At 40.9% G+C, this 524,541-nt stretch overlaps 2 protein-coding genes and 1 long non-coding RNA gene across 4 annotated transcripts; 1 reads left to right on the top strand and 2 right to left on the bottom strand.

The window, feature by feature from the left end:
• Nucleotides 1–39,159: 39,159 nt before the first annotated feature.
• tfcp2l1 (transcription factor CP2 like 1) lies at nt 39,160–86,216 on the top strand. Its single transcript, XM_003214913.4, has 15 exons — nt 39,160–39,355; nt 51,212–51,363; nt 68,057–68,133; nt 68,717–68,822; nt 69,285–69,391; nt 70,648–70,800; nt 71,746–71,856; nt 74,357–74,448; nt 75,419–75,467; nt 75,565–75,658; nt 76,441–76,531; nt 77,920–78,020; nt 78,389–78,531; nt 81,077–81,128; nt 82,585–86,216. The coding sequence occupies exons 1-15, from the start codon at nt 39,294–39,296 to the stop codon at nt 82,620–82,622; spliced, it is 1,428 nt and encodes a 475-aa protein (XP_003214961.1). The 5' UTR covers nt 39,160–39,293; the 3' UTR covers nt 82,623–86,216.
• Nucleotides 57,628–58,693, bottom strand: LOC134295312 (uncharacterized). The gene is made up of 2 exons (XR_010001855.1): nt 58,410–58,693; nt 57,628–58,005 (listed from the first exon to the last, which is right to left on the bottom strand). It is a non-coding gene; the product is annotated as an uncharacterized LOC134295312 (long non-coding RNA).
• Nucleotides 86,217–220,155: 133,939 nt separating the features above from the next.
• On the bottom strand, nt 220,156–500,039 carry gli2 (GLI family zinc finger 2). 2 transcript variants are annotated; one of them, XM_003214899.4, is made up of 14 exons: nt 499,904–500,039; nt 438,546–438,720; nt 324,132–324,237; nt 281,497–281,696; nt 277,705–277,896; nt 254,151–254,352; nt 252,242–252,455; nt 250,527–250,640; nt 243,877–244,008; nt 239,891–240,040; nt 238,107–238,271; nt 233,829–234,110; nt 227,838–228,174; nt 220,156–226,104 (listed from the first exon to the last, which is right to left on the bottom strand). In XM_003214899.4, exons 2-14 carry the CDS (start codon nt 438,688–438,690, stop codon nt 223,763–223,765), a joined length of 4,581 nt encoding a protein of 1,526 aa, XP_003214947.2. In that variant the 5' UTR covers nt 438,691–438,720; nt 499,904–500,039; the 3' UTR covers nt 220,156–223,762. The 2 variants fall into 2 exon arrangements, with proteins under 2 accessions (XP_003214947.2, XP_062823442.1); XM_062967372.1 differs by lacking the exons at nt 438,546–438,720; nt 499,904–500,039 and adding an exon at nt 367,486–367,998.
• Nucleotides 500,040–524,541: the final 24,502 nt, after the last annotated feature.

The raw sequence follows: 524,541 nt of genomic DNA, 5'->3' as shown, positions 1-524,541 counted from the left end.
TATATCTAGATGATCAATACACTGGGGGAGGGGGGATTTTGAAATCACATGATTTGCATGTAGCCATTAACATGGTCTAAAATGTGTACAGCCTATCTAGTGCTGACCTACCTCGTCATATCCATAAAGAGCTCCTTATTACATTTCAAGGGGTTTACTACTTGAGGGAGAACCTGGTATTACTGTATTTCATTGCATAATAGTTGCACTTTACCCCCTTATTCTATCAAAAAAGGGTATTGCACCTATTACATGAAGAAAACAAATTTGTGTGTGTGTGTGTGTGTGTGTGTGTGTGTGTGTGTTTATAAACAGAACGTTTTACCTCTGAAAAGAGGAGGAGGGATGATCCAGCCTCAAACAAACAGCTCTGTTTCTGTTTGTTTTTAAAACTGTGGAGCCATTTGGGACTGATTTTCTTTCCTGAATGGAGTTATATGGAGAAAGAAGGAAAGAGAGCTCCAGAGAACTCCATTTGAGGTGTTTTAAACTGCCTTGCCTTGTAGGAAGGAGAAAGGAGAGAAGAGTGGAGCCTCGGAGACCTCAATTTTGTATTTTTTAAACTGCCATGCTTTCAGAGAAAGAAGGGAGAATCAACCTCAAATGGAATGCGACTATTATGCGAGGAAAACAAAAATACATCTTTGGTGCCCAAAAATTGGGAGTGTGGCTTTTATGCGAGGAAAGAATAGATCATATTATTATCTGTTTTGAAACAGATCAAGATGAATACCAGATTGGGTCACTGTCTTGAAATCATTGGTTAATTTCATCTAGAAGACTTCCTTTGGTTTAAATTTCATGGACTTCAGCATGTGTTTTAATTACTCTTTACACTTTCATCTAGAAGTTTTAGTAAAACCTCCCACAAGGATGGTAAAACATCAAAACATCCGGGCGTCCCCTGGGAAACGTCCTTGCAGACAGCCAGTTCTCTCACTCCAGAAGCAACTCTGGTTGCTCCTGACACGAAAAAAAGTAAAAAAATAAACCCAATAAGTTGGGTCAACTTGAGTACCGTATTTCAACACTTACAAAAAAAGGAACCATCCCCTTCTTTGGCAAAAGGCAAGAGCTTTGTCTGTCCTGAGAGAACCTAAAAGAAGCATCAACTCTATTCTCTGCTGTGGTGCCAGTTCTGGCCTTTTTAAAGGCCTGAATGTGGAAATGGTGTTGGGAGGCAGGGGTGGCTGCCCCTCAGGTGGCATTAGTGCTTTCCTCTGTAGAATGGGCCTTAATATATCCATAAGTCATATCAACATCTTTAATTTTGGCGTCAAAAACTGCCCTCGATGTATACATGAAGTTGACTTATACTTTGAGTATACATGATAAACCTCAAGTTGGTTTCCTTTGTTTTGGAGTCAGTATTGATACAAAATGTCCAGACTGTCTTTCTCCTCTTCTTCTCCAGTAATACTTTACAAGTTTTTACCTATTAACTATTAACTATTTAAAAAATCTTTATTGGAGCAAAGTGAAGACTTTGGGATGCTTATACATTTCAGAAGAGGAGCAGCATCAACTACTAGGAGTCTTGTAACATGTTTAAGGCATAGTCCTATCCAGCCAATATAACTGAAAATACCCCCTTGTCTTGGCCTGTATGAAACTCTGGTCTGGGCATGGGCAAGCTTCAGCCCTTCAATAGGCTGTTAGGAATTGTGGGAGTTCAAATCCAAAATACCTGGAGAGCCGAAGTTTGCCCATACCTGCTCTAGTCTGTCACTGGAAGGAATTTGTAAATTATCTCAGTAAACAGATACGCTGATTTGGAAGCAGGCAGTTATTTAAGGTAACCGGCTGTTAAATGCTTCATTAGTAAGTACACACACAGAAAATGCTTTGAAATAGAACAAGTAGTGAAACATCTAATACTGACAACATGAAGTCCCAACGTTCAATCTCTTTTAGTGATCGAATTGCTGCATTATGTACCAACTTGTCTCAAGGAAGACTTGTGTAGATACATGCTATCAGTTTTATTTGGGGATGGGATATAGTAGGTCTACTTTTTCATTCATATATATAGCCCAGGGTGCTTCTCATTCTGGTTTATAGATTTGCCAATAAATACGAGCAGGCACAATGCCAAAAGTGTCTTGATGTGATCTGCCTATACTGGGTCAGATTGGTTTTTAGCCCTGGAGCACTGCAGAAAGCTCTGAAGTTTCCGGCATTGCAAATTGCATGTTAGACAGAGCATGATAGAAATGCAAATTTTGAATGCACGTGCTTAAGCTAGCCTTTACAATCTCCTTTATGTCCCATCAGCCAACTGGCTTTTCTAGACAGTCCAGAGAAAATGCTTGCTAATTCACAAAACGTAAGGGGATAGCTATGTACTACAATACTCCTTCCACATTCCTGTATATGTAAAGGGCTGTTGGGACCAAACACATGAGGGGGCCCCAGTGCTGGTTCAATTTCCTAGTAAGGCATAATGCATATTGTAAAAATAATGATAGTTTGTAACGCTGTGTGTCCTATCATACATTTTGGTGTAAATTTTGTTAACTATCTGCCTACTATGGTATGTGTCAGCACACATAGTTTTAGATGTAGATGGAGACCACCATAGTTGGACTCCTAGTTGGTTTCTCTTTCTATTTGATGTGTTGCTTATTGTAATACTAAGAAACTGATGGACAATCATTGTAACGTATGCACACAATGGCCATTGTTCCACAAAAGCTGCAGAACTAGTTTGAACAGAAGCCATATTGCTGAAGATGAAGAGGAGGAACACACAGAAGAAAAAATATTTATCACATCTATAGCTAACTCTCTACATAGTTGTTTTGTCCCTTTGACCATCAAAGGATTAACAGGTAAGAACAACACTCATTAATTTCTCAAATGATACTGAAGCTGAACTTTTATTTGTAGAAAAGGGGGAATCTGTCCAGTTTAGTAAACTCTGTTATGCAAACATCTTTGCTAACCAAGATACTGGCATCCTCATAGATCATTCCGAGCCAAACTTGCATGAATATAACCCAAATTTTATCATTTGGGTTATGTTAATTAAATTTATTATTTGGGTCCCATCTCCAAGATATCTCATTATGTGTGTATATAGATGTTACAAAATCCCAAGCATGTTGAATAAGGAAGCATCAACCTGTATAGACATACAACTGCATAGATGTGCTTAAAGATTGGATTTCAAGATAACTGAGGCAACACATGGGGCTACAGGAAAAAAAAGTTTGTAAAAAACTTTGGCTGGCATCCAAATGGATGAGAGCCAGAGACTTCTGTGAGAAAAAGAAAGTTGGTCCCCTAAGGCTGAAGAAAAGTTGTGGGTAAAAGTATAAAAGAGAGGATTCCTTCATTCATTATGTCAGACAGACACATGCAGCTGCTGGACTACAGAGCAGCATCTAGACAACCTGTTCTCGTCCAGGAGAAATTCAATGGAACTGGTCAAGACCAGCTCAGTTGACAATACTCTGGGGTGCAAATGCAGCATATGTGTGTACAGAGCCTGCTGCTGAATGTGCAAACATATCTTCCTCCAATACCAAAGAGTCTTGTTCACACAGAAAGAAATGGTCACTTCAACACCAAAAGGTCTTTTCCTCCCTTGGTACCATTGACCTGTAGTTCAAGCAGAATGGATTGGTGGAAGAAAGACACTCCTACTACTTTGAGATGAACCACCCCCTAACACAGTCTTAAACCCTGGGCCACTGGTGACTCATGATATCTCAGAGCTAGAAATGTAAATTTCGAGACCAAAATACTTCAAAGGTTTTCTCACCAGTGAGTGAGATTTTGAGCACGTCTAATAATAATAATAATAATAAAACTTTATTTATACCCCGCCACCATCTCCCCAACGGGGACTCGGGGCGGCTTACATGGGGCCATGCCCAGACACCATACAATATAACAAAATAAAACAACATATCATAACACAATATAACAGTGCAAAAATAATCATATACATTACAGCACAAATCAGAGAAAACAGTAAAAAACAGGGCGGGCCACATGAACACTTAATTAAAAACTCGGGAGAGAGAGGCATACGAATAAAGGGAACAGGGATATAAAATGGTGGAGCAGTCTAAAGGATAGAATCCAAGGGGAATAACCAAAGAGGTATATAACATTTACTCCCCAAAGGCACATAGGAAAAGCCATGTTTTTAGATCTTTCTTAAAGGCTAACAAGGTGGGGGCTTGCCTGATCTCAGTGGGCAGTGAATTCCACAGTCGGGGGGCCACAGCAGAAAAGGCCCTCTCCCTCGTTCCCACAAGACGGGCCTGGGATAAAGGCAATGGCGAAAGAAGGGCCTCCCCGGATGAACGAAGGGATCGGGCAGGTTTATGATAGGAGATACGGTCACTAAGGTAGGTGGGTCCCAAACCGTTTAGGGCTTTATAGATGATGGTCTGCACCTTGAATTGGGACCGGAAAGTGAACGGCAGCCAGTGGAGCTCTTTGAACAGGGGAGTAGATCGTTCCCTGTAGCTCGCCCCTGTTATTAATCTGGCCGCCGAATGCTGAACCAATTGTAGTTTCCGGGCCGTCTTCAAGGGAAGCCCCACGTAGAGCGCATTACAGTAGTCCAGTCTAGAGGTAACTAAGGCATGCACCACCGTGGTCAAGTCAGACTTCACGAGGTATGGTCGCAGTTGACGCACAAGTTTGAGTTGTGCGAAGGCCCTCCCGGCCACCGCCGACACCTGAGCCTCAAGCGTCAATGCTGAGTCCAGGAGGACCCCCAAACTGCGGACCTGTGATTTCAGGGGGAGTGCAACCCCGTCCAGCACAGTTTGCCACCCAATACCCCGATCCGACGAGTGACTGACCAGGAGGGCCTCTGTCTTATCAGGATTGATCCTCAGCTTGTTCCTCCTCATCCAGTCCGCCACAGCGGCCAGGCACTGGTTCAGAATCCGAGGGGCTTCCTTGGAGTTAGATGGAAATGAGTAGTGGATTTGCGTGTCATCTACGTAGAGATGGCAACACCCTCCAAAACTCCGGATGACCTCTCCCAATGGTTTCATGTAGATGTTGAATAGCATGGGGGATAAAATAGACCCTTGCGGGACCCCACAGGTCAATGGCCAGGGGTCCGAGCAGGTATCCCCCAGCTTCACCATCTGGGAACGACCCTCCAGGAAGGACCGGAGCCACTGCAGAACAGTGCCACCAAGCCCCATCCCGGAGAGCCTCCCCAGAAGGATACCATGGTCGATGGTATCGAAAGCCGCTGAGATGTCCAAGAGAACCAGCAGGGTCACACTCCCCCTGTCCAGCTCCCTGCAGAGGTCATCCACCAAAGCGACCAAAGCCGTCTCGGTACTGTGCCCAGGCCTGAAGCCAGACTGCGAGCGGTCCAGAAAATCAGTGTCATCGAGGAACTCCTGGAGCTGCGTGGCAACCACCCGCTCCAGAACCTTGCCCAAAAACGGGAGGTTGGAGATTGGTCTGTAGTTGTTACAAACAGATGGATCAAGCGAGGGCTTTTTTAGTAGTGGTTTTACTACCGCCTGCTTAAAGCAGGATGGAACTGACCCCTGAACCAAAGAAGCATTTATTATGGTCACAAACCAATCCAACAACCCATCTTTGGCCAGCTTAACCAGCCAGGAGGGACAAGGATCCAGAGCGCAGGTGGTCGCCCTCACAGACCCAAGAATCCCCTCCACGTCATCAGGAAGAACAAGCCGGAAAGAATCCCATAAGATCGAACAGACAGGTACCTCGGTTACCTCCTCTGGGACTACAATTAAACTGGAGTCTAGCTCAAGGCGTATCTGAGCAACTTTGCCTGCAAAATGGTGCGCGAAATCGCTGCACCTAGTTGCCAAGTCATCGGGAAGCCCCTGGGCCTCAGGAGGCCGCAGGAGCTCCCCAACAACTCGGAACAACTCCGAAGGCCTATTGGCCGCAGACGCTATGCGGGCAGTCATGAAAGCTTTCCTGGCTGCTCGCAAAGCCACGGAGTAAGCCTTAATAGCGGCTTTAGCCCGTGCTTGGTCAGACACATCCTGAGATTTCCTCCAGATGCACTCTAGTCCCCTCCTCGTACGCTTCATCACAGCCAGTTCCTCAGTGAACCAAGGAGTCGACGTGGCTCTACGCAGAGAGAAGGGACGTTCGGGAGCGATCGTGTCCAGTGCCCCTGCCAACTCCCTGTTATAGCGATCAGCAAGGACATCGACAGGATCGCCAGTCTCCAGAACAGGAAGATCCCCAAGAGACCTCAGGAGTCCATCCGGATCCATCAACCTCCTGGGGCAGACCATGTTAGTGGGTCCACCACCCCTGCGGAGGTTAGAAGACACGGCGAAACTTAAACAGATCAGATGATGGTCAGACCATGACAATGGAAGAATATTTTGCTCTTCCACTCTGACTATCCCACCGTCCACAAGAAAAACAAGGTCCAGCGTGTGACCCGCCTGATGTGTGGGCCCAGATATCACTTGAGACAGCCCCATGGTCGTCATGGCAACCATGAAATCCTGAGCTGCACCTGTGCACGTCTACATTGTAGAAACAGTGCCATTTGACAACAGTTCAACCATCATGGCTCAGTGCTGTGGAATCATGAAAGATGTAGTTTGGTGATGGCAAGACTTTGTAAAACTACATTTCCCAGGATTCCGTAGCATTGAACCATGGCAGTTAAAGTGCTTTCAAACTGCATTCATTCTACAGTATAGATGTACCCAATGGAAGGTTTTGTGCTTTTCTATTATTTTTCACACAAAAACTGGCTTTTTTGGGGGCCAAAATTTCCCCTGCATAAAATCACTATATAACATGCAATGTTTTTTCTGGAAAAACATTAGTTGGAATCTTGTATGCACTGCGTCTTTTCCATTCCCTTAAGGCAGCTGTCAACTGGGGAGAGTTAGGAAGAAGGTCCTTCTGTGGCCAGCACCTCATTCACCTTCCTGCAGCAGCAAAACTGCTGCCCAATTGTCTCCTCCCTCCCTATCCCCCTCCCCAGTCCTTAAACATTCAATTCCTTTTAGGATTAGCAGCTGCCTTGGGGATAGCAGGATATGGCTTGCCCATTTTAAAAAGACATGTGCACATGTTGATCAAAACTACATCTGAACATGTCACTAAGAGGATTCCAGCCATTGTATTTTACACAGAATAGTTGTTTGTAATGTTTGTTTTTGCCAAAAAAAAATCTTGTGACAAGACACACTTCTGATGGAAAGCCAGAATATGGGTGAACTTTCTTCTGATTCCTGCTGCTAACCACGAAAGCCCATCTTTTCTCTGTAAGTTATGGAATCTGCAACAACCACCCTGGTTGTTTGGAGGACAGGTAGTCCTAGATAAAAACTCAACTACCTTAATCCTGAAATGTTGTATTAATTCCAGGAGGACTATCACACACTTCTACAACCTAGCTTGTATAATTCTATTTGAAAATATTTTTGAAAAACAATTTAAACACTATAAAAACGTGTTTGGAATTCAACTGTAAATTGTCCAACTTCTGAGTTGAATTTCATTCATGCAAAACAGGTCAGATTGAGTGGATATCTCCAACTTAATCCACCTGGGGTTTCACATATCACTGGCTCAAGGAAATAAGAAACATGACATTAATTAAAAAAGGAAAAGAAAATGTAACGTGTGGCGAAGAATGGTTGACCAAACATTTAAATATTCAATATTCATGTCGACTTTCCTTTTCAAGGAGAAAAGGAAATGGAAACATTATTCAAAACAATTATCAAGTTCACCAATTACAACTCCAGTGAAGTGAGAAAAACCATACCTGCTGAAATCTTGCCATCCATACCTTTTTAAAGCAGTAAGAACTGCAGGTGCAAGGGAGCTCTAGTTGATTCTGTATTTTAAGGGCAGAGAATTTTGGAATTCTAGCGAAGCAAGATCATTTGCCTTTATGTAATATCTGTCATGTCACCAGGCAGAGATTCTGCACACTTAATGACTACACGAAATGTAATTTTTTAACCAGTGTGCCTTTCTACAACATGAAGATGTTGTGTTGGAAAAGACTTTTTTTTTATTTCTTTCGTATTATGGAGATACCTAAAGCACAAGACAGCGAGGAAGGGAGAAAGAAAGGGAGGTGGTGAACCCATTACATGTCCTGATTACGTGTATATTTCTTCCTAATGCATTCTTTGTATGCTTAAACCTTGCATAATGTTTTCTCCACTGTAGATTTCAGGTCCTTCTTCCCTGTCTCCTGTCTTGTTTCAGTCCAGTCACCTCCGGTTGACAACAAATTACATCTTCTGGCAAAGTCCCCATAACGGGAGCATCATTGCAATTTGCTGTAAAGAGTATTATAGCAAAGTGGGAAATTAAACACTGGGAAGGAAAAAAAAAGCCCAATAAGACTTGCAAACGGAAAACATTAAAAGCAGTCCAAACCAGAATGACTTAAGGATGGTCAAAGGGATTAAGTGTTGGGAAACAGGCTGTTTACAAATATATCTGGAAGCGAAAGAGCAGTAAAGAGAAAGTAGTAATGAATAATTAGCGAGAAAAGGGTTGACTTGCAAGTTGCTGAGATAATGAACTCCTTTTTAAATCCAGTTTTAACAAGTAAAATTCAAGAGGGAAAGGATTTGGATCAATTAAGCAGCCACAAAAAGTACTGTTTTAAAAAGGCCTTCAAAAACAGAGATGGCTACCAGGTTACTGTGAAAGAAAATAGTATAGTTTAAGTGTGTTTACACAGAAGTACTGTAAGTCCAAGATTGGTAAAGGCTATTCAAATGTAAGTCTGCAATTCTGTCTCATTCAGGCAAATTTAGATGTTGGGGTTAATGGTATTAAAGGAGCTATTTTTCTAGAGGCATTCAAGTGTATTTGACATCGTGATTCTGAATGAGAGACCTCCTGGCCAGTCAGTCATCCTGTTCAGGTCTTGCAGGTTCATGGCTATAGCTTCCTTGAATGAGTATATCCACCTGGAAGGTAGTCTTAATAAGGTAAAGCTTTTTCCCTGACATTAAGTCTAGTTGTGTCTGACTCTAGGGGTTGGTACTCATCTCCATTTTTAAGCTGAAGAGCCAGTGTTGTCCTTAGATGCCTCCAAGGTCATGTGGACAGTATGACTTCGTGGAGCATCGTTATTTTCCCACTTGAGTGGTACCTACTGATCTACTCACATTTGCATGTTTTTGAACTGCTAGGTTGGCGGAAGCTGGGCTAACAGCAGGAGCTCACCCCGCTCCCTTTTGGTCAGCAAGTTCAGCAGCTCAGTGGTTTAACCCGTTGCGTCACCTTTTCTTATTGCCTTCCACTTTGACAAGTATTATTGCTGATTTTTCTTATGAGTCATGGCTTCTCATGATATGGCCAAAGTATGACAGTCCCATTTTAACCACCTTGGCTTCCAGGCTGAGTTCAGACTAGATTTGCTCTAGGATCCATTTGTTTGGCTTTTTAGGAATCTATTGCATTCATAGAATTCTTCTATGAATTCTATGGTTACTGCAATATTTGATACTCCCTATCTGGGGAATTGGAAATCTATATTGAGTGTTTCCAATCAGTGGACCATTTTATTTTTCATATTTTTGATAGATTTTAGTTAGTAGACTAGAGCAGACTGTGAAACTTGAAGCAACTCTGTTGATATGCCATGTGGTCCTGGTGATTTATTTTTCTCAAATGCTCTGAAAGCAGCTTCCACTTCAATTTTTTAATCCGTAGATTCATCTTCAAACCGTTGTGATATAGAGAGCAGGAGGTGGCAGTTAGGGTTGCCATCTCACAGCACCTAACCACATTCAGCATCCCTGGACAGTCAGAAGTCCCTCCCGCCTCCATAGCTGCTGGGGGAGTTCTTGTGTGACCCATATCAGGGTCGATCCAACCTACACTATGCTGAATCAGCTCCAGATTTTCAGGTAAGTGTAAATCTGCTCTCTGAGAGATCCTCTGCCAGTGTCACCCTTCACAACTGCTACCGTCAAATAATTGTTTGGCACATTGAGAGCTTGACACCGCAACAAAAGTCTGTTTGACATGGAAGACCCTGCCAGCATTGCTACCATCAGTATAATCTCTTGCCTACAAGAGCATGCAATCTCACCACTATGGAAAGGTTGTGCCAGAAGAAAATGGTGCAAAATTCTTAATGGTTTATTATCTTTCCTTACAGGATTTCCCAATTGCCAGGAAACCTGTTTTTCAACCTGGAGACAAATACTTAGGTATATTCTTTCCATCCCCAGTTCCCTGTACTTCAAAGTGACCTCAATACCTGGCTAATAATGAATTCAAGAGTCTAGTACCCCAATGTGCAGTGGTACAGTTGGCCTTGGTTTTATAGTGGTAGAGTGGAGTTTTCAATATTCATGGGTATTCCATGCTTTACAAATGTGCCTACCCCGTGGATAATGTTACAGTAAAAAACAAAATTGCTAGAAAGAGCATGGTCATCTTTAACTCTCTTAAATCATAACATTATGACTACAAGATTATGAGAGGTTAGGGTTACCATTATCGCCCCAGTTATTTCTCACATTCCAGGTCATTACAATAAAAATGTAACGAATTGTTTTTCACACAAAATACAAAAACAATTGTTTTTGCAATTGCTGTTTTATTTATTTTGCTTCTGCACTGAGGTGACAAATTGTGTAACATTTGACAGTTTTTGCAAGGGGTGTTGACAAGTCCTTTTTTATGGGGAAAACACTGAAAAATTATTGAATATTAATTTTCATGTCTACAGCAGACTACTGCATATTAGGCACATTCTTATAGCAGACTCAGAATTAATGGAAATTAAGAAGTATTGACTCATGTATAAGTCGAGGCATTTTAGTCAAAAGAGCAACGGAAAAAAATGGGTCAACTTATCCACAGGTCAGTGTGATTTATTGTGACAGCTTTTATTACAAAATGAGCCATGAGTGACAAAGAAGAAGATATTAGGCTATCCCAGGAGAACCTAAAAGAAGCACTGTCCCTCACTATTCTCTGCCATGACACTGCTTCTTGCTAACTTGAATATCTAGGTGAGGAAATGGCATTGGTGCTTTCCCCTCTCCATGGAATGATTTTCAATTTACCTATGAGGTTACTTTCATCCAGCCCATTTTCCAAAGATAACAGAAAACGGGGAGAAAACAGGGGGAGACAACGTACATGGATTGGAGTGTATATATCTGTGTTTACATGTCTGTGACTGTGTGTCTGCCTGTTTGCCTTTGGAATGCAGGGAGAACAAGGGTAGAAAGATCCACTTCTTGCAATGGGTTTCAGTTGAATCTTTGCAACAAAAAACCCACCATAAATCTTTACCAATCTGTGATCCAAATAAATAAATGAATACTATGCCTTTAGCTCAGCATATTTTTCAGAATTTGGAGCAATGAAGAACATGTGAAGGTGTGTATTTTGTTTAGCAACACAGAGTAAACATTGTAATAATCATGCTCTGAGAAATTTGTGTGTTACTAACATGTGTTACTAACAGATCTCTGTGATCGTCAGTTGCAAGCATCCAAGTAGGATCCTACATACTGTCCCAACTTGATTTTGGAGCCTTCTACAATACTGCTATCCCTATCTTGAAATCACATTTTATAATATCTCTGCTGGGTTGAACTCTATCAGAAGCATTGAACATAAGACTTTTCTACAAAGGTTTTTTCACATCGGTCTCATTCAATTTTTCTTCCATGTCTAAAAGTCATCTAAAGCCAGGACTTCAAAGGGTTAAGCCATCGCTGACATGCCCCTGGGACTAATACTCTTGATGATTTTGTTGCTATTCTAAAAATAGGAAGCTAGTTTTCTAATCTCCTTGCCACTCATTTCCACTCCCTGCCAGTTTTTTCCTGCTCTTTCTTGCAGAGGGGCATCTGCAACCCAGAACTGTCTTTGACCCTAAAGCTTCTAGAATGATTACCAAGGGTTTAAAAGGCTTACTCAGTCCCAACATTTTACAAACCTTAAGCTATCAATGGGTTTACTAACAAGTTTCAGCAGAGTAAAACCAATTGTTGGGTGTGTTTCTTTTTTTTTAAGGGTGCACAGGTTATATATGTCAATGCTAGAAATTAAAATCACACCACTAAGCCCAGGTGCGCCTATGCACTTAAGGACTGAACCTCCTTAAGTGAGGAGGGAAATCCCGTTGCTTAACCTACATATCCAAGGGCAGCACAACGTTCATTCCTGGAAGGGAGCTACAGGAGAAGTGATTTGACCAATACTAGAGGAATCTCTGTATGTTTTACTGTAAGGATTCATGAATCAGTGCCTCCCATGCTACCCTGCCTCTCTTTATATTTGATTCCACAGTAGGATGCCAATTTTCCATCAAGATATTATATACATTTCTGCATTCCTTTATTCCTGATGTTATTGTTAGAGAGAATCAATGCCTCAAAAGATTCCTGTGGTTGGTAGGTCACCTCCTGGTTGTTTCCCATTATTTTCCACAGCTCTTTGCCCTTTCTGAGGATTGAGCTACCTGTGCCTACTGCCTCAAGGCTAAGATAATTGTTGAGGTATGAGGGGGTGTTCATTAAAGATTTCCCCTGACCCACTTCCTGTGGACTGAGAGCAGTGAAACTTGGCACAGTTATCAGTCCTTCTCTACATAGGTGTCACCTAGGGACACACACTTCTCCCACCTTTTTAAGCAACTGTAAACACTTTGCTTCTAGGAGTTGACAGGTTGCTCCAAAAGCCATGTTGTAACTTCGGAAATCAGAGTATCATCATCTGAAAAATGCTTGCCCTTCAAAATAACTTCATTGTTGGAAAGAGGTGGAAGTCTGATGGTGCGAGGTCGGGTGAATAAAGAGAATGCGGTAGAATTTCAAAGCCACAGAAGCATGCTTTCATTTGGGCAACATGTGGATTGTTTACTGGTGCATTGCCTTTCAGAAGGCGGACACCTTTGATGAGCATGCCACATCTCTTGGTTTTGATGGCCTCCTGCAATTTCTGCATCAGTGAAGCATAGTATGCCCGGTGTTCATGGTACTCTTTACTAGGAAAACCATCAATACTACTCCGTGCTGGTTCCAAAATACTCTAAGCATGACCTTGCCTGCCGAGAGTTGGGCACGTGCCTTCTTTGGAGGCAGTGAGTCATGATGCTTCCACTGCATCGACTGGACTTTAGTCTCAGGATCATAGTTCTGGACCCAGCTTTCATCCTGTGTGATCAATCTTTTGAAAAAAAGTCCTCCTAGTTTCCATTGGCACATCATCAATAGAGCCTGGGAGCATTCAACTCATTCCTGCTTCTGAAAAGGTATGAGCAGCCGGGGAACCCAGCGAGTGGATATCTTATGCATATGAAATGGTCTTGGATGATTTTTTTCCACAAACCTCACACTAATCTTGACATTTTGGGCTAGGTGGTGAAGGGTTATGTGGCGATTTTCCAAAATGGCAACCTCCACTTGTTGGATGATGTGTTCATCAATAGCAGTATGGGGTCGCCCTGGAATTGGAACTGTTTACACATTTGAATTGAAGATCATATGATGGGGAATCATCACCATAAATCTCTTTCATCTCATCAAATGTCTCCTTTGGTGTGCGGCCTTTCAAATAAAGGAACTTGATGACTGCTCTGTATTCCGCTGGGTCCATTATCAAACCTCACACCACTTCAGTATCTGTAAAATCAAGACCGTTCTGAGTTCTGAGTTGTAAATTGGCACATAACCTATAGAGATTTTTATCATTACATATGTGTAGTTTCAGCATCCTGTGATAAATAGAAGTGGGTCAGGGGAAATTTTTAATGAATGCCACTCATTAGATTCAACCATGAACCTAACCAGCTTCTCTAGATGGTTTGGGGAGGGTGCAATATCTGTCCTTGTCCTTAACTCGAGCAGTCATATACATGTCTTTCCATGGCCTTGCTTGTGAAGTAGGCTAACATGGCTACTCAAAGGGCTACCAGGCTGAGTAGGGAATTAAGTCAAGTGTAATCCAGTAATACCACACTCATACATAATAAGAAATCTCATACTGCCTCCCTATTTCCATCCTTCTGTAATAATGACTTGCACAACTGAAGGCCAATACGTACACTTGACATCAGAAAATCTAGGGTGGAGGAAAGGTACAGGAGATCTTCAACCAGGCATGATGCCTTAGGTTTGGTAAGGTGAATAGGCACTACTCCAGGCATGGTCAACTGATGGCATGATGAGATTGCAGAGGCCAAATTTTATACCCATAGTCATACCAGCAGATCAGAGTTCAATGGAAGGGATGTCACAATATTTCTGGGTATTAAAAAAGCAAAATAAGGTGACTTTGAAAAAAGTATTGGGCCTCAGGGGACTTGGGAAGTCCTAAACAGGATTAGAGGCATGTAGACAACACTTTAATCACCCTTGAAATTTACCTTTCTGTGAAGTCAGCCTTGATATCTAGGTGGGCACTTTAGCATTTCTTCCTGAGAAGAACAGATGCGTATAAGTTATTAGTTCCAAGGGATATTTAAAAAATTACGACAGGTCAACCTTCCCCACCTGAGGCTCTTTAATGTGTTGGGGTATGACTGCCATCATCCCCAGCCAACAGAGATATCCTGGTTAGGCATTACCAGTATTCTATGTTTAACACATACAGAACAGCACCAGGATAGGGAAGTTTGAACTAGTTTTTTTCTTGCATGTTAGGGTTACATCTTCTTTTTCTGTTCCCCCCCCCCCCCTGCACACAGCAAGTTCCTGGTCAAATGGTATGGTTATGGCTTCTGATACCATCATCTTTCAGGACAGGCCCTTGGAGTCAAGCCACACAGATCTAACTATCTCATTTGGGTGAACTGCTTTGCCAGAGCAAGGTAAATGACTGGTTGCCCAAATTTCCTCAAGTCTAAGATAAATGATTTCTCTAGTGTGCTAGTTGAGTAGGAAAGCAAGTTCCTTAGCTGCTTCATTGCTTCTCAATTATTCTTACAATACCATGCTAAATCCAAATCAGTTCACTTTCTATCAGAAGCAACAACTGGATTTTTTTTTTCTTGTTCCATAGTTCACCACCATAGGAGGTGGCCTGGTTTAAAAGTTGACTCTGAGGATTACTGAGGAAGAGGAAGTGAGTAATGTTGACATAGGGTTGTTGTTTTTTTTGCCTCACTAACAGTGTCCAGTTTTTTGGACAATAAAGGACAGCTAACGCGATCTCAGCTTCTTTTGACTTACCTACATTCAATCTGAGATGCGAGTACCTTAAGTTGGATCATTTACCTGGCTGCAGTTTAGCATTAATGAGCAAAGGCACTACAAAAAAAAGGTGTGTGGGTGGGTCAGCAGGAACCAACCTGAAGGAACAATGAGCAACAGGACACATCTCTCAAAAATCACTGGGTAAAGTTTATGTCTACTCAATGAGAGTCCAAGTTGTTTATTACAAAGCTTTTACCGAGTCAGTTTTCAAACAAATAACACCATCTTCATATAAAAGAGACAGTGTTTGGAAGCAAGTCAGAGGCTCCAATCTGAAACAGTCTCATTACACAAAACAATCTTTGTGACTGGATAAATATCTGCCAAGGAATGTGTGCCAGGGAATTGAGTATTCTGCACTTTGGAAGGACATACTCTAGGTGTGCCAGAAATGCTTAGCCACAATGGGTTTTTTACATGCATATTTTGCTACCATCACTCTTTCTCCTTCTCTAGATTGGTTTCATTTGCCAATGTCTAGGGAAAAAATGTTTTCTCTGGGCATTTCCTAGGTCCTCCAGTGTGATTCTCTGGTATATTCTATGGCATATTTCTGCTTGAAATTGACCACAGGGTGTGCTGGAGTACATTGAAATGCTATGACGTTCTTCCACAGGAAGTCATTCATTTCAATAGACTTTGCTATGAGACTCAGTCTTGTGTTTCCATAAATCCAGGAATGTATCCCTCATTTTTCATGTCCCTTTTCTAACTAATTCTAATTATTAGGGTGTGTCTACACTGTAGAAATAATGCAGTTAGATAAATTAATCGCCATGACTCAATGCCATGGAATCATGGGAGTTGCAGTTTTACAAAATCTAGCCTTCTCTGCCAAAGAATGCTGGTGCCTCACAAGAGTATAAATCTCAGGACTTCATAGCACTGAGTCACGGCCATTAAAGTGGTGTCACACTGCATTCATTCTATAGTGTAGATGCAGCCTTAGACACCAATAATTAATTCTTAAATATGATGGACTGATTCTCATCTTCACTTCATTCGACTCACTTCTTCCTTCTTTGAGCTACTCTTGACTATATCTACTGACATTCGCCAACCTCATGCAAATTCTCACAGACATTACACTAATCACCATTTATTCTCAACCTTCCATTCATTCATCTCTTCTTGATAGGAGCTGCGGTGGCTCAATGGGTTAAACCCTCATAAACAGCTGACTTGAAGGTTGGGTTGCTGACCCGAAGGTTGCCAGTTCGAATCCGCGAGACGGGGTGAGTTTTCGCCTGTCAGCTCTAGCTTGTGGTGACATGAGAGAAGCCTCCCAGTAACACATCCGGGCATCCCCTGGGCAACGTCTCTGTAGACGGCCAATTCTCTCACACCAGAAGTGACTTGCAGTATGTTCTCAAGTCGTTTCTGAGACAATAAAAAATCTCTTCTTGATGCTTTTTATCTCATACACAATGCATGCCTAAGCAAAATCTCTTCAATAGAGAGTGAATTAAACCTCTTACATCAAAAGTCCATAGCATCACACTCTACATCCTGGAAATTTCATGTAGGAGTCGAAACCAAACTGAAGTTTCCATTCTAATCTAATATTCTCTTCACGTCATACTGGCTTCCACTTTAAAACTGCAGTTCTGGAAAGTTTCAAATTGCAGAATGGAATTTAAGAGCAAAAGGAAATATGCAGAAACTAGTGAAAAGTAAACATTGTCCATCCTTCATAATATAAGAAGAAATGGCTGAGAGGGAAGGACAGTTTCCTATAACAAATAGCAAAGATGATGAGGATTGGTTGGACACTTTTTAGTGAACAGTTTATAATTATGGTGGTCGGCATGTGCTTCCTAAGCTACTCCCCTGCAATAACTATTCTCTCAGTCCTCTACCTGTCCTTATTTATTTAGCACATGATTTCATACCAAGTAATAAATCCCCAACATATTCTTAAATTCATACACCTCAACTCTTATAGCAAGGACAGTCCTGATTAATCCTCTGTTGTCCCACTTTTTCAGCTGCTTTTAAAATGTTCCAGTTTCTCTCTCCTTTTCCCTCTTTGTCCTTAGCTTTTTTCGCTTGCAGAAAACTGAGTTCAAAGTATAAAAGTAGAGTACAACCACTGTATGCACAAAGGATGTACCCTAGATAATAGTGAACCTTACAGAAATGAAAGGCTTCTGGCCTAAGAAATCCATACAGTTGTACCAGAGGTCCTTGAAAATGCTTCTAGAGGATATACTTTGTCAGATGTGGGAAAAATACAACCATGGATACTGGTCCCACAAATACAGGAGTCAGGAGTGGGAAGAAGAGAAAAGAGAGTGAAATCTTGCTCTTCCCAGTAAATTCAGGCAAAAGTAAATCACTGCAGCCACTATGAGTTTGTTGGTTCTTCCACTTTAAAAACTCTCACCATCTGAACCATATTGGGTAAGGTAAAGGTTTTCGCCTGACATTAAGTCTAGTTGTGTTTGACTCCGGGGGTTGGTGCTCATCTTCATTTCTAAGTCGAAGAGCCGGCATTGTCCGTAGGCACCTCCAAGGTCATGACTGCATGGACTGCCGTTACTTTCCTGCCAGAGCGGTACCTATTGTTCTCACATTTGCATGTTTTCGAACTGCTAGATTGGCAGAAACCGGGGCTAACAGTGGGAGGTCACCCCACTCCCTGGATTCAAACCGCCGACTTTTCGGTCAGCAAGTTCAGCAGCTTAGCAGTTTAACCCACTGTGCCACCAAGGGCTCCCTCAACCACATTGCTTAGCGATATGTGTTCTGATTTTCATCTATGAAATATTGGAAGGCATATAAGTGTTCTGGGTAAAACTTTGCAACATCATGGGGAAAATACAGAAAAAACATGGGAAAGGGTTTAATTAAAATTCCTGCATAGCAGGAGGTTGGACTAGATGGCCCTTGTGGTCTCTTCTAACTCTATTACTCTATGATTCTATAAAATAATGTTTAATTGAGCTTGAGAGTCGGGTGGTATAGTGGTCTGAGTGTCAAGCAATGACACTGGGGCCTGGATTTGATTCCCTGTTTGGTCATGGAAACTCACTGGGTGACTGAGTAAGTTCCAACCTTTCAGCATCAGAAAACCCCATGATAGAATTATCTTAGGGTTACCATAAGTTGGAAATGACTTGAAGGCACAACGATGACAACAACAAATAACTGAACTACAAACAAGAGCAATACAACACTAGGTGGACTACTCAGTGGCCGCAGAACTTTAATCCTGGAAGGAAAAAGCAGTAAGATTTTTTTTTTTCTGGCTTTCTGCATGCAGAAGCTTTGTAACTGCTTTTAGGCCCATGCAGTTGCAAAACCTTTTTCAGGTTTTGGATTTAACACATAGCAATCTAATTTATTTACATGTCCTGGCGATGGGGAGTACGTATCTCTGTGCTACATGTATTCAGGTAAACAAAGAAGTGAAGCCTCTGAGTCCACCCTCGCAACCAGTATGGACACATCCCCAAAGGAGAATATGCAAAGCATGGGAACTCCAGGTGTAGACAGACAACGTCCTGAGAGAAAAGTCAGCACCCTAATCTGGCAGCTTCCAAGATAACTTAATCTACAGCCTTGATAGCAGATACCCTCCAATTCTGCAGTTTCTTACTTCTAGATAGACTACTATGGTATCTCTTATGGTCCATTTTGTTCCAAACACTATCACCTCAGTTGTAATTGAGAGGCCCCACTTTGTAATCCTTAAATAGCCAGTCCAAATTCAATTATGCAGCCAGAAATTTATTGAGGGCTTTTATTTATTCCACGTCCCCAGCTATTGAATACTTTGTTTAAATGCACTCTGAGCATACCCAGAGTGAGTCTACAACAGTGGTTCTCAACCTGTGGGTCCCCAGGTCTTTTGGCCTACAACTCCCAGATATCCCAGCCAGTTTACCAGCTGTTAGGATTTCTAGGAATTGAAGGCCAAAACATCTCAGGACCCACAGGTTGAGAACCACTGGTCTACACAAAAGATAAAGTGGACTCATCATGAATCTTATATTGGCTGTCCCTAGGATGTACTCAGACTTCCGATGAGTATCTTGAGCTGTCTTGCTATAATATCACTTTGCCTTATTTTAGTCAATGTGAAAGAATTTGCTGGAAACTTCAGAGGGCTTCATGGCAGTCTGAATATTTGGATCAGGCCTAAGTGGATAGCAGGACCCTTTATTTGCACTGATCAAAGTAGAGAAAGGGATGGTACTCATATGTGTTTTTCCCATTCCCCACCAGTCCCACAGCTCCATGTGAGTGTTTGGCCACTGTGGTCACATCTGTGATGTCAGAATAGGGTTCCTATGCATTCATTGAGCAATTAATCATATATAGTAGAGTCCTGCTTATCCAACTTCTGCTAATCCAACACACCATATTAGCCAATGCCCTGATGCCCAGGACTGTCCTCCTTTCCTCACTCGCTCACCAGACTGGGTCCCGGTGCGGCCGGTCCCAGCCTGGTGAGTGAGTGAGTGAGCGAGGGACAGAGAGTGAGCGAGGGAAGGAGGGTGGCAAAGGCCCTCCCTCCCTTGCTCGCTTGCTCGCTCACTCACTCACCAGGCCAGGTCCCGGTGCTGCTGGGACCCGGCCTGGTGAGTGAGTGAGTGAACGAGGGATGAAAGGCGGGTGAGTGAAGGAGGGCGGCAAAGGCCTTCACTCACTCACTCACTCACTCACTCACCAGGCCGGGTCCTGGTGTGATCGAGGTGACCACCCCCCCCCCCCCAGGACTTTGTAAAAGATAGTTCAAAAATCAAGACTTTATGTTCTATATTCCATATATTTATAGTAGAAGGTGATTGAGACTTTTTACTGGAGTTTACTGTGGTTTACTAAAACTCTCTGCACAAAAGGTGTTATGGTTGAGCCTTCGGGCTCCGATAATAGAAGAAGGGGGCATAAGACTCCTCGAGAGTCAGACTCTTTCGAGGAGCGTGAACGAAAACGGCTCCGGGATTTGTTTACAGACCCGACAGATGAGGACTCATTTGAGGGTTTTTCTGAGGGTTTGGAGGAAGAGATGGCCAGCTCGGAGGAGGATGACATGGAATGGACTCGTGTGAGGGAGGATTTGGGTGTTGGGGAAACAGGCAATGAAAGCATGGGAGGTGAGTGGCGGGTTGCAGGATCAGACCCATGGACTGGCTGGAGGGATGGAGCGGGATCCACAGCTGGGGATGCTGTGGGGCGTAGTCAAAGGTGCTTTAGCTCTGATGAGGATGATGAGTTTGGGGCGCCTGGAATTGGGATGGCAGCTGACAGCGATGATGAGCTTGAACTGGGATAAATTGGGGTTTGGGATCAATGTCTAATTGCATTGGGCAAGGTAATCTGGACGGACGCTTGGGCTTTTGTTGGGGAACTTCCTGAAGACGGGTGTGATTCGTTGCTGGATACGTAAGTTTACCAAGGACACTGGGCATCGACGGCGGGAGGAACTGTGCGGGGTTTTTCTCTGTGCAACTTGTGTTTAATCTCAATAGCTTGGACCTCCGTCGTCTTTTTGACGGGCAATACCTACTCACACTGGATTGACGCTGGACTGACTGACTTCGATTCTGGATTATCCCTTCTGCTGCTTATCGGTGAGACCTTTGGATTCCTAGACGGCTACGTTTGGCTATCGACCTCTGGACTGGATTGGGACCCTGCTGACTGCCGTTTCCCTGATTGCTGAGCCTGGACCTGGATATCGTTGGCTGTTGAACCTTAAATTGAATACTGACTACGACCACGTTTTCCTTCACTGCAGGGAGGAATAAACATGCCTGGTTTAGTCTCCTGCTGTTTCTGAGTAGCAGAGAGGAATCTGCTACCAGTCTGTTGTTTACATTCTGACTCCTGTTGATCCTCCTTTGTTTGCATTGTTTGCCAGGCTGAAGTAAGCACTTTTGATTTAATCCGGATTATACTTCTGTTTAACCCGGTTTTTTCCCTTTGAGTTGTTTAAGCTCAATCTGAGTTGTTTTTTGTTACCTATCACACTGAAGTCAAGTGTTTGCCTTGTTTTTTGTCTCCTACGGGCATTTTTAGTTTTGTAATCTCAATAAACTGAGTTTTGCTTTACTCACTGGCGTTCTGTCTCTGACAAAAGGTGTTTGACCTTTTAGCCTGAGGCAAGAGATAACAACTTCATGAATTGTAAAATCATGCTGCTAAAACTCCACTTTTATGAATTTCCATGCTGGGTTCTCCAGATGTTATGAACTTCGTTCTTATCAAATATTTTCAATTGTTTATATCATTCATGATTCCCCTTTATGAAATGTAACTCACTTTTATGAATTCTCCCTTATTTCCATGAAATCTATCTATCTGCCTATATGTATTTGTACTCTTTGGAATCCCCGGAAAATATGTATTTTTCCCAGCCTGGGTTAATTTCCAACTTTATTTTATTTTTCATTTTATTTCATATAATTGTCAAATCATGAAATCAAATAGGAAATATTTTGAACTCAACATGAACCCCAGAACCTATCCCATTTACTATGACCCAGGCTTCCTTTCCCAAAAACAAAAGGATAATCTGCCACCGCTAAATCCAATCAAATTCAAATTGCATGGACAATATAGGGCTTGAGTCACCGAATTCGGAGTTGTTGACCAAAAGGAGATTCGCCCCAAGGCAAACACTGTCATAGCTCACCCAAAGAAATATCCAGGACACCTCAGGAAGGCGCCCTGCAGAGCCTGTCAATATGGCTCATCACCACCCATCTTTGCTTCCATCTCTGACACCCCAAGGCATATCTAAAATCTGTATACGTGACAGAAACCCGGACATCCTTGATTGCTGCCATTAATAAAATAGCACCCTTTAGAAATCAGTCTAGCAGGACTTAATCCTCTGGTTCCTGTCCCCGTCACCTCATTGTTTCGCTAACTCCCGCCTTCTCTCTCCTGATTGGCCCGAGTGGAGACATAAGGCAGCTTCCTATTGGGCCAACGGAGCGAGGCGGGAAACGAAAGCCCGCCTCGTTTAACCTTCTAGCCTATCAACGATCAGATGGGCGGGGAAGCAGGGCGGGAAATTCAAAGGGCTGTCAGACTGAAATTTTGTATAAATATGGCTTTATTTTGATTGTATGGTACTTCTAGTAAGTCGAATGATCGCTACTAGAGTCCTCTTCAGCTGAATTGCTCAATAAAGACTCCTTGGCGGATTTTCCTTCAACTTTGGCGGACCTTCTTCATTTCGGCTTCAGGTTGTATTGCGGCTCGTATTTTCCTTTTGGCTCCACCAAGGTCCGTTCTCTCAGGACCGGATCGGGTCTCTCCTTAAGGGCCCCGATCCCCTAAAACGCGGTCGACAACACTGGTGCTGCTGGGACCCGGCCTGGTGAGTGAGTGAGTGAATGAGGGATGAAAGGCAGGCGAGTGAAGGAGGGCGGCAAAGGCCCTCACTTGCTCGCTCACACACTCACCAGGCCGGGTCCCGGTGCTACTGGGACCCGGCCTGGTGAGTGAGTGAGTGAATGAGGGATGAAAGGCAGGCGAGTGAAGGAGGGCGGCAAAGGCCTTCACTCACTCGCTCACTCACCAGGCCGGGTCCCGGTGCTGCTGGGACCCGGCCTGGTGAGTGAGTGAGTGAACGAGGGATGAAAGGCGGGTGAGTGAAGGAGGGCGGCAAAGGCCTTCACTCACTCGCTCACTCACTCACCAGGCTGGGTCCTGGTGCTGCTGGGACCCAGCCTGGTGAGTGAGTGAGTGAATGAGGGATGAAAGGCAGGCGAGTGAAGGAGGGCGGCAAAGGCCCTCACTTGCTCGCTCACTCACTCACCAGGCCGGGTCCCGGTGCTGCTGGGACCCGGCCTGGTGAGTGAGTGAGTGAGCGAGGGATGAAAGGCGGGTGAGTGAAGGAGGGCGGCAAAGGCCTTCACTCACTCGCTCACTCACTCACCAGGCCGGGTCCTGGTGCTGCTGGGACCCGGCCTGGTGAGTGAGTGAGTGAATGAGGGATGAAAGGCAGGCGAGTGAAGGAGGGCGGCAAAGGCCCTCACTTGCTCGCTCACTCACTCACCAGGCCGGGTCCCGGTGCTGCTGGGACCCGGCCTGGTGAGTGAGTGAGTGAACGAGGGATGAAAGGCAGGCGAGTGAAGGAGGGCGGCAAAGGCCCTCACTTGCTCGCTCACTCACTCACCAGGCCGGGTCCCGGTGCTGCTGGGACCCGGCCTGGTGAGTGAGTGAGTGAACGAGGGATGAAAGGCAGGCGAGTGAAGGAGGGCGGCAAAGGCCCTCACTTGCTCGCTCACTCACTCACCAGGCCGGGTCCCGGTGCTGCTGGGACCCGGCCTGGTGAGTGAGTGAGTGAGCGAGGGATGAAGGCCCTCGCTCGCTCGTTCGCTCAATTGCTCACTCATTCAATTAATCATGTCCAAATCTTTGTTTGTCACGCAATTCAGATGTTCCCACCTCAACATCTTTAAACTTACTCACCCAACGATGTACAGGACTCACATCATCACAATCACCATAAACACCTTGCATTCTCAGATGAATCTCCTTTGGGGTGACACCTTCTGCTGTCAAGAATTCAATGAATGCATGTTGCTTAAGTTGCATTTACCGACCGTCTGCGCAGGTTTCCATAATATCACTTTAACAACACAACCGTTCAATGCTAAAGCTTCCCACCAAATGGAACTGTAGAGGAGAGTCTACTGAACAAGCCAGTACCTGCCGCATACCAGTACTGCCATCTGTTGAGGAGTTACGAAGGTGGAGGCATTACTTTTCATTCAACCGTCGTACATCTTGTTTACTGTGTTATACTCTGTCTTTGTGTCAATAATAATAACTTTATTCTTATATCCCACCTCATCTCCCCAAAGGGACTTGGGCAGCTTACATGGGGGCCAAGCCCAGTAATGCAACAATAAAATACAACAACATAAAATACATTCAATTACAATGAATTAATACATAAAAACATATCCAAATCATAAAAATATAAACTCAACAACAACCAATAACCAATAACCAACAAAAGTCCATTCTTTTTCATTCCTTTCAAGTCTCTAACAATGTATCTGTATGTATCCATTGCCTTTATGTCGGATTTAAGAGTACTTTCTCTCCACCTTTGGTCGAAGTGAATAAACCTCTGATCCTTGCCTTCATCCTGTTCATGTCTGATTTTGAACTTCAGAGCTTAGGCATGCAGGGACACCAAACCCATGGTTCTGCGGAGCTGAAATCACATAACACAAGTAAATGGGTGCCATGCATACAGGATTAGCAGTTACAGGCAGCCTGCAAGTTACAAACATTCTACTTACTTACAACTCATAGTTAAGAATGGGGGTGAGACAACAGGAAGTGAGAGAAATCTACCCCTAGGAAGGGAATTTAACCCCTGGAAGAGTTATCATGGGGAAAAGGTGTCTCCACTGAAACTCTTATCAACAATCCTTGTTTTCACAACAAGCCAAAATGTTCAAAATCCAATTATCAGAGACAGAAAGTGAGGGGAAATCTTCTGAAAAAGGACACAGACAGCAAAACAAACATTACAGGGGACTGACCCTTCCCTATGCTATTCAAAGCTTTAAAAATATATTTTTAGCTGGAGTTACACTTAAAAATGGACCTGTTTTGACTTACATATAAATGTAAGAACAAACTTACAGAACTTATCTTGTTTGTAACTTGTGGACTATCTGTATTATGTAAACTGGAATGGCCAAATTAAATGATAAAAGGAAAAAAAATCAGTATATTGAAAATATGCAGCTTCTACCAGCCTAGGAAGACAGAGGCATACATTTAGAAAACAGAACCTCTCCTATGAAACAATTTAGGATTAACATTATTTCCCAAGTGGTACAGCTTGGAAAGTGGAGCTCATTTCAATGAAATTCCAGTGTACCATTGGTCACTAACTTGTCATATACATAACTGGGAAATGAGATAGGAAATGCTTCTTCCTCTAGAGATCTTTCAAGTAACCTTCCCAAAAGACCTTTCAGGTCAACATTTTATAGTGGACATGGGTTTCTTCTTTGCATACGGATCATGTTAAGCCAGCCAAAGCAAACTCAGAGGTGCCATCACAGAGTTCCCTGTCCTGCTCTCACCAGGTGAATGGGACTGCTGCCAATGGTTCTTCGGGATTGGGTGTTACGGTATGTTTTCTGGAATAATATCAGTGTTTTCTTAGTGGTGGTATGATAAAAGCCCATCTGAAGCTCAGAAAGGTTATCGGATTTTGTTGAATTTGGGCTGGGGAACACAGTCCAAGGCAAACCTTTGGAACTTCTATTAGTTGAAGTTATGCAACAAAACAGGCCTGAACTAAAACAGTGGACTTTTTCAGGATATCAGCTGCATTTTTCAGGATCACCTTTAGATTTCAGAGTTTTAGCATAAAAAGACATAATGGAATTCAATAGTGGGAAGACGAAGACTGGAATCTTGTTGGATCATTGCATCTTTGTTAGCAGACTTGCATCTATTGGAATTAGAATTGCACAGTTACACAATGGCTCCCATCTAAACTGCTATATAATGTGATTTAATTACATTGAACTGCATTATATGAATGTACATTGACCATATAATACAGTTTCAAACAGCGCTCTATGGCAATGTAGATGGGGCCAATAACCACATCCAGTACAGGGCTGGTGTTACATTACTACAGAGCAGAGCTGGCAAACCCTCTGATGCACACTGATATCTGGTGCACAATGAAATCAATCTACAATGGGACCAATGCACATGACACCATATCCTGATTTGTGTGTGTGTGTGTGTCAGGAGCGACTTGAGAAACTGCAAGCGGCTTCTGGTGTGAGAGAATTGGCTATCTGCAAGGACGTTGCCCAGTGGACGCCCGGATGTTTTGATGTTTTTATCATCCTTGTGGGAGGCTTCTCTCATGTCCCCGCATGGAGCTTGAGTTGATAGAGGGAGCTCATCCATGCTCTCCCCGGGTGTGATTTGAACCTGGCAGCTTTCAGATCAGCAACCCAACCTTTAAGTCACAAGGCTTTAATCCACTACATCATTGGGGACTCCATATATCCTGATTCATATTGTATTAGTCCCAATGAGTCTTGGGCACTAATACTCCCAAATGTGAAATTGCTTGCATGGGTGGTCTTTCTTGTCTTGCTGTTGTCTGCAGATATCTACAATGATTCTCATAAGTATTTCTGGCTCCTGGCTCTCTATGACTCCATCCGCACTGACAATTTAATGCAGTTCACAGCTAGCTTCAAACTGCAGCAGGTAGACAACAACTCTCACAAAAGCGTGCAAAAGAATTGCACTTCTCTCCTCTATGGTTTGTGTAATCACTATCTGTGCCTCAAACTGGTTCCAGGATGTCCTATGTAATCATCTGCACATTGAAACCACTTTCTTCAATACCAATTTGAAGCTGACTTAAGCACTCATCATAAATGTGCTCCATGTTAAATGTAAATTGTGTTTGAAAAGGGTCAACACGGCTATATGTGTTACCACATCACATTATTTCAAAATATAAGGTATATGGTATATAATGCCTAAAAGGGAAAATGAACGGGTTCAAGGTTTTTTCTCTCTCTGCATCATGCATGATGTGACAAAAAGTAGGTAGGTGCAAGATAAAGAGAAGCTGTGAAAAGATCATCTTGATCTTGACATCTGTTTTTAGCATAGCCTCTCAGGACAGAAGGGAGGGTACCGAATCTACTTTATATTTGTTGTTGTTGTTGTGTGTCTTTGGGCTGTTTCTAACTTTTGGAAATCCTAAACTGAACTTATCTTGGGGTTCTCTTTGCAAGATTTGTTCAGCGGGGCATTGCCTTTGCCTTTCTTTGAGAGTGTGTGACCTCCCTATGGCCACTTAGGATTTCCATGGCCAAGAGGAGATTTGAACGCTGGTCTCCTGATGTCCTAGACCAACCCAGAGACCATTATACCATGCTTTATATTTTATTTGGAGCAAATTTGAGGTATTTTGGTAGTAAAAAAGACAGAAATGTTGATCTTAAATGTGTTGTCAAAGGCTTTCATGGCCGGGATCACAGGGTTGTTGTATGTTTTCCGGGCTGTATGGCCATGTTCCAGAAGTATTCTCTCCTGACGTTTCGCCCACATCTATGGCAGGCATCCTCAGAGGTTGTGCGGTATGGAGAAACTAAGTTAGGAAAGTTTATATTCAGCGAAGGACAAGAAGGATCCTCTCACCTCTGCAGGAGTTTACCGTATACCATGCAGCTGTGGACAAGTCTACATAGGGACCACCAAATGCAGCATTGCCCAAACACGAATCAAGGAACAGGAAAGGCACTGCAGACTAGCTCAATCAGAGAAGTCAGCCATAGCAGAGCACTTGATGAATCAACCTGGACACAGTATATTATTTGAGAACACAGAAATGCTCGACCACTCCAACAGCTATCATGTCAGACTACACAGAGAAGCCATTGAAATCCAAAGCATGTGGACAACTTCAACAGAAAGGAGGAAACCATGAAAATGAACAAAATCTGGCTCCCAGTATTAAAAAACTCCAAAGTCAGAACAGTAAATAAGGAGCAGCACTCTGAAAACAGAAAAATTCCAGACAGGAATCAATCAGGGGCAGCTAACGAATCTGATTCCTCCAGGCCAGGACGCAAGGCTGGGAAGGCCATTTAACTGCTAACGAAGGTGATTAATTACAACATACACACTGGCCTCCAACAGACAAGAGTTCTTCCCCCCACCCGGGAACTTCTACAGATATATAAACCTTCCTTGCTTAGTTTCTCCATACCTCACAACCTCTGAGGATGCCTGCCATAGATGTGGGCGAAACGTCAGGAGAGAATACTTCTGGAACATGGCCATACAGCCTGGAAAACATACAACAACGCTTGATCTTAAATGTTAAAATCCAGGAGGAAATTCAGAACCACTTTCATCCTGAGCCATCTTTATCCCAAGTTCATGTTTGCTTCAGTACATATAAAGAAGCCCTTTTGTTTTGGACTCTTCATCATATAAATTAATATGGTCTTTGCCTATTTGAAATCAAATGCAGTCTTCCAAAATTCTTAAAAATCTGAAATTCAAAACGTTTCAGAAAAGGAATACTCAACCTGTCCCTGCAAGAAAGAGCCAAAACAACTATTCATTGTGGTGAAAGAGTTCCTACCATATATATTAACCAAATGTGAAAGGGGTCCTTTTCATATGATGGGCTTAAATCTTTTCACAGCTGGCTGCGGATTTTAAACCATATTTTAAAATTGCACATTTTGGGGTCAGAGAGCCATCTTGATGTATGGTTTAAATGTTGGCTTAGGACTCTAGGACATGGAGAATGTGAGTGGTCTCCAGAAAAGGGTGATTAAAATGATCAAAGGTTTGAAAGCCAAGCCCTATGGGAATGGCTGAGGTGCCTTAAATGTATATTTAAATGTATATTTATGTAGGTTTTTATGTATATTTTAATTTTTATTGTAATTTTTTAAATTTTGAAAGACTTTTAAATCTGATGTAAACTGTTTTTCTGATGTATATGTTTATATTGTAAGCCGCCCTGAGTCCCCTGATGGGTGAGAAGGGCGGGGTAGAAGTGATGTAATAAATAAATAAATAAAGAGATGACAGGGCCATAGCCAGAAAAAAATTTCAGAGGGTTTTTAAACAAATCATGAATAATAGTTCCATAATCCAAAATAATTTAGAAATCAGGCTCTATTGCTAAACTTCAATGGACACTCAAGACAGATAAATTTCAGTGGACACTCATGGGGATTTGGTTAATCAGTTCAAATTCATGAGTAAACCAGTTTTTTAAAAAAAAACTTGAAAAAATGGGGGGTGGGGTTGGACCCGTAAACCTCCGCCCCTTGGCTATAGCCCTGATTGACCACATACATTAACAGCATGCATCTCATAAGTATTTTTGACTTTTACTCATCATGCGTCTATTTGCCATTTTCTCTTTCCATCCCATATTAATTTTAGTCATAGCATTAGAGAAATCTTCGGAGAAAGAAAGCGCTAAAGGCAATAAGACTGGCTGCTCTCTGTCTTCAAATTGATTTTTTCTTGTAAGTTGTGCCAACTCTGGTAACTACTGTTGAGACTTTGTAAATGTAAACATTGTATTTACATTGTAAAACCAGATAAAAACTAGTTTGAAGACAGCAAATGAAATGTGGCATCCGTATCCTCCACCAAGTGCTGTTTTCCTGACATTTTAAAAACAAAACACTTATCCATTCTCTAAATATTTCCTTTTCACAGCATGTTGTTGAACAGACAGGCACAGTCCTTTTATTGAGATCACAAGCCTCCATGAAAAGGCAAGTCAGCACTTCCATTCTTTAGCTATGCTCAATGTCCAATGCATGACACCTAGTGTTCCTGCATGGCACGGGGTTGGACTGGATAGACCTCGTGGTCTCTCTTCAGAGTGCATCTACACTGTAGATTTGTTGCAGTTTGACTCCACTTTGATTGCCATGGGTCAATGTTTGTTAATAATCATGGAAGTTTTCATTTTATTAGATCTTTGGCCATTTTTGTCAAAGAGTTTTGGGGCCTTATCAAACGACAATTCCCAGGATTTCATAGCATTGAACCATGGCAATTAAAGTTGTGTCAAATTACATTAAATCTAGTTTAAATCTTATTGCTTTTTCTGTCCTACAACACTTGGGCACTGTGAAGGTCATCTCCTTTGCATCAGATGAGCAATTCATATGGCATCTGGGGTATCATGATGATGGAGGGCACCACGATACAGGTTTCAAAACAGTAAGCACATCTGCTGCGCATTGTTGCTTTACCTGCTTAGTGCACCTCGCAAGAGAATTCCCTTATGGATCAATGTATCAGCACGCCAAAGTGTAAGCGCATACTGTATCTGCATGAAAAACAAAAGGGGAGAAATCCCCTAGGAAATTTTCACTATGGATGCCTAAGCTGTTGTACTTGTGGGAAGTAGGAGCAATTTGCTGACCATAGTGTTTTGCATGGAAACTTAGATCATGAACGAAAGCTAGAGTTTGGAAAAAATACTTTTGGGGGGATTGTAGCTTCCAAAATCTCCCTCAACCACTATTGCTCACTTCTGGTCTTAATGTTTTGCTACTCTCCTTTACTTTTGGGAGGCAAACATAACTATTGACATCTCTACTTTCTGTAACTGATGAAGCTGCTGCTCAGTTGCAATAATGAGGAGCCCCCAATGGTGCAGTGGGTTAAACCCTTGTGCTGGCAGGACTGATGACTTGAAGGTTGGTTTGCTGACCTGAAGGTTACTGATTTAAATCCAACCTGGGGAGAGCGTGGATGAGCTTCCTCTATCAGCTCCAGCTTCATGCAGGGACATGAGAGAAGCCTCCCATCATGATGGTAAAAACACCAAAAACATCTGTAGGTCCCCTGGGCAACGTCCTTGCAAATGGCAAATTCTCTCACACCAGAAGCAACTTGCAGTTTCTCAAGTTGCTCCTGACAAAAAAAAGTTGCAATAATTAATGGAGCTGTTGCCCCGTTCTTCAAGTTCCAGGACTAGTTCCAGGTTTGAAAGGACAAAGAGCCCTGCAATGATTTCTCTTTGCGGACTTCAAGCAACTGATCTAATAGATATAGGCAATGGGGTTATGGGCCCTACGGCTTTGCTAGATGTTGCTATTCTTTTCTTGAGTTATCCAGGACGAAACTGTAGTTAGGTTAGTCCTGCAGCCTGTTTGAGGGGACCCTGAATAAAGACTGCTTTGCTTCTCCCAAGATCATTCTACAGCAGATGGAACTTCGGCAGTGTTTCATCAAAGTCCAAAAGCATTTGCGGGAAGGAAGATGGCAGCTCCTGCAGAAACACACACTGTATACGTACTGCACAATTTGTACCACTTTGACTGCCATGGCTCCTGCTTATGGAACCTGGGATTTGGAGTTTGGTAAGGTTCTTAGGAGTGTCTAGTGCAGTGGTTCTCAACCTGTGGGTCCCCAGATGTTTTGGCCTTCAGCTACCAACAACTGGTAAACTGGCTGGGATTTCTAAGAGTTGTAGACCAAAACACCTGGGGACCCACAGGTTGTCTAGTGTAATCCCTTGCTTTCTGGCAGAAAATTCTAAGTATCACATGAACTTACAAATCCCAGGATTCTATTGGATTCTTTGCCACTCAGAGAAGAAGAAATACTTCTGGCATTTTCCTTTGGGAAAATGGGGGTACGTTGGTCCCTTTTGTACAGTTGCAACTAGATCTCAACAATGTGCCCATTTAGTTGAATTTGAATCTGGGCAGTGTAGGTTTCTCTTCTTAGCTTTAGCTCACAAAGCCATTAATGAAAACTTTAAAGGCCAAAAGCTGATATAATGACAAATGAAGAAGAAAGTTATGCCAGTGCCACCAGCTGAGCAATGCCAGCTGGATGGTGCCAGCGTACATTCCCATGGCCAAGCATCTGCCAGGAGGATGTGGCACACTCTTGGGCACCATTTGGCTACTACTACACTGCCAGGATCAACAAAGGGTGCAGAGGTAACAGCAAAAGCTTTGTCCAAAATGCACAATTGCAGCTGGACAGTTCCCGAGAGCCAAGAGGATGCTCCCAGGCACCTTCAGCTCCCTGAATTCCTGAAAGGTGGCCAAGGCAGTTGAAATTGCAAACACCTGGAAGAACCAAAGTTTGGGGACCACTGCTCTAGATCAGTGATTCCCAAACTCTAGTCTTCCAGGGTTTTGGACTTCAGCATCCAGAAGCCTCAACTCTCTTGATCAGTGAAGAGGGATTCCAGGAGTTGAAGTCCAAAATACCAGGGAGACTAGAGTTTGGGAAACACTCCTGTAACATTAATGTGGCTTGACGCCACTTTAACTGCCATGGTTCAATGCTATGGAATCCTGGAAGTTGAAGTTTGGTGAAGCACTAGTGCTATTTAGCAAAAAAAAAAGAGCTAAAGACCTTGTAAAACTGCAACATTTAAATAGTGAGTTGTGTCTGCTGAAATATTCATGGAAAGAAAGTACTTTATTTTAGTCAGAAAAGCTTTGCCCATCACAGATGTTAAAGCAGTGATTCTCCACCTGTGGGTCCCCAGATGTTTTGGCCTTCAACTCACAGAAATCCTAACAGCTAGTAAACTGGCTGGGATTTCTGGGAGTTGTAGGCCAAAACATCTGGGGACCCACAGGTTGAGAACTCCTGTGTTAAAGCCTTCAGGAGAATGACAGTTTTTAAAAACCATTTTGCACAATACTAATATAGATAGCTCTCTGGAGCAACGGATGCTGCAGCCCTTGATTCAAGCACCCATAGAATCTATATTAGTATATGCTATGGATGAGTGTATGTATGTATGTATGTATGTATGTATGTATGTATGTATATGTATACATACACATATATTATAATACTATGCCCCCTTCCACACAGCTGAATAAAATTTCACATTATCTGCTTTGAAAGGGGATATATGGCAGCATGGACCCAGATAATCCAGTTCAAAGCAGATATTGTGGATTATTCTGTCTTGATATTCTGGGTTATATGGCTGTGTGGAAAGGCCCTCTATCAGATATTCATTGAAAAACTATTGCAAAATGTGCCACAGAATGTCCTGAAAAAACAAAAAAAAATAGTTTAATAAACTTTTTCCATGTTTTTTGACAGAACCAATTAGGAAATGATGATGACTATTTATTTATTTCTATGCTGCTTTTCTCCCAAATCGGGACTCAAAGTGGGAATTTTTTACTTGGTACCTGAACAATACCATGGAGGAAGCCATTCTAACTTCTTTAAAGACGGAGTTCCAGAGCAGTGGGGCTACCACCAAAAAGCCCTTCTCTCTCGTTTCCACCAATTGTGCTTGGGATGATGGTGGGGCCAAGAGTAGGGCCTCTTCCTGATGACCTCAGGGCTTGTGCAGGTTCATAGGAGGAGATGATATCTATAACCCAGGAGCAAAGATTACAATAATAGTGTAATTTTGGCTTGACTTCAAGGCACAAATCACCCGAGTATGTATGCTTGTGTAGGGATCAGGCCCATAACCAAAAGAAAAATTCGGGAGGGATTGAAACTTTTTTCCAAGATGACTTTTCAGGTCAGTGTCTCTGATCTAGTACAAGATCTCAGCAAGGCCCTGAAATTACCATCATTATGCAAAGGTTCTAGGTTAGGATTAGGGTTATGACATTATTGACCCCAATTGGAAGCTGCTGTGATTTTACTGATTGTTATTTTAATGTAAATTTTATTTTTGTGTAATAATGTGTTTTTATATTGTTGTGTATTGTATGTCTGTATCTTTGTTGTAAACCACCCTGAGTCCCTTCTGGGAGATAGGGCGGTATATAAATAAAGTATTATTATTATTATTATTATTATTATTATTATTATTATTATTACGACACAGCAAACAAGATAGATATAATATGATATTATCTCCTTCCATAAACCTGCCCGATCTTTACGATCATCCGGGGAGGCCCTTTTATCACCACTGTCTTTATCCCAGGCCCGCTTTGTGAGTACAAGGGAGAGGGCCTTTTCTGCTGTGGCCCCCCGATTGTGGAACTCACTACCTACTGAAATTAGGCAAGCTCCCACGCTGTTAGCTTTTAGGAAAGACTTGAAAACATGGCTCTTCTGCTGTGCCTTCGGTGAGTAATTTCTGTTATATATTTCTGTGTTACTCCCACCCCGAACATCTATCCTCTAGATTACCCCACTTCCATATGTCCCTGCCCGCAGTGGAGTACCCCTCTGTCCCTCTCACTCCAGGTTTTATCTTTGTGTTCACGCGGCCTGCCCTTGTTTTATTGTTTTTTGATTTCTTGATGTAATGCCTATTATCATTTATTGTATTTTTAATGGTGCTATGATATGTTGTTTTTATATTTTACTATATTGTATTGCTCTAGGCATGGCCCCATGTTAGCCGGCCGGAGTCCCCGTTAGGGAGATGGTGGCGGGGTATAAATAAAGTTTTATTATTATTATTATTATTATTGTTATTATTATTATTATTAGGTCCTGAATCATTGCTCCCTCTTTAAGTCAGTTCTTGTTGGCCACAAAGGACAATAGTTTCCACAATTAGCAGAAATGTATTTCTGTTTTCTTTTGTTTTCTTCTTATTTCTTTTATCATGATTTTTTTTTCAGGTCAGGAGCAACTTGAGAAACTCCAAGTCGCTTCTGGTGTGAGAGAATTTGCCATCTGCAAGGATGTTGCCCAGGGGACACCCAGATGTTTTACCATGGGATACTTCTCTCATGTCCCCGCATGGGAAGCTGAAGCTGACAGACAGGAGCTCACCCCACTCCCCTGATTTTAACTGCCAACCTTTCGGTCAGCAATCCTGCCGGCACAAGGATTTAACCCATTGAGTCAATGGGGGCTCTGGGTTTATTATGATCACGGGTAACATCAAGATGCTCTCCACTGTGAATTAGCAAGACGTTTTCAACCAAGCACAAGTTGTTCTGATGGTACTCTTGTTTTTTGGTGTCTATTGCATTTTTCTGTCTCACAAATGGTTTAGCAAACCATGCCTCAAGCTTTTGAAGACCACTTTTACTCCCAACTTCTCTGCCAAACACCACAACAACCAGGGAAAGCTAACCAGAGAAATCTGTCGAACCATTTGGGTTCAAAACTTAGGTGCCTCTTCTTGTCCACAGGAAATACAGATCTTGGCAATGGAGTCTGTGGATTTTGCACTAATTGAACTTTCACCTGATCATCAGTCTTGTCATGCGGCAGCTAGAAAAGCCATTGGGATTTTGGCTTGCATAAATAGGAGTCTAGTGTCTAGATACAGGGAAGTCATGCTACCCCTCCATTCTGCCTTGGTCAGACCACACCTGGAATCACACTGTGTCCAATTCTGGGCACCGCAATTGAAGGGAGATGTTGACAAGCTGGAAAGTGTCCAGAGGAGGGCGACTAAAATGATCAAGGGTCTGGAGAACAAGCCCTATGAAGAGTGGCTTAAAGAGCTGGGCATGTTTAGCCTGCAGAAGAGAAGGCTGAGAGGAGACATGATAAGGACCATGGATAAATATGTGAGGGGAAGTCGTAGGGAGGAGGGAGTAAGCATGTTTTCTGCTGACCTGGAGACTAGGACACAGAACAATGGCTTCAAACTACAGAAAAGAAAGAAGATTCCACCTGAACATTAGGAATAACTTCTTCATTGTGAGAGCTGTTCAGCAATGGAACTCTCTGCCCTGGACTGTGGTGGAGGCTCCTTCTTTGGAGGTTTTTAAGCAGAGGCTGGATGGCCATCCATCAGGGGTGCTTTGAATGCAATTTTTCTGCTTCTTGGCAGGGGGTTGGGCTGGATGGCCCACGAGGTCTCTTCCACTATGTCAGCTATTGCTGCTATTGCAATGTAAATTGGTAGAAAGGAAGGTAATGATAGTGTGATTAATCCAAATTTGGTTGAGATAGTGCTTGCAGTTCTGTAGGAATTCTAATTTTGCTTCTCATAGACTTGGCAGGGGTTTTTGGTTAGCCAGTTAAAATTCATGTCTAAACCAGGTTTTTTTTAACTGAAAAATTTGGGGGGTGGTTTGAACCCCTAAAGCAGGGTGTTGTCGACCGCGTTTTAGGGGATCGGGCCCTTAAGGAGAGACCCGATCCGGTCCTGAGAGAACGGACCTTGGCGAAGCCAAAAGGAGAATTACGAGCCGCAATACAACCTGAAGCCGAAATGAAGAAGGTCCGCCAAAGTTGAAGGAAAATCCGCCAAGGAGTCTTTATTGAGCAATTCAGCTGAAGAGGACTCTAGCAGCGATCATTCGGTCTACTAGGGTACCATACAATCAAAATAAAGCCATACTTATACAAAATTTCAGTCTGACAACCCTTTGAATTTCCCGCCCTGCTTCCCCGCCCATCTGATCGTTGATAGGCTAGAAGGTTGAACGAGGCGGGCTTTCGTTTCCCGCCTTGCTCCGTTGGCCCAATAGGAAGCTGCCTTTTGTCTCTACTCGGGCCAATCAGGAAAGAGAAGGCAGGAGTTATCGAAACAATGAGGTGACGGGACAGGAACTAGCAGATTAAGTCCTGCTAGACTGATTTCTAAAGGGTGCTTAATTTATTAATGGCAGCAATCAAAGGTGTCCGGGTTTCTGTCACATATACAGATTTTAGATATGCCTTGGGGTGTCAGAGATGGAAGCAAAGATGGGTGGTGATGAGCCATATTGACAGGCTCTGCAGGGCGCCTTCCTGAGGTGTCCTGGTTTTTCCTTTGGGTGAGATATGACAATGTTTGCCTTGGGGCGAATCACCTTTAGGTCAGCAAACTCCGAATTCGGCGACTCAAGCCCTATATTGTCCATGCAATTTGAATGTGATTGGATTTAGCGGTGGCAGATTATCCTTTTGTTTTTGGGAAAGGAAGCCTGGGTCATAGGAAATGGGATAAGTTCTGGGGTTCAGGTTGAGTTCAAAATATTTCCTATTTGATTTCATGATTTGACAATTATATGAAATAAAATGAAAAATAAAATAAAGTTGGAATATAAACCATGCTGGGAAAAATACATATTTTCCAGGGATCCCAAAGAGTACAAATACATATAGGCAGATAGATAGATTTCATGGAAATAAGGGAGAATCCATAAAAGTGAGTTACATTGCATAAAGGGGAATCATGAATGATATAAACAATTGAAAATATTTGATAAGAACTAAGTTCATAACATCTGGAGAACCCAGCATGGAAATTCATAAAAGTGGAGTTTTAGCAGCATGATTTTACAATTCATGAAGTTGTTATCTCTTGCCTCAGGCTAAAAGGTCAAACACCTTTTGTACAGAGAGTTTTAGTAAACCACAGTAAACTCCAGTAAAAAGTCTCAATCACCTTCTACTATAAAAATATGGAATATAGAACATAAAGTCTTGATTTTTGAACTATCTTTTACAAAGTCCTGGGGGGGGGGGTGGTCACCTCGATCACAAGGGGTCCCCAAACTATGGCCCGCGGGCCACATGCGGCCCATCGGAGCCATTTATCCAGGCCCCACGTGCACATTTCTCTCCTCCCTCGCCCCGCACGCACCTTTCCCGCCGCCACCACCGAGGAAGGCAGCGGGAAAGGTGCGTGACGGGTGAGGGAGGAGAGAAAGGTGCACGCCTTTTCCTCGCCCCGCAGCACCTTTCCCACCGCCGCCGCTGAGGAGACAAGCAGGGAGTCCGCATGTGACTCTCTCCCTCCTCAATCATTCCAATGTGAATGACTGAAAGAATACTCTGCAGCCCTGTTGTGGATTCATTTTTCTTGAAGGCTTGCAATCTCTTCCAACTGTGATTATTACAGTGTTGTTGTTTGTCAGGGGTGCTTTATGCACAAAGGCAGAAGGGGGGTTGGACTAGATGGCTGAACGAGTCTCTTCCAACCATGTTTATTATGGTATTATTATTACTATTATTATTTTATTTTATGGCACAGCAAACAAGATAGATATGCTGGATTTCGTTTCACAAAATCACAAGTCGAACACTTCCCAAGTGTCTAGGACTGTGTGATGTATTTTCGGATGATGCGCACAGATCCCAGTAGGGTGGCCTTTTGCAGTTGGCAGATCGTAATTTTGTCAATGTCTATTGTTTCCAAATGCTGGCTGAGATCTTTTGGCACGGCACCCAATGTGCCCATCACCACCGGGACCACCTGCACTGGTTTCTGCCAAAGTCTTTGCAGTTCAATCTTGAGGTCCTGATAGCGGCTGAAGTTTCCCTGTTGTTTTTTTGTCAATGCGATTGTCTCCTGGGATGGCAACATCAATGATCCAAACCTTTTTCTTTTCCACAACTGTGATGTCTGGTGTGTTGTGTTCCAGAACTTTGTCAGTCTGGATTCGGAAGTCCCACAGTATCTTTGCGTGCTCATTCTCCAATACTTTTGCAGGTTTGTGATCCCACCAGTTCTTTACTGCTGGGAGGTGGTACTTGAGGCATAAGTTCCAATGAATCATTTGGGCCACATAGTTGTGCCTCTGTTTGTAGTCTGTCTGTGCAATTTTCTTACAGCAGCTGGGGATATGATCAATGGTTTCGTCGGTTTCCTTGCATAGTCTGCATTTTGGGTCATCAGTTGATTTTTCGATCTTGGCCTTAATTACATTTGTTCTGATGGCTTGCTCCTGGGCTGCAAGGGTCAGGCCTTCTGTCTCCTTCTTCAGGGTCCCATTCGTGAGCCATAGCCAGGTCTTCTCCTTATCAGCTTTTCCTTCAATTTTGTCAAGGAACTTTCTATGCAATGTTTTGTTGTGCCAGCTGTCATTGTTCCCTCTGCTTTTCATTATTATTATTATTAGATGGCTATCTGTCAGGGGTGCTATGATTATGGGTTGGAGTAAATGGCCCAAGGGGTCTCTTCCAACCCTCTTTATTATTTTTATGATGATGATGATGATTAACACTGAGGCTGTATTTCTTCCTTTTTTTTTTACTTCAAAATAAGATATGTGCAGTGTGCATAGGAATTTGTTCAGTTTTTAAAAAAACTATAATCCAGCCCTCCAATGGTCTGAGGGACCGTGAACTGGCCCCCTGTTTAAAAAGTTTGGGGACCCCTGCCCTAAAGCATCCCCTAGTTATGGGCTTGGTAGGGATCTTTTCTTCTTGCGGTGAAGAAGGGTCCTTCTGCCTCCCTGCCTTTGTAATTGAATGACTGCAGTTGGACACCCGTGGAGCTGCTATGGCTCAGGAGCAGGCTTGGGCAAACGGTGGCCCTCCAGGTGTTTTGGACTACGACTCCCATAATTCCTAACAGCCTACCAAACACCTGGAGGGCCAAAGTTTGCCTAAGCCTGCTGAAGAGGATGGAAACGTGGGGGCTGCAGTTTGGGGAGGCGCTCCAGACCTTGTTGTCAGGGGAGGCTCAAGGTGCTGACTGTCCGGATGCCCTCGCGTTGCCCCGCCTCCTCCTCCAGCGCAGAGGCCAGTGCCTCTCCCGCCCGGCCTCCCTCTTGGCCCTCCTTCCCTCCTTCCCTCCCACGCCCACGCCCCGCAGGGTCACGCGGAGGCCCCATAAAAGCGCGCGGAGGAGCCCCGGCACTCGTGGAGCTCGACGCCCAGCCTTTTTCCCCCTCCGCCTTTGCTGGAGCGAAGGAGCAGGAGAAGCCAGGGAAGGAAGAGAAGATGTTGTTTTGGCACACGCAGCCGGAGCATTACAACCAGCACTCCACAGGCAGCTATTTGCGGTGAGTCAGGGACCCCCCAAACGCCACGGAGTTGTGGCTTGACAAGGTCTTCAGCCTCCTCGACCACACAGAGATGGTGCCTCTCCATAGCACTGAGCCATGGCTTTCCAGCTATAACTCCCCATAGCTTCGAGCCATGGCTTTCCAACCACAACTCCCCATAGCTTTAAGCCATGGCTTTCCAACCACAACTCCCCATAGCTTTGAGCCATGGCTTTCCAACTACAATTCCCCATAGCTTTGAGCCATGGCTTTCCAACCACAACTCCCCATAGCTTTGAGCCATGGCTTTCCAACTACAATTCCCCATAGCTTTGAGCCATGGCTTTCCAACCACAACTCCCCATAGCTTTGAGCCATGGCTTTCCAACTACAATTCCCCATAGCTTTGAGCCATGGCTTTCCAACCACAACTCCCCATAGCTTTGAGCCATGGCTTTCCAACTACAATTCCCCATAGCTTTGAGCCATGGCTTTCCAACCACAACTCCCCATAGCTTTGAGCCATGGCTTTCCAACCACAACTCCCCATAGCTTTGAGCCATGGCTTTCCAACCACAACTCCCCATAGCTTTGAGCCATGGCTTTCCAACCACAACTCTCCATAGCATTGAGCCATAGCTTTGCAACTACAACTCTCCATAACATTGAGCCATGGCTTTGTAACTACAACTTTCCATAGCATTGAGCCATGGCTTTCCAACTGTAACCCTCCATAGCATTGAGCCATGGCTTTCCAACTACAGTAGAGTCTCATTTATCCAAGCCTCGCTTATCCAAGGTTCTGGATTATCCAAGGCATTTTTGTAGTCAATGTTTTCAATATATTGCGATATTTTGGTGCTAAATTTGTAAATACAGTACAGTAGAGTCTCACTTATCCAAGCTAAACGGGCTGGCAGAAGCTTGGATAAGCGAATATCTTGGATAATAAGGAGGAATTAAGGAAAAGCCTACTAAACATCAAATTAGGTTATGATTTTACAAATTAAGCTTCAAAATATCATGTTTTACAACAAAAAAAGCAGTTCAATACGCAGTAATGTTATGTTGTAATTATTGTATTTACGAATTTAGCACCAAAATATCACAATATATTGAAAACTTTGACTACAAAAATGGCTTGGATAATCCAGAAACTTGGATAAGCGAGGCTTGGATAAGTGAGACTCTACTGTAATTACAACATAACATTACTGCGTATTGAACTACTTTTTCTGTCAAATTTGTTGTATAACATGATGTTTTGCTGCATAATTTGTAAAATCATAACCTAATTTGATGTTAAATAGGCTTTTCCTTAATCCCTCCTTATTATCCAAGATATTCGCTTATCCAAGGTTCTGCCGGCCTGTTTAGCTTGGATAAGTGAGACTCTACTGTATAACCCTCCATAACATTGAGCCATGGCTTTCCAACTACAACTTTTCATAGCATTGAGCTATGACTTTCCAGCTAGTTCCATTGGAGCAGGTTCATTTTGTAAGTGTAACTCCAACCTCTCTTTTTCTATATGTGTGTTTGTGTATATAAGCTAGCATAAGGAAGAGTTAACATCTTTGTGATTTTTTTTTGTCTGTGCCCTTGTTCAGAAGATTTCACCTCATTTTCTGTCCCAGCGATAATTGAAAATATTGACTTATGTATGGAAACAAGGATTGGTGTGCATTTCCCTTCTGAGAGGTAGATTCCTCTCACTTCTTGTTGTCTTACCCTCGTTCTTAACTATGTTTGTAACTTGGGGACTACTTGTATATATGTCTCAGTGTTGAATGTCCATGCATGCACATGTTCCTTGGAAGAACGGTAGCAGGTATGTGCTGGTTTTGTGGCACTGGTGGATCGGACCCCCACTGAAGGATGTTTGATCACTTGAACAATCCTGTTTTTGAACAAGTGGTCTCTGTTCACCTCTGGTTCATGCGCGTACGGCTTCTTTCTTGGATAGTAGATGTTCGATGATGATACTTATTCACCCACCTGCTTTTTCTATTGATCAAGACCCAAAGCAGTAGATGAAATGTGTAAAGCGACTGAAAGTTGGTAGTTTTGATTCCGCGATCTTAAAGTAGAGGTGAATTTTGCAGCAAATGCAGTATCTTACCTACAGAGGTAAAGAGAACATTTCCTTCTCACCTTGGGATTTTTTGAATGAGTGTGAGCTGGGATATGGCTTGTAAATTTGAATAATGTGAAAATTCCAAGTCACATAAAAGAGTCTGGGAAATGCAGGATGAACCTCAGATGGTTTAATGGGATATTTATTTATTCTACGTTTATACTTTCCTTTTGAGAATACATGTTTGTGCTGATTTTAATCAACTCAGGCTGGATCTACACTGCCCTATATCCGAGGATCTGATCTCAGATTATCTCAGTCTCCCAGATTATCTGGCAGTGTAGACTCATATAATTCAGTTAAAAGCAGATAATCTGTGATCAGATCCTCAGATATAGGGCAGTGTAGATTCAGCCTTGGATGATGGAGGAAGGAGAGGCATTGAGTATGGGGATTGGCACTGCATGAGTACGTTTAAAAGTACACGAGGATGCAGTTCTTAGATTGACATATTCGTCTCCTGCATAACAAAGCATATATGTGTATGCACCTTCCAATTCAGAGGAATACTTTAGGAGGTATACTATCTGATGTGGACTGTCCTGCGACATGATTACAACTTCCTTTAGGCAGAAGTGCACAAAAATGTGGGCAGGCTTTGGACATGAATTGGGGTGGGTGAAATTAGGGGAAATAACATTTGATACGATCTTGAAATCATGAACTCTGCATTCAGGCTTAAAATGGAATGGAGTCCAAGTTGTAGACTTGGGTGCTGCGCTGTGCAAGATATCATGCATGTTTATATCTGGGGCTGTTTGGGGAAAATGATTTGTATCCCACTGTGAATTTGGTAGCATCTTGCTTTAGATCATTATGGATGTTAAATATCTTTGTGCACCTTAATTTGGTCTTGATAAAGTTATTGTCTAATCTGATTTTGTAATTTTTGTTATAAAGTAGCATAGCTTATTTTTTTCTTATTTATTGTTTTGGTTGTTGTGTGCCTTCAAGCTGTTTTTGACTTGTGGAGACCCTCAAGCAAACCTACCCCAGAGGTTTCTTGATAAGATTTGAGAGGATTTGCCTTTGCATTGCCCTGCAGCTGAGAGAGTGTGACTTGCCTAAGGTCACCCAGTGGATTGCTATGGGTGAGGAGGGATTCAGACACTTTTCTCACAGAATTCTAGTCCATCACTCAAGGTAATCTACATACTGGCTCTCTTGATGCCTTCAAAGTGTTTGGTGTTTGGTGCCACTGATTAATAGCTGCACCAGACATTTTGGAATAACCATTTATTATTTGTAGATTCAGAGTCCATTTTATAAGATGTATAACTCTTTAAATCAGTTTATTTATGAAAAAGTCTGGGAAGATGTGAAGACGCTTTGCGTAAAGGTTAAGTATCTGCAAAGCGTTAGTAAATAATCTTAAAAATTAGTATGGCACCAGTTATCTAAGGAAATATGTAACCTCCCTCTTCTGTTTCAGTGAAGACTAAGTCCTTTTATCCATTTGATTTACTGTGCTGGATCAATCCAGCTTTTTCCTGCCTAATTTCCACACTGGTCGCAATTAGGAAAATGTCTTTAAGCAAAAAAGCGCAATGAATAATGTAAGAACCAGTGGAAGACCTACATTTCACACCTTCCCAACAGAAAGCTAGAGACATACATATTTAGGAAGATCTTGATTCGATGCTGTTATATTTAATCTATGTACTTTTTAATTCCATCCTGGTTATTGGTTGTTGTTCAGCTTATGTTTTATGATATTTTGTATGTTTTATGTATTCATTCTAATTGGATTATATTTTATGTCAATGTTTTATTGCTGTACTATTGGGCTTGGTCCCCATGTAAGCCACCCCGAGTCCCTTCAGGGAGATGGGGCGGGATACAAGAATAAAGTAGTAGTAGTAGTAGTAGAAGTTGTTGCTGTTGTAATATTATGCTGTTTCCAAATCCTCAGTTGAACAGTGTCTTGATCCACACAAATCAAAATATCACAAAATGGCAGTTTTTGACTGTAAGAACTCTTCATTGGTCAATGTGACAACAAAAGGTGCTTTGGGTCTGATGGGTTAATCTTAAAATGGGAGTGAAGAAGATGGTAGACCTAAGCTGGGTATGGCACAACTAGGTGGATATGCAAATCCTGTGTTGCAGGTGGCACGACTGAGTAGGTTGGCAATGATTGACTGGGTTTATTATTTTGAAAATGTACAACCCAGCTATGAGATGAATCTTTCCCAAGTTCCTTCAGAGGTGCAAAACAGAAGTAGAAACAAACTTGGCAAAGTTAGGAGGTGTGCTTGTTTAAAAGTCAGCCGAAGGCAAATTGGACATTTCTTAGTAGCTGGAGGACATGCAACTTGGGTAGAATCTGAGATTTGAATTGCAACTGGTAGAGTCTAATCCAATTAAGGCTTGTGTTTATGAATTATATAACTATATCAAGTTGAAACAAGTTAGGACCTGCCAGGATTAGGAGCGGCCATCTTATCCCCTTGGGCTGGCGCAGAGAGCCAAATTACTGAATGCCTCTAATGACATGCTAATACAGATCTGAATGTGTCCAGACCGCAGTGCCACATAGTTTTTCCCCTCGGAAAATTCAAGAGTAGTGGGAGTCAAACTTGGATATTCTCATAATGGCTGGGGAAGTACAGTGCTAGGGCAAAAGAGTCCTACCATGGCTGTTGCCATCTTGGGGCTTTCCTGAGCCAGTCTCACTCCTTGCGTGGTTATGTCCATACCATGAGAAGGCATCACCAGCTGCAACTTCCCCATTTGATAATAAATGGCAGGATCAAATTTTAAAACCAATGCAACTCCTCTTATGTGCAGCTGCTGAAGTCACAGGAATCCTCTCAGGTCAACATAGTTGCCACTTGCTGCAAACCTAGACAGAATGTTAATGCTGTACATTTAACGTATTCACATTTAACGTATTCAGTCAAGTTTTGAAGCAGATAGTTAATCAGGTTCTATGTGTCGCTTTCTAGAGACTATTAATGTTTGATGTGTTGTCGAAGACTTTCATGGCCAGAATCACTGGATTACTGTGAGTTTTCTGGGCTGTATAAATGCTTATAAAATATGTTCTTGCAAATTATACTGTTCTCAAATATTTTGACAGTATTTGTAGATGCATTTTTCCATACCTGCCTCTATAGCTGTATTTTGCATTTCTGTCTCTGTGTATAATTATTTTTGTCCCAACATCAGATCCTGTCCTTGTAATGTCCACATGAGGGCTTACAGTTGTCATATTTATGATTGAGCTGTGTTTGTTCCTGATGCACAAAATATTTTCCTCTTTCGGTTTCCTAAGAGGTCGAGGCTGCATTCTTGTAGTCCCCTACCTTTGAGTAAGCCTTACTGAACGTAAACAGTTTACTACCTGGATTGCTCTCTAGTCATTTTTTAACTATCCTCGGTGGACTGAGAGGCAATAGACAAATGCTTCAGATGATTTAGTTGGAAAAAACACAGAGGCAGAAGAAGAAAACCCTTATTTTGGGAAAAAGGCAGGGGTCTTAGAAATGGAATTATTAGACAACCTTCTGTAAAGGTACGCTTTCTTGTGTTGAATAAATTATGCAACATTTTGCTAGTGGTGCTGCAGAAAGATTAATGTTTAAGTGAATGTAAATATTCTGTATCTTTTAATCCTCATTCTGGTTGTAACAGACTGAACATCTGAACCAGCTTATGTCACCAAGGGGGTTTGGAAACCAAATCCAAATTCTTAGTGATGTATTGGGCTTGCTGGATAAGTATTGTTTTCCCCTTGGGAAGACCGCTCTTGCCTGTGATAGAAGTGGGATATGTGTGACCCTCTCAATATTGTTGGAGCTCTATTTCTTGCAATAGACAGACTTGATGCAAACAGATTTGATGCAAAATCTCAGAAATTATAGGGACATTAAATAAGAACCTGGATGTTTTCCAAGGACATCTTTCAGATGGGAATGGCCTATGAACACACCTTTCATTTGCCCTATTGTTTATGGACCTTAATGTGGAAAACTATAGAATTTTGCATTGTTAATAACTGGAGCCCCCGATGGTGCAATGGGTTAAACCGCTGAGCTGTTGAACTTGCTGACCGAAAAGTCGGTGGTTCGAATCCAGGGAGCAGGGTGAGCTCCCGCTGTTAGCCCCAGCTTCTGCCAACCTAGCAGTTCTAAAACATGCAGATGTGAGTAGATCAATAGGTACTGCTCTGGCAGGTAGGTAACTGCACTCCATGCATTCATGTTGGCTACATGACCTTGGAGGTGTCTACGGACAACGCCAGCTCTTCGGCTTAGAAATGGAAATGAACACCAGCCCCCAGAGTCGGACACGATTAGGCTTAATGTCAGGGGAAAATCTTTACCTTAATAACCGGAAATTAGTCAAAAGTAATTCTTTATGGTCAAGATCTGGTCAAATTTCCCAAATGACAACATTCCATAGTGTAAAATGTTCTTTCAACTGGATTATGTTAAAACAGTCAACAAAATCATTTAAGAATTGTGAGGAATCTTAGGGAAAATGTATCAGAGGGAGCAAGTGAACTTTATATAGAGATTCAAGCAGGTGATACAGATGTGGAAGTATCTAAGTTTAGTTGTACCTCTGTCCTGAATTAAAGGCAAGGATTCAGATGAATTCATTATAGATGCAGAAGAACGAATATTCCTTGGTGTTTTTCTTTTTTCTGTTCACTCTGATTTGTTATTTGAGATGGAGAGCTGAGTGTTTTCAGGTTGTGTAATTCTGTTAATAATGTCTTTGTCTAAATAACCTAAAAGGAAGCTAAGTAGAATCACTACTGGTTAGTACTTGGACATTTCAGAGGGGAAAACTAGAAAAACCACCCTGAGTATTCCTTCCCTATGGAGTCCCCTATGAAATCCACGAGGTGACTATACGTTGACAGGTGACTTGAAGGTATATATGCACACTGACAACCCCCACCCCATGGGACAGAACTAGAAACTGAAATATTTCTGAAATAGGAATGGCATACTTCACGTGTTACTCACAAAAGGGATGCAAATAGCTGGGTGCCCTGGGGACAGGTGAGGGTGTCACACCCTTTGCTAAAGCAACTTTTTTTTAGTTAGCCCTAAGGCTTGCAAAGACAGGTGTTCCTATGCTGATTTTAAGACATACTAATGATTTTTCATAGGAACATGGTCAGGCAGTTGTATTTGATGAACACCTATGATTCCTTTGCTCCCCTTGCAAGGGAAAAAGAAAAGCACTCAAGAGTTAAGCTAGGTATTTACTAATTTACCATAGGTTAATTTCTCAAACTTCAGCTCCCAGAAATCTCAGCGAGTTTACCAGCTGTTAGGAATTGTGGGAGCTGAAGTCCAAAATATCTGAAGAGCACAGTTTGAGAAACTGCTTTAAAGTCAACATACCTTTGCCAGAGTGCTAGTGCCTCATCAAACTATAACTGTGACTTCAGCAGTTGCACATAAGAAAAGTTGCATTGGTTTTATAAACCCATCCTGCAATTTACTATCAAATGGAGAAGTTGCATTTTTTTTTGTCTCTGCTCCTACGTGCTGTGCTTACTCTGGTTTGTAGCTGGTTGCCAAATTCAGCTGATGGTGTTTTTTGGAGGTGGGGGATGGACACAAAATGGCTAAACTGCATCCTGTCCACAAATTTGCTTTCCTCTGAAGATTACAGTCCCCACAGCTGTACTGACTCTCCCATGCTTGTACCTTTGAACACTGTACTCCACAAAAGACTCTGGATTACTGTTGACCAGGACATAACTTTTATTGGACTAAAGAACAGGACTTCCGCTTCCCCTGTTGCCTTGAGATGTATACTTTTGTTGCTTAGGATGGGACTTCGGTGCTTCCTTCTGTGTAGAACTGCTGTGTCATACTGATTCATCTAATGTCAATCTGCTCAATTACTTTCCTAAAATTCTTCCTTTCTGCTAATTCCTTTCTTACCACATAAAATAGCATTTTGGAGAGGTAAAAGTAGAAAAGAGCAAGCATTCCTTTTAAACTGATTTCATCACTTCTTCAGTGTGGCTAAGTAAAATTTCAGAAAGTCCTCTGTTCTCATTAGTTTGCATTTGACCTGTCTTCAACTGCCAACTTTACTGACAAAATGTGTTCTCAATAGGGAACAAATGTTCAGGTTGTTTTGATGACTTTGCTAACATGCAGATAAGTAATTTTATAGCGATTTTGGATTGTAAAATCAACAATTCAAACTTATCTTTTAAAAAAGTCATTTTGTCCAAGCGAAAGGAAACTTCTTGGTTTTCATGATAAACCCCAAAACCAAGCAATCAAGTTTTCTCTTTCACACACAGATGTGTACATACCCACTTTTTGTGTATGTTTTTTATGTGAAAGGAATTATTTGGAAGAGTTGGAAGAGATCACAAGGGTCATCCAGTTCAACCTCATTCTGCCATGCAGGATCACGCAATCAAATCACTTCTTTTGGAAAATGCCATTCACAACCATTTGGAGATCATAATCTTTTGGAAAAGTGTGATTTTTCAGAAAAGAGCCAAAAAACCATTTGAGTAGAATCTTCTCATATGGTATGGAACCAAATGTAATATGCAAGGCAATGTCTTCAGGTGTTAGACTGAACCTATTGTCTCTGATCTGTTAGGAAAACAGAAAATATGTCAATGCGCAACATAGCAGAGTTTCAGAAATGTTTTTCATTTGCCCAAAAATATATCTACTGTCCCATAAAACAACTAGTTTTATATTATTCACTCAAGAGACAAAAATGAAGTAGGCTTTGGTAAAAAAAATTTAACTCACAACTTCATGTGTTCAGCTTAACACAGGTACATAGCTTTATTAGTCCAGTTTCAGATACGTTTGAGATAATCTCATGGTGCGGATGGCACAGGGCATCTTTCTTATTACAATAGCAGGCATGTGTTTTCTGTTAGCAGCCTATAGTCTAAGAAGAATCTAAAAATGGAGTTTGAGCAGTCTCAGATCAGATCATGTGGTCTGCAGCCCTGCCCACAACCTCTCAGGAAACATAGAGCAAAAGAAGCTGCATACCATAACATGCACATAAAACAGTAAGCAAACAGAATAATAGATTAACAAATTCTAGAGGAGGCTTGAAGAAGGTTGTAATTTCCAACAACTCCTGACAGATGGCCATCCTGCTTCTCATTAAAATACCTCTACATTCTGAAGCTGCATATTCCACTGTGAAGCAAATTTCTACTGCCAAAACACTTTTCCGAATGTAAAGTGCCATATCCTTCCCTCCAGTTTGAATCTGTTGCTCCATATCCTGGTCTCTGGGGCAAAGGAAACCAAGTTTATTCCATCTTTGGTGTGACATCCTTTCAAATATTTAAACATGGCTATCATGTCACTTCTTAACTGTCTCTTGTACAGGCTAAACATACCAAGTTCCCAAATCCATTCCTCATACAGTGTGTTTTCCAGATATTTTACTATTTTGGTTGCTCTCCTCTGGACATATTTCAATATCTTTCTTGAATTATGGTGTCTGAACATAGTATTCTAGATGAGGTCTGACCAAGGCAGAATACAGTGAGACTATGACTTTCCTCAGTCTAGATACTATTGTCCTATTTATGCAGCCTAGAATTACATTGGCTTATTTAGCTGTGACATCACACTGTTGACTCATGGTTTGCTTAGAATCATAGAATAATAGAGTTGGAAGATATCACCCGGGCAATCCAATCCAACCTCGTGCCATGCAGGAAAAGCACAATTAAGTATTCTTGACACATGACCATCCAGCCTCTGTTTAAAAGTTGCCAAGGAAGGAGCTTTCACCAGACTCTGAGAGAGTTCCACTGTTGGACAGCTCTTACGGTCAGGAAGTTCATCCTAACATTCAGGTGGAATTTCCTTTCCTGTAATTTGAACCCATTGCCCTTAGTCCTAGTTTCAAGGGCAGCAGAAAACAAGTCTGCTCCCTTTTCCTTATGACACCCTTTCACATATTTATACATGGCTATCATGTCTCCTCTCAACCTTTTCTTCTGCAGGCCAAACATACACAGCTCTTTAAGATGTTACTCATAGAACATGGTCTCAAGACCTTTTATCATTTTAGTTGCCCTCCTCTGGACTCCTTCCAGTTTGTCAATATCTCTTTTGAACTGTGGTGCCCAGAATTGGACACATTATTCGAGGTGAGGTCTGACCATAGCAGAATAGAGAGGCACTACGACTTCCCTCAATCTAGATACTATACGCCTTTTGATGCAGTAGCTTGTTGTCTGCTAGGACTCATAGATCCCTTTCACATAGATCCCTTGTTTTCAAGCCAAGTATAATCTCTGCTATATCTGTGCATTTCATTTTTATTGCCTAAGTGTAGTACTGTACATTTCTCCCAACTGAAATGCATTTTGTTACTTTTGGCCCAGCTCTCTAATCTGTTACCGTCATTTTGGATTTGGATTCTGATCCTGTCCTTTGGGGGTATTAGCAACTCCTCCCGATTTGGAGTCATCTGTAAATTTTATAAGCATGCATTGTATTCCATTGTACAAGTTATTGATGAAGATGTTGACTAGCACTGGGCTCAGGACAGAACTGTGTGGCTCCCGAATATTCTGAAGGGTTGATATGTGGCCCTCAAGTTGCAGGACCTTAACTTCCAGCAGGGCCACCAACTTGCACTTGCTGCAGGTGTAGCTATCCACATCCTCAGGCAAGAACACAAATATACTACAGCTGCTCCCTCACCATCCATAATCAGTAGTCTTAAGTAGGCACTGAAGCAGGACTCTGGGCTTCCCTTACAAAACCTCTTCACACAAACATGGGATTGTTCAGAAATTGTTCTGTTTTTGCGATTATTCTTTGAGAGTAGAAATCGTTTTTAGGTAGGGATAAACAGAGAGAAGGAAAGTGTTAGGTATGCAGAAAGTTGTAATTCTGAGGAAGTTTGGGTTTCTTGTTTCATTTGTTTGCCAAGCTGAATGTGTTCTTACAGTACTCACCGCCTCATCAGATGGCTGGCGGCAGAAGGAGGCAGCAGTCCTCTTTGCCACGAGGTGTGGAGAATCCGGATCATATGGGGGAAGCGTGGAGTGCATGGCTTCCCTCCATAGATTGGGCAACGCAGGAAGCCTCCAGTGTTGCCAGGGTGGCAGCAGCACACTGATTCCACCCCTCTGCGCCCACGGAGTCAGCACGCTGTCGTTTGATGGGAGCTGGCTGGCTCCGTGGGTGACCGGAGTTGCTGTCAAATCTAGCCCCGAAAGCTGAAGTTTTTGAAGAGAGACTTGGGTTAATATATACCACCTACTGCTTGATTAAGTTTTTATTGTAAAATTTCATTTTCTGGCATATCTAATTTTTTGTCAATACTTTTTATTGCAAAATTGACTAGGGAAAATATCTTATTCAAACCCATCACTTTTTCCTATGATGTAATGAGTCTGGATCTCTGTTGCTGCATTTTAATTGGTTAAGGAATAACATTCTGGACTTCATTTCCAGAACGTTCAGTGGTTACTGATGAAATGTAAGGATGCAAAACTGGTTTTGTTTTGTTGTGAGATACACATTTCCTTTTAACTAGATGTTCTGGTGATATATATTTGCGCAAAACAGTCCTTTCTCCTGAATTCAGTCTGGCGTGCTTGTATTAATACTACTTTCCTGGCCATCCAGTTATAGTAAGAATTCTCATGGGATATAAGCCCTGCAGATAATGTCAGCCTAGTTATGGTGCTATTTCTATAATGTAGGAGATAATCCCTTTGCTAACTGGGAATTATTGTATTATTTCAGTGATGTCCTCGCACTGCCGATCTTTAAACAAGAAGAGCCTCAGCTTTCCCCTGAGAATGACACAAAACTCCCTCCATTTCAATATGTGCTTTGTGCAGCTACATCGCCTGCTGTGAAACTTCATGAAGAGACCCTGACCTATCTCAACCAAGGTAGGACTAATACAGAATTGGATAAGCAATTATTATTTGTCCAGGTTAACTTCAACTTGCCTCAGGCCAGTAATTTCCAAACGTTGGTCCTCCATTTGTTTTGGATTTCAACTCCCAGAAGCCTTAGTCAGCTTGTCCAATAGTCAGGAATTCTGGGAGTTGAAGTACAAAACATCTAGAGAACCAAAGAATGGGAGCCACTGCATTAGAGCAAGTTTGGTTTGGGTTCTCAAAGCCAAGTACACAATGCATTGTTAGGAAACTTTAGGAATTTAACTCCAACTGTTCTGAGTTTGCTAAAGAAAGGAGTTACAGAAGCTAATACTAATATCTTAGAAAACTAAAAGATTTCTACATCACTTCTCTTTACATTGTGAAGCCAGTTAATATTTCTAAGCAAAGTTAAGAGTTAACAGCCAGCAAAAGAGCATATGATTCTCAGGAGAAATATTACATCACTGTAACTTGAAATGTGTGATTTCAGTTTCTGGTAGTTCCTCAATCATCTGTTCTAGTATGAGCGAAGAATAAAATAGAAAAGTATTGTAGACTCTCCTTGGTTTGTGTTTGACATCCAAATATTTCCATGTTATGGTTTAGTTTTCCAAATCTAGGAGAAAGTTACGTATTCACTGCATATAATCCTGAATTTAAGATCTGGTAATATAAACACCTGTGTTAGAAGGGAAATGATGGGGCAAGACTATAGTGTGAGGAACCCATAAAATCATCTTAATTTGAGTTTGACCCTTTTTACATTCTCTTAGGAGTGAAAATTCTTATGACTATTTAGTGTTAAGTTATATAAATGGAACGACAGATGCAATTTTCTTCTTATTTAAAACTAATCTTTGTTTCTTAGTAATTCAGTGCATTTCTAAGAAGCAGTACCTTAATTGTAATGCTTAGAATTAAATGACTTTTAAAACCTGTTACTGATTACCTTCAAGCACCTTTACAGGCTTTGGATATTGCAAAATGCAAAAGCAACAGGAAGCTCAAGTAAATCATATTTCCTGTTCATGTTCTCTTGTAACTTCTTGAGTAGAAGCTTCTCATCTTTTCGTGAAATAATATGTTATGGTATATATTTAAAATGAGAACGGTGGTAGGAGTTGCATCCATTTACGAAGCCCTTGCATTTCTTATATTACCACTCCTTTCCTCTACAGTCTCCATTGTATACTAAGGCTTGTCTTCTAGGAATACTACTTTAACTATTTAGTAGAATTTTTAAAAGATAATCTGTGTGATAGCAGGAGAGCCATAAAAACCATGTTGGTTATACCTATCCAACTCCCAGAAGGCTTGTTGGATTTCACTGGAATTGCTGTGGATTATTGTTAGCACCAGCATACAGGAGGAGAAGGAATTATTGTACTAGGATTGTAAATAAACAATCTCTCTGTAGTTGTCCTTATAATATTGTGGGGATGTGGCATAACATTAAACTGTATTAATGTTATCACAACTACCTTAGGCTGGCATTTGGACAGGGAAGAGGTACTGGGACATGAACCTCAGGGATAAATTTCCTTTTAAAGTAGTGGTTCTCAACCTGTGGGTCCCCAGGTGCTTTTGCCTACAACTCCCAGAAATCACAGCCGGTTTACCAGCTGTTAGGATTTCTGGGAGTTTAAGGCCAAAATATCTGGGGACCCACAAGTTGAGAACCACTGCTTTAGTGACTCCTGGGGAAATCTCCAGCAATGTGGCTAGGAAAGTTATTACCAGTTTCTGCAGGTCTGTATTTACGAAACAGTTAAAGTGGCATTCCTAGAAGACAATCTTTAGTATCCAGTTGGTGTCCTACAACAGCCTGAAGAGAGGTCTGCTTGAGAATATCATTCAACGTTTTTGCCTTCCATCAGCTAGATTTTTCCTTATAGGTTTTGGACTATTTCCATCATCTCAACCCCCTTCTTCCTTCTGCTGCAGCAAACAAATGATAAGTGTTTGCTTCTAGTTTTCTGTTAACCATAGTTTAATGTGATTAATATTACATTGTGGTTAACGATAACTGCGTTGCTTGAAAGCAGCAACTTCATTACTCGTGGTTTCAAGTTAAATTGTTTCAAACAGGCCACAGTTAACATCAGTCAAACTTTAGACCAGTGTTTCTCAACCTGTGGGTCCCCAAGTGTTTTGCCCTACAACTCCCGGAAATCCCAGCCAGTTTACCAGCTGTTAGGATTTCTGGACATTGAAGGCCAAAACATCTGGGGACCCACAGGTTGAGAACCACTGCTTTAGACATATTCAGATGGTGAAGTAGTTGGAGACCAGAGCTTGAATGCCTCTGTGGCCATGGAAACCCACTGGGTGACCTTGGGCAAGTCACACTCTCTCTGCTTTGGAGGAAGGCAAACTCAAACATCTTCTGAGAAAATCTTGCCAAGAAAACCGCGTGCTAAGTAAGGTTGCCATAAGATGGAAATTACTTGAAGGCATACGACAACAACAAGATCATTTTGGATGGCATGATAAGCTGTGGTCTAGAGGAAAGAAGGAGTAAATGTTCTCCATGTCCTTGAGGCATGTCAGAGGAGATGTGGCAAGGGAGATCATATGTTCCAAAGCAGACCAAAAGGCTTTGTTTTAGTTTAATGATTAATTGTGACTCACTCAGATTATTTAATATCAAATTCCTCTGAAAAGAAAATATATTTTCTCTCAAAATATATATAAAATATCTGTCTCATACTTTGTTGCGGAAAAAATGCATTCTCTGGTTTCTAACACAGACCTTATGGACTTTAAACTTTTTTAATCTTTGAAAAGTAAGAGGAGATGAATTTCAAGACACAAATTTCAAAAGAATTTCAAACTAGCCTTGAAAAAATTGCAAACATTGTGCTTCTAGCTCTTTAATGGAAAATGGCATTCCTGACATAAGTTATGTGAGCATTAGTAGCAAAGGTAATAATTGGCTTGTTTCCTATAATTAAGCCCCCTATGTACAGCCTCATCTCAGACATGGAATACACGCCATTTCACAACATCATCTTAATGGCTTCTTTAGTGGTAATTAGAGTTACATTTTGAACTATGCAGAGTTCATCTACGGCTTAAGCAATGATCCAACCAAAAACACTACAATTACTAACATGTCCATGCAGAAACCAACTTAATGACGTAAGTCAGCACTGTAGTAGTTCCCACTGCCACCTGGAATTAGCAGCATTAGGTGTATTGTCACGAAGGCAAATCAGCAGTACACCAGAATAATCTGACTGAGTTGACCAGCCTGTCTAGTCTTGCATTCTATTGCTGTCATTAGTACCTTACATTCAGGACCGAGAGGCAATTACAAGACTGTCTTCCTTTTTGCTCTATACTCCGATTTCATTCGGTTTTATCATAAACTCCCATGCTCCACAGGTTGGCCTGTTCATTTTTCTTTAAAACATTCAAGTAAAGGGTACAATAACCAAATCTCAGAGAAAGTTCTCCAATTGGAAGCCACTGAGTCCCCCTTGGGGTGAGACAGAGAGGGATAGAAATAAAGTAAGTAAATAAATAAATAAAATAAATCTCTTTTGGGCTAGATCTCCCAGAATCCCCAGTGGTCTGGAAATTTTAGTCAAAAAATCAATCCCCCAAACCACAGATCAGTGTAAGTACTATACCTTAATGCTTATAACACAAGGAACCATCTTTGAGTAGAGTGGAGAAAGTTGAGAGCTTAGTCTGTCCCAGGAGAACCAAAAAAGACTCATTGGCTTCTTTTGCTCTCTCTGTCGTATTGCTGTTTAGGAATGTCTGGGTGGGAAAATGGCAGTGGCAGTGCTGGTTCTCTGCAAGATGACCCTTGACTTATCAAAATACATAATTCTGTCCCCAGAACCTGTCCTCAACGTATACATGAGGTCAACTTACAGACAAGTATATATGGTAGTTACTTTTCCCAAGCTCTGAGGTGGGTGATTGAAGGATCATTAAACAATTTTAATAATAAAAAGAAAGGTCACAATGGCAAACAGAAAGCTAGGCTGGGCACCTTGCTTTGACATTAAAGCAGTGGTTCTCAACCTGTGGGTCCCCAGATGTTTTGGCCTTCAACTCCCAGAAATCCTAACAGCTGGTAAACTTGCTGGGATTTCTGGGAGTTGTAGGCCAAAACACCTGGAGATCCACATGTTGAGAACCACTGCATTAAAGGGTTAGCAGCAAAAAGGTTTTCCAGAAAGTACACTACCTCCCAGCTGCCCTTGAATGTCAGAGTAGACTGAACTTTCTGATTCATCCAAAGGAGAGATTAGTCTACCATCGTACTTTGGCTTCTGTAGAAGAAATTCAGCCAGTGCGTACTTTACCTTTCTCATTCCTTTCTTTTTAGTATCATGTTTGTTAGAATGTGGAAAGGGGCTTATTTTGCCGTTTAATATCTGTACTGTGGTTAGGAAGTAATAGGAGATTTAAAAGTGATTATAAATGGTCAAGAACCTACACGGGAGACAGAATATCAAGTTTCATTAGGGGCAACTTGGTAGCAACTCAATTTCTACAAAACAAACCTAGTTTGCATGTGGAAGTGGTATAACACAGCATTTGTCAGCCAGTAGTAGAGGATGTCGCAAAGGCCATGTAGAAGTATCCATGTTGTCCCCATAAGCCAGGTGCCAAGTGACAAAAGCATGGTTCTTCATGGCATCCCATGTCATTATTTTTATCTGCCTCAAGGCCATTGCTTCTCCACAAACCTTTATTCTCCAGAGGACATTAAATTCCCATGTCTGCTCCTTTACCCACAGAAATTAGGTGAGGTTCAGCAGATGTCACCAACAGGATGTCAGACATTAATGTTATGATAATCCTGTTTAATTCTTTTATCATCATATTGGTACAATGAAGTCAGTTTTAATCACAGAGTCATCTTTAAAATAGATTGACTGGAAAAAATGCATTACATTAGAGAAAAATGCATTATATATCTCAGACATAAGTATCCCTTAAAGCTATAGAACTTTGAATGCAATAAAAAGACTCTTTGTTTGTAGAACTCTCAAACACTCATTTCTTTGTAACAGTTTAGTACATAAATCTTGATGCAGCCACTTCCTAAGAGAAGCAAGCTGCCTGTTTAGAAACTATTTCAAAAATGGCCTTTCTAATGTATTTGTAAGGAAATATTATTTTAAAATGAATGCTACGATTTGATATAAATGTAGAAGGCTGTTGATGTATTTGACACACACAAATAGATATTCAGCTGTTTAGTGCAAGATCACACATTAGAGATTTTCATGCTTTGTGTAGAATACAGATAGAATGTTGTATTATTTTACAATGCACTGAGCCTGCAATCTGAAATGTACTGGAATATGTGGCTTCTGACCAGGAACTGGTTTGAGTAGGAATAAGCAAGTCTGGGTGTAAGTCTGGGGAATAAGGTATTGTTATATTTTTTTAAAGTCTCTGGTATCCTTTTAGGTCAGGCCTGCATGACCTGTGGTCCTCCAGGTGTTTGGGACCCCAGCTCCCAGTAGCTCAAGCCAGCTTGTCCAAGGGTTAGGAATTCTGGAAGCTGAAGCCCAAAACACCTGGAGAACTACATGTTAGGGGATACACTATACTACATAGATCAGTGTAGTATCTGGGGTCTCCAGATGTTTTGGGCCTTCAACTCCCAGAAATCCTAACAGTTGTTAAACTGGCTGGGATTTCTGGGAGTTGTAGGCCAAAAACATCTGGGGACTCCAGGTTGAGAATCACTGAGATATACACTATACAGGGTGTTTGAAAATGAACTCCCTAATTTTAATGTGTTTTAACTTAAAACTAAGAAGTTATTTTTCAAACACCTTGTATTATACTGAATATACAATAGGCTCCTATATGATGCAAGGAAACTGGTTTAGATGAACGTAAATTACGATTTTTGCTTAACATCTGGAACCCTTTCCCTGAGCCAGCGTGCTGCTGAAAGTTGAAAATACAGTACAGTCAAGATACCCACCCCCTCACCTGCCCCACAGAGGGGAAAGTAGCCAAGGGAAGACTCATATGTTGGGACTTAGTCTGACCATGCTGAGCTCTGGGTGCCAAATCCAGTGGGAAGCCTGGCTTTGCTGGGCCATGCATCGATATCCACTGAGAAAGGTGTCCAACTCCTTCCTCTATGAAGAAGATGATGAAAATATCTCTTGAGTTCTGAGAAAGTACAGTAGAGTCTCATTTATCCAACATAAACTGGCTGGCAGAATGTTGGATAAGCAAAAATGTTGCATAATAAGGAGGGAATAAGGAAAAGCCTGTTAAACATCAAATTACATTATGATTTTATAAATTGAGTACCAAAACACTATGTTTTACAACAAATTGACAGAAAAAGCAGTTCAATACACAATAACATTGGGACTTCCGGTGGAGCCAGCATGGCGGCAGGGTCGCTTCATTGAGGGCTCTCAGTGAAGCACCGCGTAGAGCAGTCGGGTCTGAGCTGTAGCTCCCCTCCTCAGCCGGATCGAGGAGCTGAGGGGACGCTGAACCCGCGTGGCACCCCTGAGATCCCCAAGACTGCCTCCCCCTCAAGGGTGGGTGGTCGAGAGGACTAGGGAGAGCCAAGGGTAGCGGACTGCTCCGCGGGAAACGGGAGGAATCTCGTATCAACTGCCGCCTAGCACCACCAAGACGAAGAACCTGAAGAAACAAAAGCGACCCACATTCACAGTAACAAGCGGTGAGTGGGGAGCAAATGAAAGAAAATCCAGCCGGAGCGTATGAGATCCCCGGCGGGGAGGGATTTTTGAAGAAATTAAAAGAAGGGTAAAGCTGAGTCAACAGAAGGCAGAAGCAGAAAACTGAAAAGGGGTTAACTCAATTATAGTCAAGGACAATAGCACAGCACAGGACTCTACCATATTTGGCCAAAAAGAAAGTTTGAAGGGCACGAAGGATCGGTGGAAAGCCCAAGGAGAAAGTAGAGACAGAAAAAATTATATACAACCTTACAACTTTACAACAATATAAAACCTTATAAGCCATCCCGGTACCCCTGGTTATCCCGACCATCAAAATAAGAAATATCCAAATAAGACTCTGACCTTGACGCCATGATGTTTGGTCTACCCCACCCTTCTTTATAAACAAAGCGGCTGGAAAAGACGGAACCGGAAAGGAAAGGCGGGAAAGGAACGCGAGGTGGTGGGAAGATCAGCAGAAAGGGCGGAAGTAAGGAAGAGGACATATTGATTAAGGGCGGAAGAAGGGCGAAGGAGTCAGAGAGACAGTGAGGATAAAAAACGGGACGGAAGGGAAGGAATCAAGTATACAATAACAACGATCCAAGGGGTCAACGGAGGAGAAGAAACGCAGCTGGGTGGAAGGGGAAGACTGTAATCCTAACAAGTATAAACAGTGACGAGTCCAAATCAACTACATTGACATGGACAAATTAACTTTTCTTTTAAAGAGAAATACAGGGTCCCCGATAAAATATACAGATTGGAGTAAAGTAGAAGAGTACGAAAGGAAAAGTAAATGAAGATTAAATTTGAATGAGCAGAAGAATAACCTCTTTTGGTTTTCCATTTTCCAAACTACTGTTTACCAGAAGCAAAAAATCTGTGACACAGCCAATAGAAAGGCTATCATCGATTATTATTAGTAGTATTATTTTTTCTTTTCCTTTTTCCTTTTCCTTTTAGAATGATGGCCTCTACTACGAAGGAGACGGGGGCTGATCTATAATGGATTTGTATATATATATAGATCACCCCCCTCTTCAGGATTAGAGATTGGGAAACGCAAAGGCAAAGATGGAAGTCCCTTTTTTTTTTTAAGCTTTTAAACTTCTCTACTATCATAACTTCATTTTCTGCACTTTCTATACCAAAATTGTTCTCACTCTTTCGTTGTATTAAAATATTTTCTAATAAACCAATAAATATATATATATAAAATACACAATAACATTATGTAGTAATTATCGTACTTACGAATTTAGCACCAAAACATCGCAATGTATTGAAAACATTGACTACAAAAACATTGACTACTAAAAAATTGATTACAAATAAAGATCGAATTGCATAGAATGAACTTACAGTAACAACATTGTCAGAAGTTAAATCCATAAAAGTTCCGTCCTGTGAAGATTTAAAAAAATCCTTGCCTGCCTAGAGAAACAGCTGTGGATCTGCGCAGGAGGCAGACTGCGCTGGATAATACAGAAGGTTGCATGCATGAATGTTATATAAGTGAGAGTCTACTATAGTCCATTTTCTTCCTCTGCTGAGAGAACCAATTGAAGCCTGGCTGTGTTCTTCTCCTCAAAGAAAGGAGTCTGTTTCCTTTGTTGGCAGACAATAATGCATCCAGGTTCTGGTGACTTCTCTCTCCTGAGAAAGGAGATGGATACCTTTCTCGGTGGACAGAAAAGCAGTGAGGCTTTGGTCGCTTCTCTCTGCCAAAGAAGGAAACAGATATCTTTCTAGGCAGATAGAAGAACCACAGCTAGATTTCCATCATGTTTCTCCTCAGGAAAGAAAATGACTCCTTTCTTGGTTGATAGAGGTGTAGCTAGACTTATATTGTTTCTTTCCCCAAAGGAGGCAGTAGGCAAGATAACTAGCAGCAGCCTCCAAAATCCTTTACTAAGCAGGAAGATCAAAACAGAGAGGGAGACAAGGTAAAGCCTGTTTCCATAGCTTCCCCATATGTTAAAACCATAGATCTATAGTTTTGGCCATCAAAATGAAAAGTGGAAATTGACGAATGAAGTTATTCCTAGATTCATTTTGGAAGAAGGCTTCAGATAGTCTTGAGAATGTGGTTATTTTAATTTCCCAGGGCATGTTCTTAGTTTAAAAGTTTTAAAAGCTTGCTGAAATACATTGTATAGGAGGCTGTCCCTATTATTTTCATGTTATTTCTGCCTCAGGTATCAAATTTTCTGTTAAAGATGTTATGCCTCATTAACTGAGGTGAACCTGTATTCTGATATAATTACATCGGCTTTCCCAAGATGAAGTAGTTCACAGGTTAAGGTTGCTTAGCATCACATCTTTTATGGGATTAGAGGCTTTCTATGCTGCCTAGGATTGATTTTTGTTTGTTTGAGGCCATTATTTCTCATACCACCAAGTTGTTGTGTTTTGTATGTGTAGCATATATATTGTCTGGGACTTGGTGCCGGTTGCTTGTTTGGTGGCAGAAGTTCTAAAAGTTCTGTAATAGCAACTAATATCGAAGTGTCTAAAATGATTTGAGAAATGCATTTTGAGGTGATGTAAGTATGAATTCTGTGCTTGTCATTTGACCCCTGCTTTTGGATTCTGCATGGGATGAAATTATGCAAATGTTGGCGTATTGCTATTGTCAGTCATACTCATTCTGGCAGCATATCATACAATGGAGAGCATTCTGCTTCAAGTCATTTATTTCAAACCGGAATACCTTGGAGAGGTGCAAAGTTAGGACAACAGCAGCTACTACTATTACTACTTTTACTACATTTTATTTGTTACCTTGGTCTCCTCATGACCTCGAGGTGGGCCATAGCACAGTTAAAATAGATATTACACTAGAGTACTATAACTCTAGTGCAGTGGGAGTTTTAGACCAAAAACATCTGGGGACCTCAGGTTGAGAATCACTGATTGGAACAAGACCAGGTCTAAAGCGATGTAATGCAAAAGCATCGCACTATCAGAACACACTGAACATGAAAGATAGGGATGCCAATCTTCATACATTTCATAATCATCAAATTCATTCTCAAGCAAGAATGAATAATTTTACCATTTTTTCTCTTTTCTGCAAGAAAGTGACTGAAAACAATTCAGGTTTCAAAGACTATTAGCTCTTTGGGAAATCCGTGCAAAAGAGTACTCATGGTTTTTTTGCGGAGTATTTCTACACAGAAAGCAAGTTTTTTGGCACACAAAAAAGCATATTCTATGTAAATTGTTTATTCTATTTTTTGGCAGGAAACAAGTTTTTAGGGCAAACATTTTTCCTGCAGAGAAAATGTTCTTTGTGCACAGAAAAGCAACCTATATGTTTTATGCAGAATAACAACAAAGAGTCTTGCCCGTCTAGGATTCCCTTTCTTAGATTTTCTCACACCTGAGAGACCTGTTTTATTTGAATATTTCCCATTCATAATGAAAAGAAATTGAGTTCTGCATAGAACCATTCCATGTATAACTACAACATTTCCCATAGAGCAGTAGGCTTGCTCTATACACACACCCCATGCTTGAAGGAATGCAAATTGTTTGGGATTCGAATATAACTAGTGTATGATACATACAAAGCCACTTTGTAAGACAAAATCTCCTCATCCTACCTACCAAGAGTTCTAGTCTTGGGATCTGCCTTGATAGCCAGACCAAAAACTGTGGTTGCCAAAAACCTGCCTCTCCCCTTACGACAGATTCAGCTCTGTCCTTTATTTTTCCTCTCGCTATCACAAAATTGGAAAGGGAAAAGGGTTTTGCCGTCGCAAATCCGAGATGCTTTAAGTTCTTCCTGGTGGCATAGGAGGAGGGGGAAATAGGACTTTTTGTACTGCCTTATCCTGAACTAGACCATCGGTCCATCTAGCTCAGTATTCTCAACTCTGATGGGAACCACTTCAACCTCTACAATTTCATGTTGGATTCTTATCAGGCTGCATTGGGAGATCTTTGATGTTTCTCAGTTACTTCTAATTCAAGTACTAAGTACTTAGGGTGTATCTAGGTTGATTAAAAAAAGACCAAAAAGTCGTTGATTTTGTTCCTATTCTTGTTTACCTCAGAATATTTCCTGTCAGCTCCTAGTATGATTAGAGACATTTTATATCCACTCCTTTGGTTGGTTGGTTTTAACACAGTATGAAATTGGAAGGAACAGGAACAAAATCCGGGACTTCTTAGTTAGTCTTGATGCACCCTTAGTTTCTGAAATCATACAAAGTTGAGTATGTTCAGAGCAGCATCGTGGTTATGGTGGGTTGCCTTGGAATAATGTCAGGATGATCCCTGCCTTCCTTACACCTCCAAGATTGGGTGAAAGACTGGGGAGCAGCACATGTAAAGCCCTGACCTTGTATTGTATGACACAGCCTTCAAATGTTTGATTCGTCATCCTTCCCTCCCCAGTTCTTGGCAGGCAGCTCTTTCGTCCTAAATGTTTCAGTGTAGTGCTATTACATTTATGTGGATTTTAATTGCGACAGAAAATAGCCTCACTAAATGCAAAGGGCTCATAAAACTTCTTTTAAAGACAGGTGAAATTGCTTCACATCAAGGAATCTAGGAACACTGTGAACCTAGTTAGTTTTATAACCCTTTAAAAAACCACAGAAACAGCACTGCAGTCAGACTGCTGAGTAATACTATGTAAATGTCTGTTGCTTAGGGAGTTCCTGCTTCCACTTGAAGAAAGAGTCCTAACATCAGGATATAAATAGATATTTAAAATAAAATTATGAAGGATTACATGGAAAATTACTCTGTGATAAAGTCAGAAAGCACTCTCTGGTGCATTTCTCCGTCCATGACAGAATCGGTTGCTACATAGTTTTCTAAAGTTGTGTGGCAGCTTTGAGGTTATGGGACTGCAAAATAACCTCTTTCAATGGCTTTTGATCCATGTGTTAGGGAAGTATTTGGATTTTATGCTCATTGTGGATTCTTCATGGCATTACAGACATTGGTAGGGACAGGTGGCAGCTAAAGGCAGCTAGTTTGCAGTTATGACTCTTATCTCTTCAGTATGCAGTTGTGAATCCTGGAGAATGTGCTGTGAATTTCAGAGTATACTTTGCATTCAGGTTGACCAAGCAGGGCCCTGCCAGCTCTCTGCATAAACAGAATGTGAACTTTAATCTGGAAGATTTCCCATAGACAAGTATCACGTTGTACTGGTTGACTATCCCTTATCTAAAATGTTTGGAACAAGGAGTGTTTTGGGTTTTGGAATTCCAAAAAAAGAGCTATACAATCTGTATTTATTTTCATTTGTAAATTGCCTTGAGTTGAAATCCTAGGTAAATTAAGTATATCTGGTTCCATTGGGTTCAACCGGACCAATGGTTCAAAAACTGGAAAAGAAAGAGCTCAGGGGAAAAACTACTTGGAATAAAAAACTACTACAAATTACTTTGGAAATGGTATTTGACCCCGACAAAGATACACCATATGGACAAGAGCTGTCCAGAAAAATATTGCAGGGAATGCCAAGAAAGGGGAACGTATATTCACATGTGGTGGCAATGTAAATATGTACAGAGGTTTTGGGAGAAAGTTATGTATATGAAGAAAAAAATTAACATAAATCCAGTGACTATACTGTTATCCATGGAAATGAAAATGGAAAGAAAATGAAAAGAATTTGATAATGTTGTTAACGGCTGCAAGGCTATTAATAGCAAAAAATTGGAGAGGTGGTAATTATGATAGAAGAATGGTGTAAGGAAATTTGGAAATTAGCAATAAATGATGAATTAACATGCAGTCTAAAGGTTAAAAATGCCTAAGGAAGAACAATGATTTTGAAAGTGTTTTGAAGAAACATTAAGGAAAGAAGATGGGAATCAACCCCCACCAGAAGAAATGAGGTTCTGGTGGGATCATAAAGAAAAGAAGGACTCTGGAGATGGGAAGTATAATGGGTTTCACAACTGGGGAAAGGAGAAGAAATAGCTATATGAATTGTAGAAATGGTTCTTTGTAACAAAATATATAGAAATGTAATTAAAATGTAATCAAAAAGTAAATTGCCTTGAGTTCCGGCTTCAAGGAGAAGTTAAGGTATAAAGCTTGCTTGTTTTCTTTCTTATACCATTCACTGGGTTTCCAGAATTACACAGTGCATATTAGTGACAGAAATTGGGGACTCTTTGTCAGATGATACAATCTGAAAAGAAAAAAAAGTTTCAAGAACAGGGTCTTTTAGCTTATCCCGTGATTGAAGGGCAAAGTCAATTGACCTTCTGCTTTCATGTCATTAATGGTCATGTGCTTAACATGCCTAGTTTATATATGTATGATCACAATGACATCTCTTAAACACTAAAATGTAGGTTTAATTTAATAATTTCACTGTTAGACTCTCGAGTCCTGCTGTTTGTGTTGGTTAGTAAAATATGTGTGCATATCTTCTTTTTAGCCTTTTCTAATCTAAATGAAATGCTTAGACAGTCCCCTTGGTTGTAACTAAAAGAATGCAATGCCTCTAGCCCCCAGGGTATAAGGCATGAAACAATAGTTAACTGTCATATTGGCCTGAAGCCTTTGCACAGATCACTGTGGCTGTATTGACTAAGACTAAGCAAACTTTAATGGTTAGATTGAGTCGGATAATGCATTTTGGCAATGTTTGAGAAGTGGGTTCTTTGATAAGAGAACAGTTGAACTTCTGGAGTTAAGATGCCTCTCTGGATTATTATTCACCAATTGTAGCAGAAAGGTAAACTTCCCTAATGTTCTAGTCTAAAACACATGGGCAACAAGTATCTTCTAAGCTGCAGTTGGAGATAAGGCATTCCTTTAACAAAGAGGTGTAATTTGCTTGCCTAAATAAGACAGTAGACGTTGCTGCATTTGATAGTTGACCATGCTGTTAGACAAAAGTGAATGGTCTCTGTCAACTCAATCCACAGGATAATTTCACTCATATATGGGAACTTCTTAATGTGGGTGAGTGAGTATTAAGAAAAAAGTGATCTCTATCTTGTCCTGAAATGCCCATTTTTCCTCCTGCAAATGGGAAATTAGAAAACATGTCAAGAAGGAGAATAATTCTGATTGCTGTACATTTAATTAGAACATTTCATATCCAGTGATAGGGATATAATCATTGATCCCATCCATATTTGCATGGCCTCAGCAAAGCAGCTGCATCATATGCCCTCAAGACCATTCCATGCAGAAATACTAGAAATACAGTAGACCGAGGGATGCAAGAATCTTGCAAAACACAAGTGGGAATCCTTCTTAGGAACTCAAGAAGAGCCGTGATGGATCAGGGCTTATCTGGTTTAGCATTGCATTTTCATTATGACTAACAAAGTGTAAAAATACAGTAGCCCACAATAAACACATGCACACATATATACAGCTAGCTGCTACTTAATGGTAGCTCATATCTTCTGCATCACGTTCTCTGCAACAGCAGGATCAGTGGTGAAAGTAAGAGAAAGCTGATATCTGTCTGAGAACATGAACACAGAAGCTCCAAACATAGCTCTGTCGTTGTAAGTACAGATTCTAGGTGCTGAAACTTTTCATGAGCATGGCAATGAATCCCTGAAAGTATTTCTGGACTTGGGCCTACATATCATTTGTGGTCTTTCAATGAACATAATTTCTGCAATGTTTTTGGGTCAGCTATGCTGATGTTACTTTTTTTCTAGAGATATACACTATTTCCTTTACATTAGGGATGAACTAAACATTCCTCTTTCCATGTACCAGTATCTTAATAGGTAGCATTATGGTCTTTGAGCTTAATAACTGCGTAATCATTTTTAAACGTTTCTGTTGTAAGTACATGAAGTCACCTTTCCAAATGAAGTCATTGAGACTGTAGTCCTAATTGTCAATGTATGTGTGTTTACACATACACGTATTTTAGGATTGTGGTCACATAAGGTACCAGTTCCAATATACAGACAAATTCAACTTAAGACCAAACCTATAGAACCTATCTTGTTTGTAACTTGGGGGACTTCCTGTATAGTGAATGTATTTAATGTTCATAGTATGTGAAATCAACAGTAATCAATTATTCTAAATGCTTTCTATTTGCAAGATCATGTTGTGGATATTTTTATTGTACCTAAGTATTAAACTTCCTACTTCCTAACTGATATTTAAACAGATGAGCCAGAATACTATTGTTTGGGTTTGCATTATTATTTTATTCTATTTTGATGAGGATAATTCCATTTTAACCCAGAACTCTGTTCAGTCAGAGCTGTTGACATATTTAAAGAAACCATATACTATTCTTAGAATTTTAATACAGGGCTTTTACGATATTTAACTTGTCAAAATAAATCTATTATTTCTGGGCTAAATTCCAGAAATGTCACATTTTTCTTTTCTTTGTTGGAGGGAAATATATCAGCTCTATCATATTTTTTTTTGGAGGGTCAGCCTTATCACTGGTCAAACCAGAATGTAAACTGATTATCATTTTAGATTGCCTTGTTATACATTGATCTGCATTCTTGCTCAAGAAGGGAAAGTAGTTTCAAAAGGAACTTGAAAAACCAGTTCCTGTATATCTGTTTGCTAGTTTTATTATGTTTATAATTTTGTCATTGTTCCTAACATTTAGTTACTAAACAAATTTTCAGTGTAGCCAAAATAAAAAAGATTATATCTCTTATTAGGTTCATATATATGTAGAGAGGTGTGCCAATTTCTGCTGGCAGCATTAGCCTACCAGTTTTTCAAAAGCAGATTCAATATGTGCAAGGCTTTTTTATGATACTATTTTTACCTTTCTGAAGGGGTATTGACCAGATCAGGAGCATCCCCAGGGCACTTTGGTGTTCAGATGGCCGGAGGGTCAAGGGCACATTAGGACCACTGATTCACTAGCCAGAAGCATGCTCCTAGCAAATGTCTGTAGCTGGTGACATAGTGCTGGATCTATTGGACATGTGGACAGTTGATTGGGCTTGATCCAGGTATCCACAGCTCCAAAATGTTGGGATTACTCTGTAGTTTCTTGGAAGGCCCTTGGTAAATCTCATTTCTTTTAGTGCCAAGTTAATGGCTGATTTCAGTGTTTCTGCTGTGAATCCAGTCATACATCCAGCCTGCAGCAGTTAAACGTTGAATCCACTTTATTTGGCCCACGTAGACCAGTGGTTCCCAATCTTTTTTTTACCAGGGCCCACTTGAATAGGGATCAGTTTGACTAGGGACTACTCTCCAACATTAGTACCAAAAGGGTTACGAATCAGTTTTTGCTCAACTTTATATTTGGTTTGGTTATTTGGGGTGCTGAATCAGAAAATTGCATTGGATATACCACATTAGCTCTAGTTTCTGATACAAAAGATATGTCATCCAGTAGTTGCCATCTGCTCACCCATAGAAAGCCATATTTAATAATCTAGAGCTGATGTGATCTATCCAGTGGAATGGCCAGCTCTGCAGAAGGGAGCAGAAATAAAGTTAATAAAATAAAACAAATAAATAAAAAGGAAGGAGATTCGCAGACCGGATTTTCGTTCTTGCAGCTCACAGGTTGAGAACCACTGATGTAGACACTGCCTAAGAGTCTAGCCTGAATGACAGCAGTTTATCCTAGTACATTATTCTGAAATAGAGGCAAAGATCCACCAGCACGATTTTGGATATGCTGGGAAAATCTGAAAGGCACATAATCTCATGGCCTAACCCAATGCAAACATTAGATGCTAGCAAAACTGTTCTGAGATATTTCCTGTGAACATTTGAACCATTTGAGCCTGTGTTCTGAACTAGCAGTTTTTAAGATGCTCATCTTACAGAAATGTTACATCGCTGAGGTGAAGAAGTTGAGTTCTCTAAATTTCCAAACTGATTTAGGTAAAGACTCCATCTTTCCCTTAATAAGAAGCTGCAGTATTGGTTGTTTATTTAGAGAACTATTTTGTATTACAAAAGAAAAGAGGGGGAAACAACCCTCCCAAGCAACTGTCTCTTTCTGTTCTTGCTGCAACATGCTTATACACCTTGGAAATGTTTCCTTGAACTCCTAGGTCAGTCTTACGAAATCCGTCTACTTGAAAATAGGAAATTGGGAGAGTTTCAAGATTTAAACACAAAATATGTAAAGGTAAGGAGACTTTCCTCCTGGTGCTATGTTACTGACTGGCATATTATTATATAATGTTAGACATACTGTTGGGAGAGAATGAACCCGTGAGAGGTTGAGACTTGAGGTGGTGGTAGTTTGTCTCTTGAATTCCTTCAACCTAAAGACATAATTTGGAAGCCCATCGTTTTCCAAATTCCCTGATTTCTGTAAGCTTCATCAATTTATTTGGAATACTTAGAAGGAATTTCATACTGTTGTCCACCTTGCATATGGTTGACATAACTCACAAATTCAGTTGAATCTTTAGGTGCAACTAGTTACAGCTTGTATCTTTAAGTACAGTTTGCTTGCCCATAGATGGCTGATCATTATCGTATTTTCAGTAGGAGTCTCACAGGTGTTAATTATGCTAAGAAAAAAAATCTAAATTATATATAGGTTTTTCCTAGGAGATACATTTCTTCAGGCTTCCTATTCTTCTTATAGAATAATTGAAATATAAGTGACGGTTGGCCATTGTAGAGAGTTACATAATTTGGAATTACATAAAAATACACCTGAACCACTTGATCAACTTTGCCCTTTTCTCCTCTCTCAAAAGAGCATAATTCGTGTGGTTTTCCATGACCGCCGCTTGCAGTATACAGAACACCAGCAGCTTGAAGGCTGGAGATGGAGTCGGCCTGGAGATCGCATCCTTGATATAGGTGAGAACATTTCATTTTGATACCTCTTTCTGTACAAATATATGGCCTTTCTCTTTGAAGTGGCTATTGTTTTATAGGTGTGTAAGTCTTCAGTGTGGCAGTTTATTTGCTATTGCATATATTGACCTTTTCAAAGATGAGATAACAATTCATGTCTGTTTTATTCCATGACTAGTGCATTATTTAAATTATTTATTTGTGTAATCTATACCCCCACTTTTCAGGAAACCAAAATCAGCTTACATGCCAGCATATCCATTCTGATTCTAAGTGAAAAGCTTGGAAGAGATCATTTCAATGACAATGAGAGCAAGACAAGGAAAAAAAAGTTGAATTTTTTCCAACATAAAATCAATAGTGCTTCTGTTCGGGTGGCTTTTCAAATGAATCTGATGATTATATTGCAATGTTTCTGCTCTTCAATTTTAATTTTTTTAAAATTTTAGGGGTTTTCTTCTACAGATATCCCACTGTCTGTTGGTATCTTAGACCCCAGAGCCAGTCCAACACAGCTGAATACAGTTGAATTTTTGTGGGATCCATCTAAGAGGGCGTCAGCATTCATTCAGGTAAGAAAAGGTTACCCACAGGTAAAATACCTTCTGTCTCTTTTGAAAGTAGTCATCCTTTTATTTGGAATATGGTATTCTGTGAAATGTATACCTTATTGAAGATTAAAAGGAATTGAAGTAAAATCATTACATATAATGGCGCAATGGGTTAGAACCTTAGAATCATAGAATCATAGAATAGTAGAGTTGGAAGAGACCTCATGGGCCATCCAGTCCAACCCCCCGCTAAGAAGCAGGAAATCACATTCAAAGCACCCCCAAGAGATGGCCATCTAACCTCTGCTTAAAAGCCTCCAAAGAAGGAGCTTCCACCACTGTCCGGGGGAGAGAGTTCCACTGTCGAACAGCCCTCACAGTGAGGAAGTTCTTCCTGATGTTCAGGTGGAATCTCCTTTCCTGTAGTTTGAAGCCATTGTGCTGGCTGAACTGCTGACTTGAAGGTTGGTAGTTCGAATCCACAGGATAGGGTGAGCTCCCATCTGTCATCTCTAGCTTCCCATGCAGAGACATGAGAGAAGCCCTCTGCAGTATGGTAACACATCCAGGCGTCCACTGGGAAATGTCTTTGGAGATGGACGATTCTCTCACAACAGAAGCCACTTGCCTCAATTTGCTTCTGACACGATAAAGAAATTACATATACCCTCTCCTAATAACCCCATACTTTTTACTTTTTGTAAATATAAACCTTCAGTAAAATCTATTTAAAAAGTACAAATAATAAAAATTTAGAATTGAATTCTTCAGTCATTAAAGATCTAGAAAGGACAGATAGGAATATACATAGATGGAATGATATTATAGAGGACAATCTGATGTTCTCCTGATGTACTGGACTACATCTCCTGTCACTGCCAGTCAAGGCAATCTCTGAGGTCCAAGGACCATGTTTCCCACACTTTTTGTGGTTTAGATTCTGGAGCTGACTTTTCTACAGGGACAAAAGTCCAACCCAGGCTCAAGGAACATGAGGATGTCAAGAAAGTATGAGAGTCTATTTTCAATTTTAAAAAAGATGGTGGTTACTATGTTGAAGTGGCCTTCAGGGGTAGGGCTTGCATATGTCCAATATCTATAATTGACTTTATGGTAGACTAGTCGGAGGAATCATGAACATCTATTGCATTGATACCAGTTTATTAAGCATAGTTAAAGGACTGGTGACATTTTTAAAATCTCCACTAGCTCCATTGTGAAAAACCAAATCCTAATTGTTCTCTGCTTGAAATCTTAAACACTGTTCCTTTGACTAGGTCCACTGTATAAGTACAGAATTTACTCCAAGAAAACATGGAGGAGAGAAGGGGGTACCTTTCCGGATACAAATGGACACATTCAAACAGAATGAGAATGGGGAATATACAGAACACTTGCATTCTGCAAGTTGCCAGATCAAAGTATTTAAGGTAAGGAGAATATAATGTGACATTCAGAAATTTTATATTTTGGAACATATACTTTGGAATAGTGATCTCAGCTACCTTTGGCGTTTTGTGTTTGTGATTTGTGAATGAAAGTGGCAGATGATATGACAAAAATGGTAAGCTATTAGAAAAGGAAGGATTAATGCAATTTCAGTTGACACAAGTTATTTAAAAATCCATATTTCAATAATAATAATAATAATAATAATAATAATAATAATAATATAATATAATTTTATTTCTTACCCGCCTCTCCTCGTGGCTCAAGGCGGGTTACAGCATAATGAAAGCACATAAACTTTGTAAAAATTCTATAAATATACATATCAAAATGTATTTCTATAAAATACATATTAAAATATACACAACAGAGATTAAACACAAGACATGAGTTTAAAATGCATGCTTAAAACTGGCTGGGTATATTATTTTTCTTTTATTCATTGCGAAATAACAAACAAAAGTATATAATGGTCAACTAATGGCTACTTTTATCAATTGAACCTTTTATGCATAAAGAATATATAATTATCCATATAGATAAAAATGTAAAAAAGTTTAAGGTAATAAGTTGCAAGTTCAGTTCACCAACATTCTGCATAATACTTTTTGCAGCTTGGAACCACTATTTATTTATCATTCAGTGAAAAATGTAATACAAAAATTAAGCAGTGTGGCTTAATAATAACACATTGTTCAACTTGAATAAGATGCGCTATTGATGTTAGCGTTAATGGAGCCTACACTACAGAAATATGAATGCATGTACTCTGTAGCAAACATGGAGAATATACCCTTCTTCTCGGTGAAGAATATCCGTTAAATTGTGCTTCAATGTTGCTTTTGTTCAGATACCATCAGAAACATCTGGACTCTCCATTCATCAATCCATGGCTAAGCTAAACTATATTTTATGTGGTTTTCTAGCCTAAAGGAGCAGATAGGAAACAGAAAACAGACAGAGAAAAAATGGAGAAGAAAACTACCCAAGAAAGGGAGAAATATCAGCCTTCCTATGATACCACCATCCTCACAGAGGTACGGTTGCTCCACAACTACAGTGACCTTGGCTTTGATTGACTGGCGGCAACATGGCAGTGAACATCAACATTTCAGCCAAACAAAAATATTTTATGTTGAATTCATGAAGATGTTGAATTGGATAGACTCTCTGTGTGCAGGTGTGTGTCTTAACTTTAATGGCGTCCAGATGTGGCATGTGTTGGAAACCAATATACTCTTAAGTCATGTAATTGACCAATTACAGATCTTAAGGGTATATTCCATCGTATTATGAAAAACTGAAATTTGAAGAATAAAAGCAATAGTCACTGGTAGTTTTAGAAAACATTGTGCATCCTGATCTGCAAAGTGGTTACACATCCTGGGCAAGAGGATTTGTGGTAGATAGCTGCAGCAATTTTTTTTTCAATGACACTTTTGATATGCTTCCCAGTTGGCAAGTGCCTGGTACATAGGCTGCAATGCTCTCATCAAAGAAATAATTTGCTTTGCTCTCCCAGCTTTTAAAGCATATGTTTAGATCAGTGGTTCTCAACCTGTGGGTCCCCATATGTTTTTGGCCTTCAATTCCCAGAAATCCTAACAGCTGGTAAACTGGCTGGAATTTCTGGGAGTTGAGGCCAAAAACATCTGGGGACCCCAGGTTGAGAATCACTGGTTTAGACTGTCCCTCTCACTTTTTGTAATTATGCTAATGTGCTATATTTTACATTTGTGTGTGTGCGTTTTATTGTGTTTTTTGAGTGTGTTCAGCCATTGTGTGGTGCAAAATTGTTAAATGAATACATTAACTTCCTTCTGAATTTGCTAGGTTGGTCTAGTACAGAGGTTCCCAACCTTTGGGCCTCCAGGTGTTTTGGACTTCAGCTTCCACAGTAACAGCTGGTAAGCTGACTATGATTTCTGGGAGTTGAAGTTCAAAACACCTGGAGGCCCAAAGGTTGGGAACCACTGGTCTAGTATCATCCTACTTGTGTGACTTCATTGCATTTTGACACTTTTTAAGTTCACAAAACCAAGATTTCAAGGAGGAGTGGGAAAAGAGTAGCTCATGGCCCATTGTGCATCCCCTAACTCCCACCTGTGTCCCCAGTCTCCCTGACTGCTCAGATATTCCTCCTTAACTTTTTCAGGAAAATGCATTCCCCTTCCTAAAAAGCCAAAGTGGTTAATTGCACCTTCCAAAAACCTTTGCTTGAAACTATGAAAAGACCCCAAACGTCTTGATTGGAAGTAGACTGCATTTCTGGGTGTTGGTTTTGGCGTAAAATTAAGCAGTTTTCTAGCACAAAATTAAGCCATTTTCTCGCATGAACCTAATGGTGTCACACTCATTGCAGTGGTCCACTCCTGCCGTAAATTGCACGTTTGTTTAAAGAGGAGCTGAAACATGCTTGCTGCTTCATTCATGAAGCTTTTAAATATTTGTTTATAGTTTAGCCAGCCCTCATATAATCTGCCCCAACAGGTCAGGGCAGCCAAGCCTTTGCATGGAAAGTGACCCAATTTCGAAAAGGCTGTCAGATTAGCCCTCATTTGACAGGGATGACCTTTAGCACCTTGATGCTGGGAATCATATGGTCCTTGTTAACAAAGAGTTAAATATTTGCTAACTATGGTATTTGCTGAGAAGAAAATCCGAGGGACTATCACAGATTTGCCTTTCTTCTGTTTTCTCAAACTGAGATTGAAGCCCAGCTCAACAGGGACCTTTGGCTAAATGGATTCCCTCTTCCCGTTTCACAGCTCTTTGCACGAACCTCCCAAATCTGGCCTGTGTAGAGCTGGAGGAACCTCTGGGCAGATTTGGATAGCAAAGGGGAGCTACAGGGGGAAGGAAGTGAACTCCTGTTGTGTTGTGAGTGGCAGTCCGCTTGTGCGATGTTGGATGTCACCCAGGAGAAATATTTTGTGGAATGTTCCTGTACTTTTAAACAGGTTATTTGTATAGCCTTCACTCTCATTACTGCCAGTATTAGACATCTGGATTCTGTGGATTTACCCTTAATTCAAACTGCTGCAATGGAGTGAATAATAAGAAAAAAAATATTTTGAAAGAGATCAGATATGATTTCTATCCACTTCCCTGTAACCTCCATACTATGCTTATCTCCCTTTAGTAGTGTGGCTACATGTCCAAAATAAGTTGACATTAAAATGCACTGTAACATATTGCATTTGCATAAACTGCTGGTTTTTTTCACTGAGCTGCCTCCTGAGTGCTATTTCATTTATTGACGTCCAAAAATGTTACTACATTATTTACATTGATATATTTTTGTGTCATGGATGAAGAGTTTTAATTTAATTCCTTGCTTCTTAATGTCCGAGTAGCTTCAGATAATTATATGTCCTTCTGGTTGGAAAGATCAGAGCGAATCAGAACGGATTATGGGTTCCTTGTTCTTCTTAATGATGTAATCCAAACTGGTTTTGAAAGAAAACCAGACTGCAATTTTTTTTCCGTTCAAAACACACACTTCTCAATGTTCCTAATTTGGTTTTGTTTAAACAGTGCTCCCCGTGGCCAGATGTGCCTTATCAAGTGAACAACGCTCCGTCTCCAAGTTACAACAGCTCTCCAAACAGTTTCAGCCTTGGAGATGGGTATGTGATAAATACTTTTAATCTTTTCAGCTGGCAGCAAAGCAATAGTCTTCTGCTTTGTATGAGCCTTTAAAAGATCAGGAAGGTTAACCTTGCATTCAGGCCACACTTAACATTGAGGTACTGAGGCTGCAAGACCTAGACCAGTGGTTCTCAACCTGTGGGTCCCCAGATGTTTTGGCCTTCAACTCCCAGAAATCCTAACAGCTGGTAAACTGGCTGAGACTTATGGGAGTTGTAGGCCAAAACACCTGGAGACCCACAGGTTGAGAACCACTGATGTAGATATACCCATTTGTGGCCTGACTGTAGGAATTTGGTGTTCTACATCCAGAAATGACCTCATATTTGCTCCATCACATACAATTCTTTCCAGAACTCGCTTTGACATTACTATGTTGTAAGATGTGACTGAATGAAGTTAGCATTGAATTTGGCAATAGAATTTGTGAAAGAACTGTGTGGGGGTGCAGGTTTCATACCCCTTACTCAAAATGCATGGGCCCAGAAATGTTTTAGATTTTGGATTTCTCCACATTTTGGAATACTTGTATGTGTATATATACATTTTGTAAAGGGCCCCCCAATTGTAAACACTAATGTTATTTATGTTTCATATATACCTTATACACATCGCCTGAAGGTAGTTTTATAGCTAATATTTTAAATAATGTTGTGTATGAAACAAAATTTGGGTCCATTGAAACATCAGAAAGCAAGGCCATTGTTAGCGTTATCCATACGGACAAGGTTTTTATTCTGCCTTTCAAAACACATTTTAAAAACTACAGTATTGAAAAAAGATTTTTATTTCAGGCCTGTTATTTGAGATTAAAAGAACAACCTCTTAGAAGAGAAAACTAGAGTTAGACCTCAGACCAAATTGGACCATGGGTGGGTGGGGTTGGCCAACATGACTAATAAGAGACTTAAAAATCCTTTTTTCTTTCCCAATTCTGTACAATTTTAGCAACAATTCTCCAACTGAACAGGTGGAGCTCCTACCTCCCAGCAATGACGTAAGTATTTGAGATCATGTTAATGTGGTGCTTTTCTTTTTTTAGGACACTGGTGAACAGTTCATTTCAAGACCCTCTTATTCTTTTTGCAATGTAGCATCTCCTCCCCTCTGCTTCTATTCAAGATGCTCAGCAGTGGCTTCATCGAAATAGGTTTTCTCAGTTCTGTAGACTCTTTTCAAGTTTCTCAGGTATGTGTGTTTAATGTGGGAATCATGTGTCTGTACATGGTAGTGGGGCAGGGATAAACCTATTACTTGAATAATTCACATATAAATAAATGGTTTTGTTATGAAGCAACTCTATTTCAATTTCACAAAGTGAATTTTCCTTCAAGGTTGTGTTTTTGTGAGAAAAATCCCCTTCAAGCACTCATTCGTGGTGTGAAAAGTAGAAAATGGGATCATGGACTATCCCCACAATGATATCATATTATTCTAAGTTTTTGTATAGGTTTTCAAACCCCTTAGAAACTGTGAGTGGTCCCTCTCTTGTACAGGTGCCCTTTGCATATTTGAAGGACACTGACCCAATCCAAACCCAAAAAATGTCAAAAATACCTTTATTTGAATGGGATGTTTGATCTCCCATGCTATTTAGCACATTGTGTTTTTTTAAAAATTTGGTTTTAATTCAGTGTCATGTTCTCAAGCTTGCATTCTCAGTTATGTTCAGAAGATAAAGACTATAAAAAACTGATCTATTTGCCTCTAATAGTTATATTGAGCCAAAATTACCCATATTGTTGAAACCAATTTGTTTTTTTGCTCATGGCCATGATTGCATCCTTCTGGACCCACTCCCCTGACTCCCCTGTGCAGATTTGAATGGAATTTCTTTTCAGTTGTCTGCGTGAATGTTACAATATTTGAATTTGTAACCCCTACCTTTACAAGCAATTTGTTGTTTTTTAAAGAAAAGACATCTTAAAAATACTTTTGGCCCAAAAACAATTTTTGCTTGAAATGCATAGGTGCTGACTTACTGAAGATGTCCAAAGAAGATTTTGTTCAGATCTGTGGCCCGGCTGATGGCATTCGACTTTTTAACGCCATTAAAGGAAGGTTTGTATCAGTTCCTGTTGGCGGCAGAGACAGTAGAAGCTATTGCTTATTCAAATTTTTGAGATCTCATATAATATTAAAGCTCTTAACTTCCAAGTTGTACTAGTGGAAATTCGCAAATAATCCTTCTCCATTCCAATATCGGACAGAATGGGTTGCTGGTACAGTGTTCCCTCACTGCTTTGCGGTTCACTTTTCACGGATTCGCTGTTTCGCGGTTTTTCAATAAACTCTAAAAGAATATTATAAATCATAAAAATTTACAATTTACAGCCTAAGGAAGGGAGAAAGGAGAAGCCGAAGGGAGAGAAAAGGAGCCCAAGCGGCAATGGGAGGAGAAGGAGGCAATTTATCAACACACAGTTGGTTGATAAAGACTTAAAATAGTGTATAACTACTAAAATAATGTATAAATTTTAAAATAAATATAGTGTCCCTACTTCGCAGATTTCCTGGATGTCCTGGAACGTAACCCCCGCGATAAGTGAGGGAACACTATCTATGCAGTCAATCATAGGCTGGTTTCAAGGCCCCTTCCCCCCCCCCCCCCCCGATTGCCCTCTTCTTAAAATAATTGCTTTTGTTGAAAAAAATCCGAAGAGTGGATGGATCCAATTCCTCCAAGATTTGGTGTCTCCTAGACTTTTTATATTCAGGAGAAGCCTTTCTAAAAACCAGAATGTGAACTGGAAATTGGCTCTGGTTGGTTTTCTGCTTTGAAAAGTGATATACCATATGTACTTGAGTATAAGATGAGTTTTTCCAGCCCTTTTTAAGGGCTCAAAAAAAAAAAAACCCTCGGCTTATACTCGAGTGAAGGTCCTGGCTGGTTTATATTCAGGTTGGCTTATACTCGAATATAATCAGAGTTGGACGGTCTTATCTTAAATTGCAGTTTTATGTAAATATTCAAAAAAAATTAACCTACTTATCTTAAATTACAGTTTTATGTAAATATTCAAAAACAATTAGCTTCAATTAATGTAATTTTATTGGTATCTATTTTTATTTTTTATTTTTGAAATTTACCAGTAGCTGCTGCATTTTCCACCCTCATCTTATACTTGAGTCAATAAGTTTTCCATTTTTGTGGTAAAATTAGGTGCCTTGGCTTATATTTGAGTTGGCTTATACTTGAGTATATACAGTACATTACCTGCAATGTAAGGTTATGGTATTCTGTATCTACTTTGTTGTTGTTACGTGACTTCGAGTCATTTCTGACTTAAGGTGAGTCTAAGGCAGCCTATCATGTTTTTTTTTTTTTTTTGTAATGTCTGTTCCGATCGACTTGCTTTTACTTCCTTTTGAGGTCACCTAGTGGGTTTCAATGATTGGACAGGAATTACTGTGCTGGTATTGAGGACACAACCTTGTTTTGTCTGTAGGAATGTAAGGCCTAAGATGACCATATATGTCTGTCAAGAGCCTGAACAAAATCGGTCTCATCTTCACCAAAAACGAGAGAACGGAGATGGCAACCTGTGTAGTAAGTGTTTTGTCCTTTTGGCTAAGTTTGCAAGCCTTGAGCATCCTGAATTCCACAAATGTTAAAAACCTATGTCTGCTTTAACCAAATGTTTCATCTATGCTTATAAACCTGATTCATTCTTGGTCTTACCTCATCATGTTGAGCTGTTTTAAATTACTTTCTTTGAACTTGTTTAGATTATCCAACTGCAGGGAGGGGGAAAGGGTAGGTTTGTGCACTTCAGCCTCTGGTGAGGTGCCTTTTATCACCTAGTCCAGTATTCCCAGTGTATATTAAAGCAAACACAAGGTCTATTTATGTCAGTCTTAGATTTTTGTCTTGAATGCATTCAGATCCTAAAGTCTCTTTACCCAATGTCATTGCAGTATACCATGCTATCTTCTTAGAAGAACTGACAACATTGGAATTAATGGAGAAGATTGCAAACTTGTACAGTATTTCCCCACAACAGATAAACAGGATCTATCGGCAGGGACCCACAGGCATCCATGTATTAGTGAGCAACGAGGTAAGAATTTCATTAGAATATGCTTTTGGCTTTCAAGATGGCTGTCTCAGGATTATGTTTATAGAGTCCTCTCACTACAGGTTCTGTGACTTTTTCAAGATTTTTGAGTCTTATGATAAATCTCTCTGGTTAAAAACTTGGAAAAATGGCAAACCTGTGTGGTTCTTTGTGAGAATGAGAGAGAAGCAGGTAGCTTATCAGGTGCCATAGCCAAGGAATAAGTGGCAGGAGGTTGGAGTGGGGTCTCAGCTCAAAGCAGAACCTCTGCCCAGATATAGCCAACACCACCAGATATACATTGATGGTCTCTCATCCAAAAATAACCAGAACTGACCCTGCCTCGCTTCCCAAGATCAGTGGTTCTCAACCTGGGGTCCCCAGATGTTTTTTGGCCTTCAACTCCTAGAAATCCTAACATCTGATAAACTGGCTGGGATATTTAGAACATTTCCTGTTCTAAATATATGGTTTTTGATGGTACATCTCAGGGATCTAGTAAAAAAGCAGCAGTAGATCATGTAAGACTGCTATCTGCCTATCTCTGAATTAAAATATCAAGGAAATGTATATGATAAGACGCCAATATGGTCTAGTGCAGTGGTTCTCAAGCCAGATGTCTTTGGCCTATAACTCCCAGAAATCCCAGCCAGTTTACCAGCTGTTAGGATTTCTGGGAGTTGAAGGTCAAAACATCTAGTGACCCACAAGTTGAGAACCACTGGTCTAGTGGTTTTAGTGTTGGGCTAGGAGCCTCTGGTGGCCTAGGGGATAAAAGCCTTGTGACTTGAAAGTTGGGTTGCTGACTGAAGGCTGCCAGGTTCGAATCCCACCCGGGGAGAGCGCGGATGAGCTCCCTCTATCAGCTCCAGCTCCATGCGGGGACATGAGAGAAGCCTCCCACAAGGATGGTAAAAACATCAAAAAACATCCCGGCGTCCCCTGGGCAATGTCCTTGCAGACGGCCAATTCTCACTCCAGAAGCAACTCTGGTTGCTCCTGACACGGAAAAGAAAAGTGTTGGGCTATGACTCTGGAGACCAATGTTTTAAGTCCCTGCTGGGTGACGTTGGATGAGTCTGTCCTTCTCAGCTTTAGAGAAGGGAAATGACAAATCTTGCTAAGAAAACCCTGTGATAGGAACATTTTAGGGATGTCATATTTTGACAGATATTCATTTTTCTGAACCCCCATAATCCATGTATTTTCTTCGAAGAAGACTTTTCTGTTGGGTCCTTGCTTCATTCCAACCATATCCCCCAAAAATATCTTATTTTATATGTTCACATGTTCCATATTTTTATGCCTTGAATTTCCAACCTTTTCTTATGGAGTCATTTAATTTATTTCATACGACCTCTGGAGAAAGGTTAAAGCATGTGTGGGTGTGCTACTGAGGCTATAAGTGAAAGTCACTCTACTCTTTTACCCCAATGAATCCGAAACTTTCAGCATTTAAATAGCCATCAAGTGCTGGAAAAGGGGAATGGACTCAGCCAGCATTGATGCAAGGAGGCCCCTTCATTTAATGCTTAGGTTACTGATTAACAACAAAGACTGCCTAATTTTTGTGTCCTAGTAGCAAGGCAGCAAAAGTGATGCAAACAAGAGGGACCAAATGGATGTTCTTTATGCATCATTAGACATGTGCTTGCCTGTACTCTCTCCCTCCCTCCCTCCCTCTCTCTCTCTACATATGTGCAAGGTGGGAAAATTGACCTCAATTCCAGTGGATATTTCTCTATGTGGAAATGGGTGGGGAAGTCAAGCTTGAAATGCTTAAAACCGCTGTTATGAAGAAGGAAGGCAATGACAGGGAGCATTTTTTGTGCTCTCTACAACTCTTGAGGCTTGAAGAAATTACTGTGATATACTAAATAGCTGCTTTTCTTATGTATGTAACTCTTTGTGACTTGCCACTTTTTCTGAAATATATCTGTTCTGTAGCAAAATTCAGCAGTAAACATTACCAGAAATTGGAATATTTATTATGATTGATCTTTCTCTTTAATTTTAATGTCTAAAACAAACATACACAAACTCAGTCAGTGGATGTATGTATAAGAAATTTATCACATGAAATTGTGTCAGACCTCACAACCTCTGAGGATGCCTGCAATAGATGTGGGCAAAACGTCAGGAGATAATGCTTTTGGAACATGGCCATACAGCCTGGGAAAACCCACAGCAACCCTGTGATTCCTGCCATGAAAGCCTTCGACAACCAAAACACTATCCTTTTCTTATGCATGAATGTGTTTCATAGGGTTTTCTTAGGTGAAGAATATTCAGGAATAGTTTTTCCAGTTCCTTACTTTGAAATAAAGTTTTATATCACCTGGTATTTGTGGATGGTCTCCTGTCCAAGTACAAAACAGAGCTGACCCTGATTGGCTTCCATACTCAAACAGAACCTGTTGCCCTATAGTATTTAGGCCATGTTGTTATATACTTTTTTGCATGTAGCTCCTGGTGAGCTACATTAGACAAATGAAGCATTGTAATTATTCAAGCAAAAATTCACTCTTCAATTTGTGTCTTTATACAGATGGTTCAAAACTTTCAAGATGAATGCTGCTTTGTCATCTCTACATTAAAAGGTATGTTTGCATATATCTTTCCTATAATTTTTACATGGCATCTCATTTATCTAGAATACAAAGATCAAAATTCAGCTTACAGTATTTCCCCTCTGCATTGTAAAGAGCTCTCCAATTTAGTGTCAGTCCAACAAAAAGCCAAGAAGAAGAACTGCATTGCAGTATCCAATTACACGTACAGTAGAGTCTCACTTATCCAAGCCTCTGGTTAATCCAAGCCATTTTTGTAGTCAATGTTTTCAATATATTGTGATATTTTGGGGCTAAATTAGTAAATGCAGTAATTACAACATAACAGTACTGTGTATTGAACTACTTTTTCTGTCAAATTTGTTGTATAACATAATGTTTTGGTGCTTAATTTGTAAAATCATAACCTAATTTGATGTTTAATAGGCTTTTCCTTAATCCCTCCTTATTATCCAAGATATTCGCTTATCCAAGCTTTTGCCAGCCCGTTTAGCTTGGATAAGTGAGACTCTACTGTATAGTATCTTCTCCACCCAAAGACATTTTCTCAACCTGGTACTTTACAGATGCAGAAAGGCTATCTTATAGTGAATGAGACCATTGATCTATCTCAGTGGTTCCCAACCTTTGGTCCTCCAGATGTTTACTTCAACTCCCAGAAATCCCAGCCAGCTTAACAGCTGTTAGAAATTGCTGAAGCTGAAGTCCAGAACACTTGGAGGATCAAAGGATGGGAACCACTGATCTATCCCATCTCTATTGCTAACATGATTGGCACCATTCCTAGGGTTTCAAGTCAGATTCCTCCAGGACAGTGGTTCTCAACCTGTGGGTCCTCTGGTGTTTTGGCCTACAACTCCCAGAAATTCCAGCCAGTTTACCAGCTATTAGGATTTCTGGGATTTGAAGGCCAAAATATCTGGAGACCTACAGGTTGAGAACCACTGCTTCTGTAGATGCCAGAAAGTGCAGTTGGGGGCTTCTGCATACCAAGTATGTGCTCTACCTTATTGTTTGTTGGATTGCAATTCTCAGAATTCATTATGTTGCAGGGTTTGGAAGTCCTAGGTCATTCAATCTTCTGTATCCATGCAAGCACACACAAACACACATCATTTATATTACTCAGTATTTTATCAGTCTTTGTCAAACATGTGAATCCCCATTGTGTAAACAGTCAAAGAATATTGTAATATCCTTTCATACTGCAAGTGTAAATCTAGGTTTACTAATTTCTATTTGGGTATTATAGTCTCTCTTTCCCCCCTCAATTTACCAATCTAGTTTCCCCCATCATTTCAGTAAATCTGAAAATGCTCTGCAAGCTTACTCTTGATATCCTTCAGATATATGAAAGCATGAGAATTTTTCATATCCTGTTATGCAATCTGTCTAAGGAAAGTACAGACTGAAATAGATTTTAGTCATCTTGGGCAGGGCGGTTAAATACTGACAAATGTTTTCTTTTTTCAAAATTGTCTTGCAGCTGAAAGTAACGATGGCTACCATATCATTCTGAAATGACCTGCCTCTCTGTATCATGGGACTATAAACAGCTCTAGACTATGATGCCTCACCCACATCTCTGCAGTTCAGACTGGAAAGATGGAAAATACATTTGAATAAAATGCTCCTTTTAACTGAATGCCCTAAACAGAAAATTTAAAGTGTGCGAATTTCAGAATGGTGAAGACTAGAAAACGTTTGAAATAATTCATCAATCTCCTTTCGTTTTCCTCCCCCTGGCTTTTCCTTTCCCAAACTTTCTTCTTCTTGTTTTTCCTTTTAGGACAACTTAGTTGTAGGTCACTTTGTGTCTTTATTCAAAATAGTATGCCTTTTTGGGGAAAAAAATAGACAAATATCCCTGTTTCTTCGTGAAAACAATTTTTTTCCCACACCTTAGGACTAAAAAATAGGTTAAAATGGATTCGTCTGCTATGTGCCCCTGACTGTAGCTTTTGTTCTCCTCAATACAATTCAACAGCTCCCATTTTGCTGTATATGCAAAAGAAAGGGCTGGCTATGGTTGCTGAGAATGGACAATTATTTCCTCCTAGAGCAGTGGTTCTCAACCTGTGGGTCCCCAGGTGTTTTGGCCTACAACTCCCAGAAATCCCACCAGTTTACCAGTTTACCCACAGGTTGAGAACCACTGTCCTAGATGCATCTCTAGTTGCAGTTGAGTTGTTCCATGGAACAGAGCAAAAGATACGACTTAGGAAGATAATAGATTTGGTGTGTGTCTGTTACCTTTCCTCCAGGGAAAACTGGTTACTACTGTAGATGTGAATTACTTATATTCGCTTTTATGGCAGAAAAATTAACAGATTTGATCAGGAAACAGTATCCCTGTGCCTTGAATATCTACCATGACTGTGCTACCAATTCTTGATTTCTTGTGTTGTCGAAGACTTTCATGGCCAGAATCACTGAGTTGTTTTTGAGTTTTCCAGGCTGTATGGCCATGTTCCAAAAGCATTCCCTCTGGACGTTTCACCCACATCTATGGCAGGCATCCTCTGGAAAGAATGTTTCTGGAACTTGGCCATACAGCCTGGAAAACTCACATCAACCCAGTTTTTATTCTTGTCACTCTTCGAGCAGCTCTCCCTTTTCTAAAATACCTCAGTATCCCTTTTCAGCTATCATGTGTTCCATTTTACAGATGTTTGTGCTGTTGTTGTTAGTTGCCATCAAGTCAGCTTTGACTTATGAATGCCCTTTGAATGGGAGACCTCCAGGAGCTCCAGCCATCAACTATTGTTCTCAGGTCCTGCAAACAGAAGGCTGGGGCTTGACATATAGGAAAGATGGAGAAACACCAATGGTCCCAGTCTGAAAGCAAGAAGTAATATAATTTTAGAAGTTGCTTTTCAACATTGCTGTGACTCCAATTTGCCATTTCTATCATATGGATTGTCATAAAAACACTTAAAAGTGGGATGGGGGTGTTAACATGCTTCTGTTTGCAATCATGCACTCAGTGGTCTGGAGAGCAAAGCCTGGACTTGGAACCATAGAATCATAGAATAGTAGAGTTGGAAGAGACCTCATGGGCCATCCAGTCCAACCCCTTGCCAAGAAGCAGGAAATCGCATTCAAAGCACCCCCGACAGATGGCCATCCAGCCTCTGTTTAAAAGCTTCCAAAGAAGGAGCCTCCACCACAGTCTGGGGGAGAGAGTTCCACTGCCGAACAGCTCTCACAGTGAGAAAGTTCTTCCTGATGTTCAGGTGGAATCTCCTTTCCTGTAGTTTGAAGCCATTGTTCCGTGTCCTAGTCTGCAGGGCAGCAGAAAACAAGCTTGCTCCCTCCTCCCTATGACTTCCCCTCACATATTTGTACATGGCTATCATGTCTCCTCTCAGGCTTCTCTTCTGCAGGCTAAACATGCCCAGTTCTTTAAGCCTCTCCTCATAGGGCTTGTTCTCCAGACCTTTGATCATTTTAGTTGCCCTCCTCTGGACACATTCCAGCTTGTCAGCCAAAATGTTTGGAATCAGTGCTCTCTGTTTTTCATTTGGTTGGATGTTCAAATAGTCTTCATCCATTCTCTAACCCACTAATTCTATGTAGAATTTTATCTTACCCAAAACCCCTCTCCCTAAAGAACAGTAATGCCTGAACTAAACGTGAATTTCTTTTTCCTGCTCAGAAGCTCAAAAGCAGATATCTGTGGTAAAATGAAGTCTGTTTTGCTAAGCTTGAGTGCCTTGATATAACTCTTGTAACCTCTGGTTCTGCCATTGGGCAGACATTAATGGAGTCTTTGTGTTGTTTGTTTTTAGTTGTGTTGAAAATAATGTAAAACTGGACAGACGCAATGCATAGCATGCATTGACATGTATATGAGCTGGACACTTGCACCTTGGTCCAAGGAGTGCAGAAGCAGGCTTCTACGCAGACACTCTCCGGCAGATCAAGAACTGTGCATATAAAGAAATACACACAATCCTCTTGTGCCTGGGTACCCGCCTCCAGTGCATGGGGTTTTAACTACAGTGCCATTCACTGGATTAGAAGCTGGGCACACAATGCCCAACAGGTTGCCCATTCCCAACAGTTGGGTTGACAGACTCTATACTGCTGCCTTGGAGTCCAAACTTTGACATCTGTAGAGATGGCCAGGTCCTCATGCGCAAAAATGCATGTGGCTCTTTAGGCTGCAGCTTTGATCTGTTTCTACTTGCCTTCATCTGTCTCTCAGAAGTGAGGAAGAACATTTAAATCATACATACCTTGTACAGTTGAAATTGGATACAGATATCACTGAAGAATATAATGAATGGTTCAAAATTACATTTAGCACATTTGTAACTGCTTGCATTTTCACAGACGCATGAATACTGTACTCTTTGTAACAATCATCCTTACAAATTGAATTATTACAGTTTTTATAGCAGATTTTTTTTTTTAAAAAAAATGAAGGTCCTTTCTGAAAAATAGCTTCGTATCTCAACAAATGCTTCAGCTTCTTTATCCGTATTGAAACATATTGTTCTGGCTAATCTGGACCTCCCAGCTGGTGAACCTGAATTATTCTTTCTGTCCTCCAAAAGAAGATGTCGGAAGCTGATCAGGTGAAGGATTTAAGACATATGCATTCTGCTTCATTCTCGGTGTAGTCTAGGAGAAAATGGGTAAAGTCTTCACTATGTACAGAAAAGAATGGTGGGATGTAATTCACTACGCTTGTGTCTCAGGAACAGCAACTTTAAATTCGTGCCTTACTTGTTTGTGTATGTCAAATGTATATTCTGTGTGTGTGTGTTTAGGGGTTTTTTCTTATAGGGGTCTCTTAAACTCTCCTTTTTAAAAAAGTTTAGTTGATTGGGATGGGGGTTTTCTGTCTTTCAAAAGGGCTGTGGGAGTTCACCTCTATAATGTAACAGCCACTTAAATTCTGACTCAAATGAAGGATGAATGGAAGGTGAGGCCAAACATAGGAGTTGTGTGTAATACTGCCAGACTTTGTTGTTTATATATATATGAAGATTTTTTTTAAATGCATATTTTGCACTGGCCATTCTACTGTTGTACTGAAGAAAAGTCACTGCTGTATTTAGACTCTGTGCTCCAGTAAAAATGCAAATAAACTCATTTGTAAGAAATACAGATTTTGTTGTGTGTAGGTATACCTTACTATAACATCCTACCATTTCACACATCTTCGGGCTCTCTCCCGCAGTTGTCTCAAGTTGTTCACCATTTTTATATGGGATGCCATTTTACTTGAATTTACATGAATTTGAGCATTCATGGATTTTGGTAGGTACAGAGAATCTTGGAAGCAAACCCCAGTGGATAAGCATACATGGTATATGTCTTTACCATAGCATGACCCCTACTTCATGCTTTCAAAAATACTCAAAAGAGCTACATTGTGATTCACATTTAACTCCTGGTACTATTCTCACTAGGAGCCCCCAGTGGTGCAGTGGGTTAAACCGCTGAGCTGCTGAACTTGCTGACCAAAAGGTAGGCAGTTCGAATCCGGGGAGCAAAGTGAGCTCCTGTTGTTAGCCCCAGCCTTTGCCAACCTAGCAGTTCAAAAACATACAAATGTGAGTAGATCAATAGGAACCGCTCTGGCAGGAAGGTAACAGCGCTCCATGCAGTCATGCTGGCCACATGACCTAGGAGGTGTCTACGGACGACGCTGGCCCTTCGGCTTAGAAATGGAGGTGAGCACCAGTCCCCAGAGTTGGACATGACTAGACTTAATGTCAGGGGAAAACCTTTACCTTTACCTACTATTCCCACTTTAGACTATATTTTTTTCTGATTTCTGAGTCTCCATCTTGGCAGAAAAGAGCCATACATTTTATACAGACCTAACTTCTCCCATCCACTGTATTTTCTCAAGAGGTTTTATGTATTACATTACTGCTCTTTCCAGCCATTGGACTAAGTGCTGAGGAACATTCGTCTTTGTAACATTAGTTTCATTCACAGTGGATATACACAGAAATGAGGGCTTTCTAAGGCCAAATCTTAAGATCTATCAGTAAGGAATCTGTGTGGCACCCTTCAAGCTTTTGAAATGTCTCATTCAAAAATGTAGATCACCTGCGACCAGAAGCATATCCCATAGTTATGAACCTCAAATTTATGAAATGTTTAATTTTCCCAGTCTATTAACAGGAAAAATGCCATGAAAGGAATGATTAGCTGGCAGACATAGTAGTAGAAATATGAATAACAGCACCTCAGTTGTTAACAATGCTACTAAAATAGCAGGAACATTCTGCCGAATCTCCATAAATTTTGCAGCTCCACTAGAAATGCTCACTAGGACAGAATATCTATCAATGATCATACTGAGCAGATACAGTTCTGCCAAGCCACAAAAACCTTGATTTTGGCAGAACCCCCATCCCAGCAAACCTTGTCACCTTAAGAAAAGCTACATTAGAAAACAACCAGAAGTCAATAGCTGTAACTGGATTAATTTGAAGGTGGAAAATTCCTTTAAAAAGTGAAGAAAGGTTAGAACAACTTGGTCTCAGAGTATTCCACTAATCCCTTTTAAATCCTCACAGCAAGGAAGCTGGTTTTAAAACATTGATTTTACACCTTATAATAAAACAATGTCACTTTTCATTTAGGATCAAGCTCTATAAATAGCAAAGATAGCTTGTTTTGGCCAACCCACAGCAGGCCAATACCTTTACTAGGCCAACTAAAACTCAATATTTCTTAGGTTTGTACCTACAGTAAGGAAGCTGTTCTTTCTACCCCAACCACAGCCCTGTTAAGTTGGTCAGGTTGAGAAAGAGTTAATTGAGCCCAAGCTCATACAGGGAATGTTTATGTTTTAGGGTTAGAATCTGGATTTCCTAAATCCCAATCAACAACACTGCCTGTATATTGTGTTCGAAAAGAGTGAGCAAACTTCCTTCAACCCAAAGGTGAAAAAGCATGCTTATTGTTCCATTTTGGTTAGAGTAGTAAAAATATTATCCTACTTAACATACGGGCTGACATTCTGTTAGGGACCTATGTACATGTACATTTCCTGGATATGTTCATATGCCCATTGGGGGGATACTTAGAGGAGTTTATATTCTCTTCCAAAGCCTGCAAATTGTAGAACAGCAACTGGAAAGCCCATTGCCATCCCATGCTTCATGGGAAGTAATCAGAAGGCTGCAAAAGGCTTGTCCCATAGCTTAACATGAATTATGACTTCAACAATGAGATCTGCTAGTATTCATTGGTGACCTCCATACTGTTGTAGCCATAGATTTGTAATCCCTGCCTATACAGTATGGCCTCTGTATCTGCAGAGGATAAATTTCTGGACTTCACATGGATACATGAAACCACAGATTATAGCAAATTCAGTATTTTGATTAAACATGGGCTAGAAGCAAACCATAGAATCGCACTGGAGGCCCACAAGCACATTTGGGGGTATTTGTTTTTGGAGTAAAGGTAAGTTAAACCATGGGTATCAAATCTGCATGAGACCAAAGAAGAAGAAGAGCAATATTGACCCAGCTAATGCTTTCTCTTTAGACTACAGTTCTCAAGACCTCTTGAGTATTGACCATGCTAGATGGGAGTGATGGACAGCTAATTGGCAGCTATGGGTCCCCAGATGTTTTGGCCTTCAACTCCCAGAAATCCTAACAGCTGGTAAACTGGCTGGGATTTCTGGGAGTTGTAGGTCAAAACACTTGGGGACTCACAGGTTGAGAACCACTGCTTTAGGGTATTTGGGCCATCACTATCCTATATATAATCTCATATATATATATATATATATATATATATATATATATATATATGTATGTATGTATGTAAAGGTTTTCCCCTGATGTTAAGTCCAGTCATGTCTGAACCTGGGGGTTGGTGCTCATTTCCATTTCTAAGCCGAAGAGCCGGCATTGTCCATAGACACCTCCAAGGTCATGTGGCCAGCATGACTGCATGGAGCACCGTTACCTTCCCAACAGAGCGGTACCTATTAATCTACTCACATTTGTATGTTTTCGAACTGCTAGGTTGGCAGAAGATGGAGCTAACAGCGGGCGCTCACTCCGCTCCCGGGATTTGAACCTGGGACGTTTCGGTCTGCAAGTTCAGCAACTCAGTGCTTTAACACACTTTGCCACCGGGGCAAATATATATATACACACACACACATACATACATACATACATACATACACACACAGTATGTAAAATGTATATACATTTTAGATACCCTAATTCACATGAAGTAGGGTCACCTAGGGTCACTAAGTATAAAGGACAGACTCCTGTACCTTTGGGCGGAATGATTTAAAAAAAACCCTTAATAGACATTTATCAGTTAAAAACCCAGTAACCACAAGGATAGCTTGTCTTTTTTTTTTGTTTTTTGTTAATTTTGTGAGTAGTGACTGGCCACAGAATAGTGTGTCCTGCTTTCAAGGTCTTACTCTGAGGTCACCTGAGGTAATGGCAAACGCCAAAATGCACAACCAGTACCCCCTCCTGAACTGACTGTGTACTCTGGGACAAACACAACCCACACACCAAAGGAGTGGCATTGACTCTAATGTGCCTGCCGAAAGAAAGAGAAGAAGAATAGGTTATTGGGGAGAATGTTTCGATACATTTAGTGCAGGGGTCCCCAAACTAAGGCCCGGGGGCCGGATGCGGCCCATTGAAGCCATTTATCCGGCCCCCATGGCACAAAGGCAGAAGAGGGTTGGGCTAAATGGCCCAAGGGGTCTCTTCTTCTCTTACAACCATTATTATTATTATTATTATTATTATTATTATTATTATTATTATTATTATTAACATTGAGGCTGGGTGGCCATCTGTCAGGGGTGCTTTGCTTGTGCTTTTGGTGCACAAAGGCAGAAGGAGTTGGACTCAATGGCCCAATGGGGTCTCTTACAACCCTCTTTTTTATTATTATTAAAATTGAGGCTGGGTGGCCATCTGTCAGGGGTGCTTTGCTTGTGCTTTTGGTGCACAAAGGCAGAAGGGGGTTGGATTCAATGGCCAAAGGGTCTCTTTCAACCCTCTTTTTTATTATTATTATTATTATTATTATTATTATTATTATTATTATTATTATTATTAACATTGAGTCTGGGTGGCCATCTGTCAGGGGTGCTTTGCTTGTGTTTTGGGTGCACAAAGTCAGAAGGGGGCTGGACTCAGTGGTCCAAGGGGTCTCTTCCAACCCTCTTTATTATTATTATTATTATTATTATTATTATTATTATTATTATTATTATTATTATTAACATCAAGGCTGTATTTGTTCCCATTTTGTTTTGTTTTTTACTTCAAAATGAGCCATGTGCAGAGTGCATAGGAATTTGTTCATAGTTTTTTTTTTTTTAACTCTAGTCCGGCCCTCCAACGGTCTGAGGGACCGTGGACTGGCCCCCTGTTTAAAAAGTTTGGGGACCCCTGATTTAGTGGGTACCATGCAAAGACAGGTTAGGAAAAGGTTTTGATATCTCCACGGGGAGAAGAAGACCGGAGATCCATGTCCGCCTCCTTTCAAAGGCATAGCTTTGGGGGAAGTAACTACAGAGCAAACGTAGTATGACAGTTCGAACAACTTTTACCACAGGATAGGTGATTGTCCAAGCCATCTTTTGCATACTGCCTTGGTCCATGGTATTCGTAAAGAGACAGCAGCTCCCTTTTTCTCCTTCTGATTTTTTTGATGCAACTTACTCCTTGGTGCCACCATCATTTCTGCCCTTTCCATATACGCATATGCAGGATAAGCCAACATGATATATAATGTACTCAGCGATCTCCTTCTCAATGGTGAAAAAAAAGTCCTAATGATAAAATGGATTGCCACTCCCAGTGAAGACCCTCAACTCCCAAGTTTGCTCTAGAACAGTGTTTCTCAGCTTGTGGGTCCCCAGATGTTTTGGCCTTCAACTCCTAGAAAACCTAACAGCTGGCAAACTGGCTGGGATTTATGGGAGCTGTAGGCCAAAACGCCTGGGGACCCACAGATTGAGAAACACTGTTCTAGAAGGTTGGTGGACCTTTGGACAAATTTGGGGTGCATGTGAGCGCAAAAGAAGGGAAATTCCCATTGAGTGAATGGATCTCTTCTGGTTGGCTGTTTGATATATTGGCAGTATAGTACTTCTTACCTTTTCCTCTAATAAACCGACTGTAAAGTAGACTGTTACGGTTTTGCTTTTAATGTTACCCCATGCCTCCACTTACCTCCAAGACTTGAAATGTTGACCCTGGCTTCTGCGTATTTTTTATTTAAAAATATCTATTTATAGCTGCCATTTATATTACAAGGAGAAAACAGGCACAAGCTTTGGGTGAGGCTGGAACAGAGTATGAGGAAACTAGCTCTGAAAGGTACAAAACAATTAAGGAAATCACCTTTGCAATGATTCCTTGAGGCAATTTCATTCTATCTCACTATTTACAATATCAAAGGCAAATGGTGATGGGAACAGTATACGTTATAAAAAGGTCACAAAAAGTAATTTCAAGAAGACCAGTTCAGGCACAAAGCAAGAAAATTATTCTATGTTAATGGCGCTCCATGCCGGCCACATGACCTTGGAGGTGTGTATGGACAACGCTGGCTCTTCGGCTTAGAAATGGAGATGAGCACCAACCCCCAGAGTCAGACATGACTGGACTTAACGTCAGGGGAAACTTTTACCTTACTTAAGTGTCATGGAGCCAAATCCCAGGGCTGAATTTCCAAGCCCTGAATCTGGCTTCATAACATAACATAAATAACCCTGCAAGCACCTGGCGGGAGAAGATAAAATGAGCCTGGGAACTCAGGGTTGAAAGTATAAACAATTATAATTGATATAGTGTGTGGGAATGGTAGTAATGTGATCCAGAGGGTGGGATTTGATGATGATATTTGCGTGTGGTATTACGTTGCATCAGAAGTGATAAAATTGGATGTATGTAAACATTAGGTCATTCTCGACTTTTCCAAAGTCATGTATTCTTCAATAAAGATTGGATTTGAGAGCAGCTATCTTTGATCTGCGTTCAGACTGGTCCTTTGAAGTGAGCCTGACATTTAAGTCGAGAATCCAGTTCTCACCCTCCTGCGGAATTCGCAGTGAAGTGATAATGAGTGAAGAAGGAGATCAAAGCCCAAATGGAGCAGGGAGGCCTTTGCAAGGGGCCCGGCCGAAGAGAGAAGAGACGCTGCAAGCCATAGCTTCCTCTACGGGGTACCCCAGGCCGAACGGCGTGACCCAGAGGATTCCCAGGGGAGGAAGAGGCGTCTCTGCGGCTGCAGAAACCAGTTGGGGATCTGGAGGAAGTATGCCGGAGACCGTGGCCCTGCGGTTATCCATCCTGGAAACTAATTTATCCAGGCTGTCGGAAACCGTGGGGAGGTTGGTGCCACTATTGGAAGAGAATCTCCAAAAGGAGCCCATCCGATATGGCGCCGAGAGAGAGCCAAGTAAAGAAGGAGATTGGAGCCAGAGGGGCCAGCGAGCATCAACGCAGAGTCCCGTGGCGGCAAGGGACGAGGGAGATGAGGAATACTGGCAGGAGCTGGAGTTCCGAGACAGAATGGCACGCGAAGTGGAGCGCCAGCGAGCTCTAGGAACTCTGAGGCCGCCATCTCCAACAGAGCTCCCAACCCCCCGAATGGGCGTCGGGGTGGAAAGACCACTGGGGCCAGGGATCGGGTCCAGTGGATTTGCAGACGAAGGCGGAGAGGAGCGGGGGATCCAGGAAGAGGAGGAGGATGTGCCGTATGACGAGGAAAGGCGAGATGCGGGGGCTACAGCGAGGCCAGTATGCGGATGGGTGGAAGGGCCGACAGCGGCGGCAGAATTTCGGGAGCCGCGCAGAATGACCACCGGAGTGGGGCGCGGCGTGTTCCAAGGGGCCGCCCGAGGAAACCCGATGCAACCCTTCCCCATGCCTCCCAGACAGCATCAACGGGCCGCAGAATGGATGCCAAGAAGGGAAGATCTCAAACTAGAATACGGAGGGGAATCAGATGAACTGAACTTTTTTCTAATTAGCATCAGAGGATACATGGAAGACAATGCACACACATTCCCCTCCGAAGCAAGCAGGGTTCGAGCCATCGGCAACACACTAAAGCGAGGAGCAGCCAGCTGGTATGTGCAACTACATGCCAGACGCGACCCATGCCTGAGGTCAGTGCCCCGCTTCCTCGCCGCACTGGAAAACCGGTTCAGAGACCGGCTAGAGCAATTGAGGGCTCGAGACCAGCTGAAAGGAATAAAGCAGAGGGACAAAACAGTGCCCGAGTACGCAGAGGAATTCCTCCACCTCGCGGAAAGGGTACCAGAGTGGTCTGAAGTGACCAAAGTGGAATTATTTAAAGAGGGACTACGCCCCGAGATTTTCAGCTGGGCAGCGCACAGAGATGACCCCGAAACGCTCCAGGGATGGATTCAACTAGCGGGGCGCGTTGAATCCACCCTGGCCCAAGTAAAGCGCTTCAGGAGCAGCGGCGGCCAGCAAAGACCGGTGGCGAGAGGTCGAGGAGAAACGAGGAAGCAGGAAAGACCCGGAGGGAGGCCGGGGATTCCCTCCAGAGGAGACAACAACAAACCTAAACCGGGATGCTTTGTATGTGGGAAGACGGGCCATCGAGCAGCAGAATGCTGGGCCCGGAAGGGGGAGCCGCCAAAACCCCCAAAGCCCAAGCCAGCAACCGGGAGGCGTGCGGAAGAGGAGGTGCAAGCCCCAGAATCTTCAGAAAAACTGGTGAGTCGGGACAAACGCATGATAGTAGTGCCAATCTGCCTCTCGGGGCTAGAGAATCGGGCCACCTGCAAGGCATTTGTGGATTGTGGTTGTTCTAGAAACATTATAACTCCGGAATTAGCAGGAGCGCTGAAATGCCAGCAGATGGCGCTTGACTCCCCAATTGCATTTTCGCAGCTAGATGGATCAGTCGCTGCTGGGGAAGTATCTACAAAGGAAATACGGGGGGTCCCATGTAAAATAGGCAAATGGGAAGGAAGAATATCCTTTGTGATAGCCCCTATTGCCACATACCACGTAATATTAGGGATACCATGGCTCGAACAGGCAAATCCTGAAGTAGATTGGAGAGGAAAGAGCCTAGCGTTTAAAGAACAGCAGACGCAATGGGAGATAAGCAAAATTGCAGAAGAGGAGGACGAGGGAGATGAAGCAGATGAAATAGACCCACAGCTATTGCCACCTGAATACAGAGACTTTGTGGATGTTTTCAATCAGAAAGAGGCCAGTAAATTACCTCCCAAAAGGAATATAGAAGTAGAAATTGAAATAACCCCAGGAGCAAACTTACCAAAACCAAAAGTGTATCCCATGTCTGTGCAGGAGAAGGAGGAATTGAGGAAATATATTGATAAAAACCTGGCGCGAGGCTTCATTAAGCCATCCAATTCTCCTCTCGGGGCCCCAGTGTTATTTAGGAGAAAGAAAGACAACTCCCTAAGATTGTGCATTGATTATCGAAATTTAAATGCAATTACTAAGGACAATAAATACCCTATGCCCTTAGTAAAGGATTTAATTACCGTATTGAAGAAAGGGAGCATATTTACTAAACTGGATTTAATTGAAGCATATCATAAATTAAGAATCAAACCGGAGGATACTTGGAAAACTGCATTTTCCTGCGCATTCGGCCATTTTGAATATAAAATTTTGCCTTTCGGATTAAAAAATGGAGGCGGTTGCTTTATGCAGCTTATAAATGAAATACTACACCCATTGTTGTACAGAGGGGTATTCATATTTCTTGATGATATCTTGATTGTGAGCGAAGATAAGGAAAAGCACGTAAAATTGGTCCGGGAAGTTTTGCAGAGACTAAGAGAAGCAAAGCTGTACGCAAAACTGTCCAAATGTGAATTTAATAAAACTCAAATTGACTTTCTGGGGTATCGGATATCTCCAGAAGGGTTAGCTATGGATCCAGCTAAAGTATCAGATGTGAAAGAATGGGGAGTGCCTCAAACAAGGAGGCAATTGCAATCATTTCTGGGGTTTGCAAATTTTTATAGATCCTTCATAAAAGGCTTCGCGCAAATAACCGCACCCCTTACTGAACTTTTAAAAACAAAAGGGAAAGGGGAGACAGCAAAAGTAAAAGCTCCTGGCGCCAAACTGGGTTGGACGCCAGAATGCCAAAAGGCATTTGAAACCCTAAAAGAATGCTTCACAGAAGGACCCATCCTAAAACACCCCGATATCAGGAGCCCTTTCATAATCCATTGCGATGCCTCAGACTGTGCGTACGGGGCAGTACTATTGCAAAAAGATCAAAATGGGAACTTAAAACCCTGCGGATATTTGTCCCGGAAGTTCAGCGAAACTGAAAAATGTTGGCCAATATGGGAAAAAGAGGCATTAGCCATATTAAAAGCCTTAGAATGCTGGCGACACTTCCTCGAAGGAAGCGGAATCCCATTTGAAATTTGGTCTGACCATAAGAACCTCCAGTATTTAAAGTCTCCTCGAAAATTGTCCCCCAAACAAATTAGATGGGCGCAATACTTCAGCAGGTTCGATTTCCAATTAAAGTTTTTTCAAGGGAAGCAGAATGTCTTGGCAGATGCTCTTTCACGCATGCCTCAACACGGAGGCATAACCACAGCAAAAGAGGGAACAATATTCTCTGATAAACAATGGGGCTTAGCTGTCAGGACAAGAGCGCAAACCCAAAAGGAGAACACTGCTATTGTTGAACTCGACGGGGAAGATAATTGGGGAAACGAACTGAAACAGTCTTATGAAGGAGATCAGTGGATCGCATCCAACGCAGAAAAGGGGGAGCAGAAGGGGGGATTTTGGTTTGTGAACAAGAAACTGTATATCCCAGCAACATTAAGGATTAAAATTTTGCATCGTTTTCACAATAACCAGAGCGCTGGTCATACAGGAATTACAAAAACAACAAAGGCAATAGCAAAACATTGCTGGTGGCCAGGGATGAGGAAGGACATAAAGAATCATATTGTTCAATGTGATGATTGTGCCAGAAATAAATCGAGGGGAGGGAAGCCAATGGGATTATTACAAACAGTAGCAGAACCTACCAGACCTTGGGAATGTGTAGCTATGGACTTTGTGGGGGAACTACCGGTTAGCAAAGGACATCGTTATATTTGGACAGTATTAGACCTGTTTTCTAAACAGGCCCACTTTATAGCACTGACGAAACTACCATCAGCCGAGAAACTAGCTGAATTGTACATAAACCACATTTACAAACTGCATGGATGTCCCAGTAGAGTGGTCAGTGACAGAGGAGTACAATTCACAGCAAAATTTTGGGAAAAATTCTTGGAAATGCTAGGAGCAGAAAGGAGTCTAAGTTCTGCTTTTCACCCCATGACAAACGGGGCGGTAGAACGTACTCAGCAGACACTTGGGCAGTTCCTTCGAATGTACTCTAACATGAGACAAAATGACTGGTCTAGGTGGTTGGCTTTTGCAGAACTAGCTTTTAATTCGACTATACATTCAGCAACAAATAAAACCCCCTTTGAAGTGGTTTACGGGTATGAAATACAGCCTTTGCCCCAGTTGCCAAGATGGACAGAGAATGAGGAAACAGAGGCAGGGAAATGGAAAACGCAAATGCTAGAATGCTGGAGTCAAGTGACTGCATCCTTAAAGGAAGCACACAAAAAGTATAAAGCGTTCGCAGACAGAAAGAGGGTGGAAGGCGATAAACTGGATAAAGGAGATCTAGTGTGGTTAAGTACCCAAAACATCAAATTGGGGCTACCTTCGAGAAAATTGGGCCCCAAATATATTGGACCATTCAGAATACAGGGTGTTATCAATGAAGTAACTTTCCAGTTGGCATTGCCAAAAAGTTTAGGGAAAATACACCCAGTATTCCATCGCAGCTTGCTGAAAAAATACATGGGGACTTTGGACAAAATGGACACATAGAGTTATTGTTTGATTTGTTTCAGGATTATGATGAAAGAAGAACCGAAGAGGAGGACGAAGAAAACGAGGGCGCCATGTCATGGAGCCAAATCCCAGGGCTGAATTTCCAAGCCCTGAATCTGGCTTCATAACATAACATAAATAACCCTGCAAGCACCTGGCGGGAGAAGATAAAATGAGCCTGGGAACTCAGGGTTGAAAGTATAAACAATTATAATTGATATAGTGTGTGGGAATGGTAGTAATGTGATCCAGAGGGTGGGATTTGATGATGATATTTGCGTGTGGTATTACGTTGCATCAGAAGTGATAAAATTGGATGTATGTAAACATTAGGTCATTCTCGACTTTTCCAAAGTCATGTATTCTTCAATAAAGATTGGATTTGAGAGCAGCTATCTTTGATCTGCGTTCAGACTGGTCCTTTGAAGTGAGCCTGACACTTAAGTTGAAGATTTCTTAAGATGAGGCTTTCAGCCATAGACCTAGGAGCAATGGGTTAAACCCTTGTGCCAGCAGGACTGCTGACCAAAAGGTCAGAGGTTCGAATCTGGGGAGTGGGGCCATCTGTCAGCTCCAGCTTCCCATGCAGGGACATGAGAGAAGCCTCCCACAGGATGGTAAAATGTCCTGGCATCCCTGGTGCAGCGTCCTTGCAGACGGCCAATTCTCTCACACCAGAGGCGACTTGAGAAACTTTCTCAAGTAGCTTCTGGTGTGAGAGAATTGGTCATCTGAAAGTTTCTCAAGTCACTCCTGATATGAAAAAAAGCCATAGACCTCTGGGGGTTGGTGAGCCTTAGAAGCAGTGGGCGCAAAAGACCTGGGATTTATCTGCAGTGTCGAATGTAAAATGAATGCAGTTTGACACCACTAACTCCCATGACTCAATGCTATGGAAATATGGAAGTTTTATCAAGTCTTTAGGAGCCCCCAGTGGCGCAGTGGGTTAAACCTTTGTGCCGGCCGGACTGATGACTTGAAGGTTGGGTTGCTGACCTGAAGGTTGTTACTTCGAATCCAACTCAGGGAGAGCACGGATGAGCTTCCTCTATCAGCTCCAGCTCCATGCGGGGACATGAGAGAAGCCTCCCACAAGAATGGCAAAACATCAAAAAAAAATCCGGGCGTCCCCTGGGCAACGTTCTTGCAGACAGCCAATTCTCTCACAACAGAAGCGACTTACCGTTTCTCAAATTGCTCCTGACATGAAAAAAAAAATCAGGACTTTGTCTTTGCTGCCAAAGAGTGATGGTGCCTCACCAAACTACAACACCCCCAATTTCATAGCATTGAGCCATGGCAGTTAAAGTGGTCTCAAGCTGCATTAATCCTAGAGGATAGATGCAGCCTTAGCTGCAAAAGACTGGAATACATGCATACCTGTTTATCTACTTCAGCATTTTCTGGTCAGTTCCTAAAAAGAAACTACGGCCTGTGAACCTGTAGCACTCAACCATTTGAAAGGACCCTGAAAGGGTTAGCATTCACTTTTCCTCACTTCCCACTTGAATTATAATCCGATTTACCATCCTTTATTCTGTCCCGTTCTTAAATCGGAAATTACATCCGATTCCACCCTCACCGTCCTGGCATGCAGGTCATAATTTAATTCATTGTTCACCTGAAGAGGTAGTGAAGTAGGATGGAACACCAATGGCCTCAGGTACATTTTTTGCTTAGCAAGTTATTTAATCTGCACATTTTGTTCTCATTGCTAGCCAAATGTAAACTGTCTGTGTCTTCTTTTAAAATGTAGCCGACCCAGTGTCTTGAACTGCTGGGTGCCTGACATATTTTGTTTACTAGTTTTACAAGCTTGAAAATGGATATTTTTGGACAAGAGTGGATATGGAGGTATTCGATGTAATAAACCACAGAGGACTGGAGCCATAAAAAGCAAGCGCCCCGTTGTAGCATTTGTGTGAACTTTTAGGCAAACAAGCGTGTCTCACTCTTCAGGTGAAGTGGGAGCCACCCTTGGTGTCTGTGAATTTAATCACTTCCATTTGCTTGCTAACTGCCTTGAGATCATATTATTTTTAATACTAGTGTGAATAAAACTAGCATGAAAAAAAAACAGAACATGATAATATTGTGATGTTTTCCCACTTCCAAGAAGGAAGACCTTCAAGGGACAGGAAGAAAGAGTGTTTGCAATGGCCTAGAGCCAGCATGATGTGGTGGTTTAAGTATTGAACGATGACCCGGGCGTTCAGGGTTCAAGTCCCTGTTCGGTCATGGAAACCCATTGGGTGACCTTGGTTGAGCCACATTCTCTCAGCTTCAGATGAAGGCAAAGGCAAACCCTCTCTGAACAAATCTTGCCAAGAAAACCCCATGATAGGGTCACCTTAGGGTCACCATAAGTTGGAAAAAATCCAAACACACATATGAACAAAGAGAATTGACTACTTGTATAGACTTCTTTGAACTGGAGACCACAGAGACGTCTTTGCAGTAATTGCTTCCATGGACAAATTAACAGTCGGAGCAGTTTGAGAACACACAGACTTATAAGAACTAGTTTTAGCAGGGCACATTTAAATGCATGCAGCTGTATAGTCTTGCCCAGATATCTATTTTCCATGAGCTCCAGGTGACACAGTCAGCTCTCTCAAAATCTCACCAACATTATTTGTCCTATTTCTATAGAATATCTGGGTGCCAATCTGGATGTGATCTGAAATGAACTTTTGCACATCTAAAAGAAAATGCAAAGTGATAAGGGTTATGGTTACAATAATGCTCAGAATCTCAGGAATGGCTGGAATTTTTTCAAAATGTAAATATGTAAATTTGCCAATAGGGAAATTCCTCCCCATGTAAATTGGAGCAGTTTTCATCAGAATTGAGAAAATGGGTGACATTACCCCTCCCGATTCTTTTTGTGATCCCTATACTTATCAGTCCCAGCAGCTGCCATCTGCATTTTGTTTCTTTTTTTAGGTAAAATGCCTTTTGAGTCCCAACTCATTTGGCCTTCAGGGAGTAGTCCTACACAGTAGGCATTCATTCAGGAAGTCTACACAACAGGGTGCATCTTCACTCCCAAGTTGTAGGATTTTAACACTTACCAGTCCCAGTAGGCAATGCCAATAGTCAGAGAGTGTAAGAGTAAAGGTTTCCCCCTGACATTAAGTCTAGTCGTGTCTGACTCTGGGGGTTAGTGCTCATCTCCATTTCTAAGTCACAGAGCCAGCATTGTCCGTAGACGCCTCCAAGGTCATGTGGCTGGCATGACTGCATGGAGCACTGTTACCTTCCTGCCAGGGCGGTACCTATTGATCTACTCACATTTGTATATTTTTAACTGCTAGGGTGGCAGAAGCTGGTGCTAACAGCAGGAGTTTACTCAGCTCCCCACATTCAAACTGCTGACCTTTCAGTCAGCAAATTCAGCAGCTCAGAGGTATAACCTGCTGTGCCACTGGAGGCTCCTTTTATGCACAGCTTTCCAACTGGGGATTTTAGTGATGATAACTTTTCAAATATTTGGCCAGCATTCAGTTCTTAAGTTGTGATGTCATATAATATTACATTTTCAGTCATAATTCATTTGAATTCTGTTCCAACTGTGTAATGCCCCAAAGCCCCCCTCAACCTACCTCGGAAGCTATGCAGCCACCCAACATGGTCATTTCTGGCTCACTGGAGAAGAAGAGGATCAGTGGTGATGTCAAGAGCCACAGTGGTGCAATGGGTTAAACCCTTGGGCCGGCTGAACTGCTGACCTGAAGATCTGAAAGTCGGTGATTTGAATCTGCAAGATGGGGTGAGCTCCCATCTGTCAGCTGCAGCTTCCCATGCAGGAACATGAGAGAAGCCTCCCACGGGATGGCAACACATCAGGACGTCCCTTGGACAATGTCTCTGTAGATGGCCAATTCTCTCACACCAGAAGCGACTGCAGTATATTCTCAATTCGCTTCTGACATGATTTTTAAAAAGTGGTGAAGCCTTCAACAATTTTGCTTCAGTTGGACATACTGCAAGAGCCTAATCTGTAGGGACATCCCAAAGACTCTCCTAGGTCCCTGCTAGTGTCTTGTCACAGAATGTCTTGCTAAAGAAAAACAGCCTGATGTGTTGCTGCTGCTTCCCTCTTTCTCTGACCACTTGGAGATTCTGGTGTTGAAAGGGGGTCTGTGCACCTAACAAGGTGAGTTTGGAGGAATTAATATCAGGAGACAGAGCTATGGTGACATAGCTACATGAGATGTGTATATCTCCTGATGCAGGATCTCATTGTTTGGTTGGCAGTGGAACTGTTCGGCAGTGGAACTCTCTGCCGCGGACTGTGGTGAAGGCTCCTTCTTTGGAGGCTTTTAAACAGAGGCTGGATGGCCATCTGTCGGGGGTGCTTTGAATGCCATTTCCTGCTTCTTGGCAGGGGGTTGTAAGGCAGGAATGAAGGGGTAGGAGGAAATGGCCATATAAGGAGGTACGAGCAGGCCAGGAACACAGCCGATGGGATATCACATGATTTCCCCGAAATCATGTGTTTTGAGAGAAACGAAAGTAATGAAATGTAATACTGCACCACAAATATGCACCAATGGTTTGATATGTGGGCGGTCGTAAACTGAACCCACTGAATTGTATAAATAGACACTTGACCCTGTCTGCGGGGTTCTCCCTTTTCAGCATCTAGTTGTGCGTGGGATGAACCTCTGCAGCTGCAGGAACTTTAGTAAACTGCTTTCTTTGGAAAAAACTCCAGTTGTCTGTCTCCTACTTCCACTGCGTCCGCACAGACACACGACAAGCCGAGAAGAGGGGAAGTCTGGCTTCCGCTACATTTTCTGGTGACCCCGACGTGATTCCACAATAAGACGGGCCAGGAGATCGGAGACGGATCCCGTTGGCGGGACGGTCCCAACTCGGCGGTGGGGGCCAGAGGCAACTACCGTGAGACGAGAAGGGGCCCCTGAATATTGTAAGACCGGCTGCGGTGCTTGCCTCTGATGCCAACGCCGGCCGACGGTGGGAGCCGCAACGACAGCGAGGTTCCAAAGAAACCAGCCAGGAGGAAAAGGATCCAGGGAAAAGTCCAGGGGCGAAGGTTGGTCCGACATCTACAGCAATCTGGCAAGTATAGTGGTTAAATGAGACACTAAGGGAACACAGTTACCAGCGCCGGGAGGGACACACAAAGGTTCCCAGGGAGGTATAAAGGGGTTCTGTCTTGTGATTTCTGACACACACCGTTGAGTGTCCAGGTGCCCAGTCCAAGGCAGTCCCCTCTATTAGGCAGGATGGGAGGCAGTGGGTTCAAATCCACCACCCCATTACAGTGTATGTTAGACAATTTCGGCTCAGTTGCAAGTAGAGCCGTAGAAGGAATTCCCCAGAGAACAAGACTTGTGAGGGTGCCCCAAGACCAAGTCGTGCAGGGCTCATGAGGAGTCGCAACTCCCGGGGAAAGGAAAAAACAAAAACAAAAAAACTGTTTGATTTCTTTGTCATGTGTGGGGAATAATGAGTTTCAAGTTCTGCATGTTTCGTGGTAATATTGAAGTGAAAATGAAAAATGAGTCTATAGATTTACACAAAAAATGTTGAGCACAAATATCTAGAAATGTTTTATTACGGTTGAAAAAATCTGATTCGAAGAGGGTCTGTCTGTGTTAGTTTGCTTTTGCTGACAAGCTGCAGAGAGGCGAGAAAAAGGGAGGGAGGCTGTTAAAGTGGTGTTGAGGCTCAGAAAGTTTTCCTTGTTATTTCTGAGGAACAAAGGCTGTTTTCTTAAAAAGTTTTCCTTTGCACCTGGGCCTCATGCCAAAAAGATAGTGGGAAAATCTTGGCAGACAGTCCAAGGTAAAAACGATAAGTCTGTTAGAATGTTTCTTCCCTGTCATTCTGGTTAAACTCAGGCGAAATGCCCAGAGAAAGATAATGGAATTCCAGTGGACAGCCAAGGTCAATGAAAGCCGCTGTGAACTAGTGAAGTTTTAAAAATGTAAAGTGAATTTAATATGAAAAAAAAAGAAAGAAAATGATGATGTAAATGTGTATATATATATATATATATATATATATATATATATATATATATATATTGGGGTTCTGTCTTTCACCTGGATCTTAAATCCTTGCTTTGGACTTGTTTTGGGACAACTGGGTGAGAATGTTTCATGAGCTGAGAGAGAGTGTGTGACTTTATCTAAACAACTAACCACTAATCAGAATTCCTGTGGACCTTGTGTGAATGAGATGTATGTGTTGAATTCAAAATGCATAAAGAGTTATAAACAATGTTAGTAGATTTGTTCAGAAGCAATTCGGAAGCTGTAGATATTTTTTTTTTGGGAAAAAAAATGGTCTTAGGCTTGAAAAAAAAAATCCTTGTTTTGAAAGAACAATGCTTCAGTGTTTTTAGAGAACATGGTGATACAACAGATAAGAGCTGGACATCTGCCCAGAAATTGAATCTCAAGAAAAAAAAATGAGCCTGAACAAGTGTACTTTTGAAAACTCAAGCCTCTGTGGGCTACTCCCCCTTTTTTCTGTTCTACAGACTGTTTAAACCCCTTACAGGTTATAGGGAAATGTTGGAGGTTCTTTTTTGCAGCACTTTGGAATACAGGTGATCTTGGTGAGTCAAGAAGAAGGAGAAGGAATGTGAATGAATGTTTTGGAAAGGAGATGGATGCTGAAGGGAGAGGACAAGGAGAGGAGTTATTGGTTGTAGAGACTTTGTATGGAAAACTGTCACAAGTTGGCAGTGCAAAAAAAATATATTTATTTTTGAAAAAAAATTGACCCCATATTCCTGACACAGAAGGATTAAGAACTGACATTGATTTTTAAATTTTTGATTGACATTTTATTCAAAAAGGGAGCTAGTGCCCAAGTGATAAAAAGTTATCCTTTTGAGAACCAAAGACATGATATAATTGGCTACGTCTCATGTTGCTTCATAATAATTTTGTGAGATTTGGATTCTGGACTTTGTGATTTTGGCCCAACTCTTTCTAAAGGTTACGGAAAGGGAGGACTAGGACTTTTGTAAACGGGACATTAGATCATGCAAATAGGGGCATTTTTCCATCGCCCCCAGCCTGGATTTTGCCAGATTTGAGAAGCGGCAGGAGGCTTTTCAACGTGTGTTACTAACAAATTTTGATCTGTTCAACGAGTCGGTGTAAAAGGGGAATTGAGTAAGTTTAACACTGCAGCAGGACTGGAGTGGAAGATTGCATTGCAGCAAGTGGATAGACGATTGTTAAATCGTTTGCGGAAAAGAAAAGAAAAAGATGTGGAGAAGAAAGATTTTGTTGGATTTCAAAACAGATGAGTGTGTTGTCAAAGGCACAACCTCTGAGGAGGCCTGCTGTGGATGTGAGCGAAACGACTAGAGAGAGTGCTTCAAGAGCCATACAGCCTGGAAGGATGAGTATTTCCCTCCCCTTCTTTTCCCTCTCATTGTTTTTTGCTACAGGTCCTGAACTCCTGTATGGGATAAACCCAGAAGTCTATGAGACATGTTTATTGAGAGGCCTGGGAGGGCCTATAGGTGTTGCTGAGTGTTAAGGCTGTGATGGAGTGTGGCATCAGGCTGGAGGCTGTAAGGGCTGACCAACTCAACAACATACAATTTTCTATTTTGATCCAACTCTCCTGGATAGGACCTTTTGTAATGGGACATTGCAAATAATTCGGATTTTTGCCGGATTTGAGAGACAATGAGGGACTTTTTCATATGCCATCTAACAACCTTGCTTTTTAAGCCAAAAGGAGGATATAGCACGGAGGCAATGTGACAAAGAATAAAATAAGTTAACCATTGCAGCAGGACCAGAGTAAAAAGGATTACTGCAGATCGCGAAAGAAGGCCCATGGAGGAATCATTTCTCAAGAGGCCATGGAGGGGTCGTTTGGGAGCTGAATAGTGGCCTACTTGCCCCACCCGTGGAGAGACAAGGGATTTCAACAAGATTGGCTGAGACAAAAGTGATGCCGAACAGGATGATCGACAGATGGGTAATCCGTTCCCCCTCCCCCATTCTCTCTCACTGTCTTCCTGCTTTCTTTTTCAGCTTTTTGGACTCCTGTTCCTAAATTGGAGATCCATAAGGCATTGTTACTGAGAGGCCTGTTTTCCAAAATGGAGATCCATAAGGCATTATTATTGGAAGGCCTGTTTTGGAATCCAAAACCCGCAGGAGTTTAAGTCTACCCCACGCCACACGCTGGGTATACTGGGTATGACAGCTAAAGCCCTGTGAGAGATGGAGATTTTCTTTACAGACTTTTCTTTACACAGAGACAATTCTTAGAGACTAGAGACTTGATTGGACAAAGAGACTTTCTTCAAATTAACTGAACATTATTCCTTTGATCAAGGAAGAGGAAACACACCCCCAGTTTGACTTTATGCCAAAGACTGAAAAGACCTGAAAGTTGGACATGTATGTGAATGGCCACCTCTGGCCATAGCAACAAATCCATCATCGGAAGAAGCCAAATGACTGGGCTAGATCAGAATTCTACTGTGGACTATGTCCTTTCTAAAACCTGATTAATATTTTTAATCCTCATGTGTTGTTTACCTCTGGTGATGAAACTATGTACAAATGCTATTCTGCGCTCATTTTCCACTGAAAAGATAGCTTGGCTGCAAGCTAGAAGGGATTGGAGGGACCCATAAGTCTGCTCATTTGGTTTGCTTCAGCTTTTGTATACACGCTTCGCAAAAAAAAAAAAAAATGGGGGAATAAGGCAGGAATGAAGGGGTAGGAGGAAATGGCCATATAAGGAGGTACGAGCAGGCCAGGAACACAGCCGATGGGATATCACATGATTTCCCCGAAATCATGTGTTTTGAGAGAAACGAAAGTAATGAAATGTAATACTGCACCACAAATATGCACCAATGGTTTGATATGTGGGCGGTCGTAAACTGAACCCACTGAATTGTATAAATAGACACTTGACCCTGTCTGCGGGGTTCTCCCTTTTCAGCATCTAGTTGTGCGTGGGATGAACCTCTGCAGCTGCAGGAACTTTAGTAAACTGCTTTCTTTGGAAAAAACTCCAGTTGTCTGTCTCCTACTTCCACTGCGTCCGCACAGACACACGACAAGCCGAGAAGAGGGGAAGTCTGGCTTCCGCTACAGTTGGACTGGATGGCCCATCTTCCAACTCTACTATTCTATGATTCTATGATTCTATGATATCTGACAACACTTGGAGAACAACTAGTTCGCCATCCCTGGTACTCTAAAATAGAGAGACATGAACACCTGGACTTTCCACAGATAAACCCCACTTGCCTAGTTTCCAGCAGACCTCACACCTCTGAGGATGCCTGCTATAGATGTGGGGGAAACGTTAGGAGAGAATTCTTCTGGAACATGGCCACACAGCCCAGAAAACTCACAGTAAGCCAATAAAAACATTATTTATATTCTGAACTTTCTCCTCAAGGGGATTCAGGACGGATCATCAGCCTTTGAAGACCACTCTGTTACTGTTATTGAGCTGATCAGCCTCATAAAATTGCCCTGAGATCTAATGGATAAAAGCTAGCTAAATATACAATTTGCTTTCCACATTTCTGGCTTCGACTTTTGTGGAATTGATTATTCACAGATTTGAGTAACATGTTATCTCTAGGAATCTCTCAGTCCTTATTGTGACTCTGTGGCCAACCTATGTCAAAATTTTATCATAAAATTATATTGGAGGATATAGAGATTCCCAGAGAGAATACCTCTCTAGGAAACTGTAGCTCCTGCAGTATGATCTAGTGGAAAGGGCCATCAAGTTGGTCAACTAGATGGCCAACTTGTAGAAGCTGAATATCTAGTTTTTCCAGTCATTCTAGGGAAACTAGATATTCCCAAAGGGGTGTTCTCTCAGGTAAAATATTAGCAATTTTATTATTTGCAGTTGTCATGTTTGTGGCTGTCCCTAACACCAGCAAATCTGGAGGAATGATTCAATTCAATCAAAACTTTAAATGAAAGCAAAATGAGAGTCACATGGAAAACTATAACAAATAAGATACAGTATGGATTCAACAACAACAACAGTAATATAATAAGGACAATGGAGTCCTCAGTGGCGCAGTGGGTTAAACTACTGAGCTGCTGAGCGAAAGATTAGCGGTTCGAATCTGGGGGTTGGGGTGAGCTTCCGCTGTTAGCCCCAGCTTCTGCCAACCTAGCAGTTCGAAAACATGCAAATGTTAGTAGATCAATAGGTACCACACTGGTAGAAAGGTAAAAACGCTGCATGCAGTCATGCTGGCCACATGACCTCGGAGGCATCTACAGACAACATCGGCTCTTTGGCTTAGAAATGGAGATGAGCACCAACCCCCAAAGTTGGACACAACTAGACTTAATGTCAGGGGAAACCTTTACCTTTACCTATGGACAATGGACCTTAGCAACTATCAAAAGTCCAGAGGCATGTTAGGCATGCTTGCCATGAACATCTACGTTATCATTAGTCTTTTCTCAGAATATTGTGTCAGAGCTTGTCTCATAACTATGAACTTTAGGAGTGTCTTATTGACCCAGGTTTAGGAGACAGAAGTAATCTGAAAATGCAGCTGGGTCATGTCCTCCCAACTAGTGGCAGAAGATTGCAGGATGTCAACGCCATAGTACAACCCCCCCCCCCCCCCAACTTGACTTGCATAAGGTAGACAAGGCCAGGATAAATGAGGAAGTGACCCAGTTTCAAAGTTAGTCTATGGCAAATTATGATTAGTTCGGGTAGGCCTCTTCAGTGAGACCTCTTCATCTTGCTCTCACTACAAGGTGGTCATATGCTCAGTCATATGAAATCCAATTTCTTCAGCTCTGGAACAAAACAGGGTGGGAAGGAAAATGCTGAAATGCCCGCTTGTGTTTGTATACTGGTTATTTGGAAATGCTTTTTTTCTTTCACTACAGTTGAAGGCAGTAAGTTTGCATTTGTATATTTACATATGTTGTTCACACTCCTGAGAGTTAGTTTTAAAAAAACAAACTTTGGAGTGACACTTTTTCATCTTTTGGTGGTTTCTTGACAATAGCTTCATATACATAATAGAAGAAACAGCCAGAAGACAGTTAATGACAGCATGGCTAAGGTGAGAATCCCTAGTTTTGGATCCCAGCTTGGAAATAGATAAGACACTTAGGTGTGAAGGTGCCTTCATTTTCTAGAGCTGTACCGGGCAAGAGGGGCCTGCCTGGTGGGAAGACCTTGGCTCTGAAGGTTGGTACCAGAAGAGAGTTGACTGGGCCATGCTGGGAAGGCTGATAAGGAGCAGCTTATCCCCAGGTTTGATCTCAAGTCTGAGGACTGTGTGTACAGAGGGAGGAAATGGAATGAATGAAATGCTGCTTGAACAGAAACCAGTTATAGGCTATTGCACAAACGCTACCATGGTCTTGGGAGATCACGTTTTGGGTCCAGAATACGTCAGGAAAAAATTAACCAGTGCATGGGAAGTAAAGACTTGGTTCTACCTTGCAGGGAGAGAGAGAGAAAGCATTGGACTTCAAGGGTGAGGGGTTTTTTTCATGTCAGGAGCAACCTGAGTTGTTTCTGGAGTGAGGGAATTGACTGTTTGCAAGGACGTTGCCCAGGGGACGCCCGGATGTTTTACCATCCTTGTGGGAGGCTTCTCTCATGTCCCCGCATGGAGCTGGAGCTGATAGAGGGAGCTCATCAGTGCTCTCCCCAGGTGGGATTTGAACATGGCAGCCTTCAGGTTAGCAACCCAACCTTCACGTCACAAAGCTTTTATCCCCTAGGCCACCGGAGGCTAAATGTTATGCTACCTGGCTATTCTTGTTCTTGGAACTTGTTAATAAAGTGGATGGGTATAGTCATGGTGACCCTATGGCATGCTGGGTATTTATAGGAGTGCTGTATGGGACTTATTTAAGGTACTGAGGCTTCTCCCTCCAAAAGAAGCTAAACAACTTGAATAATTCCTATAAACCAGTTGTTCCCAACCTTTGGACCTCCAGGTGTTTTGGTCTTCAACTCCCAGAAATCCCAGCCAGCTTACCAGCTATTGGCAACTGTGGGAGCTGAAGTCCAAAACACCTGGAGGCCCAAAGGTTGGGAACCACCGTTATAAACAATTCTGCAAAACCCAGTGCAGTTTCCTTGTCAAGCAACAGTTGTGGACTGCCTCTGCATTGCATCACCAGGATGTTTCGATGAGCCAGTTAAGATCATGGCACACTGCTTAGAAGCTGATCTGATAATAATCAGGACATATACCTTTCTCAGAGGACCTCCTTTTTAACACCATCAAAACGGAGTGACTTATTTGTTTCCAGAGTCTGAAAATTGATCATGCTCGTAGTGTTTTCTCAAATGCAAAGATCAAAGGCCGGGACTCCATAATAATTGATACATGAGCAAAGTTCATTCTTACATTTATGCATGTAACTCCTCTATAACATACTATACAAAGTACTGTCAAACTGCCAATAGAGGTATGTTTTATCCTAGACCTTATTCTATAACCTTTAAATAATCAAGCAATTGAAGGCACATCTCAGCTTCTGTTTCTGAAAGACAGACTGAGAAAGGCTCAGAGAACTGGGTGTGAGGTTCTGCAAGCTCTAAAGAAGACGTTTCTTTCTGGAGAACTGATATACAGCATTGTCTAGGGTCCGATTCTATTGCATAAATATGGCCATTTTCTACTAACACATAAAGGATGCACCTTCAATACAGTGTTCATTTTCACAGTGGAGAACAAAGTTTGGAATCCTATGGGTAACATACACTGGTTTAAGCTCCCATTCCACCTGTATAAATGCTCTTTAGGATGTTACTCAAGAAGGTATTCAAAACCTTTTTCACAATGACCTTTGTCAGAGTAACTGCCCTATTCAATGTGGAATGCAGTTATTATTTAGTAGTTGGGAGATGACAGGGGTGCCCAAACATTGTGTGGCTCTAGTGCTGCAGCCACAAAAAAAGAAGATAGGTTATCTTGCAAGATAACTAACAAAATTATTTATCTTGGGCTGAAACTAACAAAATGAAGTTCAACAGAGACAAATGCAAGATACTTAGGTAGAAAAAATGAAATGCAAAGATACAGAATGGGGGATGCCTGGCTCGATAGCAGTATGTGTGAAAAAGATCTTGGAGTCCCCGTGGACAAGTTAAACATAAGCCAACAATGTAAAGTGGCGGCTAAAAAAGCCAATTGGATTTTGGCCTACATAGATAAGAATCTAGTGTCTAGATCCCGGGAAGTCGTGCTACTCCTCTATTCTGCCTTGGTCAGACCACAACTGGAATCACACTGTGTCCAATTCTGGGCACCGCAATTGAAAGGGGAAGCTAGAATTTGTCCAGAGGAGGGCGACTAAAATGATCAAGGATCTGGAGAACAAGCCCTATGAGGAGCGGCTTAAAGAACTGGGCGTGTTTAGCCTGCAGAAGAGAAGGCTGAGAGGAGACATGATGATGGCCATGTATAAATATGTGCAGGGGGGGGGGGGTCATAAGGAGGAGGGAGCAAGATTGTTTTCTGCTGCCCTGCAGACTAGGATACCGAACAATAGCTTCAAACTACAAGAAAGGAGATTATACCTGAACATTAGGAAGAACTTCCTTACTGTGAGAATTATTCAGCAGTGGAACTCTCTGCCCCAGAGTGCGGTGGAAGCTCCTTCTTTGGAGGCTTTTAAACAAAGGCTGGATGGCCATCTGTCTGTGGTGCTTTGAATGCAATTTTTCCTGTTTCTTGGCAGGGGGTTGAACTGGATGGCTTATGAGGTCTCTTTTAACTCTATGATTCTACGATATGATGTCTAGCATACTTGTACCTTTACAATGAATACCCAGAAAGATGACACCTCTCTTTTTCTAGAGGTCAAAACACAACAGGATGCTGCCAGGTATCATCACTCTCTTGCAAACATAATTGATCTCATTCTTCTATGGAAGAGTAATTTGCCCTGAGAAATTACTATTGCAAAAGGATCTCACCCAAGTTGTCCAACTATTGTGGGAATCAGAACAATATTCTATGGAGAAAGTACCTTTAATATAAATTTAAATCATATTTACTCATGCCTTCCTACAATATGTTAAATGATCAGTCAAGTTTTGGCTATTGTGACTCTGAGTGTAATAAAGCCTGCTGGCCTTCTGTACTTTCCATTCCCACACTTTGGAATGCTCCCACTTTGGAATTGTTTCCCCAAATTATCACTAAAGCACTTTTACAGTAGTAGAACAATGGCACAAGTGTGGGAAACTCTTGGTAGTCTCCAGTGTAATTTCCAATGTGGCAGAGGACAAAATACACTTTAAAAAATAGGTACCTGAGAAAAAGATTGCATCTAAGAAATACTTCTGAGCTGCTGACAGATCAACAGATTCATCAGAGTTGGCGTCAATTGGGCAGCTGCCAAGAGTTCATGGGCACAAAAGGGCCCTTTTCAAACTCCTGCAACTTTGCATCCAGTGGTGCTTTTCAATAGGAGCCGAATCAGCGTTTGGCTCCACTCCACTCCGCACTGGCCTGCCATGATCTTAGATTATCCCAAGCACAATGGCCAGCTGGCAAGGAACTGAACTTCAATTTAGCCACTGTTCTGATTTTTGCTACCTCCAACACACCGTCCCCAGTTGTGTGCAGCACTTCTGAATGGAAACCGTGTTGTTTCTCTGCTCTGCCTCATGCTGATGATTGCTCCCTCCAACAACATGATGATTGCTCCCTCCAGCTATCCTCCCAGTAGTTCACAGCACTTTTGAATGGAAACCATGTTGTATGTCGAACATGGCCACACAGCCCAAAAGACATACAACAACCCTGTGATCCCGGCCATGAAAGCCTTCGGAAACCATGTTGTTTCTCTGCTTTGTTCTATGCTATGCATTGCATTTGGAGGTAGTATATTGGGACAAGGAGACATGCAGAGTGGAGCATTGCTGCCTCCCACTGGAAAATAATTGGATCTTTGTGTTAATTAGATGGATGCTGGGTGGAGCCAATGGTTGTGAGGCAGCAGACCCACTCTAGACCCACCCTGAAGTCAGGTGCCAGTGTTGAGATTCCTATTCCCATGTAATGCCAATGCTGATCATCCATGTTGTGCTGCTGATTTCTCACCTCATTATATGACATTATATAGATTTAAGAATGTTTGCTGATGTTCTCTATTGGGTAACAAAGTATTGTCTCTAGGTCTGCAGCCCACCTGAACAGCCAACAACCACACTGGGCAAAAGACGTCTGTTCAACTGTTGATATGCAAGGGTATGATATTTCCATCTTCTTCTACCCGTGAGTGATGCTGTAACGATCAAAAGCAAGATCTCTGTCACCATTCCCTCTCACAATCTCATTCATTGGTGAGAGGGAGTTGAAATGACATCCTTCTTACATCTCAGTTGACAGCTGAACAGACTTTCTTTACTGATTTGGATGTTGGCTCTTAAGATGGGCTTGGGGAAGTATTTACATATTCTTAGGTAAAGGTGAAGGTTTTCCACTGACATTAAGTCTAGTCGTGTCCGACTCTGGGAGTTGGTGCTCATCTCCATTTCTAAGCTGAAGAGCCGGCATTGTCCATAGACGCCTCCAAGGTTATGTGGCCGACATGACTGCATGGAGCTCCGTTACCTTCCCACCAAAGCGAAATCTATTGATTTACTCACATTTGCATGTTTTTGAACTGCTAGGTGGCAAAAGCTGGGCCTAACAGCAGGAGCTCACCCAGCTCCCCGAATTCAAACCTCCAATTTTTCAGTCAGCAAGTTCAGAAGCACAGCGGTTTAATCTGCTGCGCCACCAGGAGGCCCTTACATATTCTTACAGTAACACTATGTAGTCCCACTGATTGCAGAGCAGTTGAGGGTCTGCAATGTCAATAATGGGCCAGTAATGCATGTGAAAAACATTCCAAGCCCCAGGCAAAGATAGAATATCTGAGGGGACTACATCCGCACTTCAGTTATAGCTTGGTGTCAGATTAAAACCCAGAGTGAATTCCCTATTGCAATGACATGGAAAGCACCAGCTGCCATGGTATCTCTTTTGGTGTTATGGCTCCAGCCTACAGAATGCTGCTATTTGAAGTTGAAATTCTAAAGAATTGTAATGAAATTCCAGAATTCAGTTAGATGATGCCATTCAACTTAAAGTGTTATTATAATGCTATCATGATATACTGTGGTGTTGGAGGAACATTCTGAGACTGCCTTGGACCGCAAGAAGATTCAACCAGTCCATCCTCCAGGAAACAATGCCCGACTGCTCACTGGAGGGAAAGATATCAGAGGCAAAATACTTTGGCCACATAATGAGAAGACAGGAAAGCCTGGAGAAGAGAATGATGCTGGGGAAAAAGGAAGGAAAAAGGAAGAGGGGCCGACCAAGGGCAAGATGGATGGTATCCTTGAAGAAACTAGCTTGACCTTGAAGGAGCTGGGAGTGGCCACTACCGTCAGGGAGTTCTGGCATGGGCTGGTCCATGAGGTCATGAAGAGTCAGAAGTGATGGAACGAATAAACAACACAATGATATACTGTAGATACAGTCTCTGTCTTTCGACTACAGCAGAGGGTTTTTGTTGGTTACGAAATAAAAAGCTTGTCCACCTGCCAGTGTCTGTGTGGGAACTCCATAATAAATGCTGGCAACTGGCAGTCTTGGCATATCAGATGCTGAAGTGCGGCCAAGGACAAGCATGTCTGCCCACAAGAAGGTGCCAGCTTCTCCTGCCAGCATGTTCATTTGTTCCCAGAGTTTCTTGACAGTAGGTTTAATAGGAACATTTGCCTGGGAGACATTGTGTGTACAGAGAATTGCATCATAGCTTTGATATAGAAATCCGTCTCGATATACAAACGTTCCCTTGCATTGTTTTGCAATGGCGCTTCAGGACAACTTAATGGGGGAAGTAATTTATTTGGAGTTTGCTGACCTCACAGGCTGGTTTCCAGCAACTTGCGAGGGCAGAACTTACAGGGGTAGATTCAAAACAGACAAGGTCAGGCCTATCATCAATTGGAGTGAGGCATCTATCACATGGAGCTGCTGACTGCGGGGAACAATAAGACTGAACTCTATGTACTATAAAGCCTGTTCTACACATTTTGAGTTAGCCTGTTGTCCTCGGAGTCAGTGGGGAATACCACCCTGCAGCAGTGTTGAAGTAAGATGCAACTGCTAATTTCCTCCATTTTTGCACATGGAAAGGGAAAGGGATACAATCTTGTCCTTTGCTTCAGGCAGCAAATGTCTTGGGAATGACTCAGAAAAAGCAGAGGAAAGGCAAGATATTCCCCAACCCATGAACAGCAGCTGGCCAGACGAATTTGCTTCAATTCTAGCAAGGCTTGCTTTGGATAGGCTACTCAACAGAGTTTTTCTACTCCTCCCTCTTACTAATGGTAGGGACAACAGCCTTTTGGTTGTAGTGACAACTTGATGCTAGAATCAGGTTGAACCTCCACAGAACCTGAGCTTGAGATGGCCTTCCCAGGTGCACATCTGTTCTATGAACAAGCTCCTTGCCTTGTTGACTATGTGGCATAATGAGTAGGTGAAGGACTTGTGGTGCCTCGTGGCTTGTGAATTGAATAATGATTGGTCACTGCCTTTTGATGTTGGAGTAAGAAGATACTGTAGACCCTCAAAAAACATGCTGAACATCAAACAACATGTATTCAGGACACCAGGCAAATCCAACCACATGAAATTGATCAACCAAATGTTTCTTTGTTCAGCAGTTGACTGTCATTAAAAATGTTCCACGAAGAAACAAGAAATTGTAAGAGCAAAAAGGATATAATGGGATCAGCAGGGTTCAGACACAATAGAGTACAAATCTTTGAAAAAATCTGTATGCTGGTCTTCATGGATTTGCTGAATAATTGCAATGGCAATGTAATGATACCTTGTAAAAGTAATTTTGCAAACTCTGTTCTCTTCTTTTGCTAATGATTTCTAAGTTTATAGTTTGGCAGCTAATGCCTCGACAGAAGGAAGATAATGAAAATGTTGCAATACCAAACTACAGTTGAGTTCTTCCAAACAAGTCCAGCTGCTAAGCACTTGGGAGATGCGCTGAAGTTCTGGAGTCAAAGCCAAGGCCTTCTGGGACTGCAGGCATGGAAATGCACATCCATTCACTGGAGACATGATGATTGTTTCTTTTTGTCCAAAACAATCCAGAAGCAACAGTAAATCATACCTTGCCACAAAAGAGGGGCAGAGTCAGGTATAAGGGGGAGATCTAGCTAAAGAAAAAAAAGTTGGCATTGCAGGTTTGAAGCAGATTCCTGGACAAAGAAAGGATTGCCTGATTTCTGTAAACATAGTGTGTAGATCCAAGGAAGTCATGCTACCCCTCCATTCTGCCTTGGTCAGACCACATCTGGAATACTGTGTCCAATTCTGGGCACCGCAATTGAACGGAGATGTTGACAAACTGGAAAGTGTCCAGAGGAGGGCAACTAAAATGATCAAGGGTCTGGAGAACAAGCCCTATGAGGAGTGGCTTAAAGAGTTGGGCATATTTGCCCTGCAGAAGAGAAGGCTGAGAGGAGACATGATAGCCATGTATAAATATGTGAGGGGAAGTCATAAGGAGGAGGGAGCAAGCTTGTTTTCTGCTGCCCTGGAGACTAGGACGCGGAACAATGGCTTCAAATTACAGGAAAGGAGATTCCACCTGAACATTAGGAAGAACTTCCTCACTGTGAGAGCTGTTTGGCACTGGAACTTTCTGCCCCGGGGTGCTTCTTTGGAGGCTTTTAAGCAGAGACTGGATGGCCATCTGTCAGGGGTGCATTTTCCGGCTTCTTGGCAGGGGATTGAACTGGATGGCCCGTGGGGTCTCTTCCAACTCTATGATTCTATGACTATTAATACCATTGTTCTGTTGATCTCTTGGATGTAGTAAAAGTTCTTGTGTTACTTTGTTCTGCAAAGCTGAGTGGTGCATCATTCTGCAGGGTGTCTCTGGGCTCACGGGCACAAGTAAGAGTTTCCATCAATCATCCACAATCCCCAACGGGATACACAGGATAGTCAGTCCCTCCTGGATTCCTGCTCTTATTTATTTATGTATTTATTTATTTATTAGACTTGTATACCGCTACTCCCAGTTTGGCTCGGAGCGGTTTACAGAAATAGATTAAAACAATACACTTGGCTTTAAAATAACAATAAAAAACAATAAAAGCAACAATAAAAACAGACATAGCCCCGAGTTTTTCACCCATTGAAAGCTTGTCGGAAGAGCAAGATTTTGCAGGCTTTCCAAAAGGTAATAGGTATGCAAGAATATCAATACAAATTAGAAGAAGCAACTGCTGACATTTGAGGCTCAGAGTATTGAAAAGTTCTATTTTGGTCATCTGCAGGTTAATATTTAACCCCCCCCCCCCCCCAAATCACAGTATTCTCCTAATACAGTTTGTGTTTCTCCATGCTTGGATTGTTTTTCTTGACACTCAAAGTAGGTGTGGGGGAATGAAGAAGGAACACTATTTCTGAGACTTGTTACTGTAATTCACTCCCACTTCCCTCTTTGCAATGAGGAAGACAGTAATCTTAGAATCAGAACTTGGAACAGTTACTGTTGTGGAGTATAGTCCCAATAGTGGCTATGCTGGTAGAGTTGTTATAGGAGTTGTGGTTCAGAAAAGTAAGGTTTCCAAGTGCTGATCCTAAAATATTTTTGTTCTCTTGATGAACATGAGTCTAGAACAGCATTTCTCAAACTGGGGGTTGGGACCCCTGGGGGGGGGGGTCTCAAGGGGGGTGTCAAAGAGATCACCAAAGATCATCAGAAAAAACATATTCTTTGGCAGAGAAGACTGAAGATCTCTCCGCCTGCCCTCTTCCTTTTTGGTAACAGATGGCGAATCTTCCCACGAAACGTATTCAAATTTGGGCATAACAGGTATTTGTGCCAAATTTAGCCCAGTGAGTGAACATACATCTTGCATATCAGATATTTACATTATGATTCATAATAATAGCAAAATTACAGTGTTTATTACTTCGCGGTTCACTTTTCGTGGATTCACTGTTTTGTGGTTTTTCAATAAACTCTAAAAGAATATTATAAATCATAAAAATTTACAATTTACAGCCTAAGGAAGGGAGGAAGGAGAAGCCAAAGGGAGAGAAAAGGAGCTCAAGCGGCAACGGGAGGAGAAGGAGGCGATTTATCAACACACAATTGGTTGATAAGGACTTAAAATAACTACTAAAATAATGTATAAATATTAAAATAAATATAGTATCCCTACTTTGTGGATTTTCACTTATTGCGGGTGATCCTGGAACGTAACCCCTGCAATAAGTGAGGGAACACTGTACAGTTATGAAGTAGTCGCGGCATTAGGAAGGTTGAGAACCACTGGTGTAGAACAAGCATGGGCAAACTTAGGCCTTCCAGGTATTTTGGACTTCAACTCCCACAAGGAACTGTAGGAGTTGAAGTCCAAAACATCTGGAGGGCCTATGTTTGCCCATACCTGTTCTAGACTGATAGAGTAGAATGTTTCTGAATTTACTGTATTTCAGGATTAGGGAATTAGGATTAGGTAAGAAACTGTGGTTCCCTGAGTACTAGTGATTCATGGCTCTGAATAGGGAAAGGCCCTCCCATACCATTTAGGAATAATTCCCCCCTCTCTCGGGTTATGGATCATTCTTTACCCTATGTGTTGCTTCCAAAACTATATTGCAGATTTCACACACACAAATCCTATCAATCCATCTTGATTTACCAACCACATCATTCTACCATAGTATCATTTTCCTGACCTATTAAAATGAAGTTTGGCATTTGGTATTGATTTTCAAAGTGAATGGATATGAAAGACAGGGCCCTCTGAGTGTGAGCTACAAAGGTTTTATGGGGAGAACTAGGACAGAATGTACTTTCTGACTGCTGGGCAATTATGCAACACAGCAACCTGTTGCTTGGTGACAGGTCGTGTTGTTTGCTAACAACTCAGACTTAGCAGGTTTAGGATGCTTCCGCATAATACTATGTAATACATTATTTCTCAAATACGGCAGGCTCCGTGATTTTCTCTGCGAGCATAATGCTAGGCTATCATGATTGCCTATTATCTGGAATATTGGAATCCCATTGCTACTTTTTTCTATGACATCCTTCCTTGTTCTGCATTTCCCCTCATGTATACTTATTGTTAAAGCCTTTGCTCATGCACAAATCACACAGATTGAGCATCCCTTATCCAAAATCCTCCAGAATTTAAAATTGTTCACATGGATGCTTTCTGATGGGTCAATGTGCACAAACTTAGTTTCATGCACAAAATTATTACACATATTGTATAAAGTTACCTTCGGGCTATGTGTATAAGGTGTATATGAAACATAAATGAATTTTGTGTTTAGAATTGGAACCCATCTCCAAGGGTGCACCTTTAAAAAGGTTTTGTTATCTCAGCAAACTATAGGTCTTAGGATTCCTAGTATTGAGCCAGGATAGTTAATGTGGTATCTAACATTAATTCTCCAGTGTATATGCATCCCAAGACATATAATTATGTACATAGGTGCAATTAGAAGTTCAGTCAGACATAGTGAAGCAAGGTGAGCTCCCACCTGTCAGCTCTAGCTTGTGGAGACATGAGAGAAGCCTCCCAACAGGATGGTAACACATCCGGGCGTCCCCTGGGCAACGTCTCTGGAGACGGCCAATTCTCTCACACCAGAAGCGACTTGCAGTATGTTCGCAAGTTGCTTCTGACACGATTTGAAAAATTCATTTTGTCTTTTCAGTGAGTGGTACTTCTGGCTTCCCAGTGAAGAATAGACCAAGACACTGTCACCTCTAGTAATTCTAATAGATTTTAATAATTGAACATTTAGATCACATTTTTCTATGAAATTCAAATCAGACTTCCTATGAAAGCTATGTCTGCTGATTTTCTGGTTTTGCACAAATACTATAAAGGAAGGATCCTTGCTCTTTTTTGGAAGTTTGTCATGTTGATGATGGTAGTAAAGGTAAAGGTTTTCCCTTGACATTATGTCTAGTCGTGTCTGGCTCTGGGGGTTGGTGCTCATCTCCATTTCTAAGCTGAAGAGCCAGTGTTGTCCGTAGACACCTCCAAGGACACGTAGCTGGCATGACTGCATGGAGCGCCGTTACCTTCCCACCAGTGTGGTGCCTATTGATCTACTCACATTTGCAGGTTTTTGAACTGCTAGGTTGGCAGAAGCTGGGGCTAACAGCAGGAGCTCACCCCGCTCCCTGATTTCAAACCGCCGACCTTTCAGTCAGCAAGTTCAGCAGCTCAGCAGTTTAAACTGCTGTGCCACGGGGGGCTGATAATGTTAACGTACACTATATACTCATTTTGTTTTAAAGAAATCGACCCCAAAAAGCTGGGTTGACTTATCCATCGGTCATAGTAAAAGCCATAATTTCTGTCTCCAGCCCTTGATTTCTACGTAAGTTTGACTTATACAAAAGTACATGTAACATGTTTGTCTTCTTGATTGTAAAGTTCTACTTTCATAAATTTACAAAAGCATTTCAAAAAAGTAATAGAACATTTCTGAAACATCCGGGTGTCCCCTGAACAATGTCCTTACCGACGGCCAATTCTCTCACACCAGAAGCGTCTTGCGGTTTCTCAAGTTGCTCCTGACACGAAAAAAAATTCTCACATGAATTTTATCATTTCAGCAAGGGAATCTCCCGGATTTATGCCTCATCCTTTTTCATGAATGTAAATGAACCTCATCAGCCTTTCCACTTTGAACATCTCTGACTATATTTCAAACGGGAAATCATTCCCTTCTGATATTTGAGATAGGTAATGTCCAAACATAGCAACCATGGTGAAGCATTTCAGGACGGAGAACAAGCCTGTCTTCAAGTAATTTCTACTTATTGTCACTTTTTGTAGAACTGAGAAGCACTATAATAATTTTCATAGAATGACATTTTCAAGGATCATTTCCCTTCAACCTAAACTATAAAAGGCTGATGGCTCTGATTGGAAAGTTGTATTTTAACCAGAGTCAGCTGGATGGGACCGGTTCCTTTACAAACATAATTACCAATTTGAAAACATGGTCTGCTCTTGGGAGAAAGGGAGTGTTGAGAAAGAGAGGGGTGGGCGTAAGGGGGAAGGGATAGAAACATGGAAGGAATTGAAGAAAGACTTCTGTTTAAGAGAAGCCCAGTCTCTGTTTTTAAGTGGCTGCAAACTGAAACAAATTAAAATAAATCTGATGTGACCAATCTGCGGTACCAGTCCAGCCTATAGGATGAGATTTCAAAGTTTTAGTGATGCATACACATAACCAAATCCTCAGATAAATAAAATTGGGTTAAGCATACCCTCCAACATTTCACAGTTGAAAACTGAGACACACAAGGAGTCCAGCAACATCAGAGTAAAATCAATATGGAAGAAATTGTTAATGAGCAAGACAGACAAGTACTGTATATACTCGAGTATAAGCATAGTTTTTCAGCCCCTTTTTTAAGACTGAAAAAGCCCCTCTCGGCTTATACTCGGGTGAGGGTCCTGGTTGGCTTATATGGTACATTTATTATTTTTCTCTATTATTATTAGTATTATTACATTTATTATTTTTCTCTATTATTGTTGCTACTATTACATTTATTTTACTCATTATTATTATTATTATTATTATTATTACATTTATTATTTCACTCTGATCTTATTATTATTGCATTTATTATTTTACTCGATTATTACATGTATTATTTTACTCTATTATTATTAAAATGATACATAAGCACCTTTATTTTGAAGAAGATGAGACTAATGATTTGATCAGAGTTGGACAGTCTTATCTTAAATTTGAGCTTTATGTAAATATTCAAAAACATTTAACCTACTGATGCCTCAATTAATGTAATTTTATTGGTATCTATTTTTATTTCTGAAATTTACCACCCTTGGCTTATACTGAAGTCAATGTTTTCCCAGTTTTTTGTTGTAAAATTACGTGCCTCGGCTTATATTCGAGTCGGCTTATACTCGAGTATATATGGTAATTAGAATATGTAGCAGTTTGTTTTCACTTGAGCCTGTTGGAAAGGGAGATGAGAGAAGCTGGAGCTGGATCTGTACTGTAGTTTGAAACTGCAGATTAATTGCATTGAACTGGATTATTTGGCAGTGTAGACTCATATACTTTAATCCAGTTCAATGCAGTTAATTTGCATACTGAAACCGCATTATATGGCAGTGTCGATCCATCCTATGGGCCCTTCCACACAGCCCTATATCCCAGAATATCAAGGCAGAAAAGCCCACAATATCTGGTTTGATCTGGGTGCTTCGAGTCCACACTCAGATAATGTGGGATTTTTTGCCTCAGTATTTTGGGATATAGGGCTGTGTGGAAGGGCCCTATGACAGTTTAAAAGTAGCTAAAAAGTGAGACAACAGAATATTGATCAAGATTGTTCCTGGCAAGTTGGGATAGTTAGAATAGATGGAACCATAGGATGGCTGAGCTCCAACCTTTTTTTTTGGGGGGGGGGGGGTGGGGGGCAGGTCCGCTATGTGCTGTCTGAGGCTCCTTCTTCACTGCCATATAATCCAGTTCAAAGCAGATATTCTGGATTTTATATTGCAGTGTAGAAGGGGCCTGAATTATTTATAATTACTGAGCCTACATAGCTTTTACTGGTTGACTTAAAACACAGATATACCATGTTTCCCCGAAAATAAGACAGTGTCTTAGATTAATTTTTGCTTCCAAAGATGCTCTTATTTTCTTATTTTCAGGGAATGTCTTATTTTTCCATGAAGAAGAATTCACATTTATTGTTGAACAAAAAAAATGAACATTATATACTGTACAGTAGTTGTCATCATAAACCAGCATAACCAGGCAAACTGTGAATCCTATCAAGAATTTCTTGTTACTACCATTATATCCATGTACAACAATCTATCGTACATACATTGACCAATCTTGCATGCTCTGGTGTTCTGTTCGGCAGGCATGCTTCCAAACAAAAACTTTGCTAGGTCTTACTTTTGGGGGAGGCCTTATATTTAGCAATTCAGCAAAACCTCTACTAGGTCTTACTTTCAGAGGATGTCTTATTTTAGGGGAAACAGGGTAGATGAACCAGCATTTGGAAGGAAATCATTGCCAGTAACTAGTTGTCTATAAAGTCAGCCGTCCACATCCATGCAGGGCCCCTATGGAAGTGTAAAAGCTGGGATTATTGTAAGTCTTGTCCTCAACATGTATGAGACCAAGGGTCCTTCAACATAGGCTGAAAATCTAATAGGAACTGCATTTAAAATGTCAGTTTCTATTGGATTTGCAGCTAGATTGCCTCTCTCTCTCTCTCTCCCCCCCCCCCCCCCCCCCGATTTTGCTGGAAGTGTGACTAGATACCCTCCTGGATTGATCCTAGATCAACCTAGGGATATTGCTGCCAGCTCCCCGTTTTGTGAGAAACTTTCTGGAGAGGCCTGCAAATGGAGGCAGGACTCTTCTACAGAGCTGCTGTCACATCAGAATAACTTTGAAGAGGAGAGGGGGAAATCCTTTCTCCAAAGTTCTTGTCGTATTGACATGACAACAACTGTGTAGAAGAGGCCTATTTCCATTTCCAGGTCTCTTTGATAAGTTTCTTAGAAAAACGGGGGACTGAGAGGGGAGGGTTGCAGTGCCATTTTGGTTCTTTGGGCTCTTGGAGCTGGAAGAACCAGGATGGCTGTGGAGATTGACCTCTAGGATCGCAGAACATCCTCACCTTTCCAGGTATTTTTTAACCTGGTGTAAACCTGGAAATCCAAGTTTACTTCAATCAAAATCAGATTAGTCTGAGATGTCATTTAGATGCCTCAGGCTAATCCTGAAGCAATCTCAGGTTTTAGGCTTGTTAGATGGGCTCGAGTCATCAGGATGTTACAGCCAGATGTTAAACTCCCATTGATGAACTTGCCCCATTCCTCTTCCTCTTAATTTTCCTCTCCCAATCACCTGTCCTTCTAGATGGTTGATGCGAGAAGGATAGGATCTAGATATACGAGGTAGATGTTCTGGAAAAGGTATAAAATCTGGATGGCTCTCTTGTGCCCCTTACACAGAGCTGTATAAAATTGACATTGAACTGGAAGGACATTGGACTCAGATAATCCAGTTCAAAGCAGATATTGTGAATTATCTGTCTTGATATTCTGGGTTATATGGTGTGTGGAAGAGCCTTTGGAAGGACAGTTGATTGAGGGGAGGAGAAGGGGTGAGGAGGTCAATTAGGTGGCAGCTATAAACTTGGGAATCATCAAATCCATGAAAGAGAAACTCATTAATATGGAAGGCCAACTGATTACACAGCCCAACAAGAACAACTCTTGGTGTCTTGGTTTTTAGGCCTGTTCCTGGAGTTGTTTGGGACACTTATTCAGAAAACTGGATTGGATAGATCACACCAGCTTTAGTTTCTTAGTTATGGTTATTTTGATTTTGTAAAGATGAAGATTGGTATATGGCATATATTATGTATTTCAAATACTAGATCTAATAGGGGAATTTTTGGCATTAGTAGGTCAGATATACCCAGAAACATATATATATCCAGGAAATATACATAAAACATTTGAGGCACCAAAACGTGTGTTGACCAGTGTTATTCTCCCAGTCACCAGGGCATAACTCCATGATGATTGCAACTTAATGTGGCATAACTTTTCTTCTTTCTTGTTACTTTTATAGATTTAAGAGTGTGGCCTTGCTAAATGACATTCATAATCATCATCAATATCTCCTGCTTTTACCCTGTCTGGGGCATGCAACAATGTAAAAGGAACATAGCTAAAGGAGTAGCAGAGTTGGGTGTCATTCATATACCTATGTCCCTAGACCTCAAAACTCCAGGCAACCTCTCACAGTGGCTTTGTGTATATGTTTAATAAAACATAGGACAAAACACAACTTTGAAGGACCCTACAGGTCAATAGGATTGAACAGCAGTGCCCATCACCAACTTCAGCGTTTGCCTTCCAGGAAGGAATGAAGCTGCTGTAAGACAGTAAATGATGGAGAAGGAATTTCACTTGGTTCAAGCTGGGCTTTGTGTTGCTGCTTTGTGCTCTATGAAATGCCCAGGAGGAGAGTCTTGGTTTGTACCCCAGGCCACCCACTTGGAACATTTAGAATTTTTTAAAATGTCACCAAAGCAACTATTTTAATTACTTTTGAGAAATGGGCAAGCAAAGACTTATTTTGAGAGTTGGTTCGATAACAGTAGCTGACTCTTGCTGTAGTTGCTAATTACATAAAAGTAACTTTCCAAACACTGGGGTGACTATGTAGTGGCCCATGGTTATGCCAACAAACATGATAAGCCTGCCTTTGTCTGCTTATTTGTGTTGGGTTGCTGGCTGAAAAGAACTGTTGTCTGTCTGAAAGAAGTGTTCATTTGATACAATGCATGAATCAATTTGCAGCAGCAATAGTAATTTTTTAAGATAGAAATAAGTGGCTCCAAGTATAATTATAAGTTCTACCATCTCATGCGATTCAGTCACATGTGGGCCCAGGTGACTACAAAGCAAACGATAGAGCAGAGTTTCTCAGACTGTGCTCCTCCAGATGTTTTGGACTTCAGCTCCCACAATTCCTAACAGCTGGTGAGTTTGCTGGGATTTCTGGGAGCTGAAGTCCAAAACATCTGGAGGAGCACAGTTTGAAAAACACTGTGATAGAGAACAGCTTGGAAGGAAATTCAAGCAATAGGTGAACTGGTAATTACAATAACTTGTAATTAATTCATTTCTTCCCTAACTAGGATATCACTGAATTACATTACAAGTAGAATGTAATTATTTTAAAATACATTTATATTTAAAGGATGAGCTATTTTATTAATTAAGGATAATGGCTTGTAGTACTCTGATGTGTTTAAAACAGCAATTAAAAGTATTTATTCTAATTGTCTTAACAAGTAAGGAAGATTTGCTTTGACTGTATTAATGGCAATTAACTTATTTCCCATCCTTGAAACTTTAGTTGCAAATAATTAATTTTCATACCAACTTTCCAATGTATGCAACATGTATTAAAAAGTGTAATATACATTTCTAGAGCTTTTAATTTGTAAATATATTTCATCTCAAAATCTTCTAAAGTGGGAGTGGCTCAGAACTGATACCTACATGTATTTTGAAGCTAATTTTATTTTGGTCTTTACTTTCCACTTCCTTCAGTATCACCTTATCTAAATTTTATATGATCTTTCATTGCCTCATTGTTATATAATAGTATTTCAGAAAGACCTTACAGTAAAGAGACTTTATTCCTTTACACCCATACCTTCCAACAAAGACAAAAACCAGGACTTCAGAACCAAAGCAATATCAGAGGTTGCTCAAAGCATTAATGGGGAAAAACTCACAAACTAAGAGAGGTTTCATCAGTTTATTTTTCCTGGGCCTACCAGAGAAAGATTCCTCCCACCACTTTCTCTCTGTTTTTATACTAGGGACAATGGAGAAAATGAGAGGAGAAAGACACAGGGACATGTTAAAAGTACAGTAGAGTCTCACTTATCCAACACTCGCTTATCCAACATTCTGGATTATCCAACACATTTTTATAGTCAATGTTTTCAATACATCATGATATTTTGGTGCTAAATTCGTAAATACAGTAATTACTACATAACATTACTGCGTATTGAACTACTTTTTCTGTCAAATTTGTTGTATAACATGATTTTTGGTGCTTAATTTGTAAAATCATAACCTAATTTGACGTTTAATAGGCTTTTCCTTAATCCCTCCTTATTATCCAACATATTCGATCATCCAACATTCTGCCAGCCCGTTTATGTTGGATAAGTGAGACTCTACTGTAGCTAAAAAAGTGGAATGATAGAAGATCAGGCCTGTCTGTGCCAAATCAAGACATTTGGAAGGTATGTAAGCTACATCTAGAATTTTAAAAATTCACATTATTAAACCATTTTCTTTGGCTAAATTTCTTCCCCCAGACAGCTAGTTATTCTATCATTTGACCCATGTCACGATGTCAATCATCTTTTGAGTTCCAAAGTTTGGACATTTTTTATAGTCAGGCATATGCAGAATATGGTTACAGGCAATGACAGTTTATTACATTTCCCGCCAGACGAGGGAACCAATCAACAATAACAGTGGGCGCCGCACCTCCACTAATCAGTATGCAGATTGTAATTTGTACCAATCAGTACCCAGTGCAGCAAAAGTCCAGTATTTCAAATTGCTGCCAAGTCTCTATAAATGTATGCATCCATTGCCTTTATGTCTAATTTGGGAATTCTTTCTCCCCAACATCTACTTTTGGTCAAAGTGAAATCTCTGATCTTGCCTTCATCCTGTCTGTGTCTCATTCAAAACTTCAGAGCCTAGGCAAGCCAGGAAACTGAACCCGTGGTTCATCAGAGCTGAACAACACAACATTGTTGACATCCTGTTGGCAAGGCCTGACTATAGTAGACCCATTACTCTCTAGATTATTCTGTGTGTGTTCCTTCACTCAGTCGTCTCCGACTCTTTGAGCCTCATGGACCAGTCCACACCATAGCTCCCCGTTGGCCCCAGTTCCTTCAAGGTCAAGCCAGTCACTTCAAGGATACCATCCATCTATTTTGCCCTTGGTCGGCCTCTCTTCCTTTTTCCTTCCATTTTCCCCAGCATCATGATCTTTTCCAAGCTTTCCTGTCTTCTTATGATGTGGCCAAAATACTTCATCTTTGCTTCTAATATCCTTCCCTTCCAGTGAGCAGCCGGGCATTATTTCCTGGACGATGGACTAGTTGGATCTTCTTGTGGTCCAAGGCACTTTCAGGATTTTCTTCCAGCACCAAAGTTCAAAAGCATTTATCTTCCTTCGCTCAGCCTTCCTTATGGTCCAGCTCTCGCATCCATAGGTTACTATGGGGAATACCATTGCTTTAACTATGCAGAAACATCACACTGGCAACCCAGCTTTTGCACTTTCTTCTTTCACCTTGGTGATAAGGCTTCTCAGCTCCTCCTCACTTTCAGCCATCAGAGTGGTATCATCTGCATGCCTAAGGTTGTTAGTGTTCCTTCTAGCAATTTTAACTCCGGCCTTGGATTCGTCAAGCCCTGCAAGTCGCCTGATGTGTTCTGCGTACAGGTTGAATAGGTCGGGTGAGAGTATACAGCCGTGCCGTACTCCTTTCCCAATCTTGAACCAGTCTGTTGTTCCGTGCTCTGTTCTTACTGTGTCTACTTGGTCTTTATACAGATTCCTCAGGAGACAGACAAGGTGACTTGGTATCCCCATACCACCAAGAACTTGCCACAGTTTATTATGATCCACGCAGTTGAAGGCTTTAGAATAGTCAATAAAGCAGAAATACATATTTTTCTGAAACTCCCTGGCTTCCTCCATTATCTAGTGGATAATGGCAATTTGGTGTCTGGTTCCTCTGCCTTTTCTAAACCCAGCTTGTACATCTGGCAAATCTCTCTCCATGTATTGCTGGAGTCTGCCTTGCAGGATCTTGAGCATTACCTTACTGGCATGGGAAATAAGTTCCACTGTCTGTAAGTTTGAGCATTCTTTCGTGTTTCCCCTTTTTTGTGTGTGGGGATAAAAATGGATTTTTTTTGCAATCTGATGGCCATTCTTTTGTTTTCCATATTTGCTGGCATATGGCATGCAGATTATTCTAGTTAGTCTTAAGTACAGTAGACTCAGCATCAACTGTTGAGTCCTGAACCAATGTGTAAGTGGACCTAATTGATTGAATGACTCTGTTCAGGATTAACAAAAGGATGTATGTTCTTGCTGATGCTGCACTTGTACTTCTGGTAACTAATTTGGAAGCACAATTTAGGTGACATATAAAGAGCATCTCATGACAGTGCAGATGATCTTATCTTATGCTGGAGAACCATCTGCCTGGGGAGATTTGAGATATTTAAGATGAATCTCCTGATCTTACTTAACTACAGAGGGGAATGGTGCAGCCATCCAGATGTTACTGGACTATACCTCCAAGCAGCTCTAAACTCAGTAATGAGGGATTCTGGGAGTTACAGTTTAGCAAACTTTGGGGTGGTTAATGATTTTGCAGTACATCAACGGACCCTTATTTTTTCCTTGTTATTTCTGCCTCTAGTATCATATGTTCTTTTAAAGAACTATGGATCCAGCTACTTCAATGGTCTAAATGTCCCTGTGTCTCAAAATTCAGAGTTCGTGTGCCATCTTACTTGTTGGCTTGTTATTTTTAAAATTCCCTCTCCCACCTCTTCGAAACAAAATTTCTTGGGGAACTTTCCCTCTGCCACAAAACACTATTTCAGACTTGCAAACCCTATTCTTCAGAGACATTTTCCTGGAATAAATAATTATGACTGCTCAATCATGATTTATGGGGAAGTGGTTGAATCTTGGGCAAATTGTTCTTATCCTCTGAGAAAGTTTTATTGTGCTATCTTCAGCTCATAGCATGTTAGTAGCTGTGCACCTCCTTTCTGTGTAATGATGCTAAGCAAGCATTATAATTTGACACACATCCTTCCAGGAGAGCTTATATTCTGCATAGTAAAAAAAAGTATTCTTCAAACTCAGTTCTCATAAAAGCAGTTCTAAAAGTGTTGTAAAGCAGCAGCAGCAAGGCATGGTCCTTTAGATTTTAGATTACGGTTCAGGGCAACATGTTTACTGTGACATCACCGTGATTAAAGTGCTGGGTTTGAACTCAGGAGATCCAGGTTCAATTCCCCACCCATGAATTCATGGGGTGATCTTAGGCCAATCTCCTCCCTCCCTCCCTCCCTCCCTCCCTCCCTCCCTCCCTCTGCCTGTCCTATCTCACTAATTTTTGGGTGTAGCTACAATATAAAATTAATGCATTTTGATACTATTTAACTGCCATGACTCAATGCTATGAGACATCAGTATTTTTCTTTAGCAGAGAAGGCTAAAGACCTTATAAAACTACAACTTTGATTTTTCCAGGCCATTGAACTATGACTGTTAACATGGTGTTAAACTGCATTAATTCTACAGTGTAGAAGCATCTGTTGTTAAGATATAGTAGGGAGGGATGAAAGAAAACCTTTGCCTTGGACTCACCCAGTAAAAGACACAACATCAACACAATTAATTATGGCATGATATAATTGAAAAGGGCCATAGTCAAACCCCCCGCCATGAAGGAAGGCAAAACTAAAGCACTCCTGAAAGATGTACACCCAGCCTTTGTTTAAAGAACTCCATAGAGCACGAGGGGAGTATCAGAGGGGTTGCCAAAGACCATCAGAAAACACATACAGTAGAGTCTCGCTTATCCAACAGAAATGGACCAGTAGAATGTTGGATAAGCGAAAATGTTGGGTAATAAGGAGGGATTAAGGAAATGCCTATTAAACATCAAAATACATTATGATTTTACAAATTAAGCACCAAAACATCATGTTTTACAACAAATTGACAGAAAAACCAGTTCAATAAATGGTAACGTTATGTAGTAATTACAGTATTTACGAATTTAGCACTCAATGTATTGAAAACATTAACTACAAAAACACAGATTACTATTTTATTTTATTTTATTTTATTTTTATCCCGAAAATATGTTTCCCATGACCCTGGGGAGATATGGCTTCCTATCAAGGGCTTAACATAATTTGCTGTACATGATATGATGTGCCAGAAGGTGGCTGAGTCTTTAGTTTGAACGGCTTGTATGAGCCGTGTCCAGTTGTTTTTTGAGTCTTCCCTTTTTTTCTGGGCCAACAGGCACTTATATAGTCTCTTCTGATGGAGAAGCTCTTGTGACGCCATTACCGAGTTATTAGACTGGAAAGCCTGGTAGGCGGAAATAAGTGATTTCTTTGCATTTATACATTCCTTATCAAACCAGGGTTTGGAGTGATGATGATATTGCCTATGTGGAACTATGTTGGAGCTTCTTATTCGTTTCTGGAGTTCTTGAGTTCTTGAGTTAAAGTTCTGCAAAAGAGCACTGGGGGATGTAGCATATGTCACGCCAATCCTTAGATTCTGTAGCTGTTCTGTTGCCAGCAATTCGGTAACTCTTTGGTTCAACTCTGGCGTCTATTTGACTCGACAGTTGGCTTTTCCAGTTGGTTGTAAGATGGGTTGATGACAGTCCACTATTACTTGGATAGAAATGGCTAATTCGAGAAGAATAGGAAAGTGGTCACTATCGAGTTTACTAAAAGGCAGACTGCGTTGGATAATACAGAATGTTAGATAAGTGAAGGTTGGATAAGCGAGACTCTACTGTATTTCTGATGGTCTTAGGATCTCCTTTGATAGAGAAGGCTGAAGATCTCTTCATCTGTCCTTCTTTTCCGTTTTGGAAACAGATGCCGAATGCTCCCACCAAAAACCCTCCTCCTGCTTTGACTGGCATCAAAAACACCTCCCTCCACCCCGCCTCACGAGTATTCAATGTTGGCCATGTAGGTAGTGTGCCAGGTTTGGTGCAGATCCATTGTGGCCTGGTTTAAGGGTGCTCTTTGATTGTAAGTTAACTATAAATCCCAGCAACTACAACTTCCAAATGACAAAATCAATCCCCGCCAACCCCACCAGTATTCAAATTTTGGCGTATCAGGTATTTGTGCCAGATTTGGTCCAGATCCATAGTCGTTTGGGTTTACAGTGCTCTCTGGAGATAGGTGAACTACATCTCCCTTAAATCAATGTCAATTCCTCCCAAATCCCTCCAGTATTTTCTGTTGGTCATGAGGGTTTTGTGTGGTAAGTTGGGCCCAATTCTATCATTAGTGGGGTTCAAGGGGCTCTGATTGTAGGTGAACTATACTTCCCAGCAACTACAACTCCCAAATATCAAGGTCTATTTTCCCCAAACTCCACAAGTGCTCACGTTTGGGTATTCATGGCAATTTTGATCCAGATCCATAATTGTTTGAGTCCACAGTGCTCTGTGGATGTAAGTGAACTACAACTCCAAAACTCAAGGTCAATGCCCACTAAACCCTTCCAGTATTTTCTGTTGTTCATGGGAGTTCTGTGTGCCAAGTTTGGTTCAATCCCATCGTTGGTGGGGTTCAGAATGCTCTTTGATTGTAGGTGAACTATAAATCCCAGCAACTTCAACTCTCAAATAGAAAAATCAATCCCCCTCCAACCCAACCAATATTCAAATTTGGGCATATTGGGTATTTGTGCCAAATTTGGTACAGTGAATAAAAATACATCCTGCATATCAGATATTTACATTACAGTTCATAACCATAGCAAAATTACAGTAATGAAGTAGCAACGAAAATAATTTTATGGTTGGGGGTCACCACAACATGAGGAACTGTATTAAGGGGTCGCGGCATTAGGAAGGTCAAGAATCACTGCCATAGATGGACCCACCACTCTCTGAATCAGCCTATTCCACTGTCAAACAGTTCTTACAAGAAACAAAGGTTTTCCAAATGTTAAGATGGGTTCTCTTTTCTTGTAATTTGAATCCATTGTAATTTATGTTCTAGTCTTTGGAGAAGCAGAAAACAAGTTTTCTATATGGCATCCCAAAATGTAAGTGAATAATAATTGATGTCTTTTGAAGGTGCCTTCATTAACCTGGTGCTGTTGAATTATATTCTCTCTTTTTTAGTTGAAAGAACAGGGCACGTGTACAAGCAAAATGAAGAAGTGGGGAGAATTCTGCAAAGTACATGCTTCCAGGAATCTTTATAGACCAATGTATTCTAGACACAGAACAAATACTATGAAATAAAAAACATCTGAGGTGCTTGAACCTGTATTTGCTTTGGATATTGATTGCCAAGGTTCGTGTGGTGCTATTACCTTGTGAAAAGCTTTCTTGAACATTGTCTTCTGACCCAAACCTTATAAAAGAAATAAATAAACCATCACCCATTCTTAAGCAAACTGCTTAGGGAACATGCAAAAGTTTACTTTAGAAGTACTGACTTTTATGGAAATATAACACCCTATAAAACATTTTATATAGGTACATTGAGACAGGTGATTCATATTTGCACCTGGCCTAGCTATGGCTACAGTTGGAGAAATTCTCCTATAAAACAGTAAATGACACTGTTTGGTACCATCCATTGTAGTGCTTAGCTTCCTTGGGCCACACTATGGACTTGAATAGTCCTGTTTCCACGTAACGCCTCCACTGATCAATGCATCACATGTAGCCTTGCCTTGTGATATGGAACATGGTTAGATGCCCTATAGCAGGAGATGCAAGCAGTTGGTAGACAGTCATTGATACATTGCATCTACTTTAATTTAGACTAGGAAATAGGTTTAGATTTTGGACCGGCTCTACATAACAGAAGTAATGCAATTTGGCACCACTGTGATTCCTTAAAGCCTCCTTATTATCCAACATATTCGCTTATCCAACGTTCTGCCGGCCCATTTATGTTGGATAAGTGAGACTCTACTGTATTTATGTTTGCATTTAGAGTTACATGTAATTAGTAGAGATGCATGTTGTAAGAGAAATTGTGTAGCTGGTTATGCAATTGTTGTTCAAGTATGTTTATATGTATGTATATAATATGCATAAGTATTATTTTCTTTGTGTTTCTTTGTGTTAAAATTGAATTAAAAATAGAAAATCAGGGAGGTGAGGAGATAGTAGTACACATTTGTACTCTTTGGTCTTTTCAGGTCTGCTCAGGAAAATATACTCAGAGGAGACTTACCATTGCCTTCCTGTTAGGTGAGGAGTATAAGATTTGCCCAAGGTCACCCTATGGGTTTCCATAGTTGAATGGGCATTTGAACCCTGGTTCCTTTGACTCCTTGGTCCAGCAATTAGGGCAGTACACCACATGCTTCTTTTTGCAAAACCCAGCAAGACGGTTCCCAAATAATGGGATTGATTAGAAAATCTACTTGTATATTTCCTGTGTTCAGAAATACCTGTCCAGTGATTGTCAATCATTTCTGGGTTCAAAATTACCCCCCATGTCTCACACTAACTGGTTCTTTTGCATTCCAGCCTGTGAGCTAACTGAAAATCCTGTCAAGGTTATAGCCTTTTCACTGGAGAATTTCCACATCAACTGGGATCTTTATGGGTTTTTTTGCTCCCTCGCTTTACCTGATAACCTTGTGCATGTTGAAAATACACATGTGTTTAGACACAGAAGTATTTGAGTGGAGCAGTGGGAATCTGAAATGCATTACGATGGCTTCTCCTGCTGATCTCAACTTCTTTGCTCCAGTGACTTTGTCCTCATCTACACTGACACCATAATGTGGTTTCAAGATTATTTGAAACTGTAGTGGCAACACAAAACACATGCCATCAATGAGCACTGTGGCACACAGTACAGGGAATATTTTTTAAAATTGCAAGAAAGTCATGGTTAACGTCAAAAAATTGCTGCACCAGATTCAAGTATATCCCAGATCCAGGATGAAATTGGCTCTGCAAAATGCAGGGTGCATTGTAGACACTTGCCTCTGCTCAAGAACAGTAAAGAATCCCTATTGGCTCTGTTGAAAAACACCCCAAGGGCATGGCTAGGTAATTCATTGCCCCTTTATTAACGGTCCCTTTCCCCTTTTTAAAAAATTCCATATTCCTCTAATGCACTGATGCACATTTCTGCAGGAAATGGAAAAAAAATTGCACAGCACTTTGAAGCCAAGTCAATATAATGGTCTCAAACCAGTTCCAGGCATGGCAATCTAATCACCCCCATAGTGAAACTGATTCCTTCCAAACTGGCTCCAAGCTGCATTATATTGCCTGTGTAGATGTGCCGATTGTGAAAAGTAAAAAAGGGGACTAAATTCAGTTTCTCAGACCATTAAATGAATGAGACTGGGTAAGTCAATGGACCTCCTCTCCTTGAAACTTTGCCCAAAGGATATGATTATCCAAAGATCTGTTTATACAACATTGATACCATTTTCTCAAGCTATGTGATCTGTGCTGCTTCCACAACTCATCTTAGATTAATTTTAAAAGCATGGTTAGAGCTAATCCACTAGGAGGGGAGAAGTAGTCTCAGTATAGTGGTGGCTACTTGCTGCTATGCTGTTGGGATTGTGTGTTTTCATCAGCTTTTAGTCGGAAAGTACTGAACCTATTTTGGGATTGGGTGTACCACAAGCATGGGCAAACTTTGGCCCTCCAGGTGTTTTGGATTTCAACTCCCACAATTCCTAACAGTTTATTGGCTGTTAGGAATTGTGCGAGTTGCAGCCCAAAACACCTGGAAGGCTGATGTTTGCCCATGCCTGGTCTAGCACCTTGAGCGGCTTCTGTAAAATTCAGACTAAAATCCAAGGCTGATTCACTGATTCACGTTTACAACTCAAATTCACCATTTAAAATAGGTTTGTTGAATTGACCAGACCTGTGAGGAAAAATTCTAGGTCTCCGATACTGCACAATTTTTGTTATGGATGCCAGACAGAAATGGTGGGATGTGCAAATAATTGAAAGCTCTTTAATAAACTCTGTGTTAATTTATTCATTTATTTATTGCTGGAAAAGTAAAATGTTCAATGAGAGTGGACATAACCCAGGGCCTTCCCTGTTCTTGAAGAGGACAAAAAGAAGAGATCTGCTATTTTAAGAAAAGAAAGCCTGCGGTCAAATCGGTTATCATTTTCAGATCTCAGCAACCCACAAACTTATTTGCAGCTCTAGGCAAGTGGAAGGAAAATCAATGTAATTAACACATATCATTACAAATATGAAAATAACTTTCCTTAGGCCACAATTCTATACATAGTTATCTACCTCTCCTTCAGTTTACATTCTTCACTATATGCACTTTCTCTGGCCCAGGTCATTTTTCATGAGCTTAATCAGGTTTTATTTAACTATGTTTTAGCGTAAATGTAATTTTAATATGTTTTATTGACTTGTTCTTACATTGCTGTGTTTTTTACATTTTCTGTATTACCAGGGCTTGGCCCCGTGTAAGCCACCCCGAGTTCCTTCGGGGAGATGGAGGTGGGGTATATTAAAAAGTTGTTGTTGTTATTATTATTATGATTATTATTATTATTATTATTATTATTATTATTATTATTATACTTTACTTTGGGAACAAATGCTATTGGAAACAATGGGGATGCATGCCATTTTGTGGTGCTCAGGGGTTCTTGTAGAGCCCCAAGAAATATTTATATGTTTTCTATTATATTATATATAATGTTTTCTATTATATTATATATAATGCAGGCATGGCAAACATTTTGACGTGTTGTTTTAAAATTTGACAGATGGGCTGGGCCAGTGGTGGATGGATGGAGAGTGTTTGTATGAACTACTAAAAAATGAACAAATTCCTATGCACACTGCACATGTCTAATTTATAATGTAAGAAAACATAAGAAAAATACAATATTTAAAATGAATAAAGTTTTAACCAACATAAACTTAACAGTATTTCAGAGGAAGACCCCAGGGGTCATCTAGTCCAATTTGCTTCTGCCATGCAGAAAAGCACAATCAAAACATCCCTCAAGCGGTAGGAGGGAAATAGGATTTTGGAAGCAAGGAAGGAGCTGGGAAGAGAATCTGAGCAGTGAGGAAGCTGAGGAAAAATGCTTTTGGCAGAAAGGGAGGCAAGGAAAACAGCTTTTTGGCGGCAAGGGAGGTGAGGAGGAAGGCTTTTGGCAGCAAGAGAGGCAGGGGAAGGGGAGAAGCAGTAAAGAGGAGGGAAAGCTTAGAGAGGAAGGAGGAGGGAAGTGCAGAACTCCTTAGTAGGCTTCCTGGAGCCCAAAGGGCTCAGCGGAGCACACTTTAAGAACTGCTGGTGGTGCCAGAGGTTTCTAGGTCACTAAGATACTTTTGACTGAGCTTGGGCTTCAAAGAATGAAATTATATCACACTTTCTAAAGTCATACTTTTGACAATGATTATAAAGCATCTTTCTGAGGTTCACTCAGGTTTAAAGCCATTTTAAATGAAGCCATGTTAAGTAGCTGTCAAGTAGCACATTCTTGTTTCAAACTGAATAGCCCCAGAGTCACCAAGATACTTTTGACTGAGCTTGGGCTTCAAAGAATGAAATTATATCACACTTTCTAAAGTCATACTTTTGACAATGATTATAAAGCATCTTTCTGAGGTTCACTCAGGTTTAAAGCCATTTTAAATGAAGCCATGTTAAGTAGCTGTCAAGTAGCACATTCTTGTTTCAAACTGAATAGCCCCAGAGTCACCAAGATACTTTTGACTGAGCTTGGGCTTCAAAGAATGGGATTGCATCACACTTTCTAAAGTTAGCCTTTTGGCAATGATTATGCAGCATCTTTCTGAAGTTCACTCAGGTTTAAAACCATTTTAAATGAAGCTATGTTATATAAGTTGCTGTCAACACACACATTCTTGTTTCAAATTGAATAGCTCCAGTGTAAATGTAGTTTTAGTTTTTGTGTTCTGGTTCTTCTAGAAGTGGTAATGCGGATGAAGAATGGTATCTTTTAGGGCTCTTCGATCGATGAAAAAAATGTTTCAAAAGTCATTACAAAATTAAGGGGCATTTTGTTTCTAAAGTGTTTCTAAAGAGTTGTTAGTGAAAATTTTGTTACTATAACGAGAGTAACGAAATTTCATTACTTTTTTGATATAGTAACTGCACAGTTGGGGAAACTTCAGTGGCTCCTTTCTTCATCATCTTTACCGCTATTGGGGTGAAACTTGCTGGAATGGTAGAACATACTTACCATTGCTAGCCTATCGAGTTTCAGAATGTTATACTTATCCATGGATTTTGAGGAAATTTTCAAAGTTTTTATAAACAACATTTTAAAAAAACCAAGAGCTATCTCCTTAAATTTTCTGTACAATGACACAAGATAACAGTGGATAATTCCCCCAACTTTCAGAAATATTTATACATCTACTGATTTTAGGGAATTTTAAAAAGTTTTGATAAAAATGTTTTTTTAAAACCACAGCGGCTATCTCATTGAATGTCTCTCATATTAACCAATACTTCAATTTAGGGATTTCTTCCCAGCCCAGCACAGATATTTACTTACTAAAAGTATCAGTCAGTCTTCTTTGTAGATTCAACAATTTATTGGAACTCTGACTTGCTGATGTTATGGAGGGACAAATCTCTCCCTTATCCTAATTGGGACTTTCTGATGCTGAGCAGAATTCTGGGAAATGTAATTAGGCAGGGCCTTTTGATTTCTCTGGCTAGAGCTCCTTGTCTTCCCAAACTACATTTCCCAGAATTCTGTGCTTTCTCAGTCTCTTTCCCAGCAAACTCTGCTTTCTCCCTGCTGCTGCCTTCTCCTAATGGTGAGAGGCCATTAATTTAAAGAGGAAAGGCAACCTTTTTGGCTTTGGTTTGCTCCCTTGCACTAAAAATGAAACTGACTTTGGGAGACATCTGAGATTTACAAAATCCAAATGAAAAAGTATTGGGTAAGTTTTGATACTTAAGTTTTTGGTATAGGCCATGCCCACACGTCGGATATTGTGATGACTCATGGGCCTTGTAGTCCTGTTCCTAGTACTATTGTGGCAGACGAAGAGGAAAACATGGGGTTTTCGCCGGTTCAGCAAGAGCTGGAGTCTTTTCACCTGCAGGATGTTGATGTTTGTCCTCAAGAATTCAGCCAAACAGGCCTTGGGCAGAACTCCCCCCCGTTTCCCAGAAAAGAATCTTATTCCAGAGAAAGGGGAAACAGAGAAGCTCAACGGAGGAGTTTACGCATTGCTGCCAGAAATCAAGCTGATTAGGCTTGCTTCCCTTGGGAAATTCTAAGGAGTCACACATCTGGACAGAGTTGGGTTTCGCTTCTCGTTCTCTAGGGAAAGAGTTCTGTTGGCGGGAAAACGAGACCCAATATAGGTGGTTGGCGCGAGGAATTCCTTGCGGAGTCAATTGATCAGCTTCAGGAGAGAGATCGTGTGTGGACTTCGTACCCCAGTTCCTTGCTTCTCGGATCAAGTTTTCAAGCCTTGCCTAGCCTTGCAGTTTTACCACGGACCCTGCTCCACGCTCATGTTTTGCCTTTGTTTCCAGTTATGAATCTAGCCAAGAATCAAGTTTAATTCCAGCCTTGTTGTCAAGCTTCATTGAACTCTAGGACTCTGCTAATTCCCCACACTATTGCTTGGCAAAGTGTGTGTTTTGGTCAAGTGGATTAAAACTTTGAACTCTAATATCTTATATTGGACAATACATTTTTGGACTATATTTGACCTCTTTTGAAAGGTCTGCTTCTGAACTATATTCTTCACTTGTTTTTATTGCTTTTATATATTTCTTTAATAAAGATATTAGATAGAGATTGGCCTCTGCGTATGGTTATTGGTGCTCTGCTACCAGGGTTCTGACAGATATCATGTTGTAAGTATGAATTTAACAAACTTGATATGACTTACGACAACTAACGAAAAAATTGCACACTCCTAGTATCTTTAACGTAGGAATTGATATCTACTTGAGGCTTGGGGATCACACATGCTCCTCACAAGACTTCTCACAGGATCCCAAATGCCAGAGGACACCTCCTCCCTGCCACATCTCACCCTAAACTAGGAAGAATTTTAAAATACCAATATTCCCATGTTCCTCTTCCCCTTAAGAAGGAGTACAGTTGCCCTTTATTTAACTTTTGCATATTTGATTAATAATAATAATAATAATAATAATAATAACTTTATTTTTATACCCCGCCCCATCTCCCCAAAGGGACTCGGGGCGGCTTACATGGGGCCTGGCCCGATAAAACAAACAAATAACAGTAACAAAGCAATAAAACAATTATCCCAGTAAAAAACATCAACATCAATAAAAACAATCATTAAAATCAACAAGCAGGGTACAGTATTAAAAACAGGAGACTAAGTCGTAGATCCCAGGCAAAGTGCAGAGTGTTACGAAATGGGGAAGGAAATTTCACAGTTGAATGGACAATAAAGTGCGGTATAAAATGACAAGACAACAACAATGGGACTATTATGGAATGGACAGATAGATCAATCCAGCAACAATTAAACATTGAAGGCCTTTTGGAAGAGCCAGGTTTTTAAGCTCTTCCGGAAGGAGAGGAGGGTAGGGGCCTGCCTGATCTTTCTAGGTAGAGAGTTCATCTTCAGAAATCTTGAGGTCCTTGATGACCAATTTTTAGCAGAAATTTACTATAGAGACATACAAGAGGATTTGGAAATTCCTGGAGAGAACACACTGAGGCTGAAAGAATTGTGTTAAGTCTCCCAAAGAAACAAGCAGAGTTATACTATGCTGGCTCAATACAATGCATGCAAACTCCCAAATGCTTCACAGATGAAAACCCAGTCTCATGAGGCAAAGTGTTGTTAAGATGGCAAAACTAATTGATTAATGAGGGTGGAGGATTAGCTAGAAGAGGCTGTAGAAGTTTCCTTTTGCCTGTGCCTACAGAAAAGGCAACACCCTGTCCTCTTCCCCACAGGATCAACTAAGTCCAAATTTCTTTGTACTTTGAACTCAATTTTCAACAAGTAAAATACAGTGTTTCCTCACTTATTGCTGGGGTTAGGTTTCAGGACCACTCGCAATAAATGAAAATCCGCAAAGTAGGGACACTATATTTATTTTAATATTTATACATTATTTTAGTAGTTATACACTATTTTAAGTCTTTATCAACCAATTGTGTGAGTAGATCAATAGGTACCTCCTTCTCCTCCCGTTGCCCCTTGGGCTCCTTTTCTCTCCCTTTGGCTTCTCCTTCCTCCCTTCCTTAGGCTGTAAATTATATTTTTTTTATGATTTATAATAGTCTTTTAGAGTTTATTCAAAAACTGAAAAACAGCGAATCCGCAAAAAGTGAACCGCGAAGTAGTGAGGGAACACTGTAACCCAATAAATAAATAAATAGGGAAAGTGGAATGAGAGAAGAGAACCTAAGATATTTTCAAATAGCGGAAAAAGTGGGATAATGGAATTAATTGGCACAGAGGATGAGGTCCCGAGAGTGAACATGATAGCCATGTTTAAAGAATGTCACATTGAGGAGTTCTCTAATAAACATAGAACAAATCACCTTTGCTTGGACCAGGGGACACCATTTCCAGCCTCTCTAGACAATAAAACATATCTGAAAGTCCCAATTTTGAACAAATTGATTTTATATTGGATAACGTCATGGTGTTTTCTCCATCCTGAAATATTGCCTGGGAACTCATGGCAATCTCACTCCCCAGGCTAATTTAAATTAATCCAGTATTTTCCAACATAAAATTTGTTTTTCCATGGCTATCAGAACATCTTAGATAGCTATGATGGCCACTATTAGGAAATATAGTAATCGTTTCGAGGCCCAGCATTCAACAGATCAAACAAGAGAAAGAGGAATGCTAACAATAAAAGAAAAATGCCATAGTACTTAATTGCTAACACACTTTAACATTTTGATGATACCTCAGAGCAAGAGAACTTGGGTGCAAAACCATGAATATGCAGGAAAAATGAAGACAAAAATAAACTGGAAAGTTTCTGTATAGTCAGGAATTTTTTTGTGTTTGGATAAACCCTGTGGGGCCCCTGGTGGCACAGTGCGTTAAAGCACTGAGCTGCTGAACTTGCGGACCAAAAGGTGCCAGGTTCAAATCCCGGAAGCGGAATGAGCGCCCACTGTTAGCCCCAGCTCCTGCCAACCTAGCAGTTCAAAAACATGCAAATGTGAGTAGATCAATAGGTACTGCTCTGGCGGGAAGGTAACGGCGCTCCATGCAGTCATGCTGGCCACATGACCTTGGAGGTATCTACGGACAACGCCGGCTCTTCGGCTTAGAAATGGAGATGAGCACCAACCCCCAGAGTCAGACATGACTGGACGTAATGTCAGGGGAAAACCTTTACCTTTACCTAAACCCTGTGTTGAGTATATTTATTACCGTATGCTTAGTAACCAAGTAGCTGGTGTAGGATCTCAGTTTATGCTATTTGTTACAAGTAACTCTGTGTAACTTAATTCCAAGATCTGACCGAATTACATTGAAACCAATTGAAATGCAGTTTGATCTTACTAAAATTTTTGCTACCCAGTTTCCTTTTGTTCAGTGGGACTTCCTCTCAAATAAGCATTCACAGAGTTGTAACCTGACAGACAATACCAGTTGACTTAAAATTATTTTAAAGCCCAGTTTAACTGATTTATGGACCAGGGTGATTGTGTTGACTCACGACAGCTCAATCACTCTGTAGTGTTTTCTGGTCCAAAATCTTTCTCAATACATTGGTTGAAAAGACAATTGGGGCATGGAGTGGGGAATGCATACTGCGATCAATCTGGAATTGTTAGAGGACATATTTTGCATTGTCAAGCTTTAGTGATATCATTGGCCACCTGAAATTTCTGTGCGTCACAGTTGCACACTCTCACTGAGAAAAGAATGCCAATTTATGTAGCATGCCTAGTAATGGCTTTCCTCCTGGGATAGATGGGTATTTTCCCCACCCTACACGCTTCACCTGTTGGCCCCTTCTTCCAGGTGGGAGTTAAACTGTAACCCAAATACTGTGAGGAGTTTAGTACAACTGAGGCCTGCGGCTCTCTTTAGATTTCCCTCAGTTTAAAGTAGATGCTACAACTCTTTGAATTGATCCATTGTTGGGACAACCTGGCCTTGAAGGTAGCGAGACATGGAGGCATTAGTTTCGTGAATGAATTTGGAAACCAAATATCTGAGTCTATTATACTAGACATTTCCTTCTTCAGACCCTCTACATTACATATTTATTTATACATTGCTCAACGGAGTTATAGGTTCCAACACTTGTATCCCACCCGCTGCTCAGCTCAGCAAACATGTAGAGTTGGTAGTTTTAGAGCCAAAACTTGGAATGTTGCCACTGGTGAGGTCACTGAATTAGTTAAGGTAAAGGTAAAGATTTCCCCTAACGTTAAGTCCAGTCGTGACCGACTCTGGGGGTTGGTGCTCATCTCCATTTCTAAGACGAAGAGCCGGTGTTGTCCATAGACACCTCCAAGGTCATGTGGCCAGCATGACTGCATGGAGCACCGTTAGCTTCCCGCCGGAGCGGTACCTATTGATCTACTCACATTTGCATGTTTTTGAACTGCTAGGTTGGCAGGAGCTGGGGCTAACAGCAGGTGCTTATTCCTCTCCTAGGATTTGAACCTGGGACCTTTTGGTCTGCAAGTTCAGCAGCTCAGTGCTTTAATGCACTGTGCCACCAGGGGCTCCTCGTTGAGTTAGTTATGTTCTGCATAAACATAGTTGTTCACAGTTTGTCATTGAAAAACCACAGAGGGACAGAGAAAGAGATAATATATTTTCCTGTTTGGAAATTTAGACAGAAATCCTAGATAATTTATTTATTTATTTATTTCCAATATTTCTATCCCACCCTTCTCACCCGAAGGGACTCAGGGCGGCGTACAATTGAAAACAGTTCGATGCCGACACATCATTAAAACACAGATAAAAGGTCTAAGGGTACATCTACACTGTAGGATTAATGCAGTTTGACACCCCTTTAATTGCAATGGAATTGTAGTTTAACAAGGTCTAGCCTTCTCTGTCAAAGAATGTTGGTGCCTCACCAAATACAGTTCCCAGGATTCTATAGCAATGAGCCACAGCAGTTAAAGTGGTGACAAACTGCATTCATTCTACAGTATAGATCCCACATGGAAAAACTGTGGCTCATGGGTCAGATATGGCTTTTTGAGAACTCTGGGCAGCCATGTGCCCGATACCGGCATTCTTCGGCAGAAAAGGCTAAATACCTTGAAAAACCACAACTCCCGGGATTCCATATCCTTGAGCAGTGGCAGTTAAAGTGGGGATCAAACACATGAATTCTCTCTCTCTCTCTCTCTCTCTCTCTCTCTCTCTCTCTCTCTCTCTCTCTCTCCCCCCCCCCCCCCCCCAAATCGTGTTAATCACCAATATCCACCATCACCTGCCCAACTCATGCTCCCCAGCATGGCCCTTCTGTGAAATTTTAAAACATAATACGGCCCTGATGTGAAAAAGTTTGCCCATGCATGATATAAATGAATCCTAGCTCTCTGAAGTAGTGCTACTCAAGGCAACACAATGATAGGAGCACCCCAGATTCACTATAGAAGTAGTAAATTAATGGCAAGCAGTCATCATAGAATCATAGAGTTGCAAGAGACTTCATGGGCCATCTAGTCTCCAACCCCCTGCCAAGTAGCAGGAAAATCACATTCAAAGCAGATCATGTTGGGAGTGCCTTGATTGTGTATTCCTGCAAGTCAGAAGGTTGGACTGGGTTAAACCTGTGGTCTCTTCCAATTCTATAACTCTATGGCGACCGGCCCTCTAATGCTGGAGGAGTGTTATGCTCTTATCACTTGTGGTGCACTTCCATATTTATACTCTATTTCTCTCTTAAAGCTGGGTCTCAAACAGCTCACTAAACAAAGACCACCTAAAAATAAAAATATACCAGGGAAAAGTTTCCAAATCTTACTCAGGGACACATGGCCTTAGCTGTTGTGGTTAAATGAAGGGTGCAGGCTGCCAAACACCGTCTAATGAAGCCCTCAGGACAGCTCAGCAAAAGAAGAGATGGAGGACTAAATAAAATCATAGAGTTGGTAGAGACCACAAGGACCATCCAGTCCAATTCCCAGCCTCAGTACAGCACAAACAATTCATGAAACTAAAGAAAATCTACCATGTCTTCAGGTTCTTTGTGTTGTAGGATCTTCTGGTTCAAAATTCTTCATCCACAGGGTGGCCCTAGACAACTTTCTACTTCAAATGGAAATGAAATAAATTAAGAACAAACATGATGTATTGCTGATGGAGCTCCCTGTAGTTGTGGTTGTTGCTGCTTCTGTTGTCATTGTTATTCCAGAGGGAGGTATGTTCATCTTGATGGAGGAGCTGCCACCTGCTGTTTTCAGTGGAAACGTGAAGACATGGGTTTACTGTCTCACCATAACTAAGCCACTGCTGCCAGAGGTTCCGCCCTAACATGTGGGAGGTCTGAAGAACAGGGATTATGGGGAGCAAATCGGCTCATCCCTGGTCTTCCTTATATATGATGGCATTTGTATGAGAATGACCAAATAGGGCAATGGTTCTCAACCTGGGGTCCCCAGATGTTCTAACATCAGGTAAACTGGCTGGGATTTCTGGGAGTTGTAGGCCAAAAACATCTGGGGACCCCAGGTTGAGAACCACTGAAATAGGGATAAGATGTGTCAGCTGTTTGTCACGCTGCACATTGCTGTAGACCACTTTGCTCTCATTGTGGGCAGGCTTAACTCTCACATGTGATTCCCAGTAGAGGAGAGAGAGCCCTACAATCATAATGGGACATCCTGACATTTACAGCTTTAGAGAACCCAAGGTATGTATGCTTGTATTAAAATTCAGCTCTTTTTCTGTGGTGGAAGCCAAAATATCTCACAAACAATAATGATTTAAAAACATAATAAAATTAAAACACAGTGGAACGAGCACAATTTTAAAATTAATCATAAATAAATTAAATAACATAAAATACAAAATAAATACATACCATGTAAATATTGAGTTAATTTTATTATTTTAAAATTAATTATTTTAATAAATTCTTTTTATATTATTTAATGCATGATTAATTAAAATATTGCAATCTTTCAGTTGTGGTTTAATTTCATTGTTAAGTTTTTAAATAGCCTTTCTCTGGAGCTGATCTTGCTGTCTAGTGACCCTATTCTGTTGCTCTTTCACAGGGCTTTCTGAGGCTAAGGGCATGTGACTTGGCTACATCCCAAATACGTGGCTTTGTGGAAAGGCCTCTCAGAGCCCAGCATTTGGACTTGGCTGGCTCTGGGGAGGACAGTGCTTGTAGCGACATGTACTAGTCTCCTGTCTCTGCAGACACTGGGTAGGGACACTGATGGAGATTGATGGGACGCTTCTCCACCTGTCCCAGAAGGCAAAGAATCTGCTCTCCTGCTGCAAGCAGAAAACCAAAAGGTTGATTAAGGCTGCAGCTCTAAACCCAACTGATGTAAGAGTCAGTCTCCTTGATATGAGTTAGTGGACATGCATAGGATATGTGGTCTTAAATAACACATTGGACCCTTGGTAACCCCTGGGGTTTGATTCCAGGATCCTGAGGATAACAAAATCAGTAGATCCTCAAGTCCCATTAAATACCGCAGGAGTCCCCAGTGGCACAATGGGTTAAATCCTTGTGCCGGCAGAACTGCTGACCGAAAGGTTGGCAGTTCGAATCTGGGGAGTGCCGTGAGCTCGTGTCTGTCAACTCTAGCTTCTTATGCAGGGACATGAGAGAAGCCTCCCACAGGATCATAAAACATCCAGGCATCCCCTGGGCAACGTCCTTGCAGATGGCCAATTCTCTCATACCAGAAGTGACTTGTTTCCCAAGTCGCTCCTGACACGAAAAAATTAAATACTGCTTTGGGTCCTTTTTTTTTGGAGAGAAAAGCAGGATATAAATAAAGATTGATTAGTACAGTATTATAATACAGAAGGGAAGTAAAATTGCATCCATTATATAAAATGACAAATCCAGATTTGATTTTGCATTTTTGCGGGGAATATTTTAAGCCATAGATGACTGAAAAGGTGGATTCAGAATCCATGGTTACAGAAGGTCAACCACATTGCTTTGCTTATCATTCCCAGTTTACAGTTTTTGACATATGCAGGCATAGGCTAAGCCATTTTACTGAGAAACAATTGTGCAGAAACTAAGAGAAAATACAGTGCAGTCTCATGTATATTTACTTGGAACTAAGTGCCACTGTTTTCTGTTTTCAACAAGTTCTCCTAAGTGTATCTTGAGGTTTGCAGCTATTGGCCAGGATCCTGCACCTTATTTGTGTATTTATTCTACATGTAGAAATACATAACATCCCCTGGACCCATAATTTAGCCACTCATCATTGAGCCATTCTGTGGTTGGTAGAATGAAGGCTTGGAAAAGCATTTGAATAGCTGCATCATTCAATTAGATCCACTGTGATTCTTCAAGAGATCTTAGCAGATGTGGTCTGGGACATAGCCAGGGACATAGCTACAGAGACATAGCCAAATGTTTATGCCTGGTTGTAGGGACACTCTGCCACTCTCCAATAGCTGAGAAGGGGGAACTACAATAATTAAACAGTTCATCTGGGAGGCACCTTAGTTAAAATTGAATATCAACCTCTGTAAAAAAAGGCATACACAGTTATGAGGTGGATTTATGCTTGTGAATGCCGCTAATAACATACCAGCAAAAAGCATATTGGGATGGCAGACTACTACTACTACTACTACTACTGCTAATAATAATAATAATAATAATAATAATAATAATAATAATAATAATAAGCCAGTAAAGGTGGTCCCAGTGGTGATCGGCACACTGGGTGCAGTGCCTTAAGGCCTTGGCCAGCACTTGAAAACAATCGGCGCTGACAAAATTGCCATGTGTCAGCTGCAAAAGGCCATCTACTCGGATCTGCACGCATTATTCGCCGATACATCACACAGCCCTAGACACTTAGGAAGTGTCTGACGTGCGATCCAATACAATGGCCAGCATAGCGATCTTGTTTGCTGTGTACTAATCCTGTTGTGTATCAAATAATAATAATAATAATAATAATAATAATAATAATAATAATAATACAGTAATAATAATAATAGACACACACAGGTCAGCATGGGAGAGACGTGAACATGATCAATGTTCCTTATGTCCAAACAAGAATTTTAAGCAAAATTGGGCCAGATTTTTCAACTGGTGTAAACTATACCAACATAGTAAATTTCCCATAACTGAGAATCTGACAGCTATATAATTACCCAAAATATTAGTTTTAATACTGCTAGAGCGTGGCTATAAAATCAGCATTCTCACTGCATTTCATTTCATGCGTAAGGCAGAAACCAGCTTATGTATGCTTTATTCATAGTAAGATGTATGGGGATTGCTGTCATGCCTCAATTTTTAAAGGTTACTTTACTGAAAGTACATCATGTGCATTAAACCCACTTCTCTATGAATGGTAGACGATATAGTCTACCAACAGAGTAAAGCAATAAGCCCAGGCTGTATGAACACTAACCTTATTCATGATGCTCTTATCTAAGGTTAAGTCCTGATGTGACTGAGTCACGTCAAGGCTGGCATTCAGACTCCAGGGGTTTCAGGACACTACAGAAAAACAGAACTAAACTGGAACAGGTAGGTCAGACTGGTTCATGCCACTGACAGATTGACAATCTGACTTGCACACAATGGCTTGCTTTTTAAATGATTTTATTTCATATCTGAACATATCAGAGGCCACAAAAGTTATATTTTTGATTATAGCTCCCAGAATTGTCCAGCCAACCCAAGGGCTTCAGTACAGAATTGTGAATTAAATCCAGACAAAGCAGAAGTACTCCTGGTCAGTTGTAAGGTGGATCAGGGTGTGGGATTACAGTGGTATTTGGTGAAATCATTGGGGAGAGTTGGAAGTTATAATAGCAGTAATAGTGTCAAGAGTACTAAATAGTGATTGTGATTATGGTAAGATACCTAACTACCCCAACTTATTTTATCATTGGGTACATAGTTGAATGATGTTCCCATCAGGTTGATGTGTATGTGTGTGACAGGAAAAGTTTCTTTGTTAAGTATAAGCTGCTATGCTGATATAAAGAGCTAGTGTTGTGTAGTGATTTGAGCACTGAAGTACGACTCTGGAGACCAGGGTGTGAATCCCTGCTTGGCCAGAGAAACCTACTGGGTGACCTTAGCCAAGTCATGCTCTTGCAGCCTCAGTGGGCGGGAGGCCAAGGTAACAACCACTGAACAAATCTTTCAAAAAAAAAAAACCTATGATGGGTTCACTTTAGGGCACCATAAGTCAGAAATAACTTTAGGCATATAACAAACTAGTAAGTGGCTGACTAAACTTATTAGAGACTAAAACCCGGAAAATAAGTAAGGCTCAAACAAGATGATACACATTTTTAGAAGAGGCTATCTGTTTGTCAAAGTGTGTGATTTTAGCCTAGTTTGTTTTGTGGCTGGCCACTGAAAGGTAAACACAAGCTTAATTTAGGCTGGAAGAAACCCCATCAGAGGCCAAACTAGATGCCAAGAGGAGTGCATATCATTTATTTTTCCTCCAACAATGGAATTTCTTCAGAGACTCATGTCTTGCCAGTTAGGACCAATCACAAAAGAAAGCACGCTAAACACAAACTATCCAGATGCTACAAACCAACCTATGCTTGTCACAACTTGAGGAAGCACTTTTTCTTAAAAGTCACTTAATGTGGCAGGTGATGCACATTTGTCTTGATGTTTGGTTTGACCCAGAGAGTAACATATTGTTGGGATGACCTGGTCATTCGCTGTTTCCAAAATACAAACAAGTCATGCCAGACTAATCTGATCTCTTTTTTCGATAGAGTTACGAGTTGGGTCGATACAGGGAATGCCGTGGATGTAGCATATCTAGATTTCAGTAAGGCCTTCGACAAAGTCCCCCACGACCTTCTGGCAAACAAACTAGTAAAATGTGGGCTAGACAAAACTACGGTTAGGTGGATCTGTAATTGGCTAAGCGAACGAACCCAAAGGGTGCTCACCAATGCGTCGTCTTCATCATGGAAAGAAGTGACAAGTGGAGTGCCGCAGGGCTCCGTCCTGGGCCCGGTTCTGTTCAACATCTTTATTAACGACTTAGACGAAGGGTTAGAAGGCACGATCATCAAGTTTGCAGATGACACCAAACTCGGAGGGATAGCTAACACTCCAGAAGACAGGAGCAGAATTCAAAACGATCTTGACAGACTAGAGAGATGGGCCGAAACTAACAAAATGAAGTTCAACAGGGACAAATGCAAAATACTTCACTTCGGCAGAAAAAATGGAAATCAAAGATACAGAATGGGGGACGCCTGGCTTGACAGCAGTGTGTGCGAAAAAGATCTTGGAGTCCTCGTGGACAACAAGTTAAACATGAGCCTACAATGTGATGCGGCAGCTAAAAAAGCCAATGGGATTTTGGCCTGCATCAATAGGGGAATAACGTCTAGATCCAGGGAAGTCATGCTCCCCCTCTATTCTGCCTTGGTCAGACCACACCTGGAATACTGTGTCCAGTTTTGGGCACCGCAGATGAAGGGAGATGCTGACAAGCTGGAAAGCGTCCAGAGGAGGGCAACTAAAATGATTAAGGGTCTGGAGAACAAGCCCTATGAGGAGAGGCTTAGAGAGCTGGGCATGTTTAGCCTGCAGAAGAGAAGGCTGAGAGGAGACATGATAGCCATGTACAAATATGTGAGGGGAAGTCATAGGGAGGAGGGAGCAAGCTTATTTTCTGCTGCCCTGCAGACTAGGACACGGAACAATGGCTTCAAACTACAGGAAAGGAGATTCCACCTGAACATCAGGAAGAACTTCCTCACTGTGAGGGCTGTTCGGCAGTGGAACTCTCTCCCCCGGAATGTGGTGGAGGCACCTTCTTTGGAAGCTTTTAAGCAGAGGCTGGATGGCCATCTGTCGGGGGTGCTTTGAATGCGATTTCCTGCTTCTTAGCGGGGGCTTGGACTAGATGGCCCTTGAGGTCTCTTCCAACTCTACTATTCTATGATTCTAGGAGACAAATGCAAGAGCCTCCCCCCTTAACCAGGCTTCCAAGGAGGGTCCAAAAATAGAGGCAGCTGTTTCTATCCACAGTAACAAACCAAGTCTAGTCCTTTTTATCTCCACCAGGAAGAGGACCTTTGTGAAGCTATTGGTCTTCACAGCCCATTCAGGACCAAATTATCTTACTATGAGAGAGGGTATTGTGCTTTTTGAGATTCTCCTTCTAGCTGATTTTAGAGATGTCATGAATCCCCGAAGGAACAAAGTCTGAGAGGTGGTAGCAGATAGCACAACCATTCTTGCTAATTCAGCAGTTTTGGTGCTTAAATTCTGGGAGCCTTTTAATCAGGATTGTATTGCTATTAGTGTTAGCTGTTTTGAGTCTCTTTTTTAGAGCAGTGGTTCTCAACTTTCCTAATGCCGTGACCCCTTAATACAGTTCCTCATGTTGTGGTGACCCCCAATCATAACATTATTTTCGTTGCTTCTTCATAACTGTAATTTTGCTACTGTTATGAATTGTAAGGTAAATATTTGATCTGCAGGAAGTATTTTCATTCACTGGACCACATTTGGAACAAATATCTGATACACCCAAATTTGAATACTGGGGTGGGGGGAGGGATTGATTTTGTCATTTAAGAGTTGAAGTTGCTGGGATTTATAGTTCACCTATAATCAAAGAGCATTCAGAACTCCATCAACAAAAGAATTGAATCAAACTTGGCACACAGAACTCTCATGACCAACAGAAAATACTGGAAGGGTTTGGTGGGTATTGACTTAGAGTTTTGGAGTTGTAGTTCACCTACATCCAGAAAGCACTGTGGACTCAAGCAATGATGGATCTGGACAAAACGTAGCACAAATACTCAATATGCCCAAATGTAAACACTGGTGGAGTTTGGGGAAAATAGACCTTGACATTTGGTGGTGGTAGTTGCTGGGATTCACCTAAAATCAAAGAGTCCCTTGATCCCAACCAATGATAGAATTGGGCCAAACTTCCCACACAGAACCCCCATGACCAACAGAAAACACTGGAGGGATTTGGGAGGAAATGACAATGATTTAGGGGAAGAGATAGTTCACCTACCTTAGGAGAGCACTGTGAATTAAAATGTGTTTTCTGATGTGAATTAAAATGTGTTTGGCAACCCCTCTGACCCCTCCTCGTGACCCCCCCCAGGGGTCCCAACCCCCAGGTTGAGAAACACTGTTTTAAAGAGATAAAGAAGGGTGGAAACAACAACATAGCACACTGGTGGGTGCAAAAGTATTTTGTTGATTAAGCCCTGGGAGGCATCAACAATGCAGAATGAATGCAGGTTGACACCACTTAATTTACCATGGCTCAGTGCTATGGAATTATGAAAGTTGTAGTTTATCAGGTCTTTGCCTTCTCTCGCCAAACTATATCTGAGCCATGGCAATTAAAGTAGTGTTAAACTGCATTCATTCTGCAATGTAGCTGAACCACCACATTCTGTGGGTTAACTTGTGTGTTGCTAATTGTCCTTGTGGTCTTTTCAGACTAAGCAGTAGTGAGAAGCATCAAAGTTAATGGGTCAGTGAATCTAATTTGGTTTTGCATCTGAACTTTGAAGACAGTGATCAAGGTTTTAACCCTATATTGGTGATATTTATTTATTATTTATTTACTGCATTTATATCTCGCCTTTCTCACCCCAAAGGGGACTCAGGGTGGCTCACAAAAAAGGCAAAAATTGATGCCACATATATATAGAATAAAACAAAACATGTACATTAAAACCAAATAATTAAAACATCACAATCTTAAAACCAATTAATTAAAGCCATGCAAGCCAAATGCATAGGATTCAGCACCTTGGCCAGATCCTTTTTAGATCTTATCACCCAGGGCAGATTCATCGTCTCTGTAGGTGATCCAATGATTGAGAGCCCTACTCAAGTCCCATAGAATCAGGACACCCATGGCTTTCTTGTCTGAGTTCAAGCCTTTTTCTTTTCCTCCAATTGCCTTCTATCTTATCAAGCATTGTCATCTCTTCTAATGATTCATATTGTCTCATGATGCAGCCAAAGTACGATAGCTTCGGTTTGATCATGCCAGTCAGCTTTGAAATGTATTGTAGTGTATTTTGTGTCTTTTGGCTGGCTTAGCAAAGCTCTCACCATATGATGCAACTTGTTACACATTTCAAGTAGATTTCCTTGCTTTCTGGAGCCTCTGCCCCTTTCCTCACATGTCTTAGTCTGCAGCACCACCTGCTGTTCTCCTCTTCATCCATCATGTGTGGAGAATGTCTTTACCAGAATATAACTCGTGAGCAATTATCAATTATCAGCACTACTCATTCCTGGCCAACAATGAGGAGGCAACAAGTGCAAATCAGTTTTAAGGAAAGAGTGAGTGTGAGGGAGATGAAGTGAAGGACTGTCAGGCAGTAGTGGTGTGCATTTGTATGGAATCACAGTTAGTTTTGTTTAGTTTCATTCGTTTCGGCTCATTTTCATTTTTGTCTCCGCTTCCGAAAACAGGGTGCCTATTCGAAAGGAATTTTCGTCTCGTGTTCGGAAAAAAAAAATCCGACCTTTGGGAGAAAATAATTATAGTTCTACTAAGGGCCAGTTTTAGAGAGAGACTGAAGGTTTGAAGAGAGACAGGAGCCATAAAAGTCTTTGCTTTCAAAAATATATGTAATTTATAACAAATAATAAGACTATCCTATTGTATTTGTTCTCTAGGGAGGAGCAAGCCACAGGCAATACAGAGAGATAGGGAGAAATAAAAGAGAAGTTTTTTCAAGGGCCAGTTATAAAGAGACAGGTTTGATTTCTAAACAGAGAAGGCAAGCCCAACAATTTCTTTCCTTGGAAAAATATTTCTTTAAAAAAAAACAATTGGGGGAGAAAGAAGGGGTTTTTACACAAATAATAAAGAAGAAAAGCCCCAGACGCGCTCCTCATCCAAACCCACTTTTACCACTTCAAAAATTCCAGCCCCTTCCCTTCAAAGAAAAAAAAATTAAAAATATAAAACCCAAATCTTTGCCCAGTGCCCAGTGCCCCCACGAGCAAGGCAAGGAAGCAGCAAGGCAAAGCAAAAGGCAAGGCAAAGCAACCAGCAAGCGAAGCCAAGTGGAGAGAGAGCAAGCCAGCAAGCCCACCAGCACCCAGCAGCAGCAGCAGCAAAGGACGCAACTGCAATGGCCACTTTAGGGGCAGTCCCCCCAATATAACCTTCCTGTCCAGTCCACGTCATTGTTTCCTTGACCTCAAATTGGCCAAGGATCACCTCCTTCTCCCACCTCCTCCTCTGACACATGAGGAAGAAGTTTGCAGGAGTGGATGCCACACAGCCCGAAAAGGAAAGCAAAGCAGCTTTCTCTTTTGTGTCGTCTTTTGTTTCATCCAAAAATGGTGTCTTTCATTTTGTTACATTTATGAAACAAATACAAGAATGAAATAGATGAAACAAATACCACTCACAACATTATCAGGCAGTTATGAATGCATAACCTAGTGGTATGCACTTGTGACTGTTTTGCCTTCATGGTCCCTATATAGCTCTTAGTTTAGACCCAGCAGGGATCACGAAAACTTTCCAATCTCCAATTAGCTGGAAGCACCCATTGGGTTCTATGGGGATCTGTTTCTCATTGACCAGGAAGCATCTGGTTGGTAGTCTCATCATCCATTTTATGAGGGATCTCCAACATGATGGTGAATTGGGACAGGGATCCTTCTTCTGCCTGCCATACCAAAGAAGAAGTAGAAGTAGAAATATCAGTAAGCAGAATCCTGATTGACAGCAGAACAGATTTATCCAGATTTAGCAAATCCTCTTTTAGATGATTTCTGCAGCTTTAGAGAAAATGGAATACTTCTTTTGTATTACACTTTCCACCTACTAAATGTTAACACAACCTGTGTGACTCAAAAGTATGCAGGAAGCAAGGCAAATATCCTCTGTCTCTGTCTAATTTTGTTTTATTGTTGATGAGCTACCCTGGGTCCCACACTGGGAGACAAGTGGGAGACAAGTCTCTGATTCTGAGAATGAGTAGATCTGACTTAGTGCTTTTGTCTTATGCGTTGAGTTATAATGCTTTCAGCTTTCTTGTTGCCACTAGAGGGCTCTCAAGATGGAATAGCTTGCTTTTCTCCTATATAAAGTATTTGAGAGGTTTGAAAAATGACTTGAAAGACCATATCTCGTACATGAAGAACCTGCCAAATCTTAAGATCCTCAGGGGAAGGCTAGCTTGGCCCACTCCCTGCTTTCCATTCACTTGTAAGAAAAAAATGTCTTGTTTAAGTAGTCTTTTAATGACTATAATTGTATGCAAGGAACTTTCTTAAGGGGGCCAGGGCTACTTTAGTTTTAACTTTTGAATTTTTAAAAATTATTTTATGCTACTTATTTATGGTTTTTAAAATGGTAATATTTCATTACTATGTTTTTGGTTAATTTTGTTTTATTGTTTGTGAGCTGCCTTGGGTCCCACACCAAGAGACAAGTGGGATATAAATTCAGCATAGCATAATGTATAATGTATCACATAATTTATGATGACTGCTGCCAACTAAAAGATCAATCCAGGATTTCAAATCAAGTCCTATGTCTAAAGCACTTTGAACCTTTGCAAACAGTTAAAGTTGACTATTGTATAAAGTGTGAATCTGAATCTCTTAAACAAGGGATAGAGAACATAGAGGGATAGAATTCTCCAGAGGTGATGCAATGGCTTAAACCCTTGTGCCAGTTGAACTGCTGACCTGAAGGTTGGGTTGCTGACCTGAAGGTTGCCGGTTTGAATCCGCGAGATGGGATGAGCTCCCATCTGTCAGCTCTAGCTTGTGGGGACACGAGAGAAGCCTCCCAGGATCATCCGGGCATCCCCTAGGCAACGTCTCTGTAGACAGCCAATTCTCTCACACCAGAAACGACTCTGACTTCTGACACGATAAAAAAAGTTCTGCTTCTGTAATTGCATTACCAATATAAGAAATATGTAGAGATCATAAAAGTTCCCTGCGTTTACCAGGCATCAATCATTGTGAGTGATGGAGGTCTGGTCACAGCAGACTGAGCTTTCCATCCTTAACCCCACCCATGGTCTTCAGTGTGAAGAGGAATTATGAGAAGGTTCTGATTATTGTGTTGGAGATCACTTCTGTGGGTAGAAACATTGATCTGTGGCAATCTGGTTGACAAGAAGAGCAGAGCTCAATTGCTTGCAGCAGCTACTGCCCAGTAAAACAGGAATGAGAAAGTCAGGCAAGGAGATGCTCCCTAGACAAATATACTTAAATCTCACTTCCCACCCTTAGTTAAGTTTACTTAGTTAAGTATATTTAAATGAATAGGTGATCAAGAATCTTGGCCATTTTCAGAGTAGTATCAGCTCTTCCCTTTGGCTATGTTGGCTAGAGCTGTTGGGTGTTGCAACATTCAAAGACATACAGAAAAGCCACACATTTTCTACCAGTCATGCATGGAGAGATCTCACATGTAGATTTTTATAACACAGGCCACTGCATAGCATTCCTTTTAAAATCCTCAATGACTAGACAACTGTATAAATAGTTTGGACTGTTTTTAAGAGCAATTAACACCTTATTGTACAATAAAATGTATTTTGTTTAATAGAAGAGTTTTTTTTAAAGTTCTTATAAATACAATTGGCATACATCAGGAACCACAGAAAGTACTAGTCAAAACTTGTAAAATAGCTTCACATGTTGTGTTTGTTTTTAACTTAAGAATGCATTTGCTCCACACAGTTATACAACTTTCTTTCCACTTTTAAAATCATTGGTTTATCTTGAGGAATCTGGGGATTTTAAGTCCAGAGCAGGGTCTTAGATTCTGTTTCAGTCATTAAATTTCCCTGAGATACAGCACAAGAGGAACTCTCTAGCTGAGAACTTTAGATATCTCTGTGACATGTAGGGAACTACGTAATATGTTATGATTATATCACTTCATCTGCAGGATTCTTATGTCTGTATAATAGGTTGAATACTGGCATAAAGATAATTCTGTGATTTTTCTCATTCTCATTAACAGATTCTGAAAGCACATTATCAAAATCTAGCAACATTCAAGAATATTGTCAACTTATTTCATGTTATTTGGCAAAAAAAAAAAAAAAATAGAGCTGGGTGTCAACCCAATATTGCTGATAGCTGATATGAGAGCTCTGAATGACCCCCCAGAACAGCTTCATATACATATCAAACTCCATGGGGGGCATGAAAGAACTGTGTAGATCATTGAATACCAAAATCCATATTGTCAAACAATAACCCCAAAGAGTGTCCATAATGTAGATAATTTACCAAGCTAAAAAAAGCCCTGTGCTATTTACATTGATGTGAAATTGACTCTGGAGACCAGGGTTTGATTTTCCACTTGGCCATGAGTGACCTTGGCCGAGTTACCATAAGGTCACCATAAGTTGGATTTGTGTGTGTGTCAGAAGCCACTTGAGAAACTGCAAGTCGCTTCTGGTATGAGAGAATCAGCCGTCTACAAGGACGTTGCCCAGGGGACACCCAGCTGTTTAATGTTTTACCATTCTTGTGGGAGGCTTCTCTCATGTCCCCCCATGGGGAGCTGGGGCTGACAGAGAGAGCTCATCTGCTCTCACCAGATTCAAATTGCCGAGCTGTCGGTCTACAGTCCTGCCGGCACATGGGTTTAACCCAGTGATTCTCAGCCTGTGGGTCCTCAGATGTTTTGACCTTCAACCCCCAGAAATCCTAACAGCTGGTAAACTGGCTGGGATTTCTGGGAGCTGTAGACCAAAAACATCTGGGAACCCCAGGTTGAGAACCACTGCACTAGGATTTGGTTCCAGGAATTTCTGTGGATCCTCTGTGGATACAAAAATCTGTGGATGTTGAAGTCCAATGATATACAATGGCATAGTAAAATCGTGTCCCTTGCATAAAATGGCAAAATTAAAGTTTGATTTTTTTGGAATTAAAAAATATTTTCAATCCATGGATGGATGGTTGAATTTATGAATGCAGAATCCATGAATACAGAGGATTGAATGCTTATGTATGAATTTATCCCAAGATGTCCTATGAAGATGATCACAATAGGCAGTCAGCTTTATATAGGAGATGATGGTCCTTTAATATTTTTGTTTTCTGCTATTTAATAATAGCTTGTATTCTGCTGTCCTGGAGACTAGGACGCGGAACAATGGCTTCAAACTACAGGAAAGGAGATTCCACCTCAACATAGGAAGAACGTCCCAACTGTGAGAGTTGTTCATCCATGGAACTCTCTGCCCCGGAGTGTGGTGGAAGTTCCTTCTTTGGAAGCTTTTAAGCAAAAGCTGGATGGCCATCTGTCAGGGGTGCTTTGGATACGATTTTCCTGCTTCTTGGCAGGGGGTTGGGTTGGATGGCCCACGAGATCTCTTCCAACTCTAGGATTCTATGATTCTAATATCCTGGTCCTAAACTAATAAAACTATTAATTACATGCATGCCACAGTATATGGCGAACCCATGAATTCCATAGGCTTTTCTTAGACAACAAATCCTCAGAGGTGATTTTGTGAGTTCCTTTTTTTGAAATATAGCCTCAGCACCTTGTATTCATTGGTGGTCTCTCATCCAGGTATTAATCAGGGCTGACCTCAGTGTCCAAGATCAGGTAAGATCTGGTGTTTTTAGGGCATTTGGTCATGTTTAATTACATGGTTGTCTGCGTCCACTCACTCTGACTGCCAGCAGCAAGTGCTACATGGACTAAGGTTAAAAGAAGCAGAGGACTGGTTGTTCTATCTAGTCCTCTGATTTGCTGTACAGTTGTTTTATCAGAAAGTGAGGCAGTCCAGCGCCCTCACAAAAGTTGTATCTCTGTGACACTTTTGACACATCTCAGGAAACCATTCAATAAATCCCAGGCGTGTTGACCTCAGACCTCCAGCAAGTCCTGAATGGTTTCATGTCAAGGAATGATTTGATTAATGAAGTCAAGTCAAAGCAGAAATCTGTTCCAATGCGGCTTCTCTGTTGGCAAATGGCTCCAAATGCCACTTTAAGGAGCGAAGTTCCAGCAGCTGCGAGAAAAAGAACATATGCCCTGGCATCTGTGAAAGGGGCTTGAGTGCCCTCTTTCTGATATTGGGCAACCCATGCTTTTTTCACAAGTTGCTGCAGAATAAGTACTGGTTTATGCCTCTATAATGCAGAGACAAAGAAAGAAAAGAAAATCCTAATGGTCTGGGAAAGTGCCGTACAATGGAAGTAATTTTTCCATATGTCTTCGGATAATTTTCTATAGAGATTCAACATACACTGTTGTGATTAAAATAAATCTTGTGGCCTGAAAGAAAATAAGGCAAGAGCAACTTAAGTTATATAGTTTTGTTGTTTATTTGTTCAGTTGCTTCCAAATCTTCGTGACCTCATGGACCAGCCTAGGCCAGAGCTCCCTTTTGGCGGTCACCACCCCCAGCTCCTTCAGGGTCAAACCGGTCACTTCAAGGATACTATCCATCCACCTTGCCCTTGGTCAGCCCCTCTTCCTTTTTCCTTCCAATTTCCCCAGCATCATTATCTTCTCCAAACTTTCCTGTCTTCTCATTATGTGGCCAAGGTACTTCATCTTTGCCTCTAATATCCTTCCCTCCAGTGAGCAGTCAGGCATTATTTCCGGGAGTACGGACTGGTTGGATCTTCTTGCTGTCCAAGGCACTCTCAGGATTTTCCTCCAGCACCAAACGTCTATTTTCCTTCGCTCAGACTTCCTTATGGTCCAACTCTCGCATCCATAGGTTACTGTGGGGAATACCATTGCTTTAACTATGTGGACCTTTGTTATTACAAAGTAGATTACAGAAAAATGCCCTTCCAGTAGCCAAGAACACTATCGAGAAAAAAGTATAGGCAGTCCCCAAGTTATGAACAAGATAGGTTTTGTAGGTTTGTTTTTAAGTTGAATTTGTTTGTAAGTTACCTCACTGCCTCTGAGGATGCCTGCCATAGATGTGGGCGAAACGTCAGGAGAGAAAGCTTCTGAAACATGGCCATACAGCTCGAAAGACTCACAGCAACCCAGTAATTCTGGCCATGAAAGCCTTCGACAATATGTTGTTGTTGTTGTTGTTGTTGTTGTTGTTGTTGCAAAATAAATATATAAATATTATTGGCCATGTCTAGCTGTATACTTCTGCTGTTTCCCTTGGCTTCCACCACATCAGTGTTTTTTTACACTTTCCTGTATCCCCTGTTTCACTGTAACGCCTGCTCCAGTTGACTGGGAAAACAATGAGCAATGCTATTGTACCATGGAGGGCTGCAGCAGAAGTAGAAAGTAATTCCAATACCATTGGCTTTAGAAATGAAAGTACATCACTGGATCTTGGCCATGGGAGAAAGATAGCTAGGATTAGGACAGTGGTTCTCAACCTGTGGGTCGCCAGGTGTTTTGGCCTACAACTCCCAGAAATCCCAGCCAGTTGACCAGCTGTTAGGATTTCTGGGAGTTGAAGGCCAAAAAAAATCTAGGGACACAGAATGAGAACCACTGGGTTAGCAGAAAAGAGGATTTCTGCCAAACAAAGTGTCATGCTTTGCATTAATTTTCATTGCTTTTCCCACCCTCCTTCCCCTCATCGTAATAGTTATTATTTTGTAGCACTTTTAATCAGGTGGGAAAAAAAGAAAATCACTGCTATATGAATATTTAACCTTGACTTTGAGACATTTCCCAGGAGGCAGTGGGTCCATGAAGAGACCTTTGGTTCGGTTCTGCATTCTAGGTAATCTTAGATCTTGCTTAATGACATGTTAGTGCAGGTGTGTTTCCTACTCCTTGCAATACAGCATTTGGGGTTTTGTTCTTGGTAATGTCCTTTGTTCAGCATATGTTATGACACTTTGCTTGTCAAACCCCGCATCCCCACCACAAAAAATGTAGGACATCTGTTGCATCAACAAAACGAATGTTTCAGGAAATGTCCATGGTTCTTCTATACAATTCTGTTCACATGATTTTTTTCATATCTTCTCTCCTGAGATTCCCACTCACACCATGCCCATACATCAGGCATGGGCAAACTTCGGCCCTCCAGGCATTTTGGACTGTAACTCCCACATTTCCTAACAGCCGGTAGGCTGTTAGGAATTGTGGGAGCTGGAGTCCAGAATACTTAGAGGGCCAAAGTTTTCCTATGCCTGCCATACATTGATTTTTTTTAATAACAGAGTTTTCAGTGTGAGGCAGGTTGTCCCAGAAAAGTAACAAAAGACCAGGAAAGATGTAACCCAGTTTATTACTGGTATGTTCAATACATAGGGAAATAATGTTTATGAGTCGGGCTGTGGCACAGCTGTTGAGCAGCTGCCTTAAATCACTCTGACCATGAGGTCATGAGTTCGAGGCCAGCCCGTGGCGGGGTGAGCACCCGTCCATTAAAAATTAAAAATAGCCCCTGCTCGTTGCTGACCTAGCAACCCGAAAGATAGTTGTATCTATCAAGTAGGAAATAAGGTACCACTTATAAAGTGGGGAGGCAAGATTAACTAATTTACGACCTGGAATGAGGAAGTGCCATCAGTGTGGATGATGAAGCAGCTGCTCCCCCCTGTGGCCAGAATCGAACATCCCCTCAGAGGAAGGTTAACTTGCCTCTGCGTGTGTCTCTCAGTCTCTGTTTGATGTGTTTATGGGCATTGAATGTTTGCCCTATGTGTGTTATAATGTGATCCGCCCTGAGTCCCCTTCGGGGTGAGAAGGGCGGAATATAAATACTGTAAATAAATAAATAAATAAATAAATATCCACTGCAAACCTGTACTTATACCAGTGCTATGGACAAACTCTACACTTAAAACATCTCCCCCTCCCCATACATACAAGGTTTTGGACTTCTGGGCTCTCTACGGCATGTTTTCCACAACTACCCTAAGTTCTGGAAAAGTCTAAATTTAACAAATTGGTATGAAATTACACTAATAAACAAGTTGCCCTGAACTTTCACATGTAAATTTTAGACTTTGTTTTACTCTTATGGACCAACATGGTGTAGAGGAAACTTATGGAAGGCCATTGTGTTTTGTGATTTCAACTCTGCTAAAGTCACAGGTTTGGGTCCTGGAGTGCCAAGCTTCCAAAGGACCAGATAAGACTCAGGCAGCCTAAAGGCAAATCAGAGGCTTTAATCTCAATGGCCAGAAAGGATGTCAATGCTTGATAGCACTCCAAAGAACTGTCATATCTCAGCTGCAAATACACAGGCATATTTATAACATTTTGACACCTGACTGTCAAGCCCTGCTCATTGTTTACCTAAGAAGTTCGAAAACAGCTGAGCTGTAAGTAGAGAAATTTGGTATTGCTAATGTAGCGGGGGAGGTAATTATGACACCATAAAATGCTGGTGACCAGTGATCGAAAGGAAGGAGGAAGTCTTGATGGCTCTTCATCATAGAGAATGGGTGCGATCTGAAAGGAATGCATTGGGGCAAGTGCATGAACTTAAATGGGTCTTGATATTTCAGCTCTGTTTAATACAATGAGTGACAGTTCAGAAAGACAAAGAGGTGCTTAGGAAGTTGGCCATTTCAGTGGGAGCCTCAGGGATGGACATAATTCTGCATTGTGGATGGTCTCGGAGGCAATCTGTGGTTTAGAGTAATCATTAACTTTGGGAAAGCACTGTCATAAGGCAACTGGCCTTTTTTTCAAAGTTCACTGTAATGCTGTCTTACTATTTTAAATGCATTCAAAATTTTATGGAAACTTGCTTGATTAACTGATATTTTAATGCCTTAATCATGAAAACCAGGCTCATGCTGCATTGCTATGCCACATAAGTACCTTGCATAATTACCTTATTCCTGACATATTTTTAATTATATTAGAATTAGAGTGCAAAGAATGTTATCTAAGGTAGGCCTAAACATTTTTGGAGCATACAGAACTTTGATGTGTCAGGGAAAAAGATTAGGTCTTGCTTTGATAATTACTCAGTCACATGTGGCTAAAAATTCATTACAACCAATATTAATTAAGCTGTCAACACAGGTTTGGCCCTCAAGAAGCATAAAATTATTTTCTTTAAGCATGGTGACTGCTGTTTACCAGTTTAGGGTATAAAACATAAGGCACCCCTTACGAAGAGTACTCAATAAGCACCTGTAATTCTCCACTTGAAACAAAAGCCTGACAACATGTGGAACCGTGTGGCAACATAAAGATAAAAGTTTCCCCTGACATTAAGTCCAGTCATGTCTGACTCTGGGGGTTGGTGCTCATCTCCATTTCTAAGCTGAAGAGCCGGCGTTGTCCGTAGACACCTCCAAGGTCATGTGGCTGGCATGACTGCATGGAGCGCCGTTACCTTCCTGCTGGAGCGGTACCTATTGATCTACTTACATTGGTATGTTTTCGAACTGCTAGGTTGGCAGAAGCTGGAGCTAATAGCAGGCGCTAACTCTGCTCCCAGGATTTGAACCTGCAACCTTTCGGTCTGCAAGTTCAGCAGCTCAGTGCTTTAACACACTTCGCCACCGAGGCTCCTGTGTGGCAACATACAATGAACAATAATCCCCAACTGACCTGAATGGGCAGGGACAGAGCCCATTTTACAATGTCCCCCCTTCCTCCTTCAATGTGCAAAAAATTAGTCAGAACCCAAGTTATCTCATCAATGGAGGGAGGAGAAGATGAGATTTTGCTCTTCAAATTCAGGCAAAAAAGACACGTGAAAACTCTCCAATCTTGTATGTTCTTCCTCATCAATACGGTTTGCTGTCTTGACCACACCTAGAGAATGCTTGGGTAAACATGTCACAGTTTTCATCTGTGAAATGTTGGAGTTTACATATAACACAAGGAAAACTTGTGTAGGTACATGCTATCAGTTTTATTTGGGGGGTGGGATATAGTATGTCCACTTTTTCATTCATATGTGTGTGTGCGTGTGTATATATAGAAAGAGAGGGAGGGAGAGGGAGGGAGGGAGGGAGGGAGAGAGAGAGAGAGAGAGAGAGAGAGAGAGAGAGAGAAGGGCCCCCAACGGTCAGCAAGCGTTGAGTTGTTGAACTTGCTGACCGAAAGGTCCGCTGTTCGAATTCAGTGAGCGGAGTTAGCTCCTGCTACTAGCCCCAGCTTCTGCCAACGTAGCAGTTGAAAACATGCAAATGTGAGTAGATCAATAGGTACTGCTCTGGCAGGAAGCCAATGGTGCTCCATGCAGTCATGCCAGTCACATGACCCTGGAGATGTCTATGGACAACGCCGGCTCTTTGGCTTAGAAATGGAGATGAGCACCAACCCCAAGAGTCAGACACGACTAGACTTAATGTCAGGGGAAAACCAAAAACATATTACACTGTTTTAAAGAAATTCTCCCAGCATCTGGTATGACTTTTGGCATCGGAATAGTCGTGGAAATGCCTTTCCATATGTAGCAATCAAAGTCTTTCAGAATAGTCCTCCTCTGTGTCCAACTCAATGGGGATAACATAATGTGGAAGGACATTTTTGTTGTCTCTTTCACTCTTAAGTACTCATGCTGGCTGGAGGTGAAGAGAATTGCAGTCCACCACATCTGAAGGGCAGCAGGAGGTGTCAATAAATGTCCTCATCGGGTTTTCTTTCATGCAATGGTCAGGCATTGGCAATGATCTTCTATATTCTCAGTAATTCTGTATCCTCTCTTGATATTTGATAGACTCACTGTTGGTTGGTTGGATGTTAAATATAAATATGGCAGAAAGCTCCAGAGTGAGCGTGGATTTTAGCTATCAAAGACCAACTATCTCTGGGGGCTCGTTTACACTTCAAAGCGCCTGCTTGTTGTACCTGGCAATTAGCATATACACACTCTCCATAGAAAATGAGTCCATTATAAGACAGAAATAAAGGGAGGGGAAAAAATAGTCTGGGCCTCCAGCCAATCTCCCCGTTCTAAATATTTTTAAGTGCATGATTAATACACTTCCCCAGCTCCTGTCTGGGTCTGCAGAGGGAGGTCAGGGAGCAGGTAAATGAAAGAAAATGGCTTCATTCGGCATTGACTAAGCTATTAATCATTGCCCATTTTCAATAAATCACGGCAGATGGCAGAAACAGGCAGGCACTCATGGGAAATGACACACCATGTGCATGATGGGAATGGTGGATTTTTAGCAGACCCCAGCAAGAGGAGAGGTCACTTTTGCGCACATTGCTGCGTCCCGGGGAGCACCGTGCCTGAGTTTCGCACCTGTGATTCGCCCCAGCCTGACAGTTATCTTCCACAAAGCCAGCCATGGAAAGTTTGCGGGAGGCCAGGGACATTCCCTTCATTCCATCCCTTACTGTGTCTCTGGCTTCTGTTTCTCATCATAGGCCTGGATGCCGTCAGCCTGCCTGTGTGGTGACTTCCAGTAAAGCTGAACTAGCACCAGGTTTATAGGAATTGCAAAGCAGCATCTCAGTCATCATCTTACACTGCAGAAATGGACTGGTTATATATTTTGGGAAGAGGGCATTGAGGGGAGAAGACACGGCAGTCAGAGAGAGCATCTGCCACCCTTACTCTTTGAGTTGGGTATGAGCTCTTTGCTCTTTCCAGAAAAATCCATTGGAGCAAACTGCCCCATGAGGAAGAACTTCCAGACCATCTGTCTGAGAACAGCTGTGGTGTTCTGGGGCATCCTTTGGGCCATCCTACATCTAACCGTGGTGGCAGGAATGACAAGAAGCAGGCAGATGGCAGCAAGACCTCAGAAGACCAACAACTTACTTCTCCTCAGTAGTTTGATGCTATCTCCCTTGAAAGTGTGAGACTCATAGCTGGCCAGTCTATGTGCCAAAGAATACTAACGTTTGTTCCTGGATTTCTTATTCTTCATTTTAGTTTGCAAGACCTCCTTTTCCTTTTTTTTATGGCCATGCACAAGGAGAGAGACTAGCTTGTTTGCCTGAGCACTGTTCTGGAAGCTGCTATAGTTGACAAATGGGATATAAGGGCCGTGAAAACATGGTTATGTTCCCAAGCTTTTGATGAGTAAATGACAAAGTTGACATGGCCTGATTTAAGGATGAAGCATGAGGATCTCGGATGAATGGAATTAATTATATATACACGTTTTTAAGGTTTTTATAATGTGTTTTAACAATGTTAATAATAGATCTGTTTATATTGTTTTGTTTTTATGATTACATTTTGGGCATTAAATTTTGCCAATTTTTGTAAGCTGCCCTGAGTCCCCTTGGGTGAGAAGGGCAGGGTATAAATGTTGTAAATAAATAAATAAATAAATAAATGCCTTTAAAATATAACACGAGCCCCCGGTGGTCCAGCGGATTAAACCTGCTGCTGAACTTGCTGATCAAAAAGTCACTGGTTCGAATCCGGGGAGCAGGGTGAGCTCCTGCTGTTAGCCCCAGCTTCTGCCAACCTAGCAGTTTGAAAATATGCAAATGTGAGTAGATACCGCTCCAGCGCTCCATGCAGTCATGCTGGCCACATGACCTTGGAGGTGTCTATGGACAACACCAGCTCTTTGGCTTAGAAATGAAGATGAGCACCAACCACCCAGAGTCGGACACAACGAGACTTAATGTCAGGGGAAAATCTTTACCTTTACCTAAAATATAACATAATAGTGTGAATGGTAACAGATCAATGGGATTTAGTTCATATTGATTTGTCATTCAACAGTTGATTCAATGAGTCCCCTCTAGTTGGGAATAACCAAAAAGACTCAGTCTAATATAATACAATAACAACTTGAGAGAAATGATTCTATTCTAAAGGAAGTGTGCAGCACAAAACTCTTCTCAGGCAACACTATGAATCCCCCTTTTTCAGGGAGTGTTCCTATGCTTTTTCTGCACATGATGTAGGACAACTCGCTTTAAAAATTGAACCCATACACATAAATAAGACAGAAATTCAAATTACTATCATGATTTGTGCATGACACATTGTGATGCTGATGCTCTATATTTACTAGGGCCTCCCTTCTTCTGTTTCTATTTCTAGATTCCTTTTGAACCTGTTTTGTGTCTGACATTTGTTTTTGATGGTGCGAAATAACTATTGACTTCTTTCTCCAGAAACATTGCTGGAACCTCTCTGTATTTCTGGCACCAAAAGGCGCATGTTACGACAACTTAAACATTTTTAAAATACTAATTATGGTTACTGAAATCATACATGTTTGTATACTCATACATTTATTTGTATCATGCTTGTGCCACAACTGAAACATGTATATGATAAATTATTATGATTGGTTTTAGCCATGCTATTCAACATTCATTTATGGTTGTTCACCATTTTTGTGTTTTCCAGAACACATTTTTAGATAAATAGAAGTGCCTTGAAGAAATGACTGTTTGCCTTCACTGATATTTACGAGTAATTACAGGACTTTGGATATTCTACTAGGAATTTTGGAGAATTCAGTTTCTCTAGACTTTTCTGCCTCTTTTTGATGTAGCCATTCATTTGGTCTGTCCGTGGTCCATCACTCTGAAACTCTTCCTCAGTTAATAATGTATGGATTCCCTATCTGTATCACAAGAGTCCAGAAAAATATTTGCTATCAGATTTGATGCTAATTTTTGGTTCCACAATATTCAGTGTCTTGTGTTGTTGAAGGCTTTCGTGGCTGGAATCACTAGGTTGCTGTGAGTTTTCCTCAGAGGTTGTGAGGTATATTGGAAACTAGGCAAGTGAGGTTTGTATATCAGGACAGTAAATAAAGAACAGCACTCTGAAAACAGGAAAATGCCAGACATGAAACAATCAGGACCAGTTAACACCTCCAAAAAAAGGATTCCCCCAGGCAGGAAGAAGCCAGGCTTTGAAGCGGCAAGGCTTTTGAATGTTAATCAAGGTGATTAATTGCAACATTCACACTTGCCTCTAACAGACAAGAGTTCTCTCTCCCACCTTGGACCTTCCGCAGATATATAAATCTCACTTTCCTAGTTTCCAATATACCTCACAACCTCTGAGGATGCTTACCATAGATGTGGGAGAAACGTCAGGAGAGAATGCTTCTGGAACATGGCTATACAACCCGGTAAACTCACAGCAATGCAGTGTCTTGTTCTCTGATCCAGATTTTTGATATAGCTGATACAGTGATGTCTAGTGAATCTCATGTCAGTAGGATGGTGAATAGGCTCAGGATTTTAGTATTTAAGGAATTATCCAAGGTGCTCAACCTATGTGCATAGTGGTCAGCATCTTGGAAAGCAACTTTAAAATTCACACTAAAAATCTGAACAGATTCACCTACCCACTTATATAAAAGTCACCAGCCACCACTGAGTTTAGTGTATTGCCATGGCTGTCTTTTAACAATAGCCGTATACCGCTAATGTTTAATTATATAGTTTCTGAACTGGACTGTTTCTGGAGCCTGGGGCCGATAATAGCCTAATGAAATGGGAAGAAGGGAAAACCAAAAAAATATAAACAAATCGTAATTGGCTAGAAAAATACTATATTAAAAACATCTTTAAATGACTGTGTCTAACTTGCAGTATTTCTGCAGCTTGGAGAAGAAAATAGAAAAGAAGAAATAAGATGCTCAATTAAAAGACAAAAATACTATATTGAAAACAGGTTAAAATAATCCTATGGCTCTTTAATCTGCCAGTCAAAAGCTGGGCTAAATGAGAGAGTTCACATGCTACTCCAATATGAGTGGCTGTGAAAATGTCATCTCAATACATGTTTAGGTCGGAATTGTCCCAGGGTCTAAAATTTTAGTGCCCAGACCTGACGATGCCTTTATTTATCAGGGTTTGCATGTCTATGTGTCTTCAAGTCAACTGTTGATTCATGATGATCCCATGAATTCCATAAGGTTTTCTTAAGCAAGTGTCACGACCCAGGCTACAGAGCACCAATAACCATACGCAGAGGCCAGATTCTATCTAATATCTTTATTAAGGAAATATATAAGATTAATAAAAACAAATGTAAAAGTTAGTTCAGAAGCGGACCTTTCAGGAAAGGTCAAAATTAGTCCAAAAAAGCAATGTCCAATATGAAATATTATGGTCCAAAGTTGTAATCCAATAACCGAACACTCACTTTGCCAGGCAAAGTGAGGGGAATAGACCAGGTCCTTTAGTCCATAACTTGAAATAACTTGATACTTGAAACAAGGCTTAAACGTGGAACAAGGTAGCTAGGAACAAGAACAAGGTCCGTGGAATAACTTGGTAAAATCCGTGGAACAAGGCAAGGATTGGTCCTGGCCAACAAGGCAAGGTCCGTAGGTAAACAAGGCTGGGAAGCAAGGCGAAGGCTGGAAAGCAGGGCAAGGCTTGAGCAGGAGCGAGGCTTGAATCGGAGCGCGCTGTCCAGACACAACTCGCTCCGTAGGCTGACGAATTGACTCCGCGAAGTTACTACGCGGGTAAAACACCTATATAGAGTCTAACTTTCCCACCGAAGCAGTTCTCTGGGAATCAGAAACGAAAGCTAAACTCTGAGACCAGATGTTAGACTCCTTAAAGATTCTCACGAGAAGCAGTCTTAATTGGCTACATTCTTAGCTGCAATTCTCGCACTCCTGCGCGAAGCTGATTCCAAACTTCTCTGTTGTTTACAAAACTCCCGGCGCAAGAACACGGGAGAAGTAGGCTCTGGGCTTGTTTGACATACTTCTGGGAGACAACTTTCTTGCAGGTGCAAGGTTCCCAGATCTGCCTGGGAAAGATCTGGCTGAGAGGAATCCAGTTCTGACTGGGAAGGTAAAAAACCCAAGTTTTCTTCTTCATCAGGAATTACAATGTCCTGAGCAGGACTACAAGGCCCATGGGTCATCACACTATCCCCCTCCTCAAGGCCCCTCCCAAACTGGGGCCCTCTCCCCGAGGCGCGAGGTCGCGGCTTGGCGGGATAGGTCTGATGAAAGCGGCGGGTTAGATCAGGAGCATGGACTGTGGAGGCGTCTTCCCAAGAGCGTTCCTCAGGGCCAAAACCCACCCAGTCAATGAGATATTGTAGGCGGCGGCGATGAAAGCGAGAATCCAAAATGTCCTCAACCTCGAACTCCTCCTCCCCATTCATCAAAACAGGAGGGGGGGCCGGTTGGTCTGTATCAGGACGCACACCATCCGCCGGAAGGAGCAGGGAACGGTGAAACACTGGGTGAATGCGCATTGAACGCGGAAGTTGGAGTTTGAAAGTCACGGGGTTTAATTGCGCCACCACTGGATAGGGGCCAATGAAACGGGCATCTAACTTCCGGCAAGGGCGGTGGGAGGGCAGAAAGCGAGTGGACAGAAAAACCCGATCTCCTACCTTGATTTCGGGGCCCGGCTGGCGGTGTTTGTCAGCGTGGCGTTTATAGTCCTCCTTGGCTTGGTCCAGTTGCTGGAGCAAAAGTTGTTGCACCGCTGTGAGTTCCTGCAGCCAATCCTCTGCTGCGGGAACTTCTGAAGTTTCAATGACAGGGGGAAAGAAACGTGGATGGAAGCCGTAGTTTGCAAAGAACGGCGTTTCTTTTGTAGAAGCTTGAACTCCATTGTTGTAGGCAAACTCTGACAGTGGTAACAGAGAAGCCCAATTGTCCTGTTGGTAGTTTACATAACAGCGAAGATACTGCTCTAAAGTGGCATTGGTGCGCTCCGTTTGCCCATCTGTTTGGGGATGATGAGCTGAAGATAAGCGAGAGTCTATGCCCAATAGTTTTTGTAGTGCCTTCCAAAAACGAGAGGTGAATTGAGATCCACGGTCTGTGACTAAACTCTTGGGCAATCCATGTAGTCTGAAAACATGTTGAAGGAATAGATCCGCAGTCTCTTTGGCCGTGGGGAGGCCTTCGTAGGGAATGAAATGGGCTAACTTGGTGAAAAGGTCCACCACCACTAAGATCGTGGTGAATCCACAGGAAGGTGGTAGGTCAGTGATGAAATCCGCAGAAATTATTTCCCATGGGCGAGATGGGGTAGGAAGGGGGTGTAAAAGCCCTGAGGGCTTCTCCCTTCTTATCTTGGAGCGCTGACATACTGGGCAGGTGTTGACATATTTTTCCACATCCTTGCGGATCTTGGGCCACCAAAAATCCCTTAGGATCAGATGCATGGTTTTAAATAGTCCGAAGTGTCCTGCTGGTTTGCAGTCATGACACAGACGAAGCGCTTTTTCCCTGCCCGGTCCGGGTGGGATATAAACATGATTTCTATAGCAAAGCAGCCCATCTTTAAGCGAAAAGGGAAAATGCAGACCTTGGCGAAGTTGGTCCTGCGCCCAGGCATCTGCTTGCTGACTAGCCCTGATTTCTTGAGCACAGATGGGTCCTGGAGTAGAGGAAGTTGAACCAATGGAAATGGATTTGGTGTTCCCCACTGTGAGCGTGGCAAAGTTCTCGGGTTGTAATAGTTGGGATTCAAAGGTCTCCTTACGTCCTGCAGCGTATTCCGGTTTACGTGACAGGGCGTCTGCTTGCTTGGTCTGGGCTGGGGTCACGTAATGAATCTGGAAGTTGAAACGTTCGAAGAATAAAGCCCAACGTTGTTGCCTCTGATTCAGTTTGCGGGCAGTTCTTAGATGTTCTAGATTACGATGATCAGTGTGGACTTCAATGGGAAATTTGGCCCCTTCTAGCCAATGTCTCCAAGTTTCAAAGGCTGCCTTTATGGCCAGTAGTTCTTTTTCCCAAATGGTGTAATTCCTCTCTGGTGTGGTTAGTTGACGAGAGTAAAAGGCACAGGGATGGAGGTGATCTCCCACCGGTTGTAAGAGTACAGCCCCAATTGCCACATCAGAGGCGTCCGCTTGCACAACAAAAGGGGTTCCAGGATTTGGGTGCTGTAGAATTGGCTGGGACGTGAATAGTTTCTTTAGTTGCTGGAACCCTTTCTCTGCTTGATCAGTCCAGCGGAAAGGCTGTTTTCCACGGATGCAGCTAGTGATGGGGTCAGACCAGCGGGCAAAATCTGGAATGAACTTGCGGTAATAGTTCGCGAACCCCAAGAAACGCTGCACCTCTTTCTTGTTAGTTGGCGCCCGCCATTCCAATACTGCTGAAACCTTGGCTGGATCCATGGAAAGCCCTAGAGGCGAGATGCGGTAACCAAGGAAATCTACCTCTTGTAGATCAAAAGCGCATTTTTCCAGCTTGGCATAAAGTCCATGATCCCGCAATCGTTGTAACACCATTTTGACGTGGTTCTCATGTTCTGATTGTGATCTAGAAAACACCAAAAAATCGTCCAGGTAGATTATCAAGAACCTGTCTAGATAGTCCTGAAAAATGTCATTGACAAAATGCTGGAACGTTGCGGGAGCTCCGCATAATCCGAAATTCATAACTCGGGACTCGAATAATCCGAATTTGGTCTGGAAGGCGGTCTTCCACTCGTCCCCTTCTCTGATGCGAACTAAGTTGTAAGCCCCCCGAAGATCCAGTTTGGTGTAAACCTTGGCTCCTCGAAGCCGATCCAGTAGATCCGAGATTAAGGGCAGGGGATAGCTGTTCCGCTTGGTGATATTGTTCAATGCTCTGTAGTCCACCACCAAGCGTAGTTCCCCTGACTTCTTTTTCACAAACATCACTGGGGAGGCGGCTGGGGATTGAGAGGGTCTAATGAATCCCTTACGAAGGTTTGTCTCTATAAATTCCCTGAGAGCTTCTTGCTCTGGTTCAGTCAGAGAGTATAGATGCCCTCGCGGGATCGGGGCCCCCTCCACCAGGTCAATGGCACAGTCATAAGGTCTATGTGGGGGTAATTTCTCGGCTTCTTTTTCATTGAATACATCCCAATACTCGGAGTACTTCTTGGGCAGGGTGATGATGGGCTCGGTGTCTGTGGCATGGCAGACCTTGGCTACAAGGCAATGGTTTTGGCAGTACTGTGAAGCAAACTGCAGTTCTCTGTTGGACCAGGAGATGTTAGGGTCGTGGAGAGTCAGCCATGGAATTCCCAAAATCACAGGGAAATGGGGAACCTCGGTAACAAAGAAGGAAATCTCTTCCATATGTTCCCTTATCCACATCCTGGTGGGTTCCGACCACTGACTTACGGGGCCCGTCTTGAGGGGGCGGCCGTCTATGGCTTGCACCACACGGGCATTCTTGAAATCATGGTATTGTAATCCCAGAGAGTCGGCATACTCTCTATCAATGAAATTGTTGGTGGCTCCAGAGTCTATCATGGCGTGGATCATGACGGGTCCCCTTTTTGCTGACCATAAGGTGACCACGAGAAGGAACAGGACCCCAGTAGGCGGCTCTTGAATGGATTTTTTGACCGGGTTGGCGAGCCTCTCTACGCCCGGTCGTTGGCTTCCCCCGCCGGCTGTGTGCCAGTCGGCTCAGACGCCTTCGTCTCCGTGGAGGACGCCGCCGCAAGACGGGCGGCAGGCTTCCCTTTGGCTGGGCACTCTCTGGCGAAATGGCCCCCGTTCCCGCAGTACCAACAGAGGTTTAAGCGTTGACGACGGGCCTTCTCGGCGGCATCTAGTCTGGGACGCACGTTGCCCAACTGCATCGGCACCTCCTCGCTTCCTCTGGGGTATGGGGTTGGTGGTGGGGGTCTCCACACTGGACGTGGCTGAACGCTGGCGGGAGCGGGGGGTTTTGCCCCGGCTCTACCGCTCTGGCCTCGAACCCACTGTTTCCTGTTGGCAATCATGACTTCAGCCCGTAAACATTGATCAATGAGTGCCTCGAGGGTCTGGGGAGGATCCACCTTGGAGATTTCTTCCAGCATTTCAATGTTGAGACCCTCCCGGAATTGTCCTCTGAGGGCTACATCGTTCCAGCCGGTGTTGTGGGCCAGCACTCGGAACTCGGCTATATACTGAGACATAGGTCTGTCTCCTTGGAAAAGGCGACGGAGTTTGTGACCGGCTGCCTCCAAATTGTCCTCGATTCCCCAAGTCTCCTTGAGGTGGTCCAAGAAGTGTTGCGCTGATCTTAGGTGTGGAGAGGCTTGGTCGAACAGTGCCGTCGCCCAGTTGGCCGCTGGCCCGTCTAGAAGACTGTAAACCCACGCCACTTTGATGTCTTCTTGGGGAAACTCGGCAGCACGGGCCTCTAGATAAGCTTGACATTGGCGACGGAAAACATGAACCTTGGAAGCTTCTCCAGTAAACTTGGTTGGCAACGCCATGGCCGGGAGGCGGATTCCGCGCTCCCGCAAACCCTTTATTTCTCCATCCTGGGCGTTGAGTCTGTCGCGGATGCGATCCACTTCGTCCTTGCTGATGGTGTAGCTCAGTGGCTGCCCACCGGGCACGGTTCCGGTAGACATTCTGGCCGAGGTTAATTGGTGCTTAGGGTGGCGGAGTCAAACTGTCACGACCCAGGCTACAGAGCACCAATAACCATACGCAGAGGCCAGATTCTATCTAATATCTTTATTAAGGAAATATATAAGATTAATAAAAACAAATGTAAAAGTTAGTTCAGAAGCGGACCTTTCAGGAAAGGTCAAAATTAGTCCAAAAAAGCAATGTCCAATATGAAATATTATGGTCCAAAGTTGTAATCCAATAACCGAACACTCACTTTGCCAGGCAAAGTGAGGGGAATAGACCAGGTCCTTTAGTCCATAACTTGAAATAACTTGATACTTGAAACAAGGCTTAAACGTGGAACAAGGTAGCTAGGAACAAGAACAAGGTCCGTGGAATAACTTGGTAAAATCCGTGGAACAAGGCAAGGATTGGTCCTGGCCAACAAGGCAAGGTCCGTAGGTAAACAAGGCTGGGAAGCAAGGCGAAGGCTGGAAAGCAGGGCAAGGCTTGAGCAGGAGCGAGGCTTGAATCGGAGCGCGCTGTCCAGACACAACTCGCTCCGTAGGCTGACGAATTGACTCCGCGAAGTTACTACGCGGGTAAAACACCTATATAGAGTCTAACTTTCCCACCGAAGCAGTTCTCTGGGAATCAGAAACGAAAGCTAAACTCTGAGACCAGATGTTAGACTCCTTAAAGATTCTCACGAGAAGCAGTCTTAATTGGCTACATTCTTAGCTGCAATTCTCGCACTCCTGCGCGAAGCTGATTCCAAACTTCTCTGTTGTTTACAAAACTCCCGGCGCAAGAACACGGGAGAAGTAGGCTCTGGGCTTGTTTGACATACTTCTGGGAGACAACTTTCTTGCAGGTGCAAGGTTCCCAGATCTGCCTGGGAAAGATCTGGCTGAGAGGAATCCAGTTCTGACTGGGAAGGTAAAAAACCCAAGTTTTCTTCTTCATCAGGAATTACAATGTCCTGAGCAGGACTACAAGGCCCATGGGTCATCACAGCAAGGAACAGTCAGAGGTGGTTTTACCAGTTCTTTCTTCTGAAATATAGTCTATGGCCCGTGGTATTCATTGCAAAGTACCACTTCAAGTTTCTCATGTGTGATAAGTATGGATTCGAGATTTAGAACCTTAAATATAACAGCGTGATTTCCTTTTCCTGGAACATAAATGGACACAGACCTGGACATCCCCCCCCCATAGATACCCATTGGCTAGGCCTCACAAGGGGCTTATGTCAGTATGTGCAGTTTTATTGGGACATATGGTATTCATTACACCTAACCTTTACTTTTATAATTATGCCATGATGGGAGTTCCTGTCAAAGCTATAAAGAAAATCCTATTTCCACCCCTATAAAACTAACAACCACCACTTTACAGACATGCCAAGATTGCAGAGAGAATATCTTACACCCCTATCATTAACCCTTTTGATAATGACTCATAGTCGTCTCCTCCTCCTCCTCCTCCTCCTCCTCCTCCTCCTCCTCCTCCAGGTTTGCTGTCTGGGAAGTTCAGTCATTGTTAGCGATAGGACACAACTGCTCACATAAGAGGTGTGTTGGCAGCTCACCAGGAACCTTAAACAATTGTACAAAGTGAGGCAGACAAAATAACCCATATTGCATGCTTAGCACATTTGCTCATAAATGCAGTAAAAAGTGAACACAGACCTTACATTGACCTGCCTCTGAAACTGAGCTTTCTCAGGGGTGGCCACCAGTAGTTTAGTGTGGGGATGGATGACAGTTCTCCAACAAAGTTCAGGGCAGTCAATTAAGTTTGCTATATCTTTCAGGGACAGAGTTGGTTTTTAAAGCTAGAAAATTTAATGACCTGAACGGGTTTTGGGCAGGTTCTCAAGAGTTTGTGTAATTACAGCTCCAAATTTTTTCTTGATAATTTTCCACAACACTGCTTGTCTGGAGACACCGAGAGAAGTCCTTCTCACAAATATGATCAGTAACATATCTCCACAACAGTGCTTAGAATTAATGTTGCTATCCTGACCGAGCCTTTACAAGACACAAACCTGATAGTGTTGGGATTACTAGGACTTTCTGTTTCCTTTGAAGAATCCAGATGCTGCAATGACTGTTGTTGGAATGGCCCTTGCCTGAATCCTACTCAGAAGCAATCAAACACGGATCCTGTCTTCCCTTTTGCAAGGTCTGTGTTCACTTTTTTCTAACTAGATCAAAGGTTCTCAACCTGGGGTCTCCAGATGTTTTTGGCCTGCAACTCTCAAAAATCCCAGCCTGTTTACCAGCTGTTAGGATTTCTGGGAGTTGAAGGCCAAAAACATCTGGGGACCCCAGGTAGAGAACCATTGAACTAGATGGTCTTGGGTAGCCTTCTCACTACAACCAAGTCCTTCAGCTAGCTCTCTCACCACCATCTGGTGTGGCAGTCCCAGAGTGACCAGTATCCACCCGGTGAGCTGATTTTCTACAAATTTAACATATAACATATTAAATTAGAAGAAGTCCTCCCAGGCCTTGTGAACTCAGCTTTATAATTGCTCCCTCCTTGGAGATTGCTGAGTCACACCCAGCTGGAATGGGCCTGGGGCTGCCTTCTACTCAGAAGAAGTCCAGAATCTAGCAACAGCAGAGCTTTGCTACTTTTACTTTTACGACTTTTACTTCCTCTAGATAATCTAGATGCTTCAGGCCTCTTCGATAGTAGCAGCAGCTGGTGGGAGTAGGGTGCTGCTGGACTAGCTAGCTAATCAGCCTTATTGGCTAGGAATACACCCATTGACTGTGTGTTAAGTGTTGTCATATTAATGTCTTATAATTTGTCTTTTGCCTTTTCCCTTTTTTCCTTTTGGTTGTTTGTTTATCCCTGTACAGTACTGTTGTTTTTAATTCAATGTATATGGAAACTGGGACAGCAATACAAGTTGAGCAGGGCAAAGGGAGATATGGTGATGGCAGGGCCACATGTCCTTAAAGAGGAAGGAGAGAAAGGTTGAATACCTATCTCACCTTCCAGTCACCCCGCCAGCCTGGGGAACTTGGAGAGTGATCCAGGTAACCCACCAAACCTCACCTTGCTCTTAAATCATGCCAGGTCAGTTAAGAATGAGACACATATTATCTAAAATCTCCTCAAGGATGAAGGGGCCAACCTGGCATGCTTCACTGAAACTTGGCTGGGGAATGATAGTGGGCCAACATGGGCTCAGGCCTTCGCGGCCGGATACTACATCAGTGAGCAGGTGAGGGAAAGTAGTCAGGGAAGTGCTGTAGCTGTGGTCTATAAAGACCATCTTAACATGACCAGATTACCTACTAGGAAGCTGAATCCCATTGAGTGTGTGTACCTGAGTCTGGAAACCAGGGATCGACTGGGCATTCTGTTAGTGTACTATATAAATATAACAAATTATTAATGCATCTCTTCAGGGAAGGGAACTTTCTATCCTATTTTAAAGAAGCAATAGTTTGGACCGCTGCAAAAAAAGCCCTTCCCGGGATCTTCAAGGCAAGAGAGTAAGTAGACATCACTTCCATTTTAATTTTTAAAAAGCCCACCTTTGGACTAAAACATGCCAGGGAGTACTAAAATCATGGAAAATTACTTGCATAATAATACTAATAATACTAATAATAATAATAATAATAATAATAATAATAATAATTTTATTCTTGTACTCCGTCTCCATCTCCCCGCAGAGACTTGGGGCAGCTTACAAATACAAAACAAGCATATATACAATAACATCAAATACAGAAAACGCATGAATGAAAATTAAAACATACGATAAAATCATAACCATTAATAATTAGGCCTGCACAACTTGGTGGTAATAAGGGGCCAAAATTAGATAGGGGCTGCAAAAGGTTTTTAGCATCTCACTTTCCAAGTAAGGTAAAATTAATTAGGATTGTTGTTCTTGTGTGACTTCAAATTGTTTCAGATTTAGGGGGACCTTCAGACGACTCTATCACTGAGGCCCCTTCTACACTGTCATATAAAATCCAGATTATCTGCTTTGAACTGGATTATATGGCAGTGTAGAAGGGGCCAGAGTCTTCTTGTCAAGATTTATTCAAAGGGGATTTGCTTTTGTCTTCCTCTGAGGCTGAGAGAGTGTGATTTGCCAAAAGCCGCTTTGAATCCCATCCATGGGAAAAAGCGGGATAGAAATGAATAAATAATATAATAATAATAAAGTCACCCAGTGGGCTCAGAGCCCCAATCCAAGGTTCAAACCATTACAGTGCCCTTTCTGAATTCCTTCCCTCTCTGTTTCCTACCTACTTTCTTCCTTTTCCCCCTTCCTCCTTCCTTCCTGGCAGCAGGCAGTGGTCTGTGGGCAGTGTGGGCGTGTGGGTGGCCGATAGCACTCTAAGGGCTGGACCAATGGCTTGTGCAGGCCACGTGTGGCCCAGGTGCTGCATGTTGTGTATGCCTGCCCTAGAGGATACAGATAGCTTTTCCAGAAAATAATAATAATAAAGAGTTGTTACAAGTTCCATTTCGAAAGTAACAGTTAATGAGGGTTTTATAAGAACACTTTTTCTAGTTGCTTTCTCATTGCTTCTTAACTGCTTATTTAAACTTTTTGGACGCACTGTGATGAGAATTTTAAAGTGTTATGCCATTCCTTCACTAATCTCAAAGGCGTTTAAACAGTTTTTAAATAAAAATAAAAAATTCAAATAACATAGAAACATAATAGGTTACTATTTTTGAATGGGGGCAACACTAAGAGTAAACAAATTACTTTGGGGTGAGCTTTGTCATGGGTTACATAGCTAGATGCCTTTAAAAGGTAGATTTCCAACCCAGTGGGTACCATTTCAGTCATCAGCTTTAACCTAAAATAATATCTCCTGAAGTCATAATTCAGATGGAATCACCTCTTCTACAAGCTCAACTTTCGGAAACAATACCATGCTGTTTTGTAGGAAAGTTGCTGCACCTCAGGAATTTCATTTTCCAGAACGTAGAACACTCCTATTGGTCATCAATCATGTTATAGGCAATTGAATCAGTTAATAATCACTTGATCTGATAGTTGATCTAATTTTCAATTGAATTTGGATATTCTACTGTTTGGAAGTGAAAACTGTGGGTGGTGGCATTGTTCTGTGTTATGGCATGCTTGACATTGTCTGCATTTTAAGAGTAGTGACCTATTCTTTTGCAAACTCCTCTCTCTCTTTCTCTTTGTATGTATGTGTGCCATTAGGCTTCTTGTTGACCTGTGGTAACTTCAAAAATTTCACAGGGTTTTCTTAGACAGGGAGTACTCAGAAGCAGTTTGCTACTGTCTTCCTCTGAAATACAGCCTTCAGTCCTTGGCATTCCCTGGAGGTTCCTCACTTAAGTACTCACCAGATTTGAACCTGTTTGCTTCCAAGATCCTTGTGTGTATGTGCCTTCAAGTCATCTGTCGACTTATTCTGATCCCTGAATTTCATTGTGTGTTCTTAAGAGAGGAATACTCAGAGCTGGTTTTGTCAGTTCTTTCCTCAGAAACATAGCTTGCATAACCTGGGATTTGTTGGCAGTCCCCCATTCAAATATTAACCAGAGATGACCCTGCTTAATTTCCAAGATCAGATAGGATCTGGTGGCATTAGGATTTGTAGGCCTACCCTTTGTAGGATCTTTAATGTAACATTAAAAATGACATCTCCCCACAAGGTGGCACTAAAAAGCTTGACTCAAGTAATTTTTTTCTTCAAGTACTTCCATGTGAGTGAGCAGTCAACTTGCTCATTTCGTCACTGTTCCTACAGTCCAATCATAAAGGTGCTTCTAGTTGCTTCATTGAGTTCAAAAAGCAAGCAGTTTGCAGCTGAAAAGTTTTAGCATTCAGGTATTTGCTTAGGAGGCTCAGCAAATGCAAAAATTCGGTTTCAGTACTTACTAGAAAATATTATTCAGGACATATCTACCCCATAGATTTAAACTAGAGTAATAATCATATTCCTTCCTCAGGAAATATTCAAATGAAAAAAAAGTGGCCTAACCTACAATGGCTATCTGTTCTACTTTGCAAGAAGATGTGTGTTAGGGGAGATGTTTGTTTAGTGTACTGTACTGTACTGTGGAAAAGAAACTAAATGTATGCTTCTCAAACTAATACCAGTCAGTATGCAATTATTATTTGCTTTTTGCACTTCTATGGATTTACTAAGTGGTTCTTTAAGAAATCCGTGCAAAAATGTATACATGTTATGCTCAATATGGAAAGCAGAACCCAAAAGACATATATGATCAAATCATATAGAGTAAGGTATATTGCATGAAAAAGGAGGAGCAAATGACCATGCATATGCAGATATGCATGTAAATGCCTATAAATATTCATGTGGACTTAATTTTTTGTGGGCAAAAAACGACAAATGGGCATTTGTGTGTATGTGTGTGCATGTGCATATGCTTTGAAGTCAATTGGTGATTTATGGCCACTCATATGTGGTTCTACCAGTTCCTTTTTCTGAAATATAGCCTATAGTACCAAGTATTTGTCGGCGGCCTCTTATCTAAGTACTAACTGGAGGTCTCCTATCTAAATACTAACTGCTGATCTTCCAAGATCAGACAGAATCAGATGTTTGCTTTGAAAAAATGCCAAAATGATATGAGGCAAATCAAATTTATCCATCCCTAATTACTCTTTCCGGTCCCAGTTCAATGTAAAAGAAAAGAACAAATTACTCTGGGGTATTTGTGCCCCACAATCCCGCAGATCCAACATGCAATGGCTAAATCAGCCATGTGTCCAAACATCCAGCCCACCCACATGTTGGCCTGTCTCCTTCTCCCTATATTGCTGCTGCTATTCCTGGAGCTCCCTGTGAGTGCCTGGCTATCAACTGTTATGACTGCTGAGGTTAAAATGGGGTGCCCACGTGATCAACCCAGTTGAGTGACCCACTCCTTCTTGTAGTTGTATGGATGCTCTAACATCAGCCAATGAAAACACAATGGCACTCATGGCACTCAGGGCCGGCTTGTAGCACAGCTGATTAATCACCAGCAGCAACAGATCACTGCCGACCAGAAGATTGTCGAGTTCGAATCTCGAGTCAGATTGAGCACCTAATCATTAGCCTAGCTCACTGTCCACCTAAGCAGTTTGAAAACAGCTGAGTTATGAGTAGAGAAATTAGGCACCGCTTAAAAGCAGGGAAGTATTTTATGACATCATAAAAATGCCTGAGATCAAAGAACAAGGAGGGAAAAACTCTGGATCAAAAAGGGCACATTACCATAGCAGATGGAGTGACAGCCCCCCCCCCCGGTGGCCGGAATCAAGCATAACCTCCAGGCTCCGAAGTTGGAAAATGCCGAAATACCTCTATCTCTCTTTCTTCCCTGTATGTCTAAACAGCACTGAATGTTTGCCGTGTATGTGTGCATTGTGATCCACCCTGATTCCCCTTTGAGGTGAGAAGGACAGAATATAAATACTGTAAATAATAATAATAATAAATGGCAACAACATGGGCGTGAGCCATCCCTTGCTCTGATGAATGCAAGGAAAGAATAATGGTGGTGGTGCCCAGTTGGGTATTGGAACAGGCTGAAGCGCACCTGATACCACTGTCTAGATGGCCATGATGTTCTGGGACATTTCGGAATTTTCTGCAAACTCCAGAGTATTTGCTTAAAATGGAGCAAAGTTGGATTAATGGCAGAGAACCTAGGATAGTCACCGAAAGTCGCTGTATGTCTCAACCTTCACGGCTAGATTTGAAGTGAGTTCAAAAGGTTTTTTTAAAATTTAGTTAGATAATTCTTATGTGCTGTGTGAATATAAATACTGTAAACCTCAGAGTATTTGCTTAAAGTGGAGCAAAGTTGGATTAATGGCAGAGAACCCAGGATAGTCATAGACTTTCTGTTTATCTGTCCTGAACTGTTTAGCTTCAATAGATAGCCCTGGATTCTAGTATTGAGAGAGGGGGGGGGGGATGTAATATTGAGCAGAAGTCTTCTTCATCTTGTAAAAAAAGGTGTTAAATGGGCCAAAGATTTTTCCTGATTCTGTGACAGAAAAGCTGCCTGCCCGTTCACTCTGCAACATCACTACATCCTTTCTTGCACACATATTTTTAAGAACAGAAATGCAGATCTCATCTGGAAGCCCAAACAAATTCCTTGAGCGGAAACCCGTGTGGGTTTCATCAGTGCATGGAAGACAGAACAATGGATCTCCTTTTGGTTTCCCACATGAAGCACATTCTGGAAGAACTTCCACAGAGGACAGCTGTTCGGCACATGCATCGTGCCTGCCATGTGGGGGGAAATCACTGCTGGAATAAGGTGTCAGTGCTTGGTTGTCACCAAGGATTAATTTTATACGTTTGTTAAACTATCACGCCAACAGCAGCATCCACCTGGAACATCAACTCTTTATGCAACCATTAAAAAAGGCAGGATGCTCATTTGTATTTTATGGCCTTTTCTGATTGGTCTGAGCAAATGCTTTGCCTCTTAATTATACATTCATTATATGTACCCACAAACCGTATTCACAAACACATATATACTTTGTATAGAGGATCTTGTGACACAAACTGTTTCCAGGTTCCCCTTAAAACTAACTCTCTTCCCTCAACCACCTCACTTCCATTTACATTTAGTAAAACAATCAGCAGTATCAAATTGCTTTGACTGCTTTTGTTTACAGGACAATCTGGTTTGCAGAAGGTGGGATGAAGTGACAGCAGTCAGGATATGTATCCAGTTTCAGTGTCCATTGAGAAAGCTTTCATTTCCACACCAAGGCAAGACAACTACTTACTATAAAACTGGTTAAAAGAATTATATCATAAAGTTAGCATTCAGAGATTTCCAACAAATCCAACAACCTCCTGGTCATGGCATGTTTGCATTATACCCATGAGTCCAAACTCCATTGAAACCTGCTTAAAACATACTGTACACATTTTCTGAGCTACAGTATTTAAACCATGGAAAGCTCCAGTCAAACCTTAAACTACAAATGCACACACATACTTCTGGTTTTATGTGGTCCACCTAGCAGGCTCTGTGGGGAAAGGAAATAACAATAGATATTTTACCTGCTGGAAGCAATCTCTGATAGCCAATTTATCTTCTAGCATTAAAGAAAGATCAAAGGGATTGCCTAAGAGGGCTCCTTAACTCATTAATTAACAAGGAAAGCAAAAAGAGTGGAGTTGAGATTCCATCATGTCCTCCTGTTATTAGCTTACCTGGAGAACTGGAAAGCAGATCTCTAGTGGACACTGGACCCCAAATCTTCTCTTTCTTTAGTCAGCTTCTAGTATTTAGATTTTGCTTACTGTCATTTGAAATTAAGGAAATCTTGGACCCAGATGTGATACTTCTGTCTTGGTTAGTTGCCTTCTTTTTTCAAATAAACATAGACAGTTCTACTCAAATTGGAAGCAGTAAAGCTTTACTTGGGACCGTGGTTAGCACAGCGGGTGAAATCACCAGCTACAGAAAATCTTGCTGACTGGAAGGTCAGTAGTTCAAGCTTCGGGTCAGGGTGAGCTCCTGCTGTCAGCCCCAGCTCCTGCTTACCTAGAAGTTCGAAAACAGCAATGTGAGTAGATAAATAGGTACCGCTTTGGTGGGGAGGTAGAATGTGCCCCAGAAGAAGACATGCCAGCAATTGTCAGAAAGGCGTTGTCCTCGGCGTGGAAAAATAGAGTGACAACACCTCCCCATGGTTGAGTCGAGCACAGCCTCCAGATGCCAGAGATGAAAAAAGAAGGAAGCCTTACCTCTGTGTGCTGTCTGCCTTTGTTGTTAATTGTATAACAGCACTGAATGTTTACCCTATATGTATTCTGTGATCTTCTCTGAGTCCCCTCAGGGAGATATAGTGGAATATAAATAAAGTATATTATTATTATTATTATTATTATTATTATTATTATTATTATTATTATTACTATTAAAGCAATAAAGTTCCTAATGAACAAAGGGGCTAGCAACAACAATACTTGAAATATTTATTGCTTCTTTTTATTGGATTTAATTAATTTTGAGTAATGCATTCATTAATTCATTAATTCATTCATTAATTTTCAATTACAAGATGGAGATTTCATCGGAAACTACATTTATTTTATGTGTTGTTGAAGGCTTTCATGGCCGGAGTCGCTGGGTTGTTGTGCATTTTCCAGGCTATATGGCCATGTTCCAGTAGCATTCTCTCCTGACTTTTGCTCACATCTATGGCAGGCATCCTCAGAGTTTGTGAGGTACATTTGTTTTTTTAAAAATAGGCACTAGATTGGGCAAGGTTTAAAAGTACTGAGAAGGATGGTTAAATCAATGTATACTCTTATGCTATCAAGTGGGCCCAAGGATCTTTCTCTTATCTTCTCCAGAGACCTTTTGCTGACCCACAATATATATATCATATATTTATAGAGACTGATATCCTATATAACTATATTAGTGATGTAGAATTTCAACCAGTGTTAATACATAAACAAACCCCTTAACACAGTGGTTCTCATCCTGTAGGTTCCCAGGTGTTTTGGCTTACAACTCCCAGAAATCCCAGCCAGTTTACCAGCTGTTAGGATTTCTGGGGCTTGAAGGCCAAAAAATCTGGGGATACACAGGTTGAGAACCACTGTCTTAGCATTTCAATGTATACCTATTCCATGTCTTTCACCCTTTGGCCACAGGCCTATTCAACTAATTTCCTGCACTCCATTTGCTAGAAGAGAATAGATCAGTCTTTCCAAGTTGGTGCTTTCTCCTCGATGTCTCATTGATCCCATATAATGTAGCCATATTCATGGAGTTTGGTGGGAACTTTAGTTCAACACATCTGGAAAATCCTAGTTTGTCTTTTCACTCAAATCCTGAGCTTTCCGATCTTCACTTTTTTGTAACTTTAGACACAGAAACCTGAGGTCATTTCTGAGGACAACTCCAATCTAGAACATAACCATGTTTTTCAGCAGCAAGCAGGACAAATCCAGTTTTGGAAATGTCGAGTCAACCACAATTTGGGTTTGTACAGGCTTGCATACTTTTGGATTCATCTCTGAACCACACAGTCTTTCTAAGCCTGCTGCTGGAAAATGAATTTGGAAGGAAACTTTTGCTATGCTTCTTTCCTAGCCAGAAACACCACAAGAACATGACAACTGCTTTGGGAGGCAATCCCAGCTGCAAACAGGAAATGCAGAGTTGTGTGAGAATGAGAAAGCCTCTCCCTGTGAATACTCTGTTCACCAATCAATATCCTGTGCTACACTGGTATGTGTGGAAGTTCGGAGAATGAATTGATAGTAACAGTACCACATGACAGTAACAGCTGGACAACTTATATCATTGTCTTTTTATGAAACTAAATAGGAAGGATGTCAGAACCTATTAAATTTTATTCCTGTTATCTGCACATTGGCTACCATCCAGGGAAGGAGGAGTGCAAAAATGGAGATCTGTTATGCACAAAATACTGCTGCATGAATGACTCACATTACTGGACCTCCCATTTCCATCCCCTGGGTTTCTATTCTTGTTTAGAAAGTCCTGTTGGTTGGAAATACGGTTCTCTCTTGGGTAGTTCTACAGCCAATTGTATAATTTGTGTATACTTTTGGATTTAGCACTTCAATGTCCAGATAGCAAGAAAGTGGTTTTCAAAAAACCAGTTTAGGAAAGAGATACGTAACCCGAAGTCCAGGGACAACATATAGTGCTTTGTTGCTCCCTCTGGCAACCTCATCAGACTTGCAGCCAGAATCACTCTCATCATGGCGAATCCGGCAGAGCCTATCGGAGGGTGGGGAGTGGGGAACCCGTCACCCCAAGACCCACATCACCCAACTCACTCATTGCCCCATCCCATGGAAGGGGGGAAGCGTTAGCCACCCAGCTTTCCCTCATTGATCCAATGCAACATGGGAAGCCTCCCGTGTTGCCACGATGGTGGCATGTGTTAATACTTTTGCGACTGAGCCCTACCAGAAATTGCTCTACGCCATGGGATGGGAGCCAGTGGGCTCTGTCACAAAAGTGTTGGTGAATAGGCACATGCTGCCAAATAGTACCTTATGTGATGAGGTTGTGAAACTGAAGGGACTTTACCTTCAGGTCACCAGATAGACTGTGCTAGGTGTTGATCAATTCTATTTCTTGGCTTCTGAGATGGTAATGCAGGAAGTTCCTGAGTTACAAACATCTGGCTTGCAAATGACTCATACTTAAGAATGGAGGTGAGACAACAGGAAGTGAGGACAATCTACTCCTAGGAAGGGAAATTCACTCATGAAACAGATATCATAGGGAAAGGGGGTCTCCATTCGGGCATTCTCACCAATCCTTGTTTCCACAACAACCAAAATTTTCAAAATCCAATTATCATAAAGATAAAAAGTGAGATTAAATATTCTGAACAAGGACACAAACAGTAAAACAAACACCACAGGGGTGTTAACCCTTCCCTATGCTATCCAAACCATACACACGCGCGCGCGCACACGCACACACACACACACACACACTAGTTCTGACTTACAAATTCAACTTAAGAACAAACCTACAGAACCTATCTTGTTCATCACTTGGGGACTGCTTGTATATTAGTTCAGTTGATGTACATAATACATATATAGGCTGGAATCCTGTATCAGCTTTCTTTTTGTGTGCTTTGAAGTCATTTCCAACTTATGGCAGCCTTAAGTCAGACCTATCATGAGTTTCCTTGGCAGGATTTGGTCCTAGGAGGTTTCTCTTTGCCTTCTAAAAGTAAAGGTATAAAAAGATTGATCCTCAAAATGCCCTGTATTTATTAACACAGATGCTTTTAGGTTCAAGAAAGATGTATTATTCTGCTGACAAGCATAGTTGAAAAGTGTTTTCATCAGATTTTGGGGGACTGGGCCAGAAGTTACTTGGCTACTTGGATAAATATATGTTGATGTAAAATTCCAACCATTTTTCAAAATCACTTCCCACAATCAAAACCTCCCCCACCTATTCTCAATCCAATATAAGAGTGAATTATATCCTTAAGCTATAAATTAAGAACACACGCCTATGGCTCCCATGTGCTTATCTCTCTTGAATTAAGCAATCATCTGTGATAATTAAAACAGGAAATTTGGGAGGTGGAGCTTTTTTGTACGTTTGCTTATTGTTTTATATGACACTACTTCTGCCTGTCTGCCTGCTTGCTTATATTGCATCTGGGGCTATTAGAATTGCCAAGTTGTGTGTTGTTGAAAAAGGAAGATACAATGCCAATACATTCCCTGGAAAACTAAACAAGAAAAAGAAAATTGTTGATATCCAGATGGCCAAATTGGTATCCAGCACAGTGTGCAATGGGAAAGAATGTTGTCCAGCTACAGCAACATAGGAATTCCTATATTGCCATGGTTGATTTGGGCTGGCCCAGGTCAGCCAAAAGTCATCTTGGTTGAGATTGCAGTTTTCTTCCCGTTGACCTCAAAACTCACCCCAGTCAGACATGTGAGAAAATAACAAGCTGTCTTGTGCTGAGTCAGATAATTGGCAGTCAATTTCCATGAGGGATATCCCTTTCAGAAGTAGATGATACACTGGAGGGGGAAAGGATTAGCCAACACCTCCTTCTCATGATGCATCCATGGAGTAGCCAATGCCTAGCAAGGCTGTCACTGTCGCTAGTCAGAGGCAGAGCATTATCCCTTGGAGATGATTCAGGGTGTTATGAAGATGTGGCAAATAGAAGTTTCTCAACTCAATGTAATTATGGGATTACTGTGTTTTTATTCTCAGGCAGAAACACGTAGGACTTTTCTTCCTTAGATGCCAATATAATTAGGGCAGCATTGTGTGTTCTGCAAATTGACTGGTGTGTTTGTGTATATGTGTGCATATGTATGTGCCTGCTATTGATGATCCACTTCAATCAGCTGTCATTAATGTCCACTATCCAGGCTTGAAGACTGAAGTACTCCTCTGCTTAAGAGAAACTAATTTCCTTGTAACATTAAAACTGGGAAGAAGGGAAAGTATTTTAAACTCATCAGGTCATGTTGGTCTTCTTTAGGACTGAGATGCTTTCATTCACCTAACTTCACTTAAGTATAAAAACTGGAGAATCCAGTGGCTACTGTCTTCTTAGTGCGCAAAGCTTTTTTGCTTCAGATTTCTTCAAATTCCTGTCCATTTGCACCTGGTAAAGTAACCATGTTAAGTGAGTTACATTCGCCTCCTGGGTGCCATATCTATGTTTGGGTTCCACATTTTATGGTTGGCTACATTTCTGCTATTTTTGTGAGTATTCTTGTAGTTTATTGAAGGCTCTTCTTGTCTCCCTAAGTAGGATGGACGAGGTAGTTAGGTCCTTTACTTTTAGAGTGGAGGAGAGGGCTGTATGGCCCTTCAGAAAGTGTTGGACTCCAACTTCTAGCATCCATCACCATTGCTTGCCTTAGGATGACTAGACCAGCTGGGAGTTGCACTCCAACATTATATTGAGGACTCAAAAATTCCCAACCTTTGTATAAAAGGTCTCAAACTGACTGATTCTATATGCCTGGATTACTACTGTGGCTCTCAAGGGAGTCTCCTTCTGATGTTGTACGAAAAGTAAACAAATGGCGGAGGTGTGGATTTAATTCTTACCAGCTCCTGCTGCAAGGAAGATGACATTGATATAGGGCAAATCCTATTATCTTATTCTATGTCAGCATGGGCAGAGCCAGCCCCTCAAATATTTTCATCTGGCAGCCTCATAACAACTCCAACATGGATCCACTTTACATCTGGTTTCTGCCTCCTGCAGAATTCTGGAGTTTGTAGTTTTTAGTGAGGCCGAGATCCTGTCTGGCTGAGCAGTTTAAAGGACCTTCCCTAAACTACAAGCCCCAGCTTTGCATGCTGAGCTCCGAACCTGCAGTTCTTGCAGGAGCTGAAATCATGTAATAAAATAATTACATAAAGTGATACTGGATACCTCCTTGTATGTTACTCTTGTATTTCAACACCTTGTGATACCAATGTAAGTCTGCAAGAAGATTCCTGTAGTAATGCTAGCTCAACATCTAGAGCTGTTTTCCCTTTATAAAAAGGGTTAGCTCTAGAAGGTCTCTGGTGTAGATTAAGTGCTACACCAAGAGCAGTCAGTATGACCTTGGCATTCTTATGCAAGGGATTGGTCTGGGGGAGGGCAGAAATTTAGAGTGGGAACGGAACTTTTTTCCCTTTACAAATTTCCCCTATAACCCAAAATCATTATTCTCACCAAAATATTTCCTTTTCATTACATACAGGGTGGCTGGGGGTTAATGTGAGTAAATTTCCATATGTTTTGGGCAGCTGACTTTTCTAATTGAGAAACACAAACATGCATACATCCTCATAATAATAATAACAATTACAGACCCAAAACTGTTCAGCCTAACCCCTTTCCCAGCCATCCCTTTCAGTAATATGTAGCCAACTGGCTTTGGAACAGAAGTGCTATTCCCCTATAGAGACTTAAAAACATTTATTCATAACATGGATCACCAGCAAACGCCTCCAATCCTCCAGTTGCCTGTGCATTAATGAACATCTGCTAACATTTCTTGAAAGTTCAAGGACTTTGTGGGTAGGCTTGAAATAGTGGACTTAATTTCTCTCTAAAAGGGAGGGTTTTTTTGGGTGGGGGTGAAGCAATTCTGGGAGAGAGCAGCCTTGACTTAATCTAGTCTGGTTTGTATCAAGACGTCATCATGTGTTTGATTGCACTCCCACTGAAAAATGTATATTTGTCAACAGTGGAATTGAAAACCCTTATAGGTTTTTCATTCTTATGTGACTAGTTTTGCTGGGAAATGTGGGAGATTGTACTGGATCTCACAAGTTGAATCGTCAAGGTGCCAAAATAGAAGTTGAATAACAAGCAGTGTCACAGACACCAACAGGGTATAGAAGAAAAATATGGTCAAATCTACTTTGTAAAACCAAATACAGTAGAGTCTCACTTATCCAAGCTAAACAGGCTGGCAGAAGCTTGAATAAGTGAATATCTTGGATAATAAGGAGGGATTAAGGAAAAGCCTATTGAACATCAAATTAGGTTATGATTTTACAAATTAAGCACCAAAACATCATGTTATACAACAAATTTGACAGAAGAAGTAGTTCAATACGCAGTAATGTTATGTTGTAATTACTGTATTTATGAATTTAGCACCAAAATATCACGATATATTGAAAACATTGACTACAAAAATGGCTTGGATAATCCAGAAGCTTGGATAAGCGAGACTCTACTGTACAAGTAAGGTTGCTCACCAATTACTTGTGGAAAGCAAGAGCAGTACCAAGAATGGTTGTGAGTTAAAAGTGATGCAGGAAGAGAATGAGTATGATAAGGCAAACAAACGGGGAATCAGAAAACATAGAAACTATGAATTAGTGTGTTGTTAGCAAGCAAATGTTAACCTTAACAATGTTAAGCCAATGGGATTTTGGGCTGCATCAAAAGTGTCTAGTGTCTACTAGATCAGTGGTTTTCAACCTGTAGGTCTCCAGATGTTTTGGTCTTCAACTCCAAGAAATCCGAAAAGCTGGTAAATTGGCTGGGATTTCTGGAGTTGTAGGTCCACTGGGGACCCACAGGTTGAGTACTACTGGTCTAGATCGAGGGAAGTCATGGTGCCTCTCTATTCTGCTTTAGTCAGACTTTACCTGGAATACTGTATCCAATTCTGGGCACCCCAGTTCAAAAGAGATATTGACAAACTGGAAGGTGTCCAGAGAAGGGTGACTAAAATTATCAAAGGTCTGGAGATCATGCCCTATGACGAGCGTCTTAAAGAGCTGGGTATGTTTAGCCTACAGAAGAGAAAGTTGAGAGGAGACATGATAGTCATGTATAAATATGTGAAAAGATGTCATGAGGAAGAGGGAGTAGACTGGTTTTCTGCTGCCCTGGAAACCAAGACTTGGAGCAATGGGTTCTAATTACAGAAAAGGATATTCCACTTGAACAGTAGGAAGAACCTCCTGACTGTTAGAGCTATTCAGCAGTGGAATTTTCTGTCTTGGAGTGTGGTGGAGGCTCCTTCCTCCACTTTTCAATAGCTTTTAAATAGAGGCTGGGTGGCCTTTGCATGGCAGGGGATTGAACTGGATGACCCATGTGGTCTCTTCCAACTTTGTTATTTTATGATTCTGTGTAGATGGCAGCTAATTTTGGAGTTAAAGTTTAAAAGTAACCTGTTCCTAGTTGAAAACACAACTAGGTTATGAATTTCCTAGTTAGGGCATAGTACCCCTTATCTAGCTCAGAACTGCCTATACTGCCTGCTATTGTCTGTATATGGTTTGAAACACCACGGGCAACATCCAGTGTCATGCAAATGTTCTTTGATTTGCACAATGGAATGCCACTTTCTTTTCTTTTGCCTTTTTTTTTGTCTAGCTCATCTATTCCATGGCAGTTAAAGTGGTGTCAAACTGCATTAAATCTACAGTGTAGATGAACTCATAATGTGTTTAACTAGATAAGGAAGAACAGAAGAAGAGACAGATGGGCAAGAGTTGGCATCTCAGAAGCATTTCTGTTGCCTTAGCAAGTGTCTACCTCTATAAGAAATATATTTCTAGAGGAGAGGTAAGCAACCTCATGCTTTCTAGATCAGTGGTTCTCAACCTGTGGGTCCCCAGATGTTTTAGCCTTCAACTCCTAGAAATCTTAACAGCTGTTAAACTGGCTGGGATTCTAGAAGTTGTAGGCCAAAACACCTGGGGACCCACAGGTTGAGAACCACTGCTCTGGATGATCAAAATAGCAGGTTCCTTCATCCATGATAGTTGGGCATGTTAACTGGGTATGATGGGAATAGTAGTTGTAACATTTCAGGGGGCCCAGGTTGCTCACACCCCCTCCCATTTGTAAAGTAAATATTTGATTTAAATAAGAAGTAACAGGAATGCCCTGACTTACAGAAGATGTGTTGCCTGCTGAGAACTTTTTTTTTTGCTAATTTCAAAATACCAAGAGTGTTTTTTTCCCTTTTAAAATTATGAGCTAGCAAATGGCAAAGAAAACAACCCTGCCCCAATTTCCTGGAGCAGGACAGGGGAAGCTTTCTGTCTGCTTCAGCACCGAAAGAAAACAAGCGGGGCATTTCTTTTTTGAAAGAAAATGTGAATACCACACATTCTTCCTGACAGTTTAATATATGTTTTTGCCCTTATGCAGTCGAGATCCTTCAAAACACACTTGCCTTCAAAGTGGGGAGAGAAGAGAATGGGGCTTTTCATAGGCCTACTCTAATTGGTGCAATAGCTGAATTGATATATACTTTAGCTCAAAGAGAACCAGCAGGCTACTTCCAGAGTAAAGTGTGAAAAACACAACATGGAAAAGTGTGGCCTGTTTTCTAAGGCAGGTGCAATTCCCTGAGCATGGAAGTGAAGCAAAACATATTATTCTGGGTTAAACCACTGAGCTAATGAACTTGCTGACTGAAAGCTCAGAGGTTCGAATTTGGGGAGCGGGGTGAGCTCCCGCTATTAGCCCCAGCTTCTGCCAACCTAGCAGTTCGAAAACATGCAAATGTGAATAGATCAATAGGTACCGCTCTGGCAGGAAGGTAATGGTGCTCCATGCAGTCATGCTGGCCACATGACCTTGGAGGCGTCTATGGACAACACCGGCTCTTTGGCTTAGAAATGGAGATGAGCACCAACCCCCAGAGTCAGACACAAGTAGACTTAATGTCAGGAGAAAACCTTTACCTATTCTGATGATGTTCCTTTCCAGCTTGCTACTTTATTGTTCACAGGAGACCCTTTTGCTAACATCAAACCTCAACCAACTCTTCAATGTGTTCAGAATAAATTAGTTGATTGTTCTCAAGTATTTAATTGGCCCTTGGACCCAGGTTTTTTCCTTCCTCACCTGCATCTGACTATAACCTATGATTTTAGTTTTCATCACAAACAAGTTCCAGATAAATCACACACACATGCACACACAATTGTACAAGACAATATGTTGCATTTCTTGATCTCTCATGCTAACCTCTTATGGATGCCTCCACAAGGACCAGCGAAGACAGAACTCTTTCAAAGATTTTTACAAAGTGCTCAGTGAAAGTATAACCCTGAAGTTCTAAAAAATACCAATAAAGTCCACTGCAGTTCCGGATCTAATACAACTTTAATGAAAGTGCAGCAACAAACAAACAAACAGACAGCGCTTGGAGAAGGCATCAAAATGTCTCACAGATGCCTATGCCTCTTAGTGATCTGAGCTTCTCATCACACTTCAAGGCACTTGGAATTTTTTGTATCTTCAAAAGCCAAGATGGAGTGGTGTAAACAGAACGGCCTGGAACTGGATGGGAAACGGCTGGCACCTGAGAAGTCCAAGCTGCCAAATGTAGACCAGTTGAAGCTCTCTGGATTCCTTCCTTTTATAACCTCCTTCAGACCCCTACGCCTGCATTATTTATGGGAATTTTAAGGCATACATTAGAATGTTGCATGAGGAAAGGCATTAAAAATGTGACTGAAGTAAGATTTTTTTTTATTGGCTTAGAGACTTTCACGATTTTTAAGAGGCAACACACAAGGAACATAGTGGTGAGTTTTGTAATGAAAGAGCTCATAGCCATACTACCAAAGAGAATCTCTATCTTCACCCTGAGGAAAAAGACAGGCATTTAGATCTTGATTTTCATATAATCCATACTGGAAAAAAGCTAATGTTTTTGTTAGAAACTGATTCATAAACACAGACAAGACATCCAGGAGAAATAAATAAACGCAGAACTCATAATCTCTCACAATTAGGCTTCTGAGCCATGACTGCAATCATTTAGGATGCAATACTGGGAGAAAGTTAGAATACAAAATAAATAAATACAGTAGAGTCTCACTTATCCAAGCTAAACGGGCCGGCAGAAGCTTGGATAAGCGAATATCTTGGATAATAAGGAGGGATGAAGGAAAAGCCTATTAAACATCAAATTAGGTTATGATTTTACAAATTAAGCACCAAAACATCATGTTATACAACAAATTTGACCAAAAAAGTAGTTCAATACACAGTAATGTTATGTTGTAATTACTGTATTTATGAATTTAGCACCAAAATATCACGATGTATTGAAAACATTGACTACAAAAATGGCTTGGATAATCCAGAAGCTTGGATAAGCGAAGCTTGGATAAGTGAGACTCTAATGTAGTTGCTTAGTAGTATTGGTAGTAAGCTTCATTGAACTTGGTACTTTACTTCTGACTCTGTATTCATACTCTCATCCATTCCTTCAAACCACCTGGCAAACTAATGGTGATGCCATGAATCTCAGAAGCGTTTATTTATTTACAGCATTTATAACCCGCCCTTCTCGCCCTGAAGGGACCTCAGAGCAGCTTTACAATAGGCAACAATTTGATGCCATAAAACATTGAACAAACATATGATAAAATAAACAGATAACATTAAAAGCCTAAAACATTAAAAAAATATATTAGCAAGAACCACATAATCCGACATCTCAGTCAAGAAGCCATTCCAGTCATGATTGCATATTTCCTTATTGTATCTTTCCTTATTGCACTGAATTGATATCAAAAGCCAAAGCCATGTCTTCAGTTTCTTTCTGAAGATTAGGAGGGGGGAGGCTGATCTAATTCCTCTGAGAAGGCTGTTCCTCGTTCCCACCAACTGCACCTGCGCAGGGGGTGGGACCAAGAGCAGGGCCTCCTCAGAAGATCTTAACCTCTAAGATGGTTCATAGAGGGAGATAGGTTCAGACAGATTAACTGGGCCAGAACCATTTAGAGCTTTATAGGCTAAAGCCAGCACTTTGAATTGTGCTTGGTAGCAGACAAGCAACCAGTGGAGCTGTCGTAACAGGGGGTTGTGTGCTCCCTGTGCCCCACTCCGATGAGAACTCTGACTGCCACTCATTGGACCACTTGAAGCTTCTGAACAGTCTTTAAAGGCAACCCCACATAGAGCATGTTGCAGTAGTCTATTCTTGATGTAACAAGAGCGTGGACCACAACAAATACTCAGAAGTGGTTTTGCCAGTTGCCGTCTCTGAAATATACCTGGCATTCCTTGGTGATCTTCAATTCAAGTACCAACCATATCTGACCCTGCTTAACATCCAAGATCATAGGGGATCTGTTATTTTCAAGGTGTGAATTTAAGGGCATTCTTGATCCCCATGCTTGTACCTGGCCTGCTCCTGCTTAAAAGAGAAATATGCATGCTGTGAGTCCAGAAAGTGACTCTCATATACCGGAAAGGCCTCTGCAACAAAAATAAGATGGAAGCCAAGCGTCTTTCCTTGCTCTTTGTCATTCTTATTATTAAGGCCAAGGTGAGGTGGTCACCTCAAGCAGCAGGTCATAAGTGATAGCAGCAAGGTGTTGGAGGAATTGTGTGCCGCATAGTTATTCCCTGTCTCCTAAAACAGCATGCTTCATTTGCATGCAATAGAGGAAAGTGACTTTTAAGAATGAATATGGTAACATGTCAAAGCATATCCACTGGTAGGATAATGCTGTAGTTTTGAAATATAACCCTGATGCTGGTCAGTTATGGATGGAGTTAGCATGCCATTATATTTATACTTCTTGAAAAGAACATTTCAGGTTTTGCCATTGTCAGTAATGAAAAATCTAGATTCAACTGCTAATCCTGTTATGCTTGGAATGATAGAAGAGAGTACCATCATTTCCATCAGCTTCTCTTAGCTATTTTGAAATAGTGACATCAGTATCAAACAATACTGGTGGTGTAGAATCAGTTGGAGTGGGAAACAATTCTTGTTGGCAGTATTAATTTTATTTCTGCATGCCTTCCAATTGGATCTGATTTATCATAGGGTTTCTTGGCCAGATTTACTCTGAGGAGGTTTGCCATTGCATTCCTCCAAGGCTGGAGAATGGTTTCCATGGCTGAGTGGGAATTTGAATCTTAGTCTCCTGAAATCCCAGTCCAATACTCAAACCACTCTACCACTCTGGGCTCATCCAGACAGGCCCAAAACGTGGGACGAATTAAGTCTCAATAACCTCGGTGATTCTGAATTAATTAAATACCCCATTAGATCCAGGACTTCCTGAAATAACTGGGTCTATTGAGGTATTGGGTCTGTGGGGACTCGCTTCCGGGTAGTTCTTGGACAACCCAGGAGTGAGTCCCCATTTGCCATTCCAAACCTTTTGGGCTTCTGGAGCCCAAAGGTCTGAGATGGCACCCAACCCCTTCCCCCAAGCCCCCAAAATAACTCTTAAAAGTTTTTTTAAAATGTCCCTGGCTGCCATTAAGGTCCTCCTCACGTCCCCCTCAGTTAAGCAGCAGAAGCCAGAGGATTGATGGAAGAGGTCCACCCACCTGACTGTTGATTGACTGGGTGTGTGTGCATCTTGGCACACTGTAGATGTCCTGTTCAAATGTAACAACCTCACATTGGAAACAGAGAGTACTCCATCTCTTTTCAATGTTCAAGGGCAGCAACAACACACTTGAGGGAACCTCTATACCTGCTCTATGGTAGGGGCAGGAACAGCTGCATCGGTGATCCCTTCTACTTTTGCACACTTTCAGAAGAAGTAAGAGAAGAGAGAGCAGGCTTCATGTCACCCCTGGATGATGGTGGAAGTGTGCTGGTGAAAACCTACACCCTAGTATGAAGTTCCTTCTGAGAAAACATTTGGCAAGATTCAGAATAAGGCCTTTGCTACTGCATATGACTCCTGGCTTACTGAAGTAAGCTGGATAGTTTTTAGTCCAGCTTTCCATTCCATGCACCCTCTTCTGTCAGAGTCTGGGAAGCCTTCCTTTATGCCACAAATGAATACAAATAGCAGTGGCTGGAAACTGCATGCAAATGTGGATGCCCTTTCATTAGCCCAGGTCAAGGGCAGGATGTCTCACTGAAGGTGGATGCTTCCCAATGCACCGTAACTTGGAACAGACCTAAAGCAGGTTTTATGACACAGCTGAGAGCCAGCATTAATGCAATAGACTGGTAATTCAATCATTTTATAGAAGTTGATCTGTCCTTTTTATTACAATTATTGTCAGCCGGGGTGTTTCGTTCCATCACTGAAAATAAACATCATCTATCATACTTGCAAAGATTAGCCTGTGACAGATCCGTCTCTGCTTTGCATAAATGTGTATTAATGCTGGTTCTGTCTGAAGGGGAGAGAGAAGTCTATATTTCACAAGAATGATTAGACAGTGTCACCGCTGCTTTAAGTAATGTCTCTTCATGACTGATAATCAAGCAGTGAAACATCACCACATGCACAACACTCACACACACAAAGAAAAGAAGCAATTTACTGCCTGTGACTTGTCTTTGCTTAGTCTATGTTGCATTAGGCACAACGGTATTTGCCATAGCTTGTGGTAACATCGATAATACCCAGGTTCTGGATATTAATATTGTTTTTCAGGTGTGCATTTGGGTGCGTTATTGATAATATCAATGCAAAAATCCTAAATATTTATCTTGGGTTCCACCAGGATTTTTGTTTTCCCCCATACGATTGGTTTGTAGGATCTCATGTACATAGTATGAAGTTGTTTCCAGCTAACAAGCTCCAATTGTGTTTTGGGCCATTTGGAAATGCAAGGAGCAAGAGGTCCTGTCCCAAAATTCTACACTTTAGAATTGAGTTCACACACACATACATATGGTTGTCACTTGATCCTAGGTGTATTTTTTTAGCAAACTAAGCAAATTGTTACAGAAATTCCAATCAGAGTTCTGAAGAAACTATCTCTGATCATTCTTGCTTATATATTTCATTTTGGGGCAGGGAGTAAACCAATGATAACATGGTAGGTTGGTACCTATATAGGTTTCTGTGGGTCTACTTTAGTTTGGATCAACAAGTGGATTGCATTACCTGGACAGAGCTTTTGTTATCATGCTAGACATGATATTTGAAAGGAAACAATTGTTACAAGTCTAGGTGGCCTGAACAGCATGGCCAGACAGATGCATCAAATTATCTAAAGTATGCTAATCTGAAATAGATTCTTATGCTCTCTATGTCAGGCTGGGAATTGTAACAGTCCTCCAAAACTTGTTGTCCTGTGAAGTTACACCACACCTATAACACTCATTTTGCAGAAGGTACCATTCAGGATGTCTCAAGCTACTCCTGCTTAAAATCACCTTGGAATGGAAAGTCGATGCCTATATAAGCTTCTCAGCTCTTATTTCTCTTCTCCAAAATGCTTTTCTAAGCTGACAGAATATTAAAGGGTGGTTTGATGATTTGAGTCTTACGTCAGTCTGGAGCTGAAAGGGAAAGTCAAAGCAAAACATTAAAAAATGGGCAAAATATGAACATGACTTGCAGTCAAGTACCCTGCCTCTTGGCAATCCTTAGCAATTACTCACGTTGGCTTCAGTAAGATTTTCTGGTACCTGGAGCCATGCGAGGCAATTTTTTGAGGGATGAGGGAGGGTTGATGGAGGGAGCTGTTCATTCTCAAGAAACACTTAGCTTTATTTCAGACTGCAAGCAGAAGCAGCAACTGTCAGGTAGTTTCTGGTGAAACAGTGTGTTAAGAGCCTCTCCAGAAAAGAAAAAAGTATCTGAAATTCCAAGACTTTACTCCTGTAGAAACCAATTTTATTTTGGAGATCTACACAATGTTTTCTTGAAGTATTCCCAGAGATCTCACAGCATTAACAAGGATTTTTTTTTAATTTTCACTCCTCCAGTCAGTTTAAATCAAACAATATTTCGTTGGATGACATGTACCTCTCCATGGCTATTTGTGTTACAGTGGGCTCTTGGTATTTTATGGGGATCGGTTCCAGGACCCCACATGGGCATCAAAATCTGTGGGTGCTCAGGTTCCATTATATTCGGGTCCAGCCTATCTTAGTATTCACATCTTCTACTATGAACCTGCATGAACTTTAAGATCTACTGGGGAGGCCCTTCTCACACTCCCACCACTGTCTCAAGCACGGTTGCTGGGGACGAGGGAGAGGGCCTTCTCGGTGGTGGCTCCCTGGCTCTGGAACTCACTCCCGAGAGCAATTAGATTAGCCCCCACCTTAGCCATCTTCCAGAAAGACCTGAAAACTTGGTTATTTCAATGTGCCTTTCACTAATTCAGTTACAACTTGACTAAGGCCTTCTACCTCCACCTTATACCCAGCCTCTGTACTTTATTTCTGGCCCATCTTACTTATTGCACATATATCATTATTGCACTGCCCCAGTTCTGAATTTGCCCACTGTGCTTGGTTATTGGTTATTGGTGGTTGTTCAGCTTATGTTTTATGATATTTATATGTTTTTATGTATTAATTCATTGTAATTGGGTTGTATTTTATGTCAGTGTTTTATTGCTGAACTATTGGGCTTGGTCCCCATGTAAGCTCAAAACATGGCTGTGGGACCAGACATTCGAGCAGCAAACACAGCGATAATAATAAGAACGATTCCTGATAATGGTCAGACCCTGACTATGACGTAGACTTGTGCAATTTTTAAATATTTTACAGTTGATGTTTTAATTACCGGTTTTAATTGTAATTAGTTTCTATAATTGTTGTTTTGGCATCTAATGATTGCTGGTTGTGAAGCCACCCTGAGTCTACCCACCGCTCCGGGGGTGAGAAGGATGGGATACAAATGTATGAAATAATTAAATAAATAAATGATCCACCCCGCCCCTTTGGGGAGATGGGGCGGGATATAAGAATAATGTTGTTGTTCTTGTTGTTCTTGTTGTTTATCCTGGCATAGTGAAATGGCATCTTTTATCTAAAATGACAAATTCAAGGTTTGCTTTCTGGCTTTTGGGGGATAATATTTTCAAGCTGTGGATGATGGAACCCATAAAAGCAGAAACCTTGAATGCAGAAGGCTGACTGTATAGGTCATCAGATCCATCAAGGGCTGTTTGTCCTACATGATTGCACTGTATTAAACTCAATAGGTCTGAGGTTGTGGAAGACAATTCTGAGCATATTTGTGTGGAACAGTTCCATTAGAAAATGCTGGGTTTCTAAGTAAAGGTTGTTAGAATCACAATGTAATTCTGATCAATATTTGTGTGCCAAGGTTGTAATCAGTTCCTGGCCATCCCAAGGGTGTTGAGAAGCAGCAGATGACAGGATAACAAGTTCTCCTCCACATAGCCAAAAAAAGAGGGAAAAGGGAGTTCAAATGTTAGTGGAATGTAAGTTAACTGCATTCTGCCTCATCCCCTCTTGTGCCCTGCAGTCCATGTTATTCATGTCTCCTAATGGGCATCTTTCATTATCATTATCCCTAATAGTGCTTTATTATATTAGTTACAGTTAATTTAAATGTTACCGAAGCATTGAAAACAGATTGCAGATGTTTTCAAACAGATGTTATCTTAATGTTAAAACAAAATCATGAATATTTATAGGGTATTGTTGTCTGGGCTGAATTAGTCTGCTTAAAAGGTAATGTATGTGTTCAAATCCTTTTGAAGGAAACTCATCAGAAACAAGGTGAATTTGGAAACAGCTTCTCGGTAACTTGCATGCAATTGATTTCAGTATTTCCCCCCTCTGAGTATTTTTGTGGCCCATTCAAACAGACAAGTTTCAGTTTTGGCTACTTCTTATTTTCCTGAAGAAGATGAGTTCCAAGTTTGCCATTTAAGGTTTGATATTACCATCAAGAAAAGCTGAGATAAACAAGACTTACAATGTTATCCCACCTTAATTTTCACCAATTTTCTTACCGTCTTCGCAGGCTTGCAAAATCGGGTCCCACAAAGGCTATCCCATTATGCACAGCCACTTCTGGTGGCTGTCCATTGGAATCTGTCTTACCAGTGTGTGAAGACAGTAAGGACACTCTATTTTCAGGAGTCAGGTGTTACCTGATTCCCAACTGAAGAAAGCAGCAGGAAGTGGAGGAAAGTGGGAAGAAGATAGGGAAACATTGTGGGATGGCTGATCATCCCCAAAGGCATACCTTGCCATGGTAAGATGGGTCCCCACCCTTCTAGATGCTTTCCCCCATTTTCCTCTATTTCCCCCTTCCCTCACTCTAGTGGGATAAAGGCCTTGAAATCATTTTATCACATGTTTCATTTTGTTATGGAAAAGTCATTTTGACATTATCTGAAAATTTCTTGGCAAACTGTCACAGGATATATCACATGTAACTCATTACCTTTATAAAGTCACTGGGTTTTTAAGTATTGCTGCTCTTTCCAACAAGTGGTTCCTCCCCCACTTGGACTTCTCTAGCTTTTCATCAAGGTCAATAAAAAGGTCGCTTTCAAAAAAGAAACCTTGTTTGGCGTTATTGTTTAGATAATAATCCTAAAGCCTTGGAGCAAGCTTTAGGGTTGAAAAGTCTCAGTGAATAAAACTGGTCCAAGAGATATCCATATAAAGTCTCAGTGATGCTTTCCATAGCTCTCACATTGTCATTCATGAAACTATCAGTTTAGACACTGGCTGGGAGGTAAAATGAGAGTCAGAACGAACTGACAAAAGATACACATATGCTGGATGTGTGTTTTGGAGACTGATATAGCATCAGAGACCCAACATTACCAATGATCATAGCCTCTGGGCTGGAACCCACTGAGAAATTAGATTGCACCTCGCCCAGCTCTTTGGAAATTTAGGGCAAGGCAATGTTATTCCTAAAATGGCATAAATATGCCTTTTAACCTGGGATTGGAGTCCCCGGTGGTGCAATGGGTTAAACCTTTGTGCCAGCAGGACTGCTGACCGAAAAATTGGCAGTTTGAATCCAGGGAGTGGGGTGAGCTTCTGTTTGTCAGCTCCAACTCTCTATCCGGGAACATGAAAGAAGCCTCCCACAGAATGGTAAAACATCAAACATCTGGGCATCCTTGCAGACGGCCAATTCTTTCACACCAGAAGCAACTTGCAGTTTCTCAAGTTGCTGCTGCCACACACACACACACACACACACACACACAAAAAACAAAACCAGGAACTTTAATACGATATTATAATGATTTGAAGAACTGAAATTATAGCTATGAAAGCTCATGCTAAAATAAAAACACACGATGCTACTCTATTTAGTCCCCTTTTCCTTTCTCCTTTCGAGGGAAGAAAGCAGGCCCTTAAGAGACCTCAATTTTGACAGCATATCCTGGAAGCAATAGTCATTCTGAAGACTCACTTAACAACAACTCACACTTACTGAAAGAGGCATTCAATCCCCAGGGTCCTGTATAAGCAATCTCCGACCCTTCATGTTTCCATACTCCTGTCTGGGGAAAAATTACTTTTTGTATTACACCTATGACAATTTCTCAGTTGGGTCTGAATTCAGAGAGCTGTCGACTGTAAGCCCCCTTCTCTTGATGACACCTCCAGATTCCATCTTCATCATGACAGGACATTGGGTCTTTGTCATTGTCTCTCAAGGAATATTCCAGTTCCCCTCTCAACCTTTCCTGTCTACCATCCTGCCTCCACTCATCTATGCCCCTTTGTTTTTTGTTTTTTTGCCAAATGGAGTGTCTTCTTCCTCACAGTTGTCATTCCTAAACTGAGTCTACATGGAAGGAGGCTGTTGTCAACCTTCCCTGCCTGGCCACACATCCATCTATTTATTTATGTGAAACCAATTTTTTTGTGTGTGTTGTTGGGAGCAAGTCCACTGCTGTTTAATGGGCTTTTCCCTCTAATCATGATGTTTATGATGGGTTTATTTACATTTTGCTTCTCTTCCATCATGGACCTTGTGGCGGCATGCATAAGGCTCCTGCATGGCCTCCTGTACAAGCACTGACTGAATCCAGCCTTTACTTAAGTTTGAGGAGGCATCAGTTTTGTGTGTCTATTGGTCAGAATAGCTGTTTTGTTGTTTATTCGTTCAGTTGCTTCCAACTCTTCGTGACCTCATGGACCAGCTCAGGCCAGACTTCCTGTCAGCCATGGCCACCCCCAGCTCCTTCAAGGTCAAGCCAGTCACTTCAAGGATACTGTCCATCCATCGCGCCCTTGGTCATCCTCTCTTCCTTTTTCCTTCCTTTCCCCCCAGCATCATGATCTTTTCCAAGCTTTCCTGTCTTCTCATGATGTGGCCAAAATACTTCAACTTTGCCTCTAATATCCTTTCCTCCAGTGAGCAGTCGGGCATTATTTCCTGGAGTATGGACTGGTTGGATCTTCTTGTGGTCCAAGGCAGTCTCAGAATTTTCCTCCAACACCACAGTTCAAAAGCGTCTATCTTCCTTTGCTCAGCTTTCCTTATGGTCCAGCTCTCGCATCCATAGGTTACTACAGGGAATAACATTGCTTTAACTATTCAGACCTTTGTTGCCAGTGTGATGTCTCTACTGTTCACTATTTTATCGAGGTTGGTCATTGCTCTCCTCCCAAGAAGTAAACGTCTTCTGATTTCCTGGCTACAGTCTGCATCTGCAGTGATCTTCGCACCTAGAAATATAAAGTCTGTCACTGCCTCCACGTTTTCTTCCTCTATTTGCCAGTTATCAATCAGTCCGGTTGCCATCATCTTGGTTTTCTTGATGTTTACCTGCAACCCAGCTTTTGCACTTTCTTCTTTCACCTTTCAGACATCAAAGTGGTATCATCTGCATACCTAAGGTAACGTTGTTAATGTTTCTTCCAGCAATTTTAACTCCAGCCTTGGATTCATCAAGCCCCACACATGGCATGATGTGATCTGCAAACACGTTGAATAGGTAGGGTGAGAGCATCGAGCCCTGGTGTACTCCTTTCCCAATCTTCAACCAGTCTTTTGTTCCATGGTCTGTTCTTACTGGTGCCACTCAGTCATTATACAGATTCCTCAGGAGACAGACAAGGTGACTTGGTATCCCCATACCACCAAGAACTTGCCACAATATATTATGATCCACACAGTTAAAGGCTTTAGAATAATCAATAAAACAAATAGATATATCCCTGCCTTTCTCCATTATCCAGCGAATATTGGCAATTTGGCCTCTTGTTCCTCTGCCTTTTATAGACCCAGCATGTATATCTGGCAACTCTTACTCCATGTATTGCTGGAGTCTACCTTGCAGGATCTTGAGCATTACCATAGCAGAATAGCTATGCTGGTCGAAATGATGAAAGTGTATGTAATAGCTTGGCAATGAAATGAAGTGTTTGTGAACATGGTGACAATGGAGCTGGATGGTGGTGGTATGGCAGTAGACACTTGTCTATCAGGAGAGAATGCTGTAGGTCAACTTTCTGTGATGACAGGGATAGCTTTCTTTGTGTTTCCCTAGTGCTGATATACATACATTGGTAGATGGTTAGTGTAAGGCACTAGTAAAATGCAGAGTTTCTTGCTTAGGCTGCCCATATCACCACACCTCCTCCTCTCCTCCTTGTTTATATGCTGCTTTTTCTCTTAAAAGAGGCCCAAAGCAGCCAACAATACTAAAAACAATACCCCTCCATATAGGGACCATTTCACCATTATTAATCACTGGTTCTTTATCTTGTAATCCTCTTCAAACATTATCAAAACAATATGAGCAAATGAACCAGTGGCAAGTGATCCCCTAAAATTTCAGCTCTATGTTGGAGGGGGAAGAGACACACATAATTGTGTCCCAGGTCACAATTCAGGTACAGATAGAAGCAGGAACCACTGACATCCAGAGATTCAGCAGCCATTTTGTTTTTACCTTCATATACTTATTATAAAATGGCCTATTACAAAGGAGATAGTTTAAACTGCAATTGAAACAAGTCATTTTTTCATCTTGCCCCTGACAGTAATATTGATGTTTTTGAGCATTTTTCCTTTCACAAAGCAAACACTCTCTTTGTGTGTGTTTATTTTCCTCCCTTTCATCACAACAAAACATTGAAAAAGTTATGCTGTTTTTTCCACGGGTGTTTTGTCTCCACCCTGTGTTTTTAGTGCCCAAGCTCTCCCACAGCAGATGCATATCTTAAGAACATCTGGGAAACATTTTTAAATCCATAATTCTGCAACATGTTGGACCAAGGCAAAATCAGCCCTGCCACCCTGTCATATCCTATTGATCTCTCCATATCCTTTGGCATCCAGCATTTGCTAATCAAGTGCAATATGTAGCGGTGCAGTTTAGAGTTACATATCCGTAACTAAATAATTTTGTAATCAATGACAGGCAGGCCATTTTCAGTTGATGCTTTAAAGACTTGCTTCATCTGGGAAGAAAGGAAAACAGTGCATATTGAGACAGGATGCAACTGGCATACGAACAAATGTTCCTGGTTTTCCCACAAAGAGGAGTGTTTCTAGAATGTCTAAGATTCCAGTTTATACATTATCAGAAGTGATGTGGTTGGCTTCTCCCCATATATGCTCCCACGCTCATAGAAACATCTTCCATCCACATGGGTATAGTGGGTTGTATCTTTTGGTTAAGCGCTTTGGTTAGAGCCAGGGTCTTCTTTTGGTGGAAGTTCAATTATCCAAGCTTCTTATAGAAAAAAAAAATTAGGTTCCCCTCCAACCCATATCTCCTGGGAGTTGATGTAGCATTTTGGAGGCTGCCATGGGCTTTGGGACATCTCTTTCCACCAGGGCAATTGTAATATCTAAATCTGGATCCAGTCCAGTTCAGTCCAGTCAGATGTGGTGTATTTTTAATGCAGCATAACACAGTGTGCTTAAATACCATAAGGGCACCAATTCCTATCTGGTTTGGAAACTAAGCAGGGTCAGCACTAGTTAGTACATGGATGAGAGGCCACGAGATGTTCCAATTTTAAAAGAAGGAACTGGCAAAATCACCTCTGAATATTTCTCGTCCAAGAAAATCCTATGAAATTAATGGGGTTGCCATAGCTCAACATGAAGGCACATGGAAACTACAATGTGGTGTAGTGGTTTGAGTTGGACTAGATAACTGGGGGACCAGAGTTTACATTCCCATTCAGCCAGGTAAACCAGCTAGATGACCTTAGGCAAGTCACAGACTTACAGTCTCACAAACCTATGAACAAATGAACCCCAGTGGTGCAGCGGGTTAAACCGCTGAGCTGCTGAACTTGTTGACCGAAAGGTCAGTGGTTCAAATCTGGGGAGTGGTGTGAGCTTCTGCTATTAACCTCAGTTTCTGCCACCTAGCAGTTCAGAAACATGCAAACATGAGTAGATCAATAGGTACCGCTCCGTCAGAAAGGTAACAGCACTCCATGCAGCCATGCTGGCCATATGACTTGGAGGTGTCTATGGACAATGCCAGCTCTTCAGCTTAGAAATGGAGATGAGCACCAACCCCCACCTGACATTAACTCCACTAGACTTAATGTCAGGGAAAAACCTTACCTTTACCTTATAAACAAATATTGCCAAGAAAATCTGGTAATACTTTTGTCTCAGAAATAAGCCACACTCTTAGCCCCAGAAAACCCCACGATACAATCATTGTATGTGTTGTCGAAGGCTTTCATGGCCGGGATCACAGGGTTGTTGTATGTCTTTCGGGCTGTGTGGCCATGTTCCAGAAGCATTCTCTCCTGACGTTTCGCCCACATCTATGGCAGGCATCCTCAGAGGTTGTGAGGTAGGAGAGAATGCTTCTGGAACATGGCCACACAGCCCGAAAGACATACAACAACCCAATCATTTTATGGTTAGCATAGTTCCAGAAATGACTTGAAGGCACACAAATGCAACAAAACAGAAATACGAAAAGATTACGGCTTCTTGGAAAGAAGTTCTGTGACCATGGAAAATGCATCTGCATGCCCTTAGCTATTAGTCCAATCACTGGATGCTCCTGATAGATATGATCTCTCAGAACTGAGATCTCAGATCTCTCAGTGTACCAACTAGAGTGTTCTAAATATGAGGTAAACAGTTATGTTCTGGTTAAAGATCATCTGAACCAGTTACAAGTGTATCTTTGCATCCCTACTCTCCACGCAGACACCCAAAATGCCAGACTTTGCAGGGTTTCTCCCATAGATCTAGGCACCATGGGTGGTATGCCTATGCCATCAAGGAATCATCAATCCCCCATGGTACACCACTTATAATGCCCTGCTTGGAGCCAAATCTATGAGACTGGACTGACACTGCAGAAGAAGAAGAAGAAGAAGAAGAAGAAGAAGAAGAAGAAGAAGAAGAAGAAGAAGAAGAGGAGGAGGAGGAGGAGGAGGAGGAGGAGGAGGAGGAGGGAGGGGGAGGGGGAGGGGGAGGGGGAGGGGGAGGGGGAGGGGGAGGGGGAGGGGGAGGGGGGGGGAGGAAGAGGAGGGGGAGGAGGAAGAGGACGACGACTGGAAATTTATTCAAAAAATAAAAAAATAGTTAAAAATCAACCTCATTTTTATTTAAAAATGAAATCTTTCCTTTCTCTAAGTAGAGTGGCGAAGGAGAGAACTTCCTCTATCCTGGCAGAACCTAAAAGAGGCATTGATCCCCAGTCCTCTCTCTGCTATGGCACCACTTCTGGTCTTTTTGAATGTTTGATTGGGAAATGGTGGTGGCAAGGGCACCTGGCTTCGAAGTGGCATTAGTGCTATCTTCTCTCTAACTATTGACTAACTTTTGACTTATCCACAGGTCATATCAAAATCCATAGTCTTAGCCCCAAAATCGAATTATGCATAAAGTTGACTTATAAGGGTAAAGGTTTTCCCCTGACGTTAAGTCCAGTCGTGACCGACTCTGGGGGTTGGTGCTCATCTCCATTTCTAAGCCGAAGAGCCGGCGTTGTCCGTAGACACCTCCAAGGTCATGTGGCCGGCATGACTGCATGGAGCGTCGTTACCTTCCCGCCGGAGCGGTACCTATTGATCTACTCACATTTGCATGTTTTCGAACTGCTAGGTTGGCAGGAGCTGGGGCTCAGCGGGCGCTCATTCCGCTCCTGGGATTTGAACCTGGGACCTTTCGGTCTGCAAGTTCAGCAGCTTAGCGTTTTAACACACTGCGCCACCACCAGGGGACCCAAAGTTGACTTATAGACTGGTCTATATGGTGAGTATAAGCTGATACAGGATTCAGCCAACAATAATAACTGAAGTGACAAAATAACGAGATATTAGAACAAAACAACAGCCTGCCTTGCTGTGTCCAGGTGACCCACTCCACTCACAAAAAGAATGTGTACAAGGAAGTGCAATGCAAAGGGAAGAGCATCTGTTGACTTCATTTACTTCATGTCAACTGAATCTGGGTGCTTCCAGAGCAATGTTTGGGATGGATTTTCCCCGAAACTGTTGGATATATTGACTTGAATTAAATGGGCAGAGTAGACCATAACAGATGGACACATAGTTCAAGCCAACCAGAGAGACAGCATGTTAGCCATTACAGGGCTACTGTTCTTGCCAGGAGAACTAGAAGAGTAATTCACATTTCTGCTTTTTGGATTCATGTAGAACAGGTAAATATGAAACCGTGTGTGATAGCTTTACTTAAGGCAAAGAAGGCATTCAGCAGTATAAAAATATGTATGTGTGTGTGAGAGAGACTTTGTATATGTGTGCGTGGGAGAGACAGTGCACACATATTTCTTATGTGAAAGCAAAACCCTGACTGGAACTCAGATTTCTCAGGGGCTTTTTAACAAAATTATACAGCTTTAGAAAAAGTGCTTTAAAATGGCTTTAAAACACACACACACAACTTCACAGCCATGCCTCAGTACATTTTGAGTAATCATTCTGTATTCCATGAGCATCTTAAATGAAAGACAAGAAGAAACATCTGACGGCCATTCTGTAAGACTCCCACCGTAAGGCAGTGGAAACCTCCAAAACCTCATTGTAACAACTGCTGTGCCAAAAACGTGATAGGAGGATCAGAAGTGTTTTTTATTGAGGTTCAAGAGCACAACAGTGTTACAAGAATCAAGTCAAGAGATGAGCCTTTCTGTAATGAGAGGAGACACCTTCAACCACATTTGACTGTATGAGTTGCAGAAGTTCCTCACAAACCCTCTCATAAGTAGCTGAGATTTAGCTCTGATCGGTAACTGGTGAAGATGTGATTCCCTTCCATTTCCTTAACTTGCAAGAATCAGATCAGGGCTCAGCTAAATCTTGAAATCAGCAGTTCTAGTCTGTTGTACAGTTAATGGCTGATTGCATACTCTCACTGGACACTGATGGTTGGAAGATGCTCGTTTAAGTAAGCACTGCTGACGGCTAGTAACTAACAACTATTATCTCTACCTACTTTGTTGAGGACTTAAGGAAAATAAGTTATGTTGGATGTTTATTCATTCATTCATTCATTTATTTATTTACAGTATTTATATTCTGCCCTTCTCACCCTGAAGGGGACTCAGGGTGGATCACAATGCCCATATACATGGCAAACATTCAGTGCTATTAGACATATGACATATATAGACAGACACAGAGGCAATTTAACATTCCAGCTTCCAGCTTCATGATGGTATACTCGATTCCGGCCACAGAGGGAGTTGTCACTTCACCATCCACTTGTGACACCGAGTCCTTGATGAAGTACTTTCTCATTCTTCCGCATGCTGCTGGAAGGTTTTATGGTGTTGTAAATTAGTTAAATTAGCCTTCCCACATAAGTGTTACCTAAATTTCCTACTCGACAGATGCAACTGTCTTTCGGGTTGCATAGGTCAACAGCAAGCTAGACCATTAATGGTCAGGAGCTTATTCCGACCTGGGCTGGCTTGGAACTCATGACCTCTCAGTCAGTAGTGATTTATTACAGCTGGCTACTAACCATCTGCACCACAGCCCAGTAACCAACATGTAACCAACAAAAGAAACTGAAAGCTGCTTGAAAAGCAGACTTAGGACCTCATCACATTGAGACTGAGAAGCATCTTCTCCCCATTTCTCTATGCTCCTGGCATGTTGCTGGCATGGAGTCCCCCAGAGCCCATCATATGACACAGGGCTACTTCTGGCAGGGCTCTATGGGGCTCTGTGCCGGCAGTGTACCAGCACTGCAGAGAATAGAGCCCAGAGGAGTTGGGTGTACGTAAGAAAGCTGGAAGAGGCAAAGAGAAAGTGGGAGACAGCAGGGAAACGTTGTGGGAATTGATACCACAACTCCCAATGGCCCCTAATGATAACTGAATGCTGCGTGACGTTGCCCCATGGTTTCCCCCACTGCTGTCACCCAGCTTGTCTGGCTCAATGTGATGAGGTCCTTAGAGGATTTTGGTATTTCTAAATGAAGAACTTCAAATATACTGTAAGACCCCACTACACTCTCTTTATATATGATAGCATGTCAATAACTGCCTCATGATTTCTCCATGAAGAGATAAGATGTAAAAACACAAATAAACCACAAACGATCACCGCAGTGCATGAAGTTGGTGTATTGTAGATTTGGTGTCTCTTTTGTAAACATTAGATCCTTCTTTGTCCTTAACTCCACTTGGTGTCAAGAAAACTTATGCCAATGTACCAAAGTTGCTAATGACCCACAAGCCGACGTGCACTCAGTTGCCAACATCAGTCACCTTCAATTATATTTCCATTCATGCCATCATGCTGTCACTTTTTCCTAAGTTTCCTTTGCTCAATGATTATTGGTAAATGTCTTGACCACCCTTTCCCCTTAGAAAATGATATGTGTTGGGCACCTTTTACTTCTCTTGGACTCAAAAAAGGAAGGTTCTTTGATTTACTGTTGATTTCCTTTTCATACTGTGTGGTCCATCATTCATTTTAAAGGTCTTAAGGACCCAAGTAAATAGGCAAGGCTCAAAAATAAAGTAACGGTGTCTAAGTTAATAGTAAACGAAGTTGGACAGCTGACCCATATACATACCTGGCTCATTGTCCATTGTTAGAAGTTATCTCACCGAATAAAAATTGCTTTATATGGATCAGGCCTCAGACTATGATTGCTAGGCCAGGGATGTCAGGAGTTAGAATTCAACCACATCTGGAGAGCCACAAGTTGCCCTCCCTGATGGAGATGATATTACATGACATATTATATTACAACATTTTTTGCACACTGTATTTTATTGAAGTAGCAACCAGTTTGCTTAGTTTGATGGCAGATTCATATTGATTTGCAGATTAATTTTGTCTCTTTGTATATTGAGGGTGTGCTCAAGTTATTTAATTTGTAATAAATGCAATTAGAGAAATGAATGAGCTATCAAGATTTTTAAAGTATGATCCATCAATGTTGGCAGAACTTGTAATCCTGGTCATTATAAATAACAAGGGTCTTTTGCAATATGGAATGCAATTTCCCCTGCAGTTTGTCTCATTACATTATGACATATGGGTTAATATTGAATTACAATGCCTTAATTTTCAAATCAGGGCTTAATTTATAAATAAAAGGTTAATAAATTGCCTCTGCAAAAGTAGGTTTTATTATGTGTTTGTTGGGAATGGACCCCTGCCTGTTAAGTATGACACATTTCTTGAGATTTAACCCTATCGTCACTGGTGTCATTCTCTGCCCTGTAAAAGGAAGGCAAACTTAACAAGTAGATCTACAGGGCACTTCGATTTGGGACTTTAGCTCCCCATAGGTTTGTGGTATGATTGCACGGGGTTAGTTTTGTGTGTGATCTTACCTTATCACATGACACCGTGACTCTTCCTTTGCCGTATTACATTTCTATTCTTATTGTATTGCACCTTTCCACAGATGGGAAAAACCCATCAGTGGTTCTAATATCACTACTATTCAACTATTGTTTCTGGTGTGATTATTTCATTCTGCTGCAGTTCTGATATTCCAACAGTCATGTAGTTTGAGAGGGTATGGTTCTCATCATTGCCCACAAACTGATTGCAGGAATGTGCATCACCATAGCACTACTGGAGGGAAGGCATGAAGGTGACTGTTTTCATACTGATCTGTTTCAGTTGACATAGACAATATGATTGTTGTGAGACAACAGGCTGGTGTGATAGTCCTTTAGTTCAAGAGCCTTATGTATCTGATGAAGCCTAACAATAAAGGACATTATCACATGGTTCAAGTGAAATAGATCTCAGGCTGATAAACATTTTGTCATGTGCTCAGAATACACCTGTCATACAAAATATACAATGACAAATGAGACCATTGAGAGGGAGATTTCCTGGGCAAATATTCATGGACATTTCACTTTTTAATATATGACTGCCATTGAAATAATGTCTTCATTATAATCTATTGGAAGGAATTTTGTTTAGTCACATTACAGTATACCTATTGAAACTGATGGGACTTAACTAAGCCATGTCCAGTCAGTTGCTTTCAGTGGGTTTAAACTAAGTATAGTCAGCCTTCCTTTTTTTTTTTAACTGGTGTTAGGAGCACAGGACCCTTGTGAAAGTGAAAAACTCTGAAAAAGAAAATACTTTTTTAAACTAAGGAGAACACCTCTCTAAGAATCTCTAGTGACCTTATCAGACGAGGGTGAATTTGGCAGGATGCCCCGGTCTGCCTTCCTTTTTGCAACGGAGTCCATCAGCTCCCATCCCACAACGCACTGCAACTTCTGGTAAGGCTCCATAGTAAAAGGGAAGTTCAACTGCCGCATGCCATCATTGCGGCAACACAGGAGGATTCCCATGTTACATTGACTTCAGTGTTGGGAAGCTGGGTAGTTGACACTTCCCCATGTGGGATGGCGCAACCGTGAGTCAGGCAATGCAGGGCATGGAGCGACGGGTTCTCCACGCCTCTGATGGGCACTGCCGGAATCACTATGATCTGTGGCGAATCTGGTAGCACGTTTGATGAGGTCGTAGGTCCCCCAGCATGATTTCTATGATCAACCTCTGGCAGAAGCTGGAGGATTAAAAAACTCCCAGAGAAAACATTTTAATCAAATTTGTGAATTGTCAAATCTACAGAATTGTCAAATCTTCCACTCTACCCACCTTGAGATGCTAAGTGTATTTATACATGATTTTAATTGATTTATATATTTAATTCTATTTTAATATTTATATGCTGGAGATTTAAAATTACATTTTTTATTGTCATGAACCGTTTTGCCTCTTAATCACAGAGATAAAAGTACGATACAAATGATAATAATATCAACAACATCAATATCAACAACAGTAGGCTTTGGTAATACCCTGTTTCCCCTAAAATAAGACATCCCCAGAAAATAAGACCTAGTAGAGGTTTTGCTAAATTGCTAAATATAAGGCCTCCCCCAAAAGTAAGACCTAGCAAAGTTTTTGTTTGGAAGCATGCCCGCCAAACAGAACACCAGAACATGCAGGATTGGTAAATGTACGTACCATAAAGTGTTGTAGATGGAAATATTGGTAGTAACAAGAAATTCTTGATAGGATTCACAGTTTGTCTGGTTATGCTAGTTTATGATGATAACTACTGTACAGTATAATAAATGTTCATTTTTTTTGTTCAACAATAAATGTGAATTCTTCTACATGGAAAAATAAGACATCCCCTGAAAATAAGACCTAGAGCATCTTTGGAAGCAAAAATTAATATAAGACACTGTCTTATTTTCAGGGAAACACGGTAATGCACACAGGCAGAAAGAATTGGAGAAGAACTGTAATTTTTGTTCCACATTAAAGATTGGTGAAGTTTCAGATGGCCTCCTTCTTACTTTGACTTGACTGGGATTGTAGTTTTTCTACTTATGATCATCAAAAGAAGAGGTCAATATCTTTCTGACCCTCACCTGAAGAGAGATGTGCTTTTTTCCAATGAGAAACAATGTCTCTGACTGTTCGATTCTACGAGCTGAATGGTGGGAGATTGTGGACAGATAAAAGGAACTACTTCTTTTCAAAGCACATAGTCAGGCCAAGGATTCACCACCAGGGTGTAGTGATGGCACTTTGGATGACTTTGAAGGGAGTAAGGACTTCAATGACTATTATTTTCCCCCAGAATCAGAGACAGTACGCCTCCTGGCACCAGTTGGTGGTGGACCTGAATTGAAGCACACTCTTAATCTCATGTCCTGCCCATAGATTTGTCATAGGCAGTCATCTGGGTAGCTCTTGTATGAACAGAATGCTGGATTAGATAGGCCTTTGGACTCATCCAACAGGGCTCTTTGTACATTGCTATACTTCTCTGCTAGTGGGTATTTCCGGTGGAGGAATTGAATTCCTCTGGTTCCTTAGCTAGCCATACTTCGTTTCTTGTAACAGTTGCTGACACAGTACTAGTGAGGAAGCTAAATGCTCACATGTGTAATAGTTGAGGAAGCAGAGGTAAACTGTGAAAGCGACGGGGACTTTTCCCCCACTCCATGACTCTAGAATTGCTTCTAGAATCAACAGTTTGGGCAACGGTTTGTATAGGACTTGAAGGCTTATGTGGAGTTGGAGGTAGGCAAGAGAGCCCAAACTGTCAATTTAGGTGTCCTGGTGACATTATTTAGCTGAAAAGTCAGACGAATTTCCTCACCCCATTTTAAAATTACCTTTCCCCCCTGTGTTCCAGGCCCATAGCTCTACATGTGAATTCTTTCCACTATTTCCCCCCCATTTTTACTCTGGAAAAGGCAGAGAAATTTCATCCCATCAATCCATTGTCCATATATCCTTATATCACCTGCTCTTATATCTTGAAATATTCAAAGAAAAATACATGGAATACAATTATTATAAATGAAATCAAATTTTAAAAATGCAATGAAAAAAGAATTCTTATTCACAGCCAAATCCTCTAAGCTATGTGTTATTATGAGACTTTACATATCTCACTTCCATACCTCAAAAATTATATTGCCCAGCATGACTTCTTGGCAAAGCTACCTGACATGACAGTCTTCCCTGACTCATCTTGTATCTGTTTAATTTTTCTCATTGTTTTATCTTGGAGAAAATTATGGTAGATGTAGTCTCCTTGGAGCTTTAGTCTGACAAGACACCATTCTTTGTCAAAGTAAATGTAGGATTTGCTGGGACCGTTGAGGATTTGTTATCTCTCATATTGAGTGAGACATATATATGATCTATTATCAGCTTTTCATTTTTACCACCACCATCACATTTATCAGTCATCCTCAAGCCAATTTTTCAGTGTTTTTTTTTGTAGCTCAGTAACTCTGATGCCATATGCTTGTAGTGGCTGCCAGTCTGTTTCCAGGTACAATTCAAAATGCTGGTTATGATCTTTAAAGCCCTAGACGATTCAGGTCCAGGCTATTTGGCTGACTGCATCCCCTTGTATGAACCTGCTGAGATCTTCAGGAGAGGCCCTTCTCTCCGTCCCACCTCCATTTCAAGCTCAGTTGATGGGAACGAGAAAGCGGGCCTTCTTTCTCGGTGGTTGCCTGTCGACTCTGGAACTCCCTTTTCCCCAGGGAGGCCAGAATGGCCCCCTCCCTGCTGTTCTTCAGACAGCAAGCTAAAACCTTTCTATTCAGACAGACTTTTAAAGATGAAGCTTTTAAAGATCAATTTACGGGGTGCTGTGGCTTTTAACTTGAATCTGTTTTAATGGTTTTTAACTGGGAATTTTCAATACTGTTCATAAAGGGAAAGGTTTCCCCTGACGTTAAGTCCAGTCGTGACTGACTCTGGAGGTTGGTGCTCATCTCCATTTCTAAGCCGAAGAGCCGGCGTTGTCCGTAGACACCTCCAAGGTCATGTGGCCAGCATGACTGCATGGAGCGCCGTTACCTTCCCGCCAGAGCGGTATCTATTGATCTACTCACATTGGCATGTTTTCGAACTGCTAGATTGGCAGAAGCTGGAGCTAACAGCGGCCGCTCACGTTGCTCCCGGGGTTTGAACCTGGGACCTTTCGGTCTGCAAGTTCAGCAGCTCAGTGCTTTAACCCACTTCGCCACCGGGGCTCCTGAAAATATACTGTTTATATTTAATCCTATTTTAATCTATATATATAAAAGAGTGATGGCATCATGGCGACCCACAAAACAACAAAACCACAGGCCCCCCAACCTCGACATTTGACGACACAACCCATCATCCACAGCTCTAGGTTGATACAACAAAAAGAAAAGAAAAATAAAGTCCTAATTAGAGAGAGAGGAATAATTGCTTTTATCCAATTGCTGCCAGTTAGAAGGCTAAGCTCCTCCAACTTGGTCTCCTAGCAACCCAATAAAAATAATTAAAAACACTAAAAAATTAATACAATAAAATACTATAATAACAGAAAATAACTAAAAATAATACAATAAAATAATAAAATATAATAAATAAAAAGATAACTTACAATAAAATTAATTAAAAAATACAAATAACGTGAAATAAAAACTACACAACAATTTTTAACCAATACCGCCACCACTTTGCCACAGCAACGCATGGTCAGGCACAGCTAGTGTTTTTATATTTGTATTTTAAATGGTTATGCTGATGCTTTCATGTAAAGCTGTTTTGAGTTCCCTTTGGGGAGATAAAACGGGGAATAATAATAATAATAATAATAATAATAATAATAATAATAATAATAATAAAAAGTGAAATAAAATAATATGATTTATTATTGAGAATGTGGTTTTTGGTTAAGCATAACAGTTTCCTCTATGTAGATGTTTTTGCAGATAGGTGTTGGATAGTGGGCAAAATCTTCTTGCTTGATGAATTTAAATGCCTTGTGGTTACTCGAACCACAGGAATACCTGTCAATGAACCAGAAAGAAATGGCTTTGTTTTGTTTTGCTTCTTGCAATATGAATAAAGGGAAAATAGACAAATGGTCTGTGTTTGGGTGTGATGAAACAGACCTGAAGAAAAACTCTGCATAATGCTCTCTACAGAGGCCTTCTTGTCTTATTGAGCCATTCTACTTTCTGATAAGGCTCTATTTTTAGTATTGGGGTCTTTTGCTCATTTCTTTCTTTAGTATCTATACTTTACTCTACAACACTTTATGGATGAAAACAAGGACACCCTCAGGTACTTATTGCACCTAATATAATTTAAAGACCTTTTCATCTCCCTCCAAGAGACAGCTGCAGTCAGTGTGGCTATCAATTTGGTTTCAATTGACTCCTCCCTGCCATTGGTTTAACCCCCAGCTTCGTTGCCATAAAGATGGTTCTGTACATTTCTGTGCGTCTGTTCTAAATTATTTCAGGTGCTTTGTACTTGTTTCACCTAAGGCAACGAGTAGATTTTAGTAAAGTCTGTCTACAGAGAAGAGAGAAGTGGTAAATGGATATATTGACAACTTTCTTCTTCACTGAATCTGATGGCTGAAATCCTGTTTGGGATTTTATATATGCAAACACTATGGTTTTGGTATTATGCACTAAATCCCATCCTGCTCCATTCCTCACTTATGGGTCAGCAGTAGGACTCTGTTCCCCTGTCAGGAAAAACCTAACTGATAATCTCATTTTTCTCATGAGTGATCTCCAGTATGACAGGGAGAAACAGTATTACCTATCACAATTCTCCCTTGCACTAGAAGTCTCTTATGCAAGCTGGCAGACAGGACTATCTGTATTAATCATAGAAACATAGAATCATAGAATAGAGTTGGACGAGACCTCATGGGCCAGCCAGTCATCTTCTTCTTCCATTGGTGTTCAGAGTTAACTGGATGGTAGCTAAGTCTAACCCCATAGTTATGCAATGGCAGGGAAATGGAGCTGCATCCTGGGGTGACCTCTTACTCTGATGCACCTGGGTAAGAAGCAGTCCTTGTTCTCTGGACTGGTGGTAGGCTTGCCATGTCAAAACCGCCCAAGCTTCTGAGATTTCAGGACTGAAAACTTGAGACTAAGGGATGATTCTTTGTCATGTCAGAATGATGGACACTAGATTATTTACAATGGGGTATGGTACACAGAGTAACAACCATAATTGAATAACATGTTATTTAGATTTTTAAAAATCACATCTGGTGAAGAGGACATACATACTCTCATGATTCTTCCCCGTGGCCCGAGGACTGGAGAAGATGGTCCAAGCCCTGAAATAGGAGAATTTTAGGTGACAGAATTTTTATGTTTAGGTGAATAGAATCTTCACTCAAATATCTGTACATTCACATGTATATTTAACTGGAGTCACTGTCCTCTGTCTACCAGTTAAGGATGTGCAAACATAATCCCATTTATGCTGGACCTGAGCAAAGCTCATTCAGTCCAGAATCTTAATCTTAGAATGGCCAAACAAAAGTGAGTGAGAAGTAGTGATGTGCTTGGCATTTGTTTCATATGTTTCATTCGTCTATTCATTTAGTATAGTCCATCCAGATGCATGTAACAAAAGATGCCATTTTCAGATGCAACAAAAGGCGACATGAAAGAGAAAGCTGCACGGTCACGGTGCTTGTTTTCATTTTCCTTTCGTTTCAGGCTGCGTAACAATACAGACAGAGGGCTGCTTTCCCATTACAGCTGATGTGTAACAATGGGACCCTAAGCTGGGTCTGAGAGAGGTCTGCTTCCCCACAATAGCTGATGTGTGCCAATAGGTGTTAATAATAATATTAATATCAGTATCAATAGTACTCTGGGGAAGAACAAACATTTTAAAAGTTGGTGGGCTAAAAGGGGTCAAAATGCCCTCTGTGTGTGGTGATTTTCACCCCTCTAGCCCAAAAACCAAGCGGGGAGTGGGGTGGGGTGAGCCTCGGAAGTCCTCCCATTGTCACCAATAGTCCAAAATTTTTGGTTTTTTTCATAAGTGAGATGAAAATTCTATTCGTATAGGCGCCCCATTTTAGGAAATGGGGACAAATACAAAACTGATACAAAACGAATGAAACTAAACAAAATGAACAGTAATTCCATACAAATGTACACTAGTGAGAAGCCCACGGGCAAGACATGAGGGCTATAAAGTACTCCTATCCTCACATTTTTCCCAGCAACAGTGCTTGGCACACTGTCTCTGATACTAGGGATACTATATAGCCATCAAGACTAGTAGCTATTAATTGCCTTATCTTGCATGGAAAGTTCTGAGTGAAGAGGCTGAAATTTCAACAAGAACTTTCAAAAGGTTTGCTCTGCCTACCACACTCTTCAAAAGGCAGGGAAGAGACAAGAGAAAGGTAACATTCCTGGTAAATACAGATATAATCCAAAGTATCAGGATCAACAGTGTATTTCAGAACTTTACCTTAGTCTTGTTTGCTTTTTACTACTTTTTACGGCAAGATATTTAAAGTGGCAGTTTGCATGTTTACATGAAACATAAATCCTAGAGGGAGAAATTATACTTACAGGGGACAGGTTTGTTTTGTTAGGCCATTTTACTTACACATTAAATAGCTGTCGGAAAGAGGCCTTGCTCGGTCATAAATTGTCATCCCTACAATATATAATGTTCGGTTGATTTACAGCACAGCCTGACTTCCAAAAGGAACAAACTATGTCTAAAGAAAGGAACTCTTGTGGCATGGATGGAGTATGTTGTTAGAAAAGGACTGCTAGAGACATTGGTCAGGGATGGAGTGTAGCAAGGATTGTCAGGTCAGTGCCAAACCCAGAGACCTTGGGGCAGTTAAGTATTAATCATCTCCCTGAATTTCTGGAGATTCAGATAGTCTGAAGCCACCATAGTGGAATAGATGCAACAACAGACTTCACAATTTGCCTTTGCTTTTGCTCTTCATGTGTGAATCTGCAAGTTTTCAATGACAAATTGCTAGTTTTGATTATTCCCCATTTTTTAAAAAAAGTCTTCAAATTCTCTTAGTTCTGCAAATTTTTTAATTTTTTCATTTACAGACTGAAATGAAACTATGTGTACTCTTGAATTAACCAAATTCATTAGGTGCATCATTTTCCACTCAGAAGACTAGGCAACTTGGAAGGCGCTGAACAGACTGCGCTTTGGCACCACGAGATGCAGAGCTAACCTTAGGAAATGGGGCTACAATGTGGAGTACACGATATGCGAGTGTGGAGAAGAGCAAACCAGAGACCACCTATTACAATGCAGTCTGAGCCCTGCCACATGCACAATGGAGGACCTTCTCATAGCAACATCAGAGGCACTCCAAGTGGTCAGCTACTGGTCAAAAAACATTTAGTTTTTAACACTGTTTGTGGTTGTTCTATACATTACAACTGTATTCTCAATTCGCTTCTGACACGATAAATAACAGATCTATTTCCAACATGGGCCGTAACATGTTCTATTCGCCTACCATATAGGTATTGCATATGAGGATTCTTTTAAAGAGGTGGCAATCCCATTCAGCACTGACATGGTTGAACACATAGGAGGCTGATCCAGACTTTAAATAAGATATTCGGAATCTTAAATCTGGATCAATAAATACGTTGCTTTTTGTTTCTTTCAAGCTCACATTTGAAGAAAATTTGGGAAAATCCCAATTAAAAACAAATTGAAATTAAATTCTCAACCATCCATCATTGACTAGAGAGAAGAACTAATAGGTCTACAAACATTTGACTGTATGGTTCCCCATGGTCAGATTCAATTTAACTAGTTACAAAAAGGTTATTTTTTCCTTTTCCAAATAACTAAGGTACAACAACATTATCTATTAATCATAACTTGATTGTAGAGATAATTCATACAAGGTATAACAACTACAGCGAAAGGAGAACAATGCTATGTACTATCTCTACAGAAGTGACTATTTTGAGCTTTCTGAAGCCAGATAAACAAGCAACAATTTTTTCAGACATTTCTACAGGCTGAAGAAAAATGTTAGCTTCTTTGATTATTTGTCTGAAGGGCCTTTTATTAAATAACAGGTATCCCCCCCCCCCCCCAATAGTGAATATACTTTATTTTGCATTGGCCTTAGTTCCAGTGTTTGATCAAGAACAGTCAAGGCCATATTCACTGTGTTGTGTTGAGGGAAAGAGACATTTCCCAGATGTGCAGTCAAAAAGCACTGAACCTGCCATAAGGTAGAGTTAGGCACCTACTTGAAGCAGATATATTTCTCCTGAGCCCCTTGGCCATTCTCCTCTTCTACCTGAAGGACAGAACTTTAAATCCCAAATGATTTGGCTGCATCCCAGCCTGTTTATCCAGAACTCGCCTATACTGATGGCTGCAGTAGAAGCAGCTATCTCGTTGATAAGGTTGACGCTTCTGTGATCAAAATTGAAGGAAGAGCCATCTTCTTCTTTGAATCAGACAGCAAAAGCTCATGGGATGGACCTGACCCTTTATCAGTGGTTCTCAACCTGGGGTCCCCAGATGTTTTGGCCTTCAACTCCAAGAAATCCTAATAGCTGGTAAGCTGGCTGGGATTTCTAGGAATTGTAGGCCAAAACATCTGGGGGCCCACAGGTCTCTATATGAAGCTGCAGCCAATTGCAGTCACTTGACAAAGTTTTCCGCAAGAGAAACTCCAAGTGTGTTTCCAATATCCACACTTTACAATTTCACACAATGGAATTGTATGGATGTTTAAAAAAGGGGGTAATGTGATGTGGTCATCAATAATTCCCCTTGGATCTTTGGTCATGCTTTCTACTGTGACTGTAACCTGAACAAAAACCAACAGACAACAAAAGACTATTATGAAAAAAAATTACTTTTTAATGTACAAAACATTTATATACAGTTCAACATGTGACTGCCATTCTTATGATGTAGAAAACAGCTTAAAAGGTCCTGGAGATACAAAGACAGAACAATTCAGCTACAGTACTCTTAATAATGAATGTCTTCTATACAGAATATATACAGAGCCAGTATTGTGGTTACTATTACAGTAATAAATGAAAACCATCATTGTAAAGCTGAAGAACATGATGCCTGAGTAGGTTTTTCTTTCCCTTTTGCTTTAGGAGTTTACAAATCCGCATATTATCATGCATTCTTCACACCTGGCAATGTATGGAGCATGGGATGTCCAAAATATACTTAAGCTTTGATGCCTTCCTGCAATTCTTATTACATGTCAAGAGAACTCTAGTTCAGTAATCATAGTTCAGACAACCAAGATATTTTGCAATTAATGGCTGCTTGTTGTGTGCTTTCAAGTTGTTTTTGGGGTTATGGAGACCTAACTCCATTTTGCAGGGAAAGATTTGTTCAGAAAGGGCTTGCCTCCTCTGAGGCTGAGAGTGCGTGACTTGCTCAAAGATACCCAGTGCATTTCCATGGCCAAGCATCAATTTCAATCTTGGTTTCCAAGAGTCGATCCATAATTCAAACCACTAGACCATGGTAACTATCAATGGCTTATTACTGTTGTTTGTATTACATGAAAAATCACAGCCATGTCCAGAGTCTTCTTGTGTGCTAATCAGGACAATATCATGGTACAATTGTACCCAAAGGAGGAGAATCTAGTTCATTTTCTCATAGTTTAATGTCAGAAGTAGTTCCAATGCAGTGCTCAGAAGATCCTGTTCTTTCTAGCCTGCCTCTACAATTATTTTCAGGTCTCATATTGTGAGTGAATAAACAATGAATAATGTATGTTGAACCTTACACCAATTTCTGTGGGGCTTCTAATCATGCCTTATTCTCATAGTTTTGGAGGTGGTTATAGCATTTAGAATGTTAGGACATTCCACAGCAACCCACTTACAGACAAAGCAAAACATGGGTGTAAACAGATATGGAAATATTAGATATGTGATGTGGAACTTGACTACCTTGGGAAGTGTGTCACACTCCAGATTCATTATTAGAATCAAATCCTTCTAGGGGGCAACAAACGCAGGACGCAGCACAAGCAATGAGGTTCACCTAGACCTTGGAAAGTTACTGTTTAAATGTACTGTGTTCCCAATTTCCAATGCATTATTTTTTTTAAAAGGACCAAATTTTCTACTATTGTTGGCACAGCAAGTTAAACCGCTGAGCTGCTGAACTTACTGACCGAAAGGTTGGTGGTTCGAATCCAGGGAGTGGGGTGAGCTCCCACTGGTAGCCCCAGCTTCTGCTAACCTAGCAGTTTGAAAACATGCAAATGTGAGTAGCTCAATAGGCAGGAAGGTAACAGCACTCCATGCAGTCATGCTGGCCACATGACCTTGAAGGTGTCTACAGACAATGCCGGCTCTTCGGCTTAGAAATGGAGATGAGCACCAATCCCCGGAGTCAGACACAACTAGACTTAATGTCCGGGGAAAACCGTTACCTAACAAATGCTAAGAATAATGTTGAAAAATTACATTATTATGTTGTGGTTCTCAATGATTTCCTATTCTTTTTGGGAGAAGGGCTGAGAAGAAAATAAAAGTGTAGAGTAGGAAAATGTTATAAAAGTTGAAAAATGTATATTGGAATACCTTTAAAATGCCCTGAATTATCTTATTGTGAATGCAAAGCGTCCTACAGACATGGGGTCCCACAAACTTGGACTGGAACCTCTGCCATTACTGTTACCTGTTCCTGTAGGTTTTAGCCACCAACGTATTGACACAAGGACTGACAAATAAACTTTGGTTAAATAAATGTGCTAAAAATAGAAACCATTGTATCAATGAATCAATTAATATTATTGTGTAGTATAAGGGCTTCCATTGACAGAAATGCATAATGCTACAAACTTGAGGCCACAGCCACAATTTGAAGGTGGCTCTCTCTCCCTGTCAGTTCTGTTGGAGCTGCAATATATACAAACACCAGGTCTTTTTTAAACACATGGCAACTATATGATCAACCGTGTGACCACATATCAGATGGCACAACTACCAAATTACTTGCAAAGGAGATTAATTTGGTTGCCCAGAATGGATATGAAAATCTCCCTGACCTTCATTATCCATATTTCTGGTTTGCTCATTGACATCCTGCCTTTCTCCAAGGTAACTTGAAGATCTGAACACCTGAACTCACAACCATCTACAAAACAGAATGAAGCTGGCTACCCAAAATCACATAGGAATGTTGATCAATGAGGGGACTGACCACATCCAAACTTGGATGCAACATGGGGCAATCAATTTCCTAAGTCCTATAAAAAACTGCAGAACTTCTGTAGCCTCACTTGTTTAATCACTTATTTAACCAACTCTGATGAGGCTGTCCTCCTTGCCTTTTCAACTCCAATGTGAAGTCAATGGAAACTATGAGTGGTCCACATCTTTAAAGAACAAATAAATGCCATGCATCCCAGTGACCTTTCTCCTCCTAGAAGTATTTTTTTTTTTACCTTAGTGGCATTTTCAAACCTCCACTCCATTCTTCATGATATAAATCCCTTTATAAAAACCACCTCTGATAAAAAAACCAGAACATTAATCTTTCACATCTCCTCCCCATCAATGTGTCCCTCTCAAATGTCTTTTTTAAAGCAATATTGCAATGCCTGATATAAATGTACCTTTATTTTATACATGCTTCTGGTGATATACTTTATTTGACGTTAATGGACAAGAGATGCCTTGACGACTCAACAACTAATGCAAATAAGGCACTTCACTGCAAAACTGCTCAAAAACTGATGCTTCTCAGCTAAGCTATAATATATTAGCTGTATAAGCGATGCTGTGTGTCTGTGCATGTTTCTGTATGTGCACACGCATGCACACACATACAAACACTTCTGGCCATGAAGCAAAGCATTAAGCATTAAACATACATAGTATGGCTTTTGCATTTCGGTCAAAATTATATCCTTGTATTTGTCACCATAAGATTGCATTTTTGCAGTGATAACTAAGAGAAAACAAAAAGGCAACAACAAACATGTGTTTTACAAAGCAGAACTTTGTTTGAAACAGTGCTTTTTAATATTTTTGCGCATGACTGTAGCGCTCCACATTTGGCAAACTTAGGGGCTGAGGTTGAATGGTTCTGCAAGAAGGAAATACTGGAAAACTAACAAAGATGTGATTGTTAGCTTTTAAGCATGATACTAAATGTGCCCTATTGTTTACAAACAGGAACGCTTGAAAGTTCTGGTCTAGAATGATGGTGGCATATTTCAGCACTTGGAAAAACAAGCACAAAAATAATACTAATGGTGCATTATTTCAGTGCATCTTTTATATAGTTTATACAAGTTTTTACAAAGACACTTCTTCCTTATTTGGAATCCTTTTAATGTATTTAATACTTGTAAAAAAGTCTACTCTATGGAAATTTTATTTTTAAAAAGCACATTCATAAAATTGCTTAGCATGTAATCTCTTCGATACTTCTAGTCTGTTGTGCTTTAAGCATTAAGACATCATGTTAAGAAATTTACTCTCTTCTGCCAGTGTCGTTAACATCGAGCTCATGTCTCCTATTGCCATATTACTAATTCCAGCCGGTATAGATGGCAGTGTCAGAGAGTTCCGGGGAGTTGTAAGGCGAGAAGAGTTCTGGGAGAGATTCTGTAGGATGCTAGGACTCAGGGTCCCTGACATCAGACTGGAATGGTCCCCATCATCCATGATGGCATCAAAATCTAACTGAGGAGGCTCCAGAACCTGAGAGTCTACAGTGCTTGAAACTTGATTAGCTCCAGGAGAGGGCATGGGGGCTGGCTTGACATTCAGTGAACACTGCTGTTGCTGCCTTATAGAACACTCTGCACGGTTATTAAAATTCCCATTCTGTTCATACATGTGTATTTGACCATAATAGTGCATCAAATGGTTTTCTCTCATACTGTTGTGACATTGGTCTGATTGTGATGAGGCTATACCCGCTGTTATTTTAGGGGTTGGTTCTGGCCTTGGCTGCCCTGGACTCAGATCATTAGTTGGTTGAGATATTCTCATGTAACCCATTTGTTGCATAGCACGTATCCCTCGGTGTCTGTTTGTTGGGTTGGGATTAGGTGGAGGATGAGGCTGTACCACATTAGAAGGAAAACTCTGCCCAACTGTGCCAGTCATGTTCTGTTGTGGTTCAAAGTTTGATTGACTTGGGGCCATTAAGGTAGAAGGTTGATGGAACGCCTCCTGTGTCATTGAAAAGTTCATGTGGTTTGGATGGTGCCTTGGTTCCTGCATGGCCTGATTGTGCATTATGCATTCTCTGCTACTGTTAACCATTCCAACTGAACCACCCACAGCATCTATGTGCTGAGGGTGAACTTGAGAAGCAGGCTGAGAGTGAACTTGAGAAGCAATGAGCTCACTGCTCATTGTATGTGGACTCAGCATCTGATGAACCTGATTGTACATTTCATGTGCCCGCATATCTGCACTGTTACTAGGAGCTGGATGCACCTGCCGCTGCTGCTGCTGCTGCCGTAAGTGCATGCAGTTTAGTCTCGGTCCATCCAGTCCTGCATTCTTTTGCACAAACTGTTGTGGGATCATGTTTACATTACTTTGACCCATTTGCATCTGCTGTTGGCTGAAGTCTTGATATTGCCCAAAGTTCTGCTTCTGGTGGACAACAGCTAAGTTCCGTTGAGGGGCTTGTTGCTTCAGCTGAGCAGAAGACGTATCAACTGTACCTGAGCTGACCTCATTCCATTGGACTGGCATGTTGTTTTTACTCAAATTAGAGTTGGCCCCTAAATTTACTTGACACCCATTGACAACTGGGATTGTATGATTCATACTCACGTCAGGAAGAGCCATCCTGTGTTGGCTCAGCATGTTGTTTTGTTGTTCTTTTACATTTGCTTGGAAGTTCTGCATCTCATTCCCATACCCTGTGGAAGAGTGATCCGTAGACATCGCATTGTTTTGTGATTTGATATATTGTACTACATCATCAGGTAGCACAATATCATCATCTCCTACAGAACCATCTGTCTCACCAGCCATTGCTTCCATGACAACATTTTCACTAATGCTCGGAGGCCGTGGAGAGTATATGTGCCTAGTGAGATTTCCCTCTGTATGTGTAAAGTTTGCCAAGTTGAAGTTCCTTCTGTCTGCAGGAGGATAAAGGAGATTCATGTTGTTGGTGCTGTTAAAACGATGGACTCTGGGGAGGGATGTTGGATCTCCAGCAGGTCTCCTCACTGGATCACTTGCACGCCTGGCACTATTACCTGCCACCTCGTGGGCAAAGGCAGGTGATGATCCATACCCATAAGCCATACTGTCACTACAACGCCTTGGCCCAGATGGGAAGCAAAAGGAAGGCAAAGCAGGATCTGCCCCATCAAGGAGGGAGATCTTATTTCTCAGAGTCATTCTGTCCATGTTAGGCAGTGGAGTTGGTGGAGGGCCACCTGTGGCAGCTGCATACTTTGCTTTCAGCCTGTACTGCTGAGCCGGTGTCAGGTTCAGAAGACCTGGGATGCCACTATATTGGCTAGCATCGCTTGACCTGCGAGAGGCATCTGTGGAAATGGGGTCATAGGAATCAGCAGAGCTTGTGTTATTAGGGCGGTTTCCAAATGGGGAAGCTTCACTGGAACGACGGCTAGAGAAATATGGAGATATCCCTGAAGATCTGCGACTGACAGTGTAGGCAGAGCTGATGGTGCTTGTTGAGCTGTCACGGCGTTCAGCTAGTTGATTCAACATTGTGACCTCATTGATGGACAGCTCTGTTAACCTCTGATTAGGCAGTGCTGTAGAGATACCACCTCCATTGTCCAATAGACAGCCTGAAGAATAAGGAAAAAAAGAAAAATAGGCTTCTTGGTCAATGATAGTAGAAGATGCCTCCATTGTTCACTCAGTTCATTCTCTCTACACACACATATACATGTACTCCATATAAAGCTTATTTGAGTTGTTAAGAGGGATCCTTGGTGGATTATTTTGTACTACTCCTATTCTTTGATTTCAAATGGAGATATGTTCAATTATTTTAACTCTATGATATAATTTAATGTCATTTTAAACATTTTTGGCCATCACTATGCGCTATTACTTAGATTTTTTAAATCTTGCAAGATGCTTAGACTTTCAGCTTTGGGGGAAAGACTGGGTATGAATTAAAATGTTAAAAAACAATACGATTCAGTGAAAAGAACAATTACCAGTGTAGTTTGTTTAAAAAGCAGAAATGGTCAGCAAGGGGGTTGATTTCAAAGAATTAGATAAAAACAATGTTTATTTAAAGATCCTAGATGTAACCTGAATTCACCTCAGTACCTGGTATAGCTAACTTCAAATGTTCTGAAAAGTTATTTTTCCAAACATTGCTCTCTCTTTTATTTAATGCTTGCTTAGCATTCTGGGGCATGTGGATGTATGCACAGTAAAGTTGGCCTAAATAAAAAAATATTAACACAGTACAAAATTTGAATTATTTTCCTATTATTGAAAATATGTTTGTTTAAACCCATTTGTTTGTGTAGAAATATTCAAGTTTATATTTTTGTGTGTTGTCAAAGGCTTTCATGGCCGGAATCACTTGGTTGCTGTGAGTTTTCTGGGCTGTATGGCCATGTTTCATGCAATTTTCTTCACTAAAATTCCTTAATTGGCAAACTGGACCATAAAAATCAACAATTTTTTGCCCATTGGGGAAAAGCTTTAGAAATGGCAAGACTGAATTGCTTTACCAAGCTTCATATCCTTACACAAATGGTAATTAACTATTTTTCTATCCCGCCATCTCCCGGCAAGGACTCGGGGCGGCTAACACGGGACAAAGGTCCGAAAACAATAAACAGAGTACAACAATGAAAACATATTAAAATGTATAAAAACACAGCAAAATTGACATTATGCAAAACAATACATTAACCATAAAAACTCATTTGAAGCATAAAATGAGTGAAAATAAAGTAAAACAAGATGGACCTCTAGGTTGGTGGAGGGTGATAGTGTCGAGGGGCCATTTGAACTAAAATGCAATAGTATAGTTATAAAGTACTTCAGGGCCAAAGGACAAAGTGCAAGCCTTTCTCAACCGTTGGGTGGTGACAGACATCCAATTAATTATAGGGAAAGGGAACAGTGCAAAAATGTATTAATTTAAATTTTGGTCATGGGGACTGAATTATTCAAATGCGCAACGAAACAACCAAATGTTTAACTCCTTTTTAAAAGAGGCAAGGGTGGGAGCCTGCCTGATCTCCCTAGGGAGGGAGTTCTAGATCCGGGGGGGGGGGGGGGCTATTGAGAAGACCCACTCTACTGCATCTTGGCCTGTGGAATCAAGTTTGACATCCTGTTTCAGGTGATGATTCTCGAGGATGGTAGAACACTCATACAGCAATGTGATACCTGATATGTGTTTTTGACAATGATAGATATGTGTGAAGGTTGAGGATATTTTCCCTATTTCAGATTTCAATTCCTATATCTGTTCTTGGGTGGGGAGACAACATAGGACAGCTGTAGAAAGGTCTCTGAAACATTGTTGGGAGCAGCCAGACTGACTTACTGTTGCCTGGGATGGGAGGCAGCTTGGTGTTTCTGACGTGTGGTGCTGGATTCGCCCAAGAACATGCATCCTTCACTGTCCTGAGTTTCTCCTTCTTCAGCTGCTCAAGGCGCTGCATTGTTGTCATGTGCTTCCTCAGCTGAAGGCTGACGGTTGAGTTGCCAGATGAGACCGTCGAGTCTACAACAGGAGTGCCATCCTCCAATGTGGTCAGGTCCCCCAGACTTCCCCCGCTGTGCATGTTCATTTCTACTCCACTGTCATTGTTGTTGGTGCTCCCAAGTGGTGATGGTTCACTGCTACATGATGACTGGCCACCAGGACTGGACTGATACATCTAAGGAAAATAAGAAAAATGGAGGTGACCTCAGACAACTCATGAATGACATTCACATACATAGAATATGTCAGCTTGTCTAATACTATGAAATTAAGCTGAACCAATTATTTTATTTCACATTCATCTGAAGATTGATACCATGAAGCCAGTCAAATATTTGGATTGATCTGATCTGATCCCCCTCTCCTTTTTGTTGCCTGGTTAATTCTTCTTCTTAGCACTGCCTTTTTTCTTTTACTTCAGTGTTCTGTTTTGTTTTTCCACATTGTTATGGATTCTGATCAGTGATGGTGACCTTCATGATTTCATCGATGGGTGACAACATTGCATTAATTATAGTGTCATGATGCCATTCAGGAAAAAACACAACTAATCAGATTAAACTGGAGTTAAGTACAAAATAAAGGGAAAGTAGAAACTCTCTCCCCCCCCCACCCCCTTTCTAAGAAAAGCACCAATGAAAACCCCCAAATATTTCAGTTTTGGAAGGTACCTAAAACAATGGTTTGGATTCATTTTGTCATGTCAAATGAGTTGGAAGTGAGTCCCCTCTCCTTCCCTTCATACAGTGGTCTTTCTGTCCCCTTGACAATGATACATGTAGAAGATTGGGGCTCCCTGACTGAATTGGGTGAGCTATGCTGTTCCTCTAAAATAGGGCTATGACGCCTTCTTTAAGTGTAGTGTTCCATCTGTTGAAGGTAGAGGTTGGAGCCAACCTAACAGATGCTCATGAAATCATTTTTTAAAAATGCAACAAATTTATTTCAACCCTACAATGATTTTAACCAAAATGACATTCTACTTGATCAGGTCTCTTTATGGTTCTTTCAATATAAATGAATAAGAATTCTTCTAAGTCAGAAAGCTCTACTCACCACTTAGCATAAATATTGGGCTATGGAGATATGGGGAGTGTAAACGTGTGTATTCCAGTTTTTTAAAAATCTATAAACACCAGCTCACATTCTACTTCATTTATCTACAGAGCTAATATTGTAAAGCTATATGTCTGGTAAGTCTAACATTAAATAACTCCAGGTTTGAGTTAATAAGGAGAATAGTTGACAATATTAAAAGCCTGTCTCGCATTATTGAAACTCAATACATTTGAAAGAATTAAAAGCCATACCAAAGAACCACTCCAACTCCAAACTTCAATCACACTTCTTTAAACCAGACCTATTCTTTATATAAATAAATCCTCATTAGGTGATAGCAACAATGTGTCCATTATTGTCCATACGTGTGATGGCTCTGCAGTGTGGGCACATGATTCTCCCTGAGATAAGTAATTTAAGTGATTAAGTTAATTTTTACAACTTTGCAAAGCACTGCTATGTAAATTTCAGGAAGTTAAAAGCCTTGAGGCTAATTCTTTTTTTCTGTTAGCAAAGAAGAGCTATATGTGCTCACTCAAGAAACTTAAGCTCTTGATGCTTCTCTGAGATAAACCTGAAACATTAGTAGATTTTGGCCCTCTCCCTTCAACTCTGCAGACTGCGGCTGCTTATCTGCCACAGAATCAAACCCGAAATGCTTCGGCATGGTGTGCTTCTTATGGTTCAAAGGAGCTTAACATGCTTGGCTGACAGTCTTTATAGGCAGATAAGGACATGATTTGCAGGTTTAGGCTTGGTAAATGTTTTTTTTTATTAGGAATTACATTTCAAATTAAGTAATTTATTTGCAATGAAAGTTAAATGTTCCCTGCTGGCTCAGAGAAAGGGCTTTTTTTTCTTGTCTGGCCAATGGAATGATAATTTGTGATCACTGGTCCTAAATGCTGTAGGACTGGAATGCCAGATAATCCATTAAGCTTTACCCTCTCCTCTATTTTTCTGTAACCAGAACACCGCTCAGTACCATAGAATATAATGGCTGTTCTCCCCTTTGTTCTTCATCTAGATCAATGCTTTCTTGTTGAATTTTCAGAGATGGCTTGAGAAAGCTTGAATTTTCTCAACTTCATCAAAAAGTAGAAAGTGGACATAGCAAGTTGCCATAGACTAAATCATATCATAAGTTCAACTCTTGTCAACTCTGACTGGCTTTTCAGGCTTTCAGGGAGAATTCTTTCTCAGCTATACCTGGAGAAACCTGGTGCTATCTGGTGGTCTTCTATCCAAGTACTAACCAGACCTGAAACTGCTTAGCTTCTAAAAGCGGATTGTTTTTCAGGGTAGTATTGAGAGGTTAGATCAGGCATGGACAATCTTCACCCCTCCAGGTGTTTTGGCCTTCAACTCCCACAATTCCTAACAGCCTATCAGCTGTTAGGAATTTGTGGGAGTTGAAGTCCAAAACACCTGAAGAGACAAAGTTTGCCCATGCCTTGGTTAGATGATAACAAGTCATTGCTGGGAGTGCTGCCCAAAGGAAAGTAATTTTGAAAGGGGCATAGCATTGTCATCTGCATGAAACATTTCATAATTGTCTGATAATTACTATCACAGGAATACTGAGAAAAGTTTAGGTATGCAGCAGGATAATAATGAAGTTGACATAATATTGAAATCTATCTATCTCAAATAATGTATTTATGTATGTTTCCTTGTTTATTGGTTTGTCGTTTGTACCACAAAGGCTCCTCCATATCTTGATAGATCTAGACCAAACATGGCACACAGACCCTTCATTACTCAATGTTAAAAAATTGAGAGGTTTGAACTAAAAAAAACACCTCCTTCAGATTCAGAGCAGAGAGAAAGCAAAGGAATAAAGCAGATTGGCTGTTGCTAGGTCAAGTGGCCCTTGGTCATGTGACTGGGAAACAAGGGAATGATGTGGATAGGCTGTTGCTATATGATGTGCATGAGGGGAAGGAAGAGGAAAAAGAAAAAGGAGGGAGATAAGAAAGAAAGGAGGAAAGGTACGGGGAGAGAAAAAAAGAAAGGAGGGAAGAGAAAGGAAGGAAAAAATAAGACAGGGAGGGGAAGAAAGAAAAAGAAAGGAAGGAAGGAAGGAAGGAAGGAAGGAAGGAAGGAAGGAAGGAAGGAAGGAAGGAAGGAAGGAAGGAAGGAAAGAGAGGGAGATGATAAATGAGGGAAATGTAGGAAGGAAAGAAGGAGTCACATATAGTGCTTGCCGGACCGTTGCCAGAGTGTTGCCATGGAGACATTGTGAGTTAGGCCTCCTCAGAGTTGGAGAAGGGAGAAAGCAGAAAGGCAGCAGCCCCTTCAACATTTGGGCAATGCAGTGGATAAATATGCTAGTATAATAGATAAATAACTCTGAATTGTTTTTGTTATGTGTCTTCAACATAGTTTTCTTGGCAAGAGTCATTCCAAAAAGGCTTGCCATTGCCTTCCCAAAGTCACCCAGTGGGCTTACAAGGTTGAGTGTGGATTCATACTCTAGATCCCTAGTCAAATCCTCATATCATTACATCACACTGATTCTTTGGAATAGCTTTTTTAATTAGCGCTTCTGGAATCACACCTTCTATACTAGAAATCATTCTGAGATGAAAACATGCTTTCAATCTGGGAAGGATTTTATCTCAACTGCACTTGAGTAGACCAGGAACACTTTGGCGATATCTGCCTGGAAATGTTGTGAGATGCATACACCTTGTATAGATCAGGGGTGTTGGGTGTATGGCTCTCCAGATTCTCCTGGATGGCAACTTCCATTATTTCTAGTCATTATAACCAGTAATGAAGAATAATGACAGCTGCTACATGTCTGGAGAACCATCCCTACTACAGATATTAGACATTAACAGGAAGGTTGAACATTTAAAGAGTCTTTATGGAATTCCAATATGGCAAGGATGAAGCATGAAGAATTATGGATACTTAGACTAAATAAGACTATTTAATTACACATATTTTGTCTTGCCGTTTGCAGAAAATATACACGTATCTAAGTAGTTGGACTAATTTTCCTACAATTGTAGAACAAAGCACATTAAGTCTTTTGTACAGAAATTTTGACAGTGTATTTGCTCACCTTGGTACCGACTGTCCTTGTGAAGTAGAGTAGAGTAAGTTAAAAGAGGAAAAAGAACAGGTTGTTAGAACACAGATAACAAAAAGGAAAGGGCCAAGATTACTGATGAAGCAAGGAAGAGATGCCAGAGATAATGATAGATTTGTAACATGCATAGCACAAGTTAAAAGAAAATCTAACCCACTGAATTAGTTTGTGGTTGTCTTACTCTCACGATAGGCTGGATATCTTATGAAGAGCAACAAGATATATCACACAAATGTTTTGGCCATAGTGCATTTTGCATTAGTGAAAACTAGTAACTGGAATATATAAATGGGAGTCAGATCACTATTTTTTTAGGCATATTGGTAGCAAGGTCAATTAGAAAGGAGTATCAAAGATGAGGAAATAATGGCACTCAATCACCAAGACTTTCTGTTGTTATCAGAAACATGTTTTTTAACAACCTAAATGTTCAGAATGTGAAATGCAATCTACTATGACCCATCTGAGGTGTGATAGTTTTTAAATGTTGATCCATGGGATATTAGTTAAATATCTGTAGTGTGACAACCTCAACAAGTATAGTAGTACTCTTTAAGTCGTATGCTTTATAGTGGTGTCGGAATTTAAAATACACTCTGAGGAAAGTTTTCCATGCTAGGGTCCTCATTATCTCATTCCTATTTGTCAGGGTTCACACACCTGGGTACACACTCCAGCAAATAGAGAGTGGCAAGAATCCAAAGTGGACATGGCCAGACTGAGGCACAGACACACACATTCATTCATCAATACATAAGACAAGAATGATGTCACCCAGGGACACACTGCATTTAAAATTATTACTTCTCCTCCCCTTTTCTATGATCACAGATCCCCCTTGCCAAAATATGAGTTTAGCTTCCCCTTGCCTTTCAACCTTTCTATCAAAAACACAAAGAAGAGAGAGAAAAATGAGCCAAGCACACTGGATTCCTAGCTGGAGGGTCAAAGGGCATAGCATCTCTATAGGATACTCCAGTGAGTTTCCCTAAATGCCTCTCTCCTGAACATCTCATAGTAATACAGCTAAAGAGTGAGAGAAGAAGCTGCCACATTGTGTTCTTCATAGTCAACTATAATACTGGATGGCTGTTGAAATAGCTGGAAGGGGGTGTCTTCGGCAGGATATTGGGGTAAAACCGTGTTGTGACCCCCATTTGGAACATGGTTCAAAGTTTTCTCAACTTAATCTAAAATATTGGTAATAAGAAATCCAACTGCATCGAAGTTAGAGTAGACAATCTTGGGGTAGGTGAACTGATTTCACTGAGTATAAGACGGCTTAATCAACATCTATTTTTATCTATTTTAGGATAGACAACTTAAGATAAACAGACTGGATCTTCCCCTGGCAACATCATAATCAAAGTAACAATAATTAGAAAAAAATTCCACCAGTTTCACTTATAAGGAAAATATTGTGTCTCAGATGCAGCAAAGAGAAATATTCCAAATGTCGATAATATGTTTTTGTTCTTTTTTGAACTCCTTAGATTTAACATGCAAAAGGAAGTTTGCATAGGATTCTAGGTGGGCTTTGATGAATGCTGAGCCAGGAGATTTGAAACAGGCTGTGTGTATTGGGGTCAGGAGAAGGCTAATCACTTTTCCTATGCCACTTGACAAATACAAATGGCATCATTCACAGTTGAGATAAATGCCTTCCTTACCACAGAATTCTCCGTCTTGATAGTTTTGACTTGTAAGCAGTCCTCCGTGCCTCTGGGAGTGCTGTTTGCCTCGGTGTGCTCTTCCGCAGCCTTGCTGGTTTGCTTGGCACTTGCTTCATTGTCGTTGTTTTCCTTAAGGGCAGGTGGTCTCAGGTGAACATCATTGCGTTGCTTTTTGGTGACATGGGCTTCCGGCCCGTGCACCGTCTTCACGTGTTTCCTGAGGGAACTGGGGTCTGTATACCTCTTTGTGCAGCCAGGAATTTTACAGACATAGGGTTTCTGCCAAGGGGAGGAAATTTAAAGTTATACACCTGGAGCAAATATTTCACTCATATTTTGGCTGACATTTTTACTTGAATGACAGCCTATTTTGCGGTATTGGAGGCAAACACATCTCATGCTAGCACTGGAAATTTTAGGTTTGGGCCCCACAGTAGGAGATAGAAAATAAACAACAAACAAGGAAACATTTTTTTTAAAAAAACTTAAAGCCTTTTTAATATTCATTTATTTATTAAATTTATTATCAGTTTTTTTAAAAAACAAAACAAGTACTTTTAAACTGTTCTACATTAGTACTCTTTTAAATTATTCAATAATGTGAGGTTATTTAAACTATTACAATTGGTTTTGTTGTCAGCTGTCTAGGTGAGATGCACCAGGTCTCCTATTGGGAGAAAAAAGAGCATTAAATGAAATAAATGAGAAAATAAATTAGTTTGAATCTATGGTGTTCGATTAAGCCCTGCTTTTTGTAAGCACAGGGTTTTGGCACACATCCAGCAAATGGCAGATGCTGTGGTGAAGATGTGAAACTACCTCTGGTTAGCCTAATTTTATTGATTTCCTTGCAGCTGTGGTAGGTTGTGAAGTAGGGCGTAGAGACCATTTTGCTCTTGCATTCCCCAGTAGGCCGTACTGTCAAATCCAGTGTGCTAGAAGTAACATTGCAGCACTTCTACCACCATTTTTGCACGTAATTTTTTCAGGGTTTTGAAGTATGGCAAATAACCCATCACATTTGCAGGTGGTTTTGAATTGATTTGGGTGTTTTTGGGGAGCGAGTATCTCAGAGGCTGCACTTTGGGATCCAAAGAACCATATATAGTATGTGGGTTGCATTCCTCCCCACTTTGTTTTGCACAGAATACTGAACTGGAAGGAGATGATAGGAAAAGGCAAAGTTCATTGTATCCAATCTCTAGTCAGATTCAGTATTCCAATGACTATTCACTGCCTTTCTTAACTGCCTTTCAAGATGCCAGCTTCACACATTCAAACACAGCTTCGCGAAGTGGCTGCTTCACTTTGAATCTTCTCATTGTTCTCAATAGTTTAAAGCAACTTAAAACATTTGAAATACTCAAATGTCATGAGCTTTTCCCAAATTGTGCTGCCTCTTTTGAGTTGCAAGAAATGGATATGCCCTGCATAGCCATAGAGATGGAGGAACAATCTGATGTAAGTTTGTGTAACTCTAGCTTTCTGTAAAACAGGATGCTATATTAATATTTTTCACTGTAATTTTTCAAAGTTTGAGTCAAGATTCAGGTCTTGCAAACTGTCATAATGCCCCTACCCTTAGAAATACTCTTTCGACACCTTGCCAAAGAGTATTTTTGCTTGCTTTGCACTTGATCCAGTTGCCGCAGGAATGTTAACAGGATTAGCATAGGATGTGGCTGGGATATGCAGGGAATCTCTTCAAGGCAACCTTTCTGTTGAAATATGGGAGGTGGGAAAGGGGGTTGCCAGAAAGGAGAGTGGCACCATCATTTACGGAAGACCAGAGCGACACAACTTACACTCAATTTACAATCTATCACATTGTCCCTACATCTCCGTCACTTGTCAACTGGATAGCTATTATACTGTAGAGTGAATTCCACAGGCACAAAGTGCTTTTGAAGATGATAGCACCGTGTCTCTTGAAAGCCCAAGTCGCTGATAACCACAGGACAAATAAGCCCTACACAGCTGTAAAGAAAAAAAAACAGGAAGGTCTTCCTCCACTCTCCTCCTGCTTGTCCACCCATGCCATTTATTCAGTCCCAAATCCAAAGTGCATTGCACAACATGTGGTTAGAGGAGGGCAGTCCCAGCACCACCTCTGAAGGGCTGGATTCATTAAAAGGGCCATTTGAGGCTAACAGCTGTTTCAAGTACTTTTCCATGGAGAACTTGGAAAGAGACCACTCAAAGAATAAGCGGGTAGATTTTCTCCCAATCTGAGCAAGAAGTGGGCATTTGTGTTTGTTGTGTACCTTTTTGCCCAGTTTGTACTGACGTATCCAGAACCGTTTCTATTCATCAGCTCATCCTTGTAAAATGGGTGGATTAGGTCACAATTGGACATGAATAGGAGATGGGATTGGGATGCAATCAAATTTCCCTACTGTCATCTAGAAGTGCCATTTGATGGACAAGAGCTGAGTAAAATGAGACAAAATATAAAATGGGAAGTGGATACTTTGAAAGAAGGGATATATCCTTGAATGTTGGTAAAAGATGCTTATGTCCCAAACCTGAAGGATTGTTTGGACTATTTTTGAATGTATTCCCTTTATAACCCATGCTCCCAATTCAATCAGATTCTCCTTATGAGTTCAGAAGTCTGACTTTTCATAAAGTTACTAAACATGTCTTGATTAGGTTTATATATACTGTATATATTTTTAAAAATTGGGGAAGTCTATGAAGGAGGGTTTTCCTATTAGTATAAAGCAGTAGTTCTCAACCTGTGGGTCCCCAGGTGTTTTAGCCTACAACTCCCAGAAATCCCAGCCAGTTTACCAGCTGTTAGGATTTCTGGGTGTTGAAGGCCAAAACATCTGTGGACCCACAGGTTGAGAACCACTGGTATAAGAGGACAAAGGAACACACACAGCCAGGTCACATGATAGCTGTGGGTCACATGATTCAATACCTACTTTTGGAAGTTCAAGAAAACCTATAGTACTCACAATTTTGTCTTCCAACACCTTATCAACTTTCCTCTCCCAACATCTGCCACCTCATTCTTTATAATGCAGAAATGAAGAATAGTGGGTATTAGGCCTGAATCCATTGTTCCTGGAGTCCCAATCCAGTCCTATATGAGTTTCCACAGATGGCCATGCCCCTTCCTCACTGGAATATAGCTTGGTAGGTTCCCAGTATTTATATGTTTGCCCCTTTATGAAGTTATAGTTACTAATAGTAAGATTTCAATCCACAACATTAAGTTGGTGGTTTTAATCATACACAATGGACTTGTATATCAATGGATCTGGCTTCTAAGAACTTTTCTGAAACTATATTTAGTCCTCATCCCACTTTTAGTCTAATGTTTGGGCTAACCCTGACATATCCTCCAAGCACTCATAGTCAGTTGATTTATATAACATATTCTCCACAATACATTGTGTTGAAATTGTTTCACCCCAAAAGTGCATAGCATTTTGCATTCATATCCTCTTCATTAAGAAAACATTGTACTATCTAAAAAAAGTGGCTGGTTAGTGAAAAATAAAGCTGTCAGGTGGACAAGCAGATTAAAATGTGGCAAGGAGGCATTCCAGTGCGATGTCCCTTCATGATGCCACCCTAAATAGGTAAATTCGAACCTGTTGCTTTATGTGGGTTGTACTTCTAGCATTCTACTTGTTCAGAAATAATTCATATCAAAAATTATGAATGAGGACAGAGGTTAACACTCTGCCTGGTCACAGCTGTTTTGTGAACTTTGGAGCATTTTCTCTTTTTTTCCTGCTTTCTTAATTAGTGGTAATATAAATTTCAGACTGGGCATTAACCATTTCCAGCAGACCATCACATGCTTTACCAAAAAGGTAATTTCCTGTCTCTTCCAGCTACTAATAACTAGTCTCCATTAGCAGGACATAACAACACATTTGTCTTGCACTCAGACTTTATGAATCCATTCAAGCCCACTATCTCCATATCAGTTCCACAGATTTTTTTTTATCCTTCTCAGTAGAAATAGAGAGTTATTTTGATCCAGTAAGGCTTTTGAATATGGCAAGCCACAGGGTAGAAGTCATGGTTTGCCTTGCTGTTTTGTGGCTTACAATACACACACACAAACCCCTAGCATGGTCCTCTTCCAGCACAGTAAATGCAAAAAATGTTCTCCCATTAGGGGAATATATATATATATATATATATATATATATATATATATATATATATATATCTCATAAACAAGTCCTGTGTGGATATATTAGCTGCATTTAAAAATCCCATTTAGATTGTGGTAAAAAACCCTTCACCTACCTCATTGGAATGCGTCCTGTTCTGGTGTTTTGCTCGGTCAGAAGCATTAGAAAAAGCTTTATTGCAGCCTTCATGTTCACAGACATAAGGTTTTTCTCCAGTGTGAGACCTCAGGTGTGTCTTTAAGTTCTCTAGCCGTGAATAGGCTTTGGAGCAACCTTCAAACTAAAAGAAAACAAAACTGGAGTGTTAATCAGCTGGAGGCATTTTTCCATCTCATCTGGTTTTAATCTCCACCTCTTGAAGAGCATAAATCCTGGGCAGATCTTGGCTTTCATGAGCATTTGGGGGATTTAAAAAAAAAGAAAAATGCAGTTCATAATCTGGGAAGTTGATTTAAAACAGGTGCTTGCCTTTTAAAGTCCAGCCCACTTGTCAAGCAGGGGTGCAACACTCTGGCTAGTTTGGCTCACAACTCCTATGGGCATCACCCAGCATGGTGATTGTAAGGGATTGTGGGAAATGTAGTTTATAACATCAGAAGGGCCAAAGACTCCCCTGTACCCTAATCTATAGGTGTCTTGATACATTTTTACATGGAAGATGTGATCATCATAGAGACACCACTGTCATACTAGTATTTCTGGCAGCAAGTGCCTGTAGTGCTGAGAACATTTGCTGATGTTATTCGAAATCAGAAAGCACAGAAATAAATTTATAAGACTTGGAAGAGACCACAAGGGCCATCCAGTCCAATCACCTATCATGCAGCATTCCCGAGAAGCTTCAAGTTGACTTCACCTTATAATGATCCATTCATAACGTTCTTTTGGCAAGGTTTATTTGCAAGAGGTTTGCTGTTGCATTTGTGCAAAGCTGAGAAAGTGTGACTTGGTCACGGTTTCTCTGAATAGGTATGGGGACCCTGGTCTGCTGGTCCAACACTTAAAACACCACTCCACACATGCTCTTGAGAACATTTTCACATGTGTGTACATGTGTCTGAGGAACCTGAGTGGACTGGAGTTTATTTATTTATTAATTTATTTACAGCATTTATATTTTGCCCTTCTCACCCCGAAGGGGATTCAGGGCAGATCACATTGCACACATAAAGGCAAACATTCAATGCCATAACATAGAACAGAGACAGAGACAAGACGCAGGCTGCCCTCAAACTCATGACCTCTTGGTCAGAGTGATTTGTTGCAGCTGGCTTGCTTTCCAGCCTGCGCCACAGCATCTACACCAGCATTTAAAGATATAGTTATGTTGTCTGAATTTCATGAATTTTCTACAGTAAATAACCTGTATAACACTATTATACCAGTGCCAGTAAGGTCTGTAATATGTGGGTGTGGTGTACTATATGGCATAAGTGGGCAACTTGTAGCATTCCAGATGTTGCTGGATGTGTAATCCCCATCATGCTTCACCATTGGCAGTGCTGGCCAGGACTGCTGAGAGCTGCAGCAAGCAATATTTTGAGAACCACAAGTTTCTCAGTCTTGCGTTATAGGATCAGACATCTATTAGATGCACTGAAGGAATGGCTTTTATTGACAAGAAATACATGGTAATGAAGCTTATTTAAATTGGCATATAATAACTTATATGACAGCTAAGATGGAATCATGTGTAGTGTTTGGCTGCATCCTATGGAATCTTGGGGCTTGTAATTTGGTGAGTAATGTGAGTTTTATGTAAGACGAAGAGATCCTAGGCTTTGGATTTTATTTGGATTTTTATGGGCTTAGATGGAGATTATAAAACTCTAGCCAATACATTCTGGCACATCAACCTGTGTGGGTTTTCCCCAGTGTACAACAGCCTTGTCATCTTACCGTGCACTTGTGTGGCTTTTCTCCAGTGTGCCTCCGCATATGTACTACCAGCATGTACTGTGCTTTGAATGGCTTCTGCTCCCGGGTGCACTCTTGCCAACGACACACAAACTCCTTCTTCTCCCCATGAATGTGGTCATTATTGATGTGCTGGAAGAAGCCAAAAGAGAAGAGAAGCCTTAAATTATTTTTAGGATATATTTGAGGGTTTTTTTTGTCTCCCCAAAAGTTTTTAAAGAATATCTTAACTGATTTTTAAAGTTTTTATCTCTGTATTTTTTAAAAGGTTTGTACACCACCACAAGGGCCCCGGTGTGCAGGGAGGTGCTATATTAGCATTACACAAGTAATAAATAAGTAATAAATATTACATGAGAAAGTCAACAACAAGTGTAGATTATTCCCTTGCAGTTTGCTGAAGTCTTGCTGAACATGGCCCTGTTTTAGTTTTTTTTTTTTTTTAAAAGATCCTATATGTGGACAAAAAGATATAAGGGGATCGTTTCACATCTTTGAGACCAACTGGAAAGTAATTTCCAGTCCACTTTATCCAATGCAACTGGAGTCTATGAAAGCTTATGCGAGAACTTCTTTTCTCAGTTAGCATCCTAACCAAGCCTAACTATGCTGAGACGATTCCTTAATACAAAAAGTGAATGAAGAAAGATCAATACTCATAAATTTGCTTTTGTAAAATGAATGCCTTTCACACACAATTGAAATTAATAAGCAATTGACTAGCTGTGTGGCTGTGCAGGATGCACTTGCTCCACAAGCTTGCCCACTTCTTCAAAGAAGTCCTAGAGATTTTTCTTTTCTCTCTCTTATATTTATATTCTTCCTCAGCATATTGTACATTGCTCCACTACCATTTTAATCTACTCACCAACCTTGTGAGATAGGCTGATTAAGAGTTAGTATCTGGCCCAAGTTCACCTCCTGAGCTTCCCAGCTGAGTTGGAATCTGAATGGAGATCTTTCCCGCCTATGTCAATACAGTATGAGCCCAGTATCCACAATGGACATGTTTCCAGTTTTTGCATGGATACATAAAACTGTGGATGACAGTGAACCCTCCTTGAAATGAAGGACCAAGTATACCATAGAGAAGATATATTTTATTAAATCTAGATAAATGAAACTACGGATTCTGATCCTGCAGGTAAGGGGTGGTTGTACTGCATTTTAACCAGTATAGGTAAAGGTAAAGATTTCCCCTTGACATTAAGTCTAGTCAGTTCTGACTCTGGGAGTTGGTGCTCATCTCAGTTTCTGAGCTGAAGAGCCGACGTTGTCTGTAGGCACCTCCAAGGTCATATGGCAGGCATGACTGCATGGCGCGCAGTTACCTTCCTGCCGAAATGGTACCTATTGATCTACTCACATTTTGCATGTTTTCTAACTGCTAGGTTGGCAGAAGCTGGGGCTAACGACAGGAGCTCACCCCGCTCTGTGGATTCGAACCGCCCATTATCTACTGTCTGTAGCAAGAAATAACACTTCAAGAGCCTGAAACAAAGAAGGTGTACCTTACCCAGCTCCATGTACTATTGATTTTATCACCTCATAAAAGGCTTCCATTGCTACCGATCTTCAGTTCCTATTTTACAGGTTGAGGGATGATCAAGCATTTTAATTTTAAGAAGCCTGGTAACAGTACTGCTTGAGCATTGTAATGTTCCTGGGGTTGTCTTTTCCTTTAATTGCTAAAAATAAAGGCTTCCTTCCCTAACGATCCAATGGAAAGCCTTATAATTTAATACCTGGAGGGCTACTTCATTTCTGAATTTCCTTTCCACTCAACAGTGAGGGTTAGCATGTGGGCTGTAATTCTGTATATCACAGAGATGAAGGACCTGACTGGTTTAGAGTCAATGTTTTGGAGAAAGCAAATCCTCATTAAAAAGGTCTCTATATAACTATGCATTCTAACTTGTGTACATCTTTCCCAATACTTCCCACCACATTTTTGCCTGTTTAAAGGCCTCATGCTTGTATTTTCAGTGGTTTTAGACTACACTCCTCTAGTTTCTCACTGCATCATGTTTTGGAGATGTAGAAGCTGTCAAAAGTTATTTATCCATCTGACCCTCTCCTGTACCTCACAAGTTTTTTGAGGTGCTTTTAAATTTTTGGGTCTTCTTCAATGAAGTTTGGAGTGGCAACTATCAGATTACTGCATTTTTTCTGCAGATAACCCAGAATATCAAGGCAGAATATCCCACAATATCTGCTTTGAACTGGGTTATCTGGGCCCACACTGCCATATATTCCAGTTCAAAACTGAAAATGTGGGATTTTATTCAGCTGTGTGGAAGGGGGCTCAGTTCAGAGCAGATATTGTGGATTATTTACCTTGATATTCTGGATTATATGGCTGTGTGGAAGGGCCCTAAGTAAATCTCTGTCTACCTACCTACCTACCATTTCTTTTATACCCTACCTTTCTTCCAGTGTGGGACCCGCTAAAAAAGTAAACTATTTTAGTTATTTTTGAGAAAAGGGAAACTCTTCAAAAGGATTTATGTATTTTTAAAATGCTGCTATGCTACATATTTACTAAAGGTGGAACTATAACGTAATGCTTTATCTGAGTTTGGTACTATATGAATACATCTTGCATTCACAAATTCCTTCCAACCTTGGCATCCTTTCACAAGTGCCAACAGCTAACCTTACTTTCTGGGTTTGGGCAAACCAGTTTACCATTTCATTTAAACAGGGAAAGCTGTGGGTTACCGAAAATGACAATTTCTCTGATTTGGATTAAACCGGCAAACCAGTTCATGGAGAGCCTCAATACAAAATAAACTATCAATTTTTTCAAGGGAAGTAAGAATGAAGTTTCTTTATACAGTTTCAATCAGGAATCAAGTTTTATGTCTGAACAGGCTCAAGGTCATTTTGGCAAACTTTGTGGATGAATAGGGATCTGAATCCACATCACCTTCAGTCTAGTCCAAGTGCAATCAAACAACTATTCCATATTGCTTTCTTTCATACTTTCCCCTTCTGACTACTATGGAAGCAAACAAAAAGCTTCTGTTAAAGGCTCATTTTCCTCCTTTCCCTCCATCCTTCTTTTGGGATTGACAAACATAGGGCTCTTTTACACAGCCATATAACCCAGAATATCAAGGCAGATAATTCATAATATCTGCTTTGAATTGGGTTATCTAAGTCTACACTGCCATATAATCCAGTTCAATGTGGATTTTATACAGCTGTGTGGAATGGGACACAGACAACCTTCACGGAGCAGCAACTTTATACTGCTCACTATAGCAGCTGCCTCTGGGAAGCAGGCTATTTGTCAAAGGGACTCATTAAGGGAATTTGTGGTGACACAATTCAAGTCAGCTCCACCAAATGGGGATGAGCACACCCCCACTTTAGAAAGCAGCTGTGATATAAACTGATTTTAAAAGACCACCATGTAATAAATATGAGTCCAATGGAGCAGTATTAGAGGCTAACAAGATTTAGTAGAGGCTCAACTGGTTAAAAATTCTGTAGGGCTGACTAACTGGATCATCACAGAGATGGGATGCATAGTCCCATATTGTCCAAGCCAGGGCATAGATAGAAGGATCACAATCCCAGTGAAGAAGATCAGAGTGGAACTGCTCCTATTTTTATTTTGAGATGTCATTGTTCATACATACACACTCGGAGTTAAGATTTCATCATGGCCACTGTAGGTAAAGATGTAGTTTGACACTCTAGGATAGCAAAGTGTTTCCACAGTACAATACAATTCAGAAAGACTTCAATCTTTGTACGGTTACTTTCTCTTTAAACAGAAAAACACAAAAATGATTAACTGAAGGGTCCTCCCGCTGCTCCATTCATCCTGGAGACTGATTTTATTTGGCAAGGTATGTGGCTCATAGTTTTTTTCCCTACAAGGCGCTACACGGCACCATGATGGGGAAACACTCCACAATACAGTATATGGCTTGGTTCTCTTTCCTGGCTTCACTTACGTGGACCAGTTGTTCCTGTGTGTCATACTCCTTTGCACAACCTTCCCAGTGACAGTTGGTCTCATAAATAACTTCAGGCTCCTGCTTGCATTCATCTTTATCCAGCTCCTCTTTCAAGTCTGTTAGATACTCCTGTAAAGATAGGAAATCAGTTCTGCATCAGATGGACAGATTTTGCTTCAGCTCCTCAGTCACCCATAGATTACACAACAGTTGCTAGCTACCACAAGACAATGATTGCAGAGCATTCTAAATGAGTCTAAGCCCCCTTCCATACAGCTGTATAAAAACCACATTAAACTGGATTATATGGCAGTGTGGACTCAGATAACCTAGTCCAAAGCAGATATTGTGGATTATCTGCCTTGATATTCTGGGTTATATGGCTATATGGAAGAACCCTAAGATCTCACTTCACTGACAATTCAATGCAGTCTGAAGCTAGCTCTAAATTGCGGCAGCCAGGCAACAAGCATCCACAAATGCATGCAAAAGAAAGCCCTTAATGAAGATCAGTGTTCTGTGATTTGTGTAATCATCCTGGCCTCAAACTGGTTCCAGGATTTCCTATGTAATCATCTGCACAGCGAAACCACTTTCTTCGATACCGGTTTGAGACTGCATTAAATGGTCAGTGTAGATGGGGCTGATTGGTGCCATCGAGAGTGCAGAGAGAGAGATAAGTCCAGGCCCTCCATTGGGAGTGGAAGGGGCAGCAGCGAAGGGGTGAGGGGACAAGAGGAATAAGCCCCGTGTTCCAGAAGCAATGGAGAGCTGCACACAGAGCTGCTTCCTTCTGTCTCCTGCCCCAGCTCCACTGCTGCCTCTAGAGAGAAAGAGAGAGGCTCCTACGGTTTCAGTCACTCCTACCCCCCCCAATTTTCTCTCTTTATAGCAAACCTGAAACACTGAGGGATAGCAGTGACCAATGCCAGCAGAAGTAGTAGCCCGGATTACATGAGCTGTGCGAAAGGTACAGGTTGGGGAAATGGTGGTAGCATCAGGTACAAGGGTGGGGAAGCTTTCAGGGGGGGGGGGGGGTTGGCCAGGACAACTGGCTTCCCTCCCATTCTCTCAGCAACTACTCTCTCTCTCTCTCTCTCTCTCTCTCTCTCTCTCTCTCTCTATATATATATATATATATATATATATATATATATATATATATAAACTGCAATTCTAGGACACTATTGATTCTAAGGCGCACCCCCTTTTTCGAATCTCAGTTTTTTGGGGGAAAAAGTGTGTCTTAGAATTGATGAAATGTGATTTTTAAAAACCATTTCCGTTTTCATAAATTCTATAGAGATTATAATAAAAATAAAGGAAAGAGAGAAGCATAATGGATGATATGCTGAATAGTTAAATGAGAAAATGAAGGAAATAATCTGATTAATGATATTGAAGCTGGTATAGCTAATACGTGAAGTGATGTTTAACTTACAGCATGAGAGGCTTAATAATAAATAGCTGGATTTTAGTATGAATTGTTACTAATTATAATTTTTAATATAAGTCCTTTCTCAAGATCTACTGAGGAATGTAATGCTTTGCTATTTAATGGTCAATTGAAGTTTGAAAGGGAGTAAAGCGCTGCATAACAGCTTGTGTTTTATTATTACGTAAAAATGTATGCGTAAGTAGAGAGATTGGTGCTTATTAGCCCCTGTTGCCTTACTCCTGCTACAAAGGATACTGGGGGAATGTCCCAGACTGATTCCATATAAAGGAGTAGGAATGTTACAAATACATAATATTTTGAATGGAGGCAGCTAGTCAAGATGATTGCCTGGGGTCTCTCCCAGTAATGTGGAACTGCATTTGGGGAAAGAAGTTAGTGAGCTGGAAACTAGCCAAGCAATTACTCTAACACATGGCCTGCTGATAGGTAACTTGGCACGGTAAAGGGGTTAAGGACTAGTAGCACTATATAAAGCAGGGGGAGAGGTCTTATCAGCACTTCTCTGATTATGGGGTGAGTAACTGAGGTGGGGGAACATAGGACATCATTCATCCCTTTTGATGAAAAATCCCAGGAGCCATATCAGCAAATCCAACATGACCACAAGTGCTGTCATATCACTTACAGTTTTTGGCCTATTTTCAACTGATTTGATTTTTTTTTTTTAAAAAAAAGGTTTTAAAGGTATGTGAAGGGCAGGTGTTTGAGCATGAGAGTAAAACCATTTGATGTAAAGTCATTTCAAACCTTTTTTTTTTTTTTTTTGCAAAGCAATAATTTGAATTTCTTATAAAATGGGGGTTAGTTTCTAGGGGCTTCAGAAGGTCCTACATACCCTAAAGGCACCAGATTCACTCTGATCCTGGAAGCTATGCAAGACGAGTTCTTGTTTGTACTTGGGTGGGAGACCACCAATGAATACCAGGCTTAATATCAGAGGGAGGGGCTCACAATACCACTTCTGAGAATTCCTTATCTAGGAAAACCCTGTGAAATCCACTGGGCCACCATAAGTTGATAGGTGATTTGAAGATAGACACACAGCTTTAGGGAATTCCAGGAGCTGCAAATTAGAGTCTAACCCAGTGGTTCTCAATCTGGGGTCCCCAGATGTTTTTGGCCTACAATGCCCAGAAATCCCAGCCAGTTTACCAGCTGTTAAGATTTCTGGGAGTTGAAGGCCAAAAACATCTGAGGACCCCAGGCTGAGAACCACTGGTCTAACCATTGTTGTGCAACCACTGGGTTTCATGTTCCCCTGAAATCCAGGCTGAGATCCTATATGTTTTCAGTGTAGCATAAATGACCACCAGCAGAGTTAGGTCACTTAACCCTCGTACTAATTATAAGTACCATTATAATGCACAACATGCAAATACAACATATAAAAGCAGTGTGCATTCACTGGCTACCCTGTCTACTTTAATGCATTGGCACACATAATCCTATATGAACAACTCTGCTTATGCTATTGGATACAAGCATTACACATTGTGTTCCCCCAGAAAAAAATCATTCTGCTTTTGTAGCACAATTTATACCTTATGTTACCAAAAGGATGTCAGGATGTGTTAATTTGGTGTCTAAGAAAAGCATATTTGGGAATTGCAGCTGCATTAGTCCGAGAAAAGGACAGAGGTGGGGGATTGCTGTGGTGCTCTGAAAGAGGCAAGCAGCCTCAGAGAAGTGTGTGTGTGTGTGGGAGGGGGGGGGCATTCTGTTGGAGTAAGCTAAAACACTCTCCACTAGTTCTCAATTTGTGTATTTGTCAATGTTTTAAAATATTTTTTACATAACTGCCGCCTGTACCATGAAGAAACCAAGAACATATTGTTTCGTAGATACTTTTCCTTTCCAACAAATTATTATAGCATGCTGTCTCCCTGGTCACCTTCCCCCCCTTAATTAATTTAGAATGGTGAAATAATTTTGCTATTGCAGTTTATAAACAACTGGTAGCCAGTTATTTTTGCCAACCTATCCAGAGGCATACAAAAACATCCAGATTTTCCCTCACATAAACATTCTCATAAGACATAGAAGAGACTGGGAGTATGCCCACCTTTCCACTGAAAAGAGTTTATATCAGCCCACAGAGCCCAAATATCATAAATACATTCCTTTCTGTGGATGAACCATCAGCAGAGGCACGATCAATAGACAGAGAAGCAATGTGTCTACATCCAAGAAGATGCGCGCTATACTATACTGTACTCCACATCCAGGGCTTTGTTACTTTTTATGCTCAGTTTACTTTTCTAGAGGCAATGTGGCCACAGAGGGCTCTACACCCAGAACTTCCTTTTAGTAACATGTGCAGCAGCCAATTCCTTGTGAGTTCTATGTACTTGAAAGTTAAATTCTACTGGGAGCAAATGGGAGTTATTAAACATAATATATAATGGAAAGCCCATGTTTGTTGCCAACAGTATACTCAGACAGGAGACATCTGCCCATCATGACTTCCTGGCAAACTCTGTGGTTGAAACATACATTGCAAATGCTTTCTGTATGAGACATTCAAATTTTCTATATTTGTAGTTTGTGTGTTAAAAACAGTGTGTGATTAAAATAATAATACTAATACTAATAATAATAATAATAATAATAATAATAATAATAATAATAATCATCATCATCATCATCATCATCCTCATAGTGGCTTAAGGCGGCTAACAAATAAACACACGTAATGAAAATTTAAAATAAGACAGATACAGAAATTTTAAAAAAAACATTTATAGGTGGACACAAAAGTTTAAATAGAGTTAAAATACAAGAAATACTATGAAAATTACAATAAAATAAAAGCATGGTGAGTGAAGGTGCTTTTGAGTTTTAATACATTCAAAATCTTGGATTGGAAGGCAACATTTTGAGCTGCTTTGTGGAATTAACTAAAGGATGTTCAAATTAACGTGTTTCCATTCTTCAACAGAATTTTAAACTTAGGAAAACAGAAACATCTCTTTTCCTGGTCTTGTGTTGTAAGAGACAGCGATCTGTGACCTGATTAAGACGAGAGTACAGCAGGTTGGCTATTTTACGTCATGCGCTGCTGTCGGCTACGGTGTGCTGAGGTGTTGCTAAATCCCAAAGCTCTGGAGAGAGGCCTCCTTGCCCTAATCGTGCTGACTACAGCATGTTTATCTTTCCCAGATACACCATCTTCATCAATTTTACCAGCCCCCTGATGATTGCACATGTTGCTGTCCCCATGCATCATGCCAAACCCCGCTTCTGAACTGAAGCTGAAAGAGAAATTTGTCATCAACTCTTCTGTTGGCTTGACAATAGCATAGCCTCATATTTCATGAAAATGAAGTGCCCAGAGCACTCCCAATAGTTTACAGTTGTGATAAAGAACGGTCAGATAGATACTGTCAGCCATTAAACAGTTTGGAAGTGTGCGGCTCCGACAGGAACACAGAAGCCGGTGGGCTCTTCTAGGTGTCAAATGTGGTGTCACCGAGGTAAAGGATGCTTGCTGATGGTGAGCAATTCCTTTTTGAACAGGGACGGCTTCTTTCTGGAGAGTTTCCTACCGACATACAGGTTCTTCCTTATAATCTATGTTTGCTCAGAGACACTGTTACTGCTTGCTCTGCAGTCTACAAATATCAAATATAATTTGTTTTAGGAACTTGGCTGAAATATGACATTTCTATCTAAGCCACCTGAAGGATTCTGTGACCGAAAAGCCTATAGAATATCTCAGTCCAATCATTCATGAAAATCTGCACCTACCCATCATGCTGGAGCTTAGGGTAGGAGACCTGATACCTTGAAACTTTCCCACTCACATAATTTTTGTCCAGGTAACCCACCCACCATCAAACCCATGCATCTTTTGAAGTGCTATCTGGTCAAAGTTTTTGAATTGTGAGTTGTAGAATTGCTCATGCATTGGAGTAACTTATATATTTAAATGCTTCCACATGACCATGATGTTACAGAGAGATGGACATACCCACTCTTCATTGCTGGCTTGACCTGGAAGAGAATCTCTAAAGCCATTATCCTCCTCTTCCATTGGATGTTTGAATTTCCAATTAGAATTCCCATTCCAGGTTAATATATGCAAACTTGAGCACAGTATTCCATAGTCCAAAGTGCAAGTGCTGCTGCAATTAATAAAATTATAAAACCAACCACACAGTGGAGGTTTTTTTCAAGAGTAAACACTTGCAGCAATAGTAAGCCAACTGCATGATTTCATATGATCCAAGAAAACAAGCAAGGCCATGTGCTGCAAAGGGATCTCATGGCACCTTAGAGCAGTGGTTCTCAACTTGGGGTCCTCAGATGTTTTTGGCCTACAACTCCCAGAAATCCCAGCTGTTTAACCAGCTGTTAGGATTTCTGAGAGTTGAAGGCCAAAAACATCTGAGAACCCCAGGTTGAGAACCACTGCCTTAGAGACTAATGGAGAGAACCATGTTGGTAGCATGAGATTTTGTGAACTAAATCTGCTTCTTCATATACAACACTGGAGAGAACAGTGGGAGAGATGTGGGGGCAAGGGCCCCTACAGTTTCCAGTAGAGACCTCCCCTCAAGGACAACATGCTCTATTGATACCCTGATTTACATCTCACTATCTTTGCAGCATGTCTCTTATGGCTAACTTTCTCAACACATGAATGGCACTTAATTTCTATATCAATTTATAGTTCTCACACCAACAGCCTTGCCAAAATAAGGCTCTGATGTTGGGGATTCCTATGCAATCTGAGAAAAGCGTATAATGTAGAACTTCAGGCATTATAGAGGCACTGATCATAAGAAAGATGACCACAGTAGAGAAGCAGCTGTGTCAAAAGTATACATCTAAGCTCAGAGTGAGATCAAGTCTACTGAATCTACACCAAAGAAATGTCTTTTGTTCATAACACCTTTTCATGTCTTAAAGACAGAGAAAATCACACAATCATAGATATCTAGATGAAATATGGATCGGTCCCATCATTGTATAGAGAGTCTAAAGGAAATACAGTACATCTGAATGGGTGTCAGCGTTGTGTCACAAATGCAACTTCCTATGTTCTCAAAGCAACAAAACTATTGCAACATACATGTCCTCCTGCTGCTCACAGCAAAGAGGAATTAATAGTTATTGGCAGTAAGATTCTGCAGGGGAGAGAGTCACAAGCTAAGATACACAAGAAAGACATGTATAAACCGGTTACCTGAGTTGGTGGGGAAGCTGGTGGTTGAGTCTCCATTTCAGTCTTGACTTTACTGCGTTTATTAATTACTGGATTGACAGTACTGCTAACAGCTGACTCACTGCTCAGCTTGCTCTATGGGAAAAAATGAGGTTGTAGGGAGTGAAGAGGTCACACATCAAGGTTTACAAGCAAATGTAACATAACCATAGCTTACTGAAGAGATGAAACACTATGGCCCACCACAAGTTGTAGTACAGCTTTCATCAGCCTTAGCTTGTAAAGCCAATGATGAAAGATTATGGGAACTGCTTTCCAACCATTTTTGAAGAGCCTCAGTTGCCTATCCCTGACATTATATAGCAAATTCAACTATGAGGGCTGGCCTGAGATATTTTGCTACAAATGGCATCCTCTCACTCACTTTAGTGAGTGTGATTATTAGTCTCCTTGAGTCCCCTTCGGGGTGAGAAGAGCGGGGTATAAATATAGTAAATAAATAAATAGTCTTAGTGCAAAAAGTTATATTGGCATATGAGACACGACAAGAGTATCTACAAGCACTTTTCTTCTTCCATGACAGAAAAAATAATCAGCATCATTTACTGTTTTGAGTGCCAACTGTTAAATTTTGAATGTCAGTCCAAAATCACAGTGAGGAAGAATAAGGTCAGCCCTGTCATCAACCTACCAACAGTTACTTAAGCTACAGGAATTTAGAATATAGTGAAAATTGCTACAACAACACTGGGGGAAAAAGAATACAAGAATAGCGACCCCACATAGGCATGTGAAAACCAGTCATATCAAAATTGAGATAAACATTTGAATGACCTAGGAATTTGCCATTTGAAATGTGATAAATGTGTACTGAAATCTTCTTTTCAATTCCTTTGCTAATAATTTTAATTAAGATCTTTGCTGAAATATATTGAAATATCTGTGCAAAATATGTCAACACAAATGCTTATTCTCAGGTTTGTTTATTCTTCTGTTTGAAAACTAAAAACAAAATTAAACAAGGAATTATTGTGAAGGATAACCAGTTACATTTTTGCCTAGGGTAGGGATCACCACTGAGGAGTGATTTTGTTTCTCTGTTCCAAGGTTTGTTTTTCACATCCTTTATTTGATAAACATTCACATGACAAACTAATCACTGGAATAAACTGTTCCATGCAGAAATGCTGACTGATTCAGCCCTGTGGGCTTCCTCACCCAATTCATGGCACTCAGGCTGCCAATCTGAGTTTATGGTGTCTCATGAATTGGCATGGTGTGTGTAAATATGCCATTTCAAATAGATGCTCTCTGTTCTCAAGAGCAAACTAGAAGATTCTGTCATTGGATGCTACCTCATATTGCTCACACCCACTATGAACATGATGTTACCCTTGTGGCAATGCAGGGCTTGATCATCTGCGAAGCAGAAGCACCATCACAGACTAATGGATCTGGGATAGAGTGGGGAGTGAGTGCAAGGCAAGCATGAACCTCAACACATAGATTTAATAGAGACTGACATTGGACAGAGCACTTGAGCCTAATGCACACATTTGAGACGACTGGGGTAGTATAGTGATGGAATTCTGTGTGTCTAATGCAAACATCCAGTCTTACAGTGAGTCTTTAGGACAGAGCTTTCCAAACATTTCATGTTAGTGACACTGGCTTTTTGTGAGGGAGTTTTAAGTAACCATAGTTAAAATCCTGACAGAAGGTAGAATAGATCTTACCTGGTTTGAATCAGCTATGCAATTGTTGCTATTGCTGATTTGAGCCGGACTGGAATTAACAGAAATGACGGCCACATGCTGCCGTGAAGGGAATGTTGGAGATGGCTGAATGAAAGGAGGTGTATGTCCAAACGCTGAACTCAGGCTTCTTTGCTGATTCAGAATCTGTTGGTAGGCCACTGGGTTGATTGGATGAGGAAAGGTGAAGGCAGGACTGGAGGGGGAAGGAAACATCACAATAGAGAAAAGGACACATTGGTAACATTTGAGAGGGATGACTGGCTCTGGAAAACAGTCTAAATAAAGTGAAATGGTCTGAGTTTCATTCCTTCTTGTAGAGAAGGATTGGACCAAGAATCTATTATTCAAGGACAACAAAGGAGGTCAGTATTGAGAAAAGGTGCAATCCTAAAGAACAACTATGTCCGATGATTTAATGTTTTTTCTGGTACATTTTCACAGAAGGTCCTCACAGTGTAGTTTCTGGCTCTTTTTGTCCTGATGTGGTTTCTTTTTTTTCTCTTTTTTTTCCCATTAATGAGGCACGTTGAAACCACTAAAGCTGGTCTTTATCCATAAAGAGGATGGACTACTTAAGGCACCTTTATAGTCCACATGGAACCAAAATGTTTGGGTTTTCTGGAGCCATAGGACACTCAATATTCATATCTAGCAAATATGTAGTGTGCAAAATACAGTAGAGTCTCACTTATCCAAGCTAAACGGGCCGGCAGAAGCTTGGATAAGCGAATATATTGGATAATGAGGGATTAAGGAAAAGACTATTAAACATCAAATTAGGTTATGATTTTACAAATTAAACACCAAAACATCATGTTATACAACAAATTTGATAGAAAAAGTAGTTCAATACGCAGTAATGTTATGTTGTAATTACTGTAATATATATCATGATATATTGAAAACATTGACTACAAAAATGGCTTGGATTATCCAGAAGCTTGGATAAGCGAGGCTTGGATAAGTGAGACTCTACTGTATGCTGTCCCTGTACTTAGACTCTTGTACAGATCACACTTCTGCTGCATCTTTAGAGAAGGCACATCCATGAAAATAGAGGTGGAGTTTGCTGCTGAATCCAGATTAAAACCAGAATGTAGTTACTGAAAGCTCTAGGAAACACTAGGGAAATTGTGAGACTCTTCCAGTAGTTAAATATTCACAATACTCATATCACCTTTGTAGGGGATATAATACTAGAAATCCTTACAATCCAACCTTACTGCACAATTCTACTGAACAAACTAAACTAACTTCACTGCACAATCTTACTGTTATTGTTGTGTACTTCTAAGATCTCTGACTTTTGTTCAGAGTGGGTTTGCCTTTGAAAGTTTACATGTAAAAGCTAATATTGCCTTCTACATCCTTGAAATCAACAAGAGTATTGTTGTAAGTGTGTAAAGCAACTTACACTACAGAAGTTAAATCAATTTTGTATTTTGTCCTTTCTTCAGAGATTCTCCTCCATTAATGCTGATTTTAAAGGACAGGTTAGGTGTGGCTGCCAAGAGATTGGTGAACATCTCCAAATGAAGGTTTCAACTATCAAACCTTTTAATCTGCCACACAGGGCAAAGGACAAAATGCATCTTTCCTCTCCATATCATGTATAGAAGAAGCACTCTGAAGTATCGTTTGACATTATTTCGCAATTGGACACTGCCACCCATCTAACATGAGTGTAGTAGGCTAGTTTCGGATATAGGCACCTACATGGAACATATAGCTCTGTCCTCATCAACATGGAATGATGATGATGGGGCTTAGGAGCAATGTCTAGGGGAAGGTGCTGCTCCTATCAGAACTGAGTTGTCTCATGGCTTTCAGAAAAGGTATGAAAAAATGATGGGTTGAGTATCATTTCTATCATCTATTCTACCCTTACCTTATTGCTCCAGCAGATAAATGACCGTAAGAACCACTAGCTGCAGAACTGCTTCTGGAATTATTTATGTAAGCCACCAAGGAATTTGGAGAGGTCCGGATCATTGTTTGGAGATCTATGCTGGCATCTGACAAGGGAGATATTGAAAGAGCTCGCTTCCGGCTTAATCTTGGAGTCACTCTTGGACTGGAGAATCTTGATACTGTTTGAAAAGAAGATAGAGGGGAAAATGTCAGGATTCCAAGCTAAAAGCAGCAAGAAGTCATATCAACAATTAGGTATGTGTGGAATTCTGTTTGGTAATTCCGGATTTGTGGAAATTTGGCGATCTGGCAGCTGGATCGCTGAAAACAGAACGGGAAGGCCCCAGCCAAAGACTTAGCCGGAAACAGATCAAGACAGCCGGATCTTTCGGCTAATGGGGGCAATGGGGCTGAGCAGCACTCTATCTGAGGCAGCCATGGTGTGTGGGTGGCCTTGCAAATCAGGTATGAGAGGGCACCTGGCGGCAGAAGCTCCTCCTCTTCTTTCTCTATCGGCAGCCTCCTCCATCTCTTCTCAAACCCCCCCTCCAGCGGAACACCCACTTGAGGAAAATAAAACCGGAAAGAGAGAGAGAATGAGAGAGAGAGAGAGAGAGAAAGGCGGGAAAGGCTTCCCAAGGTCTCTCCTCCAAAGAGGGCCCCGCCAGGAACTTGCTTTCCCAGCAGCACTTTGCACAACATGGGCATTGAAGGATCCTCTGTGCTCCCTCCTGGGGCATGATAGGAGTTGAGGTTTCTCTCTTTCTCGTTTCTTTCTCAGCCAATCAGAGGCCTGGTTGACTGTGCCCATTCTCCTCTCCTCTTGTGCTGCACGCTGGTTGGGACTTAAGTTTTCAAAAACCCCTCTTGTGTTTAAAAGAAGTTATGGTAAAAACTTAGAAATTTCCCAATAATCAGTGAATTGGTGAAACATTCTGAAACTTGGCAGACTTGCAGTCAGAAATGTGGCCTATAATTGAGGCAAGTTTCATTCTGATAGGCCTAAAAAAGATGGGGAAATGAGCCTCTAAAGTTTTCCCATTGGCACCTTGATTGAATCTTACAAGACCAAAAATGGCACACCCTTCCTGATTCAGGGAATTTCCCAGTCAACGGAATGGGGGTGGGGATGGGGGAGGGCTGAAAACGGGTCTGAAAAAGACACTTTTTGCTGAGGCACACAATCCTCTTAACAATACAGGTAGCAGCAGTACTCGTGATATTTTTTACAATAAAAATGAAATTTAAAACAGAAGTGCTTAGAAGTGAAAATGTGTTGAATACATCTTGCTCCTTTGCATGTGTCAGACTACAGCATTCAGAGGCCAAAGATCCAATACGATGGCTGGTAGAAGACAAATAATTATTTAGCATATTTGCACAAGTGTTGGGTCAGGGATGATGACTGGTGCTCCTCCTCTTGGTGTATAAGAGTAGCTCCTAGGTGCAGCTTTGCCATGCCCCAGCTATCAATTGACTACACGGATTAAGCCAGGCACCTTCTGGCTGCTCTTGAACATAGGGAACAATAATTTGTTCCTCTTCTCTGTGAGGAAAAAGGCTGCTTTTCCTTTCCCAGATGGGTAGCTAGATGGGGCCCGAGTACAATGGTGCATTCACATGACACTGGAAGCTGAATGGAGCTGTGCCTGGGACTCTTCATGCAAACCCAGGGCAAAGACACTTACAAGGAGGTACAGGGTACCTCCTTCTACAACAGTGGTTCTCAACCTGTGGGTCCCTAGATGTTTTGGCCTTCAACTCCCAGAAATCCTAACAGCTGGTAAATTGGCTGGGATTTCTGGGAGTTGTAGGCCAAAACCCCTGGGGATCCACAGGTTGAGAGCCATTGTTCTATAATATCGTTGGAAGTACCCCAGGGTGTAGGGAGGGTCACACCTAAAACACTTTTGACTCCTCTAGATCCTTGTGGAAGATATAACAGTGAGGTAAATACTCCCAGTTGCACTTTTTATTGCTGCTTTGGGAAACAGCAGCTCTTTCACCATCACCCCTAACTATTGGGGTGTCTGCTTTCCCCTTTAGAAATTTCCTGTTCATCCTAGCTTAGCTAAATTTACATTAGGAGTGCTAAAAGTACAGGTCAAAGATAGACCAACCAACCGAGGTACTAAAGGAAATGAGTTTTGCACCATCAAGAGCTGAATATTTGTTTGTTAGGGATGAACCTAACTTTTGCAATGCTTAAGGTTAGTGGCAGTCATTTATTTAGCAAGCAAAACCCTTTGGTTTTGGCAGGTATGTGCAAATCCACCAACTTTGAAGGGGCTGCTTTGCTTTCCTCAATGAAAATTCCTATTTAGAGAATAAACAAAGTAATAGCTGGTAGGTACTATAAGCCCTTCATTTGGGGTCTGTCTCTCTCAGTTGGCTTCATAAGAGTTTGGTATTTAATTAATAGTTAGGTTATTTGCTTTGCTTGCTTAAAAAAGTTCTGTCTAGCTAAACTAGTAATCTGTTTACCATTTTCCCAAAGGAGGAGAAGCTAGGCTATATTCTCACTTTCAGAATGCCATACCATTTGAGTTTGGGAAATCTGACCTTGTGAAGAGAGGGCGAATACATTATTGTTAGTGGGGAAATACAATAGGCTTTTATAAAATATTTATTTGATAGGGATGGCAGTCAAAGCCTTATTTAGCCAAATAACTATCTCTAATATATCTGCTGGTGGTGAAATGGCTTGATGCAGCACTTGAAAATGGTACATTTTGGGACTAGAATTGGCCAGTAAACATGGCCACTGTGTTCCACAATTTTCTGACCTTTGGCTTCATTTATTGGAATGTCTATCTGTGCACAGCAAGGAAAGCTGTTTAATAAAATATTACAAAAAGACTTTGACTACAGATGTAACCAGATGCTCATATCATTATCACTTACAAGAATAAAGAATTTCTAAAGTTTTCTCCCTGCTAGGAGAAATTATGAGAGTTTTTGCGAATTTAAAAAACATTTTGGGACTTGTGTGAAAATTTCATTTGTGAGCCAAAATTTTGAAAAAATCTTTTTTCGGTCAAAATGTTTTTACATGGAAAACAGCATATTTTTCATGAAAGCTTGCAGTTGCTGACTATTTTCCCCCAGGGCTGCATCTCATTATTTCACAATGCTTTTTTTCATTGAGAGTGAGAACATTTACAAATAACTTGGAATGTAAAGTCTTCTCTATTAATGGCATCTGCATTATTCTAATGAACAGAATTTGAAATACAACCAAATAATATATTTTTGTATTTACTATATTTTTTATCTTGATCAATAGCTGAAATTTTCTGGGTACTCAAGGCACATCAATATTTTTAAAAGGTAATTTAATTTTTATTTTCAAGCATTTTCCAGAGGAAGAACAGTACTAATTTGCTGCAATAATAACAAAAACGATTCTTGGGGTATATGAAAGACTAACAGATTTACTATAGAATGGTTTCACAGTATAGAGTCCAACATCTTCAGCTGCAGGATACTAGCCAATCTCCGAGATTATCAAGCCTGAGTGGAAATATTTTAAACAGGCATATTCCATGCTCCAAAAATGGAATTTGTAGAACTCCCAATTTCCAATTAAGGGTTCATGCTGATCACAGCCCTGTAGTTTCTGACTATTGGGACATTTATACTGGTCATTTCTGAAACTAAACAAAATAGTTTTTTTCCAAAACAAGGGACTACCATATATATTATGCATATGTTGATCTCGTTTATTAGTAAGGGCAGGTTTTGGGGCTAAAATTATGGATTTTGATATAACTTGTGGGTAAGCCAAGAGTCATTCCACGAACTATCTTATCACACTGAGAAATTTCCCAGTTGTAGGACACTTCAGCCTCTATTCAAACAAGGAGAGGCACTGAGCTCATCACAAGAGTCAAACAACTACTGGCAGTCATGCATAATCCTCTGTGGTTGAAAAGAGGAAGAAGTGTCCTGAAAGGAGGGCACTCCAGCAATCAACTTCATCACACTGAGAAATTTCCTCCCGTAGGACACTTAAGCCTCTTTTCTACCATGGGCAGCATCACATGTTCCAGGGTTGAAAAGAGGCTGAAATGTCCTGAAAAGAGGGAACTCTGAGCATGGGCCAGCAATTGTGTTCAGAGCTCCTACCTCTTATCACACTTTACTCACATTTTTACAACTGAAAAACAGGTCTGATGGGAACCATCAGTTTCCCATCCTGTTTCATTGTCCAACCACCAGCAGTGTCACGACCCAGGCTGCAGAGCACCAATAACCATACACAGAGGCCAGAATCTATCTAATATCTTTATTGTAGGAATATATAAAGTTAATAAAAACAAGTGTAGAAAATAGTCCAGAATTAGACCTTTCAGGAAAGGTCAGAATTAGTCCAAAAAAGCAATGTCCAATAAGAAATATTAAGGTCCAAAGTTGTAATCCAATAACCGAAACACTCACTTTGCCAAGCAAAGTGAGGGGAGATGACAAGGTCCTTTAGTCCATGAAACTTGAGCGAGGCTAGGAAATAACTTGATACTTGAAACAAGGCTTGAACGTGGAACAAGGTAACTAAGAACAAGAACAAGGTCCGTGGAATAACTTGATAAATCCGTGGAACAAGGCAAGGATTGATCCTGGGAAACAAGGCAAAGTCCGTAGATAAACAAAGGCTGGGAAGCAAGGCGAAGGCTGGATAGCAAGGCAAGGCTTGAGCAGGAGCGAGGCTTGAACCGGAGCGCGCTGTCCAGACACAACTCGCTCCGTAGGCTGACGAATTGACTCCGCGAAGTTACTACGCGGGTAAAACACCTAAATAGAGTCTAGCTTCCCGCCGAAGCAGTTCTCTGGGAATCAGAACCGAAAGCTAACTCTGAGACCAGATGTGAGACTCCCCAAAGATTCTCACGAGAAGCAGTCTTAATTGGCCACATTCTTAGCTGCAATCCTCGCACTCCTGCGCGAAGCTGAATCTAAACTTCTCTGTTGTTTACAAAACTCCCGGCGCAAGAATACGGGAGAAGTAGGCTCTGGGCTTGTTTGACATACTTCTGGGAGACAACTTTCTTGCAGGTGCAAGGTTCCCAGATCTGCCTGGGAAAGATCTGGCTGAGAGGAATCCAGTTCAGACTGGGAAGGTAAAAAACCCAAGTTTTCATCTTCATCAGGAATTACAATGTCCTGAGCAGGACTACAAGGCCCATGAGTCATCACACTATCCCCCTCCTCAAGGCCCCTCCCAAACTGGGGCCCTCTCCCCGAGGCGCGAGGTCGCGGCTTGGCGGGATAGGTCTGATGAAAGCGACGGGTTAGATCAGGAGCATGGACTGTGGAGGCGTCTTCCCAAGAGCGTTCCTCAGGGCCAAAACCCACCCAGTCAATGAGATATTGTAGGCGGCGGCGGTGAAAGCGAGAATCCAAAATGTCCTCAACCTCGAACTCCTCCTCCCCATTCATCAAAACAGGAGGGGGGGCCGGTTGGTCTGTATCAGGACGCACACCATCCGCCGGAAGGAGCAGGGAGCGGTGAAACACTGGGTGAATGCGCATTGAATGCGGAAGTTGGAGTTTGAAAGTCACGGGGTTTAATTGCGCCACCACTGGATAGGGGCCAATGAAACGGGCATCTAACTTCCGGCAAGGGCGGTGGGAGGGCAGAAAGCGAGTGGACAGGAAAACCCGATCTCCTACCTTGATTTCGGGACCCGGCTGGCGATGTTTGTCAGCGTGGCGTTTATAGTCCTCCTTGGCTTGGTCCAGTTGCTGGAGCAAAAGTTGTTGCACCGCTGTGAGTTCCTGCAGCCAATCCTCTGCTGCGGGAACCTCTGAAGTTTCAATGACAGGGGGAAAGAAACGTGGATGGAAGCCGTAGTTTGCAAAGAACGGCGTTTCTTTTGTAGAAGCTTGAACTCCATTGTTGTAGGCAAACTCAGACAGTGGTAACAGAGAAGCCCAATTGTCCTGTTGATAGTTTACATAACAGCGAAGATACTGCTCCAAAGTGGCATTGGTGCGCTCCGTTTGCCCATCTGTTTGGGGATGATGAGCTGAAGATAAGCGAGAGTCTATGCCCAATAGTTTTTGTAGTGCCTTCCAAAAACGAGAGGTGAATTGAGATCCACGGTCTGTGACTAAACTCTTGGGCAATCCATGTAGTCTGAAGACATGTTGAAGAAATAAATCCGCAGTTTCCTTGGCCGTGGGGAGGCCTTCGCAGGGAATGAAATGGGCTAACTTGGTGAATAGGTCCACCACCACTAAGATCGTGGTGAACCCACAGGAAGGTGGTAGGTCAGTGATGAAATCCGCGGAAATTATTTCCCATGGGCGAGATGGGGTAGGAAGGGGGTGTAAAAGCCCTGAGGGCTTCTCCCTTCGTATCTTGGAGCGCTGGCATACTGGGCAGGTGTTGACATATTTTTCCACATCCTTGCGGATCTTGGGCCACCAAAAATCCCTTAGGATCAGATGCATAGTTTTAAATAGTCCGAAGTGCCCTGCTGGTTTGCAGTCATGACACAGACGAAGCGCCTTTTCCCTGCCCGGTCCGGGTGGGATATAGACATGATTTCTATAGCAGAGCAGCCCATCTTTAAGCGAAAAGGGGAAATGCAGACCTTGGCGAAGTTGGTCCTGCGCCCAGGCATCTGCTTGCTGACTAGCCCTGATTTCTTGAGCACAGATGGGTCCTGGAGTAGGGGAAGTTGAACCAATGGGAATGGATTTGGTGTTCCCCACCGTGAGCGTGGCAAAGTTCTCAGGTTGTAGCAGTTGGGATTCAAAGGTCTCCTTGCGTCCTGCAGCGTATTCCGGTTTACGTGACAGGGCGTCTGCTTGCTTGGTTTGGGCTGGGGTCACATAATGGATCTGGAAGTTGAAACGTTCAAAGAATAAAGCCCAACGTTGCTGCCTCTGATTTAGTTTGCGGGCAGTTCTTAGATGTTCTAGATTACGATGATCAGTGTGGACTTCAATGGGAAATTTGGCCCCTTCTAGCCAATGTCTCCAAGTTTCAAAGGCTGCCTTTATGGCCAGTAGTTCTTTTTCCCAAATGGTGTAATTCCTCTCTGGTGTGGTTAGTTGACGAGAATAAAAGGCACAGGGGTGGAGGTGATCTCCCACCGGTTGTAAGAGTACAGCCCCAATTGCCACATCAGAGGCGTCCGCTTGCACCACAAAAGGGGTTCCAGGATTTGGGTGCTGTAGAATTGGCTGGGAGGTGAATAGTTTCTTTAGTTGCTGGAACCCTTTCTCTGCTTGATCAGTCCAGCGGAAAGGCTGCTTTCCACGGATGCAGCTAGTGATGGGGTCGGACCAGCGGGCAAAATCTGGAATGAACTTGCGGTAGTAGTTCGCGAACCCCAAGAAACGCTGCACCTCTTTCTTGTTAGTTGGCGCCCGCCATTCCAATACTGCTGAAACTTTGGCTGGATCCATGGAAAGCCCTAGAGGCGAGATGCGGTAACCAAGGAAATCTACCTCTTGTAGATCAAAAGCGCATTTTTCCAGCTTGGCATAAAGTCCATGATCCCGCAATCGTTGTAACACCATTTTGACGTGGTTCTCATGTTCTGATTGTGATCTGGAAAACACCAAAAAATCGTCCAGGTAGATTATCAAGAACCTGTCTAGATAGTCCTGAAAAATGTCATTGACAAAATGCTGGAACGTTGCGGGGGCTCCGCATAAACCGAAATTCATAACTCGGGACTCAAATAATCCGAATTTGGTCTGGAAGGCGGTCTTCCACTCGTCCCCTTCCCTGATGCGAATTAAGTTGTAAGCCCCCCGAAGATCCAGCTTGGTGTAAACCTTGGCTCCTCGAAGCCGATCCAGTAGATCCGAGATTAAAGGCAGGGGATAGCTGTTCCGCTTGGTGATATTGTTCAATGCTCTGTAGTCCACCACCAAGCGTAGTTCCCCTGACTTCTTCTTCACAAACATCACTGGGGAGGCGGCTGGGGATTGAGAGGGTCTGATGAATCCCTTGCGAAGGTTTGTCTCTAGGAATTCCCTGAGAGCTTCTTGCTCTGGTTCAGTCAGGGAGTAGAGATGCCCTCGCGGGATCGGGGCCCCCTCCACCAAGTCAATGGCACAGTCATAAGGTCTATGTGGGGGTAATTTTTCGGCTTCTTTCTCATTGAATACATCCCAATACTCGGAGTACTTCTTTGGCAAGGTGATGATGGGCTCGGTGTCTGTGGCATGGCATACCTTGGCTACGAGGCAATGGTTTTGGCAGTACGGAGAAGCAAACTGCAGTTCTCTGTTGGACCAGGAGATGTTAGGGTCGTGGAGAGTCAGCCATGGAATTCCCAAAATCACAGGGAAATGGGGAACCTCGGTAACAAAGAAGGAAATCTCTTCCATATGTTCCCTTATCCACATCCTGGTGGGTTCCGACCACTGACTTACGGGGCCCGTCTTGAGGGGACGGCCGTCTATGGCTTGCACCACACGGGCATTCTTGAAATCATGATATTGTAATCCCAGAGAGTCGGCATACTCTCTATCGATGAAATTGTTGGTAGCTCCAGAGTCTATCATGGCGTGGATCATGACGGGTCCCCTTTTTGCTGACCATAATGTGACCACGAGAAGGAACAGGACCCCGGTTGGCGGCTCTTGGATGGATTTTTTGACCGGGTTGGCGAGCCCCTCTACACCCGGTCGTTGGCTTCCCCCGCCGGCTGTGTGCCAGTCGGCTCAGACGCCTTCGTCTCCGTGGAGGACGCCGCCGCAAGACGGGCGGCAGGCTTCCCTTTGGCTGGGCACTCTCTGGCGAAGTGGCCCCCGTTCCCGCAGTACCAGCAGAGGTTTAAGCGTTGTCGACGGGCCTTCTCGGCGGCATCTAGTCTGGGACGCACATTGCCCAACTGCATCGGCACCTCCTCGCCTCCTCTGGGGTATGGGGTTGGCGGTGGGGGTCTCCACACCGGACGTGGCTGAACGCTGGCGGGAGCGGGGGGTTTTGCCCCGGCTCTACTGCCCTGGCCTCGAACCCACTGTTTCCTGTTGGCAATCATGACTTCAGCCCGTAAACATTGATCAATGAGTGCCTCGAGGGTCTGGGGAGGATCCACCTTGGAGATTTCTTCCAGCATTTCAATGTTGAGACCCTCCCGGAATTGTCCCCTGAGGGCTACATCGTTCCAGCCGGTGTTGTGGGCCAGCACTCGGAACTCGGCTATATACTGAGACATAGGTCTGTCTCCTTGGAAAAGGCGACGGAGTTTGTGACCGGCTGCCTCCAAATTGTCCTCGATTCCCCAAGTCTCCTTGAGGTGGTCCAAGAAGTGTTGCGCTGATCTTAGGTGTGGAGAGGCTTGGTCGAACAGTGCCGTCGCCCAGCTGGCCGCTGGCCCGTCTAGAAGACTGTAAACCCATGCCACTTTGATGTCTTCTTGGGGAAACTCGGCAGCACGGGCCTCCAGATAAGCTTGACATTGGCGACGGAAGACATGAACCTTAGAAGCTTCTCCAGTAAACTTGGTTGGCAACGCCATGGCCGGAAGACGAACTCCGCGTTCCTTCAAACCCCTTATTTCTCCATCCTGTGCATTGAGCTTATCACGGATTCGGTCCACCTCTTCCTTGTCGATGGTGTAGGTAATCGGCTGGCCGCTCGGCCCAGGTACGGTTCCGGTAGACATTCTGGCCGAGGTTAATTGGTGCTTAGGGTGGCGGAGTCAAACTGTCACGACCCAGGCTGCAGAGCACCAATAACCATACACAGAGGCCAGAATCTATCTAATATCTTTATTGTAGGAATATATAAAGTTAATAAAAACAAGTGTAGAAAATAGTCCAGAATTAGACCTTTCAGGAAAGGTCAGAATTAGTCCAAAAAAGCAATGTCCAATAAGAAATATTAAGGTCCAAAGTTGTAATCCAATAACCGAAACACTCACTTTGCCAAGCAAAGTGAGGGGAGATGACAAGGTCCTTTAGTCCATGAAACTTGAGCGAGGCTAGGAAATAACTTGATACTTGAAACAAGGCTTGAACGTGGAACAAGGTAACTAAGAACAAGAACAAGGTCCGTGGAATAACTTGATAAATCCGTGGAACAAGGCAAGGATTGATCCTGGGAAACAAGGCAAAGTCCGTAGATAAACAAAGGCTGGGAAGCAAGGCGAAGGCTGGATAGCAAGGCAAGGCTTGAGCAGGAGCGAGGCTTGAACCGGAGCGCGCTGTCCAGACACAACTCGCTCCGTAGGCTGACGAATTGACTCCGCGAAGTTACTACGCGGGTAAAACACCTAAATAGAGTCTAGCTTCCCGCCGAAGCAGTTCTCTGGGAATCAGAACCGAAAGCTAACTCTGAGACCAGATGTGAGACTCCCCAAAGATTCTCACGAGAAGCAGTCTTAATTGGCCACATTCTTAGCTGCAATCCTCGCACTCCTGCGCGAAGCTGAATCTAAACTTCTCTGTTGTTTACAAAACTCCCGGCGCAAGAATACGGGAGAAGTAGGCTCTGGGCTTGTTTGACATACTTCTGGGAGACAACTTTCTTGCAGGTGCAAGGTTCCCAGATCTGCCTGGGAAAGATCTGGCTGAGAGGAATCCAGTTCAGACTGGGAAGGTAAAAAACCCAAGTTTTCATCTTCATCAGGAATTACAATGTCCTGAGCAGGACTACAAGGCCCATGAGTCATCACAAGCAGTTTCTTGTATCCTATGGGTTTTCATGCAGAACCATAGGATCCCATGGAAATAAATGGTTTAAAATTGGTGTCAGTCTCCTTTAATGGGAGGGGCTTTGGCCAGGTCAAGGGACCTCTTGGGTTTTGGATATTGTTTCTATTGAATAAAAACAAAAAAGTAATACTGATCTTGTGATGAATGTAAGATGAATGTATTGCCAACTCTTAAGTTTCCACATGTGAGTGTGATGGGGAATAAGAAGGTGAAACGGGGACTGCTGATAATGTGAGAGGAGCGAATTCTACTCTTATTTTCCCATCCAGGCATTCAAAAAGATCAGTAGTAGTGCCATGGCAGAAAGAATGGAGTTGATGCTTCTTCCAGTTTTTCCCTGAATCAACTAAATTTTCACCTTTTCCCACTCTACTTAGAGAAAGGGGTGTTTCCTTTTTTTCATAAGAGTTAAGATACAGTACTTTCATTGACCTATGATAAATCAATGTAGGTTTTTGAGATCGATTTTTTAATAGACTTATACATGCGTATATACAGTACATTGTAACAATAAGCAGCCTTGCAGTTGACAGGTTCACTGTGTCTTTACATTTACTGACTATGGGGTCAGTTTATACAAAGCTGGATATAAAGAATGATGTATTGAAAATTAAAATTCTACAGCCCTCCCCCAACGCCCAAGGATTGCTGGGTACTAATAGAACAACTAGGGTTTTATTTAGTAATTTATGTTGTTTTGTCTACCCAAAGATTAAGGAACCATGAAGGATTCTGAAACCTTAGCCCCTAAAAAGTGAAAACTCTACTGAATGAATAATAATAATAATGATCTCAGCCGGCATTTGGAAACAATAGACATTGACAAAATTACGATCTGCCAACTGCAAAAGGCCACCCTACTGGGACCTGCATGCATCATCCAAAAATACATCACACAGTCCTAGACACTTGGGAAGTGTTCGACTTGTGATTTTGTGATACGAAATCCAGCATCTCTATCTTGTTTGCTGTGTCATAATAAAATAATAATAATAATAATTTATTTATACCACACCACCATCTCCCCGCGGGGACTTGGGGTGGCTTACATGGGGCTAAGCCCAACCAACATAATTAAGCAGAAAAAGAACAACATAAATACAATTCACAGTATAAGAGATAAAAACAATTATCTATATCTATAATAAAAGTGAAACCCCGTATGTGTGTGGTGAAGTGAGAATTTTGATCTACAGTCATGTGTGATTGTGGGTGAGTTTTTGAAGAGGTAAGTATTTAAAGTGGCATGGCTGGGGGGGATGGTGGACAGCTCAGCTCATTCTGAGATGGGTTGCCATGGAAAAGGGGAGGAGCCAACTGCCACTTGGCAAGAGAGGCATTTTAAAATAGGCAGTCTGTGGTCAGAGAGCCGCAGGAAAAGCCGGTTCTACGGTGTTGAGAATCAAGAAGGTTTAGGCTTTTAGCTTGTGTGGTTTAGATAGGTCAAGTTGACTTATTTAGGTTAGTAGTTAGAGGTTTAAAAAAAAGGAAGAGAAACCCAGTAAGTGTCTTTATTGTAACAGAAATAAGAGGGAAAGAATAAGCTAGTACCTGGAGTGAACTGTTAAAGAAAAAAAACAACCACATTTTGAAGTAAATAAGATTAAAATTTGCCTAGTGGAAACAATAGTCCTCTCAAGAGTTGTTATAAGAATAGTCCTCTTAAGAGGTTATAAAGGTAACCACTAAAGGAATGTAACTCTAGAAGATAAAATACATTGAAACCATTAAGCTTCTATACTTCAATAAACTTATTACAGTTTCTCTTAAATCTAAGTCTCTGTTTCTTATACTTTCGAGTCAAGCCGCGCTACACATCAAAGGAAGATAAACATCATATTACAGGCTAGTGGCTGTATTACCAATTTTATAGATTCATTACAAATTGTAGGAGACCCTGACAAATCGTCCCTTCAAACGGTGGCGTCGTTACAGTGTGTATGTGGCACAGGTGTCCGCTCACACAGACAGCCTCCAGCCTCCACAAATAGGTTACAGTTCCCAGTGCTGAGGAGACACCAAGTCACTTCTTTCCACTGACATTGCGGTTACAGCGAGCTCCATGAACATGTAGCCCAACCCCTGCCAATGTCCTCCCCAAACACTACGGCCCACCACCCAAGGAATGTTTTCGTTTGGGGACCATTTCATCCTAGATTTTGCATTTTCCTCCACCACAGGCAGACATCTCAGGGTTCTCCATTGCTGTGGAATTTGCATGACCCCGCCTACTGCTCTTCCCTTTCCAATCTGTTTGAATAACAAACAGAGCAGAACTGAGCTTACTGGAGGAGTTTGGGGAATTAACTTCACATGGTGGAAGTTGTAGTTCACCCTGCATCAAGTCAGGGCACTGTGACTCCTACTGGGCCATTTAGAGGAGTTGTAGTTCACCTACACCCAGAACGCTATGAACCCAAACAATGATGGGTCTGGACCAAACTTCCCATGCATACCTGATATGCACTGCTTTGAATACTGGTAGGTTTCGAGGGGAATTGGCCTGGACATTTGGTAGTAGTAGGTACTGGGATTTATAGTTCACCTGCAATTGAACCCCACCCATGATGGACCAGGACCAAACTTGGCACACAGAGCCCCCATAACCAATAGAACATATTGGACTACTTTAGGGAAAAGGGAGTTATAGTTCACCTGCATCCAGAGAAACAGTGACCCTCAATGGACCGGGACCAAACTTCACATAGAGAAACCTCATGAAATTTGGGAGTTGTAGTAGTTCACCCCCATCCAGAGAGCACTGGAGCCAGGTGATGACCAGCCAACAACAGATCTGGACCACACTTGGTACACAGATCCAAAATGGCCACCTTTGAATACTGGCAAAGTTTGGGGAGGATTGACTCATGACTCTGGGATTTGTGGTTCACCCACTCCAAACTGAGAATACATAATTTTCAAAGACATATACTGCCTTTCTCAAATGACCCGGGCACCGCCGTGTCCCCAACCTAGTACAACATAAAACAGGAGTATTATAACAGTTAATAATATCATTCAACCACCAGGCACAGTTCTGTCGACTACATAGGTGGAGAGACTGAAGCAGCTATGTAAGAAGAAAATGATAAGTTAATGTGCATAGATAATAAGGACCTAATAAAATGCAGGGTAGGGGTATAATACCATCTAGGGCAGATTATCTGATAGTTGTCTCACCAACCGAAACATCCAGGTCTTTAGTTGTTTCCTGAAGGAGGATAGAGAGGGAGCTAACCTAATCTCCCTGGGAAGGGAGTTCCAGAGTCGGAGGGCCATGGCTGAGAAGGCCCCCTCTCTCGTCCCTACCAAATATAGAATGGATAGTGCCTTTTCACACTACAGATTACAGAACTACGATTGTACTTTAAGTGCCATGGCTGTATCCTCTGGAATTTCTTGCTTGGTCAGAGGCAACAGAGGCTCTGTCACTGACAATTCTAAATGACCTGCCCCCTAAATTTCAAATTCTAGGATTTCATGGGATAGAACCATGGCATTAAAGTTGAATCACAGCACTATAACTATGTAGTGTGAAAGGTTCTAGTTTTGGAAACTGTCCAGTTTTGCTTATATTCTATCAAGCTTACATTTATAGCCATAAGACTAGGGAATTGCCTGTTGTATGATGCTCCCTCTACACTTGCAGCACGGAGCCCAACAAGTCCCATCCCACGACGTAGACCTACTTTTGGCAGGGCACCATGGCGCAAGTGAAGAGGGAACATCATAAACTACGGCAGCAACAAGGGAGGCTTCCCGTGTTGCAGAGGGAACAAAGGGGGGAAGCTGGATGGCGGATGCTTCCTCGTGTGGTGAGGGGGAAGCCAGGTGATGTGAGGCACAGGGTGGCGGGTTCTTTCCACCCCTTCCCCCTGCCGGGCCCTGCCAGATTCACCACGATGCATAATGAATCCTGGTCTTAATGTGATGAGGTCCATTAAAAGCTATTGTTACACTGAATTTTGCCTCCAAATACACTTCCACATGAGGCAGTTATCAAGCATTCGGCCTGGTCACATAATGTTATGAGTGGGAGGGCTGAAACAGACATCATCTTTCACTTGCAACCCTCCATTTTCCCCACCAATTCTTTCATCATTTTTATTTTCCACAAAATGTCTTCTAAGTCAGAAATGACAAACAACATTTGATTGTCAGCTCCAGAAGAACCTTTCATACTGCAGCTTTGGTCACACAGGTTGCATAGCTGGCTTTCTGTACCACACAGATAATCCAACAATCCCTTCAATCTCTCATGTAACCTTTGGGACACATGAGTCTAAGCCAGGGGTTCGAATCCCGGCTGAAACATAGAAACTCAATGCATGAATTTGGGTAAGTCTCACTTTCTGAGCCTTAGAAGAAGGCAACAGGAAACCTTCTCTGAATAAACCTTGCAAAGAACCTCTATGATAGGGCTTCCGAGGTGACTCCAAAGCACAAAACAAGAGCAAAGGAAAATGTATTTATTGTAAAATTCAAAGCACAATCCACTTGCCTCTGATGGGCTTTCAAAAATCTGTCTGTATAAGGGTGTTTGGGCTAATGAGGAGTTGTGCATCATTCTGCACCCAAGAATCCTGATTCTGATTAGAACGTCAAGATGCAATTGAAAAATAAGTTATACAGACACACACAAACACATCACACAGAGATGTCTCTGTGTCCAATTTCTTGTCTTACTACGAGAAGGAGGCAGGCTGGTTTTGACAGTCATATTTGTCTCTGTTACTCCCACACCTCAAGGGAGATCTGTTTATTAATGTGCCACTTCCCTTGATAAATTACTAAATAGAAAGAGAAGCCTTGTACTCATTCCTCGCTGCTCCTTCCCATGATTTATGCCTACAGTGTCAGCTCTGCCATTGGTCCCCATTAATTTGACGAGGAAAGATGTCTTGATGTCCAACAGCAGACTGGATTTTATTGGTGCAACATTCTAACATACACCTCCTATGCACATCTAAGTAAAAAATTGTGCGTAAAACTCAGCTGGAAGCTGTTAGGGGCTACAGGTTGGTCTGGGACTCTTTACAAACAAATGATATGATATGCATTTTATTACTGTCTTCTTTCATTTAGATTCCCGAGGTACTGCAAAATGTGGGAAAAGTTGTTTGAATGCAGCACCCAAATGTGAGGTTGAGGTTTCCACTACAGTTGTTATGTTAGAGTATGTTCACCCACAATACTGAAATCACAAGATTGACCTCAGGCTATTTTACAGATTAATTACCTTTCTTACTTTGTGTAATCTTTTCTACAGGAAGGAATCCAACAAAAGCATGAAAAATATTTTCTTTCATTGAGATGTTCACATAGTTATGGCAAACTAAGGATTCCTCCCATCCTCCTGATATTACAAATGAGCACTACACTATCTATGCTGTATTATCAGCAGAGATAAATTCTAAGAAAGGTTCATAAGTTATTAAAACATAATAAGAAAAAATCTTAGATAATTTATGATACACTTTAACAATATTACAGTTCTATCCAGAGATAACCTTTGTTATTTTACCTGGGGCAAAATGCAAATTTGGATGTTTTTATTTGTCTGACTTTGAGAATGTATTATACTACTGCTGGTCAGTGTCCGACTATCCAATCTCTGGAACAGAAATCCGTCCCTTCCCAAACAGACAAACTTATGTTTCTGTTCATGCATTTTTAAATCTGTCTCCATTCCTAACAATTAGAAATGTAATTTAAAAAAATGAAAAATGAAATTCTCAGGTAATTTGGATTAAATACATAGAATCATAGAATAGTAGAGTTGGAAGAGACCTCATGGGCCATCCAGTCCAATCCCCCGCTAAGAAGCAGGAAATCGCATTCAAAGCACATTTTTTTCTTGTGATGACCTGACTTGAGGAGACGATGAACATGATCAGTCTACTTGATTTTTAACCCCTGAGAAATGAAGGCAGAAGAAGTTTAAAGGTTTTGGAATACCTTTTTGTATATTCCTCAATAAAAGTGTCTTTAGGACAGGAGAGGAAGAGAAGAAACATTGGTCTTCCCATATAAAGGCAAACAGCTGCAGCCTCTCCTACATTGTCTTTTTTCTTTTTTCTTTAATAATGTTTGCCATCCTGCTTATCCAAGTAACTTTTCATCTGTGAAATGTTGGAGGATCTGCAACATTTGTCAGCAAAGATTGTGCTGGCCTCTGGAACTTTTCCACAAAGTAAAGGTTCTTCCATGGTTTGAAGTATTTAATTTATTATTTATACTATTAATAGATTGTATCAATTTTGATCCAATCTATTTTTTATTGTTTCATGCTGTTGCTTCATCTTGACCCCACTAGCAGAATATATATTATACATTTCTCTAGACCAGTGGTTTTCAACTTGTGGGTCCCCAGGTGTTTTGGCCTACAACTCCCAGAAATCCCAGCCAGTTTACCAGCTGTTAGGATTTTTGGGAGTTGAAGGCCAAAACATCTGGGGACCCACAGGTTGAGAGCCACTGTTCTAGACAGACTCCCACCATAGATATTCTTTTTGTTTTCAACTACCCTCTTAAGACTGAATATTTTAACATAAAAAAACTGAAAGTTCAAATCAGGACTTTCCAAGTTTGGGCTTCACTGCAAATTTTCAGTCCTCCTGTTTCCTGAGAGTAGGATTGAGAAAGGAATCAAAATTTGGGAAAATTCCTTTTTGGACTGCAAATCCCAGGACCTCCCAATAATTTTTCCAAGTTCTATTAGAATAAGCACAAAAGCATTAAAATCTACATGCTACTGCATCTAACATAAAGAAAATATCTGTTCATAGCACACAGAAGTGGAAGCATCTTTATGACATCCACACTAAAACAACGGCAGCAAAACTGATATCATTTATTTATTTATTTATTTATTTATTTACAGTATTTATATTCCGCCCTTCTCACCCCGAAGGGGACTCAGGGCGGATCACATTATAACACACATAGGGCAAACATTCAATGCCCATAAACACATCAAACAGAGACAGAGAGAGACACGCAGAGGCAAGTTAACCTTCTTCTGAGGGGATGTTCGATTCTGGCCACAGGGGGGAGCAGCTGCTTCATCATCCACACTGACGGCACTTCCTCATTCCAGGTCGTAAATTAGTTAATCTTGCCTCCCCACTTTTTTTTTATAAGTGGTACCTTATCTCCTACTTGATAGATGCAACTATCTTTCGGGTTGCTAGGTTAGCAACGAGCAGGGGCTATTTTTTATTTTTAATTGACGGGTGCTCACCCCGCCACGGGCTGGCCTCGAACTCATGACCTCATGGTCAGAGTGATTTAAGGCAGCTGCTCAACAGCTGCGCCACAGCCCGGCCCCATTAATAAAGGGGTTTTGTATTCAGAAAAGGGCAAACCTCTTATCAATGAGCAGCAACTAACTGGCACCAACCTCCCTGAACTGTTTCCCTGTTAGCATTTTCTGTGCTCTAGGATCATCATCACCCCACTTCTTGTTTACACTGTTGCAAACTCTAAACATTCATCCTGGCACCAGGTGAAATCCTGGAAGCCTGATTTCTTCAGGCACAGAGGGTCCCTTTAGATTTTCAGGTCAAGGTATTCTGAGATCCTTTCTGGGAGACAAGAAAGAAGCTTTCTGTCTCACAATCCACAAAAGGGGTTGTCTAGGAGACCTTAAGCTAGCAGATGTCAATGAGATTCCTTTAGAACCACAGGATTCAGTACTTTTTAAGTCAAAAGATCTGAAGTAAAACCTCTTGGAAACAGGGTAAGTGCAAGACTATCTTTTCAGCCCTCCAAATATTTTTTATAGCTGAACACACAGTAAAAGTCTTTGATTTATATTTTCAAGACATAATTCAAGCTGAAATATGTAATTACAAGACAGATGCATGAAGAATAACCAGAATTTAATTCTGATATTGCCATCCATTTAGGAGTGTCAGAGTGAAAACAAGACATTTCTGTAGGTGTTGCTTGTTACTGCATGGCAAGCCAAAACAATTCCTGGTTTATCAAGAGGAGTATAATGCCCATATCAAGAAAAGAAGTGATGAAACTGTCGTCTGTTTTGGTCAGACCTTGCCTGGAATACTGTGTGCAGTTCCAGAAGGATATTAACAAGCTGGGAGGTTTAGAGGATGGTGACCAAAATGATCAAAGGGCCAAGATGATCAAGCCAACCCCTAAGAGGAATAACTTGGGAAATGGGTATGACCAAAAGTTGTTGTGATATCCATCTTTAACCTTGTGAAGAGATGTCATGTACAGTAGGAGATAGACCTTGTGTTCTCCTGCTCTAGATACTAGACCATGAACTAATGAATTCAAATGAACACAGATATCAACATTAGGAAGTTCTTTAGTATAAGAACTGTTTAACAATAAAATGGACTATAGCAAAAGATGATGGACACTCGTTTTCAGGAGGTCTCTAAGCATGGTTGAATGGGTATCTTTCAAGTGTGCCTTGGGGGTTTACTTTTACATGGCAGAAGGGTGGATTAGATGGGTCTTGTAGCCCCCTGCTGCGAGTTCCTCTCTAGTTTTCAGTCTGGCAACCTCATGAATCCATTCAACTTTGATACCTACAAGTCACCTGCAGTGGATAAAAAAACAGACCAATAGAAACATTGACCTTTATGCTAGTGACTGCATTACATTGTTAGCACTGGATTTTGACTGTGCAGATACAAGCCTCCATTGAACTGTGAAACTCCTTCAGTTAATTTGAATGACCCAGAAATTGATTTGGGTTTTATTCTCAGGCAGATGAACCTTGGACAGTTCTTGTGTGTACAAAATAGACAAAGAAACCCACATAAGTTAGTCTGAATTCTTTGGAAGGAGAATATCATGATGCATCTTGATGCAATAATTTGCTTTCTCATGAAACCCCTCTTGCATGCTCCAGCAGTACACACACTTCTCTACCGTGTTTCCCCGAAAATAAGACAGTGTCTTATATTATTTTTTGCTCCCAAAGATGTGCTAGGTCTTATTTTTTCCATGAAGAAGAATTCACATTTATTGTTGAACAAAAAATGAACATTTATTATATACTGTACAGTAGTTGTCATCACAAACCAACATAACCAAACCAGACAAACTAAGACTCCTGTCAATAATTTCTTGTTATTACTGTATAAATATAAATAATATAACATTAATATATTATTACCATTATTTCCATGTACAACTGGTATGTGAATTTACCGATCCTGCAATTTCTGGTGTTTTGTTTGGCGGGCATGCTTCCAAACAAAAACTTTGCTAGGTCTTACTTTTGGGGAGGCCTTATATTTAGCAATTCAGCAAAACCTCTGCTAGGTCTTATTTTTTGGGGATGTCTTATTTTCGGGGAAACAGGGTAGAGCAGGGGTTCTCAAACTTTTTCAGTTGCGGAGCCCTTTTTGAAGCAAAAGTTTCTTGTGGAGCCCCAGGAAATGTTTGTATATATTATATTATATATTATGTATATATATCAGGCATGGGCCAGGCCAGTGGCAGATGGCTGGAGTTTGTGTAAACTAATTCACACAGTGCAAATTTAAAAAGGAAAGAAATAAAGAACAATACAATACAATTTTAGCCAACATAAACTTAACAATATTTCAGTGGAAGACCCCAGGGGCCATCCAGTCCAACCCCATCCTGCCATGCAGGAAAAACACAATCAAAGCACCCTCTGAGCGGTGGGAGAGAAATAGTTTTGGAAGCAAACAAAGGGGGGGGGGAGGGCAGTGTCTGGGTGGTGAGATAGAAAGTCTGGCCAACGAGGGAGCCAGGGAAGAAAGGGCCTGTGCCCCTGGAGTCTGCTGCTGTTGCTGTTTCCAGCAGCCCAAAATTTTAATTTCCCTGCATTTCTCAGAAGGAGGAAAGAGAAGAAGGTAGGAAGCAGTATGGTGCCGCGGAGCCCCTCATTATCACCTGCGGAGCCCCAAGGGTGCTCCGGAACACAGTATGAGAATCCCTGCTCTAGAGTAATGCAAATTTGGATAATGCATTTTGATTGCTTCACATTTTTCTGGTTGCAAACTTAGCACAGACAGATATTTTCCAGGTAAAAATTAAATTACCTCTTCCAAGACTCTGATTCAAAGACAAATGACTTCACAGACATAGGAAGAGCCCTGGATTCATTCTGGATAGCGATCCTTTTTGAAAGGGAAGATTTAGATAAAATTGTTCATGATAGTCATCCTTACTCATTCCCTATAGCAGGTCTGAGACAAATTTTGCTTCCTAGGTCAAAGAACTATTCATTTTGAAGATCCTGTTGGACCTGAATCTTTTAGTTGATAGGGCAGGCATTCTTCACAATTAGGATGGGTTGCATGTTGCTCAGCTGACTCCTTCAACACTTCACTGTAGGGTTGCCATTTGTCTCAGGAAATGAAATCAGCTAAAAGATAAGGTGCCCATTTTCCAGAAACAGCTCTATCCTCGTTTTATCCAGGTACAAGGAACAGATCCCACAGCAGGGCCTTATTGTAAGTGTCCCAATCTACAATTCATGTGATTGTAACATCTACATGGAACTAGAGCTTGGAAAAAGTTCTGCTTTAGATTGCAACTCCCAGAAGCCACTGGCCATGTGGGTTGGGAGGGAATTTGGGGAAATCTAGTGTAAAAAATCCTGTTTCAAGCTCAAAATGAGGGGAACTAATAAGACATTATGTGAAACACAAGTCAGAATAACTTAAGAAGGAAATGAAGATCTAATGGAAAAGCAAAGTATTAGTCACGTAGTCTAAGCAATTTTGGAGCCACTAATAGTCTATGAAAGGTTATAGTACAGCTTTTTCAGAGGACCAAACTTAAATGCTGATCTCATTCATAGAGTTTGCCAAAGTTCTGTCCTCCTGCGTGACAGTAACATAAATGCAGCTGTGCGGAACTGGGAGTTTTCCTCTATGGAGGAAAGCAACATGTCACAAGACTAGTTTATCATAGTAAGAGCAGAAGAATAAATAATAATAATAATAACTTTATTTTTGTACCCCGCCTCCATCTTCCTAGGTGATTCAGGATGGCTTACATATGGGCACAAGGTTCCTAAAACAACACATAAAATAAACACACAGTACAAAACAAAATAAAACCACTAGTATATAAAAACAACAATTTAAACTCAGAACAGCACTCAATAACCTATAGTATCAACTGTCATAAAGACATGGCCAACTGTAAACAAAATGAAAGGAAAGAGATAGTGTACGTTGTAGCTAAGAAACAAGGGAATGGGATGAAAGTGCTGTGCTGTATCATAATTGCAGACCATTGGGCTAGATATTCTCAAAAGCTTGTCTAAAGAAGGCAAGAAATGGACTGTAATGTTGGTGATGAAAATACAGCTAAGAGAACTATAGAAGAAAAATTATGGTTGATTGTGTACCTATCTGACATACAGAAAATGATTCTCTTATACAAAACCCTATATACGGTACACTAACTGCCCATACTTCATGGATCTCAGGGCTTCTTGAAACTCACATCACAATAACGTAATTAGGCTTAAAGATGCTACTATACTAAGCTCTTTTCTTTCCCTCACCACACACTAATTCGGTCATACATTTTCTGGCTATAAAATATATTTCCATGAGCTGATAAATCAGCAGATTCCATTTGCTAAAGGAATCTTTGAAATTTACCACATAGCAATATAAAAGCAAAAGACTTGACACCTAAATCTAAAGACTACAGTGGTTTTTCATCCCTTTCCCAACTGCCACCCTCTCCTCTGCAGCCTGACTGGTCTATTCCTGGTAGACTCTTTTCCACCTAAGCCCAAATATGGTCATCAGTCAGCACTTCACCACGCAAGCTGCTCAAGTTTCTGTTGTATTTCAGCCCCAAACAATTCTTCTTTTCTGTTCTCTCATCTCCGACTTGGCAGCCACCTGAGCTGCTTCTGTTGAGGTGCACAATCCTGCTAAAGTGAAGTACTTCTAAGTCTCATTGATTTAAGTGAAACAGTTGAGCGCGTACTTAGCCCTCCCACTGAAATCAATGAAACTCACATTAGAAGTGTTTCACTAACAGTAACCCAACCAATGTTGACCTGAGTGGTTGGAAGAAACAGCACAAAAATTGTGTTCACACTGTTGAATTCATTCTTCACTCTCTTAACTCTTTGAAGGGCCACAGCTGCTTAAGACAAACAGGCAAAGCAAGATAAATGCTAGACAGCAACTATCCTTCCCACCTCCCTTTCACGTCTTCAGAGGTTGTTGTCCTGCATCTGTTTTGTTATCATAAAATGAGTGTGCCTTCCTCCATTAGAACCACAACATTATTTCAACTCACTGCCTATCCATACCTGATAAGCCTATTGAAAAACATCAGTATTCGTGGTTTTGCATTATAATTTATAGGGGTGTTGTTATTAAAAATCTGAATTCTCAAAAATTAGAAGTGGGGTAAGGTTTGGCCCCATGGCTCTCTTGTCTTACTGTTTTAATCCTGTCATAAAAGAGGACCAACTATTGCACTCAAGATTCAAGCAGGTCTGTTTTAATAATCTGGTTTGACCTTGTCTCTGAAGAAAACATGCCACCTTCCAATTACTGTAATCAAAAAAGTATCATTCAATATATTTCTAATTAAGGACAATACTGTGTACACCACAGACACCTTGAACACATTTATGCAAGAAACCGTGGTCCTGCTTAGAATGTTCTAGATCAGTCGTTCTCAACCTGAGGTCCCCAGATGTTTTTGGCCTACAACTCCCAGAAATCCCAGCCAGCTTACCAGCTGTTAGGATTTCTGGGTGTTGAAGATCAAAAACATCTGGGGACCCACAGGTTGAGAACCACTGTTCTAGATTATGGATCCAGCTAAGGAAGTTCTTTTGTTTCCTTACTCACCATCTACAGGGCTGAGGTAATCGTGAAGGTGTGTCACGCTGGCTGCTCCTCCGCTCTGCATGAGGAGGTCCCCATAAGGATTTGGATGGCTGGTCATGAGTGTCATCTGGTGATAGTAATCCGTAGGGTTGGCTCCAGGAGGAGGCGGGGGCAGGCCAAAGAGACCTCGCTCTTTTAGATGCTCATGGGCTACTGCATAGGCAATGGGTAAAAGGGGGCAGAGGAAGGGGAGAAGAAGCAACAAGGGTAAAATATTTCCAGAGACTGAACCTTCTGCAGTGATGTGAGCATCTCCCCCTGCTCCCTGCCAAAACTTTGTAAGTTACGACTCTGACGTGTGCTTGGGACGTGTGCTTTCTATGGACAAAAGACACCGGGCTGGGGCCCTCCACATTCCTCCATTTCCGCAATTTTATAAACAATCTCTCATTTCCACCCCCCTTCTAATAATCCTTCGGTATGAACAGAGTTCACCAGAAAGAGAGAAAGAGAGAGAAAAAAGGGAGGGGGAGAAGGGGAAAAGGGAAAAGGACAGGAGGTGGGAAGGGAATCTGAGTGCAATAATGGTGTCAGAATTAACATCCCAGCCTATTACAAAAGAAAAATACAAACACAACCCAGTTAACGAAAACCAGCAGTATGAGAAAATTAAAGCAAACGTTTAATATGTAGAGTGTGTGTATGTGTGTGTTTTTAGTGCTTGGCAGTAGAAAACCATTTGGCTTGCCAGAACCAATTATCCTCACTTTTTCCCATTTGTGAATTTTCAAACCTGCCTCCCTGCCCAAGCCCCATTAACTTATTTACTGTGGCTTAAAAAAAGGAAAAAGAAAGAAACAGAGAAAACGAAACAAAGAAGGAAAGAAGAAAGCAAAATAAAAGCCAACACAAAGGGCCCTTTCTAAGGCCAATAATAAAAAAATTGGAAGGCAGGAAGGAGACTCAGGAGGAGCAGGAGGGAGAAAGAGGTACAAGAGCAATAAAATGCATCTATAGTTTACTTGGAATAGACTTGGAATCTTAACACTTGCTACAGAGAGAGGCCTCCAGAATCATGAAAATCAAATCAGCAGCAACAGAAAGACCAGGTTTTACAGGAAGTGTTAAGCCTGCCTGGCTGAAGGAGCATATCTAGCATCCAGTTCTCATTCCACTGGGCTGAGGTGTTGACTTTAATTCACTTACAAATCAAGCAGAGCAAAGTGTTATCAAACACCACTACTCACCAAATAAAAAGGTATCTATAGTTTGGGGATCTGTAGTTTGCTAAAGGGCATCATGCTGAAAAGGTATAAAAGGGGTTAAGTCTTGGTCACCTTGCAAAAGGAGTAATAGCAGCAAGGATCCCCTTCCCATGTTAAATCTGTGTACATTTAATTAAGGATACACACACACACGCACACAAAATCTCAGAAATGAACATGTGGCAAAGGTACTGAAATCCATGTTAAATGACCCTGCTATTGTGAACCAGTCCCAGGCAATGAAAAACAAAGGAACTAAATGAAGTTCAACAGGGACAAATGCAAGATACTTCACTTCGGCAGAAAAAATGGAATGCAAAGATACAGAATGGGGAATGCCTGGCTTGACAGCAGTACGTGTGAAAAAGATCTTGCAGTCCTTGTGGACAACAAGTTAAACATGAGCCAACAATGTGATGCAGCTGCTAAAAAAGCCAACGGGATTTTGGCCTGCATCAATAGGAGTATAGTGTCTAGATCCAGGGAAGTCATGCTCCCCCTCTATTCTGCCTTGGTCAGACCACACCTGGAATATTGTGTCAAATTCTGGGCACCGCAATTGAAGGGAGATGTTGACAAGCTGGAATGTGTCCAGAGGAGGGCAACTAAAATGATCAAGGGTCTGGAGAACAAGCCCTATGAGGAGCGGCTTAAAGAACTGGGCATGTTTAGCCTGCAGAAGAGAAGGCTGGGAGGAGACATGATAGCCATGTATGAGAGATATTTAAAAAATAATTGTGGCAATATCTTCAACTGGTTTTTATTTTAGCACGAACTTTTGTGGATAGAAACCCACTACGCCTGAAGAAGGTTTATATCCATGAAAGCTCATGCTAAAATGAACACCAGTCAGCCTTAAAGGTGTTGCTATTTGTGATAAAGTATGTGGTAGAAACATGGCAGTTACTTTTTCTTCTTTGTTCCATTAATACAAATACTATACATACATTTCAAAATATTCAGCTCCCAGCATAATTTGTAGTAAAGAAATATAAACTACATTCATGACGTGAATCAAGGTGCACACGAAGGTGTTAGTGGACAAATTTAACTATACATGCATTTTAAATTTTATAATTCATGGTTTAATAGAGTCCAATTAGAGTTTTAATTGATATGGTACTGTTTTATTGTTTATTGATATATCGTTGTTTTATTGAATGTATTTTGGGCAATGTAATTTGCCGGCTGTTCTAAGCCGCCCTGAGTCCCTCCAGGCGGGGTAAAAATGATATAAATAAATAAATAAAACTAGTAGAAATACAGTCACTCTCTAATTTTAAAGCAATAAGTAAAGTTGAGGAATCTCATCCATTTTAAGAATTCAGATAGTTGTTATTCAGGATTCAGTAAACATTTTCCTAACTTTCTTTCCCCCTATTTACATATTCAATAAATGGTTCAGCACATTTATATGAATGTATCTTCTTTTTCTCTACGTAGTTCTTTATTCCATGCAGTTAATTTTTAATTTCCAGCAAGAAACCAAATCTTTCTCTTATTATACAAAAAAATCTAATTCAGTAACTTACCTCTAATTTTTAGCTATCATCATTATTATTATTATTATTATTATTATTATTATTATTTATTTCCAACATTTATATCCCGCCCTTCTCACCCGAAGGGACTCAGGGCGGCGTACAAAATTGGCAACAATTCGATGCCTACACATAATTAAAACAGCAATAAAAATCCAATAAAACAATTAAAACAATATAAAGATATAAAACATATGATTAAAATCCATTCCTCCAAAATCCTCATGCTGTAGCCGTAAATCAGTCCGGGTCGTCTTTATCATTTATCTTCGAAAGCCTGGGCACATAGCCATGTTTTCAGGGCTTTTCTAAAACTCAAAAGGGTTGGGGCTTGCCGTATTTCTCTGGGGAGGGTGTTCCACAGCCGGGGAGCCACCACCGAGAAGCCCCTGTCCCTCGTCCCCACCAGCCGCGCCTGTGAGGCAGGCGGGACCGAGAGCAGGGCCTCACCAGATGACCTTAGGGATCTTCCTGGCTCATAGGGGATCTTCCTGGCTCATGTTTTGCAAATGGAATTATTGTATATACTCATGTATAAATCTAAACATTTTATTCAAAAAAATCAACCCCTAAAACTGTGCCAATTACAGTAGAGTCTCACTTATCCAACACTCGCTTATCCAACATTCTGGATTATCCAACGCATTTTTGTAGTCAATGTTTTCAATACATCGTGATATTTGAGTGCTAAATTTGTAAATACAATAATTACTACATAGCATTACTGCGTATTGAACTACTTTTTCTGTTAAATTTGTTGTATAACATGATGTTTTGGTGCTGAATTTGTAAAATCATATTTGATGAATTTGATGTTTAATAGGCTTTTCCTTAATCTCTCCTTATTATCCAACATACTCGCTTATCCAACGTTCTGCCAGCCCGTTTACGTTGGATAAGCGAGACTCTACTGTAATCCACAGTCAATGTGAGTACTGCATTGTCTCATATTGATACACGGTACATCTACAATATTTAAGTCAACTGCTCAGCCTTTTCCCACTTACCATCAGCTGGGCTGAGTCCTCTGGCAGCTGAGATCATTGAGAGGGTAGGGCTGCTGTGCATGGATCGGAGGTAGTGTTCCATGTGGGGGTTCATGTACGGGTGCGGATGGCTGAAAGGGGACTCAGCAGGCCCCGCCGGGTGTGGGGAAAGGCGGATGAGGGAGATGTCAGAGATCACAGGGCTGCCGCTTAGAGCAGGACTGCAAAAGAGGCAGAGATATTTTCCATCAACTTGATATTTTAATCAGACTCGTTTCATGCCTAAATATTGATTACTCTTGCTGCAAAACACAAAAACACAGTTTTAGTTTTAACAGAACCTATAGTTTAAGAGCACTCCGATCCTGTAATGAGTACCTTTTCTTTTTCTGGATATAGGAATAACTTCTAAAGTGGAAAAAGTTAAGTGTGAGCTGATGAAATAGATTTCAGCTGATTAACAGATTGAACAACGATTCACAAGTTAAGCAATAAAAAAGCAATCCTAAACATTGTAATTCAAAAGTATATCCCACTGAACAGTAATGGCACTTCCTCCTAGTTGCAAATATATATGGGTGGGATTGTTCTGTTCAGCCTACATCCAATTGTTAGTATTAATCGGAGAAGTCCCACTGAATTAACAGGAACTTACTAAGTCAGTATTTATATAGATTCCATTGATTCAATAAATCTACTCTATTGGTTTGATTTAGGATTCAGTGTGAAAAATTTGTATACTATAGGTTGAGTACCCCATATCTGACATATTTGGGATTGAAAGTGTTTTAGATTTTGAATTTCTCAGATTTTGGAATACATGGATTTGCCTATTTGTTGATATCTTGGAGATAGTATCCAATTCTAACCATGACATTCATTTATGTTTCATCTACACCTTGTACACATAACCTGAGGGTAATTATATGCAATATTTTAAATAATTGTGTACATGATACAAAGCTTTTGTACACTGAACAATCAGAAAGCAAAGATCTTATTCTCTTAGCCATTCATTTAGACAATTTCAGATTTTTGAATATTCTGTATTTTGGAATTCCTGATAAGGGATGGTCAATTTGTACTATAATCTAAACAAATGCACTTTGCAAAAAATACTGTATACTGGAAAGAAGATATAACTTACAAATCATTTAATGAAATTAACATATTTTACTTCTGCACTTACATCTGTGTTGCATTTATTTCCGAAAATGAAGCATTCATTTTTTCCCCTCCTTTCTTACATTGATCAATTTCAAGGGTTACTCCAAGTGAAACCAAAAACCACTACATCATCTGCTAGAGCCCTGTTTGAAGGTGTGCAGGTTCATTTTCCATGATGCTATCTCAGGACATCATGAAGATTTCAATATCAAGCCAGAAATCCACTCCTTCTTCCAACACATCACTCCTCCACTTGGTACCCCTCACTCTCTCAATTCTTAAAATAATATCTTGCCTGCTGAATGGAACTGATATCCAACACACACATTTTGTGTCTGCTTTGCACTAATAAAGGGTATAATACTAGCAAGAAATTCTAGCAGGAAAAGTTATATTTTGTATTCATAGCCTATTAACAGCAATGGATCAGAACCAGTACAGGTTCCAAACAATTATAGATTCTTTAACCTGAGTCCCACTGATTGAAATTCAGCCCTCATCAGTTACCAATGTTAGTTACTGATTAATCAATTAGACCTTTAGTTGATTAAACTAGTAATTAGACTGATTACAGACTGTCCCTTGATATTTTCAATGCTTACTGCAGAAGCTCTGTACTTTAGACGGTATATCAAAAGCACAGGCTGAGGCACTCAATTATATAGCCTCTAAAGTCAGCCTGAGAATACATGATTCTATCACTGGGATGCTTCCATATTTCTTGCAGAAAGTATTTCTTCACTCAATGAATAATTAACTTTTGGAGTTCCCAAGGGATGGCCCTTCCCTTAGGTGCGTTAATCACATCAAGCAGCAGAAGATCTGTGGGTGACACCTAGCCTCTCCTGCACCAGAAGACTCACACATATATCAGAGAATCCTGCTTTGTCACCAGCATTCAAAAATCCATCTGTACTTAAAATGGAATGTGTGTGTATGTGTATGAGATAGAGATTGTCTTTTGTCTCAGGCAGCAAAATGTCTTGGCCTGCCCCTGGAGTATGTTGCATGAGGATTTTGCCACCTCCATATATATTTAATTCAAAATACAAACAGTAATAAGACACAAAATAGAAGTTTATTCTTCAAAATGAAACAAAACTTACAGTAAGATGGAAAATAACATTTGTTTTTTATACGTATACTCTATTTATGTTTGAAACATTTTTTTCCTTTTTCTAATTGCATAGTCTTTTATTTATTCTGTGGAGCCTGGTTGCAGTTTTGCACCATATGATCCATGATAATGGAACATATCTGGCCTCCCCCCTTTCCCTTGATGCCCTAAGCACTTGTTTATTTTGCCTAATGGTTTATCCAGTTGAGACAGCATGAGACATGCCTGTGACTTATAGCCAAAGCATCTGCCATTGAATTCTGGCAATGGAGAATTCTTTAAAAATTGCCTTTCTTATATTGCTGTTTTTCTCACTCACCTCACAGCCACTGGGGAATTTGAGCCAAGCTTTCATCTACACAGAACTTTTGTCCAAGGTCCTCATCACACTGAGGTCCCTAACACGGCAACAGTGTGGCGAATCCATGGGGCAGTGGGGGAAACAGTCATCAAGTGTGCTGCATTTCTGCCTTCCCCATCACATGGGGGAAAGCATCTTTGCTTGGCTTTCCCTTGTGCTGGCCCCATTGTAGGCTATGAGAACTACCCGTGTTTTCAGGGCTCCATCCTAGGACGCTGCCAGGATGGAACTAGTTTAGAGTCCCGCTAGAAGTAGCCCTGTGTCATGTGAAGAACTCTGTCAGGCTCTGCCCTGGCTCTGTTCTGGAAGCGTCATAGGACAAAGCCAGAAGTCCATGTGATGAGGACAAAAATCTCCTTAAGCCAGGGTCATCAGGCACAGAATGGGACATTGCTGAGTTTTTATTGAATATCTTATTTAAATTGAAATAGGTTTTATATTTCTAAGTGTTGTTTATGTGTTTGATACTGTGTTGTTATTAATGGTGATATATTTTATTTTAATTTTATGTGTTATAGCATTAATATGTGCTGTTTTGTAAGCTGCCCCGAGTCTCTTTGGGAGATGGTGTAGGGATATAAATAAAGTTGTATTATCATCACCCTCCTCCTTCTCCTCCTCCTCCTCCTCCTCCTCCTTGTAACTAATTCTGAACCAGTTCTTGAATAAGATTAGGGACTGTGTAGCCCTGTCAAGCAGGATGAAGGTAATTGTCTTCCCTCTAACTTTCAACCAGTCATCCATCCTAACATGGCCATTGCCACACTGGAAGACAGAAGGGGTTTAGTGGGGTACAAATGAGATAATCTGGACACTCCTCTGCACCCTTCCTCACTCTCCACCATCAAGTCAATAGCTATGTCAGGAGATGGATGAAGCTGAAAGTTGAAGTTTAAAAAATGGGGAAGGACAAATACTTTCAGCCTGCTTGATGGAGCTTTATAGTACCTTAAACTGCTCCAATGCTTGGTAAGGGCTGGGATTATGCTAGCTCTTCCCAGATTCAATCTGGATACCTTGTGCATGTACCTCAAATAAGGTGTATAATTGATGTTCTAACTTGCTTTTCTTCTTCTTCACAATTTCTTCTTACCACTTTGCCTGATAAAGAAGCTTGTAAGCTGAAAGCCTACATGGTATATTTTGCACTTCAACTCTGATCTACTTGAAGTATATCTTGAATTTTGTTTTATGATCAAGAAATCCTGCAAGATAGACAGACAAAAAATATTCCTTATATGAAATACCTGGGACAAGTAGTGCATTTGGCATTTGTTTTGTTCCCCCTCTCAGCTTTTTCATACTTGTATTTGCATATACATATATAATGAGATATTTTGAAGATGTGACCCAAGTCTAAACACAACATTTACATAGCCTGAAAGTAAATTTATACAAAAAAGTAATGTATTTTTTCACAAAACAAAGCTTGCATACATTAAACTTTCAAAAGAGGTCAAATATAGTCCAAAAATGTATTGTCCAATAAATGATATTAGAGTTCAAAGCTTTAATCCACTTGACCGAAACACACACTCTTGCCAAGCAATAGTGTGGGGAAATATCAGAGTCTTAAAGTCCAATGAAGCTTGACAACAAGGCTGGAAATAAACTTGATTCTTGGCTAGGTCCGTGACTGGAGACAAGGCAAAACGTGAAGCATGGAGCAGGATCCGTGGTTAACAGCAAGGCAAGGCAAGGCTTGAAACTCGATCCGGGAAGCAAGGAACTGGGGTTACGAAGTCCACACACGAACTCTCTCCTGAAGCTGATCAATTGACTCCGCAAAGAATCTCTCGCGCCAAACCCCTATATTGGGTCTCGTTTTCCCGCCAACAATCTCTTTCCCTAGAGAACAAGAAGCGAAACCCAACTCTGTCCAGATGCAAGACTCCTTAGATTTTCCCAAGGGAAGCAGGCCTAATCAGCCTGTTTGTTTGGCAGCGATTCTTAGACTTCTCCGATTAGCTTCTCTGACTCCTCTGTCTTTAGAATAAGATTCCTTCCTGGGAAACGGAGGGGAGTACTGCCCAAGGCCTGGTTTACTGAATTCTTGAGGGCAAACGTCAACATCCGGCAGGTGAAGAGACTCCAGCTCTTGTTGAACCGGCGAAAACCCCATGTTTTCATCTTCATCTGCCACAATAGTACTAGGAACAGGACTACAAGGCCCATGAGGCATCACAGGTCTATGGATACTTCTGAACCTGGGGTTTCTGCAGGAGCTGATCCCAATTGGGATGCTTGGAGAAGGGAGGATGGTTCTTTAAGTGTTCATGGGGCTAAGTGTGGGCAGGATGATTGGGACTCCGACGAATTACTAGGTACTCCAGATCCACGAGCTCTAGCTGTGTGGAGCTCAGACTCTGAGTAGATTTGGGACACCTGGTGTTTGGGTGTGAGTGTTTGGTCACCCAGGAGGAAGGGGAATAAAATGGGAATGTTTGGCCACTGCACTTTGCGTGTGGCAAGGTGTTGCTGAGGCGCCATTGGGATCTCTGTGTTTCCATGAAGGCTGGACTTGGACTATGATATGAATCTGCTGTTATCACCTAGCTTGGCTCTCGCTGTGTCTTATCGTGGACCTGTTTTGGATGACTGCACCCTCTTCAGACCTTGGATCGGAATTTGACCTTGCTACTGCCTTCGCCCTGTGATTGATGACTACTATCGGCTTTTGACTCCTGGCTTGCTCTTTGGACACCACTGTTATCTCCTGACCTGACCTTGGAATCCCGGACGACGTCTTTTCACCATCCTTTTGGAGCCTTCGGCTTTATCCACATTGTGGAAGCAGTCTACTGCATTCTTAGTTTGTTTGTTTGTTTCCTGACCAATTTGGTGTTTTCTTTTGGGAACTGTTCCTTTGAAAACTACAGAGCCGGCTAGCAGGGCTTGGACTCAGAAAGTGCAGTTTGCACTAAGTTTGTTTAGCTTTGTTTTTACCTGCTTGTGTTGCTGAATTACATTTTTGTTTGAACTGCTCTTGAAGCACTGATAGTGAAGTGTTTCAAGGTTTTTTCTGTGTTAACATTACTTTTTGGCTTATCTGCTGAATAAACTCTATTTTTGTTCGCTAATTGGCGTCTGACTCTTGACAATCTATCTCTACCCACCTATCTATCCCCAGAAGTTGTAAGTTACTGAATGTCAATTGATGGAGAATAGATGTAGGCCAATGAGGGAGGTAGATCCAGCAACGTATCAACTATTCCTCCAGTGAAGGATGGGATTTATGGCTCTCCAAATGTCACTGGACTACAAAGCCCACCAGCACAACCAATATCAAGAGATGATGGGAAATGTAATCCAGAAACATCTGAAGGGTCACTGATTTCTCTTCCATATACTGAGTATAATGGGAGAAATGAAGCCTTTAAGAATTATGGAAAAAGGCATACAGTTTCATAATACTTTCCAGTCCCCACCTGCACAACATGTTTGTTACTAAGATTACATCAGAAATAGAACCAGCATTCAGAACTGCCCTGTTTAATAGCACAGGGCTTGTAAGTGTCACAGTATGGCAGGCAGCTTGTTAGCACCCCCGAGTTTTCAAGACTGACATCATTTCGCTTCCCCAACAATCTTTGTGTGAGGCTTGGGAAAGCCTCCACCTTACTCTTTCAGAGCAATTTTCAGATCATAAGGTGACTGTGCAAAACCTTTGAGTTTCATTCATATTTGTGGAAAAGAAAGAACAAAAGAATCAAAGTCTGTGTTTCCAATTCTGTTTGGGACTGTTACCAATAATATCTGGCCCCATCTGGAAAAAATGAAAGAGGATTTTTTTTCCAAAAAGGAAAGTGATGTCATTAAGAAAACATCTGACATTTTAATGCTGATGAAGGCTAAACTCAAGTGTGTGACTGCACTGGGAATGCTGGCGCTGGGAGGGAGTTGGATGTAAATTGAAAGCAGTCCCAGACTACCCTAACCCATGGAGCCTGCCTTAATGCATAAGTCTAGCAAGAAATTCTCTTACATACACAATAAGCTCACTCTTTCATCAATACGTGCTTTCTCCCAATAGGATTGTGAATGTCTTTGATGCATGCTTGAAACCTTGTATTGCTTGGTTTACAACCCTTTTGAGCTTATTCTGATCAAACCAGGAGGCCAACATCTAAAGACCATTAACAAAACCCAGTGCTTATTCTTGCATTTTCATCCAAGGCTAGAGAAGCTTGATTCTCTTCATTTTCACAAAACAGACAACTATATTGGCTAAACGTTTGAATATAAAAGTGATGGGAATACAGTTTTTAACTGGAATGCCTGCTATATTGGTGTGTATGTGTGTACAAATAGAGTGTTTTTAAGAGGGTTCCAAAGATGGCTGTTCTTCACAATCAAACCTAGACTTTATAGGGGGGAAATCAGAGCATTTTCATGAAAATGAAGAAAATCTAAGTACATAAGAAAATTAAGTAATCAATTCTGTTACAAAACAAACAACAAACAAACAATTTTGTAAATAACCTGTGTCAGGATGGATATAACCACATAATATTGAGTAACATTGATACTGGAACTTATCAAAGCATCCCACAATAAGAATAAATGAGCATTATCTTAGAGAAAGGCAATGGCAAATTTCTGAATAAATCTCACCAAGAAAACTACAGGTTAGCATCACAGTAAGTCATAATTGATCTGAAGGTACATAAGAACAACCAGGACTGATCACAGATAAATGCACTGCCTTTTTCTTTAATGCAGCTCTTGTTTAACTGTGGTAGCTGAATAGCTCCAGGACATTTTTTGATGTCAGAAACTACACCTCCCTCCAATCAATCAAGACTTTATTATGGTCCATGACCAGCATAGAGAGGGGTACAAATGCCCTGGGATGGAGAAATACAGTTCCCTCCAGCCTAAATAGTTATGGAACATTTGTTTATAGCTGTTTTAGAATTTGGACAGTGATTCGTTAACATTTATTGTTACATGGCCAACAAGGGGTGATGTTGCAACTTTTTAAAGTACCTATTTTTTTTTTCAGAAGTAACTAGTTACTTTTAGTACTCTCCCCCTCATCATTGGGTGCAACCCATTAATTAAGTTGTTCCATATTTCGAGCATGAACTGTGTATATAAACAACATTTTCTTGAGAGTCTCCTCCTCTTCTGTTGATTGAGAGTGCTATGTTATCTACAGCAATTGATATATTGTATTGTTTTTACCAGGGGGTACTGTGAATTTATGATGTTGTGTTGACTGTTTATAGCTTATGTTTTGTTTTGCACTTGTTGTATTTTGTATTTTGTGTCACACCTTCAGCATTTTGTGAGCCGTCCTGAGTCCCTCTGGGAGATGGTGGCGGGATATAAATAAAGTATTGTTGTTGTTGTTGTTTTGGCAACCGTAGTTCAAAAAAAGGAACTTTTCCAACCTCGGCAAATGGCCTGGGAACTCAGCTAATGGTCTATGGTTGCAGTGAGTGGGTTGAGAAATAGAGAAGGGGGAGCAGGAGAAAGCTCAGAGGCAAAATGACACATATTGCTTGGGAGCATAATTTGCAGCCCTGAGAGAAGGTCTCAGATTATTTCACCAGCTGCTACGAGTTTTCCCGGCTGGTGCCACATTCTCACCTACCTGTCAATGTTGAAAGCCACCCTGCTGACTTAGAGTCTGATGTACGTTTCTCCACAGACACAGGAAAGCAAGTCAGCACAGCAGTTGGTGTGTGACAGGAAGCAAGAACAGTGCGCTGGCAGTAAGATATATTGGAAACTGACACCTGACACATATAAGCAGTAGGACATCAGGAATGCTCATTGTTTGAAGAAGGACTCTTAGCTTTACAGGGTAAGGAAAGCTTAATTTTCTTAACATCTGTGGCTTCTTTGATGCAGTGCAATGAAACTACATCATAAGTATGATGGTTTAAAGCAATGTCAAATATGCCGAAGTTCAGCAGTCTAAACTGCCAGCTTTTTTTGGAGAGGAAAAAACCAACAACTACAACTTCCAGTGAACCAGAACCAACTTTCAGTCAATTGTGGAAACACAATTGACTGACAATCAATGATTCTTGGAAGATATAGAATCGTTGCTATCTACTTATTCCTGTTTGAATATACTGTTTTTTGAAACTAATAAATGCTGTTTGATCTACAAAACTCCTAGAGGACCTATAAAAAATAGAGGGTATGCTTTGAAGGCAGGACTATAATCCAGATGTTTTAGACTACAATTCACATAATCCCATATGATAGTCTATACTATGTGGTGCTTCTGAGAGAGGAAGGACATAACATTAGAAGGAACGAAGGTTGACCACACTTATTTTAGGATTTGGCTGACCAATGTGGAGAACCCTGAAGATTTAGAGTGCACTGTAACACTTTGGACTCTAGGTAGGAAAACAACTTTTCATTTGTACCTCTATTTACTTATTTGCTAAGTGTTTTCTTGAAGAAAGCAACAAGTAATTTTAGCCATTTTCTTCCTATCAAGAGAATGTCTTTAAAAACTGTGGTTTGCAAAGCCTACTTACACTTTTTTCTGCACAAAATGAGCATATATAAATTGTATGTCAAGGTTTGTCTCATGAAAGTTTCTTCAAAAAAAATTTGAACCCTTAAAATGATTTTTAATCTTCTTCACATCCCTTTCACACATATAAAGTCAACTTCCTGCAGATAAAAAAATGCACAGCAGAATCCTAGTTTGATTCATATTCTTGCTGTACTTTAATATTTTCAGTGAAATTCAGGGTAGAGTTTTTTGTGAATAGAGTACAACAGCATTTTTCAACTTTTGGTCTTCCAGGTGTTTTAAATTCCCAGAACCCCCTGACAGAATGATCAGGGATTCTGGGAGTTTAAGTCCAAAACATCTGGAATACCAAACATTCAGAACCACAGGGGATATAATCCATCCATCATCTGCAGTTTAAAATGTCAAAATCCATTCTCCCGTCACATATATCAGTAGTTCTTAATCTGGGGGTCCCCCGATGTTTTGACCATCAACTCCCAGATCCTAACAGCTGGTAAATTGGCTGGGATTTCTGGGAGTTGTGGGACAAAACACCTGGGGACCCACAGGTTGAGAACTACTGACATATATCTTCTGCTCTATGATTACGATATCCCAGGCTTCAATGTAGTTTATTGTTGTTAACTGCCATCAATTCTATCCTTGGTCTTTCCAAGTCACCCTATCATCAACAGCTTTGCCCAGACGTTGCAGACTCCTGGTTCTGTTTCCTTAAATGATTCTATCCATCTGCGAGCAATCCATGATATCTGTAGAACTCAGATAATCTGTGGTCATTATTTTGTTTACTACCACCATGGAAAGGTCCATGATGCATCAAGGAATAGTACCCATATAACAATGAAAATAAGGAGTGATAGGAATATGATTACATCTTGACTTGTTGGATTTGTGAACTGACAGGTTGAACACAACCCAGCAGCCATGTATTGTGTGCTGACAGGACTCTGACACTTCCCTACATTTTATCAGTCCTTGGTTGGCAGGAAATGCTGATGTATTAATCAACTATATTCAGTTTTGGTGTTCCCAGCTTGTGTGAGCGTGATCTTGGAGTGAGACTTATAAAACTCAATTCCAGTTAGTGACTCCCATGTTAGTAGGGTAGTGAATACACTCAACTTCATTTTGAACTTTAAATAATATATCCAAGATATTGAATTTATTATATTATTATAGGATTCAGCACCCTGGACAAGAACTTTACAAGTTTGGGTTAAAACTAGGAATTCAATGCCTCAACCATCAGCCATAACTGCTTTCATGGCAAGCACTTTGTCTTGAAATGTACTACCCTGTTTCCCCGAAAATAAGACAGGGTCTTATATTAATTTTTGCTCCCAAAGATGCACTAGGTCTTATTTTCAGGGGATGTCTTATTTTTCCATGAAGAAGAGCTCACATTTATTGTTGAACAACAAAATGAACATTTATTATATACTGTAAAATAGTTGTCATCACAAACCAGCATAACCAGACAAACTGTGAATCCTATCAAGAATTTATTGTTACTACCATTGTTTACATGTACAACAATCTATGGTACCTCTTGCAGTTTAGGTTTCCACGCTGATTTCTCTCTATTCTAGTTTCAATGTAGTCATGAATAATAGAATAGAATAATAATATGATAATATAATAGAATAATAATAAAATAATAATATAATGATATACAATATATTAATGGGATAATATAATAATAGGATATAATAATAACAGAATATGATGATAATAATATGGTATTAATAGGATAATATAATAATGGGATATAATACCAGAATAGCATAATAATATAATAATAATAGGATAACAGAATAGAATAATAGAATATAATATAATTATATAAAATATATTAATAGGATAATATAAAATGGAATATAATAATAATAACAGAATATGCTAATAATATAATAATATTATGATAATATAACAGAATAATAATAGAATAATAGTATAGAATATAATGATATAATATATATTAATAGGATAATATAATAATGGGATATAATAACAGAATATGAGGCTAATAATATGGTGGTAATAATAATAGTATAAAATAATAAGTTTCATGGCATAGGATAGAAATAAGAATGGGAGGAGAATCCCAATGCGTCCTGAACCTTTAAGAAGCAGAAGGAGCAGGAAAGGGTGTTGAAGCCCTCTTCCTTCCCTCCCACCCTCCCTTGCCCTGGCACCAGGAGCCAATCAGAAGCCTCTGGGACGAAGGGAGCATGGCCAGGACGGAGCCTTTTCTCCGAAGGAAGAAACGGCAGGCAGCGCAGACAGAAGGTTTTTTGAGCCGTGGCTGGGGGACAAGCAGGAGGCAAGGCAAGGCCAGCAGGGAGGCACAGAAAGTAAGCACTCTCTCTCCCTCCCTCCCTCCAGTGCGTATGAATGCTGCTTCTGCCCTGCAGCCATGCTTCCCAATGGAACTCTCCTGCAGCCTGGAAGGTCCCATTCTTAGTTGCTAGGTCTTACTTTCAGGGGAGGCCTTATATTTGGCAATCCCCCCAAACCCCTACTAGGTCTTATTCTTTGGGGAGGTCTTATTTTAGGGGAAACACGGTAGTTGTTTAGCATCTCAAAGTCACCTAATTGACTTAAAAATGTTCGATGGCCACAATGTCTGGTTAGGAGGTGAACCTCAATTACATATCCCCCCTTTTGTCAAATAAGGGGGTGTTGGTGGTGAGAAAGAATCAGACATCAAAGACAGGAAGATGGAGACGATGATATTTGAAACCAAATTAAATTAATGTGGTAAGGACAGAACTTTGATTCAAATTTAATAATGGTGAGTTTTGTTCCTGTCCAATGTGCCTTGCAGCCCACTTTAGGGGCATATGTTTCCATGCTACATCAAAGGCAGTAAACCTTCTGCTTCAGATCCTAATATTTTTTTGTAAAAGAAAAATAAATCTAATTATCTTACATACATAATTTTTTCATTTTAGTCTTGCAGATTCTACCTTTTTGCATAAATCATTCTGCCACAATGAGGGAAGAGCTGGCTGCTCAGAAGTCCTTATAAACAGGAGTTGTTCTATTTTTGTTAAAACAACAAACAAAGCCAGCAACAACAATCCCGAAACCCATAAAAGATATTTTGCTTTTCATCTGCCCTTAACATCTGTCATCCATCCATTGAGGTTTCTCTTTCGTTTCGGCTACAGATAGTGTATTTTTGCATTCCTCCCTGACAATGTGCCTGACTTCAGTTCAGAGTTCTTATGACTCCCAGTCAATTAGATCTAATAATACAAATCTGTTTTTATATTATCTTTAATTTCTATGAGGAAGTCTTTCAGATTGTATTTTGGAATGATGGTAAGAGTAATGTTCTTATTTAGCTTTACTCTAATTTTAATATGAGTGGTTCTTAATCTGTGCCACAACCCGTCCCATGTCTTCTTTTTGCAGAGAGAATGTAGCTTCTCTATCTTCTGTGTCTAATTATATAGTCTACTTCCTATATTGCTCATCAGGTAACACCCATGTACAGGCAGTCCTCAAGTTACGAACAAGATAGGTTCTGTATGTATGTATGTATGTATGTATGTATATGTACATGTGTGTATATGCATAGCTGTTTCCTACTTTTGTATTCCAACTGCCTATTATTAACAAGAAGTTTTATTTTGGTGTGTGATCACTTTTCTTCTGGGGTTCAGAACAAAATTTTCAGTGTCTTATTCTGCTTCTGTATGTGGAGCCTAAATTAGGATTCTGGTTATGTTGGTGGCTTTTCTCCAAAGTCTTATTGATATGATTCAGACTTTGTATTATATCTTTTGGCTGCTTTGGCTACATCTCTCATCACAACGTCTCCCTATTTCTTCTTAGATTCACATTTTTTGAATTAAAAAAAGTTTAATTATCTGACTCAAAGTGTCCCATTCCTGTCCACTTTAGTTCCCTCACTATTATTGCAGTGTTTACACATTTAATTTATTATTTTACAATGGCTAGTTTTCCTTGTTCATACCTCTCATATTTCATATTTCTATAACATGTGCTGTGAAACTTCACATTTCACTTTACCTCTGAACACATCAATATCTGAACATCCTTTTGGCTTGAATCATAAATTAAATATCTCTTGTTAAACAGAAAATCTTATGATTTCATAAAATATTGCTATGTAATTAAAGTGGAATTATAGTGCTATAATTGTATAGTGTGAAAGGACCCCAATACTAGAGTACATCCTGTGGCAGAAAAGACTGGATCACAGTAATTGAACTCTCTTATCATATCCCCACGTACTGTAAATGTAAATACTTCTGTAAGTGCCAAGACTCCCTGAAGCAATGAGCAAGTACAGAATGCTCCAAAGGTCATACTTTTAAGTAGATGCGTAATTCATTGAAATCAAGATATGAAGAACTTGAAAATTAAGCGGTTGAAACATTTATGTTTTCCTAAAATATGTTAACATTAAATAGTTAAAGAAATCAGTTAAAGAATATTCCTGGAAATGCATAAATTCTTTTTATATTAATTTAGAATAATTAAACTTACTGAAAAAGCAACCCTTCACCCCCATATTAATGAAATTCGGGTATAATTATTGTAAAATAGATTTTTAACCATTAAAATATTAACTTTCAAAATATTTGTTCAAAATTGTGTTGTATTTGGGATAGCAATTAACTTTTAAATGAATTATTCCCAGGCTCAAGGTGATTTGTTCTGATAGCACTTCATAAAAACCTCAATGGCTACTTCCCCATGTTCCAACAACAATCTGCCATTAAAATGGCCAAAAGTCAATATTGTCCAAGCAACACGGGTCTCAGCAGGTCCCCTCTCTCATTCTCTCAGCACATACTTCCATTTTGTTATGCAGATACATATCTGTACACAAATCTCACTCTGCTTGACCCCAAACTCACCCTGTTTCCATTACAACACTGTTGTAGGCTGAACCAGACTTGTTTCCCTGCCAGCTCTGGATTGTGATTCCTTTTGGGGAGTGGTAATAAAGAAATCAGTTTGAGGCTGACAAAAAACAGATTTCTTACTGAGTAAACACTGATGTTTTGGTAGGGAAATTAAGTTATAAAATTGTTTCTAGAAGGAGATACCAACTCACACAGATGGACTTTGTTAAGTCCCTACAATTGAATACTATCCACTCTGACTTAATTCAATTGTTGACTACTTAGCTTTATTCCACTTTTCAAACACCAAATTGCATTTCTATTCTTCTTCACTTGGAAAAGCAAGAGACTTACTTTTATCAACTGAATAGGTTTTGAACATGATTGCAACTACTATGCCATCAAGTTGGAAGTATATTTGATACTATTATTTAGGAAGTTGTTGAGTCATTCATGTTGCAGTTTCAGTTATATAGGGAACCTGTGGTCATATGGGAAGGGGTGGTGGGATTACTAGCCCAGCTGAATCCCAGTTTCTAGGACCATGGGACAGTATAAGCATTAACCACACAGTGTTCAATGCTCCGACATAACCTCACAATGTCATGGGAGGGAGCCACAAAACAGTAACCTCCACATGATTATTGTATCATGGGAATGGACCACATTGCTTTTTCTCATCCATGGGGCCAGGTGAAGACACTATGGTGTCTGAGGGCAAAGATAAAATCACATTGCTACTTATGTTCCACGTGAAGAAACCAACTGGAACAAGCAGTTGAATTTGACTTCAGCACTGATAGTGGGAGAGTATCTACTACAAAGGACCTTATCACACACAGTTCTTCCCTGTCTCTGATGCTTTTTGCCTTCTGGTGCCTATGAGTCCTAGCACATGATGCAAGATCAATTTTGTTGGACACTCATAAGCATTTGTAGGCAAAAAATCTGCCACAAGTACTTTTTGAAAAATGAGAAACAATTGATTTTAATAGTCTTTAATATTGTTGCATGTGTCAGAAGCAGTTTTTTGTGTGTGATGGGTAAACCCATTTGCACCTTGTCTTCTGTGTCACTTATGTGTCTTTCTGGTATGTTTCAGGAGTAGTCTTTTCATTCTACACGATTCTTCTTTGCCAAAATGGCTGGCAGTACATTTCCAGTAGCAGTCAAAGGAAGACTGTGAGTAAAGTCATAAAAAGTATTCTACTTTCTCATTATTGTTTTTCTTTTTGGGGGGAGGGGAGATTTCAGAACTGTGTAGTACTGTAGGAACAAAAAGATGTTTTTGTTTCTCTATTGAGACAAAAGAACTAGTAGTTGCATGGTTGCGCAAGACCCGTATTTTTTAAAAAGGAAGACACAGAGGAACATTGTGTGGATTGGGGAGGAGTCATCTCTCAACTGTTTGATAAATCCAATATGCATTATTTTATTAGAAGCAGAAAGAAAACAAGTGTGTGAGATGTGGTAAATATACAGTCCTCATCCAACATTCGTAAACAACGGGTTGCCTACTAAAAATGTGGGGTTTTTTGGGGTGTGTGTGATAAAGTTCCTAAACGAGGGTGAAAAGTTAGATTAAGGGACACAGATGAGCCAACCGCCTTCATTCTTCATTCCATACTCAGCACCTGCTATTTGATCTAGATAATTCATTCTGTTCAACATGGAATCCGGTAGGATTTGGGGTCTTTAGGACCTTTAGGCCATCTTTTCCAGCACCACATCCTTTTTCTTTCTCAGAAAAAAGTGTCCAGTATTAAAAATATGTAATGTCTGAAAAAACAAGTGGTCAGAGATGGAAAGTCACATAATAGTTTTATATTTTTAATTCCATGGTGGCTCTCATATACTTTTTAGCAGTATATTTAGATCACCAATTCTGAATATTTCAGGGTGACAGACCTCTTTGAGAATCTGTTGAAAGCTATGAACCTCATCCCTTGTAAAAATACACATATGTAGTCACACAAAAATGTGCATGCAGTTTATTTCACTGCATAGAAAATTGATTTCAATCCCATAAACTAGTCTGGAGTTCTTTTGGTGGTAGAAAGGCATATATATTTATACTCCGTTTATATAGAAAAGACTATATATTTATCTTAAAATTCATCACAAAATTGAAGCTAAAATAATATTTTTCCCTAGTTCATGGACCACCCTGAAGTTCATGCCCCAGGTTAACAATTCTCATCTAGAGCAACTTTCTATAATGATTAAGAAGTTTGATCATTCCTGAGTTATTTTCCAGGAGGTGTATATGTATAATGTCTAATCTATATTACAACATTATAAACTGAACAATACACACACATACATTTTCAAAATGACTTTTAATAATGACTGATAACAGAGCCAACCTTAAATGTCCCATCAATTAAGCCTAAAATAGCACCTTCCCCTCAACCAAGTTGAAGTAGCTCTTCCCCCTTTTTGGCAGTTAGGAAGACAAGCAATTAGAGTAAATGATGCTAACTAAAACTAAAAATAATGCTGCCTTTTCATAACACTCACCTTCTGTTCCCCAGCCAGCCTCCCCACTCTGCCCAATAACGAAGCGGCTTTGGCTGTGACCGGCAACTTTGGCTTATTTAGTGATATGTTCCTTCAAGTTATTTGTTGAGTTATGGTGACACTACATTTAAGAGTTTTCTTAGGCGAAATATAGCCAATATTGGTATTCATTGGCAGTCTCCCATCCAAGTACTAACTTGGCCTGACCTTGCTTAGTTTCCAGGATCAGGTGGGATCTTGTACCTTTAGCATATTTAGGCAGATATACACTAACTCAAATGTTCTTCAAATGCTGGCATTAGCCTGCATTTCAATATGCTCCAAGAGCACTTGTGGGTTTTGGCAACATATATGTTTATGTGGAAATTCAATCTATTAATTAGTGAAAAGCCAGATTAGCGAGCAGCTATTTCTGATTTTCTCACAGGCTCACTGGGAATAGAGAGGGGAGGGAACATCTGATCCATTGGGATGGTGGGAGCAGGACTCATCATCTTCATGGCAAAAGCCCTAAATTCAGCCCCTCCTTGACTAATGCCTTCTAGAATCCATGCATTTACAACTGCGTTAGTTTCAAAGGCGAGTGGAAAACAGGTCTGATCTGGGGCTCTCTTTACGATCTGAAATATATGCAGTGGATGCCATATGATTTTTACCATTTAGCAGTGGACAGAAGGCTTATTTTTGCACGGCAAAATGTTTACGGTAGACTGTCAGCATGTAGCATGATGTAAGCCACTACATTAGCCAAATAGCTATTATGAAGTATGTTCTTTACATAAAGCATTCAGCAACTTTTTAAAAACTGCATGCTTAATCTGAAGATAAAAAAAGAAAAAGAAAAAACACACACATTCATTTTGATAATTTAAACTAGAACATGACTCATTTTTAAAAGAGATTTGCGGCTGCAATCCGAACACTGTAGTCTTTTGCAAAGTACAGAAAGCTACCCTAATTGGATTCCATATAAAGTATATAAATGTAAAATAAAACTTGATAGTGGAATCCTATATTCCTGCTAGGAAGTAAGGCTCCTTGAGTTCACTGGGACTTATTCCTCAATAACCAGGTGTTGCATTGCACCCTAAATATATGAGAATTGTACTAAAATAGGAGCCAGCCTGGTTTTTTAGTAGCCAGCTCAGGGTGAATTAAAGATATCTTTCACTAGCAGATTTTGGAATTTGGCAATTTAACATTGGAAAATATTATCTGGCCTCCTCTCTGCAATATATGAAGCTGATAGAAGGATTAGAGCTTCTGATCATATGTAAAATGCTTTCCCTTTACCACTAAATACACAGCTATGCTTTTAAAATTCACTTTTGGCAATGCAAACCCCACAGATCTGCTAAAGCACTTATTTCAATGGGAAACCCACAATCTGTTAAATCATTTCTGGTTCATGATCTGTCAACTGACTTATTTCAATGGGAAACCTATGATCTGGCAATGCAAACCCCATCCACAGCCTCTTGCTACTGCTGCCATGATTTCTTTTTCTTTCTTAAGATGACAATAGTGACAACACATGAGGTGTCCCACGTTGCATTGGCAATGATGGGGGGAAGCCAGGTGGTGCATGCTTCTTCTCGTGGGATGGGGTAATGGGTCCCTGCCGGATTCACCAAGATTCATGGCAAATCCTATAGTTAATGTCTTAAGGTCCTAAAACAAGATAAAAATTAGTGAAAGGGAGTATGAGGGAGAGAAAAGGAGGAGGAAAATAGCTAGTCATTTCCATTAGTCTCCTTACTTTTGGCGAACACTGTTTTGGTGAACATTGTTTTGGTTTCTCCATTTTGGAGAAACTGGAAAACTAAAAGGCAGATGTTTATTTGTATCTGTGATGTACAGAGCAGGAGGAATAGAGCTGTATGGACTCAATATATAACATTTGTGTGTGTTTCCAATGGTTTCTGATTGAAAATGTACAGTCTAAGGGGAAAGAGATGGGAGGATAAACAAGGTGGCATGAGGTTCTGATTACAGGGAGATCTGTGGCCTTTTCATGCTATATGATTATAGCATTGTAATTCCATTTTAACTGGTATGATTCTATCTGAAATTCACAGGTAAGGGAAAGGCATTTAAAATTCTCAAATGCTCCTCTAGTGCCTCTGACCAAACTACAGTTCCAGGATTACATCAGGAACAATGGTATATAGGCCTCTTCCACAAAGCTGTATAAAATCCTCATTGAACTGGATTATATGGCAGCGTGGATTTAGACAATCCAGTTCAAAGCAGATACTGTGGATTATCTGCCTTGATATTCTGGGTTATATGGCTGTGTGGCCCTTCGTTAGAGCTATGAGAATGATTGCTGTTGTCAAGCAGTGGGAGAACATGCCATGCAAAAAGTCCTACTAATGATATTAGCCCAAACAAAGGATAGGCTAGGCCAAGGATGGCAAATCTCTAACCCTTAAGCCAGATATGGCAAATTAAAAGGGTCCATTGTCCTTTAAAGTTTCTTTTAGCATTACATATGAACATCTTACATCTTAATCAGAGATAAGATAGTGCTTAATGGTATTTCAACTTTATGAACAGCCACTTGCAGCTAGGAAAGCCATATAACTGTTCCATAGCCTAGTCACTATATCACACCAGTAGAGAGAAAGTTTATCCCCTTTTTTTCTTTTTACTGACAAAACCTAGATCCAGTTGCTAAAGTACTCTCAGCAACTCAGTAACTGGGGTTTTATAATCCAGTTTATAATTATTTTAATACATAAGTCTGACATTTTATTTCATCACTTTTTTCTGGACTGATTTTAAGAAAGCAAATAATGATACCATGTTGGATTCCAGGAATCTTAAAGTGGTGCTGCTAAGAATAGTGAAATTTCAAGCCCCTAAAGGGGCAAAAGCTTGGCAAGAAAGTGAAGATAAATTTGCAGTCCCAATTTACATACTGAGAAACCATGTTTGATTGTCATCAGGAGCCCATCAAATGTTGTTGGAAAGAAGCCATTAACTCAAATGAAGACTGCTGTAAGTAAATGAGAGTTGGAAGCCATAGGTTTCTGCTTGTTAACTTATCAATGTAGAGACCTATCTTCAAGGAATGTACCTGTGTGATGAATGATAGGACATACCTACTTGATGTAAGCCCTATTTAATCTAGTGAGAGTTTCCAGCCAGTGTGTTGTATACAGGATTGCAGCCCAACAACATTTAGGTGGTACAAGTGAAGCATCTCCGGTTTGTCCTGAGTGGAAGTATTTTTGTAGGATTTGAAGCTAAGTTCTTTCCCAACCCAACTTGGAGATGGCAAGACTTGAACCTTGGGTCTTTTTGCTGTAGACCCAAAAATATCTTTTTCAGGGTCAGAGATCACACATGTACAAGATTTCATACTTCCTGGACTAAACTTGTGGCATCTTAACGTCAATATATTATCTTGCACATAATTACTTTGTGTTCAAGTGTATTCCCTGGGGATTTATCCCATGTAATCATGCACTGGATTGAATCTCAAAGTTAATGCCTGTTCCTGGTAGCCTTGTGAACCCAAAGGTAGCACTGTAACTAACATTTGGAAGCCTGAAATAAACTATATTAAAATTAATGTATGGTTTTCTAACAAAGTCACCAAAAAGTGGCAAAATTCATTTAAAAATTATTCTCCCCTTGTTTCAGGTATTTTTCTGTGTTTTTATGTCGCTGTGCTATTTTGTATCATTTTTAAAGGAATTTTTATTCTAGGCAATTCAAAATCATAGTAACATATAGCTAATTATGTCTGGCTACATGATGATATCACCAAAGCCAAATAATAAATAAATCATCTGATTTCCCATCACTTGAAGTTAGGGACTGGCTATACATGGTTGTGTTGCTGACATACGTGGGCATAACCTTTGTACAGGCAATCCTCAAGTTAACATCTACTTACAAATGACTCATAGTTAAGAACCCATGGAGATAACAGGAAGTGAGAAAAATATACTCTTAAGAAGGGAAATTCATCCCTTAAAGACTTATCTTGTGGAATAGGCGTTTCAACTAAAGCTTTATCCCCAATCTTTGTTTCTACAACAAGCCATTTCCCCCCGCCCCCCAAATCCAATTTTCACAGGGAAAGAACAGGGGCACAGACAGCAAAACAAACACCACAGGGTTGTTAACCTTTCTCTATACTATCCAAAGATAGATAGATAGATGTTTGTGTGTGTGTGTGTTACATTTTTAAGTGTAACTCCAGATATACCGTATATACTCAAAGATAAGCCGAGTTTTTCAGCCCTTATTTATGAGCTGAAATAGCCTCCCCCGGCTTATATTCGGGTCAAGGTCAAGCCAGCAGTAGGAGCCTGGAGGCCACAGTATGTTTTCTTTTCCAAAACCTCCCTTCTTCGCTTCTCCTCCCAGGCTGCTTATCTTATTTTTTTGAGAGACAGAGAGACAGAGACAAGAAGCAAATGTTTTCAAAAGCGAAAGGAGAATGTGAGAGAAACGCTTGCAAGCCAGATTGCATGGGTAGAAGGGGAAGGAAAAAAGTTATTCTTGCAAATTTGCACGATTCATTACTATTATTATTATTATTACTACTACTACTACTACTACTACTACTACTACTATTGCAAGAACATTTGAGTCCAAAGGGAGGGAAGGAGGGAAAAGAGAGCAACAGAAGGTGTGTATTTCTTTTTATTCCTAAGGAAACAAAAATGAGGTGGGTTTTTTTGGGAGGGGGAGAGAAGTTTTAAAAAGCCCTTTCTGGCTACTTTTAGAGTTTGTAAAAGGGAGAAAGAAAAGAGGTGGGAAAGGGCAGGAGAAAAGAGGACAAAGTTGTTTTTAGGGGGACTTTGTTTTGAGAGGATTTACAAAGGTTTCAGGGGGAAATACACATGTGAAATTAGTACATATAATGATAGATCTATATCTTGCTCTGCATTGTTTTTGTAGGCATTATATGTTTGCCTGTTACTATGTTGGAAGCTGGCCTGAGTCCCCAGGGGGAGATAGATAGGGCAGGGTACAAATGAAGCTGTTGTTGATGATGATGATTATTATTATAAAGTTATTGTTGCTTTTCCACTTATAGAGTTAGTTTACTGTTTTTCTTTGAAATACAGTAAATATTCAAAACATTTAACCCACTGATGCCTCAATTAATATAATTTTATTGGTATCTAATTTTATTTTTGAAATTTACCAGTAGCTGCTGCATTTCCCACCCTTGGCTTATACTCGAGTCAATAAGTTTTCCCAGTTTTTTGTGGTATAATTAGGTGCCTCGGCTTATATTCGGGTCGGCTTATACTTGAGTATATACGGTATATCAGAACCTATCTTATTTGGAACTTGGGCCTGCATGTATTTGATGAGATTGCAGAAGAAGATGATAGAGCTGCACTCCTATGGTTAGGAGAGAGGAGAGGACATTTGGGAAGAATTCAGGTACATTTTCACATCTAGGAAAAGAGAACAGATATCACACTAATGGAATAGCAGTATATGCAAGAGATTGAAAGGGGCAATCTAGCTCTCTGCATGTGATGTATGATGTCAGCTTATGTGTGTGGGGAAGAAGGGGATATCCCTGTTGCTGAAGTGACTGGGCTAATGTTTTCAGTCTTAGAACCTCTTCACATGGGGCTTTTTACACAGAGGGTGCCCATTTATGCTATGCCTCAAGTCCAGTCTTTGTGGGAGGGAGAGGAGAAATTTGGGTGCTGGGGGTTTGGAATCCTACCTCATTCCCAGTCGTGTTTAAAATGGTTTTAACATAGCTGGGCTTTATGTCCACTGTCCCGGCCCCAAGGCATATGGCAGCAACCCCATAAAGCCATAATGCAGCTCCAAAGCTGTATTTTTCATACTTGTTGGAGATGCATTATATGGAAGTGTAGAACCACCCTCATTCTAGACTATAGTGTAGATTAGGCAGAAAGGAAGAAGGCAATTAATAGGCAATGGTGGCAGTAATGAGTTTGTGGTTATGTTGGCTGTTGTTCTATGGCCTTCAGAAATCTTTAGCTAGAATTGTTCAGCTTGGACTGGAGAGGGTGGAAAGAGGATAAGGAATAAGCCAATGTATTCTGACTGCTTCCTCCCCTCTGTTATCTTTGCCCCCATTGGTCATTGTTACATCTTCTGCTGATTTTTTGTCCTCTGGGACAGGAAGCTTCCACCCACTGTCTTCCAGATGTGGAAGAGAGGAATTCTGGCCTATGTTCCAAAACCCATAATTTCTGCAATTAATAGGAGACAGTCAGATGTTCTGAAGCATCTTCTAATGAATCCCATTCTTGTCAATGTTATGGAGCAAAAATAGCACTCAAGAAAATGTTGGCCTGATGTGTGTGTCATTCTGATAGCCTCTCTCCATCACACTTTGATGATGACAATGTTTTTTGAAAAAAATAATATAATGTTACTATTACATTTGTATTCCACATTTGTATAATTTAATAATATAACTAAACTGAATAAATAACATGATGATATCAACAAAGATAAAAGCTGGTGAATCTAGAATGTGGAAAGTCATTTTACAAGGTAACATGAATCTGTGAGGAGATGAAAGCACAATGTAGATGAAGCAAAAGGGCAGATGTAAAAGTTTGGCTGTGAAAGAAAAACACTCTTGGAAAGTAGCCCTTTAGTGCTACTTACATATTAACCACAAGTTTGCATCCCTTGCTGTAGGAGCCATAATTCTGGCTATGTGGTCACAATGTGGGATCTTGTTAGAGGTTTTAAGGCAAGGCACTTGGTCAGCCGCTCTCTAACCCTCGTGTGGCTTATACAGGAAAAACATCTAAAGAACACTTAGGAACCATATTAATGAAGATTATTTAAACGGATGTAACTTGTGTTATGGGAGCAACATATAACAAGACAGAGTCTAACAGCCTAATCTTCTCCGTGTTTACAGGCGCATAAACCTTGCTGGCTTCAGTGATGCTTGATCCCAAGTAGAAAAGAACTCTACATGTGTCATACACAACAGCTATATTATTAATTAATTTTGATATCTATAGTTAAGACAGCAACCTAGTGTGAGGCATAATGTTATGCAAAATTGTCTCTGGCACATAGAAAGTTCAGTCATGTAGCTTTGGCTTAGTATCAAATTAAAGGCCTCCAGATATCCGTTTGAAAGAATTTAACACAGCCAAAACATACTGTAGATGTGAGGGAGATTAGTCTGATGGGCACCCAACTCTGTCTCTTGATTTTTTCCTTTCTTTTTCAAGAACATGTTTTGTTGAGTGAAATCCTGCCAGGGCATCCAGATCCAGACTTCTGCCAAATCAGGCCTCCTTTTAACCACAGTCACTTGGGTGGTCTAGCACTAGACTGAAGTATGCAGAATCTTTCAAACCACATGGTCTAATTCCAATTGAGTTGACTCATCTTCTCCTTCTTTCAAATCTTTTGTAGCTTGGAGCTGTATGAAGTTCTTCTGGAGAAGATTGTACTCTTCAGTGTTTGACTGATGACATAAATGTGAAATTAAGAATGGCTCGAAAAGACAATGTTTCTTCTGTCCATTCTGTTGGCCAATCTTACCAGAGAAGAGACAGCAAAATACACCTGCCCAATTATCTAAAGTGGATTTCCACTTTCACTCAGTATGTACATATTTCAATGTGGCAAATACTCCAAAAATACTTATATCATTGGCATTTCAGAATATCATGTTGAATCAGGTTGTAAGATCTCACTCTCCAAAAGACTGAAGCTCTATTGTTTTACAGAAGAGTGTGGGCAAGTTCAGGGTTTAAAATGTAATTTTAAAAGGAATTAATTACATTTATTTTTTACAGTGTGCTTATTTATCTTTTGTTGTCACAAAAGATAAGTTGTTACTTTTCCCTGGTTTCATTATATGGGGCACAATGGTATAAAACTTGAAAAATTCCACTCAAAATGCTCCTAACGTTTCTAAAAATCTTAAAATATGTATACAAATTAGACTTTAACCTATATTACACTAATATTATTTTCACTTGATACACCACTTTGGAAATATAATTCTGTTGCACTCTTGTTACAAAATGTAAGTCATTAAAGGTAATTATGTTACTTATATCTGTGAATTTCCAAGCAGATTATTAGTAGGGTTGTTGTATGTCTTTCGGGCTGTGTGGCCATGTTCCAGAAGTATTCTCTCCTGATGTTTCGCCCACATCTATGGCAGGCATCCTCAGAGGTTGTGAGATATGGATAAACTAAGTAAGTAAGTCTTCATATCTTACAACCTCTAAGGATGCCTGCCATAGATGTGGGCGAAACATCAGAAGAGAATACTTCTGGAACATGGCCACACAGCCCGAAAGACATACAACAACCCTGTGATGCCGGCCATGAAAGCCTTCGACAACAGATTATTAGTACATATTAGTAATGTGCACTCAAGAGTCAAATACAGACACTATATAAAATCAGAGAATCTATATGTTTTCAAAATAACAACTACTGAAAAGAAGTAATACTTCATAGTCCTATATGAGTTTTGATTGATGACACATAAACTACTATATCTATTCTAAATTGCTGGTTAAGATTCAGCCAATAGCTTCCAATGCATGTAGCATTTTTCCTGGAAGTTAGGAAGCTTTGCTGCCAGGAAAACATGTTAAGCTTTGCAACTGGATTGGCATGTCTTGCACCTTGACTATAAAGTGGAGTTCACTCATCCATGGTGTAATCAAGCCATGTCTATCACAGTTTAGAATACATGGCTACCTCATGCATTTCCAATAAAAAATGAGCCCCTTTGCCTTGGGAGAAGACCTGGTTTCCTCTCAATCTGCTGTAATGATGTTCCTCTCCTCTACACAGAAAAACAACAACACCAATAGGAATAATGACAATGGTAACAATCAGAGGAAGAATTAGGAAATTGTCTTCAGAAGATGATGGAAACACTCTAAAACTGGAAGCCCACCCTTTATTGCATTTATCTTTTATTGATATGCAATTATATCATCTTTTGACTTATTCATGGATTTGGTAATACATTGCTGTTTGTCTAACTCAGGGGTCCCCAAACTAAGGCCTGTAGGCCAGATATGGCCCTCCAAGGTAATTTACCCACCCCCTGCCCTAAACTTTAGACTTAGGGTCACCCTAAGTATGAAACGACTTGAAGGCACAGAACAACAATCCTAATTAATCTGACTATCTCATCAGCCAAAATCAGCCACACTTCCCATTGAAATGTATGTTGTTAAAATTGTTCTTCATTTTAAATTCTGTATTGTTCTTTCACTACTTTTTGTACTACAAATAAGATATGTGCAGTGTGCATAGGAATTCGTTCATGTTTTTATCGAACTACTAGCTGTGCCCGGCCAAGTAGAATAGCAGTGAAATGCCTTGGGGCCTCAAAAGCCTGCCCATTTTTTTTCTTATGGGAATCCTTGTTTGGTGCGTTGTCGAAGGCTTTCATGGCTGGGATCACAGGGTTGTTGTATGTTTTCCGGGCTGTATGGCCATGTTCCAAAAGTATTCACTCCTGATGTTTCACCCACATCTATGGCAGGCATCCTCAGAGGTGTGAGGTATGGAGAAACTAAGCAAGGAATGTTAATATATATCTGTGAAAAGTCCAGGGTGTGAGAAGAACTCTTTGTCAGTTGGAAAGCCAGTGTGAATGTTGCAGTTAATCACAACATTGCTGCTTGCAAGCCTGGCCACTTTCTATTTTGTGGAATCCTTGGTTGACCAGGTTGAATGGCAATGAATAGTCTTGGTGCGACAAGTATGAATGCTGCAATTAGTCACCTTGATTAGCATTTAATGGCCTTGCAGCTTCAAAGCTTGGCTGCTTTTTGCCTGGGGGAATTCTTTGTTGGGAGGTGTTAGCTGGCCCTGATTGTTTCCTGTCTGGAATTCCCCTGCTTTCAGAGTGTTGCTCTTTATTTACTGTCCTAATTATAGAGATTATATTGTTATGTTTTATTATACCACAGTAATTTTTATATATTATATTTATAATGTTATATTATTTGCTTAGAGCTTGATTATATGAGGCGCCTTCTACACAACTGTATAAAATACACACTGAACTGGATTATATGTCAGCATGGACTCAAGATAACCTAGTTCAAAGCACATACTGTGGATTATATCTGCCTTGGCATTCTGGGTAATATAGCTGTGTGGAAGGGCCTTGAGTCTATACTGTCATATCACTGAGTTCATATCAGATAATCTATATTTTATCAGCAGTGTGGAAGAGGCCTAAGTGAGCCCTAACTCTGCCTGTTGCCATTGTGGCTGAGTAGGTTGCTAGGAGACGATGGGGGAGGGGGCTACCCTTCTGACCAGCAGCCAGGGAGAAAATAGCTTTTCCACATCTTCTAATTTTGACTTTTTTAAAGGGTTTTTTGTTTGGATGACATAGATTGGATGACTATGTCTTTTGTGGCCAAATTTGGTGTGATTTGGTTCAGTGGTTTTGTTGTTTACTCCATAGTAAAACCGCACATTACATTTTTTTATATATAGACTAGCTGTGGCATTGTCTGGTGGTGTTGGCGAGAACTTGTTGAGGTAGTGGTGATATTGAATGTCTGTTGTATGGTTGTCTATGTTTAGTATGCATTTGGTTGTTTGTGTACTGTGAAAGTGGTGAGGGTAGAGGGAGTCTATGTCCCTGTATAGTATTGTATAGTATTTATACGTTGTCCATGTGTTGTGAATGCTTGGATTGTGTCCTGCTACATAGTAGAAAGGGTTGGGCTGGATGGCCCTTAGGGGTCCCTCCAAACTCTTGGATTCTATGCTTCTATCATCATCATCATCTTCATCATCATTATTATGTAGAGGCTGGATGGCCATCTGTCAGGAGTGCTTGGATTGTGTCCTCCTACATGGTAGAAGGAAGTTGAGCTGGATGATCCTTAGGGGTCACTCCAAACCTTAGGATTGTATGATGATGTTATTATTATTATTATTATTATTATTAGTAGTAGTAGTAGTAGTAGTAGTATTGTGAGGCTGGGTGGCCATCTGTTGGGAGTGCTTGGATTGTGTCCTGCATGGCAGAATTGGGTTGGACTGGATGGCCTTTAGGGGTGTCTCCTGTCTGATGCTATGATTCGATGTGTATTATTATTGTGCAGATATTGGATGGCCATCTGTCAGGAGTGGTTGGATTGTGTCCTCCTGCATGATATAAGGAAGTTGAACTGGATGATCCTTAGGGGTATCTGCTAACCTTAGGATTGTATGATATTCTTATTCTTATTATTATTGAGAGGCTGGAGTGCTTGGATTGTATTGTCCGATGGCAGAGTTGGGTTGCACTGGATGGCCTTTAGGGGTCTCTCCTAACTGTCTGATTCTATGATTCGATTTGTATTATTACTGTGCAGATCTTGGATGGCCATCTGTCAGGAGTGCTTGGTTTGTGTCGTCCTGCATGGTGGAAGGAAGTTGAACTGGATGATCCTTAGGGGTGTCTCCTAACCTTATGATTGTATGATGTTCTTCTTCTTCTTCTTCTTCTTATTATTATTATTATTATTATTACAGTAGAGTCTCACTTATCCAACATAAATGGGCTGGCAGAATGTTTGATAAGTGAATATGTTGGATAATAAGGAGAGATTAAGAAAAAGCCTATTAGACATCAAAATAGGTTATGATTTTACAAATTAAGCACCAAAACATCATGTTATACAACAAATTTGACAGAAAAAGTAGTTCATTACACATTAATGCTATGTAGTAATTACTGTATTTACGTATTTAGCACCAAAATATCATGATATATTGAAAACATTGACTGCAAAAATGCGTTGGATAATCCAGAACGTTGGATAAGTGAGACTCTACTTATTATTATTGAGAGGTTGGGTGGCCATCTGTTGGGCATGCTTGGATTGTGTCCTCCATGGCAGAATTGGGTTGGACTGGATTACCACAATAATTATTTCATATTACAGTAGAATCTCACTTATCCAACATTCGCTTATACAGTGTTCTGGATTATCCAACGCAGTCTGCATTTTAGAAGTCAATGTTTTTGTAGTCTATGTCTTATATTCATTGTGATATTTTGGTGCTAAATTTGTAAATACAGTAATTACAACATAGCATTACTGAGCATTGAACTACTTTTTCTGTCAAATTTGTTGTATAACATGATGTTTGGTGCTTAATTTGTATAATCATTACCTAATTTGATGTTTAATCGGCATTTCGTGTTTCCCCGAAAATAAGGCAGTGTCTTATATTAATTTTTGCCCCCAAAGATGCTCTAGGTCTTATTTTCAGGGAATGTCTTATTTTTCCATGAAGAATTCACATTTATTGTTGAACAAAAAAATGAACATTTATTATATACTGTACAGTAGTTGTCATCACAAACCAGACAAACTGTGAATCCTATCAAGAATTTCTTGTTACTACCATTATTTCCATGTACAACACTTTATGGTACATACATTTACCAATCCTGCATGTTCTGGTGTTCTGTTTGGCGGGCATGCTTCCAAACAAAAACTTTGCTAGGTCTTACTTTCGGGGGAGGCCTTATATTTAGCAATTCAGCAAAACCTCTACTAGGTCTTATTTTCTGGGGATGTCTTATTTTAGAGGAAACAGGGTATGTCATAGTTGAGAAAGTATTCTAACTCTGTTCTCCAGCACTGTAGTCCAACTCTCAAACGACCTTTCAATATCTTTACTTTTGGCTTTTTTGGATAATTATTTACTTTCTTTTTTGTCTGTTTCTCAACACCCCTTTTTCTTTTTTTTGTATTACTCTAACCTGTAATCATTTTATTTTCTCTCCTTTTCCATTGAACAATGTTTGAATTTCTTGGACTTATGAAGAAGACTCAAGCTATTTCTTTCTCTGCTATCCCTGGTTTGGTTGGGTGGGCATGGAACTGCTTGTTGCTTAGCTTCTGCATTGCTAATTTATTTTCATTTCATCATGCATATATTCCATCATTTTTGACAAGGTATTTTTATTTATATGAAAGTTGAATGCACACAGTACCCAATCACATGGACAAAATAAAAGGGAAGCGTGATGAAAACTGACTTCACATCCCATCCCTTCAGGTATGCAAAGGGATTATCACTATAGGATTTGTTAATACAACAATTTCTGAGTGATCTTTAGAAACAATAGAGGAGTATGAAATGGGTTTGTTCAAAATGAGCAGAAGGCAAAGGTTAACATGAAAGCAAAAATAATCAGATTCTGGATTTCTTCACTGTTTCGTTGACTCATTGGCAAGCTTCATTTCTGGAAGTCTGCGTAACTCTTACTATCATCATATTCCTAATCTTTGAACAAAGAAACAGAATAGATGGAATTATAAGTAGTTATTACCCAGTGTGAGACTACAGTGGCATCTGTGGCTATAAGGGATGTTCTCCCACCACTAATGGCAGGATGATTGTGATACTTTTGTCTTGCATGTTGACCTTGAACTTGAAAAACAAAGCAAATCACATTTATTTAGACTGCCTTCTAGTCTCCTGGGATATACTTAGGGTCATGTTAGCTGTATATTTATACTTCCAGTGTATTTTATCGTACTGTTTTTATTATTTTTAAAATATCGTAAACCATTCTGAACCCATGGAAGAGTTATAAAAGTAAATAAATGAAAAAGGGTCTCCGTCAATGGGCTACCAAAGAGCTACTACAACAATGACAGAGCTGAGACACAGCTCAATAAATACTGCATAATAATGGAGACTATAAATGATTGCTTCTTTTCCCCTTCATTCTATAAATTCTTGCATGAAGGACTGTTGGAAGATATGTGTGTGTGTGTGTGTGTGTGTGTGTGTGTGTGTGTCATTTATCTCCAATCCTTCATTATTGTTATTCTTTTTTAAAGCAAACAAAAGAAGCAAGGATATGAGAACAGTAATGATGGTTTATCGAAGCTACAGGCATTTCCAGTTTACTACCAATATAATAATATTCATGGGTGCTCTAGGGATGTAAAAATCTCTCAATTTGAATTTCAGAACATTTTGTCTGAATTCCACCTGTGTTCTGTTCCAATCTTTATTTCATGTATGATTGTGAGAATTGATTATTTTTTTCAACATAGCATTTTGTGCATATTTTGATATGCACTTTTCTGAACATGTACATACATTTCTGATTTTTTTTCATAATGCATTTTCAGTTCCCCCCATTGACCCCCCCCCCCCCCATTTTGGGATCGTTCAGTCACTATCTTTGAGTCTTCTGCTATGAAGATGCAAAGAACCATTAATCAAAAGAAACCCAAAGACTTAAAATTCCTGTAGAAAATTTCTTAAGAGCGGCCACTGAAGCTTAGTTGGAAAGTGTGTTATGAAGTAAAACCAACTTATGAACTTCCTTCTATAAAAATGACCTTAAAGACAGGTGTGTCCCTTAAAAAAAAATCTAGCCCTAGAGGCTTGTTGACAGAAATGTCTAGTTTTGATTGAACCAACTACACACAAGAAAATCTTCAAGGAACATCTAAGTGCACAAGGCGATATGCTAACAGCAGCCTAATTAGTCATATAGAAAGCTCTACTTATCCTCACACATCAAGTTTAGAAGACCACCTCAACACAGGTATCATACATGAAATTGAAAACAGTAATGTACAAAGGCTTGAACCCCTGTTCTTGGAAAGGATGAGACAGAACAGTAAAATGGAAGCAATCAGAAAGGAAAGCTGGGGCAAAGTTTGAGCAGTGCCTTTTAAGAACTAATGTTGAAGCCACTCAAAACTGAGCAGTTATAGAATGATGATTTCATAGCTAAAGTATCATTCTGCCACTGTTCAGCTATTGACATGTTATTATATGAGTTCTTCTTTATAGCCACTTGCAAACTGGACCAGGGGCAATATAAACTTTCCGCTACAGATAGAAATGGACAAAATAATATGTCATTGATGGAGCGCAACAAATACATTGGATATGTTGGTGTAGCAATGTCCTGTCCAAAAATTATTTCAAAATGTGTACTGATGTGATATTTTTACCTGCAGATATAGATATCAGAGTATTAAAGATTAATAACAAGTGCGTTATTATAATTTTTCTTCAGCTGGGAAAAATGAAGAAAGTTCTTGATTTTTCTGAAATTAGTTGAGATGAGAAAAGCTCATATTCCTAAAGAAAAGGCAAAGGATTACCAGAGTAAATTATATATAATTTGGAAACTTGTCCAAATCAACATCATGTTGATGTAAGATCTAGCAATGATTTGATTTTTGTTGATACGGATCATAAAACTACTATCTCTAAAGTCTATTTCATAAGATCGACCCATTTCAGTTGTGTGATATTTTCACCTTTTGAGACAATCTGACAAACGTGTCAATCAGCTCAAATACTTTGGAAGTTATCCAGATAAAGTGAGAAAATGATTTTTTAAAAAAAGAATTTAAGGGTCCATTTGATTAAAAAAAAATAGAACCTGACCTGAAAACACTTTTCAAGATATGTGACACAAATCTTTTTCGCTGATGGCATTTGAGAGCTGAATTGGGCCAAGTTCATACACATCCTGACCTCTGATGTGACTGTGAGACAAGAGGAGCATCCATTTCCCTTTTTGGTCCAACTCAGTTTGTTGTTTTCTCTGAACCAGGACAAATTATGGTTAGTTAATGTAGATGCTCCTGATCTCCAGATGTGGCCACATTGGGGGAGAAGAAGAAAAGCAGTAGTTGTGGAAAGGTAATTCACATACCACCAAGCTATACTTTGCTGTTAAGTTGGAATCAGATCATTAAGGCAAGATGACATGCTGATACTGAGAGGTAATGGTAACCTCACACTATATTACTTCATATGACAAATTTGATACATGGTCATATTTATATGGAAGATTTTGTCTTCAACCTGAAGTACAACCATGTTTCACAACATTCATTGGTATGTGCATCCATTTCATGGTTACAGATGAATGTCTAACCCTCACCCTTTGCCTTGAGTGGTAAAACCTAGCTGTGTGGCAGCTAGTGGTTTACATGTCAAACAGACAGTGAATTGGCTCTGGATTTTTGCTCAGAATCAAAGGAGCATGCTGCATTCTATCCTTAGGTAGGTCTGTTGGAAGTTCAGACAAAAATCTGGAGCGAATTCAGCATTACACAGATTGACACTGAATCTTATGGATGTTTACTAAGAGGTAGGCCCACTGCTTTCTAAGAATTGCAATGTGTTTAAACCTTTCTGTTAAACCCCTCTCAGAGGTCAATAGGCTGCTTCGGGTAATATGCTTCTCTACTCTCATTGCAAATGTATATGCTGAGAGGAATTAGTCCAATGCAAACATATCAGGTTTGGCACAGTGTGTTTGACTGTTCAGAAATTACAGAAGAAGGTGATGAATAACATTTCCCCTCTGCCCCCTTTTCCCCTACCTGCTTCACAGAGATGAAAGTATAGAAATGTCACATCCAAAGCTGCCTTAAGGCAGAATAAGCCACCCGTTTTATTTTGCTTCTTCATAGCAGTTGAATGTTAGGACTTGCTGACACTTGTGGCTGAACTCTAAGCAGTGGGGTGTGGCATGGGATCATATCTAAACATCAGCACATTTGCTCAGGGGCAACTAATCCTTAGCAATATCTATAGGAACTGGCTCCTTGTTCCGGAAGTTAAGCTTCACAGTGAAGTAATGCATTGCGGGATCAACTTGTTGGGTTGTTTGCCTGAACTGTTGTATGGAAAGATACACCCAGAGGCTACAGAAGTGAAGCTAAAATGATCCTTTGAGCTCATTTGCTTTCTTCTTTGTCCTTCTTGTTTCTTTGGCACTTTGGTGCCCTTTATATGTGTTGGATTTCAACTCCCATAATCTCAAGCCAGTTTGATAGATGATGGGACCTGTTTTCCAATACTTCCAGAAAGGCACCAAATCAAGGAAAATATGGTGAGGAATACTGTATTTTAAAAAGCTAGGCGGAAGGTATTGGTGGGCAAATTTATTTATGTATTGCATTTATATATCACTTTTCTCACTGCTGTGGGACTCAAAGCGGTTCACAGCATAATCAATGACAAAGCATCTATTGGAAAGATTTTCCATTTTCCTCTAGGAAATATCAAGGAATATCAAGTCCTGTACTTGCTCTGACTGCTGTCTTGTCCACTAGGGATAAAAATGGCTTAGAGACCATCCTACACTGCAGAATTAATTGTAGCAGTTGGACATCATTTTCACTGCCATGGCTCCATCATATGGAATCCTGGGATGTAATTCGTTGTGTCACCAGGACTCTGACAGAGAAGATTAAATGTCTCACAAAACTACAAATCCTATTATTCCATAGCATTGAGCCATGACAGTGGTGTCAGACTATCATAATTCTGCATTGTAAATACAGCCTTAGACACAGAGAGACCTTATATGGCAGTGTAGACTCATATAACGCTGTTCAATGCAGTTAAACTGCATTATATGGCAATATAGATGAGGTCTGAGTGTCCTTTATGATACAAAAGTAACTAACCTGGACTGATCACTCCACTCTGTTTCAGGCCTTTTTACCTGTGCACTTTCCCTTTTCACCGAGGAGGACATGCTGAGGTGTGTTTGCCTACTACCTTTATAATTATAGAATAGTGCTTGCAATCTAAAGAATGGATTTCTCTTAAAATCCTTCCTTTCCTAAAGCCCTTTACTGCTCCACTTGATTCTTGCAACTTCATCCTCCTAAAGTGGGCATTTCCACCATTCCTGAAAAGGCGAAAAAGCGTCCTATTGAGATTCTTTCTAACCAGAATCTCTGCATCTAAGCTATCAAACCTTAAGGTGGGTCTCTGTCTGCCTTATTTTTACATGGGCACACTGGCAAAGCTGTTTTATTGAACTAGGGATGGCGGGAAGAGAATTTGAGGGCTTCCCTCCAACCCCATACTATGCAATCCGACTTCTGTGTTGATCTGTCTGTTTAACAACAGCAGTGCTGAGGCTGCATCCTTAAACGTGTCAGGACATCAACCTAACAACAATGCTACCTTTCTTGTTTCATTTCATAGAGTCTGTCAACTTTTAACCACAGGAAAGAAGATGCTTTGAAGAAGTCTCTTGCTAAGTCAAGATCTTGCATGGAGTTTATCCAGGTTAGCCCTCAGGGCTCAAGGACTGTCAGCAGGTTTATTTGAAAAAAAGCTGAGTTGGGGATTTTCCTTTCAAAGTTTGCTGGGGAGGGGCAACCAACTTCATTTCAGCGTGAGATTCATATTAGTATTGAGAGAACAGAGAGAACTCATATCATCACATTGGTGAATCTGGAAATAAAAGGATTTAGCTGCTATGGTTATGAAAGTATATAGTTTATACATCAAGCTGTTTTGAGTTCCAGTGTTTGGAAAGAGGGGATATAAATTTAAAGACAGTGACAATGACTGTATTGAGTCAGATAGGATGTAACATCACTTGGTGCTGCTATGCTTCTAATTTTCAGTTTGTCTCTTCTCTCAATGGTAAGGCAATTAATTAATTACATTTGCTTCACGCTTTTATTGCTAAAAATCAGGGTGGTTAAAAATAACATACAGAAATAAAAAACTTGAAAACAAGTAAAGTAATAACTAAAATTAATAAAAATAAACAAACAGAGGTTGTTAGTTACTCGATGGTGTTTTCTTGGAACTTGATATATTATGAGTCTCTCTTTGTGTGTGCACAGCTTCCAATTCTGATTAAGGAGTAAAGATAGTAAAGGTAAAGTTTTCCCTGACATTAAGTCTAGTCGTATCTGACTCTGGGTGGTGGTGCTCATCTCCATTTCTAAGCCGAAGAGCCTGTGTTGTCTGTAGATACCTCCAAGGTCATGTGGCTGGCACGACTGCATGAAGTGCTGTTACCTTCCCACTGGAGCGCTACCTATTGATCTACTCACATTTGCATGTTTTCCAACTGCTAAGTTGGCAGAACTGGGGCTAACAGTGGGAGCTTACTCCGCTCCCCAGGTTCGAACTGCCGATCTTTCGGTCAGCAAGTTCAGCAGCTTAGCGGTTTAAACTACTGAGACATCTGGGGCTCACAGGAGTAAAGATACATATGTCTAAAGAAACAAACTAAGGCTTTATTAAGGATAGGAAAATTAACCAAGGGAACTAAGCTAACTCTGAGCTGAGCTAATTTCACTTTTAGTAAAACAGAGAAAATTAGAGAAGAGATGATAAGCTCTCTAAAAGTATTAGTTTACATCTCTGAGAGCTTAGGATAATGGATAAAAAAATGAAGGTTTGGGATCAGTGAAAGCTGCTTATTCCTATCAGTGCTACTTTTTCTAAGACATCTTTAACTCTTTAAGTGATGAGTGTACAGTTGGTACTGTAAAGATGAGATTTGCCTAACACATTTCAGTTGTCACTGTACAACAGGAATATGAACTACATCTCCCCCACTTTATAACTGGCCATCCTAGCAGGGGCTGATGGGTTATAAGCTAGAATATCTGCAAGGCCAAAGTTGTGACACACTTGCTTTGCAGTTCAATCCTTCCCTAGGGAGACTTCATAAAATCATGGAAACTTAGTCTGCTCTCACATCCCATGGGACATAAAGCTATGCAAATCTGTTTACTTGCCAACCAGTTGCAAAGGCAACCTGAGATTATTATTTCACTCATTGAAACATGCCCTCTATGGATTTCACTGATTTACATGGTCACTGTTTTAATAAACAACTACAGAGAGCAACTTGATATATATTCATTTCCACTCTTTCCTCCCTTCCATATTTGGTCGGAACCCTGCTGATGTCTTCCTCAGCAGCTGTGATGAGCTAACGCCCTCCCTCATTAGGTTATATGCAAACAGTGATGAAAGGGAATGTAGAGCCATGCCACATTGAGCAGTCAGGAAACAAACCTTTGACACAAAGCAGCAGGCAGATAATAAGACGTTGTGGTTGACAACAAATGAGACTACGCTTAATTTGCTGTGCAGTGTTCATGTAATTAGATACATTTGGTGCAGGCAAGAAAGTAGACAGCTAGAATATGGTCATGATGAATTGGGGGACCCTATGTCAGGCAATGATCATATTAATCATAAAACCCAAGCTTGGTGACTCAATTTCTCTCAATATATATATATATATATACACACACACACACACACACACCACTCATTCTTTCTTTTCCTCGGGGAAAATATGTTACAATTTTTGGAAGTGAATTTATTTTGAAATGTTATTATTATGATCATACTAGAATGATTACAGGACATATATTGAAAAATTACACAGAAATCCTTCTGGTCCACAGCTTCGCAAAGTACAAGTCCATTTCTTGTTTATTCCAAATGTATCCATTCCAAAGTGCTGTTAAGATGATGCAGAGCACAGGCAGATTCTCTTTGTGAATCTATCCAGAGATCTCTCACAAGCTGACATTTTCACAAGACTGAATCATGACCAAAAGTTTCTAGATTTTGAGAGAAAATTTGCAGCATCCAATGTATACAGCTGACCCCCTGTATCTATGAATTCTGCATCCAGAGTTGACCATCTATGGCAGTAGTTCTCAACCTGTGGGTCCCCAGGTATTTTGGCCTCCAATCCCAGTAATCCCAGCCAGTTTACTAGTTGTTAGGATTTCTGAAAGCTGAAGGCCAAAACACCTGGGGACCCACAGGTTGAGAACCAGTAGCTATTGTTTGAGTATTTTTTAATGTATTATATGTTTTATGATTTTATTTTTATATGTTTTAAATGTATTTATGTGACTGTATTTTATTGTGTATTGCTGGGCTTAGTCCCCATGTGAGCTGCCCCGAGTCCCTTTGGGAATATGGGAAGGGATATAAGAATAAAGTTGTTGTTATTATTATTATTATTATTATTATTATTATTATTATTATTATTATTATTATATTATTATTATTATTATTAACCACTGATCTATGGCTTGAAAAAAATCTAAATCCATAAAACAAAACTTGAGTTTACCACTTCATATAAGGAACACTATTTTTTTTACTCCATTGTATATATGCATCAACAGATTTTGGTATTCACAAGGAGTCTTGGAATCAAACCCCAGCAGATACCAAGGCCAACAGTTATTCTAAAAGTCAGACTACTGTCTACTATGAAATTAAAAGCTCTCTCTCGCTCTCGCTCTCTTTTTCCTTTTGTTCCTGAACACTTTACCATATGGATAAATCTTTGGTTCTCTAGATGTATGGAGCCATAAATGCCACAATCTCTTGTCACTGGCTGTGTTGTATGGACTTCAAGGGAATGGTAAGCAAAAACAAAGTTTATTCTATCCTTGTTTTCACAAGATCAACAAGCATGCCCATGGGTCTAGCAACTATTCTGTGTCCACAGTTTCTGAAGTAGCCTTCTCAGTTCTGAAACACAACTCTAACATTCACCTCTGTATGAAGGAGACTGAGGTGGTCACCTCAGGCATCTAAAGTCTGAGTGCTATGAAAGGGCAGCAAACGGTTTGTTATTTGATTTAGTATTATTGTATTTTTTCCTGCCAAGGAGAGGCACTTGAGGGATTTTCTGCCTCAACTGCCAAACTAAACTTGGCTTGCCTAAAGTGTGATCCACCTTGAGTATGCCTTGCCTAGCATCCTGTGTTGGGGAGAAGACATTGGCTCAACAATGTCTCAGGTTTGGCTTTAATGAAGTCCACAGGTGGACAAAGGACAATCTCCTTTGTTGGACTGCAGTGCCAAGGCCTTCTTCACCTATAGTGACTTGGGTTGAAGGGAGCTGGAACCCAACAATAATTGAAATCTCACACTTTGCCCATCTGCAAGCCTCTTCAGTTGGGGTGGGAAACACAATTCTCCTGACTTGTCTCCTTAGATTTCTCTATCTATGATGTGCTCTTGGCTACTTTCTGGCCAGCATTTCCTGTAAGTACACTGAGAAGCCTGTTCTTAAGTTGTTTTCAGTCTGGAATAAGCAAAAGCCACACTCTTTGCCTTCCATGCTGCATCATCTGCCAAGAGACAGTGAAAGTCTCTGAGTTTTAATTCAGGAAGTGCTTTGCTTCTTGCTAGGGGCCATCCAGTAGCAAAAGTAAACTCAATTTTTATGTCACATAGGGAAGTATTAAGTTAGAAACAACATTTTGCTTTTCAAAACGCCTTGGCTGTCACATTATAGCTGTTAAATAATAAACCTGGTTAAATAAACCTATGTGTGTTTCAGTCCAGGAGTGGAATTCTGTTAAGCACATCTTGCCCCATGATAGAAGCCTTTTCCCTTAAACTAAGCTGGTTACTAAGAAAGAGTACAAACCACCTCTGGGGAGTTGGGCAATCTGGTTAATCTAAGTAGATCTTTCAACCAAAGCAATAACTCAGCCTAGTTGTCAATTTAGCTATTGATAACAAGTGTTATTTCATGTCTCTTCAGCAATTATTTTATTCTGAATACAACTCACAAAAACATGCACACAACTTTGTGTAGAAAGGCATTTACACAGAAAATTGTTTTGTTTGAAATATATTTTATCGCTTTTGCATGCAAGTGATTTTTTGGTAAACTATATCTCAAGGTGCCCCCCACTCACTGAAAAATGCCCAAACTCTTGTAATTTCATCCCATGGGAAGATAGCTTTTTGAAAAATGTCATTCTTGGAATGAAACAAGGGAAGAATTACATCCCTGCTTGCAGATTTGTCACAGCAGAATTCCAAGGGCACCAAGCCACCTCCTTTCACTGAGATTTCAACCAGTCTTGTCATTGTCATTCAGGAAAAAAACTAGTGCAGGGTGGTTTCTTGAAGCTGAAATGACAACAGAAACATTATCCTTCTCTGCTGCCATTGCTTCCTGTTATTATACACTTCGTCTTGTGCTTGGTTGCATGTGGATAGAATTGTATTGCACAAAACGTAGCTTCAGAGGGCATAAAACAAAAGCTTCTCTTTCCCCAAAGCTGTGAATCCAAAACATAGTTGGAAGACTATGTAGCACTAGTTGAATTCCAGCTAACATGGATGTATGAGCTATTCTCGCATTAGGGTCCTTAGACCTGAATGCCTCACTTCAGGGGTGAAAAGAGGGAATCTCGGGGTGAATGTGCTGCCTTGGAAATTGTATGTATGTATGTACATGCATTCAAGTAAGGCCGACTTACGGAGATGGCATACATTTCTCAAGAGTTTTCTTAGGCAAGGACTACTCAGAGGTGGTTTAGCCAGTTCTTTCCTCTGAAATATAGCTGAAATCACCTCTTATTCATTGGAAATCTCCCATCCAAATATGCTGCTTAGATTCCAAGATCAGAAGGCACTTGGCACTTTTAGACTATGCATGCATATATATTTTCCCAATTTGTTAGACTTTGTGTTTTTATTTGAATGGTATACTCTATGCACTGTGAATGATGATTAATCACACTTAATGACATCACCATGGTCTGTCCCCTAGCACTTTACAAGCCCCCCCCCCCAAGGTCTGAGGTCACATTCCTGAAATGTCAGGGCCTGGAGTAATCCTAATATGACAACCATATTTACAACATAGACCTCTGGGTCTCTACATTTTCTGGAAAGAATCAGTTAAAAGATTGTATTAAAATGTGTTCATTCAGGCAATCTTTACTTTCTTACTTATATGATTTATATCCCATTTTCCTCCCAAAACAGAAGCCAAAGTATTGTCATCTCCAGGATACTATTTTAGTTTTATTAAGTTTTTTTTAAAAAAAATATGCTTATGTTATGGCAGTATGTCACTTTGTTAAATTAGACAGAGAGATAGTAAAAAAAGTAGTAATATATATAAAATCTATACAAAGGTTTTATAACTATGGTCAAGTTTTTATTATTATTGCAAATTCCCCATTGCCTTGCACAGTATTATTTGGGTATTTTGTTGCAGTAATCAACATGCTAGCCATGCAATGATAAATTTGAGAAAGAGCTATGTGGGACAGCCAATGAAGCACATTTTGTCCCCGGCACAGTGCCTGGTATTTTTTTGGCAACAATGAAGCCAGTTAATGCCCTTTTCAAAGACCTCCACAACTCCCCATTGCATGAAATTGCCCAGCTGTCAGACCTTCAGTCTTGCCTTCATCCCTCACAGCAGTTCCTCCTCTCCTTCTCAAAAAGGGGGATATCCGGAAACAGAGCATTCCAGGAGAGGAGGAAGGGGGAGGACATGCCTCAGCTGCACAACTCTTCATTTCCTTAGGATAGGCAACATATTGAATTGGAAACAGTCACAGCAGCCCTGGTACCTCTCTGGAGACTTTTTTTCTTCAAGGTTTTTAATCTTCTTCCCTGACAGAACACCAGTCTCTTTCTATCACTAGTGGCTCAAAAAAACCTTTCCTCCAAAATGAGCCCATGTGTTTATGACATACTAAGGAGGGCCTGCAATAGGAATGAAAGATGGTTCAGGTTTGGGAAGGAAATAATATTGGACATTTTTTGAAACACAAATGGTTAAGGACTAATCATTATTGTTGTTGTTATTATTATTAACGCTTAAAAACACGATCAAAGTCTGCAATTTGGTGAAAAATATTTTAGACTGATCTAAACCTTTGGAATTCAGAACCTAAAATATGCATGTGGGGTTTTTTGTGCATACAGAAAAAAATATCTCCTGTGGAAAAAAACACATGCTAATTTTTCACAACCTGTGAATACTTTTTACAAACTGTTGCTTTGAAGACTTTCTTGATGGGAAGAAAATTACTAGAATTATTCATTACTTTCTTTGAGAATGAAGCTAGCAGAAGAAACAAACATACTCATTATGTCCACCACAGTTCTGAAGTGGTGTGATTAATAAGGCAGAACATAGACAAATTATTTTATCAATTTCCTTACATATAATTTTTCTTTCCTAATTCAAGATAGCGCAAAACAAAATTAAAAACAAATATGAGACACAGCATTGGTCAAACTCTCTGAAGCCAGAAGATTAGCTGACTAAGATGCAACTTTATGTACTCTTTTAAAGGAATAAAACCCACTGAATTCATGGGGGTTACATCTATACAGACATGTATAAAATTGTAATACAGATTCCAGTGGCCGAGGGTGAGATTCAGTGCCCTAGAAAATAACCTCTTACATCTCCATGTGTCTTGGAAATTCAGAGTAAACATTGCAATATGTCAAACAGCAAGCACAGTACACCTTCGTAATGTATTGTATAAAAGTAGAGTAAATTGCACACATAAGAACAATGTAAAGTTGCATAGTTTAGTTTTTCTTGATGTAGATTGTCTTGAGCTCTGCAATAACAACAAAAACACTGCCACCAACAACAGCAATTTCAGCCACAATGGTGCACCGAACAGCTGATTTATCTTCAACCAGAACTGGTCTTCCATGTTATAAATGACTGCTGATACAACTTTTTGGGGACTAAATATCATTCTGTTTTCCTAGCCTAGCTCCAACATTCTATCCACAATAACACTAAACTCTGTTTGCATATAGCTGTGTAATTTATTTTGCTTGTTATTCTGTAGAAGGAGCAAACAGACATATAGAACATCAAACCTTGATATTTCTCTTCAATGTAAATTCTATCTTTTATGCCCCAGCCCACTGCCCACAAATTTCAATCTTGCAGTTCCAAGAACTACAAACACACATTGTAAGAAGAAAAGTTATATTCTTAAAATGTTGAATTAGGTGCCCAGAAGTCAATTTCTCTATTCATCTAGTGTGATTCAAGGAGCATAGACAAGAGTAACAATTAGTTATGGAGTTTTTTACTCAACTAAATGATGACTGCAGTGGTTCTCAACCTGTGAGTTCCCAGATGTTTTGGCTACAACTCCAAGAAATCCCAGCCAGTAGCTGTGTAGATTTCTGGGAGTTGAAGGCCAAAACATCTGGGGACCCACAGGTTGAGAACCACTGGATTACACACACACACACACACACACACACCAATCATACTATAATTTATCTAGTTTAATAGTGGCCACTGTCCACATCATGGTCACACATGCAAGAAAACTTGCATAGAGAAAAAAATGATGGATTCCAGTGATGCTAGAACTAGAATAATTTGGTTACCCTTGCAGAGAATGAGGCCTTGCTTTGCTAAATAGTTTGCAGCAGATTACTTTTTTTTTATCTGTCATGAACATGAAACACAGAAAGAAAGAGGCTACACCATCAGAGCAAAGTTGCAAAACTTACCCATGAATAGCATGAATGGAGTGAGGTTCATAATGGTATCGTCCTTCCTGGTGACGCATATCAATTGGCAATGGAGAATGGAAGGCTGGAAAAACATGCTGAGGAACTGTGGAAGGGAAAAGAAAAAAAGAACTTTAAAAACTCCTTCATTTTATTAAAAAAAACACGCACAGAGTTTCAAAGGCAGAAAAACTCCATGTATTTCAGAGCAAGTGCAGAGCCAGACAAGGGGGTCTTCATGATCGCAGTGCTAGAGTACACCAGAGAAGTGGAATGAATAAATAATCAAAGTCATTTGGAGAAATCCTACATCTTTGACATAAAAGATCTCCAGCAGGGTTTTTGACAAAGACAAGCAACCAAGGGCTCTTTGAACTGGGGGAGATTATAGGAAGCACCAAGGAATGTTAGGCTCTCAACGCAAATCAGAGTCGACAGAGCTTGGCGGAACCCACACCGGCATCATTTCCAGTCCACTGCCAGGAATAGCAGCAGAAGCACCTTTCCCTAAAAGGTGCATGCACGCATACACAAGCAAACGCGCACACAGCATAGTGCTTGAAAATATTTACCTAAGGGTAGAAAAGCAAGTATAGAACAAATGTGAACTCTGTTTGTAGCAAGGACTGTCTGGAAGGGATCTGTTGCTGCGGTTCAGAGGAGGGAGACTAAATCTGCCCGCACTTGTCATCATTTGTGCCCTGTTTTTATTCATGTGCTTCATCTTTCATAAAGTGGTCTCTGAAGATACTGAACACCTACTGTGATTTATGAAAATGAGAGGTGTTAATATGCATTACTGATCCCCAAAGTTAATCATGAGAAGATTTGAGAGTTGTCAAGCAAGTGAAAAAAAATGGCTTAGACTTTTCCACTGCACAAAATGGATGATGGAAACATCTATCTGTAAACCTACAATTACTTTAAAACTGGTGTTTGAGAATAGGACACTGAATCAGTGATTTAGGATGGGGTAAGGAATCTGTGGTTCTCCATGTGTTGCAGAACTCCAGCTGTCATTATGCCTGACCACTGACTGGCCATGCTGACGAAGACTGATGGCGTGGAAGTTCTATAATGTCTAAAGGGCATGAGTTTCTCCATCCCTGATGTAGGCTCCTAACCAGGGCTAATTATAGGGAGCATACAACACCTCTGCTAAAGCAGCTCCACTGGCTAGCAATAAGCTGTCGGTCCCAGTTCAAGGTGCAGGTGATGACCTTTAAAGCCCTACACTGCTTGGGCCCTGCCTATCTCCGTGATCGCATCTCCCTCTACGAACCAGTGCGGGCCTCCTCCTGCCAGGGAGGCTCTCCTCTCAGTCCCGCCACTGTCACAAGCATGGTTGGTGGGGATGAGGGAGAGGGCCTTCTTGGTGGTGGCTCCCTGGCTCTGGAACTCCCTTCCCAGAGAGTTCAGACAAGCTCTTCACTGTTTTCCTTCCACAAGGAATTGAAAACCTGGTAGTTCCTGCAGAACTTTGAGCAGGATTAGTCCTTGGCCCTCCCTTTTGACCAGCTCAGCACTTTATCCGCTTCCTGGCCCCAAGCCCTCCTGTTGCCTTATAGCTGGCCATTCCAACGCTGAAATCTGGGTCATCATAACTGGTCTGTAAATGGAGTATTGTTACTAGTTTTATTTTTCATTGTTGGATCGTATGTTTTGTATTTATGTTTATTACTTGTATTATTTTTAAATTGTTGTATGGTTCTGTTTTTATTATGTGTATTGTATTGTATTTATCATGTTGGACCCCCCTCCCCCCCGAGTCCCCTGAGGAGATAGGGCGGTATATAAATAAAATTTTATATTATTTATATATGGGAAATTCAAGGCAAAATAGAGATTTTGACTGAGATATGTGAACATACACATTTTTGCTTTCATAACTCTTCATCCTATAGAATTAAAAAGACAGCAGAAATGTGGAATAAGTTTTTGATTGCATCGACACCACACTGCTTGTATGCAATTGTATGCAATTGTTAGTCTACCACTGGATTGATAGATAGATAGAATGTGTATACACCTTGACTTACTACATTCCCATTAACTTAATGGCTGGAGATTAGTTGGAATTAACTACTAAATTTAGGTTTCTAACACAGAGGTGAACTATTCCAGTCCTCTAAATGTATTTGGACTAAACCTACCATCATTGCATGGTAATGGGAAAGAATTATGAATGGTGGCCCTCAAAGATCTGGAGGGACTCAAGTGGTCTAACAATACAATCTTATCTATATTTACTCAGAAGTAGCTTGCACCGTGTTAAATAGGGCCTACTCATAAGGTAAATGTGTACAGAATTGCAGTCTAATAGTTCTATGATCTTATCACACGGGGGAGCCTTCCCCCATGCCATTTCGCCAGCAAGTGTGGTGAAACAGCAGTTATGAGTCGGGCAGAAGTATGTCGGCTTCATTAGAGCCAGCACAACACAGCAATGCTCCCATGTTTGGAGGGAAGCAAGCAAGGACACTTCCATTCTGGTTGGGGGCAGGGCCTCTGCCGAAAGTCACATAATGTCATGTGATGACAGGCATGGGGCTCCATCCCTGAAGCAGGCTGGAAGTGTCCTAGGATGCTTAATTTGGTCAGTGTGATGAAGTCCCTGGAGTGATTCAACGGCAATGACTCATGTGACTGGTCTGACACAGCCCTTTTGTTAGGTTTCTTGTAACTCGCTCCTTTGTAATTGATACTAATTGAAAAAAAAAGATGGTTTCTAGACAACATGTGCAGACCAAGTGAGCACTGGAATAATAACTGCATGGACTATCAGTGCATCTGTACTATTCTTATCAGTTTATGGAAAACTTAGGCTTTGATTAATTCCATTTATGTACTTTGTTTGGCAATGTCTTGAAATAAAAATTAGAAATTTTCTCTGTGTTTGAAAAGCAGAGTTCCAAGTTCTGGCAAGCAAGTATCCTCCAAAATTAAAGCTAAAGGTCCATGGCCCATTTTTACTAAGAAAGCAAAATTACAAGGACAATTTTAAGAGTGTTTTACTATGAAGAGTTAAGGAGAAATAATTATAACCTTGATTTTCTGAACAGCCTTGTTACATTACATGAACATCTGGCTCTGCATGGGAAATAAAATATTTTGAGGCTTTACTTGTTCTTGATGATTTGTTGAACAGGGGCTACAATAGAACTAGTTTAAAATAATGAATTACTTTTTAATGAATGTTTTCCCCCATTCACAAAGGTGCCAGATCCCATCTGAGTGTGAAAGATGGCAGATCCCATCTGATTTCTGAAGCTAGACAGGAGTCATTCTGGTTAGTACCTGGTACAGTAAGAAAGAAGACAATGGGAAGCCACTTTTAAGTATTGCTTGTCTAAAAAAACTGTATGAATTTTCTGGGGTTGTCATAAATCAACAGGTGATTGGAAGGCACACACACAACTACATTATATTATCACTGTAATTTAGCAAGGGTTAACTGCATTCTCTTTTTCTGAGTGGACTGCCAAAAAGGGGAGAAAAAAACACCAGAGCAAAACCAGAAGTGCCTGGAAGTTTTTTTTAATGTTAAAATGCTGTGCAGGAAGATAGGGTTCAACCTGTTTAGAAGGTGAATTATCTCTCCTGGAGGCTTCCAAATCAAGCAAGGTACTGGAATTTTGGAAGGGCTGTGATCACAAAAATAGTCTTGAGGGCACACTTGACCCAATATTGACTGAATACCTAATGCTCCCACAGGCTTTTAATAGAAATGTACTCCTATACCTCAAATGGTAGATACCCAGACCCACCCCAGCTCTGTTAATTGGAGATTTGAACATCTTACCGAAAGCCTGGCCTTGATGGTGTTTCTGGAACAAAGAATAACACAGCCACATTTTCCCCAACTGTCTTTTAGCTGTGGTTGTCCCAAAGCTTTGAAAACTTACTTTTGGACAACAAAACAAACATATACACAAACAGCCCACAATAAAAAAATCAATCAGCTGATACTCCCAACTGCTGAAACAGCGAGAAGTCTAGTGCAAATGATTTGAGGGTAGAAAATGGGTTGGAGTTTGCATAGCAGTCTTGTGCTAAGACATACATTGAAATCTGGGCTGCTTGCTGATCCAAATACAGTGACAGCCTTTCTGTAGCCTGGCCAGTGTCAACACACAGTAGAGTAACTGTTAAACCCTCAAGAAAAGGTTGGGGGGAGACAAGGTTAATATGAATGTATTATGGGAGCACAGCCTCACATGCCACCTCTAGCCTCTGTCTACACATTAATCTGACACTGCTCAAAGGGCCTGTGTAATAGGAATCTTTTAAATAAAGATGCAGCCAGTGACTACCCAAGCTGAAAATGCAGCTTGACCCCATTTGGTCTCAAAGAAAAACAAAATCTCATTCACACTCCAGTTTTATAGTTGCTAAACTCTTCAGTGCCAATCTTGGCCCTATTCAGTGCCAGGTAAGGAGTGCTTAACGGTTTTCAGCACCATGAAAGAACTATGAACTGAAAATGAATGCAGAGAGCATGTCTCTTCCCATTGACGTGAACCACAGAATCATTGGTGTGGGCAGTAATGCAAAACAAAAAAGGGGATGGCTCCTATTGGAGGACCGATCCGCATCTAGTTTCTAAAACAAACCTATTAAGGCATGGCTCTGAGGGAGCCAAGACTATGTGAAGCACTGTGCTTATTTGTACACCATTGAGTAAGAATGTGTTTCAGCATAACACAGCCCATTTTTGTGTTTTTCAAGACAAACGTTGAGGTTTAGGTCCAAAAGGATATGAGCATACTTACAGCTCCAGAAGTCATATCATACTCAGCAGTAGATATGACATTACCATTAGGCACCATGTGGTAAAGATTGTAGACAACAGATCTTGGATGTCACAAAAGGATAGGAAAGGATATTTATGACATATTTTGTTATTGCTGTGTTTTTGGTTTTTTAACTGGCAAGGGTGGTGAGAGATACTTGTGGGGTTTTCTACCTTACGGGCCAAACTTGTCTGACTTTGTGCATTATGCACCTTGAGTTGGGTGAGTTGTGGATTGTATCTTTTGCTGCTTTGCCTGAGGCAGCAAACGGTCTTAAGTCGTTCCTGTTCAACAAGGAGCCAAATCCCATACAAAAGTTGTAGCAGAGAAATGTAAATATTTATTGGGCTAACTAAAATTCCACAAAACACTGTGCATGTTTTTGAGTTCCCCAGAACTCTACATGAAGCTAGATGGTAAAGAAAATAGGTAGACACATTACTATGGGCTTCCATATTCATTGGAGGTTTCAGTGCAGATTTTAAAGGAGTTATCCAAAGAGTTGGACCCCACCCCACCACCAAATTTGTTCAGATAGCTAGTAGCTAGTTTTAGATAGCTCCTTCAAATTCTGCCCTAAAGCCCACAGAAAATTCACAGACCCAGTGACATGGAAGCACCACTTGCCTTTCTAAATATGATATTGAAAGAGGAAGAAAGATGAAGCCCCTGTAGTAGTAGTTGCTGTTTTTATTATTACCCATTTCTCCTTGGTGCCTTTACTGGAGGCACCAAACAGCTCCTACCAGTCAGAGTAAACAATACTGGAATAAATGGGTGTACTTTAAGATAGACTTGATATAACATAGCTTCCTTTGTTCTTACATGCTGGGGTTTGGCCATCAGAATTCAATTAATCTAGATCAGAGTTTTATATCTGCTTTCCTGAAAGCGGTCTAGACTTCCTACTACATGTGTATTTATAAAGTGGTGGGCCTGACCACAAGAGAGGTAATATAATTACTAACAAGATAGTGGTCAAGTTGGGAAAGAGGTGAAATAAACTCTGGGATAGACGAGATGTTGCGTTCTCAACCACAAAATGTTACGACTCCAACTCTAGCCAGAGCTCATGCTGAGCCCAATGGGTCAGCTAACATATCTACATGAAACCATTAAATTAACCTTTTCATACTGGAACACTAAGAGAAAAAAATGATTGCTTTGGTGATAGTTATTAATGCATTAGTAACAGATCAATTTATAAAGTCAGTGCCAAAAACTAAAAGTAATCCCAAACAGGATTGCTGCTGGCATTTGGAATAATGAATTTAAAACCATAGTTAAGCAATTAAGAATAATTACTTTTTAACAACTGTCAAGCTGGGCTTATGGGAGTTGGAGTCCAACTACATCGTAAGGCCCACAAGTTCTCCATCATTTCAGTAAAGAGAATGGAAAAAACAAACAATGCATTTTAAAAAAAGAAGGGTGGGATCATTGACTTCTCCTTCCCCTTCTTTGAAAATATTTTATCTGAATGCAAGTATGACTCTTCAATTTGTCCTTAGCTGCCTCATGAGATTATTATTATTTGAATGAGAAAGATGCCAGTTTTGTTACCTTTGTTAACTTTCCAAGACCACATTAACATTAGCCCCAGGGAAAGAGACATAAAACGCAAGGCAAGTCAAAAGAGGATACCCTTGTCTTACCAATCATAAAATGTGAGCAAGTACTAAAATTGGACAATTTTGAGGAAGTAGAAACAATTGCTGGATTTCTACAAGGGCAAACGTACATCTCAGGAAACATTTCCCATTGGGCAGACTGAATGGAATAGGCATTTCTTAAGTTGTCCTTGGTAGTTCGTCTTTGTTTCTCTTATGCTGTTCAGATCCTGAGATCCTAACTTAGAGATAATGATGAAAGACAAGATGGAAATGGCAAGCTTTAAGTAAATGTCAAACAGACACATTTTCACACTTAAAGTATTGTTAATACTGTGATGCTACTGCAACAAATGGGATCATTTTGGGTATCTACACAATCCCCTACATATTTACCTGGACTCTCAATCCCTTTCATCTCAATGGGACTGGCTGCTAAGTAGATACATATAGGATTATACTGTCTGTCCCATGATTTCTAGATATTTAAGAAAATGTAGATAAAAACAGAGGATTATCAGTAAATTCTCATATGGCTGGAATGGAAATTATTGAAAGTGAAATAACATTGGAGGCATGTAGTATATGATCAGAGAGGTTGAACTATTCGTGTGACGTCTTATAAACAATGTTCCTTGTGAGTTTTTTTTAGGTGCAAATCTTGTTTACCTTCTTGAGATGGTCTTCAAACACTGAGTGCCTACATGTAACCCTAATTTTTAAATGGTGCATACATAAGGGTAAATGGGGGGTGCTTTCCCATGGCAATCAAACAGCAAATGGGCAAGAATTATGTCCTTGCTTCCAATATTGATCCAGGATTGGAGATGTCATTTCTTAAAAAGTGTTAGAAACCCCAGCAATTTTTAAATTAAAAAAAACCTGAACGTTTCTTGATATTTCACATCACTTCACAAATACAATAATGTGGCTGTTTTCCCTGTGTTTTTGTACTGATTTGAGAGAAGAATGATGAGTTGCTGAGTGCTGAACAGGAAAGGACATCAGTACAGAAGGTACTAATTGCTCTTACAAGCATTATTCTTATCACATATTCCCTACACCATACGTTCACGGAACCCTAACATTGGAAGAGACCACAAGGGCCATCCAGTCCAACTCCTCTCTGCTAGGCAGGAAAATACAGATTTTCCTCCCAAGAGATGGTCATCCAGCCAATGTTTAGAAATCTCCAAAGAAGGAGAGACTCCACTGGACTCCCAGGCAGCATATTTAACTGTTGAACAGTTCTAACTATACAAGTCCTTCCTAATGTTAAAACTGAATCTCTTTTCCTATAATTCAATCAATTGCAGCTGAAGACAATATGACCTCCTTTCAAATATTTAAACATGGTTCTCACGCTTATAAATCTAGCTGCAAAGTTGAGGGCTCAAGTCAGGGATGACAGACTGCCTTAACCACTCCCGTATCAGATTGTGTCCCCAAATAGTTTGATTATCCTCAAGAAACAGCATAAATAGGTAACTATTCAATAAAAGTTGTCCTTAGTTCAATCCATCCCTGTTGTGTGGTCTCTTTATTTGTCTGGTTTGTCAGCAATTACTTTTTTCATACTTCGGCAGGACAGAAGGCATCTCCTGCTCTATCCAACTAGACCTGTGGTGCAGTTACACTGTCAAATGATGGAATCACTTTAATTGCAATGTTTCAAAGCTAAGGAATCATGGTAGTTGTCATTTTGCAAGGTATTTAGATTTCTCTGCCAAATAGCACTATACCTCTTCAAACTGCAAATCTTATGATTCTACAGTATTGAGCTAGGGCAGTTAATGTGGTGTCAAACTGAATGAATTCTACAGTGTAGATACATTCCTTTTGTATGTGCATTTTGTAGCCATGGCCTATAGAAGTGGAAAATATATGGCATGCTAGATGTTGTTTGATTGCATCTCCCAGCGTTCCTCACCATAACCTATGCTCTCCAAATACATATGGAGATCAGAATGATTCCTAATTTCTGCTCCATAAATAAGGGATATTGTAGTGGATGGGATTGTTTCCCCATCTTGCAGAGACATGTTTTGATAACAACTGAATATCTAAGTGAGTGACACAATGACTTGGCATTCCATGTTTCAGCTGTATTTTTGTTTTCATTGTACAGACCTAGTTCAACTATAACTACTTTGATATTATATACAGAGGAATCTACCAACAACAGCAAAATGAGCATTATTTTGGTCAGAATTAAATCCACTCTCCTTAAGTCCACCAAACAGTAGCATAAGTTTCCTTTGCCTTTCCTCAAAATTCAGAAACCTGGGTGAGTGGATCGTCATCCTAGGGAGGAATTACCCTTAATTCTCTGTAAGGGAAAGGAAGATTTTCCTGCGTATTTTTATGATGTCATCCAAATAATGGCTTGGCTGTTTTAAGTAAACTGAATGAACAGGAGATAAATATCTTGCCTGAAAGCACAACCTAACTTAATGCACCGTTAATAATAGACTGGGGTGAATTATCAGAGGAGAGAATAGGCCAGGGGTCAGAGGAGGTCTGAGACAAAGAGGGTGGGAGGAAACTGGGTCACAGCAGCATGACAGAGCACATCTCATTGGTTCTCCTGTGGGATTCTCCATAGATGAAGTCACGGTTAGTACACTGACTATTCATGTGCTGGGAAAGCTGTCTGTAAGAGTCCCATCCAGTTAAGAATCAGAATGAAAGAAGAAAGGGGCAGAAAGTGAGGAGCTCCGAAGCAAACAGAAATATACAGTATTTCTGTCGTAACCTGCGATCATTAGGGGCTTACAGTTAATAGTACTTAACATAATTTATTGGGAGAACCGTCGTTTACAAAATATAACCAGTGAAAATAATACATTTTTCTCCAAAGAAGGTAATTATGTGGCTGCTAATTACACTTTGTTTGCACATTTTTAAGTGAGAGGTGAATGTAATTTGAGCAGATTTTTTAAAAAATCTAACTGAAATGGTACTGACTTGGCTTTGCAGAGGAGCCTCCCCCTCTTTTTTTAGGATGTCTCACCCTCTCTGCCACAAAGAAAACAAAGGTACCTATAGGAACACACAAAACCATGTCAAGCATATTCAATGCTCTCAAAACAGCTTCCTATATACCAGGCTTCTTATATTTTTCCACCTGTGATCCCTTTTGGTCCAAGAAATTTTGATGTGACCCTGGTATATAGATATATATAACAAGTATAAAAATAAAATATTTACTGATAACAAGCTAGCATTTGTAAGGTTTGCTAAACCAGCTGATTTTCCTTTTTATGAAGTACAGTTGAAGCATCTTTTGCAGAGTCTGATATGAACACTGCACAATCGATTTGTGTAATGTCTAAAACAACCATCAAGTGATACTCAGAAAAAAAACTTTTACTGTTCCCAACTTTTTTGGGACTACAACACTGAGCAAAGGGACCCCCATTTGTAAGGACCCACGGTTTAAGAAGCAGTGCTATTGCTTGATTGCTTCTTCCTTTCTTCTTTCCTTCTTGGAATTTCTATCTATCCCATTCCTCAGCTTCCCAGGTTGGTTCAAAACCAACAAGACAGTACAGACCACCAACATATCAGAATGGTAAGTAGTGCTGAACCAAAGGTTAATGTGGGCAGTGATCCAAAAAACAAAGGATTTCAAGAGTCATTTGTTCAATGCAGATTGTACCGTCTGTGCAAACATACACATGTCTAATAAAAAATAACTTCCCTTGTATCAAATGTGGCATACTTCAAGGTAAGTGCTTATATTGTGCTATACTAATAATATAATTAATTGTATGTATATATAGCTTGTAAGCTGCCCTGAGTCCCCTTCCAGGCGAGAAGGGTGGGATATAAATGTCGCTAATAAATATATAAATAAATAAGTAGGAACGGGATTGTAGCTTGACTCCCCACTGCCTCTAACACTTCAAAGAGCCAATGAACAAAAGTTTTGGGAGCTGTAGCAATTAAAAGTTGCATGTACATGAGAACTTATTTCCCTTCTCTTAACTCCCTTTCCATTCAAACAGGGGAATCTGGGGTCTTGGTTTCCAAAAAATGGTATTGCTTAGACCTGGTGTGTATCACACCCACTTTGTGCAATTACAGCAGTGTTACTATAGTATAATAGCATTGACATCTGTATCATTGTATTAAGAGTAGAGCCATGCACTGGCTACAAAGAAACAGTCTACCAAGGCAGTCTTGGCTGTTGTTATATCAGTTGAACTGGGAAGTGTGGAGAGCCATGTAACTTTGCACACCAGAGCATCCCTCCCACCCTCCAGCTCAATGGTTTCCAACCTCTGATCCTCAAGTTGTTTTAGACTTCAACTCCCAAAAACCCCAGCCAGTTTACCAGCTGCTATGAATTGTGGGAGCTGAAGTCCAAAACACCTGGAAGAAAGGTTTGGAATCACTGCTACAGCTGAACAGAAATCAGAAGCAAAACATGTTTATTCCAGCAAGAGGAAGCCTTACCAGCACTTTTTTTTTGCCCTGGCAACCATTGCCAGCTACTTCTGATGAAGACTCAGGGAACACTGGCATGGATAATGATGGAATAATGTTTTCATTAAACAGCTTTCTAACATCCTCTGTGCTTGGAGGTCAGTGACACACCGCAATTCAGACTTATTGTAAATTGAATGGTCATTACTCTCTTAAAACATAGATATTTGCTTTCAGCCCCTTGGATTTTGTTCCCCAGCTGTTTTGTTGGCTCATGTGAAACCAGCAGTAAAAGGAGGGGAGGGGAGGGGAGGGGGGGTCATACAATCTTCATTGGAGGTGCTGGTGAAAATTAAGTCAGTTCTATAAGCTGCTCAAATATCTCTTGGTGGAAATCTGTGTGGATAGCCAACAGAAATACTGTTCTGTCAAATACTTTGGATGCTTATTTTGGGAGGGGGAAGGAAGAAAAAGTGTTCAAAAATGTAATTTTGCCCAGTGGTATGGTGCCATTCCTTTTGATGGCAAGTTTCTCTTGCAACCTCTGTAGCCTTTTATTTTATTTATACAGTGAAATCAATGGGTGCTAACAATAAAGGACAAGTACCTTCCCCAATAAACTTTTTAATATCAATCTTTCTATTATTTATTTACTGCATTTGTACCTCACCTTCCTTTACAGCAGCTCCAGGTAATGTAGACAGTAGGGATGCAAATACCATTGTATGATTCTACGTTAAAAATATATTTTGTAAGTGTCAAGAAACTCTGATGAGCAGACTCCTAGATTGATGGTATCTTCACAATTCAGGAGTTATTCTGTGCATTATTTTTAAATTGTTTTTGCTTTCACAGAAGATAGCATTTTGTGTCAAGAAACAGAATGCTGTTGTCTGTGTCAAACCATCACCTGCAAATTTTGTGCAGAATAAGTCCCAAATGGCCAATAGTTTTAGAAATCTGTGCAATTTCCTAAAAACTCTTCCAGTGTAACCCCAATTGCTTGTTGCTCCCTTTCACAACAAGGTTAACAAGAACTTCAGAGATCTTCTAGTAATTCAACTCCCTGTGCACTGCTGGGGAACCATTATGAAAATGAACAGTAGGATGCACTCTGAGATATGTAGACAGTGATAATATGTAGAGTCTAATTCCTCAAGATCATCACCATTCAGGTTAAGAGATCATTGTGCATGGGAACCTTGTTGCATATACATTTTAGAAACTTTCTGCACACATGTGAGATCCAGCAAAGTGATTCCTGTGAAACAAAATGCTGCTACTCTGGCTATATTGGGGGCTGTCAGATCATTAAAGAGATAGTTAAGGCTCCAGGTTATGACTGGTAACTCAATCCAAAATAGACTCCATTCATCATACATTTTTGAAATCCTGGATCTAAGCTAATAGAGAGCTGCAGATCCAAAACAGCAGAACACTCAACGAAGAGGGCTTTTTGAATCAGCAGGTCGTTAATTCCGCAAGTTCTGAGCTGCAAAGTGCTAAGAGCCTTGGAAACTACTTCACTGCTTGCTCATGATGCCAAGATCTTTTTCTAACCACTCCTAGCAATCTGAAAGTTATTAAAGAACAATAAGGCCACAAGTCTTGACTGCACCACCACCACCCTTGTTAGGCTCTGCTTCTCTAGCTTCTTCCCAAAAGGAAGTACTTAATCAGAATAATAATATCCTGAAAGAGTCACCCAGGGCAGTGTAATTTTGAAAAGCTCTCTTTTTATCATCACTCTCTGAAGGACGGGAGGGGAAAATTAAGGGAGCAGGGATTAAAACCAGACAGGAAATTCCACTAGAACAAGTTGGCTTGTCTCCTAATCATACAGCCCACTGCCAACTCCTCCAGAAAGCAGCTAAGGGGGAGCGAGGGAGGGCCCTCTAGACTTACTCTGAGCTCGAAATGTATGGTGGGGTTTACTACTGTGGTGATTCTGAAGGGAGAGAGGAGGCCCAATCCAATAAAAGGAAGTTTGCTTCACTGGGAAGTTAGTGTTAGATAATGTTGCTATTGTATTAAGAGACATTGCTCCAATTTTGCAGAGAAAGCTACCGCACCAGGCTATTGAAGCCTTTAGAGCCAGATGGAACCGAGGGCTCATTCTTCCAACAGCTGCTTGGAAACAATCGGAAAGAGGTTCCAACTGGCTAGTAAAACTCCTGGAGTGAAAAATAAGATAAAGGCAAAGATAAAAAAGGAAAGCAGGTGGCTATCCAAAACAGGTCACCACATTAATGGAGGTTTAAGAGAGGGCAGGAAAATGAAGGAACCGACTCAAACCCCTGCAACCACTTAAACAAAAGTAATGTAGGAAGGGGATTGCTTCTGTTGGCATTTTGTTTCCTACAGAATTTATAAAATTATGTTATATATATTTATTTCAACCAATCCATAGGCACACTTGTATTTATACCACTGTGTATGTAAAAAGGTGGGTAGAATGGGACATCATTATGGATTCACCAGAGGTGCAACCTTGCCTGTTGGGCCTCTGTGGAAACGTCTGCAGGACAGGGCAAGAAGGCAAAAACAAGGTCACTAAGTAGCGCTGAATGGGAGGATCTAGAAGGCAGAAGCTGCAAGATAGGAAAACGGTTCCAGGTGTTTCTTTGAACCCGGGTTGCAGGGAAGAGAGGGCTGTGAACAAGGACTTGTGCAACTGTGGGGCTGAGGTCTTCCTTGGCTGCCTGAGTTGGGATGCCCTAGCTATCATATCAAGCCAAGATATGTGGCTTGATATGATGCACCCTCATATATTTTGGCAGATATAGTAGGCCCATGTATTATATAAGGGCTCCAGTCCAGGATCCTCCATGTAATATAATTTTCACATAAAATAATAATAATAATAATAATAATAATAATAATATGTTTATTCATACGCTGCTTTTTCTCTTCACAAGGAGACTCTAAGCAGCTGACATTAAAAGAATTTCAATACAGTTTAAAATTTACAAATATACAAACATTAAATCAGCATTAAATATCATTGGTATTAAAGAGCTCAGTAAAAATCCATTAAAAAAATTCAAACTGAAAACCACAGAAGGAGCCCCGCTTTTCTTACCTGAAATGAATGACCGATTGGGATTCTGGCTGAAGCACACCACAGAATCACACAGGAAGATCTAGCAATCCCTCTCTCTAGACTTCCAATGCGATTCTATGGCTAACTTCCAGTGGAGCATCCAGCAGAACCATAGAATGCCACTGGAGGCTTAGACAGAACATTTCTCGAGGCATCACTTGGTCAGTTCTATAGTGTTCAAAACTCTTCGTGTATAATTGAAACTGCATTCTACAGGCTCATGCAATAAGGAGGCCTAGTATGCCTTCTTTGTATTGGTTTGGTTGTGTTTGCTCCTTGACACTCTAATCCTCCCATTTGGTGTGTTCTAGGCCCCTCATCCTGCTGCCACCAGCATTCTACCAAGGTCTGTATCCTGAAATCAGGGTGCCACTGAAGCACATCCTGTAGCTACTTTCATTATCCATTTTACCTATATGTAGACCCTCTAAACTCGGAACAAATTGTTTCCTTCCTGCATAAGAGGCTCTGGGTATGATGGAGAAGCCATGCAAACTTGGAAAATTGGTGAACTCTTCCTTGCGGAGATCTTTATGACCTTTATGATCTTTATTATCTGAATTCCTGGGTGACCCTGGATTACTCTGCACATATTGTTGCTTGGGTAGAAAATGTTTCCCCTTGTTAACTTGTATCTTTATGTATATCTGCTGTTTTGATAGAAAGGCTCTAGCACAGGGGTACTGTATAGGCTATCCATTGAGATAAGAAAATAAAGTAGCTGGTGATGGAAAAGACCTTCGTTTGAGATCCCAAAGAGTTGCTGCTGGATAGAGGAGGCTACACCAACTTAGTTAAGACCAATAGCTTGATGCATTCCACATGGATACATCATAATGGTGTCACATTATCCATATATTAGGCATGAGACAAACTCTAAATTGGGGTGGGAAAAGTTTGGTCTGTGGTCTACATGCATCTCCATCGATTCTCCAAAATTCCCTGAATTTCTCAGCATTTTAAAAATGTTTTACTTGTGTAATGTTTTAGGTGAAAGTGTCGGAAAACCACACTAAAAGTCCTCTCCAATAAATGCAAATACACAACTTCCCCCTTACCAACATACCACCCCTTCTCAAACCACCTTCTTTCTCCTCCATTTTCCTTCAAAATGGTGATAGAAAGTGGTTCATGGAGGCTCCTGGAGTGGAAAATAGACCCCTGTCTCCCATGCAGGTGCCCACCTCTGCCTAAGTCATCACAAGGCATGCCGGTTCAGATGGCTAGTTCTTCTTAAGTGACTGGATAAGCTGTCAGCGGATTTTTTTTCCCCAGGTAACCATTTCATTATATGAATGCATTTCTTTTGAGCCTTGACCACCTTCTGTCTGTCCAATAAATATAACAAATGGGTTCAGGGTCATTTTCTCAATAAGCAGGCAAGGTATGGCACCAAGGTTTCTGGAATTCAATACTTTGTATGAGGCTTTAGTACTTATATCTCTGATAGACATTTCTGGATTACTACTTGGGGAAAAACAAATCTGACCAACCAAATTGAAAAGATCAAGAACTTATCTGACAAAGACTCCTTGGACTTCATACATCAGTGCTCTGCATGGCAAAAAGCTGCATTCCTGGAAACCATTTGCAAACTAAGCTGCATGTCTGGATCAAAGAGTCATATCTGGCCATCTATATCCTGCAATGGGCCTCTTCAGATGGGCTAAGTCACAATTCCCTTTTTATTCTTGCTGCAATGTGGTTAACATTGAAATCAATGACCTGCTTATAAAAGATCTAGCATGACTTTCACAGTGGAGAAGCATGGGCCGCCAAGGAACACATTCTTGCAAGAATGCCCTAGAGCCAAGCATAACTTCATGAATAGAGGTGTGTAGACATTTCACTCATTACCATGACTGGCTCACCCACTTTGAGGGCACAATTTCAAACACTCTGAAAATTCTATCCCTCTCAACCCAATTTTTGCCAGCACAGCCATTTGTCAATGCAGCCTGGTGCAAAAATAATCCAGCACATCATTGGTGATATAGAAGAAAACACAAACCAGCTATTTGATGGGCAAAATGGATGGAGAGCAGCTTAGTGAATAAGGTTCCACAGTCCTTGCTATTAATGTAATTCCCTATGAATTCCAGAGAATTATGCAGAGGTTTGTACTGCTTGAGGCCAGAAAATACTACCAACCCATCCAATTCCGTATACATAAACCAATTAGGGTGATAATTGGAATTTTATTATAAAGTGGCAGTGGGATGATGTCCACTACAACTGACAGCTGCCTAGTTTAGTAGGTACAAGTTGGGTATGTGGTACGCACAGTTCTGCCTGCCAACATTTAGGATCTGCATCCCACCTCACCTCCAGCATCTGCTTCCTGAAGTGTCTGTAGCATTTCGCTTTAACAGAAGAGCTGACCCTGGAAAGCTCACATAACAGTGTAGATGTAGGTGACTGGGATATCAAATTGTAAAGGACAGGGTGGATCAACTTGAGTCTCGGCTCTAGTGATACCCCTACCATCGTGTGCTCTTGTGCCAAGTAATGACCCTTGGGAAGTAGATAGAATTCTTTGAGATCTGAAGCTCACCACTAGGTTCTTTTGGTCTATCTGATTTCAAAAATATTCTTGGCCTAGTTCATACTTATTTCAAACTGTTAGAGGGGACGCTTACAGTGCTGGAAAAATCAATAATTTAGCCATTCCCAAAAAGTCTGAACTGAAATGAAGTGAAAAGTCATCATCTGGAGTGCATGACTAGTTGCAATAGTAGCTTTCCTGGGCAGGCTCTTGATCAGGTCATCACTAGCTATTTCCAGGCATTCTTGAGTGATACTGGTTTCTGGGTCCAATTGAATGGGTATCATCCCTTGTTTTGATATCTTGTATAATTATTATAATTCTCTATGATGATTTGTGTAAGGAGGAACAATGGGGGAATGCATCCTGATTTTTTGTGGTGTTAGATATCATTGCATATTTTTGGAGCAGTTGTCATGAGCTGAGAACCTGGGAGCACTACTCAGTAATGGTGTCACCTCTGGCGTTTGGTGGCTTCCATGTTGGTGGGACAATGAATCTGCTCTGTATTTTATTCCAAACTTTAAAGGACCTATCCAAAACATGGAACCTATTTTAGATGAGGCTAAGCGATTTGGACAACTTATTTGAAGTTCAGGCTAAAACTCAGAAGCATTTCATTGATAAGGAAGCCATCACCCACTACTGGATTCCTCTTCTAACTGGACAGACATCTCCAGAGGCTTGGAAATTTCAGCTTTAGGTAGCCTCCAATATGAAGTTTGGTAGAGAGTTCAGCTTGGGATGATCATCCCTGCTGTCCCATTTAACTTCAATAATAAAAATGATGGGGTTCTATCTATCTCTTGATTTTACCACATGATATAAGGACACAATTTTACTACACCAATGTACGAGTGGAACTTAAGAATCCACAGATTTTGGCATCCAGAAACAGTCCTGAAACCAAACCAAGTGCACACTCTAATTGTACTGTGGTTCTTTGGATTACAATTCCTAGAATCACCCAATCCGCTTTGCTATTCTAGCAGTTGAAAGCCCCAAAAGTAATATTTGCAACGAGGATTGTATAATTAATATTATGGGACTTTTAAAAAGTAAACAACGTTAATACTACAATATGGACAATTTACAGTGCTTTTCAGCCAGGGAACCACATCAATATTTCACTACAAAAGAAAGAATCTACACTAAACAACAACAACAACAAAATGCATTTAGGTTTAAGTTTTAAAATTAAACTGCCCAGTGCCTTATTCTTCAGATCAATAAAATGTCTTCTTTTAGATCATGAGTGAATCTATGAAGGCTTTCACATATAGTTCAGGCCAATGGCAAACCTTCAAGCAAGCTAGATTTTCAAGTTTGGTTCTCCTCTTTCTCTCCACTAAGAAAATATAGTAGAAGAGGTTTCTTCTCTAAAATCAAGGATAAGGGCCAATGTCTACAGTAGAAACTTTGATGTAAGTTTGTTTTGGTATCTTTACTAGTCTGGGGCTATATGCTAAGTCATAAAGAAAGCAAAGTAATCTTATTTGCTGTGGTTTGGCACTAAGATTTTAAAAGAGCAGCACTACTTTTGAAGCAAAACGTGTTATGGAAAATTTGTACTCCTAGGAACTCTTGTCATGTAATGGTTAAAAAGTTGGACTAGGCCTGGGGAGATCCAAATTCAAATCCCCAATAAGCCACGAGCCAGTCAGTATCTCTCAGGACAATTTAACGCAGGCACAAAAATCCAACCTGAAGTCAGCTTGAGGTTGGGGTATCTAGAAAACATACACCCCAAATGCAAGCTATAACATTACAGAAATATGTTTCAATATGTGTATTTTACTGAATGTATTTTATTATGATGGTGTATTTTAATTGTGTTGTGCCCTGCCTCGAGCAGTGAGGAAAGGCAGGTAACAAACAATAAAAATATTATTAAGTATTATACCTTAATGCTTATATAAAAAGGAACCAACTACTTCACTGAGTAGAAAGGTGAAAGATGAGAGCTTAGTCCACTCCAGGAGATTCTAAGAGAAGCACAAACTGTTTTTTCTCTCTGCTGCGGCACTGCCTCAATGGAGCACCAAGAGAGTAGGTGTGTGTATGTCTGTGTTTCTTTTAGGTTCTCCTGGAAAAGACTAAACTCTCACCTTTTGCTGTTCTACTCAGAGAAAGAGGTACGGTAGTTCCTTTCTGCAAAGGAACTAATACTGTACCACAATTTTTATCAAAAAAAGAACCATCCTCTTCTCTAAGTAGAGTGGTGAAAGGCTTTTTAAAATGCCAAGGCAGAAAATGACAGCACCCTGGGGTGACTGACCTCCTATGGTGGCTTTTCTACCTTCCTCATTCTGTGGAATGACCCTTAAATTATTCACAATTCATATCAAAATGCATAATTTTGGCCCCAAGACCTGCTCTTGACATGTACAGGCTAAGAGTGGTATGGATTCAGCAAGGCTTCTATTGGCCTATTGTAAACTTAGCTGGCTCTTAGCCATCTCCATCACTCAGGGTTGCATGCTGAAATAATTACTTTATAGTTATTTTTTTGAGCCCCCGGTGGCACAATGGGTTAAACAGCTGAGCTGCTGAACTTGCTGACCAAAAGGTTGGCAGATTGAATCAAGGGAGCGAGACAAGCTTCCGCTGTTAGCCCCAGCTTCTGCCAACCTAGCAGTTCGAAAATATGTAAATGTGAGTAGATCAATAGGTACCGCTTCGGTTGGAAGGTAATGACGCTCCATGCAGTCATGCTGGCCACACAACCTTAGAGACGTCTATGGACAACGTCGGCTCTTTGGCTTAGAAATGGAGATGAGCACCAACCCCCAGAGTTGGATATGACTAGTCTTAATGTCAGGGGGAAATTTTTACCTTTACCTAGTTACTTTTTAAAAACATGTATGGTACAAGCTGAAGATTTAAAGTGTTATTTCCTCTCACTTATGTCTTTGTTGCCTGAACATCTATGCCAAAAAACATAAGCAGGAGAGAGTGCTTGAACCATAACCTATTCTTCATTCACCATGTACTGTACTGCAAGTAAAAATTACTGTTATATTGCAAAATGAGTGAAGGCAACCTTTGTTAACCAAAAGCCTTAAAGTAGTGGTTCTCAACCTGGGGTCCCCAGATGTTTTGGCCTTCACCTCCCAGAAATCCTAATAGCTGGTAAACTGGCTGGAGCATCTGGGGACCCCAGGTTGAGAACCACTGCCTTAAAGCATCTTAATTAAAACGTTACTATTGGAAAAAATGGAGTTAACTGCAAATGTGTAACTATTTGTCTCTAAACTTTGCACAAAAGTATTATTTAGGTATCATTGTAGAAGGTTGTTGATAGGCTATGAATCTGTTCAATTCACTTTTAATGACATCATATATTCTGGCTTCAAATATGTTTATTGCACTGCACGGTATAACAACATAATTTCTTGTCTATTTGAAGCTAGCAGCAACAGATTTCATTGGGAAAAAAACACATTTGTAATTCTGCCCCCCTTAAATGTTTTGCTCTCTCTCTCTATTAAAGATATCCCAAACTAGGGTTGCTTATATCAAGAGGCAAAGTGAGACAACAACTTCAAGCAGTAGTAACCTCAAGGGATCTGGATCTATACCATCTCAGCTAGTTTACTTCACACAGGAGCAATGGAGGATTCCAGTCTTCAGTGCTGAAAAAAGATCCAACTGCCAGTCCAGTGGGCTTTGGTAGAAGGAAGTCTGTGTGGCAGGATCATATCTTTCTCTCTGGGCTTTTTGACACAGCCATACAACTCAGAATATTAAGACAGATAATTCACAATATCTGCTTTGAACTGGGTTATCTGAGTCTACACTGCCATATAATCCAGTCCAAAGCAGGTAATGTGGGATTTTATACAGCTGTGTGGAAGGGGCTTCAGGCAGCAAAATGTCTTAGGATAGGTCTGCCTAAATGCTTCTATTCTTCCTTGCCTAAAACATAAATTTCAAAGACATTTAAATCTTTAGTTGGCTGCCTGGCATATAGCAGAGATAAGTTACAAAATTTTAGCAGAGCTAAGATTGCTGTAGCCTGTGTCCAATCTCCCCACTACACCATCCCCTTTTGTGGCATGAGATACCGACTGAATAGCCGTAAAATGGTTCCTGAGACAGCTACACATAAGGAACCATTTCATTATTTGGAAAGTCTATAACCAAAAGTCCATTATCATTCCTCCCCACCGCACCCTGAACGCCTATGGAAACAATAGGAACAGGAGAGGAAACCATTTCATAATGAGAGCCAGGCAAGTCGGCATTGTCTCGGAGTAGAGGAGTGTACAGGGGAGTTATCAGTTGTACCCAGCTGTGGTTCTGGTGCTAGCTAATAATCCCCATGTATCATTCTGCCTGGGCACGTAAATGTTCTGACTGGTATTAAAAATGGGCCTGGTGCCTTTCCCAACCCATCCTCCTGGCTGCTCATGCAAAGTGCCGGTTGTTAGCATGCTGCCTGTGCAATTAGGGTGCTTAAGACTGTGAGGGGTCTTCCGAAGGTCCTGAAGAGTGATTGCAGTTCAGAATAATCACCCACCTGGTTGGGTGTTGATTTATGGCCTGCTCAGTTAATAGCCCTGCTTAACACAGGAGTTTGCTGAGATTAAGTAATTGCCTTAAACAACAACAACAACAGCAAGAAAAGTTTATTATCTTTTAAGTCTTTGGCTGATGAATGAATGGATGCTGGCAAAATCATGTAATAGATTTCTGAGATTTCCCTCCTATCAAGCACACAGATGCACACACTTTACAAAATGATATTAAGATGGTCAGAGTGAGCTTTTTTAAAAAAAATGTGGTATCTGTTCATCAGCAGAGTTAATTACATAGAACTACTGAACACTAAGGAAGCATAGACACGCACACACACACTTGTTGTTAACAGAATGCAAAAATTGGGAAGAAAACAAATTACAGATTTTACAATTATGCGGTTAATTCACAAGTCCCAGGTGTGCATAGCATGCCTGATTTGACAGGGACACTCCCACTAATCTGTTGTCCCACTATTTCATCTGCTTTCAAAATGTTGTAGTCTCCCTCTCCCCTTCCTACTTTCCCCTTTTCCCCAGCATACTTCAATTGTGTGCCAGCTGCAACTGTATGTTGGGAAGTCTGACTTGGCCATTGTGGTCCACACTCTTGTTACATTCCACATAGATTACTGCAATGTGCTCTATGTGGGGTTGTTTTTGAAGACTGCTCGGAAACCCCAACCGGTCCAACAGGCAACAACCAGGTTGCTCACTGGAGCATGTACAGGGAGCACATAACTCTGGTTCCCAATCTGCTACCGAGCACAATTCAAAGTGCTGGCTTTAGCCTATAAAGCCCTAAACGGTTCCGGCCCAGCTTACCTGTCCAAACATATCTCCCCTTATGAGCCACTTTGGAGATTAAGATCATCTGGGGAAGCCCTGCTCTTGGTCCCGCCTGCTTCGCAAGTGCGGCTGGCGGGGACGAGAGATAGGGCCTTCTCAGTGGTGGCCCCTCAGCTGTGGAACTCCCTCCTCAGTGACATTAGATCGGCCCCCTCCCTTCTAGAAAAGTAGAAACTGTGCTCTGGGATCAGGCTTTCGGTGATTAGTACAGTGCAATAATAGACTTGGAATTACAGTAGAGTCTCACTTATCCAACATTCGCATATCCAACATTCTGGATTATCCAATGCAGTTTGCCTTTTAGTAGTCAATGTTTTTGTAGTCAATCTTTTCAATACATTATGATATTTGGGTGCTAAATGTGTAAATACAGTAATTACTACATAATTTTACCATGTTTTTAACTGCTTTTTCTGTCGATTTGTTGTAAAACATGATATTTTGGTGCATAATTTGTAAAATCATAATGTAATTTGATGTTTAATAGGCTTTTCCTTAATCTCTCCTTATTATCCAACATATTTGCTTACCCAACATTCTGCCGGCCCGTTTATGTTGGATAAGTGAGACTCTACTGTATGTATAATTGACAATGTAACGGCCTTGGACTATGATTTTCAGATGTGATTTTAAAATTGAATGTAATGTTTTAAATGTTTAATATGTATTAATTTTAATTTAATTGATTTAAGTCTCTGTTTGTATGTATTTTAAGGCATCTAATAATTGCCAAATGTAAGCTGCCTTGAGTAGAGAAAGGCAGGATAGAAATAAGGTAAATAAATAAATATTGCAAATTGAGCTCAAGGTGCAAAATAGTTTAAATGCAACAAGGAGAGGAGAGATGAGGAGAGGTGGAGTTGGTTCAGGTAAAAGCAAACTGCTGTATCCTCTCTTGGTTTGTGTATTCTTCCTCATTAATACTTTTGCTATCTTGATGACACTCAGATTCTGCTTGCCCACCTGTTTCATCAGTGAAATGTTGGAGGGCATGACATCAGCACATGACTTGCCACTGACAGCCAAAGAACATATTCATCAAAATCCATTTTCTAAGGTCCTACTTCATATCTTCTCAAATGCTCTCCTGCATTAAAACACATATTCAGAAAGAGGAAATCCCACCAGCTTGTAGTAAAGTAGCACATCATGGTAGCCTAAACCTTTTCTCTAATTGTGAAATTTAAATTGCATTTAAATTGATTTTTTAAATTAATGCATCTGTCCAAAAGGATGCAATGTGGCTGAGCACTTTGATCAAACTTGGATACATACTGTCTCATTTGAAAGTAAATTTTGTAAAGATAAAATAAGGTAATGCAATCTGTGAAATCTGAACCATCACATAGGTTCAGATGTAAAGTCATCCCTTCATAGGATTCTCACTTGATGTTCTATGTGAAAACTGCCTTAAATTTTTCCATCTACTGCAAATAGGTAAATATAAACATTTCAAACAACAATTTCTTTATTAGACATGGCCTCCTATCTTGACTCTCCTTCATGAATATTCCATTCCTCCACACTAACAAACCCCATGTGCATTTTCTTCCATGTTTCTCCCCGTTTTCTTCTAAATGAGAACACAGATAGAGCTTTAAATAAGAGATCCCTGGGAACGATGCTGGAATCCACATACAACAGACTGAATAGAGATCACATTACTTAGGTCACGGTAGAAGTGTGCAGAACCCTGCTGCTTTATTTATTTTGCCAAGCACTAAATTCACACATAAAAGACTCATGATGAAGATGCTCCTTGAAGGGACAAATTAAAAAAGTTCTGAACAACACACAGAAAGCATGTGCATGTCAACTTAGCAATTTGGTAATGTCTCAGTGCTGCTGCAAAGAGTTCAAAATTTGCAATGCTGATAAGAACAGAAGCATCAGTCTTTTTCATTATATATATACACAGTATCTATCTATCTATCTATCTATCTATCTATCTATCTATCTATCTATCTATCTATCTATCTATCTATCTATCTATCTATGGCTCCTGTAAGCATGGCTGTCTATACATTTCCATATGCAAAGCTATGATATTCTCAAAGACTAATCAACTTTGGAGAGGTGTGCTCAAAGACATATAGGAGGTAAGAAACAAAAATGTACAACTGCCCCTTGACCTTACATTGTTGAACAGTTTCTCAGCTAAATATAGGGATGGGCAATTGCACAGAGGACATTTTACTTCCTAATGCCTACCTGGTGGATTTTATTGGCAAGATTTGTTCAGAGGGGATTTGCCTTTGCCTTTCTCTGACACTGAGTGTAACTTTCCCAAGATCACCCTGAGGGTTTCCATGGCCAGTGTGAATTCAGATCCTGGTCACCAAACTCATAGTTCAAGGCTCAGTCCACAATACTGTTCTGTAGGCAAGGTGTTTTGCAATTAAAAATAAATTTACATCCAATTTGATAGGAAAATTCCAGTAAGAGAAACTTACAACTCCCTTCTGCTAAACTGAACTCCAAACAGAAAACATGGTTTCTTCATGACAACCAGTATAGGTTGCTTAGTCTTATTTAGTAACACTTTAGTTATTGAGGGAGGAACTAATTACCAATAAATTGTTATTTGTAACTAATCTTTTCCAGTGATTTGGTGAATGGAGGGGATATAGTCTGTTTTCAGGTACTTGAACTGACAGACTATTTTTGTTCCCATGAGAAAATTGTTGAAATGCTATGGTATGCGACTCAGAAGTGTTATCCTTTTTAAAGTGGCTGTAATCTTCCTTTGGTGCTATATGAGCCTAGTCATTTAAGAGCCTTGGGGAAGAAGGCAAGTTGGTTCTTGAAAAGGTGCATCACTTTCCTGTCACTTGGATGGGATCAGCAAGAGAAAAATTCTCTCATCCATTTTGTTTCTGATATTTGAATATACTGATGATTATCTTTTCAGAACCACAAAACCTTATTAATCATCAGGGTTGTGAATTAAGCCAAACAGTTTAGTTACAACTACTCCCATTCCCGAATAAACTATAGTGTTGCAGTGATGTTGAAGGCTTTTTCTGTCTCTTTCATCATACTGTAATTCTTTTCAAGCTTCATTCTTGAAAGAAACAACAAGCACTTTAGTATTTTTTTCCCACTGCAGTTCACAATAGGAACAATTCTTAGTTATTATTTATATGAAGAAATACTTTTCTGTAAAAGAAATACTGTTATTTTCTGTACAGAAAATATAGTTAATGACTCATTGTATATAAAATTTACACATGAGGATTTGACAGAAAACAGCATGTTACTCCACCCTCAGAATTTGATGCCACTTAATTTGCACTATCCCCCCCCCCTTTTTTTAAAAAAGGCTTTCCTGCTTTTATCTCCTCACTCCCTCACACATTATAATTTCCTTCTTCCTTACAAACTGTATAGGTTCTAGTCAATTTGGGGTCTTGCATCACAATGATAGTGCATGTCCTTCAGGTGTAAACTAGTGTGGGACTTCTGTGACATTGGGTTTGTGGTATATTGTTGGTATGTAGTTCTTTTTTTCTTTTTATTATATCCTACCACATCACCCTTAGCCATTCTACAACAAATTGCTTCCCCTTGGTGAAACTGACTTTGTTTCTTTGCCTTGATATGTATGCATTTGTAATCCATGTACATGAATTCTTCACAACAGACCAGAAGTAATAAATCACAAGGAACTATTTACCTCTTCCTTATTATAAGGACATGATTGCATTCAATTTAAAAGATAATCTAACAAATAGGAACAGAGCAAAATGTCTGATGACTTGAGTTTTCTAGCTACATCTAATATTATACTCCCCCTGAGGACACAGATCCACAATTTGGGGGTCCTCCTGGACTCAGCACTGATGCTTGATGCTCAGGTGTCAGTAGTGGCTGGGAGGGCCTTCACACAGTTAAAGCTTATGCGCTAGCTGTGACCATATCTCAAGAAGTTTGACTCGGCCACAGTGATCCATGCCTTAGTTATCTCCACATTGGACCACTCCAATGCGCTCTACGTGGGGCTGCCTTTGAAGACAGCCCAGAAACTACAATGGGTACAAATTACAGGAAAGGCGATTCCACCTGAACATTATGAAGAACTTCCTCACTGTGAGAGCTATTCAGCAGTAGAACTCTTTATCTGCCCCAGATTGTGGTGGAGGCTCCTTCTTTGGAGGCTTTTAAACAGAGGCTGGGTGGCCATCTGTCAGGGGCGCTTTGAATGCGATTTTCCTGCTTCTTGGAAGGGGTTTGGACTGGATGGCCCATGAGGTCTCTTCCAACTCTATGATTCTAAGCGTTCTGAGTATGAATGTATTTTAATGCCTCACTTTCTCCGATGCTAGAAATTTGGGAACTGAAAGGAAATGTCATTGGAATTCTTTATTTTGTCCTGCTCTTAGCTAAATTCCTGGAAGGACTTCTTTTTCTTTGACAAGTGTGCATATTTTCTCTTTTAAGTATCTTTCCCCTTGGAACACCAAAGCTTTTTATGGGAAAATGAGTAGACTGGTAAAGTTCTTTGCATGGAGGTGGAGTAAGATTTTAGCACATGGAGATAAGAAACTACATAATGAGGTAAGTAGACCTAGTAGCAGTAATATTCTGCTAGCCCTCTTGTCACAAAGACACTTGTGGTATTATAGTCTCAAAACATCCAAAGACAAGCTGTGGTCAGGAATGCATTTACTCTGCTTGACTGCAAGAGTCTATTAAGCCATTAAGAGGCTATGCTTTGAAGAGAGTGCGGTTGCTTGTTTCCCCAGCATCTCAGAGTCCATCCGTTTTTCATTCCTTTGTGAACTAAAAAAAAGTAAGGAAGAAAAACAAAACAAAGAAAGGAGCCCTTTGAAAAAATAGCCTCCCTGTCAGCTTGGGTTGAGGGGCTATGGCAAGCTACGCTGTTCCTATTGCCAGAAAGCTTTTGACACCAAGGCCGGTTTTATGAACTGAGCAAATGCAGCTTATGACGAACAGAGTTCCTTTGCTCCTGTCCCAGCCCTCCAAAAGAAACACACACACACACACACACACACACACACAAAACCTTTCTCCAAATCACTATCTTTAGGTCTGCCTGATAATGCTTCCCCTCATAGCACAGCTTGGTACCAAAGCTAGACATGGAGAAGGGGTGATTCATGCAATTTCTTCTCTGATACACACCTGGGGATTCCCTCAGGGCCTTGATCCTCTGAGTGAAAAACAAATGCTATATCTCTATGTAGATATGTCTGGAGTTTGTTAGCTTGTGGACGTGGTTTACTCTTCACACATATTCAGTAAATGATTTTGGGGGAACTGTTGCTTTGCTCTCTGCACACACAGTGACAACAGGGGTTCCTAGAATACGTAGAATCCCATTCTTTCCCAGGTCAAACATTTTTGCATTGCTTATTGCAGACATCCTTCTGCACCCCAAAATGGAAAGTCTGCCTTTCTACAGTCTTTCTTAACTACCCTCCTGATGTCAACGCTGGCCAAACATCCTCCCAGCTATACTGAAAAAAGGCTAGTCTGCGCTTCTGTAAAAATACTTGATAAGAAAGAGTTCTTTGTCTGAGGTTTATTAATGGAAGTATATTAATGCAGTCCCTGATAGGATTCAAATACTGAAAACTGGAGAGGGCTCCTGTACCTTTAATGGTACTGTGGAAGAGGGCATTTCAGCAAATGTTGCTTGTTACCCTCTTCTCATTCCCTGACTTCTATCTCCATAAATTGTCTCTTTTCTTTTCCTTTGGGTGATCCGTTTTATGATTTAGAGGCCTGATCTGTTTAATTACCTTTTCTCAAAACTGGGAAGGACTATTCAGTCATTTATTATTTTCAAAACAGTACCCCGCCCATTTAATACAAGTGGGGAATACAGGACAAAATGGCAAATCATTTCCCCAGAACAAGGCTTCTTAAATGTTTTCATTCAGGAGACCTTTTGGTCTGAAAAATTGTTATGTAAGTATATAAATACAGTGTTCCCTCACTTATCGCAGGGGCTAGGTTCCAGGACCACCTGCAATAAATGAAAATCCGTGAAGTAGGGACGCTATATTTATTTTAATATTTATACATTATTTTAGTAATTATGCACTATTTTAAGTCTTCATCAACCAATCGTGTATTGACAAATCGCCTCCTTCTCCTCCCGTTGCTGCTTGGGCTTCTTTTCTCTCCCTTTAGCTTCTCTTTCCTCCCTTCCTTAAGCTGTAAATTGTAATTTTTTATGATTTATAAGAGTCTTTTAGGGTTTATTGAAAAACCACGAAACAGCGAATCCGCAAAAAGTGAACCGCGAAGTAGTGAGGGAACACTGTAGGTATTAAATCAAACATTTACTGATAACAATTCAGCATTTGCAAGGCTTGATAAACAGGCTGGTTTTCCTTTTCATGGAGTACAGATTAACAAATATAAATCCCATACAGCAGTGGTTCTCAACCTGTGGGTCCCCAGATGTTTTGACCTTCAACTCCCAGAAATCCTAACAGCTGGTAAACTGGCTGGGATTTCTGGGAGTTGTAGGCCAAAACACTGGGACCCACAGGTTGAGAACCACTGCCATACAGGATTCTAATCAACATAATGACTAGATTGGAATGATGGAAATGAGAACATTGGGCTGCATAGATGCCCAGATTCCACTTCTGGGGCCCGAAAGCTCCCTGGAAACTTTCTAAAACCTTTTAGTCCTTCTAATTATGGGGGCGTTTGGTGTGAAACTCCCTATGTTGTTTAAAGATGCAAAGAATATTTACCATTGTTTCTGTGCTTAAAGGAAAATGGAGAAGGTCTAAAATTCAGGAAACCTGGTCAGGAAGAATATAACTGAGATTAAAATTTCATGCCATATTCTATGGAGAAATTCACGTGTGTGTGTTTGTGTGTGTGTGTGTAAAATCATGTCTTTGTGCCAAAATATAATATTTGTATGTATGCAAAGAAATACTATTTCCAGAAGCACACATTTTTGAACCCTAGTTCTGTATTTGTATAAAAACGTGATTTTTGCAGCAGCACATCCTCCTGTTTCTGGAAATAAAACTGCCATTTTTGTACACACTGTTCCCAGAAATGTTCTGTGTGGCTCTGATCTGCAGAAAAGTAGCCTTAACATATTTTCAATCAGTAAATTGTTCTCTATAGCCCTCATTCAAACACTGATGCTGACTGAGCGTGCTCACACACAGGCTCACACCAGCTGTGTGGCTGCTCCTTGAATTAAACATCAACCGTGTTCTATATAATTGGCTCTCTATTGCAAGTAATCAGGAAGGGCTCTGGATGGTCCCTGCAGACCTTGCCCTTGATCTGGGTTACAGTGCCTTTGACCTGCCCCACCCTGGATCTTTTATAATAAATGCTTTCTCCAAGTTTAAAGAATGTTCCCTTCAACAATAGAAGCTCCAAAGGGTCTCTTCCCCTGAGAAAATGGGAGGGCATTTCCACGTAAAGGCAGATTAAGGGAATTCCATGCAAATTTAATGCACTTCACTGAAAAATCCACTGAACCGTGACAGACCTGCTTCTTTCCCCCAACTCCCCACCTCCTTGAAGCGACTTCACTGGAACAAAAAATGTGTTTCAGGATAGATGTAGCTTTAGCCATTCTTCCCCCAGTGGTGAAGTGTATTATTTTTGTTGGATCAAGGATACTGGGCAGGCCCGTGGCTTCAGCACATTGCGTAGTCTACAAGCAAGCTGGCTAAACAAACCAAATCTGCTATTGGATCACAGAGGTTAAAACTCATACACAATGCTACTGAAATAATAAATCTCAAAACAAACAGCGGTTGTTTGTTCACCCTGTGTGGAACCTCTTCACTCAACAGTGAGGAGAGGATTTCCTTGCTCACTGATGTCCAGCTACTCTCATTCCACGTAATGAAGAAGCAACAACATTCTTGCTGTTCCTAAGGAATTCCCCTTCTGCAACCGACCTTTGAGATGTAAATGCTCATTCTGTCCACAGGTCTAGAAACACCAGCATTTTTTTCTTCATCTGCCATAATAATGGTGCCAGAGAAGTAACACTTTAAGAGATCCATAAGTGTCAGCTCACCACAGCCGCTCCTGAATGAACACACAAGACTCTCTGTGATATCACCAGAAACTTTTACTGTAGGAAACATGAACATCAGAAAAGCCAAGAATGGGATACTACGGCCAACCCTCCTTTATATACCCTCCCCCTCATTTGAACAGTCTCTTCCCGCTCAGTAAAACCCCGCGCAAATTCCCCGCCAAGTCCAGCAGCCGTTTCTTCTCCAAGTCCTGAGCCGCAGGTGTCTTATCAATGTCAGTGACCCTGAAACTCAGAGCCACATCCAGGCTCTAGTAGCAGGGTTCTGACATGGCGTCCTCCTCCCCTTCATCCTGGAAGGAAAAGATTAAACACAACTATTGTTCTCCGCCGTCCAGAGTTCCTTTATACTTTTTTAACAGGCTGCAATGGAATACCGGGTGTACCTTTCCTAGGTCCTTGGGTAGCCTCAGCTCATAGGTCACTTCGTTTATTCTTTTTGCTACCCTGAATGGTCCTATATAGCGTGGAGCCAATTTCTTGGATGGGAATCCCAATTTTAGGTTTTTTGTGCTCAGCCAAACCAGATCTCCTTCGCCCAATTTGTCCCCCTCTCGGCGCCTACGATCCGCAAAGAGCTTGTACTTCTTTTGTGTTTCCCGCAATGCCTCTACCACGGTTTGCCACCCTTGCTTGATTTTGGCCGGCCATTCCTCGTCGGTCTGGCCCTCCCCTTCCTTCCACTCGGGTAGCCTGGGGAAAGGTGCCACCTCCTGTCCGTATACTATTTCGAATGGGGCACGACCTGTGGCCGAATGTACGGCCCCGTTAAAAGCCATCTCAGCAAACGGTAGAAGGTCCGCCCAATCATCCTGTCTATAATTGGTGTACATCCTTAAGAATTGGCACAGTGTCTGTTGGGTACGTTCGACCCCCCCGTTGGTCGCGGGATGAAAGGCCGAGCTCAGGTTCCTTTCTGCTCCTAACAGCTGTAAGAATTTTCCCCAAAATTTTGCAGTAAATTGGACTCCCCGGTCGCTAATTATTTTGTCGGGACACCCATGTAGGCGATATACATGCTTCACATACAAATCAGCAAGTTTTTCAGCTGAAGGGAGTTTTGGCAGGGCCACAAAGTGTGCCTGTTTTGAGAATAGGTCCAATATTGTCCAAATGTATCTGTGGCCTCTGCTGGGGGGTAGTTCGCCTACAAAATCCATGGCTACGCATTCCCATGGCCTCATGGGCTCCACCACCTTCTGCAATAGCCCCTGGGGCTTCCCCGGTGGTGTTTTGCCCTCTGCACATAATTCACACTGCGTGACGTACCCCCTGGCGTCTTTCCTCATTCCGGGCCACCAGCATTGTCTGGCCAACAGTTTAATAGTCCTGGTGGGGCCTAGATGACCCGCACCTTTGTTATCATGGTACTTCCTTAACATTTCTCGTCTTAAACATTCAGGGATATACAATTTCTTATTTACAAACACCAAATCCCCACACAATTCTCCCTTTTCTTTGTTAGTTTGTAACCATTTGTCCATTCCATACGCTCGCTTCAACTCTTCCTCCCATATTTCTCCTCCCCCCGTGGAAATGGCAGTACGTTTGTTTTCTTTGGCCGCTTGTGCTCGAGTTAGTACTGCCAGGCCCCATTGCTTATCTAGGAATAGGCTCCCTTCAGATTCCTGAATTCCTCCCCCGTGCTGAGGCATCCGAGAGAGAGCGTCAGCGAGTATGTTATGTTTCCCCTGGAAGAATCTGAGTCTGAAATCAAAACGGCTGAAATATTGGGCCCATCTAATTTGCTTCGCTGATAATTTACGAGGGGATCTTAGATACTGTAAATTTCTATGATCAGTCCACACCTCAAACGGTGTTCCACTTCCTTCCAGAAAGTGTCTCCAGCACTCTAGTGCTTTTAGAATAGCTAAGGCTTCTCTCTCCCAAATTGGCCAGTTTTTTTCTGTATCGCTAAACTTTTTTGACAGATAGCCACATGGCTTCAGGTTCCCCCCCTCGTCTTTCTGTAGCAGAACTGCCCCATATGCCCGGTCTGATGCATCGCAATGTAATACAAAGGCTTTAGACATATCAGGGTGCTGTAGGACAGGCTCCTCAGTAAAACGCTTTTTAAGGGCTTCGAAAGCTTCCTGGCATTCTATTGTCCATGTCAGTTTGGCCCCTGGGGCCTTCACTTTGGCTGTTTCTCCCCTGCCTTTAGTCTTTAACAAATCCGTTAATGGCAAAGTGAGGCGCGCAAAGTCCTTGATAAATGTTCTATAGAAGTTTGCGAACCCTAGGAAGGATTGCAGCTGCTTCCGTGTTTTGGGGGCTTCCCACCCCCTCACGTCTTCTACCTTCGCAGGGTCCATCGCCACTCCCTGGGAGGAAATCCTATACCCCAGAAAGTCTATCTGGTCTTTATTGAACTCGCACTTGGCAAGCTTCGCATACAGTTTTGCTTCTCTCAACTTTTGCAGGACTTCCCTGACTAGTTCTATGTGTTGCTCCTTAGTCCGAGATATTATCAATATGTCATCTAAAAAAACAAAGACCCCCTTGTACAACAATGGATGCAACACTTCGTTGATTAATTGCATGAACGCGGCACCTCCGCCGCACAAACCGAAGGGGAGCACATGATAATTGAATAATCCGAATGCACAGGAGAAGGCCGTCTTCCACCTGTCCTCTGGTTTGATCTGCAATTTATGGTACGCTTCAATTAAGTCCAATTTAGTGAATATCTGTCCCTCCGATAACTGGGCGATCAAGTCCTTCACTAAGGGTAGGGGGTATTTATTTACAGAACTGATTGCATTCAGGCCCCTGTAGTCAATGCAGAGCCTCAGCGTTTGGTCCTTTTTCCGCCTGAACAACACAGGCGCCCCTAGAGGGGAATTTGAAGGCTCTATGAAACCCCTCGCTAGGTTTTTATCAATGTATTTTCTCAGTTCCTCCTTTTCCCTAGCCGACATTGGGTATATTTTTGCCTTGGGAAGCTCTGCTCCTGGGACTAGCTCTATCTTCACTTCAACTCTCCGCTTCGGTGGGAAACTGTCTGCTTCCTTCTCATCAAATACGTCCACAAAATCCCGATACTCTGGGGGTAATTTATCTGCCAGTTCTGCTATCCTGATAGAGTCTTCCTCCCCCCTTTTCCCCGGCTCTCTCTCCACTTCCTGGCTCCCTTCTTCCAACTTCATCCTGAAGATCATGCTCTTATCCTCCCAGTTGATTTGCGGGTTGGCCTGCCCCAGCCATGGCATGCCTAGTATAACATTATAGCTGGCTATTTGTGATATCACAAATGACACCTTTCCTTCCCAACTCCCTATCTTACACTTTACATCTTCGGCACTGTACTTAGCTAATGATCCCGATGCTGTGGATCCGTCCAACTGCGAAAAAGCTATTGGGGATTCTAGGTTCGTTCTTTCGCATCCCAATCCCTCGGCTAATTCAGGGGAGATGATGTTCCTGGAACATCCACAATCCACAAATGCTTTGCAGGTTGCTTGTTTGCTGCCACTTTCAAGCTGAATGGGGACCACTATCATGGCTTTGTCCTGACTTACCAACCCCCCCGAGTGGTGCCTCATCGGTGGTTCTTCCTCGGCGCGTTTCCCTGCCACGGCTCTTGGTTTGGGCTGGCCTCCGCCTTCCCCTTTTCTCTGCCAGCACTCGGCAGCCCTGTGGCCCAAACGGCCGCACACGAAGCAGCCCCTCCTGCTGGTGCTCACGTTCCCTGTCGGCTCCGTTCTCCTCCCGGCTGGGGTTGATCCCTCCTTCCGGCTCCCCTCTTTCATCTGCGGCCGCTGCTGTAGCCCTCCTCGGTGCCTCCTCGCCTGGGCCAGCGATGTCTCGATGCGCCCCGCCAGCTGAATCCATCCGCGCAGTGTGTTAGGCTCATCACGATGCACCGCCCAGGAGAGGATCTCCCGCCTGAGACCCTCTTTGAAGAGTTCTATCTTTGTTACTGCAGACCATTCCGGCACCTTTTCAGCGAGGCATTGGAACTCCTCCGCATACTCAGATACCGACCTCTGCCCCTGGGAGACGGTCTTCAACTTCTCCCTCGCCCGGATCTGCTCCAGTGGATCTCGGAAACGGGTCTCCAGGGCCCCCATAAAGCGTCGGAGTGACCCCAGACATGGGTCGCGCCGCGCGTGCAGTTGAACGTACCAGCTGGCCGCTCCCCTCTTCAACACTGCACCAATGGCCCGTACCCGGCTGGATTCCGTTCTAAAAGTGTGAGCATTGTCCTCCATATAGCCCCTCACCGTGGTCAGGAAAAAATCCAGTTCAGAGGACTCTCCCCCAAACTCGATCCTTAGTTCCTCTCGTCTCGGTAGGGGTCCCTGTGGTGGCAATCCCCAATTCTCCGCCCGTCGCAAGCCCCCTTGCGGACCAGTGGGCCCCGCTGCTGCTTCTCTTGGCCCTGTGCCACGCCCGGCATTCGCCAGGGGCACCAGGGTCTCAGTTGGGAGCGTAGCCGGGATTCTCGGAGGCTTTTCCCCTTCGTCGTCACTCTCCTCCACCCGCGTCAGGCTTGTTTGGATCTTGGGCCGGGCACCGGGCTCCTTTCGCATTTCCCTTCCCTTCGGTGCTGGGAGGTCTGCAAAGCCCTGGCTGCTTCCCACGCTCACGTCCCACATTGAGCTAGCCCGAAGTTCCCTTCCTCTCTCCGGCTCCGCCAAAACCGCCAGGCGCTCCATCGCCCTCGACATCACTGCCAGGGTGGTCTCCATCGCCGACATCCTCTCCTCCAGAAACACCATCCTTTGTGGGCCTGGGGAAGGTGAACCTTCCTCTCCTCCGGTGCTGTCTCCCCGCACCACTCCACGCCTCTGGGTTACCCCATTTGGCTGGGCATAAGCGGTGGATGACGCCAGGGCCGCCAGCTGGTGGAACTCAGCGTGCGGCTCGGGAGTGGCCCTTTCCGACCTTCCTCCTCCTGCGCCCAAGAGCTCTTCATCCTCCACTTGCATGTTACACCTCACCGCTACAGCGGGATGGTGTCCGTATTCTTGGCTTAGTGTCAGCTCACCACAGCCGCTCCTGAATGAACACACAAGACTCTCTGTGATATCACCAGAAACTTTTACTGTAGGAAACATGAACATCAGAAAAGCCAAGAATGGGATACTACGGCCAACCCTCCTTTATATACCCTCCCCCTCATTTGAACAGTCTCTTCCCGCTCAGTAAAACCCCGCGCAAATTCCCCGCCAAGTCCAGCAGCCGTTTCTTCTCCAAGTCCTGAGCCGCAGGTGTCTTATCAATGTCAGTGACCCTGAAACTCAGAGCCACATCCAGGCTCTAGTAGCAGGGTTCTGACATAAGTAGTCATAGGAAGAATGCAGACCAAGATAATCATCTGTTGTAGTTGGAAAATTGTGGATTATATGGTAGTGTGGAGTCAAGATAATCCAGTGCAAAGCAGATAATATAAGATTATAAATGAGTTATATAGTTGTGTGGGTCTTGAGTCTACACTGCCATATAATCCAGTACAAATTAGATAATCTGTGGAAGAAGCCTAAGTGAGGCCTAAATCTGCCTGTCCCCTAACTGAACCCTGGCTGTCCCTTGGCTGAGATGGTTGCTAGGAGACCAAGTGGGCAGAGATTAGCCCTCTAAACTGGCAGCAATTGGATGAAAACAATTATTGCTCTCCCTCTAATTAGGACTTTATTTTTCTTTTTTTTTTGTTGTATCAACTTAGTGGCGTGGATGATGGGTTGTGTTGTCAAATTTCAAGGTTGGGGGGGCCTGTAGTTTTGTTGTTTTGTGGGTCGCCGTGATGCCATCACTCATATATATATATATATATATAATAAGATAGACAGGGGGGGGGATTCTCAACCTGTGGGTCTCCAGGTGTTTTGGCCTACAACTCCCAGAAATCCCAGCCAGTTTACTAGCTGTTAAATTCAAGTATAGAATTTTGTAACCTGATCTAAAAATCTGTTGTCTAGTAACTTGGCTCCAGTTTACTGATTTGGTGTCTTAATTCAAATTGAATCTGAAATACCTAGAAAGCCATTTAGACTAGGAGGTATTTCTTAGTTTCACCGGCAGTGAAATGTATTTATTCATTTGAAGTACAGTAGAGTCTCGCTTATCCAACATAAATGGGCCGGCAAAATATTGGATAACCGAAAATGTAGGATAATGAGGAATTAAGGAAAAGAATATTAAATGACAAATTACGTCATGATTTTACAAATTAAGCACCAAAACATCATGTTTTACAACAAATCAACAGAAAAAGCAGTTAAATACATGGTAACATTATGTAGTAATTACTGTATTTACGAATTTAGCACCAAAACATCGCAAATGTATTGAAAACATAGACTACAAAAACACTGACTACAAAAAGGCAGACTGCGTTGGATAATCTGGAACATTGGATAAGTGAAGATTTGTTATAAGGACAGTGTTTCATGTAGTTAAAAGCTGGTAAGGAGTATGGAAATTCTGTTTAAATCTCAATTTTGAGTGAAGTTCGGACAGCTGAAGGCTGACATCATGTTAACTTAGCCTAGGGCACAGCTTCTTAAACTGTGAGTCTCAACCCCTTAGCTTAATGTTTTAATGAAAAGATTCTGTAGCTATTTTAGATGTGTACACAAATCTGTTGGGTGTGATTACAGTAGATACAGCTGAAGATGTTTCATAAATAGGAAAATCAGCCTATTTAGCAGTCCTTGCAAATGCTCAATGGTTATCAGTAAACTTTTGATCTTTATAACTATTTCATATACCTATATACTGGGGTCGAAGCCCCCGATGGCACAGCAGATTAAATCACTGAATTGCTGAATATGCTGACCAACAGGTTGGTGGTTCAAATCCAGCGAGCAAAGTAAGCTCCCACTGTTGGCCCCAGCTCCTGCCAATCTAGCAGTTCGAAAACATACAAATGTGAGTAGCTCAATATGTACTGCTCTGAGGGGAAGGTAATGGTGCTCCATGCAGTCATGCCAGCCACATGATTTAGGAGGCGTCTACAATGCCGGCTCTTCGGCTTAGAAATGGAAACGAGCACCAACCTCGAGTCAGAATGATTATACTTAATGTCAAGGGGAAAATCTTTACCTTTACCTATACTAGGGTCATGTAAAAATGTCTTGGGTTAAAAGGTGTATTTAATCAATTGTTGGATAGTGATTAAAATTGAAACTAGATCGCTATTTCCTACCTCATAGGTTTGCTGTGAGGATAAAAATGTTCATTCTGCGTCTTAAAGGGCAGGGAGGGATATAAATGTACAACATAGAAACATTGATTATTCTATCAATGGTTTAATGCTTTTAAAGGCTGCATAACAGCAGGAATTCAATGGATGAAGACTGTCCCCATCACTTCAATCTTAAATTTTAAAAACTTGCAACTTCAGAATTTTTGAATGCAATGGTATCCAAAGTTAATTGAGTACAACACAAAGGCATTGTATTCAAAACTAAAAGCAAAGAATGATCCAAATCTTGGACAGGAGGAATTAATTTCTCCAATTGGGAATGTTTACATGCAAAGGGACTGCGATTTATTTCCTTTGTTGGAACTTTGTAGGAAAGTTTGGCATTGTAAGTCTGCATGATAGATGTATGGCCTGGCACATGGTGGAAATGTTTTCAGGGCCACTTTGCAAGGAAGTGTCAGAATTGCAAGGAAGTGTCCAAGTGTTGACAGCTTCAAGATCAATTACTTCATTGACATACTGAGTTTTAAACAACTTTGCTATATTGGAAACTAGCTGAAATCCTATTGGGGAAACAATGAGAAAGTATTTAAGGAAAGGGAATTTCAGTATCAAATGTAGCCAATACTGAATTATTCCTGAGTATATACCAGATTGTGTCAACAGTTGAGACTCCCAAGTTGGAAGGCACTCAACAAACTACTGGGATAGAGCAGGAAACAACTACAAGTAATGCTGTTGATAGTGACGCAACTGGACTCAAGTTGAAAGGATGTCCAGCTTTTGAAGAGCTCTGAATTGAAAATCCAAAACTGCATCTTCCCATGAAGAAGAGAACCTGGCAAGGCAACGGCAGCCTCACGAGGCCCAGTGAGCTACCAATGGCCAGTTCTGTCTCAATTGCACCTTTACATCATTTTAAATAGGGACATATAAGCCTTGCAGTGTCTTCACATTCTCTCTAAGTGAGTCTGGTCTGCAGTCTGTATTAAAAATGGGATAGCTCAACAGCAGCAGCAACAAATAATCAAAATTCTGAAGGTTAAACCCACAAAAGTGGAGGGACTACCTTACTAGCAGACAACAGTAAAGAGATTGAATGAGATGATGAATACTGAAACAGTGAAAGATTTTTCATATCTTGGTTCATTCATTAACTACTGTGAAGACTGCAGTTAAGAAATCAGATGAAGACTAGGACTTGGAAGGACTGCATTATAACGCAATCTTCTTCATTTACAAAACCCACACAGAAATTACATTACTAATCTCTATTAGAGCGGAGAGGCCTAAATATTCCGAAGGTACCAGATCTCATCTGATCTTGGGAACTCTGTAAGATCAGGGGAACTACCAAGAAATACTATACTTTGTGGGCTATAATTCAGAGAAAGGAATTGGCAAAACCTCCTCTGAATACTCCTTGCTTACGAAAGCCCTCATGGGATCACCAGAAGTCAACAGATAACTTGAACTCGTGTTCATGCATGCACATATACACATACAAACTAAAGTGCACACACCAAAGGAAAGGGATTTACATTAATAGTTACTACAGAACAATTGATTTGGTGCTTTTACTGCAAATTGGTTCAGTGTGTTATCTGCAAACTACTGGAATGAGTGCTTAGGGTAAATGCTCCTATTGCTCCCCTAGTGGTGGAAGCTCCTTCCTTGGAAGCTTTTAAACAGAGGCTGGATGGCCATCTGTCAAGGGTACTTTGACTGTGTTATTCTTGCATGGCAGGGAATTGGACTAGATGGCCCATGTGGCCTCTTCCAGCTCTATTATTCTGTGATTCTATTATTCTACTTTGGCTGGGTCTAGCAACTGTATTTAGCTCTATGCACCAAGTTACCTGCAAACTACTAGGATGGGGGTTTGGAATAAATGCTCCTATTGTTCCCCTAGCACCTCTAGCACAGATTTGCAATGTTCCACTAAACTAGTTTGCAATCATTGTTAAGACTCCCCTTCCCCACAGCTCAATGAGCTCTCTAGAGTTGAGATGGCAAGTTAATATTTGGGACTAAGCCACAATGGTTGTAGACCATTGAGGCAAAACAGCAGGAGTTTGTCTTAATTGGGCTGATTCCATTCAAAATTCCTGTGCTGATTCAGCAACATATGGGGAAAATACTAGTGTGTAACTGTGTATGACTTTACAAGAAAGACGCAAATATCCATACATGTAGAGGTAGACACTAGGAAAATACACACATATCCTCACAGGAATTCTACATTTACTCAAACATGCCTATTGAAATCTATAAAAGAAAAATAATTGAAGGGATGCAAAAGTATTCAGGAGACCCTTGCTTACTTGAGAACTAGCATATCAATAGGGCACAGAGGCTCAGCTAAAGAAACCTGAGTGTCCAAAACTCAGCATGAAGCCTGCACCAAGCAGCAAGGATGGACAGTTTTCTTTTCAAGACTTTGCCCTGCCTTGAAAACAATGCCCCTGTTGCAATTTCTCCTTCTCTCTCCCACCCCAGCTCTCTGCCTTTCCTCCTGCTTTTCTCCAAGTGATTAACATGCCATCCATGTTCAGAAGAATGGGAATTTATTCTTCAGCTCAATGCTCTGAAAGGTGCCAATGGGTCAGGTGGCTGATCATTAAATCAAAGTGCTGTCTTCCATTCTCAAGTTCCTTTTTGCCAATGTCTGGGCTAATAGTTGGGTTTATGCAAAGCAAAACGATTGACAAGAAGGACCCCACTTGCAAGTGGAGTTGATATTGCAGCAGGAGGAGGGAAAGTAACAAAATAAATAGGAAGCACATTATGTGCCAACCTGAACTGTAGTTGATTTCAGGTTGGTTTCCTCCCTCCCTCTTGTCATTGATGATATTTCATTTTTTTAACTATCGAGGCCCAACTCAAAATCCTCCCCCACTTTTAAGCAAGGTCTTGTTCCTTCATGGTTTACTGTTAACGTATTCTCATCTGGCTCCTCGTAATTCACCATTTCTTTCTTCAACTACATCAGCTAGCTAATTCTGTTTTCTATAGGTGAAATCAGGCATAAGCTAATCTCTTATATATCTTCACCTTTCACAGAACCACAGGCTTTCTGGGACCTTCTTTAAGATAGATGCCCAGAAACTCTGGGGTTGGGGGAAGGGAGTAGATTCTTCTCAGCATGGAAAGTGGGGAAAAACAATGACAGGAAAGTGTAATTTCAAGATTTCTCTGTGGGCCATTTGAATGTTGATACTGGTGCTGTAAGAGAGCAACAAAGATCCAACAGACATGGATATTTCCTCTCAAAGACAGCTTGCCACATTCCAGAGGACTAATTTCATTGCCAGTGCTGGCATAAGAATCAACTGCCAATCCAGTTGAGTTATGTACAAAAATGGAAGAAGGCACCATTTTGTCTTTTGCATCCAATATCAAAATGTTTTGGACAAGCCCTGCGCCAAGATCTGTTATTCTGTGTGTAGCCAGAATTACTTGGAAATAATGACAGAATGTCAGAGTATCACTTCATATAATGTATTTTTCCAATTTGGAAGGCTGGAAGAACACTGTGCAGACATTACAGACATTATTCCGGTGTAAAAAGGTGGAAGGAAAGGAGAAGAAAAAAAGAAAAAGAAATGTGGCAGTAAGACCAAATGGTTTTTTTATTTTTGCATGAGAATCATGGGTTCTTTGGATGCAGCACTGACTAACAAAAATGCTCAGATATAAAGAATATTTACACAATTGTGAGGCTGAGATGGTGTGAAATAGGATACAGAGAGATGCATTTTTGAAGTGCTGCCTTAATGTGATACAGGTCTTTCGGGGTTTTTACAGTGGTCAGTTAGTGCTGATGTCTGGGGAAAAAAATCTGTTTACCAAAGTCTGTTTTGCATCCTTCAGGATCCTATTACATTGCACCCAACTCCCAAAACAGTGTACATACAGTACATGCATGTTCTTACTGAGCATTTATTATCACTCTGTACAGCATCTGAAAAAGTAGGTTCATATACAGAAAGGCTCATGTGAAAATAAAAACCAGTGAGCCTTAATAGTGCTGCCACATTTCCTCCTCCTTTTGTGTTGCAAGGGACTAACATGGGCACTTTTCTGAACATTATTAAATTGGGGTCCCCTGTTTAGTATTGATCTATAAACACCTTTCCGGTTTCATGGTGGAAAACACTGCATACTGATGTTTCCCGAGGCAGTGTCTGCTGAACCAGCAGAGTTGGACCCTGGAAGGAACCTTTTGGCAGTAATTTAGGATATAGAAGTGGTCAGTGGGCGACGGGATGGGAGCAGAAATGCCCAGCCCTTGCGGCTGACTCAGTATGCATTCTCCTTTCCCAAGCCCATTTGATGTAAGGGAGGGGAGGTCTGCTGCTAAAAACACAATTTTAGTTCAGACTTTAGAATTTCTTTGAACTAACATAGGAGGCCAAAGGCCAAAACAACACTGTCCATCAATACAAGTCTAATTAAAACTGGTCAAGTGATACATACTCCTGACTAAAGATGCAAAAGGTAACAGTCAAAGCAAAATTGTTAGGCTTTGAATGGTAAATTCTAATTAATACAAGTCAGCAAGGAGAAATAGCTGCATCAAATATTTCACATTACAACACAAACATTATAACACACATATAGGTGTGTGCACTAAATCCCCCCCCCCTTTTTTTTCCACCTGCTCTTTGGAACAATGTGAAAAACATGGGATAAACCCCTGAAAGAAGTTAATTAGGATCTTATTAGTCTGAGTTTTAATACCCTTCAGAATGAAAAAAGTACTGTTAAATTAATTCCACTCTGTCAAGTATGCATTCAGTATCTACAGTGATTGTCAGAGATTATTTCCAGGGCTGTAGGTTCATTTACACGACTCTGGATTGATCTGAGTATGCCACCAGTGGCAGCTTCTGATAGTTATGTCAGCGGACACACCAGGTTTTAGTCTGAACTTTAAAGGAGGTATCCAAGGCACTGGAAATATAAAATAGGCTTCAGGCTCCTTTAAAGCTTCAACTCTAACTCTGAGTGGATTCATTGCCCCACTGTACCACATGCCACCTCCTAGGAAATAAAGAAAGGGTCTTGAAAGATCATCAGGAAGCAGGAGCTGGGCCACTGAAATGAAAATGGTCACCGTAAGTCAAGAGGCATGCACACACATGCACACACAAGAAATCAAGATGCACTTATGGATTTCAAGTCAGTCTGACCAATTACTTTAGTTGTTTGACTAACGGAGTTGCCCTAAAAATTAACAGATTCATCTATTTTAAAACTAAGCAGTCTAGAGGAAAAACTGTAACGTTTATTCTGTCTTTGTGAATCCTGCCACATAAGAAAGAGTGCTTGTGGTTCCATTAATTGAGAAGCAGAGCTTGGGAAAGTGGCCATGCATGCTAGGTGATCTGGGTAAATTCCAAGTTACAAAAAGTTCTGCGTAGGAGTTCAGAATGAGGCTCATCTGAAAATATCGCCACTGGGACCTTAAACTTGGTATTAAATATTGTAAAAACGAAAATAGTAAAATATGTCTCATTGATTAATATGTCCCCTCTAATGCAGAATGCTACAGAATTCCAGTAAAACTTTGAAAAAACCTTACTGTGTAACCATAGTAGGAGGCAAAAAACGGGCAATGATTTTTTTGGGAAAATTTTTAAAAACTACAAACACACAAGGGGTATTTCTTCTTCATGCAGGCTTTGGCTGCAAGTTCAAATACAAATCTTAAGTGTTTGAAATATGTCTTTCAAGAGTGGATGCAGAATGTCTGGACCCTTTTCGGAGCCCACAAGGTGGCTAGGTCTGAGGGAAAATTACAGTAAGCTAAAAAAGAAAAGGGAAAAAAACTGAAGAAGTTTGACCACAGTCCTGAACTCTGATTGAAAATGCCTTCTTTTTGTTTCAACCACATAGAGGCAACCATAGGTTAATGCAGCTATTTGAATTCTTTTGCCATGTGGAAGGAGAGTGAGTCCCCACAACTGTTTCCCCTCCCTGTTCCCAAATTCTCAAGAGTATAAAATTTTACTTTAAAAACTCCATGGCCAAGGCACATGGAGCACCACTATTATCTCAGAATTTATTTAGAGTGCACTTTCAATTTGGCAGGGCTGGTTTAAGATGTCTCCAACTGTTTTATATGAAATGCTCACAGGCTTCTCCTTCAGCAGATCTATCTACATCAATAGTTGTGATGCAGTAACTAAAAAGCCATTGCAATTATAGGTGGCATCAATAGGGAGTACAGTCTCTAGATCGAGGGAAGTCACAGTTCCACTCTATTCTGCTTTGGTCAGACCTTACCTGGAATAATGTGTCCAATTCTGGGCACTGCAATTCAAGAGGGATATGGGCAAGCTAGATCCATGTCCAGAGAAGGGTGACCAAAATGATAAAAAGTTTGGAAGCCATGCCCTATGAGAAACAGTTGAAAGAGAGCTAGGTGAGTTTAGCTTGGAGAAAAGAAGGCTGAGATGAGACATGATAGTCATGTCCCATTGAAGAGGGGGCAGACATGTTTTCTGCTGTTCTGGAGACTAGGACATGGAGCAATGGGTTCAAATTTGCAGAATACAGATTCTACCTAAACATTCCACCTGTGAGAGGACAGAAGGAGAGGATTATATTATGTACTTAAAAACCAAAAATAAAAAAGACCCTGGCAGAAATCTAGTGGTTCCACCTAGTAAAGATAGCTCTCAGTGTTGGATAGTGAGCAGTAGTGATGGTAGATATATACATATATTTCCTATGATGTTGGTGATATTACTGGTGATCACTGAGGAATGATGACAATATCTCTGGCATGCCATGGATCAATTTACTTATCAACAGAAGGTGTTGGGAGTCAAATTCTAGATCAGTGGTTCTGGAGTTCCCAGATTGAGAACCACTGTTCTAGATGCTTCTAGGATGCACAGGAATGTGAAGGCCATTCCACGTTGTTTGTCTGCAACATTTATTGAGAAGTAAATCCACCCAAGACCAGTCACTGACATCACTCCCATGTGATCATCAATACTATCTCCAACATCTTTTGTAATCTAACAATATTTCAACCATCTTGTCAGTGTGTCTAGCCACTGCTGAGCTAATTAGACGTGGGCCTGATTCAGTGAATTTTTGGTTTGGTTTTAAATGTCTAAGGCTGGTTCTACACTGACCATATTATGCATATTGCAATGCATTGAACTGTATTATACAGTGATGGAACCATCCTAAGTCTATGTATCTAGCATTAGTAAGAAATGAGCCATGATTTCTAGTCAATCATTGAAAAAGTGATCATATTTCCAAATCCATACAAGTAGAATACCAATACTTTATCCTGTTGAGATAAATGTTTAATTGTTATGTTTTTGTTAAGTGAAAGTATGATTATACAAAAAGTCTTTAAGATATATTGAAATCATAATTCAATGGTTTCCTTGTGAAATGCAATGAACATTTTTGTCTCTTCCCATTTATGCAGACACTGCCTTCGCTAGGTACTATAAATCTCTCAAAGCTAGCTGTAACTGGCAGTCAACAATGTATGTGTGTGTGTGTTTGTGTGTGTATGTATAGTTGGCTAGGCTTGCAAGTGAGCGAGCCCTTGACAGTGAACCCTTCAGGAGTCCTGCTTTGGTAAAAGATGGCCGCCTTCTCAGATAATCCAGCTGAGGCCACTTATGCATGTATGTCCGGGCTTCTTAGTAAGCTGTCATATTGATCTAGCACAGCCTAAGAAGACTCAAGGAGTTTGGGCAAAGGCTTGTATTAGTGTGCTCTTCCTCTTAAGAGTTTGCTGAGATGGCACTTCAGCATTTCCAAGCTGTGCACCTCCCGACCCTGGCAATCCATCAAGTGAATGCAAATTGCAGACTAGACAAAACAGGGCAAACAGTGATTCTGTTTAGGAATAATGTACTCCTCGGGCAAAGGACTTCCTCAAGTAATGATTGTTGTGTACACATTCAAATTAAACACCCAAACCTCTCCATCAGCCTAGTTCTGGTGTGTGTATTAGGGATGTAAATCTTTGCTTATTTTCTTCTTGCATACAAGGCGAATAATTTCAAAACCTTTCTCTTTTCCAGGTGAGATTACAAAGATTTTTGAGCATTTGGTTTGGACTGTTTTAGACACTTGAGGATATATCTGTATTTCCTGAAGTAAACTGAAGGATTTTACCTGAGGAAACACTGTTTATCATGAAAACATGATTTTGCACAAATGATTTTTTTTGGCAAAACAAATTCCAAATCATGAAAAATAATACAGCAATTGAGCTTTTACACAATGGGTGTATGTATGTGCCAAGATTATCTTTCTCATCAATGATGAGAAAAAGGGTAATCTTTATATCCACGCTGTGTGCCTGTGTGTTTATTAGATTTCCCTTATACATACTCCTATGTAAATGGTCAAAGCTGTCTCAGGACTACCTTTGAACAATAATTTTAAGAAAAAGGGTTTATATATACACCAACATGATTTGTAACCATTTCTATAGCTGCAAGCCAAGTTGCTATATATACAAACCATTAAAGAGCCACATCTTGAAAAGTAATAGAGAGACAGAAAAGATCATGTCTTAGAAGACAACCAAGTGTGTGCTAATTCCATGATCATATGGTTTATGTTCATTTGTTTATTTCTTTGTATGTAATGAAAAATTCACTATTTTATCCAGATTCTGAATTCTCTTAGTAAATCCCATTAAACTCACTTGAGCTCTTTGAGCATGTATGGGATTGCACAGCTTGAGTGCAATGTTAGAGATGTTGGCAATGTCTAAGGAATCTCAAACGCTCATTTGTATTTGTGTGCTGTATTTGTGTGTTGAAGTTACTGTTTGGGCTTCAACTGATCAGGAATGCTAAAAGATGAAGTCCGGAATCACTTGTACAGCTGATCAATGAGGGCGGTGAAGACATAAGTTGTGGTCTCATGCTTTGCCATTCTTTTTTTGTTTTGGTCTTTTGGCAATTTCCATATTTGTGTTACCTAATAAGACAGAATGTTGGTGTGTGGATCTCTCACAATTGCCTATACAGATTTGCCCATACCCTACCCTTGATAAATCTAGGGAATGACAAACTGCAGCACTTTTCGACAACTTTTGGCTACTTTGTGTTGTCAAAATTATATATCCAAAGTGTATATAAAAAGAAGGTAGGGCTAAACAAGTTCAAATACAGACATACATGTCAAGACAGAGTGAACAGACTCATTCATTATGCAAGAACACATTCATTATGCAGGAACAACATTAGTGCGGCAACTATGTAAATTTTGATGTTTTTGAGCAATGCAGAAGAGAGTTTGGCAGCAATATGATCTTTAACACAACCATCTATTGAACTGATTGAAGAGAAGCCAAAACATTTCCAGTAACATAGGGTAATAACATAGGATCCCTTTTCAGTCAGTATATGAAACCTTGGTATCAAATCAATGAAAACTGGGATTGTGTTTTACTAAAATACGATAGGCAAGCTGTGTGTGAACAAAGAATTTCAATATAGTTTTGTGTATTTTTAAAAACAGTCTTTTCTACTTACACTGGGATTTTGTATAAGACACATAGGCCAATACCCTGTTAGTGTTTAAGGCAGGTGTAATGCTTGTATCCAGCTGATGATGTTGTAAGAAGAATGGGACTTTGTACCATCACACAAAAGCAGGACCATTGCACATGCTGTATTACATTGAAGTAGACAGACTAACATGTCAATATGCATTGTTTCTATGCACTGCCTCTGTGCATTGCACATTGCAATTACACAGTCAGCTGTCAAGTCACGTCCATTGATCATTGATTCACATATGTTGTGCCACATTGGTATTCAGTACTGAGCTTGAGTAGCAAAACTGCTGGCAGATATTTATGTTTCAATGAAACAATCTTGGCTATGAGTTGAAACCTTGTATAGTTGTAGAATATTGGTTATAACAGAAGGTGGCAGAGGCATCTTTTTGGACTCAAGCAGGTTTCATCTGGTATAATTCATCACTTCCTTTGCGCCACCTTTTCTCTGACTCTTCTTCGTCTTCTGTAGGAACATTTTAGCCAGCCAACATTTGTCAGATCACTGGGCTTAGAGAGGATTCTGCCAGCAAAAGAGGCTTGTGTTTAGTAATATACATCAGCAAATTTTATAGCTGGAATTCCACAGTTTGGTTGTCTCCAAGCAATGAATAAGACATTACAGGCAGAAGACTACATTTCATTTCCTCCCTCCTAAATAACATATATATCAATTCCAGAACTCATGACATGGCCACATGGTGCTTCGAGTTCCACAACTAGAGCAAGTAAACAAAGATTAAGCAAGGAACAGAGAAAAATAGTGAAACTAGATGGACATATGTGCTTGATCTTTTGAAGTATGCCATGCAACTGCCATTCTTGGAAAAGTTGATGCAGTGAGTTTTGCAAATCATATTTGCTATCTACATAAGTACCTATCTACTTAGTTATCATTTATTATAATATGCTATCTCTCAGGCACATGCATTCACTCTCTCACTCTCTCTCTCTCTCACACAATACATTACATATCTTAGATATAATTCACTGTGATTCTTATCAAGATGATTACAAATAGTTCTTAAAATATTTTAATTCCTGGTTCCTCTTCAAAGTTGTTTGAATCAACAAGACGACTTTGGTGTACTTTTTGAAGAGTTACGCAGACCTCACTAGTTTTAAGGGCAAACCTCAAGCAGTTTTCCCGTAAGAGGGAGCACCCTCCCTCTCTGGGCACCATTCCCCTCTTTTGCTTTACATTGCCTCCCAGCATTAATTTCTGGGGAATATGAGAAGAATTACCACAAAAGTTTCCTAGACGTAAATCAGAAAACCAAAGTCATAAACTGAACTGATGGGAATGGGGGAGGGGAATGAAGTGAAGCAGTAAAATTATGCTTTGTTTTAATTTGGCCTTTGAGGGGGGGAAGGGGGTTTCTTGTTTATGCAGAAGAAGGATCTTAATTAAAAGGATGCTTTTGGAATAAGAGCTAAGTCTCTGGGTGAAAGCCACGAAGATCTGAACAAAGTGGAAGGGAGCTTTCAAAGTCAAAGGAGATTGTGCAATTAGCCCCCTACACACCCCTTAAACCTCAGTGCAATTACATTCTTTTATTTTCCAAAGGGATGGGATTGAGGGATGGGGGAAAGGGGAATCTCATCTTGTTTGCATGTGCTGCTTTGAGGGGTTCCAGACAAAATGAATCATCCAGTTCCTCCCAATTAGTCAAATGCCAAGCTTGAAAAACTGCCTTTTTTTAGTTTATAAATCCCAGAATCTGCAAATGGACAAGCTAGTTGATTGGATTGTGATGTTGTAGTCCAGACTTCATAGTCTTTTCTGCAAGCCAGTGACACTAGTGCAAGCTGACCCACAAAAGGTGCATAGGAATGTGCTGATCTACATCCAACTGATTGGCAAATGAGTAACTAACAAACCAATGTGAATATCACACTGGTATTTTCTGCGGTAAACTTGTAGAGCGGTGGCTCTCAACCTGGGATCCCCAGATGTTTTTGGCCTACAACTCCCAGAAATCCCAGCGAGTTTACCAGCTGTTAGGATTTCTGGGAGTTGAATGCCAAAAACATCTGGGGACCCCAGGTTGAGAACCCTTGATGTAGAGTGTGGACATTAAAAGACAGTATTTACATACGTCTGAGGGTCCTTGCTGGTTCTCAGCTCTTCATGTTCTACACACAGATACTTGGAGACATGAGTATGTTATGAAATCATGTTAAAAGGAGAAAACCCAAACTAGGTATGTGCAACTATGCCAACACAATCAAGGCATAGAATCATAGAATAGAGTTGGAAGAGACCACATGGGCCATCCACTCCAACCTGCTGTGCAGTAAAAGCATAATCAAAGTACCTCCGACAGATGGCCATCCAGCCTGTTTAAAAGCTTCCAAGGAAGGAGCTTCCACCAACCTCCAAGGCAGAGAGTTCAACTGCTAAACACTGCTCTCAGTCAGAAATTCATAACCCAGTTATGTTTTGAATTAGGAAAAGGTCACTTTTCAACTTTAGCTGTCACCTATATAGAATCATAGAATCATAGAGTTGGAAGAGGCCACATGAGTCATCCAGTCCAACCCCCTGCCATGCAGAGGCCATCCAGCCTCTGTTTAAAAGCTTCCAAGTAAGGAGCCACCACCACACTCCGAGGCAGAGAGTTCCAGTGCTGAATAGCTCTTACAGTCAGGAAGTTGTTCCTAATGTTCAGATGGAATATTTTTTCCTGTAAGTCTCTAGGGCTGCAGAAAATAAGCCTGCTCCTCTCCCTCTTCCTTATGACATCCATTCACATATTTATACTATCACGTCTGTCTCAACCTTCTCTTCTGCAGGCTAAACATACCCAGCTCTTTAAGACGTTCCTCACAGGGTATCGTCTCCAGACACTGGATCATTTTAGTTGCCCTCCTCTGGACACCTTCCAGCTTGTCAATATCCCTTTTGAACTGTGGTGCCCAGAACTGGACACAGTATTTCAGGTGAGGTCTAACCAAAGACGAATAGAGAGGCACCATGACTTCCCTCAATCTAGACACTATACTCCTTTTAATGCAGTCCAAAATCCCATTGGCTTTTTAGCTGCTGCATCACACTTTTGGCTCATGTTCAACTTGTTGTCCACAAAGACTCCAAGATCTTTTTCACCTGGACTTTTGTCGAACCAAGCATCACCCATTCTGTATCTGTGCATTTCATTTTTTTTCTGCCTAAGTTTTGTATCTTACATTTGTCCTTGTTAAAATGTATTTTGTTAGTTTTGGCCCAGCTCTATAATCTGTTAAGGTCATTTTGAATTCTGTTTGAAGGCAGCAAGACAATTAGGTGTGATTCTGCTTTAAGTGTAAAAATGGGAGGCAACTGTGTTCTTTATTAGCTGCCACTGATGAAGGACAGGCAGGTATGGATATGGACTTTAATAGCTATGTCCCCAAAAGGAGACTAAAAAACTTCAGCACCTTACTGAATCATATCAACAATTCAGCTATAGTGGTTATCATTGCCACAGAAATTATGTCTGTTATGACACTATTGGCTCTGAAATGTCTATTCAATGTTTTTCTCGCAAATAGTTTGTTTTATAACATGACTAGCAACATCTTCTTCTAGGAAAATCCACTTTCCTTCTGGCTTCAATGAGGATTGCAGCTAAGCTCATAGCAAAAATGGCACTTCAAGGGTGTAATGTATAGTGCCAACAACTCTTCAATAAAAAGTCCCATTCTGACCCTGGAAGTCCTGGTTCTACTATCACAGTGGAATGCATTCAAGATTGTAGAGGCCTACTTAAGTATTCATAGATAGTCGTCACTGAACAGTGAACACTCACATCCCCTTAATGCAGTGGTTCTCAACCTGTGGGTCCCCAGGTGTTTTGGCCTACCACTCCCAGCAATCCCAGCCAGTTTACCAGCTGTTAGGATTTCTGGGAGTTGAAGGCCAAAACATCTGGGGACCCACAGGTTGAGAACCACTGCCTTAATGGTTTGGACATGCTACACGGTAATTTTTCATTGAAAGTATATCTAAATGGGCAAACTCTGGTAGTATAGTGTTCTATCTAAGTAACACCTGAAGCCTAGACATGTCAAGGTTTCAAAATGAGATTGTAAATGTATTCCCCTTCCCCCATTTTTGTTCAAGCAGACGTGCAGTAACAGGAAAATCGTAACTAGAACTGGCTAAAGAAAATCCTAGAAGACAGTATCAGGCCTTGGGGTGCAATTTCGCATAAAATCTTGCAGGGAGAAGGGTGTATGATTAAAAGCAAAGAACCCACTTCTCACAAGGCAGTCAGTACAACTTACGCCCAGGGGTCTAACCTTCCTAAATGCAGACTAAACACTTGGATTGTTTCCAAAATAATGCAAAAATAGTAATTTGTAAGATTTATTTAAAGATTATCACAAGTAAATATGAGGAGAGATAAGCTAAAACATTACAAATGAAACAAGCCAATTTGCCTTTTTACTTTTTTAGAAAGATGTATTCATTTTACAAAGCAATTCAAAATAAATACTATTCTTAGACGCTACTAGAGAATTTATTATTTAATTTATGCATGTAGTATCCTGGATTTTTCCCAACTCAAGGCAGCTTACAATGTATTTCAAAACTACGTGTGTGTGTTTGTGTGTGTGTGTGTATAGGGTAAAACCATAAACAAAATATAAGCATAAAAGTTAATTTAAAATTATTTTAAAGGCAATTAAACAGTTTATATGATTTAAAAAATAAAAGAATATTAAAACTCATTTAAATACTATACAAACAGCACAGTGTCTAAAAGCCTGATAGCACAAAGATGTTTCAACATGTTAGCAGGAAGAGAGTAAGGAGGGAGCCATCCTGACCTTCAATATTGTGAGAACAAACTTAAATACAGTATGGATTCCTATATCCATGGGCCTGGAACTCACAATTTCACTGGCCCACAATCCATGGCTGCCAGTAGCAACCCAGGTCCTTCCTCACCCCTTTTGCCCCTTTACTCTACTGGGAGAGGCATGACTAGACTGCCTGCACCTATCCTGGTGGATAAAGGGTGAGGCCCCTTGCTCAGCTGAGGCTGTTAGTAGAGTAAAGGGTCAAAAGCCCCTTGCTTGGCTGAGATAGGCATGGGCAGCTTGGTCTCACAATGCCCTCAACTTTGAGCTGGTGGTTCTATGGGTGTCAGCATCCTGGAAGAAAGACCTTGAGTGGTAGCAGTAAACTTAACAGTGGAGCCCTGGGCATTTGCCATGCTCACTCTACAGCTTATCCTGGTACTTGAAAGGAATACTAAAGCTTTGTCCCAATATATGAGTTTTCTCTTTGACCACACTCCTTTTCTTGAGGCAGCAGATGAGTGTGTAGGTGGTATTTTGAAAATATAGGTTTAGGCATTACACATTGTTTTGTGTATCCACACAAAGTTCTGGAATGTATCTCTCATGGATATGGGAATCATGTTGTGTTGCTTAACAACCAACTTGCTAAAGCTAGGAATTTAGCAGTTGTGTATGGCTATACACCATAGCCAGATGTTTCTTAGAACCTGATGTTCTATGCTAGATATATAATAATTGTTCAAGGGCTTTCACATAATAATATGAGCTTTTAGGTGGCTTTCGTTGGTACAGAGGTAGGAGATAATTCCAACATCTGCAATGACCAGGTTCCACAATGACCAAAAAGAACATACACAGGCATAATTCCAATAGTAGTTATTACAGTTATTAGGACTGGCCTTGCATTATCTCACCTTTAGTCACCTGGTTTGTCTTCAACTTTCTGCAGCTATGATTATTTGTTTTGTTGCCTGTTTCTTTTAGGTTTTTAGCATAAGCTTCTTGTTTTAACTTGCAAAGCCCAACATGACCCAGTTCTGTATATGGCACTATAAAGATAAATGATGTTGACTATGATATCAGAAGTATCAGCAGCAGCAATAATAGTAGTAATAGTAGGAGTAGTAAGTAAGGTGAACTTACACTTGTACATGCTACTATTAGGGTGGCAGCCACTACCAGCAGCAATTCTCTGCATGCTTAGCAAGTCCTTTTGAACTCAGTGAGTTTTACCCCTGAGCAGACATTCATAAGATTGTGCTGTTAATATTCATTCATAATATTATAGATCACGTGCTGGACCTTCCTGAAGGTAGCCATAAAAATATTGATTCTATTTGATAATTGCAATAGAGAGGTATACCTTTTCTTTCTTTATCATTCCATAACATTTGGTGTAAGAGTTCACATGTAACTACAGAGGGTTTCTACAGAGATGACTATTTCCTTTGTTGAGAAACCTAAGTGGTCTTCACAGTAACAAATTGATTATAGGGCAAGATTCCTTGCTGCTAATTATAAGTAGCGTATCAGATTTCTTTGGAAACGCAGGAACTTGAGTGAAAAGCAATTTATGACTAAAGAGCTACTCTTATTATTTCAGGTGCTTTTCTGCAACATGTTAGGTGTATTGAATTTGTACTGCCAAATGTCAGGTCTTCTTATTTTAACCATTGCAAAAGAATGAAACAATTACCACAAACTCATAATATTGTAACTACTAAGTTAAAATTGTTACTTTACACATGTAAATGGTATTGGTAAATAAATTATGCTAACATGACATTACAGGTTTTATTTAAAGCCCTGTTTATTTTGTTGTAATAACATTGAGAACTATAATATTGCTCCACAGTAAATGGTTTGAGCAAGTTAGTATGGATTACATGTAGTTTATTATTTAAAGACAAATCCACAAAAAAAAAAAAAACCAGAATGGCAAAAAGAGCATGGTGCAAAATATTGTACAAGTGTGAAGATTTGTTTGATCTCTTGACAAAACCTTAGGTTAATCATTACAAAATCAGTTACTATAAATGATGGCCAAAACTCATCACAATGAACAATGAGATGCAGAAATGATGACCAACCTTGACCTTTAGAAGCTAAGGCACGGAGAAACACATGAGAGTATCTGAGAGCTGTAATTATTTTTACTTATGAATCTATCTATATATATAAAAATGTAATGTGTGTTTTATTATGGAGTAAACAACAAAACCACTGAACCAAATCACCAAATTTGGCCACAAAAAACATAGTCACCCAAAATATGTCTTTCAAACAAAAAGACCAAGAAAAATAAAGTCCTAATTAGAGGAAGAGGAAGAACTGTTTTTTCCCCTTGCTGCCAGTTAGAAGGATAGGCTCCGCCTACTTCGTCTCCTAGAAACCCACTCAGCCTGGGACAGCCAGGGTTCAGTTAGGCCTCTTCCACACTGCCTATAAAATACAGATGATCTGATTAGAACTGGATTATATAGCAGCGTAGATTCAAGGCCCTATCACACACCTATATAAACCAGAATGCCAAGGCACATAATCCACAGTATCTGCTTTGAACTGATTAAGCAGTTCTAAGCAGATAATAGAAGATTATAAATATAATATATAATAATTGCTGTGGTATAATAATACAGAACAATATAATCTCTAAAATCAGGAGATAAAAGAAAAAGCAACACTCTGAAAACAGGCGAATTCTAGAAAGGAAACAACCGGGGCCAGCTAACACCTCCCAACAAAGGATTCCCCCAGGCAGGAAACAGCCAGACTTTGAAGCTGCAAGATGATTAAATGCTAATCAAGGTGACTATTTTAATAGTTTTAACTGTTTTATGTGCTGTTTTATACTGGTTTGTATGGGCATCTAATTGTTGCCACTGTTGTAAGCCGCCCTGAGTCCCTTCGGGGGAGAAGGGTGGGATATAAATGTGAGAAATAAATAAATAAATAATTGCAGCATTCATACTTGCTGCACTGAGACTATTCATTGCTATTCAACCTGGCCAACCAAGAATTCCACAAGGTAGAAAGCAGCCAGGCTTGCAAGCAGCAAGGCTATTTAGTGCTGTTCAACCTGGCCAACCAAGATTTCCCCTAGATAGAAAAGCCTCGGGTTTTGAAGCCATGAGGCTACTCCATCCCATTCAACCTGCCCAAGGAAGGATGCCCCTATATAGAAAGCGGCCAGGCTTTGAAGCAGCAAGGCTATTCAGTGCAATTCAAATTGGCCAAAAAACCATTCCCCTAGGACTCAAGTACCCAGCCTTCCAAGCAGCAAGCCTTTTCCTTTGTATTCCAGCTCACCAAACAAGGATTCGCATAAGAAGAAAATGGCCAGGCTTTGAGGCTGCAAGGCTATTCCCTGCTATTCCACCTAGTCAACAAATGATTCCCATAAGCCACAGCAACACATGGTCGGGCACAGCTAGTATATTAAAAAGGAATTCTTTTTTTTTTTCTGGAATCGCTTCTGATCACATATGGTTTCCCGGTCCTTTCCCTGCTTCTTTTTGTATTCTCCAATAAGGAGTGGGGGAATTCCTCCAAAGCCATTCTGGGGTCTGTTTCTCTATGCTGCCAAAACAGAGCCTCACGGAGTCCTGCCTGAAATTGCCCTGCTTCGTGTGATGGGCTCCATTTGGCAACGTGAAGAAACGATGAGAAGACGCAGGGAAGACTGCTTCTGATAAGTTCCCTAGAGAACCATGTCTCAATGAGGCACCCTCTGAGGATGCCTGCCATAGATGTGGGCAAAACGTCAGGAGAGAATACTTCTGGAACATGGCCATACTGCCCAAAAAACACACAACGACCCTGTGATTCCGGCCATGAAAGCCTTCAACAACACAGTTGTTTTTGTTATTGTCCAACTCACAGCCTTTCAATATTCTGGTAATAAAATATAGGCAGCAGATTTTTCCAGATGCATTGGTCAAGAAGAAACTAGTAGAATTGCAACTTGTTCACAATAAATCAGAATTCTTTAGAGAGGCCAGAAATATGGGTATGACAAAAATAAAACTGGGGGAAAAAGTTTCAGAGGAAAACAGGCTGGGGCAGGAAAGGTCAGTCACTCCCCTCACCTCCTCCTTCTGGGTTACAGATGACCACTGCGAGGGTGTGCTTTGTGTCAGAGAAGAAACCATCAAACTACCATTACACACAGCTGTAGTCCTAGTTCAGTGTATTGTGTAGCTTGGCCCTAACCTACTGGGAAATAAAAGTAGCAAAGATGTTTCACATGCCAGTAGTGGGAGGTTGACAGACTTCTACAAACGGACCCTCTTTCTTTTGGCCTACAAGTCTTTGCCTTTCAAACATCTCAGCTAGCACTGAAACAATACTACAGAAATGGCTTTCAAGGCTGTTCCCTGCCCTTTCATTTTTCTTCCTCAGTGCTGGTTCTTTGAAGCTCTTCTTACTGAACATATCAATCCTGTCACTTTGGCATCAACTGCTTTACTCAACCCTGCCATATCCATCATCTTATGTCAATAGGAGAATGTGACAAACACAGCTCCCCCCCCCCTTTCCCTCTCTCCCTCCTTCCTTCTCATCTTCAAAACTGTTCTTTTTAAAAAAGAAGAAGAAGAAGAAGAAGCAAACTGTCCATACAGGCAAAAGAAGAGGCTTCTGGACAAGTGCAATCGGATTCTATAGCATATTCGCATGAACACACAGTAAGATAATCCTTTTTTTAAAAAACATAAACAAATTGCTCTTCAGGCCTTTGTTATTACTTCTTCATAATTCTAGAATTAAGGTTTGGAAAAACAAATAAAATCACTGATACTGATAAAAATTATTATTTTTAAAAACACAGGAATCAGTTCAAGTTCATAGTGATTGGGCAGATTTAAGTAGGGAGCAAACCCCATGATTGATTTGCCTTAAGTTCAACATAGATTTAAAAGCATACAACAGCAACAAACTGTTCCACTGAAAGTTGGACTCTGCACTAAACAGAAATGAGACTTTTACCAACAGAAATTGGTCTAATAAATTACACATCTTTCCTATTTCTTGTTTCAGAATCAAAATTCAAACATTTGTTTGTTTATTTATTTCATTTTTATGCTGCCCATCTCCCACTGTGGAGAACCAATTGTGGAACTTGTTTCCAAAAAAGACCAAATCCCTCTGAACAAATTTTACAGGAATTGGGAAAAAAAACCCATGTTGTATTCTTTTTCTATAAAATGCAATTTTCCAAGCCTTGTACTGAGGCGATGTGATACATTTTGATAGTTTCGATATTTGGCACAATATTCTACTCTTAGCCAACAATGTGCTGCCACCTATAACTCATTTTTCATTGTTTTAAATTTGGTATCTTTTGGAAACAAACTCCAAAATTGTAATGGTAGTTTGAATTACAAATCTTGCCAATACAATTAAATGTGTCTTAGAAGAGGCAAACTAACAGAGTAATCCTATGGACTTAGTTTCTCACATGTGATCCCAGCAATAGCTCCCACTGCAGTCGGTGCTGATGCTTCATGAATCCCTAAACTTCAAATAGGCAGATCTGACGGATCCTTCCATCCTGGCTTTCCTAGCTGCTAAGGGGGTTTCTATAGTTGAGCTTGGAATGGGACAAAAACAGGTGTTGTGGAGGATGTGGTCTTGAGTGGGGAGGGAGGAGACTATGATTCACAGTTGTTTTCACCCCTGACCATACCCTTATCTAAAGAGGGATTCAGGCACGTCTCCAACTGACTAAAACTGAATCCTCCCCAATTCCTTTTGAAGGGAAAGGTATACATTGGAAATCCCTTGGCAGCCTAAAGTTTACAAAAGGTTTGAGACAGGTGTTCTTTGGCTATAGATATGTAGGGGTATTTTTAAATGCGATCCTTGTATTAAGAGATCTAACAAAATGCCAGCTTTTAAAAACAAAGTAGCCAAACCTTGCAGAAGCATCTTTCAAACACTGATTGACTGTATCTGAAGAGATAGCTGCCTCATTAGATGTGCTATATTTCAACCCTGAGAAAACAATGCATGTCAGGAGACAATAAAAAAACAAGTACAAATGATACAGGTCATCTATGATAAATGTAAGCAGTGTTGCATGAAATATGAGATATAAGACGCATGCTTTTTTTTAAAAAAAAAAAAAGGAGAGGGGGAGAATGATATACATAGCAAGAAGTGTCCCCCTCCTCCTACATTTGTCTATAACTCTAAGACCCACAGCCTTCAAATCTACTAAATGCCTTCCTCTCATACAAAATATTGCTTAGATTTTACATTTAATAGCAAGGAAGAGACTGAATATGAAAAGAGGTATTTCAAAAAAGACAGGTAAAATGCTGATGGATACAGCAAGCAGGAGTCCTAAATGGGGAATAAGGACAAGGAAAACATTTGATACAGTGCTCTCTAGATTTGTTGTCACACAGTGATTCACTTCTTGAAAACCACTGAATAGGGTTACCCTAGACACTTTTTGCTTCATGTGACAAGAAGGTGTCTACAGGGTCATATCTGTGGATAGAGGTGCCAGAAAGTGTGTTCTGAGAAGGGAGTAGATTCACATTAAATCAAAGTAGAGAGATGAAGTTCTCTTCCACATATTTTGAACATCAGCTGCTGGTCGAAACTAGCAGGACTAGTAGTTGACTTCAGCACTAGTGCCGGGACAGCATCTACAACCACACCTGAAAACTGTGGTCTAGCTGAGACAGCACAGCAGAGTTAACATGATATATATAGGCAGTCCCCAAGTTAAGATAGGTTATGCAGATTTATTCTTAAATTGAATTTGTAAGTCAGAACAGGTACATTTTAAGTGCAACTCCAACCATCTATATCTATATCTATATCTATATCTGTGTGTGTGTGTATGCACCCTCGGTCAAAGCATTGGCACCTCCTGGACTATGTTATCACACGTGCCAGAGACCGCCGCGATGTGCTTCTCACAAGAGCCATGACAGGTACTGATGACTGCTGGACAGACCACAGGCTAATCCGATCCACGATGGCTATCAAGATCGTCCCCAAACGCAGACTCCAAGGAAGAAAAACAAGGCGAAAAATGAACACCCAAGCCCTTCAGGAGCCCTCCAAACGAGCCCTTCTCCAAACAACACTCAAAGATCATCTACCCACAGAACACCCCGAAAATGTTGAGGAACATTGGAACAAACTGAAGACCTCCATCATCACAGCCTGCGAAGAAAGCATTGGATACCTAACTAAGAAACATCAAGACTGGTTTGATGATAACGACAAAGAGATCCAACAGCTGATTGATAACAAAAGGAAAGCCTTCCAAACATGGCAGAGAGACACCAACTGTGCTGCCAAGAAAAAGATCTATGCCAGTGCAAAAGCTGAGGTCCAAAGAAGGACCAGAGAACTCAAGAACATCTGGTGGACAAAGAAGGCTGAAGAAATCCAACACCTTGCAGATACCCATGACGCTCAGGGATTTTTCAAAGCCACAAAGATCATTTATGGACCAAGAAACCATGGCATACAGCCCCTACGCTCATCAGATGGAACCAAAATTCTGAAGGACAAAACATCAATTGCACTACGTTGGAAAGAGCACTACCAGAACCTGCTGAATCGCAGCTCCAATGTGGCCGAAGAGACCCTCTCACAAATCCCGCAACAATAAACCAGGGATGAGCTTGCAGCACTGCCTAGTTTGGAAGAAGTCAGCAATGCCATCAGCCAACAAAAAAACAACAAAGCTAGCGGACCTGATGGGATTCCCGCTGAAATCTTCAAAGAGGGTGGACCTGAGCTGATGCAACAACTCCACCAGCTCATTGAAAAGGTGTGGATGACCGAGAAAATCCCAGCAGACTTCAAGGATGCCACCATCATCACCCTTTTCAAGAAAGGGGACAGAACAGACTGCGGGAACTATCGTGGTATCTCCCTTCTAACCTCCGCCGGGAAAATCCTCGCAAGAATCCTTGCAAACCGCCTTCTCCCTGTCTCAGAAGACACCCTCCCAGAATCCCAGAATGGCTTCCGCCCCTCCAGAGGAACAGTGGACATGATCTTCACTGCTCGACAGCTCCAAGAAAAATGCAGGGAACAAAACCAACCTCTGTACATGGCATTCATTGACCTTGCAAAGGCATTCGACACAGTGAATCGCAGCGCTCTCTGGACCATCCTCCAAAAAATCGGGTGCCCTGACAAATTTGTGAACATCCTGCGGCTCCTCCATGATGACATGATGGCAACAGTCTTGGACAGCAACGGCTCCCAAAGTGACCCATTTAAGGTTGAATCAGGTGTCAAGCAGGGATGTGTTATTGCCCCCACCTTATTTTCCATCTTCATCGCTATGATACTTCACCTTGTTGATGGGAAGCTTCCCACCGGAGTGGAAATCATCTATCGGACAGATGGCAAGCTATTTAACCTCAGCAGACTGAGAGCCAAAACCAAGGTCACCACAACATCTGTTATAGAACTCCAATATGCTGATGACAACGTAGTCTGTGCGCGTTCAGAAGAAGACCTACAAGCCACTCTAAACACCTTCGCAGAAGCATACGAGAAGCTCGGCCTCTCACTGAACATCGAGAAAACCAAAGTGCTCTTCCAACAGGCACCAGCTAATCCCTCTGCAAAGCCAGGAATACAGCTTAACGGTGCAACATTAGAAAATGTTGACCATTTCCGCTACCTTGGTAGCCACCTCTCCACAAAAGTCAACATCGACACTGAAATACAACACCGCCTGAGCTCTGCGAGTGCAGCATTTTTCCGTATGAAGCAGAGAGTGTTTGATGACCGGGACATCCGTAGAGAGACCAAGGTGCTTGTTTATAAAGCCATTGTCCTCCCAACCCTGCTCTATGCCTGCGAAACGTGGACTGTGTACAGACGTCACACCAAACTCCTGGAGCGTTTCCATCAGCGTTGTCTCAGGAAAATCCTGCAAATCTCTTGGGAAGACAGGCGGACAAATGTCAGCGTGCTTGAGGAAGCAAAGACCACCAGCATTGAAGCGATGCTCTTACGCCATCAACTCCGTTGGACTGGCCACGTTGTCCGAATGCCCGATCACCGTCTCCCAAAGCAGCTCCTCTACTCTGAACTCAAGAATGGGAAACGGAATGTTGGAGGGCAGGAAAAGAGATTTAAAGATGGGCTCAAAGCCAACCTTAAAAACTGTGGCATAGACACTGAGAACTGGGAAGCCCTGGCCCTTGAGCGCTCTAATTGGAGGTCAGCTGTGACCAGCAGTGCTGCGGAGTTTGAAGAGGCACGAACGGAGGGCTTAAGGGAGAAACGTGCCAAGAGGAAGGAGCGTCAAGCTAACCCCGACCGGGACCGCCTTCCACCTGGAAACCGATGTCCTCACTGCGGGAGAATATGCGGGTCAAGAATCGGTCTCTTCAGTCACCTAAGAACACACGCCCAAGATACCAAGGTTGGAAGACCATCGTCCTCGAACGACGAGGGATCGCCTAAGTAAGTATGTACACACATGCTTTGGATCGCATAGGGAAGGGTTAACTCCCCTGTGATGTTTCTTTTGCTGTCTGTGCCCCTGTTCAGAAGATTTCACCTCACTTTCTGTTCCTGTAATAATTGGACTTTGAAAAATTGGTTTGTTGTGGAAACAAGGACTGGTGATGCAAGCTTCAGTGAAGACACCTTTTCCCCATGATAACTCTTCCAGGAAGGAATTTCCTTTCCTATGGGTAGATTTCTCTCACTTCCTGTTGTCCCACCCCCATTTTTAACTATATGTTGTTTGTAAGTCAGATGTTTGTAACTTAGGGACTGCCTGTATACAAATATGCTGTCCTACACAGTGCTACTACACTCTGACTAATGGTAAGCACTCGGTGACTATAGAATACTAGAGAGCAATTTCTGCTATTCTCTGTCAACTTTATTGAAATAATAGATCTTAAACGACCAAATATTGGCTAGCAGAATACTTGCATAACCATAGCGAAAAAGTGGAACTTAAAGGAAGAACAGAGTGTTCCCATTCTTTAAAAAAGAACAATAAAACATAAGGATATAGTAAAGGTTTCCCCTTGACATTAAGTCTAATCGAGTCCGACTCTGTGGTGTGGTGCTCAAGCCGAAATGCCAGTATATTTCGTAGACGCCTCCTAGGTTATGTGGCCGGCATAACTGCATGGAGCGCTGTTACCTTCCCGCCAAAGCGGTACCTATTGATCTACTCGCATTTGCATGAACTGCTAGTTTGGCAGAAGCTGGGGCTAACAATGGGAGCTCACTCTGTTCTGTGGATTCGAACTGCCAACCTTCAGCAAGTTCTGCAACTTAGCAGTTTAACACGTTGCTTATACACACACATATCCCCCTAAAGCAGTGGTTCTCAATCTGGGGTACCCAGATATTTTGACTTTCAACTCCCAGAAATCCTAACAGCTGGTAAACTGGCTGGGATTTCTGGGAGTTGTAGGCCAAAAACATCTGGGGGCCCCAAGTTGAGAACCACTGCCATAAAGGATATAATGTTTACTTAAAAAAGAGTCTTACTGGATTCAATGAGGCTTACAGCATGTTTATACATGCACATAAAACACTTGATTTTTCATCTATTACCGATTCCACTGAGCAGCACTGCAGATATAGTGATGTATCTGGCTATGCTGCTTGATGATTTACACAACTGCCACAGTCACCAAGTGATGATACAATGCATACATTTATGGTAGTGTTGCATGAATATGGTGCAAATGACTTTGCACATTTGACTAGCGTAAGAAAGCAAATAGTTTGTGTTATAACAGGACTAGCAACATCATCTTCTAGGAAAATCCACTTTCCTTCTAGCTTCGATGAGGATTGCAGTTAAGCTCATAGCAAAAGTGGGAGCCCAAGGGTGTAATGTATAGTGCCAACAACTCTTCAATAAAAAGTCCCATTCTGGTTCTACTATCACAGTGGAATGCGTTCAAGATTGTGGAGGCCTACCCAGGTATTCATAGATAGTGTTCACTGAACAGTGAACACTCACATCCCCTTAATGCAATGGTTCTCAACCTGTGGGTCCCCAGGTGTTTTGGCTTACAACTCCCAGCAATCCCAGCCAGTTTACCAGCTATTAGGATTTCCTGGAGTTGAAGGCCAAAACATCTGGGGACCCACAGGTTGAGAACCACTGCTTTAGAGAAAGGCTATTTTCAAATCTCCGAAACTTTTCTTCTATTGAAGCAGGTAACAGGAGAGTAATATTTCCAGAGGGAACAAAATATTTGTCAGAAAAAAATAAAGGACAATTTGAACAATTGTGTGAGGATTTGGGATAACTCTGTTACAGAAAATACTGCAGAGAACAGGGGTGAATTCACATGACAGTGTAGCTTTAATCACATTGTTGATAAGTTTCTGTACACCAAATGTGAAAAGAAGAAGCATGCAAGCCTTGTTTTTCCATCATTCCTTTCTACTCACAAAAAGCTGCACTATCAGTCCCAGGACCCTATTTTTTCATGTTCTGTTGTATGTACAGTGCTCCTTCACTACTTCGCAGTTCACTTTTCGTGGATTCGCTGTTTTGCGGTTTTTCAATAAACTCTAAAAGACTATTATAAATCACAATTTATAAATTACAATTTAAAGCCTAAGGAAGGAAGAAAAGAGAATCCAAAGGGAGAGAAAAGGAACCCAAGCGGCAACGGGAGGAGAAGGAGATGATTTATCAACAGATTGGTTGACAAAGACTTAAAATAGTGTATAAGTACTAAAATAATATACAAATATTAAAATAAATATAGTGTCCCTACTTTGCGGATTTTCACTTATAGTGGGTGGTCCTGGAACCTAACCCCAGCGATAAGTGAGGGAACACTGTAGAGGCTTTGTGGATCCAATAGGTTCTCCCTTAAAATAAGCTTATTTCCAATTGTGAAGTCAGTATTAGAGGTGTGGGTGGGATTAGCATGCACCTTTCCATTCATATAAGGCTTTATAATGATAAGACAGGGATAAAAACCCTGGCAAATAAGTGCTCTCTTTTTAGCTTACTGATTCCCCGGATTCTTTGAAAAGCTAATGTGCATTCAATGTCTTAATTTTTGTCTTGACATTAAAGGGCAATATTTGTGTTAAAGCAAGCCCTATTTCTTCTTCTTTTAGAGCAATGGAATAATATTAAAAATTGAATGCATTCCCACAGATACTTGTATCAGTTGCTCAGGGAAGGTATTGCAGTGCTCAGAACTGCTGATGTTTGAGCAACTCTGAGAGCCGCAAATGTCTGGCGACATAACGAATGTGTGCAGCTCAGTTTGTAGCACCTAATTTGCAATAATATTGAAGTCCCCCCATGATAACTCATTTACTCTTATAATAAATATATAAAAAAGACAAATTGCTACATTGAACATGCATTTTCTTCACTGCATGGAGCTGCTACCCTAGGGAGAAAGCCCCGTGCCGCTAACTAATAGTAAATCCTTTGGAAAATCATGTGTCATAATGATGGACAACCACGGAAAGAGTATTAAATAGATTTAGAGGTTAGATACTCAACGAGAACAAAAGAGGCCTTTTGCAAACTCACACCAATCAGGACTGGCTTGATGGTGTGAAGATTAGCACCAAATCCTAGCCAGGAATAAAAAGGTTCATTATGAGACAAGACAACAAAGGGTTTGCCCAAAGAATCTTACTTTGAATTTCAAGTAGAGGGCTATCACATTACCATGGTGACTGAATAACTTCAGGATCACCAAGGAATGCTTAGTACCTGGGGACTGGCTTCATAATTTCTGTTGCATTTCAAGCCAAATGGCCATTTGGGCCACTAAAAGGAACAGGACACCATGGACCTTATGACATTATAGATGGTGTTACTGGATCATATCTATCCAGTTGTATGTGAGAAATGGTTGGTGATAAATCCAAGAAGAGATTATGCAACATCATATATAAAATCATAGAGGGAACTTGTGTTAGAAGATGAAAAACCTGTTATCTATCAGTTGTATCAAATCTTGCCATCACATTTAAAAAGGTAGTTATCTGAACTACTCTCTAAACCTCCCGTTCTTGAAGCACCTGGTCCAGAAACTGGAACCCAGGCCCTATCTATACCAGTGGTTCTCAACCTATGGGTCCCCAGATGCTTTGGTTTTCAACTCTCAGGAATCCTAACAGCATGTAAGCTGGCTGGGATTTCTGGGAGTTGTAGGCCGAAACACCTGGTCAGTGTAGACTTATATAATGCAGTTTAACTGCATTGAACTGCATTATATGAGTCTACATTGACCAAATAATGCACTTTCAAACTGCATTCTATGGCAGTGTAGATGGGGCCTCACTAAGCTGTTAAAATGTAACTCTTGTCATCCTTGATCATTGGCCATGCTGAGTGTGCCTGACGGGAGTTAGGATGCAACATTAAGTGGGCTGCAAGGTCTTCACCCTTTATTTATAGTTAAGAAGACAATCATATCCCCTGGTGGTCTACAAAACACAATGCATTCTAATGGCATGATGTTAATAACTGGGGATATGAAAAGACTTCCACTCTTGATTTCATTGCTTATCTCTAAATCCTACCTGCATTTCTCTCTCATTGTTCATGTATGCCAAGTGGCAAGACTATGTTTTTTCTTCTTTCTTGGAAATTAGTACACATTTTCCATATACATACATTTTCTAGCATGTACACATTTCTTTCCTCAATTGCCAATTAACCTATTTTTATACATTTTGACTTTGGGCAATTCTCTGCTAGAAAGCTCTACTGTCCTGGAGTCTAGGGGGATGAATGCACTTGAATGCTCTAGCAAAGGTTTTTAAAACTGTATCAAATATTACTAATCTCGTTTTATTAAATATTTGAACAGGAAAGTTCCTAATCCTGTCCCTCTGTTGTTGTTTTCCTTCTGTGGAAAGAGATATTTGTGAAAATGAGATGTTACCTTTCTCATGGGAGTTGTCCATATGAGAAATATGCCTATTTTCCAGGACTTTTTTTTCATAAAGGGCCTTAAGAAAAAGAACCTTTCTTCAGATATGTCACTTTCCATGTGAGAAAAGTGATACCAGTAGAGTACAAGGCTAGGCATTTTTTTTGGCTTATGCCTTGAAGAAAGCAAGGCATAAAGTTTAGGTTCCTCTCAAAACTTCAAAACCCAGGATTCCATAAGATGAATCCATGATACTTACATGGTATCAATGTGTAGTGAAGGTATACACCAGTAGTTCGCAACCTGTAGGTCCTCAGATGTTTTTGGTAACAGCTAGTAAACTGACTGGGATTTCTGGGAATTGTAGGCCAAAAACATCTAGGGACACACAGGTTGAGAACCACTGGTATACACAGACTGTGTGAAAAGTAATTGTACAGGAAGGGGCTATATAACAAAAACACTGATAAATGATAGTGGCCTAAGGATCATTCCAGAGCTCAAGACTAACATGCATTTACTAGAAAGAAAAAAATCTATATATATAAAAGGGTAATGAAATTTCGGCCTAGGACAAAACAACAAAACTATACATCCCAGAAACACTAAACTTGGCAGCACAACCCTTCATCCATGCCTCTACGTTCATACAACAAAAAGAAAAGAAAAATAAAGTCCTAATTAGAGGGAGAGGAATAATTGTTTTTATCCAATTGCTGCCAGTTAGAAGGCTAAGCTCTGCCCACTTGGTCTCCTAGCAACCTATTCAGCCCACCCAGCCTCTCAATAATAATAATAATAATAATAATAATAATAATAATAATTAATAATAATAATAATACAATCCGAAGGTTAGCAGATAACCCTAAGGGTCATCCAGTTCAACTTCCTTCTACCATGCAGGAGGACACAAGCCAACCACTCCTGATAGATGCCCATCCAATATCTGCACAATAATAATACACATCAAATCATAGCATCAGACAGTTAGGAGACACCCCTAAAGGCCATACAGTCCAACCCAATTCTGCCATGCAGGACACAATCCAAGCACTCCCAACAGATGGCCACCCAGCTTCTCAATACTAATACTAATACTACTACTAATAATAATAATAATAACAACAACATCATCATACAATCCTAAGGTTTGGAGTGACCCCTAAGGATCATCCAGATCAACTTCCTTCTACCATGCAGGACGACACAATCCAAGCACTCCAGCAACGCGTGGCTGGGCACAGCTAGTATGTATATAAAAGGGAAGAAAATATGTTAATGTTTGAAAAAGTGGCTATTAAAAAGTTAGATAAAAAATTAATTATAAACAATATTGAAAGTAAATGTGTACTTTATCCATTTAAATTTGCCACTGAATCTTTACTGTCTTCAGATTCCATATTGCAAATTGGCTTCAAACTTTCCCCTCTCTTGATTTTTTTTTCTATTTAAAGGCACATCATCCTAGAATGATTTATCACTATTTCACAATCATGATTGGTTTATTTTTTAAAAAGCCAATACACCATCAGTCAGTAAGAAGAATGTTAGGTGGGACTGTGGCGTGTGGCTTTCATGCAGTATTGCAAAATATTATAGCCATTTCAGAAAAACACAGTATCAGGGGAAAGAATCTTATTGCCAAGGGCCAGTGGAAATCATTTCATGCTTCAAAAGTTTGTGATTGGTCTTGCAAGGGAGAAAAACAAATATGCTCCTTCTCAGTAGTTGAAAATTGTTCTGGGTTTCAAACTGGAAGCACCTAAGACTGAGCTATGTCTATTATGAATGGCAGTCTGTAATGATTATTCCATACCTGTCCTTGGAAAACTGTATTAGGCTTACTATTCATGAACAAAGTTGTAGATAGGCGGAGAGTAACAGCTAAGAAGCTTTTCAGAATTCAGCCTTCTAATCTCACAAGGCAACATGAGATGGCAGTGGTTTTCTCATATGCCCTTCAAAAACGCTGTGGGGAAATACACGATCACAACTAACTTGTGGTTTTGAATAAATAGTTCTTAAAAGCTTGGAAGTAAACCAAAAATTACTTGTAACTCTCTTTCCATTAATGAATATATAACTACATGACACTACTATTGTAGCTTAACTAGAGATAACCTCATGCTTTCTGTGGTATAATTAACTTTGGGTTGCTGAGTTTTCCGGGCTGTATGGCCATGTTCGGAACCCCCGGTGGCACAGCAGGTTAAACAGCTGGGCTGCTAAACTTGCTGACTGAAAGGTCAATGGTTCATATCCAGGGAGTGGGGGTGAGCTCCCGCTGTTAGCCCCAGCTTCTGCCGACCTAGCAGTTCGAAAACATGCAAAGTGTGAGTAGATCAATAGGTGCCGCTCCAGTGGGCAGGTAATGATGCTCCATGCAGTCATGCCGGCCACATGACCTTGGAGGCATCTACGGATAACACCAGCTCTTCGACATAAATGGAGATGAGCACTAACCCCCAGAGTCGGATACGACTAGACTTAATGTCAGGAGAAAACCTTTACCTTTAACTATGGCCATGTTCATGTTCATGGCTATACAGCCTGGAAAACTCACAGCAACCCAGTGATGGCCTTACTAGCTGGATCAAGAATTGCTGTGCCTCATTGCTCTGTCAAGATGATAAGACAGGAACAGGTTGGAAGCCTATATTATTTAGACCCCCCTCAATAACCGAATAGTAACTACTGCATGAATAACCATCACATCAATGGGAAAGTAACATCCTTTTATTTCAAAGGTAACTCATACTAACCAACTTTGGCCTCTGAAACTATAGTATAATTAGCTCCTTCCAAAAATGTTCCAATCTCTGTTGAGCCTGAAACTGTCAGGAAAAATGCCTGAAAGGATGTCTTGTTCAATAATAATGCAGATGAATGGGCTATCAAACAATATGATGAACTGGTCACTTGATTTTGTGTGGTCATGTTGTAGCAGACTATATCTTTTCTTTTTTCATCATTCAGGGATAATGGTGGTTTCCTACATAAACAGCTAGTTGTTTTGTGCCCACCGTGAAATTCTGTGATCCTCTAGCATCTCCTGGCCACATCTTTGTTCTGTTTATTTGATGTGAAGATTATAAACCAGCTGCCTATGATCTATTTTCAACAGGGCCTCTGAAACTTTTCTGCATAGACGTTGTAACAGCAGTAGTAGCAGATGAAAATGAGGAGCAGCAGGAGGAAAAAGACTGTCAGAGTTTGGTTTTAGCATCTGGCAAATCTGTTCCTGAATTTCCTGTAAGAGGCTTTTATAGGTGGTAGGAGAAACATAAAGGGTTCTTTTCCACAACTTTTAGAATTCTCCTAGGATCGGCTGAGCTGAGCTGTAGCCTCTCCTTCAAAATCTTGATTCTCAGGAGCTTGCATCTAGCTTGGGCTACACAAAAAGTACAAAGAAGTGTTGCTAATTTGCACTTTAAGAGATAGAAGAGAAGCCTTTTCTTTTGACTTTTCATTTGTTACCCCAGTGTCTTTCACTCTGCACAGTTACTGGGAAGATGCTGCTGAACTGGAACTGCAGCAACTCACGCACAAGGCTTCTTGATGTATCGGTATGGACTGAACATCAAGTGGACGGCTGTGTACAAAGGTGTGGTTATTATGAATCATTTATTAGCCAAGCTAAAACGTTACGAACAACACTCACTAATGTAAAGGGGAATTTGACTTTGGGGATGTTGCTGTTGCGTTGTGCCGACTGCATATTTTACAAGGGGAAACAAGATTTCTTTAGAGCTGTCTGTCTTAACATTTTCAAGGCCATTCCTTTGTCATTAAGACACAGTATTTCTTTTAAGGGAGCAACATTCAAAAAAGCAGTCACACTGTCACACAGCCAGGCATCTAGACAAAACCTCTATGTCTTCCAAAAAGATTTGATCATGACAAACTGAAGATTATTATGCATTTTCAACAATATTCTATATTTGTTTTCATAGCATTTAGACGAGATCAAGAATAATGCCATGAATAGACAGAAAATAATCCATGGATCTAAAAGGTATCTGAAGTAAAATAAAGTATTGACTGAGGTCAGAGCTTGACTCTTCTGGATGGGACATTTTAGTGTCCCCACCCCCCTAGTCATGTTTTGTCAAACTAGAGCAACAAAGGAAACATGCAATGACAATTTATCAAAAAACCTGTGCCTCGCTTTTTGTCCACTTGTCATGTAGATGTTTTTTAAAACCAGAAAAAGAATAGCTGGGACAAAACTTGTTTCATCAGTTCTACACAGTCACTTTTTGTCTCCACCAATGAGATATATTGGGACAGATTTATTTCTCTCTCTCTCTCTCTCTCTTTCCTTCATTTTGAAAACTAACCATGATGACAAGAAGAAGTGGTGACATATTTTGGTTTTGAACGCCCAGTAGATACTAAAACTTGTCTATGTTCAAGTCTCATTATATACAGTGGTGTAGTTAAATGGCAACTTTTTAAAAATGGCAAAATCACAGTTTGCTTTCTGGAGAGAGTTATTTTTCCATATTCAGTATGTGCGTGTGTGTACATAGATTTTTCTATACACATACACATATGTATGTGTATGTCGAAAAATTAAGGTATACATATGGAAAATATGGTGGTCCATGCCTTAGTTAAATCCAGACTGGATTACTGTAATGCACTCTATGTGGGGCTGCCTTTGAAGATGGCCCAGAAACTGCAAAGGTGCAAAGGTTGGCAGCCAGGTCACTAACTGGACCTAATTATAGGGAGTGGACAATGCCCCTACTTAAGCAGCTCCACTGGCTACTGATAAGTTTCCGGTCCCAATTCAAAGTGCAGGTTATCACCTACAAAGCCCTAAATGGTTTGAGTCCTGCCTATCTTCGCGACCGCATCTTCTTCTATGAACCTGCGCAAGCTTTAAGATCTGCTAGGGAGGCCCTTCTCTCGCTCCCACCTCCGTCACAAGCACGGTTGGTGGGGATGAGGGAGAGGGCCTTCTCAGTGGTGGCTCCCCAGCTCTAGAACTCCCTCCCCAGGGAGATTAGATTAGCCCCCACTCTCTCCAATTTCCATAGAGATCTGAAAATTTGGCTATTCTAATGTGCTTTTGAAAGTGGTTAGTCCTTGTTCACAAATGCCCACCCTATTTCCTGATAAGGTTCTATGCAGCACTTTAACCTAGCCCTTGTCTTATATTCCACCCTTGCACAAGTCTATGCCCAACTCTCTCTAATCTATTTATGCCCTATTTCTGGTTCTGGTTGTTGTTTGTTTTAATGATGTTTTATACCCTGCTGTGTTTTTAATAGTTTAAACTGGATTGTTTATATGTTATTATGTTTTTATCCGTGTTTTAGTTGCTGTATTTGTTGTACTTTCTGGGCTTGGTCCCAACTCTAAGCCGCTCCGAGTCCCTTCGGGGAGATGGTTAGTGGGGTATAAAAATAAAGTTGTTGTTGTTGTTGTTATTTATTAGTATTATTCAAACCATGGATGGTAGAATCTGTGGATATGGAGGACCGAGTGTACTCAACTTTACAGCTAAGCTACAGGTCCCTCTGGGTCAATTCATGTTAGATGATCTTAGCATCATTTATCCACTTTGGCAACCATGGTTCTGTCCTACATAATCCTGGGATTGTCAGTTGAGGGTTTTAGCCCCTTTAGTAACTCTGACCAAGCTACAAACCATGGGATTCCATAGGAGGCAGCCATGACAGTTAAACTATACATGCTATACATGTGTAGTGCTATACATGTGTAGTATGAATAGACCCCAGTGCAAAGTGTCTTCCTGCCCCTATATACAATGGAGAATAATTACATTTCTGTAACAGAATTGTGATTAGAGAGGACTTTGGTCCAACAGTGTTTCTCTTGTTCCCTACTAATGCCTCTTCTATACTGGCAATGAATTCTTGGATCGTTCCCAGGTAAATTGTGGAAATTATAAAGAGAAAGGGGCAAGTGCTGCCTTTACAGTCACTGCCTGAGCTCAACCCAAAGAATTTTATTGAACTGAATATTAGTATATTAGCATATTAAAAGTGATAATCTCAATTCTGAAAAAACCCATACCAGAAGAATTGCACCCAAAAGAAACCTCTGATCTCTTCCGCTTTCTCCTTGCCATTCTCCTATCCCTTCCAGTCCCTCTGTGGTCAGGCAAATAATGAAGCTTCTCCACAGACATGGCATAAGGAAGGGTGAATAGAGCTTAACTTGCATGAGGAGGAAATAACCTTTTCATTACAGTTATATGACTTTAATTTTAATGACTTCCCCAACCGCGTTAACAAAAGGCCGGGATCAGAGGCCTTTGCTGGGGCTCTCATCAGGGTCACAAAGTCATAAGAAATGTCCCAGGAAACAAAGGCTGCTTCAGCATGCGGCGGCAATGAACTAGATGGGCCATTACATTCCCAACCCGTCATGGCACCTAACACCATTTCAGAAATACAGAGTGTCTGAATATTTAAAGAAAATTAAAAGGAAAGCAGGAAAGGGGGGATTTTTCTTCTAAAGCCGTCTGGTCATGGTAATAAACATTTGATCCGTCTAACCTGCTTCTGAGTCTTACAGGCCGGACAGATATCTACCATACTCTCAATGTAATTATTCAGGCATTCTGTATCACCAGGGGAGATGGAGAAGTAATAAAGAGGGATTGGCAAGAGGAACTCATAAAAAACAAATTGCAGTGTCTACTTGATATTAATAATTCTGCTAGGCAACACGCCTTGCTTATCTGAATAAATCTTGGGAGTTTTATGGCAAAGGAAATACAAATTACAGATCACAATGTCACATATATGACAGAAACTTTATTTGGCAAGTGCATCCTCAGTGCAAACTGCAGAATCAAATGCTTCATGCAATTAGAGAATAAATGACAGCACAAGGAGGGAAGATGGGAGAGAGAAAAAGAGAGAATGGTAAAAGGAAAAATATTCTGGCTAGAATTAAAAATGAAGATTGAAAACTCACAGGATAAAGGGATGAAACCAAAAGCAGAAGAGACGAGAAACAGGAGGTTGGAATTTTGAGAGCCATAAGAATTTAAACAAGTAGAAAAATGGGGCTCCGTGCCGGCAGCATGTTAGCAGCACAGAGAGATGTAGCCTGGGGAGTACACTCGACTCCTCATAGAAAAAGCCGGGAAGGAAGTGGGAGGAAGCCAGGAACAGCAGGGAAATATCGTGGGATGGGATCCCAAGACCGATGACAATAAGGGCATAAAGTGGTATGCTGCTCCACGGTTTCCCCCACTGTCCCCTGACCTCTCAGCCTCCATGTGATGAGGTCCTTCGCCTAAGAGGAAGTCTTTCCGTACACACCCTTCCAAGAAAATCCCATGATAGGATCACTTTTGGGTTGCTGTAACAGAAAGCAACTTGACAGCACATAGCAACAGAAAAACAAATGTGTCTACATTATAATGCATGAGAAAAATAAAACTCCTAGCATCAAAAATATTTATATAGCAGATCTAAAAGCACTAAAAATATCTCATATTTAAAATGATTAAATGGAAAGATATTTATTTGGTGCTTAAAAATAGGTATCAGCTGATCCATTGTGAGGGGGATGTCCCATAATTTTTTTCCATAAAATTGGGAAGTCTACTCTTTCCAAAGAATTCACGCACTTCCACTTCAGGTTGTTTCTGCAGGATACTCCTCCCAAGTTTCTGCAGGATACTCCTCTATGTTTTAATATGTTATATGCGTTTTAGTGTTTTAAATTCTTTTTGAATTAATGTTTTAAAGCTAATGTTTTAATTGTATCAATTGTTTAATGTTGTTTTAACATTCGTACCAGGTGTTTTACCGATTGTAAACCACTTTGGGTCCTACTTTGAAAGAAATGGGGATATAATCAAATCAATAATAAAAATTGGGAGCTTATACAATGTGCTATTGGTATGCACTGGGGTTTGTTTCCAGGACATCCAATGGATACCAAAACCCATGGATGCTCAAGTTCAGTATATACATTGTAAAATGATACCCCATACATAAAATGGAAAAATCAAGGTTTATTTTTTGAATTTTTAAATAATGCTTTCAAGCCATGGGTTGTTAAATCTGTGAAAACAGAAACCATGGATATGGAGGCAGACTATACTTTGTTGCCTAAAATGTAGGCTTGAGATCTGACAACTGCTGACCCAGGAGCATCCCTGTGCCTTTGGTCTTTGATACTCCCACTTCCACAGTGATGGCTTGCCTCTAAGTTCTTTATGATGGTGAGCCTGGTATTCATTGCAGCCACCTGCTGCTCTGTTAATGTTTCTTCTATTTCATGTTTCTTCTAAGGTACTGCAAGCTGCGCTGACAGAAACACTTGCCTCTTGAGCAATGTCTCACTCTCTGCGGCCTGGGAGGCTATTATGTCATCCATTGCAGTTTCAACTGCATTCAGTCTTTCCAAACGGGAAGCATTAAAATGGGAAGGACCATTTTAGGGAAAAATTGTGAATATCACCATAAAACAAGACAAAAAACTGAAGTCTGGAGCTGCAATTTCAGGAATTGGATGAAATTACAGAGAGTTGGAGGAAGCGCATTACCTCATGACTGTCATCTTTAAGTTGCCTTGGCATCTGAATTTTAACAAGTTGCAAACACTGAGAAATTCAAAACCTATTTTACTCTTTAAATGGACCAGGGGAGTTGACTAGACATTTTTAATAAATATACTATGAATATAGTATGCATTATTTATATTCACTTCCCCAGGTTAGTAGAACCTACTACACTTGGGGACTTGTGAGCAAAGCACTGGGACTTGCCCTGTATAAATATCTGCAATAAATTAGAGATCAACAAGACGTACCACACAGCAATATGTACAGTTGCTTGACTCCCTGAACACAACAAACACATAACAAGCAATCGTACAACCCAATGAAGTTAAATGTCAAACAAATCTTGGTTGCTTTTGGCCACAGCTGTATTAAATAAAATTACCCAGAAAAGACGCAAATGTCTCAGCAATCAGGAGAATGAGAATTGTACCAATGAGTATTAGAAAGTCCATGGTTTACAGGTTTACTAGCATCTCTACACAGATCACTAGGTATATACAAGCAAATGAAACCACCTCCATTTTTTCTACCATCCTTCCCCAATGCCTTACAACTGAATCTAGATATATGGTCTTAACTCCCAATTTTCAATTGCCAAATCAACACTCTGTAATTGGACCTTGTTTTATGCCATGGGTATTCTGTAAACATTCAGCAAGTCAGTGAGATGGAGAATGAAAAGGAATTCTTAATAGAGATATCATTTTTAAAAACTTAGCATTAATTCTGGGTTATGGAAACAACCACTTCCGTTAAGAACTACTTAGCTGGATAACACAACCAGCACTAATAAAATCTTGAAAACATGGGCATTTGATATTTGTGACAACACACTAACATAATGTGACACCCAAGCAAGAGTAAGGCTTTCATGGCTGGAATCACTGGATTGCTGTGTTTTTTTTCAGACTGTATGGCCATGTTTTAGTAGAATTCTGTCCTAATGTTTCGCCTGCATTCATTCATTCATTCATTCATTCATTCTCATTCTCTCTCCCCCCCCCCTCCCTCCCCCCTCCCCCCTCTCTCTCTAGTTCCATTGGGTTTTGCCTGATCAGGGCTGTTCTTTGTTTTTTGGAAGTTTCCATGTTTTACCATAATCTTATACATCGTATCAATTTTGTATTTGGTTTGAATTGTATTGTATTGGGGTCACAAGGTGACTGTAAAATGCCTAAGCATTTCAGAATGGAAGGAAATTTAAAAATATCTTCAGTACGAGCATAAATAGTTGAAACATATGTTGAATTCAGGCATCGTATCTTGGAACAGAATATTTCCATTTACCAGCTCTGGTAAATGAAATGAGTCCACATTGTTAAACACCATAGAATAGAGCAGTAAAAAAGGTGGGCAAGGAAAGAAGGGAGTAAGATGTTAGATAACAACAGATTTTTGGAACAGCAAAATGGGTAGAAGAAGGCACTCTATTGTACAAGCATAAAAATGAGGACAGAGAAAGACAAAAAAGAAATGTGGATACAAACACAGTTTTTCCAATGCAGTATCAACTAGTATTAAGTACGAATTCCTAGACTTGTGCACAGATTCATTTTGGCCATTTGCTTTCAGCTTCTTAGGACACCCGTTGTTGTAGCTCAGCCTGAAATACAACCTGAACTGGAGTCAGAATCAGACTTTGGCCCTATCCAAGACTTTGACTATAGGCCTGCAATGCAGTTGCAGGCACCTGAATTGGTTTTTGCAGAGGACGCTGAAACTGGGGATGAACATTCTGATGGCCAGTCAAGGACAGTTTATCCAGATGGGCTTGTTAGGCCAGAGGGGAAGATTTGATGATTTTGATAGATGGAGAATGTTTACGCAAAGCTGAAGCGAAAGGGAGGTTCTGAGACGGAGCCTGCGTTTGGCTCACAGATGCACTAATGAGCAACTAATGAGCACTCCCTAGCTCCCATTTGAAATATAGCCTTGAATTCTCCTTAAATATTCCTGGCTCCCTGTGTATTGCAGAGGTGTCAACTTTGCTATTCAAGTGAGAAAGATCTCTGTCTCTGTGCTCTTGTTTCCGTGATATTCCAGCAAAGATTTTGCCTTGTGGATTTCAAGTATCTCTTTGCTTTGTTGTACCTTGTTTCCAGTTGGACCTTGCTGATTCTTTACTGTGTGGATTACAGTTCTTGGATTACCTTGAGTCTTGTTCTGGTACCTTGTGGCTTCCTGCTGTATCCTGCTGGGAAGTGAACTTTGTGTGGACTATATTTGCTGCTTTTTGGGACTTAGCACAGTTCCTGTTTGGATTATAACTCTGAGAGACTTTCTTGGACCTCCAATAAGGACAGATAAGTACATTGTTTGGGGGTTCATCTACTCTATTGACTTTGAACTTTATTTGCTTGTGCTTGCATATATTCTTCAATAAACAGCTTGATTGCTTATATTCTGGGCTCCAGTGCGGTATTCAAGGTGTTCATGCAGCCCTGGGGTGCGATACCCGTTTTGGCAAGGGCTCTTGTGCCATGGTTTTTTCGACCAAGCCGGACGACATGGCTGCTGATCGCAGCTACATTCTGCTCTATTCAGGATCATGCAGCAGCTGGAGAGGCTGCCACATGCTTGCATGGGGTTTCCCTATGAGCCTTGCCTGTTGGGCCAATCAGAATAGAAGAAAGCTGTCATGTGTCTTACACAAGCTGTGTCTATTTAATGGAGCAAGCACCTCAATAGCTCAGTTGCATCCTGACTCTAGAGAGGTGCTTTAGTCTGATACCCTTGCCACTCACTCTCAGCTTTAGCTCTCAGCGGCGTTTGAGGATTTGTGGGTGGGTGGGTTTTTCTTTTAAGGTGGCTCTGAGCTTTGAGTCACCCTTTATCTTTTACTAAAGCTTCTTCTCTTATCTCTCCTCCCTCCTCCCTTACAGAAAGTACTTTTAAAAGATTATTGTTATTAATAATTATAGGAATTCCAGCAAACAGCAAAGCCTCATTCTCAGAAAAACTACCTGCCTACCTACCTAAACTTACCACCAATAGGGTTGCTGTGTGTTTTCTGGGCTGTATGGCCATGTTCCAGAAGTATTCTCTCCTGACGCTTCACCCACATATATGGCAGGCATCCTCATTACCACCAATACCTAATAATTTCTTTCCTTTGCAATCTCATCACAAGTTCTCTCTGTTTATATTTCTCTCTATACTCTCTGACTTCTTAATTTCACTTAATAATAATAATAATAATAATAATAATAATAATAATAATAATAATAATAATAATAATAATAATAATATAATATTTGGGCTTCTGTGGAGCTTTGCCAAGCCAACAAAACCCATAATCTCTCTCTAACTCCAACCTCCATCAACACATACAAGATTATGGTTATTATGGTTATTCTTAGTATTAGTAAGAATTGTACCAACAAAACACCACCAACCCAGGTCCCACCAGCATTCCTCTAACAATAGTAACAACAACCTTGTCTTTTGTAATCTGCTACTTGTTTGCTTGTGGACAATGGGCTGCTAGCCAGTTCCAGCATGTTGTGACAACAAGAAATGCAAAGGCTTTGTAAGAAGTTGCTGTTGTTGGTTTTTTGTTTTTGTTTTTTTTTTAGTAAAGAAAGTGGAATAGTGGGCTGTGTGATGCAGAAGTGCATTTTTGACATTTGGCAGGAAGGAATGGTGTCTTGCTGCTTCAAGCGGTCAGGGTCAGCAAGGGATACCTTTTTGGGAATTTTTAAAGGAGGTTTTATTTCTACAAAGAAAAGAAATTCCTAAAAACCAGGGGATGACCCAAACTTTATGAAACTTGGTGGGCCAACAGTGGTAGACGTGTCCTCCAAGTGTGGCCATTTTCAGCCTCATAGCCCTAAAAATTACGGGAAGTAAAGACGGGGAAACACCCCCCCCCCATTGCCACGAATGGGCATTTTACGGTTGTGGACCGAAAACATCCATTTGGACACCCGCCCGTTTTTGGGAGGCATGTGAAAATGGAGCAGCACATCACCTGGGATTCGGATAGCAGAAATGGCCCGAGGTTCAGCCAAAAATGCACAAGCTGAATGATTCCTTTTTTTTCTCCTTCTCTCCCTCCTTTTTTGCTCCAAAAGATGAAGCTGGAAACTGCTTTGAAAATGATAGTTCAAAGGCACTCATGTTACAGTACTAAAATGTTCTCAAGTTATAGCTCCATTGAGGCACAAGGAACAAAGTGCAGTCTGCCGAAGGAAGACAATATTGTGTTTTTTTTTTAAAACAAACAAACAAAAAAACCCCAAACAAACCCTTATTAAACAATGTTCAATTTAAAAATGATTTTCCCTATTTAGCCCCAAATAGCCCAGATGTCCTCTGGGGAAAGTGGGCCAGTTCAAGACATGGATGTTTTTGGAAACAAAAAGTGAATAGAACATTCAAGGGCAAAAAATAACTAAGAAAAGATTACTGTGTGTGGCCTTCTACATATTTGACCATAGTTCAAATCCCAGTTAAACTATAGAAACCCACTAGGTGACTTTAGAAAGTCCTACTCTCAGTCCTAGGGGAAAGCAATTCTTCTGAAACTATCTTGGTAAGAAAACACTTGTAAAAGTTTTGCTTTAAGATCGCAATAAGTCATAAACAACTTTGGAGACACAAAACAACAATCTGAAATATTTGTGAAGGGCCAGATATTCATACCCCTCTTCGAGTGGGACCATTTTCTAGGTTTGAGAACTTACAAAGCATGTTAACTTACATAAAGTTTATTTTAGAACTAATATCCCTTGGAAATATGTTGATGGAGAATGACCAACATGCTCCCAGAAATGTGTGCATACATAGCAACCAAGAAAATATTCTTGGAATCCATGCAAAACACATAAAGGGTTTTTCCAGACAAGATAATAACAAAATAAAACTAAAATTGCATGACACTTTCATTTTCTGTGTGATTTGCATATTTTAAAAGGCCACTTGGACAACTTTGAAAGGAAAAACAAGTAGGTGTTCTCATAACATTGCTTTTGCTTTTGAGCCTGGGAGGCCTCACAGCTTAAGGCTGCAGTGGTGGCACGACTGGAACGGGAAGAATTTTTTTGCTGAGTGCTTTCGCCAAGTCAGGACAGAGGTTGGTTTTTCCCACTTACAGCCTTGAGGTCTTTATTTTGTTTGGGTTGCAATGCTTCTCCAGCTTCAGCAGGCCAACTCTGCTATTTTAATGATGAGTCAGCCTCAGCAGGAATTAATAACTACTCTTTCAACTCTGGTCTGGAGCAAATAAAATCCTTATTGAATGTAACAGCCATAACAGGTAGAACAATTCTAAAGCACTGCTGCTGCTCAATCGCATAGTGGTTTCCGACTCTTCATGACCTCATGGAGCAGTCCACGCCAGAACTCCCTGTTGGCTGTCGCCGCCCCCAATTCCTTCAAGATCAAGCCAGTCACTTCAAGGATACCGTCCATCCATCTCGCCCTTGGTTGGCCTCTCTTCCTTTTTCCTTCCATTTTCCCCAGCATCGTGATCTTTTCCAAGCTTTCCTGTCTTCTCATGATGTGGCCAAAATACTTCTAAAGCACTGGTGATGAGTATTCTGAGGGGTTTATTTGTTATTTGCATATTATGATGCTATCTGGGATTATGGGACATATAGTTGAATGTGCCCAGAGGATAAGTCCATCATTGATGTATTAGAGCTTTACTGATCTTTTATCAACCATTGCATTTACTATTTCTAGCTTTATATATACTTCTAAAAACATGAAAAATGAAGTATCAAGAAAATGAATAGAATGAAAGAAAGAAGGAAAAAGGAAAGAGAGTTTGGGAAGGAAGGCAGGCAGGTGAGCGGATTAGGAAAAGTTAGACATGGTTACAGGAAAAGACAAGAAATGCACTTTTCCTGTGTGCTGGAAATTTTTACACCCAGAACCCCTGTTTCTGCCATTTAAGATAATAGAGGAGCCATGTTGGAGTAGACCCAAGCGTTATCTAGTCCAACACTGCTCACGCAGTGGGGCAATCTGTTGTCTATGGAGAGTCTGTTGGTAGGACAAGAGTACAAATACATTCCCCAGAAAATGACATACAGAGACAGACTGGCTATAATATGTAGCTATCCTCCTTTGTAGACACTGATAGCCTCATCATCTATTAATTGATCTCATTTTCTTTTAAAGCAATCACATTTATCAGCCATAAATACATCTTGTGGCAGTCAATTCCACAAATTAATGATGAGCCATGTGAGGATGCATCTTTCATTCCCTTTGGATTTTTGACCATTTTTTCTCCCATGAATATTCCAGGGGTCTAATATTATGGAGGGAAAATAGCCTCTCTGTATCTATTTTTTCCACACCATACATTCACACTATGAGAGATGGTCTTATGGGCTATTTTAAATATTGTCACCAAAATCCTGTGGGTGCATTATGCAAGAGATTGAATTATTTGTGTGCCTTCACACAAGGCTTATGAGGGGAGTTGCCAGGTTAGTGCCATTCCAGGCCCTGTGATTTCTAGATCTGAGATGAGGATACAGGTCCTCTTGATGTCATCATTTTCACTCTTGATGATTTCAGGGGACCCCTTATGATGCCATTAAGCATGACATATTAAGCATCATCTACCATAGCTTATAGTACACATTTCAATTAAAAAAACTAAGCCCAACACACACTTCAAGGCAGTGCTCTCATCCCAAGAATTGCCCAAGATATGAAGAGGGTGATCCAGTTCTGAGACTCAGAGCCAGACTTTGAGATTTGGAAACCTTAGCTAGGAGGAAAGACAGACAACTTCAAGTGGCATATTTATCTAATGCTTTCTTTCATGGCCATTGTACCTGTACCTCCCCTCTTTCACTAGCATAAATATGCCAATGTAGTGCACCAACAGAATTCAGATCCTTGTCTCATTTTATGCTAACTTTAATTATACATAATTATCCATATGAGTTCTTAGAAGAATGTGAGATGAAAGTTTGAGTAGCTGTCTTCTGAAAAAGGCAATGCTGGTTTCTGAGTTTTGAGGGAGCACATGACAAACACATTTATTTGGTTGGTTCTAAAAATGGACCACTGAAATGACTATTTTTGTAACCACATTTCAATAAATTTAAAAAAAACATAAAAGCAGAACATGATGAGACAGTTTTACAAGAGTTATTTTCAGTACAAAATAAAAGCACTAAAATAAGTAAGGTGTGCTGAAGTCTAAAGACATCTTCACAAGTATTGACTTCCAATTATCCATTCAACACTTAACGATCATGTAGAACAATTGTTAGGTCTCATCCTATCATTCCTATGGTTAAGAATAGAATGACACTGCTTGCCATTCTTAGCTCTATAAATGTGAGCACCAGCCTTTCTTGTGCATTATCCAGATGAGAAAACCACCTATATAAACCACAGACTGTGGGAATCAGACATAATCCTTGGAAGTACATGAAATGTAAATGGTTACTGGGCAGTCTTCCCATGGAAACCAAGTTCCTGATATAATAAAAATACTTGGGCATAAGAACAATGTGGCACACAGATGCTTTTCAAAGAACCATGACATGTTTTTACAATGCGTGCATGAGCAATGATGCTGATTTTATTTTCTGAAAACATGTAAGTATTTAGGTGAAATTTCTAAGTCTCCATGCCAAGCAGGATACTCCAATTTCAAAGCATGGAGCTGGAACACGTCTAAATGAAATGCATGGAACTTCTGTCAGAAGAACCTGCTTGAGGATTAGAATGTAATTCAGTGATTAAGAATGCAGGCCTTCAGTTCTTTGTTCACCCTACACTCAACAAAGAATCTTGATAGCTGCAGTTTTCATTCTCCATGAACACAGGCTACAAGACACGTTTACAAGACTTTATCCAGTTGGCTCCTTTGATATCTTGCAGTGACAGCTTCAGCAGTTGCAGAACTGAGATTGTCTTTCTAATGGCTCTTCAGAAACTCAATTCTGAGTAACCAATTTTAACTGTTAGGGGCACAGGCCTCCCATGAAAATGAAAAACTGAGATAAAGAAATTGCTACTTTCTAACCTTAGAGAATATTTATCTAGGGACCTCATCAGATGGAGGTCCTCAAGCCAGGGAAAAGAGGGGGCATCTGTGAGGCAGCGGGGAAAATTTGACAAGTAGTGGGGGAAATCATTGCCCTGCACCCCACATCACCATCCCACAGGGGGAAGCATCGCTGCTCGGCTTCCCCCCTGGACTTTCGCCAGCTTACTGGATGAGAACATGAGAAATCTTCTGTGTTCTCAGGACTCAGTCCTAATTTACTTGCAGAACGGAGTCAGGATGGAACCCCGCCAGAAGTAGCTCTGCATCATGTGATGGGCTCCAGCAGGCTTCATCCTGCAAGCATCATAGGACACAGCCAAAGACTAATGTGATGAGGTACTTGGTCTGCCAGCATGGCACCGTGGTTAATTTTCTCTAGAAGCTGACCACAAAATTGAATTGGAGGACCTATAAACATTCCTCAAGAGGTATTCTCTCTAGAAATCTCTAGCTAGGCTCTCCAGCACGACTGAAGTTGACCATATTCACACTGGAAGATTAAAGATTTCTAGAAAGAATATTTTAAATCTAATCCAGAAATAATTAAATCGGCAGAAGTCAAAACTGCCGAAGGGATGGCTGTAGTAATGTTCACCATTTAGACAACCAAGTGTCATACCAAGTATTGTCTTTTATTCTAGGATCCAGTAAAATGAAAGAAAGTTAAGGTATTAGCTTGTGGGTATGAATCAGGCATGCAAGTGTCTCCCCAAGAACTTGGCAAAAGACAAGAGCCAAAGCCAAGAAGTCTCATATAATGAAGTGAGGTGGCTGATCAGCAGCATTACCCAGAGCAACACCTATGACTCAGAACACATATTAGTTACCCTACACAGGCAAAAGGTATGCAGAGACATGCAAACAGTTGGCAAATCTGATGTGTCAGTAACAATTTCAGAGAAATTAACACGACAGTAATTTCTCTCACAGCAAAAGGAATGGGGATCAGACAAACTGTCTCTACTATAAAGCGGAAAAATGTGATGAGCTTAATCTGCATTAGAAATAGAGGAATTGCTTTTACTGAAGAAAATGGATGCTTGAGCTGCTGTAATTCCTTCACAAACTGGGGGGGGGGGGGGGGGTGAGGTGTGTGAAAAAGGAACAAGGTCCTTGAAACTGAGGGAACACTTTAGCTCCACTGAACAACTAATAAAAATGGCTGGAGTGTAAATAGTAATACCCTTTCCTGGTTTTTTTTAAAACTGAGCAATACTTCAGAAATTATTCATAATATGCACCTCCTTAGGTAATGGCAAGGGCCCCTGGTGGCACAGTGTGTTAAAGCACTGAGCTGCTGAACTTGCAGACCAAAAGGTCCCAGGTTCAAATCTCAGGAGCAGAATGAGTGCCCGCTTTTAGCCCCAGCTCCTGCCAACCTAGCAGTTTGAAAACATGCAAAGGTACCGCTCAGGCAGGAAGGTAACAGCGCTCCATACAGTCATGCCGGCCACATAACCTTGGAGGTGTCTATGGACAATGCCGGAGTCGGTCACGACTGGACTTAACGTCAGGGGAAACCTTTAACTTTTAGTTTAGGTAATGGCAACCAGAAAACTCTAAATAACTAATAGGACCCATGGTTCAAAATGAAGACTTCTATAGCCTACCCCTTACAGGGGAAAAGAAGGATTAATTGTGCTCATTTACATATACTAATTTATTCAAATTGTCCTCAATTTAGAAGCCCTTCCCAAGTATAACCTGATTTGTGTGGAGAAGCAGAAAAACTGGTTAGTTGTCTATAAATTAACAAGCTGACAATGTTTTCTGAAAATAAAAGTCAGTTGGAAAATTGATTTTTAGAGCTGACATGGAATGCCCACCAAATGCAAACTGAAGTTTACTCTGCTGGATGGTGAACCAGATTTGCCAGCAAAAATGCAGCTTGAATGACAGTTCCAGTCATTTACCAATGTTTTACATCAACAATGGACCTGAATGCACTGGCACACAAATAAAACATTAGGTTATAACCATCCATGTAAAAATATTTATCTTGCTCCACATCAAAAACAACAGCTAATTCAGAGTTTCTCATTACTGCCTTATTTTCTCCCAACTAATAAAAGGGCCATACTGCAAAGTTTATTTCACTTAATCAGATGACCCAAGAATTGCCAAAAATGTGTAATAAGAATGTATAAATAGGCTTTTGGATACTTCTTCATTGGGCTAACCCAAGTCTATAGGTTATGTCCTTCATAATGTGATTCAGAAACCACTTAATTGGTTCACTCTCACTGAAGATAAGAGTACTACAACCAATTTAAATCCAAGTATTCAAATTTAACTGCATTAAGCTTCAGATTGCCACGGTGGTTTAGCTTGGACTGTGTAACTTCTGCAAGGGCTTTTTGTACTTCACATTGCAAAATGATATGAGACAGACTGGTAGACATGTTTACCACCTTCAGGCAGCTGTAATTATCAAAAATTATAAAAATAAGAGCAAAGAAGATTGTGAATGAATATATATAAATATGTGTTTGTGTGTGTGTTAACTGTTCCCTTTCTGTGCTGAAATGCTATTTGACACACTGGTATAAAGTAAAGCTCTGTCAATGTATTCACAATGGAATCCTGGATGGGTGGTGGCTGCCAACAAGGGAACAGGAAGAGGAGTTATTCCTGACGTATCCCTATAACCAAAACCTGGCCTCTGTACATAAGGAATGACACTTAGGACCTCATCACATTGAGGTCCAATTTGCGGACAATAGTGGGGAGATCTGTTGTGTTGTCTGGAAAGTGTTCTAGCATGCTGCCAGGACGCTGGAAGGACAGAGCCCTGCCGGAAGTAGCTGTGCATTGTCTGATGGCATCAGGCAGGCTCTGCCCTCCCAGCGTTCTAGGACACTAAAAATCTCCAATGTGATGAGGTCCTTAATCATTGTATAGTTCCCATTGTTCAGACTGTGGAAAGAATTACACAAGGAAGTCCTGGATCTCTCCTTGTGCAATGTTCAAAAAGCTGAAAATGCAAGATACATGCCCACTATTATTGATTAGATGGACTGGATGGCCATATGCAGATTCAGATCTATGCAAATGTCTGTACACTTGTCTAAAAGGTTATTCACCTGGTGCGAAAAGGATAGCAAGTCCAATACTAGCCAACCTTCACTAAGCCAGAAGTGGCCTTTGTCAGCATATAACAGCAGTGGAAATAAAAGGCAGACCTTACTAAAATGACAGGTCTCATACATATTGATAGCTATGAGCGAGTAAAAATAGTGGCTTTGTATTTTGGATATTAAATTGTGTATCTTTTTAAAGTAGAGCAACTAACTTTCAAAATTAACTGATTTCATATTTGCTATTAGAATGCAATAACCTAATAAATGTTACTTAGTTCACAAATGGAAGTATTAATAAGGTAAAAAGAAAAAAGCTTTATTTTTGTCATGAATTTCATGGTTTTTTTTGAAGAAATAATAATCAGGGGTGATTTTGCCAGCTCCTTCCTCTGAAATATTTATTTATTTATTTATTTACAGTATTTATATTCCGCCCTTCTCACCCCGAAGGGGACTCAGGGCGGATCACATTATAACACACACAGGGCAAACATTCAATGCCCATAAACACACCAACCAGAGACTGAGAGACACACGCAGAGGCAAGTTAACGTTCTTCTGAGGGGATGTTCGATTCTGGCCACAGGGGGGAGCAGCTGCTTCATCATCCACACTGACGGCACTTCCTCATTCCAGGTCGTAAATTAGTTAATCTTGCCTCCCCACTTATAAGTGGTACCTTATCTCCTACTTGATAGATGCAACTATCTTTCGGGTTGCTAGGTCAGCAACGAGCAGGGGCTATTTTTTTTTTAATTGACGGGCCACGGGCTGGCCTCGAACTCATGACCTCATGGTCAGAGTGATTTAAGGCAGCTGCTCAACAGCTGCGCCACAACCCGGCCCGGCTATAGCTTATAGCACCTGGTACTCCTTGGCAGTCTTCTATCCAAGTACCAACCAAGTTTGACCTTGCTCAGCTTCCAAAATCATACAAGCACTTGATGCCTTTAGGGTGTATAAGCTCAAAACCCTAAAATTAAGTGAGTTAAATCCTGTAGTATTGATATGGCTGAATTTTAATTATGCTGTAACAATACTTTATAATTTTTTTTTAATAACCTAACAAGAATTGGAATGGAATTGGAGTGGTCCAATCTCAAGTTGTTCTGTAAATCCAACAAAAACAATTGGGGGGGGGGGGGGTAAATGTAGAAAAGGAAGGTAATATTAATATTAGTAACTAGATCAGTTTCATTTGTTACTTCAGGAACTGAGAGCAAAAGGAAGAGTACATGTCATGCAGGCACTGGTGAGTTTGCAAACTCTATCAAAATAATTTCAACAGTTTATCTTAATCAGTTTTCAAGGCAGAAAGCAGATCTCAATATGAATCTGTTCCCCCACATTGTTTCCTCCCAACAGGGTTAGATTTCAGATTTGCCCGGATTAGGTTAAACCCTTGGAATTCCCCATCTGGACATTAAGGAAGCTGGAGAGGGAGGGGGCTAGATTTCAAAGGCTGGCTGCATGCAGTAATTCCTGCCTGATTCTAGAAGAGCAGGACTTTCATTTTTAAAAAATCATTGAATTCGTTTTTTAAAACCTTCCCTCCTAACCCCCCACAACCAGCTGTATTACTTTTCCAGCACTCAGAATTCCTGGCATATTATTGCCAAGTTGCTAACAAGGTGGAAACAAGAACGTTTTGCTTCAAATGTTGGTGGATCAGAGAATGTGAACCCTAAGACAAAACTGTTACTCCTTGCTTTTAGAAAAACAAATATCTAGCTTATAGTCACATCATCAATGTCCATAAACAGTTTACCTTCCACATCAATGGATTCTATATCCACAGATTCAATCATCCATGTCTTGAAAATATTCAAAACAAACAAGCCAAAAGCAAAGCTGAATTTTGCCACTTTATGTAAGGGACAGTATTTTACTACGCTATTATATATAATGGGATTTAAGAATTGACAGATTTTGGGATTCACGGGGAGTCTTGGAACCAAACCCCAGCAATATACAGGACCCACTGTAATGGCTTCTAAGTAAATAATTTAAGATAGTGATAATGATGGTGTTTGGTTATGGATCATAAAAACCGAGGACATCCTAATATAAATGTCCATTGAGACAAAGTTACTAAAATTTAAATAAAAAGTAAATTATGCTAATCTCACAATACTAGGATAAACTGTGATCAGATGACCTGCTTAGCCTGATCTTCAGATGCCTGCTATTACTGGGGTCTCAAGGCTTCTTCTTGTAGTCGTCCATTTTAAAACTGAAAAGCTTTTAACACAGAAGATGCTCACAGACAAAGAACTGTTCTATGATAAACATTCCATCAGAACAGAGTTTCTCAAACGGTGCTCCTCTAGATGTTTTGGATTTCAGTTCCCACAATTCCCAACAGCTGGTAAACTGGCTGGAATTTTTGGTAAGTCCAAAGCATTTGGAGGAGCGCAGTTTGAGAAACACTCCATTTGATTACTGTCCTTCTGGAAGGAGGGCAAACAGCTACCATACTAATAATAACACAGAGATGTATATATCATTTTCAGTGTGCATGTACGTGTCTTCATGTCACCTGTCAACTTATGGCAACCCCATGAATTTCATAGGATTTTCTTAGGCAAGGAATACTGTGGTGGTTTTGCCAGTCCCACCCTCTGAAATTAGTTGCTTTGAGTCTCATTTGTGGAGAGAAAAAACAGGGTAATAATAATAATAATAATAATAATAATAATAATAATAATAATAATAATAGCAAACAGCACCTGGTTGGTGTTTCCAAGTACTAACCAGAGTTGACTTTTTAGCTCCCAATATCAAACAGGACCAGGTGCCATTAGGTTATTTGGGCCCTACTCCATAAAGATCGCATACTAGCATTCTCTGAAGTACAACTGGTCATACAATTATCCAATTCCAATTTCCAATAAGCCTTTATTGGCATATATGTATATCAAGACAGTGTAAAATGCAGAGTATATTATACAATAGAAAAACAATAGAAAAACTTCACGTTTGTCAAACATTCAATTTGCAGACTTCGTTTAGAAACCTTGCCACTGTGAGGCAGCAGTTGGGAATTTTAAAGCATGATTACTTTGTCTGGCTCTGATTGGTGTTTCATAAAATCTATAGCTTGCAGTAGCAAGTTTGATCTTAGCTCCTGGTAGAGTGGACAGTGGAGAAGAATATGTGGGATGGAGTCCAGCTGTCCTGAGCTGCAGAGACAGACCCTCTTGTCACTTGGTAATCTGTTGAGCCTTCCTCTATGAAGCGGGGATGGCATAATGTTGAATCTGGCCAGCATATAGGCCCACCTGTATATGGGGTTAGTGAGCGCTGTAATATAATAGGCAGGATTTCCCTGATGGAATGGAATTGCCATGTTCGTTGGCAAACAAGATTTATTGGCCAAGCTCTGCAGTTGTTGGTGGTCCATTGCTAGCAGCCTCTCTTTAATGAGGGTAAAAGTCTCCGTAAAAGTTAGCATATTTAGGTAGTCGCTATCATAGCCCAGTTTCTTGATCTTTGCTAGGACTGTTGTGCATTTTGAGTGGTGGAGTTCGCTCAAGGTGAGTTGGGTCAATGAGTCAATGGAAGTGGATATGTAACCAAAATTTTATGATGGTTAACCAAATGGTGGCTTCTATAGAGCATTGGCCAGATTCTAAACATAGAGCTGCGTACGGAACACAGTTTGGTACGCCAAATAGTTTGTGCAGAAATTTTGAATGAAATGATCTAATGGTATTGTTATTTGGGGTTAGCCAAATAGGGGCTCCATAGAGTATTTGTGCTCTCACCTTTGCTTGGAAGACTTGCAGGGCTTGGGGAATAGATTGGTTACCCCTGGAGTGGTAGAACCTCCTGATGGCACTGGTACTTGATTGGGCCAGGGCCAGTGTGTGGTCATACAATTATGTTAGTTTACACTGAAATATACAATAATGTAACATAACTATCAAAAAGTATGGGTTACATTTAAGCACTGGCAACAATTAAGAGTTCTGAAGCTTGCCATTTGGGTCCTAGTAATTGCAATGTGTAGACTGCCTATACCCACCCAAGTTCCCATGACTCCTAAAGTATACTAGATCTTCATGCATTGAAAGTCTGTGGAAGATCTACAGTTGGCTTTATAACTATTTTTTGATTGTGGTACATGGAAATATCAAATATCAGATGCCAATATCTTCATGAATGAAATTCTACTGTTCATGAAAGAAAGATCCTGAAGCCAACCTCTAATTGAATCCAACTTAGCTTAGTGTCTGTGAAATATTAATGCTACTTTGAACTTGACTGCTCTCTCATATACACGTGTGTGTGTGTGTGTTTGTGTGTGAGAGAGAGATGCACAAATAAATAACCAACGTTGAGTCCTTTATAGCGTCTTCTCATACAAGTCAGCTTCACTGCCAAAGTCTTGGACCACAATGAACAATTTATGACACAGGCTTTGTAAAAAAAAAAATGCCTCCCATTCCCTCCATCTCCCCACAGCCCTCACTTTACTGTCAAGTTCTTGGAACATCAACCTCAGAATGTGAGATAATTTAATAAAGGAGGAGTTTTTCACCCTCCTCCACTGCCCCATTATAACGAAATTTATAGATGCCGGATTGTTGTAAATTATGTTATAATTATACTGCTGCACAAGTGACTTCCCATTCCAGAAATTAAAAAGCAATTCAGGTAAATGATCTTTAGCCACCGTGGTGCATCCCTGCAGAACTCATTAACTCTCGGGATTACACGGCATACCAAAAAGATTACACAGGCAAAAACTGCAGCTTTTGAAAAAGTGATACACCTGGAATATAAATAAAGTGAGTCATTTGGGAAGAACACAGGGTGTTATATTGGGGATGCTACTTTGGTTGGTTTTGTTCCTTATAGACCAGCATATTTTCTTACATTATAGTACCTAGGTGGGAAGGTATTTAAAAAGCTTCTGTGTTAAACTTTAACATTTCCACATTTATCTTTTGTGGCTGTGATCAAATAGGTACGTTTCACATAAGGGTTCAAATCCCTGCTCAGCTATGAAAACCCACTATGTCCTCTGGGGCAAATCATCCTCTATCAGCCTCAGAGAAAGGCAAATGGCAACCCTTTTCCAAACAAATCTTGCAAAGAAAGGTTCTCCTTAAAGTCACCATAACTAAGAAATGACTTGAATATAATTTTGTTTGCATTGAAAAAACCAGACCTAATTTTTCAGAAGAATATACCATTGGATCACAGTTATCCTTCAGCTTATGCACTTTTATAGGTTTTGTGTTGCACTTTTCAACTCAAATTTTCCCCAATGTGATGACCTTCAGATGTTTGGACTACACTCCCATTATTCTCTGGGGATTATGGGAGTCATCATGGTCCACAGCTGGAACGCTTCAGGTCAGGAAGCTCACACCAGAAACTCCAATGGAAATCTCCCTTGTTGTCGTAAATTTAAACTTTTATCTACGAGTTCTGTTCTCTTGGAAAGATTTCCCTGTTCTGTAATTTTTTGAATATGAACTAGCATGCCTTTCTACAAGGGCTCAGCTAAAATTTGAAGCACAACAATTCTCTGGACATTCTCTTCCTTTAGAAATCTTTTTAATCTGTTGAAGGCTATAAATTATCTGAGCTAAGTACAAACCATAACATCAGGATTCTAGAATGCTCTTCCAAAACACCACAGTTCTGCCCAGAAAAGAAACTCAGCAGCAACAGTATAATACAAAACAACAGAGTAGAAAGTAAGAATGTCATTTCGATCGGAGACCTTTTTGCAACATGAGCATACTTTTAGAGATTCCTTGAGGAGAGATTATTTGGTTTTGGCTAGGCATCTGAAACCACTTGTAGGCCACACAGAAGTTACCAAGTAAGCAGATGATATCCTCTTAAAAATCCTTTTTAGTCACAAACAGATTCTGAAAACATATACTTAGAAACCATGTTGGCAAATTGGCTCTTCCACATCTCTATTCTGTTGCCTTCCTTATGAAAAGAATCTAACGGAAGCTTCTGGCTCCTTTTTACTCCTTCTGTTTTCTTTGTATGTTATGTTCCTGGACTGAATCTGCTGGATTTCTTTAAGACATAGTTGGACCAAACAGGTGGTATGTATACTTAGGATTGGAAAGAACCTTGAGTACAGCAGACCTCATAAAGTTATTTTAAAAAATGCTGCTATTCAGATATTCCAATGTAATTCATTATCCCTAGTTAAAACTGAAGAGAACCTCGTCTTTCTTCTGGTTCAAAAGTAATTAAAGTAATTGACATTCAGTTTCTTTTTTAATGGAATACTACAAACTATTGGCCTGGGGTACAAACACACCTTGAAATTATAACAGTAACTGAAAACAGATATAGATATTTTGTCAAAAAGGTGTTGTTCTGACTAATAACTTATCATTATAACAGGACTTGACTATATCTTATATCAAAACGGAAGAAATCACCTTATTTGAAATTTTGGAGGAGACTGCTGTGGATACCATGGACAACCAGAAAGATAAATGAATGGAGCAAATCATGTCAGAACTTCACTAGAAACAAAACAAGTTGTCATACTTATCATGAGACAATGTGGATCATTGGAAGAGACAATAATGCTCAGTAAAGTGAAAAGCAATAGGAAAAGACCTACTACATCGAGAAAGTCATGGAGACTAGGAGTAGAATAGCTTTTGTTTTGAAAAGCAATGCTTGTTCAAATTGGAAAGACTCTTTAAGGCAATGGTTCTCAACCTGTGAGTCCCCAGATGTTTTGGCCATCAACTCCCAGAAATCCTAACAGCTGGCAAACTGGCTGGGATTTCTGGGAGTTGTAGGCCAAAACACGTGGGGACCCATAGGTTGAAAACCACTGCTTTAAGGCCTGCAGGCATACTTCTTTCTGATATAGAAGCCCATGAGTAATGCAGTTTTGATACTGGAAACTCTCAGAGCTTGGGAATAACACATTATAGCTACCAAAGTGTAACATACTTTGAAGAGGGAATCCTGATTGCTCCAGATATTGTTGTATTGCAAGACCAGTCCAATTCAAGATAACCAGTGGTGGCTGTAGCCCATTGGGGGTTTCAGCCCAAAAAAATATGTAAGGCCACATGATTCACACACATGCTTTAAAACATTACTTTGGGCACATCTGGGTCCCTTCTGGGATTAAAGCATTATAAAAATGCAGTGTGGCTATACCTTGTGATGATTTTAAGAGATACTTAGAAAGAAAGTAACTGTGTGGGGTGGCAGTGAAAACAATTGTTAAAGTATCTTCCCCCCCCCCCCCAACCTTTCTCTGTCTCTTGTTATTGTTGTTAACTACCATCAAGTTGATTTTGACTTATGGAGACCCTATGACATTCATCTCCTGTCACCCAAAGAACAAAATGCATGATTAACTTCAAGTTAGTTCAGCTGACTGATTCTGAGGCCAGTCCATTGAAAATGGTGGATAAGCTCCCCTGAATAACAAAAGCATGACTAATGCCAAGTTGGTTCACCTAGAATGAACTCCTTGGCTATGGTTGGTGGATTCCCTTCCCTGAATGAGATTTCGTCATGCATATTTGCTTCCCTGAGGACTGAGATCTGCCAAAGGGGCCTTCCTCTGTGTCCCACTTAGAAGGGAGGGGGCAATATGATGGGGAAGGGCAAATGAGGCCTCTTCTGGCCTGTGGCACCCCATTTATGGAATTCCCTTGGAGACAAGTCTAGTATCAGTGTTGCTTTCTTTTCATTACCAAATCAAGATGTGGAGTTTGTTTAAAACCCTTTGAGCCTTGTTTAGAGGCTGAATATCTCTTATCCAAAATTCTGAAATTCAAAATCCCCAGAATCCAAAATTGTCCACATTAGTGGCTGAAGTAATAACACTTTCGCTTTCTAACAGTTCAGCATGCAACACTTTGTTTTGTGCACAGAATTATTAATAATATTGTATAAAATTACACTTAATCTATGTGTATAAGGTGTATAGGAAACATACAATTTCATTTGGTCCCTTGGTTCACTTGGGACCCATCTCTAAGATATTTCATTATATGCATATATACAAATGCAGGTATTCCAAAATATGGAAAAAACGTGATCTGCATAAATTGCATGTGTCAGAACCCTGCTACTAGAGCCTGGATGTGGCTCTGAGTTTCAGGGTCACTGACATTGATAAGACACCTGCGTCCCAGGACTCGGAGGAGAAACGGCTGATGGACTTGGCGGGGAATTTGCGCGGGGTTTTACTGAGCGGGAAGAGACTGTTCAAATGAGGGGGAGGGTATATAAAGGAGGGTTGGCCGGAGCCTCCCATTCTTGGCTTTTCTGATGTTCATGTTTCCTACAGTAAAAGTTCCTGGTGATACCACAAAGAGTCTCGTGTGTTCATTCAGGAGCGGCTGTGGTGAGCTGACACTAAGCCAAGAATGGGAGGCTCCGGCCAACCCTCCTTTATATACCCTCCCCCTCATTTGAACAGTCTCTTCCCGCTCAGTAAAACCCCGCGCAAATTCCCCGCCAAGTCCATCAGCCGTTTCTCCTCCGAGTCCTGGGACGCAGGTGTCTTATCAATGTCAGTGACCCTGAAACTCAGAGCCACATCCAGGCTCTAGTAGCAGGGTTCTGACATGGCGTCCTCCTCCCCTTCGTCCCGGAAGGAAAAGATTAAACACAACTATTGTTCTCCGCTGTCCAGAGTTCCTTTATACTTTTTTAACAGGCTGCAATGGAATACCGGGTGTACCTTTCCTAGGTCCTTTGGTAGCCTCAGCTCATAGGTCACTTCGTTTATTCTTTTTCAGCACGGGGGAGGAATTCAGGAATCTGAAGGGAGTATTTTTCTTGATAAGCAATGGGGCCTGGCAGTACTAACTCGAGCACAAGCGGCCAAAGAAAACAAACGTACTGCCATTTCCACGGGGGGAGGAGAAATATGGGAGGAAGAGTTGAAGCGAGCGTATGGAATGGACAAATGGTTACAAACAAACAAAGAAAAGGGAGAATTGTGTGGGGATTTGGTGTTTGTAAATAAGAAATTGTATATTCCTGAATGTTTAAGACGAGAAATGTTAAGGAAGTACCATGATAACAAGGGTGCGGGTCATCTGGGCCCCACCAGGACTATTAAACTGTTGGCCAAACAATGCTGGTGGCCCGGAATGAGGAAAGACGCCAGGGGGTACGTCACGCAGTGTGAATTATGTGCAGAGGGAAAAACACCACCGGGGAAGCCCCAGGGGCTATTGCAGAAGGTGGTGGAGCCCATGAGGCCATGGGAATGCGTAGCCATGGATTTTGTAGGCGAACTACCCCCCAGCAGAGGCCACAGATACATTTGGACAATATTGGACCTATTCTCAAAACAGGCACACTTTGTGGCTCTGCCAAAACTTCCTTCAGCTGAAAAACTTGCTGATTTGTATGTGAAGCATGTATATCGCCTACATGGGTGTCCCGACAAGATAATTAGTGACCGGGGAGTCCAATTTACTGCAAAATTTTGGGGAAAATTCTTACAGCTGTTAGGAGCAGAAAGGAACCTGAGCTCGGCCTTTCATCCCGCGACCAACGGGGGGGTCGAACGTACCCAACAGACACTGTGCCAATTCTTAAGGATGTACACCAATTATAGACAGGATGATTGGGCGGACCTTCTTCCGTTTGCTGAGATGGCTTTTAACGGGGCCGTACATTCGGCCACAGGTCGTGCCCCATTCGAAATAGTATACGGACAGGAGGTGGCACCTTTCCCCAGGCTACCCGAGTGGAAGGAAGGGGAGGGCCAGACCGACGAGGAATGGCCGGCCAAAATCAAGCAAGGGTGGCAAACCGTGGTAGAGGCATTGCGGGAAACACAAAAGAAGTACAAGCTCTTTGCGGATCGTAGGCGCCGAGAGGGGGACAAATTGGGCGAAGGAGATCTGGTTTGGCTGAGCACAAAAAACCTGAAATTGGGGTTCCCATCCAAGAAATTGGCTCCACGCTATATAGGGCCATTCAGGGTAGCAAAAAGAATAAACGAAGTGACCTATGAGCTGAGGCTACCAAAGGACCTAGGAAAGATACACCCGGTATTCCATTGCAGCCTGTTAAAAAAGTATAAAGGAACTCTGGACAGCGGAGAACAATAGTTGTGTTTAATCTTTTCCTTCCGGGACGAAGGGGAGGAGGACGCCATGTCAGAACCCTGCTACTAGAGCCTGGATGTGGCTCTGAGTTTCAGGGTCACTGACATTGATAAGACACCTGCGTCCCAGGACTCGGAGGAGAAACGGCTGATGGACTTGGCGGGGAATTTGCGCGGGGTTTTACTGAGCGGGAAGAGACTGTTCAAATGAGGGGGAGGGTATATAAAGGAGGGTTGGCCGGAGCCTCCCATTCTTGGCTTTTCTGATGTTCATGTTTCCTACAGTAAAAGTTCCTGGTGATACCACAAAGAGTCTCGTGTGTTCATTCAGGAGCGGCTGTGGTGAGCTGACAGCATGTTTTTCTGTAGAACAATGGAAATTCTATTACAGAATTGCAAGGGTCCATCAGCAGACCAGAAATCTAGTATGATAAGCTTTGAATTAGAATTCTTTCTCAGAACTGTGGTCTAGATTCTAATACATTCCAGCAATACATGTTTTGTGGATGCCACAGTTCGTATACAGAGGAAAAGCAGGGATCAGAGAATGAGCTGTAATTGGGGGATTCTCCATTCAAATTCATTTCATTTAAGTTCACCACAAACCCCTTTGATAGACCAACATATTTACTCGTTGCACTTTGCCCAGTTCTTTTTACCTCCTCTACTTGGGTGCCAAATCCATGTTTTTACTATGATTATCATTTTATACTTTTACTATGTTCTGAGTGTTAAATTTTAATGCCTGTGTTTATATAGTTATTTTATTTTGGCTTGCTGTTTTATCCGGGCTTGGCCCCATGTAAGCCACCCCGAGTCCCTTCAGGGAGATAGAGGCAGGGTATAAAAATAAAGTATTATTATTATTATTTCAACAACCCCAATGAGCCCCAACTGAAAACCCGCAATACAGGTTTTCATTTGGGACTGTCTTCTAAAACAGTTAAAATTAAAACTGTTACTATATTTGAATTATTCTGGACATTTAAAAATATCCTCACAATTCTAAGGGAAAGGTTTTCCTCTGCCATTAAGTTTAGTTGTGTCCGACTCTGGGGGTTGATGCTCCATCTCCATTTCTAAGCTGAAGGGCCGGTGTTATCCGTAGAAACCTCCTAGGTCATGTGGCCGCCATGACTGCATGGAGCGCCGTTACCTTCCAGCCAGAGCAGATTTGATCTACTCACATTTGCATTTTTGTGAACTTCTAGGTTGGCAGAAGCTGGGGCTAACAGAGGGAGCTCACTCCGCTCCCTGGATTCGAACTGCCAACCCTTTGGTCAGCAAGTTCAGCAACTCAGCGGTTTAACCCACTGCGCCACTGGGGGCTCCAATTCTAATTAGCATTAAAACACATAGTCCACTAAAGACCTTCTGTGCTCTTTTAAGGCTCCACCCACACCTGATATTGACACCTTTTGGTTATGTAATAGAAAACAGAATGTAATCACTGTAGTAATCAGAAACATGAGAGAGAAAACATTCTGGAAAATTCTAGGAACCAGGCTGATTCGTTTGAGTGAGACAAAGATTAAATAGCTGTTACAACCTATCATCAAAATAGAACCCATCCTCAGTTTAATAAGAAAAATGTTTCTCCCATTCTCTCCACCTCAAATATAGTTTTATGACTGAACATTTCTGAATTGAAACTTGCTCTCTTCAAAGACCTCTTTCATGTCTCGAAGGGATTGTTTTAAAGGATCTTATAGCAGCCGTTACTTATCTTTACAATGCACATAGTTAATGCTCGGAACTTTTACTCTGCTCTATATATTTTTAGCAACCAGCCATAAATTTGGTTTGAGTCATGTGTTAGTGACTCTGTGACACTCTGTGACTTCCAGATGTTGCTAAGACACTGTTTTAGCCAGTTCCCTCAAAATCTGCAGATTCCGTAGCACATGGTGTCTTGCCCTGCTCAAACAATTGTTTAAAAATATTATCTATCCATAGGCCTATATGCATCAGCCAGTTCTCTCAGTATACCAACTGAAGATTTTTAAACGTGGCTTTGGATTGGAGCATAACGTACTGTTAAAAGCAGTATGAAACAAAAAAAATCAGCCTGGAATGTCTTGCTTACCTAGCCTGGGCTGCTAAACAATATGTCTTTTCATTTTTAAGTGTAATAAATCGTTTCTCTGTGCCATCACCCGGACAAGTACATCTGATGGCAACACACAAGAGGACCTTCTTGGTGGCTGCTCCCAGGCCCTGGAACTCATTTTCTTGAGGGGTTGAACTTATGTCCTCCCTGCTATATTTCTGGAGGCAATTGCAAATGTCTTTTTTCAGAAGGCTTTGAAGAACTGATTGTACAATGAGAAAAGGCTTAATAATGCTTTTGACTGCCCTTAATTTTATTGATAGTTGAACTATATTTCCAGCCCTTGCATAATGAGCATTTTTAGCATTCTTTGTTTTAACTTTTTAAAGCCGTCTTTGTAATACAGGTTACAATAATTTCTAATAGATGCAATAGTGGCAACAGTTGGGGGTAATATGAATGACAACCCCAAAAAGGCAAATACATCAGTTGTTAAATCAATTGTTTTGTAAATGAATAGTGAATCAATACAAATGCTGTAAGCCTCAACAATTCAATGAGTCTAGTCTAGTTTAGTTGAAGCCACCAACTGAATTCAGGCCAGGAGTACTTTCCTTTGGTAGTATTTTTAGGAAAAAAATATGTTCAGCAGAAATAAATTTGTCATGTTTTAGTGCTTAAAGAAAAACAAAGTAACAGGTAAACGAAGAACTAGCAAAATAATGAACCAAGTAGAGCCAAGAAAAATAGTCCTCATTTGCTTGCACTTTTCACCTATCCATCTCAAAGAAACATGTTCATTCTGCTGCTCTTTAACTTTTCTAAATTCACTTTCTCAGTGTAACATGTTCACCTGAATAGATTTGCTTAGAGTGTCATCCAACCACTAAAAACTTACAATTGGCCACTAAATGATGCCTGGTTTAAGGGCTGAATTCATAGTGTCATATGTGGTTTCCACCCAAAACCATACATTCATCCAAGTTTACCTTCATTCAGGAACCTCAGGAAATCATTGGTGAACCCAGCTCTAATCTCAGGTATATAATTAAACCACCAAGCCACCTATATTTATGATTTTCTCAATGTGGAAGTTAACCCTCTTGGCTTGGATTCTTTAAAATCCCATAGGGAAGAAGTAGGGAATCTTTGGCCTTTCAAAAGGGATTGATTTTAATTCCAACAGCAATAAACAAACTTTCATCAACCAAATCAAAGACCTCTTTCATTAGCCTAAGACAACACAGATAAAGGTGAAGGCTGATAGGAGCTACAATCCAAAAGCATCTGGAAGGCCATACATTCCTCATCACTGCCTAATGTTCTGCCTTTAATTTGGTTAGGTTTGGTAATTTATTAGAAGAGCCAAGAGGGACCCTAAGCCCAGAAATTAAACTATCAGAGCTATAGTACTGCCTCAGCGGCTAAAAAAATAGATGTTATTATGAGTGGTCTACATCAGATGGACAAAGTGCGGCTCTGAGGTTGCATGTGTTCCCAAGTTTTTGTGTGGTTCTGAGCCCCTTCAGATTTTCCACATTGTACTTTTTTGGCTAAAAAGGGGGAAATTGCCTCACCAAGAACCCAGAAAGCCATCCTCTGCTGCTCAACACTGAGAAAACACACTAAAGTAGACAGAAAATTGTGTGCGCGCACCCCCCCCCCCCCCCAAATCATCCTCAGCTGTTCTATAGAAGAACACTCAGGTTTCACTGTCTTATCCATGATTGTTCTTTGAAATCCCACTCCCAAAATCAAGTATGGGAATGCACAAATATTCCGGCCATGAAAGGCTTTAACAACACAATGCACAAGTACCTAAACATTAGATGTTGGGAACCTAGCCCACTGCCTTAAATTAAACTAGTTCCCTGACAGCCACATGAACTGTGAAAGTCTGACTGAACAATCATGAGTCTGTCTGGGAACCAGTAACACATTTTTCTTTGACAAAATACATTTTCATGTGCATGGAGTTGACACAGGAAAACTCACAAGCTTCATTTAAAGCATCAAATGCATTTTGAATCCCTCACTAAGCAAACTTCTGGAAAGAAGAAAACTTTACTAGAGCAAATCATAATAACTACCACAGAAGTCCACCAAATTTCTTAGCAAATGCATCACCTTTGTGGGTTTTTAACCTTGTGTTTTGCTATTTTCTCCAGCTGCTAACACTCTGGAAAGAGCATGGCTGACTCTAATTACAGGTCTGCATTAGAGAGGGAGATTCCTGTGCCAACTGCAGCTCTATAAGCTGTCTCAACGCGTTCCTGCTTGTATGCAAAAGGAAGCAAAGAGAATAGCATCTTAATGCCAAGATGTAACATGTTACCTGAATAAATGAGGTAAAAAAGTTCATTAACAAAACAGGATATTGACTGGTTCCTATTATATAGTTCAATTTGATTACAACAACAACAAAATTAAACACATTAAAATAGGGGGGGGGGGAGCAACTCCGATCCCCACAACTGTCTCGTAGAATGCAAAGTTTAGACTCTGCATTCAGCATTAAAACCAAGCTCTGAAAAAGCAAAACTGCCATTCTAACCTGGCCTTCTCTTGTATAGGAGTACATTTCCAATTCCCCCAGGATTATATTGGGTTAGATGATGGAATCTGTGGTCATCCACTTATGGAAAGCTGATTATAGATCAACTTAAATGAACAGAAAATTAGAGAAAGCTGATTTACAGACTTGTCAGATAAACTTTAAAGAACAGAAAAGGAAGCCATGGGTCTGCCTCCCATCTATTCCAGAATCCTGTTTCCAATTATAACCAGATCAAGATGGTGAAAACATATATACAGGGAATGAATGCAATATTACATTGATAAGAATAGGACTTATTTCTTCTGTTAAGATTATAGCTGAATAAATCAATGAAAATCTGTTGATTTCAACATAAATTTTCTAACCAATAATGTGTTTTTGCATCATTTCTCACCAACTGGCCTAAAATGGATCTCTCCAAATTGTTTAGGAGTGGATGAATGGTTGTGGTGTGTGTTTGTTTTGGATTAGATGACTTTTGCCCTCTTTCATCATAACAATTTGACATTTCCTTTACATCTGCACAAACCGATCTGAAACCAATGAGCCACTTTCTTATTGCGCTGTCCTTTTAAAACAAACTCTAGACCAAAATAATTCAATTATATATAAAAATATCTTGTCTGCCTTTAAATTTACATGACCTGTTAAACCATTTTGCCTTCAGCACAACCAAAAGTGGGAGGAAGAGAACGGCTCTGTTGGACCCCCCAGGAATGGCATGTTTTGTTTTTAAGCTGCACATTTGGATTTGCATAGTTACATAGCAAGTCTTATCAAAACCTTGACTTTAGCTGTTTATTTAGAAATGCATCTCCTATAAGCAGCATTTCTTGGATCCTTTACATAGACAAGTATAAATCCATATGGCAGAAAGGGGCTCAATTTTTTTGGCCTCAGTATTATGGATCCCAGACTTTGAAAAAGTTCTTTCACAAACAGCATGTGGAATCTCCTCAGGATCTTACTTGGAGAATGGCCTACTTGCATTCCCCTTGGAACCTATGAAAACTGAAAGAGGCTAAAAAGCAAGATGTTTACATAAATAGCCATGTTGCCAATCAAACTGTCCGCAAGGCGCCCAGGAGCCTCCTGACTGTAAGTCATCCCCTTCCAGGGGAGAAGAGCTTGCAGACTGAAAGGACTCCTTTGGAATCCCACCTGGGCCTCTCACATATCTTCTATTCAAACACCGTTTCCATCCTTCTACACAGATATTACAGATCTTTGACTCCATCATTCACTTTTTTCTGTAATCACTGCATTTATTTTTTTATCCATGGAAGAAACTTATGAGTCAAATCCGATTCTTTATAGAAAGGCTAATCAACATGCTGCCTCCCACAGAGCCTAATTTGTAACAGAAGCTATTCTTGACTTGTAAGCTTTTGCACCATGGATCTTAATGTCTATGAGACAGGGCTGTGATTGAGTAGAGAAAGAAAGACACCTTCCACATGGTGAAATTCAGTGTGGTTGTGATAATTTCCTCAGGCCTTAGAGGTGAGACCCAAGACTGAGTAATGACAAAGCTAAGATGATACTGGGATATTCTATTTTCCTGGGACCAATTGCTGTCATTGTACACTACAATTGCCTGTTATCTTTAGATATTGTTCAGACAATCAATGACTGTCTGGTGTTTTTAGAACTAGAGCTGGAAGTATTCTGTCAGGCTGAGCAGACTTTAGATGCCATTGTAACATGGATTGAAACACTTGCAATACAATTCCTTACTGTAGTTGGCTTCATATTAACTTATTCCGTTTGGGGGGGGGGGGGGGGAGAGATTTGTGATTTCTTGGTACTGTGAAAGGTTCAAATGCCCACACACACAAAATGCGGCACGGTTTTGTAACAGAATGGCCTACCTTACAGAGTTGATGAGTAAGAACGTTCTGGGCCTTGGTACGAAAGTGGTGAGTGGTGGCATATGTTATAATTGGTGGCAGCTATGGCACGTATGATATAATCGGTGGCAGCAAACGGCCTCGCCTGCTAGAGGGTGCTATGATGTAAAGACCAAATTTTGACCTCTATGATTAAAATAAAAACACTATAGAAAGGAGGTATTTTTGTTTCAGTACACCTCTGATTTTTTTTTAAAAAAACTGACTTGAGAGTAAAAGTAATATTTTGCAGATGGTGCTAGGAATTGCCAGAAGATAGTCTAAAATAAATGCCATTTAGATTTGTTTTGCTTTTGTGAGAACTACAGCAAGAAATGCCACAACTTCCTGACTTATTTGCCATATTTGTAGCCAAACGTCATTTTATCTTATATTCTTACATTCATTGTACCACACAGTTGCACCTGATACAACTCCAAAATTCTCCCACAAAGTTCAATCATCTTTTTAGATTAGGGTAGTATGTAGACCCTGGATTACATTTGACCTCTCCTGTATTTGGCCCCATCAAGTTAAACCACTGCTATCATCCGCACGAAAATGTTCAAAAGAAGGTTCTGAAAACCTTCAGGGGTGGTAAGCTCCCCCTAAAAAGTGTATTCTTCCGTTTCTTTCTATAGGAATTGAATTCCCAGTCATTTCTTCTTTCCAATGTTCAAACACGCATAAACACATTTTCAGACGGAATGAGGTTAGCCCTATTCCCGGGGAGAAGTCCAAGTTGTCCAGTAGGCATATCAAAGTTGCCCACTCCTGGCATAGATCCATAATCTGACAGGAAAGGAAAGATACTTGCCCAAGTCTAGAAAGACCCCACAAATGTATTTTCTACTACTGATATGGGAAAATAAAAGAGCTCATGCAAGGACAGCAGTATGTAGGAGTTTAAAGTTACGGTGCTCAGCTCTTGTACGTAGGTCTAGTTAGAGTTATCATTTTGTAAGAAAATTTTGTACAGGCTTTAGGGAGAACCAGAGGAAATACCTCTATTTAAATATTTCTACTGTATATCAGCACTGTGGTGATGAAAATGGTGGCAGCAAAAGTTGGATTGTGAGAAAAGTTGTCAGTGTCAGTGGAAGAAGAAAGAGCCTGTGAACTCTGGCCATTTTTGAAAAAGGTGACAAAATTCTCAAAAATCCTCAATCTTGACATCAGGGTCACAGAGTTCTTACTAAAAACGGCAGCTAGGATTGTGTTAGCCCAACAGAGCTGTAGATAGATGATAGAGATAGATTATAGACAGACAGACAGAGATAGCATGTTAGACTGTACTGATAAGCATAAACCAATCAATCAGCAAGCTATAATGCAGAACTTAAGCTTCTCTCCCCACACAGGCTTAGTCAAAAGAAACACGCCAAATCCACGTCAGCCCCTGCAGTCAAATGTGAAGGAAGTAACACAGTCCTTCCCCATTCGCTCTTTAGGCACTCTGCTGTCTTTATGGGGGCAGGGTGGGGAATAAGAGCCCCATTTCTAGGTGTCAGTCCATGCATAGTGTTTTTAAGAGCATTTTTCTTTGCCATTTGCTTGACCCCGAGAGCAGTCCCACTGCTCTGCAAAGGCAGCTGTGGAATGCTCTGCCAAGCCCTATCAATTATTTAGAGTCAAGGAAAAAGACTTAATCTGTGTGATAAAAAGATGGATTCTATCTGGAGCATGTTCTCTTTTAAAAGTGATTTACACAACCAATCTCTCCAAGCCCTCTCCACAATGTAATTATTTATTTTGTATTAGCAGTCTTCCTTCAACTTGGGATATTTTTTAACTTTTGTAGCCTTTAAATAGAAGAGGGGAAACCCACTAAGCCCCTATTGGTGATTTTTCAAAACCTTGCCTTACAAATCTTAGAGCTTATCCAAACTTTGCTTCATACATACATTGGATGGACGATGTCACTGAGGCTTCATGTGTAGTATATTTATTCACAATAATATTTTTGAACCATGGAGGTTGTAGGCACCAGCACTATTTGGCAGGGAAGGCTAAAGACCTTGTAAAATGACAAATGAGTCATGGCAATTAAAGTGGTGTTGAACTGCATTAATTCTACAGTATATATGTACCTTATGCTTGTATCTGCATGTAAACAAGACACATTGCATGTGCCAAGACACATCTCTGGAAAATACAGTTGGCCCCTGGCACTATGGTCAGAAAAAGACAAGTATGGTTCTCACAAGATACAGAATAAAATGGTGGAGAACATGCTCTCTTTTCAGATCTTGTGAGCTTGCAGGTTCCATTACTTTTAGGCAGCATAGCCAATGATGGGGCATGGTGGGGGCTGCACTTCAGCAATGTCTAGAGCAGTGGTTCTCAACCTGTGGGTCCCCAGGTGTTTTGGCCTACAGCTCCCAGAAATCCCAGGCAGTTTACTAGCTGTTAGGATTTCTGGAAGGTGAAAGCCAAAACACCTCGGGACCCACAGGTTGAGAACCACTGGTCTAGAGGGCTACAGATTTACCAGCTCATATTTTTCGTAAGACTGAGAGGTTTCCTGTATTGTGGATACATCCACAGTCTTTCTTTATTCACACTCTATCTTAAAATTCTTCCCAACAACAAAGCATTACTTGGAAAGAAATATGAAGCAACCACACATGTATTCAGAACATTTGGAGCAGACCCAATGACGTCTTCATACAGCTGTCAAATGTCCAGGAAGTAATAAGTGATTATGGTAACACCAGCAAGGGGAAAACTGTTTCTCCAACAGAGTGGCAAGACTAATTTCACATTCATATCTCAAGATGACAATGTGGCTTTACACAGGGCATTTTAATTAACATGTAAAGAAGGTGCGGACCTTCAAGGAGCTTTATTTTGTCCAGTAGTTCAGGTTTGGGAAGACTCACCCTGCAGAAGGACTATCTCTTGAAGTGCTTTGATTATTTAAGTCCAGCATTTAGCAACTAAAATATAATACCTTGTCCAGGAAAAAATATTTTTGTTTACTGTTTTTAAACAAGATACTTACAGGACAAAGCAAATTGTGTACATTAGTCTGAGATGCTTTCACAAAATCAGTTTGGCATCTGAGTCTTCCATCTGAAATATAGTTATGTGAATCATTTCTCAGTTACTCTAAATTGGGGCAGTAATAGTGCTGAAAGAACACACTTCTGAGTTGATAGGACTTTCCTATAGTCAAGCTTTATATGTAAGAACACTGAGGTCTTTGTTATGGTATGGTAAGTCAGACCGAGGCCTAAGCAAGGAGTTGAAGCATTGATGCATACTTTATCAGGATGCAATGATCCAAAAAAGGCTGGTATAGGTTGCAACTAGGGGAGCAAGATAAAAAAGAGGGCAACATTCTTGCTAATTCCTAAGCATCAGCAACAAAAGGAACTAGAGCAAAATGCATTTTTAACAAACTTTCTTTTGCTGATTATGTCATGTAGCAATTTCAGCAAAAGAAATGAAGCAAATCTCTGTTTGTCTCCATGATATCTTCCTTGTTTAAAGAAAAAAGGACAGTGCAATTAAAAAAGAAATTGAGAGACAGAGCTGTGTTAGTAAGGAATATCAGTATGCAAAGAGATTGTGTAGCACTTTTGAGACTCATTGAATGAAAGAGGTTATAGCATAAGGTTTTGGAGACATAGTGCAGAGCTCAACTGACTCTCTACCCAGGGCTCTGGCATGTGTCAGGCACTCACAAGGTGATAATTTGGTACCATCCTTAGTGCCCTCTTCCATCCTTCATGTTGCAGAGATCTTCAGTCACAACATGGGTCATATTGGTCAACCATCACCTGCAGTGAAGGAAGCCAGGACAATGGGGAAGAGGAAGGGGAAGAGGAGGGATCCCTCTTCCTCTTCTTTCTCCCTTCCCCAATCATCCTGTTGCCCCAGCTGATGTCAGTGCATGCGATGGCTGACCAATAGGACCCATGTCGCAGACAGACACAGCTGCGACATGGCGGACAAGAGGGGATGGTAATTGCCATCTGATGGTCCTGGGCTGCCCATGCTTGGGAAGTACAGGATGGCAGTGGGAACAGTTGCGGCCAGTTCTGTTCTGGTAACTGGCCCAGAGTCTGAGCCAGAATTTGGACTTTTCCTCAACTTTCATTCATGTGGGACAATGTTGAATCAAGGTGGCCTTGACCCGCATTACCTCAAATCAGCTTCATGCAGAGTTTGGCTTCCATACAGCTCATCCAGGTCCATTCTTCAATGAGTGGTCAGTGTAGATGTATCCATAGTCTATTTCCTTCAGATGAACTTGATCTCTAGGTTTTAAAATACTATCTCCCAACGTGTTCCATTTTTAATTTGAAGCATAAGCTTTCTGTTTAGACACAGCTATTAGCATAAAAATGGTATTTAAAATGAATAAGATTCTTTACAAGATGCATCTGATCTGAGAGAACACAATGCAAATTTACAAATCTTTTGAGTGCAAATGAAACATTTGGAAAATTCTGAGTCATTAAACAAATCTGAGGGGTGTCCCTTCCTTTGCTGTCAAGGGCAGGAATTCCAACAATATTGGGAAAGACAGAATGCACTTGAGCTTGGAGTGTCAGAGCCAAAAGACCTACTAAGCCAACACGCACAAGAGGCATCTAGTAAGGCTACAAAGATCTCAACCACACTATAGGAAACACATATAACATGCATATCAATTAAACCACTTTACACTCAGAAAGCTTTTTTTTTTAAGTACACACTTTTGAGCCGTTTTGAGTTCCCTTCGGGGGAGATAAAGCAGGGTATAAATAAATATAACAACAATAACACCTGCACACAAGTCACAAAGTGCTTCTCCTCATTCTGCTGTCTCACTAGTAACTGTTTCTGTGTGTGTCACATCAGAATAATTGATCTCAGTAGCCAACTATATCTTCTACATCGGGCATGAGCAAACTTCGGCCCTCCAGGTGTTTTGGACTTCAACTCCCACAATTCCTAAAAGCCAGTTTGCTGGCTGGGATTTTGGGAGTTGAAGTCCAAAACACCTGGAAGGCCAAAGTTTGCCCATGCCTGTTCTATGCTGTACCCCATGAATATTTGCAGCCATTGAAACTTACTGATCAAAAGAAGGGACTGTGCAAAAACTAGTGCAGATGTAATGCTGAAGCTCCATTAGCCAGTTTGGGATCAAGCCAGAAGACTGAATGTTCCTTCCTATGAATGAATGTTCTCCTTATCAACTGCACTTATGCTCACATTATACTTGCAATCATACACTCCATTATAATTTTAAGCCTTGTTACTTTCAATGTAATATTTTTCTGAGTTGCAAAAGTGGCTAAATCAAAACTTAATGGTGTCCTACCTAACAAGATTCCTAACTAGTTTTAACATTTTCACAATCATGTCTGAGGCTGCAGGATGAAATTTTCTCTGGGAAGTAAACACGTGAGCAAAAGATTTATCCATGCAAATCTTATGCAGTGTGTATAAGAGAACTGCCAAGGTCTGAACATAGGTCAGTGTGCATGGCTTCCATTTCCTTTGCACAATATTTTCTTCTACTCCAGCAGACTAAAAAGGTTCAGAAGATTTATTTCAATGTATATAACTATCTCTTATGCTTCCCTTTTCTATCAAAACTAAGCAAACAGTTCTTTGGAGGAGTCACTGGCTTGCTAAGGAACCTAGGCTTAAGTGGTAGTTTCTATTTTCTTATTCCTTTAATTCTAAGGAGCACATGCACAGCTGCCATTTTTGCATTGGTTTGTTTGTTTAAGGGCTACTGATGCTTTCTTTACCGCCCATCTTCTCTTTCCTACACCCACGGCTAGAGCTTTGGCCGAACTTTCAAGACTCTTCTGCATTTTCTATGACTTTTGGGTTCCTGAAATCTCTCATAAGCACTCTGAGATATCACACATCGCATATTCATACATGGAAGAGGCCTAGAAAGGTAGTTGACAAACAGGACAGAACTGGAATTTAGGACTTAATAGGTAGAGATGGAAAGAGTATTAAAATTGTGAAAACTGGTTGACAAACATGGTTTTGGGGGTGTCAAAAAACCCTGATTTATTTATTTGTGTCAAAAGCATTGCATAAATAAACAAGTATAAAACTGATAAAATAGAGAGAACACAAGCGACTAAATAATTTTAGACCAAAAACATTGACCATATTGTCTGTAGCTTTAAACAGTTCTTCCTCTGTGCATGAGGCAGGGCACTGTAGGCCAGCATACAGATGCTGTTGTTTATTCTGCTCCACAGTTGCACAAAGTGGAAGATTCTTCTAGGTAGTGCCATTTAGCCAGATTGTCTTTTCATCTCTCACACCACTTCTGAGTCTGTTCAGGAACTTGCAAGTTGCCCATTCTTGGTTTGTCCCTGGAGGCAGACCCTTGTGGGGGGCATCCATTTGGGATTTCTTGGTTTAGCTGCCCAGAGGGATTCTCTTGCTGTTGCTGGGGGAACATTAAGAGGAGTGGTGGTTCTCACGAAACTTTCCCTTGATTTGTGTCTACTGGGAGGAGGCCTGATAACCATGCAGTGGATAGCTTTCACAGTGTACAACTCTATTTCTCTCACAGTTGGCAGCAACTTCCTGTCGTACATCAGGAAGGGCAATGCCAGCTAGCTTATAGAGTCTCTCAACAGGTGTAGGTTTGAGCTGTATTCACCTGCTTTGCATGTGCAGACTGTGGCCAACAGGGGAGGCATACTCAGCAGTTGAGTAAGACAAAGCCAGGGCTGATGTTCTTATTGACTGTTTCAAAGTCTTTTGCTTGTGTTGTTAGGCCATGGTCACCAGATTATACAAACCTCTTTTTGAGTGGTGGCTGTGGCTGGTCATTAGTAAAGATGTTAAACAAGGTTGGTGCAAGAACGCTATCTTGAGGTAAACCATTTGTTTGCCTCCTCCATCTACTTTCCCTGCCTTGAAACTCAACATAGAAGCTAGGATGGTCTGAATAGTTTTTGGAAAATCATAGTCACAGGTAATATGGTTGACTTTATGCAGCATTTTTCTATGTTGCACAGTGTTGTAGGCTGCTGTAAGATCCACAAAAACTGTTCTCGTAATGCAGTCTTTCTCATAGCCTTCCTTGATATACTCAGTCAGATTAAGAATTTGAGCTGTCCATTATTTCCCTGGTCTGAAACCTGCTTGTTTTGCAATAAGCTGGGGTTCAATAACAGGTTCTATTCTATTTATTAGCATCCTCTCATATACTTTATATAATGACATGAGAGAGAGAGATTGGTCAGTAGTTCCTGGCATTGGAGGCGTCTTTACCAGGATTTAAAATGGCAATGATCTTAGGTTTCCTCTATAGTCTGGGAATCTGCTTGTGTGCCAAGCATAGATTGTAAAATTTCAAAAGCCAGTTTTAAGCTTTGGGGCCCAAGTGTTTGATTTGCTCCATTATTAAGTCATGTATGGCAGGTGCTTTACCAGTTTTACATTGCTTAATAGCTTCTCTGAGTTAAAAAAAAACAAAACAAAAACCCTGATGAGAAAAAGCCTGAACCGACAAGATTCTTCGCAGATTGGGACTTATTCTGTTCAAGATCCACATGTGAATATTTTGAATAGAATACAGCATTTTGTTCACAGAAAATAGCATATTCTGTACAGAAAATGACTCTGAGGTAGCTTAGCCATCTATCCTGACCTGTCAAATACAATATGTATATCATTTCTCACACTTCAAGTTTTGTTGTGTGCGAAACATTTAGTAAAAAGATAGTCTCCATGGCTTCTCTTTTGACATGATAGAATCATAGAGCTGGAAAAAATCCCAAGTGCCATCCAGTTCAACTCCCTACCATGCAGAAGAAGCACAACCAAAGCACTCCCAACAGATGGTCATCCAGGCTCTGGTTTAAAAACCTCCAAGAAAGAGATTCCATCACATTCTCTCAGTGTATTCCCTTATTGAAAAGCTCTTGCCATAAGGATGTTTTTTTTTCTCAATGTTTAGGTAGAATCCCTTTTCCTGTAGTCTGAGATGTATATATAAATAAGGAATAGTCATAGCATGGAAAATAAACACACAAAGCAAGACAAAGAGAATGCTATGGAGAAAGAAGAAAATTTCATGTGATCTGACAAGGGATAATGATTTTTCTTTGCCTCATGTATAAGAGCTTTTAGATCACAACATAAAAGAGCAGTCAGAAAAAACGTTCTTAGTCCTATGACAGAAATGTTCACCATACCATATTCAATTCCAGCCATTCTGTACTTCAAGCACATGTGGAAAATTGTGAGCTCTGTTTAATCAACACATACATTAATTTCTAAGAAATATTACCAAGCAGGAAGAGTGCATGCTGGTTTTCACAGGCTTCAAGCTTGGCTTTCTCATGTTTACACCAAATGACTTGTTGGACTTCATTATACACCAAGTATTTCTATAGATCAGAGGCAGTGAGACCTATGCAACTAACATAAAATAAATTACCACCTCATGATAAATGGTTCTATTAGCAATCCAGATTGTTAAACTCTGATAGAACAGAATGGAGGGCGCACCGGCCCATTCATTCTCCCTCCGGCAGATACCAAGTTGTAAATAGGTTATTTTGTGTGTAAATAACACATTAAAACTCAGCATTAGCTGTGTCTTTTGATAGAGAGGAAATTGTTCCAAATAAATAATTCCAGACAGGAATGTAAAATAAGCCAGATTTAATAGCGCATGCCTCCCGTAGCCGTGTTAAACATGACTAAAATGATAAACCCCAGAATATACTAATAGTAAACCATGTTCTGACATCAAAGTAATGAGGCTATATTTTTACCCAGCTTTAGAAATACTAAAATTAGTTGTGACAGAACCAGACACCAGGAAAAAAATGCTGTTAACATAAACATCATCAATTCAGCAGACTGGTATTTGTGTCATAGGAGTTTGTTGTGTTATGGGGTACAAAGTGGTGTTTCCTGGACTTTGTTTCCAATAAAGCACTTGACATTCCAAATCAAAGCTTAATCGAGTATTGTCAAATATTCCAAATTCTAATTGCACTAGCCAGATAATTTTTAAATCATCCATATTCATGTTCTTATCTCGAAAGTTAAATCTTACTTCAAATGTATAATTTTAGACACATCTTTTTCTTGTTTTGATTTTGGCAGAATTCTGAATAGAAATCCCACAAGCCGACAGCTGTCAAATACTGAATACTCTTGTATGTGATTTAGCAAAATACTATAGATTTGTGAGAAAATACTCAAATATTATATGTATGTGTCTTCAAGTTTTTTATTGACATGGTAACTCCATGAATTTCAATGGGTTTTCTTAGGCATGGTTGTAATTTTTCAAATCATTTCCACTTTATGGCAACCCTAAAGCAAATGTATCACAGGGTTTTCTGAACAAGATTTGCTCACAAGGGATTTGCCTTTTCCATCCTCTGAGGTTGAGAAAAATATGACATACCCAACGCCATTCAGTAGACTTAGATGGTAAAGACAAAATTTGAAGCTTGTCATCCAGAATCATAGTCCAACACTCAAACTACTACACCACGCTACCTTTATAGCATACTAGTCCTTTTCAAACAACCAGGAGCCTTGGATTTCTTGGAAGCTTATCAAGAGATTCCTCAGTAAGACAAAATTCTGGGGTCCTGATACACAATCTGTGGGTTCTACAGAAGCCACATCTACTTTCCTTTAACACCATCTCTTGGTGCTTTCATAGATTTTCTACATTTTACTTCATTCTATAGTGATGCTGCCATTGTTGGTACCGGTACTGAGTACACCTTTAAACTAAACTATGCAGATATTTTTGAGCTCTCTTTTTGTCTTTGACCCTGCAGTTGCGGCCATGAAAAATCTCTCTGGAATTCAGTTTGGACCTCAGGCTGAAAGATGTCTCCACCCTTGCTAATGCTATATATTCATAGTCAATGTTTGAAACAGCATTTTTAAATAAATAGGGGGGAAATCCTACAGATAAACTTATACATACACAGGAAACACCCTTCTGGACTGCGAGGGTCTGGCAGCAAAAACACACTCAAAGAGACCATCTTTTCCAGATCTCTCCCCCCCCCCCCCTTTTATTCCCTGTTGCAGCTGCCATCAAGTTGTGCCCTCGATTTCTCCTTATCATATACCCCAATTCTTTCCTTTCCTGCCAAAAGAAAGGCATGGCGTTACTATTTTTATTCACATTCTTTCAGCAAAACCTTCATCAATATAAAAGCATTGTGAGACTGATTTCTGTGTGTCAGTGTCTCCCCCCTCCCTCAACGCCATCTCCATTCTCTTAATCAATAGATAAACAACCTTCACCCTTTGACAATGATTCTATTTGGGTCCAGTCTCTAAACTTCAAAATTCAGAGCCATATCTCAAGAAATACCTTTCTAGCATTCTCTGGGGTGTCTGGTAATTTTTATTCTTTGCCAATGAAGTTATATCTGAAAGATAAAATAACCCAAAGCACTACGATTCCCATCTCTTTTCTCCCTGCCTTCCCACATCCTGGCAACACTTGTCCTGTACATTTGAAACTACTGCAGCAAAACTGGCATGTTTTCTTTGAACAAATAAAACACTGATTCGTGGTCTTTGAAACTGGAAATAGCCATAAGAAAGGAAAAATGGGGAGCTATCTCACTTCTGCACACAAGGCTAAGTTATCTATCTACCAAATGGTAGGGGAAATAAATAACCTAGTAGGAGAAACAAAACAAAACTCTTTTTTCTATATTTTACTGCTCAAATAAGTAAGTGTGTGGTGTCAAGGGAAAAATATATGCTGAAGCAGTGTCTGTTCAGTGGTAAGAAATATTTTTGACAGGCCGAACAGCAGCTGAAGAAGTTTAGACAGCTGAAGATGCCACTTGTCACATTCCAGTGGTCAAATCCTGGCTAATTTGTTCCTTCATTGCCTGCTGAGAAAGGTCACTCTGCCCATGTAACAAAAACAAGGAGGAGATTGGTGTTTAACCAACACAAGCAAAAGTCCTATGATTTTTGCTACTGTTGTTGCTCCTATCCTACAACAAGAAACAATCAGTTTTACAATTCATTTTCTCTACAAAGGGTCACATGCAATATAATTAAAGACAAGGAGATGTGGGCGAAGTATACAGTTTAGGAGAGGATTAAAAAAACATTTTCAGTTTTGAGTGCCACATGTGATGCTACCTCAGGAGTTGGGAGCCACAATTTTGTGTATCTGCATATGCATAGCAGTGATCCTGATCTGTCTGCATTTTTCCTCACTGCTAGCATCATGAAAAATGTGATTTCTATGCTGTGGAAAAGAAAGGAGCACCTTTAGCAATAATAAAACTGATTGTGGTGGAGAATGAAAATCAAGAAATCCATTGGAGGTTGAAGTTCATCACTGGAGGGGCTGTATGTTTTACACCCTGGATTTAGGAAAAGGTTGTTCTTTTGTTTATTTGTTTCCCACCCCAACCCCCCAGAACTGGGATCCAAGAGAGCTTGCAAAATGAAAGCAGAGGCCAATAAAAGGTAATTGGATAGAACTATACAAAAGATTTAGTCCTAAAATATAATTAAGTTACAAAAATATATCCATTAAAATACCATTAATAGCATGGCCCTTAAAATCAAACAATTTACTCCCCAAAGCCTGTTGCATTTCAAAAGACTGCGAAGTAGGGGCACCCACCTCAGAGAAGTCCTTCTGTCATATCCCCATCAATTGTGTTAGTGAACGTTTTGGGGCAGAAAGAAGGAACCCTCATGAAAATCCCAGATCTTGAGTAGGCTTATAACGGTCAATATGGTCTTTTACACAGCATCATAAATAGCACTTTGAACTGAGTTAGCAACCAATGGAGCTGTTTTTACAAGGGAATCATGTACTCCATTAACCATCCTAGTCATCATTTTAGGTGCAGCAATTCAGGCTAACTGAAATTCTAAACACTTTTCAAAGGCAATCCCAAATGGAGTAAATTAATAGTACAAGCAGTCCACACATTATGAACAAAATAGGTTATGTATGTTTGATCTTAAGTTGACTTTGTAAGTTGGAACAGGTACATTTTAAGTGTAATTCCAGCTATATGTATGTATGTATGCATGCGTGTGTGTGTGTGTGTGCGTGCTTGCTTGCGCTTTAGGTAGCATAGAAAAGGGTTAACATCCCTGTGGTGTTTGTTTTGCTGTCTGTGCCCCTGTTCAGAACACTTCACCTCACTTTCTGTCCCTGTGAAAATTGCAGAAATCTACATTATAAGATATCGAAGTCTTACTTAGAGCTCCAAGTGGTTTGCACGTATTTTCAGAGATGATGCTTCTTACCTTCTTGTATCAAATTCAGGTTTTTAAAAGTGCTATCTTTTTTTTTCATTATTACTCTCTGAAGAAGTTATCATCAATCTTTACAAATTACCTCCAGATGCTTTCTGGATCAAATTAGGCAGGATGGGGGCATCTTGTTCTGAATTCACCTTGTGTTCTTTTGGTAGCCATTAAAAAACAGGCACTACTATGAACAGATAATTTGTCTAAAGAGTTCCAGATTTTTGTGATGAAGTTGTGACATTCTTCCAGCAGTAGAAATATTTACAAGTTAAATTAAAGTCTCCATCTCACCCTATTTTCTAGGGGAAAATACCACCTGATCACCAGTTGGTATTGTCGGTTATCATACCGACAAGGGATGCTTTCCATCAAGGTCCCTTTCTGAGCCACATGTTGCCTAGTTAAAGGTATCAATTCTGTGAATGCCTCGGATCTCCAAACTGTCGGTTTCCACTTCCAGGAAACTGTTAAGGCCAGGAGCTCCAATAAACTCTCCGCATTCACACTTGGGTATATGCCTCTGTTCATATTAAATTATAACAAGCTAATATAAGAGAGCTCCCATTGCTTTCAACGTGTGGGAAACGGGGAAAGAAAATAAGTACCTCCTTGTGTCACCACTGCTGCTGCTGCTGCCGCTGCAGCTAAAGGAATGGTTTTTTTCCCCGCGTCATTAAAGCCATTGCCTGTCTCCAGAAAGGCAGCTTTCCCTTCTTTTTTCCCAGCTGCTGTTGAGGTGGATGTTTCCATCTTAGAGTTGCATATTCCAGCTTCTTAGCCCTTAAAAACAAGAGAGAAGAAAGGAAGGTAGTTCAATCATTTCCTCTATTAAAGGTGCAAGAAAAGTGCCTGGTTTTATGGAAGCACTTACATCTCATTTCAAAAGATAATTAAAAACAATAACAATAACAAGCTGTTTAATTGCTCACAAAGTCTTTCTTAAGCTATCATAATTATAACCATAAATATAATTATAATTATAACCAAGAAAAGCCATGACTCCACTAAAGTTCCACACTTTCAACTTTTGAGGTTCTGTTCATGCCAAAAGTTAAAATTGATTTTCACGTTTTAAAATAATCTGTGACAACACCAAATTATTTTTAAAATGCAAGTTTAGGCTTTTGCTTGATATGTGATGTCACTAAGAATCACAAGGTGTTGCAGCTTTTGATGAAAATCTTTGGAAAATTGTTCAAACTCAGAGCTTTCTTCAGCCATGCAAATTGCCGATGAATTAATGGTGTTAGCAAAGAACACAAACTTTTGAGAAACTCAATCTGTGAATGTTGAGTTTTGTTATTATTTTTTGGTTAAATGTTAAAGAAAGACCTACAATAGGCATGATCCAGCAACATTAAACATTTTAAAGCTCAGTAATTCATATAAGTATGTTTAAAAAACTGTTGTATTTGTGTGACAGTCTGGAGTGCTTATTACTAGCTTCTGTTGATAATCAGATGTGCCCCTTCCTAGAACTGGAGGACCTAAAGATGGTGGTACACGCGCTGGTAACCTCAAGGTTGAACTTCTGCAATGCGCTTTACATTGGGGCAGGTACCTCTGTAACAAATTCGGAAACTTCATTTAGTTCAAATCACAACAGCTAGACTACATCCAGGAGTGAGCATATCATCCCATATACAGTAGAGTCTCGCTTATCCAACGTAAACGGGCCAGCAGAATGTTCGATAAGCTAATATGTTGGATAATAAGGAGAGATTAAGGAGAAGCCTATTAAACATCAAATTAGGTTATGATTTTACAAATTAAGCACCAAAAACATCATGTTATGCAACAAATTTGACAGAAAAAGTAGTTCAATACGCAGTAATATTATGTAGTAATTACTGTATTTACGAATTTAGCACCAAAATATCACAATGTATTGAAAACATTGACTACAAAAATGCGTTGGATAATCCAGAACGTTGGATAAGCGAGTGTTGGATAAGTGAGACTCTACTGTACTACAATCACTCAACTGGGTCCAATTAGTTTCCAGGCAAAGTACAAAGTGTTGTTTTTGATTTTTAAAGTCCTACATGGTTTAGGTCCAGGTTATCTATAGGTTCACTTTTGTCCATACAATCCGCCCCCAAACACTTCAGTCCCCTGGGGGCGGCTACACCAGCCAGCCAGAACCCAACTGGCGACCGTCACCCACAAGATCTTTTCATTGGACGCCCCAAGACTGTGGAGTGACCTGCCAGAAGAGCCGACAGCTGAATGAGCTGTCAGAAATTCAAGATACAACTGAAAACCTCTCTCTTCTGGCAGGCCTATTCAGCCAGTTTTAAACAGTGAATTTTAACCTAAATTTTATTGCTGTTAATGTCTATTTTGATATATGCATTTTAATGGTATTGTATTTGTCTGTCTGTTTTAATCATGTTCTACTCTGCCTCAAGTCATAGAGACAGATTAATAATAATAATAATAATAATAAGAAGAAGAAGAAGAAGAAGAAGAAGAAGTTGGTGGGACATTTTTAAAAAACTGGCAAAATAGTTGTGTAATGGTTTGAATGTTGAACTACACCCCTGGACACCAAAAATTTGAGTGCCCACTTGGGTGACCTTAGCCAAGTCACACACTCTCAGCCTTACAGTGGCGCAATGAGTTAAACCCTTGTGCTGGCAGGACTGCTGACTTGAAGACTGGGTTGCTGAGCTGAAGGTTGCCGATTCAAATCCAGGGAGAGTGCAGATGAGCTCTCTCTGTCCACTCCAGCTCCCCATGCAGGGACATGAGATAAGCCTCCCACAAGGATGGTAAAACATCAAAACATCCAGGCGTCCTCTGGGCAATGTCCTTGCAGACAGCCAATTCTCTCACACCAAAAGCAACTTGCAGTTTCTCAAGTTGCTCCTGGCACACACAAAAAAGCCTTACAGGGAGGCAAAAGCAAACCTTGCCATGAACAAATCTTGCCAAGAAAATGCGTTAGGGTTACCATAAGTTAGAAGAGACTTGAAGGCACACAGCAGCAAAGCTGTGAATAAATGTTTCTAGCTGTGAAGCAACTGTGTGATTCTGCTCACAAAGACTTCTTGTTTGACAATCAAGTTAATCTATGTCGGAGTAGGAATCCTACAGCAAGGGACTGGAAGACCCAAAAGTGGCCCTCGGGTTCTTTGAAGCTACTGACCCCTTGATCTATGGCTATGACATCTGCAAATTTATTGGCCTCTCCAGGATAGCTAACAATCCTGAAGGCAGCCAGATCTTCCACCCATACTTTACAATCTGGCTGCTACAGTCTTGCTCTATTCTATTCTTATATATGAAGTTGACTTTTTCCAAGTCAGACTGCTGGTGAACAAGGCAACACTTTCAAGGAAGCCAAATGTATTCTTTTCATGAGTAATGATGAGGCTACTTTAATAAAAAAACACATTCAATACTTTTTCTCCACCCTCATCCGCCTCTTGATTCTCATGCACTCAAGCTTTTTCCATGGCCTTGTGCCAGGTAAAATTTATAAACTCGGTGACAGATTAATCCTAAGGGAGAGCCATTTGGCATGGAAAAATCCAGAAGGAAACCTCCTTTTATTTATTGGTAACGACCATTCAGAAGTAGCTATATGGCAGAAGAGTGTGCAATATCCAGACGTGAGGTTTTCCTCAGTCATTACTCTAAATTAGAAATCTCAGCTGCATTACCAAGTCTGCTCAACTGTATAAGTTTATCTGCAGGCAGAAAGCTGGGCAATTGATTCTGATGCCAAGAATGATTGCCGCATTTTGAAACTGAAATATAATTCCGGCATGATGCTAAAATATTCAGAACTGCCCTAGATCTCAATAAGAAAACTACTTGCATAATTTGCCTTCAATGACCCCAGTATTTTAACAGCTGCATTATATATACTGGAAGGGAGACATCTCAGTGGGGTTTTAAAAGAAAACAACCTATATTCTCTGAAAAACAAAGGAGTTCTAAGCACTTCCCCAAGCATAGACTTCGTCAGCACATAATGGTCAAAACAGGTTGCCGAGGTCTGAAACAAATCAATCATTTGGGAATAAAGATGTATCCAGGGAAAATGTGGATGTTAATTTGTCTACTACTAGGAAAAGGTTAATCTTTGCTTAAGTGGAGCTAGTTAAATGCACATAAACATGCCGATGCAACTTTTGTGGAGACAACATTTAAATGCCAAAACAGACATTTTAAATAATGCTTCTAATAAGACAATGACTGAGCCAGTATGGTGTAGTGGTTTCATTGTTAAGATTATGGCTCTGAGGACCAGGATTTGAATCCTTGATTGGCTATGGAAAGCCACTGGGTGACCTTGGGCAAGTTATACTCTCTCAGCCTCAGAGGAAGGCAAAGGCAAACTTCCTCTGAACAAATCTTGCCAGAAATCTCAATGATAAGTCTGCCTTAGGACTGTCATAGGTCAAAAACTACTTGAAAGCAATAACAAGATAATAATAAAAACTTCTGCAAACAGTTTTATTTTAAAAAAGAAATATATTTTATGTTTAAAAGGAAATATAGTTTTATGTTTAAAAGGAAAGGCTCTCAGTCCCATCTCCTTCACAGGTGTGAATGGTGGGGATGAGAGACAGGGCCTTCCCAGTGGTGGCTCCTTGACTGTGAAACTCCCTTCCCAACTAAATTAGATCAGTGCCCTCCCTTCTGGACTTCAGAATAAAGGTAAAAACTTAATTATGGAACCAGGCCTTTGGGCAATAAACAATAAAAGGCATAATCAGAAATTATGTGCAACAGAGATTGATATTAGAATGGCCCTGGACTTTGATTTTTGAATTATGTGATTTTAATGTTTAAATTAATATGTTTTAACTCTATGTTTTAATGTTAATGTTACTGAGTTTTTATGATACAATTGATAGTTGTATTTTATTATTGTTGTGTAGGCACTGAATTTTGCCATAATATGTTTGGAAACATATTATGCAAATGATACCACTTTGATGGCTGAAAGCGAGGAGGAGCTTCTTTTTTTTCGTGTCAGGAGCGACTTGAGAAACTGCAAGTCGCTTCTGGTGTGAGAGAATTTGTCGTCTGCAAGGACGTTGCCCAAGGGATGCCCGGATGTTTTGATGTTTTTATCATCCTTGTGGGAAGCTTCTCTCATGTTCCCGCATGGAGCTGGAGCTGATAGAGGGAGCTCATCCGTGCTCTCCCCGGGTGGGATTCGAACCTGGCAGCTTTCAGATCAGCAACCCAACCTTCAGGTCACAAGGCTTTAATCCACTACGCCACCGGGGGCTCTTGAGGAGGAGCTGAGGAGCGTTATGACCAAGATGAAAGAAGAAAGTGCAAAAGCTGGGTTGCAGTTAAACATAAAAAAACAAGATTATGGCATCCGGACAAATTGATAACTGGCAAATAGAGAAAATGTGGAGGCAGTGACAGACTTCATATTTCTAGGTGCAAAGATCACTGCAGACGCAGACTGCAGCCAGGAAATCAGAAGACGTTTACTTCTTGGGAGGAGAACAAGGACCAATCTTGATAAAATAGTGAATAACAGAGACATCACACTGGCAACAAAGGTCCACATAGTTCAAGCAATGGTATTCCCAGTAGTAACCTATGGATGTGAGAGCTGGACCATAAGGAAGGCTGAGAAAAGGAAGATAGACGCTTTTGAACTGTGGTGTTGGAGGAAAATTCTGAGAGTGCCTTGGACTGCAAGAAGATCAAACCAGTCCATACTCCTAGAAATAATGCATAACTGCTCACTGAAGGGAAAGATATTAGAGGCAAAGATGAAGTACTTTGGCAACATAATAAGAAGACAGGAAAGCTTGGAGAAGAGAATGATGCTGGGGAAAATGGAAGGAAAAAAGAAGAGAGGCCGACCAAGGGCAAGATGGATGGATGGTATCCTTGAAGTGACTGGCTTGACCTTGAAGGAGCTGAAGGTGGCCACAGCCGACAGGGAGCTCTGGCGCAGGCTGGTCCATGAGGTCACGAAGAGTCAGAAGCGACTGAACGAATAAACAGGAAATGTTTGGAAACCGCTTTTAGTCCCCCATCCGGGGTGAGAAAAGCAGTATACAAGTGAAGTAAATAAATAAATGGCTTATCTGGATTAGTTATATTTTGAAACAGAAGATGAATACCAGTGAGGGAGGGGGAAGAGGAAAGATGGTTCTGTTGAATTTTATGCCATTTCACTTGTACACACTATTGTCCTTGTGAAGGATCATAAATAGTTCTTCAGTTACTATTTAAGGGAAGCATCAGTCAGACCAAAGTGTACCATGGATTTAAAATGGTAATGCACACACTTAACTTTCCATGGCTTTTAACCTTGTTTTATTGTGGTTTGTGTAATTGTGTTATATTGACTTTATGATTATTTATTTTATGATTTATTGTTTATATTGCCCACTTGCTTTGTTTATTGTTTTATGCTGTTAGCCACCCTGAGTCCCCACAGGGAGAGGGGGTGGGATACAAATACATTTCTGATTGATTGACTTACCTTTCCTGATGAAATTATTGCACTTACATTTTCCATTTTGGCTCAGTGATGCTCTATACCAGGGGTCCGCAAACTTTTTAAACAGGGGGCCAGTTCACGGGCCCTCAGACAATTGGAGGGCCGGACTATAGGTTTGTTTTTTTTTAATTGATTCCTTTTGGCTCAATCCACTTTCCAGATGGACACTGCTGCTATCTCCCATTTTGGGTGCTGAACAGGGCAGGGAAGGGGGTAACTTGCCCCCATGTTGCTACTGCTGCTCCACAGGGCTCCCTGCAAGTACCTGTCCATCATGAATGGGGTCCCTGTGCAATCAGCAAGAAGAAGGGAGTGTAACTTGCTGATTACACAAGGTTTTCATGTACAAATATCCACAGCCACATGTAGACACCAGTGTATGCATATGAGCAAAAAGAACAAATAAAAGAGTCATTACAAACTTGAGTCAGCAACTTGAGTTGAGCTGTTGGAATTAGACTGTGAGCAGAAATTATCTTCACATGTTTATATCAACCTATAGCAATACATCATCTAAATTTATGAACAGACATGAAAGCCTAAAGACAGACATAGATTAGGAACCAGGCCCATGCTGAGACAGGTAGGAGGGGGGCGGGAGAATGGAAGGACTCTCTTCTCTTTACTGAATTTCCTTTGTGTCTTTTTAAAGAAGGGGTGAGATTTAACAAACATGGGGATAGGGGAGACATGGAACGGGGAAAACAAAGTCATACTTGTCTTTTCTAAAATGTGCCTTATCATCAAAGATTCTTCCCAGCAGAATTCTTTCAAGCAGAAGAACTGTCAGAGCAGAGATAGTCAAGGTGCTGGGGTGTTTCTTAGAACTCAGGTTAAGATGCCATGAAAAGATACAGGAATGTCTTGCCTAAGACCCAAAGGAGGCCAAAAATTATATATGAAAGACTGCTGGGGAAACATTTTTCACCACAGCTCTCAGTTATGGAACTCACTTTTCAGAGAAGCCAAGACGGAGGGGGTGAGCTAGTAATTCTAGAGGCAATCAATTTGGGATTGGCTCTGTGTATTTACTCTTTGGTCCAATACTCTTGGATTCTTGGATCTGGCACTTTTCAGATGATATTTGAGGCACATATAGGGAAAAGAGGGAGCATACTCATAAGCCCTGCCTCCTAAACACATACTTTAAAATGTCTGAATCATCTTAAATACGCACAAATCCTCAAACCCAATTATATGGATGGCATTAATCCTGCCCACAGAGCATATGCATGTATATACTACCAGAGCTTGAAGGTAACTCCTTCCCAATAACTAGTTGTGTACCATTAATGAATTTTCCAAGAATGAAGGTAAACTATATTCTATTTGAACTGTAACTTAACAAATCACTTCACTTTATTTGGAGTTCAACTGTATTTTTTATTTTTTATTGTTATGAGGATGTTGCCCCAGTAGATGGAGGAGCAATGCTACATGGTCCAAGTTCTGCTATACCTTGCATTCCTACCTTGTATGTTGTGCTGATGGGAAGAGAGTCTGTTTTTACCTACAGGCAGCAATTTGTAGCCTTCTGGGGTTTTTTAATGATAATAAAACATAACTATTTTACTTACTTTTGAGAAATGAGAGAGTGAACAGTTCTTTTCTCCAAAGTGTAATTGCATCAACAACTTTGGGAGGCCTGAGAACTATAATAGGGACTATAATTTTAAAAACAATGTTCCAGGATCTGCTTTGTATTTGAGGAATAGAATCCTAATGAGGATCATTTGTGCATTATGCACAACAGGCAAGGGCAGTGGTAGAAGTGGTTGCAACATACCTTCCCATGTGAACAACTTCAGAGAACAGTGCTGTCAAGGAGTGGCATACCCTGGCACTGTGACTCATGATGCTGAATATGAATGAATGGCCAGAGAGAAAAGTGCCGGAGGGCACAATTGAAAGCAGCCTTTATCTGGGTGCCATTTTGTAGGTATCACAAACATAATTTCTCAATGCAGTGCCAGTGATAACTGCATGCTAAAGATAAAAGTGTCATCTGAAGAGGTTGAGGATGGGAGTCCCCTTCTGGCACACCTCCCATTTCCATACAATGGTACCTCTGCCACCACATGACAAATGTTTCAACATATCCAGAAACAGTGGGAAAAATCACACAACTATCATATACGTACAATTTTGTTTCAGAGAATGTGGCCTTTCATTTTCAAAGCAGTGCAAGATTCTAGCCCTTGATGGTTCAGAGATATGCACATAGAAACCTAAATTAAAGTTTGAGATGAATGAGTGGGTTATTTAAGGGCTAGAGAGAGGGGGAAATATTCTCTTCTGCTCATTGTATCTTCCTGTTCTTCAACAGCTGTGAAATAATGTAGCTCTCTGAGGGAACGGGCAATGCTATGTGGTAAAACTGAGACAGGAAGTCAGCAATTCACTTAGTGGTGAATATGCTCTGCCTGTAACCCATGGTGGTTGACGTTCTCTCTCTCTCTAGAAACCACAGTCTTCTTGTGCTCTCCATGATTTGGGTGTAGCAGTGGGTGAATAGCAACCACACTCTGTTACTATTTGAGGGCACAGGCCAGTGGAGATGAACAGGAGGGCAAACTGTTGGGTGTTGATTCAGTTATTTATATGGTTAATGTAATGTCTGCTTTTTAAGAGGACTTAGACCATCAAGATGTGTGAACTAACCTCTGTAAATCTGAATCATTATTAACCATGGGTCCCGTTAAGCTCCATGTTATTAAGACGAGACGGAACAACTAAAGGTCATCCACTCACTAGCTTCCATCTCCGGGTACCTCTTGTGGAAACCTGTCTCAGGGGTTGCGGACTTCATTATTTTATTGCCAGGTATTTTAAAGGCAAGTGGAGCAACTATTTTTTCATGCGTGGATTTCCATTTTGCACATTTGCTTCCCACAGAGCTTTGTGTTAAAAATAATCAAGGTGGATAACAAGCTGAAACATACACAACAATCCGACAAACTAAAAGTTATTACAAAATTCACTGACAAAAAGACCCTGCTGGGTTGGCTCCTGCTTCACAAAGCCAGGAAATTGGAGACAAAAGCTGATGCCTTAAGACTTGTGCCTTGTAATCCACAAAGATACTGTGCAGTGTCGTTATTATTAGTATTTATTTATATTCTATCCTTTTTCTCAGCCCTGGGATTGAATATGGCATTACAAAAATTAAAACAACTACAGCTAAAACTCATATCATATGAATGTCAAAATTTAATCAAACTAAGAAGAGCACATGCCCTCCAATATTTCACAGATAAAAACCAGGATGTATGTGGTCAAGTGACACCAGAATATGGTCAAGATGGCAAAGGTTATTAATGAGGAAGAACACACAGGTTAGAGAGTGGTCCTCAACCTGTGGGTCCCCAGGTGTTTTGTACTACACCTCCCAGAAATCCCAGTCAGTTTACCAGCTTTTAGGATTTTTAGGAGTTGGAGGCCAAAACATCTGGGGACCCCAGGTTGAAAACCACTAGGCTAGAAGTTACTGTAGCAGTTAGCTTTGGTCCAAGCCTATTGGAAGGGGCAAGATTCTATGTTCTGCTCTCCTCTCTGCCCTTCTGAGTTCAGTAAGTACAAGCTACTTTTGAAATTAAAAAGTGAATAAAATGTCAATGAAAATTAAAAATATTTGCCAAGAAGAATTAGAATTAATTAGAGTCTTCCAATACTAGGGTCTGGCTCTATGTAGAATGACATTGTGAAGTCACATTCAGAGACTAAAGGAACAAGCATTAAACGTAAAATCCACTACTTTTCCTCTGTAACTGAATATCCTACTAAAAATACAAGAGTACTGGCATCATTCTAGCTTCACAATTGATCTAAGCATGCATTAAAATAATTTGGCTAGCAGTTATTGCTGTGAGCTCTAATGGAGGAAGGAAAACCTCAAAAACTTTTGAACCATTGCTCAGAACTTCACCAAACTAATGAAATTTGCTTTTTTTGACAAGCCTGAAATAAGTCCATTAGCTGTTTTCACTGAAATTTGGAAGAAAAACATGGCATTCATGGTTCAAGGATGGAGTAAAAAGAGCATTTTTGAACTAGCTGTACCTGTGCAATTATTATAAGATTGCTTTAACATTTGACACAATGGTAGACTCAGCACATACATCAATGATGCCAAGTTTTGGATTATTAGCTCAAGAAGTATGACTTTTATAGGCTATAAATTCTGAGCTCATAAGAGCAGAATCTTCATGTGTTTGTGACTCACCTCGGTTTTAATTAAAACATATTAAATCAGATATTTAAAGCAGGCTGTGTGTAATTTGAGGGGAGGAGATTGCCTTGGCACAAACTTACGATAATACAGGTCTAGCCTAACACAGTAAATAGTCCCAAAAGGGCCTACTACTCCTTCTGATACCCAATGGCAAACTATGATGATGAAAAAATAGAGTTGCCAGAGTGAAGAATGGAGATTGTTCCTATACCTGTAATGATTATGTTGAAGAAATCATTTCAGCCAGGATTTTTGCCATGCAATCAGGAAACTAGCAACACCAGCTAAAATTCTCTTTTCTACACAGTCATAAAGGTACATAAGCCATCTTAATTTTTTTTTTTTACTCTGGCATTTCTTTTCTTCAAACCAGTAAAAGAGGTCATCACAATCAATGTCCTGTCCTCAAAATGAATATACCAGATGCTTTGGAGAAACTCCCATTTATAAATATGTCCCTGACCTCGCCCAAGACTCCTCTCCTACCTCACCTTGGGCTCCCATGCTGACTCAATCTAGTATGACTTCAGAGATGTCAAGTCATTGTCCTCAAAACAGAAGGGATGATCACAGAGGGACAATCAACAACAACAAAGAATACAAGTTTATGACAGACAGGAGGAAAACTTAAGGCCAATGTGTCCTATCATAGCAATTAATCTTTAGTTAGCTTTTGACATAAGACAGAGGTGGGTAACTCTCAGTTGTGTGGGAGGGGCAGATGTATCAGCACACCCAACTCACTGGAGACTACATCACTACAGCTGCGGCAACTTAGCAAGAGTTATGGAAAATCAGAGGCCACTACAAAACTTCCCATTGGCCCTGCAGTTTTCTCCCTATTCAACATCATCAATGGCAGCTCTCTATAATTCAGGAACCCTGCACCATAGAGTGCAGATGATTACTCAAGAAGGAAATAAAGATGACGGCATTGTCTCCCTGACAGTATACTTTTATGAGTGACTATACCAAATGGGAGTACTGGAGAAACACAAGCAAGACTGGTGGTGCATGTAAGCATTGGGCCATATGTTTTCCCCACACTGTCTTAAACTACGTTTTTGAGAGGGATGAATCAGTTTCAATACAAAATAGGAAATATCAATCAAAATGGTAAAAAGTGATTGTTTTCAGAAGGTCAAAAACATCAACACAGAGAAATAGGAGGATGGGGAAGAGGAGAGTGAGGAAAGGATAGCAAAAGCATGACTTCCAAACTACTTTGGGCCCTTCCACACAGCCATATAACCCAGAATATCAAGGCAGATAATCCACAATATCTGCCTTGAACTGGGTTATCTGAATCCACGCTGCCATATAATCCAGTTCAATGTGAATTTTATATGGCTGTGTGGAAGGGACTTTTGATAGTAGGAGACAAAAAAGCTTAAATTCCAGTTGAATGTTCAAGAGGAAAAATGAATGCATTGACATGACTGCATATAACACAAGCACACTGACTTATCTTTGGCCAGTTGTAGCCACAGAAACTATAAAAAACAGTGTCACATACAGATCTGAATATATGCCTCGATCTGTTAATCTCACTCACTGTTCTGTTCTGAAACTAGAAGTTCCATCAGTTTTTCCAATATGCTCTTAACTCATAAATATGTACGCTTATTCAAACAAAAATCCTAAATAACAGCCTGCGGGGCATTTTTTCCAACTTAAAGCAAAGTTGGCTAGGAGCCATTTGGCATTTGGTGCGATGTCATTAAAACGGTATTGCAAACAAGGCACTTTTCCTTCTCTCATTTAAGCCTTGTTTTGCCTCCTACCAGTCAGACATAAAATACCCAGGGAGCCTCTTTGGCATATGAAACCTTTCTTTCTATAGGTGATTATTAGAATTGTAGACAGACATAAATGTCTCACTGTTTTCAGGGATTGTGCCACTTTACAAATGTAGGAACATGAAGCGCCATGTGTTTACAGTGAGCAAGGTAGGCCATTTTAAAGGTTAAGTATGAATGGTCTAATGGGGAAGTTGGCTTTAGATGGCCATGCACATGACTTGAAGCACATCTTTAGCATCTCTTCTATATTCCTCTTTCCCTGCCGTGCTTTGCAACTGCTTCTACATACCTAATGTCTTAGAGCAAATAACTACAACAAAACATTGCCATCCCTGAGAATAATGACAACCACAAAATACTTCAATAATGTGAAGCTTTGCTTTTTAAAACTCATTTTCATCACAACTGTAAACTTGCTTCTCCTGCCTTGGTACTACAGTGAATTTTAAGTTGGGCATAACTACCATATATGTATAAAGAACATTTGTCTTTTAGAAAGGTATAATACATTTATTTCGAAAAAACTAGTTGATAAAAGTAATAAAATGAGATTCTGTGACCATGTACGTATATGCCGCTTGGCTCACTTTCTCTATAGGAGTAGGTGTTTGTGTAAAAATAACGAGGAGGAAAAAAGGATTGAGATGCCAACTATCAGTTCTGACGGGCTTCCAGTCCAGCATGCTTCCAGTCCAGACAGACATCCTGGTATTTGAGAAACACTCTGATCTGTAGTCTCAGCCTGGTCGATTTTAGCCAGCTGAGTATCCCAAGTTACTTGGCTATACTCTTGACTTTGCCACACTTTAAGCTGATCACAGGGACAGGGGATGGACTGTGCCCATGTCAACACCACCACCACTCCTGGTGCTCAGATGGAGCTTTGTGGCTGGTTAGGAGTAGTGGTGACATGAAGGAAGTAACAGCCCAGTGGGATAGATGTGGTACTAAACCATCTAGACCAGTGGTTACCAACCATTTTTTGACCAGGGACCACTTGAACAGGGACCACTTTGACCAGGAACCACTCTCTAACATTAGTACCAAAAGGCTTACAAATCTGATTTTGGTCAACTTTAGATTTGGTTTGGTTATTTGGGGTGCTGATTCAGAAAATTACATTGGATAGATCACATCAGCTCTAGTTTCTGATACCGAACATATGCCATCCAGTAGTCACCATCTGCTCACCCACAGGAAACCATATTTAATAATCTAGAGCTCAACTGATCTATCCAATGCAATGGTCCGCTCTGCAGAGAGGAGCGGAAATAAAATTAATAAAATTAAATAAATAAATAAAGAGAAAGGAGGTTTGCAGACTGGATTTTCATTTTTGCCGCCCATTGCTGGGCCACGGCCCTCAGGTTGAGAACCACTGATCTAGACAATGGTTCTGGATTTAGCATGTACATAATGGATCCAGGGCTGCCCCAGGGCAGATTTACATCTGTCTAACTTGCCTTTTGTCCTTTGCTTACTGTAATTACTGCAGACAAAGTTCAAAGTAAAAAGTAGTTTGTACTCAGTTAACTCAGCAGGAGGGGGGAGGAAGAGATGACGTAATCTTGCCCTTCTCAGTGAGCTCAGGCAACAGCAAATTGCTGCAGTCTCCTGGCTTGTCTTACTTATTAATAACCTTTTCCATCTTGACTATGCTCTCGTGTTGCTTGGTCACACGAGTCCCAGTTGCTCTCTGAGAAATGTTCCGAGGGTATGGCATCTGAATTACAAAGCAACAAGGAGGAACCTTTGGATCAGTGTTAAAACAGAAACAAGGAAAAGTGGGGATAGTGTAGCCAGACCAAATGTTTTGACCTGCAGCTACCATCACTCAATGGCAAGAGGTTATGGGAGATACAAGTGACAGACTGTATTACTAAATTTAAAAGCCTCTACTTTTCACTTTGAGTTGTATTATTCAATGAAATTTTGCAGTGGTAACCAAGAATATATCAATACTTGCAGAGTTCAAATTATATTGACTCTTACCAAATATCTAAACCGTGTTTTAAATAGTTGCTGCCACATTACTCTTTCATAGTTGATGCCCTCTTCAAATTACTCCAAGTTAAGCCTTGTATACCTAATGTAAATGACATACAGCTGAATTATTAAGTGTCATTTTGAAAGAATATTAATTAGCATTAGCTGGTGCTGTCCTGGGTTTATTTAAGCTCTACATACATCAATTAAAATTAAATTGAAACAGATTCAATCAAAATAAGCTGAAGTAGAGGAATGCTGAGCACTGCCTACCACATCTTCTACAGCTGTGTGAAAGAAGAGCAAAGCAAGGGGTACAGAAAGTGGGAATGGAAAAAGAAATGAACACATTGTTTGCCTGGTATAGCAACAGATTAATTTACTTGGGTCTCTGTGAATTCTCTATTTACCTAATAAAAGGGTTTAATCTAAAACAAGGAAAGGTAGCCCCTTTTCCACCACAACAGATAATAGCATAATCCAGACCTAACAACATATGACACTCATATGTCAGATAGGTTAAACTGCAAACCCTATCAGCCTTTGCCAGTATAAAGAATGGTGATGGGAACATAGGAGCTACAGTCCAACAATTGCTAGACCAGGAGTGTCAAACTCATTTTTGCCTAGAAACACATTCAGTCTAATGGTTGTCTTTAAAGACCCATTTGTAATTGTAAGGCTGCTCATAACTGTGTTGCCCTGGCATTAAAACCCTTGCAGGCCATATAAAATGACATTGCAGGCTGAACTTTGGCCCATGGGCCTTGTGTTTAACATGTATGTTAGAGGGCCACAAATTGTCCACCACTGGAAGTCATATTTCCAGTTGTTTTGCAATGTTGGTCTCAGTTATTGATCTGCCATCCTACTTGGATGCTTTTGAAATGTTCTAGTTTCTCTCTCATCCTTCCATTTTCCTTTTTAATTCTAGGCTTATTTTTTTTTCAATTACTGCAAACTGGACTTGTAGTGCAAAGGTAGTTTGCACTCAATTTAACAGAAAGGAGAGAAGATGAGTGGTGGTGTCTTGCTCTTCTCAATAGGCTGTGTAGGTTTTTTTCTTTTTCTTTTTTCAAACTTTTCTAAACTCATTACACAAAGTCCAGAGCTTCTTTGACTAATATGTTAGTTACATCCCATCTGGATTATGTAATGCGCTTTACGTGGGGCTGCCTCTGAAAGGGTGCTCTGAAACTTCAGTTGGTCCAAAGAGCTGCAGCCAGGTTGCTCACTGGGGCTGGCTGCAGGGAGTGGACAACCCTCCTGTTGCAGCAGCTCCACTGGCTGCCAGTCTGTTACTGGACACAATGCTAAGTGCTGGTGAAGTCCTTTAAAGCCCTAGACGGTTCAGGTCCAGGCTATTTATTCAGGTCCAGACCTGCTTCCTACAGAGCTGCTTTCATTCAATCTGTCTAACATTGAGCTAGACAGATCTGGCAAAAGACAATGTCCTGAACAGTTGGGGATTACATTCATACAAATAGCCAGAAAAATATTTGGCATCCTGGTCAGCATTCACAATGTAAGCAAGACCCATGATCTCATAAATGTTGATATTAACTGCAAATCATGCATCTGCACCAGCCAAACAAGTCCTGTAGTGGTAATGAAAATGACCCATCCAACCCTCTCTGGCCAGTGGAACACAGCTAACAAGAAATTATAACAGAACTCTATAGCTTCTTGTTGCTGCTTGTTGCACTGCAGCTTGCTAATGGGAGGAAACTGGAAGTGTTCCTTTCAGTGACCTGTTCAACAAAGCCAGCACACATCAAGGGAACCACTGACCGCATAGGCAAACTGATGAAGAAACACAACCTACAAACCATCTACAGACCCACAAAGAAAATCCAACAAATGCTATGGTCAGCGAAGGACAAGAGGGATCCTCTCACCTCTGCAGGAGTCTACCATATACCATGCAGCTGTGGACAAGTCTACACAGGGACCACCAAACGTAGCGCCCACACACGAGACAAAGAAATGAAAGGCACTGCAGACTAACTCAACCAGAGAAATCAGCCATAGCAGAGCACTTGATGAACCAACCTGGACACAGTATATTATTTGAGAACACAGAAATGCTCGACCACTCCAACAACTATCATGTTAGATTACACAGAGAAACCATTGAAATCCACAAGCATGTGGACAACTTCAACAGAAAGGAGGAAACCATGAAAATGAACAAAATCTGGCTACCAGTATTAAAAAACTCAAAAATCAGAACAGTAAATAAGCAACGCTCTGAAAACAGAGGAGTTCCAGACATAAATCAACCAGGGGCAGCTAACAACTCTGAACAAAGGATGCCCCCAGGCAGGAAGAAGCCAGGAGATGAAGCTATTCAATGCTAATTAAGGTGATTAACTACAACATTCACACTGGCCTCCAACTGACAAGAGTTCTTCTCTCACCCTGGACTTTCCACAGATATATATAAACCTTCTGCGCAGACGTTACTTCAATTGGGATGGTTTAATCTAATTACAAAGACTCAATCCCGACACTGCCACCAATTGTGATGGTGCTAAAGCCAATTGGGAAGACTCAAGCCAATTGTAATGGTGTCAAAGCAAATTGTAAATGCTGTTTCCACTGCTGAGGGGAATTTTGAATCTTTTAATCCCTCAAGATTATATATATATCACCTTCATATGAGGGGAAGGATTACAGGGGGTGATCTTTATTTCAAGATCCCAGCCTCTGTCTCTGTTGTTAGGGATTTCTGTGTTGTTGTTCCCTTTCTGAGGTAACTGTGACTATCACTCTTCCCCAATTAGGTGATTTATTAAGGTAACTGCCACCAATGTGAGGCTTTTGAATTATCACCAATGAACTTTGGCTCCACAGACGCAGATGAGATGAAATGAGTCAGTTGTTAACAAAGAACAACAAGTTTATTGCGTACAAAGCTTATGGTTGCAGGTTGATTGATTTACTTATGGAACTTTAGATAAACAAGTGGTTTAATAACTCTTATAACCACCGCACCAGTAGTCTCTGGTGTAATTCCACTCTCACTCTCCTACTGATGATATAAATTGTAGTGAACTCTAACCTCAGCTGAGCTCCTTAGTGAACAATGTCCCAACTACAATAAAAGCCTTTAATTTGATCAACTACCAATCAAATTCCTGATCACTAGTCCTTCCCAACTAGAGATCTTGACTAGGCTCCCTTTAGTCTGCCTTGACTAAAGATTTTGGCCAGGCCTGTCTCCTCAGCCCTTCTTGTCTGAAAAGCCTCCAGCCACGCACTCTCTGGCTTCTTTTTTTTAACTCCTACTTTTTCCTTTTCTTGGCTCCGCCCACTTCTCCCTCTGGTGAGCTAGCCAGCTCTGTCTCCTTGGTAACAGCACTACTGTGGATTGAAACAAGATGGCTTCTGTTTCAGCTATTGTGTCAACTAAACACAAATACATACTCTAACAGTTAAAATTAAACATAATAACTATGACTTCTCCACACCTTCCTTGCTTAATTTCTCCATACCTCATAACATCTGAGGATGCCTGCCATAGATGTGGGCGAAATGTCAGGAGAGAATACTTCTGAAACATACAGCCCGGAAAACACAACAACCACAAAGCCAGCATGACTCCTTCAGTTGGTGTAGCTGCCCGGCTGTCAAGGTGGCTTTTATGAGATTAGTTTGGAAGGCAGATCATCACTTTAGCTATGTCTCTTATGCAGAATCTTGGTCATTATTTTGAATAACTACTTTTGAGTGTGGATCAAAAGGAAGCCATGGGATGCTATCAACAGCATGGAGAGAAGGTTCAATAAGGCTGGATTAGAATGATGAGCCACACAGGATTCCTAGTGTTCAAGACTTGGTCCTTCTTATCAAGTGTTCATGGCAAGAAGAATAAATCTCAGGTGAGAGCATAGTGAGTGTTATTAGACTTCTTTTTTATTTGAATGATGTACTCTGACCAATTGCAGATAATATTTAATATACCACTTGATGACACCACCAGCACCCTATTGACAACACCTGTGGTTATCCTTTAATCTGAGTTTTGCCTGGAAATCTCAAGGTTTCTAATTGTATTAACCTGACAAGCCTAATCATACAGTACAACAATCCAGAAATGTATAGTAAGTAATGACTGGAAAAATCTCAAGAACTTTGATACAGTTTGGTGTGTTATTCTAACAAGAGTGGATACTACTTCTTTCCCCTTCAACCACCTAGGTAAGGAAATCTAAAACAAATCCTGGAAGGTTGATAGGTGAATAAATCAGACTGAAAAGTGTACCCATATTCAGACAACATGCTAAGACTGCATGCTAATAACTAATGCTAATAACTGGCTAATAACTGGCTCAGAAAATGGTGTCAAGAGGAGCATTTTGGCTTCCTTGACCATGGTCTACTCTTCCAAGAGGATGGACTACTGGCAAGCGATGGGGTGCATCTCACACAAGTAGGAAAACATCTTTTTGCACACAGACTGACAAACCTCATCAGGCGCACTTTAAACTAGATCCACTGGGGGAGGGGAACAACAGCCTGGCGAACACTATATTACCCACGACCACAGGGAACCGCCAAAAGGCTAAACGGAGGGCTGCACAAACACAGCAAGGACCAAGTACAGAGAGCACAATAATCCCAAATAAACAGTTCGAGGGGAGGTCACAGGGGCTTACATGTCTTTACACTAATGCTCAGAGCATGGGAAATAAGCAAGACGAACTCCAACTCCTAGCACAGCACCACACATAGGCATCACTGAAACCTGGTGGGATGACTCCCATCACTGGAATTTAACCATTGAGGGCTATAACCTCTTTCACAGAAATAGAACAAAGGGGAGAGGAGGGGGGGTAGCTTTATATGTCAAAAACAGTTACGTTGCAGAAGAAATGCAAGACTGTAATCCAGGAAACCAGCTTGAAAGCATCTGGATAAGAATCAAGGGAACCGAGACTCAAAAAGATCTTGTCGTGGGTGTCTACTACAGACCTCCGAGTCAGGATGAAGGACTTGATGAAGCCTTCTGTCAACAGCTGACCAAACAGGCACAAAGAAGAGATATAGTAGTCATGGGCGATTTCAATTATCCCGATATCTGCTGGAAAACAAACTCAGCCAAGAGTACAAAGTCCAACAAATTCCTCACTTGCCTTGCAGATAATTTTATGGTCCAGAAGGTAGAAGAGGCAACAAGGGGATCAGCAACTCTTGATCTAATCTTAACAAATGTGGAAGACCTGATCAATACAGTTGAAGTGGTTGGATCCTTAGGGGCAAGTGACCATGTGCTCCTGCAGTTTGCAATACAAAGGAATGCTGAAACTAAGACAAGTCAAACACGCTTTCTGGACTTTAAGAGAGCTGACTTCCAAAAAATGAAGGAATTACTGAGCGGCATTCCATGGACGCCGATATTAAAAAACAAGGGAGTTAAGGATGGATGGGAGTTTTTCAAAAGTGAAATACTCAAGGCGCAAATGCAAACAGTGCCAACAAAGAAGAAAAATAAGACAAGTGCAAAGAAGCCAGAATGGATGTCCAAAGAACTTCTAACTGAGCTAAAGCTCAAAAGTGACATGCACAAGAAGTGGAAAAGGGGAGAAATCACCAAAGAAGAATTCAAACATATAGCCAACACCTGTAGGGAAAAGGTTCGCAAGGCTAAAGCGCAAAATGAGCTCAGGCTTGCCAGGGACATAAAAAACAACAAAAAAGGCTTTTTTGCTTACGTTGGTAGAAAAAGGAAGAAAAAGGAGGCGATAGGGCCATTGCAAGGAGAAGATGGGGTGATGGCGGCAGGGGACAGGGAAAAGGCAGAACTACTTAATGCCTTCTTTGCCTCGGTCTTCTCACAAAAAGAAAGCCATCTTCAACCTCAGCAACATGGAATGGACGAAGGATTGGGGGAAATCCAACCCCAAATAGGGAAACAAGTTGTCCAGGAACACCTGGCCACTCTAAACGAATTCAAGTCGCCAGGGCCAGATCAGCTACATCCAAGAGTATTGAAGGAATTAGCGGAAGTTATTTCAGAACCACTGGCAATTATCTTCGAGAGTTCTTGGAGAACGGGAGAAGTCCCAGCAGATTGGAGGAGGGCGAATGTGGTCCCTATCTTCAAGAAGGGAAAAAAGAACGACCCAAACAATTACCGTCCGGTCAGCCTCACATCAATACCAGGCAAAATTCTGGAAAAGATCATTAAGGAAGTGGTCTGCGAACACTTAGAAACAAATGCGGTCATTGCTAATAGTCAACACGGATTTACCAAAAACAAGTCATGCCAGACTAATCTGATCTCTTTTTTCGATAGAGTTACGAGTTGGGTCGATACAGGGAATGCCGTGGATGTAGCGTACCTGGATTTCAGTAAGGCCTTCGACAAAGTCCCCCACGACCTTCTGGCAAACAAACTAGTAAAATGTGGGCTAGACAAAACTACGGTTAGGTGGATCTGTAACTGGCTAAGCGAACGAACCCAAAGGGTGCTCACCAATGCGTCGTCTTCATCATGGAAAGAAGTGACAAGTGGAGTGCCACAGGGCTCCGTCCTGGGCCCGGTTCTGTTCAACATCTTTATTAATGACTTAGACGAAGGGTTAGAAGGCACGATCATCAAGTTTGCAGACGACACAAAACTGGGAGGGATAGCTAACACTCCAGAAGACAGGAGCAGAATTCAAAACGATCTTGACAGACTAGAGAGATGGGCCAAAACGAACAAAATGAAGTTCAACAGGGACAAATGCAAGATACTTCACTTCGGCAGAAAAAATGGAAATCAAAGATACAGAATGGGGGACGCCTGGCTTGACAGCAGTGTGTGCGAAAAGACCTTGGAGTCCTTGTGGACAACAAGTTAAACATGAGCCAACAATGTGATGCGGCTGCTAAAAAAGCCAATGGGATTCTGGCCTGCATCAATAGGGGAATAGCGTCTAGATCCAGGGAAGTTATGCTCCCCCTCTATTCTGCCTTGGTCAGACCACACCTGGAATACTGTGTCCAATTTTGGGCACCACAGTTGAAGGGAGATGTTGACAAGCTGGAAAGCGTCCAGAGGAGGGCGACTAAAATGATTAAGGGTCTGGAGAACAAGCCCTATGAGGAGCGGCTTAAAGAGCTGGGCATGTTTAGCCTGCAGAAGAGAAGGCTGAGAGGAGACATGATAGCCATGTACAAATACGTGAAGGGAAGTCATAGGGAGGAGGGAGCAAGCTTGTTTTCTGCTGCCCTGCAGACTAGGACACGGAACAATGGCTTCAAACTACACGAAAGGAGATTCCACCTGAACATCAGGAAGAACTTCCTCACTGTGAGGGCTGTTCGACAGTGGAACTCTCTCCCCGGGGCCGTGGTGGAGGCTCCTTCTTTGGAGGCTTTTAAGCAGAGGCTGGATGGCCATCTGTCGGGGGTGCTTTGAATGCGATTTCCTGCTTCTTAGCAGGGGGTTGGACTGGATGGCCCATGTGGTCTCTTCCAACTCTACTATTCTATGATTCTATGATTCTATGATTCATTTAGTTGTTTCTGCCACAAATGGGAGCAATTAGATAATATGATCTGCCCCAGAGTATGGCTCAATATACGACACACTAGAGTTCCCCACATTTTCCCCGGTGTATTATGTCATGGAAACCACTCTCATAAATGCCAAGCTAAGAAGTTATGGGATCTTGGTAATTAATTTGCCCTGGGCTTGTTTCATAATGATGTTAATTTGGTTCAAAAAGGCTATACAGAAACTAACCTTCTGTTTGTCATTTCCGCATCCCCCATCTCCCTGTTTGATGGGTGGAAGACCTCACCTTTTTGAAGAGCTCTCTTTAAACACCATGCAGCATCTCACCTGAGTGCTACTTTTTTCATTACCTCTTAACTCTGACTCAGCCCACCCAAACGTATCTTTCATTGCATCACATTACTTGTTCTACATTTAGTTGTCATGAAACTGTTTCTTTCGTCTAAAGATTAATTAATGTATGATACAATTCCCAGTACAGAGGCTACATCCACTATCAAGAGTCACGTAAAGTCATACATGGAACACACACATGGGAGTGGGGATTCGCAGGTCCAGTATCTCTGCAGGTTCTGGCAAAGGAGAAAGGGTGTGGGGAACTCATGGCTGCACATAAAGCTTGTGGATCAAGTATCAAATGAGAGCAATGAAATCCTTTTCTCTTTCAAAAGAAATAGGCCTCTGCACGACCCAAAACTGATGTGGCCTGTGAGTGTATTTCAGCACTGAGCTGATCTGCTAAAGTGATTCATTAATCTTGGATGAAGATGACAGGGCAGGAAACATCACTCACTGAGGAATGTTATGTGATCTAATGCAGCTACAGGTGTGGATAGTAGAAGTTATGTCAATACACACCTCTTCTCTGCCTTATACCTAATTGTTGATTTAATCTTTTTATTTATTGTACTGGGGAAGAGAAAGGAGGCATTTTTGGAAATTATTGCACGGCTCTCACTTTGCAATGAAGATTATTGGACAACTTTGTGCCAGGTTCTATCTCCCAGTCTCCCAGGAGGGCAGGAGAAAGAGTTCCTAATATCCTTGGAGAAATGGTGGGGCAAATGGAATCGATTATGTACAAAACATACAGACACACATGTATGCAGATAGTTGTGGATCCATAAAAGGTTAATTAAACTAGTGTGCTGGGTTTCTTTTGCATTACAAACGCAAGCTTGATGAAGTAAAAAAGATGCAACAGGAAGTGCAATGAGATAGAATAGTATGAAGGCCTTACTCTGCTCTTTGCTATGTTGCAGCCGGCTCATTGGGAAAATGTGGGAGTCCCTATAAACTGTGGCCTCTAAAGAGAACTGTTGATATAATAGGAATTCTGAAAGACATGACATGACTGCAATTGTGTAGCATATCTATCTGGTAGGTTGCCTTCAGTTTCTTTAGAGAAATGGGGGGGGGGGGGGGGAATGTCTTAAGGAAATCACCTGGAAATATTGATCTGCATAAAGTAAGTCGAAGCAAGAATACAGTGGACCCTTGGTATCCACTGGTACTTGGCTTGAGGACCTCCTGTAGATACTGAAATCCATGGATGCTTGTGCACAATATACACTGGTGTAGTAAAATGGAGTTTATTATACAAAATGGAAAAATCATTCATTATAGATTTAGGTATTCACAGGGTGGGTCTGGAATCAAACCCCAACAGATACCAAGGATCCACTGCACATTTCAGATCTCAAAAACAATCCCTATTATCCACGACCAGAATCAGTTTAAGTCTGGATACAACAACTACACCAAAGTCAATTTCTCTTGGACCACAGTGCAGCCCTTCCATTCATTCATCCGCAAGACCTGTCTTAAAGAGTTACACGTAGATGATCAAGTTCCCCTGGGCCTACATGTAAAGTCCTGAGATAGCGATAAACCATGATAATAAAACATTCAACATCTTGGAACTATACTTATAAAAATAGGAGTTGTGAAACATTGCAGTAAGTAAAGAAAACTGAATTAAACATCCTAAAAATCATTGTTATCAATTTCAGGTATTTCCTATGTGTAGTGATAGTTTCCTTTCGATCACACTCTACATTTCAGGATATTGCAAACATGTCAGGCAGGTTCAGTACATGGTGATGTGACCAATGTTTCCACAATATGGGAAATGGCCCTCAGGACAGACAGAAACATCTTCCCACAAACCTTTAGTACTGCCAAGCCACCAATATAAGAACCCCCCACCCCCAAATGTTAAAGAGCTATGCCAAAATAAAAGCAAGATGGACAAGCCATGATGAAAGTACACTATTTCTATAAACCTTGTCAGTGATGAAGGGAAGCAGGCAAGCATACTAGAGAAAGAGAAAGACACACAGAGAGAAATGGATACCCAGTAGCTAAATATCTGAGAGTCATCAAAGGGAAGGAAACACATCCACTATGTTCCAGGTGAATGCTCATGTTTTAAAGTGAAATGTTATTGGAGATAGATATTTGTTTCCCTTAAAGTATGTGTAGTCATCTTTTATGAATATAAATATAGCCTTCAGGAAAATATACAGCAGTTCCCTTTGAGCTCAAAAACAGAATAAATATCAAAGAATACGCGGATTCCACAATAGCCAAACAGGAAGAGAATGTGGTTTTGCAAAGCTGTGTGGCCAAACTTTTGACAGGCGTGTCCTCGTGTGTGCTCTCCCTTTCTCTCTCCACACACACACACAAACACACACACACATACTTGCTTGCAGGTGATCTACAATGGAGGCGTCCTATCCCATAAGGAATGGTTAGAAAGGATGTGTGACTGTGGGAGTCATTAACTCACCCGCACGCCAGTCCATTTCCTGGATTTAGTGATGGATCTTTGCTGAGGAGTTGCAGCTGGGCTGGAGGATGCAAGTTCACCAGGGGTTATTCTGCTCCAGACATCATTATTAACAGGACAAATAAGTCAGACCAGACTTGTCCTCCACCCCACCCCCCCGCCCCAATTGCACAAGCTATGAACTTCTGAACTCTCTTACTACAGTAAGAAGGTAGGGGTGGAAAATCACACTGCAGGACTACTGTAACTTGCATGTCACTACTGCCCACAGTCTGTAATTCATTCCTATGCATGATATAGCATGTCTTTCCATGTCCCAGTGAAATTGTAATAACAGGAGGCTTTGCTGACAGTTCATTTGGCTAAACATTACTTTCTCAAAAGGCACAATAGACCTTTTTGTATGATACCGTAAAATACCGAAACATATGGCAAAACATGCAAGTGGGAATCTAACAGTTTCTTGTAAAAATGCCAGTTTTGTTGTTCCCTGTGCTGTACAAAGCTAGAGTTTACAATGTGATGTGAAATGTGTTATTTTAAAGGACAATTCAATAGCCAAGTAGGCATTCATCAAGAAAAGGGACTGAGGAATTGGGCTTTTTAATGATTGGCAAAAATGAGAGGCAAAAATGTCCCTTTCCGGAGGATATAAAGATACTGGGGAAACACAAATTGCCAAAGGTGGTAGACAGACAAATGGAAAGACAGATGCTAGAGAGAACTAATGCATGCAAACTTTAAACTAAGAATCCATCAAAGAGAGCAGAATATTGTAGTTATGACTAAAATGTTGGACCAAAACCTGGGACATCCACATTGTAGAGATCCTCTTTCTCACTGAGTCCGGAAATGCCTAAGAAAACCCAGGGCCTGTCAATCCCTTTTAGCTATTAGTCATTCCCTATCTCTTAGGGCTGTTGTGGGCAGAAAAGTGGAGAGGAGAAAAAACATTCCTGTGTGGACATTGGATCAATTTGGATTAGAGCTGGTTGTGCTGTCCACACTCTAGAGCATTCCCTGGCTTTCTGTAACATGGAGTAAAACCAAATTAACCCATTTTATTCTTTGTTAGTTACCTGAAATCCCTAGACATTGTTTGGACATCCAGGTTTGACTTCTGATCCAGTCTCCACATACCTTTCTTTGTTCCATTTCTCAAATACATTGTTACACTCCAAAACCTCTTAGAAATTGATTTAACTACTTACAAATATTCCAAATGTGTCTCAAGGATTGATTTTTTTCAGATTGCAGAAAGAACACTGCCCTGACACAGAATTTGAGAGATTTTGGGCACAAATCTGAAAAATAATTCAAGTTATCTAATAAAATCAAATAAGATTGCAGTTTCATAACTAATAATATAAATCAATGAGTACAGTCATAACCGTCCTAGAGCGAGGAAGTGGGAGGGAAAAAATGGATAGTTGGATAAAATACAATCAATAGAATGTGTTATAAGAGGTAAAAATTATGATATATCGTTATAATATATAAGAGGTAAAAATAATATATGCAATTGTAACAATGCTACAAATTACTTACATCTAACCAAAGGAAAAAAAGTATTACAGATAAATGACTGCAGTACCTATGTAATATTTCTTTTCATTTTGAAATAGGAAGCCAAAATATAAGATCCCTTTGCATATCTACCACAGAGTTTTAACAATCCATCATTTAGAGACCAAATAATTGACGTTAACGTGCCATAATCTTGACTATTTGGCATTTTGAAGGTTTGACTGCCATGCAAACCTCTCATAATCTGACAACTCTTTTGAGGACCCTTAAACAGATTTCAAAAACATTTGCAAAAATATAAATGCTTTCAAACAGTGATGGATCCACTGTGATAACTGGACAGCACTGAAGCAATGAGTCATAATTCCAAAAGAAGAAATGGCAAGAAGTTGATCTCAGCTGTTGAAGGGGATGTGTTAAAACTGACAGAGAGCTAAAAGGCAAGGCTTTCACTTTGTTGAGATATTTACCAGGAAAGCCAGAACATCGCTTGCCAATTTGGAATGTGTGTCGTTGATTTGCTAAACTGCATCTTAAAGAAAGAAAACTTTATCTTTACATCATAAAGTTGCGCCTTACACTGTTTCAGGATTCATAATGTCTACATCGCAAGAGGAGGAGAGGGGAATAATTGTTATTCAGAATGAGGGAGGTCTGGGGACACTTCATATTTGGTTATCTTAGAGGTTTCATGTTTTTTTAACTCAGGGCAGTGCAACAATTGCTGACAAGAATAACACTGCCAAATAAGGAATTATATCTGTGGTAAGTAGATAACAATCCGATGTGAGCTGGGATTTGGAATCATCACTGAATTCTTCAGCATTTTGCTCTCAAGAGCACCCCTTCAAACATTATTGTTGTGGGTAGGGAACTTAGTCAAACCGAAATGATTAGTTGTGGCTCAGTCCTGCTGATATTGGTAGAATGAGTTAGTTTTGTCTAAACTAAATCCTATGGATTTCAGTGCAGCTTAGTCACAAGTAAGTTCAGCATGTATTTTAACACCCTGGGTTTTGCAATCAGGCCACCCAACACTACATCTAGAAACAAAGAGGAGAAACCTTGTCCTCTCTTTCTCATTATGATCATGACTTAATAAATGAAGTCCAACAGGGATGTTTTGTGTACTTACCGAGATCTTTCACCCAGTTTTCTACAAGTGAGATTGATTTGCTCCACCAATGCAGCACCTGGTATTTGCTGGTACTCCCATCCAAAAACTAATCAGGACTGGCTCTGCTTAGCATCCAAGATCAGATGCGATCTGCTGCCTTTAAGATATTTAATCCCATGCATTTATTTCTAGCTTTATCCAAATCACCTGAGTTGCAATTTCAAAGGGCCAAGCTTTCTCCCTCTTCCTCTATGCTGGGGATAAGGAGCTTGGGGAACAAATGCCTATAATCCCTGCAAATGGCCAGTTATGGTCACACCATTAAAAAAAATATTTGGCAAAAAAATCTCAAAATTGTGCCTGCCATCATTGTCTTTCACTACACTTTTGACCACAGTTTTGGATATAATTTGCCAGCTGTTAATCCAACTATTGTTTAGGAATTCCCAGGGTGCATGACTACACCAGGTCTTCCCCACGCAAAGGCAATCTGGCATTCTGAATAAAATTGCATGCTCATTTGTCTCTTCTTCTTGAGAAGACCATAAAGCCAGAATAGAAACCTATGTAGTAAGATGGTGAATAACCTTGCCTGAGTGTGGCTAAGTATTCTGAGATATCTCTCCAACAGTGTGCTTGAGCCACCCATCAGTTTCCACTGCCTACACTCAGGAGAATCCCTTGGCTTCTGTGGAAGCTGACTGTAGATGAAGGCACATCAAGAACCTTTCATTCACTTATTTCTCACTGAATGTTGTAGGCTTTTCAAGTCACCTTTGATTCTACACACTGTTCTGGTTGTCAACTGTATTTTTCTAGCCAAAGTCTTCTGAAACAAAAACCAAAAAAAACCAAGCAGAAAGCTATTTTTTTCAAATTCATTTTGTCTCTGTAGTCAGGCACAATGATCATAGTAAGATATTGTCAGTACTAAAAAAAACAGTTCATCCACTAGGAAAGCTGGAAACACAAAATCAAAACTAAATAAAATAAAAACACAGGGCTCCTTCTTCCTCTTCTTCACATTTCTGAAAAGTTTCCACCACCTCTTTGCTAACTATAATGATCTGGGCCTTTCAAGGTTTCATTTCTTACACTTGTGAACATTGGGGTATTCTGTCATTGCCATTTTGGGTTTAGTTAAGTTGGCATATTTAGAACAAAAAGGAATCAAAGAAGACAGTTCAGCTCTTTGTATAGACCAAGGAATCTTCTGCTTTGGTTCAAAATGAAAAGGGGGAAAAACAGAAAAGAAAATGGGGTCAAACAAGCTCTACTAACTGAACTTGGCTTTGTCATACCCTACTGTAACTTTTGCTTCACAAACTCCCATTGCTTTCACAGCTTTTCACTCCACTTGAAATGTAAACCAAGGTCAGATGGTCATTTTCCTACTGGCTAGCCATACCACATTGCTATCATTTTAAAATATCCTTTGTGCAAGCCAAGGAAAGAGTTGATTTCTTTGATTCCTGCAAACCCAGAAATGTGTCTCCTAGAATGCACCTTGCATTCTCTTATCTAAAAAACCTCACTTGGAAAATTAGGCAAAATAGGCCTCTAAATCAAACTAAAGCTTCACTGGTAAAATGGTAGTTTATCTTTCTTGCAAGCTAGATGGTAGAGATCCACATAATTAGAGAAACAAATGAAGCCATAGCTCTTAACATCTACACCAGTAATTCAGCTTTTCCATGAAAAGGATGGGGAAAGGCAGACAACATGAAAGTGTCGGCTGGCTTTAGATCACAAATTAGAGCCACAGCTAAAACTGTCTCCCATAATCGGTTTTAAATATGTTGTATACTTCAGTGCTTTGCTTTCCTACCACACAGGCTGCTACAACGTATTTACAAAGGCACAGTACTGGCATTTGCAGGTCATTTCAAATATGGTTTACTCACCATTAAGGAAAAAACTATGTGTCATCTTGTTGATCTAAACAAAGATACATGGCAAAGTGCAATGTAATGCATGCAAGGATTTTCTCAGTTGTTAACTGAGAAGCCAGCCAGAAATGGGTTGCAGACACAGAGCAAGATACTGGAAACAAGCACAGAGCCCTGCTCTTAGGGTGGCAGCAAAGTGCTGAAATTAGATTATCTTAATCCCAAAACTAAGGCCAGCCCCAACATTAGCAAAATGAAGTAATGTCCTCACTTGCCTTGAGGGCAGCAGCATCACAGGTGTTCCTCCTGAGCCCCTTTGCTATTTCCATTTCTTCGAGGTCAGAGCTGCATGTATGTTCACAGTATCCCTGAATATTGAATAAACCTGTCAATTGCTATTTTCTGTGTTTATTATTTGGAGAGGAGCCTTGTGGTGTACAACTGGTCCTAATAAACCCAGATATAATTGATCCCAAGTTCCTACTTGCAGAACATGGCCAAGTGTATCTATCATCAGGCGTGTAGCGAGGGGGCGGTTTTAGGGGTTCAACCCCCCCCCCCCCCGAAATTTTTCAGGTTATAAAAAAAACCTGGTTTACTCGTGAATTTTAACTGGTTAACCAAATCCCCATGCTAAATCTATGAGACGCAAAACATTAAGAATCCCTCCAGGCACTATCTCAAGCAGATATTGACAGATTTGTAGTGGGGAGAGGTGTGTGCTAGGGGTTCAAACCCCCCCCCCCCCGAAATTTTCAAAACCCCTCCCGAAATTTTTTTCTGGCTACGGCCCTGTCTATCATAGTTGTGGGGATTAGGAGGCCCTCCAGATGGTGCTGAAGAGCAGCTCCCAGCATCCTTAACCAGTAGTATTGCCAATTCCAGTTGCAGAATTCTGAGATCTGCAATCCATCAACATTTGGGCAACCATAAGATTCCCATTTCTGGTGCAACAAGTCAACTAAAAGCAGAAAAGGAAATACAGTTGCCCTTCATTTCAATCAATCTTTGTATATTTTCCAATATTCTATTAAAACACAAATTATCTGTGACATTGCTAAATGTCATACTTATCTTTGACAGAGCATAAACAATGGAATGGTCATATATGGTCAAAAGTAGAGCAAACTTATTGTGAGTGGAAAGCAAAAGTTAATTGTGCATCGCATTGCGTTGGTTACTCATAGTATGAAATTTATGCTGGCACATTTTCAAGGGAATTACAAAATGTAGCCAGCTTCATGAACATCACCAAATGAACAGAAGATGGGAGTGATGGAAAGATGGTAGGCATGAACAGTTGTGGTGGCAAGGAGTACATCCCATCCTAAGGGTCTGAAGATGTTGGCATACACTGTAAAAATAAAGACAGTAATAGAGCTAGGTACCGCACACAGTAGTTTCCGAAGGCATTGTATATTATCAGCAACAGTTTTGCCACTGGTCAGTATTAATAAGGCCATTGTTACAAGCTAAATTTTCTGCATTTAATTTTTACCTTCGCTTACTGCCCGAGATTCTACCTACTAAGAAGTATGGCATATATGCCTGAAATCTGGAATAATCATTCATGCATCTATACGCCACTAAAGTTTAAGCTAGAATACATTTGTATTTCAGGTGCCACAGGAATCTTTGCCTCTGATATCTGAGTGATCCTGGAAATTCTGATTGACTGTGTTAGGAATAGAATTGTGACTAATCTTGGGTTTCCAGATCAGAATGTAAAAACTAACTTTCTAAAAGTAATTCATTCTCATTATCTGTTAAAATACTAAAACAATGAATCATTTTCATTGTTTGTTATAAAGTTTGAAAAGTAACTTATTCCATTGCTTGTTAACATTGCACTTTACTTTTCACTGGTTTTTAATACTTTTTTTTTAAAAAAAAAGAAGTGAAATGAAAATGACATAAAATTTGAAATATCCCATTCTGAATATCTCTAAAACACACCTAAATTGAATAAGGTAGCTAGAAAGTATTCCTAGTTACACACACACACACAATACACACACAAATGGTATTTCCCACCCATTTTGTCCCTCCTGAGATGTAATTTTGCTACACCCGTATTACCAAAAAAAGAGAGAGGATGCATAACAGATAAGAAAGTTGCTTGCTACTTTCCAGCTCTGTGCAACATGTTGCATCATGGGCCATGCTACCTGGAGTAGATGAAAGTTGTATTCCAGCAATATCTGGGACCCAATATTGGGAAAGGCTGGATCAATTGGATACTGTTGTGATCCAGTGAAGATGTTTTTACTTTCTTATATGAAGCCAGTACAATGAAGTTGGTATTGTTGAATATTTGAAATACTTTTTAAAAGAGTCACATTGTTTAATAAGTCTCAGTGCTTCTCATATTGATAGTAAATACATTAGCTTTTGGCAGAAAATCATGCTGTGAAGTGTCAAAGACAAGAGTTCTTAGGTTTGTCTCTGTCTCTGTAGACTTCTGACGGGGGGAAATAATCCTGGATTCTAACCAAAGTCCCTAAAGTCAAATAATATTGTTAAGTGGATTCCTGATAATTCATGTGCTATCTTGCTCTGAGCAAACACAAAGGAAAGAAAAATTCTCCAAATGGATCCAGATTTTTAAACTTCTTTCACATTCTAGGGTGTGGGCTTATTACATGCCTCCTCTTATTAATTATAGTGATGATGTATTTACGGGTAATTAATAGGAGGTGGCTCCAAATGATCTGAAAGAAGACACTTGGTCTTCAAGGAGTTATTCAGAAGCAGAATTTTGAAAATTATATTTGCTTTTGGAACAAAATTATATCAGGTTTATTTAAGAACTAATTTCCTTCCCAACTTTAAATTAAACTCCAATCCTGAGAAAATTGGCCAGAAAATCGTATAAAAAATAGGGAAGGACACATTGTTCAGGGGCAAAGATAATATATGCTTCACATATGGATGGACCAAAGTTCAGTTCCTGGTCTCTGATACTTGATATTACAGTTGCGAACACTGTTGGAAGTCTTAGGGGCGTATTACGATTTCAAGTTGACTATATGACTTGAATCAATGGTGTGATTCAATATAAGGTAGCTCCATATGTCCAAATCAATAGGGATAAAGTTAGTCATACTCACTTTTTCAATAATTTTAATAGAACTTTTTTACTACAACCAACAACCAACTTTCCCTACATTGCAGTTTTGGATTCCTATTCATTTCTGAAAACAGTTTTCCCATAAGAAAAAAATCCCTGATTAATACCATAAATGTGCAAAGTGGACCTAAGAGTACCATGAAACCTCCAGGTGCAGGTTTAGAGCTACACACAGTTCATTACTTACCTACTTATAAAGCAGCTGCTTAATGGCCAAATAAAAACAGAAAGAACGGTACCCAATGTGACCACAACCTGTTACAGAATATGTCTAACACCTGGCCTTTCACAAATCTCTTGCTGTTCTTTCCATCACGTAAAACTAATAATTAAAGACCTGTTATATGTTAGCTTTAATTAAGTGATCTGAATAAATATTACTGAGATGTCATATTTTAACGTGAGCCTTAAAATAGCTCATGTGTTGTAAAAGCCACAATTTAAACAATTACTTGCTGTGCAGATTTGGGTGCCATAGACTGCCATTGCTGAGGAATGAGGTCATTTACCCGAGATGCACAGCAGGGAGACTGAAGGGAATGAGGTTCCACCAAGAGAGTCCACCCCTGGGACTTTCTGCAGACTTTCTGCACTTTCATCGTGGGATGCGTTCTCCATTGATAGATTCTCTGCACTAAACATCTTGATAGATATCAAACTTTCTTATGTTCTCAACATGCCCCTAGTGCTTTAGGCACAAGGATCAAAGCATTGAAAAGTACCTTTTTATTATTGCTCCTCAAATCATCCAGATAGAACAAATAAGAGGATTCTGGGACCTTTATACCAAAAACTGCTCTACCAATGATATATTGTGATCAATGCTTGGCTGCTGCAATCCATATCTCTTCATTAAGCAAAAGCATCTGCATCGACTGGTGAATTCATAGATGTCTATATTGCAGTCTGATGCCTGATGTCATTAGGGTGAAACATTAATTAGGTAGGAGCCGCTGTGGCGCAATGGGTTAAACCCTTATGCCGTTTGAGCTGCTGGCCTGAAAGTTGGTGGTTTGAATCCGTGAGACAGGATGAGCTCTTGTCTGTCAGCCCCAGCTTCCCATGTGTGGACATGAGAGAAGATGGTAACACATCTGGGTGTCCCCTGGGCAACGTCCCTGTAGACAGCCGATTCTCTCACACCAGAAGCGACTTGCAGTATGTTCTCAATTCTCTTTTGACATTATTAAAAATTTTCATTAGGTTCTTAATCTTTAGTCTCTTAACTACAATTATGTTGATTTCAACTGAGACAAATCTACATAATTGTTAACATGACTCTGTGAAATTCAAATAAAGATTTCTCATTCACTGAGTATATGTTAGCCTGGAGAATATTCAGTACAGTATGAATAATTTACTGTATTAAATTCTATGAAAGGTAGGCAGAGTGTTTATAAGGCCACTGAACAATAGTTTTAGGGTTTGGACATACCAAAGATTTTTTTAGTCTTTGTGGATTGTGTCATTATTTCACCATCTGTGGTAAGACCACTATCTCAAGGCACAATATATATGAGATAGTGACAATACAATCCTATTGATGTTTACTCAGGGGCAAGCTCCAGTATTCTATAAGATAGAAGATGTAATATTCTCCATGGATTTTCAGAAGCAATTTTACTAAATTCAGTGAGAGTTAATTTCTGACAAGTATATCCCCGGTGTGAGCGGCCGCTGTTAGCTCCAGCTTATGCCAACCTAGCAGTTCGAAAACATGCCAATGTGAGTAGATCAATAGGTACCGCTCCGGTGGGAAGGTAACGGCGCTCCATGCAGTCATGCCGGCCACATGACCTTAGAGGTGTCTATGGACAATGCCGCCTCTTCATCTTAGAAATGGAGATGAGCACCAACCCCCAGAGTCAGACATGACTGGACTTAACGTCAGGGGAAACCTTTACCTTTACTATATCCCCAGCAGATAGGCTACAAGAGATGCCGCTGCATAGTCATTCAACTGCAAAGTTTTTCCAGGTTTTAGAATGCACTGGCACAACAGGGCTTGTGCTAAACTGGAACTAATTACATTGCATAAGGGAAAAAATATCATGTGTGTTTAGTTCCTTGGAAGTTCTTGATCTTTAACTCACAATATGGGCTCCTACATGAAACTGCCGCCAGCCTGATTAAAAGCAGAAGAGTCTCAGTTCTTTTGAAGACAGATTCAGAGTTCTAGAGAGAGTTTTATTATTTACCTGAATAGATGATGTGATATCAAACAAATAGGGCCAAATAACAAAAACCCTCACCTCTTTCCAAAAGCCGGACCCCTTATATTCAGTCCACCTTGCTGTGGAAGTGCAGAAATGGGTTGAAAAAAACAAGTTCTTTCACTAATCTGTCAGATTAGTACAAGAAGAGATTATATAGCTGGAAAGGGAAGGGAAGAGGGAGGGTTAAAAATAACATACTATGCTTTCAAATCATACCAAAACATGTGGCGCTTGTCTCCCAAGTCTGGCGCTAAGGAGCCTGTGGTCTGGCAAAAGTCTGGATTTCTGGTTTTGATTTCAAAAATCATCACAAATGCTGGAGCCGAAAAGCTCCAAGTAACATTTGAAGGGAAGGGCTGTAAAATCCCCGTTTATGTATCGTATATGATATTAGTCATTGTTCTCAGTGGAGTTTATGTTCCTATTCTTTTTTCATATAATTAAAATAAGAGCTGCTCTTTAAAATAAAAAGATAACGACGACACTGGGACTACGTTGGATCTTGCCATAAGAGCTCTTCTTGGCACCAAAGTCTTTGCATCTCAAAGCTAAATTCTCTGCTTGAGAAGACAATTAAAGACAGGCTCTTGGGTAAATCTTTTGTCTACAAGTACCAACAGGGAGTCCTGCTTCATATCTCCAAAGGCATGTTGATCCAATGGCTTTATCACAATATGTCTGTCACCAATAGATGACATCTACACATGAGGGAAAGGAGGAAGTTAAGATGGCTTACATGAACGTACAAATTCCAAATGCCCAAAATGAAGTATGGTACCATATTTCTACCTATATACACACACATTTAGAAATCTGATCTAGCTGACCTTTCCAGATTATGTATATTCACTGTGTGCTTCCTGGTTTTTTGTATAGATCCAAGTAGCTCCTGCGTCTGCCCTTGTTCTTCCATGTACACTCCGGGGCTGTTGCTATTTCCACTTCTGATGACACATCAGGTTTGCCCAAGAAATTTTGTTGTTGAGTGCTAAAAAATTATGGCACAAACCCTAATTGGGCTGGCAATTTAATCTTTTTCCAACAACTTTTACCTGTAATAACCTGCTGTTGCCTGTCAGTATCTATTGCCTTAGATGATAATCTTATTTTACCTAACGGTAGGACCAGATTTTTTACACAACTATAGGCTCTATTGGAGGCTACTCTTGAAGCTGCCCATGCTTTCATCCCTGTTCAGAAGAGGTCACTAAAATCCTTCTATGTGATATCACAGGATCCCAGCTGTTGCACATCACTGCAGTTTATTTTATTTGAGAGTCTGGATCATGTTTAATATCCCACAAGCAACTTATGTTGTAGTGTACTGGACATAAATCAGCTGCTGGCTTTTGCTTGTCTAAAAAACAAACATTCTACAACAGTAGTTTCTGAGACATGTCATACAGATAATCAAAAACACATGCCAAAGCATGTTGTTTCTCCCACATCATACCCTGATATGAGACTAAAGGTCTTTGGCTGAACAGATCCAGTATGGGGAACATGGGTTGCATGTTGTGAGATTCCCATGTTTTGGGGTTCCCAAGGGCATTTGGTTGGCCATTTTCAGGAACAGACCTCTGGACTAAATCTACTATGTGTCATCTAATAATCTTATGTTTATGTTATTTTGTGGGACAGGAGAGCTGCACAGGGAGTCTAATGGTATAACTAAGGACCGGAGAACGATCAGTGATGTGAGAAACCAGGAGGGATAAAGTGGGTAGGAAATGAATAGAAGCCAAGAGGATGGAGAATTTTCTAGAATAAAGACATTTGGAAATTTGGAAGCTCTTTTCATCCTAAGATGTTATGCATAAGGGTTTTGATTCATTCACCCATCAATAAATTATGCTTGCTCTCTGTGTGAATTTGAACAGAAAATAAAACTTTCTGTAACAAAAGGGGGATTTTGTTCTGTACAATGGCAAACCAGATCCACCCATATAAAAAGACATAAAATTCATTGATTTCATATATAAATTCTTTTTATAAAAAGACTTTAACATCGGGTTGCTGTGGGAGACAATGATAAGGTCTGTAAGAGAACAGGGAGGTGCATAATCTACAAAGAACTACCACACTGCCATGGAAGGTCAAAAAAGTGCATATTTTAATGGGGAGGAAAGAGAGAAAGCCTCAGTGCCGTGTGGCTTAACACTGGCCTCAAAAATTAAGTCCACACATGCTGGGGGAATTGTCAGACTTCAAGTCCAAAAAAAAGAAAAAGCGACATTTCCAAGCTCTGTGCAGGATGCCCAAATTTCTGTAGCTTTTCTGTGTGATGGTTTTGGATGTTAAAAGGAGCAAAAAGGTGTGACATTGAAAGCAAGCTGACCAATAAAAGCAGCACCCACGGCACTGCACTTTGTTTGAACTTCTGCACCAGTGGCTGACTATTCTTCAGCTCGTGCACAGCAAGAGTTACACAACTGTTCTTAAGGATGGGTGATTTTAGTATGCCCAGAAGGTATAGGAAACACAGCTTTTAATTTAGCAAGTAATGACACGCAGCAGAAGAAAATAAGACACTACATCTACTCCAGGGTAGTCACCGCTAAGGTGAAGGGCAGAACAAATTGCAACCGGAAACACCGATGCCCAGACCCCTTGGGGAAGTAGAAGTGTGGTGAACAAAAAGATTGTTTGCCATTACAGGGTGTCCAAAAAAGAGAGGACTCATAAAAGAGAAAGGTTTAGAGGCCTGCACAACTATAAAGAACAAGCAAGTGTTGGATTACACTGGACCAGATAACTAAGATTTTGCTGTATTTAAAGACCTGCCAGTATACCTTGTGTGCAGGCCCATAGAGTACAGCCAGTTTCCAACAATATAACTATTTCCCTCCAGGTTTATATCTGCTTTTCCTTTTAAATCGTAATCGTTGTTTGTTCTGAAAATGACTTTTTTTTTAACTAATAGTCATCCATCTGCTTTCTTACATTATCTGGCTCTGTAAGTATCCCCAGAATGCCACTGTCGATGCTTCTTTAGGATTAGCGAATAAACTCCTGCATCTGCGCACATGCAAGTTTCATAATCAAGTACAGGAAGTCCCCGAGTTATGAATAAGATAGGTTCTGTAGGTTTGTTATTAAGATGAATTTGTAAGTCGGAACAAATACATTTTCAAATGCAACTCCAGATACATACATAGATAGATAGATAGATAGATAGATAGATAGATAGATAGATAGATAGATAGATAGATAAGCTTTGGGTAGCATAGGGATGGGTGGACACCCCTGTGATGTTTGTTTTGCTGTCTGTGTCCCTGTTCAGAAGATTTCACCTCACTTTCTATCCCTGTGATAATTGGATTTTGAAAAATTTGGCTTGTTGTGGAAAAAAGAATTGGTGATAAAGCTTTAGTGGAGACACTTTCCTTCCATGATAACACTTCCATGAGGGGCAGATTTTTCTCACTTCCTGTTGTCTCACCACTATTTGTAACTATGAGTCATTTGTAAGTTGGATGTTTGTAATTCAGGGACTGCCTGTACATACAGTACGAAAAATGAACAGTATATATAGTGAATCACTTCTCTATAAATCATCTAGAAAAGGACTCTGGACCTTCCAGTCCTCCAAATATTTTGTACAGAATTTGGAATTTAGACATCACTAAAACCTCTAAAAATCACTAAAAGCCTCCGGTGGCACAGCTGGTTAATCCGCTGAGCTGCTGAACTTGCTGACCGAACAGTCAGAGGATTGAATTCGGGGACCGGGGTGAGCTCCCGCTGTTAGCCCCAGCTTATGCCAATCTAGCAGTTCGAAAACATGTAAATGTGAGTAGATCAATAGGTACTGCTCTGGCAGGAAGATAATGGTGCTCCATGCAGTCATGCTGGCCACATGACCCTGGAGGCGACTATGGACAACGCCGGCTCTTTGGCTTAGAAATTGAGATGAGCAACAACCCCAGAGTCAGACACAACTAGAATTAATGTCAGGGGAATACCTAAAATCCCAGGCAACATGTGATTCTGGCAATGGTGGTCCAGAAAGAAACTTTTCCAAGCTGTATTTTCACCAACAACTCTAATCAGATTCACCAGGTTTGGGCAATAATAAGGGATTGTGAAAGTTGAAGTCCAATAATATGGAGAACCAGAGATTCCCTTCCCCTGCCTAAAGACACAAAAGGTGTTGGAAAAGAGGTGAAGGAAAGAGGTAAAGGAAATAGGCTAGAAGGGAAAAAGAACAAAAGACCGAGGTGAAGAAAAAAAAAGGGCGATAATAAAACTAAAAGGGTTGACTTCCATCTCTTACACAGATACTTCGAAAAGTTTTTCTTTTTCTCTCTCATTTCTTTGTTTTTCTTTTTTCCTATTAGGTGTCGGCAACTTCTTTGCCTTCAGTTTATATCTACAAACCTTCTATATAGGTTAGATTAGCACCTTCATTTGCATTTCTACCAAATAATTTATTATCTGATCCCAATTCGTTTGCTTTTTTGGAATACCATAATTATTTTTTAGTAAATACGTCAATTTATCCATATTCATTATTTCCAAAACCTTATTTAACCAGCAACTTAAATCGGGGATTTCTTTCTTTTTCCAATATTTGGCATATATTATTCTTGCTGCCGTAGTGAGATAGTTGAAAAGAATTTCTTTGTTTTTATCATTTTCAATGTTAAGCATCCCCAGGAGAAAATATTTTGGGTTACCTCTTTTCTTGAAACTTATTGTTCTCACACTTTCACTGTAAGTTTTAGTTGGAAACCTAATAAAAACTATTTAATAAAAAAAGGTGTTGAACAAGAGCAGATCACATTATCAAAGATCCTACATCACAGTTGACAGCACAGCATATTTGCAGTAAGTGCCAGGGCATCTTATCTCTTTTTGCCTGGCTGCTTTTCCAGTTGGGCAACAAAAATTTGGGGCTCTGAAGTGCAGCTCCATCTTCCCAGCCACTGATTTGTATGGGTGCCCCAAGGATCTTTTCAGCTGGTCTTGTGCTTCTACCCCCAAAACTCAAGAGCAGTTTGAAAGAGCAATCGACACTGTTACAGATAAAGTGAACCTTAGCTCTTGATATATGCTGGTATGGGTTCTTGCAGAAGATGTTGATTGTGCCTTTTTCAGTGTCTAAAACAGTATACACAGGGATAATCTCCAGTTGTGTTTATGCAGGTCACTCAAAGGCTGCCAGACAATGTAAGCTGTGCTGTTGGACAAGCATCTATCTCTTCTCTTAGTTCGTGAAGGGAATGTTCACAGTGGATTTGTGCCCTTGTCCTGAACAATGTCAACTCTTCACTTTTTTTTACATATAATTATTCTGCACATTTTAGGAGCTGGAATATATTTCATAGACGGCATGCTACTTGGGCAGTGAAAAACAGACTTTAAACCTTGAACCTTAAGCCATCGAAATATGAAAACCAAAACATATTATCGTAAGCCAAATGTGACCAATGGATCAATCCAAGGTACTCTTGTGCTTGTATTTGGAAATGACAGACTGAAAGATCATCCATCATAGGATTCATAGGACCTCCAATTTTTGAAAAGCAAAGCTAAAATCGCCTCTCATCATCAGCAATTTTAGGGATATTTATGTGTCAGGTAGGCATTTGCACTGTCCTTAACCCTTGGGTAAGTGGACACAGGAATAAATATGATCAGTTTAAAAACTGCAATGATACAAATGTTCTGCTTTGCTGAAGATCACAAATTACATCAAGGCTTAGTAGCTAAAATTTGTTTCTAATAGTTAGGAAGAATGCAGTAAAAGTGCAGAGCGTTTTTTCCTATCAAACTCTTGCATAGAATTGAGGCTAATTGGATTTCCCCTGTAAACTTTCAAATAACTATCCCCCAATGTTGTCTATTTTAGTTACTTAAAAAAGTTCATTTAAAAAATATTATTAGGTACTTTTAAATTGCAATTCTTCAAGTTTTATTTCATTTTCTTACCAAACCTGCAGATTTTTTAAAGAAACATTTAAATGCATGCCTTCATGCATCAATGATATAATAGAATAAATTGCTTGGGATGTTTAATGAGTTACATAATTAATAAAAAGTAACTTTCCAAGCTTTGAAGAGAAAAGTGGAAGAGACAATAGGCAGAAGAAGTTGTATATATGGAGATGATAAGGAAGAAACTGAGAAATATCTGACGGCGAAAGATGGAGAGATTGAAAATGGTATAGCCTCAGTAATCCAAATGCGCCTGAAGTATTCCTAGTGGGGGATTGGAGGGGAAAATGAAGAAACCTGTGGTCATGTTGATCAGTTTTGGAGATTAGGCTATGCATAGGTAGAAACACAAGGATGCATTGGGTCCTAAATCCTAGAATCATAGAATAGTAGAGTTGGAAGAGACCTCATGGGCCATCCAGTCCAACCCCCCGCTAAGAAGCAGGAAATCGCATTCAAAGCACCCCCGACAGATGGCCATCCAGCCTCTGCTTAAAAGCCTCCAAAGAAGGAGCCTCCACCACAGCCCGGGGGAGAGAGTTCCACTGTTGAACAGCCCTCACTGTGAGGAAGTTCTTCCTGATGTTCAGGTGGAATCTCCTTTCCTGTAGTTTGAAGCCATTGTTCCGCGTCCTAGTCTGCAGGGCAGCAGAAAACAAGCTTGCTCCCTCCTCCCTATGACTTCCCCTCACGTATTTGTACATGGCTATCATGTCCTCACATGAGAGTGTTATTTGTCTACTCTCTCGGTAAAAATATAAAGGATACTTATATTCAATAAGAAGAAATATCTCAACACATGGTGAAAACTTTTTGTAAAAATGATCCACTCCAACAAAATGTTTCACTTTTGTGGACTTTTCTGGTTTCAAAAAACCAAGACATTTGCACAGAGCACAAACCAGTTTTCTGCACAAACTATGCCTGTCGCACAAAACACCAGGGGTTTGTTTTGCACAATATTAGTTTATTTTTAGAGAGGTTCAGAATGGGAGAAACAATCCAAAACTGCATAGAAACTCTTTTAATCAGACAGGTTGTTTTTTTTTTAAGATTTACTTTTCTACACTTCAGTTCCTGGATATGCTGCTTTGAGAAATATGACCTGGAGGTCTACTCACTGCTTTGCTTTATTCAGTTAGAACAGTACTCCAACTCTGTGCAATGAACCTAAGGAAGAGGAGTCTTTCCCAAAAATTTCTCTCAAATGTTTTAGAAGTCTAATTTTGTTTTGATAACACTATGCAACAAAATTTGGGGGGGAAATCTGTTCCTGGTTTGATTATGTCATTTCTTGTTTAATTGTGTGGTACTTAGTTTGGAAGTAGTTGTTATACTCCAGAAACTTCATTTTTGTGACTGCCACAAACTAGGACAGCAGGAAAGGGGCCATTTGGGCTTTCCTGGGAAGCAGGGTGTTTCAGAGTGGAGGGGCAGCCACTGAGAAGAAAGGCCCGCTCTCTCGTTCCCGCCAACCAAGCTTGAGATAGAGGTGGAACTGAAAGGGCCTCTTCTGAAGTTCGCAGGGTCCAGGCAGGTTCGTATAAGGGAATGCGGTCACCAAATAGCCTGAGCCTGGACCTGAACCATCTAGGGCAAGGGTCCTCAAACCTTTTAAGTGTAGGGCCAGTTAATGGTCCCTCAGATTTCCAAATTATCATTTGGAAAAAAAATGAATAAATCCCTATGCACACTGCACATGTCTTATTTGTAGTGCATAAAACCCCCCAACAACATTTATTTATTTATTTACTACCCCACCCTCTCTCACCCCGAAGGGGATTCAGAGCGCCTTACAAGTTGTATGTACATACAATATATTATGTTATTAGCATAGCAAAATATTAGTATTATATATTACTATCTGGTACTATACCGCTATACTGTAATATTCTTAGTAATATTATATTTAATATATAAAATATAATTAATATTATTAAATTGTATTATTATTATTATTAGCCTCCCTGAGTCCCCTATTGGGTGAGAAGGCCGGGGTAGAAATACTGCAATAAATGAATAAATAAATAAATATTGTATTGTATTACATTATAATATTATTATCAATATTATATGTAACACAATATGTCATTTTATTGCCATAGCACAATATTAGTAAATGAATGAACAATATAATATTTAAAAATAAAAACAATTTTAACCAACATACTGTAAACCTATCAGGATTTCACTGGGAAGTGTGGGCTTGCTTCTGGCCAATGAGATAGTCAAGTTAAGTAGGATTGTTGTTGTTGTGTGCCTTCAAGTCATTTCAGACTTTGGGTGAGCCTAAGTCTAAAACTGAGGGCGGGGGCCAGGTCAATGACCTTGGAGGGCCGCATCCGGCCCCCGGGCCTTAGTTTGGGGACCCCTGATCTAGGGCTTTAAAGGTGAGAACCAGCACTTTGAATTGTGCTCGGTAACAGACTGGCAGCTAGTGGAGTTGCTGCAACAGGGGAGTTGTCCGCTCCCTGTAGCCAGCCCCAGTGAGCAAACTGACTGCAGCTCTTTGAACCAGCTGAAGTTTCCAAGCGCTCTTCAGAGGCAGACCCACATAGAGCATGTTACAGTAATCCAGACGGGATGTAACTAAGACATGTACCACTGTAGCCAGATCTGGCTTCTCAAGGAACAGGCGCAGTTGGCGCACAAGTTTCATTTATACAAAGTCCCTCCTGGCCACCGCAGATACCTGGGCCTCCAGGTTCAGCGCTGAGTCCAGGAGCACTGAGTCCCTAAACTGCGGACCTGTGTCTTCATGGGGAGTATATTCCCCCATCCAGCACAGGCCGGATCCCTATTACCTGGTCTGCTTTCTGACTGACCAGGAGTACCTCTGTCTTGTCTGGATTAAGTTTCAATTTGTTTGTCCTCATCCAGTCTATTACTGATGACAGGCTCAGGACAGCTTCTTTGACATTAGGTGGAAAGTAGTAGTAGAGTTGGGTGTCATCTGCATATAGGTGGCATTACACTCCAAAACTCCAGATCACCTCTCCCAGCGGTTTCATGTATATTTTGAACAGCATGGGGGACAAAATGGAACCCTGAGGACAATGGTCAGGGATTCGAACAGGAGTCTCCCAGCACCACCTTCTAGTATGGCCCTCCAGGAAGGACTGAAACCACTGTAAGATAATGCCTCCCAGTCCCATCCCAGTGAGACAATCCAAGAGGATACTATGGTTGACGGTATCGAAAGCCTCTGAGAGATCCAGGAGAGTCAATAGGGACACACTCCCTCTATCCAGCTCTCTGAGTAGGTCATCCACCAAGGCAACCAATGCTGTCTCTGTTCCACAGCCAGGCCTGAAACCAGATTGAAATGGATCTAGATAATCTGTTTCATCCAGAAATTCCTGGAGTTGGGAGGCCACTAAGTGGTGCAAGACCTTGCTCAGAAAAGGGAGGCTGGATACTGGCCAAAAATTATCCATTATAGAGGAGTTCAGGAATGGCTTTTTAAAAATATAGACCTCAGAACTGCCTCATTTAGGCAAGTTGGAACTTTGCCTTGTTCCAAGGAGGCACTAACCACCACTTTCACCCACTCTGCCAGTTCCCTTCTGGCTTGTTCGATCAGCCAGAAAGGGCAAGGATCTAGAATACATGTGGTAGCTCTCACCGCTCCAAGGATCCTGCCCGTATCCTCAGGCTGCATAAATTGAAAGGTATCCATCAAAACTGGACAAGCAGGAGCCAGAGTTACATCCTCATTGCCAAACCAGCTCAAGCTGCAGTTTGCAGTAGTTCTGTTTCAATACACTGATTTCATGTTTGCAAAAGAACAAAATGAAAGTTATCAAATAGTACAGAAATGTCTAAGAGGCAAAATTTCTATAAGTGCCTGAAATTAGAATCAAATTTGCTTAGTTTCATTAGTTCACTTCACTTAACTTCACTTTATTTCTTTATTAGTCGCTCTCCACCAGAGTGCTCTGGGTGACTTACAATTTAAAATATCATTCCACAATATAAAAACATTCAACATAAAAACATTCAACAGTGACTATTTGGCAAATTAGATCTGATTTACTTAAATGCACAACCAAACAGCCAGGTCTTGAGTGCTTTTCCAAAAGGTCGCAACTCCAACATTGCTCTAACATATAGAGGCAATGAGTTCCACAGAATTGGAGCATAGGCCAAAAAGGCTGTACGCCTTGTAGCTTCCAGGCGTACCTCCCTAGGGCCCAGTACGTATAGGAGATTTTCCTGGGAGGATCGAGGTGACCACTAATGAATAAAAGGAATGAGGCAGTCCCTAAGATATAATGGTCCTTGGCCATTTCGAGCTTTAAATGTTAGGATCAGTATCTTATAAGAGATCCGATGTTCTATTGGTAGCCAATGCAGTTGTTTTAGAATCGGTGTAATATGGGATCTTATAGATGATCCCGCTAGCAGCCTGGCTGCCGCATTTTGGACCATTCGGATCTTCTGGGTTTTTGTCTTCGGAAGGCTGGCATATAAGGCGTTACCATAATCCAACCTAGTGGTGACTGCTGCATGGATTACCGTTGCCAATGCTTCTGTTGAAAGGTAGGATGCCAATTTCCTTGCCTGGCGAAGATGAAAAAAGGCCTGCTTACTTATGGCAGTGATCTGGGCCTCCATTGTCAGCGATGAGTCCAACACAACCCCAAGGCTTTTAACAGTAGCAGACGGAACCAGAACTTCCCCATCAAAATCAGGCAGTGACTGGATTAACTCTGGTGGCTGGCCGGGCCAGAGTATCTCAGTTTTTGCGGGATTCACTTTTAGTCTACTCACTTGCAGCCAACTCATCACTGCTTCCAAACACAGCTTAAAGTTCTCAGAAATCATGGTTGTCCCAGGTTCGAGACGCAAGTTAAAACTGTTTTTTAAAAGGAAGTGAACAGGACGAAAGAGGACAGTTATAACTTTGCAGGCAAAGCTCCTCTTTGTCTGTTCGTTGGAAGTAAAATAACTTACATTATGACCATGGAGAAGTGAAGCAGTTCAAAGTGGTGCCACCAACATGACCACATCACACATTATAGTCCCCAAACTCACTGTTAAAGAACTTTTGGATTTATTGCACACCTGGAAACACTTTGAATACAGATTCAAAGTACCTTCAGCTTACTAAAAGGTTCCCCCCTTTTAAAAAAAAACCACTGGTCACAAATGATTTGAACGCTGGTTTGAATAAACATAGGATGAGGAACACTTTTGTGCATGGTTGGGGAGGCTGCATTTTGTGTTATGAGCCTCATGTGATAAGGTCCTAAAAGAAATGGGTGTGCCACAACATTTGATTGCCCTGAGGATACTGGATAAGAGGCTACCATCAGAACAGAGTACAAAGAAACTGAATAGTTTTCAGTTGGTAAGTGGATCATGCAAGGCCACATTTTATCACTGCATCTGTGTGCTGAACATAAAACTTGTGTGCTGAACATAAAACTGGAAGAGGCTCAGAGGAAGAAGGTGTGAAAATTGGAGGAAAGTATATCAACGATTTAACATATGAAGATATGATAACACCATAGTAGTAGAAGAGAACAGCAAAGACTTGGAATAATTACTGAAGAAAGTCAAGGAAGAAAATATAAAAGAAGTTTACAGTTGAACATTAAGAAAAAATAGTGACCATAGGCCATTTACATAACATTAAAGCAGATGATGAAGACATTGAAATAGTTCAAGTTTCTCCATAACTTCGTTAATCAGAATGGAGATTGCATTCAAGCAATCAGAAGAAGATAATACTAGACAAGACCTGAAGTGTCAAAATATATCAATTAATACTAAAGTTGGGATTGTCCATGCCACCATAGTTCCAATTTTTATGTATGGATGTGAAAACTGGACAGTGAAAAAAGCTGACAGGAAGAAAGGCTTGTTTGAAAAGTGGTGTTGAAGAAGATTTCTACAAATATTTTAGATTGTTAAAAACACAAATAAATAAGTCCTAGAGCAAATCAAGCCTGAACTCTCTTTAGAAGTTGAGATGAAACTGAGACTGCCATACTAGAAAATTCAATTATGCTTAATAAGGTAGAAGGCAGTAGGAACAGCAGAAGTGTCCATTCCAGATGAATTGACTCAATCAGGGAAGCCACAGTTCTGAGTCTGCAAGACCAGAGCATGGCTATTGATAATAGGGTGACTTGTTCTCATTCTTAAGATTGCCATAAGTCTAATGCATGCCATCAGAGTGGAAAAAATCAATTTATATCTCCATACCCAAAAAGGGAAATGCTTAAGAATGCTCAAACTTCCGTACAGTGGCACTTATTTCCCATGCAAGGTAATGCTCAAGATCCTACAAGGAAGACTCCAGCAATACATGGAGGGAGAGTTGCCAGATGTCCAAGCTGGGTTCAGAAAAGGCAGAGGAACAAAAGACCAAATTGCCAATATCTGCTGGATCATGGAGGAAGCCAGGGAGTTTCAGAAAGCATCTATTTCTGCTTTATTGACTATTCCAAAGCCTTTGACTGCGTGGATCATAATAAACTGTGGCATGTTCTTGGTGGTATGGAGATATCAAGTCACCTTGTCTGTCTCCTGAGAAATCTGCATAAAGACCAAGTAGCCACAGTAAGAACAGACCACGGAACAACAGACTGGTTCGATTGGGAAAGGAGTACGGCAGGGCTGCATACTTTCACCCTACCTATTCAACTTGTACGCAGAACACATCATGCGACATGCAGGGCTTGACAATTCCAAGGCCGGAGTTAAAGTTGCTGGAAGAAACATTAACAACCTTAGGTATGCGGATGATACCACTCTGATGGCCGAAAGCGAGGAGGAGCTCAGGAGTCTTATCACCAAGGTGAAAGAAGAAAGTGCAAAAGCTGAGTTGCAATTAAACGTCAAGAAAACCAAGACTATGGCAACCACACCTATTGACAACTGGCAAATAGAAGGAGAAAGCGTGGAGGCAGTGACAGACTTTATATTTCTAGGCACGAAGATCACTGCAGATGCTGACTGCAGCCATGAAATCAGAAGACGTTTACTTCTTGGGAGGAGAGCAATGGCCAACCTTGATAAAATAGTGAAGAGCAGAGACATCACACTGGCAACAAAGGTCCGCATAGTCAAAACAATGGTATTCCCCATAGTAACCTATGGATGTGAGAGTTGGACCATAAGGAAGGCTGAGAGAAGGAAGATAGTTGCTTTTGAACTTTGATGATGGAGGAAAATCCTGAGAGTGCCTTGGACCGCAAGAAGATCCAACCAGTCCATCATCCAGAAAATAATGCCCGGCTGCTCACTGGAGGGAAGGATATTAGAGGCAAAGTTGAAGTATTTTGGTCACATCATAAGAAGACAAGAAAGCTTGGAAAAGATCGTGATGCTGGGGAAAATTGAAGGAAAAAGGAAGAGAGGCCGACCAAGGGCAAGATGGATGGACGGTATCCTTGAAGTTACTGGCATGAACTTGAAGGAACTGGAGGTGGCGACGGACGACAGGGAGCTCTGGCGCAGACTGATCCATGAGGTCACGAAGAGTCGGAAACAACTGACCAAATAAAGAAGAAGAAGCCTAAGTCAACTTGATAGCAAAAATAAATATATTTGTGCCATATATATATATATATATATATACACATACACACACACATATACACACACACACACACACCGTGAGAACGACAAATAATGCTTTAAAATATAATGAATAGGCCTAAATATCATAACTTGTTATTGAGTAAATCATAGTAACTGTAAAGTTTCCATTTGCATAATATTAATTCATGATGGCATCTAGAACAAATTAATCACACCCAGCTATACAATGTCTTGATTTATGCTGCAGGAGGGAAAAATTAGGAGGACAGAATTAAATTGACAAGATGTACATGCATCTGGAAGCCCAAGGTATTTATTTCTCCTCCACAAAGCATCAAAACATCTAAATTATGAAAAAGGAGGTTGGGCAAGAGCCTCTCTGTAAGTAAATCACACACTTAGTTCATACACACATACACACTTGCCATTATTGATGTCAAGCACAGTAAAGATACTCAAGGAAATCATTACCATTCATAGCCACTAACGGCCATTAAATCTCAATCAATTCAACTCAACACAAGTGTACTTCAGGGGCCCTTACAGTTCCTTACAGATGCAGCTCAAAAAGTCCTGTCTGACTTATTGCATTGTCCTCCACACACACACAAAAGGCTTGCCAAAGGGTTCCTCTGAAAAGGAATTGTTGTCTTTTGAAACCATTGTTCTATTAACTTTTTTCTGTACTCAACTGTTTTAATTTCTTTCTATGGTACTAAGGACAAAAAATAAGATTTTCTTTAAACCCCACAAGTCAGAAGAAGAAATATATATTAATGTTAGATAAGAAGCTCCCTTTTATGCAGCTAGAGGAGATGGGTGGTGCTAGATATTTGAACATTTTCCAGTTTTCCAGGTGTTTTTAAAATGTCCCAGATTCTCTCCTCCTCCCACTTTCCTCCTTTGTCTTCGGTGTACTTCAGTTGCAGCAAACTGGGTTCAAAGTGCAAAAATAGCTTCCATACATCTCACTAGGGGGTAAAGGAGACAAAGTGCCAGAATCCTGTAGATTTGGGCAAAAGGAAAACTGCTGTAGTTTCTCCTAGCTTACAGTATGTGTTCTTCTGTTTGCAATCTTGACTACAATCTGATGTTGCTTGGCCATGTGTGTTCTGGTTTCCATCTATAAAATTTTGAAGAATTTAACAGGCTTTTCAACATAGAGGCACAAATCAAATTAGATTATGATGAGCCTCATCATCAGATGAGGAAACTTCTACTTCTTGTTTGTGAGTAGCACACAAGACAAGTCAAACATGGATGTTGCATTTGAGGTTTGGTTATCCTGATGATGAGCTCTGTGTTACCATTCCTCAAATACGCTAGAGCAGTGGTTCTCAACCTGGGGTCCCCAGATATTTTTGCCCTACAAATCCCAGAAATCCCAGCCAGTTTACCAGCAGTTAGGATTTCTGGGAGTTGAAGGCCAAAAACATCTGGGGAGCCCCAGGTTGAGAACCACTGCACTAGAGTCATAAGACAAAAGCTAACCATGGATTTATACTCTGGCTTGTTGGTGAACCAGAGATCCTAGTTCATATATGATGTTAAAGAAATCCCTGCTGGGGATGCAATTTATTTGGTTCTTGCATATACAGTGGAACCTCTACTTAAAGAGTGTCCTAATTCAAGAGCATTTTGACTTAAGAGCTATTACTTGGCCTGGGTTTCGCTTTATATAAGAGCAGTATTTTGAGTTAAGAGCTAGTACCAGAGGGAGTGATAGCATGAGAGTAAAAATCTTCAGGGTACAGCGGAGCATCCTCTGTGTCTAGTGCTCTTGTCCGCTTTGGGAGACTGCTGTCTGCTTTGCTCTTATCCGCTTTGAGGAACTTTGGGTTAGTTGATTTTGTGTGGTTTTTATTCATGGTCTGTTTAACTTCGTGTAGAGAGAGAGAGAGAGAGAAAGGGGGAGACCAGGAGGGAGGGAAGGAGGCTGGAATGAGTATAGTATGAAAAAATGATGCTTTTGCCTCTTCGCTTTGTGCTTCCTTGCCACAACTTTGTGCTTTTACAATTTTAAAGTTGATTTTTCCTTTTTTATTGATTGATTGATTGATTTACAGTATTTATATTCTGCCCTTTTCACCCTGAAGGGGACTCAGGGCGGATCACAATGTACATGGCAAACATTCAATGCCATACGACAGACAGAGACAAAGACAAATGTGAATGGGCATTTATACATTATTTGTTATTTATAAAGTAAATTTTCTTATTTGAAAACATGTAACAAAAATGGTGGGAGGGGCAGAACAGATTAATAGCATTTCAATGCATAAGAGCATTTTGAGTTAAGAGCTCAGTTATGAAATGAATCCAACTCTTAAGTCAAGATGTCACTGTAGTTGTAGGAATGTTTTTGTTGGCTTGTTTATAAAATTGTGGATTGGTTGTGATCTCAGAATCTATTTCTTATCTCCCATTAAGAAAAAAGGGTGAGTGGGGGTTTAGTCGAATGGGTGCTAATAATGCATATGAACTGTCCCTGAAAATACAGTGAATGTATGATGGGCCATGAATTACATCACTACTTATGCTACTAGTATAGCAACCAGCCACAACCTATGGGTGGCACATTCTGCAGTGATTTTACTAATTCCAAACATTAAAGAGATGGTATTATCTAAACATGCCTTTTGCTAATCCTAAATAGGTTTCATCCTGGCAAGGGTTTAAACGGGAGATAGCCAAGAGACCTATGTAAGAAATACAACATTATGATTTACAGTATTACAGGTTAACATCATCAACTGCATAGAACACTCATTTACATAATTAATCAGTGATTCCTTATAATTTTCAAATTTCCACAATCCTACAAGTAACCTCATTGGGTCTACACAAGATATACATTGAGGCAGTCTTGAGACATGTTAAGGTATTCAAAAGATGGGTTGATGAAGCAACATCCTTACATGAGGATCTATTTGGGATGAATTGCTGTAAAACATATATACCATTCTAGCAGCATTTTCCCTTAGGTGGTTTACAGCGAAGCTATGTTGTTTACTACCACTTATATTCCTATTTTTTTCTAAGATACATTGAGATTTCACTTTTCCTCAAAGAGAACCCAGTATGGTGCATATTAGTCAGAACACTAACTTCTATCCCCCTTCTTCATTTCTAGCAACAGGTAATCAGAAATATATATACTCCAATTCCATTTTATCTACCAATCTTAATTTTATTCTACTTTGTTTTCAGATGAAAAAAACTAAAGTGAATATTAAAGATAGTAAATATATGCAATCCTGTACAAATTTTGTGAAGGTCTGAAAAGAAATATTAAGAGATCTATTGATTTTTTGTGTGTGTGTCAGGAGGGACTTGAGAAACTGCAAGTTGCTTCTGGTGTGAGGGGATTGGCCATCTGCAAGCCCAGGGGATGCCCAGATGTTTGATATCTTATCATCCTGTGGAAGGCTTCTTTCATGTCCTCACATGGGGAGCTAGAGCTGACAGATTAGAGCTCACCCTGCTCCCTGGATTCGAACTGCTGACCTTTTGGTAAGCAGTTTAACCCACTGCATCACCGGTGGCTCCTAGATCTATTGGTGAACTATGTGAACTATGCTCAGTAACCAAGTTGCTTGATAATCATGTGCCTTATCTCAAAAAAAGTGTGTTTACGTGTGTTTATCCTTTTATAAAAATTTAGCTGAGGCATTTGGTACTGTACAAATTACCAAATACATGAATGAAATAAATAGGAGAATTTGTATTACCTCTTTCATTCCAAGAAAAGCCCTGCGTATCAAGGTGAAGGAAAAAAAGTATACATCTGAAGGAAAACTGTATATCTTATCATATACAGGATTTCTACTATCTTGCTATACATATACTAACAGATCAGAAGAGGCACGAAGCCTGTATCTCTCTGTGTATATGTTGTATTTCACACATCATTCCTGAAGCCCCATTTAATTACAGGGTTTGAATCCAACCAGGAGCAAAAAAAAAAAAGCTGCTTTTCAGCTAAGCCACCTGAGATCATCCAGATACTGAGACTGTTTGTAAGTTAACAAAAACATTTGCATCATAAAACACACCATGGCAGTACAGAGGCAAGGCAGATGTGGAATGAGCAAAGATCAGGGCACTAAAACAATCGGGGCTGTAAATTACAAACTGGTAATCTGCAATCATTGAGACTTTGGTTTAAATGCCAGGCAACAAATGGGCTTCATTCTACTCAAAGGAAACACTTTTTTATCATCTGCAGTCCTGCAAGTAGCAGAGGCTAGAGTATCAAAAGAGAGAGAAAAGCATTTATAATTGGGCTTTCTGTAAGGTCAGGCACATTATCCAAACTTTTCCCCCTTGAACAGTTAGCAGTGCAGCTGTTTTCTGCACTTTCTACTGTAGGTCTTACAGTAAATACACAATAAAGAGGAGATTTCTAGCTCAAAGGTTGGGGGCACAGGCAGCAGGGGGTGGCAAGTGGGAGGGGAGATGGGATTCAACCTAGTGCTAAAAGTCCCTTTTATTTCGCTGTTGTTTTTGGTTCATTAAATTTTCCACAGATTTGCAATGAAGAAAACATGATCAATAAACCTTGACAAAAGTGAACGTGTGAAAAAGGCAAAAGAAAGGCAAAAAGGGGGAGATAAAAGTGATAGCCTGATTGGAGTTTTCGGAGGCAGATGACCAAGAGCTTTGCATTGCTGAATAATCTGAATAGGCCATCATTTCTTTGCAGCTTTTCACTTTCTTTCTTCTTCGGACTGTTGGAACTCTTCACTCAATACAATAGTAAATGCACTGAAACTGGTTTTCTTATGCTAATGGATGGGGATCGGTACTCAGAGTTAAAACACACTTCCCACCAATGCGTTTCCCCCTTCTCTCACTCTCTCTCTTTCCCTCCCTGCTCTTTTATAGGAAAAAAAATACATTAACCTATTCAAGTTCACCCAAAACGTCAGAGCTTCTTGAAGCTTATCCTCACAGATGCACAAAATTAATGTGAATTCTGCCTTCGCCCCTCCCCACCTTCCTAGCAGGGAAGAAGGAAAAAAATCTTGACTCAGGGTAAGGCGTCTTTTAAGTGCCTCTCAGATGGGAAAAATCAAAGCTGTGAAGCAGGAAGGAAGGGAAATTTTAAAAGATCAGAATCTAATATTTCAGCCAGCAGTGCTTTGTTAGGGACGCAGTTCAGTATTAGGATGTCTGGTCCCTTAAAAATAATTCATTTATTTTTTTTAAAAAAAATGTTTTTAAAAGAAAAGTTAAACTATCATTAGTAGGCCCTTAGGTTCATATTACTATTTACAGATTTTAGTGAAAAATTTAAACACCCCTGATTTTCCTCTCAGGGTCTAGCACAAGGATATCTTCACCTTGTTACATCATCAGATGTCCAGCAGAAACAAAAAATAAAATTTCTCCACCGGTCCTTAGGACGTAAATAAACAGTTTCTCTCAGCTATACTTCCATTAGATTCCTAGACAATATATATTGCCTTTATACTTTATTTAAAATCCACATAGTGAGTGCTGGCGATTACTTTTTTATCTGCCTAACAAGCCCTGGTTTGCTGAGTACTCCAAAGAAAATGGTTTAAACAAATTGCTGCCTCCTGTGATTTAGACTTGAGTACCATATTGTTGCCTGTTTTGAGCCCCCACTTAATTGCCCTATAAGATCCGTAAGTGCCCAATGAGTGTGCAGAAGTGTGCAAGCAAGGCCTATAGATCATTAAATAAGATTTTTGCTGCAGCAGTGTGGGTAAAGGAAGTAATTACCTCTCGAGATTCAGTTTCTGGTCAGTGTTTTTCCTCGAAAATGCTAGCAAAATAAACTCCAATTCTTGCCTATATTTACCCTGCTTTCGAGTGTATGTCAAGCACTTTTCAAGTAAATTAACACAGCACAGTCAGATAACAGAACAAGCAGCTCAAGTGCAAACATCCACAGCCCAAGATGTATTAGAGAGAGCTTGGAGTTGTAATTAGATAATAACAGTATTTTTTTAAAAAAAATCTATTTAAAATAACCCTTGTCTCTCCTTTTTTTTAAACCTACTTCTTCAAAAATCCTTAGCTAAGTCTGTTAAGTGTACTCATTGTAAGGAAAGCAATTGACGGGTGTTTGCTACACAAATAAATATAGAGTTTGGGGTGACTGTGGGCTGAATTTGCTTTCTTTGCTAATCTGTACTGGAAACTCCAATGTGAACAAGGCACTTCTGAGAGTACAAAAAGCTTGAAGGATTTGTGTATCTTTCAGGACACAGTGCAAACAACTGGCTTACAGTAGGCCACCAGGAGCTGAGGGAGCAAGGGTGGGCAATATCTATTCAGTTTCTGCAAAAGTCTTCTTATGTATTTAGGAGGGAGATTGTTCCTATAAAAAAGGTTCCTTATAAAAGAATAAGAGGAAGGTGATTGTAAAATGTTCTTGCAAGCCAAATCAAATCAAACTGCCATTGCAGTCTTGCTCTAATACCGTAATATTTAAATTTAAAAGTTTAAATCTACATTCCTCCTCTATAGCCTACAGATCTCAAGACCCGCATGTACCAAAGCAGATCCAAAATCACATATTTTAAACCACAATACAGCTAAAAACAACAATAATGTATTACAATTGTCCAATCCAATAAGCCCTCATTGGCATTTTTTCCAACCCAGCATTACAATTGTATTACAATTGGTGAAAGTGGTTTCCTGTGTTTTAAAAATTAACAGTATATGCACCAGAGTGTTTTGAAAATTACCACAATGATCAATAAGATTTCACTGGAAATGTACAAAGCTGCACAAACTTATACAAACTCAAGGTCAATGAGGCCTTACTTTCAAGAAAATTGTAAAGATTACAGCCCAAGCCCCATTTAAATCAATGAATTTAAGCACACATAGTGCTCTGCTGCACATTTGAGATTCTGAAAACAGATTCTGAATCTACCGTCATGTGTCTCTACTACCAGATTTTTAAACTTTCCTTCCAATCATATTTGCCTCTTTACCTTTCAGTTTGTATCTCAGAATACTATCTCCACCATCTTCTCTCTCTTTTACTGTCTTGTATTAAAATATTATTTAGATCATAATCCTATGATCAGATGCACATGCATCTATACGTATTTATCCACCTAGCCTATGGTCAAGCAATTTATAAATGAATAAATATCTTTCAAAAATCAAATATTTCATTTGATTTTTTAATGTTGAAAATATTCCTCTATATCTTTTGTCACAACATATATTTGGCATGATTATCTATTTGTACCCATTAGGGCAGCTTTTGAATATTTAAATCTGAGTCTGGTTGCTTCAGCAAGATTGGGTTAGATCTAGATCTAGAACCATGCTTAGAGTGCAGGACAGAAATTACACAAAACCGAATTGGTTCTCATTGTTTTCAGTGGGTCCACTCTTAGCACGATTACACTTCAACTGGCTGTTCCTTTGCACGCATTTTAAAAAATATATACCTATTATTTACACAAACCTTCCAGTTGACAAATACATTGTAAAAGGAGAAAAAAAATTATACGATCTGAAGAGAAACCAGAGCACAACTGGAATCCGGAGCATCTGTAAGATCTAAATCTTGCAGATGCTCCTCAAGATTTTTCTTACATAGAAAATGTTTACTCCAGATGCTTTGCATCAAGTGAAAAACTAGAAAGATCCCGCCAAATCTGTGGTAAGTCATGAAATAGTGATTTAGATCAGGACAATCCAACTGTAATCTGGACATGCAAATTCAAGTGAACGATGTGCTTCCCCCTTTAAATGAGTTTTAGTTTCAGTAATACATGGATCTTCAACTGTGGACATTTATACAAAAGGCTACACCCAACCCTATTCTACCTTTAATATATGAAGAAAGGGAGCTATTAAAGGGATGTTGGAAACTATCCTCGCAATATGTTTTCCTTTGCAATACTAGGCATTTCTAGGCACTTCACAGTTACATGCTTAAGGCAACAAAAAGATTAAGGACCAAGTAAATCTTCCTCTTCACTTGGCTTTAAATATCACCAGCTTGAGAAACACACACAGGAGTATTTTTAAAGGTTCACTGAAGAGGAGCAGCTCAGTATCAGTTGAGTTTCCACTGCTGAAAAATTATGGGAAGGGCTGTCTAATAACTTTTCAAAACCTGCCTGACTTTTAATTGCCCCACAAAAAAATTCTCTAAGGGTAATTTGTTTGAGAGAGGAGGGAAAGGCAGGGATGGAGGGAGGGAGAGAGAAAGAAAACGTATTGCCAGATGTGAAGTTAGAATCAATGTGCCATTTATTTTGAGGGCAAGTCAAACTTTGACAGGTGTCAAAAATTTCTGGCACTCTGGACAACATGCAAATCACTCCAGGCAAACATTTTCACACATACGTCTCTCTTTCTCATGCACACCTTCACACAAACCAACAACAATCCAGAGACTACCGCATAACCAATATGCAACTATTGACATGCCCGTTATAAAGTTTCTATCTATCTATCTATCTATCTATCTATCTATCTATCTATATCTCACTCTAATCTAGAAAACTTACTTTCCCAGGTGAAAGTTAGTTGTCTAATCTGTTTTCCTTGCAGTTCAAAGTTAGTAAATTTGTTTTACATTGCTTTAAAAAAGTCTTTCGCTTAAATCTAAGGTAGCGAGCACAAACAAATCAAATCAGTAAGTCTTTGCAAGAAATCTGTCTTTTCCACTTCTGTATATTTTGGATTTCATCGTTTATTTACTCTAGTCTTTTGGCTCTGGGTCCAGGGGACATGCCAATACAATATTTGTTTAAATGCTATTTTATGCAGCATGCAAGAGCAACGTTTACTTTCAAATTCTTGGACATCCCCAGAGACCTGATTGCATGAAATGGAGAGAAAGTTTTACAACTGCCCCTTTTTATCTATTACAGTCAATAATACATAAACTTCAAAATCCAGGGATACACATGGGTTGCAAAGGCATACCCAAATACACACAAGAGGAATATATATATATAAATAAATGAAACGAAATTAAAATAGACTTCTAGTGTTCAGTATAGATTTAGTCTTATAGGACTAATGATGCCTTCGCTCTAGGCAGAGGCATCATTGATCTTGACTTGATAAACTCATTTGGGTCAATAGGCATAGGATTGGGATGTTAGACTGCAGTCTTCTGACCACTTACTCAAAATAACACCCATTGCACACAGTGGGATTTAACTTTCTGAATAAACATGCCTCAAATCCTATTAAAATCAATGCAGCTTCACTCTGCCAGAACTGTGCCCATAAGCATATTCCGTTGAACCACACATGGAAAGCTAGAATCTATATACTGTACATCTTTTAAATATTTCTTTTACTTTTTCTTCCCACACCCACTCCATGTGTTATTTTGATGAGCTCTCAAAATACTGTTCTTTTCTGCTATGAAAGATGACAAACAATGGTATGAAGTTTTGTGTGTTCTCCTATTCACAGATGAGATATATTAGATGGGGAATGTTTTAATTCTAAGTTTTCCAGGTGTTCCTAATTTCTTGAGCAATCCAGGCCTTCATAACATTTCTAAACATAGCTTGACAAATCCAAGAGTCAGGATCTGATGGTTAGAATCTCCGCTTGAATCAATGGTACTTAATGACGTGTGAATTTACCAAGTTCCTATGGACCCCATGTTGTTAGGACTGACAGCTGGGCTGAAGCCATAGACCATTGCTGGCAAAAATGGTAGTCCCTGGACTGGCATAGGTCCCCGTCCCATTGGCTGCCCATCTCTGGAAAGTTTCCAGGAAAGAAGGAATGATATACCCACAGATATAGAAACCTCACTTGCCTAGTTTCCAATATACCTCACAATCTCTGAGGATTCCTGCCATAGATGTGGGCAAGGAGATAATACTTCTGGAACATGGCCATACAGCCCAGAAAACTCACAGCAACCCAAAGAAAGAATCATAACCAATGGGCACAGATTTAATGCTGGTCCCTGGCACTTTGAGGGAAAATAATTGCCAATCCACTCACATCAGAAGCACTATCAGATTCCTGCAGATCCTGAACACCTTACTGAATGAGATCCTTACCTCCGAAGTGTCCCTGTATACATAGATCTGAAGGGGTATGGTGCTAGAAAAAATTAATGTTGGTTGCTTACACTTTGGGGGAAAATGCCAGTCCCCTCACATTAGAAACACTGCAATGGATTATGAGGAACAAGATCCCTGCAAATCCTTAACACCGTACTGAAACATATACTTCTCTGTATTTTTATTTAATCTTTGGGGACATGGCAAAGACTTGCTAGGAAGAGTAGGGGGCTTTGCAACTTGAGGTTTCTAACTTTGAGGAACTGTGCAGAGCACTCAAGAAACAGCTTCCTAAGATCCACAGAGACACTTGCAGGAACACCTCAGCAAGCAAGAACCCAGAAGTGGCAGGCTAAAACCCGAAACCTTGATCAATGGCTGATACTGGATGAGAAACTCCTTCCTGGGCACACAGAAGATTGGGCGACTTGGAGGGTGTTGGTCTGGCAAAGCCAATCTTAGGAAATGGGACCACAAAGTGGAGACCACAACATGCGAGTGTGGGGAAGAGCAAGGTAAAGGTTTTCCCCTGACATTTAGTCTAGTCGTGTCTGACTCTGGGGGTTTGTGCTCATCTCAATTTCTAAGCCAAAGAGCCGGCATTGTCCATAGACGCCTCCAAGGTCATGTGGCCGGCATAACTGCATGGAGAGCCGTTACCTTCCTGCCGGAGCAGTACCTATTGATCTACTCACATTTGCATGTTTTCGAACTGCTAGGTTGGCAGAAGCTGGGGCTAACAGTGGGAGCTCACTCCCAATACTACAATGCAACCTGAGCCCTGCCACATGCACAATGGAGGACCTTCCTATAGCAACACCAGAGGCACTCCAAGCGGCCAGCTTCTGTTCAAAGGAAAATCTAGTCTAATGCCAAGTTTTTAACTTTGTGTTTTTAAATATATTATAATTATATACTCAATTCGCTTCTGACACGATAGATACGTAAATAAATAAATAAATCTAGAACAGAACAGGATGAAAACAAACAAACCCTTCTGCAGGGAAAGTGTGATTCAACTAAGGATGTGGAGAGCCTTTGAAGGCAGGGGTGTTTTGGTTTAGTCAGGAGGTACAGTGGAGGGGTAGATCTGGTAAATTGCCCCCCGCGGGCCCCTCCAGTTGCAAATCTTTGGGATCCGAAGAAGAGTGAGTGGAAGGAAAGAACCCCATGGCCCTCCCGACCCTTAATAGGACTGGCGCCCGGCTCCCTCCATGCCTCTCCCCATCACACCGGCATCAAGTTGCAGCGGCGGATTTTTGAAATTCCTTCACAAACAGACTTGATGAAAGATCGCAAGGAGAATGGGGGGGGGGGGGGGGGGAGAGAGGCAGGGAAGATTTTGGAGAGGCAAGGACTTCGCCCAAAAAGAGATACAGCCCCCCCCCCCCCCCAAGCAAACACAAAACTTCCGAGCCACTTCCCTCTGAAGAGGTCTGAAGAAAAAGCATTTTGCGTCGGAGGGACCCCCACTCACAAGAAGGAGAAGCCCTCTGTGCCCAAGAGCGGCAGCCACACACTGGCCCTACCGAGCATCGCATCGGCAAGACCCCAAAGGGAATCCTATCGAAGACGTCTCACTACTTTCCGCCAAGAGGGAGGAATCATGCTGGAGTTGGAAGAGACCTCGTGGGCCATCCAATCCGACCCCCTTTTTTCCAAGAAGCAGGAAAATCGCATTCAAAGCATCCCCACAGATGGCCTCATAGAATCATGGATGAGACCTCATGGGCCATCCAGTCCAACTCCTTTCTGCCAAGAAGCAGGAAAATCACATTCAAAGCACCCCCACAGATGGCCACCCAGCCTCTGCTTAAAAGCCTCCAAAGAAAGAGCCTCCACCACACTCAAGGGCAGCGAGTTCCACTGCTGAACATTCAAAGCATCCCTGACAGATGGCCATCCAACCTCTACTTAAAAGCCTCCAAAGAAGGAGCTTCCACCACACTCCGGGGCAGAGAGTTCCACTGCTGAACAGCTCTCACAGTGAGGAAGTTCTTCCTCATGTTCAGGTGGAATCTCCTTTCTTTCCTGTAGTTTGAAGCCATTGTCCTGCGTCCTAGTCTGCAGGGCAGCAGAAAACAAGCTTGCTCCCTCCTCCCTATGACTTCCCCTCACATATTGATACATGGCCCTCATCATGTCTCCTCTCAGCCTTCTCTTCTGCAGGCTAAACATGATAGAAGAGAATCATGCCCAGATTCCTCCTCCTCTTTTGCCTCATAGAATCATGGATGAGACCTCATGGGCCATCCAGTCCAACTCCTTTCTGCCAAGAAGCAGGAAAATCACATTCAAAGCACCCCCACAGATGGCCATTCAGCCTCTGCTTAAAAGCCTCCAAAGAAAGAGCCTCCACCACACTCAAGGGCAGCGAGTTCCACTGCTGAACAACTCTCACAGTGAGGAAGTTCTTCCTAATGTTCAGGTGGAATCTCCTTTCTTTCCTGTAGTTTGAAGCCATTGCCTCCTGTCCTAGGACCTCATCACACTAGAGCTTGGATCCACTTTAGAGAGGGGCCTTTAAACAGCTCAGCCAGGCAGGTCCTCACCAAACTACAAAACCCAGAACCTGCAGGAGGCAGAAATCGGATTTAAAGTGGATCCATGCTCTGGTGTGATGAGGCTGCTAGTCTCCAGAGCAGCAGAAAACAAGCTTGCTCCCTCCTCCCTTATGGCTTCCCCTCACATATTGATACATGGCCCTCATCATGTCTCCTCTCAGCCTTCTCTTCTGCAGGCTAAACATGCCCAGAAGAGAACCATTCTAGAGGAAACAAGTGAAGGGAGCAAAGAGCCCAATGGAGACCCAATGGACCACAACGACCACTAAAGGGGAAGAGGATGAGGAGAAGGAAGGCTGTAGCCATTTTTTTTTTAAAAAAAAATCTGGTTTACTCATGAATTTTAACTGATTAACCAAATCCACATGAGTGTCCACTGTAGCTTATCTGTCTTGAGTGTCCACTGAAGTTTATCCATGGAGCCTAATTTCTAAATTATTTTGCTTTATGGAACTACTTTTCATGAGTCGCTAAAAAAAAGTTTCAACTCCTCCCCCCACCCCCACACCCCGAATTATTTTTCTGGCTATGGCCCTGGGAGGAGGCATTAACTCCAAGGTGGAGTTTGTCAAGCACCCTCCCAACCGAAAGCCCAGCCGGACGCGGAGGGTGGTGGTGTTGAGGAGCAGCAACCTGCTCCCCGAGTTGGAAAAGTTCTCCCCAACTTTCCCTCTTTGTTGCCTTTCTCTCCGAGAGCCCCCCCCCCCCCCCCCAACCCCGTCCTTTCCCCTCGCGCGGCTGAGGCGAGGCAAGGCGCGGGAAAAGTAACTTTTCTCCTCAACTGAGGAGGGGACGAGGAAGGCGGGAAAAAGGGCCCCCATGTAGACATTTAAAGAGAGCGGTGGCTTCCCATGCGGCTCAAGGGGACCCCGAAACACCAGCGGAAAAGGAGAGGAGACTTAGGACCTCATCGCAGTAGAGTTTGGGTCCACTTTAAATTCACTGTGGCGGGGCTTTAAAGGAAAGTATCCCGCAGGTCCTGTGCCTCACCAAACTACAAACCCCAGCATTCTGCAGGAGGCAGAAACCGGATTTAAAGTGAAGAGTGAAGAGGGAGGAAGAAGAGACTTGAAAGGGGGAAAGAGAAGGAGGAAGGAAAGGGATTGAGGAAGGGGGAGAAGAAGGCACCGAAGGGGAAGGAGGGAAGCTGAGGCACAACTTTACCCGAAGAGAAGTTTTCAGGCGGGCAGCGGCTCCCGGGCAGGGCCAGTGGGCGCGCGGATCCCCATCGCCCGCTGCTTCCCGCTCGCTTTCCTCCCTCCTCGGCTGCTTCTCCGCCCTTCTCTCCCTCGGATGCGCCCCCTTTCAAAGCCCTCCAAAGGCAGGCGGGCGCCGGCGTGGCTGCTCTTTCCCGGGACGGGACTTTAGCAAAGTCTGGGGCGCTGCTGCTGCTGCTGTTACTCCTCCTGCTGCCTCTTCGTCCTCTTGCTCTGCAGACGCGCCGCTGCCCTCCTGCCATCCATCATCTTCCGAGGCAGGACAGCCGCACAGGCAGGGAAGGAAAGAGATTACGGGAGAAGAAAGTTTCAGAAACACACACACACACACCCCTCGGAATCAAGAAGCGGGAGAGAAGGATCGGGGACCAAACTTTTTTCTCCCTCTCCTCTCTCTGTCTCTCTCTTCCGCACTTTGGGGCTTGCTTTCAAGTCAGATGATCTCCGGAGCCCAAACCCATTGCCTGCTCTGTTTGGCTCCTCTTCCCCGCCTCCTGCGCCTCCTCCTCCTCTTCTTCCCCGCCCCGGGAGTCCCTGCCCTCGCCTCACAAACCCAGGCGGGAAGCGAGAGGAGGATGAGGAGGAAGGAGCCCACGCAGGGCGAGTGGACAGGCCGAGGGAGGGATCCCTCCCTGCGGGGAAGGAGCGGGGGAAGCTCCCCTCGCCCCCTTTGCGCCCTCCTCGGATCCAAGAAGACCCCAGGGGTGCATCTAGACCAGGCATGGGCAAACTTGGGCCCTCCGGGTGTTTTGGACTTCAACTCCCACAATTCCTAACAGCCGTAGGGCCCAAGTTTGCCCATGCCTGATACTATAGAATATATATATATTTCTTTATTTACCCCATTTGTACCCCGCCTTTCCCCACCCCAGAGGGGACTCAAGGCGGCTTACACATGGCACTTGTTCAGTGCCTTCAGAACGCATAGCAGACATATGTTTGACAAATTAAAATTCATACAATGATATTAAAACCTTATTTATTTATTTACAGTATTTATATTCCGCTCTTCTCACCCCGAAGGGGACACAGGGCGGATCACATTATACACACATAGGGCAAACATTCTATGCCCATAAACACATCAAACAGAGACCGAGACAGACAGACGCAGAGGCAATTTAACCTTCTCCTGAGGGGATGTTCGATTCTGGCCACAGGGGGGAGCATCTGCTTCATCATTCACTCTACGGCACTTCCTCATTCCAGGTCATAAATTAGTTAAACTTGCCTCCCCACATTTTTTATAAGTGTACCTTATTTCCTACTTGATAGATGCAACTATCTTTCGGGTTGCCAGGTCAGCAACAAGCAGGGGCTATTTTTTATTTTTAATTGACGGGTGCTCACCCCGCCACGGGCTGGCCTCAAACTCATGACCTCATGGTCAGAGTGATTTATTGCAGCTGCTCAACAGCCTGCACCACAGCCCGGCCACCTTAAGGTAAAGGTAAGGGTTTCCCCTGAAGTTAAGTCCAGTCGTGTCTGGCTCTGGGGGTTGGTGCTCATCTCCATTTCTAGGCTGAAGAGCTGGTGTTGTCCATAGACATCTCCAAGGTCACGTGGCCGGCATGACTGCATGGAACGCTGTTAAAACCGTACAATCAGTTAAAATCACACCATCCAAAAATCCTAGCCTAAAGCCGCTCCATGGTCATTGCACATATTACACATCTATTATTGCACTACGCTCTTATCCAAAAGCTTGATCACAGAGCCAGGACTTCACTTTCCTTCTGAAGGCTAGGAGGGAGGGGGCTGCTCTTATACCGCTAGGAAGGGAATTCCACACCAAGGGGCCATCACCAAGAAGGCCCCAACTTTCATCCCCGCCAGCCACACTTGCGGAACAGGCGGGATCGAGAGCAGGGCTTCCCCAGGTGATCTTAATCTTCCAGGTGGTTCATAAGGGAAGATATGTTCGGACAGGTAAGCTGGGCCAGAACTGTTTAGAACTTTATAGGCTAAAGCCAGCACTTTGAATTGTGCTTGGTAGCAGACTGGCAGCCAGTGGAGCTGGCGCAACAGGAGATGCGTGCTCCCCGTACGCCGCTCCGGTGATCAAACTGGCTGCCGCCCATTGGACCAATTGAAGCTTCCAAACAGTCTTCAAAGGCAACCCCACGTAGAGCGCACTGCGGTAATCTCTATGGGATGTAACCAGAGCATGGACCACTATGGCCAAGTCAGACTTTCCAAGGTATGGGCGCAACTGGTGTACAAGTTTTAGTTGGGAAAAAGCTCCCCTGGCCACCGCGGAAACCTAGGGTTCCAGGCTCAACAATGAATCCAGGAGAACCCCCAAACTTCAGTGTGACACACCTTTGTGCGCCATGGCTCCATGCTGTGGAATCCTGTGGTCCTTGATGTGGTGAGGCACTTGCACACCTTGCTGGGGAAGGCTAGAGGCCCTGTAAAACTACAACACCCAAGATTCAATGGCAGTTGAACTGCACTAATCCTACAGTGTAGACTAGGGCTGCCACACTCATTTGCCTTCAGGGCCACATCAGCCTTATGGTTGCAATCAAACCATCCTTGAATCTCTGTGTTGCTGTGGGTTTTCCAGGCTGTATGGCCATGTTCCAAAAGTATTCTCTCCTGACATTTTGCCAACATCTATGGCAGGCATCCTCAGAGGTTGTGAGGTCTGTTGGAAACTAGGCAAGTGGGGTTTATATATATATAAGGCCGGGAGAAAGTCCAGGGTGGGATTTTTATATATATAAATATATCTCTCTCTCTCTCTCTCTCTCTCTCTCTCTCTCTCTCTCTCTCTCTCTCTCTCTCTCTCTGTGGTAAATCCCACCCTGGACTTTCTCCCAGCCTGGACTTTCTACAGATATATAAACCCCACTTGCATAGTTTTCACTGCAACCCAGTGATTCCAGCCATGAAAACCTTCAACAACACATTGTCCTTGAATCCACGGAGGGAGAATCAGTGGATACTGGGGGACAACTATATTTTTATATAGTGGCCAGTGTTCTTATATAGTGTTCAGTTTTTACATAATGTGGCTCCCCAGATTTATTTATTTATCGTGTCAGAAGCAAACTGAGGGTACAGTTGTAATGTATTTAAAAACAAAGTAAAAAACTTGGCATTATACTAAATGTCCTTTGACCAGTAGCTGGCCACTTGGAGTGCCTCTGGTGTTGTTGTAAGTCCTCCAATTGTGCATGTGGCAGGGCTCAGGCTGCATTGTAGTAGGTGGTCTATGGTTTGCTCTTTTCCACACTCCACGCATGTCATGGACTCCACTTTGAAGCCTCATTTCTTAAGGTTGGCTTTGCATCTTGTGGTGCCAGAGCACAGTCTGTTCAGCGCCTTCCAAGTCGTCCAGTCTTCTGAGTGCTCAGGAGGGAGTCTCTCGTTCGGTATTAGCCATGGCTTGAGGTTCCTGGTTTTGGACTCTCACTTGCTGAGGTGTTCCTGTGAGTATCTCTGTAGATCTTAGAAAACTATTTCTTGATTTAAGGCATTGGTGTGCTGGCTGATATCCAAACGGGATGGGCTGGAGAGGTCACTGCCTTGGTCCTTTCATTGTTGGCTGCTATTTCCCAGCGGATGTCAGGTGGTACAATGCTAGCTAAACGATACAATTTCTCCAGTGGTATGGAGTGTAGACATCCTGTAATAATGCGACATGTCTCATTAAGAGCCACATCCACTGTTTTAATGTGGTGAGATGTGTTTCACACTGGACATGCGTACTCAGCAGCAGAGTAGCAAAGCGCAAAGGCAGATGTCTTCACTGTGTCTGGTTGTGATCCCCAGGTTGTGCCAGTCAACTTCCGTATGATATTATTTCCAGTGCCCACTTTTTGTTTGATAGTCAAGTAGTGCATCTTGTAAGTCAGGGCACGGTCCAGGGTAACTCTCAAGTATTTTGGTGTGCTGCAATGCTCCAGTGGGATGTTATTGAATGACAACTCCAAGTCTCCAACCACTTTTGATTATCCGCCATGCAGACTGGGGATAATGGGAATGGCAACACAACAGCACTTGTGGCTCTGTGGCTGGGGAAAGGTTGAAGGACATTTTAAAGACAGGCATTGTATCCACACATCTTGTATCTAAATTTGAACCATTCTATCCTAACTAAGCAGTACAAACTGCAGCCTTCCAGATGTTGCTATATCACAACTTCCATCAGCTCCAGTCATTATGTCTAATGATGGGGGATACAGGAGTTGTTTTAGTCCAGCATCTGGAGGGCCACATAAAATGACATGGCAGGCCTTGTGATTTGCTTTGTGAGCCTTGAATCTGAGACATGTGGTGTAGACGCACCTCAGGAGTCCCCAGCTAGTGAGGGAAGATACCAAGGAGAACATATCCAAGACCCAAGAGGCCAAACTGCAAACTCCAATGACTCAAAGCCAGGGCGTAGGACTGAAAACAAACTCCCACCCCCATTAGAGTCTTTAGAAGGGAAAGAAAAACTTCTCCTGGAGAGAAACAACACTGGCATGCCTCCATTAACAAAGCCTTTGTCACAGCAGCTCTTTTTTGCAGTCTTTTTACAGGTGCCCAACCCTTCCTCCCCAATTTTCCTGCCTATTATCTAGGTGAAAGTTTATTTAAATTGTTTGTTTGCATCATTATCATTCAGATGATGGAGAAGTAGAGCTGGAGAATGCAGCTTGTCTGCAATTAACACCGCAACAAATTAGGATAAATTAGGGGATCCTCCTTTAGGCGGTCCTAATTTAGCCATGTGTGCTTCCATGCAACAGGCCAGGTAACAGCTGCCTTGAGAAATACCTCCTGAGCAAGTATGAAGAGCAACACAGAAAGAAAACTGGGAAGGAGTTTTGTCTGCCTCTTTAGCTATTTTGGCATGTTGAAAAAACATAGATGTATAAGTTTTACCACCAAAATCAAAATTGTAAAAAAAAAAAGTGGAGGCTATTAAAAATGGATACAGTTTGGGATAAGTTTTCAAGTGGGAATTAGAAATTTAATGTGTTTTTGTTTACTTATGCAAGGCTTGAATGCCCCATCTGATTGTTTCATTTCACATATTCATAATGTAAGTTTTAAATGAAAGTTGTACTGAAATATTTTGAACTCATCTTCTTTTTGTTGTATTACAGTAACCTATCCCTTTTCTTTACAATGTTATCTCTATCTTCGGCAAGTGTGAATTGTTTGATCTTACAGTTTCACGTCTTCATTGAAAATAAGTGTATGTGTGAGCTGGAATGGTTTTAGCAAAAGTATTTCTTGTATGACACAAGGTCAGCTGTTATAAGAAACTGATCCAGAATCTTCCATACATGTTGGGAGTTCCATTTTTATGTCATGTTATGTTTTATTTATTCTTTATGGTCCTATCTTTTGTCCAGTGTGGCCCTCCTTCACCCACTACTTTATCATCACAACAGTCTGTTGAGGCAGGACAGGCTAAAGAAAGAATGACCCAAAGCCAACTAGTGAAACTAATGACTCAAAAAGCAGATCTCCCAAGTCTCAATCTAACCAGCACATCACACCAGGCCAGTTATTTGCAGAAACTTCCACCCCATGGGAATACATAAACCGATTCACTACCATTTGCTTAAGGGAAAAGGAATGATAGCCAACAACTAATTAGACCAGATAGTTCTCAAGAAAATGATGTTTGATTTGAATGTGTGGACATACCACAGACAAGTGGGGACGGCTAAATGCGTGTGTGCGATCAGTGCTAGTATTTGTTAAGATGAAAGTGCAATTGGCCTGACACACAATGCACTTGTGCAAAATATATGTATCGGCACTGTTCTGCCTTCAACGCATTGCTTATAAGGAGGGTGTCTTAATCTTGTTGAGAACAGAATGGGGTGGCAGAGATGAATATTTAAACAAGAATTTAATAGTAAGAAAGTTCCAAATCCTGACTCTGCCCTGGGCTAACTAATAAAAAGTCTTTATAAGAGAGGGTAGAAGTCTTGTTGAGCCAAGGTTTTGCTTACTCTGTTCTGTCTTGTGCTTCTTTGTTGTTCTATGCTCATCTGTCTCTTGCAAAGAGCTCAAATAAAATGTGCTGAATAGTCCCTTCTCCAGTCTATTTCAACCCTCCTTGTACGAATGACTGACTTCAAGGGTGTAGCTGAGTCTGGCTACAAGGCTCCACCTCTGGGAAGGGCTCTTAAAGGGGAGGCCTTAAGGGAAAGGGGCTAAGTTTGTATTTCTCCCACAATAGCTATAAACCAGGCATTGACAAACTTTTTTGCCCTGGGGCCACATTGCAGGCCCAGCCAGGAAGGCTGGGTCAGGAGGGAAGGCGGGGTGGGCCCGGGAGGGGATGAGGCCAGGGACGAGAGAAGGAAGAGCTGGGCGAGGCGGCTTTGGAGCCGCTTCGTCCGCCACTTGCCTCTTCACCTGGGCTGGGCTTCTCCCGGCATCTGGTTGGGTCCTTTCCTTGTCCTGACACCAGAAGAAGGGAGAAGCAGGCAGTAGGGGAGATGTCTTTAGAGCCACTTGCCCATTGCATGTTTGTTCACCCAGGCTGGGCTTCTCCCGGCATCAGGACAGGGCCTCATCTCATCCTGGCACCAGGAGAAGGGAGTTGCAAGCAGCACATGAGATGGCTTTGGGGCAGCTTCGCCCACCACTTGTTGTAATTCAGCCAATTATTGTGTCTGATGTCACTGGGGATGATGGCTTTGTTGGGCCTGTGAATGATGGCCTTGCTAGGCCTGAGATTTCAAGTCCTGAAAATGAGTGTTGTGTTTCTCCTGTAGTTTCTGAAGACCACATTCCTGAAGGAGGCCCAGAGCAGCCTTTCTCTTGTGAAGCGAGTTCTGAAGATGAATTGTCAGTTGCAGAGGTTAATGAGCCAGGAGATAGGAGACAGGACTTCTATAAACTTTGGGCGAGTTCTCAAGCACGCTGAAGGTGATTGCACTTGTTAGCAAAGAGAACCTTATCTAGTTGAAAAGGTAAACAAAATTATTTCTTGACAGTCTATGAAACAGGAAAAGCTTTTTGAGATGGGGAGAAGATTTTAGATGAGTCTGGGCAACATTGGAGTTTGAAGAACATCTTACATCAAGCCTTTGCCAAGGGAATTTCTAATTTCATGTTTTAAGTTAGCCAGGTTCTTGTGTTCCAAGTTTAAAAGATTATCCTGGAATTCTGTGCATTGGATTTCATGCTTGTTTATCTGGATATTTTGCATCCTTGGATTTTGTATTCTACCTTTGTACCTTGGAGTTAATGGACTATTTCACATCTGTGGACTGAACTGTTTTTACCATTTTTATTGCTTTGCCTTTATATATTCTTTGGTAAACTGCTTGCTGATTTATTGGACTGGTGTGGTGATTAAATACAGAGGTGTTCCTGCTCTGGGATACAACACCACTTGCCTCTTCGCCCAGGCCGGGGTTCTCCTGGCATTTGGATGGGGCCTTGCTTCGTCCTGACGCTAAGAGATGGGTGAGGCAGGAGGCAGGTTAAGTGGCTTTGGAGCTGCTTTGCCTGCTGTCTGCCTCCTTACCCATGCCTGGCTTTTCCCAGCATTGGGACAGGACCAGTTGCCCTGTCCTTATGCTGGGAGGAGGACCCAAGGAAGTCAGGTAGCGACTGAGAGCACTCTAGAGCCCGCATAAGGATATAGCAGGCTGCAGCATCCTTATGCCCAGAGGACAGAGGAAATTTTGAGGGCCGTGTCCAGTCTGTGGGGCTTAGTTTGCCCATGCTTGCTATATATAATGTAAGCTAAACCTTTCTAACTAGGGAAGGAAATAGGAGAAGGCTCTGTGGTGGCACGACAAACACACTGTAACCTACAGAATCATGTGAGATTTTAGTTGAAACTCAAGTAATAATATGGGATGATGTGATCATTCTAGATCAGGAAGCTGGTAATAATAGTTCTTTTGAAATTCTGTTTTTATATGACCTGAAATATGATTTTATGTGTGGCACTTTTTCACATTGTAGTATGAAGTTTATACATCATACTATAGCGTATAATAATTCTGCATGAATAATAAGAATAAATAAGGTTGTCTATTACTACTGAATGCACCAAACCCTCTGACACCAGTCTCAAAAAGAATGACTGACCAGATATGGGCATATACTACCTTTTCACCACATCATTCCTCCAGGGCCTGAGTCATGGGTTCAAAGTATGGTCATGATCACTCAGTCCCTGAATATTTGGGATTCTGAACAAGGAGAAGCAATTACTTCCAGGGAAGCTGAACACCCAAAGCTTGTTCTTTTGGAAATTAAATTCTTATAGCATCATGTTATGTATTTATTTAGCATCATGTTATGTATTTATTTATATGCATATTGTGCTATGAATGAACTGAAAAATATTCAGAGGGCAAGCCAAGCCAGACTCTGTACATTTTTTCAAAAATTGTGTGCAATGTAGTATTTGTTTTTTTCACAATAAGAATATTTTGTGTAATGCTGTGAAGGAGCCAGAGATTTTAGCCTCGCTTGAATCTAATTTACTGTTATTATGTGTCCTCCGGTTGATACTAAGCTATAGCAACCCTATCAGAAGCAAGGCGGGCGGGGGGGGGGGGGGTGTTTTTGGCAAGATTTATTCAGAGGAAGCTTGTTATTGACTTAGCTAAGAATGACAGTGTTACTTGCAGAGATTTGAACCCTTGTCTCCCAAACCCCAGCACTCAAACACTGGCTTTTGCATCAAAATTTAATGGAAGGTTTAATTAGTTTAGCCACAAGTTGCTCACCTCTAATTCACAACTTATATAAATTGAACAGGAAGCAGACAAATAATGGTAATGGCCAGTAGCCCCAAGTAGTTTTGAACTAGATCAGCACCATCTCCCCAGTCAGTTCCCAAAATGTTGACTTATTTTCTTCGGCAAATTATGACTTTCAATCACCTTGATTCACTTAAGTCCTTGATGATGTGGAGAATTCTGCGAAAATTCATGTGAATGTCTTTGAAGACGGCTGCCTTTGAAGACGGCTCGGAAACTACAACTAGTACAACGATCGGCAGCCAGGTTTCTAACTGGGGCAGATTACAGGACGCGCTCAACGCCGCTGTTTAAAGAGCTCCACTGGCTGCCATTTATTTTCCGAGCCCAATTCAAGGTGCAGGTTATCACCTACAAAGCCCTTAACGGTTTGGGACCCACCTACCTTCGAGACCGCATTTCCCCCTATGAACCCGCACGACCTCTTCGCTCGTCGGGGGAGGCCCTCCTCTCGCTTCCACCAACTTCGCAGTTGCGGTTGGTGGGGACGAGGGAGAGGGCCTTCTCCGCCGTGGCCCCCGGCTGTGGAACTCGCTCCCCAGGGAGATTAGGCAGGCCCCTACCCTACTCTCATTCAGGAAGAGCCTGAAAACTTGGCTATTCCAGAAGGCCTTCGTTGACTGATCCTTGTGGGATCATGTTATTTACCTATTAAGCAGTAGACCCTCTGGATTGTTTTTAGGATTCATTCAGCACTTTAAGTATTACACCTGCTGCATAATTATCCCTCCCTGATAACTTGATATTACTTTGCACCTTGGCCTGGATCTTTTGACCCAAATCGGGATCTTAATATTATTGTGTATATTGACTTTTATGACTGTTTTTAATCATGTTGAAGTTTTACTGCTCGGTTTAATGTTTTATCTGATTTGTGCTGTCGTGTCTGGGCATGGCCCCATGTAAGCCGCCCCGAGTCCCTCCGGGGAGATGGGGCGGGATATAAGAATAAAATTATTATTATTATTATTATTATTATTATTATTATTATTATTATTATTATTATTATTGTCACATCTTGCTCCTCAATATAGCAAGAATTGAACTGGGACAGGAGCAGGGACGTAGGGCTTTAAATGTTTGGCCAATATCATTCAGAGTTTTAGACTGTGATATCTAATAAAGATGAGCTGCTGGTGGTGAGATGGATTGCAGAGATGTGAAGCTGACAGTGCGGTATGATTATTTTTCACTGCCCTATATTTCTTTGATGAAGGATAAAACAAGGAAACTATTTACATAGAATAAGGATGGAGTATTTGTTTTCTTATAGCTGGGTTGACCTTATCATAAAGCAGTATAAGGGGAGCATCTCCAGCAGCATGTTTAGGTTGTTGAAAAGGGGGAGAAACAAATTAATATATTATTTTATTTTTTACATTGTATGCAAGGATGGATTTTATACTTCAGGTGCAAAGGTAGCTCGGCTGCCATTGGTGGCTTTGTTCCTTATATATGATGTGATGGAAGTGACTTCTCTGATGTGGTCAGGCATGTAGCCGGGGGGGGGGGGGGGCTTGAGGGGCTTCAGCCCCCCCCCCCCTCGAAATTCTCAGGTTGGTCCGCAAGAAGGCCTTACATTTATTATTTAAACTGTTATGTTTGTTCATATCATGATCTGATCACCATGCTCAATATATCCCATATGCATGGGGGTATTGGGATAACGATACAAAAGGTTTGCTAGGGTAGATCCAGACTCAGCCCCCCCAAGCAAAATCCCAGCCCCCCCCCCCCCCCAAAAAAATCAAAATCCTGGCTACGGGCCTACTCTATAGATATTCTCAAAGTCTTCCCTTCTATTATTTTGAAAATTGACCTGCCAAATATTAGACTAAAGATATTCACATACAATCTCACTTAGCATAATATAGATTCAAATGGGAATATATTTTATTGTATAGCAGCCAAAAGGGGTGACAAATGTAGTCAATTCCTACTTTGTCATACCATTTTAAAACTTTTCATAGTAAGGTTCAGAGTGGGCTGTTCTTTGAGTTGTTTTTAACACTTTGTATGGTATAAACAATTTTGACTCCTATCGACATATGAAAGGGGAGAATCCCTTTATTCTTCTCCACTTACCTATTAACATACATCAGAAAATTTAACTTGTGGTAGCATTTCTGAAACTGCAGGCCATGGTTCAGCTGTCAACTGAAAGGTGCATGCCTAAATCTTCAATGAATGTCTGTGTTACTTGCTGGGCAGCAGCCTGGAGTGATCCAAAAGTCAAGGGCAGATTAATATTGGAATCGAAAATAGGATTCCTCCATGAATCTGCTTTAGCTATTCTAGGTGTGGTAGTTGTTGGAAATGACAGCCTTCTTCAAGCCTTCTCTAGTAATGTTTATATATGATCCTGTTGCTTACTGTTTCCTGTATGTATGTTATGGTATGTAGCTTCCTTTACTCTATGGTTCCAGAGAAGTTATAAAAGGGGCTGCAGACCACATGATCAATATAGCAGACAGACTATAGCAGACTTCTTCAGGCCTCAGAACACACACTTGCTTGCTCTTTTGCTGTAAGATATGTTCTGGACAGATGGCACAGAGAATTATCTCAAGCATATCTAAAACTGGACTGATGAGTTTGTACCTGTGTATACTGAACACATAAAGGTTGTGAGTAAACCAAAATATTTTTTTTTTACCAATGTCTTCTTCATTTTTCTCTCTTGAGTGCATGACATAAAACAAGTTGTTTTATGGGAGAGAGAGAGAGAGAGTATATACATATATATCTCTCTCTTACTGAAAAACACTGCTTTTTATGCACTGGCAAAATCTCTATTTTCCTAACAGATAAGAGATAACAGGATATCTAAACTGAAACCATTGCTTTGTATAATTGCATCTGGTTGTATACCACAAGAGAAGATTCTACTTTAAAGGGTTTTTGGCTCTTCTCTGAAAGGTCATGCTTTTCTTAAAAAGGTTATGATCTCCAAAAGGTGTTTTTCCAAAAGGACATGAAAGCCATTTTTCAAAAGTAGTACCACTGAATAAAGGAATCATAAATCACAAACACAAGACATAGAAACACCACAGCACAAAAATGCTCATGTGTGAATCCATTTCCAAAACTGAGTCTATTCATTTTATTTAGTTACTCACATGACATTTCAAGAGTTATTGATGGGAAAAGGTAGATCACACCTTTCAATGAAGAAAAAGAAAGCAAGCTAACGTTTTCCCTTCATCATTGGACCCCTAGCCTGTGAGTGACCTGGAACAATCACATCAATTAATCTATTCATAGTATGATCCTGCTAGCAGAGGTAGTTCTCTCTAGGCACTATGCATAATAGGACTGCCATGTTCTATTTCCCCAAATCCAGATAGCTCTTTTTGCGGATGTACTAACCAAAGTATACATTTTCTCAAAGCATGTAATTCAGGAGTGATCCAAACCCACATCTCCCATGCAAAATTATTTTGTGCATTGTGCAAGTTCTTCTTATCACAGCCCTCCTGTGCCCTTTGGTGGCTGGTAGTTCCAAAGTTTTCGGCCGTGAATCCATTCCAGTTTTTAAATTTGAAGGAACCATCAATGATGTCCATTTAGGATAATGGTTCAGCACCCTGGAGAGCTCTTTCAAAGCAGGGATTAAAACAAAGAGTAGATTCACTGCAAGCCACCAGTGCCTGAACCTTTAACAGTTCCAGAAGATGCACACATTTAAAGGTTTAGGTTTCCCCAAAATGGAAATTCCACAAGATTTGGACAGTGGCTCCTAAAAATAAGCACAGCTTTTGCTACAGTTGCATCAGAAGTCAACCAGAAAATTGTTGCAAACAGCCTTTTTCAAACCACCAAAAGATCTCAGACCCAGACAGATGTAGCATGTCCAAAATCAATGCAGAGTTTTCAAGCAAATGATTTTTTAAAAGTTATAAGCAAATACTTCAAAGCTGAAAAGGATTTTCAGACCTGGAGGCCTGCAGCATGCCCAAGTCATGAACAGACCCTTCCGGCAAGTGAACAACAGTAACAACAGTTGCAAACGCCTCTTTCAGGTCTGGAAATGTTTCCAGAACTAGAGAATTGTATCAGGTTCCCCCAGTGAGTGTGCAAGTAGGTTGATCAAGAAGGAGAAGTTGCAAAATGGTTTTGAAGTAGGTGAAGTCATATATGTGAAAAACTAAACCACGCTTCTCCTTATAATCATTCAGTACAAGGTCTAAGCTAGAGTTGAGAATCATTAGATCAGATATGACTGAACACAGACTGGAAAACAGGCAACTTTCCATAAATATTTGGACTACGTCTTGCAGCAGCCCTAACCAGTATAAGCAGTGATGAGGAATCCTAGGAGATGCAGTTCAAAAACATCTGCATAACTGCATAATTTGCACCATAGGTCGAACAATACTTTACTGTGTCTGTTCTCAGACTCTGACCTTTCAACTGGGGGAAAACATAGTGACCTTATTAAGAGTTAGGAATGCTATAAGGATAACTGAGCTAATGTAGAGAAAGTGGTTTGCATTATATTATTATTATTATTATTATTATTATTATTATTATTATTATTATTAGTAATAGTAGTAGCAGTATGCAACTGCAGAATTACTAATGGCTCTCTCGAGTTATTGTCATCTGAAAAATCAGCTGGCTTTTGTTTACAAAAATAGACATGACAATTGTTTCTGAACATAAAAAAGTTTCCCATCTTGACAAAACCTTTTTTAAAGAAGACAATTAGTAGTATTGGAGGGGATTAGTAGTAGTGGAGGGGATTCTTGGGTCTGTGAGGGCGACCACTTGCGCTCTGGATCCTTGTCCTTCTTGGCTGGTTAAACTGGCCAAAGATGGGTTGTTGGAGTGGTTTGTGGCTATAATAAATGCCTCCTTGGGTCAGGGATCATTTCCATCCTGTTTTAAACAAGCGGTGGTAAAACCGCTACTAAAAAAACCCTCGTTAGACCCATTGGTTTGTGACAATTACAGACCAATCTCCAACCTCCCATTCTTGGGCAAGGTGCTGGAGCGGGTGGTTGCCACGCAGCTCCAGGGGTTTCTCGATGACACCGATTTTCTGGACTGCTCGCAGTCTGGCTTCAGGCCTGGGCACAGTACCGAGATGGCTTTGGTCGCCTTGGTGGAAGACCTCCGCATGGAGCTGGACAGGGGGAGTGTGACCCTGCTGGTTCTCCTGGATATCTCAGCGGCTTTCGATACCATCGACCATGGTATCCTTCTGGGGAGGCTCTCTGGGATGGGGCTCGGTGGCACAGTTTTGCAGTGGCTCCAGTCCTTCCTGGAGGGCCGTTCCCAGATGGTGAAGCTGGGGGACACCTGCTCGGACCCCTGGCCATTGACCTGTGGGGTTCCGCAGGGGTCTATCTTATCCCCCATGCTATTTAACATCTACATGAAACCGCTGGGAGAGGTCATCCGGAGTTTTGGAGGGCGTTGCCATCTCTACGCAGATGACACGCAAATCCACTACTCGTTTCCATCTGATTCCAAGGAAGCCCCTCGGATGCTGAACCAGTGCCTGGCCGCTGTGGCGGACTGGATGAGGAGGAACAAGCTGAGAATCAATCCCGACAAGACAGAGGCCCTCCTGGTCAGTCGTGCGGCAGATCGGGGTATTGGGTGGCAACCTGTGCTGGACGGGGTTGCACTCCCCCTGAAACCACAGGTCCGCAGTTTGGGGGTCCTCCTGGATTCAGCGCTGACGCTTGAAGCACAGGTGTCGGCGGTGGCCGGGAGGGCCTTTGCACAACTCAAACTTGTGCGCCAACTGCGACCATACCTCGTGAAGTCTGACTTGACCACGGTGGTCCATGCCTTAGTTACCTCTAGACTGGACTACTGTAATGCACTCTACGTGGGGCTTCCCTTGAAGACGGCCCAGAAATTACAATTGGTCCAACGCTCGGCTGCCAGATTAATAACAGGGGCAAATTACAGGGAGAGATCCACTCCCTTGTTTAAGGAGCTCCACTGGCTGCCGTTCATCTTCCGGTCCCAATTCAAGGTGCAGACCATCATCTATAAAGCCCTGAACGGTTTGGGACCCACCTACCTCCGTGACCGTATCTCCTTCCATAAACCTGCCCGTTCTTTGCGATCATCCGGGGAGGCCCTGTTATCACCATTGCCTATATCCCAGGCTCGCCTTGTAAGTACAAGGGAGAGGGCCTTCTCTGCTGTGGCCCCCCGACTGTGGAACTCACTACCTACTGAAATTAGGCAAGCTCCCACTCTGTTAGCTTTTAGGAAAGAATTGAAAACATGGCTCTTCCGCTGTGCTTTCGGTGAGTAATTTCTCTTATATATCTCCGTATTACTCCCCTCCGAACATCTATCCTCTAGATTACCCCTTCCAAATGTCCCTGCCCATAGTGGAGTACTCCTCTGTCCCTCTCACTCTGGGTTTTATCTCTGTGTTCACGTGGCCTGCCCTTGCTTTATTGTTTTTTGATTTCTTGATGTTCTGTTTATTATTATTTATTGTATTTTAAATGATGCTATGATATGTTGTTTTTATATTTTATTATGTTGTATTGCTCTGGGCATGGCCCCATGTTAGCCGCCCCGAGTCCCCATTGGGGAGATGGTGGAGGGGTATAAATAAAGTTTTATTATTATTATTATTATTATTATTATTATTATTATTATTATTATTCTATAATCATCTAGTCAGAAGTGAGTGTCAATGAGTTCATATATCTTTTTAGATAGATGAAGCCAGAAAAAATGTCCTGGAAAAAACTTATTATTGTACTGCAATGAATGGGAACGAACAAAGAAAAAAGCAGGCTTACATGTGAATATTGCAGCCATTCTTATGCATTTTGCAAAGTTAAAATTGATGGGCAAATCTGTAATGCCAAATCTTTAAAGTCTTAGATGCATCCATTGTAACCATGAATGGTTATAATTGTGTGCTTATTGGCTGAACACAAAAAAGGAGCAGCTGGTTTGTTTCTTGCAAAATAGTGATGACATGTTTTGGCTCATATCACAAGACAAAAATAAAAAGGCTGGAGACTTCCTTTAAAAAACAACAAATATTACTGGGATATGGAGTAATTAGTAGTGGAATGCCGATGGGTGGCAGGGCTAGGATATGCATAATACCTGGCCAACCAGGCAAAATGGCAACTCTAGTGCAGGAGTTCATGTTCAGATGGGAGATGGTTAGGATCAGTAGCATCTGAAGTGGGAGAGCAGGAAAGAAAGAGGAGAAATAGTCAGTTGATTAACAGACAATTTAAATGAACATCTGAGGAGGAGACGGAATAGGATGAAGGATGGACAAAGGGAAGAGGAAAGGAGAGCTGCCTAGAACTTCTAGAGCAGTGGTTCTCAACTTGTGGGTCCCCAGATGTTTTGGCCTACAATTCCCAGAAATCCCAGTCAGTTTAGCAGCTGTAAGGATTTCTGGGAGTTGAAGGCCAAAAACATCTGGGGACCCAGAGGTGGAAAACCACTGCTCTACAGCCAGCCAGTAAACTTCTGATGCCATTGGTTTTTATTTCCATAATGATGGACACATGCTTTACATCAGTACAATCTAGCATTGAGCAATGATGTTAGAAATGGACAGGTACATATGTATTCTTTTGCTGACAATGGGGGAGAAAAGGTACAGCTCAATAAAGATGAGGAGGAGACAGAGAAACTCAAAAGAAAAGAAAGGGAGGAAGTAAGTTATTTTTTCTTTAAAAGGAAAGGGCTAGAAAGAACACTGACTAAATTAAAAAGAGAGATCAACTATTAAGATTTTGAGCAACCACAAGAAGGGATGATACAATAGAAGACATTAACAGAGGGTAAATGTTACAATACAAACCAGTTAAAAAAAGCTGAAAAGTATGGAAAACTTTCACACCTTTACAAAATAATGGATAAAAAGAGAAACAAATAATCCTGACAGCAGAAAAATTACACTACTTTCAGAGGGATGTTTAGGGATGGGCAATATGTTTTCAGAAACCCTCTTCCATGTATATGCTTTTAATTTATTTTTATTTGTTTATTTATTTATTATTTACGATATTTTTATCCCGCCTTTCTCTACCCTGAAGGGGACTCAAGGCGGCTTTACAAATTGGAAGCTATTCGATGCCTTAACAACAATACAAAAATTAAAATGACTATTTAAAATAAAATTATAAAATACAATTAAAACACTTAGAAACATTCTGCCTACAATTGAGAGGCTGAGTCACTATACCTCCGAATCCAATTTCTGTACTTAGTTTGTGGAAAAGTAATGATGAAGCTTCCTGCTACAAAGCTAAAAAATGAGCTAAATTGGCAAAAATTTTAGCCAAAGCCAAAAAATTGGCTAAATTATTAGATATTAATAGTAAACTATGTTAGTAAGAATGCAAATCGTTTCAATCAGCATTTTATAGCTAGCTCTGCAACAGAACCTTCATTTAGTGATGAGTAAGCCTTTATTATTCTTGTTTTTCTCTAAAGTAGTCCTGGGAGGATAGAAAATATGTGAACCCTTGGGTTAAGCTGGTTTAGTAGGTCCCCTCCGACTCAAGCCATTATGAACCCCCGCCACATTTTCCTCAAAGAAGAAAAAAAGCCAAGTTCAACGGCCAGTAAAAATGAGATCTCTCTAGATTTTTGTCCATAACACATCTCAGCCTATTGGTGCCTAGCTTGTCTCTGCCAAGGAGACAAATAATGTTTGCAATCATACCTAATATATTTCAGATTGGTTATATTGTTTACAGATTACTCCTGTCACAACATGGGAATTCTCTAGTGTGTTCGAGGATTTACGCGTCTTTGCTCTTCTCAAGCATTTGTTCTTATTTGTTGTTTCCCTGCAAAAATATATCTCTTGGCCCCAATACACAGCGGAACACTGCTAGGTCATTATTCCTTGAATTGTTAGGCAGTAAAGAAACCATTTCTCACTCACTCGCAACACAGAAGACTGTGAGTGTAGTATCAGGTCATTCCTGGAGTTTCTTTTATGATAACCTATTTTTCCATCACCACAAGACATATTTGGTTATTGCTAGGACAGGGAAGTTGTGCTATTCAGATTGTGCATGTCTAATATTTCTCTCTTGATTTTTGCTCTTCTTTCATTGTCTTGAGTTGTAACAGATGATCCAGTGATTCCTCAATAATTTTTATGGAGGTTCAGGCTTGTCTATTTGTCACAAACTGCAAGTACTATATCTTAGGAAACGTTCATTGTGTGCCATGGTTTTCTTCAATACGGAGCTTTAGAGTGTCATGCAAATTTGGTCATGCAAATGAATATTCTAACCAAGGTAAGTCTTACAAAGCCAACTAAAGAAAGAATTGCTTTAAAAAATGTCAAATTCATATTGTGAAGGGCATCATTCACAAATGACCACAGCTCACAGACTGTATGCTATCTCCTATGCTGTTTCCCCTATAATGCTGTTATATTGGTGTTCCCAATTTCCTAGGCTTGGTCCCTCTTCTCCAAGTCACAAACAAGGAGGAGGAATCTCATGAGAAGAACAGTGCCATGTGTGTGTGTGTGGTGTGTGTGTGTGTGTGTTGTCTCCATTTGTTACATGTGGAGTTTTTGAGCTGAATGGCATACTCTGAACAACTGTGGTTGATGCATAAAATATTTTATTTAATAACCATTTCAGGTGTCAATCCCTACAATGTTATCATTGCAACATCACCAAAATCACCTCCTGTGACATTGCAAGTCCCTAAGTATCCAATTTTGGCCTTGAAATTGCAAGGCCTGGGATAGATCTGACCAGGAAATTCTGATGTTGTAAACATTTAATTTACAACATTTTGGAAGCCAAGACGTTGAACAGACATCCCCCGCCCGTGCATTGTTCAACAAATGAAACAATGTTTTAAGAAATGTGTTAATGCCCCCTCTTGAAATGTTTTGAGAGCCAGTATAGTTTAATGGATTCTCAAAATGAGGGTTTGAATCTCCACTCAGCCATGGAATCCCATTGGATGGCCTTGGCAAATTTCATACTCAAATACAAAAAGATCAAAAGCCGAATCCCTTTGAAGGCAGAGAGGCCTTGTGGATTTAGGTTATTGTATAGGTAAATAGTGTACTTTTCAGTGTAAAAGCCAACTCACAAAGGAGATCACAACCTAATTAAAATACAAAAGGCAATGTATTTTTCAGCTGAAACAATATTCAGTAATTAAACCATTAACAAATGAACTAGTAATGGCAGGTAAGCAGATGAATTCTAGTTAAAAGGGCAATGTGGTAAAATTAACCAAATACAAGGGGGAATAAAATCACCCTGAAGGCCAGCAAAAATAGAAGCATCTTCAAAGAGGACATTCCATTGTTGTGGAGCTGCCACAGAAAAGATACTGCAACTTTGGCAAACCTCACCCCTTTCCAGCTCTGAAGTATACCAATATTGTCTTTAAAACAGACTTCAATATTCCATTAAATGAACTCTTTTGAGTGCCATTTTTTTGGTAGAAAGATAGGACAGACATCCTGGAAACAAATACACACTGTGTTGGGATGTTCTAACACTTGTTGTTTTGATCACCTGCCAGATATGAAGAAAGTTCACTTGTGTCATCATTAATACCACAAATACACCGTTGATGTAATTGGTCTCTTTTACTGGAGATTAGCAATTGGAGTTAGGTCTTAATGTAATTTTTATAATTTTTAATGGGGAAGAGAAACTAATGATAAGTTATTTCTGAATAGATCACAGCAACACCATATATGAAACTCTGAGCTTCTTCCATCAGACCTGAAAGTTTCCATTGAAGGCACCTGATTACGTCGCACCTTCTGTTTTGAAAGGGTTTGTTTGCTAGAGCCTCTGCAGCATATTAATAGCAACAGAGATCAATTAAGTTGTAAAGAGATTCTAATTAGCATCCTTGCAAACTGTTAAATTCATTACCAAGCCATCAAAAGGGAAGAGGAATTCTATCCTGTCACAGCCGTGATGATAAATCACTGCCAATTAACCCACAAAGCTATCAGGGGCATGACTTCCATGAGGGGGAAGCCTGTGAATGCCACGCTGGGGAGAATATAACCTGACCAGCAGATTCCAACATGCATTGGTGCTTATGTAGATTGCCTGCAGTCTTGATCTGAATCTTTATTGCTTGGTTTAATTTCCTCTTAACCAGATGTTTACATCAGGGATGGGCAGCTGTGGCCCTCCAGGTGTTGCTACAACACTGTTTGATAATCTAGCAACATTTAGAAGACTACATGAACAAGTATCATGGTTAGCTTGCAATGAAATATGGTAGGAAAAAAGTCGATTTTTCCTTGAATTAATAATAATAACTTTATTCTTATATCCCACCCCATCTTCCCAAAGGGACTTGGGGTGGCTTACATGGGGACCAAGACCAGCAATGCAACAATAAAATACAACATAAGATACATTCAATTACAATGAATTAATACATAAAAACATATAAAAATCATAAAAGCATAAACTCAACAACAACCGATAATCAATAACTAATAGCTGTGTGCAATGGCTGTGTTCAAAAATGGGAGGTAAGGCAATAAAGTATACATGTACAATATATTGCAAGGTCAGTAATAAGATGGGCCAGTAAAAAAGTGCAGTGGCTGGGTATAGGTGAAGGTAAAAGGACTCTGTCAAATCATGACGAATTTAGTCAAAAGCACATTGAAATAACCAGGCTTTCAGATCTTTTCTAAATGTGGCCAAGATGGGGGCTAATCTAATTTCTTTTGGGAGGGAGTTCCAGAGCCGGGGGGCCACCACCAAGAAGGCTCTCTCCCTCATCCCCACCAACCATGTTTGGCACGGTGGCGAGAGAAGGGCCTCCCCAGCAGATCTTAATGTTCATTTAAGTTCATAGTAGAAAATGCAATTACAAAGACAGGCTGGATCCAAACTGTTTAGGGCTTTATAGGTGATAACCAGCACCTTGAATTGGGACTGGAAACTTATCTGCAGCCAGTGGAGCTGTTTCAATAGAGGGGTTGTTCACTCCCTATAATTCGCTCCCATTGAATTAATAAATGAATAATTTCAAGAGGTTTACTCTAAATGTAAAGTCATGATGGGGTCTCCCAGGGCTTTTTGTATCTATGTGCTCTTCCACACAGTTGTATAAAATCCACATTGAACTGTGGATATGACAGTGTGGACTCAGATAATTCAGTTCAAAGCAGATATTGTGTCTTATCTGCCTGGGTTACATGTGGAAAGTCCCACAGTTACTGGTTTATCCTTGCTAAACCAGGTGTGGATTCTGGGAAAACCAAGAGTAGCAGCCAATCTGCCTCTGGAAGGAATGTTTCAGGAAGCACATTCTTCCCGCTGTATCCCAACCCAACACCAGTAGATGGTATCTTTGTACAGCTGTCAAGGTGCTGTGAACAGTGCTACTAATTTCTGAAAACTAGGCTCACTAGTCTGTTCCGGAGCTGATTTTAGCCCAGGAAGAGTCAGCTGCAAGCCACCTGTTTTGTTTGCGCAATATCCAAAGCAGTAAAAAAGTTTTAGAATCCTGATCATTCTTTTTGTCCAACACTTAGCACCTAGAATATCTCATTCCACAATTTTTCCCAAGAAAATCGCAGTCAGAGAGCCAGTAATAAGATACTTATCTATAAGCCTAGTGATACATAGTCCTCAATTAAGCTCCGGCTGTGTATTTTATGTACTTGGATTAAAAGTTGCTCACTAAACCACTCTCATTTGTTATTATCTTTTCACCTGTACATTAATGAAATTGGTATATTTACCTACTTCAAAACTTCATGGTTTTAAATCAGGTTCCTAGAATAATCTGACACCTAGTGGGGAAATGAAATACTTTTAAAAACAAAGAATTCTCCCATGCAGCAACCAGCCAGGCTTTGAAACTGCAAAGTGGCAAATAGCAACAGTCACACGTGCTTCAAACAGAGAAGAGTTCTTTCTCCCACCCTGGATATTCCACAGATATATAAACCTCACTTACTTAGTTTCCAACAGACCCCTCAGCCTCTGCCATAGATGTGGGCGAAACGTTAGGAAAGAATACTTCTGGTACATGGTCATACAGCCCGGAAAACTCACAGCAACCCAGTGATTCCGGCCATGAAAGCCTTCAACAACACAACTACCAGTAGTTTGGTGAAAAGTTTGTGAGATCAACAAGGCTATATCAAACAGAATATAGTGACTGCAGAGGTAGCAACCGGCATGTCTTTCTCCAACCAGGAATCCTCTGGTCAATAATAATAATAATAATAATAATAATAATAATAATAATAATAATAATAATTTCATTTCTATCCCGCTTTTCACCCGTGCCTGGATTCAAAGCCGCATGCAACATATAAAATTCTTACAAATACATCCGACCACAATACATAATCAATATTGGACTATAACTCCAGCATTGCCATTGACTGTTCCATGATGGGACATAGTCCAACACAAGCTCAGGGAAATCTGTCCTGGTTGAAGGAATTTGAATCTGATATCTACATCAGACTTAAAGATGTTTGTTCAAACTGCTTTTCCTGATTTTAGGTATCAATACAAGATGGCCAGATTTGCTGGACCCAATCAGAAGGAGGACCGGCGAAGTATTAGAAATATTTTGAAGAGTTTGGCTCTTCTCTAGGAGAGACAGACACTGAATGAATAGTCTACTACAAGGAAGTTGATGGCTATACCATTAGGCAAGGAGAGTACAGTGGGAATTTGGTACCTACTGGAATTGGTTCCAGGACTGTCTTTTTCCAGCCCCCAGATACTCAAACCCCATTATATACAATGGCATAATCATTGTCCCTGATATAAAATGGCAAAATCAATGTTTGCTTTTTGGAATGTTTTCTAATATTTTCAAGCTACATTTCTCTTCCAGCCCATTGCTGTAGCCTTGCAGTATATGTCATCTGATGTGACAACAGTCCACCCTACATATCCATGAATTTGTGGATGTAGAATCCGTGGATATGTAAGGTGGACTGTTGTCACATCAGATGACAGATACTGCAAGGCTACAGCAATGGACTGGAATTGAAATGTGTGCCTTACAGGCTTCCCTGTTTCTTCTGTGCCGGCTTTCTAACTGCAGTGAAGGAAACTGTCATGTTGTTAGTTCTGAGGAAAAGCCCCTTGTGTCCCTTCAAAAACATTCATTTGCCAGTCCAGGTGGCTTTTAAGGACAGAACACAAAGTACATTACCTTGTTCTTTGTTCCACACACCTAAATAGGCTTCCAACTTTAGGAAAAATGTAGAGTAAAGTAAAAAGTATGCTTTTCTTTGGAATATGTTGTCTACAGAACTCTAAACTATAATTTAGTGGCATGTTTATTCCCTTTGATTTACCCAAAGTTCCCCACCCTGATGACATTTCTTTAACAAATTTGCAGATTAAACCTTCCAATGACAACTTCCTTTACTTTCCAATGATCAATCCCAGATGAAAGGAGACAACATGCAAGACACGGAAGTGAGCAAAATCATATGTATGAGATACAGATGTTTTTCACCACTTGTGGCAACACCTCTTTTAAAAACATGCTAAATCTGTCATCTAATTTAATTTCAGGAGTTTCTTTGGTATGCAGAGATATAGGAGCCAACAGGCATCAGTAACTCAGGGAAAGTGCTAATCCATGATCTGAGATCTGCATCATGGTGCAAACAGAGGTGCTGATTTACACAGATCCCAGAATATAGGTGAGTGAATGAATGAAATCTCCATTCTCCAGAGCCTGTAAAAAAAGTTGATGCCCAATATTTTGGGTTGTGATCAGTCTTTCAAGATATAATAGTTATAGGTCTCTACTACACTATTGTTATTTGGCTAGGTTTTGTGAGTTTTCCGGGCTATATGGTCATGTTACAGAAGCATTATCTCCTGACGTCTCACCCACATCTGTGGCAGGCATCCTCAGAGGTTGTGAGGTACCTGACAACCTCTGAGGATGCCTGCCACAGATGTAGGCGAAATGTCAGGAGAGAATGCTTCTGGAATATGGCCATACAGCCTGGAAAACTCACAACAACTCTATGATTCTGGCCATGAAAGCCTTCGACAATGCATTGTGATTTGACTGTTTTTATACTAAATCAGTGGCTTCTGTTGCTAATAGATCAGATGAGGATGCACAGATTGAAAATCCAGACAAAGTTGCTCCTGGCCAGCTAGAAGGCAGATCAGAAAATAAGGATTTAACCCATGTTGGATGTGGTTACATTCCCCCTGAAATCTCACCTTTGGAGCAAAGCTTGGAAATGAGCCTGGACGTTGAGGCTTCGTCTGTGGCTAGGAATGCATTTGCACATTTAAAACGGTTCTGCCAATTGTGCCCATTCCTTGAGAAGTCAGAACTGGCTATGATGACTTGATTGCATTGTATTTGGATTACTTTAATGAACTTCAAATGGGGCTGCCTTTGGAGACTGCGAGTCTGTCCATCATGGTTAGTCTCCCAGAATGCCACAAAGGAGCCAGCCAGATTAAGGATGTCTACGTATGTTGCAGTAAGATGTCTATGTTGCAGTAAGAATGGTTTAAGAGGAATGAAAAATTTAGCTGAATTCTGTCCTTTGTCAACTGGACACTTTGCCAACTGGCAGTCTGGAAAGTAATAGTTGGAAATGGGGACAGAAAATGTGCAGCCTACCAGATGTTCTTGGAGTGGAACTCTCCTTGGCCCTAGCCAGTGATTCCCACCAATGTTCTCCACACACTCATTGGTTATTTACATGAACTTTAAGAAATACATTAGCGGTAAGCCTCTCCTTCTCAACTGCTCCACCTTTCCGTTCTGCTCATTCGACTAACTCCTGCATAAAAGAAGAGGAAAACCAGAATTTGGAAACATTACTTTTTAAAATGGTAAGCCTTTG

The sequence above is a fragment of the Anolis carolinensis genome, chromosome 1, assembly GCF_035594765.1.
Source record: "Anolis carolinensis isolate JA03-04 chromosome 1, rAnoCar3.1.pri, whole genome shotgun sequence".
NCBI lineage: Eukaryota > Metazoa > Chordata > Lepidosauria > Squamata > Dactyloidae > Anolis > Anolis carolinensis.
The sequence above is the reverse complement of the archived record's forward strand: the minus strand, read 5'-3'. Positions and strand labels throughout refer to the sequence as shown.

What these genes read in the sequence shown, in the direction of transcription:
- tfcp2l1 (XM_003214913.4), top strand. Translation starts at nt 39,294, where the DNA reads ATGTTGTTTTGGCACACGCAGCCGGAGCATTACAACCAGCACTCCACA. An exon ending in ACTCTTTTCAAGTTTCTCAG is followed by an intron (nt 75,659 to 76,440) that starts GTATGTGTGTTT and finishes TGAAATGCATAG; the next exon opens with GTGCTGACTTACTGAAGATG. An exon ending in CGGAGATGGCAACCTGTGTA is followed by an intron (nt 78,021 to 78,388) that starts GTAAGTGTTTTG and finishes ATGTCATTGCAG; the next exon opens with TATACCATGCTATCTTCTTA.
- gli2 (XM_003214899.4), bottom strand. Translation starts at nt 438,690, where the DNA reads ATGGAAACATCCACCTCAACAGCAGCTGGGAAAAAAGAAGGGAAAGCT. An exon ending in TTATCTGCTGGAGCAATAAG is followed by an intron (nt 252,456 to 254,150) that starts GTAAGGGTAGAA and finishes TTCCCCCTCCAG; the next exon opens with TCCTGCCTTCACCTTTCCTC. An exon ending in TCAAGACGGAGAATTCTGTG is followed by an intron (nt 228,175 to 233,828) that starts GTAAGGAAGGCA and finishes TATTTTCCTTAG; the next exon opens with ATGTATCAGTCCAGTCCTGG.